The sequence below is a fragment of the Vidua macroura genome, chromosome 4, assembly GCF_024509145.1.
Source record: "Vidua macroura isolate BioBank_ID:100142 chromosome 4, ASM2450914v1, whole genome shotgun sequence".
Taxonomy (NCBI): Eukaryota; Metazoa; Chordata; class Aves; order Passeriformes; family Viduidae; genus Vidua; species Vidua macroura.
The window spans coordinates 69765327-70342042 of NC_071574.1; the positions used below are offsets into that span (position 1 = coordinate 69765327).

The window sequence follows — 576716 nt, forward strand, 5'->3', positions numbered from 1 at the left end:
TAAAATAATCAGTACTAAAGTATTTCTTTAAGCAAGAGCAGAGCTTTCAATAACTTGACTGCAAACCTAAAATCCCACAGCTTTGGAAGGAATAAGAAGAAAGTGAAAGCAGAAAACAAAAGAGCAAGGTGCTCTGTAGGATTGAATTAATAATGTAGAAAAACCTCCCAAGTAAGAAACACCAGTCCTGAAAGGAAAAATAAAATGTCACTGCAATCTAAAATACTTCATCAATAATAAATGCAATTGACTCTGAATGAGGTCTGTTGGCTCATTTTTTTCCTGTAGAAGCGCTGTAAATGCAGGTTACCTCCTACAAGCTGCCCTTGTCACACACAAGAGAGATTCTGCTGCTCAGCTCCAGCAATCTGAGGAGGAGCCTCTGCAGCTGCTGCCATCACCCCTGAGCCCGCAAACCAAACAGATGAATGTGAATCCCTCCTGTGGCAGAAGCCTTACCTTGCCCACATCCTCACAGCCAGGAACCACTCTCCATTCAGCTGGGGAAGATCCAGGGGAGCAATTAAATTTAATGGGAGGCACAGCTCCCAAATAAATCTCTGTATTTACCTCAATCAAAGCCCAGGGAAGCAAAGGTCAGGGTGTCCTCTGCAGTGAGACATTCCCACATCAGCTGCAGCCTTTCCATTTCTCTTTTGAAGTTTAATTGATGCCCTCTTTTCCTAATCAGCTGCACCAAAGCAATAAGCCTTGATGAGGAGGGCATTATCAGGAGACAACTTAGTATGCCCAGTTCATGATGCTCTTCAGGTCAATTAACAAACCATATTCTCAGCCAGACGTTTTTGGGAGTAAAACCAGGATAAATTAACAGGATTTAGAGCTGCCCTAGTAATTTTCTCTCTCTCTCTTTCCACTCCCCCCACCGAAGTTTGAAAGGCATTTGAGAAGGCGACTAAGGATAAAAAAAGTAATTTAAGGTATTTTTCTTCACATTTTTAGTAAACCAAGGCAGTAGTTTCTGAAAAGGAAACAAACACCAGTCTTTTACATTTATATTTGAGTCTGAAAGCAGATTTGTGCTCTACCTTTCTGTAGTGAGGGAAGGGACTAAAAGATCCTTGTGCCTGGCTGTGCACAATTAAACGATCTGGGGACACAAGTCAAGCTCATTTATAAATTCTCCAGATTCAGCCTGGCCAATACAATCCCAGTGTGAAAACCTTTATCCATGAAATCAGCATACGTGTAGTAACTAATTTCAGACTGAGACTGGAAAATTTCCACAAAATCCACAAAATTTACATCTGAAAGATGTAACAGTTTCTCTGTGAAGGATGGTGACCACAGAGTGCAGCCCTTTCAGGAGAGGAGTTGCAGGTGTTGTGTGTTGGGTTCATGGTATAATATTGGTAGATTCGATATCTGGAAAAATTAAGAGATAACTAAACATATCTAAATGTATCAGGGTGCTCTTTTTTAGTTTTTCCTTTTTTTAATCTTTTTGAGTGGTTTCTATTGACTTGTGCTTTACTGGAAAAAAAAAAACACACTACAGGTAATTTATTTTTTCATAAAATTCTTAGGAATCACACAATAAAAATTAGCTGAGGAAATTGATGGTGATATAGTAGGAAGCAGTAACAATATATGTCTCAAAATGCAACCCACAACAGTACAAACAATATTTTTCTGATGAAATATCTTTAGAACATTAACAGAGATTACTGGTTTACATGTGAGTATCTGTGTGGGTGTAGACTTAGACTAATTCAGTTTTTATTTTTCTTACCATCAGCCTGGTTACAGAGGTTCAGTGAGAGTCTCCAATATCTGTGTCTTATTCAGGGGCCATTGGTTTAGGTCTCTTTTAGTCTGAAAATTTATATAAAACATTTACAGACTTTTTTTTTTTAATTTTCTTCTTTAATATATGCAAAATATGCATGCAAACTGGGATGGGAAACCCTTCATCAGCCTGGATAAGCACAATATGCTAATCTGACTGCAATTTCACCATGAAAAGCGCTTAGGATGATGAAAAGGGGTGAAGAGTGACATTGAAGATCGATCAAACCCTCATGTTTCCTACATTCTTCCTTAAGCTCTATTAAAATTTAAATGATAAAGGCTCCATACACCTTTACATATCTCTTAAATTTAATATCAAGTAAGTTTCTTTTAAATAAATACATACCTGAACTTATTTTAACCTATTTCTTCACTTATTTCTAAGGAATTAATCATAGAACTTCAAGATGACAATACCTGACCATGCCCTGTTTTATTTCAGGATTGTTTTTTGAGGCTTCTTTCCAGAGTGTTTTCCAGTGCAAAATTCTTTTTCTCCTCCTCCTCCCAAAGATCCTAATTTGAAAGTTTTCAAGGTACAAAGTGTAATTGCTGTCACAAATGCTGTCACAGATATATGACTGTAACACGTTTTCATGATTCTTTTAAAAGCAAAGAAATTTTTAAAAGGATTGATTTGTGCAAAAAATCAAATCCCAGTCCTAGAATTTTAGTGGGTGAAATAGCAATCCAAGTCCCCTTCAATCAGCAGAGATGCTTCCAGCTTCTTCTGGCCAAAGTGATGGAAGTTTAGTCATAAAAGAGAAAGAAAAGGTAGAAGTGGATAATTCAAAACAGGAAAGAAGATATAAAGAAATAAAGAAAAAAGGCAACCTGGAAGGGCTTATCCAATACAGTTTTTGTGACTCCAGGAAACACCTATGATTTATGAACTTCCATCACTCCTTCCCACAGGTAAATCTTTCATGTGTCCATGCAAAATAGGAGCTCAGATGTAAACTGGGTTTTTTTCTCTCAATCACTTTACAAAGTCACTGTTGTAGGTAAAAGGAAAAAGAAGGATTATTTCTAGGAGCAGTAGAAGCACTTGAAGATGCACACAGTGAGAAAAGCTAAAATCTCTTCCTGTGGACCGGTGACTCATGTTCAGTGTACAATAAAGCTGATGTTTGAGATGCCTGCAGCACACCTGTGCCCTCAGGCAGGGGATTTTTCCACTAATCCACACAAACACAAACCTGTGGTTTAAACTGCTTCCAGTGACAGGGATCGCCCACAGTGTGTGGGGGATTTTTGAGACATCACTTCCAGCCAAGGGAGATCAGAAATCTTTGCCCTTTGCTCCCCAAATACAGACAATTGTGTGAGCACTCAAATCAGTTTAGATCAGGGCACTAGGGAAAGCTGGAGGAGCTTTTCTTCTCAGGACAAATAAATGACTCAGTGAAAGCCCCCAGAGCTGTCTGAGCCCTCAGCTGTGCTCTCTGCAGAGTCACAGCTCTGTCTGAAGGAACAGGTGAACCTCACATGTACGTGGGCTTCACGGAACTCTGTGACAAAGTCCAGTGATCTTAATTTATTCCACAATTATGGACCAAATAATGGATCTTCCTTACAGCCTCAGGTGTAGATCAGGGCTGAATTAATAATGGAACTTGTGTATGACAAGGAGCAGAGGGTGTGTGGGAGCTCCTGCAGGTTCCAGGCCCGGGGCTGTGTAATGCTCAGTGCAAGCTGAGGAAACCAGGGCCTGGGGTTTAACAGAGCCTGACTGAGCTTCCACACAGCCAAAACCCAACCAAACCAAATATAAACCCACTGAAAACGGTATCTGGCTTCATAGATAGAGATATATAGGTATATATGTGTAAAATAATAGGTTCATTTAGGTTGGCAAAGCCCTCTAAGATCATCCAGTCCAACCAGTCCCCCAGCACAGCCAAGGCCACCACTGACCCATGTCCCCAGGTACCACATCCACACTTTTTTTAACATTTCCAGGGATGGTGAGCCCACCACTTTCCTGGGCAGCCTGTTCCAATGCCTGACATCCCTGTCTGTGAAGATTTTTTTCTCCAGTATCCAATCCAAACCTCCCCTGGCCCAGCCCGAGGCCGTTCCCTCTCCTCCTGTCCCTGTTCCCTGGGAGCACAGCCTGACCCCCCCGGCTGTCCCCTCCTGTCAGGAGTTGTGCAGAGCCACAAGGTCCCTCCTGAGCCTCCTTTTCTCCAGGCTGAGCCCCTTCCCAGCTCCCTCAGCTGCTCCTGGTGCTCCAGACCCTTCCCCATTTTCCATTCCCTTCCCTGGACATGCTCCAGCCCCTCAGTGTCTGCCTTGGAATAAAGAGCCCAGTATTTATGTATATATACATAAATACACACACACACACACATACAGACACACACACATACATATATCTATAAATTCAGGCATTGGGATCTGCAGAGACCCTAAAAAAATTAGTACATCCCATCCAAAGGTCTTGTGTGACATTCATGCAATATTCCAACTAAATAAATTTAGCAGCTTCCTCCTGGGGAGTAGATTTCTGCTTGTCAGATTTTTGGTAATTTCTTTGTATTCTGGAAATTTTTGTGCAGGCACATCCAGAGTATGCATAATTAAAAATAGCCATAGTTATAGAAAAATATTCAAATAGGTTATGAGAGATTAAGATTTAAAAGTGGATTTTTGTTTTCATTTTTCCTCCTGCTAGCATCCAATTCTATGGTTCGCTGAGGAAACAGAGCCATAAAGATAATTTAATATGACCTCCTCAAAATGCAGGCCAAAGAACCTTATTTTTTTTTTTTTTAATAATTTCTGCATGAAATATTTCAGGAAAAGAAAATAATAGATCAAACACATCCTTCTAGCAGAGTCATTACCTCTGAATATTCTAGGAGGCTTTGGAAACACTATCTCTTTTTCTTCCTTGTGTTTAATTTTTAGTGAGCTGGGATAAAGCAGGTAAGTATAAACATTTCACATTTGGCAGTGATTCCACTCTTTCCAAGCCCATTATTATGCAGGACTTACCAAACAATACTGGAACTTTGAAATTTTGCCCAAAGGGAGAAGATAAAATTGGGTAACGGCTACTCACCTATGACACCTCACCTAACATTATCAAAAGGAGGAAACATTCCACAAGTAATTAAATATTTATTCCTTTAAAGGTATAACTAGAGCACAAAAATACATTTCTACATCCCACAGCTTTTATCAAGCTGTCAAGTTCTCCATAGCTTGGTGTTAACTGAGTCATAAAGGGAAAAATATCTAAAGCAGGAGAAATGTGTGAACCCTTGCTTGAGGATGCACTTGGTCATTCAGTGAGAAGCAGGAAAAAATCTTGGTTATTCCTGATCTCTGCAGGTGCAGGTCAGCAGCAAAATCAGGGTGTGCTCAACTTCCAAACACGTGCCTGAATTGCTAGGATAATGTGAGATAAAGTGCCTGCCCTTGGACACAGCTTCAGACCTGACCTTTCACTTCTGGGCAAACTCCTGATGAAGTTTCAACCAAAAAACTTTATCCTTTTTGTCTCTTCCAGCTTCCTTCCTTCTCCACACACATATTCATCATCTGACAAATTAAATGAACAGCCCAGCCTGGTCTGAGGGGTTGTTTATAAAAAGAACTGAGTGTGTTTATAAAAAGAACTGAGTGTATTTATAAAAGGAGTGAAAAGAGATGTGTTGACTTATTTCCATTATAAGCCTTTAATTCAGATTCATACCAGGGCTTCATTTACAAAACCCCAAACCTACCAATTTTTTGCTTGAAAATCCGACTGAAATTTGCATTTTTATATGCAGAAATGTCATTTTAACTCTATAAATATCAATCCTCTGTATTAAAATCAAATTTCAGAGAGACACAGGAACCCTGCTTTGGCCAGCTGTCTTTGAGATACAGAACAAAGCACCAGGTATAAAAATATCCACACAGTATTTTTGTTTTCATGGGACTGTTTCCCTCTGGGTTTCCACACCTTGGTCCACCTTTTCTTAAGGTGTAAAAGAACTGACCCATAGATCAGCATTTCACACTCTGAGCACAGCGTAGCAGGAAATTACTGGATCAAAGTGAATCTCTGCAGATGCTTTATCCCCCGCTCCCTTATTGTCAAAGCAGTTGTTCAGCTTTAAACATATGAAAACTATCCTTCATATGGAGCCAAGCACTTAAACTCATGTGTGAGTTTAATAATGAGATTGAGATCAGTGGGAATTAAGGATTAAAAAGTGCTATGTCTGAGTAATGAACGAAGTTATTTTGCTACACCTCAAACCTCTGTTCCTTTGTAGTAATGACCTGCTCCTTGACCTAAAATACAGCTTTAGCTATGCTAACTCTTCACTTTCAGATTCTCAGTCTAATAAATAAAAAAACAAGTACAGGAAAAAAAAAAAAAACAACAACAACTTAAGAACATTACTTGGAAAGTTATCTACAGGCTTTTTGTGTTCTCTGACTTCTTAATTCAGGAACTGTCTCCGTGCTGAAGATGTGTATTATAAATTGATATACCTTCATGGTCATTTTCCCATGGTTTATTAAAATGGGAAAGCCATTTCAATGGGAAAGTTTATCAAATGGGAAGTTTATCAAAATGGAAAGCCAAAAATTTTCTCTAGCTTTCTTCTTATGGCCACAGATGAAAAGCTACAGACATTTCTGATTGTCTTTGGGTGTCTAATTCTCACAGAGAAAATACAATGCCTGGCATATGAATAACAAGAAGAGGGACCACAGAATTTAAAACCACACTAGAAACTGTCCTCAGCTCAGCCCTCTGACCTTCATGTTTGTCTTCAAAACAGTCATTTGCTGTGTATTTATCAGCTGGAAGCAAATTATTTAAAAATAACTACGTTCTGTCATTAAGAAATATAAAAATATATTCACTTCTCTTGCCTTTCAGGTACAACTTGGAACATTTTCCAGGTTGTAGGCACACAGGAAGATGTGTGATACCCACACATTTTGGTTGAGAACCAAGGTGATAGTCATGAGAAAGGGGTGCAGATTTCTGAGCAAAGGTGTGGAGTTCCCTTTTTTCAATGGAGGAATGTCTCTTGAGAACATTTCCGAAATCCACATTAGCTTTTTTACGTCTACCCTTTATACTACACTCAAAATTCTTCTAGATCTGTAAGATTTGCAAGATTTCAAGATGGAAAGTCTGTGGAATGAATTCTTGATTGGTGTGGTTAATGGAATTATCATTGTGGCAACTGTGACATTGTGATAATGAATTTCACAATTTACTTATTTTAAGAAAAAAAAAAATCAAAATATTGAACTTGCTGTTTGACAGTTCACTTTGTAACACTGGGGTTTTGAATTCTAAGTGCCAGTAGTTGCTTTTTGCTTATTTAATAATTTCATAGAATCATAGAATGGTTTGGGTTGGAAGGGACCTTAAAGATCATATAGTTCAAAACTGTCAGTGCCTTACCTGATTTAGTCTCTCCTTGTATGGCAGAAATTCCAGATTTTGTAATGCTTCTCATGCTTCCATGTACTTTCCCATCCCCTGTTTCAGATGAGTGGATGAAAACTGCATAAACAAGTCAAACACAGGCACCCAATATTTTCCTCTGTCAAACCTGTCCTCATCCTGTTGGCTTTACTACACGAGCTGGGCACTGAACTGGCACATCCTGGTTGGTTCCTGGCTCATTTTTTCATGTGCATTACTTTATCATTTATCAACAATACATTTTATTGTGTGACCATGAAGATATTTAGAGCATAGATGGTCAAAAGGCAAACAAACCATCCAAAAGTAGGATTTTAATGGCCATGGACTAAGTTGCCCAAAATCACTCTGGATTCTTCCCTCACTGAGTGATTTTCGTGGAGCATTTCACAGACACAGTCACTATTCTGAGTGAGTGACTGATCCCAGACTCCCTTCACTATGATCTTTATCCATGGAGACTCCAGCACTGGAGAGTCCACATGTTCACAAGTTCCATTAGACTATGTGCTTTCCTCTAAACTTTTCCAAATTTGAGATGCCTTTTCGAGCAACAACATCACTTTAAAGCAACCATTGGGCTAATCCATCAGAGTTTTAGAGGAAAACACTTCTGAAGAAGACCTATTACTTTCCTTCATGGCACATTGCCTATTTTCATTTTTCATGCTCCACGCCAGGACATTTTTACTTGTCTGTTATTGCTATTTTGGTCTTTAGACTCTGTATCTGTCTTTTGTCTCTATAATCTCATTTGTAAAGATCCCAATTACTTTTAGGGGGTTAATTGTTACCACAAGCAGTGTCAGTCTATGTCAGACTCCACGGCTTTATAGGGAAAGCTCTGCAAAGACTTCCCCACATCTCATATATTTTGGTCATGTCTACGCTCTCCAGCTCTGATTGGGGAACTGCTTTTATTACACAGTACAACTAAAGAAAGCAAAAATAGTAATTTCCCGAAAGACCTCTGAGAGTACATTTCTTTACATAGACTGTGTAGGAGGGCAATAGAACAAAATTTGGTGCTTTGCTATTCTGAGGAATAATCAGCGTATCTGAGACAACATCCAAACATCTCTCAAAAACTCTGCAAGGCCCACACTTGTCACTATTGCTGTAACTCGGTGTTTATCAGAGTGTTTCAAATCCCCTGTGAGGCCATGAATGTTCCCTTAACTTGATAGTATGTAATTATAATGAAAATTAATAGATGTTCATTATTTTTCTTTTATATAGACACCCAGACTTTTTGATAATGATAATACAGGCGATGTAGTTAAGTAACTGTTGGTGTCAAAAGGGAATAAAAGTAGATATTTGTGCAAGGGACTTTGTACAGGTCTGTAAAACGTGGCACAATAGGTGATTCCAAGGTTGTGAAGTGCCAACCTTACAAGTGAATAAATTGAATTATCTTTATGACCCTTCTGAGTTGTTGCATTTAAACAAATAATTTCATCCCACATGATACATATGTCTCATATGTATTGAGGGTTAAATCTGCCTTAGATTTAAACTCTGGTTTTGACCCACTGACCATGTTTGGCTTATTCTGCCTATTAAAAAAAAGAGAAAATTCACAAAAATTAAGAATAAAAAGGAATCACAAGGCAGAATTAGTGACTCTATACATCAACAATGATTCAGGAGATACCTGTGCATTAAAGGAGACGAGCCAGATTGAGGATTCCAAGGTTAAATGAGTTTATTGAGTTAGTGGTTACAATGGTATGTCAGATACCTGTAATCCAAGCTACACCTACATATTTGCCTCTAAATTCTCACACTGTCAGTTCCCGTGTCTCTAAACATTCCACCACCAGGTCTTCTATTACTAATATAATAATAATAATCATCATCAGAATAATAATCATAATATAAAAGGCAATGTCAATCACCATATTGTGCTTCATACTCCACCATAAGGAATTCAATTGGCAAAAGTAAACCTCTGGTCATATTAATGGGCTTAATTGAAATGTGAGCAGTCATAACACTACTAGAATATAAAGAACAAAATCTGGTTCAAAAGAAGCATTTTTAAGATGAATTAGTTTGAATCTGTTTTAAAAATTCACATACTATAATGAAGATGACTTAAAAGTTATATTATTTAATTATTGGGCCACACATTGAAGCATATTGGCTAGTACATTTTTGCACTGCAACAGAAGCAATACAAGCTTTATGGTCTACCATTACAATTCCTTTTTTTTTGTTTTTTTTTCACTTAATATACCTGCCAACCTAATGTTTCTTGCATGCATAAAAATTTTGGGGTTTAGACTTGAATTTGTCATTTATTCCACACATATACCCCCATGACGCAAATTCTTTGGCCAATTTAATGCTATAGTTTCGTTTAAAAAGGAAGCTTGGAGTTAAGTCCACTTAACATCAGAAGGCAATGCCCTGAATTTCGGGCACTGCAGAGAGTTATTTACTGGAATAGAGTCTCAGGTCGCATGCAAATTGTCACCTTGTCCCCCCCACCCCATGCCAGACGCACACAAGTCGGCAGGTACGCATACAAAAAGGAATATAAAACCCTCCTGGTAAAGCTCGGTGGTTTAGAATGAATCCATAGCTTTAAATTCACTTAAGGCCTGTACAGGGGAAATATGTTTCTTCTGGGACCCTCTCCTCACTCTTGTCTGATATTCTTCTGGTTTTTCTCTCTTTACTAGAGGTTTCTTCTCGGGGGCCTTCATCTTCCAAGACACAACTGGAGAGTTCACTGCAGCAGTGCCATAGACCTTCTGATATTTCGTAGAAGCCACATATGATGCTTTCACTGTAAGGACCACAGCGTTCATCAGGTTTTTAGCTGCCTGGATGAGAGAAGTGGCACTGTCCAGCTACAAACAGAAAACAAAATGAAATATAGCAAGGTTACTCCAAAACAAAATACAGCAAGGTCATTCCGTGGCTGGATCACTGGGCCATTTCCTGACTGGAGCCTGGATCCTCCCAGATCTCATTAAAGATGGATCAAATCCTCTTCCTTGGGGTACCCTGCAGTATCCAGCACTGGCAACATCATGCACTGAACAGGAAAGGTAAGACTGTGGTACCTCACATTAAATTTTCTTAATAAGTTAAAGGAAAAGCTTGTGTTGTCTGGGGGTTGTTTTTTGTTTGTCAGTTTGTCTGTTTTTTTGGTTGTTGATTCTTTTTCTACAGTTTAAGAAGTTTTCTGTTTTCTCACACAAATCCTTTTACTGCTTACTTAAACCTTTAAATATTTACTGTTACACATCAACTGCAAAACAGGTCAACAGGGATTTTTCCCAAGTGTTCCAGTCCGTTCTAATTATTCCTGTTAGGCCAGGATAACACCTCCAGTGATGTCTACAGGAACAGTGTGAGGCCAGCACTGAGCTTGTTAGAGAATCCCATCTGAAAAGATGAAAGGAGGTTCTGAAACCCCTACAGAAATGAAAAGATGTGACGGTTAACTGCAGGTTTTGGCAGCTCCTGTAATGTGTGAGTTACTTATGGTCTCAAGGAATGTTCCTTTGTGGTTACCAGGCTTTTTGTACTTTTGTGCTTCTCCCATGCATGAACCTGCCTGAGGTTCCTGAGTGCCCTCAGGATGTAAGAGCCCTCAAGGACTTGGAGAGCTTCAAAACACTGGGACTTCCAGTCAGCAAGCTTCCATCATACTGAAGTGAAGTACATAACCCTGGCCAAAATTTTTAAAAGATTTCAATATACAATGGGGACTTCCAAGACCATGCCTCAATGTTCCACAATGTGAATCAGGCACTCGCCAGATCCAAGTGGATAGTCTCAGAGTGGTAAGTCCTAAAAATATGCTCCTAGGGACTGTAGCAAGCCAGGTTACTACTTCTGATGTTCAGTTATCTCTTTCCTAAAATACTGAAGGGTGGGATAGATTTTTTTTTGTGATAAAGCCTTTCAGATATACCACAGAAATGGCTTCAATTACTTATGTCTTCCCCAGACTGTAGGAATGATATGAGATGTAGTATTACTTTATCTCTTTGATTCCACTCCACATGTTCAGTAAGTTTTTGGCTATTTTTAATTAGTACAAATTGCCTGTGTCACTCAACCTTTCCTGCTCCCTGTTTTGGCAGCACATGGCTGTGTAATAAAAATGCTAAGCAAGGTAAGCAGGACAAACAGTCATAAGGCAATAACAAAACCCACACCATACTTCACCTCAAGCGTTTTGAGTCATTAACAGAAGAGTTCAGGAGAAATCTCCTTCTGAAGTGTCAGTGACTGATGTGAACAAAAATAGACATTACAGAAAGTCTGTATTTGAAACCACATTAATCTATACTTACCTAGGGTATTTTATTTCCTCTGCTCTGGCCTTAAACTCATTATGGTTCATCAAATACATAAACAGCTACATACAGTGAGGTGAAAACCAAGAAAAAAAAGCATTTTAATGACATTCACGTACGTGGTGCCATTCCCTGAAATGCACAGTTAATTGCCTGCCCCTAGTAAATATTTTTCCTTGGGACTAATTTGTATTTCTGTTAGTAAAAGAAATGAAGTTAAAAGATGGAAAATTACATTACATGGCAGAAACATGACTGTTCAATAGGGAGTAATGAAATATAATCCAGTCTAGTGTTATTCTATAACCACACTGCTGCATGATTTATAAGGCAATCTGTATGTTTGTTGGCAAATAACAGATCACACTCTATTAAATTAGGATATTCTAATTTACTACACAGATCTACAATCAAGCATTATTCATTGTTAAATGATTCTTTTTGAAACACTGGTGGATTGATATTGAATATAAAGTGATACCATCAAATAGTGTTTACTTCATAATCAGTGTGGATAAACTGACTGGATTGAGCCTCTACTGCACAGTCCTGAATGAATTCTGGTTGCTTCACATTTACCACCACAAAAAGCTGTTTTACATATATTAAGAAACAGAATAATTAAAGGAAGCATTTTTAAATGAGGGGGCATCAAACTGAGATGCTTAAACCCATACACAGAGTTCAATCTACACCTCTGAACACAGCAATCAGTAATTTTATGGACTGTAGTGATAAGGGCATGCAGAATCTCAGATGCAGGCTGCAATGACACTTTTTAGGAAACCAGGTTTTGTGTTTTGGTGCCATTTTAACTCTCTTCAGTTTCAACATGCTGTTAGAGTAGGTAAGAGCTCCCTGTTTTCACCATTAAGAATCACATTTTAAGATGTAGATACTCAGTCTTTGACCTTAATATCCACTTATCTTGTAAAAGACTTCCAAGTCTTGGAACCAGAAAAGAGACATAAAACCCCATCACAGGCTGTGGGTGTTCTCCAAAATCTGCTGCTGCGTGGATGCATCCAATTTGGCCACGCAAGCACTTCCTGTGATTTTCTTATGGCCTCCAGCTCCTTGCTTGTGTTATGGCTCAGCAAAGAAGAACTAAACTGAATGAACATCATTCCAATTAACATTTAGATCTTCCCACAGCACCATGTTGCTCCAGCTTTAAGCTGTGCTTTGCCACACAGGCACAAAGCTGGAATGAAGCAGCAATGAATCAAGCCCTGAGTGTGTTAATTCCTTACAAAATCTGGGCACAGAAACGTATGCACCTTTCCAAATGTTATGTTAATAATAAAAAAAATCATAAGAAGGAAAATTAACATCTCAAATAAAAGCACCACTAGGAAAATTACTTCACAGTACAGAAGGCAACCTTTACTCCCTGTAATACCCACAGAATTATAGATATAACAGCCAACAGAACCTTTGACTTGCTGCACAAAGTAATGGTGTTCTGCTGCTTAGACTTCTTTAAAAATATACTTGCCTGCTTTTAGGAAAAAAAAAAAAAAGCTATCTCAACCATAAAAATAAACTTAGGTTACTGTCCCACAAAACTCTAAGAACAGTGAATGCTGAGGAAAATTCAAAATTAATAAAGAACCTAAGAATAACTGCACTGGACCTGGTCACTTAGAATAAGTAACGTTGGAAAAGATCTGCCAAGAATATAATTCAAGGGTTTTCTTCCCCCTAGAGAAAATCCTTTGGGTTAGGAGTTTTTGAGCTGCTTATCAGCTGTTCTGCAATTTTCCTGCACTATTTGCAGAATTTTCCAGAATCTTGAGCTAATCAAGATTTCTCGCTTCTTTTACATATACACATTATCTAAGTAAAATAAGCAGCAATTGCAATAAAAAAATAGCTGAAGAATGGGAGGGAATAAAGCTGGAAATTTTTGTCCTTAACAGTAAAGCAATGAAAAGAGATGTTCTCCCTGCATTGTCACACTGTTGTAATGGGGAAGAACTATGTTTTACAAAGGAGAAAATCTAACTTCCAGAGATGTCTTATATTTATAACAATAAATATCCATAAAAATTAAGGGAAATTGAGGAAAAAAACTCCAGTCTCTATTTCCAGTGAGTAATAACACAGAATGGGTAGTTTTAAAAGAGCTGGTTGCTTAAGAATTTTCTATATTATTACTGCTGACTTTAATAAACCTTGAAAAGTGGGTGAAGACATCAAAAGAATTGTAGATAGTTTCTAGTCTCTATATATTTGAGCAACGAAAATAAAATGACCTGTGAAATTACAGGCCAGCTCAGCTGACAGCACTCCCAAATGAAATGATGCAATGTCTGTGGCAGACTCCATAAATAGAGGAAAGAAATGCAGTTAGTGGTAAGCAAAGGGCTGTGTGGGTTAAAATATTTTCAAAGTAACCTACATCATATTTTGGTATGATTAAACTTTGAATTGCTTAAAATAATGCTGTAGGTATAATTGGATCTTTGAAAGGTCTTTTGCTTAGTAATACATGACAGTTTGATTAAAAACTCAGTTGACACAAAACTAACAAGACACATACACAGAAGGATTCCAGATTCTCCAGCAGCTGCTTCCAGAAGTACATATACACACACATAAAAAAATCAGTGCTCAACAGTGAATTTTGCAGTGGGGTCTTGGAGGAACCATTTGGAGGCTTCACAATATTAATATTTCTTCTAAAAACTTGGAAGGAAAGTCACTCATTTGATGAAATTTGCAGATAACAATTGGGAACTGTCAAGTCATGCAAAGGGCAAGTGATTGATATCTAATTAGCTGCTAAAAGCCACAAATGAAGATTTAATTCTGGCCAGATCTACAGCAGATGATACCTAATTAGACAATAAGGAACTTTATTCTCTGCAGGATCCCAGGCAATCACTCCTTGAGTACACAAAAAGGAGGAGACTGATTAAATAGGTTCAATTATCATATTCAGTTTATTGTCTGTGCACAGTTATGGGATACTGAGTCCTCTTCTCCAGGCAAGAACAATACTGAGGAACTGGGAAAGAACTTAGAGAAACTCAGTAACAAAAAAACATCTTTTATGGGAAAGACTCAGCCAGCTCTGTTTTTCCCACTTTCAAATGAATGACTAAAAAATGAGTTTTCACTGACTGAAATCAGCAAGTACATGGTAACAAAGCTGATTGTATTTCAAGTTCCACATGTAAGACAAAGATAAAACTTAAAGGCTGAGAGGCAGAGCAGGTCATTTTAGTTATTAATTACCTGAAATTATTTATTTAGCAGTTATATTAATTAATCAGAAGAACTCATGAAAGATTGATTCTATTTCTTGAAATTGTGAAATCAATATTGGATGGTTTTGCTTAATATGTATTAACTAGTGGACATTTTTAGTGCACATCAGTTCAGGGAGCCTGGGCACCAGTTATGCAGGAAGGCAGCTTAGCTGATAACAACAGCCCCTACTGTCCTTGAAAGGTGTGAAAACAACAAAAAAAAATAGTATGAGGAGCTATTGATAAATACAGTTTGGTCTGGTTCACTTTATAGAGATTGGGAGGAGAAAATATAATTTATTTTACACGTTGAAACAGAACCTGTAGCTCCTCAAATACTCTTTGCCAAGATTTGATTTGTACACCTTTAGCAGGTGACTTAGGCACTGCTAAGCCTTAAGGATTTCTGTGAATTCTGGGTAAATTCCTTGCTTTTTCTCCTTTCCAAAGGAAGTTCACACTTTCCTGGTCAAGGTATAGTTGCCCTTATCCCACCCCAAAAGTCAATCAACAGTCTCCAGAGAAAATAAAGCTACAATTAGGCAATTATGAATCTGGATAGTAAATCAGGAGTATAGATTTCTCAGACTGTATTCTTATGCAAGAGAACATTTTCCTCTCAGCTGCGCTTAACAGTAAATCCACACCTACAAGAGGTATGCCAGAAAAAGATCTTATTTATAAAATCATATCTTACATTTCTGTGGCACATTTCATGCATAAAACATGAGCCTTTTGGAGAGAGCCAATGCAAGAATGGCCTGTTTGCTATTCAGATGCTCCCTTCCCTATGGAAGGAGACATCTGCTCTTTATCAGTGCTACTGAGGGTCTGTTTTAGTCAGTCACTTCAAAATCTCTCAGGCCTCTTGCTAGCTACAGTCCATTTGGAGGAAACTATACTAAATACTTGAAAATCTCTCTCTCAAAAGAAGTCTTTATCTGGAATGTAATGTGGTCATAATAATGTTAAAAATGGATCTGCAGTTACACAGAGAAAATTGTATTGTACTTGTCCTTTCCTAGCTATTTGTTTCCACATTTGACTGCAATTAACTTACTCCTTTATACATGATGAATATTTAATTCATTCTGGGGATAGTTGTGTTTTATAGGTGCCCAATCCACTGAATAATCACCCTCATCTGCATTTTTTCAATTACAGGTAAGAAACCCAGGGGATTCCCAAGCCCATTTGGTTGTATTAAACAAAGGCTGCCACGTCCAAGGACAGCAGAAAGCACAAAAATACAGCAATAACTATGGATATTTTCTATCTTCTATGGACTATAGTCATTTTAAAACACATTACCAACTGCTGTATGCTAATTTGCAAAAGCAGAAACAAATAAAAATACTCCCAGAACTGACATTCCCAGTAAAAGGTAAACAGGCATAATAGAAATGCATTTCTACATTTGCTTTAATATTTATTCCAAGTAAATATTTTAGTATTTTAGAAACAAAAGTATAAATGACAAAATTATATCCTAATTCATTTGCTTTGAGAACACTTAATGTAAAAGCTCATATTTTAACAACTGAAATGGTGAAATGATAAAAAGACAATTGGAAACACCTGAAAGTTAACTAATTACCTAATTACCTAATTATTTTTCTGGAAAATAATTATTGCTAGTGTCTCTCCAGCCTGCAGATCCCAAAGGTAGAAAATAAGTTTTTGAATTTTTGATAGATATTATTTTTTTTCTATCCAACAAATGCATTTACAGTGAATAAATTATTTCTCCCATACTATTACGGGAGAATTATTACTCTCATACTATTGCTATGAGAAATGCATTACAATAATTTATCTAGTTACCAAATATAACACAGGTTATTTCCTCAGTATTTAACATTTATTTAATATCTCGTTGCATTCATTTCAGAATTTAATGGGGCAAATTATTTTGACCCATAACAAAAAAAAACCATCTCAGAAACATTTAATTTTCTTTTTCTACTCATTATCTGCCATTTCATAGGAGAAAAAAGATGCCAAACCAGTACAATTCTTACCACTCACCAGAACCTCTGTAAGGACAAGCAATCCTACACAGCATTGAATTTTTAAAATTCAATTCCTTTAGCAGTCTTTTTCATGCTACAGCACTGTCTCAGAACTTTCAGAGTCTACTGCTGAATTAAAGTATTTCACAACAATCTGAATGCCAAATATCTGGAAAAACTCTACAGGAAAAGGAAAAAGTCCTCAGTGACTAAAGCTAAAGGAGTTTTGTAGATGGGTTGTTTACACCACACGTTTTCTTTGCTAAGGCTGAACGTAGAGGAAGAAACACTTTCTACATCAACTCACAACTGAGAAACAAGGGAATGAGTCTTCTGCCACGATGACTTGAGGGCTTTTTCTTCCAAATCTTCCTCATTCTGCACAGAAGGAATGTCTGGAGGATGATGGCAAGGGTGGAATGTCCTAGACAAAGAGCAGGATTGTCTAATGGCCATCACAACTCCAACGCTACCTGAAGCAAACTCAGCACAACCACATTTACACCTTCAAAACCATTCTGCCCCATGGAGTTTTCTCTGAGTTCTTGGATGATTAACAGGAAATAGAATTTTGTATGACTGATTTAAACCTAATATTCAACAAGATAGAACATCTGCAGCAAGATGAAGTCCATACTCTATCTGATGGGAGAGGCAAACTCCAGCTATAACTAAAACTTTTTTATATTGCCAGGAGGATTTCTGAAGAAAATTAGAGTAGGAAGTCTGCCAAAACTCGGTATCAAGCCAAATAAAAAAGCAATTTGCACTAATTTACACAGGGATTCACATGCCTGAAGTCTACCCAAGATATAACATGGTCTGAACCTGAGGTCACAGAAAAGCATGGGCAGGTCTCTGACAAAAACATCAGTACACATTTCCATTATCATATCCAATTGCAGCTAAATCTGAAAAAAAGAGGAAAGAAATGATCTCTAACTAATCTATGCTACTGATCTCCCTGCTCCCAACTGGAGTTCTGACTGGTAATTTGAAGATAGAAATACATTTTAAAAGCCCAAAATAATCTAATGCTCTTTCAAGCTGAGTTTTAGGAGCAAATCTTTTTGTTCTTTATCTAGAGAACAGGTACAATAAAAGGAAAAAAAAAAACAAACATGTCTTTCTAACACTCTTACCTGAAAGGAGTCCAAATCATGTCTGGTTGGCTGGAAATTGTACTCAGTGATAAAATGCAGGAGACTTTGGATACAAAAAAAATCAATAAAGCACAGAAACACTGTATGCTTTACACGAGTAAATGTGTCATCTCCTGCTATTCCTCCTGATTTTGTTTCAAAGAAAACAAAATAAAAAGCAGCACAAAGCAGGACTTAGGACTGCAATGCTGAGAAATGTGCTATTTCCCCAAATTCTTTTTTAATTTGTACCACTGTCAGAGTGGTATCAGTATGTGATTTATCTCCATGTCTTCATCTGTGGGGATCTGCCAGTTTTTGAGGCAAATCTGCTCCTTCAGCTCCTTTCCTATCTACAAAGTCATATTTGCCAGGTCAGCACAGGGACACTTTGAAGATAAGTGCTCCACAGGCACAGCAGGATTTTCTCAGGAAAACGCTTGGAAACAATGCATTAAACACATCAGAATAAATAATAATAATAAAAAAAATCTTATTGTAGAATGGAAGATGATACCAGGACAACTATTCCTTGCTTGCTAAAGTTTGCCTGCTGTTATTCATGTGTATTTTATGTCTTGTAGAAGCAGATAAAGGCTTCGACCATTCAAGATATTGATCATTTTTGAGGTGCTAAAAGGATTTGACTCCCTTGGAGCTGAGGGTCCTTCCAGTGTTGATCAACTCAATCAGTGAAAAGATTCCTTTCTCTGTTTGATTTCCTGAGCACTTTCCAGGACTTTACAACAGTGTCCAATAAAATAAAAAAAAAAAAAGAAAAAAAAAAATCAAAATTCCATCACAGTCTTAAAGGGGAAGCTCTAATTCAGTCAGACAGAGCTGGCTTAATCATATATAATCAAAAAATTTTAATGGAAATTCTACAATATTATACCAAATAAATTATTCATTATTAACTGTTCCATTTATTTGGCCAAGTCAATCAATGGTTAAACAACATTCAGTAAGTAACAAGAGTTCCCTACTAGAAGGATTTTTTCCCTGGTCAATTACTGAACAAACAATTTGTAAATGCATCTGTTCATTACATATTTAACTTTAGCTAGCACTAAATGCCATTAAAAACCATTAAAACAGGTAGTAATTACCTGTTCTTACTTAGTGCAAGCAAATGAAACCAGAACAAAACAAAAACATTTGTAAAGGCTGTTGCAATTCACAGGGAAAGAACGTGTAAAGATGACAGCAAATCGAGAATAAATTGGAATGAATAAAATTTTGCTCTGAATTCTAAGGGCTCATTTTTATTACTCATATTTTATTATGCAAATATTCTTTAAGGATGAAAAGAACCTTTTGAGGTCATCTAGTGCAATGCCTTGTTGAAAATTTGAATTACATGAGGTTTTGGATTTTGCTGAAATTCGGGTATGTCCAAGGATGGATAATTTCACATCTCTGGACTAGAGAACTCCATCCTGCACTTGAATTTCACTACCCTCCACTTAAAACATTTTTACCTTATATCTAATTGGTATTTCCTATGTGAAAACTTTTTTTTACTGCTTTTCTTGTCCCTATGTCCATGCAACTCTGACAGGTCTGGATCTGGTTCTTCTAAACCCTCCTCAGAGGTAGTTGTAGGCAACAATATTTTCTCTGAGCCTTCTCTGTACACATACAAATGTATCTATGACCTGTGCAGATGATGTTGGCAATCTCATTTTCACTGCTAAAAGAGCAAGTGTCCTATCCAAATGGGGGAAAAAAATGAGTAATTGTAGAAAAGGAGGAAAAAAAAATCATTTTTTCACAAATTTTTAATAGTTCACTGAAATTGTTTAAGTCCAGTACTACTCTCTTCAGAAAATACTTGTGTTCGGGCTTATGGATTTTCCTGGAGTCTCTTTTCCTTTGCAGTTCAGCGCTTTAGGTAACCTTTTCCCTGAGCAACAAATTCCCTGATATCCTCAATGATTCAAATAACCCAAATGGTTCCTGTGCTTTTAACCTGAGGACAACCATTCCTCCACAAAACAAATTAATTCAACCACATCTCCAAATCTAATCACTAATCCAGGATTTATTTAAATGAGATGAAGGTATAGATTCAGAAGTACGGTGAAAGGAAAAGACATTTGCAGAGGCTCTTAGAAAGCTCTTATTTAAATAGTGTACATTAGTCATGATTAGCCACAGACTTGACTGATGTAATTGGCATCAGAAAAATTCAAACTGAATGTCTTTAAATATTAGTCATGGCTGGTGTCACTTGAACCCCCAGATTTTTTTCAGATGCCTCTTATTGAGCAATTTCTCTAGGAATGAAAGCAGGAAAAATAGGGCTGTTCCTATAATCATTGATTTGGTGTGTTTGGTGACTAAGTTAAAGTGTTCATAGTTTTAATTTCTACAAATTAAGTCTTATCCTGCAGTCAAGCTACCTAATTCCAGGTTCTGGACCAAAAGGTGCCAGATTCCTTTTCTGCCTGGTGAAGAAGACCAGGAGTCATGGAGCACTCAAGATCTTTCATGGGTTCTTTCTCTATTGAGATGGGCCAGAGCAATTCACCTTTAAAACTCAGTTTAGAGATCTTAAATTGCATTCGAATCCTAAAAATAGTACAGTGAATCTCGGTAGGTGCTCAACATCTGCAAAGAAAAATTAACTGTTCTTGGATTTGGCCTAGTGGTCCAAGAATTCAAATAACTTATTGAATGTTTCTGAGACTGTTTTCCTTTATTCTCTTTTGGTCCCCACAAACTGCAAGACATACAAATCTCTCCAACCTCCAGAACCTAAAGAGATCAGAGCATCAAGACAGAAAATTTACATAGATAAATGCTCCTTAATAAGAAATTTAAAAATTTCTGTTCAGGAAAAAAATTAGGCATCAGCTCAATTCACAGAAAGTTGAATTTACTTACATATCGATATAAACCCCCAAAAGAAGCCCAAGGCTAAACTTTCTGACTCTGTACACACGGTTTAATTCACCTGCTTATGCCTCTATTTTTTAAGGTATTACCAATCTGAGCAGCTGTCAGTGTCTAGCAGAAATAAGAATCTCTGCCCTCTGGAAATGGCCCTTGAGTTCCACATGAAGGAAGGCTGGAGTGAACATCTCAGATGCAGATGTTTACACTTGGCTAGATGAGTCGGTATTCACACAGCAATAGAGATGAGGGCAAAAACCTCTTCATAATTCAATTAACATCTTTCTGAATAACAAAATAATCAGTTTCCATTACACCAGAGACCTACTCTCATCTTTTTGCACAGCTTGAGTGGGGCAGCCTCCCACTGTTACTGTAGGATTTCTTTCTAATTCTGTCTTTTTCAAACCATACTTAAATTGGGTGAAGTCTTTCACCTGTTGTTTTTTTTTTTGGGGGGGGGGGGTTCTCAGTATTTGTAGTTTATTTGTTTTTGGGAGGTTATTTTGTGGGTTTTGGTTAGTTGGTTTGTTTTATTTTGATTTGGCCATCCAGAGTGGAAAGTGGAATATCAAATGCAAGGCAGAGAAACACTGGTCTTGAACATTAACTAAGTATTTTAGTAGTATGCTATTTTAAAAATAGTAAACTAACTAAAAATTTTAAGTTTTCTTACTTTACATTATCAATAGAAAAAAAAGTTATAAAAAAAAAAGAAGTATTCTAAAAATTTATTTTAATTCTTTCTACTTTTTTCTTTTAGTTACTATTAATAAAATTTTCTTTATATCCTTTGGAAATTTTAAACCTACTTTACCTTTCTCCTAATCCTATCTCACAACAAGAAATAAGTACATACGTAATTAACCAACACTGAAACCCACCACACTCATCAACACATTAATTAAGAAATCTCAAAATTTAAAAAATCTTAAATTAACAAACCAAAAACACTGCAGTCATGGAGTATGTAGTGTTTGAAACCCCTAGTGACTCTATAGATCCTTTCTGCCTTAAGCGTGGCTCAGCATTATTTGTAGAAAGGAAATAATGACAATATTTATTTCTGCTTTCAGTTTTACACCGTGTGTTTGCTTTGAGACACTCAGATAAAAATCCAAGGGATTATGATTAAAAGAATCATATTTAATGTCTTTGAGTGCAACTGTCCCAGGATTAAAAAGTCCAGGGTGTTAAGGCAGTCCTGATTTCCTCCATCCACTACACTCAGTTCAAGTGTAAGTATGTGTAAATTTGTGTTGTAAATTCAAACAAGCTGAGGCCGAGGTTTAAAAGGACTGCAAGTTAAATCATTTTTACCTTATATCTAATTGGTATTTCCTATGTGAAAACTTTTTTTAAATCAGCAGGAAGAGTCCTCTAGAATGCTGTGCACTGTCATTGTGACTCGTGCTTAAACAAGATTAAATCCATACAATTTGTGTTGAGGCAATGGTGTTAAACCAGCCCAAAACTGCAGTAAGAGAGGGCAGGGGGAGAAGCAGCTCTTTGCCAGCTGACATGGTTTGGGAACAGATGGTGCATTTCACAGCTCTCCCTCAACTTCTCACAGAGAAGAAGAAGGTAAGAACCAACCCACAAAGTTTTAATTCAACTCATAAGATAAACCAGCCTGGCAAAGAGAGAAAAATTGGGAATTTCACATAGCTGCTTTAATCACACTGAAAGAAATGCTTGCTCCCTGTAGATGATCTGATGTTTCTCTTGCATCCACAATCTTACATCGTTAAACTATTGCTCACCCTTTGCCATTATGACTGAGGAATAAATCTTTCATCTAAATGTTGATCTCCTTAAATATATAGGTGTAAATAGACTAGTTAATATATTTGGTTTGTTTTGAGATGATTATACACAACGTGCTTGCAAGTATAAATTTTTTAAGAATACTGCATCAAAAATTAACTTTCAGTTTGTTAATAATTTATGAAGATTTAACTCATTTGAATTAGCATGCATTGGAAGAAATTTCTCAGGTATTTGCTTTAAAAGTTTTCATATTAAACACTAAATAAAATCAGCTGAAATCTAGGCCTTATAATATTTAATTTAATGTAATGTACATGTAAATAATATTAAACAAACTTCGTAATTGACTGAATACACATTTAAGCCAAGGCTGTAGATGTAGGAATCTGTGCACTTTGGACATTTTAATATTTTTTCTTAATCATAGCTGCCAGTAAAATAATTTAACAGGGGAATTAGCTCAGTAAATGTAACATTACTTTGTTTATTCTCCCAATGTTAAGCTATTTAGCCAAACTCACAGCCTGGGGTTACCTGGACAAAAAAAAAATGCTATTAGAATTGGCACAGACAGATTTCAGGTTAATTAATGCAACAGTTCATGTAATTTGGAATATCTTCCCCTCTACAAACTCCCCACTATACAGAAGTCAGCCAACTGCTAATTTGCTCATCTTACAAGACAAATTTAGAATGCAAATTTCTCTGGATTCGAAGTAATCCACTGACATCTCTGTTCCACGATATCCCTTCAGTGCTGATCACTGTCTCCAATTCACCACCTTTATTGAATGACACCAATTCTGATTCCCTTTTCCCACTACTTACACCGGTCTTAAAAAGAGTTTCTCTTTCTATGCCACCAAAATGCTTTTGTATCCTTGAAGTGAGATTAGGGCACTGTACAGTTGCTCTTTGTGTTTTATCAATTCTGTGCAAAAACTGAGCTCTCCTGCATTATGCAAGAATAATTATGTGAGAAGGCAATTTGATAAACTCATCAGCCAAGGATGTGCTTAGGATCTAAATTAAATTTTACCTCCAAGCATTTGCCTCTGAAAAGAACAAACTTCAAATCGTCTTTAAGAGCAACAATTCCCATGAAGTTTTCCCAGTGAAACATTAGAGATTGACTAACCTGTTTTTCCTTTTCCTTTCTTGAAAAGATTAAAGTTTGCTGGGGAAGCTAAATTTGCTAGGCAAGTTCATGGCTTTGCAAAGGAAGATTTGAAGATTTCAGTGTTTGGTTTACTTAAGGAATAAACAGTAGTAATAAAACACCTTGTGCACATTATTCAAAGCTAGAAAAACCTGTCAAGGAGACATTTTTATATTCTTTGTCATTATTTTTCTCTTTGACAAGGAGGGAGACAACCATCTGTGAAAGTTTTGGTAGGTAGCTTTGTAAACAAGACTCTCACCCTCCCTGAACTCCATTAGATGTCCTTTGCTTGGATACAAAGAGCATCCCTGAGTCATCAGGGAGGAATATCTATCCATCACTATGGACCAATTCCCAGCAATGCCACTGACCAGAAGATGGAGTGGTCTGCACCCTCACCCAATTGCTCAAAGCCACCCAGTCACCTGAAAATAGAAGTCCCTCATCAATCAGCCTATGAACCCCCTCTGCTGAAAAGGCTGGGACTGCACTCTCATTCTGTGATTTATCCAGGACATGGTGCTGCCTCTTAGTGCCTCTCACTGGGATATGACCAGACCCTACACGAAGCTAGTAAAGAACTTTAAATGAACAAGAGGAGCAAGATTTGCAGTATCCCTAGGGTCCAAAATCTTCATATGATCCTTCTTCTGCCCTTTAGTATGAGAGCTCTGATATCTTGACAGCTTTTATAGATACCCAGGAGGCAGAACAAGAAAGGAAGATCTTCGTAGTCCATCTTGTCTTTTTTAATATGCTGAGGGATATTAAAACAGTGAAGCAGTAATACTTGGGGCTGAGGGAAATAGGTAACAAGACAATGCTTTAAAGTAAAATTGTAACATTTAGGTAGTGAGACAAAAAACACACCAAGAAATTCAGTCAGCAGCATCCCTGCCCATCTCAAGTTCTTATCAAAGAAAAAAAAATCAAATGCTTTGATTTATAATTTCAAAGGCTAAGCCTGAGTCACATCTCTTCTGGGTTTTCTGCTTAATATTATGTCTTCCACAATTTACCTTTGAATTTTATTTCATCTATGAAAAAGGTATTATAATTGGCTTATTGTCAATACACAGCTTCATAAATATTCTGGATAAAGTGAATAAAAACAGTAATAGAGAATATTAAAAAAAAAAAAAAAGAAATCCTGTCCCAAATAAACAGCCATTATTCACAGTTAATAATGATAAATATATAAATAACACCATCTATCTTTAATCATAAAGAACTTCAGGAAAATTATGGCCCAGCACTGTAATTAAATACTGTAATTAAATTAATGAAAGTTCAGTAACTATGTTCAAGGGGACCAGAGCCTGCCTTTGTACAAGGCAAGATAAACACTGAAGGATCAGTTTAACCATCAGCCAATGGACCACCTGTGCAGAGAAATTGCTTTGCAGGTGAAGTTAACTCTGGGACTTCTGTACAGGGAGGAAACTCTTCTCCACAGGTGACTAAGATAACACATGCAATTAACTCTGTGAGTCCTATGGTTAATTTAAAAAAAAAAAAAAAAAGAACTATCAAAAAAATCCCCCATTCTCATGTGTCTTCCCTCCACCCCCAGAGCTATAAAGACATAGATGAGACAGGAGGTTACTCACCGTTGAGGAGTCACCGCTTCCAGTCTCAAGCGTAGCTCCCTCAGCACAGGTGGGTGGGTGGGTGGAAAGTTGACTAGCCCTGCCCCCATCTATGACATCACACTCTACCTCATAAAAGGTAGTGAAAGTGCTCTGAACTCCAGTCTGATTTCCGAGAGATACAGAAAAGAGATAGTGAGAGAGAGAGCAAGAGAAATATTGTGCCGTAGCGTAGAGTGAGGAGAGAGGGGAACGTGTGCTGAAGGAGCTATGCTTGGCCAAGGACACAGGGCCTCCTCCACGATGAGTAACCCCACTGGCTGGGGGTTCCTCTCACTCCTCCCCACAGCACAGGGTCAGCCTGCTTGCTGATTCAAAAGGGGAACACTTTTGGCAGCTTTTGATGACAACCAGAGAGGACAGAAAGCTCTATCCCAATTAAATGCTGACTGACATCAGACCGGGCATGAATTTGGTCGATAGATTCCCAAGTGACTCTATTTTATCTGTGGTTTTGTACAGCCAAACTGCACAAAAACATCCACACCAGTGCACGCAGCTAAAATTCTGGTGATTGCAACAGGAATTACACTTGTGTTCCCCTGCGAGGGATAAACATCCAATTCACACCTGTGGATTGACCCTTGAGTAGAGTAATCCAGAGGGCTGGGCCTCCTGCATCACTGCATGAGGGAGGTCAGGAAAAGAATTGAGCTTTTCTTGCATTGAAAATGAGAACTGACAAACTGTGCTGAAAGAACAAGTGAGGGAAGTATAAAAATTCTGGGCATACATTTATTTACAGAGCACACTTTCAAGTTCCAGAAAATAGCAATAAAATTGCAAAGAGGTGATGTTTATAAAAATGTACATTTTTTAGACAATGACAGCCGTACAGGCTGAGGCACACTTTTTTTCCCAAACAACATCCCAAAGACTGATACTGGAGGACTTAAAATGGGATATTCAGTCTACTTTATTGTAAACGGTATTTTTATCATCCAAATTCTGGAAAAGCAGGTTTGGGAGTAAACATAATTGCTTATATTATCCACTGGGATTTTCTTAATAACCTAGCTGTAGACTAAAATTGAAAAAAGAGTGTATTTTTTTTTTTCTGCTGCTACACCTAACTCCATTAAATAAAACTGCTTAGAGAATGGGGGACTTATTCAGTACCAGTAAAGACTGCTAATGTAAGAGCCTGCCTTTTGGAAGACGAAAAATAAATACTTCTTAAATGTCTTTTGAGAGTGTGTATTATAAGCACTCAGGCTTTTTGGTGCTACAAGGTTCATGTGAATTATAATCTAATAATGATTAGTATTGCTGTCTTAATAATGATTAATGTGCATTCCCTGCTCTGTCAGTGTGTTCTTTGTTTTTCTCTCTTTTCCTTCTACTGAAAAAAGGAAGTGTGTGACTCACATCACTTCACCTAACAACAAACCTTAACGTCTTCTTAACCTTCAAAACTTTAATCATCATGGTTTTCCTGCAGTATCTGCAGATGTTGCTTTAAAGCAGTGCATTTATGGGACTAAAGACTCAACAAAAATGGGTGCCCAGTGGGCAAAATGAAGAGTTATTGTGGCTGTTAGAGATGAGATGTAACTGCAGGAACACAATGCAAAACTAGGCTGCAGCTGAGGAATGCTAAATGATGGCAGTGCTGTTCATAATTTAACTGTTTTCTCTGTACATCATCTCTTGATTACAAACTATTTGCATGTTTGAAGACAGGCAGGAGGAAAACCTCCTCTTGTCCCCTGTATTGAATCGACTCCTTATTAATATTTATGTCTAATGGCCTGATAAAGAGAAAAATCCAATTTTTAAGGGCTGTTATGGTAAAAAGTACCAAGTAGTATTCAGTGAATTCATAACTTAGGTAACCTATGGCTTGACTACTGCACCACAGTTGTTTTTGCCAAATAAAGTAGGAACATATTTCAAACTCCTATGACCACCAGTCCTGATGGAGTCTATGTGAGGTTGCTCCTTCTGATAAAGAGAAGGATGTTCAGAGCATATAACCTTAAAGAGAAGGATGTTCAGAGGGTATAACCTTAAATATCAGCAAAAATACACATGTAGCAGCAGTTCTAAGATCTTGTAAAGAGAGAGTTTAGAGAGATAAAGAGTTAAATTGTCTTTTATTGGGATGAAACATGGAAAAAGCAGAATTAAGTCCTGGAAGACTGAGTATGGCCAAGGACATTCTCCAGTAAAAAGAGAAGATATATGGAGAAATATGGAAAATTCCACCATGATAATGTGATATATACAGTTCAATAGATTGGGTGGCAGATTTTACCCCAGATGGTATTTGGGGCTAATACTGCTTAAATCTGAAATCTTGTTTTGACCTGCTTAGTATGATATCTGTAGTTGATAAAGAGAATATAAAGTGGAGAGCAAAGTTAAGAGCTGTGCACATAGACCTAAACACATTACTGATTAAAAGCAGAGAAAGAATACAGCTCATGAAATTATTTTTTAAAAGTACATACATTCAACAAAGTGCCTAAATCTTCCAAATGTTTCAAGAAACACAATTAAGATTAATTAAATGAATGCAAGGAAATGCAAAGAGACAGTAAATAAAGACTTTAATATAAAATATTTTCTTAAGAGATGTAAGTTAAGCCTAACAGCATAAGAAAACTATATTAATGCTGGTCAAGTAATTGATTTAATCACTTGCACCCAGGCACCAGAAATCAACTTAAAGTAGGGGACCATGTTTGACCTCAAAGATCTGATGGAAATAAAATCCCAGTGTGGTTTATTTCTTGCTTAAAAGGATGAACAGGTGGTGGGAAAGGCAGGCACCACACAGGTACCTCTGGCTGCTGTCTGGGAAGTTTGAGCACAGAGAACCAACCCTGCAGAAGCATCACCCAGACTGGTATGGACACAGAAGGTAAAAAAGGGTGGATTGTAAGGAATTGAAATGAAAGCTGGAAAAGGCCATGTAAAAATGCCAAAGTGACACATATCATAAAAATCTGAGAGCTTTACACAGACACACCTCTGACCCAAAGAGAGCCAGCTGCTCTAGGGCAGCAGCACGATGGGCAAGTGGGAAAATCCTTTTTGTACATTATCTGTCATAGTTAAGGAATGATGAAATATGGAACATTCTACCTGACACTGAACAAAGCTGTAACTTCTCTAACTTTTTGATAATGGAAATGTTGAACCCAGCTGCAGGTATAAAAAGGGGATGAAAATGTTTCTGCAGTTTTTTGGTTCAGATATCGATGCTCTAATCCAGTTTTACAGAATTCTCATTTGGTCTTTGATGAGATTTAGCACACATTACTTGTATACTTCATCTCAGTTTCTAGACATACTATTACCTACCTGCTAACAAGTTCACAAGGTTTTGATGATGTATAGTCAGAATCAGAAAGAACTGATGTTAAAAGAAAGCTTTTGAGAATATCTAACAGTAAGAGGTTAGGATCGATTTTTCTGATACTGGATAGTTTTTTACTTTGACTTCATATCACTGTCTTAATTACATTACACAAAACAAACCCTTTTTGTTGAAGCAGCTGCTTATCAGTCATGTAAGATTAGATGTGATAGCAGAACTATTCTTTCTTTGCTTCTGTGAGGTACATAAATAATAATAATATGTCCCAAGTGGGGAAGAAAATATTTCAGAGATTAGAGATAGAAGGCTACTTTCAACCTTCCTCACTCAGTTAGCTCTCTTCCTAAAGGCCATTATGACCTCCCTCATTTAATGGAAACACATCTCTTTTGTGGAGTTTATAATAAACTTTGTTATAAGCTCTTCTGTTCAGTATTTGCAGTTGATTTTGCTCAGGTTGGAAAAACCTGTTGATGTTTTCCCTTGAGGGCACATCTTCTTGTCTGTGAATAGCTTTGTGTGTGTGTTACTCGTCTGCAACTCTGGGTGTCAAGAAACACAATTACAGTCAAAGTAACTGATGAGTCTGAACTTCAGCTGTTATTCTTTTAATATCTGCAAAAGCACCATCTGATAGTACTTTTAGAAGTGGGATTTAGTGTCACCACTTTCCAACTCAAGGAGTTAAATAATTGCAAGAGCTACAAGATGTACTTCTCTATAAGAAACACAATCCAAAAATCTCCTATTGTGGGTTAAATCTGTCATTATGGAAATTCAGTCCCCCGTAATTCCATGTGCAAGAAACAAACCTCATTTTCATTTATGGCCCTGTGATGAACCTATTAGCAAATCTATGCTGTGCATTAGGGAGGCCAACTGAGAATGCCCCAGGGGAAAGGAATTCTTATTTAATACAAAATAGTGATGCTTGGTCCCAAACCATCTCTTTTAAAGGCAATAAGACAGGAAAACAAGTGAACATAAAATAGCACCAAAGTCCTCTCTTTCTTTATAGTAATTCTTACAGGAATAGTCCTTTGGGACCGTATCTTAGGGTGTGTTAGAATGGTCTTTAAGCCCTGCTAATTATTGTAGGGCTGCTGTAATTTTTGTATCACAAAGCCATTAAATTCCCATTTTCTTCCCAGCTCATTCAGCATGGCCTGGAATAGGAAAACAGGCTGAAGTGAAGCTGTAACCACTGTAGCAGGTGAGCCTTGAATTTTTGAGTGGCTACTATTTTTAAAGCAAATGCAGCATGTAATGAAGCACATATAAGAGTATTTCCAATAGTTCTCTAACCTTTTTCTATGGTCATATTTGTTTCAAGCCTCAGTCTTGAATCTGTAACATTTTACATTGTTTTCAAGGAATTAAATGGTTTCATATTGTTTGGTGTCAGAAATGCTTTTCTTTGCAGAAAATTGTTCTAATGAGAAATTTCAATAAATTTAATCTTCACAAATGCATGAATATTAGTCACTTGATAAAGCACAAGAGCAGGTTCCCCAGAGCCCAAGTGCTTCTTAATAAGGATAAAAGTCTGACCTGTCTAAATTTAAACCTACTGAATGCAGACATATAGATGGTGTGTGTGCTTCTTGTCTCCATGAATATATTATAATGAAGACAAGTGCAGTGTAATTTTGCTTTGCAAATTAAATTCTAGATAACATCTTTCCATTTATGCAGGATACATAGTTTCATATTTATGTGTGTTTATACATGCATCCATATAAATTGAGGTATTTTCATAGTCCTAAACATAGCCTTATATAAAAAAATTGGAACTTCAAAAGAACTGAGCTTATTGCGCAAAAAATATTTTCTTGTTGGGTTTTTCAGTTGTGTCTTGAGCTTTGTTCATCTGCTTTTCCTTACATAAACTCTGTCTGCCACCATCCACCTTCTTTGAAGGAACAATCATACACTAGGCAAAATAGATTAACCTTTCCAGAGGCTTCTGCACAGCTTTTTCTGTGGATCACAGTTATGATCCCCCTGATGCCCATAGCTCAGGGTATGCACTATCATCCAATCCAGCACCTTTGACAAAGGCAAACCCCTGTGAGCTCCCTGACACAGGAACAAGATCCTGCAGGATCTTTCACTTGGCTGAATCAAAACTCTGTACAAATGTCACTTAAAAGAGACCTCTGGAGGACTCTTGTATAACTTTTAACCTGAAATGAGTTGCTTACCAACACTAGATATTCTCAGCTGCTACACTGCCTACTCCAGGCTTGGATCCCTCCAAGGAAGCCAACTGCATAAACTCTCTGAGTTCCAGGTCCATGCTCCCTTTACTGGGATGCCGCAGGTAAGCTACATATAATGAACTGAATTCCTATTATTGTCAAATATTTGGGAGAGGTATTGCACACAGCTTTAGAGACACTACAGGTACATCTGTTTGCCTCTTTTAATTTTTTTTTATTCATCTTTAAGATGTTTCATAGGATAATTAGGAATTCTTCACCGTTCTAACTTTGAGAAAGCCATAAGACAGAGATTCTGTAAAATACATAATTTGTAATAGATATATGATCATGAGGGATTTTATCAGCACTCATTTTGATTAACCTGCATAACTCACTGGTACCTTTGTCCTTTAGGAGCAGTAAATTGACTCCGTGTCAGGATGATACATTTTTTATTTTACCACATCATCAGGTAGTCCCTTCATGGACAGTGTACTGAGGGACATTCTGTGCCAGCAGGAGTTGGAGACTCCTAAATTAGTCAGTTCACACAAATTTGTTCCAGATAAAGGTTTATCCAAACCTGTATAAGTATATATGCCTCACATAGCCATATACTTTGGAACTGAGTGCACTTACTATGGCTTTATTTCACCCTCACATGTATCAATATATCTGCATACACTCAAACACTTATGCAGAGGTTACTTAAATATATCTCCAACCCAAACTGTCCAGCTAAAACATCTTTCTGTATTTTTCATGTCTTTAATGTCTCCCAAAGCAGATGACATGAGCTGCTTGAATATACCATGTGGATCAAGGTCTCACTTTCACAACCCAGCCCCAGTCTTCTGGTCCTGGAAGCTGTCTTTTCACAATGCCAAAATAAAGACCCTGAGTTTTTTTATTTTCTCTACTTGCTTGTTCTATTAGGCAAGTAGAGATTATTGTGGAGTTTATCAATTTTATGGTCCTGACTTCATCTCAGTCCTTTCCCAACACTGCAATTCTTTTATTTCATACTCCTATCTTGCTTTTGGTTTGGCTTTCTTCCCCAGAACATTTCATATCTCCTATTTCTTTGGCTTACTTCCTTATTATTTCCTAAGTGCTGTTCTTTACCCTCTGCTTCCACAGAATCACAGGATCAACTAGGTTGGAAAAGACCTCTGAGCTCATTGAGTCCATCCTATGACCCAGCACCACCATGGCACTGTGTGCCTTGTCCAGTCTTTCCTTAAACACCTCCAGGGACTGTGACTCCACCACCTCCTGGGCAGCCCATTCCAATGTCTAATCACCTTTTCTATGAAGATATCCCTCCTAATGTCCAAGCTAATCCTCCTCTGGCACAGCTTAAGGCTGTGTCCTCTTATACTGTGGCTGGTTGCCTGGGAGCTGGGGAGAATCCCCTCCCTCCCCTGCTGCCCACGGTGCTTTGGATGCAGCTCAGGGAACGGGTGGTTTCTGGGCAGCCAGTGCACATTGCTGGGTCGTGTGGAGCTTTTCATCAACCAACACCCCCAAGCTCTTCTTCTCAGGTCTGCTCTCAGTCCATTCTCCTCCCAGCCTGTGTTTGTGTCAGGGATTGCCCTGACCCAGCTGCAGGACCTTGCACTTGGCCTTGCTGAACTGCATGAGGTCCTTACAGACCCACCTCTCCAGCCTGTCCAGGCCCCTCTGGATGACATCCCTCCCCTCCAGTGTGCCAGTGGCACCACACAGCTCAGTGTTGTCACAAAACCTGCTGAGGGTGCACTTGATCCCAGAGTCCATGTCAGTGACAAAGATGTTAAACAGTGCCAGTCCCACCACCACCCCTGAGGAACACGCTCATCCCTGGTGTCCACTTGGACAGTGAGCCCTTCACTACAACTCTTTGAGTGTGACCATGCAGCCAGCTCCTTATCCACTTCTCTACAGTTTAGAGACAAGGATATGTGAGCCAGTTGTTCTATTTCTGTTATAAATTTATAGCAAAACTCATTTTGTCACTAGCTGAGTAACCTTTTTGCACTGTTGAGAATATTGACGAGAAGGAACCCAACAGTTTTGTCAATTTACCAACTCTTCCTTCAGGAACCTTTCTTTCACATACTCCTCAATTCTTGCCTGGTTCAGAAGTATGAAATTGGTTTGTTTACCAAACTCCAAATCATCACTTTTCCCATTCTCTTAAGCATTTTAAATGCAAAAGTTCTCCGTGATTGCCAACTTTAAAACAAAGGAAAACATCCCAGAAAGGCTTTCTGTTTCAGGGAAATGAAACAACCCATCAGTGGCTCTTAAGTAGCTGCTCTTAATCTAAACTCAATGAAAGATGGCCTTGCTCTCTTTTAATAACTTCAAACTACCTGATTTTTCTTTGAGTCTATAGAGTTAATATTATATATCAATAACTTGATACTTTACTGTCCACATGATACCAACTTGTTTTTACAGTATGAAGTAGTTTAGAATAATTCAGCCTTAATTAAAAGAAAAGTAGGATATTAAGCCATTTTTATTAGCTGTAAGATCCATAGGCAGAATTGATAGGGAAACTGCTGGTGAGCTCATCTGAAATAACTGCTAGATGCTCACTGTTTTTCTCTGACAAATAATGAGGCTCATTCATATTTGATGAGGACTGGCTCTTTCTGGTTACCTTACTCATCACTGATCACAAATAAACATGTAATTATTTTGCAGTATATCTGTATTTGTTCATCCTTTTATGTATCCACCCTCCCAATCCAGGTGTTTTGTCAATTTTCATCACGTCCCACCCTAAACTAATGGGATGGCTCCAGCCCTTTCACCTTCCTGTTCCTGCTAAACTCCTCACTTCAATTCACCAAACAAGAGCTCCTTGATAAACTCACAATCTTACCTACACTGTCTTGTATCTTCAACAGAATATAGGAATCCTTCTCTGGGCATCACAGTTGAGCCTATTATGTTAAGATAAATAGGACTTGGAAAATAACTGGGAACTGAATCCAGCTAAAGTGTATGTTTGGAGTGTGTTTTGGCTATTGATTCCATACTTTTGGACAGTGTTCAAAGGCACGTGGCTGCTACTCTGTATGACACTGCATATCTGTCTGGTTTAGAAGTTTAAGACTCTGGCAATTTTTCTGATAATACAGCTGATTTTATCTGCACAGCTCTAAATCAAACCTGAACATGATAAGGAGCTGCCTTGGATAAGGGATTTTCTTAAATTCTGCTCAATCTAATTCTACAGGAAAAAACTGTGGCAAATCTACTAACATAAACAAGAACTTTAAAAAATGCAAGCTCACAGCCAAAATGGATAGTAGGTAAATGAGCTGATCAGCTTCCGAGATGCAGTAAACAGAACAAGTGGATATTTATTCTAGAAAAGGAAATGAATATATAGATTTGTTTTATCGTCATTCTCTTGCTAACAAGAGGCAGACAGAAATGCTAGAAAAATAAAGCAGCCCTAGAGTTAGAAGTCTAATTTTTTTATCTAAATAAGAAACATCATTAAAAGCAACTGAACAAAAGTAGCTCCCACAAAAAGGCAAGGCCATCAGCAAGAGTTAAGTATATGTAAATGGGATTTACTTCACTGAGAGCAGTGTACTCTCAGCACCTCAGAGGATTCATTCCAATACAATACTGCAAGTGATTATGAAGCAAATATGCATTACCTTAAATAAACCAAAGCAAGAGACAAAGCAAATTATTTTGAAGTGGTTTTACTCTGTAATTTCATTAAAGAAGGTTGTTTATTTTCAGAGGGGAACTAGAAATTGAATATTGAAATCTAAAATTACAGAAACATAAATCTGTTTATGGACCAAGGTCAAGGAGAGTTTTATTAGGACCAAGGCTGTCATCTACACAGTTAGAAATATTTTGCAATTTTGGATATTAATTTCTTTTTGCTTTTATTAAACATCCTCCTCACCACTTTTGCTTATTTTCCAGGGCTCCTCACTGAAGAACTAGTATCAGGGTTTTTCCTTGTTTTACTTTTCAAAACTCCATTGGAATCAGGAATTAAGTGCCTCACCTTGGAACATAAAGGGCAGAATAAATAGACGGACTAAATTGTCCTTGCCCATTAATATTGCCCTGCCTAATATTAATGTGGAATTAGCTGATGTGTGCTAACTCCCAATTGCCAGGTCTTACTTAACTGGGAAAAATGATTCTGCTATCTGCATGGAGGGAGTCTGATGGGAAAGACCAAAGGAGAAAAAAGAGCAGAGGGGAAAAGGAATGGGAGAAAGAAAAGGGAAAACAACAGTGGGTTCTTTACTGAAATAATTCAAAATTCAGGACTGTGACATTTTCTTACTTTTTGATCTGTTTTCCTATTTGCAGCAAAGTCACTGATGCCAAAAAGGACCCTTCATATGCTATGCTAGAATCATACCAATCTATAGAGGAAAAAAGCAAACAAGATCAGCTTTATGCTTATTTTCAGAGGTAAACCATACTGAACTACTGAATCTTGGGGGAAAAAAAGAAGTTTCATCAAAAAACATACGGCACATTAAATGTTATGTACACAGTATTTTTGAAGTTGTTGCAACATATTTTTCTCTAACAAAACTGTAAGGACTGTGGGGTGGCTTTCATCTGTCTTTTAGCTTTTAATTGGTTTTATGTCTCTTTCCTTTATATATAAGTATGCATACACCCACACAAAGATTCAAACATACATATGCATACATTCATTTCATTTATAAATATTGATTAATATTCTTAATAATGAAAAAATTCAAGCAGAGATCCTACTCCCCATAATAGTTCTGAATTGCAAGTCATCTTTTGGATCACTCTGAATTGTCTTTGGTTCTTTGTAAACACAGTAGTAAATTACAATATTGTAGTAATTGTCATGGTGCTTGCTATTTACATCAAAACAATTGAATATAGCACAACCACAGAAACTTACGTCTGTACTCAGGGGTTGGGAAGCTCGAGTTCTGGATTTCTATAGTACTTCTACCATTGTACTGTATGCAAGTTGCCAAATAATTTCAGTATAAATAAAATACTGTTTATTTGTAATTGGCTATCCAAGAGAGAATGAAGAAGAAGATGGAAGCAGAAGCAGCAAGTAGACAAGCAGATGTGGATGTGCACTTGGATACCAGACCTCTGGATAGCAAAGGAGCATACAGTACCCGGCACCCTGAAGATCAGCAGCTCAGAAAACACTGTCAGGAAAGCTCTGCACTGACTGGGGCATGTCAGATCACAAGATAATGCTCTCACAAAGGGATGCACAGGAGTTCCACTCACTATACCTCCTCCTGCTCAGACCACCAGCAGAAGAAGCAAGCTGGGCATTATTCAGATTTTCTTTAGGCCAGTTTTACCGAATCTTTGGAACAGATCCATATAAATTCTGTGCTTGAAGCTCATTTTGCCTTTGAGACTGACTGTGAAAACCCCACCAAACAGAAACACAATGGTGATGGAGCCTGGGAAGCAGTGGGTGCCAACAATGCCAGACTGGAATGATGAACTCAAGCAGTTTGGCCACTTATAATTCCACAACGGATGGGGATGTTCCAGGAACGACGAGATGCGCAAGGTTCACAATGGCTTATTCAGCATCCACAAACACTGAATAAAGAGACTCGAAAAAAGAAACACACACAACCACAAAAGCCAAGCCAGGAGAAGCACTGAGTTGGGGAATTGTTTTAGAGAGATGAACATGACAACTCAATGGGTATGAAAGGCTGGACCCAGATGGCAGGAGGTAAGAAAAGATCATAGCAATTACGATGCAGCATAGCTGTCAGTGATACAAGGACAGATCACGCCGCTGGTGTCAGGAAAATGGAAGAGGATCTTTTCATTGCTGTGGGAAGATCAAGGTATTAAAATTACATACGTACATACGTCAAGAAGTGAAGACCAATTGCAGGACAGATACAGGAACCTTTAAGCAGCTCCTTTTAGGATTGTGTATATGACTTCAGAATGCCTGATCCAAGAAAGCCTGGCAAATGTTTAAGACCTTCTATAGTGCTTTGCAAAAAAAAAAAAAAAATAAAAAATGTTATGTGACTGAGAACACTTTCTGTGACTTCTGATATGTTTGAGGAAGGCCAGTGATGCCACTGGGGAATCTCATGGATGGAATGAAGTTTGTTGTCCTAATAATCTTCGTACTTGATTGGGCTTAAACAATTAAAGGGTGCTTTTTCAAAACCATGTTTGGGAACAATTTGCTTTGAGCATCTTGGGTCTCACAAATCACTATCATTTTGAAACCACTCAGGAGAGTGGAATATGTTACAAATTTACATACATACAGTCTGTACTTGAGTTAGAGGATAAAAAAGGTGTCATGGGGCTAAACTAGTGTGAAAGAAAAAAAAATCATGAAGAGTAATCATTGCTTCTTTGTGATTCTAGCATACTCCCAGAGGCTCAAAGGCCAACAGGAGAAGGAAAAATAAGTTTAAAAATATAAAAAACTCATTGCTTATGATATTACTGCTGCCTGTCTTTATTTCTCCAAAAGGTTGTGTGTAAGAAGTTTGTAGTGTTCATTGAAATAACTGGGTGGTATTAGAGTATATAATCACTGTGCTTGCAATAGTATTTGAAAACAGCATATTTATCAAAATTTAAAATATTTTGCTGGCCTTCCAGAGTCTTTTGCTAAACCTAGTGTGCATTGGAACCTGAGTGAATGAATCCCATTAGTCATCACCATCTTAACAATATGCACTTCATAGAGAGTTGGCTTCTGCACAGAGGAAGGAAATTACCAGTAGTAACAAAGGAAAGAAGATTTATAATGAGCAAATATACAAAAGCTCCAAATAATTATAATAGTCACAGCTTGGCAATGACTTTCTAGGCTATTAAATTACTTTTCTTTTGGAAGAATGAAGATTCTACAAGGTTAGTATAAACAAAGGGTAATTGGAAAATCAAATTGCTTTACGCAAGTTATTGTAAGGCCTGGAATAATGGTGATAGAATTTAAAAAAAACCCAAAACTTGCTTATGAATCAATGCATTTTTGTTTGTACATTATTGCAATCAAAAATTCTCCCTTTCAAGTGCTACATGGGAAACAAATGGCTAAACACAAATCCCAGCTTACCCCTGATACAATGAGTTCTCCTCCCAGGTTCTGAACTTCTGCCTTCACTTTGCTGCAGATATTGAGCTGGTGGCAGTACAGGGCAATGCGCTGCAGGTAGGCCAGCAGATCCTGCTTGCAGGCTGAGTCTGGGCACTGCAGACAACACAAATACTGGTTAGATGGAGCTGAGTTCATGAGATTAGAGACAGGTAATCAGATAATGGCAGTGTGTGTATTAGGTGGATCTGTTCCACTTTGTCTTATATGAGGTTCTAGATAAAACCTGAAAACTCAAGTTCTAACTTTCATTTAACTCAAGATTTATGAATTGCAAACTAAACATGCACTCTACCTTTCTGAAAAATGAGAAACCTCTTTATTAGCATTATGAAAATAATAATTTTAAATTCTGTTCTGCATTAATTTATGGAATTGTACTGAACAGCCAAAGGTCAGGTTTTACTTGAACCTCCAGGTTGCCCGCTGGACATCCAAGTTAACATCCAGTATGGATCCATATAAACCCAGTTCTGGGTGGTTAGCCCCACTCTAATGCCAACTCCTGTCTGCCTGGCAGCTCCCCTGGCATTTGTGCAGACGTTCAGAGGATTAGATTAGGTCGAATGTGCTGGATACTGTGAGGGTTTCATAATCAATAGAACTAGAAAGGGCCCCAGTACAATTTATTCATAGTCTCTGGGACTCTTAATAGCAACTGCATCATCCCTCACAATATCAACAGCATAACAAACAACAGCCTTGTAGTTAATATTCCAAGTCTTGCCTCAGGAGAACAGACCTCAGTAATTCACTCTGACGAAACAGAGCTAAAAGGGCCCACTGCTAACAGCATGTCTCCAATAAATACTCTTTGGGGCTATCCAGCAAAGTCTGACTGACAATGTTCCTGCATAGCTTGGGGAACAAAGATTGCAAATCTGCCTTTTTATCACCTTACAAAGTTTATGCTCAATTAAAAAATCAGAGCCCTTCAAGATAAACTGATAGAATTAAATGCATATGAGTCAACAACATCACAGCTCCAACCTTGAGATCACTGCTCTGGCCCCAGCAGCTAATGCTGGCAAGGAATGTGCTCAAGGTGAAGTAGTTGGATATATTGTTGTCTATAACTCCAAATGGAGTCACTTGGCTTTTTTCTTGCCCTTTAAAGCTAATAATAAACAAAGCTGGAGCTTCACTATAGAGCCTCTCTTCCTCAGACAGTTGCCATACCTTTCAGGTATTAATCCCTAAAAGACCTCTTCTCCCTGCTGATGCCAATTTAATATAAAATATTTACTCAGTTCTTGAAGTCTAGGAACTGAAAGGAATAGAGTTGTTAAGGCTTTAAATATAAATACCTTGGAGTGAAAAAAGGGCTCTCTCATAGGAATAAAAATTAAAAATGCAACTGTCCACAAAAAGTTTACATTGCATGAGGGTCTCCAGAGTTTTGTGAAATATCATTGAAGTGCAAGCATTAAAACAAATACTTCATTCTCAAAATAATTTCACTGTTTATTATTAGGGTTAGAGTACCTTGAAATTTAAAATATGACTCAAGTCAAGGCACTCTAAGCATAACAAGTCTCCTTCTGTTTCTTTCTTTAAAATATTCCACCTCTGCAAATACCGCAGACCAGGAATTTCATCAGCTGACAGATGGATTTCTTCTTTCTTGTGTTAAAATGAACAGATGCTACATTTGAAGGACTGGAATGGGTTAACTACAGAAAAAATGCTTGCTGCTGAAGAAGACCTAAACCAAACATTTCTGAGGTTACAGGAAAATGGACAGCTTTGGGTTTTTTGCCACTCTGGCCCATATTCCATGGCAGGGTGTGTTACACACTATCACACTCCTACTTGAAGAAGAAAATGACATTCTTATTTTGAAGAGAAAGACTAGGGGAAAGGAAGTTACCAGTTCCCATTTCCAGCAAATTTTCTCTTGATGAAAACTAAATGAAAGAAACTATATGAAATTTACAAAGGGAAAGTAGTGAAGTTTAATTTGCCTGAATCTAAAATTAGCTATGTAGGACCTGGATTTGAAATCTGGCTCTTGACTTTTAATGTGATGCTTCCTCTTGCTCTCCAGATCAATAGATAATCCAATCTGAAAATATATATACAGCAAGGTCATCTGTCCAGCTGTGACATGAATTTGGTAAAGGAAGTGAGGACACAGACCCCACAACATGCACAATACACTGAGGCAAACCAGAAAATAGAGAGTCAGAGAACCTTGAAGGAGTAAAGAGCCAAATCAAGGGAAAATTGCTGGAAGAAAGAGCTGAAAAGAATCTAAGCATTCCTAGGGACTTGGCAAGGGGAATGAAGCATCCAGTTCCCTACTGCTTTTTTAACAGCAATGTCATTTTGGATGTGATGGTCTCACAGGTCTTCTCCAACCTGAAGGAGTCTCTATCTAATTCTAACAGGCCCAGAAGTGAGGTTGGGGAACAAGTCAGGCATTTCTGAGCTTTGGAGAAACTAATTTATGGCTTTCCTGTTCTGCAGCATGCTGATGGGTCTAGAAGAACCAGCTTCTATCCAATGGGAAGATCAGGATCCAGACTCTCAACAGGTAATTTTCTGGTAAGACAGACTTTTCCTGCAAAAGGCAACTCATCCATAGAGGTTATGTTGTATTTCAGCTCATTTTGGGGCTACCTGATCAGCTACTGCCCGTGCCAATTTGTCCATCCTGGATCCTGCCTCTGCAATCTTCTTGGCTGCATTAATGACATCGGATGTGTTCTTCAGGGGGCCTTTCCCTCTGTGAAACACAAGACAATTACCCACAATCTCAATAAATCATGAAAGGCACCAGTTTTACTGACCCTGTTTAGTGCTCATTTTTAAAATAGTAACACGAATGTCTTCTTAATTTATTACATTTTTGCCTTTTAAGTACTTTATAGTACAGCTTGATTAAGAAATCCGTCTGCTGTATTTCCTCTCCCTTACAAAATGCCTCACTGGCAATTTAGTCCGATGGTGCCTTCAAGCACACGAGCTGTACTTAATAGTATATGCATTTTTAAGTGCTCATTAAGCCAGCGTTGTTCCTAGAATACACAACTATTTCAAAATGATGTGATTCCCAAGCCAGTGCTAAATGTTCAGCCCATCATGTCTAGGGCAAGAGTGTCACATTTTAGAAAATTTTTTTGTAGATTTTTTTTGTTGGAAAATAAAGAGAGGTGAAGCATAATCATTATGTTACACACTTGAATGTTACACTTAAAACATGTATAATTAGCTTTAGGCCTGATCTTTCACCATATTTCTAAGATGTTGCACAAAATTCTGATTTTAGTCATTAAAGCTACCAAAATGTATTAAGACAGAAGGTTTCCATAGACTTCTGAGTTTTCATCAGACTCAAAACTTTAATCCTGCTTGTACCAATAAAATTGCTGCTACTTCTGAGAAAATCTCAACTGGAAGTAAGTTCATTTTCCATTTTTTTTTTAATGTGGAAAATGACAATATGATCAACCTTTTTTTTTTTAATTAAAGAGAAGGCATTTTTTCTAAGCACAACATGGCATTATTTTTAGAATATTTTAAAGTCTCTAATGGCAAGAATAACATGCTGAAACATATTTCCACTTTAATCTTCTTTCCAGACTTTCATTACCACTTTAAACAGATGAAATACAAGTATCCCACTTCTGGTGAACTTAAACTGCAGGAAAAATACTTCTTGGTGACCTCGTGCACTTCTACATTAATTACATGAGCAGCTCTGACTGTCACAAACTCCATACATTTGAAAAATTATTCTATTCTAACACTGCTGAGGTTACAGCAAACCAAAAAAGTGTGAAAGGCTTGTTTCTGTTTTAATGGAATATATTAAACAACTTGTTATTGAATCTGATGCAGATAGAGGTGCACTTTGATTTTTTTTTTTCCTTATTTACTTCAAATGTGTCAGTAGTCTTTATCTCATTCTCAAGTTAGTTTTGTTCTTTTGATGCTAGAAAATACAATTATAATTTCATGGCCAATATATCAAAGGTTGTCCAGGAGGTTGCAGAAACTGTGCATATCCTGGGCTGTTGCTTTAGAACATCATTTCTTCCTTCCATGATACAATGACACTGTTTGGGCAGATTTCACTCTATTTTTTGCTGACAGAAGGATCAGAGACACCAAGACAATACAAATACAAAAGTAACACAGAATTCTGTAAAATATCCTGTCCATTTCCACCCCTTGCCACTATCCCAGGTTGCTGCGAGCCCCAACCAACTGGGCTTGCACACTTCCAGGGATGGGGCAACACAAAGAGATGAATAAATGGATGTCTGATTCTAATCCTGCAAAAAAAAAAAACCCAGGAAGATTTTCATCCTGTTTTGTGTAATCACATTTTGATAACTACCATTTAAACTTTTGAACCCACTTTAAAAATAAACACTGTACAAAATTTAATTTACTACGGTGATCTGGAATTCAAAGAATCTTGTAAACCTTTCTCCCTGGTGTGATTAACAATATGACCATAGTAAAAGACAATAATTCTGTTTACATTGTATCATTAATGAGTGGCCATTTGACTCTCTGCAATTAGAGAAGAATAAGACATCAACAGAGACAAGAAATGAAAGCAAAAAAAAAAAAATCATTACTGACAGACTCCCACGAAGCATTAGATCAAACCAGTTTCATTTCATTTGGGATTTTTTTTGGAAGGAAGTTCAGTGTTCAAATGATATAAATAGTTTTGCCATTATTTTTGATTGACACAAATTGTGCTGAAATGCTGAAAGTTCAGAGAGGCACATGCATTTAGATGGGTGCTAAATGAAATGTCACTGGAGTGTCTGTAAGGTCACAGACAAACTTTGCAAAATGATCTGCAAATAAAAGAGACTTGCAAATAGCACAAAAACTTCATGTAATTAATCCCACTTGGACAAATACCCAGGGCAATGTATATGATGAGCACTCCTTCGCTTTGCATCCCCAAAACCACAGCAAATCATCTCAAAAGGGTATAAATCCAGCAGAAAAGGGAAGATGTGGCACATCTGAGCTCCTCAGCTGGGCTTATTTTGTCCTTACCTGGTGAAATCTGTCATTTCCATCATAATCATGCACATCTGCTTGGCCAGCACAATGATGTCATTGCCACTGTCATCCCACTTGGCCACCTCTGCATCCAGCTTGCTCTTTTCTTGGTGGAATATCTCCACCTGCTCAGCAATCTTTGCCTTCTCCTCCTGGGGCAGCTGGGCCATGATAGCCTGGAGAAAGAACAGGAGTTGGCCATGAAAGTAGGAAGCTACAAACTGGATCTTTCCAGTGGTCCCAACAGCTTGGGTTTCTTTTTATGGAAGTTGAAGATGCCAAGCAAAATCCTGTAGGCATTTGATTTCTGCCAGGGCAGGTAAAAGCACATTCACAGCATGTTTGTGCTTCTTCTTGCACTTTCAAGATGATAAAATTTATATTTATGATGTTGTGATTATTCACCAGTTGACAAAGGAGGATTAAATCTCAATTTTGAGGAAGAATAAAACGAGTGACATTTATGGAAAAAGGCAGACTGAATTGCTGTGTCTCCCCTAGTCTCATCCTCTCATCTGTCAGAAACAGAGGATTTCAGATTAACACAACACTAAAATAAGCTATGACACACAAGACAATACATTTGAAGTGAATTGTAACAAATGTATCTTTTAATGATATTTAGGGATCCAATTTTCTCTTGGAAGGGATGTAAAAAGGAACTGAACAGGTTGGTACTGATCTGCCCCAGCATGAACAAAGCAAGAAGTTCCTGTTCCCCTCAAAAAAAAAAAAACCACTAAAAAAAATTTAATAATTACTTTTGAAGATCAAATGGATACTTTGAATAATGATTTCCAAGTTAAGCTATTATTTGGCTCTAGGGGTTCTGAAGACCACATTATGCATTTAATGGGGTGTGACACATATTTAAGTGTCACTACATTTTTTTCTTGTTTATGTCACTTTCAATCAGCTGAAGTCTTTTTCTACATATTCTTAAAATGCTCTTGGCTTTTAAAAATTCGTAATTGACCTTTTTGCCAAACTGAAATTAAAAAGGGTTATAAACAGTAAATCAGAAAATGAGAAATTTGCAAGTTAATCAAATTAAAATTCAAGATGAGTTTTAATTAGGCCTTATCAATGTAACTCAGCAGTTTCAAATGTTAGCATAATAGTCTCTGCACAGAAAAATGCAGTGTAAGTCAAGCTAATAAATAAATAAATATATAAAATGCACATAAAACAACAGAACTGAGGAATTAACTGAAGTTAAGAGCAGGTGATAGGAGTAGTGAAATTTTGGAAGTTTATCTGTATGACTTGCCTGGGGTTTCTTCAAGTGGCTGCTTCACCTAACACTCTTTAAAGTGGTAAACAGTGCTTCAATATTTCTGTTCCAGCTGCTGATGTGCTTTCAAAGCAGCCATATCCTACAGCAAATGCAGCCTGTAAATTCCAGTTTTATTTCTACTGAAGACCAACATAAGTCTTTCTGCCAAAACACCACCAGCCTTATGGAGCAAGCATATTAAACAAATCCATTACATTGCACAAATAAAAATTTTGCATCTTTTCCACAGAAAAGATTCAGGTAAGATTCTATTCTGCTTAGCACTCCAGACTGGGGACTGGGCAGCTTCTGCTTAGCATTGTTTCCCTTTTAGGTTTCTATGATTCGTTGCTTCCTGTGCCACATTGCAATCTATGTTATTCTGGAATTGTCTTTATGATATATTATGTTTATACACTGTGTTGCTGATCAAAGCAGAAGGATTTAAGTGTAGCAGTAATAATAACCACAATAAATGGAATAGAATTTAAGGCTTCTAAATTCCCAGATGAACTCGAGTCTTAGTAAGAAAAATTACTGCAGTCTTTACTTGGGCTTCAGATCAAGAAAGGATGACATGCTACCCAGTCCTAAATGTAACCAAAAATTTGAGAAAGGCTGTGAAATCTGACAAAATAATCTGTACTGTATCTCAATTCTGTTATACCTCAGATTTGCTTTAGTAGTCAATACTTTCAATATCTCAAACAGGAGTTTATGCCTTTTAAAATATAAAAATCACAAAAGATAGTCAGCTACATCCAGAACAGTTCTGTCACCAGTCTCACAGTAAGGAATCCAGGTATTTTTTGCCTTAGGGATGTCATGATAAAACTCCCATTTTTCTGATACATGGTATGGTTTATTTACCATTTATATTCAATATTCAGGGAAATAATTTTAAGACAAAAAGAAATCTCTGCCCATTTCAATGGATCCATGCCTTGCATTTCTCCCACACCTCTGAGTAAGCTTCTTTCAGATTTTTGTTACTGCACTGTTTCTTTGCAGGGTGTAAAACCTTTGTATCAAGCCCTAGCCTACAGCAGCTGAAAACTCCTCTGTCCTGGTCCTCTGAGCTTTCACAGCATCTTTGCCTGCTGGTCTTTAGGTTCTCAGCCCTACAAATCCTCTTCCAGACTCCAAGGTAAGAAATCCCCATTCCAGTTATCAACTTTTGCTGGTGTTTGAATTTGTGGGGAGGATACTTCTTATTTAGTCCATAGCTTCACTTGTAGCAAATGAGAACAAACCAGACTTGTGTGAAACAGCCATGAAAATCATTCAGATTATTCCCAGTTTCCTGCTGGCTCTCTCCTGGAAAATGTTAAAAGGCTTTTCTTTAAAAAAACCTTTCTTTCCAGTCAAATATATTTTCATGACACATAAAATTATATTCTGATTTTTTTTTTAAATAATCTGAGCTGAGAAGACTATTCAATAAAAGGTAAACATTCATCAGAGGGTGGCATAATCCTGACTGTTAACAGGAATATTCCTGAGTGTTAACAGACTTCACTTCCCCAGCACCTGTGACCCCCGAAGCACTCATCAGCTTAATTTGCAGTCCCCATGCACAAGCTGAGGTCACAAATCACAGTGACTGAAGTTTATCATGATGTAATTACCCTGGTAAAATTACATTGACTCAGTAGCAAATGTCTTCAATTACAATTAAATTACAGGGACTACTCAGTAGCTTAAACAGATCTTCTTGACAGGTTTGCACACTGGGAAACATGACTAATGTAAGATTTCTCTGGATACAGCACATGGTGCACTGATGGGATTTTTTTTTTTTTTTTTAATTTGCTGACTACTCCCACGGTTTCAGCACATTCCAAACCTGCAAAGCCTCCTCTTACAGCACTAGCTGGAGCAAGCAGCTGATACTAGGTACCACAAAAGCCTCAACACCATTCAGTAAATGCTACTTAAATAGGTTCCACATGAAAAAAACCTTCAACACCTCCATCAACCTGATCCCATCCTTTCTGAAACAACCCTGAGGACTGGAAATCACTGCCTTTGCTTCCTGAGGCAGAGATTTTATTGGTGACTACTGGACACTCGCTGGAGGCGTGTGGGGTTTGTACTCACCCTTGCACTCTGGCCAGCAATGAGCTGGTCATCCTCAGTCTGGACACTCGTTCGGCTGCGCACGTCATAATCCTCCTGCTCGAAGTCTGAGTCGTCCTCGAGCTCCTCAGGGGTCTGGAGAGAGAGACACACAGGAGAGAAAGCCACAGAGAGGAGATGACAAGCTTAAAAAGGACACAGACCAAGCCCTCTGCACAGTGAGCTCTTATTTCATTCACTACCTGCCCAGGAAATGCTGTTCTGTTCTTCTCTGAAATGAATTTGTCTGCCCCAGCAGTCAGGAACTGAAATTGAATTGTCTTAAAAATTAAATTGTTTCGACCGTAGTTTTCTTTACAAACGGCATTTGTCATTACCTTGCCACAACTTTTCTTGCTGCAATTTCTCTTAACTCTGTTAACATGATGAATGCAGTTCCAGGAACAAATATCCTTTGGAAACACTAAGAACTGGAATAAAGTATTTTAAAATAATGTTTTTTCATATATAAATGGACACTAACACTATTATGTTACTGGAAACTACATGTAATCTTCAAAAGAGAAAGTAAATACCTGGGGAAAAGCAGCTAACATCCTGGAAGAAAAATTTATCTAAGCAAGTAAGAGATTTCCCATTGAAAGAAATTGTAAATTATGTCAACTGGTTTTGAAAAAAACATGAAATTTATAATGTGTGTAATCTTGTTAGTTCACATGGTCCTTTTCATATACACAGCTTTAGAATTTGACTCATCCCCCAGCTGAGACCATGGTGTCTCCACTGCTGATGCTACAAATAATGGGAAGGTTTCTTGGAAGATTGATTAAATCAAGTTACATATTTTCAGGCTTCAGATTGTTTAAAATGTTGGGAGGAGGGAGAAAAAAAAAATAATTGATGGATCTGTTCATTTGGGGTTTTTCACCTTCTAGCAAAAAGTTCAGAGAAAAAAATGTCCTTATTTACATACAGAAAGACAGTCTTATTAAAATCAGTATTTAGTATGATATTTAATATAGATGGTGCAAAAAAGTGGAAACTTTAGAAAGAAGATTATATTCCATTTTATGGTTGAATAGCATCTGCTATTCAACAGGCTAGTAACAGCCTGGCCATGAGTAAGTTCTGCAGTTCAGGACAAAGGTAACAGGAAAAGAAAACCACAGTAACTGCAGAGAAATCCTCACCTCACTGGACACCCATCACCCCCAGTGACAGCCTGGAAGGCCAAAGCACCACAGAAGAAATCATCCAGGCTGGCATTTGGTGCTTGGAGGCAATGTCAAGTTTCCTAGCAGAGGTGCTAATCACTGCCAGTTGTCATTACAGCTCTGTCTGGGGGATGCTCAGTCACCAGGAACGGCTCCAAAGCCTCTAACGTAACGCAGGGGAATCTTCTGGTGATATTTCTGTTCCAGCCTGGCTTCCCACACCAAGTGCACATCCCTGTTTGGAGCTGCACAGTGGAGTGCACGGGATGGGGAGAGTAAAACACAGCCATCTTTGTCTGACTTGGAGAGTATGAATTAAATATCTGCTTTGGTGCTGAGCGCTGGAGGGAGAAATAACCAAGTGTGACAGAGTGGTAATGAAACTCAGTCTGCACCTCTGAAGTGAGGCATGCACAGAGAGTGTGTGCAACAGGACAGGCAGGAGAAGAAGTTCAGATGAAAAATGAATTTACCTTCTTTCTACTGTCACAGGTAAAATAGAAGGATTGGTACCCATCCAATGGTCTTGTTTCCAATCACCTTTAATCTCTTTGTTCCCTCTGCTCAGATGCCCGAGGGCAGGATGAGACCTCAAAATCTGTCATACAAAAGCAAGCTACAAAGAGAATCCTACGACTCCCTGAGCAAAGAGTATTTTCTATCACAAGGCTCAGCTTTTCATCTGCCTAGGCTTTGCTGTTCAGAACAAGAACAGGGTAGAGAGCTTCAATAAACCAGCTGGCTCTTCCCCATCCTCCAAGTCCATTCATCGAGCCAGTTTCAGTGGTCATTGTAAAGCCAGTACCTTCTCATATCCCAGACATACTCCTCTGAGTTTCTACTGTCTCCACTTTTATAAATAAGATTATAAAACATAATGTGCAGTCCTTTCCAAAGCTTTCATAGTCAAACTTGAAGTAAAGATGCAATATTCAAAATCTCAACACGGTAACCAATAAGGACATGAGGCTGCCTCTTAAAAAGAAAAAATATCCTGAAAATTCTACGCAATGACTTATTCTTGAAGAAATATCCAGAAAAAATGTATTGCTGTTACTGTCTGACATTCATGATCTTAAAATCTGTGGCCTTTAAAAGACTGAAATTTAATGGGTATAAATGTTGAACTTGGAGAAAATGTAGTGCAAACCAAAAGGGCAAGTAATGCAACTGTTAGCAATATACTACAAGCACAAGACATCTTTCTATTTCCCCTCTGTACAAGTGAGATCTAATTCCAAGTGATCTTTCCAATTCACTTTTTTCATGTTTTCAAGTGTGGTGAATTTTACACTCTCTTTTTCTTCCCCAAACAGCTGCATTTTGCATTAGGATGAAGACATGGGGTTAACTTTTATCTGTATGCTGCCATTTCAAGGATTTTCACACTTTTCACTGTTGTTTTGTCTCAGCTGATCTGCTGGAGATGCAGCCTATATAAAATAGGGTCTCTCTTTTGTTTAGACACAAAGGTACAAAAAAAAAAATTATATTGAATTTGACTTAAAGGACTACTCTTAGCAAGGCCTTCTAAATACACCAGAATGACTCTAATTTTTGTGCACAACTAACAGGACCTTGATATTTAAAACCTTGTTTCCAAGACAACAAAGTCTGAGACTTCATTTCTCTGAGCTGGAAGACAGAAAGACTGATTCTGTCTTGCAGACACCTGGATTTATGGTTACACAAACGTAGGAATCACAGATCTGAGGTTGGAGACAGCTTCTAAAAAGGGCTGACAGCCACCAGTGGCAGAAGAAGCCAGAGTAATATTCAAAACTAATGGATTTGATGCACTGATTGATTTCAGCAGAAAAATGGACTATTTTCATATTTTTAATCTGTTTTTTAGCACAAGCCATAAGAGTTCCCAAGATTTTTTTTTCAAATACAGTATCTCTACTACACACAACATTCATCTAACTCAGAGGAAGTTTTCCAGTGAAGAAGAATCTTTCACAATCCCAGATAAATCACACAATAAATATATGCTTTTTCTTTTAAGAGGCATGTTTTATTTCTAATATGAATGTGGTGACTTTCAACTTCCAGGCATTGGAATATATATATATATATATTTAATATCTCTCTGGCTGTTTGATTGAAGAGCTTGCTGTGAACAAAGTATCTTCCATCTATGTCATTTTTTTAATCTTTTGTGACTGCAGTATGGAAATGTGAATTATACAAGTATAAGTCACAAAATGGCATATATATGCAGATTTATAAATGCTATTTGTTTCATATTTCACCAACTCAAATGTACTTGATGAAGATCGAAACCCCACTTTGCTATGCACTTAAAAATTGTAAGATGCAATTACAAGAATTTTAGCACTGTGAACACCAAGTCAAGCTAACCTTGTAATGACAGCAAAGACTGAGGAGATGAAAAGACACTCCCCTATTTTTTACAATGAAAATTCCCTCTAATTCTAAAAGACAAGGAGAAAAAAAACCAGACTTTACAAAATGCTTTTAAATCCAACTCCATGCTATTCTGTACATTTGTTTTGGTACCACTGCAGCCTGAGTGACTCAGCTGCAAGCAGCACCTGAGTGCCTCAATCAGAGACCCTCTGTCACTGCGGGTCTTCAGTTGTTTGGTGATTTACAGTAAAATCTAACACTTCAAATTCAATCTGAGGAGCAGCAGGCACTCAATGGAAACACTGGACCCCATGACATCCTCTGGAGATAGGATGTTTCAAAAGATGATGGGATTCTGCACCAAATCTGGTTTTACAGAGGACCTGAAATGTTGCAGCACTTTGGATTTCACCCCAGTGGCTGCCTCAGAAGTGATGGTGGCTAAACCTGACAAGTCTGGCAGAGGAGAAGAGCATTAATACACCCAAACAGTTGGGGCTGAGGACCTCACAGGTATTTTTGCTGAGGTCTTCTCCCAAGGAGAAGAAAAATCCCTTAATGACATAATAGAATAGAAATGGAGTTAATAATAGAATGAAATATCCTGAATTGGAAGGAGCTCACAAGGACCATCAAAGTCCAGCTCCTGATCCTGCACAGGACAGCCCCAAGAGTCACAACTTGTTCCTGAAAGCATTATCCAAATGATTCCTGAATTCTGTCAGGCTTGGTTGGAGAGACTGGAATGGTTAATGGCTTAAACACTGTTAAAAAAGGACTTTGCCATTACGGCAAAATTGTATAAAGAAGCTGTGAGCACTGAAGCCCGTTCAAATGTGTCTCCTGAGGGGACCTGGGCTGTGACTTAAGCCACCTGATGGGAACTTGAACAAAATTAAGGTGGTACTATGGTCCAGGTCTAAAGAGAGGTGTAAGGAGAGCTAAACAAGGCTGGGGGAGAAGAATCAGCTCTGGCTCGGTTTCATGGGGGGAAGAGAGATTTTGGGTGTGTGACAGAGGGTGTGAACACCCACCCTGCCTAACACAAACCGGCTCAGTTGTAAAACCCACCCACCCACCCTGGGGCAGCCACATCCACGGGAGCAGCAGAGGAGGGGTCATAAACCATCATAAAACCATCAAAGACCCCCAAAACACCCCCAGACTCATTGCTGAGGCCCTGCAGCAGAGAACTGCACGTGATGCAAAGTGATGGCACAGACACAGAGTCTGCTGCAACAGACAGCTTCAAACTTGTCCCCCCAGGGGAGGCACCAGGCATTCCCAGCTGGCCCAAACACATTCACCCACTGAACTCTGTGTTTTGTGGGACCCTCACCACTGAGAAGACCAGAAGAGGATCAGTGAGATGCTGTCAGGATACACAGAGTGGTGATATTTTCTGCTTAATCTGTCTGTCACTCTCTCTCCCACCTTGCCCCTCTTTCTTTCTCTCTCTCTCTACCTCACACAACTGTTAAATAAAATCCTCATTATCAACTTCAGCATATGGTCTCATTTATACCTTAACACAGGCAGAGGCATCTCTCTAACAATTTTAATAACCAGATCTTAACATCTGGTGCTGTGACCACTTCCCTGGGGACCTGTTGCAGTGCCCAACCACCCTTTGGGTGAAGAACCTTTTCCTGATATCCAGCCTAAACCTCCCCTGACACAGCTCCAGCCATTCCCTTGGGTCCTAAGATGCCTCCAGAGAGCATCTCCAGGCATCCCCCACAAAGAATAAAATTCAGAGATGTTTAAAGTCTACTCTGTAACGTGAACTAAAACATGGCAAGAGGGACATTGGCTCCAACAGTGCACTCCTGATCCAAACAAATGTAACACTCAGGTTGATGTAGATGACTCTAAAGAAGAGGTTGCTAATGGCAAAGGCCATGTTTAAAACCAATAAGTTTTAATAAATTGGCCTTGGAGATGCATAAGAATGAGAAAACGTGCCATTGTGAGTCCTCCTGACTGTAGAGAGGGTTCCTGGCCAATAACAGAGAATTTCATAAGCCGCTATGAAAACACAAAGTGCAATTTCATCCCTACACAGTAATAGGAAAGGTGCTGGAATGAAGTTATTATTTTCTATTTTATTTCTAGCCTCTATAATTATACTCCTAAATTCATTTATACTACTTCTTAACTTGTGGAATAGATATTTTTCTTCTGTATAGATAATAATAATAGTCCTCAATGAAAAAATGAGTCTTCTTTCTCCTCCAGAGGGACAATAAATTCTCCCCTTTGGAGGAAAAAAGAGAAGAACAGAGAGTATTCACCCTTTCCTTCAGCTTACTAAAATAATAATAGCAACCAAAAATAATTTAAAAAGCAGCTTTATTTACTCTCTGGAATGAGGGGACTCATCTCAGACAAATTCAATCTTTCATGGCTAGCACACAAACAATCACTACCTGAAAATAATTGTGTCAGATGCTCTAAAAAGTTTGCAAGATTGGATTTTTTTTCCTTTTTTTGCAATTCTGAAAAAGTTTTACCACCTGAATTAAAGGGTGCATAATATTTGATAGATTACTAGATTAAAATATTCTAAAGGCTTTTATAGCCTCACCCTTTAATTATACATCCCATTTCAGTGTGAGATGTTCAGATGGAAATGTTAAAGAGTATCTCAAAGTGAAACTAAACTTTTTTTCTACAGCAAATAAGGCTCTGATTCAGCAAACTCTGGTCTGTGTGAGCTTATATGTGGATTTTTCCAGTTAACTCACATGGATAATGAGTCCATTTATGTGCTTTAGTTCTCTGCCTGGGTAAGGAGTATTACATTGAGCTCCATAAATAAGTTAATTGAAGGCAAAAATAAATCTTCCTAATCTGGGCAAACAGAATTCATTAAGTCATATCATACAATGGGTGGAAAGTATAGTGATATAATGGCAAAAGCAACTTGGGATTTTCCTAAGGAGACTGAGAAGCCTGAATGCTGATCAGCTCTCCAGGTACACAGAAGAGTCAGGCAGTGACAAAGGAAGTGATCAGGCCTTCAAAATTCAAAATTTAAAATTAGAAACATCTCACCAGGATGGACATTTCATGGCAAACTCTTGGGGGTAACTGATGTATAGGGGGTTTCTGGAAGCTGGAACTCTGTGTAGGGGATTGGAAAACCTGGGTTTGTAGGAGATCCCACCTGATGATTGAGTCTATGCCACAATCACAGTTCAAAGTGACTAGAAAAGATTAAAGTGTGCTAAGCAGTTGTTCTTGTCCTAAGAAAAGTTTGGAAATTGTTGTTACAGACTAAGGAGCTGGAAAATCAAAGGGAAAACAGAGATCCTCCACTATGAAGATCTTTCATTTCCCAGAATCATAGAATGCTGGAATGGTTTGAGTTGGCAGGGACCTTAAAGCTCATCCAGTCCCACCCCTGCCATGGCAGGGACACCTCCCACTATCCCAGGTTGCTCCAATCCCCATCCAAACTGGCCTTGGACACTTCAGGGATCCAGGGGCAACCACAGCTTCTCTGGGCACCCTGTGCCAGGGCCTGCCCACCCTCACAGGGAAGCAATTCAAGTAAAGATTTCCCTCCCCTTCCAGGAGAGCTGCCAATCCTCTAACACTGCAAACCCAGAGAACAGGATGGGTTTGTCCCAGCACAAGCCATGACTATAATTCAGGCCACCTGGGATGAGCACTGGGTATGAGAATGGAATTTATCTTTGGCAGTTACAAAATTAAGCCTGTCAAAAGCCTTTCCTCTAAATGTTAATACACAATGACAGATTACTAAAATTGAGCTATTTTGGAGGGTTCCAACTGCCTGAAGTCTTACATCAGAGCTATAATACACTCACGACCACAAGTGCACATTACCTGTTTGCTCAAAGGGATCAGTTGATGCTTCAGCCCTGTTATTTGCCTCAAGTTTCCTCTGTGCTTTTCTCCATAGTTTACTTGTACATGGCTTTCATTAGGGCAGATTCAAGGTAATTTGGGTTTTGAATAAGAGTTTCAGTTGCTGAAGAGATGTCCAAACTGGGTTTGGTTTGCTGTATTTCTTTTTAAAATCTTTGCTGACTAAAGCGAAAAGCAATACACACCTACTATCACAACAATGATGTTGTTCTGTGGTGTCTTTTATTTGTTTGTTTATTTTATTAAAAGATGTCTAAGCAAATTAAATCAACTGGTTAGTCAACACTGAAATGACACGTTTTTTACTTTGGTAAACATTCAAAACCATCCCTGCAGCAGCTGACTGGAACAGCAAGATGATTTATTCATTTAGATTTTTACCAGACCTACCTCGCATCCCAGGCAGCACACAGACATAGGGAAAAAACCCCAAATAAAGAAAAAATCCATACAAACTTTGAAGAGCTTGCCAAATTAATGCCATTACTATGGAAACAGTAATGAAGTTTGCATCTATTGACAGTTGTGATCAAATCTTCTAGCTGATTAACATACTAATTGTGATTCATCCACTAAATAACCTCATCTCTTTATTTACTAATTCTTTTGTTGTTGTATGTACTTCTGTTTCATGCCTGCTTCAATGTCAATCTTTTCTGCCTTATTACAACACGAGGCTGATTCCAAGGAGCTTTTGCATCCCTCTCATCCATGACACCTCCCTGTAAATCCCAGCTTCCACTCCCCAGGTGCTTTACATACCCTGATCATCAGGACAGCTTTCCTGATGTCCCGGACCCCGTCGTAGACCAGGCGGGAGGCGTCGATGAACTCGTTCTCCTCGAAGGGCTGGGGCACGTTGGCACTCAGGGCTTCAATGGCCACCTCCACTTGCTCAGCAAAACGTGGCATCACTGGGTTAAACACAAGGAGAGGCAGCAGGATTAGATCAGTGCTCTCTCCTGAACACTTTCCTGCTGCTCTGGGGCATGGGTAGTTTCCAGGAGGCACGGCACGTGCTGTCCTGGAAATTCCCAGGCACAGGGAGGCTCATGGATGGGTTTGTACCCACCCTGCACGTGGACAGCTCTAGCACTTTATCTGACAGCATGGAAATAACCACCTCTGTATTCTCTCCTCCAACTGTGCAAAAAAGAATAGAAAACTTCCTTCAAAAACTGTGATTTACTGACTTTTAAAAGTCTGCAAGATACCTGAGCAGGCAGTAAAGTTCATTTAAGAACTTTACAACCTATAATGAGCACAGCAAATATTTGTATCAAGTGATCAAAGCAAACTGTAGCCATTATGCCTGATAATTTACATAATTTACACTCTAGCTCATACTAAATAATAATAATTTTATGAGGGAAAAAATGCAAAATCAAGGGTATACTTTTGTGAAGACACTTAAATGAATCTTCCGTTTCTTCACTATCACCATGTTTATAACACAAGACATAGCCATAGATAATAGTTAAAAATATTACAACCTGTGGTACAAACTTATTTAATACACAATCTAAAGCTATTATTTACTTTTGTAAATGGTTTCAGAGCATTGCTTGAAGTAGCAAGAGACTTTTCTTCAAATTTCATGGAGGATTCCTTTGAAGGTATAATCACTTCCTGCACATCATGTTTGCAGGAGAATAACACTTCAAATCTAAAAACTGAAACCCAAATCCTACAAACACGAACATCAGGTCCCACTGATTATACTGCACCTACATTCCTGTACTTGTTTACTCCTCTTCATAATTTTAACATTAATATTGGAGGACTGTGCTCATCGAGGACAAATATAAAAAATGTTTCATTAGAAACCTGGGGAAAAAGATGCAGTTGCATTAATTCTTAAGGATTTAAGGAACTAGGGTCAAGTTTAAGTTTATGGATAGCCATCTTTTCATCATATCCACATCACTTTTATTCTAGCATTTAGGTATCCAGATCATGTATCACTGACTTTACTATTTTGGCAATATAATTAGAAGAGCAGGAAATGATGATTCCCACAACAGTTATTGCCTTTTTTTGTTGTTGTTGTTGTTAAAATATTACCTTTTTTGCCTATCTTTTCCCTAAACCCTATTTTTAATACACTTATTGGTAACTTGAACCCAACTGATGAATACAAAGAGGAATTTCCAGTGTTATTTTCATCAAGAGCAATGACATTCTTTCCCAGGGACTTCTACTGTGTTAGGAAACCACATTTTCTTCTTGACTGAAAGTTCTTAAATTTATTTTACAGTATCTGACTTAAAGTAAAACCACAAAAAAACCCCATGATTTAAAACAGTGTACATTTTGAAGAAGTGGCAGCAACCACGAGCTCAAACTTTCTGTTTCTGGCATTTAAATATTATGCATTGGATGCAAATGAGGAAACCTTTAAAGGGATATAGTGATTCAAATCTAGTCTATACATTACTATATATATATATATATATATTTATATTTATATTTATATTTATATTTATGTTTCATATAGACAGATGAAAGAACAGATTTGTATTTTCCATGCAGATAATGTTCAGTAAGTTCCTGGGATACACTGAAGAAACAGGAAAAAAGTGACAGCAACAACAGACTTTAAAAAAGTAAACATTAACAAAACATTGCCAGGCAGAGGGGAAATATTTTAATTAGAAAAGGAGTTTGAGAGAGATGGAAGTTTTGGAAAGAGTATTTAATAAATGCATATATCAAATTATCTTAATTAATCGAACACTTGAAAGTGTAGTAGGAGACTAATATGATTGCATAAGGAAGTCTCAAGCCTGAATATCAAAAAGCAATCATTAAAAATATAATGTAAACAAGTAAACCTAAAGAATAAAAGAGAAATTATTTTGGGTTGTTTGGATAAAACAAGTAATACTAGAGATGCAATAATGACATCAATAAAAAGAAAAGGAGGTAAAGAACCCTAATATTTAGGGTTAAATTAAATTTAACCTTAAATTTCTGTTCAAAATTTCTTAACTAGCAGAGGAGGTCAGTTATTTGATATAATTAATAGTAGGAGCAACAGGCCTGAATTAGGAATGGGCAGTTTGAAGAATATCTACATAAGCATAAGGAAATTTATTTTTTACATATGTGTTCAAGTTAACAAGAGTATAGTAAAATTTACCCAGTAGTTCTTAAAAAAAAATCAAAGCAATTTCTGAACCAATTTTGGAGAACTCAAGAAAAACATTAATGGTGAAAATACCAGGGATTTTGGAAAAAAAAAAAAAAAAAAAAAAAAAGAAGCACTTGTCTATTTTAGATAAAGGTATATAATCCTTATATAAATGTTCATGTAAAGGTAGAGAAGAAAGGAAGGAAGATTTATACAATATTCAACATAATTTCAGTATCCAGAAATAAAATGAAACATGACGTGGCACAATTAATGTTTAATTATCTGTAAATAACCAGCAGATGCTGGACAGGCCACAGATTTGTGGAAATAAGTTCCACCAAGCTTTTACAATATTTCCCTTGACAGGGCAGTGATGGAGGGGATCAGACACGACACAGCTGGACTTGTCATGGGCACATGTGACATTCTTAGAACAAAACGAGGGAAATTTAAATTTAATGGTTGTAAGGTGGAAAGTTACACTTCATTCCTATTGCTGAACTCAAGGTATTCATTCCTGACCACATTTATTACCTCCACTGGGTGTGGAAGCTTCTCTGACCAGTTCTGATTTTGCAGACCTGGCTATAATTTAGTCCCTCATTTACAATACCACACGTGAACATTATCTGCTGTTTCAAAATGGGAATAGATAATAAACTGCTTTGTGAATTGCTTGCTTGCCAATTGTATTTTTACATCAGTGCTCAGTTTTGATTGGACAAGCAAGAAAAAAACTACCTTTAATAGGAGGCCATTACTTATTGCTTCTCGAAGCATATGTTGTCATTTAAAGCAGTGAAGTCTTTGAAAATTGAAAACTGAGTTGAGAAATGTATTATTCTCCAGTTTAGGTTATTGAGCGCTATGAAGAAAAACCTCCAATCTTTTTTCTCTATTATTTACCACACAAAGAAGGATATTTGTGTGCCAAAAGTGAAAGAACCACAAGTAAAATTCAGGCAAAGGCATGCATTGAATCTGGAGTTAAAACGTGTAAATGCATCAGATTCATTTATTATGCACAGAGAAATTGGCTATAAATTTTAGATTCAGAAGCAAATCAATACTTCTGGAGAAAAATTAAATATTGGTTTCTTAGTTTGAGCTGTGGCCTTGAAAACAGTCACACATATGCTTATACTGAAAAATGTGGTCCATTAAAATCTCTCAGCCTAACTACATGAATTAATTAGGCACCTGCATAAATGTTGACAGAATCAGGTCCCAAGTTAATAGCAACACTTCTAATTCACTGACTTTGTCATTCCAACAAAATAAAGATTTGAAAGCCTTTCTGTGGATGAGTTTCCAATGGCACTGAAAGCAAGCCCAATGCCAACAAAATCTAGGTTGAATAGCTGCTGGAGAAAAATTTGGAACCAGAAAAGTTGAAATTACTTCCATTTTATCAACTGATTAATTCTTTTGAATTATGCTTTTTTTTTTTTTTTTTTTTTTTTTTTTGGCTGATGCATAATAGAAATCCAGCTTATCACCATGTGTGAATTCATGCCTTGATCAAACTTGTATTTTTTTTGGTGAACCCCTCTGTTCCACAAAGAAAATATTTTCTCTAAAGCTCTTCTTGTTTTTCTCCCACCCACCCATATCTCCTACATATTAAAATTATCAAGTAATTATCTGCTTCCTAAAAATATATTCCCTGTTGACTTTTTCTCTTATGGCAATCAGTTTGTACTGCGATTTTGGTATTTAGAAACATCACTGCAATTTTTGTTTAGTGACATGGGAACAATAAGATCCCAGAAAGACAGAGAAATGCTAGGTTACATAATAAAATTATTGAGATAGAAATTAAAAAATGTTTGGGCGTTCTTGTTCGTAGCATTAGAACAAAACGTTTCATTAATATGCAAGATTAAATGACTGCCTTGCTGATTTATTGCACTTTTATGACCTTATTATTTAGGAACTTGAATTCCTCAGAATCTTAAGTAGATGTGAATGTTCAGAAATGTGTAAAGGGATAATTAAGACACAAAAAAAGCAATAAAGGTCAAGGACCCTTCAGGTGCATGGGTTTCTAATTCTTAGTAGCATCAATGGGAGTGAGGAAATTTGTCTGGTTTTGTCTTACATCATACAACTGGAAGTTTTAAATCTCTTTCCTTATACCAGGCAGAGAACAGTAGATGCTTCCATGAGACAATTAATCACACCTACCCTACTTTAAAGACTCAGGTTCAGCTGGATAAAATTCTGATTTTCCTCTGCCCACTGAAGAGTGAGGGAGGTGTTTGGCTTAGACCTGATGTCTGCTTTAGACAACCAAGTTTAGGCACAAATCAACCCCATTTGTGCACCAAATCCTGGCACACTTTTGGCTCTGAATCAGGCTGAGCACAATGTGGCTCCTTTCCATCCCAATCTCACTGGAACTGAAGGATTCCCAGGGGTCTCATCTTTGGGGCATTTTTTTGGCCAGAAGACAATTTTTGAAAAGCACCAGCAGAGCTATTTCTTAGAGTTTGATTTTGAAAAGACGAGCACCTACTTGACTCTTTTTAGAATCCAGGGATTTGGATCCAAGGGAAGTGCCCCTCTCAAAGACCAGGGGTTGTTCCCTAGAGCCAGACTGTCCTCAGACAAATCTGATATTTGAGCAGCAGAGAAGTGGCTGCTCTCCTGTACCCACTGGACCCAGCTGTGCCCTCTGGCTGGCCCTCATACCTCTCTATTTTTTTAAGCATTTGTATCCATCCTTAAGAAAACTGATTTTCCCTATGCCATGTTGATAGAGACACATCATTTAAGGTGCCAATCACCTTATCTAAGTAGCCCTTAAATGTCTTTAAAAATCTGGTCACTTGTGGGTAAGATTATTTAACAATGAAAGGTTTGGGCTACTACACTGCTAGAAGTTTCAGGGTCTCTGAAAATGTTTGTGCTTCTCCTAAACATCATAGCTGTTTGTGTCACATAAATCAAGAAAATTATCTAGAATGACAGGCAGGAGTGTAAACTTAAAGTTATCAGGGTAGACTAAAAAGAAAAAAAATATGAATGATCCATTACACTACAAAAAAAAAAAAACGCTCTCTTAGGAAAAAAAAGCTCAGCCATTATCCAGATTTAAGAGGTTTTAGTATTAAACATTCACAAAGTTACAGCTTAAAAATTTCAGGCCTCTGGATGAAATTTCTTCTGTTGGTTTTTGTGTTTGGGTGGCTTGTTTTTTGTCTTCTTTTTGTTTTAATTTTTTAATTTACTTAACTGAAGAAAGAATGCAGTCTACTGGGAAGTTCAAGTATTTAAAAGAGATATTTAAAAGATCATCCCTAAGGGATATCTGACATCCTCTGTCAAAGACAGCACAGTTTCTCTGTTTCGTTTGACAGATGAATAAGGAATGAAATACGATACTTTATTCAGCTCAAAGTGTTTGTCAAAGTCTGTTTCTAAAAGAACTGTACATTCCTTATCAGAAGATTCTAAATACTTCACAGGACGTTTTTAATTCCTGGTCTCATATAATTTAATTTACATTTCAGTCATGACTATTATATTGCTAATTGAAAAGAAAAAGCTTTATAAAAGTCTACTGGAACATTACATAACGTATCAATGTTTGGGTTGGAAAAGATCCCTCAGATCATGGAGTCCAACCCTTAACCCAGCACTGCCAAGGCCACCACTGACCCATGTCCCCAAGTGCCACATCCACATGGCTTTTAAATCCCTCCAGGGATGGAGACTCCAAACTGGGCAGCTGTGCCAGGGCTGGACAAGCCTTTGGTTGAAGAAAACTTTCCCTAATATCCAATCTACACTTGCTGTAGCACAGCTTCAGGCGGTTCCCTCTCCTCCTGTCCCTGTTCCCTGGGAGCAGAGCCCGACCCCCCTGGCTGTCCCCTCCTGTCAGGAGCTGTGCAGAGCCACAAGGTCCCCCCTGAGCCTCCTTTTCTCCAGGCTGAGCCCCTTTCCAGCTCCCTCAGCTGCTCCTGGGGCTCCAGACCCTTTCCCAGCCCTGTTTTGGGTATCAAACTCTCTGTGTCTCACACTGATGAAATGGTTAAAAGTCAGCTGTAAAATAATGAATATCAGCTGTATGTCAGCTGAAAAATAATGAATAATGAGACCCTGTAGCAGTCTGCAGTGAACACAAGACTTTCAGGAAGAATCAGCCTTCACTGCCAAACACTGATTTAGCCACGGCCCATAAAAACAAAGTTCTCAGGCTTCTTTGAATTTATGGCCAAGTCCTGACCCTTTGGCCCACCTGTATTAAGTCTTCTGGCACTTCCCAGAAGGCTCCAACTTTATCTATGGGTTTATGCAACCCAGCAGATTGTCGTGGGAATGGAATAAATGGATTTGCTCATGTGCAGCCCAGGTGAGATGGACAGTACAGAAATCAATGGCATGTCTGGAGCTATGGTACCACGTGTTGGGAGACTGGGACACACACACTAGAGGGAAAACTCACCTTCAAACTTTGTCCTGACTGAACTGCCATTGACAGAAAGGTAAATGTTGGGGCAGAAGCCAGGTAAGAGCTGTTTGCATCCTGGCCAGCACAGGAGGCCACTGATTAAGGACAGGTCCATCCCAAAGTGGACAGAGGAGGATAACAGATGTCAGCTGCAGGGACATTTGTGTCTCACCACTCTCCCCTCTACCTGTGCAAGACTACACACAGTGAGCACCCCCAAAATATTACTCCTGCTAAACAGAACACCCTTCAGGTTATTATTTCAAATGAAAGCAAACTTCAGAAAATTCCCTCAAGAAAGCAGTCTCATGCTGTTGGCCACCAAGTAGGTTATGTAAAAAGCAAACCGCCCTTCCTGGCTTAGCTAGAAGTTTGTGTATATCAATATGTAGGTGTGTGTAGGCAAGGGGATGCAAGGAATACCAGTGCTTTTATTTTAAAACATTATTGTACAATTCACATTTGTATTCACAAAGCATTCTGTTGGAGTTGGTGGATGGATATTGACTACATCTCTCTGCCTATATTTTCTAGACCTGGTAGATTTCTTCCTACTTCCAACACCACCCTCCTAATTAAAAAAAGAAAAACAAAAACAGGCTTTTAAGAGCACGAAATGTTTTTGAGAACAGATTTGAACAGTGACTAAATAATACTGGTTTATGAAAATGGGCATTTCTAATTTATTAACCCACTAGTCATCATATAAAGTGTCTGGCACATCCAAAATAGATAACCCTGTGTTCTTTTAAACTCTCACTGAGTTAATTCACAGCTAAATCTTGAATTTTCTTTTATTATATAATCCTTATCTTCTTCTTCTTCCATTTCTGGAAGATCTTTAGGTTGTGGAGAACAAAGTGGAAATATCTCCTTGGGGTATTCAGTGAATATCCTCCTATAAGCACAGCCTAACACCTTCAGCACCCATGTGAGGCTGTTGAGCATGGAAAAAATATGATTTCTCAGCTGCCCATTACAATGCCACTGTTTATCTGAGACAATTAATTCACTCAGAACCTTCCTGTCCATGCAGATAATATAGATTTAATTGTTCCATTTACCTAGAGAAATGAAATAAAAATATCTTTTAGTCTTGTCTTCCTCTCCCAACCAGCCCAAACAGCATTTTCCTTTTGGCAAATGTTGCTGCTGCCTATCCACCTGTTAATGAATGCATTGTACACCAACCACGGTGCTGGCCCTGAAGTGTCACAAGATTTCCCTTTCTGCTTTCTGAGAAATGATCACTTGTGCCTTGTCACCAGCTCTTAATCCATCAAAGGCCTTAACACTCAGCCCATGGTTACCTGTTTGCCAAACAGCTGTGGGTGCAGCATGTTAGGAAAAGCCTTTGAAAATCTAGATCAATTACCTTATATTCTCCTTCAGCACTCTATTCCATTTTTAAAAGTGGAGAAAAAAGAACTAGGATTTCAGATTTGAGATACACTGCTGATTTATTAATCTCTTATGTCTCATTTAATTGCTTTGTAATGCATTTTATATGATTTCTTAGTGTATTCCTCTCTATATTGATCAGTGTTTCTCTGGTTAAAAATTCTTTGGATCAAACCAGGCAGTAGTGGAACACAATCGAACACAATCTTGGGTGCTCTCTGGTCCTTTTGTAAAATACCTTTAATACCTTTTCTTTAATAATGCATTACTTTTTTTTTTTTTTTTTTTTTTTTTGTGACACTTTGACCTTTAGATGTCAGTTTTGCAAAACTTTAAAGAAAATTCTACAGTACTTTGCAGAATATAAGTCATAATTTGATCAGAACTCCTGGATAAATGATCTCATGTACTCAGGATGATGGTACCCATAAGTTTTACTATAACTACCTGAACTCCCATAAAACATGAATTTAACATCATTTATTTTTTAAATAGGCTCAATTTCACATATTTTAGCTCTCCCTCAGATTCAATATAGGTTTTTTTTTTGATTACAGCTATGCTTAAATTCATCTTCTTGCTTCTACATTTTGTTTCCTTTCATATCACTGCTGAAAAATCCATCTTTCCCACATTTTAGTATTAGCTTTGATAACATCATTGAGCTGCCTTTTGCTAGTGATAAATATCTTTAAAGTTTGCCCTACTCACACTGATAAAACTCTCGCAGGCTTATTGCTGAATTGCCAGTAGTGCTGATTTTCAACTTTAGTGCATTCTGATAAAGACAAAATAAAACAAATTGTGTCAAAACAGAAGCTGGAGTGACCTACTTAAAACCAGTGAGTTACAAAGATACTGGGATATTTTTAAAACATGCTAAAAGCTGAAACTCCAGTTTCTGGTGTGAATGGTGTGAATCAGACGATTTCAAATTTCCAGTGTCCCTCACAAGAGTAACCCAAGTATTTTGGTACTTGCTGTTCCAGGATGGATTCCAGACAGCCCAGTGCAAACTGGAGTAAAAAAAAAAAAAAAAAAAAAAAAAAAAAGGAAGTTTTCCTTTCCCAGGCAGTAGGCAGTTCTGGTCTTACTTGTTCTACTCTTATCCCTTTCATTTCCCATTCCCTTCTTTTCATCACAACCCTGCAATGTCTACTCCGGTTTTCCCAGCTTAAATCCAACCCTCTTGACCTTTAAAGAATGCCACAGCTTTTTCTCCTTCCTGAACCTCAAAAATCTCGGAAAATAGATCTGGCCTCATTGCCTGTTCCTTGATTTATTTCTTGGGACAATTCTTTTTGTTTGTTTAGAAGCACAGGCTTCTTGCCTTCAGTTTTTACAGCTTTTGAAGTAACTGCTGAGTACACTTCAGCCTCCTCCTCGGTGAAGGCAATGGGAAACTCTCAGCTGGCCTTGGTCACTCTGGGTACTGAGCAGGATGAGGGACCTCAATATTCAAACCAATTCTGCTCTGTTTCCTCTTACTTCCTTCCCTTTCCTTTTGCCTTTGTCCTTGCTTTTAACTTTTTCTTTCTTCTCTTTTCCTTTCCACCCTTCTCTCCTTTCTTCCCCCCACCATGGACAACTTGTAACAGGATGATTTCACAGCTTTCCACAAATCTGAATACCAATATAACACTTAACAGAGGCACCCTAAAAAAACTCAACCAAACAAACAAAACAAAAAAATAAACAAAAAAAAACCCCAAAACCAAACCAAAACAAACAAACAAAAAAAACCCAAAAAAACAAACAAACAAAAAAAACAAACAAAAACCAAAACAAAAAAACAAAACAAAAAAAAACCCACAAAGAAACAACCAGAAACCACCAACCAACAAAACCAAACAATCAGCAAAAAAAAATTGAACCTTGAAGCTCTGGTTTATTACTGCATGAGTAACATCCACCAAAATCAATGAGTCTGGTGTTTGTTCCCAGCGAGCCCCATCAACTCTGTGGTTTTATAGGTTTCATCTTGGATTTATAAGAAAATCAGCAAGCAAGAGCTAAGTTTTTGTGATGGTTTTTAAAGGAAAATGAAAGTACTCTATTCAAAAAGGACTTTAACCAGTCTGTCACTCCCTAAAACTGCTGCCAGAGAAATGAATCCAGCCTTTATCAAGTACTTGGCTTTAAAGGCAGTTTGTTAGACAAGCACAGGCAACAATGCACTGAAACACTAAAAACCCCACCCCATATATTCCAGTGGCTATAAATTAAAACAACAAACAAAATTTGGAGGTGAGACTGGTTATTGAAACAATGATTGCAGTTTCCCTTTCTCGGAAACTATCAACATCATTTTCATGAGAAATTAATTTTCTCCCCCCTAAAAAAAACCAAAACAAAACAAAACCATTAGCAAGGTGCTTGTCTTTACATAACACTGTACCCATATTTCTCCACTGTGGATCTAACCCAATACTCACAGACCACGGTGAAATCTCTGGAAAAAAAGGCTTAAGAGAGGTTTTCCGAGTTGACAATTAAAAACAAATAATAATTATACGAAAAAGGTAATCTGCTTATTTTTTTTCCATCATCATTTAACTGAATTTTTCCCAGCTTCCAAAAGCATTTAATATAAAATTAAATTAAGGTCATTTAAAAACAAAAAACAAAAACCAAAAAAAAACCAAAAAACCAAAAAAAAAAAACAAAAAAAAAAAACAAAAAAAAAAGGAAGGAATAAAGATGAAAACAGTGATATATTCATAGATATTTTGATGTGCATGTGTGTGGGTGGAACCTGAATCCAAATCAATCCAAATCAATCACTGCCACCATTCCTGAGCCTTCAATAAAATCTGGGCAGGAACTCGAGGTGAGGAACTGAAAGAATATTGAAATAAATGCATGGATTGACAGGCACCCAGATCATGGAGTCACTGAGGTTGGAAAATACCTCTCAGACCATCGAGTCCAACCATTTCCCCAGCACCACTGTGTTCACTGGCCCCAGGTGCCACATCCACAGGGTTTTTGAGCACTTCCAAGGATGGTGATTCCAGAATGGCAGAAGGGGACTAAATTCCATTTTAATCTTTATTCTAAGGTGATGAAATGAGTCAGTTAATTCTACTTCTTTTAACCACACAGAAATCATAATCAATGCCTTTGTAAATGGTCTGAAAAGCTGCAAATAGAAATTGTGCTCTAATATTAATGATCCACATTCACAACTGGCAGAAATTGTTTAAGCTTCATCAGCTTCATTGAATTTGGGCCCACTCTGTCCCCTGAACTACTGCTACACAATTTGTACATGATATAAAGTTTTTAATATTGCAAACATAATATTTTTTTAAATACCCCCAAGTTTATTTACACTTTATAGAACACAAAAATTAGTAAAAACTTTGACTTGGAGGAACAGGGACTTGTTCTTAACTACTGAATACCAACATTAATACATTGATGTTGTCAAGATGCACTCAGTCTAGAGTTTATAGCACTTATAGTTCAAATTATATCAAAAAGTGAACTAAATATGGAATGTAAGTATTTTCTGTGCATATTATTCATCTGTATAATGACACTTTATACCTGCCCATTGAAATGTTTTTAATAAGAAAATTTATAGAATGTTGGGTCACAACTTTTAGCTAAATATAAAGCTCGAACATACATTTAGTTTTGTTTAATAAAGAAATCGTAATGGTAGAAGGAATTCTTCACAGCCCCTCCTCAACCAAGAGACACGTTTAATAGAAGAGTGCAACAAAACATTTTACCATGTCAAACTGGTAAGATTATTTTCCTTCTGTGAATTCATAAAACCAGCTCATAAACTTTTAAAAAGGAGCTAAATTTACAGTACTTATTCCACTGATATCTTGTTGAGTGGTAAAAATAGGTTGACATTAAGTTGGGGGCTACAATGCCATGAGTAATATTTAATCATCCCCAAATCAGTTTTTTAGATAATTTTGTTGATTCCTGTTCTCAAAGTGAACACAGAGACTGCAGAGCTAGAACAGTTTTTGCTTTTCCATCTCACAGGGCAATTCCTGAGCTTTTGGTCCAAAAGTCGCATTTGATGTGTCCTGAACTGGTGCAATTTTCATTTGTTCCTTCTAAAATAATCTTGATGGTTTTAACCTCAGATGAAGAGGTTCATCATCATCACCAATGAGGCAGGGGAGGATCAGCTCAGCCACTTCCAGACACCCACAATTCGTGCACCTCTATCCTCCTGGGGCACCTGATCACTTAGTGGAGACCCAGTCTGTGAAGTCAATGAAATTTGGAGCATGATTCACCCAAACCCACCCAAAGCCACTGCTTTCAGATGGGAGCACTTGGCAGCAATGCCTGCACTGAATTCCTGAGAGCACTGATATAGAGGGCTTTAAAATGACCAGCTTTAAAATCACCTACGCTGAGATGAATCCACTCCCTGCTCTGGCAAGGCAAAAACAGATTGGAAAAAAAAAAAGAATAAAAGAATATTTTTTCTCACTCTATCAATCTTGCAGACTTTTCTACTTTTATATAATCTATGTATTTTTATACAATCTAGCAGACTTTTATAGTTTTTCAATCAGGTGGTGCATTTTCAGTTGCTTATATGTATTTTTCAATGAAAAGTTGTTTTGTTTAGCAACACTTCAGTCATCAGCAAGTACATTCAGACCAAAGAGTAATGTTTGCAGTGATTTTCTGGAGATGTATAATACATAATCAATCAACTCAGAAGAAAAGGCTGTGTATTATTTATTCAAATCATAGAAACTTTGATGTAGTGGCCTAGTCTTGATGTGTTACTGAGTTTCTTCTCTTATATGGCTCCTGTCAGTATGACTTCTGCAACAGCACTGGGTAGAGAATAAAAAACACTCTCACAGCCATGAATTTATTTGTTTGTGCCTTGTTTTCAAGAACAGATTTCCCTCGGAGTTACGGATCTCAGAGAATCCACTGAAAGTTTTAAATGGCTAAATAAGAGTACTTCAATAATTCTTTCAGCATTTCACCAAACTCACCAGTTTCAGAGAGCAGTTTGGTAGCTTCCAGCACCTTCTCAGTGTAAACCCCAGTCTCATAGTTCTCCATCTCCGCGTTGATGATGTGGATGACTCTGGCTGCGCGGCCCCGGATGGCGCCCGCGGTTCTGTCCAGCGTGTCCACATCCCCCTCTTGCAGGGCAATCACACACTTGTTCACATCTTCCAGGATGTGGTTTTCTGGAATTCAGGTTAAAAATACAGCTCCCTCAATTTCACTCTTCCTCACAGCAAAGCTTACTCATTTGGGCAAATATCAGTATATTAAAAAATTGGTATCTACCTTTATCCAGGCTGCAAAACAAAAGCCCTGCTGTGATATTGGCACATAACAGTAAAAATCTGTGTGATATTTATCTTTAGTAGGGACTGGGCTACATCGTCTTACCTCTGCTGTAATTCCTTGAAAACCAGTCACATTAATTTCAAACATCACACTGAATTTTATCAAAATGAAACTGCAATTAAAATGAATGCAAAAGGGAAAACAGTCAAATATTTTGTAGATTCTCTAATAAACAGTTGAGCAATTTTCTGAAGGTGAATTTATACTCTCCCATAAATGTTTATTACATTTGGCTCATTTTTACCTAAGTAAGTCAGAAAAAAAAAAAACATATTGAAAAGACAATGGCCTTTGTAGATAGCACAAAACCTGGGCATGAGCAGTTCATTTCCCTCACTCCATCTATGCAGAGAATAAGCTGGGAATTTCTAATAACATACCCTTACAATTATGTGTGACTTTGCATAATCTGAAGCTAGAGATGACAACAGTGACTCTACTCAGAGGAGGTGATATCAAGCACCTAATTGGATTCTTGGGAAATGCATTGTTATTCTTCTGGCTCTGGATCAGGCCATCTACTCTCATGGGCTGCAGTATCAGAATTTGTTTAGTATTCTCACACACAAATTATGTGAAAGTGTGAAGAAGACACTGACTAGATCAGGCATTATTCTCTGCAGTCAGAAGAGTCAAAAATAATTTTAGTAAGACGACGACTGAATTTCATATTTGACCAAACTCAGTCTGAGAAACTCAGTGACTCTAAACAGCAACTTGATTTTCTGCTAGAGACACCTCTGAACTGAGAAGGAAATGCTGTTCTTTGTAGTAGCAGTAAAACAAAATTAATCAGTTCACCAACTGTTTTTTGTTAATTATCCTTTGCCACTAAAATGAATGATTCACTAATCTTCACAGTTAAAAATTCCGAGGTTGGATCATTTGAGAATTTCAGAAATGTTTTACATGATGTCGAATTTTACACTGCAATAACTTTGGACAGAAACTGAAAGTCCCCTGAGCTGTGAATCTGAGTAACTTGCAAGGCAAAATTCTTTGTTTAAAACTCTCCCTACTCAGAATGAAAAAGAAGTGCTTTGTTAAAATTTTTCTTTGCTGTTTCCATTTCATCATGACCAATTTGTTTTTACCATGGCACAAACAAATTTTTCCTAACAAGAAGCTATATATGAATTTGGACAGTGCATTTGGAATATGAAATAACTTTTTGAAATTATGGTCAGCTTTCTTTTGGTAGCCACCATATTATTAAAACATACCAACAAATGTGACAGTCAATATGAAGAGGAGGAGGTGTCATTGTAGGAGGTACATTTAACCAGATAGTGGCATTTTGAATGCTTCACTGGTTTGACTGGTTTATCCAAAAATAAAAATATTCTGTGTAAGCTGAGGCTTCCAAGCTTTACAGCAAGAGCAACAGGCTTTCTGTTTCCTCATGTTTAACAGAGATGTCCGTGCAAAGAATTAGGAAAAAGGAATCTAAGCTTTACAAAAATAATACTTCTCAGCTGCCTTGGAAAGTTTGGATCTAAGTTAAAACTCTGTTTGAAGGAATTAAGATTTGAGAAAAAGAAATGAAAAAGCCCATCATCCATTTAAATTACTTCTGGTTTATGGACACAAGCACCTGGAGTAAGCAAAGTCCCCAAACAAAGAAGAAAATGGCCATTGAGGCAGATTTCCAACTCTGGCGCATGGACTGGGTCTGCAGTTTACAGCCTGGTCATCCCTTTCTTTTAGAACTAGTTCTGCCACAAAGTGTTTGTCAGCTTCAAATCTCAAATAAAAATCAATGTGCTCCCATATTCTGAAGTACCCTACTATTCAGAGAGCTTATTTTCATTTTCTTGCAATGGCTTACAGAAAAAACTTGCAGGGCTGTTGAACAGAGGAGTGTAATTAACTAAACCAAACCACTTCCCTGTTAATAAGGGTAACAGGATACAACCAAACAAAGACAAAGAGGGCAAAAAAGAAAATAAAGGATTTTTTAAAGGATAAATATTTTTCTTTCAATATTTTTTTCTCATAAACTTTTTTTTTAATTTAGGAAATATCAAGGAACATAACGTAGAACAAAACCTAACATTTTGGCCAGACTCATGAAGTCTCATGAAGTTTGGCTCTTCTGAGATATTCGAGTAAGCAAAGCCCTCTTGCCCTTACTCACAACAATGAAATTCACCCTTCTAAGCAAAATAGGAAAATTAGTTTTCTGCAGCAGAAATTAACCTACCATGCACAACTTTGCAACTACAGCATTCACTGGGTATGATCAAATTATAACAATATACTCTGCCACAAGCTGGAGCACTTTACCAGGATGATGGAGAAAAGACTGTGACCCAGAGTCAGTGTCCTTCTCTTCTCCATCCCTTCTTTACCCTCCCAACCCAAACCACCCCATGATTCTGTAAAGCCCACAACTGCACAAGGATTCCAACAATTTCTACAAATACTCTCAGCCTGTTAACAGGTCTGGAACACATTTTTAGAAGGTGGGCAAAATCCTACTTTGTGCCTGAGTTGGAACAAAGCTTCTCTAGGAATAGAAGCACAAATAGGTGCTATTTTGTGGGAGGTGAAGAGCCAACCATTGCTACCAGGGATTAATTAACACAGCATGGTTGGTCCTACTGAGTACAGAAGATCGGCATTCCAATACAGACAGACTAGATTCATAATGCTTTAGTAATTATAGCTGTTATCTGCTCTGACCCAATACTTTAATTTAGGAGCATATTTTTGGAAAAGTCTCTTGACCCCAGTACCTGAAACAGAGAGGAAATCATCCACTGAAGTGATGTCGTCGACAGCCTCAGTGAGAACTCGCACCTGTTTCTCCCACTGGTCCTTAAACACGTCCATGTTGTCCTGGGCTACTTTGCTCTGGGGTCTGGCAGCCAATGTGAGTGCAGCATTAATTACCTGTTAGTCAAAGGCATTTGTTAGAGAAGGAGTGGTATTTTTTTATTTTAATTTTTTTTGCAAGGCAAAGAGCAAATAGATTATGGACTGTGCTAAAAATACAGGATACAACCCATTTGATATGAAGAGTCTCAAGATATGGATGTATTTTTCATAGTTCATGGGAATCAGGCAATGACAAAGACAAGGCTGTGTTGTTCTTCTAATGCTTTTAAGTGCTAAAAGATTTCTCAAGTACTTTTTGGCAGGAATCCTCACTCACCTGTGGGCACAGACTATCAATCTGTGTGGCTGCCATACGGACTAACTTCACACCTTCCTCATTATTGGAGATCGAACAGGCCAGATTTGCAACCTGCAACGAAATCATGAAATCATCAGGATGAGAATCAAGTTTTAGGCAAGTGAGGTGTTTCACACCTGTCTCTGCTCTTATTAAGCCTTGCCTGAAATGAAAGAGTTTTTTACAAGAGGAATAATACATCTTCTGTGGTGGTAAACAGAAACCTATGTAGATTATTTCCTTACTAGCAAACTGAACTACCCATCTTCTTTAGATTTTTCTCAGAATCTTCCTTCACTGTCAAGTGGCCTAGTGGCCACTGTCTTCTTCTATAGCTTGAAAATTATCTGCTGAGAAGTCATACAGGGAATGCAGAACATCCAGACATTTATCTGTACATTTCCTCTTCTCAGTTTCTTTTTCCTCTTATGAACTATATTCATTATTAATACAGGCTCATCCATAGACTCTGAGCTTGGCCAAAGGAAGGGTTTTTGATGTCCTAACACATAGAATCATACTTTTCAACCCATAATCAAAATTGATACTGGGAAGTTATATATCTCTCAAATATCTTCATTGTTTCTGATTGGTTTGTGCATATTACAATAATTTTAATTTTCAGGTGGACTTCTTTATTTCTATGTGTTTGTCTGCCCCGGAGTAAGATATCCATTAGTAACAGTAAAGTAACTTAGAGATGTGAAATAACTCTGTTGAAACCTTGTTCTGTAATACACATCTGAAGATCTCATTCAAAGATCTTTAAATCCACATTTACTTGCCCTGGCACAGATTTGGGAAGTCTGAGCCTCTAAGACTGAAGGCTATTTGGATAAGATTAAGACTTGGAGAGATATCTGAATGAGATCTAGAAATCAGACCACATCTCCAGACACAGCAGAGCTGCATCTCTGTGGCTTGAATTTACACAGAGGAACATGTTCTCCCAGATAAGATAGCTCTTCCAAAAAACCCATTCCCAAAAGCTTTGTGCCAGCTCCATGAATTTTCCAAACAGCAATTCATATCCCAGTTGTTTAATCATTCAAAATTATGGCTCTTTATTCTAATCTTCATTAAAACAAACTTATAAAATTTTAAATATGCTTCCTTGATATTATTCACTGTGCCTGAAGGCATAGCTATCAGTTGGAAATGATTCATGAATTAGTTCAAATGCCCCCATCTTCCCAATTTTCCTCCAGTCTACCCTTGTGGTATTAATCTGTTCTCATCTGCAGTGCACATCCCTGCCTTAGCTCTGATCCATCTGTTCTGCATAGAACCTATTTCACTTCCAGTTCTGTGCAGCGTGGCTTGCATAAATCAGAGTGCCAAAGCCCAGGCAAGAAAAGAACCCAAGGCTTCAAAGGGTCTTGCAGGCATTTCCTAGTCAAGATTTTATCATGATGTCGTGATTTTTGTTTTCATTTCATGATGAGACAAATGAGTTGGTCTGTTTGTTAACAACCTTACAGCCCTCATGTCAAAAACATTCTCCTGAGATGACATCTTCCAATTAATTTACCATTTTCTGTAGTCACTTCTTTGCACACATCAAACAAAACCCTTTCATATTCACCAGAAACAACAGCTAAGCAGGATAATATTTAGGATTCATTAACATGAGTGGAAATTACAGACTTTAAAAACTAGCAAATGATATTAAGTTTAGCAAGAGCCGCCTTCCTGTATTGGAACTAAGTGGCTTTTCAGACTGCCCTTATATTTTGTGATTAACACGATGAGAATTTGTCCCATGGCTTCAGATGTAACATTTACATTTTTGCAGACAGAAATATGTGACTGAAGGGGGCTGGGTGTCATGAAATGGCCATCAAACTATAAAGCAGGTCTTTGAGTTCCTCTGGAAGGGAGCAATGCAGATATAATCAGCAAAAATAAAACTTAGTTATTCTCTGTGTCTGTTAATTAGTCTTTAAATACAATCTGATGAGATAATATTTGGATGTTGAAAAGTGCCCTGTTTTTCTGAGAAGGATACAGACACAGTCAGAGAAATATTTTTTTTCCTTTTTTGTAAAATAGAGTTCACCACGTTGTTTTGGGTGTTGCTATCAACACAAGAGTACAAATGTAATTATTGCTCCATTAAATATATATCAAAGAGCATTACAGTTTTCTGTTTAAAAGAAATAATGCTACACAAACCCTAAGTTTAATAGTTTCTGTGGTATATTTCAAGCCTTGTATAAATACAGCCCTGCATCATCAGCAGTCAGGCAGCAATACTATTCCACAATGCAGCAGGGAGTGTGCCAGCCTGCACCACAGCAAGATCTGATTATGTCAAATAAACATACAGATAAGCAAATTCCACAATGGCAGATGCAAACTGGATAAAATTGAATTCAGCACTACAAACCTATGACTTTACCCAAAACTTAATTTTTAAAAGACGGCAAAAAATAGCCTTTACTTGCTCAAGCCTGAGTTTCAGTGCATAAGCATGGACCTGTGAAACATCACAAGCTTTAGGTGCACTCAATCACCAAATACCTCACTTCTTAATTACTTTGATTGACTTTGTTATCAAATACACAGTCAAGTCACCATCAATTAATATTCTTGCCACAGCAAGGTCCACATGCATGCTCTTACTTGATAGAAACCACAAGGTAATTCCTCCTGCTTAAGCTTATTATAAATCCAGCAACTTCAGATATTTTTCCTACCCAAAACTATGAACAAAAAAATTAATATACAATTGCACCCCACTTAGTTATCTGGATGAGGTGCCAAACTGATCCCTTTGGACAATGGATTAAAAAAGGGAAGGCCCTTCCAAGAGCTGTTCCTGCTTGACTCGTCTTCTAGATGTGTCTGGTGTATTACAGCTGCCCCTGGTGACTGTTGAAAAAGGTATTAGTGAAATAAAAGGTTTTACTGGTACATTATAACTTGTTTGGCACGGGTGTATTTAATAGAACATGTTTTGTGAAGAACACAGACACTTTTGAGGGTGGGAATTTCCTTGATGTGCCACTCCTGGGCTGGATGGAGCAGGCAGCTTGGAAAGGAAAATAAAAAGGCTGTGTATTAGTGCAGCTGAAAATTTACCAGAACTTTGATTTGAAGCCTTTACCTTTGCACTTCAAATGCTCTGTCTCCACCAAAGCATTGAAGGGGAAGTTTCCTGAGAGGCTATGGAAGCAACCAGGTAGTTAATTTATTTTTCTTTTTTTTTTTTTTGTTTTACTGTTTACTAAGTACCTCGAGAACACTGAACTCAATGAGTGCCTAAACAGAATTTAAGATTATATTGAGATCAATGTGAACTGTCTGAAGAGTATTTATATCAAGGAACACATTTTAAATACCAAAATCAATGAACTGTGAATCATTCTCAAAAATACGTGGAGAAATAAATAACAGTGAAACTGCTGTGTAGATGAACATTATAGTCCAGAATTTCAGGTCTGCTAAGCTGCTCCTTTACCATCAAAACAATTGCTGAACACCTTAAACCTGTCCTGCAAGAGCACGGAGAGGTAATGAGCAAGAAGATAAACACACAGCTCCAGTGATGCTGTATTTTTCTGTAATCACCAAATCCACTGAAGCAATCCTAGAACTGGGGATGTGAAAAAGCAGGAACCAACTCCTCCATATGAATTTCTATCAGTGGCACTGACAGCCCAAGATGCATTCCTGCCCCTTGCCAGTATATGTCTTTAATCATGCAAGGAGTTCCATTAGTTTCAGTTATTTAAAATACATACAGGACCATTTCCTATAAAATTTATTTGTCTGTATTTTTTTCTTTTTTTTTTTTTTTTTGTATTTCAGCCTCAGCTTCTGGCTGGATAGCAGATTGGGGTGGAGAATGACTTTATTTCTAATGCAAATTTTTATTACTCTTTGTGGTGGCCTTAGGACACGAAAATTTTATTTCTGCCACAAAACTGCATTCCAAACTACAAAAGCAATCAAGGATCTTTCATATCAATTTACTTCATTTTTACATTGATTAAAATCAGGTGTAGCTACCTTTTATTGTGGTTTTAAATGAGACTATTTCCATTTATTACTTGAGCCCTTTGTATTATTAAAGGTAACTATGACTATCAAGATGTATTGTGCTCTTCTGCCTACCAAAATCCACTGTCTTCTGGTTCAAAATTAAATTCAAAGATTTAACATGGCCATTTGGAATTCAGCCTAAGTGAAAAGGTCCAAAAGAAAAATCTATTGCTTAGAGCAAAAATGTAAAAAAAGGGAGCAGTATAAGCTGCAGCAAAAGAGCAACAGCAACACAAAAGCTGCAGAATATCCTATTTTTTAACATTTTCCTTTTATTATTTTTTCTCACCATAAATTGCTTAGAAGAAATGACACTGAAAAGGCTCTGCTCAGCTTCCCCAATCATTTACTCATTCAAAGGTAGAAAATGTAATCTATTTCTATCTTACTTTCTTAGTTCTCCATACTTTTTGTAAATATGTCATTTCTTCTTAAATAGTTTTATTCACATTTTTCTATTTATGTAATTTATGTTTCACTGTAATTAACTGGTGGAAGTAATAGGAAGAAAAAAAATTGCAAGAAATTATTCTTTATTTAGGAAAATGCAGAGTAATTTACACAAACCCAAAACACTGGTAAATTCATATGTCTACAGCACACATTTGAGAAGCTGAAACTTTTGAATGCTTCAGCTCGAGTTGAAGGTGGTTTAAGTCAGAGACTTCTGCAGCACTCACAGGGGACTAAAGCCAAGCAAATAATCAATTACCATGTTCAGCTGATGAGATGTAACTTGCTGAGCTGTGGTAGCTCAACTATTTGTAATTATTTATCCATTCACTTAGTAATTTCTCCAGATAATGCTTCAATCTCTGAATCCTTAAAAATTCTGACATATATTAATGTTGGTACTGCTGTAGGCAGCCCAGTGATATTCATGGAGCCACAAATAAGAGATTTTTTTCTAAAGGAGAGCAGAGTTGAAGCCAAGTTACCCAAGATCTTCAACTTATTTATCCTCGCTGCACTCACTCAAGCATTCTATTATGAGCAAAACTCTATTTATCACTGGACAGGATGTTTTTGCACATACACAAACTAGTGCCAAAAAAATCAAAATGTCACCGAGAGTACACATTGCAGCAGATTCCTGTTCCTCATCATGCTCTGCAGTGCCAGCTCGTACTGCCATGAAAATATGAGACTGTGGCTTCTCCCTCCCAGCCTATTCCATATGGCATGGGGGGAAACTCATACTGGATAATATGGCAAATTTTCCCTCATTTATATCAACCAGTCACTTCTCTAACTAAGAGATGGATTTTTAAGTTCAGCTGGACATATATTGCACATCTATTAAATAATCTACCTGCATGCAAAGCAGCAAAAAAAGGCATTTCTTTTATAAATTAATAATGACATGATTTACCGAGTTTGATGTTTGCCTTGAAAGTTTCTAGCACCAAACCTTGAACATATTTAACATGAACTGGTATATGTATCTAAGGAGATTGGTACCAGCAGGATGTTAGAAAGCTACAGAGCACATCAAGCAAACAGTTGAATGTTTTATTTCATGTCTTATATGCTGCCCACTGAACCTATGAAAACCTCTTTTCACTCTCAAAAGGTCAACAGCATTTTCTCTCATACTTACTACAGGAATGAGGCTTTTCCACTCCCTCCAACTCCCTTCACCCTTGCTCTGTATCAGATTTAGTTGGAAGAGCTTTAAAAGATTTCTGCTTTTGGTAATGTTCCAAGTACCTCAGACTTCAGTAAATTCAGCAGGTCTTCGTCTGAGATTTTTGAAGGAAACCTAAGAGAATTGGAAGCCTCATGTGTACAGAAAGCTCAACTCTAAATGAAAAGATCCTAATTTTAGACTATTTCAATGAAGTGTTCTTAAATCATTCTGAAACTCCTTCATTTTCCAGGACCATTCTGGTGCATGCCACAATTATGGCCTATAGGATGGAATAAAAGGGAGATCAAAAATGAAGTACCTTGAAAAGTCCTTCTACTTAACTATTTTCATAACTGAAAAGAAGCCAACTTTGGCTCATGTTCAATTATAGGGCTGCCAGTGAAGAACAGAAGAAAAAGGTATCATACTATGTTTGATCTTTTAATATCAGACAATAATAATTATTTCAGATATAAATAAAAAAAATCATAGAAGTAAATACCATCTCTTCTTTTCTTTCCTTTATCTTCATATATGGAATTTGATAACAAAACTCTGTCTTCCTGAAACAGGGCAAGTTTCTACACCACATTGCTGAGCCTCAACTGTGATAAATGTGCCTGATTGCAAACTCCTTACTGTGTCTAAAGACCTCCTAGATGAAGAGTGGGACAATCTCTGATTTTAAACCATCTTTCCAGGTCATTGTGATTTCTCAGCAGGATCATCCCAAGAATTCTCTATAGAAAACAGGAGAAAGCAAATTGATTAAGGAAAAAAAGCAGTTGATTGTCTCAGGGCATTTCTCCAATTTAAACCTGAGAAAAATAATTCTGGAAATTATTTCCATTTCAGTTTTACTTTATTTTCATTTGTAAAATTATTCAAGCAATGCTGCTGGACACTTGCAGTGGACACTGCCCAGAACTATCAACTGCATTCTCAGCTGGAACCAATGGGCCTGACAGCAACTGCCCCAGCTCCTACCTGAAGATCGAATCTCTCCATTAAAAATCCAGGCCCACATCTGTCAGGAATTCTCTGTTCCACTGAATCTCCAAATAGCTTGAAATTCAGGGACTTTATAAAAGTGGGTGTGGATGTTAATCCCCAGGGCTGAAAGCAGTGGAAATGCTTTGTGCTGTGACTGAAAACGCCCTTGGGAATTATGGATGATCCTCCCTTGTTTTTTTACGGGTGTGTTTGTGAGCCATTCATCTGGAATAGCACCGAATGATAGAAGCAGTGGGGAGCCCAGAGATGAGGGCAGCAGGAAAGGAGTTCCCTCCTGAGGTTCACTCCTCCAGGAGCTGGGAAGCAGAGAAGGGCACTCAGCTTCCTCCCTTCAGTGATTTGCTCACTACCTTGACGTAATTTCTGAATTTTCTCTCTATTCATGTGCATCCACTGCTGAAGAAATAAACAGCAAACAGCTGGAGTAAGTCAGGAAGAAGAGCAGGACTTAGTTAAAACTAGATTTGTACTTTAATTTTAACTGGCCTTGAGAAATATAGCGTTGCACTGATAGAATGCAGCCAATCTTTCTCCTGCTAGAAAGCAGCTTGTAAAGATGCAGGGGTCTGTTCCCTGTTGTTCATCTATTCAGGAGGATCATGGAGTAGATATCCTGTTCTAAACCATGCCACTCACATGATTGTTGAGTCTAGATAGTCTAGCTAAAAGTGATTAATTTCATTCACTGACTTTCTGAGTTACAGGTAAAACTGCATTTTACCTTTTTTTCCTTTCACAGAAAACAAAGGTAGAATTCCCAACTACAAGAATTCCTTCTGTAGAGGTCAGAGACCAGAGACCCATCTCAGCTTTCTCACCTCTGTTAGCAGGATTGGGTTACTTTTCTATTTAATTTGATAATAGGTAAAGGATTTCAGACACTATTCCTCCATTACTGGTCTATTCACAGTGAAACACCAGTGAACAAAGAATGCAGAGGAACACAACAAAAATGACAGCACTATCTCTGAAATGTCAAAGACACATTGTCACACAACAGAACCTTTCCCCAACAGTAACTGTTAAGTTTCAAAGTGTGCAAAACAGCCAAAACAATTTCTTAGTCTGGTACATCAACAAAACTCAGGAACTTTCGTGCATTAATCCTTTCTGGTCATTTTGCAACCAAGGCCACTGCTACTAAAACTCATCATGAATTATGAGCAATGGATCCTGAAATATCCAAGGAGCAAGAGGGCAGCTGGTGTCCTATGGAAAGAAGATTTACAACTCTGCAATGTGTGTGAGTCGACCCCATAAAGCAATTTTGACAACATACCCCTGGCAGTGCTGTAATTAATAGATATTAATAGCAAGTAGTTACCAAAGCAATCCATCTATCTAATAGCAGTCCACTATTTTGGCAAACTGCTCAGTGACCCTGGGACATGGATGCATGCCTGACTAGGCTGTGATAATTAAATGTTAGTTATATTATCAGGGAGCTGTATTTTGACAGCTGTTGAAGAAAAAGAGGGGACTGTGTTGGAACTCAGAAAAGTTCAAGACATTAACAGAAGCTCTGAAGGCATTAACAGTGTGATATCAGACACCCCAGGGTATAAACAAAGCACAAATTATAATCACTGATCCCTAAAGAAACATAACTTGCAGGTTGGATAGAATCAACTTCATTTACCTGACCAGTGTGGATGGAGCTGAATTTGGCAGGGGATGCAAAGAACAATGAGGGCTTGTAGAGGTACATCAGCCAGAAAAGGAAGGTCACAGAAAGTGCATCCCCTCTGATAAGCAAGACTGGCAACAGTTTGAACAGAACAAATGGAGGCACCCAACAACTTTTTTTGCCTCAGTGTTCAATAGCAACCTCTCTTCCCAAAGGGGGGACTGCAAGGCAGGGACTGGGGGAGCAAAGTCCCTCCTGCAGACAGAGAAATGAGGTTTGAGACCAGCTGAGGAACCCAAACATGCACAAGTCCATGGGATCCAACGAGATGCACCCCAGAGTGCTGAGGGAATTGGCTGATGCAGTTGCCAAGCCGCTCTCCATCACATCCACCAAGTCATGGCAGTCAGGGCAAGTCCCAGGTGGCTGGAAAAAGGGCAACATTGCTCCCATCTTTAAAAAGGGCAGAAAGGAGGACCCGGGGAGCTGACCCTGCCAGCCTCACCTCTGTGCATGGGAAAATCCTGGAGCAGATGCTCCTAGAAGCTCTGCTAAGGCACAGGGAGAACAGGGAGGTGATCCAGGACAGCCAGCACAGCTTTACTAGTGGCCAGCACAGCTTTGCCAGTGGCCAGCAGGCTGAGGGAGGTGCTTTTACCTCTCTGCCCTGCTCAGGTGAGACCACACCTGCAGAGCTCAGCACAGAGAAGATGAGGACCTGTTGGACTGAGTCCAGAGGAGAGCCACAGAAACAATCAAAGGGCTGATTTCCTTCCTAGGGGTGAGTGAAGACATTTCATTTGGAGTGGTATTTTAAAGGCTCACAAAATGCCATTCAGAGAAAGACTGATTTTACATGAACCCCATTTCTGTGCATGAATAGTTTATGAAATGTTTTTAAAATAATTCAGTAATGGCTTAACAGGAATGCAAAACTAAGTCTTCTGCCCAGAACCAGAATGTGTAGACAAGGCAACAGAACTGGATGTTCCCTTTCCCATTCCTCCTGTCAGCTTTAACCCTGGCATGGAGAGAGCTCAAATTGGCTCAAAACATCATTTAGTTTACTTGTCTGCTTAGCAGCCCTGTTTTCTGCTAATAAATCACTTTTTCTCTCAGAAAAGTGATATTTATGCTAATTATCCTTACAATAAGAGCGTCTGACACCAAAAAACAAACACTCAGAGTATTTTGCAGAAAAGCTGTATGGTGATGTGAGGTATTTTCCAAGTTTTGCATTATAAAAACCTCATCAATCCATTATTCCTGACTTTTGTCATGTCACTGTCCATCTTTTTTGTATGACCAGAAAAAGAGATTTCTTAAATATAGTTGTTTACCAGCAGCTGCATTTATACCAGTAAGGTAAACACAGACCTGAGCATTTGCACACAATCATCCCCCCTTTTTTCAACTACAAACTTAATCCTAGGCAGAGTTTTACCCTGAATTATCTCTTCTATGTTACACATGGTCTCTCTCATATCTATCAAAAAGATGTTGGCCAAAAAAGATGGCACTGAGAAACCTTGATGTGCTCTTGAAGATATGACAATGGGCTGAGAAAAACTGCTTTTTTATTAAGGTCTCTCCCCATCTGAAATGGGGAATACATTAAAAAAACCCCACAGTATTAATTATTCAATGTGCTGGGACACAGATCCTCAAATTATAATTTCTCCTAATTTAAGACTGCACTCTTAAGGGGTTTTGTATAGAATTTTGGTTTTGTTATAGTAAACATGGAAATTTTCACCTTAGTTGTGAACTCAGTCATGTTTATTTGACTAAAAACTGTCTGAGCCAGTCTTACATTTTTGTCCCAGCTGTCACATGTTTGCAGTTATGTGTATGAAAGCTGATTACCTTTGCAAAGGATCATTAGCTGAAAAACACCCCAAACCATTTCAACAAAACCCAGATTATTTATTGTGTATTACAGTGATGTTTTTGACCTTTTCTGTGTCTCCTCAAGAAAAAATTCATATGGATGCAGCTAACAAACAACTAGTTCTTAATAATGAGATTTTATATCAAGAGCTCTTCATGTGACTTTCAGCATTAAACAAAGAATGGAAACAAACATATATTTAAGAAATCAATACTGACATCAAAATTCTAAACAGAACTGCAGATACCTTTAATTCACTGTGCTTTGATTTATATTCCTCCTGGCATGCAGAGATTACAATAATAAGTCAATTGTCTCTGCTGTTGGTTTTAATGCAACAAGTTTGGGATCTTTGGAACTTGCCATTTGAAAGTCAAAGGCCAGTAGGTCCATGATGAAGCTGCAGCGAGTCTCTCCAGCAGTCCACCTTAGTAATTTTTTAAGCTTTTGATTAATTTAATTCAAAGGAACAGAGAGGCCTCAGTGAAAATTAAATTCAACGAAAAACTAAAATTTAATGAAAATTAAATTTCAGTGAAAACAGGCAACTGTTTTGAGGACACAAACCTTATTATCCTCCTAATGCCTCACTGAGGAGAGAGTTTAACTCATGGCCCACATTGGGGAATCTGAGTAGCTGAGAAATTTCTTAAAATCTGTGGGAAAAGCTTCACTTGGATCTGACACTTGACCACAAACTACAAATCTCTAAGAGACCATGATTCATCCTGTCTGGTCTTTACAGAGCTGCTTTTCTGAGAGAAGAAAATCCTCCTTCCTACAAAACCACAGCAAGAACTACACACCTGAAGAACCTCTGACTGGGAAGCAGGAGAATTTGGGTACATGAGCACAGCCTTAGAGCTGGAAGATGTTTCAATTTGCTTCCACAGGGTCTCCTGACCATTGGGATAATCTGCAATTAACACTTTTAACACCAGCCTGGATGTCTGAAACCCTGCACTGCACCAAGGAGTAGCTCCAGCACTTTGGTTTCAGGTTTCTGCAAGAACCTTTTAGTAAATCACCTTTAAATTTAGCCACAGGAGAAGGAATGATGAGAGCATGTTTCCCCACTGTGTTATTGGGAAGTTCATCACACTACAGGTCATCATTCAGTTTTCCAAGGAAACGGTTTTTAGATTAAATGATTTCTGAGATGTCAACCTGAAATATGGAAAAAAATGAAGGAAAAAAAAAAAAAAAAAGAAAATGCAAAGACATATACAATGAAATGGAGCGTTATTAAGTCTTCTCCCATTCTGCTTTGAGAATTGATAATTTCATTCAATAGTATGTCCAGGTAAGGTAATGGATGCTACCTGTATTTATTTTTTTTTAACGCACAGATTGCCCATGTGTGAAGCAGGTGGGGAATAACCCTCTGGCCTTCTTTTGGAGCAGCAAATCAAGTTTATTTCAATGTTGGGAGCTCTGTGGCTAAGTCTGATGAATTTTTACAGGAGAGCAGATACCACAGAACATCCATGTCCCTGTACTGACATTAATATAATACTGCCACAAGTTGTGGAAATTGGAGCTGAAAGGAAACCTAGCAGATGATGCTCCTGTCTGAAGGCAGGATCAGCTGTGCCTGAACCACTGCTGGCAGGTGTTTGTTTCACTTAGAGCCTGCACTGGTAGCAGTTGTATGGACTTCTGTACATGGAACATTTAATTAGGGAAAACAAACAGCAGCAGTGTGTGATGGGGTAGATTTACTGCACCAACTGCAAGGAGTGTGCACCAGTCTGTGCTCATTCAAATGTATATTAAGAGATTTAGTAATGAAAGCAACAGGAAAATAAAAAAAAAACAACCCAATAAACACCTCTGCATATTTCTCCTTTGCAGACTCTCTGTGAGCTAAACTAGGTCTGGTCTGTTCAAATTTGTGAGTGAAGAGAACAAGGAAAAACCACATTTACCTACTGTACAGAATATTTGCATCCATTAGGACTGTTTTTGCTTATAGTAAATTCACAGAACTTTAGGACCTTAAAAAAAAAACAACAACAAACCAAAAAACCCTAAATATGGGAAATACCAAGAAGATACCACCAGTGGAGATGACATTTTAAGCTAAAAAGAGTTTTGACATCCCTTCATACTGACTTTTTTGCATGCACATTTCTGTGCTTGGAACATAACCCAAAAGATTATTGGTTGAGTCTAAAAATTAATGTTTTAAATTGAATTGCCACATGTTACCCAGGTTCTCACAATATCTTTATGCACTTGGATGATCAAAGACAAAATAAAACTAAAACATATCTTTGAAGGATTTTTCTTTCTCTCAGAGAACTTCTTTGTATCATCAGAACAGGTGACATGCTGGTGCCTCTGATGTGTTTAATGTGTTATTGCTGTCTCCACTCAGATGTCTGTAATAGCTCAGAATCCCCAAACAATGCAAAAATAATGATTAAAGTTCCATTACTACTCATGTTATTTAAAGTGGATTGCAGTCAGCTCAATTCTGAAAACCAATCCCTGTTCTTAGAGTGAGAAACAATAATAGAAGCCCTGAACACATTAAAAAAGTTAGCAAATTTTAAATATGAATTCTTTAAGTGTGGGAGCAATAGATAAAGGGAGGTCAAGTGAAGCTACAAACAAACAATTCAGCACTTGCACAGGAAAAGTTCTATTAATTGTCTCACTCAATAATTCTCAATACAGACACAAACCCCATCCAGCCTCACACAAAATGATGGAGCCTCTTCTCTCAATCCATGCCCTGAGACAAAGCTGGAGATCCTCAGCTCATGTAGAGCAGCAAAGCTGCAGTGATTTACTCCAGCCCTGGCTCCTTGAACACACTCAGGTCTATGAATTGTAGCTTTGAAAAACTGAGGTAGAAATTAATTCCACAATCAATCCACCAACAATACCAAGTGTTTCTGTGTTTTCACTTCTCCATCTGCACAATGGCATTCCAGAATGTTCAAGACTCCATGCTGAAGTGTCTCTCTAGTGTGCCACTCCATGTATTGAAATCAACAATAAAATATATTTTCTAAATGTGACAATTGATTACCAAAGCTTTTCTTTCAGTGGCATGAACAAGGCATGATTTGCTGGCCAAAGAGCATGTCATAGTCTATAGAAAAAATGAATATACCATTGCTAGCAGAAAAATGAGTAATGTATTACAGAAATACCTCAGTCCCTTTTATTCTTCTAACCCTCAACTCTTTAATGGTTAATGTGTTATGCATTCACTGAACAGCCATCAGCATACATTTGCACTACCACAAACTGGAATTTATTCATCTAGCTGCACAGAGGGATTTGTTAGTTATTGGGGGTCAGTGAACACAGCTTTATAAACTGATATTGAACAGGAAGGAACTGCATTAGAATGAAGCCAGAATAACAATAAGCTAAAGAGTCAGGTGAGTATTTTTTGCTTCAGCTCTTAAATACACTTTTTTTTTTTCTACTGTCAGGAAGCTAATGATATATATCCATACATATATGTGTGTGTGTGTATTTAAAATCTTTACTTCCCTTCCATTACTGCTTTGTTTAGCTCTTTAAAGCCCTTGACAGCTGCTGTGCAACAGGGGCTCCTCCCAGTGACAACAGGTCCCAAAAGGCATCACGTGCTCCAACTTCTCACTGTTAAAAGCTTTAATCCTACTTTTCCCTCTATCTTTCTCCAAAAATGTGTTTCTGATATATTAAATTATTGATTCTGTGTATTTTGTATTACAGGATCACCTGCCACAGGAGAATTAATCCTGATTTATGCTGGTGTGAGTGACAGGAGAAATGAGCTCAGTGGTTTTGGGGTAACAGCTGTTGAAAATGTTTATTTGTGTAAGCTCAAGGAAATCAATTCCATTTCTGAGGCAATGGAAAGAAAACTTACCTTAGGCAACTCCCATCTGAGAAACCACCTTTTCTGAGGGAATCACAGACAAATTTTCTGCAGGATATTAACTGCTACTTACACCAACATTACACTGCAGTCTTAAGAAACTTATCAAGAAATGGGGTAAAATCACCCAAAACTGTGTGACACAAGAGTGATATTTGAAAAATATCACACCACATATACCAATAGTCATGCTGCCATTCAGGATTTTTTAAATATTAAAATTTTAAACAAAAAAATATTTTTCAGTTTATCAGTTGAGGTCAAAATTCCTAAATTTTTGTTTCCTAGCTGTCAAAATCCAGTATAAAGGCCAATGCACTTGTGCTGAGGATATTTGAACAGGACAGATGCTGAGTAAACACTGGTGTATTTAAGATCAGCATTACTCATTTCAGGAGTTCACAGAGGAACAGCTGATTTTCACGTTCTGTTATTCCCAGTTTAGACAAGCATTCAATTTGAGAAGGGAGCACAGAGGTGATTTAAATGTAATACCTCGATCTCATTTCAAGAGAAAGGCTTAAACGCAAACACGGTCAAGTTGAAAGTCTTAATGTTCTACTTGAATTCACATGATTTATGGCAAGGGAAAAAAAAAAACCCTGCAGTGTTTCAACAGCCTGAGAAATGCTGCTTTCATCCACATGGGCCAGAGGAACCCAAATTCAAACTACAGAGACTCAAAGTAACCTTTGACACTCAAAGTAAGAGTTAACACTCCAGCTGACATTCGACACTGCCATTCAAACAAACATTCCAGCCAGGAATAAATCTTCCTTTGAAAAACCCTAAATACGAAATAGGGCAGATACTGCATTCATCTCCAGGGGTATAATTAGACATACAGGACTGAACTCATGTTCTTACCCTGGATTTACACAGTGCAATTGAAGCCCATCTTCAGCCCTCAGTCAAATGCCAAACACACTGCTGAGAGGGCTCAAGTGGCAGTTCTTTCTCCTAAGAAATCCTGTTCAAATTGGAGTTTAGATGCCCAAATATGCTAGTGAAAGCTTCTCAAGTATTTTGAAGCATTTTTATCCATTTCCAGAATCACTCACTGGCTTTAGTGAGCTGTTCTTCACATTAGAAGCACACTCATGTATTAACCAAAATTCCATTTTTCCTTTAATAAATGGTTATTTTCTTCAAGGCATTGAAGTCTCTACTGCCCAGTTCTCTATATATTCACATCAGAATATGCAAGGTGAGTGTAAAATGGCAAAATGTGGCAATCTTGTGCTCCTTCCTCTGTGAAACCCATACCCAGATTGATGATATTGCTTTGCAGACCAAAGTCAGTACATGAGACCACAGGCTTTCATAAAACTCCCTAAATATGCATGAAAACAGAACAAATGCCAACACCATGAGCTTCAAGCAGCTCCCTGAGAGTTTTTTATAAGCTGTCTAATCTTATTTGCAGAACAGGAAGTAAATTTATTAAATTACTTAAATAAATAAACATTTATTGAACAACTTAACAAACCCATTTTGTCTGCTCTGAGGGAAAAACTTTCCTTCATACATTGGATAAGCCAATTAGAAAAGAATTCCCACCTAACCCCAGCAATAAGTATTCTATCCAACTTGAGAACAACTCATGAGGATTTTGGAGTGGATGTTTCTTTTCTGGACTGCAGGCTGTTTTCAAACTAACTGGGAGAATAATCCTCCTTAATATTTACTGATGGCCCAGCTGCTGCTATCAAGCAGTTTTCTGCTTTTAACAAGTTAAAACCTCATGTCCACTGTAAAAAGGTAGATAATAATCTGCCTGGTCTGAATTGGGAGAGCATTTTAACTTGGCAGTGATGTCTCAACCTGCATTAGTCCATTATCAAAACAAAACCAAAAAAATCTCATGATGATGAACCAGAGACAATAAGAATTGTGATATTTTTCCTGCTGCTGCACTATTTTTCCCAAGCTAATTCCACATGTCAGGAGGTAATGAAGGGCAATGTAATTCCAGAAGAGAGGCTCAGCTTCTGTCTATAATAGCACAAATTTGAAACTCAGTTACTGTAAGTGATTAAAAACCTGTGTGCCCAAAATGTGTTCATTTTCCTGCAACTTCATCCAGTTAACAAAACCCATAAAATTATTTTTACTCAGGCTCTCAGGTTACTAATGCTCTCTGCAGCCAAAGGAACACTTGGGTTTTTCATTCTGCCTTAGCAGTAAAAACTGGCTTCAGTAGCTCAGAGCAATTTGTAGGAAAGCAAATTTACAGAGTCTCAATCTTGCTTCTGCTCTCACAGCACAAACGAGAGAGCCAAGGGAAAAACCTCAGTTCCAAAGGGTCACAGCAGGTGAGAATCTTTGTCCTCTCCCATTCCACCTTCCCACCAACAGTGGTGTCTCCTTGATTTTGGAATTTGGTGGGAAGAAGAGCTAGTATTTATCCATCCTTGTACAACAACTTAATTTTTAGACATCTTGGACCATTTCCATGCTTTGCCTGTGGGTACACAGCTTTAACCTCTGCAGACCAGGCTCCAGAGCACTTTTCACTTCTCCCCACTGCCTTTTATAGCAAAGTTTAAACACTATGTAAAAAAAACCTTTGGGATTCAGTGAAAATCAGCAAAGGTTTTGTTCCAAACCCAAACACAATCAATTGCACATAATTCTGAACCTCCTTCAAAGGGTGTTTGAAATAAAACAGTCATTCTTAGGCAAAACTCAGGCTAAAGCAGATAAAAGTGCTAAAGCAAGGGAATTCTAGTTCTTGAAAATCAAAGCAATCCTATCTAACCATTTATGTCTTAAAAAGGAAAATGTGTCAGCATTTGCTAAATGGTGTATTTCTTCAACAGTGAGCAAAATTTATTTAAAGAGAGTAATTACACACTATCCTTTATGCTGACAGTATATGATCCTGCTTTAAACTGCTACAGGGTTTAGAAATTCTAACAGATCTACTTTTTCTAATATTAATAGCTTATTTTTGTAAAAAGATAAAGACAATCTGTATTCCTTCAACCTAAATAAAATGAAGGATTTCCTTTCTATCTGAAATCATAGATCACATATCTCAGCCTGTTGACTTCTAGGTGAAAAGAATGATTTGGGTTTGGGTTGGGAGAGACCTTAAAGATCATCCCCTGCCATGGACAGGAGGAATTTCCACTATCCTAAGCCCCATCCAACCTGGCCTTGGACACTTCCAGGGATCCAGGGGCAGCCACAGCTTCTCTGAGCCCTGAGCCAGGGCCTCACCACCCTCACAGGGAAGACAAGCACAGAAAATTGAACATGAAAATTTATTTCCTTCATTCCTGGACAATTGTGGCTCTCTGAGCACATTAAAAAAAAAAAAAAAAAAAAAAAAGGTTTATATAATGAAATACCCAAGATCATATCAACCTGCTATTGCATTTTCTCCCTAATGCATACATTAAATACATGTCAGGATCAACTTTATTTGCTCTAATTATCCATAGGCTGTTTTTTATCAAGCTCACAATTAATTTATATTTTTTTTTCACCCACAAAAGTCTGGTGGTTTTTATAACAGAGTTTATCATCTGTTTACAAAAGAACCCTGGCATTTCCACACTTCAGCTTAAGGAAGGAAGTGAAGAATATATCAACTAAACAAAACTGAGGGGGATGAGTAAAATAGTTCCAACAGCAATTAGTCAGGGCATTATGTTTGCTATTACACACTACTGCAGGAAACATGACCAAGTTTCTAAAATATGCAAGAATTCCCACACAATTTCAAAAGATGGTACTAATACAGTAATTTATCCTGTGTTTTTCCTCCAGATCATTATTGTTATTGAAATAGAAAATATATATGGCCGAGGGTTGAGATTGATTATAAACATATATGACAAATTCAGGAAAATTCTTTCATAACAAGAGAATAAAAATAAAGAAATTGTGCCAGACATACGATCTGTATGTAAAATATGTGCCAAAAAGATAGTTGTTTAAATATTTATTTTTCTGTTTGGTGGCTGCAAAGAAAAAAAAATCACCAAAAAAAATTCTGTCAGTTGATATCAAGTAAATTCCTATTGGCCAAACAGAGCCAACTTTTACAAATATTTTACAAATACAAATACCTAAAAATGTATTTCTTACCAGGAAAACATTCATAGGAGATATTTCACACAGCTTCTCCAGCTTCCAGGTTTTCTCAGAATAATTCAAACCTATATTTTTATACAATATGCATTTCTGTATTTAACATTCCCAATGTAGATTTGTTTAGAGGTGTCAGGAGATTTTGTGATCAGTTTTATGGATTCATTCAGCAGCTTCCGAGTTGTTCCCCCTGTTATTTTTAAATATTTTTAAATAAATACTTTTACCTGACAGCTTTATCCTTTATTATCAAGGCTATTTTCTTAGTGTTTAGGTTAGCATCTAACATAACCCAAACATTTAATGAGCTGTCTTATTTTTCAGTGCTCTTTTCATTGAGAATTTCTGCCTATTTTTCATGGAACTGACATTTTGCTGCACCATCCTGCCATTTTTCAGCTCCATATAATCACATGTTGTAAATGCAGGTATATTTATCAAACCATTATCATCAATTACCTGAGAGCTCCAGCTTCTGAGATATTTTATGAATTCCTGAGATTTTTCAGGGCACTGACATGACAAAATAAATGTCAGTATGTTGTAAAATAGTTGAAACAGCATAACCAAAAAATGAGGTGGGAGGAAAAAATTCATATTAAATACCACCTGCTATTACCCTTATCATGATCATCCTGCCTGTGCACATTTCAACAAACAGTTTTCTGGGAAGGAATTTTCAAGGCCACTATCACAAGAGTCTCCAGGCACAAAGTGATTTCCACAAATGATTAAACACTATCCTTTCAGATTATCCATGTGTTCCCAGTAGATCCTCCCTTAAAATGCAACTCACTCCTGTAACAAGGGATGTAAAGGGTTGATTTAGAAAGAGATATTATCTATACCTGCATTGTTAAATAAGAGAATTCCATTGAATTATCTCAGCTCTTGCATGAGCTCTCTGATCCTCCTTTATTCAGAATTACAGATATATCTACAAGGCCAAAAGGCTTGGATTTAACTCACTGAGGAACAGTCAAAGAAACCTGGATTTCCTCAATGCCCATCAGACCAAGTAACTGCAGAGCAGGGAAAAGATTAAGCAGAAATAGAAATTCTATTGCCTGATCCATCACAAGGAACTATAACAATCCTGACAGGTTACAAGCACAGATGATAATCTATTGTAAGACTCATATTTGTGGGAGCAGTTTTAAAACCTAAACAAACCAGATCAGAGCTAAAGCACCAGGACAGGAGCAGATAAAGATGTTGAAGAAATAGTGATAATTTAAGAAAATACAATGAATTGTTAATACATACCATTGAAAAACTTCATTTAAAACAGTCACGTGTAAAAAGACGAGCAGAAACTGTGAGGCACAAAGAGTTCCCAGGAAGTTTGGGGGAATAGGACAGTAGAGGAAGCTGCAGAAATATTTTACAAATGCATCAAAGGTAAGTGCTTGGGAGGAAAAAATAACCTCACATTCTAGTAGGATTTTCAAAACAAAATTTAGAAGATTTGTGATCATTGTGGGAATAAAAATCGGGATTTGCTTTCCAAATCACTCTTTGACATAGAGCTTGAAATTTTCTGGATTTTATAGATTAGAAATTGGACAGGAATTAGAAATCAGGTTATTGTATATTTAGATAATTTGAATGATTATTTACTTTCTCGCACTTCGTTTGTCTGACATTCAGCCTATTATAAGCAGGGTTTTTAATTGCCTACTGTTCAGGCTCTTGGTTTGTTTGTTTGCTGTTTTAGTCTTGTTTGCTTTACAGGCAGCCTCCTCCACCTTCATAGCAAGTATTCTGCCATGCTGGTAAGTGCAGGACTTCATATATCCTATGAGAAGAATTTTTTTAATTTGAAATTTGAATTCTGCCCTGTCTTCTAACACAAGGAAAGGCTCTCTTAGACATCAAGATGAAAAAATAATAATGGTAATTATCATAAGCATGACAGAGTTGCGGAATGAGGCACAAACATGAAATTTAATTTAATCAGAAGAACTTCTTGAAGATGATAATTTATATAACAAAGATGTATGCTTCACTTTGTAATAAAGTTGCTTATGAAATTAAAGTAGAGTTTCAAGCCACAATACTCTTCCTTTATTTCTCTCTCCTCCACACCTTCTATGAATCACCTCAATAAAGACTAAATAAGTCCCTCTTGTAAGATTCAGATTTCCATTTCTTTATGCACACAAATACAGTTGGGCTTTTTTGTTTTTCAAATCTGCATCACAACAAAAATGTCATGCTCAGACAAGACATGAAGAAGAACACACAAGAGCTTGTTTTTATTTCTTACATTACGGAATAAAAATTTCACACAGGAAGAACGAAAACAAGTACAAAAGCCTGTGCAGAAAAAGCTGTAGGGAAAAGGATCAGTGAGTAAAAGAAATAGATTTGTGCCTCCCTACTATAAGAACTTCTATTGAAAGCATCTCTATTATTTAGTTGCATAAAGTTGCTTTGTCCTTTTTTTGAAAACACTGAAAAAAAAAAAAAAAACAAACCCCAATGCCATCTAGAACTAGACTTAATAGTGTGCTTAAATCTGGTAAAGGAAAATCAGTTTCCAAGGTCTGTGTAATCAGATGGTGTATCTGGTTGTACCTGTAACTGTGTGTGTAACATCTGTAGTTGGTATAATTGAAGAAATCAGAATAAAAGACCCTTGTACAAAGCACATGATAGTTTCTCAGCAGCCCAAAGGAAGCAAGCATTCAAATATGTTGCTACCCCAGTCAGATTGTTTCTTAAAATAAAAGCATTCCATATATTTTGCTCAATTTTAAAGAACGTGTCAAACATTTTTAAAAATAGGATTCAATTATTATATCCATATCTATATATACCTATATCTCTATATGTCTATATTTAATATTCAAACGCCCAATCAGTGTTAGCTGAGTGCATTCACCTTCCTGCCCAACAAATAGGACAGAAGCCAAAAGGATGGAGCCTAAATTCCTGTATGAAAACTAAATCTAGAACATGAAAAGGTGTAATAATAATCATCTCTAAAGGTAAAAAACTGTTGAAAAGGGGTAAGAAAATGTTAATGAGACCTTTATCCCTCCCTCAGAAGCCAAGGTGCACAGGGCAAGGGTACTTTTTAACTGCTTTTTAGTAACTCCTGTCTTTTACATTTTACTAGATTTATAAACTTCTAGTGTTTATTTTTCTGGAGGGGATTGCATCCCTCAGTTTTGCAGTGGAGTACCTGAGTTCCTCCTGGAATTCTCTGTGAGAAGATAAAACCTGGCCTGTTAAATATTTAGAGTTGGTAGATGCTGGTCTTACAATCAGCCTAAAAAGGAGGGTAAATCCCAAAGAAATGGGGGCATCAGGAGCTGAAAACAACAGAACAGTGAGACCAAAGAGAAAACCTTCTTAAAATGGCACGGTGAGATGAAGCATGCTGACCATTTCCTCAGCACCACTTTTCAGGTGCCAATGCTCCAAGCCCTGTTTGTCCTCAGTCTCTTTCCAATGACAGCGAAAACCACGAGCATGACCTTGGAAACTCTTACTAATAAAATCCATGTGCGCTCCTAACAACATTGTTTTCACCTCCTCCTCTTGGTTGGAAGAAAATCGAAGTTTTCCAGGCATTTCATCCCTCTGGTTCTCACTAGAATCAATGGAAATCTCTTCCAATCCCACTAAACCACCATGAAAACTGTCCTCTTCAGCTACTCCAATTGCAGGGTTGCAGCTGGCACTTGTTAGCTTGGTCTAGAGCGTAAGAAGTTCTTGGAAGTTTATTTCATGGTAATAAAATCAGTTTAGCTATTTAAATGCTGAAAGGAGAGGTCAGCCAAGATGCAGTGTGTCCCATCTGTTGTGTTACAGTTACGTGCCAGGAGAGCTTTCCACGCACACAAGATGGAAACAGGAGCATCTTTGATAGACACTGCAAACTAAAATAAGCCTGGGGAGCTCAAGCAGGTTAAGATCCAACTGACCACGGGCGGTGGCTCCAGGATGTTATTCTTTTGCTGCAGCTTAAAAGAAAATATCAGGGAAACATATCTTCAGCCTGCATGAGGTGGGAAATGCTGATGCTCCCCTAAGACGCACGTGCCACTGGTTGTCTCACTTGCAAAGAGACTTGATATGATGGTGTTATTACAAGGGAAGGATTTGATGTAAATGAAGCATTTCAAGCTCTCACCAGAAGGTAATTACATGCACACAACATTCCATCTGCAAGAAACTGAAGGCAGATTTAGAAGTACACCACAGGAAAGAGCAGCATCTTCTGTGGGAAAAACTTTTGCCACAGACGTGACTTTTGTCACTCCAGAGGTTCACCAAATGCAACACATCATGACCTGTCTGAAAGACATTTTTTTGCCCCTAATTGTCTGATCCACAGAATCACATCCAGAGTTGGAAGTGACCCACCAGGATCATCAAACCCAACCCCTGGCCCTGCACAGACACCCCAACAATCCCACCCTGTGCCTGGAGTGTTGTCCAAACTCTCCTGGAGCTCTGGCAGCCTCGGGGCTGTGCCCATTCCCTGAGGAGCCTGGGCAGTGCCAGCACCCTCTGGGGGAAGAACCTTCCCCTGATATCCAACATAAATCCCCCTAACCCAGCTCCAGCCATTCCCTGGGTCCTGTCACTGTCACAGAGAGCAGAGATCAGAGCTGCAGACCCTGATGAGATCTGACCCATCTCCTCCAGACAGAACAGACCAAGTGATATCAGCTGCTCCTCATCCAGCTTATCTTCCAAATCCACCTCCATCTCCACAGCTCTTCCCCTGGATGCTTTCTAACAGTTTTCTATCTTCATTATTAGAAAGCATCCAAGGGAGAGCTGCAGAGATGGCAGATCCCAACAAAGATGCACAAGAGGGAAAGGGATCTTCAGTCAATGCATCCCACGTATTTTGCCTGATTCCTCTAGTTTGGAATGACAATAAACACCTTCTGAAAGTCCATCTCCCTGCTGTGCTGTCCCAGAGGGTACAGACAATAGCCATCTAAAAGGTTAAAGGCAAAAGTTAGGCAAAATTAATTTTGTTTTGTATGTTAGCAAGGTTCTAGCTATTTAAAATTAATCCTGGAAGTCTACCATGTTTATTTTTACTGACTTAAATATAGTAAAGAGTAGGTTGCATCTAATGGTTTCTAAATGCTCAAAGTTTTTTGCTCACTTGTATCTAGACTACTTTTTTAAGTGATATGCAAATAAGTCAACCAAAAGTCAAAAGACATTATGGATAAAATCTAGAAATTGGAACAAGGAGTCTGAAAATCTCACTGATGAACCACTGACAGAAATCACGATGATCAGATTCTTTTTCTCCGTCTGCCACAGGTTCACTTTGCCTACAAAGTGGAGATATTGCCTACAAAGTGGAGATCATATTAATGATTAAATTTAAAAAGGCATTTTGAGTTAAAAAAAAAACAACAACAAAAAAAAACAAACAAAAAAACCCCAAAAACAAAAAACCAAAAACAAACAAACAAAAAAAAAAACATCCAGAAAAAAAACCAAATTCAAAATCTCCGAAACTGATGCAAGACAGACATTTGGCGCTCTTGAGCACTAAAAAGAGTTTGAGTCAAGGAACATCACCAAAAGAGAACCTGAGCTGTTGTAGTTCTCAGTTCAGTCAAGTTAGAAGGCCTGGATTTAGCCCTTGTGTTTGATGAACACTGACATTGTGTCTGTGAAGATGGAGGAAGATTTATCATTTTACCCCAACCAAGTATCTTGTTTTACACGTTCACTTACAGCGTGCAAAATGCCAAACTCATTTGTGTCAAACATTACAAAAAAAAGAAGGAATAAAAATTGCTATTCTGCTTCAAAGATGTTGGAAATAATTTTCCTCTACAAGAGAAAAGACTTCATGAAGGCAGGTGACAACAAAGAATGGGATTGGACTCAGCAAAAAAAAACCACTGGGGAAGAATTTTGTTGTATTTCCAACTGTGATGCATAAAAATGATGAATCACTCTGATGATTGCTACCAATTTTGGGTATGTTTGGGTAACACCTCATTCATTTGCAAATCAGGGATTTTCAAAAATGGGGACAGAAATGCAAGTTCCTCAGCAGAATTCTAAGTTTTATTAGAAACAAAACCAAAAGATGATTTATGGCCATGATATGGATGAGAAAGAAGGTAACTTCTGCAGCAAAAGGCAAAGACAGAAAGCTGTAAGGTAAGACCAAGGTACAACTGTACTTGCACATTTGCTCTCCAGAGCTCCTACTGCTGCCTGGCTTTTTGCCATCTCATTCTCTGTACACATTTCAGATGGGAAAACTGCTATCAGCGACTTTCAGAAATGAAAATATATGGTGTGGCTCACAAGTGCCTTTCTAATGCAAAAAGGGATGGAGAGGAGAAAAAAAAGGTAGACTTTTACCTGGGTTGGAAGGGGGAAATAATGAATACTAGAATATTATAGTACATTTGAAAGATTCATTAACCTCAATTTTTAATTGAGCGGACAGTAAATAAAGGACTGACTGGAAATAATCAGATTAAATTAATGATTTATGGTCTTAATGCTTTTATCTGTTAGGCTTTTGAAAATCATCTGTCAGAAATGAGTGTAATTAAAACTTACACTGATGTAGAACCTTTTGTGTAACGCTGCCAGTGATCTGTTCATCCTATTTATTTATTTACCAGTATCCACTGAAATGGGTAAAGACTACAGGAATACTGAGATATTTGTGTGCAAGCCAAGGTACAAAATTTCATCTGCTTTTGCTTTCTCTTACATAGACTGGGAATGTGAAGTGTTGCAGCTTCCTATTTGTGTTATTTAAGTGTTTTACACTCTTTAAACCAGTGGGTGTTAAGGTAACTCAGTGATTAGCTGCAATACCATGCATGATTAGAGGTTTAATATTATAAGAACACAATATTGTAAGAACAATATTGTAAGAACTGTGGTGAGTAGCAGCTATTCCTACCTACACTTCCATTTTTATAATGCAAACCTACAAAATCACCAAACACTTTTGTTCAAAGAGATGTCCTTTGACACTGTTATTACCTGAGAGGGGTCCCACAAAGCCTCATTGATTTTTCTCTCCTGCATAAACTCTACAACTATATTGGCATCCCAGCAAGAATTATAATCCCTGTGAGGACTGAATCAAATAAGGTATCATTATTGCTTTGTTCTCATTTCCCCCTCTCCTATTTAAAAATTTCTTTGTTTTATTCTTAATACACACTGGTGAGTGCCTTCATGTTCCTTCTGACATTGCAGCATCAACAATTCCTGTAACAAAAAAGCACTTCCAGTCACACCACAAACAGTGGTTTCAGACCTTATGGCTGCTCTTACCTGTTTCCTCGGCCATGCTGATATTTCCAAATCCCTTGAAGCTCTGAACAGCACAAATGGTATTTTGGGAAGGCAACAGCTGATGTGCTGCATGCTCTGCATAGACATGGTCAAAAACTGTCCTTATTTCATTACAACTAAAAGGAAAACGGGAGTCCGTTGCTTGGTGCCCAAAAGGGAAGGAGTTACAGACTATGAGGAGACAGCAACACCTCAGTTTCTGGCTCTGTGATAAAAGGTTCTCACTGCAAAGCAGTGCCTTGACTCTGTCACCCAGATATAACGACCCCATCTTAGGGTGATGGCAGCAGCCTTTCAGTTACTCATCCTTCAGAAGCAAAACCTGAATCCTACAAACCTTCTGACTGCAGGAAGTGCAGGTGTTGATAAAATCTGGACTTTTCCTCCCTTCTCTATCGTGTGCTTTTTCAAGCATAACATATTGTAAAGAGATTAAGGCTTACAGAACCACTTTTCCTCAACTTCTTAAGTCTTGGAAGCACTTCAGGATCATCAAAACAGGAGTTTTATGACCTGTGTACTGTGAAACTAAACTTACTGTTGAGATTACGCTTTCATGCTAAAATCCTTTTAAGGCTACTTAAAAGTTTCTTAAGAAGTTGTCCCCAGGCTGAAGTTGCTGCTGCCTGCTCTGAGGCCATAGGAAAAACTTTCTGGGACTTTGAAGAAAATCCACTTAATTGTTTTATTTGATTTTCAGAAGGCCAAGCCTGGAAATAAAGCAGTGAAACCAATGATTTTTTTTCAGGCTAAACGATGGAGTCAGTCCTCCTTTATTACCATCAATATTTCATAAACAATTTTCTACTGAAGCCTGATGCACTTGTTATAATGTTATTCTAACGGAATAGTGAGGTGGTTGGTTTTATCTTTGCAAATTTAATTAAGGTAAAAATAAATTTTCAAACACTAGGGAGATTTGTTATTAGGCTTATGGTATTTTACTCAGTAAAATCTAGATATTTTCTAAATTAGGTTGCTGTTCTTTTATTTCATGAAGCTTTCCAACACGTCTTCTCCTTCATAACTGAGCTCAACTTTTCACCTAGGAGAATTCTGACTAAGAATACTTTCTTTCTGTATCCATATCTACGTGACATGATGAATTTTGTTCTTGAATCCTTGGGCTGTCAATAAGTAAAAAAAAAAAAAACCAATGAGAAAAAAAAATCTAGCCCCTTATGTGCTTGACATTCAGCAGCAGCATTGCAAGCAGGAATGAATAAATTCACTGTAAATTCACCCTAAAACCTTCTCTTATGCCAGCAGCTCTCCCAGATCATTATTTCTCACAGCCTGCTCTGTGTCCATTCGTATCATCATCCTGATTTTTCCTAAAATTTCCCTCATGCAATTCTGTAGCAAAAGCCTCCAGTGAGAGCTGAATATTTTGTCCAAATAACAACTGTCCTGGGGGAAACAAAGACATTGTTTATCTGACTCTACTGCTTATCTTGAGGATCTGCTTTGACAGAAAAATACTTTAAAGCTGCATAGGCCATTCAAGGCTGAGACTATCAGTGTCAAAACACAACAGCAATAGTTACTGAACCAATCCAAAACGGCAAAAGGTGCATTTTATTCCTGAGAACACCTGGGATTCTAGGAAAACACAGAATAAACAATGTGGGATATACCTATGACTGGGTTAACATAACCATGACACTTGTCAGAATGCAGCAAATGGGATAGAGAGGAAAAACCAGGGCAAAATCCACTGTGACCCACACATTGCATCAGCTGAAGAAACAGAGACACTCCAGTGCAATTCCAGTGTACCTTGATACTGGGATTCAAATGCATATTTTGTTCTGGATTAATAAATTAACAAATCAATTTTATTACTCAGTGGTCTGTATTTGCATATTTGAAACGTGTAATTTGCTTGCAAAATCTTTTTAAATCAAAACTGCTGTAACTTTTGTTCAAGATCATGAGATTTCTAGATAAAGGATTACAATTTCTTCTTTTGCATCAGTTCAAAACTCCATCATTAAACATGCTGTTCTGTGCTCAAATCTTTGACAAGTATTTTCTCTGGATATCTACTCAGTTTTTGAGCAGGTCTGAATGCTCTCCAATATTTCAGGCTCACTATTTCCTTGTAAATGATTTTTTTTTCAGTTTCCTCAGAAGTACTTACAGCTTTTACTGAACTTTCTCACTTCTTATATAGCTCTGCCCCTGCATTTCTGCCCTGAAATGGCTCAATTTTTAATGACAAATTCCCTTTCTCTGCAGTAATTAGAGCTGTTTGTTTAACTTCTTATTTTGTTGTGATTTTGGAATAACAGTGTAGATTCCTGTATTTCATCCTTTCATTTCCCACCATTCCCATTATTTCTCTTACACTTTGTGCTCCAGGACAGGCTATTTAATTAAGCTCTTATAGTGTAAGATGCTCATGTAAAAGCACAGGGCTAATATTTAATGACTGAAATATAACCCTGCTAATACATCACAGAACAAAGGCCAAGAGGCTAAACTTTTTACAGAGTAATAAAATGTTACCCTGTCTTCAGTAGCAAAAATCTACCCAACACACAGGTTTTAGAAGACACGTTGAGGTACCCATTTTAAAGAAGCACATGAGGAAAACATCAGTTCTGGTTAGGGCACAAATAAAACACTGTACCAAATAGGATATGAGAGTAAAAAAAAAAAAAAAGAGGGTAATTAGGTGGGGCTGTATTAAAAAACATCTTTTCTGAACATCCAACATGCCAGATGTTGTACTGCACCATGGTGTACTAAGGTTACAAATTCAAACAACTGGTTTGGAGGAGCTAAATTCTTAATTTATGTAATCAGTTAATTAACAAAAGTACCAAGTGCTCTTGATTGTGTTATTAACAAGTTATAAATCACAGAGACTGGGGTGTGATCGGATTGTAAGAGATAGGAAATATAAATGGATACTAGAGTTTGTAGGAGTCCTGTTATTTTGGGAAAACATGAATCACACAGCACAGAGCATGATCAGACTGAAGTGAGTCCCCTGCACAGAGGGTGTTATTGACTAGAAAAATATTTTTTTAATATTAGTGATTAAAAAAAGAGTAATTTGATTTTATCTCTTTTAAAGATGCCTCAAATAATCATGGTTAAAAGTTAATTATCAAAACAAAAATCAGGTAACTGGAAAATACTGGGAAGTTACTTATACAAATAAATTTCACTGCATGGAGATAACCAGGTATTTCTCACGAAAATAAGTAATAGAGAACACATAAAGATGTAAAATAATTACAAAAAAATGTGAAGAAGTAGCTGCATTACACTTCTGTTGACAGGAAATCCTCCAGTATTTTTTTTCCAGTGTGTAAAACCACATGATATGCCATTTGTTAATGAATGATGACCTCTAGGAAATCAGATAACAGAACCAGCACAGCACTGGCTTTATGTTTACAGTCCCAAAGCTAAAAATGCTTTCAAGTTGGCATGGGAGATTCTGCAGCAATTTCCCAGTTAGTATTCTTTCAAATTTAACTTTTAATCTTGTACTCTCCTGGGAAGGAAGAAAACCATGATTACCCACAAGTTGCTAACTTCATGTAGCATTTGATGCCTATTTACATTACAGAAATACATGTGAACAAATAAAAATATCCTTCGACCCTACTGGTGTTGCTGTGAAATGTAAGAGTGCAGCAGTCTAAGAAAAAAGGGCCAAATGAATAGAAAATGATTACTCAAGAGAATGGCAATAGTCTCACTGCCTCTGGTGTGCTTACTCGGGTGTTTATAGGTAGGAAGAAATTTGGGGAACAGAGCCATATTGCCAAAGCAGCCATGAGATAAGGAAGCTCCTCCCTTTCCAGCCATCCTGGATTCCTCAGTTTCACTGGAAATCTGCCAAGGGCAGGTGTTGAGGGATCAGCCTCTGCTGTAGCCAAGTTCTCCACCTCCAATTGTTTAATTTCCCTCCTATTTCTGTGTCAGCAATGCAGTTTAGAGACCACAGGTTCTGCAACTGCTCCCTTCACAGCAGGTGCCAAGCCTTGGAGATGGACCCTCACAAACTTCTGGACCCTCACAAGCTTCTGAACAAAAACAGGCTTGACCATACAGACACTGAGTGTTTACCTCCTTTAAAAACCTACCTTCATCACAGACAGGAATACTAGAGGCTCTAAAAGTCACAAAGCAGCAGCTGTTTCTGTGTCTCACCTTTTCTAAGGCACTTTGATTCCATTTCAGCATTAACTGAGACACCAGAAGATGAAATTGGCATGGATCCCAGTGGAATATCAATACACAGTGGCTAAAGTCAGTAAAAAAAGCAGAATAAAGAGTTCACCCATCACACTGCACTACCAGAAAGTTTTATCCTGAAAGAATTTGGAGCTCATTTTGCCTCAAAGGAGGACAGACAGACATAAGATCTGGCTGCAGGAGGGACTCAGGAACTTCACTCAAAGAGTCCAAACTTCTCATTGTCTCACTGCAAATAAGTGGACTTGTGGCTTTAGCTATGTCAGTACACTCCTGATGTTTACTAGGAATTAGGAACATCTGCTGCCCACACAGGGAAGAAAGGCCTGGGTTGGAAATTAAAACTGAGCAGATGAAGCACTAGGACACAAAGGTAGCTCAGAGCTTTAATTTCAAATAAAATCTCTCAACTTGAATGAAAAGCTTGAATTAAACTAATCTATGACTTTCTTAACACTCTTTGCTTAGAAGCAAGGATTACCACCTCCTAAATTGTACTTCTTATCTAGCTTAATGTCAGCTAAAAGAAAAATGCAGAGTAAAAGCTGATCAGTCTGTAAGAGTAAACCCAGGGATGTACACATTTTTCAGGATGCAAGCTGAACGCAGAAGCTATGACAGAATACTGACACTTTTTTTCCATCATCAGAAGCAAATAGCTAGCTGTGTACTCTGCTGAAGCAGCAGTGTGCACTTAAACAAAAAAGAACAGAACATCTCAAGTATGTGTGAAAATATCAGCATGAACAGTCTTTGTTCCTTGAACTGAAGTTGCAGAAATAAATGAGCCAATTTCTTTTTCTTAGGCTTTTTCCTTTGGGTTTTGTCTGTCTTAATTTAAAATCTGTCAGTTCATGAATTTATACAATATTTACAAAAACACAAAGAAAATACTGTCATCTATTCCTTATGAAAGCCACCCAGTGCCTCCTGGAAGGGAGCTGAAGTGCCACATGTGAACTCCCAGCACTTCATCGACCTCAAGTGCATTGCAGAGTTACACAGATGATCATCACTCCCTAGCAGAAAGTCTAATTTTGTGTTCCTTTGTGGTTTTCTGAGAGCTATTTCTGGAAAGAAAAAATACTGGGTTTTGTATTAAAAATAAAAAAAAATGTATTAAAAATGAAAAAAAACCCCAGTATTAAAATACTGTTAATGCTGATGTAAATTGAGATTAAATCCATTGAATCCATTGTTAACCACCTGAGTAAAATCTTCTTTCACAATTTTGCCCCTTTTCTCTCATTACCAAGTGAGCTAAGAAGGTGTCACTGAGCAGGACCAGCTGCTTGTTTTGTGTGCAGTGCACACTGACAGTGTTTTTTTCTCCCCTCCTGTCTTCAGCATGTAAATCTGTTTCCACATTTCTGATGGGAAAGATTACAATCAGTCTGAATTAGGGAGCTCCAAATATTACAATTCTTAGAAAATTAAAGGTAGCCTGCATTGTGTCTTATAAAGAAGTTCAAACTCTTTTCTTCTTTTTCTTTTTTTTTTGTAAAATCAAGAAGTCTCAAGCCCCTAACCACCCAAAAGTAACCCACCACCCTATTCAAAGTGGCAATTACATGGGGAAAATTAATTAAGGCTTCTGCAAACTTAATGGACAGAGAGACTATAAACCAAAACCAGAATGGTGCTGGTAGATTTCACCTGCTACAATTTACCATCCAACCTTATGATACTATTGATGTGCTTGCACTACATCCACTTTAAATCACCAGAAACCATTGCCTAACTCAGTTTTTTCACTGGCCCATGTGGGTCCAAAATATTCTTCATAAAAATCAATTTATTGAAAAGTAGTAAGGGACTTTTGAGAAGTTCATTTTTAAGTGCTTTAAATATGGTGCTTCATCAGTTCATACTGAAGAAGAACACACCCCTTCATTCAGGTTTTGTTGGAAATAAGAATAATGCAACTGAGTTTAACTCTTGTAAATGTTCACTTCACCAAAATGAAGCATTTCCATAAAAGCATTACAACTCCCCAAACTGAAACAACTACAAGAAATCTCTTGGACTTATACCCATCCTTTTGAGAATGGAAGGTCTGATCCAATCCCCTATAATTTGAATTCCAACTGAACAGCCTGCTACTATGGCTCTTAAGTTTACTGGATGCTGAATTTCATCTACCAGGAAAACCTGTTAGATTTAATAATTTAATTTTTCAAGAAACAGTCCAGAGGACCAATAGTTAAACCAAGGAACCTCTAGCAAACAAAACAATGAAAATTAATTAATTAGCTTCCTTATAGTGCTTTGATAGATGCATTGAATAAGTCTGAACTGATTTATCAGTCAAGTGCCTTTGTGTGGTAGGTATTAGAATTATCTGTCATTAACCTTATGCTACTAATGAAGGTGCTTGGGTAGAGAAGTTAAATGACTTCCCAAGGTCACAGCTGAAGTTGGCATTACAACTCAGGCATTTACTTTCAGCCACTGAAGATAATTTCTTTAAAAACATAAAGGGATTCATGAGGAAAAGATCATGACCCAGAAAGACACCATGATTTCTCTAACCTCAGTTTCAGAAGGCAGAAAAAAATTTGAGAAATGGCTGTGAAAAAACATTGCAAGGAAAAGAGCTACCCATCTAAATTCTGTTTTATTATATTATTGTGTTTTACCCCCAGAATCTGTCTGACAATTTGATTTATTTTGTATGATTTACATTATAGTTAAGTGACACCTCACTCTGTGTTTCCAACAAAACCCATAGACAAATCTAGCTGTCAGTGAATGTCTCGAAAAATGACAATCCATCTTTGTTGTTATTAATGTTATGGTAAGAGGTAGGGAAGGGAAAATATTATATAATGAAAATGGCTTTTGAGAGAAGATTTAAATATTCTGCAATATGGACTATAAAAGAAACTTAACCTCCTCAAGGCTCAAGCTGACAAAATATATTTTTAAAAATGTATTAGCTATGCAGAGAAAATTCTGCCATTTGTATTCAACAAATATCAAGAAGTGTAATTTTTTTTTCCTTCAGGATGTAAAAATGCAGGTTTCATGTAAAGAAATATTAAAGCATGTATTATTTTTTCCTGACCTTTTGACAGGCTATCTATTGAGCTTGGTAGGACATCCAAGAAATTCAGATTCGGATTTCAAAATTAATGATTAATACTACAGACTTTTCAAAGTATTGAACTGGCAGTGCCAAATTCCTCTACCATGAGCAAGTGCAACTCCACGCATTTCAGCAGAGCTGTGTTTGCATATCTTAGCAAGCAATTCTGGCCCCGTGCCTGGGAAAGCATCTTACATTTCATAGTCACTTGATTATGGCTCATCTTTAAACCACACTTTACTATTTGCAAGATACTTGACCCACAAAACGAGAGAAGTCCATCTGCTAAAATTCCATTGTGCATCAGTAAGTAAAAATGATGAAACTATTTGAAGTGCAAAATCTAGTATAAAAGGGACAGAAATATATTCCAAATACGTATTTGCTTCTGCAGACTGATGAACTTGAAATTTGGGGTTAAAAATTTCACTTGCACTAGAAATTCATTTCTTCAAGATGCTTTTTACCTGAACCAGAAATAGTTCTTACTACTAAAAGGGCAAGATCCACCTAAAAGAACCCATCCTTGGAAAAAAAGTAAGAATGCACCCACAAGCCACAGACATACAGGATTCAATTAAGAATCTGCTTCTAATAGTCTGGAACAACCTAAATGGAATAAAAATATTAGGTATTAGCCCCGAGACATCTATTGATACCAACACTGTTGCTTTTTGGTGGGGTACAAGCTAACCACATGTTGAAAATCATTAACCAACCTCCAGTTTGGTCTAAAATAAAAATCTAATGTAATGTTAGGCTTGTAAAACCAAGACTAAATAATTGAAACTGTGCTCTTTTTTTTTGGGTTCATAGAATCACAGAATGTCCTGGGTTGGAAGGGTCTTGAAAGTGCATCCAGTGCTACCCCCTGCCATGGGCAGGGACACCTTCCACTACCCCAGGTTGCTCCAAGCCCCATCCAACCCGGCCTTGGACATTTCCAGGGTTGGGGCAGCTTTTCTGGGGGTGTCAGGGTCTCACCATGCTTACAGTAAAGTATTTCCTCCTAAGAATAAACCTAAATTCTCTCTCTGACAGTTTAACAGCATTGCAGTTCTTCGTTCTTCCCATTAAAGTTGTGGGCTTTTCTGGCAGGGAGTTTTTGGCTTTTTTTTTTTTTTTAACTACACCCCTAAAAGGTATTTTTCCTCCTTTTATGCCATTACCACTTATGGTATTTTTAAAACATCTACTTAGCTATTTTTAACTTTTTTAATAATGCTATTAGACCTGTCATTGCAACACTTTTCTGCAAATCTGTGGAGGATGTGACTGCTATAACACTAACCCCACATATGTTCACTGCATTTAAGCCTACAACTTCACTGCCACTATAACTATGAACAAACATTGTGGAGGGGGTTTCCATTTGTTTGGGTTTTTTTTTTTCCTCTCTTTGTACACCTACCAGCTATTTCCTTTTTCATTGCCACAGCTCCAGTCACAAGGAGGCAGCAATAAATCTTTGCATATACACAGGGGCTGGGACTGAAGGTTGCTGACAGCCCTGTGATCCTCTTGCAGACAACAGCAATAAACCTTACTGGATTCAGCATTGGACAGGAATTTTAGACCCCCAAGACCTTCCTTTAGGCACCTACAAGTTAACTACTTTAGCAAACACCTGATTTCCAGAACAGAATAAGGTACCTTGACTCCCTGTTTGGCAAGAATGAGATGCTCCAGAACATTTGAAAACACACACCCACTGTAAAAAGACATCCAGAGACTTATTTTATCAGGGAACTATCCAGATTGAGTCAATATTAACCAAGAAGACCAAACTCTTTGCCTCGGCTCAGGCTCTACAGAATTAGGAAGAGTCCTGTTTTTACACAAGATATTCAGAGGTATAGTTCAGTACCTGTCAGATCAGTAATTCCTTAATTGCATTTCCTTTTGCTAAATAGCACATTGTGTGACAAGATAATATGTTGCAAAGGGGCTACAAAGCCTTCAAAACATTGCTAGTACAGAAAAATGCCACACAATGTTATGGAGCAAGTCACTGAGTTACATTTTTCTTTAAAAACACAAGCACTTTTCATACCTCTTGGCCTGTTGAAGGCAAACCAAAATGAACATTATAACTTTATTAGATGTCCATTCCATGACTATCCAAGGTTTCAATCATTATATTGTATACTTCTCATGGTAGAATAAAGCTATTTCAATATCATCCCTGAAGACTTGTAATTATCACTGGTTGACTTTACAGTGTGTCTCTTCAGAAAGAGAGAGTACTATAAATATATATATATATATATTTATATGTGAACTACAGACCTTTCAAGACCATATATGTTATTAAGGCTGTGCCTTCTCTGTAGGTCCTTTGCCCTATTTCAGTTTTTAATTCAGTTTTTAATTAATAATTAAGTCTAGAGCAGTCCTTGGCCAGGACCAGACAGTGAAGCACTGATTTGGCTTTTTGCTTAATAGACATTGAGCTCAATTGTACTGTTAGTGAAGCTGAACTGAAATTTAATTCTTGTTGCTCATGTCTTTTGACAAACTGCTGGAAACCCCATTTCTAACAGGCTCAATTGCTTTCATGAACCACTAAACCACAGCACGTTCCTCTGCCCGTCATCCAAACATTTCCAGGGCGATCACTGGCATAAAGTTGACCAAAACTCTTGAAACAACACCTCTAACATTTCGCCCTGTGTATAACTTTTCCTGCCTCCCCTGGAGGTGCCAGATGGATATCTGGCTGTGTCAATAAGGTCACTTACCTCCACCAACTTGTTGGCGTGTTCACGGAAGACCTGAGCGTATTCCTTCACTTCTTTCTCGTTCCCGCTTTTGGCGGCCTCGATGAGAACCAGCAGTGGGACGTTGGTCTCCAGGAATGAATCTGATATGTGATCCATCACTGCCTTCCGGAGCTGTGGCAAAGGACAGCAGATCAGTAAATAAAGGACATTTATTAGCACACATTCCCATTGTTCATCTGGGTTCCCTGTGTTGCATCTCGCAGCATTATGTGGGAATTTGGACTTTTTGTTTTCTTTTCTCCAATATTTCCTGCAAGCAAAATTAAAACTTGAGGGCCTAGGCTCTGCAAACCTCTCCTGGGATTTGTGCTGACATACACCTAATCCTACTGGCCTGAACGGATCTGTACAGAACAATGGTGATAACTCGTGTAAGACATAGCAAATTGATGAGAATTGAAAGCTCCACACTACTTGAAAAAACAGTTCAGCTCACTAAAAAGCCAAATATGGATTAAGGGGCTTAACTTCAAGCAACCATTAAAAAATATTAGCCTGAATATTTCTAAGCCTTCTCTAATTCCTCCAGTGAATAGTATTCCATGCAATAATTAATATTTTGTGTAGCAGATGCCTTGTGCTTTGTATTCCCATTTGAATAGCTCCAAGAAGTATAAACAGAAAACCTTTTTAGCATTTTCCAGGCAGGTTAGAAAACATATTACAATTTATTCTAAAGGAAGAAAAAAACACCTTACAAGTTACTGAAGATTTAACACCTGTTAGTCCATATAAACATCTATTTGAAACAATATTACTGCAAGAATGATGTCACTAACCTCTTTTCCACCTTGCTAATGACCATTCATTAATGTCAAACTTCTACAAAATTTGAAAGACAGCCAGAAAGATGACAGAAATCTTAAATAATTCTTCCTGGAAGCATAATTGCCATGTAGGATTGTGGATCAGAAACATCTTGATTATATTTTTCTCCAGCTTTTGGGTTGTTAAGAATGAAAAACTGTGGACTCAAACAGAAGCTAGGAGCTATTCAGCCTGGAGGCTTGGCTACCCATTAGTCTCCTTAAATCATGCATGTTTAGTTAGATGAAGCATCCAGAGAGATAATTTTCTCTATTCTGCAGCCCAGACAAGAAAGCTTTAGCTAGACAAGGTGCCATCAAAACACCCAATCACACTGAAAACCGCGCTATTGTCAGACATTGCAAATACACAATCCAAGATGCATTTGCTGTTTGATGACAGCAATTCTCAGCTCTATTTGAATAAGTAGAAAGCTAACTTTGAATATTTTCCTTCATTCCCTGAGTGGTGCAGTAAAAACAAGCAAAGCAAAATAGCATCTTTGTGCTCGTAGGAGGTATTCATTTTATTTCCATCACAACTGAAGCAGTCAACATATTAAGCAGTTCTCAATTCTCCTTAAAAATTAATTCTACACAGATTCAACCTGGAAAGTTTTTTTTTTTTTTTTTCCACTTTCAAAATGATTAAAGGCACTCAGAATAGCTAACTCAGTAACACATACAAATAGGGGGAGGAAAGAAGACAAAAAGAAGAAAAGAATCATCTATCAGAGACCTGCCAACAGTTTGGAAGCTGCTGTGTGTTTGCTACCACCTATTACATTTCCATCTTGTACTTTTTATTTTTTCTCCCATCAATCTGCTGCTCTCCACTTACTGACTCTTATTTTATTCTTACATTAAAAGCTCTTTCAGACCATGCTTTGGGTCTATTTGCACAGCATCTCACACAATGGGACTCTGATCCATGAGTAGTTTTCATAGGTAGCATCTCGATATAAATAATACTATTGCTCCAAGTACATCAAAACATTGCAAGAAAAAGAAGAATAAATGTTCTAAGATGTTCAGTGTCAGAGAATAGTGCAGCAGCACAGCACTGCATTCTATGGTTGATAAATTTCCAGTCAGTATTTATAAAATTTAACTTAAGAATTCAGACACATGGTGGGATTCTTGGGGTTGCTTTGTGCAGGACACCCAGGAGTTGGACTCTATGATCCTTGTGGATCCCTTCCAACTCAGGATATTCTGTGATTCCCTATTAAATTAATAGTTTCACTTATAGCCAGCATTAAGGGAGAAATACCGCCAGAGAATGTGCATCATAGATTTGCATAATTCTCTCTGCAGACATCCATTTCCCAGGGCTTGCTGGCAAACTCCAGATTAGATGCCTCATTTGTGTACCCATAGTTAGACTTTGATGCCCATTGTATCAAAAAAGGCCAAATGGTAGCATTTCCAAAGGAACACAGGAAGCTTTTAAAAATTCCATGTGGCTTCCAGCTCATTTTCAGTGAGAGATCCTTAAAAAATTCCACTTGCTCAAGTTCAGTATGTGCCAGTGAAAACCTACTGTCCACTGCACTAAAAAACCCTTACTTTAAATGCTAAATGAGCACCAACACTTTCCTGTTTGTATCCTGCCATAAGGAGGGATCTGTTCCAAAGGCTTGTATTTATTCAATGAACAAGCAATTCAATTTTTAATCTAAGGTAATGTGGTGTTATGGATCGGGTTATAACAATTTGCCCCATGGAATTGTAATAGCAGTCTCAGGATGTTCAAGTAAGCAGCTTATTCTCATCAGTGTTAAATACCTTCAGCCTACAACCACATACCAGAAATCAATAAAAAGGACAGCAAAAGAATCAGCTAACCAGCAATTTGGGCTTTACCATAGTAAATATACAGCAGAGCTCTTTCTGAATCAAAGTGAATGAATAAAATGGATACCTCGTTTCTAATGGTAACTGTGTGTTGTACTCTGAGGTTCATGGTTGCAGCAGCTGAAAAAAAGGAATCTGAATTCTGACTGTCACAGGTTTAATAAGTACAAAATTAATACATTCTATTTTTCTTCTGCTGTGTTAATCATAGATGTCAGTAGAATATTTCTGGCCCCTCTTGTAAACAGGCACTATAATTTCTTTAGGAATTTGCTGTCTGAGTTTTAGGACGCCCTTGCATTGGAGTTGAAAGGTAGAGTTAACAGGTTTTATGTACGCAGGAGACCACAAATTTTCCCATCCTTCACCACAAGCTGTAAAGAATGACTTGACAAAATCATTTGTTAAATGTGACAGCAGTATGAAGGCAAGACATTCATCCAAGAGCTCAAATGGATACATGACAAGGTAATATTAATGGCACAAGACAAGACATTTAAAACTACTGGCTCACCATTACCAGTCTATTTGATCCAATTAGGGCTATTCATCAAGGTAAATAACTACTGGAAAAGCAATCTTGTGTGTTCCTGTGCATACTGCAACAAAATCCAGTCTAAGTGATGGCTTGTGCACCCAGAGATTTCAGTTTCATCCAGGTAATGTCAGTTCAGAAGGGAATAGGAGAAGGCTGTGACTTAAATCTGAAAGCAGCAAAAGCCTGTCGTGTTTTATTCCAAAACCAGCACCAGGGCTTTGCTCGTGCACCTGCATTAACAAGTGCCTTTGCAATGCCTTAATTTATGCTGAGTTCTGATGTAAATATTATGACACACACTATTACTTGTAAGACAACGTTTTAGGTTTTTTTCCCCCCACAGGATTTTTAATTTAGAGATGAATTCAAAGCAAGAATTCCACCACGTGAAATTTCATTTATTAGAGGAGAAAGCATGTTAAATTAAGGTCTTGCTTAATTCATTTTGTCAGAGACAAAACTTTATTAATGTACATAATACATAAAGCTAACAGATTAATAAATTTGCCACATGAACAAAAAATATAGAAGGAAAACATCAAGACTTGCAAATATTTTTGAAAGCGTGAATGGTGCACAAGCAGATTTTATACCTTTCCAGTTCAGTCAATTTTGTCAGTTTATGGTGCACAGTCAAGTTGCTGGTTTTGATAGCATCATGCTCTACTGTTCTAAGCACCATTTAGGGCTGTTTTATCATTGTCAGTTCACAGCCATAATTGAGCTCAAAGAGGTTAAATGCCCACCAAAACGATGTTTTCCATGGCTATATAACAATTTTAGAACCAAAATGTCTCAGTGCTACTTACAGTCTAGTAGAGAATTAAATGTCTAATCCTGCCACTGGAAGGTAAAGCCACAGCAGGAGATTAATGACTCCAACAGATTGTTAAACTTTATAAAGCCTGGCAGTACAGAGCTGCCTGTAACAAAAGTTTACCAAGGAGCACCTTATTCACAGTTTTCCATTTAACAGGAGTTGCAACCCAGCTCCAGTTTGCACCTGCAGAGAGCTCCCAAACAGGCATTAATTCAATTGAAAGGGATGAAAATAAAGCCTTCTCCACTGCAGTTAAGGTGTGTCACCTCCAATACGCTGTGAAATTGAGTTCTGGAGAATAAGGCAGTGACTATTAGAAGCTGCTGCAGTTTGGTGCTAAAGAGAAAGTCTCAGTCAGTTCTGCAGACTGTGTCACATAGGATGTGACCAAAGAATGGTAACCTGGGGGATGGGGACAGCAACACCACCAGCTGTGTCTTGGCAGATTAAACAGCAAAATGACTACTATTTAGAACATGTATCACACTTGGACACTCAAACTACAAATCTATGGAACAGATTAAAAAAAATAAGATTTGGATCAAAGATAAATCAGGCAGAAACGCTGTTACAAAGACAGGTAATTCTGACTAGAATCATGAAATGGCCTGGATCTTAAATATCATCCAATTCCAACCCCCCTGCCATGGGCAGGGACACCTCCCACTACCCCAGGCTGCTCCAAGCCCCATCCAGCCTGGCTTTGGACACTTCCAGGGATCCAGGGGCAGCCACAGCTTCTCTGGGCACCCTGTGCCAGGGCCTCACCACCCTCACAGGAACAATTTCTTCCTAATAGCTAATCTAAACCTGCTCTCTTTTAGTTTGAACTTCTTAATATATTTTTCCACATGTGAGCTTTCCTCTCTCTACAGAGAAGCTGCCATATTCAGGAAAAGATTTGGGGTGAATTTGCTAACAGAAAGCAAGTTGAAGTGACATTTTTTGACCGAAAATTTGGAAGAGTGTAAGAAACACACACAAAGAACATTCCTCTAGTCATAGACCACTACAAAGGATTCCTCAAAATGGTTCATGGCCTGAAGCGTGGAAGAACCCAGTCACCAAGTGCTAAGGTACTTAAGGTACTTAAACCCATTGATTTAAATTTGTTTGTTGGTTTGCTGAGTTTTTTTGAGGGCCTAAGGTGGGTGGCTTATCAATTTTCATGACAGAAAAATTTTCTACTGCCTTTTCAAAAACACATTTTTCAGTGAGAGAAGCCTCAGGCTTGCTAGCAATATTAGTGCAGTTACATAAAAGCAGAGAAAAAATTATATGTTTGGGGAAATGATAACCACATACCCCCCAAACATGTGAGGATTATTAGGGTATGAACTCTGTCTTCCGTGTCTGGATAGAACAATAAAGACCCAACTCTGATGGCAGTGCTGGGATTCTATTAAATATTTATTATTTCTAAAAAATAAAGAATTATACAGGGGATTAACAGGTAGAGGACAGTATACAGAGATTCTCATCAAAAATGTGGGAAAACCAGAAATACAGGTAGGAACTGAGCAGACAGTGAAAAGCATTTGGAAAGTCAAAAATAACCCAGAAGTGAAAAGACAGTGATTAACTTTTGCATTCTGTATGACCTGAGAGGGTAGAATTGTGATAAAGTGAATGTGGGAGGATGAAATTGCAGAATAGGAAATTGCATGTAGGAACAAAGAAGGGAAAAAAACTATAGGTTATCCAAGCAGAGAAAAAAAAGGGATAAGACTTTGAAAATTAACCTTGTGAAAAAGTGAAGAGGTCTGAAAAGTGTCAAAAATGTCACCAAAACTGCAAACCTAAAGAGTCTGATGTAAAAATGGTGGGACAAGGAAGAGGATAATGAGGAAGAATAGAGATAATAGATTAAATAAGATTAAATAAGATTAAACTAAAAACCACAATCTATTGTGTAGCTTCATTTACTGTCTCAGGCCCTGTTGAAATGATACTTAAATCAAGCAGAGCTTTGGATCTTTATGGGTTTTTTTAATCAAAATATAGTAAATAAATAAAATAAAAGGGGAAAAGTAAATAAAGTAAAAGGGGATAAATAAATAAATTAAATAAATAAAAGGGGAAAAGCTGGTTTGGGGAGATGAAATCGCTATTTGGTCAAGATGGGAAGGCAATTTTCTACGAAAACTCTTAAAGAAGTTATCCTCTCTGTGAGCAGTCAGATCCCATAAGCCCTACAGGTTTAATACAATAAATGTCACACGTGTCCCACTTGCAGTCCCACCTGACCCAGCTGCATGAACAGCCTGGCATAGTAAATATTGTCTTCAGCTTCTCCAAGACCTAGAGACTGAGCCCAGTGGAAGCTGATGACAGCTCTTGGGTAGATCTGTCTGTTGAAGTGCCAGACAATGGCTAAAACAAGATTAAAAATTGATTGTGTGCTGCAAAAATGGATTTCTCATCATCTTGTCCAAGAGTCACTCAAAGTCACCAGCGGATCCTGCCCCATGCACAGAGATGATTGATATCTGATACTATCAATTATTACCCATGCCTTTCAAAAAGCCCTTACAGCAGTGAGATCAGTCTGGGTTTTGTTCTCGGGTTTGTTTTGTTGGGGTTTTTGTTGTCTTTTTTCTCGTTTCACTTATGCTTTGTTTTCTTCTCCTTTGCAGTATTTTTTTACGCAGTAAGAATTGGAAACAAACCTTTTGTATCTGGTTGCTTAATTACAAGTAGAACATAACATTAAAGATATTTCATAACACTTCGAAATAGAGTTAGTGAACAAAATTAATGTCAATTAAGAAACAAATGTAATGTTGAAATCCCATTTGGCAATTAAACTCTATGTACTTTGGCACTGCTCATAAAGCCATTAGGAAGATGGAATTAGAGAAGTCTTTGGAAAAGGACTATTTTTTCCTCCACGTTTATAGTGCTCCCTACCTCATGCCACTGCAGTAACATTTGAAGCTATTGTTATGAATCCAAACTTCTATAAGTGCCTTTAGCTGATGTGACTACAGATCATTCTCAAGATGATAGATACTGCAGAACAGTGAAAGCTTCCTTATGTAAAACTATTATCAACAGAAGTCTCTTGAAATACATTTCTGGTGGGTTTTTTGCCTCTTTTTTTGATCCAGTTTGTGGGTATTTTTATTTATAATGTAGCAACATGATACACTTCCACTGAGCTTCTCCCACATTTACAGTGGTTTTTATCAAAAAGATGTCAAAAAAACTCCATACTTATTCCACTGCAGTGATTAGAGAGGTAGGCATCTTTAAACACAAAGATTTGTGAAATATCTGAGGTTTTACGAGGAATTATTTGAGGAATAATACACAAACTATGTGCAATAATCTCTTTCAATGCAATAGAGCTGTCACTGAGTTTTGCCTCCTAATTCTTCTCAAGGCACTTGGAAAGGCCAACCCTCTGCTCACTTAAAGTGACTTCAGTTAAAAAAAAAAAAAAAAAAAAAAAAAAAAATCAGGTCCCTATTTCAAAAAGCAAAAGCAGCCACGGTTACTACACAGTGGCTTGTGCCAGAAAAAAATAATCCATCATGAATATTATGTTGCATCTCAAAACTTCCTTTGTTTGATGAAACTGTTACACACTGCAGCCTTACCCAAAACTACCTGATATGGGCATAGTTACCTGAAATATGGCACCATATGTGCATCAGTAAACATTATGTGTAGAGTAAATTAAACCAAGCCTTATAATTAGGCAGTAAGGAAATTACTGCAGACCTGAAAGAGTAAATCAGCAGTATTAAAGCACTCTCCATTTCCCCTGAAACACTTCAGAGCACCATAAAAACCTCAATGTCACAGTGATGAACACCTTGAAGTGCATTTTGACGGAGACAAAGACTTGTGCGTTCAAAGAAGTTCAAATCAAAATCCTTATTGATTGTAATTCAAATAACAGTGCATTTTCCCTAATTCTTTAGATCAGATGTTTGAAAATTTTACCATAAGTCCTTTCCTGAAGTAAATACACAAGTTATTCTACCCAATGGGAGCAGACAAAAAGTGGAAGTATTGATCAGCATGCCAAAGGTTCACAGCTCTTTCAGACCATGTTGGTGCCATTCACATAATATTCATAAATTCAGTGGAAGCTGGAAGAGCAGAGGACTTCATCAAGTGGAGCATCGCTACCTCTGCCTTCTAAGCCAGTATCACACCAGAGCCCAGCCTAACACCTTTGTACCTAGAAAACAACTACAAATCTAGAAAAGAGCTACACACAATGCAGTGCACCCCTATTAAATAGAATACAAGGCATAAACATGTAGCCCTGGCACAGAAATAAATCTGTGTTAGCATTTGATAGTCTGCTTTTGGGAAGCCAGCTTCCAGATTTCCTTATTCAAGAGCACTGGAGTCACTGCAGGTGAAAATCAAATCTATTAAGCAACAAGAAAAGGTGCTGAGTTTCTCACAAGCAAGAGCTGATGCCACAGGTGGCCTTAGGTTCAAAGAGTTTTAGATTAATTTGTGGCTGGCTCCCTTTAAAAAATGCCAGCATTTTGTCAAGATGTATTTTTGTGCAACAGAATGGGGCAATCTCAGTAATAACACTGCACTTTTCCTTGGAAACAGCCAAAAACTCCTCCTTGGTAATACAGCACAGACTCCTGTGGATCATCTGTTTAAGTGTGACCTTGCTTCAACTCTGCCTTTGCAAAATAAATCTTAATAAAGACTAAATTCTGAAGTTACAACCTCCTTGGATATTCTGTACTACTTCACACTTGCATGAAGTTTTGCATCTTCAGAACGGTGCAGCAACTCTTACAAACTCGCACAGTGTTATGTGAGCTAGGGGAGGTCTGTGGCCATTTCATTCTCTGTTTTCTTCCCTTATTTTAAATTATACAGATCTTGGATTTAAAAAAAGCTCCCTTCAGGATTTATAACCTTACCCAATGTCCTCTTGTTTGCAACAAAGGGCTAATCAGAGAAGGAGAACACACTTCCCCAGCCCCCCCAGAAATGCACTGATTGCTGCACTGTCAGCTGGCTCTAGTGGACAGCTGGAAAGCCAAAGGACTCCTCACACAAATCTACCTTTAGGGTGCCTAAATTAGAAATCAGATTGTTCATGACTCCCTTTGTATAAAGAGCTTATACAAAACACATCCTGGAAACCCCAAGTCACCCTCCAGAGATGAACTCTCCAGTGACTGTAAGGGAGGCTGAAGGAAAACCACTTCTTTATATCACCACCTGATTTCTATAACTGACATCAGCTGGTGTGAATGTTCAGAGCTCTCTTTTTCCTCTTCCCCCTGCACCCTCACTATGAGTTTTTTATTTCTTTGGATGTGCTCTTCATTGTCTTTGGGAAGCTGAAAAGAGTTTGTTATTTCATCTATATTAAGTTTGATTAGAATTGGGTTCACTGTTTTCCACTAAAGATCTGGTTTTTGCCTTTTGAACCCTTATGCTTCCCTTGGGCTTATATCTTAATATTCAGATGCTGTGAACCTCCTAATGCTGGTACAACACAGAATACCTCAAGTGAGGCAGCTTCACCTTCAGAAGCAACTTTATTTTCTGAGCTTCAGATTATTCTTCTAAAACTGGACAGTAAGTCTTGCTTATCCTCACAGAACACAGTAAAGAGATGATAAACAAAAAAAATAAGTCAGTTAATCATGATTTAGAGCACCAAGATTTAATTTCTAGGTGCTGCTGGCCCTCCCTACAGCATTTGCAAGTCATCTGGTCTGGCTGTGAGACAGCAGCTTTGCTGCAATAACAAGATGATAAGATTTCCTCTTTTGGAGGAAGTCTTCCTCAAACCACTTACATTCTGTGAAGAGAGAGATTTAAGTCCACAAACTGAAAACTTATATAAGTGTCTATCCATGATATAATTGACATTGTATGAGTTAGCTGAGATAAAGTCTGTTCCAACAGAACACATTCTTTCAGTTTTAAGTGTCCTGCCAGTCTAATTCCATGAGTTAATATTCATGCTTTTTATTCTGAGAATCCTTCTAGAATCTACACCAATTTTTGGCAGGCTTCAAAGTACTAAACTTTTTTATTTATCCTAAATAGCATTCATAAACAGCAATACAACTTAATCTACGTGGAAGTGAGTAACAGAAAGAGTAAACTGAGACACTGCTGCTCAAGGAACAGAGAGAGATGATAAATAAGCCTAAGAACATGCTGAAGCCTGAGATCTAGTTCAAACTGGTGTAACCCATATTAAACAAAGGACAGCAAATTGCAAGTCCTTCCAGAGACCTATGAAGTTGATAAAAACTGAGTATGATCAAGACGTTGTCCCCAAGCTCTTTTTTTTTTACCCAATCTGCACAAATAAATTACAGGAGGTATTTGTCTCATCAAACTTTAGGCTTTTGCAAGCTTGACTTGCAGCCTAATGCAGCTACTGAAACAGTGCTGTCAAGGATTTAATGATCATTTTGAGTGACTTCAAACTCAGGATATTCTGTGGCTAAAATATAATATAATAATTGTAGATTGAAGGGAGGGATGTTAGAGAATATGGCTGATAACAGGCTGATGAAAATCATGCCCAGAGTCCACCAAGTGTCTTACAAAGGAATTTGCAAGAGCCCATCTTAGCACAGGGGAATGCAAATGACTGATCAAATATAGATAAGGGTCATGTGAAAGGATGTACTTACTGCATTATACATAAAGAACTGGCTGGAGGTATAAAAAGGGCAAATATGACCTGGATTTTTTTTTTTTTTTTAAATTTTGGCTTTTGCAGAGTGTGTGCCTGGTAGAAAGACACCACAGCATGCTCACTGTTAATATTAGTTCATACCTAAACCTGCTCCTGAGTACCCCAAAGTGTGTCCCCATTCCTAGGACACTGATGGTGGCTATTAGAAAAAGCAGACACTGAAAAGAAGCAATCAAAATCCTAACCCATCAGAAAGAGGGAAAACTCATCTAAACAATGCAGAAATCTTGGAGAAACCTATCTTACAGCTTTCAGCCTACCAAGGAGCTCTCATTAAATCACCAGTAACAAGGACAAACCCCAGATAAACCTGAAAGGCATTTTTTGGGAAATCATACAGGAAAACAAGCTCTGTGGCACTGTGGAAATCACATAAAGGGTTTATTTAAGAATAGTAACCTGCTATGGTTATACAATATCAATGTTACTGCAGTTGCAGATTGCAGAGGAGAACAGAACCATACTCTGGACTGGTGTTCTGAGGGAATGATGCTCATAACAGTAAATATGCCCTTTTTGTAAAATTTTTTTTCAAACACATATTAATCAGTTGGCCAATTTTAAAACCATCTGACAGAGAGAAAATGTCTTAAAGATGGTGAATAGCTGGAGTTGGAAGGAAAACTGTCTGTGTAGGAGAAGAGAGACCCAAATCAGTGTCCTGTGGAGGGAACTTTGTTATGTGAAGTCAGAAGCTGGCTGGCCAGAGTACCCACACAGGTACCAGCTGAGCAGGAGCCAAAAGCAGCCCATCACTCTCTGCATTTCACCTGGAGTAACAAGTCAGCCTCAGGGAATGAGGAATGAGCAGAGAGAATGGCAGGGGTGAGAAAATGAGAGGAAACATGAGAATCAAGGACCTGAGATTATTGCTGTAGAAAGCCCTAAACAGACAGTACAACGCCAGAGAAAGCAGAATTTTATTAATTCAGGTGTTCACAATTTTGGTTTTCAGTCCTGTGTCTACAAAATATGGATTCCTCAGAGGTTTGTAGGATGCTATCTGGAAATGACAACCTGAGAAGAGGACATTTTTGATAAAAAAAAAAGTGCTGAAGTGAAATGTTTGGCCTCACAGTGCTGTGAAGAATTCTTTTTTCCACATTCAAAATCACCACCTTAGCTATTATTTGTATACAGCTACTAAGAGAATGCTGATATTTTTCTGCTTTTTGTGTACCCATCCAAAAGGTTGAGCTGGATTGTACCCAACAACACATAAAGGCCACAAAAATATAATCAGACGACAAAAACTGCATTTTGATACACCCAAATATGTTTGCTTTTTGCACACCCAAACTTAGATTTCTAACAGTAAAATAATGTCTATTAGGCATCCATTCCATTAAAGTGAAAACCCAAGATGTCAGAACTAAATGTTCAATAGTATTTAGCAAAATGCAATTGATAATGCAGATATTTCAGGTCTTTCTACTCCACAGTTTCTAGGAATATATATTTTGATGAAGTTTTGTTGCCTAAAACTGCAAGGAGAAGCAGAAATCCCACATTAAGAAAAAATACAGTATTTTTAAATTTTTTTACTCTTTCTACTTTCAGATGAAATATGAAAATTTAAAACCTAGCAAAATTCTTTGAAACAAAGAAAAATCTCCTTGGCCATTGTAAAAATGAGGGTTTCATTTTTAACAATTATTCATGTGAAAATATTTGTATTTGCAATGCTAAGCTAAAAATAAATTAATAACTTTCAAAGTGAAAACTGGAAACTACTGGAAAAAATCCACACTAGACTTTTCAACAATCTCAGGCTTCTTTTTTTTTTTTATATATATATATTTTTTTTTAATTTTAAAAATTAAATTTCTGGATCATTTTGGAAGTTTTCCAGTTTTTTAAGAAAATGATCATTTTCTGTGGAGAATTTATTTCATGCAGTATTTCTAAACAGCTTTATTAATAACATAAACCTCAGTCTGTAGGAGTTGGATGAATACACCTTAACAGCTGTATGAAAGCATAATTTCCAGTATAAACTGAGAACTGGTGGTGAAAAAGGAATCTTATTTCTGTCCAATTCCTTCCACTTGGAGGCACAGGAGCCTTGAATGGGCAAAAATGAAATAATCCAGGCAGGCTGCTGTAATGGCAGCACAGATGGGTGGTATTTAAGGCAAAACAAATGGTTTTGGTGATTCCACCTCGAGTGGCTCGTGCAGAACGAAGCAGCTCAGCTGTCAGCTGGAAGAGGACACGGGGGTGGCAGCAGGGCCAGCAGGTGGGACAGCAGTGCTGGTGACAGTGACACCCCAGCAGTGCTGGTGACAGCCCAGCAGTGGTGGTGACAGTGCCACCCCAGCAGTGCTGGTGATAGCCCAGCAGTGGTGGTGATAGCCCAGCAGTGGTGGTGACAGTGCCACCCCAGCAGTGCTGGTGACACCCCAGCAGTGCTGGTGACAGTGACACCCCAGCAGTGGTGGTGACAGCTCAGCAGTGCTGGTGACAGTGACACCCCAGCAGTGCTGGTGACAGTGACACCCCAGCAGTGCTGGTGACAGCCCAGCAGCTGCTGCTCTGCTCACGCAGCTCCAGGCTGAGCTGCACCTCCAGGTGCTGTGACCAAACCCTCTGGTGTGTCCTGCCTGCCACTTTCTCTCTCTCAGTGTCACCCCAGAGCTGCGAGGCTCGAAATGTCAGCTGTGTCCGCTGCTTTGGGGTTGCCTGTAGCATTTGAACTCTTGGGTTGGTGTTTCTCTTTCCTCCTATGGAGGAAAAACTAACAAAATAATTGGAATCAACCAGCACTCACTGCTGGCCTGGCTTGCTGTACCACACAGGGAAAGATGCCTTTGTTACCTTTTGGGTTTTGTCCTTTTTTTTTTTTTTTTTTTAAACTACAGGCTTGCATACTAGTAGGAAAAAGAAATCCTCAATCTTGCCAATTGGCACAACTTCTTATCAGATCCAGTTCTTTCTCCAGCTTGTTCAAAATGAAAGGCTGATTCAGCCTGGAGAAGAGAAGGTTTCCAGATCTTCTAGCACCTTCCAGTGCCAAAAGGCGCTACAAGAGAGCTGGACAGGGACTTTTGGAAAGGGCATGGAGTGACAGGACAGCAGGAATGGCTTTAAACTGACAGTGGGCAGGGTTACAGAATCACAGAAATTTTAGGGTTGGAAGGGACGTCTGGAGATCATCCAGTCCAACCCCCTGTCAAGGCAGTGTCACCTGGAGCAGGCGACACAGGAACGTGTCCAGGTGGGTTTGGAATGTCTCCAGAGAGGGAGACCCTACGGCCCCCTGGGCAGCTGTTCCAGTGCTCTGCCACCCTCAACATAAAGTTCTTTGTCACATTGGGGTGAAGGTTCTTGTGTTTTGGTTTATGGCCATTAGTCCTTGTCCTGTCACTGGGCATCACTGGGCATCACTGGACACAGTCTGGCACCATCCTGTGATCCCTGCCTTGGAAATATTTGTAGGGATTGATCTTCTCTTTTCCAGACTAAACAAGCCCAATTTCTACACCATCTCCTCATGAGAGGGGTGCTCCAGACCCTTCATCATCCTTGTGGCCTCTGCTGGACCTTCTCCAGTGGCTCCTTGTTTAAATTGTACCAAGGAGCCTGGGTTAGATTTTAGGAAGGAATTGTTCCCTGGGTGGGGAGGCCCTGGCACAGGGTGCCCAGAGAAGCTGTGGCTGCCCCTGGATCTCTGGAACTGTCCAAGGCCAGGCTGGACAGAGCTTGGAGCAACCTGGGACAGTGGAAGGTGTCCCTGTCCATGGCAGGGTGTTGGAATCACCCTGTGATTCCATGAAAATCCAGAGAGGAATGGCAGCAGGAAGCCATGAGCTGGTGAGGTGTGTCTGCTTCCAAGAACTTGCTCAGTCTGACTTAGCTTGATGTTCTTGCTGGCAATTTTTAATAAGGCATATAATTAGATCTCCAAAATAGTTACCCAATTCCCAGGAGAGTTGAAATGATAAGTTTAAAAGAGGTAATTCCATCAGAATAAGAAATATTGAAGTGACTGTGAATTGTGAGGTGGAATTTTAGCACCGTGTGTTCCATCCACAATCACGTCCCATGTCTGCATGTTATGCAGATAATGAAATCAAATCTCAGAAATAAAGAGCTAAGTGACCTGGGGAGAAAATGAAATATCAGTCTTAGATGAGTGAATACTGAAGACTTGCAAGGGAGCCTGACTACCAATTGGAAAAGAAAAAAAAATTCTATCTATTTATCTATATTTGTATTTTTCATCACCAAAACGCCTCTGTAGGTTATTTTATGGTGTTCACATTAAACCTCCAAAGTCTGAAAAGCAAGCTTAGAAAGGGATTCATTAAGACAAAAGGCATGATGATATTCAAAGTTGGTTGTCTCTCCAATGATTTTTCCCAGAATAGAAAGACTGGAACAGCGGGACTCTGTAACCTCCACTGCAGCTCATTTCCTCTGAATCTTCAGGCTTCTCTCCCCAGCCATCAAAGCAAGCCCTCAGTGACACCCTCACATTCTGGAATTTAGCAGGCAGGTCTGGGCAGCCACACACAGGTACTCTGCTGATTATATTAATGTGATGAAGCAGAACACTGATCATGATTCTGAAGGATTATGATTTACAGTCAGAATGCACATTGTTGAAAGCAGACTACATCTTCCTCTATGTTTGTGCAAAACCCAGCACAATTATGATTTAATCTTGATTAGTTTACTAGCAACTGCCACAATTTAATAAACATTATACCTACGTGATTAACTTCCATAAATATCAGAAACTGTACTAAAAGCTTCATATCCAAGCAGGAAAATACAATATCTGTGCTTCACTTTTCCCACATCCAGAGTTCCAACCTCTCTGAGGCTGAACATTGCAGAAGGGTGAATACACATGAGAAGCACACAGCTTATTAAAGACAGGTGCCATTTTTATATCACGTTTCAGAGTAAATTTGGCTTTAGGGATGAGTAATTCAGGCAACTGCTGAGAGCCTCACACAGAACTCACTCATGTGTTAGTCTGCTACTTCGTTGAAGCAGTGAGAACAGAGGTGGGAGGCAACACATGGTCCCAGCTCCACTGCAGAGCCGAGGATCCCACAAATTTGGAGGTCAGAACAGCAGAGATCTCTCTTCTGTCATTAGCTGAGCAGCAGATGTGATGCCAGGCTTTATATAGGAGACTCAGTGATTCATATTGTCTGTAGGTCCACTGCAATGGGTTTGTTATTTGGCAAAATAAGCTCTGAGAAGATCTTCAAACACGTCTGCTAAAGGTTAAGAAGGAAGAGCTGAAATGAGCTGAGTTTTAGCAGTGCAGAGCACGAATTTCAAAATGCCTACAGGGGCCACTCTTTCCAAAACAATCGTGCTGCAAATAGGGGCTTGAAGATACATTTAAATCTTTACTTGGTTTGGCAGGTTTTCTGGATTTGGGATCATTTTCACAGAGGCCAGGTAGAATTTATTATTATTATTATTATTATTATTATTATTATTATTATTATTATTATTATTAAATTTGTATAAAAATGCAGATTTGGGATCATCTCAAAGGGAGAAAAAAGAGCTAAAAAGAGGCAATCTGTCCTGCCTTAACTTGAAGTTGTAAACAGAAACCTCTCCCTTTTGGTTGCCAATTCCTTTCACTTCTTTTCCATCTCAAGCTTTTTGAATTAATCTTTCTTTCTTATCACAAAACACAATGATAAATGTAACAGAAGAAAGCCAAAATTTATGGTTTAAACTAGGTTTTGCAGTTATTTATATAATCATAGGATAGCTTGGGTTAGAAGGGGCATTTAAAGGTCATCTGGTTCACTTCCCTGTGCCTCGGGCAGGGCCATCCTCAACAAGATCACGTTGCTCAGACCCATCCAACCTGGCCTTGAGTGCTTGAAGGGATGGGACATCCACCTCTCTGGCCAAATTGTTATTTATTATGACTTTCTGCATCTTCACAGGATCCTTATTTAATACAGCACCTTGTAAGTTCTTGATAATATTTTACTCTTACTATTTTGCCTTTTCATATTCTGCTCATCTTTCCTGTTACTCCAGCGAGAGTATTCAAATAAAACACAAATAAGCACATATGCCAGTGTTTTTATGACTGGGGTTTTTGAGCTGCCAAGGCAGGGAAGGTCTGGACAATCTGCCTCCCCTCCCACATGGAAAGACCATTGGGGGTTGCATTTGGAATGCATTTCCTTCTCCCTTTTTTTTTTTTTTTTGTCACAGGAAATGCTGCTACTTTGCTTAATGTCATGTGCAATGTAGGGCCATATCTAAATGAGGACACCAATTTTTTACACCTCCTCATGTGGCAAAACCAGCCTCAAGTTGGAAAGCAATGATTTCCTTGGAAAATCAGGAAACATTATCAAAGGCAGGGCTTACCTGTCTCCGAAGGTCTCGTGTCTTCTTGGTCATCTTGTCAATGGCAATGTTGAGTGGGTCTCCCTTCTCCTTCCTTCCAGTCTGTTAAAAACCCAAAATTTTAGAGTTAGAGAAAAATCCTCTAGGCAACATAAACTTTAAAAAAAAATAGTAAGGATTCATCAAAGGAAATTATTGCAGCTTTTTTGTTTGCTACCATCAAGTTGTTATTTCCAAAGTAATGTTTTCAACGTGTTTATGTGCAGGAGGCACAGAAGATTATTTTAGAACAATCCAAAAGTGATAAGAACAAAGATTAAGGTGACTCACCGGAGAGTTCAGAACTTTTCCACCAATAAATTATGTGCATATATTATAGCTAATACTCCAAAAAATCTGGCAAGACCTTTCACTATAAAATGAATATTAAGAGTTTCTAATCTCCATCCTGCCAAGCACTGGGAATGTTAAACATGATAATAAGCAGCAACACAGCTTGAGGACAGAAGGAAAATGGTCCCTATGCCTGTAACAGGAATCATATTGGCAGACATTAGGTTCAGTATAAAGAAGAATTCCACTTAAAACACTTTCCTGCAGGAAGTCTCAAAGCAAAACTCCTCACGAAGATTAAAAAGGGGGAAAAAAGCCTTTTGTGTCTCATAACCAATGGGGGGAAAATATGGTTTTCAGGTTCAATGGCACAAAAAGCATTAAGTGACTTCGTTAGCTGTATTACCTTTCTCTTAAGAGAAAACTACTTCTCTAAAGATTTGTCACATCTTTTGCACATTGAACACTGTTTGAAAGCTTTTCATCAAGAATCAAAATGATCTTCCATTCTTTCTGGCAGTACTCTTTCCTTCCCAAGGCTGTTTTCAAATGCTTCTATTTAGAATTGTTCCTTGCATATGATTAAGAGCGATTTTCTCTCTCCAGCTGAGCATAATAGCACACGTTTCTGGGAGCTATTGAGAAGTCACTTTTGGGGTGGGATGGGGATTAAAAACCCTTTCAATGATACCCTCTCACATGTACAGCACTGTTATCAGCCCTACATTGGCAAGAGGCCTCTGTTCCAGTCTTTGCTTTAGGCATTCATTCCAGAGAACGCCTGCTTTCTGTTATTGCCTGTAATTCTAATTATGACACGAGGCCAAAGCTTTTATGATCATTTAAAAATCTGTAAAACCCATCTCCTTTTTTTATTTAGAAATTCAAACATAACAATATCAAGTGCCACCAGAATTTAATACAAAACATAAATTTACCTCTTAAGTTTTCTAAAAAGGATCCATTACAAATTCTGGAATTAATCACACAAATTGACACCAGAAAACAGAGAGAGAAAGCATTTGCTATCACACAAGAGGAGGCATCTGTGTCACCCGCTGATATTTTTATCTCACTTTTCTTGTGTTCATCCTTTTGACTGAGTTCTTCTGGTCCCCAGCTGAAGAACCACATATCTTTAGCCTGAGCAATGTCAGCACAGGCTTTTGGGTTTAGATGTCCCAAATTCAGTCCCTGGTATTTTGTTCAAGACAGCAGGTGTCATATGTGCACACAATCAAGGCTGGTTTTCAAGCTGAAATTTCACAATAAAGCTGAGGCAGGAAAGTTTGGTTCAGGAAGCCTCTCCTGACTGTTGGAATGGTACAGCAGGGACTGCCAGATGAGCCAGTCTCAGCCAGGTTCTAGTTTGTTAAACTACAGAGTTATAGTCTAAGAAAACTTAGAAAAAAAGAAAATTATTCCAGCTGTGTGCTGTGCAGTTGCTGAACCAGGTTTCCTTGGTGACATTCATGTTCTGGATGCTTTATTTTCCCTGTCAAATAATTCAATTTATCTAATATTCTTCAAATTCTTCTCTTTCTTATCATTATTAAGCTTTAATGGACCAGCTTAGAAAGATCCATAACCACAGAAGATATGCTAAGACTTTTTTTTTTTTTTTTTTTTTTTTTTTTTTTTTTTTTAGGGCAAAGATAACCTTTGTTTGGCACTTTTTCTTTCCTCATTTTAATAAAATCAGGGAATAATTTGCAAAACAGGCTAAAATTCCTGTGAGTATTAACGCAATGTGAATAATCCAAGAGCAAACACCAAGACACTTAAGACTACACAGGGACGGTATTTTGCAGGTCTCAAATAAAACAAGTGGTTCACAATTCCTCTTCACTTCTCTCATGCAGGGCAGATGTATTTTGTATTCACCACCAACATGGTGAGGTCAAGCAATTAATGCTTGGCACCCATTTAGGGGTCAGAAAGTTGTCCTTGAGCAGGAACTTGGGAATCCTTCCAGGGCAGTCAGCTACGGGATACAGTGACACTAAATAAATTAAGCATTTGATGAACTGCACCATTTAGAGGAAACGGCTCCTGGGCATTGGAAAAAAAAGTAGAAATTTTGAGAGTGACATCAAAGTTTGTAATTTAGGTTCCTAATCTGGGTGTGTCTCATAGGTGGAAACTCTCACTGAGAGCAGGCCCATGGCAGCCTAAATCCAGCACCCCGCCTAAGCTTCCCTTCAAATCCATCCAGTAACTTTTTGACTTCAGTTTTAAATAAACAGTGCTTATATAAACAGTGGCCCTTAAGGTACATCCCATTGTGAAACACAAAACAACTGGAAACCCTTCTGTGACCCTTAGGCCACACAACACAAACTGTCCATATCCATCTGGCCGGTCCCTTGTCCCTCCAAAGCAGAGCAAAGCCTGTTCCACATTGCTGCGTGCAATTGCCCAAATTGTGCCTCAGTGCTGCCTGAGATGCTAAATGGCATGTGCTGGAAAACTAAACCAAAACAAGAGATCCAGTTGAGCTCTCTCAATGGCAGTATTTTATTAACTCACACAAATACCCCTGAAGTCTCCCATTCTGCACCATTTTTACTTATCCAGGAATTTTAACTGACCTTCACCTGTTACTTATATAAAATGGCCTGTATACAAACCCCCATTTATTCTGTATACAAACCCCCTTCTTTACCATATGATTTCAAAGAAATTTGTTTAGTAAATCACGTTATTGAAAAATAACTAGCATGGCATGTGATGTTACATAGCTTCAGGCAGGTCTGTCAAACACCATCTGCTCTGTGCTGAAAATATAAGTTTATTAAAGTTTATTTATTTAAGTCCTTAAATACTCTTATTTTATTGTTGCTCTGTGATAAATTTTTGGCCTTCATTCCTAGAAGGGATAGAAAGGAATTTATTGGTTTCTTTCCTGAAAAAATGAAAAAGCTTGGTATTGAGCCATTTGCCATTTCTCTGTTAATCTTTTTCTGCAAAGGGAAGAAAGATACTTTGGGATGAAAAGGAAGTAAAAATTGCTGCTGGCATTGGGTTAAAAGGAGGAGGAGAAATGCACAGAATTCCTTGAATGCCAAAATATCTGTATTCAAGTTCCTATGGACAGAATTATATCTATTCATAGTGTAATGAGGAGAACTTTGCAACAGGAGAATATATTAATCAAGTCCCTGATTTCTTGTGACCATTACCAGCAGTTGCATACTGCTTGTACTCGAGATATTTTCAAACAATTTTCTCAGTCTGAGTTGCTTCCATTCTAATTTCCTTAGAGCTTTTCCCTGCCCATCTGATTTATTCTCAGTTCAGGATGAGCTAATTCCCACAGGCTCTGACCAGGGGCTGTGCTGGCTGCAGACTCCCCCAGGTCAGCAGAGGATCTTTCACTGCATTTCTACCCCAAGGCTGCAGTTCCCCCCCCAGCTCACTCAATGTCAGATCCAGCTCCCTGAATATAATATTCAAGTGTTTTTAAGCCTGATTTGCCACCTGACATGAGAAGCTGTGTAGTTTCTCAACACATCCATGTCTGGTAAGTGGGAGAAATCAAGGTACTGACTGTTCTACTATTACTTCAGAAAATGCCTACAGTCTCAACCAGTGTCCACAGTGTTACCTGAACAGTAAAGACAGAACACAGGCATTTATATCAAACAAAGTCTGAAAAGTCTTACAAGTAAAACTGCATTTGTTTATATAGGGAATTTCACCTTCATTTGGTTAGGAAATTAAATCAAATAAGAACAAAATGCACTTAAGGATGGTGAGAAAGTTCAGCATCTGCTGAATGCTAGAAAGATCTCTGCTAAGATATAGCACTAGTTTTCCTTTTTACAAAGACCTTTTCCTCTCCTTCCATTTTTCCTTTTTACACTTTAAACTGTTAGAGTAAAATATTAAACTCCCAAAATATGTATCACAACTATTAAGGACATTTACATCCCACGATTTGCTCATTACAGAACTCTTTCGATCAGCATGAGGTACTTAACAGGACATTTTTCTAACCCTAGAGAATATCACAGAACCAAGACAAGGACAGTCAGGCCAATCAGCCCAGAGACTCAGTGCATTTTAGATGAGATATGTTCAACCTTGAAAGAAGATGCTTCAGAGTGGAACTGTGTTGTTGGTTTTTAATAATTCCAGATACCAATAATGAGGAAATTGCAGAGATCAAATTTCAGCACATGAAACAGATGAAATTACTACTAGCAAAATCATTATGATAAAGACAAATGTTATTGTAATGAGTATCTTTGCATGGAAAAGTTCGGATCACTTAGAGATGTTGGAGAAGCAAAGCCAATACTTTGAGCATTTATTATAAAAAAATGCCAAATGAACAAGGCTTGACAATGGTAACCAGTAAAAGAAGGGAATGGAGTGCCAAGAAATACACAAAAAGTGGGGCAGCTGCAGGCTACAAAATAATGTCACAGACAAAACCCCAATGTGTATCACAACTAAAGGAGTGATTGTTAGAGAACACTATTTTCCTTTAAAGTTCATAATTTAGATGCTCAGGGTTTCAATTAAACAGTAACAATATTAATAACAATAATCTATGTAAGATGTTTTGGACCCACCATTTTCAGACATTCCTCTTTTTTCTCTGCTGCTCCAGATGTAAGCCAAAATATCTGGCAGAGCTCAATCTCCTCAAACATCAAGTGTTGCATGTCCAAGACACCCTCACTACTGTTTCAAGTAATTTAGCCTCCAGGAGACAGCTGGAAAGATTATCTATTGATCCAAAAGCTACCAAACACTGATCTATTTTTATATTTTCATCATCCCCTAGGTAGAGGGCTCCATTATTTACAGGTTATTCAGAACTTCAACATCACAATGTTTTATTAAGGCGTAAATTGCTGCCCAAAAATGTATCTGTCCTAATATTTTATTTTAAATGTTGAACATCACTCCTTTAAAACTATGCCAATGTTCAATAGCCCTTTTAAAAGTGATGAAGAGAAGCTTAGTACTAAAAGAAAAAACATTTTGAACAACAGTCATTGGCTGCATCAGTGCTTTTAAGCAGAAATCCAGGTTTAAACATACCAATACGTAGTCCCCTTCTGATAGAAGACAATTTATTTTGGGTCAGGAAAAGGTTAAACAATATATTTCAGGAGAAGTAGAGACTAAATTTCACTGGAAGTTGAAAATTCCAGCAATTTTCTATGGAGATGGGTCAGGAAAATAAGTTTAACAAAATCTGTGTGGTTCATCTAGAGATGAGCTGAAGAAGACTTCTTAAAATAATAAGTTTAAGGAAAGATTGAGTGTTAAGAAGTCTCTTGGGAGTGTGGTATGAATATGAATTACTGTTGTACTCAGATCAGTGATTTTATTGTATTTTTATCCATATAAATTATTTTGGTTTTAGAATTTATTCTAAGGAACTGCATTGGGGGTTCTGCAGTCACTCAATCTCCAGCTTCAATTTTGCTATAGAAACCCCTCCGGGGGAACTAAATTTTGTACATTCCCATGTCCTCTTAATAATTCATTTATTTCGTCAGGAGAAAGAAAAAAAAATATAATTTTGTACAAAAAAGGTTGTGTAGTAAGGTCTTTAGAGCTTTGTTTATGTGGTTGCAAAGGAGAAAGGCTGAGTCACCACAGAGAAAGGAAAAGACAGAAATAATGGAATCACAGAATGGTTTGGGTGGGGACATTAAAATCCATCTCATCCCACTCCCCCTGCCATGGGCAGGGACACCTTCCACCAGCCCAGGCTGCTCCAAGCCCCATCTCAGCCTGGCCTTGGACACTTCCAGAGATCCAGGGGCAGCCACAGCTTCTCTGGGCACCCTGTGCCAGGGCCTCCCCACCCTCACAGGGAACAATTTCATCCTAATATCTGGTTAAACCTGCTCTCTGCCAGAGTGAGGCCATTCCTCAATGTCCTGTCACTCCATCACTTGGAAATATTCTCTCTCCTTTTTCCCTGCAGGTTCCCTTCAGGCACTGGAAGGCCACAATGAGGTCACCCCAAAACTTTGTCTTCTCCAGGGTGAACAATCCCAAATCTCTCGGCCTTTTCCCCCAGCAGAGCTGCTCCATCCCTCTGATCATCCTGGTGCCTCCTCTGGACTTGCCCCAGCATCTCCCTCCTGTACTGGGTCAGCTCTGCAGGTGGGGTCTCACCTGAGGGGGCAGAGGGGCAGAATCCCCCCTTTCCTGCTGCCCACCCCGCTGTGGATGCAGAGAAATCCCATCTAGGTCAGGACGTGGCTGCTTTGCAACAGAACACTGAATTACAGCCCCTTCCTTCCACAGAAATGCTCGGTTCTAGAATGCCACTCACTAAATAATCTGCTCATAAATGTATGATACAGGCTATAAGTTCTCCTTAAATAAAACAATTGCTCTCAGCAGTGTTTAATTACCTTCTGACCAGTGAGTCTATCTGGTTCCAGGGTAGCATGAATAATTACAACTATGAAGAAACCCGGGGAAGCCACCTCCTTGCAATCTCAGATAGTAAATAAAGTCAATAAAATTAAAATGAACCATGAGCTGGACACAGTATCAGTACCTGGGGTGTGCAAATCTTATCCTTGGCCTGCATCCAAGCAAGTTTTATCTAGGTCTGTACATAATTAAAACTAAGTATGTAATAAAGAAATAATAAAAATTGTACCCATTAATGGTTGAAGAACATTCTCTTGTTATATTTTATGTATGTTTTTTTATGCAGGCCACATCACCACAATATCTGAATGCCTTCAGGTGGTGAATTGATGAATTAAATGGTTTGTTTAATATCAGCCATGTGCAGTTTCTTCTTTTAACCTCTCCAAAGTGGGAAAACTTATGTGTAGGGGAGTATTTTATTTTGGTTTGTCTCATTATTTTTCTTGTTTTGCATAATTCACTTTTGTAGCTACTTCTTGTCTTTTGGCAATAACCAAAGATTTCCAGAAACATCATCAGTGGCAGCAGTTGGATTTGAAACACCAGTTAGGATTAGGGCTTGATCATACTGGTTCCCAGGTGGCAGCTGCTATTATTGACTGATATTTACCCATAATCATGTACTGGCATCTAAGCTTCCAAAAAAAAAAAAAAAAAAAAAAAAAAGAACTGGCTGAAGAATTTACATTTAAAATTATTAGAGGCTGCATGAAATGGAGAACTTTTTCACTTTTGAGAATGAAGGCAGCAATGTTTTGGGTTTGGTGATTTTTTTTTTTTTTTTCATTTGTAGAGGATACACTGAATAGTTCTGTAATTCTGTGTATTTTTGAACAAGGGTTTCCAACATCACTGTGGTGAGGACATGTTCCTGCTTTTCTACATACTAGCCAAGACTGGATTTTACAGCATTCTGAGGCATTGGAAATTCAGAAAAGGCATCCGGTGGGGCCTTCCTAAGTGACAAAGCTTGTGTAACTTCCAAATCTCATTGACTTTTCATCTCATAAAATACATGCATTGTTTGGAGGGTTTTTTTTGACAAGGGGTGAAAGCCATGCAGCAATATTAAATTCTTCCCCCTGGCAAGAATATCCTGCCATCATTAAAGAGGTGTGTCATTTAATCAAATTCAGATTACAATGTTGCACACTCTATCATTTCAGGAAGCAGTGATAGTGCTCAGGGTAGGTCCACCCCATTTAATTTTACCATTCTGAAATACTGAATCAAATCTAGTTATTTTAGCTCCTTCTATATTCAAGATATAGTGACAGGCATTTTTAGAGCACCCATCTGTCTTGCATATTTATTTTAATACAGAGTACTTATCATCACAGGGGATTGCTTCTCTTCATTGACAGTGGAGGGGAGCTTGAAGTACTTGATGATTAATTCTTAAAAGAATACTGATTTACATGAGATTTACATGCCTATTTAATAGCTGCAATGAGTGTCCAGCCCTCCTAAGGATCAGGCTGGAGATTGTATTTTGGACAAATGTGTGATTTGCATTATTTTCTTCCAGAGAATTAAAAAAAATACAGCATTACAAGCTTCTGCACAAGACATTCTTGTCCTCCTAGGATGGGATATTTTGAGGTCCTAAAAAAATCCACCTTCTTCCCACTGTCTGAAAGAAACACAATTCATAATTTAGATTCAACATTGAATCTTAACACTTTCAGGTCCTTTCCAAGCTGGCAGCCTGTCACAAGTGGGACAATATTGATCCTCAGGGGTCAATATTGGACTCAACATTGTTTAATATTTTCAAATAGGCAAAAGAGAAGTGGGTAGGCTGAAAAAGTCCAAAAAGGGGCCAGGAGGATGGTCCAAGCACTGGGAATGCCATGTGAGGAAAGGCTGAGGGAACTGGGTCACAGAAACACCACAACTTAATGAAGACAACCAAAAAGCCCCTCCAGTTATATCTGTATTTCTCTAATCAGCTAACAGACATATGACAACATCACCCTAATTTGGAACTGAATTTTGCTGATAAAGGGGGGGAAACAAGGGAATGCAGCTGGAGGAGCCAAGACTGATACCCCGAGAGAGGATTTCTGATACAACCTGGAGAAATCTGGCAGTGTGTGTGTAATGTGATTTCCATCTCTGGGAATGCAGGGGATAGGAGTGTTAGCATGCAAGTCTACTTCTCATCCTCCTTTCTGTCCCCCTGTCCTTGGGAGCTGATGTCTGTGAAGCTTCCCCTCACTCCTCCCTGTTTCAGGGGGGATTTTATAGCAATATGTGTTAGAATTTTAATCGGGTGGAGTATTTCTTGCAGTTAAAGAACATCTTTTCCTCTGCAATGCCCACTCAAAGAGGAAAGCATCAGGGTTTTCATAGAAGAAACTGCACATTTCTATTCAGAAGATGCTGGTACAGAAAATTGATGCTGTTACGCTTAAATGCTTACAAAAAAATAGAATTTTTGAGGAAAGAAATGTGAATGATGTAAACTGTTATAAAAACATCAGCCTCACTGAAGCCACACTAATTTACACCAGCTGAGAATCTCCCCACTCATCATTTAAGCAAAATCTTGCAGATGTTTCCATTTAGAAGGTCAGAAATGTTTACTCCAGAATTCAAAATTATTCTAATTTCTTCACAGACTTCTACTTGCAAAGGGTCCACTACAAACTCCTCATTTAACCACCAACTGCTTTGCAGCTGTAAATTGCAATCTGCTTTTAAATTGCTCCTGGATGCCTTCTTTTAATCTAAAATAATGAGAAAAAGGAGATAGTATACAATTTTTTCTTTCCATTCAGATATCAAAGCCCTTAGTGAAGGACTATGCAAATAAAAAAAATGACAAAATTTACCTACTGAAATACAAGCTTTTGAGAAAAGTCTATTCTATTATTTTAAGCATAATAATGTTCCTGAGTCATATATAGTTATTAACAAAACCTTGTGCCTTCTGTTAAAATTCTGTTGGTGAAAACGTTGATGCAATACAGGCAACTAAAAAAGAAGAAGGGTAGAGAAGTAGAGAACGTCTCACAACATGTGATGAACAATACTTCACACATCTAAACTCTGAAATATATTGACTGAATCTTTGTTATGTGCCTGTCACAGATTAGTGGAAATACTTGTCAGATCTCTTAGTGGAGGTGATATCCATGTCTGGTATTTCTGTCAGTTTTATGTTTTATTCACTTTTAAACAGCACCTGTAGCTTTTCTCTTCCTGGTTGATTTTAAACTAAAGAGTGCATTAGGAGCCACAGGAATTAAATGCAAGACTTCCTGAGACATCTCAGCATTCCTTGAAAACATCCTTTCAGTATTTTCCAGCTCTCTCTCTTGAAGGAATAGTAGAACCACATCACACTGCTTGATTACAAGCAAAGGCTTCTTTCTTTGTTTAGATATTTAAGATTTATTATCTCCATTTGCCAACAGCATTTGTCTGTAATGTTGGCTTCCACAGCATGGACTTTTAAGCATTTTTTTTTTTCAGCAAAGAAGCTTCTTAACCAAACAAGCACCTCTGCCAAATGAAGTGACCACTGGAGGTTCATCAAAGCATTCACATTTACAGGTATAAAATGAACATTTCTCATGAACATATTGAAGCTCCAGCTCTGCTTTTCTATTTAGGTGCAGAATTACTGTTCAGGGCACAATGATAAGTATTACACAGAAATCGACTCCCAAATGTCACCTGTCTGGGCCCTGGAAGCACAGAACTGTTTTGGCTGCACTTACAGTGCTTTGATTAACAAATATCACTGAAAAATAGGATTTCAACTGGTTGGCTGCATCTGTCACTATGCAATAGACCTCTGGATGAGATGTGTATTGACTATTACATCTGCATTTCTTTCTTTTTAATTGCACTGTGCTTATATTCCTTGGGTGATCCATGAGGAAACAAGTGTTGTTTATGTCCAATCAAAAATGTTATCATCAAGGCAGGCAGCTGAAAGTCAATGTCAACTCAATATTTCCACTTATAACAGAGTAGTAACTAAATGTATTATCCAATTAATTGTTAGCTTTTTTTCCCCTTATCTTGCCAGTTTCCTCCAGACCAACCAGAGAGGGGTTTTTCTCTGTTCATTCTCTTTAATAATCCAACTTCCTCTGAACACTTTATTACAGCACACAGTGAGACAATATTTGACACAATTTTGGGTGATGTTTCTTGCATCCAGTGAAAGCACTGCTGCTTTCCAGTGCTGGACCCCATTTGGCACCTGCTGTGCAGCCTCCACAATTACCTGGGGATGTGTCAGACCCTCTGAGGGCAGTGACATGTGCCTGGCAAGAAGGGTTTTCACTCTGGCACTCTCCTGTGAAAACCCCACCTTCAAGCAAACCATAAGTGTGAGCTTTAATTGCACATGCACCATAACTTCAGCTCCTGTTTGGAATGAATGGAGACAGAGCAAAAGAAAAGAACTCAATCCTCATTATGGTAATTAAGCTTTCACTTGGAGTACAGGCTTCTTTCCCCCTTTGTAGGACATCACAACAGTGAGGCAACAGGGATGAAATAAAAGAAAATAAAATTAAAAAGGAAAAAAAAAGGGAGTTTTTAAACTCCAACCCGACATCCAAAAGAGCTCAAGAGCAAAGGACCAGCTCTATTTTCACAGAGCAAAGCCATAGTCTATTCCTGCCACTGCCTCAGATCAATGTGTTAAGTGATACCCATTCAAATTACTTGTCAGTTTAATCAGAGGAAGTGAAACACAATTACAGGGCATTAGTGTAAAAGCCAGCACAAAATAACAGAATGTCCATGTGGGATATCTGCAGCAAAAGCCTGTTGAAAATAACTCTGTGACATTTTCATCAACAGTCTTTTTTACAGAAAAGAAACCTTTTGGAAATGCTATTACAAACTAATTAGGCATAAAATAATGCTTTACTTCTACAGACTGATTAGAGGCCTTATTTCCTCTTGTAGATATCAGAAATATTTTTGACTTTTGTTTTGTTAGTAGAATAAAATTAAATACATAGAGACCTTTATTGAAGTGATAACTGGTGCATTTACAAAGCCTCTCTGTGCTCCCTCTCAAGTCAGCAGGAATTTTGCTATTATTTCCACTGAATGATTGGAGCATTCATTTTTCATGGACACTCCAAATTTCCATTGAATAAAATATATATTTTTTTTGATTCCTCAAGTAGATGACTTGGATTAAGTGAGTGAAATGGGAGCAGGGAAGGGCAGGGATGACGCCTTCTCCTGCTGAAGGCAGGGCTGCAAATTTGGTAGATTCCAAAGGAAAAATGAATGCAAACCTGCCCTGAAATAAATCCCTGCCTGGAGTCCCCAGGTGGGATATGCTGGGGTGGCCACTGTGCCTGGAGTCCCTCTGACTCTTTCACCCCAATGTGCACCACAGCTCAGTTTCACTGGAACAGGTAAAAAAGTGCCCAGTTCAGAGGTGTTAAGAAAAAAAGGATTTGTGAACCCCCATGATGGGAAAGTAGACTGAAGCCCTACATGATCCTCAACCATTAAAATTAAAATAGAGGAGGTAGAATAACCTCTATGTGTGTTAGAATATATTTATTTTTAATTTTTAAACCCTTATCAATGCATGTCTTGAGGACAGAACTGAAAAGGTCTTCCCCTTCCAGACCTAATTGGATTTTTAAGATCCAGAAGAGATGGGAGCCTGGACTTTACTCAGCACTGTGAATCTCCTGGAATGAAGTGACTTCACTTTTTTTAAGAGCCACAATGCATAGCCCAGGTCTAGGTGCCCCTATGGTAAAATCACTTAAAATTATCATCTTGTAATTCTGAGCTCAGAGACTTTGAGGTCTTTAATTGGATTTGGCCCTTTATCTTCTATATTCATGAGATAGTAATTAATTTGATCATCCCTACCTGGTCCACAGGGTAATTGAATGAATAGCTCTGCAGAGCACATAAATGCCTCCAAAAAGAGTTATTACTATGACTGTGCAGTGTGATGAGTTAACTCTGCCCCGTTGGTAATGATGGCATTGAAATTCCCAAGGAAAGTGCCACTGGAGCCCATCTCACAGCTAATGGGAAAGGAAGAAAGTGAATATGCAACATGCAAAGCCAATGCAAAGTTGATACTCTGCCCTTTAAAATAGTGACAATTACAAATTTATCCTATTTTTCCAAGTTTCCTTGCCATGCCTTCATCCTGGAACTACTAAAACCCTGAAAATACCTCAGAAGGGGTTAAAAGCAACTTAGTTCTTTTGGTAGATTGCCACAAAGACTTCTTGTAAGAAATGAAGTGGAAAAAATGTTAAGGAATGTTAAATGGAATCACAGCAGACTGAAACCTGTGGTTCCAGTGCAAGACCTGAAATAAATTTGAAACAGATGCTAATTGGCACCACCTTCACTCTGATGTTCATAAATGAAACGAACGAGACTTCAGAGGTGCCAGAGGAAGACCAGCCATCCAAAGAGCATTAAAACAGGCTTGGATTTGGTTTGTCAGCTCCAAAGTTATTTATATCCGTGTAAGTCATCCAGATCCTTCTGAAAATTCATCCAATGAGACACATGCGTACATTTGTAAAAGGACTGAAAGTCTGTGGAATTGAAATTCTTAAATTACCCTGGATATGCCTTCCATTAGCAATCAGATTGGCTTTGGAGGTGAACTCCACATCTAGGGTTGTACTGAGTTGCTCTCCGCAGGAGATTTTTCCCTGAGGAATGGGTAATGGTTTGTATCAAGACAAACAGGGTTGTTTGCAAGTCTCAGTGCAAATCATGCACTGCCACAGACATCTGCAGCTGTTTGGAACCCCTTTTAATGACAAATGCTTACAAAACTAATTGCACGTGGTAAAAGTGCTGACTGACCACTACATCTGGTTTGATCCTTTCCCTCACGAAAAACTTGATGTTACAAGTCAATCTTATTTTTAATATATAAGGATATCCAGCATTTTAATTAGTATTATTCCAGTAATTCAGCAATTGGGCCCTTCTGTGCCTTCAATATCAATTTCTGTACTAATACAATGCAACATTCCACACTTCCTATTTGTTACTCTATTCTTACATGCCACAACCTATAACCTCACTGTCATTATCTTTGATATTATAGTTGAATAAATGCTTACTATAAAAATGAATGATTTCACTAAAACAAGAACAATTGGGGAACTACTGCACGTTCCACTTGGTCGTGATGTGTACCACGAGGAGAACAACTGAATCCACAGTCTACAGGAATTTGACTCTACTTCTAATTCCCAGTCCTGGTATCTAATAGACCACATTTTAGTGAAATTTTCTTCAGTATGGCAATTAGTGTTAAGGGTGAGTCAATTCCATGATGATCAAACACCTAAAGAAATTTTAAAAAAAGAAAAAAAAAAAAAACAAACTAAAGCTCAGCAGGAGAAGCTCTGCGGCTTTCCACACCACATGATGCTTTTCACTTCAAAACCACTGAGTAAATTACTGAGAAGAAGTTACTGTGAATAAAATGGGCTGCTCTGTGTTAAGTAATTATTTCTAAAGTGTGAAATGGGTAGGAAGTATCTCATCTCAAAGTAGTGCCATGATGCATATTACCTCTCCAGTATAAAGTGAACAGTCTTTTTTTTATCTCCTTTTTTTTTTTTTTTTTTTATTTTTTTTTTTTTTTATCTTGCAGGAGCAATCACAGGAATGAAAACTTTAGTTTCTAATGATTTTCTGTGTGGGAAAGAAGTGTAAAGACTCAACCTGTGAAACTCTGCTGTGCTCCACTATTTGTACTGTGCTAAGGTTTCGAGGAGAATTTCTAGAGGTTCATGAGCTGTCAGGAAATCCAGAATGGTTAAGGTTGGAAAAGACCTTTAAAATTGAGTCCAACAGTTCACCCAGCACCACCATGTTCACCACTACAAACTCAGTAAATTATGAATGTATTTGGGTGATATTCCTCATTTAAAGAATGCAGGATAGAGTTGTGTTTTCCTATGTCAAAGATCAGCATTTCTGTGAGTGGCGAGGGATGCGCCTCAGGGAAGATTTGATTTTGGAACAATGCAGGACACTGCTTGCATTAAGTTTGTCCTTCAGTCATGTCATCCACACACCCATTTTGCCCCTCAGTCCTGAAACCAATTGTAAAAGAAGGTCATTTTAATTGAAAAATTACCCCACAGCATGGAGTAGGAAAATACCCTTCTTGCTTCTGAGAGAACAGAGGGGATTCTTGCCATTAATTAACACCTAGATGCATAACAACAGGCTGCAAGAAGAAAAGGCTGGGGGTTTTATTGTTTGTTTTTTTTTTTTAAATTTTTTTTTAACAACTATTATTAAAAGTTGCAAGGATTGAGGAAAAGAAAAAATGTAAAAATCAAAGAGGAGCCTTCCCCAAGACAAAAGGTGACAAAAATTGGTCGTAATGACCTGGCTAAATACTGCTGTCTATTTAAAGAATAATTACACAGACATTAAAAATTTATGCAGCATTCATATGAAATTCAGTTCCAGATCAAAATCAAGAGATTGCAGAGATTAAATAAGAGAATTCTAGTTCAGGTTTAATAGCTGACAAGCAGGATTATTTTTCCATAATATTTTTCCTTAATAATCTGTTTCAACAACATGCAATGCAACCTTTTGCTTTCTTTTGTTCATGCACATAAAAGATTCATTGCAAAAAGATCAGAAAGGGTTATTTCCCGAGACTGAATATCAGATGGATATCCAAATTATACTTTGCAGGGCTGTGACTTCTGAACACTCAGAGCCATTCCGTGTTTGCCTAAAATAAAGAGCAAAAGTGCATCTACAGAGTGTAAACTCATTCTGGCATCGGTCCTGAAACTATCTTTGAGGTTTGACCTTCAGAAGAACTTCACAGAACACAGATGGGTTGACTAGGGCTGGCCACAGGAAAGTGTTTAACAAGTCAGTGTTGCACAGCAGTTGGAAATGATGCAGAACAGGACTCTAAATAGATCAAGTGAGCTCTGCTGAGATATCTGTGTGCTCATAGCTTGTTCTCTGGCATCAGGAGGGGAATGGACAGAACACTTAATTTGAATAAAATTTGGGAATTACACATTATTATTTTTGATTTTTAATACTTTATTCTTTTAATAATTGATTTTTATAATTCAATAATTTAGTTTAATGTTTGAAATTATTTTATAAATGTGCATACTTCCAAATACAGTAATTGTTAGGTGGGGTTAGCCTGTATTTAGAGGTAAAATGCCAAGTCATTTAGGAAGCTTCCCTGTGATGTAGGGAAATGACACAAAGTTATCAGGAAAGGCCACTTTGTCACATTCCCTGATGGCTGCACATGGACAGGGAGTGGACAACCTCAAATCCACCATGTCAGACAAGGTACAGATAAATGTCTCTGGTGAGCCTGTTTAATCTCACATGCTCATGCAAAACCAACAGAATGAGTTTACAAAGTTAATATTTCATCAGCTTCTCTTTAGACGGAGATCTACGTCTTTAAAAAAAATAATTGCCTTAAGTGCACAACTCTGTGTACACATTTGTAGATATTTTTAAACTCAAAAATGAAATTTCTTTTCTTAGATGACTTGCTAAATCAAGAGAAGAGTGCCCATCAATCATTTAATATAGCTAAAGAGTAGAAATTCTGGTAAAGAATGCTTTTTTAAAAACAAAATGAGGCTGGTAGAATGATTGCCTACGCCAGCACTCACTTTGACTGATGAACTTCAGAGTAGTTTATTACAACAAATAGCATCTCCTAGTGAAATTCTCTCCTTCTAATATCACTCTGCTCTACAAAAACGTGTTTTTGACATCAGAAACAAATTGCAACAACGTGCAGAAGAATGAATTGTTGCCTCTGAAAGCTATTTCCAAAATACCACATAACTTCAAATTTCATCAAGACAGAAAGCTGGGTGACACATATTTATGCATTTGTGTGTATGTAATGCTTTTGTAATTCCAATACACCATGTTTTACCATCAAATCATCAAAATACATCAAAATACTCATGTTTTCTAGATTGGTATCATTAATATTTTCAATGCTAAGAAGGACAGGGCCCAATATTATGCACTGTGTTAAATATCTTAATTCAACTGCCATTTTTTCTTTAATGTCACTGCCCTCCTCAGCTGGGCAGGATAAGGTCAAGATTAGGACAGAGAGAGATCCCTCACCAGTTCCTGTCATGGCCAAAAGAGACTCAACTGGGAGAAACCAGTTTAATTTATTATCAAGCAAATCAGAGTAGCACAATCAGAAATAAAATCAAATCTCAAAACACATCCCCTGTACCCAGAAAAATTATTTAGAACAGCAAAAACTGATGTGGAAAAAAAATTTTCTTCTGAATACCGAATTTTACAAAAATTTTTGGCTTTGTATCCTCATTGCTCATGACTTAAATTGACTTTTGAATTATATTGACTTAACTAGTTTTGGTATCACTGTTGATATTTTTTTTTCTTTTAAGAAAAGACAACCACTACTAGAATTGGTTATTTCTGTAAACCTTGAATCTAGTGAGTTAACTATGACCATGATTCTTCTCTTCTGTAATAAATCCTAGTAACCCAGCTGGATTTATAACACCCTATTATACAGCATATTCATGAATATAGACCAATTTTCAGTTTCCTGGACTAGAAATCATGATCAATTATAATCTCCTGCGCCTGACAAGAAGTTTATGATGTTTAGTGGCAAAGCTCACTGACTTCAGAGGTCACTGAAAGAGAGCACAAACTATTTTACACAGCACAGTTTTTAGTAAAAAAAACCTGAAACAACAACAACACACCAAGAAAACCCAAAAAAACCCAACTAAACAAAAAAACACCTCATAGAAGGAATATAAAACAAATTCTCCTTTTGCTTTTTGTGTTGCTCAACACTACATGGATTTTATGGGCCTTTTTATGCCACAGACGTTATACTGAAATAAATACATAAACTCAGAGATTTTTTTTTATTATTTTCTTGAGTATTTTGGGAATTTCAAAGGCCACATTTTGAGGTTGGATGCCCCATCTCTGGACAGGCCCCATTCAAGGTCAGGCTGGACAGAGGTTTGATCTAGTGAAAGATTTCCTGACTCACAGCAGAGGGACTGGAGCAGATGATTTTTAAAGGTCTATTCTATGATTCATTTAGATTCTGAAGTGTATTTTTCATTCAGTATGCTTTGTTTTTTTTCCTAAGCAGAGTAATTGAAACTACTCAAAACCTGCCCTTGGTATTACCACAATAAGAATTAATTCACCAGTCTAAGAAACAAGATTTATATTTCTTGAAATGTCCCAGATTTTGTCTCTGCATTCTCCCATTCTCCCACTCTATGCTTTGAGATCCTGGCTGAGCTCTGCTGGGAAAAGATGCACAACAGTGGCTGGATCAGCTGGGGAGTTCAGTGAATTGGAATGAGAATTTGGGCTCAGATCTGACCTCTCACCTCCAAACAAAAGGCAAGACTCCACCTGAACTGTAAATAAAAACTGCAACTTTGTGTATCCTGCACTGATACACACAGTAAAAACTTTACTTTTTTAAGGTGATGCCTTGTATTGAATTGAGCACTGTAAAACCAGCATTTAAATACAATAATCTTTTTGAAAGAATGCATAGAAAATGAACAGAACGGTTTACTGCTTCAAAAACAGAGGGTGAAATACTCTGTTTTGTAAATATGATCCACAAATATTTATTTTTGAAAAGCCAATAACCTAAACATTCTTCCACCAAAGTCTTTATTTAAATGTCAATTACTATAGCACCAGAGAGCATTCCTACAGCTAAACGATGCTTCAACCAGCTTGCATTGATAAATGTTCTATGGCCACTATAGACTATCTATAAAATACTTTTTATTTGATCCATTTACAGGACTTGCATTGAACTAGCAAACCAGTGGAAGAGAAATAAACCCTCTAGTGATTCCTAGAATGCACTTTATAAATATAGTAGGGCAATTTAAACAAATTTGGACATTTGCTATCTTTTCAAAATTCTTCTTTGAGAGCCCTGGGGAGATGATTCCCCTCTTTATATCCCTTCCAGGTGACATTAGCCCACAGTACTGAACTTAATAAATATAAAATCCGTAGATACAATAATGGCAATATGAAGAGTTTGAAATAGACACATAAACCCAAAAGAATGCTGCTTAAAATAAAACATTTATTATAAAAAGGCATTTTTATATTTTCTTTTTTTTCTTTTTTTTATGTCTTAAGATACTGTGCTTCCAATATCTCCATGCATGCCCAGTTAGAAGTTTCCTTTATTAAAACAAAATCGAGAACATTTTGTGTGAAACGAAGATACGGGAACTTAGAACTGAAATGTTTGGTGATATGGAAACAGAAGAGCTAGCTACAGCAACAAAACAGAAATGATATTTACCATCCTCCTACTTCATCATCAAAGCCCTTCCCCATTCTGGGGCAGTTGCCACCTACTCCCCCTGTATCACTTCAGCGAAGGCTGCAAACGCCACCCAACTTTTATTTTATGTTCCACAAACACATGCAAATCCCTATGCATATGTATAAGCACAGAGACACGCCTCCAGAATGAAACTCAGATCCCTCCATCAAGGTCAGCATCCTCTAACTCCCAGCTCCCAAGGCAAGGAGTCTGATTGGAATGGGCATTGCAGTGGGAAAGGGCAGACTGGGAATGATATTGTCACAGAGGATCCTTTCAGGCTGTAGGGTTCAGTCCTTTGTCTCTCTAGCTTGTAGATTCCTACATTTTTTCTACTTTTTCTTGGCCACAGGTTCAAGGTTTGCTCCTCTGTGTGGAAGTTCTGATGTTTATTGCTGAATTTCTGTCTATTTAAACAATCTCAAATTGTCTGCCTGGGCTCATGTTGTTTTCTTACAAGAGGGTCACAATTCTTTTGGTGTTCCTTTCTTTTCCCTCTTTCCATACACCCACTAAATAACCCGGGTTTCCTCTGACAGGCTGTCAATACTCTGCAGGACACCTGTGTGTGCTCAGGAATCTGCTCTGCTTCCAGAACACTGTTTTTGTTCCCTGGGCTGAGATACACCCATGGATCAATACATTTTCTTTGCCTCCTGCTTCACCCAAGTCATCCTCATTCACCCATGAAATAATTTCTGGACTTGAGACACCTGAAGAGCCCGTGCCACAGAGACACCTCCTGGTTTGTTAAGCTGGAAATGCAGCCCCTCAAAATATCCCACTTAAATGCTCTCCTTTGCCTCGTTGCTTCAATTTCTTTACTTCAATGCTGCCCCAAATTTTTGGACCAATTGACTTTTCAGCCTTCACTCTCTCCTGTCATACAGGATCAACACAAAGGCTTATTTTGAACAGTGGGATTGAATGTTGTGCCCTCACAGAGACACATGAAAATCAAATCAGGAAAAGTTAAAAAAAAAAAAAAAAAGAAACAACAAAAGGGAGCATTTCACAAGCCTAGAAAAATATTAAAAAATTGAAATTCTATATATTCTCTTTTGTAATCAGTGATTTAGCACAGTGATAAGTACGACAGCTAATTGTATTTGTGCAAACTCAATAAAAGGAACTGAAACACAAAATGTTGCAAACTAAATGAAATAATAGCACCAGTCATCTCTGAAATCATTATTGTACTTGAAAAACATAATAAAATTCAATTGCATGAGACTTTCCTGGAAATTTCCCACACACTTTCTGCAGACATCTGTTCAAAGAAGAAATGTAGGGTAAATTTCTGGAGAGGGAAGAAAAGAACAACAACAAAAAAGCTGCATCTTCCTGATTTCCCCTATAGATCACACGATGCAGAGCAATTTCTTTGGGGCATTTTGTGACCTTTTCCGCTTGTCTGAACCTCTCCTGAGCTCTGGGGTGCTCCAAGAGAAGCCCTGAATCAGCATCAGCGCTGTGAAGCTTCTCACGAGGAACAGAAATGGACTTTCAGCCAGGCTTTCTGTGTCTACAGACCCATCTTTAACTCATTTGTCCCATTTAAATCAACTGCTGGTGATGAAGGGACACCCCCAGCACACACAGGAACCTTTTGCTAATGCACTGTGAACAAATTTCCTGTCTGTGCTGATATCAGGAAACCATATTGCACTGATCAAAACCCCATTAACCACTGCCACACTTACAAACACAGGCAAGAATTCAATTTAAATGTCATTTTAAATTTCCACTATTAGACTTTGTCACTGTAACTACCCCCATTTTTTTCCTTACTCCAAGGCTACTGAGCATCTTTATGTTCACAGATTTTAATTTTAATTGCACACTCAACTATTCTAAATTATTAGGCAATGTACCAAGGTAGCAGGAAATTTGCATTATAGTGTTTTCTCCATATGCTAAGCAGGTTAAACTACATCACCCATATGTTGAATTCCTCTCTGCTGTGAGTAAAACCAATGAATGTGGTCTTTGTATGTCTGTAACAGACTGCAGAACTGTTCAGACCTGATGACAGCTTCAGCAGACCTTGAGGAACCAGCACCAGTTGTACTGGGCACATTTTTCTCCCAAGATTCTAAATATTAGATCACTGGGCATATATATTTGCATAACTTCTGTCTCTAAAATTAACATTTCTACCAGTTCAATCAAATACTTGAAACTTCCTCACAATATCAGTACCTGTAAATTTATGGGGTTTTCCCCCTGCTTTTTTTCCAATATTGTATTTTTCCATATCTGCTTTAAATCCTTCTGAGTCAGTTCTGCCTCTATTTTCTCTCCTCTCTCACTACTCACCATTTCAACCTCACAAATTCATAGCCGGTACTTCCCTGCCTTTCAAATCCAGCTGTAATTCCTGGCTCTCCATTTATAAGCCATCCTTTAACCCAGCCCCTCACCAAGAGCCAAAGTGCCTTGACCAGTTCAGCTTTTCTGGCCACACAAATATCTGAGATTCACAGGAGAGGAGAAAGGGTTGCAAAAGCTGTCAGTGGTTCCTGCCTTAAAATTGAAAGTCCAGTAAAACCTTGTCCAGTGCCACTCTGAGATTCCATTCTGGCCAAGTAATCTGGCCGGCTTTGGGAACCAAAATATGAGACAAGGAACAGGGAGCTTAGGGAGCAAATATTGAGGGGGGAATGTGTAACTCACAAGGAAGGAAGCTCATGCCCAAAACCACATTAATCTGCAGGGTAAAATGGCTCTTTGGGAGGTGGTGGTGCCTAAACCTCTTCCCAGCCAAGCTTTCCCCGTGTCTGTGACACAGGTGGGTCCAGGCAAACAAAATATTTCTAAAGATTATATTAGAAACATTCACTCCTCTAATTCATGAGACAAAACGAGACACACTCTGCATTAAGTGTTTCAAGGGATACACAGATCCCAAAGGCATTAGGATTGGGATCTGCACTTGGGATTTCTTCTGCAAATGCTTCTGCACAGCTGATGCTCAGGTGCAGAAAAAATACCACCACCAGCTTGTGTGGCCATTGGCATGTGGCCATCTCCTGCTGCAACCCCCCAAACCAAACGGGGACCCCTCCCACACTGCAGGAAGGAGTAGCAGCCAGATAAAATGAGAAGATTATAATTAGCAAGAGAGATAATAGATTTTACCACCGGGAAAAAAAAAAATCCCCTAAGCATTTAATAAAGGACATGAGATTTGAAGCTGCACTGAGGGTAATTTCATATTATACAGAGCATTTAAAAATGTAACATGATTCAGCAGAATACTTCCACAGAGATTTTAAGGCTGTGGTGTCAAAATGATGGAGCAGAATAGCTCTGAATTCACCTGCTGCCAGCCCTTTCCAGGTGGGAATATCTGCCTGGAATACAGCACAGCTTACCTGGCTCACCAAGGGCTGGGGACAGGGGCTGTGGCAAGCACATTTCTCTCTCTCTCTCAGGATTTTTCATAAAGGTGCACAGATAGAAATGAAAGAGAAAACAATTTCTATTTCTGCTCCTTGTTTTTCCTATGTGGAATGTGTTTGGAGAATTGTTTACCTGGAGTGATCCCTTGGTTGGATCATGGTGGATTGTTTGGGCCTGATGGCCAATCCAACCCACCTGTGTCTGGACTCTCAAGAGAGGGTCATGAGTTGTGAGGGAGTCAGATATGACAGTTAAAAAAAGTAGCATGTAGTTTTTAGTATCCTCTTTTATGTAGTATATTATGTATTATAGCATAGTTATAATAAAGAAATCATTCAGTCTTCTGAACTGGAGTCAGACATCATCATTCTTCCCATTGGGCTCACCGGCATCTACAACAAGGGCCACCTGAGAGCCCGAGTGACATCAGCCCATGTGTGACAGTGAACCCCTTCAGAGAGGCAGGTTACACAAAACAAAACCTGGGATACAAATAAAGGAATGAGAAATACAAAAGAACAAGCCAGCTCTGGACAAGCTGCTCTTTTTTCTTTCCATGCCTCACTAAGGTATTACGACTTCGTGGGCATGAAAACCAAATTTCTGTGTGGGGGTGAGCTGAGCAGGATGTTTTGTGCAACAAGACACAGAAGAAAAGGTTTGGATGCCCATGGTGTCAGTTTATGACTTCTGAAGCACAAAATCTCTGCTTCAGCACAGGAATCCTGTGTGGTGTTTGCTCTGTTTAGCCTCTGTTTACCTTCTCTATTTATAAGCAGGAATATTTCATGCAGGTTTTGAAGATAAATGTCACGAAGAAAAATACTGGAATTGCAAAAATACTATTGCACTGGAATCTTCAGCTATACTTTAGATAGCTGGAAGTGCCTAGAGTATTGGACAGGTGTCAAATAAACTGCAAGAAATATTATAATAGATCATTTCACATAAGCCAAAGTTTCATGAAAACGCAGTTTAGATAATAAAAAAAATCCTATCAACTTGTCATTTATTGTGTGTGTGTGTGGGCTTGTAAATAACCATCCCAGCTAACCAAACCAAAGCAAACCTCTTTGGGTATATTCCCAGGAGAATAACACTATGAAAAAAAAAATAACAGGAGTTTTATTTCAGCTCAGAAAACCAAAGGTGTCAAAAGGTCACCTCGTTGAATGTATTCTGCATGTGAGATGGTCACTGACTAACAGGGATGAAAAACTGAAGTTAAAGGCAGGCAAATATACCTGCAAGTTAATGCACATAATATATTCCAGGCCTTCACTGCAATAGTTAATGCTTTGAGAGTCCTCGGGGGCACAGCTGTCCAGCTCCATCAATTTTTACACATAATGCAGGTAATCAGTAATTCAAATGTTATACTGAGCTCATAGAGACAGAATAGATTAATGTAGTAAGTCTTCTCACAGAAGCTCTACAGCTAGACATGAGAAGGTGTATTTATTTAAAATAGCAGAATCTTATTTCATATTAAAATAACATTTAGGAAAATCCATAATTCAGCACAAAGTGATTTGTGCATTTAAGTGAATGCTTACAATTCTTGAGCTCTGTAGGAAAGGCTGTTACGCAATGAAATGGTGGAGATGGGAGCTGCAGTTGTGTGGGCACCTGTGGGATCAGAGTAAAGATGAAGAAAATCCCTTTTATTGTGAGTTCTTGCAAATTTCCTTATTTAAATTACAGAGTTTATTCATACTCTACAGACTTTCTGGGCAGGCAGAGGAATGAAATATGCATTGCACTGCTTATGCATGTTACCTAAACACTCTTTCCTTCTCGTTACAGGACTCAGCTCAGCTCTAGAAGAGGAGAAAATCTATTTTGTTCTTCCTATGTCCAGCTCATGAGCCTCAGATGGCACCGAGGCACAGCCTAACTTCAACTCAGGCAAAAATTGAGAGGAGAAAAGGAAATCTTGGTGTGGGCATGCTCTTCCATCACCACTGTTTGAGGCAGATGCTTCCTTCTTTACACAGTTTCATTAACATAATATAATTATCCATGCTATATAATAAGCTTTTTACCTACAGCAATTCACTTAGAAATGGCACAGAAAGGTTTTTTCCTGGGTCCATCTATGTTTTATACCATCATTAATGACCTGGGTGATAGCACATGGAATATGCTTATTGAGTTTGGAGGTGACACCAAGCTGAGAAGCACTGAAAGTCCTCAGGAGAGCAGAAAAACAAATCCAAAATGATTCTGACAAATTGTAATTATGTCCTCAAAGAGGGAAAAAAAAAAGAAAAAAAAAAAAAAAAAAGGAATGCTATTCCAACAGGGTCATGCACAAGATATTCACTCAGTCAGGAATAACAGCTGTAAAACCCAGAACAAGTAGCAGCTCTATAGAAAAGCTGCAGAAGAGGCTCCACGGGCTCCTGCACATCATGAGGGGACCACGAGCCACCAGTGTCACCCAGCTGCCACAAAGGCAGGTGCCCTTCCCCAGCAGGAAAAGCCAGCAGCAGCCAGGAGAGCCTGTCCTCCCTGTTAGCAAGGTCACAGCTTCAATACCATGGGGTTTGTTTTGACACTGTGTACTCAGAAAATGTGGACAGCTTAGGAGGGATCCAAAACAGATCAAAAGCAGCTACCGAAGATCAGCGTAGGACTGCACCAACGGGAGAAGCCTGGGCGGACTGGGCTTGTTAAACTGGAATCTGAGAAGTGAATCACAGAATTACAGATCCTGAGTAGGAAGGGACCCACAAGGATGGCTGAATGCAGCTCCTGGACCTGCACAGACACTCCAATAATCCCACCTTGTGCATCCCTGAGAGCAGGGATGTCCAAAGGCTCCTGGAGCTCTGGCAGCCTCGGGGCTGTGCCCATTCCCTGGGGAGCCTGGGCAGTGCCAGCACCCTCTGGGGGAAGAACTTTTTCCTTGAGAAGTTTTCACAGCCTTCAAGAGGAGCTAATGTGTCAAGAATGACCAAATGAATATTGCCTTAGAGTAAAGACATGGACCAGGTGATTTCTTAAATCCATTGCACTTCCATGGACTAATAACTCCAGCAATAAAGCAAGGATAGAACTGATAGAAATAGACAGAAATAACTGATAGAAAGAACCATGTAAAACTGAGCTAAGCAACTTTTTAACTCTTATCAGAGGTGTTTATATTTCTTTAAGAAGATTGGGTTAGATGAGAACCTCCAAGTAAAGCATTATCAATAAGGAGGCACCAAAATACAGTCAGGGGTGAGACTCAAAGCTTTAAAGGTAATTCAGAAGTCTCCATCGCATCATTTTGGTGAGAATCCACCTCAGCTCCAGAGGATCCACAGATCAGAACAGATCAGATCCACAGATCAGATCCACAGATCAGATCCACAGATCCACAGATCAGAACAGTGTTCTTCAACACTGTCCATTCTCCATATTCTAAAAATAACTCAGCACTGAAGTCAAACTTATTTCAGACTTCAATATTTTAAAAAAATATTTTAAAAATTAAAATAAAATAAGCTCCTAAAATAGCTCCCCTGTTGTATTCTATCTTTACTGGGTAAAGTGGAAGCTAAATGTTGGAAGTTTCTGCTAAATGTTGAAGTTTCTTTCGTCCCAGAAACTTCCCATTCCAAAATGATGTCCTACATATTGACTAAAACTCTATTTTTTTCCCTTAGGGATTAAGTGCAACATTGGAGAAATGAATCTTGGGGACTTGGTTTAGTAGAGGCCTTGGTGCATCACCTTAAAGGGCTTTTCCAACCTAAATGATTCTGTGATTCTACACTTACTGCACCTATAAATATTTTTTCTGTTTCTTGATATTTTGATTAGGCTGACTGGATTACACATTTCATATGAGGGTGTTTTTCTAATTCCCACTCTGAAATGTTCAGCTTTATAAACTGTCAAGCAAAACTTAACTACATACAGAATTTACTCCATTAGCTTTGACATGACATTATCTAAACTGGTATCCTCTAAAATTCCAATAGAAAATAAATACATTGCAAGAAAGTAAATATATTTTTTACAGTCTCCTGTAGTTGCTAAACTACTCTATCCTGTTTTGTAGAGAAACATCTGGAAAATCGACTTCAGAATGAAAAGTAAGGAGTGTGATGTATGGTATATAGCAAAAGTAGATTTTTTTTTTAAATTCCTGCAGTTGTTCGGTTAGAAATAAACCATGTAAATGGCTAAAGGGGAAATATCTCTGTATTTATAAAAGTAATTATTTATATGGAATATTGTGCTGCAGACACAGCACTTAGAGTGTAATATCCATTGTAACACCCACCATTTGCTCCAGATTTTGATGGGGCCTCTTAGGTAATGTCGCATTTGCAATCTCTGAACACAGCACTCAGGGAAAATCCAGTCAGCAGGAAAAAATGAGGATGTAAATGTGCTTGTGAGCCATCCAAGGAACTGCCCTTGACAAGCATAAAGGAAAGCCAAACACCTGTCTGCCTATTATCCACTACCAATCTCTTTTAATATCAAACACCTTTGCATTTCAATGGACACCTCAGTCTGTAAAGCACTGAAAGAGAACAAACACTCCCAAACTACTGCATTTGTAAATACCACATGATTGTGTTTTAAAACCAGACCAGCAAAAGGAAAACCTGCAATTTTGGTTTGGGCTCATAAATAAAAGATCTTATTCTAAGTCAAAATTTTATCTGATCATCAACATGAGAAGATTTTACAAACTAGGAAATAAACCCCAAGCAACCTTTTTTTTCTAAATTTATTGAGTTATTGAATTCAGAAATACTTGCCCATATGAGTGAGACACAAATTTTAAGGAAAAAAAAATTTACAAAGGTGTGTCGTGGTTTTGGCTGGGACAGAGTTGATTTTCTAGAGCTTTGGATTTAGGATGAGAATGGTGTTGATAACATACTGATGTTTTAGTTATTGCTCAGCAGTGCTTACTCTAAATCAAGACCTTTCCAGTGTCCCATGCTCTGCCAGAGAGCAAACACATAAAAAAATGAGAGCGAGCACGGCCAGGACAGCTAACCTGAGGTGGCCAAAGGGATCTCCCATCCATGGGACATCATCCCAGTGAATAAACTGGGGAGAGTTGGCTGGAGGGGCCAATCACTGCTTGGGGATGGGCTGGGCATTGGTCCGTGGGTGAAAAGCAATTGCAATGTGCATCACTTGTTTTGTCCATTACTATATTATTATTATTATTATTATTATTATTATTATTATTACTATTATTTCTACCTTTACTGTCTTAATAAACTGTCTTTACCTCAACCCACAAAGTTTAGTATTTTTCCCCAACTCTCTTTCCCATTCCAGCCAGCGGGAGTGGGGAAGTTGACAGCGAGTGGCTTGTGGTGCTCTGTTTCTGCCTGGGGTTAAACAACAGCCCTTTGGTGACTCTTTTTCCTTTGCAGGTCGAGGTTGATTTTCCATCCCACATCCTCATGTTCTCCCCTTGGTCATATGGGGCAGCCTGTGAATGTTGTGAACATTTATCCTCTCTCCTGAGCAAAGAGATTTTTACTCCCAAGAGCAGAGATACAGGTGGGGAGTAAGTTGAGACCAGGATGGGGTAGAGAGGCCCTGGCACAGGGTACCCAGAGAAGCTGTGGCTGTCCTTGGATCCCTGGAAATCTCCAAGGACAGATTGGATGGGGCTTGGAGCAACCTGGGCTGGTGGAAGGTGTCCCTGCCCATGGCACAGGTTGGAAAGAGATGGATTTTAAGGTCCCTTCCAACTCAAACCACTCTGAGATTCCACGATGTGCAGTGATAAGTAATATCTGGATTATTCATGAGCAAGACTTGCAGGAAGCAATGATATTTATTACTCCTCTCATACATACTGTGCTCACACCAGGAGCTGTAGGATTTGAATGGCTTTAACCAGTACTTAACTCAATGCTCTGCTGTGCTCAGTATTTTAGTCAGAAATACCTGACAATGACCTTGCCCAGCTCATGAGATCTTCAGGACACATTCCTAAACCACATCCTCACTGATGCAGGTGGCATTCAATGGGGTTTTAGCGGTGAAAAAAATAGAGCCATATAGGTCAGGTGCAGGGAAAGATCCACAAATGTATGCTCTGCACTCCCTAATAGGAGCAGCAAGGTCTTTCCAGTCCTGGAACAGAATTTTTGATGAAGTGCCTGGTGGCGAATTTGAAATACTAGCCTGGGGGCCCCGATGAGACATAATTCATTCCAGAACAAATCCAGCTTCTCCATCCATTCCTCTAAAGCCATTATTGACCCAAGGGAAAATGCTGGCCTTAAGCAAGTTTTAATAAAGACTCTGGTGGAGTCGTTTCTGCAGCACTAAATGCGATAATGAGAAACAAGCCACTTAGCTGCAATAGACCCAGGACCTGTATATAACCTCAAAGTCAGTTTTCTGAGGTTCTTGGGATTCCTTCCAGAGATGAAACAGGCATCCAAAAGAGATTTAATTACCTTGCTCACTAATTTGTTACATAAAAATCAGTCAGGCTTAAATGGACCAATATTCTGCTTGTCCTATATGAGTGTAATTTATTTTAATACTGTTTCTGCGAAGTAAAAATATCCATAGACTAATCAAGTCTGGGTTGAAAATCAAGGTTTTTACTAAACCAATAAAAGTGTGAACATATAAATCTGGCCTTAAATCTTGCTCTACTTTAGAACTTTTCTTCAGTTTATTTCAAACAAGAAATGTTTGCATCTATGACTGTAAGACTTAATATGAAATAACAACATTTCCTAGACTGAGAGTTTCTTATGGGATTACTGAAAGTTCTCTATGGATGAAGTAGGTAAAAAATCCCTGATAAATAGCATGTATTAGTTTTAAGTTAGATTTGTAGTTATTAAAAAAAAAAAAATCTGTACTTCGCTCTGTCCCTTTCTAGCCATCAACCTCAAAATAAAAACTTGCTAGACACAGTAAAAGTGACTTGAAAATTAAGCTATAGTCTTGATAGAGAGAGATAGAGAAAGGACTCTTTGTGTGCCTGTTATGATCCTTAGCCTCCATCCCAGGCAGAGCAAGCACAATCTTTTGTGCCTGTGGTTGATGTCTGGCATTCACTCACAGAGAGATGCTTTGTTTTATGCCTTCAAATTCCACAGGCAAGTATTGAAGTTGTGAAAGTCAGCAGAGGAAAAAACCAGAAATAGGCTCCTCTGCACTGGTGCTTTGGTGATACAATCGATGGGAGGGAATAGGAGCACAACGAAGAGAGGCTGAGTGTGGCAGAGCTTCAGGCAGGAGGGAAACGGGAGAATATTCCCATGGCTAAACCATGCAGAGAACCCCTGGGCCAACTCCTGTCCTCACCCAAAACCACCTGTATCCATGTATATCATTATGAAATTTACAAATTTACAAAGTTTTCCAGGTCTGATCAAGTGTTTACTATGAACAGCAAAAATAAATCATTTAACATTAATCAGGGGGAGCTACACTTCATAGCCAGACCATCAAACTTAAAGCCATTGCTCTGTACTTGCAGCCAACCCCTTCCTTTATTTCACACAAAAAGAAGTTTGGGGTACTAATCCTTTTTATGAAAATTCCTAAAATATTTTCTAAAGTTACGGGGGAATCAGTGTGTGCTTTATGATCCAGGAGGATTGGTGCTTACAGGCCTTTTTTTTTTATCACCCTTTCGGTACTGTTTGAGTTGAAATCAGATACTGGGTGGTAATTTCAATAAAAGCAATATTGACTCACGTTTTTGTGAAACTCGTAGATATTTATATGAACGAGATGCAGGGGTGGGGGCACAGAAAATATTACTGGTTTGAATGGAGATGAAATGTCAGGAAGACTGGAGTTGCCATCTACTGGAATGTGCAACGAATGACAACTGCCATGCAAAAATCCTGAATTTCAAGCATTAGTCACAGTTACGGCCCAGGTACATTGCATTGGCTCTGGAACAAAAAAATACACAGACAAAAACCCCAATCAAATATTACAAAGTAAATCTCCAAAGACAAAGAATTATTCTCCACTCAGCTTTTGAGAATTCAGAAGATGCACAAGGAGGCTGTGTCAAACCAATCTTATTTGCCTGCGTCTTTATCCACTTTCAGCAATAGATTATATTTATCACTCCTCATCAGAACACTGATAATTGCACTTGCCAGCTTCAAAAGCACAAAAGAATGTCAGAATCTGAAAAGGAGAGAATTATAAATTCTTCAAATATGGGCATCTAATCACCACTGCATTATTAAACCACCACTTTTAATACAAGATAATATTTAGGAATATCTTCAGCTGATGAAACACAGGAAAACATAACAAAAATCTTCTTAGAGCTGCTTATCATCAAAGACAGTTAGTCCATATTAATTTTGCTGTTCCAATAATGTGTAGTAAGTTCATATAAGAAAAAAAAAGTATTCAAGTATTCACTCTTGTGCTTGTAGATGATCTAAAGCAGAATTTTTGTTTCCTACATCCAGGTCTTGCAAAAGACCAATTATTTAGCTAGGAAAGTTCATACAGCAAGTCTTTACAGCTGGACAGACAGACAAACCAGAACTCTCCAAGGCAGTTCAGAGGAAAAAAGAAAACAGAAATGTCCTGAAAGTGCTGTGACTGAAATGACACCGAATGAGGAGGAGACTCGATGCTGATAGCAGCTACAGCCCAGAAATTCAAGGTCTTTGCACACATCATCACATCACATCCCACCTCACCATACCAAACCTATACACCAGCATTTTCTGCAAGCAGTTTAATATTTTCTCATATTCAGTGAAGATGTTTATTAGTCTCTTAATAAATGGAGAGTATGGAGTGACTGGAGAGAAGTATCTGACATGTGAACTCTGTTATTATGATTAATGGAGTTCATATATAAAGGGTTATTTCTCTGGAAAACGTCAGATTGAATAATTACTGGAATTACTCCCAAAGGGCTTTAGAAAATGTTCTGACAAGTTGCAAGTCACGTTCTTATCACAGTTTTCCTTTGACTAGAGGGTGATCTTTAATTGCAGTTTTAAGTAAAACAAGTACTGTAAGCAATTCATTAAACATTATGAAAAATGATATATTTCTCTAACAGTCCTTGAAAGGAGCTTTTGCTTTTTACCCTTGTCTTTAGGCAATAGAGAAAAACCAAATCAATAAATAAAATGGCTTTCTTCTGCCTTTGAAACAAAAAAGCACACTATCCTTATTTCCCTGCACCAGATTAGGTATAGAATACCCTAGAATTGATATATAGGAATATTACTGGCAATATTATTAAGATAAGTAGGGAAGAGATGATAGCATTATTTGGTCTCTTGGATTTCTTAAATCTAATCAGTATTTAATGGATACAACGGTGCCAGAAAATCCAGACAGTCAGAGAAGACAGCTCAGAAGCTTCTGAATGTGTTTCAGGGAAGTATCCCAAGGTCAGCACTACTTTGCAGTGCTGCAGATGCTTCCAACGGGCTCCACGGTCCTGCAGAGTGAGCGCCAAGGAAAAGCAGCACAGATCAAAGGATAAATGCTTTCAGAACAGGTTTTCTTTGGGCTGAAGGCAAAGAAGCCAATACCACCCCACCTCATCCCACTGGCACTAGGAAAGCTTCTTCCCACTATGTTTTCAATGTCTTCTGCTGCTCGTTGCTCTCATGACCCTGGTGGGAGCAGCTTCAAGCGAGTTCTGCTGACCTGATGTCAGTGCATGGCCCAAGCTCAGCTGCACAACAGGCTGCAGAAACCTCATTGTACAGATCCCACACCTGGGAGCACTGCAATACCCTGGATTCTTGTCCAACAGCTGCTGCCTTGAACACCAGAACTGTGTTGATTATTGTAATATTCATTATGGTCAGAGCACTGCTCATGTGGAGCCAGGCTGGGAGAGCTGTGGGTGCTCACCTGGAGAAGAAAAGGCTCCAGGCTGACCTCAGAGCCCCTTCACCTAAAGGGGCTCCAGGAGAGCTGGAGAGGGACTTGGGACAAGGTGTGGAGTGCCAGGACAAGGGGGAATGGTATCCCTCTGCCAGCGGGCAGGGAGAGATGGGATATTTGGAATAATAAATCCTTGACTATGAGGGACAGGGTGCCCAGAGAAGCTGTGGCTGCTCCATCCCTGGTGTCGGAGGCCAGACTGGAAGGGGCTTGAGCAACCTGGGATAGTGGAAGATTTCCCTGCCCATGGCAGGAAGCTGGAATGAGATTATCTCTTTAAGGTACTTTTCAACCCAAAATGCCTGTCATTCTCTGATCAGGACACAGCAAAAGATAATCCATGCTGGGCATTATGCACGGACATAGGAAAAGACAATCCCTGAAATTAAGAACTGGAAACAATAAAGCCTCCAAAAAATCAACAACTGTTGATGTAGGAAGAAATAAGGCACAAAACAAGCAAAAAAAATGGAGATACAATTAAAAGAAGCAAAGTGAGGGTTTGGACCTGCTTCCAGGATCGATTTTTAGCAGGTCTGGCAATCACTCTTGTGCATTTCTGAATCACCTTTTGTCCCCTACCTGCCATGGGCACACAACACCCCCAGCCAGCGTTCACAGACCACACCAAGCATGAAGTGGGGATCATTCAGGAGTTTCACACCAACAGTTCCCCAAATTTTTAAGATTGCTGCAAGGAACATTACTGATGCAATCATGAAAAGTGGGTATTTGTCCATGGCCATGTGAGCATCACACAGCATCCACTTAAACGCAAATACCTTTTCATAGACAGAAATACCTGAATAATGGGGAAAAAACTACAATATATCTTGAGCCACAAGCATGTTACTGTACTGACCTTTGGTTTTGATTTAGAGGCTCTAACTAATAAAGCTTGGCTGTGCACCAAATCCGAAGAAGAAAATCAAGTACACTCTTGTCAAATCATAATTAATTTGCACTACAAAAAAAAGAGCAGAACTAAGCCAAGCATTCTTTAAAACTGGTCTCTAGAATTCAAAACACCCCATAAAATGTCCTATATCTTGAAAAACAGGATGATATTTTCCTGCCTTTTCAAGTTGATTACGCATCTTTCCACTCATTTCAAATATAAATTGAGTTGTAGGAAACAATAAGCTCTTCATTTTACAGGAATATTAAAGATTCAAAAGTACAGCAGTAGGAGAAGGAGTGTGATTATGAAACACAGCTGAAGTGAACCCTAAAGCTTTGTTATTGTTTGCCCCCCAGATCTGCTGTTTCATCATTAAAAACATATATAATGGCAGGGTAATTTACATTCACACTACTGTACAGATTTTGAGAATGTATTTAGCATATTCTTTCTAAAACCTTGGAAAATTCAGGATCTTTGGATATGTTACTAGAATTTGGTATGCCTCTATATATTTATTAAGAGCAACGAAGTAACAAAACTTTTGCTTACTTTGTATGTTTCTTCATTCTAAGACATGAAAAGTCTTCACAACACATTGAAACAAAACCAAACAAGAGTCAGGAATGCGTATTTCAAAGACTGCCATTGGATCTCACAAAATTAAATTAGCTGTTGAGCAAAGCTGAGTTTCTAAGATTACACATACACCACACACAAACCTCCTCCACCATATAAACTCTTCAGTAATGCCTTGAATATTTTTAAGTTGGTTTAAAAAAAGAAGGTCAGGTTATTCTCTCTTTTTTTTTAGAAGGCATGACTATCTTTTGTTATGCCTTTAAATATGTCCTTCTGAGACTCCTGACCCATGACTATTTCTCTTAGACATTACATCAGTTGCAAATAAAACGTAATGAAACCATAAATATTGCAGGTAGTCAACAAACCATCGTCTTTAAGGTTGCAAAAATCACAATGACTTCTCTCTGAAATACGAGTCTTCAACCTAGTTTCTGCATTATTAATTCTGTCTATGAGCTAATGATCCAGAGGCCCTCTAATCTCCCTGTAAGATGCAATACACACGCAACCAGGATTTCAGGATTTTATCCTGAGTTTTCTCTTCAGAATATGGGTATCATTGGTTGGACAGGGTTTGGAGCAACCTGGGATAGTGGAAGGTGTCCCTGCCCATGGAGATGATCTTTACGGTCCCATCCAAGCCAAGCTATTCTCCAATTTTATGATTCTATTTTTCTGTGGAGTCAGTTCAAATGGTGTTCTATGTGATGGAAGAGGACTCAGTAAAAGTCTTTTTCAATTTCAAAATACCAGCACCAATTTCATAACTAACCTGTATTTCTAGAAATAATGTATCCACAAAGACCAGCATGTAGGTTTTTTGTCTTTTCTAATTGTGCTTTAAAATACATTGGAAATGAGCACAAGAAATGGAATAAGAACAACTGGTTGTCTAATGCTGAGAACAGATTTTCTGTTCTGGGAGAATTTTCCAAGAGCAGTTCATCCACTTGTAAAAAGACTTTCCAGAAGACTGCCAGGAACAGCTTTTAACTTGTTCATCCTTGCTTTTAATAATTGATTTCATAAATTCCTCTAAATTCTCCATATGTCCTGCACTTTGGAAATCTAAAAAGTGTTCACTGCCCCTCAAGGTATTGCCATTGGTAAAAAGAATGAAGGGTTTTGCATGAGGAAAGTTATCCCAATGTATTTCCAATGATTTTCTCTACAGAATGGTGCTTCCTGCATCCTCAGGTGAGACCTCCCAACTTCCCAAGCAACACAAGTTATTCTGGAAAAGGACACAAAATGCTGGTAAGACATGATGGGGTTAGGACCATAACTAGCTTGGCTACAGGGGGGATTTTTCACAGTCCTAAACAATCCTGCTATTCTGTCACTTCATCCAGCCTCTTGGTTAAGTCTGAGTAAATACACCAACAACCAACCAACCAGCCAACTGACCAACCCCAGGTGCAACATCTGGGAGAAGCAACATCCATGGAAGAACAGAACCTTTCAGTCAAAATGAGAATGAGTCTCAAAGCACAAATAAAATACTGTTTAGCACCAGAGTTTATCCAAAAATAACCCTCACAGATGAACTATCAACAGCAGCAGAGGGCACAGTAGATGTGTTCAGGAGAGTGGATAAGCTGTGGCCCTCTCTGCTTTTAAGAGAATAGGAAATTAATTACAGTTCATTTGTTGGTACCTCCATAAATACTTGGGAAGATCTCGAGATAAACCTTTGTGAAGTGTCTCACTTAGCACTTCTGAAGGTGGAACTAATTGATTTCCAATCAATTATGACCAACTAAAACCTTCACACTTCCTAATCATTGCATTCCACACGTGCTTCCTCCATGACTTCCTAAGACATTTTTAGGGATATAAATTAGCAAGGGTTAATCAAAACCCAAGGCTTAAATTTTCACTTTTCCTGCAAACCAGGAGTTCCACCAACCTGGTAACGTGACAGTAACACACTGGCCTTTGCCTAGCCAGGATGTTGCATGATCTTCATGTGTTGATTAATCACAAAAGGATAATTTTACTTCTTGTCTTTTTCCCATTACCCCTGGCCACTCAGAACCAGTAACACTGTCAAGAGTTTTGCCATCATGTCCAGAAATCCAAAGGTATTTTCACAGATACTTAAGAGAGTCAGTCATTTTTTTAGCTTATTCAAGTAGTCCATCAGTCATGAATGGTGGAGAGAGATACATACTCAGGATATGTTGTCCTAAAAACTGACATTTCTGCACTGCACTGACAATTCTGCACATGGGTCTCTTCTGTCAGTGACTTTCTAGAGCTTGCAAGTGAATGTGGTTGATCAGGATGGAATAACTGCAATGAGACAGAAAAATGTTTATCACCTTGTCAAAAACAAAAAGGTCATTTACATAGCAACATCTATGATTTAAAGGTAGCCACAAATCCAATGTGTCTGTCGGGTACTGTAAGAATTTAATGACATCTGGAGCCACCAGGACTATTTTGGTCAAAATCTTGTATAAGGTTACCCATTTTTATATCTACTAAAACAGACATTTTATAGAACTGGACTTCTTATCAGCTGAAATCCTAAATTTTGTACAGAAGGGGAAGCTAATAAATGTTCAGGATGACCAAGACAGAAATACAAGAGAAATAACAGATGTAGTTTGCTTTACCTTAGGTCATATCTGTTTTCCCCCTTTTCTGCTTTTAAATGTTTCTTTTATGCAAAATGCCATGGTTCAGCACACTTGAAAATTAAAGACTACCAAAGATCAAGGTTTGAGTCCTTCCATTCATGAAAGGAAATGAAAATCATCACTAAAAGCATCACTTTTTATTATTCTGATATAAACCACTCAGAAAATACCAAAAGGAAGAAGTATACCCAGTATTTAATAGGCTGGTTTGCCTTTTTTGTATTTTGGTGGAGAATTTATTAAAGGATGTGTATATGAAGAGTTAGACATCAGCAGCCACATTCTGATCTCACCCCATCTGTCCTGGATTGCAAATTAAGGTAAGGTAAATATCCAGGCACAAACAGTAAAGGAATATCCAAGGGATCAGCAAGAATTAAAATATTCAGAGGCTAGTTAAATTACATGGGGCACTTAATGGTTGGACAGGATGATCTTAAAGGTCTTTTCCAATCTTGATGATTCTATGATTAATCAGTGTAGAGCAAATACACTGAAAGGTGTTTTTCTTTTCCAGCCTGAACAATTCTGACCTTTGCTGCCACTGAATTATCCTTGCCATGACTACAAGAAGGAGCTTCCCACATAAACTTTCTAAAACTTTATTCATGTTGTTCTTCTTGTAACCTACTTTACATTGATTTAATCAAGCTTCTTTAAACACATACAAACTTAGTTTGCCATTCTTAAAATGTTTTATAATAGCACATTTAATAAAGCTAATTTAAATCTGCTAATTTATAGAGACTTGCCAGAGGCTTTGAAACTTCAGAAAACGTGTAAACTTAACAGTTTGGCTGTGATAACAGCTCAGACAGTGGAAATTAAACCCTTTGCATTACAATCATCTTCAAAGTGGATTCCTGGTTTGATTGCCAAAAGGGTACATTGCAAAAATACAGTAGGACACCAATTTACAAAAGATATTTCAGATGCCCCAGTTCTTGAATTTGGTCACTACTGTGCCTCAACATCACCTCAAACATACACTGAGGTCTCTCATTTTAAGACTACCTGGATTCTTTTTTGCAACCAAATTTTGGATAAGAGCAGAGTTTCTTATTCAATAGCCCTCTGTTAGAGCTCTGAGAGAGTGCACTTTAGGGCCATTAATTCTGGGTCCCTAATTCTGGTTGTCAGTCTTCCAGCTGCTGCTATATAGGTTTGCTACTGTCTGCTCTAATTCCTGCCTTTGAAAACCAAATGATAATGGATTATATGCCAGAGTGGGAATAGGCACACTGGTTGGGATCCAAGCTGTATCCCAGGTGATAACAAGAAGCAGTGAAAAAAAAAAAAAAAATCAGCTCTTCAGTGATGTATCAGGGAGCTTCATCTCTACTAGAAGAAGTCTTTATACACAGCATTTAAATGGTAACTAAGTGATCCTTATCATCATTTGATTTGCAGAAAATGGTTGCTTCCCTTGAAAATATAATTTAAATTTTCAGGGCTACTGTTGCACACCTCTCCCCAAATTTTACATGGGAGAAGGCATTAAGGCTTCACCCAGGAAGACTTGTAGGGTTGCAGACTTTTAAGGGACACAACTTTATTGATTTGAAGCTTTTTTCAGTTAAGTTTTTTTGTTAACTTCTTTTTGTTAAGTTCAAGTCATCCTTTAATTTTTTTCCCCCTGATAATTGCACCAAAATATTCATCAAGGCAATCTGGAATATATTCTTGGATGGGATTTTTTAGTCTCTCCTGCTTCAATGCTTTTTCTCTCAGTTCTGTCACTGCTTTCCTTCCTGCTCTTGTGTACCGAGAAACAGAATTAAGGTGTACTGCAACCAGTGGACACTTGCATAAACAGCCTGCTTTGAATAAAACTGCATGATCTGGGGAGAGGAAAACCACCTTCAGCTCTCCTGCCCAAATGCTAAAACATAGATGAGGCTCATATACTATTAAAGCATCACATTTTTGCCTTGAGACCACTGAAATGTTGTGAAGAGCAGAAAAATGTAAATAAACTGAACAGGGAGCATAAAAGTACATTGATCCCCAGGTTCTGAAACTGCAATTTAAATGGTTTATATTTGTAATTTATTTAAGACTCTTTATGGCAAATCCATTAGTAATGAATCTCCTTCACACATTTTTATTTTTATGCACAAGAGCTTTAAGTTTGCCAGGACTTCTGCGAAGCAACTTTTACTGCATCAAATTACTGCATTCCTTGATTTCTCCCAGCACACACTCACAGCAGCCACACTCAAACACAATGTTTAGCTCTGCAACAGACACCTCCAAAACAAGGTATTTCTTTTAAATTAACACAGCTGTGAAAAAGAAAGCAAACATAGTGGTTTTGCCCTGTCCCTCCAGCATTTTGCATCCAATATCCACTTAAAATCAGCATGATCCTCTGCAATCCTTGCATCCTAAATCCGTGTGGAACTTCTTCTTTGGGTATTGATGCAGAATTGGGAGCTGTCAGCTCCGATCGCTCTCACCAGCACAGGGGCTTGAGATTCTATTTCATAATAGGAAAAGATGGCCAGCGTTTTCCTGACAGAAATACCATACATTTTTCAGTCAGTAAAAATTACAGAGATCATTGATGATGCCTTTCCCATAGAGAATGAGGACTGCAAATTATCCAGCAAAGATTTTTTTTTTCCTTGGTGCACAGAACAAAAACCAGCACGATCTGCTAAACTTATTTACTGATGGGGTTTGAAACCCCCTCTTTGCATGCTGCTGACACGCTCACAGCAACCTATGCATTGATCTTATTCAAAAAGCACAGTAATCTTTATGCTGCTAGATTTTGAGTTCTGTGTGCCATAGCATACACTGCAAAGAAAAAGGAAAAAAAAAAAAAAAGCCTTTAGGAAAGGCATGTGCTGAACACACAAAATATGCAGGATGGAAAAAGACCAAATGTAATTAAAGCTTATATGAAATGAGACATTCCTATTTGCAGAGCTCTGGCTCCATTTCTATGAGAAAGAATGCACAGAATTTCAAATCATGCTCTATTTAGACAATGTCAGAATTAAAAAACCCACATTTTCCCCCCACATACCCCACAATCCCCCACATAAAGACCAAAAGGCAAATCTCATCATCGGAATCAGAGAGAAAAAGCAATCCAAAGAGACTGGTTTACATATTCCTTCCCAAACCAAGTAATCGAGTCTCTCCCTCTCCCGGCTAATAGCTTATAAATTCAGACTTTAAACAAAAGCATCCAAGGAAAAAAAAAAAAAAAAAAAAAAAAAAAAAAAGAAAGAATCCTAATTCTCAAGCTTCCTACTTAGCACTGCCTTGCTTTTGATGATTTGTGCGGCTGTGTGTGCGTGCCTGTTTGAGAAATGGCGAGATAGGCTTAAAGTATTTTCCATTTCATCAAAGAGCATATATTACTTTCCTGGTTCGCTCCGATGTTGGTTTTATGCCCACCCCTTTTCAATCTGCCCATGTCTGAGATGCACAGTGCAGGCGTACAATCATGAGCAGCTTACGACACTCAGTGAACACTGGGTGCCTCTGCATGCTCTAGCAACATACTGCTCAGCTGAAGGGAAGGGATTCTTGCTGTCTCTCTCTGCTCTAAGCATCACCTAACAAGCAAAGCGAACAAAGAATGGGAAATAAAGCGACCCTTAGCCGGTCTGTGAATGAATGGTAACCTCTCTCTGGAGTAAAGGTTGTGCCGGTCCATGGTCGTTGCAAATGATGGACATTAAACAGATTGACAAATCCTGTGGAGTCGTTAGTAAAGAGTTTGGAGTTTTTTTCACGCCACAGTGTTAACTGCAGAGGAAAGGACAGAGGGAGAAGGAGAAGATCAAGCTCATGTACATAGTTCTGAAACTTGCAGGTCCTAGGAGGCAGCTCAAAAGCTAGCTGGACAAGCCTTTCGCTCGTTGAGCAGAAGCGAAGTGAGACATTGTGAGCTTGCCAGCCTTGCACAACATTGAAAGGGACTGAATTTGTAGCACAGAGGGGTCTTTTTTAGCTCTGCATATAATTAGTCCAAACACAAAGGAAGCAACTGAATGGAGGTTGTCACTCTCTGGAAAAGGGTGGGTAAGACACTTTTTAATTAAATTCTTTCATGAAGAAAGATTTTTTTTTTTCCTTTGCTGCAGCATTTAACATGAACAAAATCACTATCATTTTACCTTTGAATGTCTGTGAACTTTAATGCTGCACAGCTCCTGCATGCTGTAAAGTGAAATATTTGCCTCTGTGTTTGTTCTGTTTGCTGTTTTGCTTTGGTTTTCGGGCTTTGTTTCGTTGGTTTGCCTTTTTATTTTTTTCCTTCCTTAAATAAAATATGATGTAGAATTTGAAAAGACTCAATGGACATTCTCAAGCATATTTGGAAATATTCTTGCTAATGGATTTCCTTCTTATTGGTCTCTGTTTAAACTGGCTGCTGAGGAAGCCCCCGGGGTTGATATTGTGTACGCTGGGTATCTTTTCTAAAATGCTTCCAGCTGTGAATAGTGGGTGTCCACAGCTCTGTCGGTGTGAGGGCAGGCTTTTGTACTGTGAATCACTGAATCTCACAGAGATGCCTCGCAACCTGTCGGGCATGATGGGCTTGTCTCTGCGGTACAACAGCCTTTCAGAGCTGCATGATGGACAGTTCACAGGGTTAATGCAGCTCACGTGGCTCTATCTGGATCACAATCACATTTGCTCAGTGGAGGGGAATGCCTTTCAAAAATTGCGGCGAGTTAAAGAGCTCACCCTGAGTTCCAACAAAATAACCCAACTGCCCAACACCACTTTCCGCCCCATGCCAAACTTGCGCAGTGTGGATTTATCGTACAACAACCTTCAGTCCTTGGAGCCTGACCTGTTCCACGGGCTGAGAAAACTGACAACTTTGCACATGCGGTCGAACGCCATCAAGTTCGTGCCAGTGAGAATTTTTCAGGACTGTCGCAGCCTGAAGTTTCTAGACATAGGATACAATCAGTTAAAGAGCCTGGCTCGAAACTCTTTTGCTGGCTTGTTCAAACTCACTGAGCTGCACCTCGAGCACAATGACTTGGTGAAAGTGAATTTAGCCCATTTTCCCAGGCTCATCTCCCTGCACTCCCTCTGCTTGCGAAGGAATAAAGTTACCATCGTAGTAAACACTTTGGACTGGATATGGCAACTCGAAAAGATGGATCTCTCCGGCAACGAAATCGAATACATCGAACCTCACGTTTTCGAAAGTGTACCTCATCTCAAATCCCTGCAGCTGGACTCCAACCGGCTGACCTACATCGACTCCCGAGTCCTCGACTCCTGGAAGTCCCTCACGAGCATCAGCCTCTCCGCCAACGCCTGGGATTGCAGCCGGAACGTCTGCGCCCTGGCCTCCTGGCTGAGCAACTTCCAGGGTCGCTACGACAGCAACCTGCTCTGTGCCACCCCCGAGTACGCCCAGGGAGAGGATGTTTTGGACGCCGTGTACGCCTTCCACTTGTGCGAGGACGCCGACCCCACGAGCGTCAACACCTTCTCCCCGGTGACCAACAACAGCGAGCAGACGCTGGGCTATGGCTCGGCCACCGCCACCTACGACGCGCCCGACGGCGACGAGGACCGGACCACGTACGCCGTCACCATCACCATGCCCGGCGAGAACTCCGAGAACGCCGTGCAGATTCACAAGGTGGTGACGGGCACCATGGCACTGATTTTTTCCTTCCTCATCGTGGTTTTGGTGTTGTACGTCTCCTGGAAGTGCTTCCCAGCCGGCTTAAGGCAACTAAGACAGTGCTTTGTCACACAGCGCAGGAAGCAGAAGCAAAAACAGACCATGCACCAAATGGCTGCCATGTCAGCCCAGGAGTATTACGTTGATTACAAACCCAACCACATTGAGGGAGCCCTGGTGATCATTAATGAGTACGGATCTTGCTCCTGTCACCAGCAGCCAGCGAGGGAATGCGAGGTGTGATTTTCCTTTGGGATTTAAACAGTGTGCAACCAAATAACAGCGTGCAGGCAGACAGTGGCACGGGGTGGGGGGGGGGGGTTGCTGGGCTTTGCTGGTGATTTCTGACGTGCACCCCTGCCCAAATTGTTTAAGAGGGGCTGTCCAAGAGACTTGATATTTTAGCTTTATCGTGTCTTAAAAACCTTCAGGACAGCCAATCTTAAGGTTTCATATGCTAATAATCCCTTTGAAGATCTGTCAATATTCAGGAATCTGAGAGTGTAAAAAAAGGTACCAATTATTGATCTTTTGTAAACTAAGGAAACTGTTTAAAATAAAAAAAATAGCATTTACAGTTTTTACAGACTGGTGTATATTACATGAAAGGTTCCCTGTATACAAAATGCAACAGTTTAACCTCTCTCTTCATGCTGAGTGTTGAAAAGAAAAGTGGAGGAGCAAAGAAGCCACGTAAAATAGAAAGCTTAAAATGACCCAGGTGGCTTCCCATTGTAATTAGCACACATTCACGTACATCATGTTGCTGAAGATATGAAGCATGACGCTGGAATTCTATTTTTGTTAATGTGCTACCTGTAACTGGACGTCAGTACAAGGAGTCAGAGCAGCTCAGAAAGGCTGAAGTTTTGACTGTGTCATTAGGACAGGATTTCTGAGGATTTTTAAGTACAGCTCACTTGTTAGTTGCTGTAAGAGCCATAAAAAAATGCATTATGACCCCTGAAAGTATTTTGTATCAAAAGTGATGATACTGTGAAGACTCACTAACAAAAATCAACCAACAAAACCCAAACAGGTGAAACACTGCCAAAATGTGCTTATCAGAATTTTCTTTAATATAAAAAAAACTCCAAAAAAGTTCTAAATTTAAGGGTTTTTACTTGCATTTACCACTTTTATGCTTGTTTTGAGCTATACCAAGAGCAAAGACCCCCTCACTTCTTGCCCTGTGGTGCCATGGTGAATGGAGAAGAGCAAAAGCAATTATTTGGGTCTCATTGGTGAAGCTCAAGAGCAAAACCACTGTCAGGGTAGGACAGAGAGTTTTCAGAGCACCCTTCTGGTGCTGTAGTAAAGTGCTGGCAAAGCCCAGCTCCCTGTCCCTCCCTTCCAGCACCAGCCTTCACTAACAAAACAACCCCCAAACCCCTGCAGAGGCTGGAGGCAAATGTACCCTCCTTACCAAGGACTGAAAAATGGCTTTGATGGATATAAGCAGTGATTTCATGATGTAGAATCCCACAGCTGTTTTATCTGACTGCCCTTAAATAAAGGCTTCCTTTCCTTGTATTTTGGATTTTTCATTCCAGAATGTGAACAAGCAACCGATTGATCTTTTCAGCAGCTCCTCTCACACTAATTGACGATGAGGGAGTTTTATAACATCAGGCAGAGCATCTTGAAATTTTCCTCCTACAGCATTACATGCGAATAAAATGTTATGGATAATGAACTGGGTGACATTTCTGTGCTTTGTACATGTTTCTCTATCCTCAGGTTACCACCAAGAGAGGAGCAATTCCAAAATGTAACACAGGTTTTTTTCCTTTTTCATTGCATTAAAGTGCTACCTACTCTTACAAGGGTACAGGAGGCTTATAAAGCAGAAAAACAGGCACAGAAGAAATAATTTGTTTTCTTGAATAGCAGGTTTTAGCCATTAATTTTAAATGTAAAGAGTGAATTTTGTATTTCTTTTCTGACTAAAATTATTTTTAAAGAGTCAGAACTTATTTTCCTCTATTTGGTACATCTCATACAGTTTATTATAAAATATGAAAAATAGTCTCGTAATCAAAATTTTTACTCAGTGAGACTGCAATGTCATCTGTGAAAGCAATGAGATTATGTACTGGGAGAAGACAGTTTCACAGAAAATTTAATGAAAATCAACTGCTTTTTTTTTCCTAAAGCCACTGCAAATTCACCCACAGCTCTCAAACAAGCAAGCACTGTTAAACCCAGCCTTTTCTCTCTTTAAACAAATGCACATTTCTCTCTCTGTGCCTCAAGCCCACAAGGGCCTGATCCATCCTGGAACTCCCAAGTGACCTGAGGGGTTGAGTTTGCACGTACAAACCTAACAGGAGGGGCAGAGGGAGGGTACAGAGCCCCTCCTCTCTTTGGGTTCCTGACCAAGTTTGAAGCAGAAGTATTTTATGCCATGCTAACTGAGGGCCTGGCTGTATTTATTTTCCCCATTAAACCCTTCTCTGAAATCAACAGGGAATTTAACTGTGAAAACTTGGCTCTCTAACTTTGGGCTATGTGTTCCCCAAGCCCCCAGGCAGCACTTGGTTACAGCACCTTGCCAGGAAGCTTCCAAAATCAACCAAGGTTGTTAAAATACTGTCTGCATATGGTAAAACAAAATATGAACTGGCTTTATTTTGATAATGACCCCCTGTTGCTATCAGGAAATGTGTTGGTGCAGTCATGGTTTTGCCCCTGTGAACCTGAGACAAGCCTGATACCAACAAACAATGATCCCGTGGTTGTATTTCCGTGTATTTTTAGCATTTTTGTGGGTTGTATTTGAAACACTCGAGTGACTGCACCCCTCTGGAGTCATCCCTGCTGTTTATTGGTGTTAGCAACCTCCAGCTACGTTTGCAAAGACGTGAGCAGTTCTGCCTTTGGAATTTATTCACCTCTGTGCTCCATGCATCTCACATTGACAGCCCAAGGAAACGGAACAGAGCATTTTTCTTTGAAGGTGCAGTGATTTCTTGAGTGGGAGCTGATTTGGGGTTTGCCTGTTGCCATTTCTCCTGGAGAGAGGTGATGCCCACCAATGGTTTGCCACCCTGAGCAGGATGATGGATGGATCCCTCCATGGAGAGCACAGCACTCATTAAGGGATGTATTTCAAAATCCTCCTGCAGAAATCTTTTCTAAGGGTAATCCCTTCTAGAGACAACCTCCTGGTGATCCCCAGAGGATTTCTGGAGATCCTGACACCCTCTGAATATTTACTGGAGAAAAGAGGGTGTCACTGCTGTTACGTGGCATGAAGGCACCCCAAAGGGTGCCCACATCCAGGCTGAAAATTTACATGAAATATGTGTGGGTAATAAAGAAATAAAAGAGCTTGTACGTAATTTCAATCCAGCTATTGCAAATCCAGTTATTCATCCTGCTCCAGGCTACTTGCATTGGTGTATATGAGAGTTATTATATTTGTACTGCATTTAGAGCAACTGCAGGGACAGATTTTCCTCAATTCTTCCTTCCAAATTTCATGTTCAACAACTACCCAGAGATAAGTTATTCCCTCTCTTTTGATGCCCTTATTCTGGCCTATTAAATGGCTCCAAAATCAAAAGAAAGAATAAAAGGAAAAAAATATGCTTTTGGGGTGAGCTGTGAACAGTGTTTTGTCCATGAAATGCTTGGGGAATATCAGAGGAAGGGAAATATTTTAAATATTCCCTTTTTGATGTTCCACTTAATAGGACTAATCTCCCTTTTATAATTAGGTAATTAACATTGTTTTTTTTTTTTTAATTTAACTGCCTTTTTGCACACAAGACAGGGTGAAAGGCAAGCAAAAGCACTACCTTTCCTGAAGCTGGTTAGCAGTACCAGTGTTACAGATCTCTAATATGCATTCTCTTGCTGCTAACATCAATACCCACTCACAGAGCACCCAGTGCTGAAGGAACTGTTGCTGTGTATGCTTTGAATGTATATAAGGGATAATTTATTTTCCTTTCTGCCTTTTTTTCCTTCCTTTCTGTACTACTTTAAAAAAAAAAAATGGTATGAAACCACAGAATCAATGCTAATGTACCACATTCTGTTTCTGTCCTGAAAATATAAAATACAAAGAAATTCTGTTAAAGGTGCCAATTCCCTCCTTTGCCATGTCTGGGTGCTGCAGGGGGTGAGCCCAAGGGATGACCCATTCCTTGTGGTCACAGCAAGGCTGCTCTGGACCAGGCTGATCCAGCTCCCTGCCTACCTGTGCCACAGAAAGACCATGAACCATCCCTAAGGGTATTTTTGTATGCTTTAATATATTCTCTGTGTTTTCATGGCAAAGGCATTGAGGGGTAGTTGAAACGAGTCTATTTGATAATCTTCTTTGGTGCTGATAAAAAACCCCAAACAACCCTCATTTGCTTTTGAGATGGACTACATTTGTTCCTTGTGTGAGTCTCATTCTGCATTAACAGCAAAAGGACTCTCTGAGTCCCCCTTCCTCCCCCCTCCAGCTTCTACAGTGGTATTCAGAATGGCAAAAAGGGAGTGTTTAATGAGGAAGCTCATTTCTAGTGCTATTATAATAATAATAGCAGTGATAATAATGAAATTAAGAGGAGACAAAAGATAAAAGGAAAGACTGGAGTAATGGCAACCAAACTCAGGGTGTTTCTGGATTCCTCTGCCTTTTCCTTTTGTAAAGATGGTTAACCTAAAGAAGTAGCACAGATGAAAAACCAAGACTGAGGGTGGGTGGAGAAAGCAGTTTTAAAAACTGTGCAAGCAGGGATGAAACAGCTTCTGCAAAGGAGGGTACACCACTAAATAGCTCCATTCAGCAGGAGAGAGAAAAGGAAAGGGTGAAGGGACGGGATGAAAGGGAAGATGAGAGCTGGTGAGAAGGCAAGGGGGGCACTGTACACACATGGGAAATGAGATTTCTCCGTGCCTTCCCCTCCCACGTTCGGGCTGTGGCAAGGACAGCAGCAGGGACTGAAGGAAGATGCCCAGCATCTCTCTCTCTGCCCCTGCCTTTCCCAGCAGGGCGTGCAGGGAGGCGCACTCGGACGCGCTTCCCCAAACACACGTGCCCGCGGCCCCGTCATTTCCTCCAACACCTCCCTGTCCCCTGGGAGCAGCGTCCCTCATCCATCACTCTGCCTGCCCAACTCTGCGCTGTGCCTCTGCCACCAATTCTTTGGGCTGGATTTCTTAGCTGTCCTAGTCACAGCTCACCAGAGACTTGCTAGAAAAGCGGACTTTTCTACCCTATATTTTTTTTCTTTTTTTTTAAGAAACCCTCATCTAGAGGGATGGTGATCTTGAGCTACTGCAGATTCTCCCGCTAATTATATCTACACTCACAGTCTGCTTTCACATTCACAGCTCTAATGACAAACAGATCTGAGATATTTTTGCTGTGTTCAATTTACCATTATGCACCAAGGTTATACTTTCCCTTGACCTGCCCAACCCAGTCTAATATTAACAAATTGAGCATTTATGCGAGTTCCTTTCCAAGCATGAAGTTGATTAGGAATTTAGGAAATGCTGGTGATTTAAAGATTAACCTTTCATATAATTACTGACATAAACCAGAGCTATTAAGGTATTAGAAACAACTATTCAGAGCATATTCTACATTAAAAACCAAATCACATTTAGAGCCACGCGAAAGACTTTCCATACCAGCCAATTTTTTTTTTTTTTCTTTTTTTTTTTTAACAGCAGAAGAAAAACCTGGTGAAAGGAAAGGAGTAAGCACAGCCTACCTCTAAAGTTATGGGGAGGAAAGCAAAGCTATAAAAATAATACAGAAACCAAGCAACAGTCTTCTGCTGGCAAGACACAGCTTGTAATTGGGTGGGTGGCTGTGAAGAGCTGAGATGAATGCTGCAGAGCACTGTAATTTTACTGCACCCTGTCTGCTCTAAAGTGAACATATTTGCAATGAAATCTGTATTTCTGTGAGAACAGGGCAATTGGGTTTTTGGGGGTTTTTTGTTTTGTTGAGTTTTTTTGTTTTGGTTTTTTTTTTTGGGTGTTTTTTTATTATTAAGTTCGTGTCACTTGTTGGCATTCAGGCACAATTCTTGAGGTTTTAAAGCAATTACTGTTCTTACTCCCTTTGCTGGGGTGATAGCTGGGGGAGACAGTCAAAGGGAAGAGGCTGCACTGAAAGGAGTTTGAGCTCCAAGTCCCAGATTTGCATCACAAGAGAAGAAATTCAGTCGAAAATAAACACCAGCTTTTCACCTTTCCCTCCATCTCCCCTCTTCCTAAAAATCCAAATATGCACATCACTGATAAAAATCAGAGCTAGGTGGCAGTGCTAAAGGATTAATACTGTGCACATCTGTGCTTGGCAAACAGCACCTACTCTTCTGCTAAGGCACTTTTATTTTAAATCATTTCCCTGCTCTCATGTTCTTCACATCCTCACCATACACAGTCACTAGTGCCAGAAAGATGTCTTTCAGCACGGGTGCTATGGGAACATGACCAATTCCCTTCAATTTCTGAGCTAACAAAGACTAAATCCAAGATTTCAAAGGCAATAGGTAAATAGAAAAATGTACTTCATCACTGAATTATCACTTTTAGCACAGCAGATTTCTCTGACGTGATTAGACACTAAGCCCAGTTATTCATTTATTACCAACTTTAATCTGGCCCTTTTTGCTGATGTGCCTTTCTTCTAAGAGCAGAACAGAGCACACCACTGGAAGAAGAGTTTAATTTTTTTGGTAAAATCTAAGATTTAAAAAAATATGCATGGGACACTTGATTTAAGGACTGATCCAATGAAAAAAATGCAGTTTATGTATAGCAGATCTTCCTGCAATAGCACACCTCTGTACCCTAGTGGTTACAGTCAGGTATGAGCAAACATCCTCCTGAGAGCTGGGGAAATCAAACTGAAAACAGATTTCTGAATACCTTTCAAAATATATACTTTCCCTCTAATTTTTAACCCTTCTTACCCATTCTCACATTTTTCATTCCCAGAGCCTCACAGGCAGGGTGAACCAAAAAACAAGAGGGGGAGGAGGAAGAGGAGAGCCCTGAAAATCCCAAACTAACCTGCAAGAACAGTACACAGCTATTGAATTCCTGAGGTTTTGAGCCTTTTCACAACTGTCAGCCCTTTGAAACATGTCTGCTATCAACCCCCTTTGCAGGATGAGAGGTAAAGTGAGCTCCCAAGAGTAAACCTGGATCTGTCTTTGTGGTCCAGTGCCTCTCTGACAGCCTGGCTTGCTTAGAGAGCCTGGTAAATATTAAAGAATGTTAATAATGATGAGATAAACCATCTAGGGATTTTTTTACCCACTCTTTTTTTTTTCTTTTTTTTAAATTTGGCTCCATAATAAAGCTTATCATGACAGAAAATTTACTTCTCTGATCCACATTATTTCCCAATGCAATTTTTTTCCACGGCAAACAAATTTGTGGCTGCTGCTCAAAGGTTTGCAATCCTTGGGCTAAAGAGGCCACTGGATGTTAAATGTTTACCTTAATTCCATGTAAATGTCACTCCATATTGGACATTTTGTGTTTCTTTACCAGCGAATTCAGCTGCCTCCACCTTCACAAACCTTCCCCCTGCACCATAACTCCCTTTCCAAACAGCCCAGAACCCGCTGCTCCTGTCAGATCAAATTCCCAAACAACAACTGGATGCCATGAATTTATTATGTAATTGCTGTAGTCTAATAAATTGGATGTGCAGGCTATGGCCTGAGAGATGAAGAAATCATGGAGACAGCAAACAAGCAGGAGGAATGCAGCTGACATTCTCTCTCTGGGGAAAACCCACAAAACAAAATCCCTGCGTGGGACAGTGCTTGAGGAAGGTGGAGGGCACAGAGCACCAGCTGAAAAAAAATGGGGATTACATGGGATAGAGGAAATCACTGCTATAAAATAGAGGGGAAAATTGTAAAGGGGACAGTGCCCATAACAGATGAATCAGAAAGAGATTTAGATGATAACCAACACAGCTGACCCTCACCAGGTGATAACAAAGCTCTGTGGTGATTTCTGATAACAAAATAAGCCTATATAAAGCTACATCTGCAGTGAGAAACAGAAATCCACAAAGTCCCAGGGAGCTGAACCCTGGGCTTATTCCTGTGTCCATCTTGGCTTTGTCATGATTGGCTTTTAGGTAGATTTAAAAAAAAAAAATAAATATTTGCTTTTTTATTGCTGTCATGCAGAGAACTGAACCCATGGAGATTGTGCTTTGGCTTCATGGGGAATATGCTAAGCCAAAAGTTGTTTTCTCAACGGGTGGCACTTCTAGACTGAAGCAAACCTTCCTATATTGCTTTGTGTGTCTGTTTCTCTGATTCTAGCAACTGTTGGGAATTACATTAGATTATTCTAGCTGGCAGAATGAAGAACTTCCCAAAAAGTTCCCTGAGTAGTTTTATGAAGTTACACTGAGTATCTTTCCTAATAAGAGTTGAAAACTCTTTTTTTCCCCCTGGTTCTCTTTTCCCACCATGTAGGATACTCCAGCCCCAATCTGTCATTTTTCATTAGCACAGGAGTCAAGCTATGGCTATTAATGAAAACTCTTAATGAGGATTAGATGAATAAGTCCTGGAAAATGAAACTTGAAACAAACAAGCTAAAATCTGTGTCAGATCTATTTTTTTTTTGTAGGTACTAGAAATTGGGAAAAGAAGGCCTGCATAAAGCACTAGGAAATTTAAAACAACAAATCATATTTGGACTTTTGAAGAGCTTTTGACAAGATATTCATTTCCCATAAGTAAGACAAGCTCTATTGTCATAGAAAACTAGGTAGGAACTCAAAAATACAGTGGCCTTTTATTCATACAGGGAAAAAAATGGAGCACAGTGTGGTCCCAGGGCTGAGACTGCTGAATCATCTCAGCTATGATCAGGAAATAGATGGTATTTTTCACATGACAGATTATTTATATTGTGAAAAATAATGGAAATCTTGTGGATGTGCAAAGGGACTTCCAAAGGCTGAAGCTTATATAAGCTTTGATGGATGAAATTCTGAATTGTCAAATACAAAGCAAAAGACAAGATATAAGGGAAACTGTTCATCTGTGCCTCGCTGATGTAAGTTATAGGCAACAATTGGACAACTGTCTTCCAGGGTATTGCATTAAAACCTCTGCCCTGCATGCAGAGAGGGAAAAAAAAAAGAGGAAAAAAGAAAAGTGGAATAACATCTCCAATGGAACGGCTCTCAAGAAATTAAATAGTGTGATATAAACCACTCCTATTTCTTTGGCTAGAAAATTCTGTTAAGGCTAAGTTAGAAAAGGATCTAAGCGGTAGATAAGGATAAACTCCTGCCAGGTGAAAGGAGGAATGATTTGGGAAAGTTTGCGAGGAAGGAGGGAAGGAAACAGACCTACAAGAGCGGCACGAGAGCAAAACGTGGATCCACCCCCCCTCTAGTGGCCAGTCCCCACCGGCTGCTGCAGAAGCCACCCAAACCACCGGGCAGCAGCTTTGGAACAAGCACACAGCCGTCGTTTTTTATTCCCCGTTCAATTTGATGTTGCTGCACCGTATATTATTATTTTCTATTCCTCATTAAACTGCCTGCTGCACTCCTGTGTTGTTTCTTGTCATTACTCAGTGCACAAGCTGTTGTGCAGATGGTTTTTTTTTCCTACCTGCCTGCAAGAAGAGGATACAGAGTGCGACAGGGGCCACAGAACAATCATAAAATTAAAAAATTAAAAACATTTGGAAGTCACTGTACAAGACATCACGGATGCAAAAAAAAAAAGGCATTAAAAACAAGGAACAGTTGTACAGAAATGGGAGCGTGGAACTTATTTGGTACATATATGTCTAAAACTTTTTAGATTAAAACAGATACTTTTTTAGGAACAGCATCTGTCACAGGGCATATCATGCAGTGGAAATGTTTGGGTTTTTTTTAAATTTATTTCGTACTCATGGACCAGTCACTGAATTTCTGTGTTTCCAACCAACCTGCACACCTGGGGAAACTGAGGCTGGGTGAACTCTTCACAGCCCCACATTCTGAACACACACAGGTTATTCTCGGTCAGTTACTCCTTCCTCTGTAGGACATGCACTAAAACTGGAAGAATCCCCATTTTTACATTTTTTTTCCTGAATAATTCAATATAACAGACCATTTCCTGCTGCTATTGTTTAACAATCTACCCTGGGACACTTTGTGGGCTGAGGAGAGGGGAGGAGATGCTGAGCTGGGTGCAGAGAGGGGCTGAGAGCACTGAGCAGGAGCTCAGCCCTGTCTCTGGTTGAGGTAACACCAAACACTTTGTCAGAGCTGGGTGCTTTGTTAAACTTGTACATTCTACCCCAAAAAAAAAAAAAAAAAAAAAAAAAAAAAGAAGAAGAAGAAAACAGAAGAAACCTGGAGCAGAAGTGAACATCCTTCAGCTGCATCTATTTCATCCTCAAGCTAATTAATTCCAGAGTACCAGGCTGGGCTTGTAGGGCAGATGAGAAGTCACAAGGAGTTGTATTTGCCTCTTGTAAAAATCCTTCCATCACTTCAATTTTCTCAATCCTTGCTTCAATTGCCACCCTCAGCAGTGATTTTTAAGATGCAGCAGGTAAATATATGTCTTTGATACGGAGAAATATTAACCCTTTCTAGGGTGATTTGCTAAGAAATTGCCTAAGAATGTATTTTTAATTAAGGCTTGTAAGACACTATGCACTCTTGTATGCATTTTAATAATTAAAGCAAGGCTGCTGCCCTTCTACAAATTATTCTGAAATTACCTGTTGATTATCTAGGATGATGCCTTGTTGTATCCTGTGGTGGCTCAGATAGAGTTCAGAGCACCCTTAATTTAATTTGAATAATTAATTTGTTCAACTGAAAGTGAAGAATAAAATCACAAACAAGGCACATTTTGGCTTCTCACATGTTAAATTTAAAGAACAAACCCATATTCAATGTGTCTTGATAATGTGAGCTTGTTAAAAATAGTCAGATAACAGACTATTCAAAAGATTTGTATATAATGATGTAAGCAATTTGCTCTTCCATTACCAAATTAATTCAAGTTTCTGTACATGGCAAATATTATTTGCTAAGTCTCTTTTGTGTGTATTCTGTGCTTCCAGAGGATTAAAGAAGGAATTTTGTCACTGCAATAGGAAAACAGATTTGCAGATGTAGCAATCTTGTAAAACCCTGAGCTCAGAAAAAAACATTTGCAATGCCACCAAGACGGAAAAATCATTTCCCAAATTGTCCCAAGTCTCTTCCTACAGAGATTAAGAGGACAATGATGCACCTCCTACGTGACTCTTTTCAACTGCTTGCAGGAACAGGCCAGCTCCCATTCCCTTCCTCTGATTAGGCTCAGGATTATTCCACGCCGGTCTCTTGGTTCCTATATTTGTTCATGTTAGGCATTTTTTGCAAGGTGAACACAAGTTATTTTATTTAGAAGTGGGAAAAAAAAAGTACTGGTCCCTTGCTGCATTAGTCAGGTTTCCATCACTACGAAGTAAAGCATCAATCGGGATGAAAACTCTAGAAATCACTTTTTTTTTTTAATTCTTGCCAACTACATAATTATGCCTCAAATGATTTTGTGCCAGGTGGTTTGGCTAACAGATGGAATGGTATATTTGTTCACTCTTCATAAACCAAGCTCCTTTCAAAAGCTTGTGAGCCAAAAGTATCTAAATTATTGATTGGCACTTATATATGCCTAATAAGTAATTGAACTAGCTACAAATTACAGTGACTCCTGTGAGCATTTTAAAAAAAATCATAGTGAAAATATGTGATTGTGTCTTTCCAGTAACATTTTTAAATCACGGCAGATAAAAATACTGGTGTGAAAAGATGCACTCCAGACAAAAGAGCTTTGGTAGGAAGCACCTTAGAAATGTCTAAAGCAGGACACTTTGCATAGCAGGGATGCATGGGCTGAGAGAGGGACCTGGGAGAGCCTCAGGAGGTTCAGCAAGGCCAAGTGCAGGGTCCTGGCCCAGAATGAGCCAGTCCCAGGCACAAACACAAGGCTGAGTGGAGAATGGATGGAGAGCAGCCCTGGGGAGAAGGAGGTGAGGGTGCTGGGGGGCGAGAGCTGCGCGTGCCCCAGCCCAGAACCCGCCGTGGGCAGCAGGGGAGGGGGATTCTGCCCCTCTGCCCTGCTCAGGGGAGAGCCCACCTGCAGAGCTGCCTCCAGCCCTGGGATTCCCAACATGAGAAGGACTTGGAGCTGCTGGAGGGAGCCCAGAGGAAGCCACAGAGATGCTCCAAGGGCTGGAGACCCTCTGCTCCAGAGCCAGGCTGAGAGAGCTGGGAACATTCACTTGGGAAAGAGGAGGCTCCAGGGAGAGCTCAAAGCCCCTTCCAGGGCCTAAAGGGACTCCAGGAGAGCTGGAGGGACTGGGGACAAGGCATGGAGGGACAGGACAAGGGGGAATAGCTTCACACTGCCAGAGGGCAGGGTTAGATGTGATACTGGGGAGAAATTTTTCCCTGTGAGGATGCTGAGCCCTGGCACAGGGTGCCCAGAGAAGCTGTGGCTGCCCCTGGATCCATGGAAGTGTCCAAGGCCAAGTTGGACAGGGCTTGGAGCAACCTGGGCTACTGGAAGGTGTCCCTGCCCACAGACAGGGTTGGAACAAGATGGACTTTAAGGTCCCTTCCAACACAAACCAATCTGTGATTACATGATAAAATTAAAAGTTGCTCCTCTAAGATGGGTTTTCACAATCTCAAATATTACCAAAGCCCTACTTAACCAACTAGAGCTTGTGAGCAGATCTAACAAAAGCAGTCAGGTTCTCAAGACTCTCTCAGACAACGTATCCTCAATATAACCACCACTCTGGAGGAAGAAATTAAACTGAGATCAAACCACAAGCTAACCATTGCTTCATCCATCCTGCATTGGGAGTTATCTGGGGCTCATTCATTTCTTGCCTGCACATCCCAGAAGGAAATCCAGAAACCTTTGTTATGCATGGAATGGCCAGGAGTCCATTTCATCGGGAGGTGTCACCCAGTTTGGGAACGTGCTCAACACACAGAGAAGGCACAGAGTAAACCCAGCCTGGCTGGAAGGTGCTGCGCTTGGAGCACACGTGCAGATCAAGCGTGCTGAGGAGGCACAGCAGGCATTTGATGAACAGCACATGTCAGCAGGTATTTTCAAGCTGGAAACAGCCTGGATTTTCTCCTCCTGTGCCCATCAGCTGGGCTGTAAAGGTACAAGAACTCTGCGACAGAGCCGACCCCGTCCCATTAAACATTTCCCTGAACATCTGCAAACATCACTGATTTCCCAGCCTGTGTAATGTTCCTCATCATAATCCCACCGAGCTGAGGGCAACAACAGATCCATTTCCCACCCAACCTTCCCATGGGAAAATAGCAATTAATTTAAAAAAACAAAAAATGAGAAAAGCTTTTTGTCATAGTGTATTAATATCTGTGCTACTGCTATCACAGAGCTGTGCCAGAAACATTGATTTAATAGGCACTGCAAAGCAATTACCATGCAAATAATATTAGCCAGCAATTTATTATTTTTTTTAGTGAAGTCCTTGTTTTGGCTAGCAGACCACAGTAACAGATTCCAATAAAACTGGGTAATTGAAAGAAATTGCAAGTGTCTAAATAGCTGTGACACCAAACATATGAAGCAGCAGCTCTCAGCCTGGCCTATTGGTCTCCTTGTGATTTCAAATATGGACAACCTGGGGAGCCAACAAAGGAACAGCCTACACAGCAAAAAGAGAGCACTGAAGCAACCAGAAGGAAAGAAACTGAGGAAAACTCTCTTCATAGTGACACTGGCAAGGAGGACAATGGAGAATAATGTAGAGGGTTTTAAGCCTTTAAGAAAACAGCATTCCTGCCTCAAATCCTTCCTTTGCCCCTGGTTTTCTTCATAAGAAACATATTTTTTGGAGGAAGTCTGTATTTTTTGAAGCAATATATGCTCATCTATTTATAGCACAGGACTGGAGACTTGCTTAGATTAACTGAAATGTTAATGTCCACGTTCAGCTTCAGAAGTTGCCCATTTATCCTCTTGCCTTGGATTGATCAGAGCAATAGGATTTTACCTAAATCACTTTTGTGTTCTTCCTGTGACTACCAGAAAATGAGCTAAGTTGCTTAGCTCACACCAGACTGCTGTGACATTCACAAAATTAAGCAAACTGCACATTGCAAGACCTAAAAATATTTAATTCCCATACAAAAGAGATACTGACAGCTGTGTACTTTGAGACATAATAACATGGCTAACAATTAAATTATGCCTCCTAGGAAATGTGGGACAGGAAAACATGTCACAGTCAAGTCTGTCATCCCTGGAAAGACCTTTGAAGATCATCATATATGCACAAACTTTCTGAGCAGGGCCAGCAGAAGCCAGAAAGGTCACTGGAAAGCTGGGGGAAAATGCCAATAGTGAAATAGATGAACAATTTTTACAAAAAAAAAATCAGACTTTGAGACAGCAAAAACCTCATCGTATTTTCAGCACTCAGTTCACTACAGGACTGACTCAAGAAGTAAGGGAAGGGTAATGGGAAGATCCCATGCTGTATAAAGCACGTTTATATACAAACTCAGCCTCTAACTGAATCCATCTTAATGTAAGTGAACAAACATAAATGTATCATAAAGCACATCCCTCCTTTGAAATAAATACCAGTCTCCTAATGTCTTTATATCTCTAATACTCTTAATGATCTTAATTAGTATTAATTTCTTAATTATGATAATCTTTAAATCTGCCTCATTTCCTCAACAGTTCTTCAGGCAGAATGGCAGCTGACATGACAAAAGCAGGCAGGAACACATTTGGCATTTGCCACAAACCTATATCAAGATACACAGTCTTGACTCTGTAGCTTTGCCAAGGAGTAGGAGGATCCACAGGCAAGGATCCCAGTTTTAGACACCAAAGTTTTAAATACAGTAGAGGTGGTTAAGCACCAACTCTCTACACCTGAATCCAGTGTCAAAGTTTGCATGGATTTTGACAAACTGGTGGCTCATAGTGCTGGGCTGATTCTGTCACTGCTGTTTCAGATGTGACATTTTTTGGCAGAGCACAAACCCAGGGTCACTGAGGAGAAGGTGGCATTGGCATTACTGTTCCCATCTAACATGGGAATGTAGGACGTGTCCCAATCCAAACATGGATCAAGTGCTGTTTTATTCCCATGGAATAGAGGTTGGCCTAGAACTGCTGTGGCAATAAAGCCTAAAACCACAAAATCTGTAGGTGAGTTGATTTCACCCCTCACCACTTCCTCACCAGAAGCCCTGGAGGAAACCAAGCTAATTGAGCATAAATTGCAATCTTCCCATTCCGTGTAGGCTTTCACAGCCAGAAGGTTATTTCTAGACCTGTCCTAGGTCTAGAAGTTGGTAGCTCAGCTCAGTTAAATTCCAAGTCTGAGCTTACCCCAGGAATCTAAAAGACTGACAAGGACACCAGGATCACAGAGAAACCAGAACCTCTTTGGTTATGGAGCTTTTCCCTTTGCTTCATTCCACAGATGGGAGCTCAGCATGGCTGATGCTGATTAAACTGGAGCACGTCTGGAGAGATCTGGAGACAGATTTTTTTTTTTTTTTTTCCCTTAGACACATCACTACATCAAGGGCTTGGCTAAATCTCACACCAGTGTCTAATTCTCAGCTATCAATGCAGTGCTCCTCAATAACCTTGTTGTCTTCTTTCACTGTCAAGGGCTACCTTGGTTTATTAGACAGCTAATAAAACACAAACACTGGTGATTAGACCATTTCCTTAGAACTCTGTGAAAGAGGTTAGAGATTTGAAACATATCAGTGCTATCAGAAAAGAAAAAAAAAATTGTTTTACTTCTGCCATGGTAACTAAGAGACGTGATTCTCAGATCACAGTCTGGTTCATCCAGAAGGTTTCTACTCCTCTAGTGATGTTACAGCCTTCATTCTTCTGGAAGTTTCTGCTAAATTTGTGTATTCATCTGGCTGACTTCAGATTTTTCAAAGATAAGTGAAGATTCTCCAGAATTATGCTGGCAAGGGAGTATCAGCTCCCCCCAGATATCTGGAGCATGGTTAGAAAAGGAGTGGTCTCACATTTCTGAGTCAAGAAGGAACAGTCTTGAGCCACACAAGGACACACCCCACCAGAGAGGACAGCAGCCTGCTGAATGTGACTTTGAACAGCTACTTCCAGAAGCAGCCAAAATTTCGGCAGTAAATTCCACTACAAGAACTGAGATCACCTCCAGCAAGGTCCTTTAGCTCTGACTGATTGTGCAATACAAGTTTCCCTAGCAAGGCTCACCAACTGTGGCACTCCAAATTCACTCCCCACTTCAGAGAAATTTCCTCAAGTAGGTAAGTAATATCTCTTGAAAATAGAGATTTGCCTAATGTCAGAAAAAAGAACTGGTTGTAATGAGGTACTGCCACCAGCATATCAAATGGCTGAATTAGAGCTAATTGAATATTTTCAATCTAGGCTGGTGTCACCAGCCCCTAGAACTGCATCAGATGATATTCAGGGGATAAGAAACTCTATTCCAGACAAAAGTGGCTCTGAAAAACGATACAAGATTTTCAAGTCTTTTGTAAGGGAAAATGTTCAATCGTCTTCTCTTCTATGCAGAGTAAGATAAGAAGCAATCAGCTCAATTTGGAATAAAAGAGATTTGTATTCCATATTAGAAAGCATTTGCTAACTGTAAATATAGTTCAGCACAGAAGACGAAGAAAGTTCTGTTTGTGCCCAGAATTTCAGCATTTTAATCCTTTATTGCAACTGAACTGAATTAAGACTCTTCCAAATAACTGTCAATATTATATTACTTTTTAGGAACTGGAACATTTTGCATTCTACTATGAAAAATTAAGACCTTCTTCACTTATGTCATCTCATAATATTTTCTTAATTTAAAGAAACCTACACACACAAATATTTAAGTGAAATATATATGTGCATGCATGCGTATACACAAGTGTCTGACAGCACGCAAACTGACACGTAATTAAATAATGAAATGGAATTAAGGGAATTTTCAAGGAACAATAAAGCTGGTGTGTAGAAATCCCAGTGCTGGGATTCTGAGGGGTGAAATTCCTGAGTGGCCACCAGCCCCCCAGCAGGTCCATGGGCAGCTGTAGGGGGAAGCTCACAGCAAGGTTTGATAGAAAAGTTGGTGTCACTCAGAGGGGCACAAGCTCACACTTTTCCTTGGAAGTGCATCCATATATTGTCACTAATTCACTTTGGATAGACTGAATACTGCTGCTCTTCAAAGTAATGGAAATTCCTGTTGATTGACAGCACAGACAGACCATTGCTTAGTGATTTTGAAAATAAAGTGTAATTGGAGACTGAAACAAGGACATGCTGTCAGCTTTATTCTATTTCCTTGTTTTATATGTAACATAAAGGTAGAGTAGGACAGAGCTGTAAATCCCTGAGTTTATTTTATTAAGCTCCTAGTTTATAAATTGGACTATTTTTGATCCCTGCTTTTTTCAGTTGCTTTCATTCCAAGATTTTTTGTTATTTCAGTTTAAAGAAGGAAGATTGCCAGAAGAAAGAATGGGCATCACCAATTCAGATTGTTCATATTCAGAGCAGGACTAAAATCTTAACAATTCCAAATGGCTTTGATGACAGGGATATGGAACAGCTTAATTCAGCAATGTCTTTATACCTTCATTTCTAAAATATTGCATACAAGTCTATTAAACATTGTTATTCAGAAGCTAAAATGACAGAAGAAAATAATGGAAAGCATTTTAAGAATCTATGTAGTTTACTTGCCTGCAAAAAGTCAAAATCAATTGTATCATTCTTGACAAATGTGGCTATTATCAACACCAGCCACTGATAAGGATTTTGCAGCATCCTCAGGCAAAATCCTTCTGTGCTGTATTCTCATTATTCCTATTACACTGTCCTTAATTCTAATCTAAACCTTTCCTGCTGCAATGTTATTCCAGAACTATTTCTCCCATCCTGTAGCAAAATGAAACCTGTTTATTCTATTCCACTTTGCAGCAGCATTGTTTGCCGTTCAGGACCTGGAGGAAAAATCGGTGCAATTTTCACTTCTCCAGACAAAACACCAGTTCACTCAATCTCCTCTCATAGATCTGATTTTTTTCTAGGTCTTTGATCATTATTTTTATGTTCCTTTCAGACTTTATCTTTCTTGAAATCTGTACCCCAAATTGACACAGCATTCAGCAGTGCTCTTACCAGTGTGCTGGGGTGATATATTCTGCTTAGAATATCTTAGAATAAAATACTCTAAGGAATAGGAACAGGTTATGGTGCACCATAACTCACTGACATCTTTCCCAAAGAATCACTGCACACTGGATTTGTTGTCCCTTTTTATAAAATTCATGTTTTGGTAGGTAAAGATACAAGGGAAGATCAAGGTAAGATATTTAGGATGACAAGAGGGCTGGAGCACCTCTGCTATGAGGACGAGGAGAAGAGAATATTCCAGTGCCTGAAGGGGCTCCAGGAGAGCTGGAGAGGGACTGGGGACAAGGCATGGAGGGACAGGACACAGGGAATGGCTTCCCACTGCCACAGGGTGGGTTTATTTGGTACATTGGGGAGAAATTCTTCCCTGTGAGGGTGGGCAGGCCCTGGCACAGGGTGCCCAGAGAAGCTGTGGCTGACCCTGGAACTCTGCCCCTGGAAGTGTCCAAGGCCAGGCTGGATGAGGCTTGGAGTGACCTGGAATAGTGGAAGGTGTCCCTGGCCATGGCAGGGGGTTGGAATGAGATGAGCTTTGTGGTCCTTCCAATTCAAATCACTCTGTGATTTTATGATTTTGCTTTCTTATGAGTAAATATTGAAGCTCTGCATATCTGTAGTCTGTGTTTTGTTTAACATCTCAGGTGCATTCATAAAATTCAGATCTGGCAATACTGTGTATACATGAAACCACATTCTTTTAAGGCACCACTTTTCTTTGGGTGAAGCAGCTCATTCATCTAAATTGATCACACATAAATACATTTGCACTAGCAGAGCTGTTAATTTATATGCCTACTTCAGCCAGGCACTTAACCAGAAATATCCTTATCCAGAAATACAGGCTTTTAAAGTGACCTAAACTGGGAATAAGCCATTAAATATAAAATAATAAGTCCTTTGTTTCACAACCTGCAGTCTGGAAATGCACCATATTGGAAAACACTTTTAGGAATTTTTTGAAAGAAATTTTGTTTCAGAAAAGAATTTACTTATCAGAACAATTATATACTGAGCAAGACACTACTAAGCAATACTATTTTATAAATATATTGAGGGGTTCTTTTGTTATATGAAGTGGTTTCATTTTTTTCTCCCTCCCAGGGTATGGCAGCTCTCCTGACAGCGCTGCAGTGCTTCCTCTGGATGTGGCCCAAGTAAGCTGACATTTGAGAGACATCACAGAGGTGACAGGAACTATATTAACTTTTATGAAAAGCCAAAGCTGACTTCAGAATACCTCAAACAAAATCAATCACTCAGTATTGTGTAAAACAGGGTTAAATTACATCCCACATATTATTTTAAGCTCTGATCTTTGTTGTAGGTTTTAATTAAACATTTTTAATAAAAAAAAAAAAATAGAACAAAGGACATATCAGGAAGAATGCTTTAATGAGAACATGAATATTCAGATGGGAGATGTGAAAGCTAAAGCTCTGTAATGACCTGATTCAAAGGTCAGTGAAGCAAACAGAGAGATTTCACATATCACAAAATCACAGAATGGCTTGGGCTGGAAGGGACCACAAAGCCCATCTCATTCCAACCCCCTGCCCCGTGCAGGGACACCTTCCACTATCCCGGTTGCTCCAAGCCCTGTCCCACCTGGCCTTGGACACTTGCAGGGATCCAAGGGCAGCCACAGCTTCTCTGGGCACCCTGTGCCAGGGCTCAGCACCCTCACAGGGAAGAATTTCTTCCCAAAATCCCATCCATCCCTGCCCTCTGGCAGTGAGCCGCCATTCCCTCCATCCCTTGTCCCAGTCCCTTTCCAGCTCTCCTGGAGCCCCTTCAGGCCCTGGAAGAGGCTCTGAGCTCTCCCTGGAGCCTTTTCTTCTCCAGGTGAGCACCCCCAGCTCTCCCAGCCTGGCTCCAGAGGAGATCTGCTGTAGACTTTATATTAACCAGCCAAGGATCAGCCCCTAATTGTCAATGCACACAAAGGTATCTCACACAGACTTCTGATTTTTTTTTCACAAATTCCCTGTGGTTTTCATTCCCCTCTGCATTAAACAGCTGTGTGCACACCAAGCTCCTTTTCCTTGTCTCCAAGGCTCACAACTTTGGGCTTTTCTTTCTTATCCACCTCCCCATGCAAACAGTTTCTTCCTCCACACCTTTCTTGCATGAATTTTTTTGTTGCATCTTATCCTGTTTGTTTGCAGACCTGGCACCAGCATCTCTTCCTTGTCTCCCTCTCTTAGCTCCAGCTTTCTCCCCTTCCACATTTTCACAAGCAAAAACATCTTCATGGCACCGGTCCAGAAAGGGTCTCTCAATATCTATCTATGGCCTGTGGCTACAGACCTGAATTTATGATTAATTTCTCCATATCACACCACATCCTCTTTTTTTTTTTTTTTTTTTTTTTTTTTTTATCTATTACAAGTCTTTTTCTTCTCTTTTTGCTAATTTCATGCACACAGTTCCTGCAAGTGCATCACATACTCAAGGCTCACTTTTACTCAAAGCACATATTAAGCTAGAATGCCTTCCAAATATACTGAATTCCTAAGTTTAGCTGTAATATCAGGTTTTCAGACATTTGTTCCAGTTTCTGCTTGGGCTGTAATCTCTCTGGGACATGCTTTGTGTCTTCATTTGCATTCTGAATGTAACATTTCATAAATTATTTTTTAAAATGTTAATTTTGTTGTTGTTGTTGTTACTTGTGACTTTAGCATTAAAGCTGTATCACAGTTAGCATTTAGAAAAGTTTGGTCTTTAGGAGTTTTCTGTTCAGTCCTAATTCAGGAAAAAATTGCCTGGATTTAATGAAATCTCTGACTAAATCCAGACTGACGTAATACTTCGATCTGTGAACACTGGGAGTTTTCCATGACGTAAATGAATCCAGAGAAATAATCTAAGAGACATATTATTAACAAGAACATTTATATACCTATATATATATGATTTAATGCTAAATATTATCTGATTGGAGATATTTTTTTGTACATGTGCGTGAGTAACCACAGCCTGGTATGTCCTGAGCTTTACTGCTTTTTCATTACAGTTATTCACAAAAATTATTCCCATGTGGAAGCAGACAGAAATGCTGATTAGAACACATTAGCAACTTTACTTGGTATATTCAGGATTATATATATCTTTTTATGAACATTCTTTTTTAACTGTCTCGTTTTCAGACTCCAGAGCAAGGACTGCCAAGAGTTCGAATCCAATCAATTTCTTTGTGAGTCCACATGAGTAATTTGGATAAACCATCCTTGTATTTCACATGGACACTCCAGGACTGTTAAAAGCAGCAGTTCATCTCTTCATTCCAATGCAATCCCCAGCTGAATTAATGAATTCACTGCCTGGCCTTGAAGCTTTACTGTTTGATTTAGCACAGGCAGGGTGAGTCCCATATATAATCTCCCCCTGGCACCTCTCTCTCTCCCCCCATATGTTACTGTATATATAAGATTATAAATACTATATAAATATGTAGATGGATATGTATATTCATGCTGATTGATATTTCTGTTCCAGCCATGCTAGCACTATCAGTGAGATAAGGCTAATCCTAAGAATTTCTTGAATTTCTTGTATTACATTTGCAATAATTTAATATTATCAAGTAGTTAATGCTTATCAGCATCTTCTGGAACTCTCAGAACTAATTTTAACAGCAGAGAGTGTGCCCACCCTGCTAAAAATACAGATGCAGTGAAGACAGAGAGCCTTTAGGAGAAAATAAGTTTCTATTATAAGGACAGAGACAAAATACTTCCTTTAGTCCCTCATTAGTTATCTATTTTAATGTAACTATTTTAATGTTGTTTTGCCTTTAGCAAACACAGAGCCTTGGTGAAAGCTCAGCAGTGATGCCCAGTCAGGAGTGGCAAAGATCCCAAAAAGATTTTAGCTCTATCAGATAATAATGCTGCTGCTGAAAGCCCCTTCATCAGGATCTTTAGATGGCTCTGCTAAAACATTTTTCTTTCTGACTTGCCAGCAGCCAAACTAACAAGACTTCAGTGACAAATGATCTGTTTAACCCTCCAGAAAGGAATCCCAACTTCCATTTTTATGTCTGAACGACCAGACAAAGACACATCATCTTTCAAGGAAAGTGAATGCAATCTCAAAGTTTGGAGAAGCATCTCAAAAAATATCATTTCACGACAGTGTTTTTGTCTTTTTGTTTGATGGCTTTTGGGAAAAGAAGAAGGTATATACAGAATACAATAAAAATCTGATCTACAGCAAGATTGCCTTAAATTCCTGAGAGGCTATTTCCCTAATTAAGCAGAACAAACTAATTATCTAATTATGTAGGTTTTTACCTTTCAGAGGTGGAGTCTGGGAAAACCACGTATCCCCTCAGATTTTAATTGTCATTAATGAGTTGATGCAATGACAGAGTCAAAGCGAACAGGTGTAGGTGAGACCTTTGGAGGCTATTTAATATTTCCCTTTCTCTGTGTTATTGTGTCATGATCAGCTGAAATACGACTTTTTTTGAATCTCAGACCTTTAAACAAAGTGAGTTTTGTTCTATTGCTAAGTTTATCTTAACAAATGGTGAAGTTTTATTTGGTAAGAGATGCTCTCCTGTAAGGAAGTCTTGACTAAAGCAGTTAATTTTCACAGATGCATAAAAAACCAAACCAGGAGATATCTGCAAAGTCATTTTGTACTTATAAAACTCTCAGAGAAGGCAACAATATCTCATTGACTTTAGCATCACATCTACTTCTTCCAGTAGAAGGACATTATTTTTCTCTAAAAGCAAACTGGTCAAGGGACCTTTACTCGTTAGGTTCACTGAGGTGGAGTAAGTGCATGCTTGTCTTGACCCTCTTGGTCAAGATATTGTGGATTTTCAGCTTTAATCCTCCTTGTATTCATTTCATTCTCTCACAAACCACTGGAACTAACAGTTACACAATCAGCTTCAACAATTTCTCTTTTTTTTTTTTTTTTCCCCATATCCATGCTTTTCAAACACCTACATACATATCACATCCTCCTGAGTTGCTCCAGATCCAATGTTTGAACTAATTCTTCATGACAGGATGTCAATGTCAAGCATTATTGAGCCTTAAACAGAGGCAGTGATTGCCAAATGTAATATTCCAGCATCTTCCCAAGCAAACTGTTGAGAGCTGATTGCAGGGAGGGGCTGATTCAGCTGCACTTACCTACTTTTCCAAAAATAGCTTTTTAACCTCTTTTTTTCTATAACATTGGTTTCTGTTTCTTTGCTCTGAAAGGTGAAACAGTTCATTGCTCTGAGGGCTCATATAAGAATTATGTTCAATTTTCATCACTGGAGCAGAAAAAGCTGTGAAGCCAAGGCACAGCAAAGACATTCTTGACAAATAATGTGTGGTCTGCTTTCCTTTCCTTTCACAATGTAATGGGAATGAGACAGTGGTGCAGCTCAAAGGAAATTTTCATGGGCTCTTGAAAAATAAATACAGAGCTCAAAACTGACTTTAAATTTCGAATCAAACATATTTTAACAACCACTCTTAAGGTGGGTTACTTATGAAAGTAACCCACATTGAATATGAAAGTATTACACAGGTAGGGAAACAAAATTGTGAAAAAAAAAAAGTGGATTTATTTTTTAAATTACAGTAATATATCGCTAAACCATCTTTATATACATGCATCTTAAGAAAATAATGACAAAAATTCAAGCCAGGCCACAGAAGTGGAAATCTGGCATAATTAATATTCTTTTTGACAACTGTGAAATTCCTGTTTTCAATTTGTAATTCAGCTGAGCTGATGACAGATTTTTCCTCATCATCACTAATTTATGAGCTCATCTTGTCAACTTTTTCCCCCTTCCCACACTATGTACACAAGCTGAGGCAGTTTTTTATCCTCAGAACAAAGGACAGCATTTCAAGAAAAACTATCAAATTGTGTAGATCCATAACTGCCTTTTGAAATTAAGCAGATTTTGTCTGGATGCCACAAGTCAAGTACTCTAAACAGAAAGCAAAACTAAAAGAACAGCATATGATCAGAGTCTGAATGTCTCAAACATCTTCTCTTTTTTCCACGGTTCTGGGTTTTAGTTTGGTTTTAACTTTTTTATTTATTTAATTTATTGGTTGTTGGTTTTTTTTTACATGGAACCTGATAATTTGTTCATATTCTACTTTAATGGAAGGACTTTCATCAGGAGCAAGTGAGTTGTTGGATCATTAATTAGCACACTGCTACTAAGAATATGATTAATAAGATGAGCAATAATTCATCTAACATTGATATCATTTAAAGAGGAGAAATGCTCATTGAGTATCTATTCAGGTATTTATAAACATTAGCTGATAATGGAATATTTCACATTCCAGAGTTAAGAATGAAGATATTAAAGAGTAACTCCAATAGAAGCTGGAGATTTGAACCAGAATGTTTAACTGGTTTCTGTTAGAGAATATGAACAGATTTAGTTGGTCAGTGCTCTGGGGTGGAAGGGGAAAAAGTACACAAAGAAAAATGGCCATAAACATGCATTTCAGAAGTCAAACCAAGCAAAAGGGGGAAAGAAGATTCTCTAATATAGTTATTTTGGGGCTGGAATTTTTACAACTTTTCATTTTAGTCAGAGAAACCTCACTGAGTATACAAACATTTCAAAAACTCCAGCATTTAACTTCTCAAAGTAAAACTCATCACACAGTTCTTGTCTGTCCTTCCTCTTTTACAACTGCAATCATCTTTTTGACCTCACACCTCCAATCCGAAGGATAAGGCTTGGAAGACAGGAGTGTAGCCATGCAATTATGGTACTTTTATTATCAGGAAGTCTGTCCTTGTATGGAGCTGCAGAACAGGCAGGTAAGAGAGCCTGGCTGATTCTTTTGATTAGCTGAATAATCAGGCAGTTGTTTCTCCAAACGACCTTGCCTGTTATGATGCAGTTTATTATTATCAGCTTCCTTACACTGCCTGCTCTCTAAATACTCCTCTCTCTATTGTAATCTCTTCATTGACTCAGGAAAATATATTTTCTCCTTTACTTTTCTCCCACTGGATTTGTCAGCATCTCTCATGGTGCCTCCTCTTTGATCTCTTGGATCAAGGTAATTGAATGCTTATCTCTTGTTTAAATGACACCATTTAAAGTTTCATTTCAATAATATTTCACACCACATATGATACACACAAGTTTCTGTAACCCTGCCAGGGAAGGAAATTTCTACAGAAACACCAGGGTCAGTTAATGTTTCCAGTTCACTTGTCAAACATCACATTAATTCATTCATTCAGCCCGAGTTACATACAGGAATTTGTTAATTGTATTCAGGGGTCAAGCTCTACAAAAACCTTGTAGGAAGGATATTGTGTAAGAGTTTTTTGGGTACATCCTCCAAGAGCAGTGGTGTGGGAAATCCAGTGTCTTTAAACAACCACATTTGCAAGAAAAAGAGTATTTAATTTGAATAACTACCAGGTATGTGGTAGCACTTATTTGTGCTTCTTTTTGCTCTTGGTCCTACAGAGACAATTCAGTTTACCTGTCTCAAATGCTAGGAAAAAAAAAAAAAATCAGTGCAAGTAGTTTTGTTGATGTAATTTATGGAGCTAGTTTAGAAAAAAAACATAGAATGTCAGCAAAGGGAACTATTTTTATCACACTCTATTGTTTAACAACCCTTCACGGTCAACAAATTTAGTGCACCTATAAAATGCAAGGCAGCTGCAGGGGATGAACCAGCAGTTTAAAAATACTAAAGAGCCAAAAATTATCCAAATCCCCATCTCCCTGGTCCACTAATATTGCTTGGAAGTGAAGTGTATATATAGTTTTTACAAAAAGTTGTCAAAGAGTTTTAAAATCGGACAATTTTAGGATGCAATTAAAGCAGTTATTAAAATTAAGAGAGTGAGTGACTGTCCAGAGCTCCAAGCTGAGTTGCTGTGCTCAGAAATAAACAGCAAAGTCATCACAAGCCTGAGGTAAAGTCCACAGAAGAATGTTGTGACATGTATCAGACACGGAGAACCAAATTCACACTTAATGAAACTTTTAACTGAAAATTTATAATGGTCCAAGCTGCCATAAGATAAAATTTCATAAAAATAATGTTGTAGGGGGGTTGATCTTGTTTTTGTTTGATTTGCATCCTGATGGCATGGGAAACCATTAATCATTGGGCTCACTCTCCAGTTTCCTGGGGGAAAGAAGGAATTGCTTGAAAAAGCCTTGAATTTTTTTTTCCCCGTTTCATTAGTTTTAATCTAGCCACCAAGTATCTGGCTCTGTATTGACTATTTTTGTCTTTCTGCTTCCATTCCTGCTGCTGTCAAGCCCACATCCCTTCTCTCCCCCACTGAAATCTCCATCACCAGCTCTGCCCTTCAACCTCCCTACCTGCTCCTCTTCCCAGCACTCTTGCAGGATTTCATCTCCTCCCCTGGAGTCAAAGACACGGCTCAAAGATTTGGGCATTGACAAATATTTCTGTGAAAAGCTTGCAAAAAATCTTAAGGAAAAGAAAAATCACAACAAGGAGCTGGAAGCCTGTTCCAAGGAGCAGTGAAGGAGAACCTTTCCCCACCTGGCTGAAAACCTCCAAGGCAGCACAGGGCAGACTCTATTAATGCTTGGCTGAATAGTATTTAGCTTAGAAATCTGCTGTGTGTAGCAGCCAATAAATATTTGATCTGTGCTCTTATACTGTGTGTATAGGACTTGCAGAACCTCCCTGTACTCAGCAAAAGGTGCCCAAAAAAAGGGATGCACGGGGCTAAATTTTCCTGATGATTTTACCAATGATAGAGCTGGTGACCCCTAATCTTACATCACTGCAAGAGTAACCCAATCCAAGCCAAAATCCCACCATTCCAAAGAAAAATCACTGCCATTGTCAGCGTTTTGCAGCAGCTTCCTAAGTACTGAGTGTATTTATGCAGGCTAACAATTCAATTTTATGTTATAAATGCTGTTTTCTCTTCCATTTTGTGCTGGAACCTTCGAGAGAGAAGCATTTCTGCTTCAGCCACACCACTGAAAGTGGAGGACAATCGGAGTCTGTGAGGTGGCTCATTTTTCATTCAGATGGAAACAGGATGGCACAAATAGTTGGCCACTACCCCAAAGAATCCATCCTGCCAGGCTTCTTTACAATCCTCCACTTTAGGAGATGGATCACCTGGTTCCTTTGCCTGCTTTTTTTTTTTTTTTTTTTGAGAGATTTTCAACTAACACTCCATTATTGCCAGGATTCAGGAGCAATTTTTAATAGTCTGTTTTTCACTTGGAGCGTTTGGTATTTTCCTCAGGAACTGAAATTTCTTAGAAGGTGCTCAAAAACACATCTTTGAGTAGGTGGCCTATGAATTCTCCTCCTGTGGATAGTTTTGAAGTCAGCCAAGAAAAAGTGGTTTTGGTTGTGGGTTGCTCTTCCTTTGAGGATAGATTAAATTCAGGACAAAATATGATCAGTGGGAAAAGTACAAAAGGAGTCTCTTAGTTGCTAAATGACCTGCCATAGCCTGATAGCCATGCTCTAATGTTATTTATTCATAGACTCCACATTTTTTTTTTCCTGGGAAAAGCTTATCAAAGTGACAAAACCCATTTAAACCTGACAGAAAACACAGCAGACGTGAAGCATTTCTGTACAATCACATCCAGTTAACTTCTCCTCACACCTTCCCTTTGCCTGAATGTGGGATTTCTACATACTGCACCTTATTATCCCTGCATTTCAGAGACCTTTGATGTCTCTGTTCACATTTTGCAAAGAAACTTTTGTTTTCAGTTCTGAAGGTCACTCTAAGATCAAAAAGCCCTTGTTGATAATCAAAAGCCAAAAGTTTTCTGTGTCTCTGGGTCTTTGACTTCAAAATACCTACCAAAAAAATCAGTGCAAAAGGAACAGCATGGAATTTCATAGAATCACAGAATTTTTGAGGTACGTTATCCAGATAATCTCTAACAATATAGAGGCAGTGTTAATCAGAAATATTAATAAGTGCCAAATTTACACATGCATCAGCTTTGGTCTTATCATCCCTGAGTTATGAAGTCATCCAGATCTTTCAAAAACATTTCTCTTTGTCTTTCTTTCCACAAGAAAAGGAAGTGCTTTCTCCCAAGGACAGATTTTCCATATCTGTATCAGAATATTTAAGTTCATAGCATGCCTCAACAAGTGGACATATCAAAGGAAAAAAGAAATATCTTTGCTGAGGGATTGGAATAGATGATGTTCAGGATAAAAACTGGGCTATTCAGGAAAGGGTCTGTGTAAGCTGGTAGCTGATGTTAGACTGGGGTGGGTTTCTCCAAATCAGGGACCTTTCCAGCTCCCTGCTTTCTTATCCTGGAGTCTGATGGTAGGTTAAAGGAGAATATTTTATACAAGCTAATAATATCCTTACCAATACTGCAAATGTTTTATGTGAGACTGCAGAACACTCTGCACTCCTGCTTCCCTGTGCTCATAACTCCTGCAAACCTTCACACTCCTCAGGTTTGTTTTTGTCAAAAAGATATTTCCACTTCTTTGGATGGAAGAAAGAGCTCCAATATGAGCAGGGAAAATAATTACAAAATAAAACGGGAACAAAGCTGGAAAATGAGTGTAACACAGACCTGCATTTATGGCTGAAATCAGCCTGGCGTGAGCACAGCAGGGACACAACACCAAAGTCCTCTGAATGTAACAACCACAGCTTTGGAAATAAACTGAAATCATACCTGGCAGGAAATAGAGGTGGCTCCTTCACATTTGTTTCAGTGCTATGGAATATTCTGTAGTTCCAAACTGTTCCTGAGCTAATTTCACAGTTAATGCTACAAAGGCATGTGCAGTGAATGCTGCTCAGAAACTAGGATAAATGAATTACTTGAATTCATTCATTAAAAGGGAGAGATAGTTCTGGCATAAACCCATTACTCACTAGCCAGGTTACATAATTTTTCTAGACCTGTTCATGCTACTCTGTGTCTCAGGCTTACAGGTGACAACAGAGTTCCTCTAGGAAGATAAACTGATCCACAGACAGACATTTTTTCCACGCTAATCTTCTCCTTCAAAGAACACATAAACAACATCACTGGGAACTCCTACATAAATCACACAACTCAATAACTCTTCCACCTGCATATTTTTCTAATCCTGACTTAAAAAGATGCTGTGATTCTCCATAACAGAAAAAGGAAGCTCTTTGTCTCTGCAGATGAAATGCAAACAGAAAATAAAATACCCTACAGAAAGGCAATGTTTGGGATTTTTTTCTTTTTAAATAAGAAAATCCTGATTCATCAGTGTTGGACAATTTTGTCAAGATTATAGTTTCCTTTCCTGAACTCACTCTCTGAAATGAGGAAGACAGACAAAAAATAATTCCAATAGACAAAGGGCAGAATAAATAATTCCCCTTGTTACAAATCAGTGAATGTCTAACTGTGTATGCAAACTGAAAGTTGCAGTGGGAGACACTAATTCCACACTTTTATTGTTTTGATTACCAGGTTCAAATTCCTGTATCAATTCCTCTACTCCTGTTATTCTGTGGTAAAAAGCTGGTTTGGGTCTATGTTTCGAATACCTTCTGCATTCCACAAAAAACCTTCATGGCATAAGAAATGGCTTTTATAACCCTCATTTTCAGTTTGTTTTTTTTTTTTTTTTTTTTTTTTTTATATATAAACACACAAACACACACATGTTTTTAAATGTGTAAATAAACACAAATTTACCTACAAGGGCAACAGGAAAATAAAAGGCATAACTGAAAGCCACAGAGCAACACGTGAAATTATGACTTGATTGAAACAGATTATTTCCATTATTAGAGATAGCACTCTATTAATATTAATTTAAGGCTAAATAACTGCAATGTTTAATTATTTGATTAATCAGGCAGCAAGCTCTTCTTGGATCCTCTCAATAAACTATTACAGACCATGGAGGCTGAGATCTCTTCTGGCTGAGAAGCTGGGACAGCAAATCATGCAGAGATGTGGGGTTTTCTCCTCCTACATTTTTTCCTCAAGGCTGAAAATTACATATTTTGAGAAGAGGGGGAGAAGAAATTCTGAACAAATCAGGCCATAAAATTGTACAATTGTACATTTTATGAACAAAAACTTCATTTTTTCCTTTTGTATTTTTTTTTAGGAAGGTGTATACATTTTGAAGTCTAGACATTTTGACTTTAGACACATTACAGTCTTCAGAGCTAAGATTATGTGTAACCCAACCAGAATCTGACTCAATTGATTTTTAAGACCCTTAACAGTCTTTCAAACATCCCACCTGATCCATTTAATTCTGCCTGCTGCCAAGTACCAAAGGGATTATGGCTTTGCACCTGCTAGAAGTAATTGATTTAGGATGAGAGAAGTCTAATTCTAAGCATAGAAGTGATAACCAGATGGGGATGCATTCCTCAAAGAAATCCAAGCCCTCTGTGTGAATAAACAATGATTTAGGGAAAATTAAACCTGGATGTTGACTCTGAAGGCTGCTGAGAAAGACGCCCAGACATGGCAGTGAAACATCAGTGATATCAACACCATCCTCAAAAGAACTGTGAAAATCTGAGGATTGCACTGAAGGTTGTAGGGGGAAGCCCTCTCTCCATACTCAGGCTTCCCAAATTGTTTACCTGAGCTCTGATCAAGCAGACACCAGCAGCTATTTTTAGGCTAAGCGATAGATAAGCAATTAGTAGAATAGAAAATGCAATATTAAGTGCATGGTGTGACAGCCCCACTCCCAGGAGTTTCCTGGTGCCACCACAGAGACCATCACTGGAGGGGCAGATGAAGATCACCAGATGCACACACTTTGTTTCACTGCCAAACAAGTAACAATAACAGCTGAAAACTAATTAACCTATTAGCATTGACTGAATGGGGAAGGAATTAAAAAATAAATTAATCCCTCCAAATCAGAAGAATTGTGAGGAAAATTCATTAGCAAAATTTCTGTAAAGGCTCAGAGTTTATAAAAGAAGCTTGAGACCCTTTTCACTTCAGAAGCCTCTTAACAAAGTGATATTCTACAGTGTCTTTTTACTTATTTTTATATATCCAAAGTGAATGTGATTATGTTTTAGAGGAAATTATTTATATAATAAATCATCAGACGTCAGCAACCTAAGAAACTGTTTTGACCACCTATGTGGAATGAACTGAGTTTTAAAGGTTAAATTGAGCTTTCTATTGTAGTTACAGACTGGTATAAAAAAAAAATTGCAGCCTATATAATTTCTATCATCATTAAAATGTCATGACATTCAGTCCTTAAGCTACCAAGACTATTCTGAAAATTGAAAAGAAAAGAGATTTTGAAATAAATGACATGACCTTCAGTTCTTCACCACTGAACAGAAATTAAGGTAAAATTACATGCTCCTAATACCCAGATTGCATTCACATTTCACAAAAAAAAAAAAAAAACACAAACCAAAACAAACAAAAAAAAAAACAAAACAAAAACAAAAAAAAAAAAAAAAAAAAAAAACCAAAAAAAAACACTGAAAGCATTTACAAGAATTCCAGAAGAATTTGATCCCCTAAATTGTTGGATATCTAAAAGTTTGGATGACAATATAGCATACTTATCCAAATCTTATATGCTATACCAACGTTCTTTTATGAAGCTCTTTAAAATCTGTAACACCACTGCAGAAAATCACCCCATTTTTAAAATATCTGTGACCTTCAGTAACTCAACCACTAAAATAGCATAAATAAACATTTCCCACCTATTATCAGTAAGAAACAAAGGTGAGCACAGGTGTGGGAATTTACAGCCTTCATGGTGTCTGAGGGCAGATTGCAAACTCCCATCCTATCGAGACCATTTCCCACTGAGCTATTGGTGCGGCAAGGCTTGAAATCAAACACCGGTCCCGTGGTCCCACACATCATTTTTCTTTCCAGCATATCATTTGATCAGGCTGCAGGAATGTGACCTGGAAAATTGGGAAACCCTGAATCATAAATTATCCCACACCTCTGCCCACAGGATGGGCACTGGAGCACCTGGGAGGTTTCACTTTTAATCCAGTTTAAGGCGTGTTGGCACCCCCGAGCCTCGTGCTGGTGCTCAGCCTGAGCTGGGTGACTTCACAATCGTGTTTTCTCAATATGCAATAGTAACAAAATGTAATAAAAATGTTAATGAGGTAAATTAAGTGCAAGAAGTTAAATGATGCTGATAATATCATAACTCTGTGTCAGCTATCTTGTGTACAACATCCACACTGAGTTAAGGGAAGGAGGAGGTGTCAGCTGTTCTTTGTATTGAACGTGACAGTTTTTGAAACCTAAAAAAATCTCCTCAGATAATGAATTCACAGTATAAATTCAAAAAGAAAATATTTTCCAGGGGTGTGGAACATCTTTTGTTCAGATGTTAAATTTCCATGGAGGGAGGGAGGGAGGGGATAAGGGAAGGGAAGGGAAGGGAAGGGAAGGGAAGGGAAGGGAAGGGAAGGGAAGGGAAGGGAAGGGAAGGGAAGGGAAGGGAAGGGAAGGGAAGGGAAGGGAAGGGAAGGGAAGGGAAGGGAAGGGAAGGGAAGGGAAGGGAAGGGAAGGGAAGGGAAGGGAAGGGAAGGGAAGGGAAGGGAAGGGAAGGGAAGGGAAGGGAAGGGAAGGGAAGGGAAGGGAGGGAGAAAAACTTGCAATATACCCAAATACATGTCAAAAAGAAAATAGACTATATAAGTACTGGTGATAGTGACCTGGTTTCTTTCTTGCTCTGTGCTTCTCACATATTTTCCCAGGAGCTGGAGTGTGCTTGAATTTCCAGGTATCTGAATGTAGGAAACAGCCAGACTCCCCACACAGAAGTAATTCTCCTTTTGCTATAATCACAGAGGAGCAAAATGAGAGGCAGAAACTCCACTTCCCACTGCTGACTCCCCTGTGCCTTTCCCCAAGCTCACACCAGCCAAAGGAATACACCAGTACCAAAAAGCTTCAAATCCTCACTGCAAAGTTTAAGGTAAGCTCCCTTGGATTTCTAAAAACTTAGAGCACCTCAGTGGTCCCAAATGACAAGTTGTCTCAAACTGTAAGGTCAAAAAAGACAAAAGACAGAAAATAGAAGAAGCACAAACAAAAGGAAAAATAAAGAGAAATAATTTACTTCCACTAATGGAAGTATCTGGCCATGAACTGGCCATGAACCAGGGAGTGCTTCAATATACTGTAGGCATTTTTGTCATTTCACAGCAAGCCTTTATCTTCACTCGACAGACACAAAATGTACATTTCATAGCAGTAAACTGCAAACCCCTGCTTTCCAGCTTTATTCTTAAATATGCATTATTGATAATTTAAGCACTATACGCCTTGCACTGGCTATTTTCTTGATTGTACACCTAGTCTGGTTCATTACTGACATAAATACTGGCACAGAGAGTGCTGGGATACAATGCAGTGCATACTGAGATGCTGTATCTACTCTAAATTTCAATTATATGCATCCCAGTGCATGTGTGTATATATATATATATAAATACATATATATATATATATAAAATACATATAAAATAATATATAATAAATATATATATAATAAAAACATTTTCTGGTCTCTTTTTCATATTGCACTCACTTGCAACTCATGTTCCTTTCCCTTAGCTCTATGCATCTCACTGCACCCTATTTTATCCACTTGTACTGTTAATATTCCTCCCACACCTGCATTTCCTGACCTGTGGGGGCAGAGGTATCAGTACAGAGTTCAGCACAAAGACTTCCATCACATTTGAATTTATTTGCTTTCAAGAGCAGTGGAGTGGTTCTCAAATAGAGTTAATTCTGGTTTTATTTTTTTCATGGTTGGATGAGACTTGACTTCACATTAATGACCTTTCTGCACCAGAAGCAGCCTAGATCACCTTGGAATTGCCTGAGCCTTGTTTTCCTTGACTTACTTGCACCAAGTTTTATTCCACCTGCCTGGCTCTAACATTTACCCTTTTACCACCATCCTGCTGTACTTTTGTGGTCCTCCACTCCACTTACACCTGCCCTGCTGCTGGAGGCCTGGAGTTGCTGCATTTGGTGTCTGACCCATCAGAGCCTCAGCCTCCTTCTTTCCCAGTGCCCAGGACTTTCTGAGGGCTGAACCATCAACCCACTGTCCATCTCTTGCCTCCTCTGCTGTATTGGGCTGCCAAAAGAACCTCACAGGCTCTTAGTAGGTTCTGTCTCCTTTTTATCGCTTCTCTTTTCTACATTTCTGTTATTCTCATATTTCTGTTTCTCTATTGCCCTGGAATACCCATCCTTGAGGATATTCAAGTGTGCCTGGATAAGACCTGGGAGCAATCTGATCTAAGATGACCACAAGCTTGGAACAGAGACTTTCACAGGTCCTTTCCAACCTAACGTTTCTGTGCTTGTCTCACAACTAAATGGGAAGGAGAATCTGAATTGTTCATTCTGTCTTGAAGCTGGGTATCACCCATGAAATCTTTACAGCACCATCAAATCTACCAAACTTTGCTCTATATTTTCTTGATTTCCTTTCTTTTGTATGGAACTCTAACTTTTTTTTTCTTTGCCACCAACACCCTTTGTTACTTCATGGGTACTGACATGAAGTAATCCTGTACCCAAATTTCATGTATAGCTCTCTGCCATCACTATTTGGGGCCATTTCATTTGCTCAGATCTGCTTTTCTCAGCAAGTGATTCACAATTCCTATGAACACTCCTGCTGCTAATTACAGATTCGTTAACATTTTCAAGGCTACTCCCAAATACCACAGTTCTAACACTGCAGTGTCTTCTCTTTCCATTTTTTTATTCCATGCAAGAGAAAATGTAGAGAGCTTGTGAACAATGATCACAACCCATTGAGGACATGAATCATCAACACACATAATTCCTTACCTCAGTGCCTATATAACTTCTTGAGCTATTTCCTCCCCAAAATAAAGTTAGAAATTCTTAATTCCAAACTTGCAATTTTTGCTACCACTATAAACCCAGTGCTTTTATGCTGGTGGGACAGTGACTCTGGCTGCAGCACCTAGGGAAATGTATTCCACATTTTGGACTCACCAGACAGTGATCACTGAGAAGAGCTGGTTTCAGGCAACAGCATTGAAGAGACTCTGTACCAGTACAGAGAAACTCTTGCTTCGTGCTGGGGCACTGGCAGAGATTCTGCAACTGCAGGTTGTCTTCAAGACTGACTTTCCCTTATCTCCTCCAAACATTTATTTCCTACACCTGACTGTGGCTCCAGCTTTAAGACACACCTCTGTAAACACAGAATTTTAAAGATATAAAAAGTTTACACAGGGAACGTTGGAGAGCCAAGATTCCAAAGTATATTTAGCTTTAGAGTATTTGGATTAAGAAAAATCTAGTCTTTTGGGAAGACCAGAGATGTTTTGTCCAGGGAGGTTGTGGCTGGCCCATCCCTGAAGGTGTTCAAGGTGAGGTTGGACAGGGTTTGGAGCAACCTAATCTAGTGGAAGGTTGGAACTGGATGGTCTTAAAGGTCCATTTCAATCCAAACTATTCTGGAATTCTCTGATAAGACCCCTCTTTTTTTTTTTTTTTTTTTTTTTTTTTTTTTTTTTTTTTTTTGTTTGTTTGTTTGTTTGTTTGTTGGGTTTTTTGGTGTTTTTTTTTTAATTTATTGGTTTTCATTAATCGAATTTTTAAAGAAGTTCCATAAATAATTCCACTGAGAAGCACAGCTGGAATGCAGCTTTCCCAAAGCACCACAGAGAAAATGAGCAACAGAGGATTAACTGAAAGTCTTGAATCACTTTTCTTTACCATAGAAAGAAAAATGTGAAGCTCTCCCCTAAAGGAAAATTTTTATGTAAACCAGTGTGGATTACCAGCATGGCCCCAGCTGCTCTTGGATTAAAATATGGATCTGCAGTTGCAGAAATTAGAATCACCCAGAACTCAGCTGAAATTGATGTCACGATGCTAAAAGGGACGTATGGAGGATATATGATGCTATAAGGGACACAACCTCAGAACCAGATGGTCTGATCAAAACCCTCCCTATGTCTGAGAAGAGTCTTACTGATTTTTATAGGTCTTGAATGATTTCTTATTGTAATAGAAGTTCCCTTGTTGCTGGAAGAAGATATTCTCCATTATTCTGCATTTATAAGTTCAAAGCATGTCTTGGTAATTTCCATTAAAAAACTCAAACCTTCAGTTACAACTTTCTGCTGATTTATTCCACTTTAATTTCATCCAGATCATTCAGAAATAGACCCGATTTATTGCATCAGGTCTTTTTTTTTGCTAATATCCCAAATTATCAAGAAAGCAAACTCTGTAACAGAGTTGGCTACTTTCAGTACCTGACTGTTGAGAGGTATTTTAACAGGCAGGGTTCATGTTACAAGTAGTAAGTAAAATATTTTTTTTTAATTATATTTAACAGCAACAGTGGAAAAATCACCACTGAACATCTTCGTTTTCCTTGCATCAACAAGAAAATATGGCACAGAATCAGAGTAATAAAAGCAGATCTCAGCAACGTGGTGAGGCAGTTTAAGAATATTTCTGGAATAGTCGAGTGAAGTTAAATCTTCTCTACTTAAATTAAACAATGAAAGTGATTATTTTAAAATATCTCCGAATTGAGTGCATTCCTGAGGATACTTTAAGTAATACTTTCAATACTTTAATGAATGCAATTTTACCTATCAAAAGAAATCTAAATTTTATTTCTAGTTATGGTGAAAAGATGGAGAAAACAGAAATGCAGGGAAATATGGATTAAAGAAAAGAGTAAATACACTTAGTTTTTAAAAATAAGACTCAATAGCTGTTTTCACTTTGTTTTCCTGCATAGGTATTGCTACAAAATGTAGGTTCCCTCTCCTTTGTTTTTTTTTTAACTGTCCTTCTGAAGTGTGCTCCTTGCTTCCTCACATATTCCATTTTTCGCTCTTCAGCCTCTCACCCCATTCTCTCCCCTCTCTTTTCCTGTTCCTGACAGACAGTTTCGTGGTTTTGCCCTTGAGCCCCAACCTCTCCAGCAGTGCTGGTCCCCTGCTCCATCTAGTGGGATCACTGCTGCTCCAACAGCCTGCAATGCCCAGGGAAAGGGATGGGAGCACAGGGAGCCTGGCCTGGGATACAGCTCCAGACTGGGGCTTATTTCCCAGCTACCTTCCACTCTGAAATCCCCAGTTTATTCTGCCAAGTGTGGAGCACAATCCAAAATTGCTGCTGGTATTACCTGACCACCGTACCAAGAGTTCTCAACACCTGTGGATTTTACAGAATGCCACAACGGGGTTTTTATCTTGCCTGCATCAAACAAAAGTAAATGCACACCAGCAGCTTGGAACTAACACCCAAAGAGCCAGAAGATGTACGACTGAAAGTAAAGATAAATTGATTCAAGTCCTTCCAAGCTTTTGCAACAGACTCTGAGCGCCAATTTGGTAAATAAAGTATTTAAGCCCTCAGTGCTATGTGGGCTGCTGTAAGATTAATATTTGAAAGTCTTTGGCAGTGCAAAAAAGGTCTTTAATTTATTTTCACTCTAGGAATCATGGTCAGCATCAGCACGGGAAACTGGCTCTTTGGTTATTCTTTTAATATCAATGTTTTTGTGATACTTCCATCTCTTGATTTTGTTTATTCACTGTTCACGGGCCCTTGAGCACTGACTCTAGGAAGGTCTGTCCTTAGCACACACTAAATAAACTTGGATCTCACCACTGGGCTCAGATTTATTTGTAGTGGTGACAGCTGAGTGAGCATGTCTCAGGAATTTGGAATTTAACTTGGCTGGGATTCGGGGCCAGCAAAATGAGCTCACCTGAGCCCAGCCAGGAGAGGGTCTGCAAACATGTCTCCCACCAAGCAATGTGACATCCAGATTGCATAAACCCCCCAAAAATATGATGCTAATATCAGTGAAGTCGGGAAGACTTGAGAGGACTGAATGCAACCCCCTAGTTTTAGATTTTGCCAGCTTGTGGGACAAGAAGGCTGCTTTCTCTGTTGGATGTCACACACCAAACTCACTCCTGCTTCAACTGGTGCATGGCACATTCACATACACCCACTCAAATGACACAGAAATCCAGACATTTCTATGCCAGTCCACAGAACTCTGCATATCACAGCTGCTTTAAGTATATGGCAACTTCAAAATCAGACATGTTGTAATGAAGAAAACATTTATGGCTGCCTTTTCTTCAAGAGAGATGGGATAAGTGAACAGTTCCAGAAATTATTCCTGAAGTCCCAGCAGGACTTTAAAAAGGCTATAATTTTTTATCAGTGCTAATTACACAGGGTTGGAACCACCAAATCCTCACCTGGAACATATAAATGGGTATTTCCAAACTGATGTAGCAGACTCCATAATGTATTTGGGGCTCCTCATGCAGTTAATGGACAAGGCCATTCAGGGCAGAGATGGAATTATTGGCTGCCAAAGGTGCTCTGAGTGTTTCCAAGTCAGGAATTCAACTTGCTATCAGTGTCCCTTGGTGAGGGTCTGTAGTGACAGAGTTCCCAGGCAGGTGTGAAGGAGAGCTGCTCTATTGCAAAAAACCAGGCCTTTTTCAGCAGTTAGCCCATTCTCAGGGTTTAAATCATAACAAACATAATTCAACCAACCACAACACACCACGATGTGAACACACAATGGTTATATAACTTGTTTTTCTACCCCTAATTCAGATGAGTCTCTTTCTGACAGTCCTGTTCTACTTAGCCAAAGTCATAGGCCTGAGCCATGGTTTTACAAGGCCTCTCTTTTCTAAAGCCTTTCTTATCCTTAACACCTTGGTACTGTCCATGAAGGCTTTTGTGTAACACAACTTCTCCGACTCTGAATGCAAACCAGTAGAATCACAGAATGGTTTGGGTTGGAAAAGGCATTAAAGCTCATCCAGTCCCATCCCCTGCCATGGGCAGAGACACCTTCCATCATCCCAGGCTGCTCCAAGCCCTGTCCAACCTGGCCTGGAACACTTCCAGAGATGGAGACAATGGCAACTTGGACTGCTTTCTTGCATTGCCTGCTGATCTAAATGGCTTTAAGCTGCTTTGGAAGCTCCTGTTTGTACTGAGCACAGTATTTAGGAGATGAGACCACCACAAAGCAGAGACCAGTGCAGCACTCATTTTGCTCTGGTGCGTGTGTACGTGTTTAATAATTCCAAGTTACTGTGGCTCCAGCACCCTGCATCCCTGACCATAAATGCCACTCCACTGGAGAGAAAAGCCTCATGTTTGGGCACAGATCTCTGTCAGCAGTGAGCAGAACTGCTCTGCAAATCCCATCTGCTGGGAGGTCAAGGCTTCATTATCAGAACGAGTAAATGAGAAATTAAAATGGATTCTGGCCAATTCAGCACATCTGCCATGGAGCAACATCAGCCCCTGGAGCTTTCAGGGGAGAGGGGTTATTAAATGGAGTTTCTCCAGAGACAGAGAAGGTGTGAAAGGCACAGCAGGGCTGCAGCTGCCTCTTGCTGGGATAAACCCACCTGACCCCACCCTCAGGAGCACCCTTGGATGTGTCACAGCTCCGAGTGGTCTCTGAGGTGAAGGTGCTCCTGTGGCTCTCATGTCCACAACTGCAGACATAACTAAAGGAACACAAAACTTCCTGGCACATCCCTGCTCACCTGGCACTAACACCCAAATTACAAGTTTCTGACAAATTCTTCAATGTGGTTCATGAACACGTGAGTACCAGAGAGCTGACTTCAACCTGTACTAAAATAAAATAAAATAAAATAAAATAAAATAAAATAAAATAAAATAAAATAAAATAAAATAAAATAAAATAAAATAAAATAAAATAAAATAAAATAAAATAAAATAAAATAAAGTAATAACAAACCCAAAGAGTCAAATTTCCAATATGAACCCAAATCACCCTTTAAATACAAACCACCATTGTCCACAAAGCTAAGCACATGGATGCTGGTGAGAATCTGATACTGAAAATGGTGGTTTAGTGATTTATTATGTTAATTTTATTCAATAAGACTAAGTACTGAACTGTATTTTTGCCAGGGAATCAACTTCATTTGTAAGACACCCATTTCATTACCCCTGAGCTATCTACAGAAAGGAGGTAAACATTTTTCATGTTTTTCTTTCCAGGTGTTTTGATACACCAATAAATTAATGCTTCAGGTTCTCATTAAATGCATGACTCAATGGAAACCCTAAAAAAGTTAGGAATTTTAAAAAATACAACAACAACAACAACAACAAAACCCCACAGATACTCTGCCTTTTTTCGGGAAAAAAATACTTTTTTTCCATAATATAGGTTGGTTCAATAATTCTCAGGCAGAATCATAGAATATGCTGAGTTGGAAGGGACCCATCAGGAGCATCAAGCACAACTCCTGGTCCTACCCAGGAAACCCCAAGAATCCCACCATGTGCCATGTAAAGACAAACCTACATTTTAATAACCAACAATAATGTATTTATAATTCTAAATCCTAAATCCTCAGAAAGCATAAAATAAATATTTATAAATCAATTAATTTAAGGCTAAAACAGGCTTTTGCTCCCTCTTCTTACTGTCCCATTGTGACTAATTCTTTTTTAACAGGATGAATAACTCAGCAATGATACAAAATTCTCCTATCTGTAAATAGAACAAGAGGAACAGTGAGATGCAACAGCTCCAGGAATATTTTTTTTTTTTATTTATTTAACTCGAAAGATGACAGTTTTTTAGGCTCACGTCCATTCCTGCAGCAGTTGATGCCAAACTCCACTAGGTGTCGTCTACCACTGTATTTCTACTGGGAATATGAAAACGCTGGCACTGAAGACATCTCACAGTAATATTTCTATATATTAGTCCTTCCTTCTGTTCAGTTCTCGGGATGTATCTATAAATTCCCATTCTATATATTACTTATGCACGTATCTTATTATTACAGCCACTGTCACTGCTCTTAATTAAGCTTCTTTTCTAAGAAAATATACTTTCTTGCAGGCATGGAAAGCTGCCACATCCTTAGGAAAAAAATGAAATAAAAATCATCAAACTAATTCCAAAGGAAAACAAAACTTGTTTTCTATGACATCCCTTATGCCTGAATGCTGCTGGTTTTGGATGAACAACCATTCCTGAGGTACAGCTAGAAACAATCAGTCACAGGAACCAAGACGAGGTTGTGTCAGGGAGGGTTGGGGTGGACATCAGGGAAAGGTTCTTCCCCCAGAGGGTGCTGGCACTGCCCAGGCTCCCCAGGGAATGGGCACAGCCCCGAGGCTGCCAGAGCTCCAGGAGGATTTGGACAACACTCCCAGGGACGAGGTTGGGGTTGTTGAGGTGTTTGTGCAGGGCCAGGAGCTGGACTCAGTCCTTGTGGGTCCCTTCCAGCTCAGGATATTCCAGGATACTGCGATTAATTCAGTCTTGTAATAAAAACCTTCAGTGGTTCTGAGAGCTCAATGAATATTATGGACATACCAACAGCACCATCAAACCTGCATTGCTGAGAGGCTGGCATTCCTTGGCTAAGAGCTGGAGAAGCTGGGTAGAACCAAACCCACAATAATCCTGAACTATTCTAGAGATCTGACTTCCTTAAGACAGTCTTTGCAACCCATCCTGTACAACTCAGATCTACCTCTGGTCATTATGAATGCAAATCAAACGTTCAGCTGAGATTCCAAACCAGAAAATTGCAAGACAAATTCTGTTCTCAAATGCACAGTGGAGTTCATGTGAAAACAACATCAGTATAAAAAGGTATCGTTGTTGCTGATACTGAAATGTGAAAAAAATTCCTATCACTCCTTTTCAAGGCTGATAAACCCCAAATATAAGGACTGAGTGAAAATTGCTGCCAGTGCATTTCAGCAGCACAGGGCTGTCTGTGCAAGGAATGGGACCCAGAGAGACTTGCTGTGTTTACAAGAGTAAATAAAACCAGAAGGATGTAGTATTTTGAACAGCCAATACCTCTAGAAGAAAAGAGCAGCAAAGACTGACTCAAGTGAGAGGGCAGTTCTGCCCAAGAGCAATTAGATATGACAATCAATTAATTTCAGTTAATGCAAAAAAGATAAATACCCATTAAAAAGGTAAAGGTTTCTGAAAAAGGTGGGAATATGAACAGCTATTTTTAAGGTGGACACTTCTCTGCTTATCAAACTTACATCATACAATTCCTGTTGGAAGAGGTTATGAAAAAAAAATCAATGGCTTTCTGACGCAACTGAAATAATATTACTTTTTAATTAACTTTGTAATGTAACCCTGAAAATGAACATGTATCACAAATTAAATTTGATTTTACTTTTTAGTTTATTATGCTTCAACATTTTACTGTCTCAAGACATGGCATGTATGCTCTACCTCAAAGAAACAACACACTATAATGTAGTAAACATTATCTCTGATAAGGAACCTGATAGCACTGGCCAAATGCTAATTTTCATTCCTTCTTACTGCATTACTTACAATATGTTTCCAAGCTCAGGCCCATAGCTACAGTTTTCAAGATGTTGGTTTAAAATACTGCAGAATTATTAGTTATTTTATTTTGCACAGAGTTCATACTACACATTGGACATGGGTGGCAGGAGTTAGAATGAGATGGGCTTTAAAATCCTTCCAGCCCAAGCCATTCTCTGATTCTATGGTTCTACATTTTTCTGTGGTGGTTCATAAAAGAGCTATACTGGAAAATTTCCCAGAATTTCTGACTTCAAGGTGACTTTTGGGAATCATATTTAGCAAACTAACTTGAATTAACTGGTAGAAACAAAAAAAAAAAAAAAAGAAGAGGACAAAAAATAAAAGAGAAAAGCTCTCCCTGTAGAAATTTTGGTGGGTTTTTGTTTTGTTTTTGTTTTTTGTTTTTTGTTTTTTTGTAACTTCATCCATGTAATCAGTGTTTAACTCCACAGAAAATGTTTCCTTTATTCCTTACAAAGATGGTACAGCCTGGGTCACTTCCCATGTGAGCCTCTATTGTATCTCTATCCCTACAGTTTCTCTTTACCATTCCTAACAATGACTTCCTTCATCCCAATCTTTATATCAATGACCATAAAATGTTGGCATGATGGACAATGCAGTGTCACACCATCCAATGTACTTCCAGTTCCATAAGCTGACTTTGCAAATGGCTTTTCTCAACAGTCCCTGAGTGGGAAGCTTTATCCAGCCCAGATACCTGAGCACCTGAAGCTGACTAAATTCCCACTGTTATGGGAAGCTTTTCCTCCCTCACATTCCATGTACATTTATTTGCAATATTTCCTTCTAAGCAGTGGTTTATAAAAGATGCAGTAGTTAAGCTCTGAACAATAACCACTGTCACCTGTGATTTCAGTAGGAACAGTCAAGTCAGTCCTAAAAACCCCATTTTTTCCCCTACAATATCACTGCACAAACCCCTCAGGATTACAGGGCAACCCCCCCTGTAATTAACAGCTGATCTTTTTCCATCCTGCCTTTTCTCACTCAATCAATTCACTATTATCATTCACCAGAAATTTTCCAACTTAAAAAATACCTTGCCATTTCCCAGTCAAACCCCCCAAAACACAAGTTCCTCCCTCTTCAAGAGGCATTTGGAAAATGAATGTGAGAAGAGCCCAGTCTCCCAAGAGACTGTAGGAGCACACACAAATCTGTAACCAACTCAAGCAAAGCGCTGAAAATTCAAATTATGAGATAAATCTAATGCTCCCAGATACAAACAAAGATTTATTCTGTTAGCAGCTTGGCTTTCCATGCTCTACCCCTTAAGTACAGAAGGATTCACATCATATCCAAGATTGAGACCACGAATTTTTGAAAAATCCAGAAAAGTATGTCTAGCACTAGATACTACATGTTGGTTGTAAAATGGAAGAGAAAGTGTGACTTGAGAGCTGGTTTTAATAAAGAAATGTTTCCACAAACTCTCATGTCAGGATGATCCTTTTGAGTCCCTTCCAGCTCAGGATATTCTACAACTCCATGTCAGCCAGATCTTGTGGTATTTTAACCAGCATCACCAGGAACACAAACGGTCTGATGTGTTTTTCTAACATGGAGCAGAAAGGATGGAGCTTTACCAGAAGGGAGGATATCAGATCAACATGAGACATTGACCTTGCATAGCCAAGACCTGCTCATGGTCGAATTTTCAGACACTTTGTACAGTGTCTATCAGTGTAATGATCGAGGTGCAAGAATTATTTATTCCCTTCTCCCTTTTTAAACCCAAATCCTTCATGGATGATGGACCAGACCTGAGGGAACAGGTTAAGAAAATAGAAAAAACACAACACAAACCATTCTGTGGTTCTACAAGTCTATGTTTTCTCATACATACTTTCTATATCCAATGTCAGGGATGTAAATGCAGAATCTCTTTCTTGTCCTGAAGAGACCACTGTGTCAGCATTGTAACTATTGGCCTCAAAGACCTGCCAGCTTCAGTGGCATAAATAGTTCAAACAGTGATTACTTCAGGGATTTTGTCTGTGTAATGATAAGGAGATAATGGGCATTTGGTCCAGGAAACGTTAGGAGTTGCACAAAGGGATCACAGCCCCGTGCTGCATGCCTGCTTACATGAAAATGTCTCTTTTATCTTTGTACATAAATACACAGCAACCTTGCAAAGTCTCCAAATTACTTAATTTTCTTGGGAGAAAGAAACTGTAATTGGGTGGGCTGTGCAAGCTCATTCTTCCTCCTGCTAGTTAAGCCACGGACATTCATCTTTCCACAAAGAGCCCAAATTGTTCCCATCTGCACTTGAATGTTTTGTTGTCTCATTTTAACTGACCCATCAGACCATAAACAGCGGTGCAAGGCCCTCACATCTATTAACTGGTGTCATTAGGAGTCCCTTCTCATTTATTGTTAAGGACTAATACCTCCTAGAGAAGAACTGAAAGTCTCATGAGCAGCCACTCCGAGGCAACGCTGATTAAATGTAATTCCTCATTAAAAGATACCAAGCAGCTGGGCCTGGCTTTTTGAGTATATAGACATTTCCTATTAAGGTTCAAACAAATAAACAAAGTTTCCTTTGTGGTTTTCTTTATCCTACATTATTCCCCTCTCAGAGCAGGCTTCTGGCTCACTGTGAAGAACAGCGGAATTTTATCCATGTGACTCTTAAATTTCACCTACATCTCCCAAATAAAAAAAAAAATATTATTTCCAACATAACTGCTGCCAGAAAACATTCATCAGCTGAAGGCTGTGAAACTTCAATTAACAGGTGACCTGTAGGCAGCATTGCCTGGCTGCAGACCGTGAGCACACATAAAGCAGCGCATTAAAACCACTGCTACATTAAACAGCTTCACAGGGCACCGAGCACCTGAAGACACTTTGTTCTCTTTCTACCTTCACAAAGGAGATTGTCCCTTCACCAATCCTGCAGGACACAAACGGTTCTTAGGGAAAGGCTCTGATTGCAGAACAGTGGTGTGAAGTGATGGACGGCACAGAAGGACATTAATAATGGGATCCGGTCCCTTTGGCGATCCGTCACTGTCTGTGTATTTAACAAGGACATTGTACAGCCTGGATGTCCAGCAATAAGGTCATCCTACTTGCCTGGCCTTACTAATAAAATAATCTCATGCTGGCTGAATGGAGGCGGTTCAAAGGGTGCAGCAGGAATGTGCAGGAGGGCTGGGAGGTGATGGAGCACGATGGCTGCAAAACCATGCCCGAGCTGGGCTGCCAGAGGGGACACGGGAGCAAAGAACAACTCTGAGATATCTGTGGTAGCCTAAAAAGCCTCCTCTAAGATGAATTCCCTATTGCCAGGCACACTTTTAAATGTTCTGGCTTAGACTTGTTTTATACTTGTGCAGGGGAACCACACAGCAACTGGAAAATCCTGAGATGTATTCAAGAATCTGATTAAATGATACTGTGTGACTATTCTGTTGGAGCCAGCAGGGCTGGTATCTGTTAACCAGGCAGGTTTTGGAGCTCTTTCACAAAAACAAATCATACCTCAGCAACTATTCAGACATTCTGATTCCAGAGGTGATGGGATCTGTCTCTAAAGCCTTTCAGAAGCAGATCAAGAACCTCCTTCCTGACTATCTTACTAATTTTTCTAACTTAAAACAAGCAACAAGATAATTTTTGGTAACATTTGGAAAAGCAAAGTTTTTTCTTGACTGCTAATGATGCAAATGATAAAAACAATCTTGGATCTAATTTACCCTCCACACAGAACTCTTGCACAGAAATTGTATTGACTTAGCTGACAACAGAATTTACTCCCAGTTAATAAATAAAAGCCTCTGTATGATATAATCAATGAAACAAACAAGTTGTAGCACTTCTGTATCTCTCTTCATCCACAGCTCTGTTTTAACAGCTTTCCAAGTAAGTCTGGCAGACTCTTCTGTGTTAACGGTTTTTTTGTTTCAATAAGCATTTGATGGATTATGGACACAGTGAAATCTTATATATCAAGGCAATTTCTGTTTTGTCTGGTCTTCTCAACTTTCTTGCACATTCACTGCCCTGCAAACTTCCCAAGAATTAATGGGCAGTTGGGTCAGCAGGTCAGCTACCTCCCTTCAGCATCCAGAAAGGACACCCTGAAATATCAGAGACTAAAGGAACGTGAGGGGTCAGCTTTCCCAGGGCTTGCTTCTGCAGGAAGAGCAGAAATAGGGAAGATCTCAAAAATACCAGGTTTATGTGGTTCACACCTTGTTTTTCTAATAAGCACCTTCAGTTGCATTAATTATACCTTACCAGAGCTATTTAAAGTAATAACTAAGAAGAACCATCCCAAATGTGAATATCCTTTCCCGTGACCAGGCTGGGAATAAGCCATCATCATAGAAGTTGTCTAAATTTATCTGATTGAGGCCAGCAGATGTAAAATCATAAATCATTAAGGCCAGAAAATAAGATCACCGAGTCCAGCCATTAACCCAACAGCACCATGTTCACCACTAAAACAACTTCTCACATCCACCTTTTGAACACTTCCTGGCATGGCGATTCCACCCCTATCCTGGGCAGCCTGTTCCACTGCCTGACCACTCTTTCCATGAATACATTTTCCTAATTTCCAATCTAAACCTTCCCTGCTACAACTTGAGTCCTGTCACTACATGCCATGCAGCACAGAAAATTTCACAATATACAATGGGAGAAAAGAAAACTGAAACCATAAATAGATTAATTTTAACATACTTTTTCAAATCAATTGGCTTAAAATGCAGTGATATAGAAGAATCCATTGTTATACCAGCAGAAATCAATAATTAACAACAATTTACTGGTCTTGACCCCAGTCATCACAGCTGCTCTGAACATGTTTTCAGCCTGACTTTTATGTAGCACAACTGCACTTAAGGACTCCTTGCCTCTCAAAGTTTCATCCTGCTCCTATTAACATCAATACAATTTAGAAAATCCACCATAATTTGACACCAAAAAGATAACACCCAAGGATATGGAAAACAGTAATTCTGCAACAAATTCCTTGGATTTATTTTAATGACTCCTGGTAAACGAGCTCTGGGGGGAGGCAAGTTAACATTAACAAACACACAGCAGCATGCATCTACATACAGATAAAAACCAAAAAGAGCTCTACTGAATAGCTCTAAGAAGATTTGAGGCACTGATAACCCAAGTGCTTTCCCTGAGTCATTTTATAATATTCAGTTGGAACATTCTGGATGCTTATTTTGATGAATTGACTCAAAAGCAAAAGCCTGCATATGGATAGACTCATCCCAGATGTCTTGCAGACTTCAGATGAACTGCAAATAGTGTGTCCTTCTGACCCAGTTTCATCTGAAGTTTTACCCTTCTCTACCAAGGAAAAGACTCTGTGATGCTGGATAGAGATTTATTTCCATGATTCAATACTTGGGCATTGAAGCTGAAAAAATTCAGAACACCAATAAACTCCTAAGTGAGAATAATAAACCCAGAGGAAAACTGATCAAGGCTCAGTGAAATGTTCAGATCAAAGCTGCAGGAGAAAGGTACAGATGGGCTGGATGTACTGGATTTTGGGCAGCCCCAAAATCCAGCCTCAGCCTGGGCTGCAAGTGGGGTGGGCAGCAGGGGAGGGGGATTCTGCTCCTCTGCCCTGCTCAGGTGAGACCCCACCTGCAGAGCTGCCCCAGCCCTGGGGCCAATATCAGAAGGACCTGGAGCTGCTGGAGAGAGTCCAGAGGAGGCCACAGAGCTGCTCCAAGGGCTGGAGCCCCTCTGCTCTGGAGCCAGGCTGGGAGAGCTGGGGGTGTTCACCTGGAGAAGAAAAGGCTCCAGGGAGCCCTCAGAAATCTTCCAGGGCCTGAATGGGCTCCAGGAGAGCTGGAAAGGGACTGGGAACAAGGGATGGAGGAACAGGACACAGGGAATAGCTTCCCACTGCCAGAAGGCAGGGAGAGATGGGATATTTGAGAGAAATTCTTCCCTGGGAGGGTGGGGAGGCCCTAACACAAGGTGCCCAGAGAAGCTGTGGCTGCCCCTGGATCCCTGGAAGTGCCCAAGACCGGGTTGGGCAGGGACTGGAGCAACTTGGCATAGTGCAAGGTTTCCCTGCACGGGGCAGGGGTTTGGAAGAAAACATTCTTTAAGGTCTTTTTCAACCCAAACCATTCTGTGATTCCATGATTCTACATCAACTGGTCTGAGCTGGTTAGCACACAAAGCCAGTCTAAACCAGAGCACAGGCAGGGGAGACAGACAAGACCCTCAGCTGCAGCTCAATTTGTCACACTTTAAGTAACTGAACACATGGGATGACTCTTGAAAGGTTCTTGTCTCTTTTCCACTTACTTAAGAGAGCTGAGACTATGACAGGATTTTTTTGGGGGGGAGATGAAGTTGGGTGAGATACATTATTCATCACATTTCAAAGTAGCACGGACTTTATCACCAGACATAATGCAAGAGGAAATTTATATCATAACTTATGCCAAAGGTCAGATTACACATAATCAGAATGGCCCTTTTGACTTTAAAATCCATAATGGTTACAGATTAGGAGCAGGTCCCTTGAAAGCAGCACAGTTACATGGATGGGAAACTGATGTGAAATGAAAGTCATTCATGACAACTCGGTTATATTTCTTTTTAATAATGGATGTCAATAAAGAAAGCTCAGTTCATTTTTAAATGACTGAACTTTTGAAGCGATCTGCTAATGGCTCCTGTGACATTGACAAAACCTGAACAACATTTATCAGGTACATAAAGCTGAGAACATGGTCTGTACCTTGCACCAGAGGAATTTTCCCTAAGCTATCCTATGCTTGCTGCAATCTTTAAGAAAAAATGGCTTTTTTACATAATAAATATTACTATTGTCTCAAGAGACAGATGATATGAAATTCTTACATTTCGCAACAAACCAGCATTTTTTATCTGCATAGAAGATTGTGGTTTGTGTTCTGTCTGTAAAAAAAATGCACTTTAATAAATGTAATAACTTCAGAAGAGTGTGTTAGGCAAAAGCTGAATAACATCAGATTTACACGATTTTAAATAAAGATTCTCTGACCATGTTTTAATTTTTACCCCGTTCAGTTTCAATGTTTTCACTGGGATTTGCCAGGTGTATGCACCTAAAGAAGCAGAATGGGGTATAACTGTGAACAGGACTAGAATTTAATGGCAAAAGAGATATATCAAAATAGAATCTAAGAACATATTTTTCTTAAAATGTGTACTATAAACCCTTTGTATTTTGGCATTTTCAAGATTCTCCTTTTAGTATGACCAGGGGTTTTGCTGTGGCTGCCACATCACTGGAAGTGTCCAAGGCCAGGTTGGACAGGGCTTGGAGCAAAATTGGATAGTGAGAAGTGGCAGGGGGTAGAACTGGATGGTCTTTAAGGCCCCTTAGAGCCCAAACCATTCTTTCTGTGATTATTTTCCCCATTCATAACAATAAAACAGTCTCTCTGTCCCTATTATTTATTTTTTTAATGGCAGTTTCCCACTGACAGAATAGAATTATGTACTTTAATCATATACTGACATTTTTATTAACATACTGACACAACAGAAACAAAATAATAATGCACCAGAGAAATTATTATTTAGCATGGCTGGGATGGGTAGTAATGCACAGTGGGTACCAGAAGCCATATGTTACAGCTAAAATTTTATCTGAAGTATCATTAATATAATTTCATTTCTCTGTGATTTGCTTGCCTGAGGACTGGCAAGAATTTACTTTAAAAACCACCTGGACTCTCAGAAGAACTTCTAAACTTAAAATAGAACTGGACCAGTCATCAGCCTGCAATAGTTGCCTCAGGGATTATAGAATATTTTAATGAAACCCACCCTATAATTAAGTTATTGCCTAAATTCTTAGTGCAAAAGATACAAGTAAACTCCACAGCAGGAAGAGAACACAACACCTTCCAACCATCCATATAGTCCTGGCTCCTCCTAATGGGTTATAGGGAACAAGGCAGTTCCAAAATGTTTAACAGACAAAAATCCTTGTCAATCTTTCTAACAAGGTACAAAATTCTTACTGCCCCCCCAAATCTGCTGACTTGAGCATCCTTAAGCAGGTGAACTTAATCTCAGTAGGAGCATCCTGTCCATGATACAGCTCTAGGTGAGATTCCTCAATAATTCATAGCAAAAAAGATTCATAGCAAAAAGAGTCAGAGAAATAATGAAACCAAAGCAGGAAGAGGAATAAAGTCTTCATGATCACAAAAAGCCCTGGATTATGAGATGAATACTGTATAAATACACTTCTATCTTAGTTATATCCAAAGGTTGCAGTTTCAAGATAAATGTTCTCTGGAAATAAAGTCTTCTTACTTTTTCATCATAATCACTGCTAGGAAAACATATAAGTAAAGTATTTTATAGTTTTCTTTAAATTTTGATCAAATTTATTCAGATTTAGGTTCTGTTTCTCTTCCATTTCCTATCAAAATTTTCTCAATCAATTGTACAAAAATGTTTGTCTCTTTTCTTTCAACAATTACCACATTAGAAATTTTAAGATTCATCTACTGCACACAGACACATCACCAGGCAAGGGTAGATGAGCAAGATATAATTAAGCTTTTTAAGGCTTGAACAGTACCACCACATCAGTAGAATTTTGTGATTGATTCATTAACAGAAGATCTTCAAGAAACTATCTGGTAACAAGGAAAAAATCCCTCACAGATCTGTATGCTGTTAAAAGATCAAAGACAGTCAATTTTGCCAATGAGGGGAAGTTATGAGCACAGTCCCACAGGGATCTGCTTTGATTCTTTGCTCATCTTTATGTCTCTAATTGATCTAGAGCTGGTGAAGGAGTGAAATCTGCCAATATACCAAAATATTCAGCACGGTTAAAACTAGATGGGTATTAAAGTGTTGCATCACCCCAACAGTAGATTTACAACAATATTTCCTACTTTAGCAATTCACTCAGGACGGAAATCTTGTGTCAGCTTGAGTTGTTCTGTAAAAGAACATTTATAAATAAACAGAAGGAATTATTTTTAAAGGCTTTGAGAACAACACAGAGACCATTACCCATTAAGGTGTAGGGGGCACCTGTACCTGCAGTGCCAGAGCTGAGCCAAAGAACAGAACATACAGACAAGAGTAATAACAGTATGAAAATTCTTCCATTCAAAATGAGCTTTGTGGAGAAAGAAGAGGGAAAAAAAAAAAAAAGGCAGAACCATGCATTTATAAACTTAATGGAAAAGGTGACTAGAAGGTAATTATTCATTGCTCTCATTATACAAGACCTTGGGGAGAACTGCACTGAGTGATTAGACAGAGGAAAATAAATACTTCCCAACGCACAAATATTTGTCATAGATATCCTGGAGCCATATATTAAAGAACTCCAAAAGCAGTTAAACAAATTCAAGAATTATTACACAAGAATGTCACAGATGCAACTTTTATCTCAGAAATGCCTCGAATATAAAAGAGAAGGCTAACTCAGCACTTATTGATGACTTCGGAAGCTGTTGCCAGCTACTCTCAGAAGAAGTTTAGAGATCTTTGATGTCTCTACCTCTGCAGATACAACTCTGTCCTTAATTTGTGGCGAACATCCTCACTTCTCTCCACTCCCACATTTCCCAGCACCTCCACAATGTGCCCACCACTCCATGCTGTTCCCAAAGCATAGAAGCAGGGACCCACAGAATGGTTTTGGTTGGAAGGGACCTTGAAGACCATCTAAATCCAACTCCCTGTCCTGGGCAGGGACACTTCCACTAAGCCAGGTTGCTCTGTGTCATCCATAAGATCTCTTCCCATCCAACTCTCGCAATCTGTGATGGGGTCCACCAAACCAAACATTTTCACACAACCCTGAGCTCTTCGATAACACTGTTGAGCCAGGGATGGGCGAAATGACTTGTACGATTTCAGAAGGCAAATGAGCGTTTATTCAAAAGCACTTCTCTCTTTTATAGAGAACATTGTGAACATTAATTCCGTTGGTCTTAAAGTAAAAATATTTCACCTGATTGGTACACTGGACTTAGGTCAGTGTGGTAGAACATATCTATAAACAATATGAAGAGAAAGAGAGATAATAGATTGTTTACATTCCTCTCAGACTTTTTCCCAGGCTTAGCCTGGCAGAAATCTTCCTCTTTTTCTCTCTGACTGAACTGAGAATATCCACACTTCTCATACTCCTGCCTCACATCCCTTAACCCAGAGAAACCTTTTTGGCTGTCACAGCTCCTTGTGTTCTGTTTGATGAGGCTCCAAACTGTGCACTGACAGCTACCAGTGTTGGCTCCTCTCTGATGCTGAGTTCTCCTACAAGTTTCACTATCCCTGGAGAAGCAAAGCCCTTGCAGTTGCTTTCACAAAGATCAAACCCAGCAAAACCTCTCAGATAGAAAGCTGTTCTCACAAACTGACATGATTCTGGAGGCCATAAAGGAGGACATGAAGGAGAACACCAGGTGTCTCTTGTTTCCAGGCAGAATAGGTCACAGCCAATGATTTTCAGAACATTTGCTTCTCTTCTCAATTCTCTGCTTGGGTGGGGGGAAACATCCTGCATCATTTACTACCACAAAGTGCTCTTCTGAAGTGTGAATGCTTAGTATCTTTAACAATCAAGCAATTTCTTCAAATGTCTAAAAATGTATCCATTATTTCCCTTCTGTCAGTTTTAAAAATAATAAAAAAAAATACACTGAGATTCAAACTGAGACTCAGTGCTTTCTGTACTGTCGTATCTTATCTTAGAGTGGCTTAAATAAAACCCTTGAGAGCCTATCAATGGGTTAGACTTTTGTGTTAAAAATGCTTCTTTTCCAGAAGGCATAAATAATTGCTGGGAGAACAACCAGAAGTCTCATCCAAAGGCAGTAGGAAGACTCCTACAGACTTCATCATACCTGGATCAAGCTCAAGGTTTGTATTATAGCATAATGTATTTTTATACTGGCACTGCAATGAATTCCAACAAAAATAAAGCTCTAAAATGTTAAAGGGGGAAGAACAGGTTACACTGCTAAATCTAAGGAAATTTTGAAATGGAAGCGCTTCCTACACTTGGAGCATCAATCCTGCTCTTCTATTCCTGTCTACAACAACATAAAAGTCCCACTAGGTGTCAAAATCTCCTCCTAATGCTGTCTCCTTTTCAATACATACAAGACAAAATGCACTCCCTAAACATATTTCCCTTCACAAACTGGTATTTAAGTAACAATTTCATCTCCTCTTCTGATCCTTGTTTAACTCCTGCATCCCCTTTCTCCAGCTCTGAACATTTAAAGAGCTTTATACCACTTTAATTACATTTGTGAGGTGGTTTAATTCTTGCAGTAATTTGAGAAATAATCTATCAGAGAAGCTTTCAGCTCCTCAGGACAATATACTTAGGGAAACACACTCTTCTCTTTTAGGGATAAATCAGTTTTTTAACTCTCATTGCTGAAGTCAAACTCAGAGGCATCCAAATCACCAGGACTGGCATTCCTTCAGGAATTTTCTTAGAGTATGTAAGAAAAATGTTTTGATAGTTTTGGTTTAAGGTGATAAACTTTACCTACAAACAGAAACTATCACCAGATTAAAAAAAAAACAAAAAAAACCACTAATCCAAAATGATGCTCCTCGAGTAATTATTGGTGACTTTGTATTTTGCACTTTCAAAACATGCCAGGGAAGAACTGGTGAGCACATTTCATGAAAATTATCAAGATGTTATGGTGGAAAACATGGTGGTTTTTTTTTTTTTTTTTTCATCAGAGCAGAAAAAGCCATAAAATCTCATTCCCCCACAAAAGCTGGGTCAGCCAGGATCATGAATCTTGAATGCAAGCACTTTTTTTTTTTTTTTTTTTTCCTTCAAAACTGTTAGAATTGAGGTGCTGATGTTGGTTTGGAATCCAGTGCTGTATACCATGAATTTTAGAGCGGAATGTCATCAGAGAGATGAATGACTGCAGGAATAAAAGATTAAGGGCAAGAGGGGGTGAACTCATCAATATTTGTACTTCTGGAGGACCCAAGCACTGGCCACAAGGTCCTGCAGCATCACTGCATGGTCTTTAACGTAAGCAGCATTGTTTATTTTTTTCCCTTGCTCGGTGAAAAATGGTGGCAATTATATAAAACTGCAGAGCTACCAAGAATTTAATTTTGTGCTTTAACAATATAGAAATTAGGCACTGGCACAGCTTTTCTAAATGAGATTTGCTTCATTTCCCTGTCTCCTAGACAGAATGTTCCCTCCTTCCAGAATAAAATACACCAAAAATTATAATAGCCCAAGGGAATCCCCTCCAGGACCACAGGTCCCCTCCAAAATTTGGCTCATGGAAAGAGAAATGTTAGGAGGCTTCAGATAGCAGCCTGAAGGAAACTCAAGACCCATGCCTATCCTCAAACATTTATTCTTTCCCCTCCCCCAAATTTAAACAGAATCATTTTTTCACCTTACCCTAGGTCTGCTAATTCCTTCTAGGCTTAAAATTAAGTTTGTTCAGATGTAGGTTAAACATTTTTCAGCTGCTGAGTTAATGCAGATCCCAGCAGGATCTGTGTCCTGGCTGGTAAACGCAGCAAACTGAGGCCTGTGGAAAGACTCAGTGGGTAACAGCACCCTGAGAGCAACTCATTGCTTGATCAGTAATGTCAGCATGCCAAATTATGCTCTGCTTAATTGCTAGACACAGAAAGAGAAATATTTCAGTGGAACAGGATTTGTAAATAAGGATTTAAGCATTAGAATTGGGCTGGGTTTGGAGGAGGACTATTATTTTGGTTTCTAACTTGGCCAAAGCTGTTACATACTAAGTATGATAAATGCACAGAAAAGTTACTGATTGCATTAGTGAGCAAATCAAAAAAGGGGGGAGCATACTTTAATATCAATATTGCACTAGATTTTAATTTCTGGTGTCACAATAAAATCAGCTGAAATGCTTACCCTTCCTCCAATAATTTATCTTCCAGGTTTTTTTTTTTTTTTTTTTTTTTTTTTGCAATGAGTATTAATGCCCCTTACTGATCTAATGTCAGGGATATCAGTATTTATTGCAGTTTTTGATTAGCTCTGCTATTATAATTCACGGAAAACAAGGCACAGCACAAATAAGAAATGCTGTAAATCTCCAGAGAGAGCAGAAGCAATCAGGTTCCTATCAAGGCTTGCAGTTTAGGCCCAGTTCTAATAACACACTTTATTGGGCACTTGGGCTAAGCCCATTTAAGCGTTTCAGGTAGGTGCAGAATTTTCTGCTTTATCACATTAAACCCAAACTTCCAGGTGCATGAACAGAAGAAAAAGTGGGCATTTTTAGTGATGATGTGGATATTTCGGATGGTTCATCCCTGGAAGTGCCCAAGGCCAGGTTGGATGGAGCTCTGAGCAACCTGGCCTAGTGGAAGGTGTCCATGCCCATGGTGGGGGTTGGACTAGATGAGCTTTAAATGTCCCTTCCACCCCAAACCACTCTGTGATTCTGTGATTGTGTATCAAAGCATCTCCCTTTAAGTTATTTGGAGCAGTCTGGGACTGTGATATCTCTTGGCGACTGTTCACATTGTTCCAGTGGCCAAAGGACACCCACTCCTCAAGAGAAGTCTAAATAAGAGCTGAGAGTGCAGCAGCAATGTAAACTGATAAATCTCCTGTCAAATCTAAGCAAGAAAGAAACCCAAACCTCATGGGTTTTGGCAGAGCACCCGGTTCTGTAACACAAAAGCAAAACAAAACAGAACACAACAACATAAAAATGAAAGAACACGTACTGCAGCTTCAAGCTTTTAAACAGAGTGAGTTTGTGGTGTGTTTAAAACTTTCTTTGAAGATGGGCATTTGTCCCAAGCTGTGTCAAGGTGAGCATCAGAAACAGCCTTAAGGGCAGCACCACTGCTTCTCCAACCTCATGGAGGTTCACCGGGTTTTTCAGACACTTGTGCCTGCTTCAGATGCCAAACCCATTTTGTTTTTCCATCACTGAGCTTGGCATGATGCTTTAATTATTTCTTAGGAGGCAGGCTTAAAAATATAGGGGTGCTTAACATAGTGACAGAATTATGATGTGAGTTATGCAAAATTTATTCCCCTTTTAAAATACATGGCTGCAAATTATCAAGGAATTCTACAGCTGATTTAATTTCATGTATTTATTTATTTATTCATTTATGGGCAGGAAAGAGGGGTGACTGCTAGATTTATAAATATATAAACCCTAAAATTATTCTGGCATTTTTGCCTTGTACATATTGGACATAAAGTTCCACAGAAGTTTGAAGGAAGATAACTTGCAATACAAGGCTCTTCCCACTTCTAATACTGGCAATATTTGGCACACTGATTTCTGGAAAATTGTAACTTAGAGTGAGAATTCACTTAAACCAAACTCTAATATGAAGAACTCGGTTTAAGAGGAAGACAACATAAATTGTAGGGGTGAAAAGATCAGAAGCCAATATGTGAAGCTGATTAAATATTCCACAGAAGACAGTTTTATATCATAATGGAGAATCTGCAAGCAAATTTCCATTGCAAATGTCATTTATCTATAAATATTAATGCATAAATATTAACTAAAACTATTTCATACAGCTACATTAATAGAACTTGCATATTCACGATGTAAATAAAAGTTTACTATTTTTAATTTTATTACTTGTAAAACAAGATTTCTGGGCACATTTTATGTAACTAAATCATATAATTAACAAAATAAAATTATGGCTCTGTGTGCACAGCATGGAAGATGAGAGTCATCACCCAGGTGTACTTACACTTTGCAGGAAGAATTGTGACCATATTAAAGATAACAGTAAAATGTAAATTTCAATCAGCAGTATTATATTGCTTTCCACATATACAATTAAGAATACTCTGGAGATAACTGTAATACTCTAAGACAAGTTATTACTATAATCATAATACTGGTTGAAAAGCATTCAAAAAGAGCCCTGAAACCTTCCAAGCTCTGCCAAGTCATGCCTGTTTGAAGGTGGAATATGCTTCCAGGATAAAAGGCAGAAGATCTTTAGTTGGCAGATTTTAAAACATCACAGTAGGAGAAAAATCTTGATTTTCTAGGAAAACTGAATGAATGACCTGAAATGTTTTTTCATTCATCTTGCAAAACATTGTGAAGAGATGAAGCAGGGGGTTGGAACTGGATGGTCTTTAAGGTCCTTTCCACCCAAACCAGTCTGTGATTCTATGGCCCAAACTGGCAATGCTGCACTGAAGCAAGTAAGAGTGAATGAAAACAAACAGCTGTCAAGTAAATTTGGGGTACACATTCTCAAAAAAGAGTGAATCAAATCAGGACCTGAAGGCAGAGAATGGGAAGCAGCACAAAATTTATTTTACCCAATCTCAGCCACCCCAAAATTGTGCCTATAAACTACATCAGACAGGAGAGAAATGCATGTTCAGAGCCTGACTCCTCCCACACTAACACAGCACCTCAGGCAGTCTATAAAATTATCCTCTTGCCTCCTTTTGCTGGCAACATGGAGAACATTGAAATGCTTAATTTTAATTGTCTAAAGAGTAGGTGAAGTGCAGGAAGGGCAGGCCTTGACTTTGTACCTGCAGGAGCCCAGCGTGGCTGAATCAGCTTGGGGGGAAATGAAGAAAAATGGGCTCCAAGAGAGACTTCCATGACTTTTCTTCATGCATATAAAGAGTAACACAGATAAATTTCATCCCTACCTCGCTCCTGAAATAGTACAATTACAGGCTGCTCTGTTTTGGGGGTGTCCTGCTCTGAAAGTTGGTCTAAGCGTTGTGGTAATTGAATTATGAAAAATATATGAGGTGATCACTTGGAATTGATTTGCTGCCCAGCTGTATCGTCTCACCCTTCACATGAGACTGAAAACAGAATAAAAGTTTTTAAAACACCTCTCAGTTGCCCCATCTCTGAGTCAGAAAAGAGCTTAATCCAACATGGATGTCCCCATTCCTGGAGTTTTAAAGGCCAGGTTGGATGGAGCTCTGAGGAGCCTGGGATAGTGGAAATTGTCCCTGTCCATGGCAGCAGGGGTGGAACCAGAAGTTCTTTAAGGTCCCTTCCAACCCAAACCATTCTGGGATTCTGTAATACTTTTAAACTGTACCTGGAGACCGAAGCCTGGGTAAAACACACTCTGGTAAGTCAAGATATAAATATATTCATGAATAAAGTTGTATTAATTTTCATAATCTAAAAATACACAGAGAACTTTTCCAGATGATTGTGGGGCACTGGTATCAAATATAATCTAATATTTTACTTTCTTCATTGTAAACAGGAAAAAAATATTGTATTACATATGCAAACTTGTGCATAATGAACTATCTGCAAACCAGCATAGCTTGGCTCTCTCTAAATATATTTTTTTGTCCTGAAAAACTAATAAAACACCAAAGAGAGAATTCTGTACTGGTGGCCCCAGCATTAACATGTGTTCACATCTCTTCCGAAACCTTGGACATGACTCAGCCAGTTGAACTATTTTCTCCTGCAAATCCTCTATGAATACATAAAATATAAACTGTAAAATATAAAATATAATGTACAAACTGATTTTTCTGTAGTATTTATTCATCTTTTTCCAGAAATATCTGCCAGTTTCATGAACCAGAACACATTCTGAGAAGAGCAGAGACCCCCTGGATATGTGATTCAGCTATTTCCATGTGCTCTGTGCCTGTCAAAGCTTTGCAAGGGGGGTTCTAATAAAGAATTTCCCAGTGCCTACGCAGGCAACCCCTTCCAAGGTGCACAAAGCCTAAAGTCACAGCCTTGGCCATTTTATAATTCAAATAATCTCACTGCAGAAATGCCTGTGAAATAAATAACAACATTTGATTAAGAAGTCAAAAAAAAAAAAAAAAAAAAGCAGCGGCAGCAAATTGCATCCAATATTCTGTTTAGGAAAGTACATAAATGAAGTTTTTGCCTTAGGGCAGGAAATGTAATTTTCTTTCAGTATAGAGCATTTAGCATCACAGGATCCAAATCTAGCTGATAAACACATCTAGGCAAATAAAAGTCTTTTCCAATAAATCTGAGCACTTTTAATCAATGTGCTTATCACAACTAAATATTTATTTACTAATTAAAATCCAAAACACAGGGATTTTAAGAATAAGGAAATTGAGCCAGAAGGTCTGTATTTGTTGAACAGAAGTCCTGTGCTGATTGCAGCCTGAGGTTTGTGGCTGGGAACCTTTCTCCACACTTTTCCATACCTGTGTGAGCTTGAACATGATCCTACTCAAAAGAGACCACAAAAACCCCTCTCAGCTTCATTACAACTTCATAGAAGGGTGAGAGCAGCTCTGAAAATACCTAATTCTGAAAAATCACATTCAGGAAGGTGCAGGGGACTCCTCCTAATTGTCACAAAAAGTCTGCAATGTCAACCCAACCTCCACCATCCCCTGGTGAACCCAACCACAACTCCCACACCTCTAAGAGACAACTTCAGTATTTCTGCTGGAGGCTTCCATTTCCTTCAGTCTAGGCCAGGCTTAAGAGCAGACAAACCCATGAACAACTGGAGTTTACAAAAGCTGAGATGGCAAAAATCTTCTAAATTCAATTTAGCGAACAATTTTTATGTTTGGGGATGGAATCTTGTCTGCCCAAGGATGCCAATATCAACGGAAATGTTGCAATTTAGATTTCTTTGTGAGAATCAAATCTCACCTCACTGGTACTACAGCAATCACCATATTTTTCAGCAATTTTATTTTCTTCTGGCACTTTGTCACTGGAGACTTTAAATAAAATAGTTAGATATAAAAAAATAATACTGAAAGAATTAAAAAAAAAAAGTAGTAAGGTATTTTCAGTGCTTTTCCCTCTCCTTCATTCCAGTTTTGCAACACAGTCAGAACATGGCCTTGCTCATAACTCTGAATAGCTCTGACAAGTGCTGCTGTTACCTGATGATTTTATTTTTATGGTAAAAAGATGTTCTTAAATTAATTAATCATTTTTAAAAAATTTTTCTTGGATAATTTCAGCTGGTCCCAAGCTCATTGAGCACATCTTGAATCAGTCTCAAAGGACCTTAAGTTCTGCTGGTGTTTTTCCCTATTGAAGGGCTGTTGCTCAAGCAATTCAGTAGTTATACAAGAAAAAAATCCAAAACTCGGTGGACAATCTGATGGACAGCCAGGGTAGCAAGAATTAAACCAACAAATTGTATTACAATAAAACAACTGACAAGTGGACCTTGGTTTTGCTAGAACCTCACCAGCTAAGCAATTTGCAACTGTTTTATCTTTGATTTTCTACTCAATCTGCTAAATCCTGACATTTTTCAATGTTTTATCTGTTACTAAAGAACTGGATGATCAGATTTAAGATAACAAATCTTATGAATGGTGCATAGCACACTCATAACTGTAGAGAAGAGACCTGAGTAACTCTGCTGTGATGGGATTCTCCTTGAGGCTCCATGGAATTTTCTCTTCACCACTCCGTCCTTATACCCAGATATCCTCAATTCAATACTGCACATTCCATGTAGAAGAAACAGCAAATAAGAAAAGGATCGATCTTTTGAGAAGCACATTTATTAGCCAGGGCAAAAATCATCTTATGCAGGGTTGATTCACAAATACACACAGAGGAGGATCTATAGAAGAGCAGGGCAGTCTTTCTAAATATTTCCTTAATTATGAAAACACAGAGAAACACAGAGGTGTGAGGGTATCACACACAACCACCTCAAGGTCGTGACAGCACCAGCTGCTTTGCCTGCTGAAGCATTAAGGCAGTTGGCAGATATGAACAGTCCTCTCACATAAATCCCATTACTCAGTTTAAAAGTTTAAAACCAGGTACACATTTAACATTATTATGGCAGGAAAGTGGAAATGCTCCTGGCACAACACATTTTTGCACAGTTTACATTGCCCACCAAACGACGATACACAGCCATGCCCTTCCAACTCTACACATATTTATTTTTAAACAATTATCTACATTTGACACTAAACTATTCATTAACCATGCAATTCAAACCTAACCTAAACTCACCTGTTCTGTTTAAAGTGTCTTCCCTCTGCTTTTGATTAATACCTTCACAACTTTTCCTTGTAAAAAAATCCCCCATGCCTGCACTCTTTCTGACTTAACAGATTGGACAGTGGGGAGATCTCCTCTTTACTGCCATGGAATTATTCAATTTAGCAGCAGCATATCCAGGGAAGAAACCCCAGGAAAAAACTTTACCCTTTCTGGACTGGGCTACTCCCAGTTCTTTGCAAAGGGAACATTACTACAGGGGCTCATGGAGTGCACTGACACTGAAAGTGATACAGATCACATACAGAATCACACATACAAACAACATTTTCATTTAAAAAAAAAAAATTAAATTAGGCTGCTACGATTCCAAATTAAAATTTAAATACCTGTAATATAAATATTCAAAGCACCCATAATTTTAAGTCAGCAATTAAAAGAAACAGGAAAAAAAAGAAACCCCAAAAAACCAAACACTTTCTAGAATGTCATTTGAAATAAATTAATCTCTGTGTTGAAATGAAAATTTATTAAGTTTGTTGAGTGTTTTAATGAGACCTTCTTGTTAGAGCTCACACAGAATTGATGTCTGAAGGGAAGTCCAGCTCATCAGGCTGCAGCAGCAAAATTTACTGACATATTCTCCCTCTAATAATGTATTATCTTGACTTATTCTTCATATGAGTTGTCTGGTCCTAACAGTAAATACAACCATAAAGCAATGAGAAATCCCAGCAGGATGATGACACTAATTGCACTGTCTTGACTTGAATTCAAATTGCTGAGCAGTAAATGAGATTACTAGCCTAAAGATAATCTTAATTTAAATGTGCAGCTGCATTTATCTCATCTCAGATACAATTTTCCAAAGTGCTCAAAAAAAAATAATACCAGGCAGGCATCGAAGAGGAAGCTTTATTTCTGAAGGTTTTCAAGATAATTAAGTGGCCTCATGTCTTTTGTTCTTTGGCCATATTTTATAACAAGCAGAAATTTGCAGATCAGAAGAGAAAAATGAGGGAATTTCTTCTATTGTTGCAACTTTTTCTGCCTTTGATACTGTCTTCTAATTTTTGTTTTCCAACGTGGAATGTCTTTGATGAATAGAGGATATTTAAAATAGATGAAGTTTCAGACCCATGACTTACAAGTAGTCTATCTTGAATAATGTAATTTTCTTGTAAGCATTATAAAGCAATAGAAAACCTTTAGAAAATGATTTTAGAATATTAATTAACCTACCAATTCTAAAATGAAACTAATGTGCCAGGTTTTTTCAATTAAGGGATTATGCTGACAAACTTAATTAGAAGAATCACAAACAGAAATTGTGTTTTCAGTGTATTTGCACATGTGTCTGTCTCTAGAATACATGAGATTTCTCTAAAAACATTTTTCTTTCTCTTAGATTCAGAAAATATGTGGAATACATGTAGTTAGTAGGGGCTCCTACCCCCTGCCAGAGATCTGCAATCCAAAACTGATCTTGGATTCTTGGGCACAATGCAAAGTCTCAAAAGGAAAAAAAAAAAAACAAAAAAAACCAAAAACAAACAAACAAACAAAAAACCCCAAACAAACAAACAAAAAAACAAACAAACAAAAAAACACACAAAAAAAAAAAAAAAAAAAAAAAAAAAAACAAAAAAAAACCACCAACATCCAAACCAACCCCAAAGACATTTGAGATAAATACTTTGGAATGGATTACAATCTTGTTGTAACATTTGAAAATGAAGATTTATACCAGATATGAGATCAGCATCTTGGTGAAAATATGTCATGTTTTTTTCTTGTTCTCTTCTAAATTTCCTAAGCCTTTATCACCCTTAAGTAATATTTCTTACTGATTATGTTAATTCAGAGTGTTTAGGGAGTATTTTCTATACCCCAGAATTCTTCAAGCAGCTTCCCAGAGCAAACTGGATCAGGATTTATTGTATTATCATTTGGAGCAGAAAATACAGTTTCCAGCTGCAGAGCCTCTGTACATCACAGGACCTGGAGCACAGGCAGTGTATTAGAAATTTTAAGGAGTGTTAAGGCTACCATCACTTGAGTCTTCTTCTCCCTCAAGTAAATTTACATCTGAATTTTGTTAAAGCAATCGTTTTTTGCTCACAGTAAACATCAGCTTGAAAAGCAAAAACCAGGAGTAAGAAAATAAAGGAGTGGGGGAATGTAGCAATTATTAACAAAACTCCCAAAATTTAAATCTGAGAATAGAAATACATTGCAATAGAGATCTCTCCTCTGATAGATGTGTACAGTGCCAAGAGCTGTATCTAACAGGGCCAGGCCTCAGAATACAAATCCCTCCTCCTGCTCCCACATTTGAATGCTCCTGCATGTAGCCCTGCTTGCCTCAACAGCAGAATTTGTACTGATCTTCATTTAAAAGGCAATTCTTTTTATAATTGATAATTTTTCATCCCTTCGTAACTCCAGGCTGGCATTTAACAACGAAGCCCAGCAGCCTGTGCAAGAGCTGGAATGGAAAGGTCAAGGACAAGAAGAAAGTTTTGTGAATTGCAGCTCTCCCCCCACATTCCTTCCCAAGGTGCTTTTTTGAATTAACAAGTTCTGTTGGTGCTGAGCTGATGTAAAAAAAACCAAACCAAACCAAAACAAAAAAACAAAAAAAAACAAAAACAAACAAACAAAAAAAAAAAAACAAAAAAAAAACCAACAAAAAAAAGACACAAAAAAAACCAAAACAAAACAATAAAAAAAAACCACAAAAAACCCACCAAAACAAAACAAACAACCCCCCCCCAAAAAAAAAAAAAAAAAAAAAAAAACCAAAAACCAAAAAAACCCCAAGAAATCAAACAAGGGACCTGGTTTGTGTCTGAGTTACATGAAATAAAACATCTTGTTCCACCTGGTTCCTGTGCCTGACTGTTGTGGCCATCCCCCGTGCTGGCCTTGGCTTTGCCACCTCAGAGCAGCTCTGAAAAGCTGAGTTCTATCTCTTTTGAGATAATTTGCAAAAAGCAAATGCCAATTCTATTGTGATAAATGTCCCAAGATGGGTAAATCAAGGTCTGCAGAAAAAGAATTCTGTTCCATTCCCAGCCTTGCTGGTGAAAATGGTTGGAGGATTAATCAATGAGAACTCCTCCTGTTTTTCAAAGGTACACAAGCACTGAGGCTGACTGAGCCCTTCTTCAGTCAGAGCCCACCCTGCCTTAAAAAGTAATGATAAATCAATTTATGTCATTCCTTCTAGAAGGACTCGGCTTCTATCCACAAGGATCAATCAATTTATGGTCTAGATATACTATTTTAAAATTACCTTTCCTCTGCAGACATGCATGTTGGTAAGAGCAAAAGGAAAGCATATTTTTCCACTATAATATTCAGTTATTAGCACTCTTTGCTTTTTTTTTTTTTTTCCCCACTAGAACATACATTTGTTAAACATAATCATTATTCTTTAACTCTCTGGATATATGATATCCAATGACATTTTCTAAGTAAAAGTAAACAATCTCTTAATTCAGCATAACTGCACAATATCCTATGATTTATTAATGCTGGTGACTTTACTGTCCTCCAATTTTTATAATGATCCCATGAAAGCTCTTCAATTAATTTAAAAAATGTAAGTGTTTGAAAGGAACTCTCAGAGATATTATGAATTACATGTAATGCTGACATAAGACTGATATTATCAGTAACTGATGATTAATCTCAGCATCTAAGGAATTCTATACAGGAAAGCTCACATGCACTCATGTTTTTATTTTCTTTATGTTTCCATTGCTATTATACACTTCTAAGCTGTGTTCTTTCTTGCTCTTAATTGTGGTGGGTTTTTGCCCATGTTTTATTAATTTCAGGTTTCTTGTTTTTGGTGGGTGGTTTTTTGTTGTTGTTGTTTCTGTTTTTAATAATTCCTTTTCAAAATCTCCTGGAATTTTAGCAATATGTGTTTAGAAGAAAACTTCCATTTAGTGTAATTCTTTCATGACTATTTGTAAATATAAGTTCTGTGGTGAATCAAGTCCATGACTCATCTAATTAATAAGCATGAAGTGTCTTATAAAAAATAACTTAATTCAAAACACAGTTTTTCAGCCTGACCTCCTGTACCAGCAATGTCTGCAGGAATGTTAACAAGAGGCAGCTGGGGGTTTCTAGAAAGAAGACTGACAAAGGGAAGGGTGGAGGAGAAGCTGTAAACCACAGACACAAATCTAGAAATCTTCACCTTAAAAAAAAAAAAAAAAAATCAGTACCAGATAGTCTGGTATTCTTTTCTTTTAGCAAATGATGGATGCTCTGCTGAGTACTTCTGGTCATTACAGCTTTGAAGGAGTGACATAAAATGTGATTACACATATCCAGTTTTGCCTTTCGTGCTAAGATACCTATCCTGTTTCTCCTCTTTATGATTCCTGAAGTACCATGTGCTTGTATGGTGCAGCACAATCAGCTCTGGGTCATACCTAATGATTGCTTCTATAGGAAAAAAAAGATGAAAATGAAACATTAACACATTCAATTAGCATATGAAAAATCCTCAGATAGATTAAGGGTTGGTTTAATTTCATTTAAATATAACCATGTAGAAATGAGACATCCAGCCGAAGCAGTTATCCAGGCTGTGTTTACACGGGAGAGAAGGCAGCTTCCTTAGAGGATAGAGTCCAGTCCTCCCAGGCAAATATTCTGGATGAGGACATAGTTCTGCTGAACACAAGATCAGATTTGACCCTTGCATTTGAGACAACTGGAATTTGGAGTTAGATTCCACTCTCCATGATTTTCCTAAGACTGTATGACATGGCAAAGGCAGAATCATCAGAGACTGGTCACATGAGTCCCCTCACCACAGGAACATTCCCTGGACATCCATGTGACTCAAATGTTTTCATTTTCAGATGATGCATCCATCACACAGGAGAAACTCAATTCAGTTACCAAAAAACACCATTTTAGTGGGCACCACATTTGATCCACAAGGTTATTTCACTGATCTGCTCAGAGAAATGAAATTCCCAGTGCCATCCACTCACAGGCCATGGGGTATTGAGTATTTAAATTGTCTGGAGCTGGTAGCACCCCACATTCTATGATTTTTTGAAACTGGGTAGAAAATGTGAATGAAAAGTTCCAGCTCCCTATATACAGTAACCAAATATTTAGAAAGATTGCAAAAGTTTAAAAAAAAAAGTGGAACTTGAACAGAAAAATATATTATTTTTTTCCAATGTTAATACTATGCCTACATATCCCTCGTCAAGAACTGTAGAAAAATGGAATGACAATTTTTCTCCTTTCCTTTTTCACAGAATCCCCTCCACTCCTGTTCTTTCTTCTCTGACCCTATCTATGCCTGTTATAAAATTCTGGTTTGAAGAACTCCTTCCTGTCTTTACCCCAAATCTGTTGAAATATGGTAGAAGTCTTCCCTGTCCACTGACTAAAGTGTTCCCAAATTGTTTTTTTACAGCACTACCTTTTATATATTAAAAACTACATTATGGTACTTTTAAAAAGAAAAAGTTTTAAAAAGAAAAAAGGTGTTTACTTGTTTAAAGAAGTCCATTATTCCATTTGAGGAGCAAACCAGCATTCTCATGGTAAGCAATAAAAAAGCACCATGACTCAGCATATGCGTAGTTGGAACTACAGCTGAGTCTTTCAAGTTGCAGAAGAAAATGTTCAGAAACTGTTGATTTTGGTCATAATAACTCAAAGAATTCCATCCCCTCAGATGCAACCATAAAGTCAGACATGTTATTAAAAAAACCCCAAAAAAAAACCAAGGAAAAACAATGTTCAAGTGGGTGATTTGCTGAAGTGAGGCAGAGGTAGGCTTGGCTCAAGAGAAAAAAAGATTTCATCTGTTCTCGCGCTTCTGCAATATCCTCTTGGATACTTAAAATTATATGACACATATATTCTGATCCTGACAAATTAAGAGATCCTTTCTGGAGAGTAAAGGCAGGCCTGAAGAAAGAAGATCAAAAATAATGTTACATGACTTTGTTTTCTGCATTGCTGGAGGAAAAAGCCCCCATCAAACAGAGCTTTCAGAGCATCTGTACAAACACACTCTGCCCTGGGGCTACAGAAGGCAAGAGCTGCTTTACCTCCCCTTTTACTTCAATTTTCTAGCTTTATTCTGCCTTTTTTTTTTCCCCTTTCCTTCTTTTCTACAAGCTTAGCCTCCTGCTGACTGATGTAACAGCATTTCCTTTATATTTTATTATCTCCTTCTGTGATTTCACAAGCCCAGCTACTACTGCTGTTTTCCTGAGTCAGCCAATCCTGCAGAACATGAGATAAAGCAAGTGTTCCTCAACCCCATCTCCTCTCAGTTTTACACCATTTCATCCACTCCCTCACTTCCATGTGAGTGAAATGGTCCATCAGTACTTGCTGAATACAGCAAAGATCTCAGGAATGGCTGATATCTCTTTCTAAAGAGAATATACATGCTACAATTTATTTTAGCGAAGTATACTTGGGGAGGAAGTGCCCCAACTTCCTTGGCACTGAGTAAACAGCAATAATAATAAATAAAAAAAGAGCAGAATTGAAAATGCAGGACTTAAAATGGCCCAAGACAAAGTCTGAGCAGCTTGAGGTCAATGAAGTTGGCAATTTAAGCGTTGCAAGGAAAAAAATTGAAAAAGACAGAATTGTGGTGTTGTAATTAAGACACTCCACTGATGAACTTGCTTGTCTTGCTTGACTCAGGATATGGTACCAGACTTCTGGAACAAAGATAGTGCTGCTCAATTAAACTGCTTTTCTATCTGATGGGGCTACTTGAGTAGCAAAAAGTGATTAAATGGGACCATCAGCAAAAAGTCTTCTTTACTGCAGCCCAGCTCTTCATAATTAGACTGATAAAATCCCTTTACTCAGGGGTTGCTTAGAGCATGGGTTCTTTAGAACAGAATTAATTCTTTAGGATCTTGTGAAATTTACTGCAATGCGCCTCCAAAGCATTTCTGAGAATTCCAGCTAACATCCCTATGTTCACCACATTCTAATTTGCTTAATTGTTTTTTAATCCACACTTTTGCCCCAATATAATTCATATTCTTCAATTCTTGCACATTTTCCAAATGTTGTTGTATCTTTTTGAAACTGCTACAGCCTTTAAAGGACGGTTGCACCGTGGCAATAACCAAAAAAACAGTGCTAGTGAAATATTTTGTTTGCTTTGAAGAGAAAAGGGATGGATAAGCTCATCATTATTTAAAAAGAAAGTGCATCTTAGGAGGCACATGTAGATATTCTTCTGCTGCTGTTTTACACCTAAGAAGAAGAAAAGAGAGAGGGAAAGGCACAAAAACAGGGGGAAGGAGAAAAAGACAATAACAAAGAGAAAGAGAAAGTTAAATGAAATAAATACCAAGGAGACGACTGAAAGTGGAAGGAAAACATGTGAATCTCCAAACATCACTTGGAAAAGGAATATAATCTTCACCCACTTTTTGCTAGACTACCCTTGCTCAGTTTCTTTTTACCTCTTCTGTGGAAAAAAACCTCAAGCTTTTCTTGTTTTGAAAAGAATGTCCTCACAACTGCATATCCCCACCTCAGTTTTGCATGACGTTTACTTTAATTTTTCCCCCACGTCCTCTTGCGACTTGTCAGGAGATATGAGGAAACAGTATAAACCCCTTTATTAAGGTCATTTACCAACCCTCCTGATATTCTTTTTGCCAACTGTTTTCTTAATAACCCTAACACTTTTATAATTTCCACTGGCACTCTGAAATTTATCCAAGAGTTCACAGCCATCAGGATGTCCTCAAGCTAACCCGTTTTACTTGGCCAAAGTATAAGTTGCAGAAAATCATTATTTGAGTCCTTTGCTGCAAGAGCTTGCCAGAAGCATGCTGCTAAAACCTTTAGATTTATCACAAGGATTGTAATTTTCTACTGACTTGATTTGATTAGACTTTGCTTTTCAAAATACTTACTGGTGGCCCAAAACTAAACAAACTGGAAACAGAAACATATTTCTAACACACAAGTAGTGTCTCATGCAAGCCAGGGATGCTCTAAGGATTGTATGGAACTGGAATTCCCACTTCAGAAAAAAAAAAAAAAAAAATCCACCAAACCAAAACAAAAAAGCACAAACCTGGAGATGAAGAGAACATTTTTAAACAAAGATCACATTTGTCATCGTGCAGAAATTTAGAAATGGCAGTTTTTTTAGGAAAATCAAGCTACAACTCGATTATCAAATACTTTCAGTGTCCATGACGTATCTGGAGTAGTCTCATGATGAGAAAACACTGGAAAAGTGAGAAGGGATCTTTGACAGCTGATATAACCCAAATTTAGCCCAAACTTTGGATATCAATACTGCCCAAGGGAAAAGTTTATAGAGGGAAAATTCCAATCAGCTTGGGTTATCCTCTTTCCAGAGAGCTTGGCCACACTGCAGAGCAAAGGGGAGACATCCTGAAGTCGTGTTTGCTTCAGATCCTCCAGTGTCAGAGGTAACTCACAGCAACACCTGGAAATTCTCAGAGCAGTTGTCAGGGGTGAAGGAGATCAGCCTGAGCACCAAGAAAAGGCTGCACACCTTGACAATGACACATAAAGAAAATTTAGGCAAATTATTTAGCATCAAAACTGAAGAGAGGACCCCAAAGCTCACTCAGAAGGGCTCTTGTACTTTTCCTTTCCTGCTGCCTATTCCTGTTGCCAACTACAGCCTTTCAACTCGTGTAATTCATGAAATAAGGAGCCTAAAGAAGGAGAATCATTCATTATATAACAGGGATTTATCTTGGAACATAAGTCACTGATCAGTGGTTATAATCAAAGGCTGAAATAATTTTAATTAAAAGACAAGTTATGCTGAGGCATCCTTTATCTTCAGCCATTCATTTTGATTTTTCTAGGTCTGATTGTTGGGGTCCTCCCTGTTCCACTCCCTCCATTTCATCTTTCATCATACCCATTTTTCACATCCAAATCTTTGTGTCTCAACTTTGCTAGCGCAGAGGAGTGAACTAAAAAACCTCCTGAGATCTTTCTAGCTTATATTTTATAATTATTGAATTAATTAATATCATTTAACATGATCATGCTAAAAATAATGACACTGCTTTAAATTCATAAAAGCAGAACTATTTGATTAAAAACTAAAGATTTTTGGTTTATTCTGTTTAGTATGCATTTTCAGCTTAAGCAGGCAGCTTTCAAAACAAAAAAAACAAAAAACAAAAAACAACACTTAAATAAAATATCAGACACTATGGAGAACTGAGAAAGCTGCTATTTAACTACTAAACTCACCTAAAATATAAAATAGACAAAATTATTATTATTTTAGGTCAAAGGCAAAGACCTGATGTGTAAAATACAGCATTTAAAGTGAAAATAGCACATTACAGATTTACATTCATTTATCTAAGGGGGAGGCTACAGCAGCTTCATAGGTGCATTCTTTCTGCTAGGAAAACATTTCAAAATACACCAAAACCTTCCCCAAAAAAGCCAACATTTCAATTCAAGAATTCAAAATACAACAAAACTTTCCCCAAAAAAGCCAAATTCTGCTCAGCACATACATGGAGAAGAGATGGATAAGCTACACACCAGAAACCAAAATCAGTGGAAGGAGTTTGCAGAGAGCAAGTTAAGCTTTACAAGTTCCTGGTTAGTCGATTCTTTCTCCTGCAAGGTACAATTATTCAGCACCACATCTTTTTTCATGTCCTTCCTCCCACATAATAAATCAGGAATATTTTCTAGTGTTTTCCAAGGACAACAGATACAATATTTATGCTGCTTTTTAATAATGCTGAAAGGTACCTTAAGCAGTAAATATTCAGCTTTGCTGCCAAATATTTAATTTCCCTATTTTTTAGTATACTTTTTTGTACCTTATTATATATTTTTTTAAATAAGCTATCAACTTCCTCACATACACACACTGATATTTATATCCATCTATGTTTAAATATTTATTGAAAGATAACAAACCAACTTTGAAATATTTCTCTTATAAAATACAAACACTTGAGAAAACATTATTTTATTAATATATATTAAAGGATCTTAAATTTTGGCATGATATCATCCCCTGTGTAAATCCTATGGATGGGAATACTTTTCAGACAGTCCCTCAGTTTGATCTTGGCTGTGACTTTTCAGGGACTGTCACCCCCCACTGCAGCTGATTATGCAAAATGAAAGAAAATTACACATTTCAAATGATGCTTTTCAGATGCAGCTTCGAGTCAGTTCTCACCAAAACTAAGGCAGGTCAGTTGTAAAAACTGTGAGCCCCATTAGCCTGCAAAATCTATTTTTCCCTAGCAACTTTTTGAAAACCTTTTCTTTCCCCCCCCTAAACTGAAGCCAGTGATCTTTTAAAACTCTGGAATGCTTGAAGGATTTGAATTCCACAGATATATGACACTTCCTAACAACTCACAAAGTGCTGAACAACTACCAAGACTCAGGAATATGGAAGAACTTATGGAAAAGGACTTTTCCTAAAGATAAAGGACACTCTAACTTCATAAAAAAGCTGAGTGAGGTGAAACATGAAAACACAGGGCTGTTGTGAGAATATTTAGCACTAAATTTTGTAAGAATGATCAAGAGTTTCTAGTGATTACCGTAAAGAGGGTTATGCAGTAAAACCTGGACAATTATTGGGGGTAAAAAGGAATAAAATGGGAGGAAAGCATGACAATTTCTATGATATTTGTGTTTCCAGGGAAGGGTCTGGAGCAGCTGAGGGAGCTGGGAAGGGGCTCAGCCTGGAGAAAAGGAGGCTCAGGGGGGACCTTGTGGCTCTGCACAACTCCTGACAGGAGGGGACAGCCGGGGGGGTCGGGCTGTGCTGCCAGGGAACAGGGACAGGAGAGGGAACGGCCTCGGGCTGGGCCAGGGGAGCTTTAGGTTGGATATTTGGGAAAATTTCTTCACCTGAAGGATGGTCAGGCACTGGCACAACTGCCCAGGGCAGTGCTGGAATCCTCATCCCTGGGGGAATTTAAAAGCCATGGGGATGTGGCACTTGGGGACATGGGTCAGTGGTGGCCTTGGCACCAACTGGGCTCAATAATCTTAAAGATCTTCTCCGGCTTCCATGATTCTGTGGTTCTAAGACAAGTATCAAACCACTAATAAATGCTGTGATGACCAGAACAATTGGCAGCCATTAAGATAACTACAAATTTATCTTTTGTTTTCTTTCTGTTTTAAAAGCACCTTCTTAGTTTTAATACCAAAGTGCCTTTGTAAAATACTCCCTAGGAAGTTCTGCTCATTGCAGTAGCTGCCCTTCAGCTGCAGAGTATCAGAAGAAAGGAAAAGTTAAGTTCAGGAATTAAGCACAAGAGGTATTTGCTTAAAGAAAAGATGAAGTATTCTTGGCAAGAACAGGGGGAGCTAAAAGGCGATTCCTGCTTGCTTTCCCTGAAAGAAAGCACAAAATGGTAGTTCTGCAGAGCATCAGTCTGAATGTGACCCTGTGAATGAGAAAGTCATTCAGAGCTGGGTTTTTATCCTAAATAGTGCTACAGATTTTATATCTGTTTCAACCTAAAGTTGTGAGTGTAATGGAAATCCCATCTGGGTTGAAAAGTTATTGGAAGCAGAATTTTTTAATAGACAAGGCATTAGACATGGTAAAATAACTTGGGATGCATTGCTGTAGACTTCTGTGACTTTGAGGAAAATAACAGGCAGTACTTATTTTCCCTATCTGCAAAATTCAAAAGTGATACTTTTTTATCCTTTGTCACGTATTTTGACATCTCTAGATAAAAGGCAAAAAGACAGATAAGTAATATTAAATTTTTTATTTGTGAGGAATGCAATTTCTTCATCCATATACTTTTTATGGCCTTTTTTTTAAAAAAAAAAAGTTGAGTAGTTACATGGAGTTTCAAAATCCAATTTTATATTATGCCAAGTGATATTATATTAGGAAAAAGAAAGCATAGAATATCATTACACTTGAAAGATCCAAAGGATAATTCAACCCATCACAAATAGGTGTCTTAAGTAATTTGAGTTTTTTTTTCCTCTGTGTGACTCTCCATTGACTGACTATAGAAGGATGATTATCTTACAATATGTGCAAAACTCTTCCACAGCTGCAAGAACCCTATAAACACAGTAAAACAGGATTTGGGATGTAAACTCAGAGTTTTGGAGTTGGGAATTATGCAACTGTGGTGTTTGTATGCAAGCTGGAAGCTAAACACATTAAAAGCCAGCTGAATGAATGTTATCTACATGAGCACAACTATTAATGTGATGGCAGGGACAGGTGAATTTTGGTGCTACAAAATCATATTTTTAACTGGAGGGCTATAAAAGCACACTGGAAATAACAAGGTAGAGTCTCTGTGTATTCTAAGAGTTTATTGCCAAATTTTAGCTATGGGTTATTCCTCTTAGTTGTCTGGTGGTTTTAGTGATCACTAAGCCACTGCTCAAGGGATTTCTGTGGAATCAATGTGACAATCATTCTACTATCAGGGAAGAGAAGTCAGACTCATGTAATTATTTATGAGTTCAGATTACACTGTCTTAAAAATTCCCTTTTTTTTGCTTTATGTTTTTAATTAAGTTTAAAAAACTTGAACAGAAAAACACTCTTCTCTTTTTATATATAGTATTAGGACTTCCACCCAGCACATTCCAGTGCCTAAAGAAGCTCCAAGACAGCTGGAGAGGGACTTTGGACAAGGAATGGAATGACAAGACAAGGGGGAATGGCTTCAAACTGCCAGAGGGCAGGGAGAGATGGGATATTGGAAGGACTTATTTCCTGTGAGGGTGGGGAGGGATGAGCAGAAGTTGCTCAGAGAAGCTGTGGCTGCCCCTGGATCCCTGGCAGTGTCCATGGCCAGGCTGGATAAAGTTCTGAGCAATCTGGGATGGTGAAAGGTGTCCCTGCCCATGACAGGGTGGAACTGAATGCTTTTCAAGGTCTCTTCCAACCCAAACCATTCTGACCTGGGACTTCTTTTTAACCCTTTAAAGTCTGAATGAATCCAGCTGCATATAGACAGGTACTCGTAGATAGTTCCTCACTATTTAGCCCCAACTCACTTCAGAAAAACAAAATAACAAAGTGTTCAAGTGAACTATCTGGATGTTAAACCTACACACTAATATGTGCATATAGGCTCCCTTATAAATAAACCATACTGTTGCACTCAGTTATAAATACAAATATACATAATTGCCCAAGCTTAGTTATCTCCCCTTTCGAGCTGAAAAGCTGATATAAATAGTTTTCTCCATACAATTCAGCTACTCAAAATAAGAAAGACACTTTAATATTGCAAAAGTAGCTAAAGCCAATATTTGTTCTGCAGCAAGAGCATGTGTTGTTTTTTTCTCTACAATATTTTGAGCTGTTATAGAGGCATTTCTATACTAAACATAATGGATTTCAAATTAATTCAGCATTTATATTCTGATCATATTTTCTATCTTATATCTGAAAGGATGCATTCAGCTGATAATAACAGGCTACAGGAAACAATACTGATTATTTGGAATTAAAATGGCTAAATTGAAGCTATTTTATGCTGGAAGGAGCCTATCAATGCCTTTATTTGCCAGGTACAGCCAAGTCATTGACACAAGGACCAAGGAGGTGACAAGTCAAGGTTAAGTGCAGCAGAATTGGGTGTTTGGTGATGGTCCTGACTTTGTCATCCATTCCTTTGCCTAGAAGAGCACCTGGAAAAGCTCTGGAAGCTTCTTCCTCCTATTTTTTTAATTAAAGCAATCGCAAGAGAGTAACAGGAATAATCCCATCTCCGAGCTGTGGGGTAACTCAGTGTTATACACGGAGACAATCAATAAATTACAGGGGATACAACCAGACACAGCAGAGCTAAATGCTGAAATCACACAGGAAATGCAATAAATGCCACATTTATGCCACATACCAGCATTGCAGGTATCTCTTTTTGTGCATGGAAAGAATGATGTGCAACATTAATTAATCTTGTAGCCTAGAAAGTCACTTGTGCCCTGGGCTGATCCCCCAGCGTGGGCAGCAGGAAAGGAGGGATTCTGCCCCTCTGCCCCACTCAGGTGAGACCCCACCTGCAGAGCTGCTCCAGCCCTGGGGTCCAGAAGCAGAAGGACCTGGAGCTGCTGGAGAGACTCCAAAGGAGGCCACAGAGCTGCCCCAAAGGCTGGAGAGCTGGGGGTGCTCACCTGGAGAAGAGAAGGCTCCAGGGAGACCTTAGAGCTCCTTCCAGGGCCTGAATGGGCTCCAGGAGAGCTGGAGAGGGACTGGGGACAAGGCATGGAGGGACAGGACACTGGGAATGGCTTCCCACTGCCAGAGGGCAGGGAAGGATGGGAGATTGGGAAGGGAACCTTCCCTGTGAGGGTGGGCAGACCTGGCACAGGTGCCCAGAGAAGCTGTGGCTGCCCCTGGATGCCTGGAAGTGTCCAAGGCCAGGATGGATGAGGCTTGAAGCAACTCAGGATAGTGGGAGGTGTCCCTGCCCATGGCAGGTGTGGAACAAAATGAGCTTTAAGGTCCCTTTCAAACCAAACCATTCTGATTCTCTGCATAAGCAGAAATAATGTTTCCTTGCTATTTCACCTGTGGTCTAACAAGGCTGAGTTCAGTACAATACCCACCCCTCAGCCTCCTGGCTGCTTCCCCATGGACACAGCCCAGGACACAGCCATAGATTTTTGGCTGCAAGAGCAGCACTGATGTTCCATCCTTCCTTGGGCCCAGCACCACCTAATCCATAGGTAAATGTTGCTGCTGCTGCCAGCAACACAAATAAAGGAAATTTATGAGCCCGTGTTCTTCATCTCCATCACCAACACTATCAGAAAAGTCTCTAACATTTGTTAGAGGACAAATGTAGCTGCACTACTCACTGTATTTAACAATTTTACCCAAAACTCATAATAATGACAATTGCCAAGGGAAAATGATCCCCACATTGGGATCTTTCTGTGGACTGACACAGCAATCAGTAATTGGCACAATCTCATTTTCAAGGCAGAAGGAGGTTTTGACATCACTTGCCCTGGCAACAATTATCTGTCCATTAGATGGGAACAACAGAAAAGCTGAATCACAGAACTATCAAACCCAGTCCATGCTACTGAAGAGTCACAGCTTTGCACTTCTACAGCTTTTTCATGTGTTTTAATTGCTTGGCAGTCCCCATTATCTGCCTTTGACCAATTATCTGTACTTGATTGCACCACTGCCTATTTTCAAATTTGTAATATACTGCTGGACTTTTTCCAACAGGTAAAAAACCTATTTCTCTGCATAAATCAAAATACTAATAACCAGACATGATACATTATTATGATAAAACAGTTTAAAGATATGCTTTATACATCAACTGCCTTGGAAATTTCCATGGCTTTTTTTGTTCTCCCTACAGAATATATTTTCACAATTCTTTCCCCTAAGTATAAAAGAGGATTTGAAAGCTTCCACTTCAGAAATTGTGTTCTCCCATTGCTTCTGGGTTTTTCTCCACCACAAAAGATTTGTAGTCTTCTCCAGTGATGAAGGTCGTGGATGGTTTTATCATGCAGCCAAGCAAATAACCAGAATTTGGCCAAGCAGCCCAAAGTAATTTTTCAAGTTCTGCAGCTGTCTGCCACAGAGAGGCGATGGAGCCTGGAGATTTCACTTTAATTAATCTCTCTTTTCCCTCATCTCCTCTCCATTCAAAGTGGGTAAAAAATTGGCCTCATCCATGACTGTAGAGATTGTTTTGAAATTTTAGTAATGATTTACTAACAATTAACTATCTCAAATCTGCCCAAATAGGAACCAGATACTCTGTACTCAGCTAAGAAAGAAGAAACAAAAAGCCCCAAAACGCAATAAAAAAACACACAAAGGAACATTTCCCCCCCGCCCCCCCCCCCAAAAAAAAAACAACACAGTAACTTTACCTTTGAAGTTGTTCTTGCTCCACAAGAGAAATCTCTTACCCAATAAAAGATCATACATACACGACTGTAAATATATCTGTGTAGCAGTGAAAGTCGGAAATAATACAGTATTTTGTACTGGAACCTACATCTGGTCTAACAAATCATCTCCCTGGGCTCATTTCAATCACCTGATTATGAACCTTAACACACCTGCTTTACTTTAGGATTAATAATGTTTACGACTTCCCTCTGAGGCTCATCTAAGAACAGCAAATAGCCCACAGTGCCCATGGGCTGGTCTTGCTCCAGGTGCAAGCAATGGTCCTTTACCACAATGACACTTTTCTAGGTCAAAATAAAACAAAGTAATGCGGAATTCAGCCCTGTGCTAACCAAGTGAAACACCTCAAACTGTTCCCAGCTCCTCCCCACCAGCCAGCAAGGGCTGACTTTCAATTATTGCCTACAACTGTAACTGAATCCAGACAAGCATCTTAAAGCAACAAGAAAAAAATCTGTGCAGTTAAACTTTAACAAAATTAATTTTCCAATGAGTTATACAGCCTAAAACTCAAGGGTAGATTCTCAGGGACTTAGTGATTTTTTTTTTTTTTTTTCTTTCTAAACCTGTGAGCTTGTGCCATCCTGCCTGGCAGGAAACCATCACCTTCCTGGAAGCTCCAGCCTAGGGGACAGCATTGATTTCCCAGCCTGGATGTGCAGGGACAGCAGCACCTCTGTCACTCACTCCTGGGACAGAGCTAAAGCTCCTCACTGCAGGAGATGAGTTTTTATTGCTCAGCTTCAAACTAGAGGGGAAAGAACCAAGCACAGAAAACAACACTATATTCAATTAAAAAAAAAAAAAGATGAATAAAGAATATATAAATATATAGATAAACACAAACAGAAATAAAGCTAGATAGATACAGGAAGATGAGGAAACAGATCCAGAGATGAGTGTCAAGGAAATTAAACATTAATAATGCAATGCCTGTCTTACAGACAAAAATATTTTTACTCTGAAAAAAGATTAGAGGAAGGATAAATAGTTCATAGCAGCTGTTTGACATGTCACTAAATATGCATTACTGGAAGATACTTCACTACAGTGAAATGGAAGCAGCTGATAATCATGACAGCAAGAAAATGTAGGGATTTCAACAGCTGGGCCTTTTAAAATTGATATTTCAAATTTGATTTTAGGAGTATAATTTACATGGAAAAAAATAGTTATTCATGAGGGCATTGGTTTCAATATTCTCAAATATAACAGATCCATAAAGAATTATCATTTGGAAAAGAAAAAGCAAAGCCAAGTAGCCCACCTGATTTTCAACAAGGAGCCACAATTGCTAAAAGTAGAAGAAACTGGCTGGAAAAAAACATATGCTTATGCCATGCAGTAGTCAATAATGAAAATTCAGTTTACACATCTGAGAAAAAAAGAATCTGAATCTGGCTGGAGCAAATCACAACCACTGGAATGAGGCCCTGACATCTCCCAGCAGCTCCTTCACCTTCCTTACCTTCACTTCCTTTTTTTTTTTTTTTTTTCTTTTCTTTTTACTTTTATTTTTTAAAAAATGCCTTACTGGAAAAAAAGAAACCAGGAGATGATTCCAGCTGACTTCAGATGTGAGCCAGGCTGTGAATCTGCTGGAGCTGAACTTGTCACTGTCCCCTGGGCTGGTTTTCTGTACCGACCTTTCTCCAGCATCCAGGATTTCAATGGCATCGCTGGGCATCAGACAAAACTGCTGCTCTTCCCTTTGGCACACAAACCCTTCATGCCAAGCCCAAACCCAGACTCCAGGCTGACTTTACTGAAATAAATACCTTTTTCTACCTGGGTATCAAGAGTTTACATTATGTTGTCAGTTTTAGACACTGGTGAGTGGGAGTAAAGGACTAAAGTCCTGTCTCAATTTTCCCCTGAGTTGTTTAAATTATGATGAAGCTGTTTTCTCAAACAAGACACTTTCCTGTGTGTCTTATACAGCATAATACAAACTTATTCAAAAAGAGATTATTCTTGTTTTTCTATATCTGGACACCTAAATGAAGTCCTCCTGCAGTTAACTCTATTTTAAATTATTTTTCTAATGCACCATAGGATTCATCTCATCTATGTGAGAACACTGTTTCAATTTAACCATTCACAATTTGATTTAGTTGAATGCAACCTTGCTTTATTTCCATTTATCTTGTTACAGCTCCAGCTAATGGGGAATTGACTGAAGTTCTGGCTCAGCTGCACAGAAGCAAACAGCTGTAGAGATTTAAGATGCTCTTGCTCTCCAGCTGCTCATTCTGTCCCTCTGCCAGATCTTACTGTCCCTGGAAATTCGGCAGGAGTCTGTCCTATAGCCTCAAGCACTGTCGCTGACATTTGTCCTGATGCAAAGGAATTTTCACACATTTTCTCTCTTGAATCTACTAAAGATACAACAACCTTCAGAGAAGGGGCTCAACAGAGCATGGACAGTGTCACGTTTGAAGGTGATTTTCCCCTGCTCACCTCCTGCTGAACAGCACTGGGTCACGTGGAGGGCGCCTTACCAAAAATGTCCTTTCACTGACACAAGAAAAATACCCTGCACTGCCATTTCCCAAAGGTTTTCAAGTATTTTGCATAATTAATAGATTTATCCGGTCCACTTGAATTCCTTTGTGTCATGGAAATCCAATTAATTTTGAAGCATCTTGTAGATCCCTTCCAGCTCAGGATATTCTGTGATTCTATGACCTGCCAGGTTTGTTTCACAGAATTATAGCACACTTTGGGTTGGAAGGGATCTAAAAAATCATCTTGCCATGGGCAGGGAAACCTTCCACTATCCCAGGCTGCTCCAAGCCCCATCCAACCTGGCCTTGGGCACTTCCAGGGATCCAGGGGCAGCCACAGCTTCTCTGGGCAACCTCTGCCAGGGCCCCACAACCCTCACAGGGAACAATTCCTTCCCCAAATCTCATCTCTTCCTGCCCTCTGGCAGTGGGAAGCCATTCCCTGGGTCCTGTCCCTCCATCCCTTGTCCCCAGTCCCTCTCCAGCTCTCCTGGAGCCCCTTTAGGGCCTGCAAGGGGCTCTGAGCTCTCCCTGGTGAGCTTCTCTTTTCCAGGTGAACATTCCCAGCTCTCCCAGCCTGACTCCAGAGCAGAGGGGCTCCAGCCCTTGGAGCATCTCCATGGCCTCCTCTGGACTCTCTCCAGCAGCTCCACGTCCTCCTGCTGTTGGCCCCAGGGCTGGGGCAGCTCTGCAGGTGGGGTCTCACCTGAGTGGGGCAGTGGGGATCTTTTCAAAGGGACAGCAGTTAAACACTTAACACAGTACCATTAAATAATTTCCCTTTCAAATTCCCAAACAGGATTTGTCTTTGAGCTCTCCTGGGAAGGGAGGGCAGGGTAATGAAGCTCCTCCATCCCTGAGCAGCGCCTTTCAGAACTGACCTTTAAAACACAGCAAAGCTAGAGGGTTTCTACCTCCATCACAGGTCATGTCCAGGTCTAGTTTTTATTTCTACATCCTTCCTTGTTCCCTTGCTCAAGATAGAAATCCAGAACACACTAGCAGAGGGAAAAGTTTTAGAATAGTCTGCTTGTCCTACACAAATATTCATGTTTGTGGAGTATTTTTATAAAATGAATGTGCATCTTTCCCAAGTTGCCACTTTGCTGTCAGATCTCCCAAAAGACTATTCATGGCATAGTACAGGTGATAGCTCATGCATGCCAAGTATGTTCTCCAAAACCATCCTCCCACCAACATTTCAGGGCTCATGATGTCATAGCAACTACCTAAACTTCCACCCAGCCAGATCTGCCTGGGAGCCCATCTGTCACAACTCCATCTAAAATTATATGAGTGGCTCTTTAGAGAAAACAGCACTGAATGTGAGAGGTTGTATCATTTAACAAACTCATTTTTTAATAGATATGGCAACAGTTTGGGCAAAGTCATGGGGTAAGTGGCACAGAACTTCCAAATTGGCTAATCCTCGTTCTCACAAAAGGTAAATTCTGTGAAATGCACCCAGTCATCATGGTTAAGATGCTATTAACCACTCCCTTCCACAGCCTCCTGATACTACAGCACAATTCAGGCTTCATTTGAGTCTATGTCCATGTCTTTATCTTTTTCCCTTAGAACTCAAAGGTTATTTCATACACTACAAAACACCTTCAAGTAATTACAGCCATCTGACTGCACTGGGGCCCTGGCATCCCTTCACATTGGAGTCTTGAAAACATTTACTCTCTGAGGACTATTATTCTTCAGGTTTTGCAAAATTATTTATTGCCTGGAGTTTTTCTTCACTGATTAGCTGACAAAACTATATTGTACAGAAGAAAAAAATACCACTTCTCTTTTCACCTATTTGCTTTAAAATAAAACACCTCAAACTTTAATAAAGGTGTTTGTTACTACAATTCTATTCTTAAAAGTGCAAAAGCTAAACCAGAAATCCTTCAGAAGAATCTCAACATTTCTAATGTTTTGTATTCCAGGCCTGCAGGTTCGCTTATGTTAATAGCAGAAGGTTTTGGAGGTTTTTTTAGTTAAATTTTTTGTTTGTTTGTTTTTTTGTTTTGTTTTGTTTTGTTTTGTTTTAAGAAAGGAGTTTAAGACAACAGCATTTTGTGATACTACTAGGAAGAAATGTTGATCTTATATCTCCCTACTTCAGGAACAAATAGTGTATTCAAAGGACTTTTATCTGGCCTTTCTTTCATTGCAAGGTTTATTAACCGACATAAAATTCATCTCTTCACTACTTTCCTGCTGACATTAGACTGAGAGTCATGGGAGACTTTGTTTTCTTGGTTTTTTTTCACCTTCTAGACAAGAAAGACTTCTGGTAGTAGCCAAAATATCTAATGGAAAGCTCTTCACTTTATTAGCTGTGGCACCTCAGCATAAGGTAAAATATCACATTCTGTGTTTCTGCACTGAATAAAAGCCCAGCACAACATCTGAGCTGGGGTGGAACAAAGCTGGAACATTCACACACTGGAATACACTGGGATACAAAGGTGCAGATCTTTTGCTTGGGTGCATAAATCCTGTTTTTTAAACTGCCTGATTCACACCCAACAAAGAACCCTTTGGTAAGGTCCATCTGCATAATCCCAAATTACACAGACAGGAACTGGGAGGAGAAAAAAGCAAAAAAAATCTTTTTATAATGTAACTGGAACCACTGTTATTCTTGCATTAAATCACAATGACACTCTGATTAAGATGGGTGAAGTATTTAACAACCCAGGTAAAAATGGTAAAATGTTAAGGATATTATGTAGTGCAGGTGCCTGAATTTATCTCTGTTTATATATATGTATATATCTTAATATATGTTGTCTGTATGTATCTATATATGTATGTATATATCTATATATATCTATGTCTGTATATATCTCTAAATATATGCATATATAGATATATATAGAGAGATACAGCTATATATAGATATGTAAAGAAGTGTGAAATCATGCTGAAAACTCAGGTTTCCAAACAATGTCTCACCATACATTCCTCCTGTAATGCCAAAAAAATACAAACCATCCCTTTAGAGATATGTCAGTAATAATTTTGAGTGTAATATCACCAAAAGGTGAAGAAACAATCCCATTTCTTTGACACATCCATGTCTGCAGATTCACCCTGCAAGAACTTTGTTCCACCCTCTTTTGCCCATGTCCCCCTTTCTCCTGGTGCTTTTCACCACTGCAGGAATCAGAGCTGTGGATGGATCACCTGCAATCCCACAGAGGGAGGGAGCTCCCCACACCTTCCTACCATGACAGCCTAAATGAGCTCTCAGGTAAAATGAAAATGGAAACTGTTTATGAACAACACCACAGAGAAAAGCAAGTTCTTTTAAGCTTTATATAAACCAGAGGAGTGAATTGAAAATTTTACATGAAAGGCAATTTCCCAAGAAAACTGAAACAATTCCATGAGTGGCTGGAGGGAGGAAATAGTCTGCTTATGGATTAAAAGACTGACAAATATTTCTGAGGAATCCAAAGATGGACAGCAGTACATAAATGCTCAGTGCTGTTCAAAGGAGTCAGTTATTTCCAAACCAGTAAATATGACAATCGGGTGTTAGGTTAGAGACTTTATTTGCCTGATAACTACTTTGAGTGGTTTCATAAAAACGTCTCCTGCAGCACAAAGGTATTCATATATTGAAGCCCAAACCTCATCCCAGTTCCCTTTATGCCCTGATCTGCCATCACTGAGTTTCTTCCCACTTCAAGTGGATGTAGAAGAGAGGGGGAAAGAAACCACAATGAAGGAGGATGGTCTCTTTAGCATCTCTCCACAACTCATCTTCCCACCTGCACTCCTGAACTTTTTGCTGACACAGTGAAAACTTATTCCATTCCCCAGAGTTAAGGAATCTTTTCTTCCTTTTGTCCAAGGAGGCAGAATCTGATCTGCAAAGCACTTAGTTATGGCATGTAATAATCTGGTTTTCCTGAACACAGAGAGAAAACAGATTATACACCAATACTTTTTTAACCTTGATTATGAAGGGGAAAATATAAATACATTCCAAATGATAAATTCTGATTGAAGGGGAAATAAACATTACAAATTATGTTTTAATGTTCTGGTGCAGCATTTCAGCCATCTGCAAACCACCTCATAGCCTCACACTAATCTGACTTTACCTCGCTGCAGGTTGACATCGATTGACGTCAGACTTTAAAAATGCTTCAATCAAGATCTCTATAATCCTCGTAAGTAAAACGTCTTTGTTCTGTTTTATGATCAAACATTTCTGAAAATAGAGCCACCAGCCCCAGCAAGCACTCAGGATGCTCAGAGGTGAGTTAAGGCACAATAAAAAACTCAGTAATCTCCCAAATCTCCTCAGAGAACACGTTTGTTTATCACTGTGCCTGCAGACTCTTACACTGCAAATGTGCTGGCAACCATTTCTAGCAGACATGAATATCACTTGAAAAGTTTAAAGATGCACAGAAAATGCAATCAACAGCCTCAATAAGAAATCTCAGGAAAAAAGTAAAATGATTTGGTAAACATGAATGATTGATAAGTTCTTCAGTGGAAAAAAAAAGGTGGAAATCAAGAAGCAATGACCTTTTGTACCCATCCTTCAAGCAGCAGGTTTTAGAAACTTTTGTATTGCCTATAAAATTAGCTAGAAGATAAATCTCACTATGGTGATTTGCTCTTTATAAGTCCAAAGCCACTGTTCTGAATTCTCACTGTATAATTACTTCAATACAGATAAAGCATGAGTCATCTGTTCTACTCTAACCTTTGCATTTAAATTTGAATTTTATTCCTGCTTATCTTTTTTCCTAAATTGATATTACTGTCTACTATGTTTATTAAAAACAACTTAAAGCCACAGTGGATGTCAAACTGCACTGAGGCACCATTCGTTGTGTTATTTTAATTAACATGTCTCAGGGAGATTACAATTCTAATAATTTCTATTAAACTATGTCAAGGTTTTCTTATTCTTAGATGCCGATTTTGTTTCCTGTTTCAAGTTATGTCTTAATAACCCAGGAGGTTTTTAGTAAATGCTCTGCACACCCAGGTAGGAAACTCAGAGGCACTGTCCTGTTTCTCTGATAACAGCAGAACCCTGGCAGTGTCCTTAGCAAGTTCCCAAATCTGCCCCCTCTGGATCTCTTCCTCCTTTCCCATCCTCAGTGAGACAAAATTTCGAAAACCTGGGAAACACATTCCCAGAATGAGATCAGTCAGAATCCTCTTCTCTCATTAATAAGCAGGTCCTGGGGCAGGACTGTAATTGAAGGGAAATTAAAAAGCAAGCCCATCACATCCAGATGAGAAGAGTTTAAGGTTAAATCCTTGGGATCTCCACACATTTGCCCATGACTTACCACAGTCCCTATAAGGCTGGATCTCAGGGGATTTACATGGCTGCAGGGTGACCTTCTATGCACACAGAGAAGGTTTGGTTCATACCTTGTTTGGGTGAATTCCTTACAGTTTGGCCCCAGGTATCCAACAGTGGCCCTAAGCCACTGAGGCAGAAGAAAAGACTTCCCTCTTTAGGCTTAAGGGGGTTGTAGTTAATTTAAAAGTTTTTTACCCTCTTCCTCCCTTTTTGGTGACCCAACCATGAGATCTGTTCTCCTCAGCCATTATGGAACTGCATTTGCTAACCTGAATAAACAACAGGACAGCACTTATCCAGCATTTTGAATGGGATTCCCTTCCTCTTCCTTTCTAAGGACTCTTTTCCATGATGGACAGGAGCTGGCTGGAAGGCTCGGTGCCCATCAGAGCTGTCGGGGGCCCTGCAGGGAGCTGACTCTGGAGAAGGTTTTGCAGATCTCTTGCAGATGGAGCAGGCAGAGACATGTCAGTCTCAAAGACTCCCACACACCACACTGAGACACTACAGGAATACCTGTGGGTTTTTTTTTTAATGTTTCTTTTGTTAATTAAAAGATGAGTGGTCCACTTATTGCCATCAAGATACTTTCACAGTCTGAAATACTATGAGAGTCTTTCAGCTCTTAGTTTCTGGACAGCAGGATGCACTGACATATACAACTTCAGTACTGCCAATTAAATTCAACACTGCTGTCTACCTTTCCTTTGGAAATCCAAACAAAATTAATTGACTCTGATTGCCTTCTTTCTCTACCTAATATATATACAAAAAATATATTTAAGATAAAGGTTTGGTACTACAGTCAGTCTTAAGATGTATCATGTAATTAATCTGCCACTAGGGAAAAGCAGACCTTTCTATGCAGATTTTAATTTGAGTCCTGATTGTAAGTAAATATCAGGATCTTTGAACAGAAGAGATTGAAAAAAAAAAATAAATCATTAAGTCTTTACAAAAAGCTCAAGTGCTTTGCTCTGCTTTTGTTCCACAATGCAAGACTACAAGAAAAAATCAATTATTGTGCTTCAATCTATATAATTCAAATATGTTTAACAAATTATTTTAATTCTACTCATCTCTTCATTCTCACTTAAAAGCATTGTGTATTTCTGACATCTTAATCACTTCTCACAATTCTTTGCTCATCCTACAACCTTTTTCTACTGTTTGTTGAATTTTCTTATATATTTTGATCTAAATTACCTGAGTCCTACCATAATTTTCAGGATATTAGATAACCTTCCATAATTATTTGGCAATGGCATAACTTTTTGCATAGCTCTCTATACCACAGTGGGTGTAACCTGCAGAAATCAGCAGCAGAGAACTCCCTGAGCTTCACCTGAGGAGGGTGTCATGTCGTTTTGCAGTTTCTAACACACCTGTGGATTTTTTTCCACTCATTTTCTCTAAACTGTTTTTTGCTTTTCTTGATATTTGAATGAGGTTTGTCCCTTTCTCCTTTCTGGTAAAAAAAAAAAAAAAAAGTGGTTTGGATTTCAGAATCCCTCAGTGCATGTTCAGAATGCCTATTTTGAATATAGAGCCCACCTAGGAAGGGGGAGTTGCAGGAGCTCTTTAGCCTAAAAACTTACAAGTAGAAACAAAAAATCAGCTCAAATCCACCAGGTTTTTTTTTCAGCTGATGGTTCTTTAACGTTCACATTTGTTGCTCAGTCCCAGAGCAAGATATTTTCAAGCCCCACTCAAGCCTGGGAGGCTCTCCCAAGTACAAGGCTCTGTTTCACTCCCCTCTACTTAAACACCTCCACACCAATGGCAAAAAAAAAGTGAAAGAAGATGTTTCTGTGTGGTTACACTGGAACAGCCTGTTCTCAATCTGTGCTAAAGAGCTGAAGTGACCAAACTGGGGTGGAGGAAGGGCTCCCCCTCCCTCTGACCCTGCCATGGCCCTAAAGAGACCACAACCCAGTTCTTGGACATCCTGAAGCCAGTTGGTGCTGGGAAGGCTGGAGGGAGTGCTTGGAATGATGCCACTGCAGGAAGATTTTGGGTCAGCTGAAAGGCACATCCTTCCCATCCTTGTTTACCTCAAGCCCCACTGGCCTGAATTAGCCAAGCAGAAAGGACAACAAGCACAAAATCAGACAAAATGCTTTCACTGTCTGAAACTCACCACACAGCCTGGCCTGGCTTTTGTCTCCCTGACACAGGAGGGCACTCGAGCAAGAGGAAAAGGAAGTGGATAAATGTGCTCTGAGATCTGCCCTCCTGGGAACTGCATTGTTCAAATACCATTTAAAGTTCCTAACATCCCTTTCAGACCCTTGTGGGGGAGTATTTCTCAGGTGAAGAGCTCTCCTTTCCCTCAATAAGAGTCTGGATTTAGAAGCACACCCTCGCTCCTACCTCACCATCGGAACTCCTGAGCACAACTTGGCCAAAAGCCGATGGAGTGAAGGAGTATTTAAAGCACTTCATGGAATTGTGACAGCTTTCCCAGAATAACCTCTTCACTAACTGGGGAGAGACAGAATTAGTTTTTCTAAGAAATGAACTGTCCCAATTTTAGCCCAGATTTTGCTAAAACACAGTGTAAAGAAAGAGTTCACCTTTGACCAATAACTAAATCTTGCATTTCAGAAAAGGCTACAGTAGAAAGAAGAAGAGGGGAAAAAAAAGGAAAAACATAAAATCTCCCAAACTAACAAATAAACAAAAAGCAGCTTTCAATTCCAAGCATTTAAGACAAAACCCAAAAGAGACATAAGGCAAATCCTGAAAAGATTTCTGTTTAAAATCCATTTCCAGGAGAGCTGAATGGGGACAAACTAGAGGGAAAAGCTGAGGATGAAGAATTCACCCAGGCAAATTCTTTTCTGTCCTTATCCCTCAGTTTAGCCTTCAGTGAATTTGCCCACATAGTCTTTCCCAAATCTTAGGAAGTGGTGGAACAGTGGGATTCATAAATCAGAAAAATATTTTGATTTTTTTTGTGTATGCCACTACTGATCCTGAAGCAGTTTCCAGATTGATGGCACTGACCTGCACCCAAAAGGTACATATGGATTTTGGCACCATTTCAGTATCAAATTCTTGCAGAGTTAGAACACTTTGCTAACAGTGGCAGAGTTTGGCAGAGCCCTGTAATTAATGTCTTGTTGCTTTTCCCTTTTGTCAAAGTAGTCAAAATAATGTCATATAAAATGATTTATTTTTGTTTGTTTGGCAGGTCTCCAGCATTTCAATAGCAGGGAGGCTGTGGTATTCACTGTTGATTTGTCCCAGCACATTATATTTGTACAATTTCAACCCTGTAGAACACAGCCAGGCAAGGGAATAACACAAAAGTTTTTTTAATATTCTGCCTTTGCAACAAACAAACAACCCAGAAGAGTGTATTTCAATTTTTGCCTGGGGATTAACATAAAATGTTCTGAAAATTAAGGATATAATTATGTGAAGTCAATTACAATTTTCAATTACTTATTTCCTAAGGCTTTATGCTCAGCAATGTTGGACATTCTGGGCTTGTAGCTCCTCTCAGTCCTGTTTATCATCTACAAACAAACACCACAGCCAAATGACTCAGAATAAAAGGGTTTTAAATCCTTTGGAGGTAAACAAAAGTGAACAGAGTTGTGTCTCAGCTTCACAAAGTATTTGGGGTGGTCTCAGGGCTCCTGACCCCTCAAAGCTTTTCTTATGCTGGTGATAGCAACAGAGAGCTGAGGAAACAGATGGGGTTTTTTAGGGCTTAATTGCAATACAAAATAATATTACTGATTAATAAAACCAATATGTGTGAGTGTGTATGAGCCTTTGTCAAATCTTATTCACAGTTAATAAGTAATAAAGAAGTGAGAGTCAATTAACTGCACCGAATGCAATCACAAGCCCATGAATTCTTTTTACTGTATTGAGTTACAGCTTTGCATACTAATGGATCATATTAATTTCTCTTTTTTCCCCTAGAAGTTTCCTCTGCAACATGGTAATTACATAAATTGCAGCTCTTTTTTTTTTTTTTAGTGGCTATTGGAAAAAAGTACACATGAATTTTAAAAGAATCATTGTTTCCTTGTTTTTAGGAGAATCTCACATCTGCACACCCCTGCATCACACCTTCAGAGGAATCACTTTTGGGAGTTATCTGCCATTGCCATGACTGGAAAAGTCAATTCCAATATTTTGCAGAATTAGGAGAGACAAGAGAGACAAACTATGCCAAGGGAAAGGTGACAGGGGATAGGGAAGAGACCCTCAGATAAAGCATTGAATCTGTTCAGGACATTTTAAGATATCTGAAAACTTCTTGGAGCAAGGACAAAGGGTAACTGCAACCCCATTGGAGATATAGGGAACATCCTGTGAGAGACGATTCTTTGTTTATTTTTCAAAATAATTTAGAAAAAAGATGGGTAGTTACACATTAAGCACAGCATGAGTAATGTCAGTCTGGAAAAGACCTCGGCAGGCTGGCAGAACAACTTTTGGGGAACTATTGTATTCTGCAATTAAATGAGTATAAGGGACAGGGTCGTTTTTAAGGTGCCCTGTAGGTAATTCTATAGTTCTTTAAAAAGATGATGAAAGGGTAAATCTGAACTGAAGGAAGCCTTAAACTATTTCATCTGGATTTTTAAGTTCTGTGACAGCAAATCAGCTTTTGTTTCTAGATTACATAAAACAAAGTTTCCTATCTATTTGCTACATGACTAAAAACAGCAAAGAAGTATTTAAATTATGCATGGCTACAAGAATTGTCATGTTTCTCAAGCAAATTACTGAACACCCTTATAAAATCCCTTGACTATCTCTATGTACTAATGACCAAACTCATTGTTACTGTTATTCCTGCTATTTACCCATTACAGTTCAGTTTTGAAATCTAAAATGTGCTTGATAAAATGAGATTTCCATCAGTTACCTACTGCCAGCTAGAAAAGCAGAAAAATAGAGAAAATGGCCATTTCTATTTCATATTGCTTAATATCCATCACTTTAATGGAAATGAGATAAAGTAGATAATGGCAGTAAGAATTGTATTAGGAGCACAGACATATATTACATATTTCTCAGAGGTACCATTGTTGTAGCATTTACCTTGTTAATATTAAAATGTCTCAAGCAGCACAATCCAATGTAACCAATATTATAAATATTACCTTTAATATAAAAGAGTTGAATGAGCTTTTAACCTTGAATTTGATAGTGTTGAAAATAACTTTAATACTTACATGACCTAGCTCCTTGTGAATAGCTAAGTACTTTCCCCCTCAAATAAATCTTTCTCCAAAGCAAAACTTCCTTGCACTATTCTTAGCTGCAATTTCCACTGCACATTAAGTGATCATAGACCTTTTCTGTACTTCTTTTAAGTATAACTCAGAGGCAGAAATGTCAAATTAGATGAGGTTTTTGAAGCTAATGTTAAATACAAATAATGACTTTAAGTAATGTTCCATTTTGCATATGTTTCATTTAAGAAGAGTGTACAGGAAGGTTATACCCATGTTCATATATCCTGAGTCCAAGTTGAGCTGTGGTTTAAAATGGTTTTTGAAACTGAATATTAAAAAAAAAAAAAAAAAAAAAAGGCAAGCAACAGGGTCAGGAATGAGGCAAAAATGGGAATGAGGGAATGAGAATGGGAATGAGCACAAAATAATAATGTCAGGGTTAGGAAAAAGGAGATTGTTGGCTTCAGTCTGCAGAATGCTGCAGAATGTCCAAGGAAAGACAAAACTAAGAAGATAGTACAATCACACATCCACACTGGCAGTCAGGAAATTTGATTATGCAGAAAAAATTGGACAGAATCTAAAGCACAAATCTGAACGCCTCTCACTGTGAAGAGCTGGATAACCACGAGGTTTAAATGTATGACACAGGTTAGAAATGAAGAGTGTGAAGCTCAGCTGCTTAATCTAGGGACCACTGGTAAGAATTTGTTTTAAGTCAGGCAATCATCAGGTGCAAATGGTACTGGAGGGAAGATCCATTACTCTAAATAAGTTTAATCTACCTGTGAATAAGGCAGGTGCAATACCAGGAGTGTCGGGCAAGCACAGAGAGGAAATAATTGATAGGATTGAGTAAGGTGGAGAGTTTTCATCTGGAACACCTCTTGTCATTTATGTTTCAAAAAGAGGAATCTGAATGAACAAAGCAGGAGAAAAAAAAGGAGTTAGGAGGGCTTCAGAAAAGAAGCTAAAATAGCTGGGATTATGCAGTTGTAACAAAAGGAAGGCTGGGAGGGGCCATTGTAAAACTGCTCTGCTGAAAGATATGAAATAGAATGGTGCAGACTAAGATTTAAGATGAAGGACGTGGTTGGCAGAAAATTAATCCTGTGTGAATTTACAAGGAATAAACACAATCTCAAAAATAAAAAAAATGTATTTAGTAACAAGACTGGGGTTCTGAAACAGCCCATCATGAAGTGTGAGGACAAAAATAACCCTTAATTTTAATGACAATCTTCATGGATTTGGAAGCAGGATTAAAAGACAAGGCTCCAATATTGGGGGTCTGGTGGTGAGAAATGTAAGAGACTTCTTTTTGGCTTTATTTATTCTCTCATAAATAGATATTTGAGGACAGATCAATTGATTCCCAGTGTGAGGCTTTCACTCCCTAAGCTGAGGCACAAACTCCCCTCTCTGTGGTGCACAAGGAACAACAGAGAAGTCCACTATTAAAAACACAAGTACTGTTTTATTTTTCATAAAATGGTGGAGTGATACCACAACCAGGAAAATACTCAACTTCAGACCTCCCAAGATGACATTAAAAAGTTAAGCAGCACTTAGTCTTCTTTAAGGTGTCATTTCTGCTCAGCGTAACTCTAAGACGCTTAATGCAGATGGATGAGCTGAGCAGACTCTGCAAAGACAAGGTTTCCTTCTTTACATCCAATCGAAAAGCTTTAAAAATCTCTCTGTCAGGAACGATTTGACTGCATATCAATTGCATCCCCCCACTCCTACAAAACTTAAAATGAGAGGAGCAGGGGGAAGAAAAACCACATTTGGGTAACTGACAGCAAAATGAAATGCTGTCAATCTGATGGGCTGCAAAGCTGGGGCTGTACATTAACCTCACTTTGCTCATTAAAGCTCTCATCCAATTAAAACAGCAGCTGGGCTCTGTCTGAGTGCTGCCACACTTTGGTGCTGCCAGCAAGTTCATTTGTGGTGTCTCTCTGTTGGCCTCATGAAGAACAAGCTATGGGACAGACAAGGTTTCATGGTTTGCAATACAGATCAACTCACAAAATAAAAATTACCTCTCTTTCATACAGAGGATGTGCCTGTATATAAGACACAAGTCAAACATTTTCCTGGTATTTTCCTGATTTATGTACAGGCTGAGGTTTCATAAATCCCTAAAGCATAGGATTTCTATGCATAAAACCACTCTGCTCTAAAAAAGAAAAGTCTCTAATAGGACTCACTTCTTTCTTACATTAAAGAAGAAGACATACAAAGTTCATAATTTATCCTGGCGTCCTTGAAAGAAGAAAAAAAAATCAGTTTTATCCACAAATAACATATTTATCAACATACTAAAATGAGAATAATTGAATCAGCTTGTATACATATCCATAGGAACAATCAAACTGATCCTCAGGGTGAAAGCCACCATTTCCCAAATGCTTCTATTCTATGTGTCACTAAAATTAGAATTCTTCTCACATCCTCTCCATTTAGCTCATAGTTTTCATAATGGTTCTAATAAATAGCAATAATACTGGATATTTTCAAAGAACAAACTGGTGGCTTTATTCTCATTTCACAATACAGCCTAAGCAAAAGAAAAAATAAAATAAAATAAAATAAATGCCAGGCATGCAGGGAAGACTGGGAGCAGCTCCATTAAAGTCAATAGTTATACATAAAAATACATAAAACGAGGAAAGAAGAAGAACAAATGTCTTTAGATAATGTATGAGAATCACAGTATGAACCCTCAGCAGAGATTCATCTACAAAGAGAAGTTAGTCAGGAGAACTGATTTTTAACTTGCCATTTCAACCTGAAGGGAGAAAGAATAAAAATTTCAGAGCAGCAGCACTATCTGAAGAACTTTTGTGCTTAAACAGTAAGTCCTAAACAATTTTAAAGCTCAAAGTATGGAAATTAGCATCATAATCCATGGCTTCTACTGTTTTAATCTGTGGTTGGACCTTGTTATTTAGCAGGACCATCAATTTGGCATCTTCTGAAAGGAGGGGAAAAAAAAAAGAGGTTTCTATTGTCAAGACTTTGTAAGAAGTTTTATTTTAAAGAGAGTATGGAAATTTCATGGTTTAACCTCAGCCTGCAACAAAGTACCTTGGGACTGCTCACTCACTGCCCTGCCCCACAGGGATGGGGAGGAAAAACCCAAAAATGGAAAACCCAAGGCTTGGGATGAGAACAGATGAAGAATTGAAATAAAATGAAATTATTGTTGTTATTATTATTGATACTACTACTAATAATTGACGATGATGATGATGATGAAAAGAGAGAGGCACAAACCCCAAGACACACAAGTGATGCACAATGCAGTGGCTCAGCACCACTCCCCAGCCCCTCCCAGCACACTCCCCCAATTTATAAACCAGGATGATGCTCTATGATATGGAATATCCCCCTGGCCAGCTCAGGTCAGCTGTCCAGGCCATGATGCCCCTGGTTTCTTTCACTTCTCCAAAGTCTTGGAGCAATGCAATTTTTAATCTTTTTTATTTTTCTGGAGAAAAGCCAGTTTAGCAAAGGAACTGTTTGCTGCATTGTCTCTCCTCAGCTCCCAAGTAACTCCCCTGCACAGAAGCCCTGGATGCTTCTCTCTCCTCAATCCCCCTCTCCAGCCCTCCCAGTTCCCACTGAGCTGACCAGTACCAGGGACATTTTCCACTGGTAAACCCCTGCTAAACCAAATTACCCTTGCAATGTTCCAGAGAGTGCAACCCAAGGAACAGGCACACAATTCCCAGGTCTTCCCTTTGCCTTTGACTGATGCTGTGCAGGTCACACCACCTTTCTGTCCTCCTGAGATATGAGTATTCAATCTTTTATAAAGCAATTTGAAGTCTAAAACAAATTGGTTTTATTTTGGTTTTTTGTGGGTTTTTTTGATGTTGTTTTTGTTTAGTTTTGTTTGTTTGTTTGTTTTTGTTTAGTTTTGTTTGTTTGGGGTTTTTTGGTTTTGTTTTTGTTTTTTTTACTTTTCATTACTGACCCCTCAGATTTTCTAATTTATTTTGGGTCCACTCTTCATTCCAAGTCTGTTGGTAGAGGAGGAGGAAGTGAAACACGTTTGGCAGCATACGGACTTCCAGTATTGAGCCTTTAAGGTGTATATTCATTTCCAAGATCCAGGAAACTCAAGGAGTGGTTACATGGTGAATCCAATCAGTTTAATAAATATATTCCAGATTTATGGTGCCACAGATGCTCATTAAAGAGTTGTTTGGTTTTAAGTAAGATTTATTTAAATAATACATCCACTGAATCAATAAAATGCCACCTCTTGCTGCCTTTTTTACTCAGCTCTCACCTAGCAGTTCAAAATATTCAATAGATTTATAGTGAACTTCATTGTCCCCAGCTTCTGCTGGGTTTTACATCCTTTCATACCTAATCCTCACCATCTGCACATTCAAGATTAGACATGATCCCTCGTGGACCTTGCTGTGTGCGAGCATCCAGCTCAGTGGCTCAGACAAATTTCTCTCATCACTCAAACCACATCCTGTGCACCCACAATTACTTCACAGCATTACAGAGAGGCTCACTGGAGCCACAGAAATACATTCATATTACTTGGCAACTATTCAGCACCTGGGAGGATTATACTTTTAAATTTCTCATAGACTGTTAGCACATAGATGCTACAGGTTTTCAGGGATTTTAAAAATGAGTACCAATGGGTAGTGTTTATTTATCACATTATTAACACAGGGCCTGCCTTATTACACTGGTTTGAGAATTTAAAATAGTCTGATTGGTCAAAACAATCTGTGTACAAACTACCTTACAAAGGTCAGTTCTAAAACACTCATTAGGGTTCTGGCATTTCAGATTTATTTTTTTTTTTTTTGTAATCATTCAAAATCTTAGTCCTGGAGCTATTTGAGCAGAAAAACACACAATGCAGTTGGACAACTCTAAATACTTCAGCCAATATCTGCTGTATAATTCACCTTTCACGTCATTCAAAGACACTTCCACAGCTTTCATCAACATTGCAGAGTTAACAGCTCCATTCCTGGCTACAAGGCCTTTGAAGTCACTGTTATCTCTGGCTGCAAAATCAAACATTAAGCTGACATATCAGCTATTAACTGCATTAAATGCTGCTGCCCTATTTGTTGTTTTGGAGGTTTTTAAGTTTTTTTTCTAAGGAAGAGATCCTAACATCCTCTTTCATGGCAGAATTGAAGCCTGAAGAATGAAGGCCAGCATCACCACCCACGTGATCTATGACAGCCCAGATATGGAGCCACTTTGGTATGTGGCAATTCAATAAACAGAAACCTGGGGTTACCAAATCAGTGCATGCTTGAGTTCTATTGAACATGTGTAATTCAGTTGAAGAGGACAGGAAATGATGGTGACACTGCTCCAAACCAGGGAGTGACATAAATTCAGATGACCAGCACAGAGCCACTGTAACTGATTGTGACAGCAGCAGCTCATCCCATAAATTCATGGCATGCTTCACATCCCAGATGCTTTGGAATGGGAAAAGGGTTTTGCACAATCCCAAATTCATTCCATGCAAGTGGATCTGAGGGATGAAAAAAATCCTGACTCCTCTGTTTAGATATTCCTTTAATTCTTCTGTCTTTGCTATAATTTATTTCTGCTTCACCAGAGTCCAAGGTGTGCCTTGGATGGGGAGTTAAAATGCAGCCTATGTCTTAAGAACAAACTACTATTTAAATTAGAAATTAAATAATGCTTGAAAAAAAAAGCCTATGGGAGTTGTCCGAGTCACAAGGCAAAATGAGCAATATTTTAATTTAATTTAACAGCTCTCTTCCTCTCGAAAAATTCTGGCTCTTGAAGAAGTTTCAATCTATGGAACACAAATACCAATTTTGTCCTAATATATTTTCCTTGTTACTTTCATAATAATGAATAGTTTTGAATAAGAGAAAAAAAAGTTGTAATTTGTGTCCTGGAAAAACACTTCTATTTTTGGAAAAGCAATGAGTATGATTATCTTCCACTGAAACACAAGAATAATAGGTATTAATGATGGCACTTCTGCTAATTTCATAACCCATCCTCCCAGCTGAATGAAGCAGGGTTTATTCAGTGAGCCTCACTGAATTCAAACATTTGAACACAAGGTGTTCAGCATACAGCACAGCCTAAAACTACAAATACTGTATTTTAGCTCAGTGCTGGATAATGGATTAGCTGTACTTGCAGTCCTCAGTAACAAATACTCTTTAAAACAAAATTAGCCTTTAGAAAGAGTATTTCAAAACAATCAGTGAACCCCAACAGCTTGGGGAAATACAATGCAAAGTCTGCAATAATAAATCCTGCAACTGCATTTTATTGCCTTCAGTGATTTTTCCATGGATCTCCTATCCCCTAATTTTAGAAAACAATTGTCTCACTCATCAGTTTTTTGAATATAAAAGAGTCGCTCCTAGGAGCATGAAATATGGATGTCACACCCTCATGTATAGAAAGAGTTATTCTCTCTCAGGAGTAACCATAAGAAAGAAACGAGCATTGGCACAAAATTCCTGGTTCATAGACCTGAAATTAAACAGGAATTGTTGTAACAGATGCGAGTCTTACTGTTCTTTGACTCACACAAAATGGGTCAGCTCATGATCTTTTCCAAAGCCAGGGTGCATCTGTTCAGTGCCTGCTACTGCAACACTCACGTGCAGGCACCTGGAGCTGCAGAGCCCCTCTCACACCCCAGCTGGGCAAAACCTTCTGCCAGCCTCAGTGCTGGATTCCTGCCAGCCAAGCTGGAAACTGGTTCTTGAAATGGATCTGCACTGGGAAGTCAGGGCCACTGTTTTCACACACACATCCATCTGCTGAATGCCAAGGAACTGTTCTTGAAATAACAAAAAATACCTGGGCACAGCTATTCCTTCAGGAGCTTCCCAAAGGCATTTGGAGATGGGGAAGGGGAATCGACCTGGCTAAAGGAGGTGAAAATCTGCAGCTGATGTGAAGTGAATGAGACAGGCTTTCTGCTGGGATGACAGCAGATGATGGTGTAATTAAATATTTACCATAATGAGAGGTCACAAGGGAGCGTCCATAAGCAAAACTCATATTTGCTCCTGCCTGCTTGGCCCTGAAGCCCTCACAGAGCTCTGTTAACAACGTGTGTGTGTGAGTTAAATGTAATTATACACACACACACACTTCACCCACACGCCAGTTTTCATATGGTGACATTAACATCCCTTACAAATTAATTAAACCTAACAAGACACCCATAATTAAGACTTCTGAGGTTTATTATTTCTCTTTTACTATTGGGAAACAGACCCAGGGAGATTAAGTGCCTTATCTAAGTAAATGAATCTCTAAATTACAGTGGGAACACAGTCCAGGGGCCCTGATTCCAAACAAATTTACTACTTAAGCACTGAAGGCTTTGTGCATGGGAATTAAACAAATTATCTGAGTTTAGTTGCCAGTGTATCCTTTTCTGGATGAAAAAATATTTCTGGAACTAAATATTAGCCAAGTTGAGAATCCTTCCCTTAAAAAATTAAATCAACCAACACCTGTTCGAACTTTTAATTGTGAATGCTTGCTTTCATATTTATTTCAGCAACACATTGTCCATTTATGTTCATCTCTGTGAGATGCAGGAACAGAGCCTTTACTAAGCCACTGCTCTAATTATTGAAATGTTTTTACAGATTGAGAAACACGTTAGATAAATTACATTTTCTATCACCAGGCTGTCTAATCAATTAAGAGAGGAGCACATATGAGTATCGAGGCATCACCTGGTTATTTTTTAACCTTCAGCTATACAGGACTTGGTAAAAAGCAATGAGATTTTATGGGAATGCTTCCTCTTCTGGATCACAAATAAACACTAACAAAAGGTCTGAAACATGACCTTGAGGTGGCCTTCATTTCAAGGCCATTTCTAACAACTAGAGAATAAACTATGGGAAAAAATGCTTACAAAAACGTTGTAAGTAATGAAAGTTGCAGGAGTACAGAGGACCTGAAAGACTATCAGTCCAATGCAAAGTGGCAGTTCCTATATTCCTAATGTAAAGAAGCCATATAAACCTACAGTCAAATCCATTAGGAAAACTAATGACCTACTGACCTCAAATCACATTTTTACTCTCTGTTTAATTTAAATTTAAAGTTAAATTTAAAATCACTGAAAAACTGCAATTTAAGATCATCTGCATCCAGCCCCTTATAAAACTTCTGTATGGGTGAGCTCTAAGGAGCCCTTGTGATGCAGACTGGCACAGGAAATGTCACCTCACCTTTGCACACCATTCCAACTTGAAAGAGAACCAGACTCTTGTCTTTTTAGGCTTGAAATCCCTCATTATTGATCCATGGAACATTAACATGTTTCATGGCTTGTTTGTCCCCTAAAAATAGTAACTAGATTGTATTCAAGTGCTGCTTTTTAAGGAAAAAACAAAACACAACGAAGTGAGACAAGCCTCAGTGTGCAGGTAGGTCAAGGCTGCCCAAACCCACTTTGGAAAAGCCAAAATAAGTGATTCCCCAAAAGCTCCACACACCATTTGCCTCATCTCTCAGCCAGTCCTGGGGACCTGGGAATCCTAAAATGCAATTTGACTGAGCTCTTGTATTCCTCTCTCCCTCACATCTCCAATTTTCCCTGTGCATAAACCTGTCCTGCCCCTTCTGGCAGGCACGTCATGGCCCAGTGTCTTCAGTACTTCTTGCAGAGAATTTCAACATGATAAAACATACAATCAATGCCTGTATCAATCATTCCAGAAAAAAAAAAAAAAAATTAGACACTAAGCAGTGATACCAGCAAACCTATGTTTTGGTTTTGTTTTTGTTTTTGTTTTTTTTTTTCTTTTCATTTGGTGTAACTGGCCTGTTTTTTCCCTGCTGCTAAAGGAGTAGAAGTAGGCACTCCACAACCATTCTGCTGCTTTCTTCTTGCCCATTTTTATCTCGTTGTGACTTTTTGTTCTGCTGGAACTGCTCTTAAACCAGCCTGGTTGGAGATGCAAACACAGAGAAACTCCAGAACAACCTCCACCAGCAGTACCAGGAAACACAATCATTTAGACATGTTCCAACCACATCAACACCTTGTCAAACACAGCAGAAGATCAGCTGGGAATCAGCTTTCAAGATACCTGAACCAAAAAAAGATGAAAGCTGGTCGAGCACTGGTTAGTTATTACAAAGAATTGAAAATATCAGTCACACAGGAATCTCTGGACAGGTGATACCTTTTCCCACTCCTAAAAATGACAGATAAAAAGGAAACATCCACAAAGCAGCATTGTATTTACTCATCTCTCCAACCTAGCATTGAAAAGGAATGTCTGGAATTGCTCTGGTCTCTCTCCTGATCTATACAGGCCTTGGAAAGGCTCCACAACCATCTGCAGACATCAGGAGTTATCAACCACTCCAGCTCCCTGCTCCCCTCCTGCTCTGCTTCTGGGCAAAGAGAGACAAGTGGCAAACAAAAAATGAGAATTAACAAACTCTAAATCCTGAACTGCTGAAATAATGAAGGGCAAATTGAACTTGGTGTGATAGTCAAGGGTAAATTAACAAACACTGTTACATGACATACAGAATGCAAAAATTTGCTACCTGGGGTACTGCTGGTTTAAGGCTGTTTCCATCTGTGCAGTTCTCAGCGCTGCTTTCTGGTTCATAGGGAGATCATTTTACACTTAGCCCTCAAAATACTTTTCATGGATTTTTACAGTCTCTTTATGGAAAAGCAGGACTAAGCAGTTTCTTTCTTCTCTGTCTGATAACAAGCCCAGTTCTGAGCAATATTCCATGTATTTAATTTTTCCCCTATACTTGAAACAAAAAGCTGCCAGAGCTGAAGATTTACAAACAATGTGTGACATTCTTCTCACCTACATCTCACCTCCTCCTTTAAGTCTCCTGCCTCATTTCTCCTTTTCAATCTTTGTTTAATTGCACCATCTATATTTCTTTTCTATATCTAGCCTCCTTTACTTCTCCCTTTTACTTTCTCTAGCAAACTACTTTCACATTCTCCATCAGCTTTCTCTTCTCACCCAGCAGGCACGTGCTTGGATTCTGCGGAGGTAGGGGCCAAACCTCTTGGTCAATTTTATCAAGAACATGGAGAGAAAAAAAAAAAAAAAATAAGTGAGAGAAAAAAATAACCACACTTTACCAAAAAGTAGAATACAATGTTTTTAAGTTGAATAATGACGCTTACACCAAGATCAAAAGCACAGTGAGCCACAGAACTGCAGATCCTCCTGTGTAAGAATTAATGCTGAAAACTAAATCCTTGAACTCCTGAACTAATTAACAAACAAAAGACCCAACAAGGTACATTTTTCATAGTGGACCAAAAGAATGTAGGAAAATACAATGGGGAAGAGGATTTAAGCACTGTCAGCTTTTCAAAACAACCCTTCACTCCATGAGCCAAAGCTTTGACACTCCCTGTCTGAAAATTCAACTTACATTGACATTTTCTTCTTTCTCTCCAGTTCAGTTTAGCTGTGAATCACCTGTTCTGCTGCTCCTGGGTGCAAGCTGCTGTTAACAATCTGACATCCCTGCCACTGTGCACTAAACACATTCCAGTGCTTGCTCCTGCTGATTGCAAATGGGACACAGGGATCTCTCAGATAAAACTGTTTATTATGGGATAACAATGCATGGTTACATTTATGCCTTGGTGTCTAGCAATAAACATCTTAGGAATAAGCAACTCAAATACAGGGGTTGAAAATCTGGGATGGAGAATTCCTATCTCCTAAAAAACACAGAATTGTCTCCCAGTGAATTCATAATTCTGCCAAAAACCTGAACACATCTAGAGGTCATTTCAGCATATCTAATCATTATTTACTTTTCCACTTCTGCCTGTTTGAGTTTTTCAGCAACTTTGGGGGTATGTGTATTCCTGTATTATGTGTTACTTGAACAAATTCATATGAAATTTGAAACTTTGCCTCAGTTTCCCAGCTCCACCCAACTGCAGCAACAATCATCAGCTCATTTGCAGGGCACAGCTGTTTTCATCACCCAAGTATCACCAACGACTGTCTCACTTTTTAAAAGATCAAGGGTGGAAAGGTACATTAAATAAATATACCTGGAGATTTAAAAAAAGCTGGCTCTGAGATATTAAAAACAGATAAAAACACCAAACAAACAAAAAAACTTGACAGTTGGGTTTTTTTCTGTCTTATGGGGGGGGAAGTGAAGACAACCAAGAGACTACTAAAATTCTTTTGTTTATGAAGAGGAAATATACATGTGAAACACAGAGTTAACAGTGGCTGACTTTGCCTCTTTTAATTTCCAAATAATTCCACACTTGGAAAATTTAGGTGTGATTTTTTTTTTTCCAATTTCCCCCCAGAGGCTAATTAAAAGTCATACCAAAAAAAACCCCTCATTCACTGATAAATAAATGGAAACTTTAATATTAGTTACCAGAATAAGTGTGCTAAATATGGATATAAAATTAAATCTAAAAGTAGAGCTATTTATCATGCTGCTTTTACTTTCCCATTCATATATCTTATATATATACTTTTTTTTTTTTTTTTTTATGAGGGGGGCTGTATTTAGAATTCTAACTCCCATCCTAACAAACACAGATTTTTTTCCTGCCATGTGCTAAAGAGCAGGAATGTTACACTTTATCATTCCATGATTCAGGAAGCATCACAACATTTGGGACAACAAAATCGTGACCTACACGTCCGTCTAAAATAACAATATCACAGTTTTGAGGGCTGAAGGAATCCAGTTCACCACCCACATCCTTTTATACTGTGACTGTTCTTAAGGAACATCATTTCCCTTTCCCAGAGGCAGCTTCCCTAGTGCTGATGGCACAGCCCTCACACTGCAGACACCACATGAATACCACAGCTTCACTTTTTGACATTAATGGGTTTTCTCTAACATATGATGGAGAAAATGCCTCATTTCTCCCCATCATCTCCCAAAGAGATGCTAAGTGTCTTTAGTCAGCTGTGACGACGCCACCATGTGTGACAACATTCTCAGAGCTTTGAAAGGAGCAGGAAAAATTTCCACAGTCTGGAGAAAGCAACAGATTCTTGTATGCAAGGAAAAGAACCTGCCAGCTAGTAAGAAGAATATTGTTATTTATTTTCACATTAGGAAACTGAGAATCAGACATGACTTCAGCAATGTCATGAGGGATCAGAACACAGGGAAAGCAGTGAGATTCAACCACACAACCATCATCAGGTGTTGATGCTGCTCATCCATAGGGAAGTGGGAGCAAACCACCTGTAGGAAGACATTAGGACAGCTGGAGTGTTAACCCATCCCATTCCTGACATTACAGAAGATTCCACACCTGGTGGGCCAGGCACAGTCTCTGCTGCCAGGAAGCATGTGGTGAAAGCAAATTAAAAGCTGATACCAACATGAAATCACAATTAATGATTACATGATTATTCATTATAAAAAGTGATTACAGGACATGACCCTGCCTTGACACTCACACTCCAACTCCATCCACGATGCTCTCTTTCCCCTCCACATGCCACAGTCTTAAAATTCTTAAAACACCTTCCAATTCCAGATTTTGGAATAAGAGATTTACCTGTCACATAAGGAGATGGTGGCTTCCCCAGTTGATTTAAAATGCAGATATTATTGAGCAGCCGGCTCTAGTGGGAGGTGTCCCTGCAGAGGGGCTGCAATGAGATAATCTTTGAGGTCCCTTCCAACCTAAAGCATTCAGCAACTCCATGATATCATTTCTCAGTTATCTCACAACTAGAAAGAAGTGCACTCCAGTGCATCAGTGCTGTAGCTCCAGCTCATTCTCACATTTCTTGTTGCAGTTTTATTTAGTTAAGAAATTTTCATGAAACATTCAGATGACACACGATACATATGTGCAGACACTTCAATATTTTTTTTACCCCATTCCTGCTGTTGTTGAGTGAAATGATGGCATCTACCACAAAAGCAGAACAGAGTAGACTGTTACAACTCTACTACTAAGAGACAGAATGTGAATAAATGATCCTGAATGGAGAGGTTTTTTATTAAATGCTGCTTGTCTTGTGACAAACAAGGCTTTGACTTGAGCTTCAGGCTGCACCAGGAAGCCAGGGCAGATCCCTATTCCGTTATTCATTAAGCCAATTTTCTCAAGCACAATAAGCTATTAAGGTCATAATGAATATCCTATAACAGCAATTGAAGAAAATAGAAGGAATACATACCACAGTCAAGCCCTTTACTGTAGTACATTAAACTTGTTTTCTACTCCATAGGGTATCCACAATTTTATGTCTTTCTTCCACAATGAACTTTATAAGCAAGCTAGAGGATTTATCCTGATTTCACTCTCTATCTCCACACTAAGAAGACAGAAAAACCAGAGCATGTGCTGCAGCACATTATCTTCTTACAAACAAATCTCTAGCAATTTCAGGAAGAATATAGATTCTCACAGAATTCAGTTAACCTCTTGGGTAAAACTGTATTTCTAAGTATAACTCCATGAATTTGTAGACAACAAACAGGCAGTATAATTTAGTGTTGGCACAAAAATATTTTACTGGGCCGACATAGCTCACGGCACTAACTCTCTGAAGTACTCAGCAATTCAGGAAGGAAAAATTGAGAGAATGCTGGAATTAATTTATCACCAGAGATGGGCTCCAGCTCTATATATGGGATATGAAGTTCAGTTTCTTTCAATCCACACATATAATTATGTTCCATTTTTGTTAAACAGACACTGCAGAAAGGGTTTTGGTTGTGGGTGCTTTTGTCCTTTTCTCCTTTGTCTTGGCTCACAGGAAAACAGAAGTATTATGGGAGACAGCTACAAGGTATTTCCCCCCCCCCCAAGCAAACCTTTATACCATAAAAATATAGTGCAGCTTTTGATTATAAGCCTTAAGAATTTTGTGTCATGAGATATGTTGAGTGGATAGAAGGATATTAAGAAGCCAAGCTAAAATCTTCAGGTTTCAGGTACTATTTTAGAAACACAGATTTTTGTCTCGGACATTTTTAACTTCCGGTGGCATTCACAGAACCACAGATTCACCTCCTAAATCACTGCAATACAGGAGCGAAGACCTAACATTTGTTTGACACTGCCTGGGTGAATTCTCATCTCTTCAGTGGTTTTTGCTGTGCTCCATTTTCTGATGGCAATAATACTTTAATCTGTGCTAACAGGTGACTGTCAAGTGATGGTACAGCATCCAGGTAGGAACAAAGTGATGGCTGCTCCAAGTCTGTTCCTCAAAGGCAAAACCCTAAATCCAATTATAGCAATGCAGTATCCTCCTGCATGGGATGTACCCTACTTTTACAGAAAGGTCATTTCAAAATCCCCTTTCTCTACTGTTTTAATTCAAGTGGGTTTTGTTTCTGTATTAATTTTCAAAATTTAGCTAGGAGAGTGAGGGAGGGATTAGCCAGCCAATGTTAAAGACAACTGAATAGAGGCTTTTGGTGTAATTTTCACCGACTCCATCAAATCATGCATTTTTATCACTTATTTAGTTCAATCTCAACATCTGATGCATGGTTGCCTTTGATTCAGAGTGACAAGAAAAAAGTTTACTGTTAAAGATTAATCATGTTCTTCTGTTCCCACTCTCCTTCTGCTCTTAGATTTAGGAGGATGCACTCAACTGTAGTTTTATTTTCACATTATGAAAAATCTAGTTTAGATTCCATGCATTTGTAATTTATTCTTCCATATTTCTTACTCAATAGTAATGTAAGTAATGCATGTAATAAACACACACTTCATTCATTCCTTTTGTACATGACTAATAAATGGTGACTACTCTCAAAAAGTCCTTCTGTTTATCCATTCTTCTAAAATGTGTAGCTTGTCTGTTTCTTCTTTGTGCTTCTCACCTTTGAAATGTCCTTATGGTCATTGCCTCTCAATTTAGCATCCCTTGGAAAAACTCTAACTCTGTTTTTGGTACAGGGAGCACTGCTATTTCCCCTCTCCCAACTGCTTCAAGGCCCAGCTCCCACCACCAGCACACTGTAAGAAAATGCATGTGCTGCACACCTCACCCATCACTCAAGGGTCCAGACAACAAGAAATTATATTTTCCTTTTTCCCTAGAAATGTTCAAGGCCACACTGGACAGGGCTTGGAGCAACATGGTTTACTGGAAGGTACCCAGGGGTTGGAATTGGGTGACCTTTACAAGTCCTTTCCAGACCAAACCATTCCATGATTCTGTGATTTTCTCTTTTACTTTTGATGTTAATCTTCATTTTGTATAAAGCCTGCTGTGTCAGGAGCAGATCTGTCATTCCAAAACTTACCATGTACTTATCAAATCACATTCATTAATAACAAAAAAAAGGAATGAATCCATTTTGTTGTCTTTAATAATCTCATTCATTTCTTATCTGAAGCTTAACAAAGCCATATTTTCACAGTAAGTAGCAATCTTTCCCACAGGACTGTCATCAATGTCTACAGAATTGTAGCTTTTATTTTAAATGGTATTTAAAAGAGGTTCTGTCATTTCTAGTTGCAAAGATAACTGCTGAAACATGAAAGCAAGAATATCAGTGCTGTAGCTGCCTCCTAAGCCTGACAGATACAGTGCCTCTGCTTCTGCTCAGAACAAGATGCTGAGCAGTTATGGTGAAATTAAGGAAAAAAAACACCTAAAATTGATTAAAAAAAAAAAAAAAAACCACATAAGCAATTTTTCTCACTTTCTGAGATTGACTCCTCCCGACTTCCTGTTGCTCTGAAGAAATTTGTGAGAAAACCCCTGTCTTTTCTGTCAAATCTGGCAGGATTTGATGATAAAAAGAGACAATTAGGAAGAACTGGAATTGAAAAATATTCTTCTTTCAAAAGCAAGCACAGGGTCCTATACAAAGGAGAGGAGAGATAAAGATGGGATCAGAGGGGGGAAGGTGAAGGAGGACGGATCACCCAGCTTCCCTTCTATGTTCACTCTCCTTTGGCGAAGGTTTTTTTTCCCTTTCTGGATTCCTATCAAGAGAAGCCCATTTCCCCAAATGTGATTTTTTCAGCTGCAAGGATCTAGCAGGGCCTAACCTGAAGGATGGGACCACATTTGTGCCAACTCTACACACAGCACTGCAATCCCTCTGCCTGTGAGGGATGCCATGGCTGGGACACCAAATGGTAAATTTCTCTGTGATAACACAATCTGCCCCATTCCAAAAGCAGTAACTCATCTGAATCTGAGACTTAAATCCAATTCTAAAACCATTTATTAAAAAAAAAAAAAAAAAAAAAAAAGTCACATTCTCTTTCAACATAGAGGTAATCAAATATCTGGGCTGAATTGCTGCTGATGGGTTTTACCTGATTAAATTGCCACTGGGAGGACAAAAGTATTGGTGAGCTCAGAGCACTGAAGCAGTGCAACACATAAAAATACTGTTCATCAGCAAAATCCTGACATTCAAGGGGTTAACTGCAATGCTAGAATGAAACATATAACACCAATCACCGTTTATTGTAAATTATTTGCAAATATGTAGACAAACAAAGGAAATGGATGTGATGTATCCCTTTCAATAAACTAAATACTGAAAACCACGTCACCAGGAATTAGACAAATTAGCTATCAGTGAATGAAGTAAATAGAAAAGTTTAAAATACAATAAATCTTTAAAGAGTGAAGAAGCTTCATTTCTTACAAAAAGAATTGGCAACACTGGAATTTGAACTGAGAAAGCCTCAGTTCTACAATTACATCAACCTTTACTGCAGCTCCACACAGTTAAGTTATTGTCCTGGGATCGACTAAACCTTTCCCTGGAAATGGCCGGAGCATTCTGAGCTGAAGGATGGTATTTTTATGGACTGCTGGTTGCTTTTAATTCCTTTATAGCACATTAAAATACAGTCACTCTTTGAGCCATTTTAACCTTGTTTGGCACAAATGGTTGCACTTGAAATTCATTGACTTAAATGGCCCATGGAAGGTATCATTAAGAATTGCTGTAGCAGAATTTTTTTTTTTTAAACTTGCAATGCATTTAATTATTAATGTCCCTCTATCATTTATGCCCCATTGTTTTTCAGATTTTCTACATCTTTCACCTTACCTGTTCAAAGAGTTACAGAAGCCAGAACAAAGAATTCCAGATACAAAGGCATTCACAGTTATCACTAGACCTTGCAATAGTCCTGAGTGTCTGTGCTATGAGTTTTGGTGATTACATCCAAATATCCAAGGCTGGGCTCAATAACAAACTGAGGGCAACACTGTCATTTACACAAGATAATCTGGAGATACTACAGGCTTATACACCAATTAGTATATTTATCATGAATATATATATATTTTTTATTTGTTCTACTTTAGGATGACCTCTGAAAATAATTGTATTTTTGTTTCTCTGATCTACAGTATAACTTGACGAATACAGGTTAGCTCACTGATTTTCAGTAACAAGAGTGCCCATAACCTTCAAAGATTATTAATTTTCCTAAGTTTCCCTTGAACAACTCCAGTGTTGTTAAGATTTAAATCTGTAATCTGCAAACACTGATCTCCTGTCTGTAAAATCCAACATCGGAGTGACAAGCAGGGCTTGCCTTTGACATAAAAAAGGAAAAAATATCCCATAAAACCACCCTCATTCATCTAGCCAGCACTTGTCTTTATTTCTATATTTGTGTTTATGTATGTTAAAACAATCACTTCTTTTGTAACATTGCTGAAGTAGTCAAGGACAATCTGCTTTCTTTTTCTCTACAAAAATAGAATTGTAAGAAGAAAAACCATTAAACCAAGAGTTATTTATTTATCTTTCTTGGAATCATTACCTATTAGCTATTCCTTTCAAGCATTACCTATGATTTTTACTGTTCTGTAAATAAAACGCACAAACCTCTTCCCTCTAGTTGCTATTTCCCAGCTGTACACCAAAAAGTGAATTTCTGTTTCTCATCTTGAAGTAATTTATCCCAATCCCATAAGAGCAGCCCCAAGAACAGTGCTGAGCCTCACCACCATCACCTCCAACTTCCAAAGGGAAAAGCTGGAGCCTGGAAGTGGATCTGGAGAGAGGGAAACAGCTGTAACAGGAGGCAACTGAATTGAAGGAACAGCAAAATTGAAAATAAATGTCTTGGAGCTCTCAAGGTGACTGAGAGCCAGGGAATTTCAGGTTAAAGGGCTGTTGCAGAGGTGCCCATCATTTTCTCAAGCTTAAGTCAGCGCAACATAAATCAGTATAGAACAAAATATTTGGGAAAAGAAATAAAACCCAGCAAACCGAATCCCAAAAGATTATTTTGGAGGAAGAGAAGGGAAGAGTAGAGCTAGGAGCCCAAAATTCTGCATTCTTATGAAATAAAAGCATTTATCTTAAGATATATATTATATATATATATATATCTATTATATATATCTATATATATATTATATATATATAGAAAAACAAAAGGGTTTATTACATGCGTGAAGACTAACAAGAAAATAAAGTAATTTCTCTAAAAGTTGGGTTTTCTGTGAGAGTCCTGATTTATACAGATTTGCACAGCCTGAGAGGCTGTGTTAAGATCACGAATACAATTGACTGAGTCTCATCCCACCAATTTTCTTTCCTAATCTTTGAGGAAAATTATCTGACATGAGGTCATGAAGCCCAGAGCTCCTGGTACCTAAGAATATGTTCTTGCCTTTCCTGGCCATGCTCTAAACCAATCCTAAATCACCACAAAATATCAATTTAGCACTTTCCAGGAGAGCATTAAATGGCACAACTCAGCTTTAATGCCAAAAAGCAGAAACACAATATGAAAGCAGAGGGTTCAGTGTTGTAAACTCCTCATAGCCTTGGACACCATCTCTGTACATAAAGGGGGATCAAACACACTGAAAACTCTCCTTTGAACTTTTTAAGTTCTTTATAACTTTTTTGTGGTGCTACTTAATATCCCAAAGAAATAAAGGAATCCAATGAAGAATCCATTAAAGAAAAAAAATCATATTAAAAAGTAACAAAGGAGTAAAGACATCTGTAAACACTTTTCATTGTACATCTCTGTACTTTTATGTCTTTCAATAAAAGTGTGTTTTCTAGGGGAAAAAAAGCTGATATAACAGTAAAGTTAAAATTTCAGGAAAAACAAACTGAATCTGCTTCAACTTCCCAAATATGACATTAAGTGAGCATAAATGTATGTCTCTGTTTTGAACAACACATGTATGGAACCACCTTAGAAGTGAAGTAATGAAAACATTTTTTTTATGTATTCTGATAGAAATTTGGATTTAGTTACCAAAAACTTAACAGAGAGCAGCAATATCCAGTTATCCACAACAGTGCAGAACCCTGCCCATCATGTACATTTTTCATACCTGCACAAGAAGTATGGAAATAAAACTTGTCCCCTGACCTTTTAACAAATGCATTTTCATTTTCAGTCTCCTCTTCCTTTACAAGCCATGATTTAGCTCAGGCTGGGGAAGCATTCTGGGCAAAAATCACTTCACACTTGTTCCATGGATAAATTTTCCCCCTAGAAACCTCCTGTTGCCTGTGCTGTTCTGTGCTTTCAGAAAGTCGTGGGAATCTTATTAGAAACTGTTTTCCAAGGAATCTGTGCAATTCATTGGGCAGACTGAATTGCAGGAAAAAATAAAGTCCAGTTCACCAGGTTTCTTCCAGAGCTGGCAATACAGAAGCAGCAGCTTTGATGGGTGTATGGGTGTGTATATATATATATATATATATATATATATATATATATATATATATATATATATATATATATATATATATGTGTGTGTGTGTCTGATAATTCAGTAAGAGAAGAACAGAATGTATTTTCTATATAGGAAGGAAAAAAAATCAAAACAAACATATGGAATAGCCAAGAATAGTCCTAAAATTTCTGCACAGCAACAGAAAAACCAAAGCTTTCAAAGTCAAATAAGAATAATTTTTAAAGGGTACTTTTCTTCTTATGCATTCAATACCTTGTCCAGAATTACAGTAACAATTACCACAACAATAATGAGGTTTGCTAAGACCATTCATTACAATTTTATAAGAAATAAAGCTCTAATCCTTCAGTGTCCTCAGTGAAGAGCAGGTAAACTCTATATTTATTGCTGGGATTTCTTCAATAACTAATCCACACTGAATTATCAGCACAGAATGACAGTCAGCAGTCCAGACCATGACAGAGGCTCTCCTTCCAGTTTTTAATTTCCAAAATTTCGTTCTCTCGGGCCATTATTGCTCTGTTACCTCCATTTATCTTTTTTGCCTACATTTGGTAATAAAACATAATTACTAATGTAGTACGTAATTACTAATTAATGTTTATTTAGATTATTATATATAACATGCAAACACACACACACATATACATATATATATATATATATATATATATATATACACTGCTTATTCATTATTTTACCTAACCAAAATCTTACACCACAGACTAATCTATGACAGAATATTCCCAGGGGGTTTAAAATGTCCCTGCACAATATTCATTACAAATGGAAAATTAACAAGGAAAGTTGCTTAAACATTGCCTCCAGAGACTGGAAATTAACATTTTGGAAGTGGATGCAAACTCATTTTGATATTTTATGGTCCTTAACAATAAAAAAGTCATATTGTTTCTCAAAATTGCTAATAAATTAATCTGCTGGTGTATTCTGAATTTTGCTACAGCACCTGCCTAATACAGTCAATACTTACTCCAACTATATCACTCATAAAATTCTGTTATCCAAGTTAACAGGCCCAGGAACAGTCACAGATATTGCTCATGCGTGTGTGCACAGAGAGCATGAAAACTCCAAATTTAGACAGCTCCTGTAGGAACTGTGACAAAAATACACCTAGACAAATTATAATATAAATAAACTAAATAATAAACTAAACAACTAAGTAACTAACTAAATGGAAGAGTAAATGCTGGGTCAAATCCTCCAAGAAAGAAAAAATATCAAACTGGTAAAGGAAGAAACTGGGGTTTTTCCTTTTTTGATCTTAGGTCTTCAAGTTGTACAGATTTTTAAGAAAAGCTACAAACTGTAGAGGAATAAACTTAATAAATTATTTTGATTCTAAGCCAGGAAGACTAATGGGCACAATGATTTCTTGTTAAATTACTGGGCAGTTAGTAACTCTAATCATACTATATTCCTACTTTAGGAAAAATAATCCAGCATGAGCTCAAAAGATAGTAAGAAATTAAACCCAAATGAAGGACATGAAAAACTTCACACTCACTGGGACCAACCAAATATCTTTCTATTTTTTTTAGTTCTGTTTTTGAGGCGCCAGTGGCATCGGGGATTTCCTGTGTGCTGAATTCTCCCAGTTCTACAAGAAGTCCAGTTCTAGCTCTGCCTTTTGCATTTCCAAAGGGACAAGAGACAGAAGAGCTGCTGCATCACTTGGACAGAAAATCATCTCTATTCCATAACCATTTCAAGCAAATTTACTTTCTCATTATACTTGAAATACATAAAATAAAACCAAGCCAGACTATGAGATCACCAACTAACCCCTTTTCCTGCTGCACAAACATGAAAACATCTGAATTTTTCTCAGTTTCTCCCCTAAATTTTCTTGTTGCTGTTGAAATATGTTTCTGGTGGGGGAATCATATGATAGTTCACATCCTGTGGTCAAAATGTGAGATTATTTTCACTGCCAGGGAGATCACTTGAGGATATATGAATACTGTATTTTTTGCTTCAGTCATCCAAAGCACTGACCTATTGATCTGGTACGAATCAATGATAACAAATACCAAATTTCCTGTTTCCTTCTCAAAAAATTACAATTCAAATTATGTAACACATGGAACATCTCAATTTAGCATTACTTGAGAATATCAGAAAAGGGAATTTGGAAAATGTGGTTTGTCTTCTTCCATTGATATTATCAGGAGTTCTTTAAAGCAGAGCATTACAGAACATTTCCTTTCTCTTGATTCAACTCTTAATCCAAAGCCAACTATTGGGTTTTGTACATTATAATCCAACAGGGTGTTCTAATCAAGCCCATTTTTTTTGTGTGTGTCGGTGGGAGGGGGTACAAGGAGTGTGCTTGGGGCTGACTTTATTTAAAGGAATGCTGAGAAGATTTCTGGTGAAAGACTCTGTTGATAAATGGTGGTTAGGAGAAGAAAACTGGTTATTCAATGAACAAAGTGGTGTGTAATTTATTTTACTTCATTAGATGCTGAATTCTTCAAACACTGCTAGGAATTAGAATGCTTTGAAACCAATTATTGTAAGTACATTTAATCATAGCTTTGAAGTTACTTTCAACATAGCATGTTCTTTTTGATTAAATTATATCTTTCTGCCATTCCACTACAAGTACCCAGTTCAAGAGCAGAAGAAAAAAAAGCCAAACTTTTCAAAAGTCATAAATAAAAACAACAATAATTGTGATTTTTTTTTTTTCTGAAATATTTCCACAACCTCCTATTGCTACAGGAGTATCAGTTCCTGCAGAAACTTGAGTACAATTTTGAATGCATAAAAATTATCACAAAATTAAACAATTATGTCATTATACATGTACAATGAATTCCAAGCAGAGAAGCAGAATAGCAGGGAGCAGAAAGATGAACTAAAAATGCACTTGCAAGGTGCATGGATTTTTTTTTTAAGCAAATATTAAAGGAGTTCAATAGACTCTCTCTCACCTTGCTTCTTTGTACATATGGTACTGGTAATTCAAGCTCTCTGTTATGTAATATTTCTCTTTATCATGATAAATGATGGCTGAAAGGAGCAATTTTGGTTCAAGCCTGCCTCCTGCTTGAAAGAAAATTTTGGTTCAGTAATTTAAGCAAGGCAAAGCACCATGAATCTCCTCCCTGTTCCTGACTTGGACACGAGCAAGTGGAAATGGGATCAGTCCAATGAAAGATCACAAACGCAGCTTCCAGGAGTTCTGCTGATCTCAGGGATCCCCAGTCACCTTCCCTATTCCCAAATGTGCATCTTCTACTTCAGTGATTTCACTGGATTTCCACTGGTTCTGTAAAGCTCTGAGTGAAGAGAAAGAATGTTTTTATACTCTTCTGAGTATTTTTTCTCTTTTCTTTTGCAGTGTAAAGCACCACTACAATAATGCAGGACTGTGCATTACTTTAAGTAAGTCCCACCCCTGGAAGTGTTCCAGGCCAGGCTGGATGGGGCTTCAGCCAGGGATGGTGGGAGGTGTCCCTGCCCATAGCAGGGGGTGGAACTCGATGATATTTAAGGTCCCTTTCATGTTGTCTCACAGACAACCAACACACTAAAGGAGAGAAAAGCACTTTTTCTTCTACTCTTTCTTAGGATTATTAACTGGCTGCCCAGCATGTAACAATAAATGCTAAATTACCTTATGACAGAAATTAATGTATTTGATAGTATAATGTTTTACTTTTTTTTTTTTTCTTTTTTCTTCTTTTTTTTTTTTTTTGGTATTTCCATTTCTACAGCATGGGCTCTTTATTGCCATTGGCTAAAGCATTGGGAAGGTTAACAGGGTAAGATTTATTTTGAAAATCTGCAGAGAACTGTTACAGCTTTAAACAGCCAAAAAAAGTCCCAGAGAAACAGAGAAACAGAAGTAGATCTCAGTGGGCTAATTTGTCTTAGCTTTGTAAGAGAAAATAGTAACAAAGCTGTTTGTGTAGATCACCAGAACTAAAACCAAGAGGAAGGAAGTGGGAAAAGGCAAAGAGTGGCCTGGAGTCAGGATCTTGTGAGGGCAATTAGAAATTTCTAGAGAAAAAATAGGCAAAGGAGGTAAAACAAGCAGCAATATTTTAGCTGTTCAAATAGAGATGTAGCAGTATACAAATAATGAGATATCAAAGGGAAATAAAAGAACATGTACTGAATATTATCATCAACACTGGAGAACAAAAGAATGAGAGAACACCTCTTTCTTCTTCAACTCCAAAGCACAATATTCAACAAATAATTGCAGCCTATCCCCAAAATGTCACCCAAGTAAAAGAAAAATAAAACAACACCTTAATGGCACAAAGCAGTGCTTCTGCTTGTCCTTTTTACTTTCTGTCTTAATGACATATTCCATCAGTTCTGAATTTGTCAGAAACGGTGATTAGAGGAGGAAAAAGAAATCTCTTTTGTTATCGTCTGTCTTAAACTTCAAAGCAGCAGGGACACTGAGTGAAACACAACTCTATCAAAGTAGCACTTCTAACTCTTAAGTTTGATATTTATAAATTTACAAGGTTTTCCTAGTCCTGCTGCTCCGAACTATCACAGAAAAGCACGTCACAGAAACTGCAAATATTCAGAGGCACCTCGTTCTATTTTGCCTCAGTCTGAGGGCTTCAGTGCACACAGCCTATCAAGAGTTAGGGGAAAACCAAAACCCCCAAACATTTTCCCTGCCTTCCTCAACAGAGACTCATTAAATATTATTAGGTACCACTCACTCACTTGGTGACATTCACTAACTTCAAGCATTGGCCAACCATTCCAAATGTGCTTTTTATGCAGGGAATTTTCTTTAGAAATAGCCCACATCTGTGCTCACCCTGGCTGTCCCTGCTAACATCATGCTCAGCCTATCTTTGAACATCCAGATCACCTGGATCTGAAATCATGGCTCAATCTGTTTTGGTTGATAAACCATTCCGAGCTTCCCAATCAATCAATAAATAAATTTCCATTGTGTAACTAAACTACTGGATAATTTCAAAGTAAACTGAAAGACTCTCTAATATTTGAGCACCCTGAAACTGCAGAAGATTTTGTACTGAGTTGTTGTGGCAAACAGGAATATCTCTGCTGCAAGTAGCAAAATCAAATTGCTAAGTAAAAAGTAATTTGAAGTCTGTTTGTTGTGGGCCATATAATTAGGAATATTATTTTAATAAAATTCTAATTCTTAAGCCTTTGATACTTATAACTTCTAAACCAGCAACACATGGCTCTTATTGTGTCTATGCTCAGCTTTTATAGCAGCAATATTGATGTAAAATATGCCACAATACACAAATCTGCATTACATGGGTTTCTGATTTCTTTTTTAGTTAACTACATCTTCTTTACATTTTACAATGTCAACTCCTCAAATGGTACAGATTTAGATAGCTAATGTAGCAACTCTGTATTTCTAAATCATAGTCATATTCAACACAAAACAGAATTTAGGAAATTTATGGTTATGCCTGGACATTTTTCTTAAAGGCTCTATAAATATTTTCTCTCCATTTTGCTTTGTTTCCCTTGGATTATTGTGCAGGACAAGCTTTCTGGACTGACTTACAGGAGTCTTGCTCTCTTAGAGCTTGTGATGCTGTCATTGAAACACTTCGGCACGAGGTAACAAAAAATGCAGATAGAGCTGTAATTATGCAAATGTGTAAATTCAGTGACAATGAACTACCAGGGTCCAAAATAATTCCAGAGACAAAGAGGAAGGGAATAGCAGGAAACAGGACTCCTTTAGGTTTGTAATCTACAGCCAAATAAATGGCAATTTATAAAAAACACAATAAAGGCTTTAATAACTGGGGCAATTTTCAATGTATATGTATCAATGAACAAGAAGAGCCCCAAAACCCATATATATGGGTATATATATATATACGCCTTTTAAAAGCATATATATATATATATATATATATATATAGTGTTCCCTATAATATTATCAGCAAATACTACTACTACTACTAATAATAATAATAATAATATTGTTTTCGCATTTTCAAAATTTTCTAAACTATTCTGATCTGAATATTTTTACAATTCCTTATTAACTACAAGGCTTCCTGCAATATTTTGCAGATTCTAAGTCAGCACTGTTATATCTAGAGGTTTAATTTCCTACCATAATTATAACTGGACTGCAAATCTGCATGATCTTCCAGAGAATGAATTGTCAATACATAACTAAAAGTAAAAGGAGAGACTTCTACTAAGAAAAAAAAAAAAAAAAAAAAGAGAAAAAAGAAGATCATGCAACATATTTAAATTCTTACTAGAGGAGGAATTGATTTTTAATTTTAAAATATTTTTGTTCATCTATCACATACTTTGACATTCAATTTGCTCTAAAAAATGCCATCATGTAGAGCTGCCAAAGCAAAAGTCACCATGCTAGGAAGCTAGTCAGCTCAGTCTTTTACTCAAATTGGAAAGAAAACCATCTTTAAAATATTAAATACAGCTGTGGGTTTCAGTCACTCAGTAACTTCATGGCTGTGACCTTCATAGAAGACTTGGCAATCTCACAGTCATAGAACTCATCCAGGATATTAAGGAGAGCCATTGAAGGTCAGCACTGAATTGTTCTGATTAAATTCAAAATATAAAATCAGATTTTCACTGTGCATTTTCTTGCCCTTTCATAATTTAAATTCTCTTTGGTAATTAAAGAATACAAAAAATGCCATAAGAGAGAGATTATCCTTCGGTGACCACTGCAGGTAGTTTACAAAAGTGGCTTATTTTATAACAATGATGTTCTGAATAAGAGTGAAATGACAAGAGAAAGGATAAAAAGAACAATCATCAAAACATGATAAAACTATTCATCCTGCTCCTAATTTATCATCTGGGAGATGTCAAACTGACCATGACCAGGCACCTACAGCAAATTGTTTGAGGGATATTTTGGTATGTGATGGAAAAATAAAAGAGATTTGGGAGGAATCAGAAGAAACATAATTATTTAAAATTCCTAGTTCCATTAGGGCTTTACCTCATTCCAGCAATAGCAGAGAAGGGATTGTGGGTGTGAAGTGGTTTCTAACCCACGAATGTGTCCCACAGGCACCCTTAGAGCTTTCGTGGAGCTGTTCTCACAGCAACCTCAGGAACCAAGATCCTCAGTGGGACCAACCAGTGTGGGACCACCCCACTGCAAGGAGTCATGGAATGGCTTGGGTTGGAAAGGACCATAAAGAACATCCAGTAACCCCTGCCATGGCAGGGACACCTTCCACCAGCCCAGGGTGCTCCAAGCCCCATCTCAGCCTGGCCTTGGGCACTTCCAGGGATCCAGGGGCAGTCACAGCTTCTCTGGGCAGCCTATGCCAGCACCCTCACAGGGAAGAATTTCTTCCCAATATCTAATTGAAATCTACCTTATTCCAGTTTAGTGAACCAGCAGCCCAGTGGTTAAGCAGAAGAAAAAAAATCTAAACCTTGCAAACCATAAATAAGAGTTACTCGTGTTATTAACATTTTAAATTATTATGGTCAAATTTAGAGTACAACTGTGCAACAAGTACCATCATTTATGAAGAGTAATGAGATGTTTTCATTCTAGCACCTAATAGTCACTCTGTAGGTATCTGCAGTCTAGGCTGAGACCAAAATGCCAGCTCAGACAACAAGAAAAATGTAATTTGTCTACCACACTTGTCAAAAAAAAAAAAAAAAAAAAATCAAAGTGAAAAAGATCAACATCCCCTGGGTAAGACCTGACGCTTCACAATAGCTCCTATAATGAGTTTTTTAGCATTTTTCAAAAAAAAAGAAAAATCAGAAATAAGCCAATAGCTACTGTTCATTCTCCTCATCATTATTTATATTGATGGATGCTTTTTCAACTCTCACATGCAGGGAAGAAACCACACCCTTCACTGCAGAGAACCAGCACTCTGCAGATTTACAAGAGCCTCCTATTTCTACAGAAGCCACCAAAATACTTCCCACAGCAAACATTCCAACACTCACAATGCCCTCACTTTCCCAGATGGGCTGTTTGTAGTAGAGGAGAGAGGATGGGAGGAAGAAATTGCACCAAAGCACAAACCACGGTGCTTGTGGGACAATAAACACCACCCCAGGTAGCACACACAGCCCTCCTAGAATATTCAGTTCTAGAATATTCAGTGCTTTTCAGAACTGATTTTGCCATTATTACTGGGGCATGCTTCTGTGGAGGAAAGAATCACAGGGAGCCTCTGGTCTACTGTTGTCAATAGTTTTTGTGCACAAAGAACATATTGATCTATTCTTTCAGTCTGGCCTGGTAGCTAATATCTAATACCTACCTGTGATTATTTAGCTACATCATCTGATAATGACCAGTGATTTTTAGGACTAATGTAAAAAAAAATAAAAATAAAAAAGTGTCAGTATGTCATTTATTACACTCTGCAGTTTAGACCCAAAATTCATCTCACCTCGGGAAAGCTCTTCTGCTTCCAAGAGCTCCATCCAGAGCAGCAACCAAGCTGCACACACACCAAAAGCCATTTGTGCATCCTAAAAATGACTCCCTTTGTCACACAGAGCTAACTTAAAGAATGCTTCTCCATAAGCTTTTGTGGCATCCCCTGTAAAGTCTAATCATTCAAAATACACCCAACTTTGATGTCTTTGGGAGTCAGTATATTTGGGTGGGTCTGTCCCAGAGCTCTCTTTACCTCCACTGCTTCAGCCTCCTTACTCACCTCATGGGCTACACACACACAGAATTCCCAGTTTTCCCAAGGAGGAATAGGCCAAGGGACCTGCAGAAGAGACTCAAACTCACCTAAGTGGATTGCACATCATGTCTCCCAAAAAGGGATGTTCAGTGGTGCCCAACGTCTCCAACAAGAGTCATTTGTGGAAGGAAAATAAAGTCTTGTGATATTTTAAGTGGTGATAGGGACTGCAGCTGTCTAGGGCACAACTTCATTTCTTGGGAAATGCAAACCACCTTGGGAATGCTCCATAATGAGCTCAAGCAAGAGACAGGCCAGCAAAGTAGTACTAAAAATAATATTTTCAGAGCCCTGACATCCTTTGACAATTTAGCAACTACCCAGTTTCATTTCTGAGTCTGCTAAAGTACTCTGAATTTTTTTTAACAAGAGAACTTCAGGATTATTGTGATATGTCTTGAGCTGCTCCACATCTCACCACCCAAGCTGACCAACCATTTAAAGACACAACAAGAAATACAATTTAAAATCAAATATTCAAATATGTTGTGTATTAGTTACTATAATAAAAAAAAAAACTTGATTTGTTTGTCCAAAGCTGTTTTTCTTTTTCAAAGCACAGCCTGAAAATACAAAATAACATCAGGTCACTCTTCAGGCTTTCATCCTGTGCTGTGTGCTGCTGTCAGAAGAAAATTATAATGCTTTAAAAAGGAGTTCAAGGAAAAGCCCAGAACCATGTCTAACACAAACTCTGCTCCAGAACAAACAGCCCATGATAGGGTTTTTCTTCAGATTTTAGCTCTACCTCATTAACAGGAAAAGTTCAACTAACTGGAAAGTCAAACTTGCCACTTTCTTTGCTTTACCTATTGCCCTTCTAATGAATTTCTACACTTTCACAACATTTCTACTTGCATTACTTAAAATGGCAAAATTATGTCTGTGATTGGGCAAGTGTCTTCCCTAATATCCATATGGAGAGAGATCTCATAGTTTGACAATATTTAACAAGATCTGCTCATTTCTGCAAATCCCCTGTTGCCCAAGCCTTGATTAGACAGCATTTCTGTGAAATTCAGCTATCTAATTAGCCTGTTTGATTATTTGAAATAAAATTAAGTCTCCAAAATTGTTAAATCACCCATGTACTTTTCCATCACATTGATTTGCTGCATGTGAAGAAAAGCTGAGTACTTCTCACCTGAACACTTCTCATCACACAAAAAGAATGACAAACGCATGGCTCTGCACCAGTTTGTCCACATGAAACCACCGGTGACAACTCGTGAAGAGTGGTCCAGACCCTGTTTGAGGAAAGGGGTTGAGGGAGACTCCTGTCCCATTTGGATTAGGGACAGACTGGAGCCAGGGTCACCTCCACCCTCAGCTCTTTACACTTCCACCTCACAGAGAGGAACACTGTGGGGATGGTGACACCACCACTTCCCTAGGGAGCCTGTTCCAATGCTCAACCACCCTTCCACCAAAGAATTTTTTTCTAAAATCCAACCTGCACCTCTCCTGGATCACCCTGAGGCAATTTCCCCTCGTTCTCTCAATTTCTTATCCCATGCATGCCTGAAACTCAAGGCACTACATCATGTAATCACTGGCAGAGCTTTCATCCCTTGATGTCATCTGCTTAGCAACCACAGAACACCCCAGGGAATTCCACTCCCATGACAAAATATTTCCATTCTTAACAAAAGGGGGATAAAAGATGGTCTGTTCCACATAATCCCATTTTGCTCCTCCACATTAAAATTCTGTTGGACTCACTCCTACTCACGATTAATCTCATTATTCTTCAATCAATTTGGGAAGACCAGCAAGTCATTTGACACTACCATAATTATTTCTATAATGCCAGCCAAAGCAAATTACCTTAATACATAACAAATCAACATGTGACAGCTCACATTAAAGGTTCTTCCTCTCAAAAAAGTACACACGGATTAAGGGAATGTAAGGAACGTACCTAACACTGCAGATGAATGTAGGAGAAATGGAGGGAATGCATGTCAAATCCACAAACTTATTTTCCCCATCATCACATCCCATTAAACTGCTGGCTGTAACTTTATTTCTCTTCCTCCTTTTTTTCTCAGGCATCCACTTGTTCTTTTGATCCCCTGTTTGTTGTTAAAATGGCAGTAATGTTTTATAGAAATAGCCTAAAATTAAGGCATTGTGCTTATTGCTGCAAGCTTCCAATTCCTTCCTTGACATTATTTTCCAACATTACAATGAAATCTCTGGAAAATCTAATTTAAAGAGTAATTATCCAGTTGTATTAAAAACAAATAAAAGCGACCCACCCTGATTTGTCACTATTATTCAGCTGCAGCTAACTCTCAGCCAAAGGTCACTCAAAGATAACAAAGTGGATGACATCAGCATAAATTTTGCTGCTGTATTTCAGTGCTGCTGCTGGGGGCTGTGACTAACAAGTAACAATAACAAAGTAGATCCCCTCAGTGGAAGCTCAACACTCCAGTCTAGAACCATCTTCTCTAATTTTAAGGCAATTTTGAGAAAACAAATTACCAAAATGCTTGGCTGTAGACAAGGAACGGGCTGCCCATGGGAGGGGTGGAGTCACCATTTCTGAAAGTGTTCAGAAAAAAAAGGAAAAGCAGAATTGGAACTTTACAACATGATTTAGTGGCCATGGTGGTATTTGGTCAAGGTTGGACTTAATCATGGAGGTCTTTTCCAACCTTAATGATTCTGAAGGGATTTGAATCTGTTCTTGTTCTTTTCAGCTTTAAGAAGATGCAAAGCAGTTCTGGAACTGTCCACCTAAATTTAACACACTGTACTGCATGACTTATCACAACATCTGCCTTCAAATATATTATTCAACTGAATATGAGCACTGCCTCCACATTCTTTTAATCAACTTATTAAATTGCACCAAGTTTCTAAACATTATATGTAAAATGACAGGTTAAAAGGATAATCATATACACAATGCAGGACCAGACTATTCTCTTTTAAAGAACAAAATGACAAAGCTAAATATATATTTGAGGGCTTAGCATCTCTTCAGAGATGAGTAGATGCAGCAGTTCAGGTTTTAATGAAGAAAATGGTCAGTAAGAGATGGTTATTTGGAAGCTTGGCCAGCAATCAATAAATTAAGAGATCTAAAATAGGATAATCAGGTTGGACATTTTAAATGAACAACAATAATTACTATTTCATACAGTATCTAATTAAATTCAGAAACTCATTGTTGCAGGGAAGCTCAAACATATGAGTGGGTTCAATAAGTCTTTAGCAAAAAGAGTGGATTATGGGTCCACAGATGGCTATTACAGCAGCAATTCAGATGCTAATTTCAACTCAGGAAGTTTCTAAATCACAGCCTGTGGAAGCTTGGAAGATACAGCAGGGAAAAGCTCACTCCACACTTTCCATGCTCCTTGAACTCTCTGTTAAACAACTTTTACTGGACAGGGAGCTGAAGGTCTGGTCTAACACACTCTGAAAGCTGTGTCCTGGTCTTCCTCATTGCATGAGTTTCTCTCTTAAAAATAAATCTGCTTAAAAATAAATTGGCCTCTTTTGTCTATTTAAATATATCTATTTATATCTATTTTATATCTATTTAAATTGGCCTTTGTTTTTATCTTTGGAGTTAGCAGAGGAGCAAGTATTCTCTACTTAGTTTGACAGGTGGATACAAACTTCAGTATTTCCCCCAAATTTTCAAGCACAGCCTTGTTTACCCCTGTGGGACACTCCGGGCTCATGTGTTGCTGTATTGTAAGAGACCTAAAGATCATTTGAGATGGAAATATATTTCTAAAAGTTGGAAGCAACATGGAAAATATCTGCAGGTGGTGCAGGTAAAAGTGCTCACAAAAAGACATTTGTTTAAGGAATTAAACCATTATATGAATGAAATAGGTTTTTTCCAAAAGACAATAACAATCAAAATGCAATGTACTATAAGTAAATTTTTAATATTGTAAAATTTCAGTACTTTATCTATGTGATTAAATTCCCTGGTTAAGATGGCAAAATAATTACTCATCAAGCCCAGGAAAGTGTTTTTTTTTCTGCATGCATACTCCTGTGACAAAGTACAATATTTCATTTAATTTTGGAGAAGATTACCACCTACCAGAAAAAGGATATAAAATTCAGTAAATCAAATTACATGCAATAACACTGACTTTGGGGGTTTTTATTTAGTATTTTCATATTTTATTTTAGTTTTGTAGTGACAGCTTGTTTAAATGCAATTGTGTTCTTTGAACATAATAACAACAACACCTGGCACTTAGAAATTCAAATTATGTGTGAATTCTTTTGAAAATAACAATGATTTGATTCCCAGGCATCAAGTGGAAACTACCAGTCACAACATGACAGTGAAGAGAAAAATGTTTACCAAGAAGAACAGAGTTATGGTACTTGACTCCAAAACTGGGATGGGGTAAAGACTCATGTTCCCAGATGTCTCCTTACAGATAAAACTCCATAGAAAAACAATTTGGGAACTCCTTTCTCATTCCTTTCTCTCAAGTTCCTCTCCTCTCATACAAATTTCCACCAATTTTTTTTCTCAGCTCTAACACAAGAGTCTTGCTTTACACCCAAGCGTAACATGAATTTTATTTTGTGGTCAGTTTGGCACAGTAACATTGAGCCTTGTGCTATCACTTCTTTGGTGCCAGGACTTTGTCACTTCAAAGGCACAAGGAAATTCTTTGGATTTGATATGACTTTTCAAATTAATCTTGAGATTGGCAACTCTGAGACTTTACACATTCAATAGGTTTGAAGTTGATGTATACTAGTAAAATTACAGAGGAAAGTTAGCTCTTGTTCCATATATAAGAATTTAGCTGACAAAAACTCAATAATATGAGCAAGAGATTTCCCAAATGTCAGCTCAACTCAACAAATAATTGCATGGTGATTAGTACCAATCAATCATTCACACTTCTTCAAAAATATTACAGTATTAAAAAATGGTGACAAACAAAAAAAGTAGAGACAAAAATTGTTATGAAGTTCTGCTTCACTCTGCTGTTTGCTTCCTGACAGCTCTGTCTCTGTGCTCTCATTCCCTTTTCCTGTCTCAATTTTTGAATATTTTTAAGGTTCAATTCAACACCTGTTATTTTTCCATCCTTTCTCTAACTTTTTTGGAATTTAGACATAATAAAAAAAAAAAGATATGACGCCACTGAAGGAAGCAAAGCAATCCTACTGACTAAAGAGAGGAAAGCCTCTCTTAGACCTCTAAATTAGAACAAAGTCCATTTCAACGAATGTAGCTTAAGTCTAACCAGTCTGGATGCTCTCTGTTCTGGGGAGAAGGAAACTGGGATGTTGGAGTCCTGGATGCTGAGAATTTTAGACTTTCTGTGCTGACAGACTCTGACCCCAGGAGAACACTGCATTTGACCTGACGGCATAGAGAAAGCTTCCAAAATTGAATGATAGCACTGGGATTATGGGTGTGGAGTTTGATTAGAAGTGTGTATTATCACATGGTAGAAAACTTAGAGTTTAAGGTGTTAGAATATAGTAATATATGTGAAGCTAAGATAGAGGCTTTAAGGTGGTAGCTAGTTGTTCTTCACCTTCTTCATGACTTTAGGTAGTATTTTGTAATTAGAAAAGTCCACATTACAAGACACAAGTAGTTAGTTATTGAGTTAAAAAAAGAAATAATTTGTGTCATTTCTTAATTAATTAGTTTAGCCTTATAAAAGCTTGTAGAGAAAAATAGTTAACCATTTTGTACCTTGTTAGTGAAATACTACAGAACTCACACCTTGTAAGACTGTGATATAGATAAAAAATATAAACACCTAAGTCTAAACATGAAATATCATGTCAAGAACTTCAATCCTGACCTTAACAGAAGCAGAAAAAAAGCCCAAAAACAACACTGGGGGAAACCAAAGAATGAAAAAGATGAAGAACAGGTAATTTAAAAGACAAAAGGGGATAAATACAGCCAAAGCACAAAATAAGTAATAAACATCAGGTTCTGAAAACAAGAAAGGAAAGAAAAGAATGAGACTCAAACAAAACAAGATGTTTCAGCGAAGAAAAGAACACAGCTAAACTCCTCATTTGGAATGTGAAATACATACAAACAATAGAACGGACATCCTGCTCTTTCAATACTTTCAAAAACACCTATTAAAAGAACCTTGAACAAGTTACAAGCTGCACTTGTGAAATCTGAAGCTTCATTTTGAAGACTTAGCAAAGACAAAAGCAAAATGTTTTGAAATTCATTACTTGTCTTCTCCTGAACACTGTAATTGTGCTTACTCCGTATTCCTGCATGCAACATTGAATCCCTCAGTCTGCTGCCAGGTTTTCATTCCATATTGTGTATTATCGAAGTGTAAAAGTGCTGAATGAGCCCCAGCACCATTTTAATCATTAATATAGACAATGTTCCAAGCTGATGTAATCAAATGCCTTTAATTATGGCAATCAAATACATTATCAGTTTACTATTGCTAACCCATACTGGGTACACAGAACAGCCTGGAATAGCAGAGTCTGCTGTTTACACATGACTTGGTTCAGCCTCATGGCAAAATGCCTCGTTCCATTTAGGTGCAAATATTTTCATAGAATCATGGAATGCCAGGTTGGAAGGGGCCTCAAGGATCATCTGGTCCAGCCTTTCTTGGTCAAAGCACAGTCTAGACAAGATGGCCCAGAAGCCTCTGCAGCTGTATCTTAAATGTGTCCAGCACTGGGGAATCTAGCACTTCCCTGGTGTGACAGATGAGTGATGTGATGGTTGACTCCCACAATTAAAAGCCAAATATCATGTATATATGTTAGGAGAAGTTTTATAGACTTGTAGTTGTGTTTTACCCCCCTTGCATTGTTAGCAGGGGTGGCCTGGGTTTGGGACATTGGGAGGGTCAGCTTCTTACTAGGGCAGCACCTGACCTCCAACCAAGATTTAAGGAAGTAAACTCCACCACTTTGGACAGCAAAGGAGTCGATTGACAGAACTTTGGGAGGAACTAAATGGTTAAAAGGCAAAACCTCCATTGTGTGGATGAGCACATGGTGGGAAAAATCCTTTGCTCTCGGTGCTGTAATATTTTCTCTATTCAGTCTTCTGTTGTACTTTCTGATAAAATTTTAATAAACCTTTTACATTTTTTTTCACACTGGGAAGATTATTCCACAGGGCTGACTGTTCCTGATGGGAAAGAATTCCCCCTTGTGTCTAGCTGGAATCTTTCCACCAGTGACATGTACCCACTACCCCTCATCTTTTTCACCAGCACTTTGGACCCTACTCCCCCAGTGTCAAGCCCACCCCACTGATCCAGGCAGCCCAGTGCCAAAAAACTCCCCTCACCTCTTCTAGGCACATGGATTCTACCCCTCCAGTATCTCTTTACTGATTAACTCAGAATAAAAATTACTTTAATGGAAATGTATGTTTTATATACATTTCATTAAAAAAAAAAAAAAAAAAAGATGGGTTGTTTTATGGAAAATTCACAAAACAAAGTGATTGGTTTATTTATTTATTGCAGATTCCCATTATGGACAGGGGGAAGCACTCCTGGAGAGGACTAAAGTTGCCCAAAGAGACCCTGGAGTTCACCCTTGGAGACAGAGTGAGAAGACAAGGCCCTGAGCAACCCCATTATACATTGAAGGCAGTTTTGCTTTGAGCAGACTTGATCAGATACCATCCCCAGGTTGCTTCCATCAAAAAGTATTGTCTGATTCTGTATTAGCACAGTAATAGCAGTCTTAAACTTCAGTTCTGTGTGCTAATGTTGGGAAAAAACTCTAATGTTATGATGCTATTGAGAATAAAATTCACAGTGAGAACTACTAGGAGGTCATTAAGTTTCCTTGTTACGTACATTGAGTTTGATTATCCAAATAAATTACAATCTCTTACTAATCAGACGATCTTTGTGGCACAATACAACAAGAAGCTGCCATAGTTACACAAGTGAATCAGTTTGAGGGGGCTGTGAGAGTTGTCATGATATTAGGAATTCTATTTGGGGAAGTAATTATCCACACACGTTGCAAATGATCAATCACTGTGAAGTTAGTAACAAATGTGGGTTTACACGGCTCATTAGTATCCATGATACAGAGACACACACACTACAGAAAGTTTCTTTGTCACTGAGAATCACAAGCACTGCAATATGTTTTTCCTTGACTTAAACAGATAGGAGTTCTGTGGAAGAAAACATCCTCTTCTTTTATCCCAAAATAGTGTCAGGAGTCAGGATTCTTTTGTTGGTGCAAGGCTATAAAAGGAAAGAGCTCATCATTTGTGCTGCTCTTAGAAAACCTGAAGTGTTGGGAAGGTAACTGCTCCCTCAGCCAGCAGGGAAAAACATCCAGGTCTGGCAGGAAAACTCCAAATGCAGGGTGATATAAGCACTGAAATATTCACAGGATAAGATCAGCACCCAGTGCTGGGCACTTTTTGCATTTAAAGCCAGGAACGGAATTCATTGACAATACTGACATCAAAGGCTGAGTCACTGAGGGGACTCACTCACTGACAAGCAGCTTTAAATACTTTCCCCTGCTGCATTAAACTCTGAGGCTGCACAGTTTGGGAGATCACAGGTCATGAAAAGGCTGGAATTTCAACAGGCTGGGACGAACCTTGGAATAGCAGCACCTAAATCTAAAAATAGCAAGGTTACTGCAGAAGCAGCATTTACTTCTCAGCATAGCCAAACCCTTCTCTCTAGAGATTATCTTGTTTGTTATTAAAGTAGTTACCTAATTACAAAGGCAGCTGTATTTCCCTGTAATGACCCTGATTAATGATGTGAATTGACCTCCATTGACTACTGATTTTTGCAATTACCTTTTAAGTGTGATAGTGGGTATGTAAATGTTGCATCTGAACACAAAGTACCTTTTCCAGATACAGAATGAGTTTGTCCATCAGGCATTAGCTGCATGTTTTTCTTGAGGTGGTTTTCTGGTGGTTTTTGCCCACTGCTGGCTGTATCAACATTAGTAAATGGCAAAGTATCACAGCACCAGGAGAAACTGAGACAAAGGCAAGATTTTACAAGGCTTGTGAAATCCTGAACTGAGTAAACAAGAACTGTCAAGATCAGAGTCAGAAGAATTTTAAAATAGGGTATTTGAAATCCTAATTTCTTATTTTTGAGCAATTAAAATTTGTCCAAATAAAAGTAAATATAGCAGCAAGCTTATAATTAGTATTATCTGAAGAAATATCAACACCTTATTGCTTACGAGGTGGACATCTATAAACTTCACTAAAAATTGATTAGCGGTTAGAACAGTCCTTAAAAAGGCAAATTAATCCCTCAAAGCCCTGAAAAAAAAATCCCATTTTAGATTCACGTTCCAAAGCTAGATTTGGATTTGTATGCTGGGAAAAATTAGATATTGATTCTGGGCTTCTGTTCTCACATCCAAGAAAGAATATTGCTACTGGTCCTGAAGATGTTACCTGATGTGTACTTGTTAGAAAATTACAAAAGCAACGATGTAAGATAGTAGCTAAAAATGTAATTTTATAAGTTCAATGGCTTATGAAAGAATGGGCAGTACAAGTCAGGATTTTTGTGCTAAAAGGCAAAGTCTATCAACACAAAAACTTGGCATTTCCAAGCTATCGTTTGGCATTTCTTAATTCCCAGGTGACCCGTTGGATCTCAGAATGCTGTCGGCTGAAATATGTGAAATGAAAAGCCTAGGACCAGGATATCTAAACATGTACTTGGAAAAGGAAGAAACAGATGTGCCACAATTTTTATAAACACCACGAGACAAATGAAAGAGGAAATGAAGTCAAATAAAGGGTCACATAAATGAAGCCTCTGCAACCACAAGACTACCAGCAACCAAGCAGGAGCAGTACAAGCTTCCAACTTTGGAAAAAAATTACCCTGAGAATGGAGAGTGAACCAGAAATCAGCAGTAGAGAGAGAATCTGCCTTTCAGATTTCTCAGGCGGAGCTGTTTTGTTTTTGTTTTATAAAGCATCTTCGACTTCAAAACACAGAAGAACAAATTAGATAATATCAGAGAATTCATGAAGAACACAATAGCTGATCACTCAACATCTCACAGAATGACAGAATGTTTTGGATGGGAAGGGACATCAAAGATTATCCAGTTCCACCCCTTGCCATGGGCAGACCTTCCACTATCCCAGGTTGCTCCAAGCCCCATCCAGCCTGGCCTTGGACACTTCCAGGGATCCAGGGGCAGCCACAGCTTCTCTGGGCACCCTGTGCCTGTTTCTCTTTGGTAGAAGAAAGCAGGAGACAAACTGCATTGAAATGCACCAAGGAACAATTCAAATGTTAAGAAGATGTATATTCAATACATATTTTAGACTTTCAAATATTTTCCTCACTAGCTACTTCCTCTAGTGTTTGTTAACTTGCTATTTGCTAATGCACTCCAATATTTGCAGTGTCTCAGAAACCTCATTAATCACCTCCTAAAAGCACTAAGCCAATCAGTATGTGAGGCACCCACCAGAAGAGAGCTCTGAACTGTGGTGTTGCCACCTACTTCTGTAATAAACTGCTGTCATCATCATTACTCCTAACATCGACCCAGTGTAGATGCTTTACTACACACTGGTAAAACACCAGGCTTTAAAACTGCCATCTTTTTAGGAAACGATTTCTTCAAATCCAATTAAAAGGAAAAAAAAAATAGAAGAAATTCCGTAACTGAATTTCTCAAATTTAAAACTGTTGTTTTTCTCTCCTCAGTAGAACTAGCTCATATAAAGAGAAAGTCATATTTACACAGTAAGGTATCTCTTTAAATCTTGTTTTAACAAGCTGCATTGACACACAGGAGATTCATATGCAGCATATCAAAATAAGAATTCCTCTGTTTTGCACTTTGTGTTTGATATAAAAATTAAGGAAAAAAACCTCCTTAAGCTTTAAAAAGGATGATTCACCACAAAGATTTAATTCATTGAAAGGAAAAGACTACAATGCCTTTTGAAATAAAAGCAAGAATACTAACACCAAATTTTAGCTCTACAGAGAAACAGAATTTATGCAACACACAGCTCAATATCCATAGGTTACTTATATTATTCACAACTTAGTAGCAGCCTACACTCCCATCATAAATTGCAATAAAGCTTTTCTTTATGAGAACATCTCCTTTCATCTCCAACTAAGAATGCAAAAATATACTACCCTACCTAAAATATGAATTGCATCACTTCTAAAAATATACTGGTATCTATATGTGTCCCTTCGCTGGAGGAATTTTTAGCACTATAACCAGGCAGTATCCCAACAGCTCTTTCAAGAATTAGCAGGAAGAAGAAAGGGGCTAAAATATCTGTTTCACTTGGGTCAGGCAGCCTCACTTAGCATCATATGGTTTCTGCAGGCTGCCAGGCAACAGCACTGTCTGGCAATTCTTATCTCCACTTTCTAAATTTCTGAAATTCGAGGAGCAGAACGGCAGAAAACGTGCATTAATGAGCCCAGCATTCCCACTTGGGTACCTTCCTCCCATATTCCCCCCACTGGTTCCCTACTCTGACTCACTGGGTTCGATTTTTGCAGCAGTGCATTTAAACTCTTGGAGTAAAAACAAAACAACAAAGAAAAGAAAACGGGTTAAAATGCATGAACTCGGTTCAGTACTCATGATTTACTAGTAGTAAATCAGGGAGTATAGCCCAAAGGAATGTTAACAGGTATTCACTGCTTTCAGAAGAACTTTACATGATTTGAATATTGCTTAGCAACACCGACTCTATTTAAAGGGCTGTGACAATAACATATGTATGAGTAGGTCCAGAAAATAGCAGCTTCATGACATCCATAGCAGTGCTTTATCCAGAAAGCTGGATTCTTCTGCTTTATGTCCTTGCTCTCTCAAGGAGCAGGTTCTCATTCCAGAGCCCAAACATGACTTAAAAGATCAAAGCAAGTAGAAGACTTAGAGAATGTCACACAGACCACGCACTTTTGGCTTCTAAATGTTTAAAACCACGGTTCTAACAAATACATTAACATTAAACTTATTTTTTATCCTTTGGTAAAAGAAATTCCTGCATTACCAAGTTCTGCCCTGTGCTTATGAAACACAAGAACATCTTTTAAAATGGATAAATTGAAGGTTTGCTTAACAGACAAAATAAATAGGAAAAATAGATGCAGTGGGAAGTCTGTTGCTGTATCAGATAATGAAGAGGGGATTGGAGAGGTGACACAGAGATGTTCACTACATCCCAATCCTCTCAACATCCTACTTCATTCCCACACAGCACTGGACCAGCAAACAGCAAACAAGGTACCACACAGCAAACAAGGTACCAGTTTCTCAAAATAAAATGGTGGCAGTGAGTCGTGTAACAGCTATTTATTAAAAACACAACAGGGAAGAGGGTTTTGTACGAAATATTGGCTTTATCAGCTTAATGCAGTGGAATTGCTGCCTGTGTTTTAGAGTTAAACCACAGCATGGGATTGAAGAGTGCAGCAACAACGACAAAAGCGATCCACGTATTTTACTGTGGAATATGACAGCAGACATCACGATAGGATAAGGCAGGCGTAGAACGGAGATTTGGGGACATTATTCTCTCCAAGTGGTAAATCACAGGCACGATAGGGATGAAAAGAGTTTTGCAGAAGAAGCCATCCACCCTCCAAAGCCCCAAATGACGCGGCAGGGCTGCCACCTGCTGGAACTCGGCAATGCACAGCCAGAAACACGGCCGAGAAATTAGCGACTGCTGGATGGAGAAAAACAACAGGCAGTGCCTGCTTACAAGGGAAATTGAGGTATTTATAGCAAGAGCATGCGAATAAAACTGGATTAGATTCACGCATCCGAGAAAAGAGCATCAATACACTCTCAAAGTCCTTCAGACCAAATCACATTTAAGGATTCCGACTTCAGCGACTTCTCTGCACTTGTCAGGAAGGACCTTTTTTTCCAAATGGTTTGGGCAGTGGTCCAAGACACACAAAAAGGACAGAAGAGCAAACAGAACACATGCTAGTCCAGAAACATTCAGCCTACTGTAATGCAACTCAGCTGTAAATACCCACCATTACCAGAGTTATAATACCATGAAAACATCAGAAAAGACATTAACTGAAGTGAATTTTTCAGTATATCTACTGAATGGAAAGAATATTCTTGTTTGTTTTTTTTTTTATTCAAATTGATCAGACTAACCTGCATTTCAAGCCTAAAAAGTAGAGCTTTTCCAAGTAAGACACAATTTCTGAATAAATTGATATATAAATATTGCCTCACAAGTAAATCACTGCCACTTGTCTTTTTTCTTTACTCTGTATCTCCTTCCTTATCTCTATTTTTATATCTTCCTACAATTCCTATTACTTTTAATGTTTCCATGGCAATGACAGCAAAAGAAAACATAAAATATGCTTTGTGCATTTATTTCTTTTTTTGCCCAAAATTTTGGGAGATGGCAAAGGGAAAGAAATAATACCACATATCCCTCAGAGAGCGATGCCAGAGTCAGGCCAATAACTCATTATGCAATCACGAGGATTTACCAATTAGCAGCTATTTGTAAGCTCATCTTCATAAACATTTAAACTGAGAACAACAGCTCTAAAGACAATCTGTTAAAAAAACAGAGGGAGAGAAAGTAAGAAAGTATAATCCAATAGAGAATGAAAGTTAAAGTATTTAACAAGAACTGTTAAGGGTTATTGGATGCTTTCCAGATAACATCCAAAGTGTATTCTGCATTTTTATTTTGAAGTCTTTATATTAAGGCAAAAAGTTGCAGATCAAAAGTTAAGAATAAATGGATCTTAGCATCTGGAATTAAAACTAAGTAGGGGAGCCTATCCAACAGCTGCATTTCTTGAACCCTACTCAAAACAGAAGGCTCTCCTTTAATAGTTCACTTGTTGGAGGAGGAATTCTGCAACTAAGCTGCAATCCTCACATCTCAAGAACCTGCCAGATGCACTAAAAACGTAACTGAGACCATTTCTTAGAGAAATACTTTAGAATGTAACAAGGAAGAATTCATTTTCTTTTTAAAGCCCTCTCCAGAAGCACCCGTGGATCAATAACAGACGTTTACACCTCTTTCATGGTAACAAAACACCCTGTAGATGTTCAGTACAACCCTTAAAAATACACAGAAGTGCCTGTGCCAATGTAGTTTAAAGAGAGAACGCCCCACTTGGGGAACTCAAAATACAATGCTTTGGTACTTGCAACTGTGGGATTCAGGAAATCTGAGTTTTCTCTCCTCCTGCTCCACAGCCCCTCCATTTTGGTCAATGGATTTCCTCTGAAAATGGAAGCTGGGAGACATCCAAAGTATTTGTCAATTAGGTAAAAGCGAATTAATTGTTCTGGTGGTTTTTTATGACTTTTTTTTGTGAGAAAACAATTTCCCAAATTAAGACTCTGATTCTAAAATGGTTGTGTCAAAGTTACATTTAACTGGGAAGGGTAACTGGATTATCAAAAAATTTTTAGGAATTTATGTGATATTACTTAGCTTCTAAACACAATCCAGCTTTTAGTCTTACAATAAAACATCCAAATCACTACAGTGGTCCCTTTTTAATTTTATTTTAAAATGGTTTTAGACTAAAGCTGACTGAACTCTGCCTCAGGCTTTTCTTCTAGATATCCATTTTAAAATCCTTTGGTCTCTTTTATAGACAACTGAAATTGATGCAGGACTTTTCATTTCTTGTTTTAGTATTCGAAGTCTGGTAGATGCTGGTTTACTGATATTTAGAGATCTGGTCTATTTTCAGAGCAAAGAGATATTTTTATTTCTCAGGGAGTTCAAGTACCGAATATATGACAAGACTCTGCAGTATCTACAAGGATGTGAACCCCAGAAATTCCAGTCCCATGAGTCAGATGAAATACTTCCCTGAAGCACTGCTAATTTAGTGATGTAGATATTGTATGTAAGAAGAATCTAAATCACCCTTCAAAAATTCAGATGGGTTGGAAATTATATCAAAAATTGGCTTTTTCTTTTCTATGCAGAATATACATCTTAACTACATCTGAACTAGAAAGGTTCAAATATCTTTGGGGATATTTTTTCCTCTTTACCTCTAGTCCATAAAGGATCCATCACCACCTTACACAATGTGAAATGCTCCAAAGCTTTACTCCAGCAAATCAGATTGACCAATAGGTTTGGGTGTGAGTTTTTCAAGATTTCAAGAATCCTACAAAATTAACATTATTCTTTCAGATATTTGGGTCTCCGCAGACAATGATTAACCCTTAAATTATACTTGGAACCACAGGGCGTTTATACAAATGACCACCAAAATGAAAGTTTTCCTATCCTAAAGTTCTGATGTTTAAAGCAGCTCTTTATAAAAAAGCAATAAATGTTGGAAAAAGTGGACATTACTTATTACTGATTTCCATTCCCTGTCTGCAAGTCCTTGCACAATTAACCTTTTGACATGAAGATCTCCTATTAATAAGAAATCTGGAATGTGTGTGCCAATGAGTTTGTAAGTTAATATGATGTATTACTTGACTTGTCTCCAGAAAAATAAGCACACTGGCCTGTTATTGCATATCTAACCACCTATTTCATGTTCAAAACAGAGTTCTTCTAATTTGAGTAATCCATCTTGATAGAATTTTTTGTGATTAATTCATGTTTTCCCCCATTAAATCATCATCCAAGTGACAATACATACTTTTACATGGGAAAAAAATATGATCTAAGGATATACTGACTTCTGTATTAGAACTTAATATATGATTTCATGTATTGTTCTTCCTCACTAAAGTACATCATCCTTTCTTCTCACGTTTAGTGGACTTTTTCTTCACTTTAATTGTCTGTGAAGGTTATTGTAATTTACAGAGCCAGCTTAATTTTGAAAGCTTTCAGGCCCCGTTGCCCTCTGATGTGAGTTTTCTGCAGAAGGAACCACACCCTTCTCTCACTATTTGGAAATCTTCACTCTTACAAGGTACAATAAGGAGTTTGGATGGAGCCTTTTTCCTCTAGAAACACGTGACAGAATAAATTTCCACTAAACAAAACTGTTTTCTTCCAGAAGCTGTTCATTCCCAAAATAAAGCACATCCCTTCAGAAGATGTATTTCTTCAGAATAAGAAGAAATTTAATTTTCTTCCTTTCCTTTCCTTTCCTTTCCTTTCCTTTCCTTTCCTTTCCTTTCCTTTCCTTTCCTTTCCTTTCCTTTCCTTTCCCTTTCCCTTTCCCTTTCCCTTTCCCTTTCCCTTTCCCTTTCCCTTTCCCTTTCCCTTTCCCTTTCCCTTTCCCTTTCCCTTTCCCTTTCCCTTCCCTTTCCTTTCCTTTTTCTCCTCTCCTCTCCTCTCCTCTCCTCTCCTCTCCTCTCCTCTCCTCTCCTCTCCTCTCCTCTCCTCTCCTCTCCTCTCCTCTCCTCTCCTCTCCTCTCCTCTCCTCTCCTCTCCTCTCCTCTCCTCTCCTCTCCTCTCCTCTCCTCTCCTCTCCTCTCCTCTCCTCTCCTCTCCTCTCCTCTCCTCTCCTCTCCTCTCCTCTCCTGTATGGTTTCTACTGTTTATTAACTTGCCTTCTCTAAGTCTTTTTAGTCCCAAAAATCTCCTTTTTTTCACTCAAGAACCCCTGTAACACAGAAAGGCCAACAAACTGCTAACAGGAAACTCTCTGAGAGTGAAAAGTATCAATTTGATCCTTCTGAGGGTATTGTAAGAGTCTGAACGAAGGTTGGATTTGATGGTATTGGAGGTCTTTTTTCAAACTCAATGATTCTATGATTTCCCACAGAATTTTTCAAACAGGGAAAAAATGTGCAATAAAATGTGATTAATGTTAAGACACTTGCAAATATATTGTCCATAACTGTAAATTCTCATACTCTCACATTTAACTGAGGTTTAAAAGTAAAAACAAAACAAAACAAAAGCAATCCAAAAAAAAAAAAAACAAAAAAAACAAACAAACAAAAAAAAAAAAGAAACAAAAAAAAAAAAAAACTAAAGATCACATGGGAATATATATCAATAAACTACATACAATAAAAGATTTAGAGAAGCCTATATAATTCAGAAAGAAACTGCTAATGCAGTTTAAACGCAGGTTTAAACAGCTATTTTTGAAAACCATGTGAAGGTTTTCAATTAGAAATTATTCTGGATGGTATTTGTAACAGCTTAACCTGCCTATTTAAAATATACTCCAATTACTTTCTCAAATGTTCTTCTCCTACTCTTAAATGATACAAACTCATTTAACAACTGGCAGTCAAACATATTCCAAACTGCAAAGGATTATTGTGAAGAAAAAATAATTCTGCCATTCTAAAAAAAGTGGCTGGCAATTAGTGATTTCAGTTGGCCTTTTCTCCAGAGTGTTTAGCATTTAGAATGTTATATTTAAGCTTTATTAAAATGTACAGAGATGCTAAAATCTTTAATATAGATTTCCTTGTTAATTCTCTGTAAAAGTCAAATAGATAAAACATTAATGTGGAAACAGTCTTAGACAATAGAAATGGAATGGCCATATTGGGTAAAAAATAAATAATTGTATTAATATATCAATATGGTCTGTATCACCATTTGATTTTCCAGAGCAGTACCCTCTCGAACACTTAGCTTAAACTCTATTTTTACCGAAGAGTAGCTTGAAACCTAACAGGGTCAAGAGAAAATTAAAATGAACACTTTTAGAGTATATTTATAGCTATTAAACTGTTGGCTTTTTCCTCATCCAAATTTGAACTATCAGCTCCTCATGCATCTTTTTCACACACTAGAAAATTCCCTGCTTTCTTTGTCAGAAATATTCTACCCATAATTGATGGCTTGGAGTACACATAGAGGATCTAAACTATTACTGAGATTCTTTAAATTATACTCTCAACTAATTTCTCCATCAACCTCATCATTTATTTGTATAAAACTAGGGCAATAAAGTTTAATTGTTTTGCTTTTTCATCAAACTGAAATGGATCATCCACTCCTGATTTTGTTATTCAATATTAACAAGATATCAGTGTATCACAGAATGCCGTATTTTTTTTTACTAGCTTTTATCAAAATAAAGGTGAGCTGGGCTATAGCTTTAGACACATCCAGCACAAATTGTCTTCAAAAGTTTTCCCTTTGGCAAGAGGAATCAGTGATGGCACAAAACCCCAGAGGAACTTTGTGACTACCTTGCTGTGTGTTTCTAGGAGAAGAAAGTTTATATGGGTGAAAAAAAGCAAAAAGAAACCCCAAACTCCCAGCAATGACCCACAGCCAGATTTCTTGGGGCTGTGCAGAGGCAGTAAAAGTGAGGTTCACATTCTGGCCTGCCTCTTGCTTGCCCTTGCTACATACAAAAAGAGGATTTAAATGGAATCATAGAATCATTTAGGTTGGAAAAAACCTTCAGAATCATTGAGTTAACCCAGAAGAGCCAAGGCCACCCCTAATCCATGTCCCCAAGTGCCACATCTACACATAAGAGCCCTTTCCATGGTGAAGTTCCTTTAGATTCTACAAACTCTACAGCCAGTGTGGAATAACCAAGCAAAGACTGGATCCAATTAAAGACTCACACTGTTATTTTAATTTCTAGACAGTTGAAAAGAACAAGAAATACGTAGGTATTTCCACCTCTTTTTTCAGTACTATATTTTAAGATCTGTATTATTTTTCAGCTGTATCTGCAGATTACTGAAGCTACTGCTCTTCCTTGCCCCTTCTGCATCTCCTGCACCAATGGTTGGGCCTCCCATTCCCTTCCCCCTTTATTGCCTTATGTCAAACTGTAACATAAATATTAAAATCGAGAAAAATACAGAGCAGAGAGAGAGTCTGTGTCCCTCAGCAGTGAAGCACAGTTTGCCTTGTGGAATGGGTCATTTCCGTGGCACACTGAAACCAGGATGCAATGCAATGTCTGGCAAAGACAAAAAAGAACATTTTGATAAAATTGCCATTTCCTCCCTTGACTTTGCCAAAACTGAACAATTGCAATAGCTACAGGGTGTCTGACTGACTATATGGCAAACACAGGTATTAATTAACTAGGTACTCTTGAGTATTCAGCACAAGCATAATCATTTGCTTTCTGTACACGCTGAGCTTAAAGGTTGGAAAAATGTTCTTTTTGGTGAAAATTTCATCAAGCAAAGACAATCTTTGTCCCTTAAATAAGAAGACAGGCTACATACTCTAAGAAATTAAGCCTGCAAGTCAGTGTGCTGAAAGCATTTGCAGAAAATTTATAATATTTACTGTCTTTCCAAATTTTTATGCCGTGCATGAAACCTTCCAACTATTACAAATAATAACTCGGATACAGGTTACAGAACAAAGTTACTGGTATGTCTGTGTTTCCTTTTGAGAATGTGTTCATGATGTTAATATTAATAAATATCAGTGAGATTAAATTAAAAAAAGGTATATGGGGAATTGAGCATGAACTTTCTGAATCACTGGAGACTGTTACCATAGTTATTTATAGGAGCACTAAACAAATCTGTAATTATATTAAAATATAGGTGAAGCCTACATTAAAGCAGAGGAAGTATAATGAAGATTAAAGAGAAAATACACATATACTATTCTTACAACAAATAGATGAAGACAAAATTTACCACTTCCCATTGAACAGGGAAAAATGCTTTTCAGTTCATTAAGAAGAATGAAGTGAAAAACAGGGTTTGCACAGTTTAGAAATTCTTAACTTTAATGATGTTAACAGCAGAAGGTGCATTTTGGACCACATTTTATGATATTCCTAAAAAGCCTAAAAAAATAGGTATGAAATTCCACTCAGTGTTTTGAACAAAGATTATAATCTCTCATACAGGAAATGAAGAGAGAAATATTTATGTGTATATTTCTTTCTACTTATTTACACATTATTCAGACAGACTTAGTTCAGAAACAACCAACAAATATATCTAAAGAAATGAATATTGGTTTTGTCCAATCCTGTCCTGCAGAAGATGGAAAAACAACTTATTTTCAGTTATCTTGGCCCTGTGGTTGCAATCCAGACACGTGTCCTTGGAAGAGCTCTGGATGACACTTCCCGAAGCAGCTAAGAGCCCTCATTTCTCCCCATGCCCAGGCTCTCAGCAGAAGATGGGGGTTATAACAGATCCAGTCTGCTCTGATTTGAACACTCACCTTTCTCTAATAAGAGAACCACAACTGCTGTTTTAAAAAAGTTCTCCAGGTGAAGAAAACTTCAGGGAGACATTACCTGCAACAAGGACCTAATTAAACTGAATTGATTTCCTCCCAAATGTTTCTCACTACTTATGGTTTAGGAACCTCGCTGCACAGGAGACTAGAAAAAAAATACAAGAAAACCCAAAAAACTGAATATTTGAATGGCAATTATTTTCTATTCCCCAGCTGGTGCTGGCAGCTATTTTAAAATGCCAGAGAATTCACTGCACTTTGATTAAGGCACTTGTTATTTCTTAGTTGTGAACAAGACAATTCCAGGGCACAAAGTTCAAAAGACAGCATTCACAGAATGCAATAATTAGACTCAACTACACTAAGATGCTGTTGAAACTGAACATCTCTGTCTGGTAGTTGTAGGGTCAGAAATTTAATTTTGTACCATTTGGTGTAATGGCTCTGGTAACTGCTTGCTTATTTTCACACCTACAGTGGAAAGTAATTAAAGTCAAATCCTTTTAGATGTAATTAGATGGCAGGACTCATTTAAACTGAATGCAAGAAAAAGAAGAAAAGAAAAGGATCAGAAAAATGAAGGAAGCATCAGATTTTATAATTAGCAGGTCAGTACCTTTTCTAGTCTGAATTTATTCAGAAAATTATTTAGTGAATGCCTGAGAATTACATACTTTTAGATTTTATTTTTCCTTCAAAATATCAAAAATACTAAAGAAGGAAATGAATGTGATTTATGAATTTTTAATAGAGCTTTCATATTCTACTCTTAGGAAGTAATTGTATTAAAATAAAAGTATAAAAATGTACATCATCTTATTTGGTACCACTTAGTATTTGGTTCAGCCTGGAGAAGTGGAGAAGGCTTTGGGGTGACCTAATTTGGTGCCTCCCAGTACCTGAAGGGAGACAGCAAGAAAGATGGAGAGAGACAATTTACAAGGGATGGAGGGACAGGACACAGGGAATGGCTTCCCACTGCCAGAGGGCAGGGATGGATGGGATATTGGGAAGGAATTCTTCCCTGTGAGGGTGGGGAGGCCCTGGCACAGGGTGCCCAGAGAAGCTGTGGCTGCCCCTGGATCCCTGCAAGTGTCCAAGGCCAGGCTGGAAAGGGCTTGGAGCAACCTGGGATAGTGGAAGGCATAAAATAGAAGAATGACAATTAAAAAATAAAAGAATTACAATGCTGATGGTTTTCAACTATAAGTAGCTCTGATTTGACTTTTGACAGTACCCAAGATGCACAAGGCAAATTTTTTGTACAAAAAGCCCATGGCAGGGGGAGGAATGGGATGTTCTTTAAGATCCCTTCCAACCCACCCCAGTCTGTGATTCTATGATTCCACTCCTTCCCCTTGGGATAACGGTAAATCCTGCAGCACAAACAGGCTGTGGAGCACAGCCTCTTTTCTGCATTTGCAGGAATTTTCCTTTAACTACTGAATTTAATTTCACAACCTTCCTGTACCTCTGAAGAGGTGAAAGCTCGCTCTGAGATGAGACAGGGAATCAGCATGATTTGACAAGCCATTTGATGAATTTGCCTGTAATAACTCTGGCATTGCAACCTTCAGGGGGACAGAAAGCTGACAGCCAGAGAAAGGACACAAAGAACAGAGTTCTGTGACTGCAAGCCCATCTTTAATAAAAGGCACCAGGGATTTTTATGATGGGAAAAAATATATACATTTCTAAGCTTTTTAAACCTTTCTCATCTGGAAAGCAAAGAACTTCTGCTTGTGAGATATACCTAGTAATCAACAAAAAAACTTGTAATAGTTTGAGCATAAACTAGTGAAAAAGTCCTGCACATGAAGATAATTGGAGTATGTGGCGCACAAATCAATAGTATTTATCTGTTGGAGGTGTTTTGACTTCAAAATCACATAAAATCGGAAAAAGAGTCTTAGAGAAATAAGACTTTGGAGTCTTTGGAGAAAGCGTCTTCGATTTGTTTTATCTTGGCAATGCCACTTCACCACAAAAACTTTCAAATCTGTTTTCTTATTTTTCCTTTTTATCCTTAATTTAAGTCATGAGTCTTACAGCTTCTTTGACATTCTTGGCTTGACCATCTCAAGTAATTTCATTTTTTTGCCCTCAGAAGTCATCTCAGAAAGGACTCAGCCTGACTCATTGTGCAAACACTGAAGATGCCAATGCGGAAGTATAGAAATCCCTCTAAAACTCCGCATATCTCACTGTCTAACACTAAAGTATTTTATCCTGCACATAATCCTGGAACAATTGGGAAAACTAATTAAGCAGTGAAGCATAAAAAGAAAAGTGAGCAACACAGCCCAATACAGCCATTAAAAAAATCAGAATATTTCTGGATGTAATTTATTTACACATTTTCCACTCCATTAATTTGAAATGAAAATGTATTTATCAAGTCACTGAAAACCTTCCTCCTTAAATATGCAAATATATCTTCCGGCATTTCCCAATATTGAGTCACATAAGCTGTACATAAACATTAAAACTCCAAAATACCATAAACTTGTTAAAGAGCAAGTTTTTCCTCAATGCACTATAGAAATGAAAATTTATCAATTACATATTCTCAACTATTTTCCATCTATTGAGACTTAAAATTCTATATATAAGCTTGGCTGAAGACAGATGTTAATGCTGAGGAGAAATTCCTGAGTTACTAGAGGAAACTCTAGTAGGTACTCTTAGGAATATAAACTTTGATCAATGTGGCAGTTCCTTAACTAGAAAGGTTTCTAGTTGCATATTTAAGGGAGGGTCATTTATTTAATTTAAATGGCTTTTAACAATGCTAGAATCTTAGTAGCATCTTCATATACCTGGGCTAAATAGCATAATAATCAGGGGGAAAAAAATAATTACAATGCTGATGGTTTTCAACTATAACTAGCATTGATTTAACCTTTGACGGTACCCAAGATGCACAAGGCAAATTTTTTGTACAGAAAGTCCCAAGTCCCTGTCTTGAAAAGTTTCCCAAAGAAAGCCACAGGCTTCCTTAAACCTGCTCATAGAACTCTGTCACTTCTGGTGCTATTCATCAGGATTAATACTGGAAAACCAGATTATCAATCTCAGGAATCTTACATGGGTAAAATAACAGAAGCAACAGTCAAAGTATAATGTGAGGCAAGAGAAACAGTTTTGAGCTATTAATCAATATGAAATAAATATTTAAGAATTATTAAATAGTTAATCTTCTGTTTTTTCAAAACACAGTCCCCTCCCTCAGATGTAGGCATGGCTGGGTTACTGAGAAACAAGGAAATTACTAATAAATTATTATCTAAACAATAATGACAATGGACAACTCTGTAAAAGACTGAGTCAAGCAGAATGGCAGTAAAAGATCACATGTAACACACCAGGGTTAACCCAGTCTCACAAAGAAATAATATTTCTACCTAGCTTGCAGTAGAAAGTTTACAGAGAAATGCATTTAGAAAGAGACATTTGGGGAGATACTGGAGAAATCCCATATTTATCAGACAGGAAAACCTGGACTAGTTGGTCCTGGTCTAAGCAGAGGGCTTGAACTACAGGATGTCCAAAGGCCCTTCCAACCTCAACAATTCTGTGACAGCAGTGAAGAATGAAGAATTAATCCAAATCATATTAGAAAGCCAACTTTGATGTTTTGGGGATTTTTTTTTTTTTTTTTTGAGTTGATGTGCAAAACGCTGAGGTCCAAAATGAGCTCCTTGGAAATGAGAACAGTGACAACCATATCCAGAATCCAAAATTGTTGAAAACTGGGTTTCAGGAGATATCCTCCACTTTTATGCTGTTGAGATCCACTTAAGCATTCATGGTAGACTTCTTTCCAATGCATTAAAATAAAACACCAGCACTGAATTTTCTGGAGTTCTTGGTTTGCAAAGCCAGAATTTGACCTGGTTTCACAGCCCTGTGTTCTCCCTCTGCTCTTAGGCTTACCTAGAGACACAATTCAGAACAGACTAATAAATTTAGAAGCAATCTTTTGTTCTCTCATGACATGACTGTCATAGAAATGCTCATATCAGTGTTTATCCTTGCACTGACAAAATCCTGAAGGAAATTTGAAAAAACATTAGATGAGCTCGAGCTCTGGTTATCTATTTTGCTAAGGTATTCAGTGAATCAATACAAAACCACCAAAACAAAACCCCAGGAATGTATATATTTTAGTAGGTCACAGAGGAAAAACAATGTTATTTGTAACTATTATTTCTCCTTACTCAGTGAATGGTTTCAGTAAAACTCAATGTTCATTAAAAATTATTCATCTCCCTTGGCCTTTATTCGCTGCTTCATGTTTCTAATGAACCTAATGTAGCAAGTGATGTAATCAGACAAAAGCATGTTAAGAGCTCTTTCTGCCACTACAGGCACAATCATATTTAATTAAGAATTTATCATTAGCTGAAGGTATTAGTTAACTATTACAGGCCCACTATATTGTCTAGCTCAGAGAAGCAGCTTCCTCATTAACAAACAAGTGCTTGGATCTAATTGTTGCCTCTTTAATCAGCTCAGTGCATTAGTGTCTTATTAACAGGGCCTCATAGAACAAAATTATTGCTTTGATACCACTGGAAAGGATTAAAACAACCATAATAAATTCTTGGAGGCTCCATCCAGCATCCACTCACAAAGGAGAAGGTATAAATACCCTTTAACAACTACCTGGAAAGAGTGAGTGGAATTACATTGCAAGGAATGAAACCTGGATAGACGTTTCAATGTGGAACCAGTAATCCTCAGTGAATTGCACACTTCCCTCTGCAGACAGCTATTGAAACAGCTCAGGGATGGAAGGATAATGTCCAGCACCTGCTAATTTTGCTTTCTATTTCTACATTAATATTTCACTTTGATTCCATATATCTAAGCTGACAGCACTCCTTTCTTCTCTACGCATTACACTATGGAATAAAATAAATGTAATAACCACTAATTTATGTTTGCTTGGCTTTTTTTTCCTGGGTATTTTTTTTTTTCCTTTAATTTTTCAAGAAATCAATGAACAGTCTGGATCCTCTTGCTTTGTTCTCTTCATTTCATGAATATTCCTTCCATAACTTCATAGATCAGCAGGGGATTACCATGGATTCAGGAGATCTGTTGGGAATCATGTCTGTTTGTCTGTTTTTAAATAGGCACTATTACCTCATAAGCAGAGGGTCCCTAAAATGTTTATTTTTTCATACCTAGAAAAAAAAATGTTGCCTAATATTAAACAAGCAATGTGAGACATTCAGGAGATGTTTCCTTTGTTTTCATCATTTTAATCTGAATATCAGCAGGAAAAAAATTCCAACTACCTGCACTCAACCCTTCAAGCAATTTTGACTAGGGGATTTAGCGAGTCAGAGTTTCCATCTTTATGTACAGAAATTTATTAGGTCCTACAGCTTGGCAGGACAGAACAAGAGATGTAAAGTAATCTCATACTGCTTTCAGGTCAATTTTCAATAAATAAATTGTGCAAGATAATGCATTGGGAACAAAAAAATCAAGCTGAAGAAATGTCTGCTATAAAAGCGATTTTGTCTGAATAACAATACTTTTAAAATCAGTCTTTTTTCAGAGATGAACTGATTTTTCACTGGAGAATAGGTCAGAAATACAAGTGCAAAAAATATTATTTCAGTTTTTTCTAACACTTTGCAATGAGCAATTTGATCCATTATTGCCATTTTGAAAAAGGGAATCAGAGTTGTTCATATTTAAAAGAAATGTTTCTAAGTAGGTTCTTTTTAGACAATAAAAGAGACAGGCTTGTTTTCCTTTCACCTCCAAGAGACAATCATTCCAATGTGAAGGAAAACTACTTGTATTTTTAAGAAATTCTTCTAAAAATATAGAAATTTTAGATTTCCTTGCAAAAACAATCTTTAGTTTCCAGTTTATGCTCATATACTCACTGTCAAAAAGATGGGACTCAAGTTATTTGTAAGACAAAAGAAACAAGACAGCCCTCAGCAAATGTGAAATTTAAGAAAATATCCAGCAGTAATACAGAATGTCAATGGTCTGTCACTGGGGATCACAGAAGCATTTATTTGATTGCCTGTAATAAATGCACATTGTCAGTGCAATGTGAGCACTGCTGCTCTGGAGGGCGCAATGAGCTCCAGATCCACCAGGTTAACAGGGTTGTGTGTACTGGGAATCAGGGAATCCCAGACTGGTTTGGGATGGAAGGCACCTAATGATGTGTCTAGGGCTGGAAATGAAAGATGTGGCAGGGATTGTGTATTCTATTCCCATCTGTTAGAGGTGGGGCAGTTCTCTTCTGTTCATTGGGCAGTTTTCTTTATCTCTTCTACAACCAATCCTCCCTCCAGGAGATCTCTTCTGTTCATGGGCCATTAATTATTAATTATCTTCTGTTCATGGGCCAGTGAGTGTCCCTGCATGGCTGATAAAATTCCATCATCCCACTGGGAGATGCTCCGCCCAGGGAGAGGAGCCAAGCATTCCTACCTGGATACAATCTGACCTTGGAACACCACAGCAGCCTTTGCCCACTGCATTCCCAGAGGAGCAGCTTTCTGCCCCACTGCATTCCCAGAGGAGCAGCTTTCTTCTCCACTGCATTCCCAGAGGAAGACCAGGCCCATCTACACCAGCTCTGGAGCTTCAGAGCAAAACTCCACCCTTCTACAGGATCCCTGCTCCAACAGAACCACACCACAGCTTTTTAATTAATATTCACAAAGTCATTTGTTTTCAGAATACAGAAGGAATTAAAACACAAGAAAATGCAAAACAATTTTTGGGACAGTCAAGCTGAATTCAAAAATCTCTCTGAACAAAAAAAAAAAAAAAAATCAAATTTTTATGGCACAAGAAGACAATGTTTCTCACATATAAACCCCCCAGCATTTGAAAATTAGACCTAACTTTCCTGGTTACCAATTTTGGAGATTTAGAAGCTTAGTCTCCAAGTCCATTTTCCTGCTGAACTTGTTAAGAACAACTTTCCCTTGTTCTTGAATTCAACAGTTTAAGATTGAAAAGGAAGCCATTCTGTCCAATGGCTTTTCATACATTTCAAAGATAAAGAATACAACAAGCATTTTTAATTAAAGCTTTAAAATTAAACCACAGGTGTTCTTCATTAAAAATATGGCAGTTTGTGTCTCCTACTAAAATGAAAATAAGACTTTAAAGTAAGTGCTGAATTATTGTTGTGATGTGAAGCAACAGTTTTCTGCTTTCCCCAATGCTGCACAAAGCTTTGAATTTGCCTTTTCACCTGACACACTCTATTTTTTTTTTTCAAATCCTCTCTAATCTCCACTCCTTTGCTGCTTAAGCAATGCTTTTCCAGACATGGATTTTTATTTTGTTATTTAATAACTATGGAAGCATTAACTTGTGTATATCTCAATAACATTGATCTCTACCCATCTGAATATTGGCATTTAAAGCCATGATGCTGCTGTTTATTGATTTGCAGCATTCAGTGGATACTGTCACTAAATACAAACAATTTACATGGCCCAATCACACTTAAAAATAAATACAGTGAAACCAATATTTTCTATTTTGTTTTCTAAAATGTGCTGTTTACATGTTTACTTGGGTTTATGGTGGTTTTTGTAAAGTGCTCCCCTTGAAAAATACATGTAAATCAGCATAAAATAAAAGATATCATTTTTGATACTAATAAATGACATGAAAAAAAAAAACCTCAGAATCTTTCTGTTGTTGTCTCCTAACAAGACATATCAGCTGCAGTATCTACTGACAAGTTAAACTTAAGGAATCTAAAAAGTTCAGAAAATAGCCTAAAAATGTCTATACAATGTTTTGAAGACACAAAAAGATTAAGGCAGCGAGGAATTGGGAAAAAACAAGGAAAACAGGCACTGAATTCCCTGCCCACTTTATGCTTAGAGTTGCTCTTTCAATCTATAATATCAGCCTAATTTTTCAGTAAATGCTGCTGGTTACACTGACACAAAAAAGAAGTGTGAAGAAACAGGACTTCTATTTAATTTGTTTTTCACACAAACATGCAAATGCTTGATTATTCATTTCTTTTATCTTTGCCTAGCAGTGGGAAATCCTTATCAGTAGAGAACAGCACCCAAATTACAGCGTGTGTTTGCCTCTTCCACAATTCCATTCTATGGCATTGAACTCCAAATCTTCCTATTAATGACTGCAGAAGGCCAAGATTTCATCTACAAGCTCAACTGTAATAAAGAATTGCAGGCTAAGATGGTCAGCAACACACAGGTCATTTTTCATAGATACATGAAAAAATAAATAAATTTAGCATAAATCTATCCACCCTCCTGTCAGGGAGTTGTAGAGAGCAGCAAGGTCCCCCCTGAGCCTCTTTTTTGCCAGGCTGCTCCTTATCAGATTTGTGCTCCAGACACCTTAAAATCATAATTAAATTGATAGAAGGAGGGGAAAAACACAAAAATGAAATTAAAAAGGCTTTAAATTGAAGAGACTTTAAGCCATTGCTGCCTGACTGGTCAGGGAAAGTGGTCAAAGATATTGGGATGAGAATGATCTTGATAACAAACTGATGTTTGAGTTTTTACTGAGCAGTGTTGGCACTGAGTCACAGATGTTCCAGCTCCTCACACCGCCCTGCCAGAGCTGGCTGGGGGAACAGGAAGGGGACAAGAGGGGAGCCAGCCAGGACAGGCTGACCCCAAGTGTCCAAAGGGATATTCCAGACCCCAGGGTACCATACTGAGCAGGAAAAGCAGGGGAAGATAACCAGGGCACTGCGATTGCTGCCCAGGGACTGGTTGGGCATTGATCAGTGCTGGTGAAATACCCCACTGTGCATCACTGCTTTTGTGTATTCTTTATCATCATTATCATTATTATCCCTTCCATTTCTGTCCTGTTAAACTGATTTTATCTTAACCCATGATTTTTAACTTTTTTTTTTCTGATTCTTTGGGGTGCTATAAACCACAACATCCTATCCCTCTTGAGTTTTCTAATTCCCTTTGGAGAACTGAGGAAAGGCAGGAGCCTCGTCCAGCTTCTGGTGCAAGCACCTCACCATCACCTTGTACAGCAGAAGAGGACCAGAAAGACAAGAAATGGCTCAGAGGTCCCTTTTATCATTCTCTTGCTCTGCCAAATCACTGATTAGCTACTTTCAGACAATAACAGAAGATTTTGTTGCCAAGGTGACCTCATTTCTGAGAACCCAGATCTCTTCCCGGGTGATTACATTTCCATGCTAGAGCCCTGAAGGAAAAGAATCCTCGGTGCTTGTATTTATTTTAATCTCTGCACTCATCTCTAATTTTTAAAGAAGAAATTAGTTACACATTAAAAAAATTGAGTTAGTGGCTCATTAAAGACAGGCAGAATCTAAATGTCCCACTAGATTTATAATGGGCAGGCAGATATTTCCAAATTTGTGTGGCATAAAGACAAGACTGTGAGCAATAGATCAGTCACGTCCTGAATGTCACCTGCCCTCTCCTCAGTGAAGGCAGGGAACAAAGGAACAATTCCCTTGACTTCCCATCATTTCAATTTATCTATTGCATAACATCATCATTATGCCTTCAACACTCACCTGAAGTGCTCACAAGACTGGATAACAATTAGTGTCTTAACACAGAGTGAGAAGCATGAGATGCTGAGATCCACACAAGAAAACTTAATTTTCCACAAAGCCCAAGGAAAAAAGGAAGCAGAGAATTGCAGATTTCTCTTACCACCCTGATTATGGATTTAAAGGGTTCTCCCAGAATCTAGAGCATAATATTCATTTTATCTTCATGAATATTTAAAACTCTGTGAAACACTTGTTTTTTTAAATAACAATTAAGAACTCAACACATACAAAAAAAAAAAAAATAGAAGACTAAAATATGTTAACAGACAAGCTGATTGTGCTGGAAACTACCCCCAAACACACACACACAAATTTTACTGGATTAAGTTAGTCTCAATACACCAGTGAAAGGTACTTCCAAACCCCCTAAAATAGTTGGGTTCCTGGTTAGCAGATGAACTGCACACACAGGGAGGCTGGGATTCAGATCCTCTCTGATTTTTCCTCCTCCTGGCCACACATTTCAGTGGTGAGAGGCAGAGGGAGCAATTAAATTCCAATTCTACTGAGCAGCCACATCCTCACCCTCTCAAAAAAGAAAAGAGAGTGGAACAATGAAGCATAGGAACCTCTGCTTAGGGCCTGGAGTGGCAAAAAATGCCATTGGGAATGAAAACAGAATTTATGAACACAGGAAGTTCTTACTCTTAAGCATTATTTGAAAGGCAAATGTTCTATAAACAACATGGTTCCAGTTGGATCTTATCAGAGTGGCTTGTCACACAGGACAAAAACAGCACAGCTGGATTCTTTCCATTATACATCTCTGCATGTATTTTAAAATGTTGAATTTTTAAATTCTTCTAACCCTTATGTAGAACATGAGAATTTCAGAATCTCCAACACAGGATCAACTGCTAAAGAAGATTTCAAGATTTTTTTGCTCCTAAATGAACTTTCACAATACTAATATTTAAATTATTAACTACTAAGAGTGTCTCCTTTATGAATTAAATGCATACCATTAATAAAGAACTCTATAAACGCTAACACCACAATATAAAGTAATATTACTGTGGTTTTCTCTATGAAAGTAAAAATTACATGCATGATTCCATAGTAAAATATCATTAAGTTAGCTTCAGCAAAATATTTAAAATACTCACATGTGAATCGTTTTCTTCACCAAAATGACACTCTTGCCAATGCCACCTAAGTATCACAACCAGATATCCAGACTAGATGGAGCTCTTTAAAAGCCCACTAATTTTAAACTGGAGTTCTGTTTAAAAACATTTACATTTTTTTTAAGGCTTATATCACAAAAATGAATAGGTAAAGAAAAGCCTTGTAAATCACATTTTCATAGCTTGAACACAGTTTATGTGACACAAAATGTGTTTTAATTTGATTAACTGAAAACAGCTCACAAGTGCTGATGCTGTGCCAGAATTCCAAGAACATTCAAGAAAAACAAGTCACAGAAACTTGAAGGTGAGTCCTTGACTCATAAATTAGCACAACCACAAATGCAAATCACTGTTTTAAGTATTTGCTCAACAAATACAGTCACTGAGAAATCTGCAGCATTCACTGGGCGTCTCCATTTATTCTCTAAACCAAAGAGGCCCCTCGTTAGTCTTTTATTTCATGAAAGATTTGCAAAGCATCATTTCAGGCAGAATATGCATAAATCATCAACCTCGCTATTGGAAATGAGAACTGGCAAAGGATTTATCTGCAAGCGTCCTGAAGTTCTAATGACAGGTAACAGAAGTTAATAACATGTTACTTTCTTGGCTTGGAGCCTTCAAGCTTCAAATTTAGCTAATTTATTTGCAAACTGCAATCCTGTATTTGGGCAGGAACACAGATCTATTGATAACTTAGAAGTAATTACAAATTGACATAGTGAAGTGTGCTTGAGCCTCATTTACACATATTATTTTATTTCTTAACATGCAAAACTAAAATTATTCTGAAGTTACAGAAGAAATGTAACTTAGATTTTAAAAGCCCCAAAAATCTAAAAAATAAGATCTAATTTAAAAAATTCTTTACAAGTCTAATAAGCACTTTAAAAATTATTTATTATTGCACATTTCCACCATTTTTGTTCTTTTATGATTTAAAATAGAAAAATAAATTCCCAGGTAAATTCCCATTGATGAATGCAAGTGGAGCTGAATGTAAGACCATTAAGCTCCAATATAAATTCTATTCTTGTTAACTTTGAGTTAACATATTATAAATATTCATTCCCAATTTCTCAACAGTACATTTTAATTACTGGTATCCTACAAAAAGATTCAAATAAATTTTTGAGGAGCAGAGAATACAATGACAAGCTACCACATCTAGCTCTGCCTGGAAGTTCCTGGTTGGCTTCAGCAACTGAAGTCCCTCTGATAAAACACATACACTCAATAATATGGAAAAAGAGGGAGTAAATTATTTTACTTAGTACAACATGAATTTCCAGTGAAAACCACAGAAAGGGGATATGTTATTGATTTTTTTCTTAATCTTATGCATATTATCCTGATATACATTTTGATTGCAGAATTTAGGGCTCTCACAAAGAACCAACGCACGTTTCTTCTTTACTGAATTTACTTCAATAAGTTCTAAAACACAGTTAATAGCCAGTGTAGTAAAGACCATTTTAAATTTTCCTACTTCCAGAAAAAAGATACTGACACTGTCGCCCTTCTCCATTGTATTAAGCAGCAAAAATTTCCAAACATTAAGCTTAAAAATTTCCACAGACATACAGGGGTTGATTGAGAGTTATGCATCCCTTCACCCTCTCCTTCTACAAGAAATCATTATCTATTTTTAACTAATATTCTGTTTTTCTGTTTCTCCACCACCTGGCAGGAATATCAGCTCCATCCCACTCTGCAAAATGCCAGGAATACAAACTTCTGTCAGCTGGAAATGGACAGGAGCTCAGGATGTCAGATGGGCTGTCACTGTGCCAAACTCTCTTAAATATCATAGAATCATAAAATAACTCAGTCTGGAAGGGACTTCAGAGGTCACCGAGGCCAATCACCTGCTCGAAGCATGGTCAGCTGGGAGGCCAAAACAGAGCTCAGAGCTTTATCCAAGTAGGTCTTGAAAAGCTCCACAGATGGAGATTGAACCTGTTCCTGACTCTGCTCTCAGAGGAAAACTGATAATCTTGTTAAATGCTCAATCCCTTCACTGCAGCAAAGTTTCCCATATTTCCTTAGCCTTCCCTGCTAGGAGTTGCCTGGAAGTTTCAAGTGCTAGTTAGGAGCTCAGGAAGGAAACCTCCAACTAGACAATTAACCCTTCCCACAAATATAAAGATTTCCTTAGGGGCTGTTCTGCATCCTCTTCCTCAATTTCACGAGTGAAATCAAAGCCACTTTTAGCTACACAAGCTCCTTATGTCAGGAAAACAAAGCAGGTAAAGTTTATGGGCAAATAAACTCAGACATGTCCTTCAGACAGGCTGTTACAACAACGATGAAAATCAGATCCTGAGTTCCACTCCCTCACAACCCAACCATGCTTTCCATCCACAGAAATAATTTTAAAAGAACTCACTGAAAATCACAGAATGCTAGAATTTGGGTTGGAAGACATTAAGGATGATCCAGGCCCACCCCTGCCATGGACAGGGACACCTCCCACTATCCCAGGTTGCTCCAGCCCCCTCCAGCCTGGCCTTGGACACTTCCAGGGATCCAGGGGCAACCACAGCTTCTCTGGGCACCCTGTGCCAGGGCCTCACCACTGTCACAGGAAAGAATTTCTTCTCTCTCCAGCCTTCCTGTAGGCCCCCTTTAGGTACTGGAATTTCTTTTAAGTTTTAAAAAGGACAGGAAGAAACCATGTTTTCCCAGTAGACATGACCTACTTCTGCACCTTTATTTATTTAACAAAATAAATATACCATGATAGGAAGAAATACTAGTTCTAGAAGCTAAAGAAAACTGAAAATATTTAGAGGTCCCCAAAAAACAAAACAAAAAAAAATAGCATACAAGGCAAATAACAACAATTGAGACCATCATAAAGCAAAACTAGATCAAGTTTATAACTTTTTTCAGCTATGTTTTTTTACCATCCCCCTCAGAGAAATGGGATCACAGGTGCCAGCCACATTTTAATATCATAAAGTGACAGGTGAAGGTTGCATTTCATATCCCAGTGTCAGGCTCCTTCTGCTCCCTTCCAGCTGAGGTCGTCATGCATTATGTTCCAGGTAAATCTTGTCAGTTATGTGTCAGGAAATTTGGAAGGGAGACAGGGAAATGAAAATTATTCTAGTAAGAGTAATACAGACATCAGATCAAAATGAAAATGGTAAGAATTTCTCTGAATTCTTAATAACTTCTTCAAAAAGGTCATTTAGCAGCTCTGGCTTTAGGTCCTTCTTCCACAAAGAAGAAATGAATGAAGTAAAATGGGTAAATTTTAGTACTTTATTTCCCCAAAATTTATTCAATTAGCTAAAATAGTAAAAAAATATCCTATCCTGCCTCTCTTTTAATAAAAGTTTGCAGCTCACAGAAAGCTGAGAAAAAATGCTGAGAACCTGAAGCAAAGAACTGGGCACATAACCATCCATATATCTGGTGTGAAGTCCAATCCTTTAGCAACCCAGGAGTAAATAAGTATTCCTTCTGCATTAGGTTATGATGAAAGTTTTTCCCTTTGGATTCACAAAATCCAGTTATAACAGTCCTTAGCAAAATGCCATGAATCCAACGAGCCATAATTAACACATTTGCAAAAGCCTTTGGTATCAGCACAACGATGAAAGCAAAATTTGCAACTCAAGTGATGATTTGGATGTCCAGATTTAAATAATGAAATACTTTCACCTGGTATTCAGAAAAAAGGTCAGTAAGGAAGCCAAGGGTCTCTCCTCCCCATTTTGACCTGGAAGATCTGGCTGCTGGTCAAGGGTGAAAACTATTTTTAAAGAAAAGCAATGAGGAACCTGAGAAAAGACAGCAATTTTTATTTAAGAAAACAATTTAACAAAACAAGAAATATCTCCAGCTCTCAGATAGGTGATGTTTCAGTCACTCAGTGATTGGAATTAACAGGATGAATTTCCTATCCAATTCTAAAATGTGTAGTATATAAAGTCTTGAAAAATTCAGGTAAGCTGTGTGTGTGTCCAGATTTATATTTTCCCAACAAATGGTTGTTTTGTGTTTTGGAGACTCTTTTTTATGTCTTCCACCACAAATGTGAAGCTATTTAAGAAACTTTGTAAAATATTTTGCAGAATACAAATTTCACAATGAAGATGTACTTATTTCAAAAACATCTTGCTGTGAATCCAAGAGAGATCAGGTTATCTGGTTGTTAGCTGATACACAAGAAGTATTGCCACAACAAATACCTATTTTTTATTTATAGCTCATTGTAATAGAACATTAGAAAACTAGAAAACAGGTTTGTATTCTATTCTTGGTGGACATCACTGCTTTATTACTGAAGATAGATTTAATTTCATTTCCATCAGCTGGTGTTGCACTTCAGTTATTATGGCTCCAGTGGGTGTAATGAAATGTCACTGCTCTGCAAGGCGAGAGTCAGGAACAACATTATAAAATCAATATTGTGGTCAGGCTATTTTGGCATTCATAAAACTTATGGGTTACTTTGTAAAAGTCGTGTTCTAACTGCGTTAAGGTCTCTTTCCTTACATCCTCTAGTTTTCAATTTTCTATGATATTGAAAAACTTCAAGTGCTCAACACAAATTCTCCACATTTAGTTCTATCCAGTGCTAGTTCCTTACAGAAAGTTTTATAGTTATTGCCTTTTATAATAGGCAAGACCAAAGATGCAGAAAACAGCAAGTTTAACTCGATTTAAGCCCTCTGCTATGAATTGCTGAAAGCTCCCTCCCTTCCTTTCATTAGATTCTTCTTTGGGTTCAATACTGCCAGTCAACCAGGGACTCGAGCAGTGCTTGAATGGTCCTGAAAATGGTCCAGCCTGCACAAGGCTCCATCTGAAATCAAGCCATAATGTCTCCTTCAGTAAGCTCCCCGTGCTGAAAGCTGGAAATTTGGAATAGTTGAGCTCTGCTGATGATTAACAGTACAATCAGGGACACAGTCAAGGCTTGGAAGAGAGGATGCATGGCTCAAGTATTGCAGCTGGGCAATGAAAAGGTTCCCATTTATGCACAGACAGTGGAAATGTTTTGCTTCTTAAGCTCCAAAATGTGCAAACTAGCAGGTTCTTCCCTGCCAAGGTAAAAATTATTTGGGATATGACTGAAAAAAATATCAGCCTTAAAGTAAGTATGATATACATAATTTAAGTCACATACTCATAATCCAATGAGTTCATGAATACTCCTTGAAGTACATGTACTTGCTACCTTTATTAATACAGATGTTAGAGCAATGTATTTCACTAAGCCAGAACTGGTTACTCTCTTCCAGACCTATCAAACAAAGTTAACAAAGAAAACAGCCATGGTAAACCAACCTCAGGCTGGAAGAAAGCAACTAAAATGGTTGTACAGCCTGGAGAAGAGAAAGCTCCAGGGAGAACCATCCAGCACCTTCCAGTGCCTAAAGGGGCTCCAAGAAATCTGGAGAGACATTTGGGACATGGGCCTGGAAGGACAGGACAAGAGGGAATGGCTTTATAATGAAAGAGTGCAGGTTTAGATTAGATATTAGGAAGAAATTCTTGCCTGTAGGCATGGTGAGGCCCTGGCATAGGGTGCCCAGAGAAGCTGTAGCTGCCCCATCCTTGGCAGTGCCCAAGGCCAGGCTGGACAGGGCTTGGAGCAACCTGAGCTAGTGGAAGGTGTCCCTGCCCATGGCAGGAGGTGGAATGAGCTGGCATTTAAGGTCCTTCCATTCCAAACCATTTGGATTGGATGGTCTGTGAGTCTGTGACTCTGAGTGTGCTCTGTGCTGCTGTCAGCGAGAGGGAACTGCAGGGACATGGCACCACTCATTCCTGGAATGCACACACAGACAAATCCAACCCAAAGAGCTCCTTCCAGCACAGCTCAACCAGTCCCAGCTTATTACTCTCCTTGTTTCTCTCCAAAGCACAGCTACCAATATTAACATCATGTCTACTAAATTTTAATAATGTCATGGAAAAAAAGATTGGTCTGTCTCACTGTCAATTTGGGAGAAAAGGCAGAGGCCACGTTTTGACATAAAAGACATGAACAGCAGAGAAATCTCGTAATTGCTGTGCTTTCTTCCTCCTTCTTTTCTTAGATCCACCCTGTAATGAAGATACAATTTTAATCAAAACCCATTAAAGAAGAATTGCTCCTTTTCTCTCATCAAGAAAATAAAAAAAATACACCAGACAGTGAGAACTTATTGCAATAACTGGAATGCTGAGGGTCTTCTAAATCTATTTTAGTATGTTTTGAAAAGATACTTCTTTGTTAAGCACAGTCAGTGTGGCTGTAAGGCTGTACCTCACACCATCACTCTGCTGTGCCTCAGCTCTGGGCACACAGCTCAGTACCCAGACACCTGTACTATCAGCTAAATGTTAATGTATTCTGTCAAAACCAGATTACCTTCCCCACTAAATTATTCAATGTCATTATCCGACTCGGCCATCTGCAATCCTAATGCCTTGTGTTCGAAAACTCAGAGCGCCTGCTGTATTATTTTTGTTTTACATTCCTACATAAATCCGTTAAACTCAATATGTTACAGCGAATCCACAAAATCAAATGCAATCTGCTGGGCTGTAAAACACCAGTTACTGAAAATCGAAGGGTTTATTATAGTAACAATTCAAGGAGTCACTGAGCAGTCTGGGTGGGCTGAAGGTCGAACCGCATGCTAAGGAATGAGTTAGATAACGCATGCTGCACAACAAGGTATGTGTTTGCTAAACATAGCATGGCCTTGAACCCATTCGTGTATTTCGTATCTAATAAAAATCCGAACAGTTGGTCTGATTGGATTTTAAGTGATGCAAATTTGGAAATCAAATAGGCAGACTCCCTTTAGACTTGGTCTATTTAAACCATAATTGTAAAGAACTGCAAATTACATTTACGACGCCACGGAATTCTCAAGGGATCCGGTAAGAATTTTACCGTAGGAGAAGTATTCATCATTTTAAATTTGTTATTAACAAATCAAAATGTACTCAGCGTGTGACGCTCTCTCGTTTTGTTATTGCCATTTTGCTTACATGGCAGTACAAGTGTAACCACTCTTCAGTGAATGGAATGCTCTTTAGTTTTCATAGCCATTTAATTATATGCTTTGACAAAACCCAGTCATATTATTGTCATTCTGTTAGTCTGGCAACACTAAGTAAAGAGATAAAATACCACTTACATTTCCCAGACTACAGATTAAGGTGTGATTTGGAGAGCAGATTCCCATTCTCAATTATAAAGTAGAAGTTTCCTCGTCACAAATAAATTTTAAAAGCAATGATGGACTTGAATAACTTTCTTCCTGACACTTAATAATACTCAGGGAGAGACTTCATTTGCCTTTGGTTGAGAGAGACCGAAGCTGAAAATGTGACATACACACCCTCTAGCCAATACATTGCTAAATGGGAAGGCATAGAAACCAGCATAAAAGAGAAACAGTTTATTCTTCCCCATTATTAGTGTCTCCACCAGAAAATGACCCGTGTCCTAATTCTCCAGGCAGGAGATTTATGAGCATGGGCAAATCACAACAATGTTAACATTTCTGCGCACTTTCACATCCAAAACTCATTTACTCTGCTCATGATCTGACGCTGTTTTTATTCCTCCTCTCTGGAGGGAGTGTATTTTGGCACACATTCTGACCTGTCTTAGAGGAAAACTCTTTCACTGAAGTAAAGCTTTACTGCAAATTTTATAATAGTTTGTAACAAGGAAAAGTGCACTGGCAGCATCTTCATTTCTACCACAGAGCACAGCCACCCTGAAGGTGCTGCACAAGGTGTGGGTTTTTTTGTTATCAGGTTTATTTAAAAAGCACACAGGGAGAGTACAGGATTCCAGACCATCCCCACTCCAGATCTTCACAGCTAATTTGAGACAGATTTTCCCCAATTCCTTCTGCTTTGGAAACTATTGGTCCTAGTGAGAGGCAGGTATAGCAGGAAAATTGTAGCAGGTGGAAATAAAGTGATTATATCTCAATCTATTAGGCTTGATACATTTAAAATGATGCAGCACATTCTGTTTTGGTTCAGTATCTGAAAAGTAAATGCAGGTTAAAGTGTATCATGTCTACAAAACGTGGTTCAAAAAGGTTTTACCAAAGTATACGAGTTTTAACAACACTCCTTTAATAACTGACTCCATTTCTCTCTTTCCCAACACATCCCAGACTAAGCATCTTGCAAAACTCAGGAGAGGAAAACAAGAGTTAAAAATAAAAGGATGATTGGGTCAAAATTATGCAAAAATAGCTATTCCAGAAGCCTGTGTAAATCTCTTAAAATCTTAATGCTCTACAGGCTGTTTAAGTAAGGATCTGGATTATTCACTTTTAAACAGCAAATATCACCTTTGGTTCAGGAACTCCCTGAACCATAAATTGCTGGAGGCTAAGATAATAAATTTTGCAAAGAGGAATCACAATCACAGCATGTTTTCCAGGTTCTTATATTACTCTTGAATCATCCCTCGTGACTATTACCAGAGATAAGATAGTAAGCCAGATAAAGCTTTATTCTGAACCCTTTTATGTTCTTATTCACCCAAATATAACCACCTTCTTTGAAGATAAGACCAATTCTCAGCGCTAAGAACCTATACACAATTATCTAACATCACTGAGACAAACTCCCAGAAGATATGAGGAAATCACCATGTGAAGTTATTTAATTCACAGTAACAGACAATCTGCTACATCCAAATCTCTCTGAAATGTGGGACTGCTGAAAGGACCGTGGCTATTCAATGGCAAAATGTGTTTGAAACACTTTCAAAACCATCTTGATGATGTTGCCCTTCGCAAGCTAGCCTCCTTTAAATTCTCTTCTCTTTTGGTTTGCTATCTGCATAGATTTTTATGCCATTTCCAAGCTTCCTTTGGGTATGATCTAGTCATGGTAAGAGAAAATCATTCCAAAAAAATAATCCAGGGCACTTAAAATTCAGTATATTTTCAGGGTAGCAATCAATGAGGATCTGGTTCCTCACTTACATGCCTGAGTGATATGAATCCAGCCTCAAATGAGCAACCCACTCCTCACCCTAAGCACTTGAAGCATCCTAAATTCATAAACACAAGCAAAAATTCCATAGAAAAATTATATTAGAAAGCAAATAATAAAATCAGAACATGGTTTGGGTTGGAAAGGACCTTAAAGCCCATCCAATTCCACCCTCTGCCATGGGCAGGGACACCTTTCACTAGCCCAGGTTGCTCCAAGCCCTGTCCAACCTGGCCTTTGACACTTCCAGAAATGGGGTATTATCCTTCTTGCGCTATCACTTGTGCAAAATCATTGTAGTTTTGCATTTCATGTGTATTTTTCTACATGCTCAGAGATGAGGCAATGAGTTTAATTATCTACTGAAATAAAGTCCAATAGTAGACAAAGACTGTCACAGTAATTTCCTAGCCAAGAGATTTTCTAGGGAGCATAATATCCAACAGATTACACTATAAAACAGAAAAAACATTAGAAATTGATATGAAACCCTAAGAAGTTGAGTCACCTCAGCCATTTATCTTCTAAGGAAAACCAGAGTGTACAGAGTCTAGAAAAAGCTGTCCCTCTAGCTCCTGTCTGTAAGACACAAAGAAAAAGACCAGAAAAGCAAAGCTATTTACCTAAAAATCTAAATCACCCTAATGCAGTTAGGCTACTGTGGGCTTGGCCATCTGGCTTAGAGGCTCATTAGCAAAGAAATGACCCCTTCACATAAAACACAGTTGGGTCATTCCAAGCTAATGAGCCTTCAAGTTTTATTGTTTTGTACACAGAAATGGATGTAAATCTGCTTGGGAAGTCTGGCCTTACACACTCCAAAGCAGCCACACCTTTAATTGATTCTCTCACTTCTTGTTTTAGTTACAGTGAAAGGACAGAAAAGAAAATAAAAAGAAAATTTTTAAAAAGCCTTTGTATTTCTGGTTAAACATGTGTTTCAGTAATTAAATCCTGATATAAAATTGTTTGGGGTTTTTTTCTGTGTTTTTTTGTTTTTTTGGTTTTTGTTGTTGTTGTTGTTTTGTTTTGTTTTGTTTTTAATCTTATTTCATAATTTCAATTAGAATTCACCCTGACAAAAGGTTAATAATCGAGCATTTGGAAGGATCATGTGACAGCTCTCCAGGCAGAACACACCAGGAGGAACCAGACCCCATAAAATACAGGACCCGACTCTCACAACATATATAATGAACTTTTAAATCTTGTGAGTTAACCTTACTGCCTTTCCTGGAGGTATTGAAATACTGAAAGCAGACACCTCATATTCCCAAGTGAATCCCTTACAAATACATGTAAGGATGAACAACATTCCCTGACATCCATGGGATTTGGCTCCATATCCTCATCCTATAAGTTGAAATCAAAAATATTGCATGAAGTGCAAGGTTTCATGCTCACCTACCCAGTCAGAAGAATAAGACAATTTTCTATTGAATGAGTGGATATATGACAGACATCAACAACAAAAAATTCCTCCTCTCACTTCCTTTCTCTTTTTTCTGGTTTTCCTTTTTTTTTTTTTTTTTTTTTTTTTTTTTTTTTTTTTTTTTTTTTTTTTTTAATGTATCTAGGAAATTTTTAAAAAGTAAAGGCTGGTGTTTACTCTTACGGACTAATATGGTGTGCTAGCCACAACACTGACCCCTGTTCCATCTTAGATAACAAATTATTCACATTAAAGTTTGCCTTGCAAGGCCTTTAGTCATAAGACTATTGCTCAGCTACACACAATAAAAAAAAAAAAGTTTAAAACTAATAGAATGGAATAACACATGAGTTCAAGTGCTTGAATTTTGCAACTGTTAAAAAATTCTAATAATCTGATTGCATCCCTGTGGAGGACAAAATGAAGTTGCAAGAAAAAAAGGTCATTTATCCAATAAAAATAAAAATTCCACAGCAAAATCATCATAAGGTACTTCATAGAGAAAAGAAATACACAAGTAAATGCTTTGGCCATTTGACATCACAGCAGCTTCTGTTCCGCTCTGTCAGAAACAAACCACCCACCATTCAATAATCTTAGGAAATTCCCTGGGTGAATGGTCTCACAGCTTGGGAAAACTCAGCTTTGGGCTTTTTGTCTCCTTTCCCTCCTAAATGCTATAATAAAATCCAAGTAATGTGATTTTCTGCAGCTTCCTGGGTCTAAGGGGCTCCAGGTACAGGGTTATGTCATTCTGTGATTACCCATTCTGTCTCTTCCCAGCAAGAGCTCACCCAGGCTTTAGTGCAACAGCTTAAGAGCACCAAAGGTTTCATGGCATTAATAGTCTCTGGTTAATTCCACCTTATCTACTAGCTCAGCTTAGCCTTAAAACCCAATTAAAATGTAATTCATCTGATCCCAGGATTTGAGGGCAATGCATTTGACAGCCTGACATGTTATTACACATCGGGTACTTTAGAGCATATCCCAAAGAGCTCAGCCACTGGCCACTCAGAGCTACACAACTGTATTTTAGGGATCTCAGTAAACAGAAATATAAACATTTCATTGCAACTTTAATGCATTATTACAGTTATGATGCATCTGTCTGCGTTGCCATTATCTTTAAATAAACACAAAAATTGGACAAGGCAGCAAAGATCTGACAAAGATATAAAAATCCTATATGATATAGGTATCATGAAAATGTGAGGTCAGTATGTTACCCTAAAATTAAACACAATTTATTTTATAAAGCAGGTAAGCTTAAAGCTTCGGTACAGAATTACAGAACAGTTTGGGCTGGATGGGATATTAATGATCATAGAGTTCCAATCACTTCATATGGACAGGGAGACAAAGTAATTGACAAATTATAGACAAATTAATTTCACAAAATGTTTCATTCTGTTGTACCAAAAATATTGTAAACCAAAATATTGTAAACAGCTGCAATATCTGTTAAAAGGAAAGGTTCTGAAAAAGTTTCCAAATTTTATGAAGACTGAATCAATAGTTCAAATTCAAAAAAAATAATCCAATCCAAAAAGAAAATTGCATATTCCTTCAGCTCAGTCATCTTAAAAAAAATAAAAAAAACAATCCTCCTACTCTTACTAAGCAAGTTTTCAGGGAACTGATTACTGCAGAGACCTTTTTTGTCTTTCATTCCTCAAGTGAAAATATAAAAACCAACTTCATGTGCTCCCAACATCTGGCTCATACACAACTCTGGAAAAAGCAACAAGTTATTGTGTCACAAGACGTGATGCCCTTGCACTTCTATTGCACTTTGGAAGTTGTAAGATAATTTCCCAGATCAAATATAAGGCCTCACCAAACACTGATGTATCTGGCTTCACATTATCATACATTTCACTGCTGTAGAACTTGGCAATGATGCTGTATAAAATGCACATGGTTCTCAAGTACCTATAGCTGAAATAATTTACCAAAGAATCCAAGTAGAACTTACCACTTCATTTCTACCTGAGAGCTCATACAGTTAATAGTAATTTTATTAAAATACTTTTTTCCCCAAACAACCTTTTGAATCTATTTGTTTCTGAAGAAACTGCTAACAAATAGAATAGAAGCTGCTAACAAATATTTTCTTTGTTTACTATTACATTTTCTTGGATTACAGCCGTACCACATCAGCATGCAGATCTTTAGTGATGCACACAACATTTCTGATGTGCAAGCATGCCCTCTTCTGGATATCCAGCACCATCATTTCAGCTGAAAATTCCCTAAATTACAGCAAATCCTTCCAACATTGCTTTGCAGAGCCTTCCTCTCATTTGTAAAAGCATTCCTGGTATAAACAAATAAAAACAATCCAAACCAGTGCAGGATAAACTGCAGATTTACACAGAACTGACATATTTTCTGTAGTTTGGATTGCTAATGGCACTGTAAATACTGCAGTGCCATTACTGATAGGAAAAGAGCTTTGACCTTTCCTGAGGTGAAGTGAATCCTTGACTACCCACATGCTGATCTAATCATGTGTCATTTTTGTCTCAGTTTTCAGTGCAACAGGCAAACCAAAGCTATTCAGAATTTGCTCAGTTATAGTAAAAAATTCAGTCCCACTGCTGAGAAGATTCAGGTGGTTTTTAAAGAAAAGAAATCAAAAAGAAAAAAATCCCATGTCTTTGAAAATACAGTTGTTTTGCACCTCCTTCAACAGCCAAACACTACATTTATACAATTGCTGAAGGATTTTTCATGTGCAACAGAAGATGTTTTGTAGCCTCCAAGGAGACACAGATTTTTTATGTGGTTTTCTGAAAGCTCACTAATTGCAGTAGGCCCATGCTTCTTTTATTTTGATTGATTCCCAGTAGTTCTGTAAATGCATTGGGAAGATTTTTCTTTGCATCCAAAAGAATACAACACCCAACAATGTTAATATGGATTGTGTAAATACTGAAAGTGAGATTTGGACACCAAAGGCAGGTATACACAGAGCTAGTAATCATATTTTTGGTATAGTATAAAATGCATTATAAACTTCTCTCGTATTGATATTGACTTGCAGACATGGAAAAACAACAATTTAATAGCCCATAAATGCTAACTTCTGTAAAAATAAAATTAGACAGGTTATGAATCACACTATATAGGCAAGATTGATAGGGGACTTTTTTCAGGTGGACAAACAGCTTTAACAACATCATTTTCAGACAGACTGCATCTGAAATTGAGGCAATGCTTTCCAGCGTATCAAAGTCACCAGTGCAGAAGTCATTACTTCTCTTAGAACACACTTAAAAAAAAAAACAAAACAACAAACTAATTAATGCAAAATTAAATTAGTTGAACATGAAAACCATTGCATGAAAATGTAGTTTTGGGGGATTGGTGTGCTTTCAGTTTGATTGGGTTTTTTTTGAAGAAACAACACATTTTTATTTTCTCTGAATACACTAAGTTTAAAATGATCAAATACTCTCAAAAGGTACCAACAGTACAATCGGACCTTCTGTATGCATACATACATATATGAGATAAAACAATGAGGAAAACCAAAAACATTTCTCAAGAAAAGCAAGTTCTCTCACTATTGATAAAATTGGGGTCCATTTATTGAATAATTTATTCCCAACTATGGCACAGCAGAAATTCATATAATATTTTATAGAAAGGCAGTTTGGGTTGTTGGTCAAAAACAATGAAAAATCATCAAAATTATATCCCACACCGTTTTGACTGCTGTGCCGTTCATTCTGTCATGTGTTGGTTTTGTCCCAGCTTTCAGTTTAATGGGCAAACACCGCAATTATACAATTAATGCAGATTTCTTTAATGTGGAAATGGCAAGGCACTCAAAACTTTAATGAATTAAGACTGATATGACCTCAATGTTAACGTTGAGTAGGAGAAGCCCAGGCAGACTAAGCCCTACAGGAACTGAGAAAATCAGGTTTGGATTTACTGTCAGTTTAGAAAATTTCCATGCTAATTTAGAGGGAAGTATCTTGTAGAAACATCACTCAACCTAATACACCAATTCAGCCTTAAACTCCATAAACCTCCTATGCTTTATTTATATTTTAACATGACATACAACACTTTTATAATGACGTATCATAGTCTGCCTTCAAAGAAAAAGAGCAAAAGGGAGTCAAAACATTCTGTGATAGATACCACCAAGGAAAATCCACCACTGTGGTTCAAAACCACCATTTCTTCCCACAAATATTAGAATCACAGAGTCAGAGAATCAGTAAGACAGCTGGTGATGAACTAGATAAGAAAAGAGGGGAACCCTGTGGGCCAGGAACTGTCTCCTTGCCCTTATCAGAGAACTCAGCTGTGGTAACTCCCCTGCCAGGGAGGTCCTGGGACATTCACCCATGGCCTGAAGGTGTTCACTCTGCTGAGGGGCCATAATGGGCCATGATGGGCCCAGCTGCACTCATGTGATGGGCAGCTGTATTGAATTAGAAGGTGTCAGATTCTCCTGAAGTGTCCCCTGATCCACAGCATTCCATCATCCAGGTGCTCCTGATCCACAGCATTCCATCATCCAGGTGCTCCTGATCCCAACATTCCATCATCCAGGTGTCCCTGATCCACAACACAACATCACCCAGCTGAAGTTCCCTACCCCAGGGGAGGTACGTGGGTGTTCCTACATGAACCTGAGTGAATAGAAACCCAACAGATGAGGTGTTTTGGAGGTTTCTTCCACCACCTGATGGGTTTGGTCTGTGACCATTATTTTTGACTAACTACCATCAAAATTACACTGACCAAGTCTCATTGTGAAGCCTTTGGGTGGTGAGAAAGTTTTATTCTTATCCTTTCCTTCTCTTTCTCATGCATATTCTTAGGTGATTTTTGTGCTCTTATATTGTCGTATTACTAAAGTTAACAACCAAAATGCCTGCATATCTGTTTTCCTTTGCAACCGAATCATTCTACAGTAAACCCTACATATGTATATTTACAAAAAACACTCATTCAGGGTCATTTCACTCTAATCCACCCCAAGGGATTTATTAACAAGAACCTGGGCTACCCTCGCCTTTTAGAGTAGATTGTAACAGGTAGTTGTAAAAATCAAATTACTTTAGTAAATTTAAAAATCTACTCATCCCAATAGGGATGTGTAAATCTGTAATCACCAGAACCTAAAATCAGGACAATTTTTTAGGTAGTTGTCATTTCCAAGCCACGAAGTTTCATTTTCTCAGTTTTTTTTATTTATTTCTGATTATAAACACCAGTGTGGTTCTCTGACTCTAATAAGAAAAACACAGCAAACTCTGAATATGGAATTACAAAACCAGGAAATTCATGAATGAATAAATAAATCAAAACTAGCTTGTCCAATTGTAAATGATGCTGCATTTCTATAAATCTACTGAAAAATAATGGACATGTCTTATGATGAGGGCCTGACATCATCAAAATGGAAAAGACAGAAGGTTCCTGAAAAGGTGTCTCAAGTCACACTGCAGGTTGCATACTTAGACAGTGATTTATGTACAATTGTGAGCAGTCAAGGCACTCAGGAGGGATACATAAGAGCAAAAATCTTAAACTGACTGAGAAGCAATGCATAGAACATTTGGGAACATATCCTATTCCTCCGACAATAACTACTGTGTTTCCACTTGTTTCTTTCAAGTACTCAAAGACAAAACTGCTCTACAAGAGCCAAATGAATAGTAAAATAGCTCATCTCCAGTTTGAAATACAGTGGAAAGCTTTAAACAAGCTGCTGTCGTCTAAAAATTATTCGGCCACCCAGGAATCTGACAATGGTACCGATGGAAAAACTGCCCTGCTGTGCCAGTCACGCGTGAGTCAGTCGATGCTGCTGCTCCAGCAGTCAATCTCTTGTCACTCATCCCTGATTCCTCATCTCAGGACAGCTCTGGATATTTCTCTGTCTCATAACTGTAATTTACTGCTCACTGTCACCCAGATTAACCTCATGCAAGTCAGCTCCAAAGCTGAAATGTACACACCAATTATTGCTGATCTTAAATATGAATTCAGATGAAGCTGTTAAATGTGACAGCTGGCAGTATCTTGAGAGTTTATAGATTTTTCAGTTGCTATTGTGTTTTTCGTTCTCCAATCAAGCCAATACAATAACCAGCTGTCTGCTAAGGACATTTCATCTTCATGTAATGCAGCACTCTGTTTTCCCTTTGAGCAATTTCAATTTTTTTACTGATATATTTGTGAAGAGAAGCTGCCAGCAGGCTTGTGCATTCTCATTTGTTTTTCTGCTATTTTGTTGGTTCAAGAAATGACATTTTCTTCTCTATAGGGAACACGAATTAGAACCTATAGCAACTCAGGAGTGAGCAGGTATTAGGGACAGGTAGTAACTTTAGAGAGCAGGTATTAGGGACAGGTAGTAACTTTAGAGAGTAAGATTTCAAAGATGAAACATTACCCCCATGGTAAAGCAGGGTCTTCCTAGAGCACATTGCACAGGATTGCATCCAGATGGTTCTGGAATATTTCCAGTGAGGGATATTCCACAACCTCTCTGGGAAATCTGTTCCAGTGCTCAGATGTGATCCTCACATCTAAATATTAAATCATTAGTAGTAATACAAGACTCCATTAAGGACTGATCATACCACTCAGACACACAGAAATATTATCAGTCCCCAAAACCAATAAAAAAAAAGCTCTTCTGGAATGTCAGCAGAGACTGGGAGCAGGAACACTGGATGAGAGGCAAAGCAAGGCAGGAGAATGCAAGTTGGCTTAATAAGGAACCCAAAGGCTTTAGAGGAGAAAATCATATTTGAGCCAGCTGGGAAATGCCTTTTCAAATGCAGATTTGAATTAATGCCAAGCCAGTACTGGAGTGATTACAGAGGTCTTTAACACTCATGGCTTACTCACTTGTCAACTACTTTCCAAATTTATCATTGATACACCCCAGCAACACAACATTCAGTCTGTCTCTGGCAGTGAATCTGATGATGTCAGAGGGAATTCAAAGCATCCTTTTTTAAGCATATTTTTCTAAAGATATAATTTCCTCCCTTTCTTTTGTTAATCGGGCATCAACCCAGCAGCACCCAGAGTCTTGCTAGAAAGGGTGCCCAGCACTGGGTTGAGTTTGGCAGTGCATTTCTGAGTCAGGAGTTTAAAGCTGCAACTCCCAGGTTCCTGGTATTGTTGCTCCCTGACAGCCTGCAATATAAATCATGAAAGATCCAGGAGAGAAAACCAGCAGGAAACTGGACCCCAATCAGAGCTAACCATCTTTTAAATAAAGCTTTCATTTAGACAAATGGAAAACAATTGCATTAAGAGCTTCTGTGGAGCTGCATTTTGGTCTTCTCTGTAGGACAGAAGCCTAGAAATGTAATTTTATTTTGAAATAAATTATGGGATTTATCACATATACATAAGAAGCTGAAAAATACCCTATAAATTTTCTCTGAGACCCTGGCAAAAAAAAAAAAAAAAAAAAAAAAAAAAAAAAAAAAAAAAGTCATATGACACAGCAAACTGAGAACTTTCTTGTCCTTCCTTCCCAAAATTAACAGATTCTGAAGTTCAGATGAGTTCATGAGAGAAATAGTAGATACCAACCTGGGAAAATATTTTGTCAGTTACTGATAAAGCAAATTAAGAATATGCATATTTCTGGTCATACAAAGAGTAATGAAACAATTTTATATCTCATCTCCATAGAAGTTCTTACAGAGAACTCTCGGGGATCTCCCTTGCAGAGGGTTTAGGTACTGTGAGACTCTGGTCAATGCAGCAACTACACAAATATATAATTATTCATAAAACTAGGAAAGAGCCTAGGGACTAATTAAAAACATTATTTGACTGGTAGGAAATGGAGTAAATCAACATTTATCAGAGGAGAAGGAAGCAGAAACCAAAACATACATTTTATAACACTAAATAATACAACTGCAGAATAACACAACTGCACCATTTTTACTTACCTAAGTTGAAATCTCCCCTCTCCTTCTTTCTACCAACTTTTTTTTTTTTTTTTCAGATTTTTCTATGGATGCCAAAATTTTGAAAGTGTCTACTTTTTCTTCAACTCACAGCCCTTTCCTTCAGCTCTTGAAGTTTTGTAAGAAGCACCCCTCTGAACCCGAATCACAGAAGTAGATGAATGAAAAGAAACTATTTTAAGCTGGAAAAGGACTGAACTAACACTGACTGAACAGCACATTGCCAACAGCCTGCCCTTCATCATCTGCATCCTTTAAATATTTACAAAGTATTTACTATGCTCATTTGATCAACACTCATCCAAAAAAATAATCATTTTCCATCTATTATCAAACAGAAGAAACCCCAAAACATGAATGACTGATTAATTTCATAATCTCTAAAGCAAGAGCAGGATTGCAGTGGTTTAAAGCCACACAGGCAGAAGATGTTAAAGATGTGCATCTTTGCAAAATCAACCTTGATCAGACTTAGGACTGTGTCATGTTTGGTGTGTGCCATTCACTTTTGCCCTTTTGAAACTCCTGAAAGCTTTCAAACACTTTCCAAGTGAGATCTTCTGTTATACTCAACATGCTTGTAACTATCAAGAACCCAAGAAAATCAATCCACAGGTTTCAAGGAAATAGGTTTAGTATCAAAGCCAGGGCAGAATGGATGAAATTCAACCCTTAGATAACAGGAGCTGCCTATAAGCTCAGGATCTGGTCTTCTGTCCTGGCTATGGGGATTTAATTAATTAATCAGAGAAGTCTAGAGCTATTTAACTTACCCCTGCCCATATTAGATTATAACAGTTGTCATCTCAATGGCTCTTCAGGCTCTGTTGGCCGTATTGATCTGATCTCCAGTATTGATCTGGTCTCTGACAATTATAACTGGAGCTTAAGCAACGAGGCTCAAATGATTTAATGAAGGAAGGAGTCTGGCTGTTTGTCCATTCCTAGAGCATACATGACTTGGAAGTTGGCTGGCAGCTACAAGCTGACCCATGGAGGATTCAACTGCCTTGGAGGGGCAGATTGAGGAGTCAATGCTCAAACAAGCACTGGAATTTTTTAACCTGGTATCTTAAAATGGCATCCACCCTTAAAGAACTGAATTGACACCCCCTACTTTATCTGTCCCTATGTACAAAAAACAAAAATTTAGGCATAGTAATATGTAATCTTAATCCCATCCCTTGTAACTGCTAACATTAGTTTGGAAATGATCATTGTCAAATTCTACCACACCAGATCTGGTAAAATTAGAAGTACTGCATTTTATGTAAATTAAGTATATATTCGGTTTTCATAATGTTTACTCAATAGGTATAAAAAAACTTACTTAAGTTGACTACATTTCAGTATAAAGCAGAAAAATAAATAAATTACAGAGGTTGTGCAACTCAGACTAAGAAGGACACAAAAAAGGGGGGAAAAAAAAGACTGTTTGAAAAACCATATTGTGGAAACCATAAAAGCAGCTGCTCACACCATTATGTGTTTAAGTAAAAATGATGAAATTATATTAGCAACCTTCAGAGTGGTCATAAATGCCTGCAGGAATTTAAAACTTTCCTCCCTCTGTAAATGCAGTCAGAAATAAAATAAGAATGTTTCTGGTCCAGGGGCAAATTGCATCACTACCAAAACTCTGTGTACTGAAAAAAAGGCACCACAATAAAATGAGAAGCCACCATTCATCAATTCTCAAGGTTTTTTTCAAAAGACCTTTAAGGATTACACCAGTATTGCTTCTACAAAGCAAGATTTTGTAGGAAGAAACCCAGCAAGTTCTCCACCACAGCCTCACCACCTGGTATTTAATGTTCTCTTTTATAACTTCTAACCCATAACACAGCAGCAAAACTTCACATTCATTCAAGCTTTCACAAAAATCTGTCAACCATAATCTCAAAAAACTAAGAGGCAAATAATGCTTTTCAATTCAATCAAACAGCTATTCCTTGAGGTGACTATTACATGGAACAATATCTTTGAAAAGCAACATTTAAGCCTGAACTGTAAAATGAAGTGACTAAAGGACTGAAGTTTGCACTACTGATACTGAATTTCATCACTCTAACAACTGTAACAGTACCAATGAAAATAACAATGTTAAAGGTCTATCCTCGAACACCCTCTTCAGCATTTTTTTGATGATTCCAGCAAAATGGGATCAAAATGTGTCATCTGATATTCTGGGAGCAACCAAAGAAACAGCAAAGTGGAGGATGCTCAGTTTGACACCTCTTGGCAAACATTTTAATTTTAAAACGGGTTGTTGATGTTGCTTTGGTCTTTTTCCCACATCCTCAAAAGGACATGGCAATAGAACATCTGAGTTTTAATATACAACATTGGGTGGAGAGAATTTTCTGGGACAAGTTCTGTTTGTGCAGAACAAAGGTTATGCACTGCCAGTTCACACCACGTTGAACAATTCAACGCCTCTGGAAACCCTACCCAGAGAGTTGTTTTCAAATTGTGTGAACAGCACTAATACTGATCTCACTATTTTCATGGCAACTGAGTATTTCATAGCTCCACCAGAAAGTGAAACCTTCAGTGGTTTAACTCACACACCAAAAAGTCAACCTCTTGTGAATATCTGTAAGTAAGATCATAAAAATCAAACACAATGACCATCCCACAGGGGCAAGCATGCTGAAAATTACCCATATTCATCTTCAATAAGAAAATAATTCTTGGGCCATTTCGCATTTAGATTACCCACCATTGTTTTCATTTTAAAAAATATTCTACTTCCAAAGGAACTGCTAGTTATTATATAAGAAGAAACTTTTATCCCAAATTCACAGGGAGCACGGAGTTCCTTGGCAAGTGCAACACCACCCCCTGTGAGCTTCATGATCGTACTCAACTCCTGTTTGCAACGCATTAGAAGTTCAACAACTCAAACAGCACCAGCCCTACACTCCGCACAAAGCCGCGTTACAGCTTCTGAGATACACGCGAGCAGCCGCAGCCTCGGGGGGGCTGAGGCGCCCGTCGTGACTTACGTTGTTCATGTACTCGGAGAGCAGGTCCTGCAGGGCCTGGCGCACGGCGTTGCACTCGGCCACGATGCGCTCGCGGCGGTCGTCGCGCGTGCACGAGGAGTCGGCCATGAGCGCCGCGCCGCTGATGATGCTCTCCAGACGCTCCTCCAGGGACGGCCGGAACCGCGCCTCGCTGAACGTCATCGGGTCCAGGATGATCTTGTTCTGGAAGGAAAACGGGAAAATGGTGAATGGGCGCGGGTCTTTGGCATTTTCAGTGCCTTTGGAGAGGTTTTTTTAGTCTTTCCTATGAATAATTTATCATAGAATCCCAGGTTGGAAGGGATCACAAGGGTTATCAGAACTTTCTTGGAGCAATAATCTACCACATTCCTGAAAAGGTAAATATTATATATATATATATATATATATATACATATATATATATATGTATAAAGAAATATATAAATTCACAACCTTGGTACTCAGAGAAGCTGTGGCTGCCCCTGGATCCCTGGAAGTGTCCAAGGCCAGGCTGGATGGGGCTTGAAGCAACCTGTGATAGTGGAAAAGTTTTTAGTCTTTCCTATAAATAATTTATCATAAAATAGCAGGTTGGAAGGGACCGCAAGGATTATCAAAACTTTTTTGGACCAATTATCTACCAAATTCCTGACAAAGTAAGTATTAAAGAAATATATATACAAATAAAAAATATACGTATCTGTATATATGCGTATATATATGTATATACATATGTATATGTATATATACATATATACATATTTATATAAATGTAAATATATAAATGTATATATGTATATAATGTATATATGTATATAAATGTATTTATATAAAAATTCATAACCTTGAAACCCAAAGAAGCTGTGGCTGCCCCTGGATCCCTGGAAGTCTCCAAAGCCAGGCTGGACAGGGCTTGAAGCAGCCTGAGATACTGGAAGGTGTCCCTGCCCATTGCAGGGTCTTGGAAGAAGATGATCTTTAAGGTCCCTTGCAACCCAAACCATTCCATGCTAAAGCACTATTACTTTTCCACAAATATCCTGAACATTTCTTGGCTCTTCAGGCCATTCTTGGCTCTTCAGGCCATATGCAAGGTATAAGTTTTTTATTCTTGAAGATAGAGTGGGATGTTCTCCATTAATAATTTAATTTTGATTATTTTAATAAGCAGCCTACACTGCTGAAATGTTACTGTATTATCTCAATATTTCATGAATTTAAAAAATTGAGGAAGTTAAGACTGCAAGGAAATCATTACCAGACAATGACACACAAAAATGTGAAATTTCTGATTTCCATTCTGTATGCATCTTTTAACAGCTTTTTTTGGTTTTTAGTCAGGAAAAAAGTGCTGGATTAGTTAACTAAAAAGGGAGCACTACATGAAGACAGACTGAAAACATCTTCAGTTTGTCAAACAGTCTCCTGGTTAGCAAAGTATCTTTATTCGACTAGAAAAAGAATTGATTTTTCAAAAGATTCTTTTCTAATAAAGAAAGGTGAATTCAGAGATTATGATCACTGCTAAATACCTGTGTATTGTATCTATCAAATTTATTGCCAAGTATGAAATAGGTTTCAACATTGATTCTACTCTTCTCACGGTAAAACTTCATGTGAAGCTATGAGTTTTGAGTCACTGCTGGATTATATTTTGACCTCTTTTCTCCTTTTGCAGTTCAAGGTAAGAAATACAATCACCTGCTCTCACTCTCAGGTACATTTACAACACTGTGTAATTCAGAAATCTTTTGTTGAAATCATGCAAAGAAGTCTCCTAATTGCATATGGACTAAAAATGCTCTTTAAGCTGTGCACTTGTTATTTGAGCTTTAAAAAAGAAAAAATAATGAAATAGGAATAAAAAATGTAAAAGCCTTCTGATTTCTAATAATCATACATGTTTTAAAGCACATAAGATTTGTTAATGAACCATTTTAATCTTCACAATGTTCTGATAACTTTATGATTAGTCTATTTCTTTTAATATCCAAGAGCAATCAGCAAGTGCAAGCCAAATGATGCTAGTAATTTGAAAAAAAATAAAACAAAACCAGCACAGTGTATCAAAATGTACATTAAAATTTAAGAACACGACACATAACCAACATGTACCTTTAGCACTGAAAATTGTATCTGTTTATTATTAATAAACAAATGAAAATGTTCAAATGGGTTTATTTGAAGATAAAGATGAACTCCACTTGAATATTTTCTTAATTTCAGCAGGACAAGACTCTTAGAAAAGATCTTATTTCTCAATAAAACTTCCAATTCACACACACAGACGCCATAACTCTCATTACTATATGGAGAAAGGAACCTCTGAGAAATCTATAATTTCACTGAATCCTCAGGAGTTAAATAGTAATAAACACAAGGAATTTATGAAAATCCATTATTTAATAGAAGGACAAATAGAAGATTTTTAACCAGATAACATATTATTCCAGCTCCAGGAACTGCTGACTTGGCAGAAAAAGTGCTGCATTAGCCAGAATGTGAAATAATGTCTCACATGTATCTTCTGGGGTCTGTGTTTCACAGCAGTAAGCAGAGCAGTTTTACAAGCACCTAAATTAGAAATGACTTCTCCAAGAGTTAGGCCTGTGTATATTTATTTAATGGGGCTTTTGAGCCAAAGGGTAATGCTTGGGATTTTCAGAAATCAGCTGTATAAATTCATTTTCACAACTTCATATTTCACGTGGCAGTAGCAGGACTATAATTGCACCAAATGAACTATATAAGTAACTTACGGAATTAGCAAGAAAAAACTATTGAAAAGAATAGCTGTTTGTTTCAGATTCCTAACCAATCCTTCCAGAAATGCCTCCCTTTTCCTCACAGCCATAGGTGCAAGGTTCTCTACCTACACAGCAACTTTCAGACACATCTTACACCTCCCAGCAAGTCATTAATCACATTTTGCTCCTGCACTCAAGTCTTCTGTGAGACCCAAGAACCTACCTCAAATATGGCAATCTGCCTGTGCATATCTATTTGCATATGCAAATGCAGCATCCTGCACCTGTGGACCTGCACAGGCTGGGGGTGACCCAATGGAGCAGCTCTGAGGAGAAGGACCTGGGCGTCCTCGTGGACAACGAGCTGTCCCTGAGCCAGCAGTGCATCCTGGGGTGCTTTAGGTGGAGCATTTCCAGCAGTGCAGGGAGGGGATCCTGCCCCTCTGCTCAGCCCTGTGAGGCCACATTTGGAGAACCCTGTGCAGTTCTGGGCTCCTCAGGACAGGAGAGACCTGGAGCTCGTGGACTGGGTGCAGTGGGGGCTGCAAAGGTGATGAAGGGACTGAAGCATCTCCCTGATGAGGAGGTGCTGAGGGAGCTGGGGCTGCTCAGCCTCGAGACAAGCCCCAGCTGAGAGGGGCCCTCTCAGCCCTGGCTGTCCCTGGCTGTCCCTGGGTGCAGGGAAGGTCAGAGCAGGGCCCAGGCTCTGCTCTAGGGCCCAGCAATGGCACCAGAGGAAGGGGCAGGGACTGAGCCCAGGGAGTTCCAGCTGAGCATGAGGAAGAACTTCTCCACTGAGAGCACTGAACAGATTGTCCCGGGAGGCTGTGGAGTCTCCTCACTGGGGATATTCCAGAGCCACCTGGACACAATTCTGTGCCCTGTGCTGTGGATGGCCCTGCCTGAGCAGGGAGGTGGGACCAGAGGAGCCACTGAGGTCCCTTCCAGCCTGACCCATCCTGGGATTCTGTGCATTCTTCCATCCTTTTTGAGTCTTGAAGATGAACAATCTACAGATAAAATATCTCCAGTATGTCTAAACCCTGAAACCCAACTCAACGTTTTCACAAGCAGATATGTTGTACTCCGTGAATAAATTCAGTGATTTCTTTACAGACTACAAATAGCATTTAGATTTTAAATAATAAATTATGTAGCACAGAGGATGTGTAATTAACCCAAGCCAGCTTTCCTCACTTTGAACTGTAAAAAGGGGAATATACTTCTGTGGTATTTGTAAATAAGGAGAAATATTTATGATGATCAAAACTTAGCTCATGAAAAATGAAAGTCACTCAGTTGTACTCAATTTTTCATCCATATCCCATAAAACTTTTTATTTATAGCTTATTTCTCAGCTTAAATATTATTAAATATTTATTTGGGATATCTGTTAATGACAATTCAGAAGTACAGAGTAATTTAGGTTGGAATGAACTCCTGAAGGTTATATTTTAAATACTTCTTTAAAACACAGACAACTTTATTATCAAGCCAGGCTGCTCAAGGCTTCATGCAGTCAGGATGAGAATTCCATCCTTGGAGATTTTCCAAACCTCTCTGTCTGCTGTTTGAATGCCTGATCGACGTCGTGGGTGATCATGGGTGAGTCTTTCCCTCCCAACATCCAGAATTTTCTCAGAATCACCTTGTGCCAGTTGCACCTCATCCCACACCACGAACCTCAGTTTTGCTTAAAATAGAACTAATAATTATGTAGTTACTTTCTGATGGGTGGTTATAAATAAATGACAGTCTAGATGTTTATTTTAAACTCTTTCTCAAATATGTCACAAGGAAAACAGGTTTTGGAGTTTTGGGAAAAGGGAGATGGGATGAGAACCAGCTCCATGACAGCTCCTGATGTTCCAAAGAAACACAATTTTTTGCTTACAAAAGCTATTATTCTTCTTCAAAGAGAACTTGCTGCCAAAATTCAACTTCAGACTATGTTATTGACACCTATAAAACTCTTGCACATATATTAACAAGGAAATAATTGGAAATAATTGTCTTCTTGGAAAGAAGAAAAAAATAGTTGGCAGGAAATCTGGCTAAATGAATTTCTTTAAAAGTTGCAATTTCCCATCACTTCTTAAAAGCCAGTTAATGAAAGATGAATGTAAATGAACTGGAACACTTTAAATTTCTAATTAGTTAACTAACAATAGAGCCATAAATCAAGGATTGATACTATAATTCAGTCCTTATAATTAAGTGTTTCAAATCTCTTTATAAATGTTCAGAGTGCTGTAAACATACATCATTTTTGGCCACAGTTGCTGAAACAAAATCCAAGAAAATTAATTCTAATATAATTGAAGATTTGTTTGAAAACTGTCAAAACTTGTGATAAAATCTTCTTTAAATATAGTTAACTGTTTTCTCTTCAACTCTTCTTTTTTCCTTAAATTATATCAAGGTGTGTTTACAGAGACGTTGCCATGTTTTAATAAATATTAGAGACTTCTGAAAATAAACCTCTTCATACTAAGTACTGCTCTAAACCAACTTACTCTTGTTCAGAAGGCAATAAACCATCTCATACACTAATAAACTAGAAGACACCACTTCAGAAATTTAAAATAATGGATAAATTATTCATACTTTGACTAAAAAAACTGAAAATAGCCATATACCCTACAAAAATGTATTGTATAATCAGAGAGCACATCATTATTGAAACTTTGTGACATTTATCTGCATTAGAATCTCATTTTCAACCATACCAAAAAAACCCCTCACAGTCTTTATTAGAAATATAATGCAAAGCAAAACCAAAATGTTGCATTAATAATTTAAAACAATTTTACAACTCTAAAAAAAACTAGAATTACTATATCATTGTGTGCATTTTCCAATTAAATGACTTCATTGTTATGCCCAATTGCCTTATTGCTCAAGAAAAATCTGCTCATCCTCTGGTTTCTGCACATAGAAAGTCTTAAGGAAATTTCAGCAGCTTCTTCAGAAACTCTGCCTAGTTTATTTGTTAAACACATCACACACTTAACACATTTGTTAAATTCACCTGTTTAGAATGTGAAACCTTCAGGACAGAGGCCATTTCCTAACACAGTTCTTAAAGATTTAGAATCACAAAATCACAGAATGGTTAAGGTTGGGAATTACCTCAAAGACCATAAACCTACCACCACCACATTCACTAAGTGCTACATTGTCCTGGTATAGGGCAAATTTGGGAGGAAGCCTCCAAAGGGGTCCCTCTAGAAAGCAAATTCAAGCAGCCTCTCTCTCCACCAGTTCAGAAGGCATAAATCTGCTTTGAGAAAAGTGGAAAAAACTGTTTATTTAACAAGCAAATACTCACAAACATGAAAAAATAAATAACATTAAACAATGGAATATCTCATTGTTCTGAAGAGGTGGCAAATTCAGAGAGAGTCCTTTTTGTGGGGTGGAGCTCAGCTCACTCAGTCTCTTACCAGTCCCTCCTGCACTGGAAAATGTCATGCCCCGGGCATCAGTGGGCCACAGGTTTGAACTTTTGGTGTTTTTTTGGGTTTTCAGTTCAGAGCAAGGCTCATCAGTTTCAAGAAAAAGAGAAGCTACAGTCTGGGGAACTTTTTTGCCTCATCTAGCTAAAAAACTAAAAGCAAAGGAGAGCTCTGTCCTGCTGTCCATGAGAAAGAATGTGGGGGAATCCAGTGCAGTTTCTGCTAACAAACTGTGATTCTTCTCCCCCACTTCACTCTCAGAACCAGTCTTAAAGGTGCAGAACTTAATGGCCAGGACAAACAGAACAACTGGGGATACACAGAATTCACAGAATGACCAGGTTGGAAGAGACCCTCAAGATCATCGAGTCCAACCCAGCCCCAACACCTCAACTAAACCCTGGCACCCAGTGCCACATCCAGGCTTTGTTAAACACATCCAGGGATGGTGACTCCACCACCTCCCTGGGCAGAGAATTCCAGAACTTTATCACTCTTTCAGTGAAAAACTTTTTCCTAATATCCAACCTGTATTTCCCTTGGTGCTTCTTGAGGCTGTGTCCTCTCATTCTGTCAGTGCTGCCTGGAGAAAGAGCCCAACCCCAGCTGAGCACAGCCACCTTTCAGGAGCTGTAGAGAGTGATAAGGTCACCCCTGAATCTCCTTTTCTCCAGGCTGAGCACCTCCAAGCTCCCTCAGTTGTTCCTCACAGGATTTGTGTTCCCAGCCCCTCTCCAGCCTCGTTGCCTCCTCTGGACACACTCCAGGATCTCCATGTCCTTCCCAAACTGAGGGGGCAGAACTGGACACAGCACTCAAGGTACGGCCTCACCAGTGCCAAGAACAGGGGAAGAATGACCTCCCTGCTCCTGCTGGCCACACACAAGCATCATAAAGTCACCCTAAGACATACATCCACAGGGTTTTTAATACTTCCTGAGACAGTGAATACACAACTGCCCTTAGCACAAGGAAAATGCAATTTTCAAGGTAAATGCCACTGCAAAGTGTGATAGATATTTTAGCTAAACAATGCCACAACCACAAGACAGCAAGAAAAACTGCCTCTGAGTAGAAGACAGCATATGATATACTGAGGGACCTAGTTTTTCTGAGTAACTTGGAGACAAGACCATATAAATAAGACTGTTTGATGTATTTCTTTGTCAGAAGTGCCTGCACTACTGCGAAAATAAATACTGTGTGCTCACAGGTTTGGTTTCTGCACCTTTGTCCATGTCTCCTGTAATGCTAACAAGGCTGTTGATCTCCTGTTTAGCAATAAATCCAGTGTTCCTACCTTCCACAATGCTGTGTTACACAGACACACCATACAGCTGGAAGAGTGTGACAGTGCAATGCTAAACTGCAGCTTCTAATGAGCTGCTCTGGAGTGATGAAACAATACAGAAATTATTCACAGGGGCTCCAAGAGAGCTGGAAAGAGATTTTGGACAAGGGCACGGTGTTACAGGACAGGGGGAATGGCTGGGTTAGATGGGATATTGGGAAGAAATTCTTTACTGTGAGGGTGTTGGTGGCTGCCCCATCCCTGGAAGTGTCCAGGGCCAGGCTGGACAGGGCTTGGAGCAACCTGGGATACCAGGAGGTGTCCCTGCCCATGGCAGGGGGTGGAACCAGATGGTCTTGAAGTTCCTTTCCAACCCAAACCATGCTGTGATTCTCTGACCTTTCCCTTTGGCACAGCAGGCCGGCTGCATCCACAGCAGCTTCACGAGCATCCCACTCAGGCAGGAGTGCACAACCACGAGCAGAAGCACCAGCTCCCACCTTCCCAGCCCCCTCTCCTGACTGCTCTCCAAATATAAATGGAGATGCTGCTTCCCTGAAATAGTGGAGGTGTTCACTTCTCACATACCTAAGCTACAGAAGCATCTCAGAGGTGCTAAATAAACACAGGCAAAATAGTAGCAAGTGTAGTCTAATTAGAACATTTCACTTAGTGCTCTTTTCGAGCTATTATATGTAATTTGAAACAAAATTTACTATGTTTTTGATTTAGCACTTCAGATATTCATACTTACATTAACAAGAAAATAAGAAACCTGCAATAATTTGAATAATAATACAATAACTACTGCTACACAAAACACATTTCCTTACAGAAATGATAATTAGGTGTTTAAAGTGTGTTTCTTTTCTGTGTTTTTAGTATGGCTAACAAATTTGTGCTTGAGGGTTTACTACAAAAATTCCTTTGCAAATAAACTGGCCTGCTGCAAACGAGTTACATGTATTCTGACAGGGTATCAGAGGCAGGAGTTGGTGTGTTGGCAAAAGGCTCTTTCTACCACCAAAAGAAGTAGTAGCAAAAAAAAGTCAAACTCCAACAAGTATTTTTGATTGCTAAATCTTTCCACAATACTAGTTCACTATACAAGAGCATTTCAGAGGGAAAAAAAATAAATTCATAGACATGAAAAAAATAAACCAGAAGCCCACTAGATGGTGCTCCTATACAGCAAATACAGCTCAGCAGCACCATTCCCACTGCTAAAGGGGAATGAAGACAATGAGATCCTAATCCACAGTTACTCAGGGTGCTTCCCTTCACAGAGGTCACATTTTTGCCATGCATTTGCTTTTCAAATCCTGACATTTTCAGTGCCATCCTTTGTACTCTGGAGCTGACCCTTTCCACAGTAATATATAAACAAACCCATACATACATAGAAGGGGCTGTAATGGGAAATGCAGCAATAACTGAAAGGAAAAGGTTGTTTGGCCCCTCAGCATCATCAGGATCCCAAAAGTTTGCCCTGATTCTTCCTCATTTGAAACATCAGTTCAACATCCTCAAACACACAGCTCTGCAAACAGGTGAAGCTTATGAGTTTAGTGTAAAATGCAACATTTTGCTGTTGGTTATTATTTTCTTAATATGCAAAGCATGACAAGTCTGATGTTTCCCCACTCAGAAGAGACCTGAAGAGTGCAGAAAGTGCCAAAGTATCTCACTACTGCACAGAAGTTTTAGAAACATTGAGGTGCAGCCTGGCTGCCTTCACACAGGAAATACTTGGCTTGACACTGTTGCAGTGTAAAAGCCACTTTGAGCTGCACTAGGGACATAAAAAAAAAAAAAAAAATTGTGGACTTGGGGGAATGAGTCAAGATAAGACCCACAAAGTTGATTACAGGGCTCGAGCCCCTCTGCTCTGGAGCCAGGCTGGGAAAGCTGGGTGTGTTCACCTGGAGAAGAGAAGGCTCCAGGGAGAGCTCAGAGCCCCTTCCAGGGGCTAAAGGGGCTCCAGGAGAGCTGGAGAGGGACTGGGGACAAGGGATGGAGGGACAGGACAAGGGAGAATGACAGGTTGGACAGGGCTTGGAGCAACCTGTGACAGTGGAAGGTGTTCCTGCTCATGGCAGGGGGCTGAAATGAGATGATTTTTCATGTCCCTGTCCACCCAAACCATTCTGAGATTCTTCAATATTTCATACAAATCCATACGTGAGGTTATCTGAATTTGCAGCACACTCTCCCCAGTGCATTCCTAGTTAAATTCAATATAGAGTTGCTATTATACAGAAATTGCCATTTGCCTGGGCTAGAGCTACTCAAGCTCAACAAGTCTGGTTTCAAATTGCTGTTGGATGTGCAGTAATATTTTTACAATTGTTTCTTATGAATTTCAGTGGCGAAACAAACACATTTCAATTCTCCTTTCGAAGCTCACATTTTGTCCTGTTCTCTGCAGCATCACAAATCACTTCTCTGAAGAACATATTTACAAGCAAATTGCAATTCCATAAATGTTCTGCAAAAATCCATTCTCAGATCATCTAGCAGTTATTTGTCCAAAAAGGAACATTTTAAAGGTAACTTAATGATACAGTATTTTTTCTGTCTGCTACATTTCTGCCACATTTTGACAGCTCCTAATTTTATTACCAAAAAAAAAAAAAAAAAAAAAAAAAACCAAAACAGTCTTTGCTATTGCTATACCCAGATACTTTGTCTTTTCAGTTTCTCTGTAATGTTTTCCCCTCATTACACACTTATTAGATGTTTCACTCCATTTAAGGTGCACTGGATTCCACAGCCATGCAAAATGTTCCTTAAGGAGCATGAATGTATTCACAAAATATGTTATGATAGCCGATTTCTTAATTATGAGCTGCATTTAACAGCCTGGAGGACAGTGACCAGTGTCACCAGACACTTTCTTTCTCATCAAATGTAGTCATCTCTCAGATAGTTGACTTGCTCTGTTCAAAAATTCATTAAAGATTGACTTACTCTGCCTGTAATTTCTCAGTTCAAATGCTGCTCATGACAAAAAATAGTACCATTTCAGTACCCTGGGACCTATCCCAAATACATAAGCACCTCAAGTACTAAAAATCATTTCAACCACCTCTTCCAATTATGAACCATATCAAATCATAGAATCATGCCTGAGTTGGATGGGACCCACAAGGATCAACAAGTCCAAGTCCAGGCCCTTCCCAGGACAACACCAGGAGTCCCACCCTGTGCCTGAGAGCATTGTCCAAATGTTACTTGAACTCTGGCAGGTTTGGTGCTGTGACCACTTCCCCTTATATTCCTTTAAATTCCTTTATGAACCAAATTATTTTCATACTCAGAAATTAGAGAGCAAAGGGGTGACCCACAGGCTCAGCAGATGGAGATTTAACAAGGACCAAGACTGCTGGACTTCAACTTTAAAGACAAAATATAGAGAAACAAGAAATCCAATATTAAAAAAAAAGATAAAAAATGTTAATACATCAAATACAACAACATCAGCTATAGGGCTTGCCTGTTTGGATTAACATATATTAAAACTAAGCACTATATATTTCTTTTAACAAACAAAATGTCATTTTATTCCATTGCCAGAGGCAGAACGTGCACACACAAACATAAAAGACAGGGAAAAAAGTCAGCTAAGCCATCTCATCAGTTCTTTCTGGAGCAATACAGAAAACAACAGATATTTGCTTTTGGCATCAGTGGAGAAAAGGGGTTTTGGTCCTTTTTTCCTTTAGCTATCTTCTCCTCCTCTCTCTAAGTCAGAGGATTTATAAATTCTATTTAATTTTACTGCAGATAATTTCAAGCCTTGCTTCAATCCCAGGAATAATCCTTTTTATAGAGTTATGGTGCATGCATAGTAAACAGCTTTATATTTGCAACACTATTACCTCCCACCAACCCACCCTCCCAGCACTGTACAAGAATGATTATCCTCATTTTTCATATCCAAATCTAAAAGAAATTATTTAGAATTGCTTAAAATGTAAAGACTTGTAGGTCTGAAACCCCTAGAATCTGAATTTCCACTGTGATTAGCACTTCTGAGGTGTTGTCAGCACATCCCACTGACACAGCTCCACTCCTCGGGACTCAGGAATTGTAATCCCAGTCCATATTCTGAGAGCAGGCACCCTCCTACTCACCAGAGATCCCAAGTGCCCAGTAAATCCTATTTTTGCCTGTCACTGCCCCCTCTCTATTCCATCATGGAGAACACATTCCCCAGCAATCTGTGTGCAGCCCTTGCTGTGGCACAGACAATCATGGAATCACAGAATTGTTTGGATTGGAAAAGCCCTCTCAGATTATCAAGTCCAACTCCAGCCCTGTCAAGGCCACCCCTGACCCATGTCCCCAAGTGCCACACCCCCATGGCTTTTAAATTCCCTCAGGCTTGGGGACTCCAGCACTGCCCTGGGCAGCTGTGCCAGGGCTGGACAATTCTTTGAGTGAAGAAAACTTCCCTGATATCCAATCCAAACCTCCCCTGGCCCAGCCTGAGGCCGTTCCCTCTCCTCCTGTCCCTGTTCCCTGGCAGCAGAGCCCGACCCCCCCCGGCTCTCCCCTCCTGTCAGGAGCTGTGCAGAGCCACAAGGTCCCCCCGAGCCTCCTTTTCTCCAGGCTGAGCCCCTCTCCAGCTCCCTTAGCTGCTCCTGGGGCTCCAGACCCTTCCCCAGCTCCACTCCCTTCCCTGAGCAAACTTGTTCCTTTATTTCTAGATATAAATATGTATTTTTACTTCCACATATATTTTTACCCCTTTGCAGTTACCCAATGCACACCAGTGTCGATGCCATCTATCTTCATCTCAGTTTGCACCCAGCCCAGTTTCCTGGTCCTTCTCATTGCATTTCTTCTCACTCAATAATTTCATTCTCTTTTTATCTACCTCCCCACCGCACTCCAGTTTGATGTGTAGGTCCTGTCTCTGCTGCACACCATAAGGGGAGGACACCAGATAAATCCATCCCACATGCAGTGGGATAAATCCATGCCAACAAAGCAGTCCTTCCATAACCAGAAGAGATGAGAGCTTACCAGATCAAAACTACCATTTCCTGAGTGAAAACAGAGCCTTTTCAGAGTTCAAAGTAAGTTCTTCAAAAATTTATCTATGCAACTTCCATAAATTTGGCCAAATATCATGAGGGGGAAATAAACTGTGCACCTCCATTTGCATTGAGAACTCAGAAATATTTCATGAGCATAAAATATATGCCAAATTTTAATAATAAATTACTAGTAAGACCAGGAATACCTATTTATAAATGATCTAAGATCAAAGCAGCAACGTGGAAGTGAAAGGACAAAGCAACAAGGCATTAAACATGTTCTTTTGTCATCAATCAACTTCAAATAGGACTTTAAAGGAAAAAAATCTACTAAGGAACAGATTTGTGAGCTCTCCTTATTTCTACATAAATTATCTCTGAGAAGCAATAAATGACAACTATCTTCAAAACTTTGCTGCTAATAACTCACAGGTGACTTTACACAACCCCCCGGTGTATAGAGTGTGACAATTATCACAATACCTAGTTAAACACAATGGCTGTGCTTCAAACAGGTAGCATAATTATTTGTATTCCATGTGATGATATTTTGACTGAGAAAATGTTCAAATTATTCACACTGCAGTTATTTGAAGCACTAAGCCACAGAACACTGATTCCGAATTTTGAAATAATGAAGGCTGAGAAGTGTTAAAATTATGGAAAAAACTGTAAACTTATATTTAATACAGAATAATCATCTTGGCATATAATGTAGGGTTTAGTAAGCACTTCCTACCAAATATAAACTGATCGCAATTAATATGACTGAGACTGTAAAATAAATATTCTGTAAAATTATTTTCATTAGAAAATTCAAAGATCCTTTTCCTTGCTGAAGTAATATACTGCCACCATAAAAAGCAAGTATTTTTTCTCCACCACCTTTTAACTCATGACATAGTTTCACTAATCTACTAATATTGCTTGTTTTCTTGTTTGTAAAACATAAGGATAAATTCACAATCATCCCACCATCATCAGCTATAAATTTTGACTTTCCCTGGAAGTTAGGGAATGTCATCTTTGATGCAAAATTAGGTGTGAATAAATCTCACTCAACAGCTAAGCAGAGAGTTAGAAAATGATAATATAATTGTTTCAGTCTCTGTACCCTTGTAAGTCAAAGTTTTCATCTAGTTTCCTAAAATGAGAGAGAGAATTCCCCAAAAAGGCTGGGTTTTTTCCACATGTAATTATATATAATTATGAACACGCTACTGTGGCTACACATCTCCCACACACATGCATGGCTCCTGCAACATCACTGAAAGTGGAAAAGACTTTACCTGAGGAGAAAAAGGGTGATTATTCTCATAGAGGCAGGGGACAATATCTGATGTCTTGCACACTCTTCACTACATTTATTTCCACTAAGCACAACGACTCTCTCTTTGCATTGAACAACAGTCCTTTTTCCAGAAAGCAGCAGCAGCATCATCAGTTTGGGACTGAGAAGTCACATGTTTTCTGTCCCTGTTTGTCAAACCTTTGCTGTCCATAATGAGCAAAGTCCCACACAAAAGCCAGAGCACAGTCACACCACACAGGGATATTATTCCCAGGACCTTACCAACCAGGGACCTGTGAGCTGAGAGGGCCCTGAAAACCCTGAGGAATTCCTTAAATCTTAACCCACATTTGTGCAGGAAAGCCACAGATGTAAGAATAGATGGAGGAAACAAGCACAGTCCAACATGCTGTGGGAAGAGCCACCTGCACTACACCTCCACTTCCAGCCCTAAACACAGCAGGACTGAGCAGCTCCTGATTGCTTGTGACAGATACTGGGACTGCAACCTCGTGTCTTAATCAAAGTGAAAAGGACACCATTCCCCAGTAATAACTTCAACAAGTCTTTGCCTTAAGTCAAAATGAAAGATGAAAATATTGTCAGAGACTGTCTGCAATAACCTTTTTGTTCACTGCCTGAAGAACAATCCTCACATGTGAGATAGGGAGAAATCATCAGACAGGACTGCTAATGAAATTAACAGCTAAACAATTAGCTGTCAGCAAAGTTGCTTAAGCGAAACTGTATCTATTGCTGGAACAGAGGCTGCAGCACTTTGCCCACAGCTGAACTGACTGCTATCAACTCTGTTTGAAAGATGCTTTTTCCATGCCTTTGATTAACATAATTCATGATTCAAGTTGAATGTTAATGTTTCCAGGACACTGAGCTCCATCACCATTTTCATTTTTTTGTCTTGTCTTCCTGACTTGCTAGACAAACATGATTTTACCACTCAAGCAACCCCAGATCTTGGTCACATAACTAAACTGCCAGATTAATCAGACTTTGCATTTTCTAAAACCATGTAGTGAGATTTGTCAAGGATCCTAAGGATAACAAGAACTTATTTTTCTCACTATCCCAGCCACTGCATATGAGCACAAATAACTCCTTGTAATTCCAGTCCATTAGCAGCAAACAACTATTCCTCACCAAAACCAATACAAATTGATGTCAGCCCTTTGCCTCTGAGGAAATGGGTGTGAATGAAAATGGGAATTTAAGTCCTGTATAAGAACAACTTAGCCAAAAGCTCTGTAGATTGTGTGGAGAAACACTTCATTCTCCACACCCTGCTGATACTCACATCAAACTCATTCAAAGCAGCAGCGAGCTCCCCTATGCCAGTGTGGCCCTTGTTCTCATCGGTGGGCGAGGTGGCCTGGGCAGCGTTGGAGATGCCAGCAATTGCTTCCTGCACTTGCTTGAAGACGTAGTCCCTGTTGGCCCTCGTGGCCGCGACGTCGGGGTGGCGCAGGAAGGCCTGCGAGGCCGTGTACAACATGGTGGCATTCTTCTTCAGAGCCCCGCGGGCCGCAGCCATCTCGTCCCTGCAGTGAGGGTCCTTCAGCTCCTGCATGAGAACACACAGCTTTTAGAGTTGGAAACGAGAGGGTTTGTGTTAGAATGCATTGCCTTGAGCATCCGGGCACAGACGCCGTGCTGATTGGCAGAGATGGAATCCATGGCAGAACCCACCACAAATCACTGAAAGAATTCCCCTCCTGCCCAAGGAAGCCCTTCTGTGTCACTACAGCTGTTACATTCTGCTCGCAGTATCTTACCAAAGAGTCACTTCCCTTTTGCAAAAGCCCATTAAAAATGTACATAAAACATTCAAAATTACTTTTCCCAAACTGGATTCCTTCTGCTGATCCATAATGGCGATGCAAGTGCAATACTCCTGTTGCAGCAAGTGCTTTGTCTTTCTAATTACTACACCCATGTATTTTATAAAATTATCATAAGGTAGACCTTTAAAAAATCAAACTAGAAGTATTACATAGATGAGTATCATAGAATTAAAGAATTCAAGAATTAACTAGGTTGGAAAAGACCTTTGAGATCATCCAGTCCAACTGATAACCTAATACCATACGGTTTTAGATCTTAAAGACCTAATAAATATGCCTCTCAATGTTTCTATTTTGCTTCCTTTTGTATTTTGCTCTATTCCTCATATAATTTAGAGTTTTTATATTTAGAATATGACAGATACTTTCTTTTATTTCCTCTGACAACAAGAATCAGATACTGCACAATATGTTATCAGAAATACATATTATTATTATTATTATTATTAGCACCTGATTTTTTCAGTTATAGTGTATATCATGTTGTCCTTGAAAGCCTTACAATCATTAAGACAGCCCTTATAATATTCATTAGGAATAACAAAATAATATTACTTCTACTTTAAAACTATGAACAAACCAGTCTTGAGAGCTGAATAGTTTATTTATGTCCACACATGGAATCAATCACCAACACTGAAAAAGGACCCAGATATTCTGGATTTAAAGGTTCTACCCACTGATTAATTTCAAGCACACGTGGCTGGCAGGTAACAGTCTTCAGAGAGAATTTTTGCCATATTCTTGTGTCTTCAATGAGAACTTAAGAGATATAAACATCCATTAACTTTCACATTTTCCTCTTTTTCCCATACTTGCAGCTCCATTTCCACAGGGGAAGTGTCTGAATGTACAGAGAGCATTCTCCACATAGTGCCTAGATTCTACATTTTAATTTATTTGTCTTAGTCAGATGGTTTGCTTTCTGTAGTCCTGCAAGGAGCAGGGAGTTGAGCTCGATGATCCTTACAGGTCTCTTCCAACTTGAGATATTCAATGATTCAATTTTAGTATAACTCTCAAAATGCTCCACAATCATGATTCAGAAGAAAACTGTCATTACTGCAATTCAGAAAATAAGGTAAATAGGTGGATGAATATGGAAAGCCAGCTTTCCAAATCCAGTGTTCAATGCAGTACAAAGACGGCACATCCTTGAATTATTGGTGGTATTCAAATATAATTGAAGTTGGAGAGACCTTATACAACTCTACAGTGTCTTGAAAAGAGCAGGGTTCAGGGAAAAGCTATCTTTATTGCAAACCTGTACAATGACCAGCCTTGAATAAACGTTATCGTGAATTTCTGATCTCTTTTTCAGCTGCCTTAGCAATGAATAAAAGGATAAATGAATATTTTTTTTTAAATCTGAAAATTATTAATAATCATTTTAAGCACAAAGTAGATTTCTGTTCTTCCTGAACTTGAATTATACTGAACTAGCAAAGAGCTCGTGCTTTACCAGCTGTCAGAGTGACCTGAAATCTGCATAGGTTAGAATGAAATGGGAATAATCATCAAATTAAAACTATCCTTAACCTCCTGAATCATTTCCCTTTTCACCCTTCAATCTGTTATTAATTGAGGCCTCGGAAGGTACTCTTCAAGAAATGGCACTTCTGAAACACTTCATCACATTCAAAAATAATCAGTGTGATTAAATTATAGGCCATGACATAGCACCTAATGGTTCAATGTACATTTTAAACCAGTCTTGGACATAAAACAGGAGAACTTTAGAATGAAGATGGACTTTTCCAACCACCCCTGTACTCACCTGTTGTCTCCTCGCAGCGACATAGTTCAGTTTAACCATTTCCTTCCCAAATTCCTTAAAACGATTGGCTAAATCTTGCTCATTTGTTGCATTTTTCACAGCTTCTAGTGCCTCCTCTACCTACAACACAATAAATCAGCTCTGTCAGCATTTTAATCCAATCTTTGAAAAACCACTCTGTGACTGTTCCACCCAATTCTGTCTTACATGGACCCAATTTAGGTTTCACATCCATCACTGTACAGAAGCTTTATGAGAGTCCCATGAACTTTAATTAGGTTTTTAATAGAGCAGCTGTCACTCTGCATTACTGTCCATTTACTGTGTTTTGGGATCATGTAAAGCTAATGTTAAAGATATCACTGTTTTAATTTCCCTGCCCACACTTATCAGATTAAATATTTAATATCTGAAGGGTTCAAAAGAAAATACATGAGTATGTTCTTAATGTGTGGTACAGGCTTTCTGGGAAAACAAATAAAGTTATCCCTTCTGGACAAGAAATATTTAAAAAGGAAATTCAAACTTACCATTAAGGTTTAAATTTACCCTGGTAAATCCAAAACACTCTTTGTGAAACAAATGATAGCTTCAACCCAGAATATTTGTATTATTTCTTTTTTTCTGAGCTCTGAGCTTTCTTTCTTTAGTTACTTAACACTGAGAAAAGAATTACCTAAAAACCCACACCGGCTTTTTTGCAGTGATGCTGTAGCTAACAGACAAAAATATAAAACTCCAGTTATACCAACAAGTTGATCCACCAAATGTATTGTGAACCTTTACCTTTTGCAAAGCAAGAAAAATATCTAAAGGGATAAAATGCTCTTTTCATGCAATAAGTAAAGGAAGCATTACGGTGACTAGATAGGAATTCAAAGTTGTACTTCTCTCCCTCACAAGATAAAAATGCAATTCCAAGCAAAAACACTGAGAACTGAAAAGATGCTACTGATCCTTCTTGATAAAAGCTATTGTTCAGCTAAAAGCTGCAGTTCATAAGAACATGCATGACAAATTTTCCCCTCAAAAGGCAAGGGCTTATTGGCATGGAGACAAGCAGGGGTTTGCAGCTCTCCAGACACTGCTGGGAATTGATAAATTCAGCAGTAGCTGGTGTCTAATAGTTTAGAAAGGCACAATTATGTGCAGAACCCATCTTTTTATTGCTTGAGTTGCTCTGTTTTCCTACCACTGAGAGAGTATATTTTCATTTTGAGCTCTTACCTACTTACTGCAGATTTACAAATTGCAGGGCAGTAGAGTAGCAAACTCATACATTTCTATTGGAAAATGCATAATTCAGGAACATAAATTCATAGCTGTTACATTGCAAATTATAAACCAAGTTATACGGATTCACAAGCTACAAGCTTATTCAGAATCTAAATCACCTCTTCTTTTTACTCTTAAGGAGAACGGAGTTTTTAAAAAATGAACTGACTGCCTTACCATTAACACAAATTGCAAAATCATCCTTGTATTAAATAATTTGCTCTTGCAGAACTTCTTGCAAAATATCCACATTTTCCTTTTTAATCAAGAAACATTTACATTAAAATACCTGAAAGTTTTATCTTTATTGCTTGCAATGCCAAGCGCAGGCATGACAAACTGATACACATTTTTCTAAATCCTGCTCCATATTAAATAGAATTCCTGAAAAATTTGTCAGAGATTCCACTCTGATAATCAGATTTCAGGGGATGCTGATTGTACTCTATCGTGTCATTCAGGGCTCAAGACCACAGATTCCAAAATGAAGAAATCAGTTATGAGAAATACTAGAAACAACAGGAGCACAAGCTCCTTTTTAATGATATTTTTATTATTACAATTTCTTTCTTACAAATTCATACTGGGACAAGTTCTCCATCCTTGAGAAAACACTCAACTGATCTGTTCCTCTGATTAACTAGCCTGGAGTTAATTACAATAAATCTATAATTCTCTGTGTGCATGACCACATATTATAATGGTACATGGTTTTTTAATGTATTAAAAAAAGCTTCTGCAATAACCACTATTTCTAATTTTAGCAGTGCAAAAATATAACCTGAATGCAATGACCAAGAGTCTTTCCAGAAAGCACCTGTATATATTCCCTCTAAAACACTAATTAAAATGCACCATTTCCTGAGAAGCCTTTGACATGCTTTCAAAGAAAACTGATTACAGCACAATTCAGCATAAATCAGGCTTCATTACTCTGACATGCAGAATGATTTTAGTTCATTAATTTTATGGGTAACTTACACAAGTCTTTGAAGGTTACCTTTGAGTCAACAGAAGAGCTGTTCCTCTGTCAATTTTGTATAGTATAACCACTTTTCCCACTAGTAATTCATTTGTCTAAAAGCAGTTAGCATTGTAAAGTGGTAAAATAAGGATATTTACACGTTCAATCCTCAGAAATAAACTACCCTTTTTAACATGAATTAAAAGTGACAGTTAAGGTCCTTATGTTGAATTTTTCTGCAAAGAACCAGAGATCACCAACTTCTGAAACCACACTTGTAATACCATTAGATAAATGCAGAGATTACAAACCACACTGCCAGATATGGCCCTTGCAAATCTGGGGTGCAAACTGTGCCAGTAAATACAGCCACTTACAAACCAGCACTGGACATTTGTATTTTACATAACAGAGTACTCTGCTGCAAATGGGAAAACAGAATTTCTCATTGCCCATGAAAGAGCTTGAATACAAATTTTCATCATAATGTTCAGAAAAAAACCTGTTGTTCATGATATTCAAGTGGTGGCCTTGCTAGGAAAGGACAATTTGAATTACAGTTACATGGAGCACTATAGAGAGGAAAAATTAAAAGCATATTGGAGAGAAACACTGCTTACACTGCACATAACCAGAGCCATGTGCTGACAATTCTGAGAGCAGCATTTTATTCATTAAAGCAGAGCTCACTAGAACCTGTGCTGAAAAATCGCCCTCTTTCCTTATGAAAACTGTTTTCCAGCTATTTAGGTTATCTGCACAGTTTGCAAGTTGAAGGGCTCTCACTGTTTTTCCAGAACACGAGATCGTTGTACAGTTACACTGTCAAAAAGACAAATTTAAAAGAAAAAAAAAAAAGAAAAAAAAAAGGAAAAAAAAAGGGAAATACTTTTTGAACAGTTGCTAAAAAGAAGCAACTCTCCATCTCTTCTGTTAAACTCACACACACACTCTGCAGGCTTTAAATATACTGTATATGATTTTCTGCACAATCTTATTTTGTTTCAAAGGTTTTTGATAATTTGTTTCTGCAGTAAAAATGTAACATTGCAACAGCTAGGGAGGGTGGAAAAATGTACTTCTTAGTTTCAACTGAAAATCTTTTAAATACTCCTGTATAAAAATGTGAATGGTGGTGGTCAAAAGTGAATATAGATCTGTCCAAACTATCTGGTAATCTTTAATTCCTCTTTATTGTTTGATTAGACAGTTGTACTATTGTCTCTTTCCAAATTAAACATTCGATCTCTAGATATATTCAGAAGTCACAAAGAGAAAAAAAAAGAAGAGTAGACAAGTATAGTACTTAAACTGTTCCAGAAAACAAAAATACTGGGAAAGTAAGTGGGATAGGATGTGAGGGGAGCAAATGCTTCAGTTCAGGTCAGAGAGCTTTTTAACAGCAGTATTAGTCCAGTCACTGAAGATAGCTCACAAATTTTGCTTTAAGTGTTCAAATATTAATTTCTGCAGAATTAGGAAATGAATGAGACTAATGCAGAAATGTGTTAACTCCCACTGCTGATCAGCTTTAAGAGAACCAAGTGGAGGGCAAGGACTGTGGACAGTCACCTTCCCAACTGATTTATCCCTTTTTTCCACGCACAAAGCACACAAATCCAACAGAGAAGGTGAAAGAAGCCTACGATTTTGAGGTGTGAGAGGAGCCTCATGACATCAGCCATGTCAGCCAGGATGAGCAGGCGAGTGACGGCCGAGAGCAGGGCCCGGGCGGCGCGCACCATGGTGCCCCTCTTCACCGAGGAGCAGGGGTCGTCCGCGAACTCCGACGAGGCGATCCGCATCGTCTCTCCTGGGAGCGGAACACAAGCTCAGGTTAGCTTTAGGTCAGCTCTCAGCCTTGTGGTTTTATTCTTCCACAAAGTATATAAACTAAGTGCTGCTGGGAAAAAAATCAGAGAACAACGAAACCCTTGGGTTGGAAGGGGATTTAAAGCCCATCCAGCTTTATTTATTATTATAATCCAGCTTTATTATTATTATAATAATAATATCATTATTATCCACCTTCCATTGTCCCAGGGCAATCCAAGCCCCATCTAACTTCTCCTTGGCCATTTCCAGGGATCCAGGGGCAGCCACAGCTTCCCTGGGCAACCCATACAGGGCCTCCCCACATTCACAGGGAAGAATTCCTTCCCAGCATCCCATCTAACCCTGCACCCTGGCAGTTTGAAGCCATTCCCCCTTGTCCTGCCACTCCACGCCTTGTCCCAATCATCTCCAGCTCTCCTGGAGTCCATTTAGGCACTGGAAGGTCTCCCTGGAGCCTCCTCTTCTCCAGGCTGAACAACCCCACCTCTCCCAGCCTGGCTATGATTCACAGATTTTATCTTAACCCAACCTTTGCTGTTGTTAAAAAATTCCTGTTTGTCTCCAGTGCAGAATCTCAAAAAGAAAGTATTTCTAATGTGAAATCAAAGCATATTTACATTGCTTTTAAGACCATTACAACAAAATTTAAAAAAAATCCCAGATGGCAAAACTTCCCATAAGACAATGCAAATAGTGGGGGAGAAATTTAAGATGGCCACAGTGATTAATTCCCATCAGAACCATTTTCCTTATTATAGTTACTATTAGGACTGCGTGTTCAAATTTTAATTTGCAAGCAGAGTATCTTGGATGATCAGCTGATAGTACAAAATTTCAAAACACAATTCAAGTAGCTCATTTCTAAAGCCAAATATTCCTCTTAGCTTTCCATAGGGTTGGCAAAACTCTCTACAAATTTCTTAGGAGACAATTAACAAACAATCCTTGCTAGATAAAAGGAGAGCAAACCAAATTTCTCAACATACTTAAATGCTATATTGCTCAGCATCACAGAGCTGAAATTCAAGGTAAAAAAGAAAACAAGGTTTCTGGAGGAGGACCACAGTTTGCTGTCCCTACTTCCCCTGTGTGCCAAAAATCACTGCAACGAGGAGCAAGGAATTCTGACACCAGAGAGATTTTTTTTTCTAACACACACTTTAATTCAAACAGTTGTTTGAAAAAATTATCCACAACTCTTGGCTGAAAGTGTGCTAAAAATTGGGAATAAAACTTCACCATTATTATTATTACTATGAGTCAATGACTCAAATATTTCCTGTAAAAGGAGATACTGAGAGTGACCACAGAACAGCTGAGAGCACAGCATGTGAGCAAGGGTTGGATGTGAGTTTCCTAACTGGGAATTTGATCCCAGTGCAGGACTGGCTTCATCTAACCAGTGCAACATTGTAAGGCATCATCTTCCCTCCAATTATTTATTGAGGGAAACCAAGAGTCCCAGAGTAAATAAAGAGTTTGCTCCAAAATGCACTCTTGGAGCATATTGAGCTGATTGAACCCAAGGGGACACAAGCAACCACAGGAAATCCCAGCAAGGCTTTCCCTTATTTAAGCTCTAAGTAGGATTCAGATGAGATGGAAGTGATTCCAAGCATCCAGCAGCAAAACCCTTGTAAGTGGAAGTACTAAATTTTAGAGAAATTCAAGCTGAACTGGCAGCCAAAGCAAGGTTTTGATTTTGGAATCAGATGCCTGAAAATTTTTTAACTTCCATTTTGGTACTGAAGAGATTTTACCATTTTCTGCCAAATTAGCAGTGTGTAGCATCAGATTAATATTTATATTGGACTATGAAAGAAAGAAGTAATATTTGATAATTGGCCAGTGGCATCAGGAAAGCAAGAAGGAAAATTATCTTCTTAGACTTGAATATCCAAGGAGATATCCCTTGCAAAAAGATTTTAAAATCAACACTCAAGGGTAGAGGAAAAATGCACAGAGAGTCAAAAGGAAACAAAAACAAACAAAACCAAAAAACCAATAAAAGAGTTTGGATCAGATATTTAATCTTAGAAAGCTCACATTAGGTGAAATAAATCTCAAAAATAATGAAGTAAAAATTATTAAATATACATAATCAAATAAGCAAACCAAAAAAGTATGAGTATAAAAGTTCACAGCAGGTTGCTTAAAACTTAGCAAGATCTTGTAGTTCATAATTTAGAATCTAATAACCAAAGAAACTAGCAGCTATGGCGAGGAAGGCTCATCTGTCTCAGTGCCAATTAACATATTTTAATTCTTTTACAGCAGTGGTATCAAACTACTCTTAGGCTAAAGGTATGAGTGGAGCTTCAGCTAGACCAATTATTTTTTAGAGAAACCTTTTTATCTGGAAAAAGTCAACCCTATATTTAGTTATCCACTTCTTTCCAAATGCATTTCAAGTTGTTCTGTAATCTATAGTAAATTACTTTCAGTGCAAATTGGGTTGACAAAAGAAACACAGACATCTGAAGCCATCAGGTCTGCTTCCTTGCCACTGCAATCAGTCAAGTGATAAGATAATTAATAATGATCTTAATATGATAATAGCTACACTCATAAACTTACCAAGCTTCCATCTTAGAAAGAGCTCAGACATTTAACCCCAATTAATCCTATGTGAAGTGGGAAACTCACCCCAAAATGAACTCCAGAATCTGACAGGTTCTTTTCATTAGAGACACTTTAATGCCATACTGCCTGTATTTGTAGATAATTCAAATCCATTTCTTCTCATGACCCATTTGTCCTTCAGTTTCACTGTGTGCTTCTTCCACTCTTGTCCCTATCTTCCCTTTTTGGCTTTGTGAATTTTTGTGAGGAGTCCTAACAGACTAAAGGCACTGCTTCAGTCCCTTCTAATTGTACACAATATCCATTTCTAGAATCATTACACCAGCCCCATGAAACAATTCTGCTTCTGGAGTACAAATGATAAGAACTGCAGGTTTCTAGGACCATTTGCAGATATGAGAAACACTCATGGAATCCCAGAATATCCTGGGTTGGAACTGTAGGGATCACTGAGTCCAGCTCCTGGCCCTACACAGGACACTCCAACAATCCCACCATGTCCCCAGCGCTTAACAACTGCAAAAATCTATCAACAGATGATCGCAAAGATCACCAATAAAAGCTACTGGAATTTCATGAGCAGACTTAAGGTAAAACACCTACCTGTAAGGAAAGGATTGAACCAAGACTTTCAGTGGTTAATAGATAGAGGAAATGTCATTTTTTCCAAAGCCTTGAAGTATTTATTTAAGAGACAGAGGATGGGCACAGAGTAGCAATCTAGAGAACAGGTGTAATCAGTAGGGGATGCTGACAATACACCAAACACCTGGAAATAATTACCAGAACAATGACAAATTGATTGGATGCACCACTCCTGAGCAGTTCCCAAATGGAAGAAGTTAATACAGCTACAGTCTAATTAATCCATTTCTTTCAGATTTTTCCTTTTGTTCTGCATGTCCAAGATTAAAAAGACAGACCAACTGATCCATGACATAATGGAAGTATTTTAGAGTGCTCTCCTAATAATTAGAGCAAAAGCACTGTTATGAAGCTATCCTAAATTATAATAATATATAGACCCAAACTGAGTTGCAGATTCCATATAAAAGAGTGAGGATTATACTAATTGATGATATGATAGATTTGAACAACCCATAATTGTTAATTAGGTATATTTAAATTACATAAGCAGGTTTTTAATCTTTTCATCATGGATGCTGTCTTGTTAAGAAGAAGCAAACCCTTCAGGATGCCAAGATCTACAATTTTATCCCCCTTGGATTTGACTAGAAATTCACCAAATAGAGTAGGATCACTCACTTTCCATACCAGTATATATCTGAACAGTCAAATTTTAGGAATAATGACCTTAATCTGGTCCTGGTTGGTTGGTTTCTCACTGTCTATATTCCTCCTAGCTTATTAATCACATCGATTATTTACCACATCTCTTAAAACATCGTATTTTGTTTACAGTACTTTAAAATCCAGTCTCCATAACATGTTCATTTCAGTATTAACCTCTGTTTGACATTATCAGAATGTGGGAAGCAATTTGTAGACCATTTTTGTCCTATACACTTACTAAATACAAACATGCATCAAAAATTCTATTCAGAATTCTAAAAGCTTCACACAAATGGCTGTTTAGTCTTCCCTTTCCTTAAAACATTTTCCTAAATCTTTACTGCTATGTCCCCTAAACTCATCTCCTCTTCCACTTTCAGCTGGGACTTTGCTCTCCATCTGTGGGAGGATGACCACTGTTCTCATTGTTTTAATGGATTTCAAGGCCAGAAAAGGCAATCTCTGATCAAGCCTGATCTTTTCCTGTCACATTTCAGCTCCTGGAGCTGTGTCTCTCTGGAACTGATTGTACAGACATTCCAGTTCACTTACATTTGACTCACTTTACATTTGATATTTAGACAGAGTGATGGAAGATGAATCACTCTGCATTTTAAAGCACAATGGCTATCCTTCAATCTAGTAGGTATTTTAGATTCAATGTTCTCTCTTAGATCCAAGAACACACCACATCATTCACTTCATGGACCATTAAAATATGTAATTTTAATTAACCCAACTGCTTCTTTCCTGAGGGACTGAAAATAGCAAGAATACAGAACTTTTAAGATATTTAGCCATTATCTATGACAATGTAAGACAATTTGTCCATGAATGTTATGTTTTAGGAAGAAATTGTCTAATTAATACTCAGATTAATAGTGCATTTGGAACATCACTGATACACTTAAGTACAATAAAACACCAATTAAATTTCAATTCAAAATTAAATTGTTTGGGATGTGAGGATACATTAGCATCTCTAATCCCTCTTTGTCTGTAACTCAGTTACTCCAAGGATTAACATCCTTCAGGGGCACACTAAACTGATCTGCCTTCACTGAACAGGAGAGTTCAGGGAACATCAACATGAATATTTTAGATGCACAGCACCGTGTCTGGGAACACGAAAACACATTGGACCTCTTGAGATATCAATAAATACAGAGGCAAATTTAAAAACTCAAGCTCAACTGTGGCTTTATTTGTATCCTGGCAAAAATCATGCTGCTGAACCACAATGTTTGACAGAAAAATGGAATCACAGAAAGGTTTGGGATGGAAAGGACATCAAAGACCATCTTGTCCCACCTCCTGCCATGGGCAGGGACACCTCCCACTGTCCCAGGTTGCTCCAAGCCCCAGTATCCAACCTGGCCTTGGGCACTTCCAGAGATCCAGGGGCAACCACAGTTTCTCTGGGCACCCTGTGCCAGGGCCTCCTCACCCTGACAGAGAACAATTTTTTCCCAATATCCCATCTACATCTACTCTAAGTTGAAATTTCTTCTCCCTTGTCCTATCAGCTAGTAGTTCAACTACCAATTTTCCCACAACTTCTTTGTTCATACTAAAAATTTGAAATCTCTAATTTAAAATAAGTATCTTCTTCTTTATCCAAATGCTGCAAGGTTGCATCAAGAAGCACATTCAAAATGAGTAGAAGAGTTCATCAGCTAAAAAAGAAACTACAGTGGAAAATGTCAGGAAAATTTGCTGCCTTTCTGGTGAACTGTGCATGGTACATTTATTGAAATCATTATTGCAAAAAAGGACTAAAATGAATAGAACTGACAAAGAAAAATCTGTAAGTCCTAGTGATTAACATCTTAAGTTTAATCATTTAATGGGTTTCTGTGTAACAATTTATTAATTTAAATAGAACTTTCATTAATGAATTTAACGTATCAGAGCAATGCCCTCCACTTACAGAAAGGTATAGAAAGGAGCAACATTTGAAAAGCACCCAAAATTCACAGAAAAGGAAGCACTCCAAGAAGACAACTGTGGCATTCAGCATTAGGCACACAGATTCCACCATTCTGGATATTATTTTCATTCTGGGGCTTGAAGAGCCTCACAAATACTCTACAGGAAAGCAACTTCAAGGGCAGATTCTATCTGTGCCCAAGGCACCATGAACTAAGTTCAAAATCATAATTAGAATCAGTTCCATCACTCTCTACTATCATATAAAAAATATCCAATAAAGAGATTATTTGAAATTGATATCTTTGGGGATAAGCTTCAGTTCAAAGGGTTGATATTTTCCAGCAAGAAGCATTTTCATAACAAAATTCATCTAAAAATCCCAGTGAACTGTGAAAAAGAGGGAGCAGCAAGTTGATAATGCCAGCACATGGGAAGCACTGTGAGGAGGGGGAAGGATTGATGATGAGATTGATCAATCTGGTGGATAATCAGCTCCCTATTCATTTTGAGGGTCACTTTTGTATTCCTGCTAATTTATCCTTTTCCTTACACTTAGATCCTACCTGAATATCTTGAAAGAAGCAGTAAGAGAAGCAGGGAGCACTGCTTAATCTGGGGAACAAACATGGATAAAAGTAAAAAAAAAAAACCTTCCCACAACCCCAGCTGGGATTAAGAGGACTGGCACATTAATGTTGGACAGCTGAGGGGTTTGCAGCCAAGAAAGAAAAATAACAGGAAAATTTTCAATACAAAAATTTAGAAAGATACTCCAGTATGAGAGAGGATGAGAAAGGAGAAAAGCAGACATGGGAGAGTCATCAGCACAGGGAAAATCTACAGTATAGACTTACAACAGGAAAAAGATGAAAAAGAAGAAAACATAAAATACAGAGAGAGCATCTGCAGATTTATGCAGAGAAATAGATAAAAGGTACAAGAGAATTTTTTAAAAATTTATTTCATTTCTTCTGTTAGTTCACATAATCTGCACACATGGTTTATAATAACCTATATTTGAGATCCGATGCAGTTATTTTTTCACCATAAAACAACCAAAGATTCTAAAATCATACTCAAAGCCTCAGCTTACATGAAAATTAAGTTTATCTTTCCAAAATTGAGAATTACATTTAAAAATTAATTTTCGAAGACTACAAAACCAATTTTGACTTGGCAACATTTTAGTAACCTAAGAATTTATTGCCTGTTTCAGTGGGAATTCACATACATGCAGTGACACCTATGTGTTAATATAAGAGCTCCTTTATATAACTACACTCATTGCTTGGATGTTTAAAAATTGCAAGAGCTTCTGTGCAGAGATATAATGAGCTAACTGAGCTTCATGGTGTGAATTTACATTCCAGTGCAGAGATCAAAACATAAAATTAATCTACAGCCCTCCATCAACACCCAGAAAGGCCGATTGCTGTTGTGCACAGGAAAAGGCTCATAAACAAGACATAATTATCATTAGGTTTGTAATGAGAACAGAAAGAAATGATCATTAGTCTAAGCCTCTATAGGTAATAGAAAAAAACGATGGTTGAGTGCTAGGACTGTCCTTTCTAAATAGCTGGGCATGGCAGAAGGGAGGCTGAGAGGAATCAAGGCTGGAGATGGCTCTGAGTAACCTGGTCTGGTGAAAGGAGTCCCTGGCCATGGCAGAGCGTTGGAACTAGATGAGCTTTAAGGTCCCTTTCATCCCAAACCATTCCCTGATTCCATGATGTCCATCCTTTACTGGATGCAGAGCAAAATCAGTCACAAAGGATGAGGAAAATGCTGAGGTACTAAATTCCTTCTTCGCCTCAGTCTCCAACAGTAAGAGTTGTCCTTCAGGTACCCAGCGCTCTGAGCTGAAGGGCAGATATTGGAACAGAATGAAGTCCCCAAAACTGACCCTACTCCTGTCATTAATGAATTTATAGAATCCTTTTTTATTGGTTTTCTATGCCAGCAGCCAGGTTTCAATCCCAGCTGGGCTTTGGCCCTTGCCATTTTCTCCCTTCATGACCTCCAAACGTCCCTGTAGCTTTCCTGAGCTGCCCATCCCTTGTCCCTTTTCACAAAGGTCACAGACTCTCCTTTTTTGCCCAAGTTCCACCCAAATTCTCTGTTCAGACAGGTTAAGTGTTGAATAAATAAAATAAGAAACTATTTAAAACCATAAAGTCCACCACAAACAGGTGAAAGGAAGTAGAGGTGAAATATTTTCTGAAGAAAAAACACATACATTTCATCACATACCGTAGAAATCACATAATATGAACAGAGGTTAACAACTGACTTATCTACAACTAAACCCCCCCCTCAAAAAAAAACAAAAAAAAACAGATCTCAAAGTCAATTGGAACAATTAAAGCTGAATGAAATTTGCAAACATCTGAAATCAAAATCAGTGGAGAGCCTACAATTTTATTTTTAGTAGATATAAAAATAATTCTAAATTCCATCAGTGATACAGAAAAGGCTCCTTTTCCCCTGTTCATATATAAACAGCAGCTGGAATATCTCACAGATCTAAAGTCTAAAAAGAATTTGTCTCTGATAAAGGGATTAAAACAGAGAGAACAAGATAGCTGGAGATCAGAATGCTATAATTTGACACTTCTCAGAGGAAATCAGCGCCTGTTATTTGATTATAACATTTTCTATTCCCTCACTCTGTAAAGTATTACTGGCCTTTGTAGTATGTGAAAAATGTACTTCAGAAAAAGACGTGTTCAAAATGGTAAATGGAAAGGCAATAAATTAAAGCCTTTTATACACTGACTAAGCATCTTTTAGGACTCAGATATTAGAAAGTATATTTCAAATTTTCATGCTGTCATTTTTAATACTTCTCTTATCGAATACCACTTTCTGAAACCATATCCAAAATTAAAGCCTAATCTGTATGGGAGAAAGAAGCTTTTATACAACTTCTGAAGCTGGATGACTGCCATGGAAAATGCAGTCAAAAAATAAAGAACACAGAACAAAACGTACTGTAGGCAAATAGAAGGACTGAGCAAGGAAGACTCCCAGATAGAGCTTAGTGCTCCAAGGACTGCTTGTATCTTTCCCATTAAATGCCACTGGATAATCACAGAATTATGGAATGGTTTGGGTTGGAAGAGACCTTACAGCTCATCTTTTTCCATCCCCTGCCATGGACAGAGGGACATTCCACTAGACCAGGTTGCTCCAAGCCCCATCCAGCTCGGCCTTGAACACTTCCAGACATGGGGCAGTGTCTTGGTTTAAGAGCATTTATAAAGTTGGACACTCCAAAATGAGTCACCTCCACTTAATTCCAACCAATCCCCTGCCACCAGTAAGGAAAGATTATGAGTAGATATAAGAGAAAAAACAACTGTTTACTAACAAATGGAGCAACAACAGGCAAAAAAAACAACAGTAAATAACTACTAGACACAAAACTGCCCATCTCACAAACCTCACGGACACAAAGAGAGACCCAAAATGTTGGAACTAGCCTTCCCAAGATGGCGCCCGCCTGAGGCGGCCGTGCGGCTGAGGGACAAAGGGAAGATGGTGCCACACCCTTCCCCTCCAAAAGGGTGACTGTGGGCCCCAGGAACAAAGAGACAAGATGGCAGCAACCCGTACCAGAAAGGCAGGAGCCCACAGAGCAGTTCTAGAGGCAGACAAAAATCTTCCACCTGGTGCGGGGTCTGCGTCGCTCCCGCTGTTGGTTCCCGCCATTTACGGGCTCTGCCACGGCCGCTGTGGCGTGCGGGGATGAAAGGAGCGCTCTGTCTGCACAGGCACATGGCGGCCTCACCCCAGGACCTTGCTGGCTTTCCTTGCTGCCACCAGAGTTTGCAAAATTCACGTCAAAACAGTTTCTAATTGTGAAATGAATCTTTAGCAGTGGCTACGGTTGCAAACCGTAAGCAAGCACCTCTGAAAAGACACTCCCGCCTTCTGTAAAGGCCACCATGAAAGGAAGAGCCTCCGCTCCCACAGCTTCTCTGGGCAACCTGTGCCAGGGCCTCACCAGCCTCACAGGGAGGATTTTCCCCTCATATCTAATGTAAACCTGCCCTCCTTCAGTTTAATGCCATTCCCGCTTTTAACTAAGCAGAAATAATCCTGGTAACATGGATCCAAACCCAAGACCCTCACATCTTAGATGAATTATAGTAGTATTTACAGTTCTATTCTAAACACAGAAAATATCACTTCTAAAAACTTAATTCTTTTGCAGAATTTGCTCAACAGAATTAAATTTTACTGTAAAAGTTTGTTGGCAAATCTTTTTTTTTTTTTTTTTTTTTCATTCTTGCAATTTTCTAGTTAGTTTTTGAAAGACTGAAAATTCACTGTTCAGTGAAGGAAGCACAAAGCAATGACCAAACCTTAAGCTCATCTCCCTGACTCTTTCTCTCTTCAGTATGCTACTTCCCAATTTGAATATCCCAGACAAAGTCTCTGCACCACTCCTATCTCCCACCAGTTTCCCTATGCTTGATCAGACAGCTGGTGAAACTCTCAGTTCCTTTGCTCTGCTCAAAACTTCCATCACTGACCTATACAGTCATCTGAGGTCACTCCTGTGCCAGGCTAAAAGGAATTTCCTTCCAAATACTTTTGATCCAACAGACTAAAATAACTGATTTTCCAGTTCAAAGATGACTCAAACTTTTCCTTTTTTATTTCCTTTTTTTATTTTTTTTTTAATGTTGAAGAAAAAGAATTTCAGTTCAGAATTTCTGCCTAATGAATCAACAGTGATTTCATTTCCAGCACTCAGCTGGGACTCAGAGGAAGTTTCAGTAACACATAAATCAGAAGAGCTTCAAAAAGAGAGGTTGAGATGCTCACCCTGTGGTGCTCTGCAGCTTCACAGAACCGTTCTGAGGGGTCAGGGACTTCAGCTCCAATCTCCACATTGAATTACGCACAGAGGGGACACAAATACAGATTTCATGCATGGAGGAAATCTCCTTGCAGAACATTGCTCATGGTTAGCTCAAAACTTAATTGAAAAGGCTGCACATTAAATGCTGCTGAGGATTACTCACTGTGGATTAAGCCTATCCAGTTTGGGAATTACTGCTGCAAGACAGAAGAGGGCAAGATAACTGCCTGTGGTACCTATTCCAATTTGTTAGATCTTTTTGGTTTTTTCTTTTAATAATTTTCTTAATTTAAATCCTAGTGAAACTGTTCTCCAAATTTGACCTGAATCCAGAAATTTCATGCATACTAATGGGTGGTGGAGTTAAATATTTACTGCAAAACATGGCCTAGTTACAGTCCCTTGATATGGATTTTTTTTAACTGTGCTGCATTTCTGCAATACTTTCTCAAATAAAACCTTTACTAACAGTAACATTTCCTGTAAAAGAACAAGCAGTAGTTTTAGGATTTGATTTTAATATTCAAGTCAAATATTTCTAGAGGAAACACTACTTTCCTATCTTTCAGTTTCTGAGTATAATTTTATATTTGACAACTGTCAGAAATTGTCATGTTAAAGAAATGTTATTCGGATTGTATCCTGATATAAAGCCACAATAGTATAAAATCTTCAAGAAAGACAATGTAAATAAATATAGTATTAAAAAATTGCCAGATGTATTAATTTATATTACTTTTCAAACTTGTATCACTGCTTTTGCAAAATCTGTCTCAAACTGGCATGTTCAGGCAATATATCAAACACCAACTACCCTGTATAATAAACATACCCAGGAGATGGAAGTCGCTTTCATAAATTTAAACTAACATGACCTTAAACAAAACACTGAAAAGTGAAATGAATATCAGAAAAGCTCCAGCCAAGGCCAAACAGAAATAAGTCTCTTGGAAATGGTGCAGAGAATAGAGAAGAAGTGAAGATCCTTGGACAGCCAATTGGCATTACCAAGTTCTCCCAAAAAGCCTAAACCTAATGTGTACAGAAAGTCATAAAATCATGGAATGGTTTGGGTTGGAAGGGACCTTAAAGGACTATCTAGTTCCAACCCCCCTGCCATGCCCAGTATGCATTTCATTTTTCCTCCACTTTTAGTTTTCTCCTTAAGGATCAATCCTGATCAGGAACAGAGTGGAGCAGGACAAGACATTGGTGCTGTTGCATTTGTTTCACAGAAAAAGATAAAATAGTTTGGGTTAGAAGGGATTTTGAAGGTTACCTAGTCCATCCCTTGCAATGAGCAGGGACATCTTAACTAGACCAGGTCGCTCAGAGCCCCATCCAACCTGACCTTGAATATTTCCAGTGATGGAACATCTACCACCTCTTTGAGCAGACAGTTCCAGTGTCTCACAGAACCATAGAACAGTGAGTGCTGAGAGGCTGATGTGTGTGGTCAGCCATAAATAAATCATATAGATGCATATTATATGAGCACATTATATGCTTGTGTGCATGTGCCCACTGGAAATACAGGGTCAGTCTCGTTCCTGCTTCAAACTGGGGCCATGGAGCTGCAGCAGCCTCACTCCTGGTTTTGGGAACCCCTGACCCTACTCTTCTCTATAGCAGCTCTTGGAGATGCTCTGCAACATCTGCTTTTTCATCAGAAGTGTTCTAAATAATTTGGGAATAGGAATTTTGACGTCTTTCTGCAACTCAGTTCTCAGAGAGCTGAAAGATAATGGATGGAAAAAAAGTCTGAAAGAGCCAGCATTAGAGTATTTGCATGGAATGGCATTTAGAGGCCCAGATTTCTCAGGAGGAGCATTGCAAACATGGATAACAATTGAAGTCGCTTCCATACACAACAAGCAATTCAAAATAGAAAAGGAATATTTTTTATTAACAAGGTAAGAGTTTTCAGGCCATGGCTCCAGTGATTTGCTGAATAGAAGACTTCAAATCTTTGTGCTAAAAGCTTTCAGCCCAGGCATGAGCCACTAGCCAGACAAAAAGCAAGTTGCAGAGCACCTCATCACAGATATTATTGGAAAAAAGAGAATATGTTTATTGTACATACAGGTTCTTTCAAAAGTGCAGAGCCTCCCATTAAGCAGGACTGCCCACATGCCCCACTTCACCTTTCAGAATGAATAGAAATTCTAGTTTGTCTAAAAAACCTGCTTTCCAGTAATTTCTTTCCACAGACACTTTTTCCTCTATCAAGAACTAGCACATGCTAACTTCTGTAAGCAAAAAAGAGTTCTCATATAATTCAGTGAAAATGTTTATAAATAAGCATAAGGAGAACATATGTTTAAGTGAAAAGATATGGGGTTTTTTTGGTCTGAAAAAACAGGTTATCTAGATTCTAGATTCTCTAGATTCTCTAGAAACCATCTTTCACAGAATTTAGTTTTAATTTTAAAACTTCATTGAAAATATTTTCAAAACTAGATGGTTGAAAGCATTAAAGCACTAAAATTATTATTTTTAGTGTGTTCTGTCAGAGAGAAAAAAATTGCAAGGAAATTGAAGTCACTTTCATGTCTCAGAGATGTTCATCCACAATGTCAAGATAGTCACAGAGTACACAGATCACATTCTTTTTTTACAATGTCCATAAATCTGCATGAGCAAAAAATTAAGTCTACCTCAACTTTACCCTGTCTTCAAACACAAAAGACATCAACAGCTATTTTCTGTCCCTTGATCGAAGTATGAATTTCATATTGTGGTGTGAAATTTTATCTACCATGATCGAAAAGCAAAACAATTTAAAACACAACAACCAGGAGCTGGACTAAATCAAGTTTCTAATGGAAGTTTCATCCATATGCCAGAAAACTTCCAGGAAAATTACATTAAAATCAGGCAGTCACCAGCACATACCTACAGACAGATATTACCAAAGCCATTTACCAGATAGAATAAATTTACATGAATACAGCCTATTTCCTTGTGCTGCTTTCTGCAGTGTCCCAAGCTGTGTCCTAACAAATTTAATCAAACTGGAGCCCAGTGGAACTGCAGTTCTTGGTAGATTTTTGTGTCAATCATGGCCTGAACTTCTCCTCCACAGGGAATTTCCTTCCTCTCTACTGATCAATAAAAGATCAGATGCATTTAGACACTTATGCTATGAGTATAGCATATACTGTATTTTTATTCCTGTGAATTCTTCTTCACTTCCCTGCACTTCTCAGGGTTTGTAGTTTCACTCTTTAAGGTCACGGAATCATGGAATGGTTTGGGTTGGAAGGGACCCTACAGATCATCTGGTTCCACCACCTGTCTGCTTTTCCTTCTCTCTAATATAAAAAGACATGAATGATAAACTTCCACATTTCCCAGGTCTTCTTTGTCCCCCATCTGGGAGATCTTTTACACAACTCTGACAGTACCAGAATAAACACCCACACAGCAAAGTATTTAATGGCCCAGCAACTGGATAATCTCAATCTTAGGTGGTTTTGAAGTATAAGTGTTCCTATTATGGAATCATTATGGGATACAGAGATACACAGGGATGAGCTTTAGGCATCAAATCTTTTGGTTTTTGCTCTTTGTGTTTTTAGAACGGGTTTCGTAAATCAAACCTGTTTGTCACACAAGTTTTCTACAGCCAACAGAATTTACCCTTCCACACCACAGAGGGAACAAGAATCTCAGCACTATGGACACTTTCATTCATTCCAGAGCATTTGTTCCACACCTATCAATGGAAAGCAGGAGTCCCTGGAGTGAATTGCTGCCTTTAGTAGGACACAACATTACCCAGCAACGCAGGGCAGGAAATGAGGAGCACACCAAGAGCCAGCTGTAAGTGCCGCAGACAGTTTTAGGTTGACGATGTAATTATCCCAGCTGGAACCCTGCCAGGAAATCAGCCAGGAAAACACAGCCTCAGTTCATTAATCCAGCTCTTTATGCCACCCAGCTAAACATATCATTTCACATCACACCAGGGCTGGTCTCATTTACACGGCTCGTGGGTGCTAATAATGGTGTGTGGTGTCTCCTGCTCTCCTCATTATGGGATCGTGTTGAACAGACCCCCAAAAAAGCTGCTCCACTTTTCTGACAGGCTTTTTTCCCAGCCTGGAGTGTTGACAAGAGATGAATGTCTGTGTCATTCTGTGTAATTCTGTTTAAAATCTTTTTCCTCCTCTCTGCTTTCTCATTGTTGTTTGGGTTGGTTGTTTCTAAATATAGGTTAAGAAAAGTAAAAGTCTTTTTGTCATGTAAAAAATCAGAAATTCAGTCTAGATAAAGCGTGTGCAAGTTTGGGTTGGTGCCTCTAACTCAGGAGAAGCTGAGTCAGCATCACAAACCCAAAAGGGAAAAGTTTATAAATTCAGAGAGAACATGGGCACTCATGTCACCACTGAAGGTGCTGAGCAACAACTTGACACAACACAAAATAAGTCATGTAAGCAACAGGAAACTGAAGTAGCTGACAAATGAAAATTAATGCCAGAACAGCCAGGCATCAGCATTAAAAATCTAAAAAAAAAAACCCACCCAACCAAAACCCCATCATCACAACAACAAAAATCCAGCAGAAAAAATAACCAACAAAACCCATAAAATCCCACTAGAATACTGGAATATCATTGTAGATAGAGCATACAGCAAATACTTAACTTACTCTGATGTACTGACAATTGAATATTTAAGAAAACCCAAACCACACAGGAACATGAAAACAGTGAAATCAAATATACACAGAACAGAGAGGAGGAAAAAATACCCTCAGGATAGAACCGACTAGAATATTCACTTATCAGTGCTTATATACACAAAATTTAACCCTGCTTTCTCTTATGATCACTTCAGTCCAATTTTCACAAGATAAAAAAAAAAAAAAAAAAACATAGTATGAGTTCTAGGGGAGTAACTCACTGAATATCAGTATTTTACACCCAAATCCTTTAGATTCCTTTTGAAATCTCAGTTGGAGATCTCTCAGTCTTGTTCTAACACCCAGGGCTGATGATACTGGCAGGTGGTATCTTTAGATTATAGGACTTACAATGGAATAAACCTAAAAGGTACTTAATTCTGCTGCAATAAAAATAATTACAATCAAAGTCAATAAAATGGAAACATTTTGTCATAGGCATATATTGAAAACATATTTTTCCCCAACCACGCAGGTAAATTTGAAAGCACTTCATATCCATTTTATCTTTTGAAAGAAAATTGTCAGATCTTGTGAGTATCCATTTATTTTATCAACAACACCCAGAAAATAATTGTCTTCATATTGTTATTATACCTCTATTTTCAGGCTTTGATATTATTTTTTTATATATTTGAAATCACAAGTACTTCTACATTGCTCTTTTATTTGGTTGTTAATTGTTAGAATGTTCAGAAACATATGTACCATAATCCTAGTTCTACATTTGCACCCACAGGCTTTAAACCACTGCTCAGATTCAGCCAAGCGAAGAAAATCACATCATTTTGTCACATAACAGAATAAAAAACAGGCTGAAAATGGAACAATAAGCTTTGGCACTGGGCAAAGCTCTACTCCCATCAAGCATTTTTTCCTGTTGGAACCCTGGTAAATTACTGAGAATTCCAGGCTTTCTGTGCTGCCAGGCACTGACCCCCAGGAGAACACTGCATTTGACCTGAGGCTGTGGAGAAGGCTTCCAAAACGGAATGACAGAACTGGGATTGTGGGTGTGGAGTTTGAATAGAAGTGTGTGATATCATATGGTGAAAAACTTAAGAGTTTAAGGTTTTAGAATATAGTAATAGATATAAAGTAATATAGAGGTTTTAGGGCAGAGATTGGTCCTTCTTCTTCATCTTCTTCTTCACCTTCTTTTTGTGTATTGGATAAAAAAGTCCACATTGTGGGCCATGGGTGGTTGGTTATTGGGTTAAAAGTAAAAATAATTTAGGTGCCATTTCTTAATTGGACGGTTTATCTTTAAAAGGCCTTGTAGCATGAGAGACAGGGCTCCATTTTTACCTTGTTAATGAAGTAGAACTCAGGTTTGTGAGACTGCAACATAGATAAGAACTAATAAACATCTGAGTCCAAACAAGAAATACCATCTCACAAATTAACCCCAACCTTGGCAGAAAAGAAAAAGAATTGACATTTTCCCACATACCTTGTTTTCGAACATCATCTACAGCAGCAACCAACTCCTCCTTGAGATCCTGGCTCTCTTTAGCAATTTGGTCTCCTTTTTCCAAGAAGTTCTGAGTGGCCTGCTCCACTGAGGCAGCCAAAACGTGAGCCTTCTTCGAGCGCCCTTTCTTCTTGCCAGACGGTCCTTTATTGCTCGTGTTCACCAGCGTCGTTACCTTTGGGCAGGAAAAACAACTTTTTGTGAGTTTGAACAATTCCCTATTTATAGGAACACCTCATTCAACCCTGACACTATTTTCTGTGCCCTGGAAGAGATGTAGTGGCCACATGTTTTGAATAGATAAAACTGGAAGTATAAAATCCAGCAGCATGTCCCCCAAAAGAGGGTTTTCCTTTTAACCTCTCCTCAGTCCGGGCTAAGCAAATCACAGCCAAGCAGCAAAAAGAAAAAGATAAGAACCAGGCATGGCAGGGCTGTGGTGCCAAAGCATCGTTTTTGTCACTTGTTTTCATTTTTAAAAAAATGAAGATACTGATAAAATAGAACCTGAACACACAAGGATCAGAAACCATTCAAGAAGCAATTGTCCCTTGAAATAATGTACTGGCAGTGACATGCAACTGGTGACAAAAACATTGTGGCTGTTTTCCAGATGTGAAAGGTACAAAGAGCTCCCACTGGTGAAAACTCTTTGCCTTAGTGCTGCTTCACTGTACTCCCAGTATTTTGTCATAAAACCACAGCAGGCAGCAAAATGATCCCACCAGTATTTAAACAGAAGGAAACTCTGCCTCCACGTTTGCAGAATCTCCTGAAGGAATTCTTTATTGAGCTATCAATAAACTGATTAGAAAGCTTAAAAACACAGCCCAGTGTGTACATCCCACAGCTGAGTGCTGGGCAAAGAGGGAATCCAGCATGACTCCAGCAGTACCAGGCTGCTGCTCTGTAAAACAGGAATATTCAATTGGGTACTATCAGGTGTTAAATGCACAAAAAAATGAGCAGGGATGCAGTTCTCCCTAACCAGGATACAAACCAGGGCACCTATAGTGTTGCATTAGTGTTCTAAGCCACAAATTTGCTGTAAGAAAATAAATGCCTTTGTAATAAAGACATTTCACTGAAAACCAAAAGATCCTAAAACAAGTATGAAAATTCACTGTTGTCTCATCTCTATTACCAGAAGAGTGACAAGTTCTGTGGTACAGTTTTGACCAAAAAGCCTCTTACCACGCTCTTTGTGTTACCTTTTTCTTTCTTTCAGCCAGTTTTGTTTTTTTTTTTTTTTTTCCAAATCACATCTTAAAACTACAGACTGTGGAAGAATAAATATATGGACCTATATCTATATATATAATCAGGGCTTGAAAATGGATGTACTGGGAGGGAAAAAAATGTATTCCAGAGCCTTCTTTCAGGAAGGAGTCTGCTTGGCTACTGGAATGTAATATTCATCCATCATATGGGGTTTTTTTTCCACTGTTTTTATCTAGAAATATTATTTTCTTTATTAGCTTTCCCTTGCAAATATTTCTCATGAAATTTCCTGAAGATCCTTTCATAGTTGATCATTATCATTGGCATCTAGTTATGGATACCTACAGAAATGCAAATAATTCTAACCCACCACCAAACAATAAGAAAAGTTTACCAGAACTTCCCAATGTGGAAATAATTATAAATTGAAGTAAAATATTGATTACTATTTTCTTTAGGGCCTTTTTGAAATAAAAGAACTGCTTTTTCCTATGCTGCTTAATATGCAGAAATAGATAAAAATCACTTAAATTGTCTACGAGTGCTTGAAGTCTCCTCAGTTAAGAACTTCTGTGTCAGTCTGTGCAGAGCAGATGAACATGTGCAGGTCCTAGATATGAAGAGGATCCAGCACTGGCAGAAAACCTTTGCTAATGCCTCAGCTGCTGAGTCCACAACTAAACAGTCCACAGGAAAATCCAAATTACCACAGAACATGGAGACTTTTTCTAACACTTCTCGTAATCCACATGTAGAAAACAGCACCCCCAAAGTCAATCCTCTTTTTCAAAAGGAACTACTGGTGTATTCTATTTGAGCCCAATTCCTTCATAAATGTTTGCTGCTCTTTTTTTTTTTTTACTTATTTATTTTGTTTTTGCCATTCAAAAAATAAGTTTCCATCATGTCAAAAGGCGGGACTCAAATATAATCATGGAAGAGTGCCAGCAAGAGAGCACAAGATGACAAATGGTGCTAGAGGCTGTGTTTGCCAATGAACCTCAATGATTTGTAAACTTGAAGGAAAGGCTTTAAAATTTTAAACAAAAGCTACTGGCATGAAATAAAAAAAAACAAACAAAAAAAAAAAAAAAAAAAAAAAAAAAACCAAAAAACAAACAAACCAACTTCTCACTACCCTCTGATCAACAGCATTCAGATGAAACAAAGAGAGAAATCTCCATGTGGAGCTAAGACATTCCCCTGGAAAAGGAATTCTGCATCCAGTCTCTGCACCAACAGGTTGGACTCTGGGTAAAACAGAGCTCTCATAGGAAGAAAACCACTCAAAAAACCTGGAATACTGCCATTTTACCCACCCTGTGTCAGCATCTTTAAATTCCATTAAATTACAAGTTAAGAGGCTAAAAAAGCAGTCTCTTCCAAAATCAGAATTCCTGTTCCAGAAAGTCAGCTGTACTGGGACAGGGCAAAAATGGGAAGGAAGGCTTCTGATACCAGTGACAGAAAAATCCATGGCATATTAGCTCCTTTCCCATTTTTAGAAAGCCAATAACCTATGAATCTATATCAATTGCATGAAAAAAAAAAAGAAAAAAATAATAATAATCTTTTATCTTATTAAAATACCTCAGTTTTTCAGCAGGGCTTTTAAGCTGGTTTATTTTAAACTGGTTAACTGGTTTATTTTAAATATCTTACCCCACCTAAAGCGATACAAAGGAAAGAATGTCTCTATCAGCTTCTGTTACTAATTAATGCAGGACTCACCCAAAATTCTGTACAATTATCAAATATATCACTTGATAATTACCATAAGCTCATTTGGCAGCCTTGTAATGATCCTGGTTTTGTGATCACACTAGGGAACCCTGCTCTCTTATTTTATTAAAGAAGCTTCACACAGTCCTAGCACAGATCTCTGCTGGAATAACAGAACTTCACTAATTAATAGTTCAGCCCCATCCTGAATTCAGGCCTCCTTACCCAGCTCCAGCAGCACAAAAGAAAGGTGAGGATGTCTTTGCTAAAAGCAGAAAATTCTGTTAGCATGGATTTCCCTATGGCAGAGGTCATGTGCAGGCAGGGAATGCCAGCAGTGCAAGGGGATAGAGCTGGATCACACACTCATCAAATCAATCCCCTGTCAGCAGCTCCAGCTCACACAAGAACATTCCTGGCTCTCTGAATTGAAGTGTCTTCCCTACAGATTTCTGAAAGGAGTGGGCCACGAGTTTAAGAGATGTAATTCTCCCCCTTTGCCTTCTCTTTGCTCAGTATCTGCTCGAATTGCATTAGTTACCCAAGACTTTCCATAACCACGTTAAAAAACAAGCATATATTGACAGCTCTTGAGGCAAATATTGATAGACCTTTTTTTTTTTTTTTTCCCTTTTTTTCAATTTTTAAGTATCCTGCTAATCCTTATGGTTTCTCTCTGGTCACTCACACAGAACAGATGCTTTGGTATTGTGTTTTCAGCACAGATTGGGTGATAAAAGGATTGAGAGCAGCCCTTTGGAGAAAGGCTTGAGGACACTGGTGGCACATGGCACGGGGACTGGACCAGGTGATCATTAAAGGTCCCTTCCAGCACAAATAATTTGATGATTCTGTGATTATACACATTTAAATATCAATCACAGAGGCTGTTGGGAGTTTTTCTGAGAGTGGACAGCATTTATATGTTTCCTTGCTTTCAACAGACCAAAGCAGGCAAATCAAATACAGCTCTGCAAACATGGAAACCATTCAGACAAATACCTGGCTCTGGTTGTGACAACACTTGAAATCAGTGTAAAAGGGTTTCTCTGAAGGACCACTAACTATTTGGAAAAAAAAAAAAAAAAGAAAAAAAAAATCACTATGCTCCCTATTCCCCTTTTATTTTCAAGTAAATATTATTTGTTCTTCCCAGTGGCATTTTCTGGATGTGAACAGCTACGAGTTATTCCTCTCTTCTCATGCACTCATAGATCACCAAGGTGCTGGAAACACTCAATGACCTGAGCAAAGACAGCCCTGACATTTCAGGGGAAGGGCCTTTTTTTTTTTCTGGAACTCAGCTGCCGTTCCACTCCACTCCACCATCTCATTGCCTTACTGACTGTACAACGGTCACCCCTCGAGCACTCAAAATCCTGCTGCTTCCAAAAGTTTGTTGCATCAAAGGAAAAAAAAATCATTACAACTGTCTGGAAACACAAAACCTCTTTCTCCAAACTGTCTCATGGCTGGGTTTGCTTTTTTTTTTTTTTTTTTTTTTTTTTTCTCCACTGGCAGAAGAGACCTTTCAAAACACCTGGAGAGAGAAGCAGATTGTGCTGAGGGTTACAGCACCAGCATGGCTGTGGGAAGATCTAATTTGATTCCCTGCTCCAAATGAGGTAGAGAACAGACCTGAGCACTGTGTTTGTGACCTTCCCTTGGACCATTCAGCAGCAGAGCAAACAGGGATGGGATTTTGCCGTACAAATTCCTGGCTCTGCACACCAAAGACTTAAGTTACGATGTGGCTCTCAGCAGCAGCTCATTAACTGATCCCACTCCAGCTGCAAGGTGTTACTGAGCAAAATACAGGAGAAAATGCTTTCAACAACTATTCATTCACATACAAAACAGAAAAGCAGCTAAATTGGATTTTTTCCGTATTTCTGCAGAGGAGAAGATAACTTGCTGGGTTTTTTCCCCATATTTGTGCTTATTTTCTAGTGCCACACAAAAAGAAGGGTATTTTTTCCCTATTACACCAATATGTGTGAACACAGATGTTCTGCTGAGCATGATTCAGTCTGTAACATAACTCCATTTTTTGATAATAACTGTTCTTCAATTTTCCCTATCAACTTGAGTAATTTGCCACTGTCCTTACCCCATAAATCATAACAGCTTACATAATTAACTCTTGTAATTATCTCCACACTATTAGCACCAGCTGTCTACCTAATTCATAAAACTGAAATTCTTTCTATTCTGTGTGGATATTTGGATTTTCATTGATGAGCAGAACTTTGCCCATCCATGCTGAATTCCAGTGGTTTAACCCAGCTTTTTGTACTCCTTCCAGCTCCCCTAAGTGTTTGCAAACACCTTATTTATTATTCATAAATAAGCAGACTCCTCTCTGTAATGCAGAAATTATCAGCTGGGGTGCTACAAAATGCCAGTGCCACACCTCCCTTTTGGCTGGGAAGCACCCAGATAACTGAGGCAACACTGATCAGAGCCAGGATATTTTATATTTTAATCCAGTGTAGCTTGAGGACAGCAAGCAGCTCTGATTCACGTTTCTGCTGCCAAACACTGATTCCTGAACAAATCTGCATTTTTCTATTCTGCCCACATGATGCACCTTTAAGATGTAATTTGGAGATAGCAACACTTGCTGCTAATTTTTATTTTTCTTATCAGTGCTCCCACCACGGGAAGAGGTTTACATCCTGGCCAATGTGAATGAATATTATATAAGGCACTTTTAAAGTTCTTCAGCAAGTGTTAATTCTCAGTGGAATTTCTGACTACTTGTTATGCTATCAAAAAGAATAAAAAATAAATAAACCACCCCACACTTACTTTCCTCCTACAAATCTTCATGAAAAACTATCAAAAATTTCTACAACAGACATACAAGCCTGAAATATGTTTTCACAAAACATATTGTTAAGAAAAAGAAGAATAGGAAAAGACAATTAAATGAAGAATCATGGTTATGTTCCTCCTACAAATCTTCATGAAAAATGAAGCCACGAAAACCTGCAGCATGTTTTCACTGACTCTCCCATAACTGAAAGGAGAATCAATTCAAATTAAGCTAATAAAATGTCTCCCATAATACAATTTACCTCTAATTTGTAATAAATTAGGCACAAAGATTATTAAATTCTCCTTTTGTGACAAATTTCTCCTGTTAATTGCCACTAAAGGACTGTGATGCTATTTAGAAGCCAAATATGAATACCAGGAGTTACCTGGTAGACAGGAAAAAGAGATTATGTTAATATTCCACACATGAAAGACAGAAGATTAATATTCCTCAGGTTTCCCAAGGATTTACTCGCTCCTGTACATTACTTGAGGTTCCTCACACCATCCACTTGTCACGTGGTAACTCCAGGAGTTGACCAGCTCTTGGAACTGGCAGCACAAGCAGCAACATCCATTACAAGATCTCCTCTTTGTGCTGGCAGGATTGCAAAACCTCACTTTTAAGAACTAAGTAACCCCATTCTTGTGTTTCCAGTATCTTGTTAGGATTTTGGCAATTCCAGCTTTTGCCAAGAGAGAAAAGCTGAAGCAGGTGTTTAATTGGAGCAACTACACATTCTTTAGCAAAACCATTGGCTTAACCTGACTCCTAAAAAATCTGTTTAATGCCTTTAAACGCAAGAAAATGATGAAAGTCAAATTTTAAGATGTTCCTCTTAATGTGTAATTCACTGTGGGTTTTCTAATTGCACAAAAGGGCTTGATCCCAGTCAAGTTCAACAGCCAAAGACAGCACAGAATCCACAGATTCCCATCATTTCATTTTTTTATGTTACACCAAAGCACATTAGGCTGTACCATTTCAAAAATTCATATCTACAGCTTGTGTTAAACATGCATTTTCTCTCATCTCTTTCTTCATTATGCATAAGAGTAGTTCATGATCCTACTAAGATGAAAAGAGGAACAAGAATTCCTCCCCACACAATGGCCTAATTTTGGCAGGATGACCAGCTTAGGGGCCAGGCCATGGGGGGGCACAGCATTGTCTTGGGGGTAAGAAATGTGGGTTTGAAGTTCCTCAGGCTCAGCAGAGAAGTGAACCAGGTCTTCTTCCTTCAGGGGTGACCACCTTAACACCTGGGATATTTTAAAAGAATAGGCTGCAACACCAGCGTGCTTGGGCTTGAGATGAGAAGAATGAGCCATTTTCTAACCCTGAAGGAAGATTTCAAACTAAGTCCAAGCAAACTTGTGCTCTATTAATCACCATGTGATGTAAGCTCCCCTCTGCAGGCTCAGAGTTCAGCAGATAAATTCTGGAAAGGGACGGGATTTCAAAAAGCTCCCTTTCACATCTCTCCCACAACATCTTCTAAATCTCACTCCTAAGCTTCTCTCTTCTCTTCTCCATGTGTTGAAAAGGAGAACTAATCATGTAACTTCTGTTTATGGATTACACTCCCAGAGCTGGGTGCCTAAATGGACTTGGCACCTCCAAACCTTCGAGTCTTCCAAAGCTCTAAATCAAGGATCTTTCTGGGTTTTATATAGCAGAGATTGAATTTTAATTGGAGCAACATTTGGCAAATCCTTCCTGCTTGTGATCCTGTCACTATCTTCCTTCTGTTTCTCATTGTCCAAGTGAGGCAACATCACGTATCCATGTGGGAACTTAAAATGTTGAAACCACCCAAGGCAAAGTTACTTGGCTCCAAATGCTCATCTCTGTGCAACTCAGCAGTGGTTTAACAGATCACAATGCACAAAACATTCCTTGAAAGAGTAAAACATGAAGTTTATCTTACCCCAGCTAAAAAAAAAATCAGAAAGCTGGAATCTACCTGATAATCAGTAAAGACACGTTAAATGCAGTGACGTCGAAGCAGCCAGAAATGTCAACTTCCAGTGCAGCATTAAAGGATCTTGGCAACCACTGAGCAGTAACTGAGGATGAAGTATTTTTTTGCATTCAATAACTTTAGTTAATTTCTCATAGTTAATAAGTTATTACTACTGCAAGCCCCTGCTGACATCTGTTATTTTCCTTGTTAATTAAAACAGTAAATGTCACTGATGCCATAAGTGCGTGTTTTTCTGCAGTTTTACCAACTTTCAATTTTGGGAAAAACTTTGCTGCACTACGTTTGGATGTAGAAGAAAAGCCATCATCATCTGCAGTTTTCTGTCAGGATATGAAGCCCCCAGAAAAGCTGCCCACAATCTACATGAATGATAAAATAAAAAGTACAAACCAAAAAGTATAAAGCAATACCTCATAACTCTAATAACTCCAATTCCTTCCAAAACTGAATACAGCACTAGTAGTCAAGCTTACAAACACATCACATGCAAAATGTGAGTTATTTAGTCAACAGCTATGCATTAATATCACAAAATTAAGTAGCACTCAAAGGGTATCAAAAATAAAAGATTGCTGGAATTATTTATTATGTAGGAGAAAATCAACAAGCAACTTTTCATTTCCATACTCTGTTATCAGCATTAATCAATCAGAAATTAAGCCACCTTGGCCTAACTATTACTAAGTGGATCCTCAAAATCTGGAAAAAAAAAAAAAAGCCCAAGACAAGGAAAACACACACATCTGTAGTTGAATTAGAACCAAATGCAAGTGTATTTATACTCATCTCAAAAGTACCAAAAAAAAGCCAAAAACCTACTTGGGGTCACACTGCCTCCCATTCCACCAGCAGCCTTTCTTTCTCCAGGTTCTTTAGCAGAACAGAGAATAAATCCAAAGTGTTGGGCTGATTCAAGGAAGATATTGCATTTAACCACATGAGGGCACACCACACTAGAGTAATAGAAAAGCTCCTGTGAAATCCCTGGATTCATTGTACTCGTGTTGTTTTACTGGATCTATAAGAGAGCACCAGCCTTGGCACTGTAAACATCACACGCCTGACAAAGGGAAATTCTTAGCTGATATTTAACACACTATTTTCTTGCCACTTGTCGTTGGTTTAAAAATCTGCTAGCAATCTTAAAAGCAGCAGTATTTAGGATGTAGTTATCAGAGGAACTCAACCACAGAGCAGGTAGCAAGTTGTACTGGCTAGGGGAAAAAAATGAAGGAAAAAGGAAAAGTGAGCTTGCAATTGCTTTAGTGAGGTTCTACAGCTTTTTGTAACCAATTCTGGGGTTGTGGGTTCTCCATCCCTTGAAGTGTCCAGGGCCAGGCTGGAGGCAACTTGGAGCAACCTGTGATAGTGGAAGGTGTCCCTGCCCCTGGCAGGGGTTGGAACTGGATGATTTCAATATCCCTTCCAACTCAAACCATTCTAGAATTACACTGAGGAAATAAAACACCTGCAAGTTTTATTTCCTACCTTATTAGATACCACATTTGGAATAGACACTTCAATATTCTCTTTCTTTAGGTTTTTTCTCCAATGACTCAGACATTGTACGAGGAGAAATAACACAAAGGGATTTAAATAATCCTGAACTGGATACCAAAATAAGATCGCAGGCAACTACAAAGGCAGGTAGAACAATATTTAAGCTTCTCACAGGCAGCTGATCTCCCCAGGCTTCCAGCACCCAAAAGTGCTCCGACTGATGGAACCACCAGGAGCTGCTTCCTCAGAATAATGCTATTGTTTGTGAACTGCCCTAAAAAGCACTGAAAACAATCTCATGCATCACTAAATAGCAAAGGCAAACGATTCCCAGGAGTTTCAGTTAACGTAAAGTACTGTAAGTGAAGGAAGTAAAATGTTTCAGACATATGTGGTGAGTTAGTGCTCTGGTTTCTCTGTAACAACTAATATATCTTTTTTTTTAATGAAAACCTTGCCCATAAAGAACAGCAGAAAACAGAAGCAAGCAATCTTCCACTCTCTATAGACATAGATTAAATCAAAACTCCCCCAGAACTTATACTGCTTAATTTTCTGGAGGGGTCTATTTTGAATAGTAAGAATAATAATGAAATTAACTTCTTCTTCATGCTGTTCCATTGCACTCAGGCTTCTGTTATGAATAGCAAAGAGTATCCTGGTGAGATTGCAAATCCAGAGCACCTATGAATTCTCACTCAGGAAGGCAGAAGAGAGTATTCCCTGAAGGGTGCTTTATTTAGGTTGTTTATTTTGCACATTTCACACACTGTATAAAATCTCCATCGCCAACTCAAAATTCTCAAATTAGCACAGAACCACAGAATATCCTGAGCTGGAAGGGACACACACAAGCATCATTCAGTTCAACCCCTGACCCTGCACAGACACCCAAACAATCCCACCCTGTGCCTGGAGTGTTGTTCAAACTCTCCTGGAGCTCTGGCAGCCTCGGGGCTGTGCCCATTCCCTGGGGAGCCTGGGCAGTGCCCAGCACCCTCTGGGGGAAGAACCTTTCCCTGATATCCAACATAAACCTTCCCTGGGACAGCTCCAGCTGTTCCCTGGGTCCTGTCACTGTCACAGGGAGCAGGGATCGGAGCTGCCCCTCAGGAGGAAGCTGCAGCCCCTGACTCTTCTCCAGCTGAACAAGCCCAGTGACCTCAGGCACTCCTTGTATGGCCCCCCTGGAGCCTTCACCATCTTCGTAGCTGTTACATAAATCATCATAACTCCATTTAGGCTGGAAGGGAGCTCTGGAGTATCTTAGTCCGGCTCCTCAACTAAGCAGGCCCACCTTCAAAGTAGGATAAGGATTTGTTCCAGTACCTCAATGTCTGGTTTACTCATGAGCCCCAAAAAGGACTCATTACTGCAGATGTGGGCTTAGAACAACTGATTAGAGGAGAACTCTCTCTTCCCTTCACTCTCTATTATTTTTGTGCTAAACCCACCAAAACAGCTCCATGTTGACGTGGCCCTCCAGTCCCATGTTCTGAATTTTCCAGCAGGATTCTGGCATTCTCCCTGCAGGGCAGTGCTCAGTCAGCCTCTACCCAGCCCCTGTCACACCACCAGCTGACTCCATTCCCTGCAGGACTCTGCACTGGCTTTTGCTGAGCTTCCCTGGGTTCTGCCAGTCCATTTCCCACCTGCTGAAATACTCCTCATGTCAGCCTTACTTCTTGACCATATCGACCTTCCTCCCAGACTGGTGCTGTCTGGAAATTTATTGAGGGTGCAGTTCCCCCCTCTGCCCAGTCCAATGACAAGACATTAAAAAAGGTCAGCTTGACCCCAAACCCCGCAGAATTCCCTTGCAATTGGTGGCCATCAATTTTCCACCCCTACTATTGAAGTCCACAAGTCCAGCCAATTTTGTACCTCCTCTGCAGTCCCCGTTATCCCCTGAGTATTGTAGAGAGACTGAGAAGACAAAGCCTGTATTTCATCCACAGTTAGAAAGCAAAGCCTACATTTCATCTACGTTTCTCTCTATTGTGTACCTTTAGCACAGCAATACAGGAAAAAAAAACTACCCTAAAAAAAACCACCAGAGAAAGAACAGAATTGTGTTATTACAAACAGCTTGTGTCAGAGATTTGATGGAGTCTGTGGAAAGGCTCCTTAGGATCTTTTTGGTTTGTTTTTTCTTTTTTTTTTTTTTTTTTTTAATGATAACTGACTGAGCTTTCAAGACATTACTATACAGCTAAAATGAGACTCAAAGCTATCTTTTGATGGCCATGCACAGGGTGTATCTGCCACTGGAGATCAACTGTCCAACCTGGCCTAGGACACTTCCAGGGATCCAGGGGCAGCCACAGCTTCTCTGGGAAACCTGTGCCAGGATCTCACAGGGAAGAATTTCTTCCCAATATCTAACCTAAATTTCACCTTTTTCAGTCTAACCCATTACTTCTTGTCCTACCACTACAGTTCCTGATGAAGAATCCCACTCTGGCTTCCCTGCAGCCCCTTGGATACTGGAAGGTGCTGTGAGGTCTCCACACAATCTTCTCCTCTCCAGCCCCAGCTCTCTCTGCCTGTCCTCATAGGAGAGGTTCTCTGGTCTCCTTCTCAACTTGGTAGCCTCCTCTGGACTTGCTCCAACAGTTCCATGTCCTTCATATACTAAGGGCACCCAAAATGTACCCAGCACTGCAAGTGGAGTGTCACAAGAGCAGAGTAATGAGGGAGAATCACCTCCCTCGACCTGCTGGCCACGCTCCTTTGGATGCACATTTATTTTGGAATTTCATCACTGGGGACTTGCCAAGGCAGACCAGATGCTAATTCAAACAGCCTGTTGTTCAGAGACAGAATTTCAGACATGGCAAAAGAGAACATTTCCAGAAACCTCCTTTGGTCAAACTTGAAGTAAGCACTGGCTTTCTCCCAGGCTTCTCCAGGAACTGATCCATCTCTGTCCTCCTCCTGCTGTTCTAGATTTTTTTTTGTCAGAAGAACAGAGAGCAGCAGCATCATCCCACACAGAACTAACAGCCACTTCTTGTCCCACACACTCCACAGGCAGATCTAGTTGAGGAGACATCAACATTTCTTTTTTCCCCCCTTTGTTTGTTTCAACAGAACCATGAGTAATTCACGTAATTATGCCACTGCATATGGCAGCTAAACCTTCCTGATCACCCCAGCACCAGGCATTTGTCTGCCTACCTGATCCCTGGATTTGGGGTTGTGTTTTTCTCCCCCATGGCAAAGTTCAGGCTGTTTTCCTCTCCTGCTACAAATTAAATACTCCTTCCTAACCCACTGTCTCTTGCCAGTGCCACCATCAGCATTGATTTTCTGAATAGCAGCACAATACCAGAAATTCTGGATTAAACTTAACCCTGCGGTGAGGGAACCAACAAAATCACAAAATTTGAAGGGCTATAACCTCAACTGGCAGTGACAGCCAAGAAAGTCTTAGAAATGTAAAAGAAAAGAATCTGATATATATTCCCAGCACAAAGTGGCAATTGGCAGAACAGAACAGCAGGTGCCAAAGAGAAGTTGGTGTGTCTGAAACACAAAGTGACATTAAATTGGTTTTCAGCTCATTCTGACTAAAGCAAAGAGACACAAAATAAGCTTTTATTAAAACCCAAATGCATTAATTAACACTAAATATATGGACTTCAGGCTGTATTTGTAAGAATAAGCTATTTAACAGAGATGTCATCCTTAACAGCATATAATTCCATACTACATTTTAAAAACAATTATCTCAGTAGGCTATTACTGCTAAAAATTAAAAAGGAAAAGAACAGATCTTTTCAGTCAGCTTCTTAACAAGCACGTCTAAACTGTTTTCTTTAATTATTAAAAGGAAAGCCTTTAAAAAATGCCAAAATTCTCCAACACAACTGTTAGAGTACACAAAGCCCTGCAACATAAATTTCCTTTCCCACAAAATACTGCTCAAGCAAAGAATTGTTCTTCACAAATGCTACTTAGAAATGTTAAAAACCACCCGACATTAAGTCTTTGGGGATGCAGTTTAATTTCTCTGCCTTCAGAGCAATGCATAAAGTAAGTAGAAATCTGTACATCTCCAAGTAGCAAAAAAAAACCCCGCAAGGACTGACTCACAAAAAGTCCAAAAATTTGCAAATAAATACAGCTGAATGTACAATATGAGAAGTTTTAGGCAGTTACCACAGGGAATGTAACAGCTGGTAAAAATACCATCCACAGTATAACCTAGGAGACTCCAGAGACTGGGCATAGTAAAATTAAGATTAGTATCTATGAGTGGTTTGTTAAGTACCATAGTCAAAGCAGACAAAAATAATTAAAATAACAAGCATTTAGTCAAACGAAACATAAAAATTCTTCCAATCTGCCACTTGAAAGCTTGCACATTAGGCTAAGTACTGCTCCTACTGCTGCTTCAAGGAGCGTGTTTATACTTGGGTGGGGTATTGTTTGTGTTCTTTTATCTTAGATATAATGAACCTCTTTTTATTAACTAAGTTAATTTATTAAAGTTTAATTTAAATATGAATGCATCTCCTGCATTGTTTCTAGATAAATTCTCATTTTTGCTGTAAACTATATGAATTATCATTATCAAGGAAGGAAGAAAATACCTGATTTTTCCCTCTTCCTTTTTTTTTTTTTTTTTTTTTTTTTTTTTTTGTTTGTTTTTGGTTTTTTTGGGTTTTTTTGGTTTTTTGTGGTGGGTTTTTTTTGGGGGGTTTTTTGGTTGGTTGGTTGATTTTTGTTATAAAGAACACAGTTCTGAGTCCTTAGAGAAAATATTCCCTTATAATTTTAAAGGGAATTACATTTCTATAGAGTAAAAGATTAAGCCACGTATGTTCTGGAGTGAGTTAACAGAAGGCAGTTTGCTGTTAAATCACTTTAGAAGATAATTCTACATCACTGAACAAAACCTCCACTAAGATTTATATATCAAATTCTGTAATTTGTTATTTATGGGGATTCTCCACCAGGATGACAAAATGATGAGTAATTGAAACCAATACTTTCTTTAATGCAAATGTATGAAGTTTTGGAGGTGCCACCAGGATAAGAGCGATATAAAAGGTTTTTTATTTGATTGTTACAAAACTGTACAGGAAGGATTCCCTGCCAGAGCTGCCACTGTATCTCCTCTCCCACAAAAACAGCTTTTTTTCTGATCTGCAGCCGCAACAAGGATCTTTTTTAGGCAGCAGCACTGGCCCATCATGAACAGCAGTCGATGACTTGCAGCTGCTGGTCCTGCTCCACCAGCAGCCACAGCCACACCAGATTTCCACTTGGCTCAAATGAATTGTCTTATTCACCAACTGATGGAGTTAAAACTTGTGCAAAGCCCACTATGGCCAATTATTGTGAATGTAAAACCAAGAGCAAGCTGCTCAAATGATTCCATGTACATGATAATACAGTGTTAGCAGAACCAAGAGCCCTCATGCAAAGGTTGCTTGCATCACTTCAGTGTTTAGATGCTGTTTAGGATTTAGCTATCAAAAATTATGGTCTTGCACTTTTTCCACTCAATATGTAAATATTGGACCTCTTCAAGGCAATTCTCTTTGGGATTCTTGACATTTAAAATAAAACAATGGCAGAAGGAGCAAATGAACTTTCTTACTTTAATGCAGCACAACACATTCAGACTCTATTTCTATTTATTGAAACACTCCATTTAAAAATTCCATCAGGACTGTACTGCAAGCTGGTTTTGCTCTCTTGTTCCAATTATTTACTTTCTCCTAATACTTTCTGCCTCAAGTTTTCTCATTAAAAAATAAACAGCCAAACCTTTCCTGCACACACAAGTTTTGATGACAGAGTGCTAAGCAAAAGGAGTTTCCTGCAAACTGAAAAATAAATGTCAGTCTTACAAATTACACTTATTTATTACTATTTATTAAGTAAACCATTTAGTATTTCAAATGTCTATTTTTAAGTTCGAAGGCCTTTGTTAAGTGAAGCGGTTTTGCAATAAATCTTAGGCTAAATAAATGTGATTTGTTGTGTTGACAAACTGTTGGAAAGGTGGGAAGAGGATTTAGAGAAAGGTGTGGGAGTGGGATACAGAACAGCACATGCCTGACAAAGGTTGTTGGGGTGTTTGAGGTTTTTATGGATTGTTTCTAATACTGTACTGGAAGAAAAAAAGAAGAAAGACACCGTGTGGAAAACCCTTTTTAAAAATTTGATCAGTTCTGCATGATACAAGGAAGAGAATAGACTGCTCAGTGCATTCATTTCAGATAAATAAAATCATCAACACTCTGAAATTTAATTATGAGATTCATCAAATCTGAGCAAACCAAAAATCTGCATTTTTGATACAAACTGCTAAGTAAATTTTTATTAAATCTGGTTGGGCAGATTGTTTCTGAAACAGGAAAACACCATCTCCAGAAAACAAAAATATATTGATTTATACTGAATTGTTGAAAGTTAATCCACAACTTCAAGAGAAACGTGGAAGAAAAATCCCTCTGCATTCATCTCAGCAGAGTCACACAGGTCTGCAACAGAGGGACAATGCCCAAAAACACATCCACAGAATCATTAAAGTTATTAATTTGTGAAGGAATTGCTTTCAGCTGACAAGAAACTCTCTAAAGCTTAACAACCACCTTAACAAACATCTTGAAAACATCCGCAATTAAGAAGGATGGTTCTAGAAAGAATAAGTGTCTTATTTGGATCTGGTTATATGAAATTAAGGATGGGATTACACACATTAAATATCACAAAATGTTTGCTTTCAGGAACACAAACAGATCTCTCTGCCACACAAGAATAATTAGAAATATTTACATTTCTTGGGTGTCACCTTCTCTCTTCTAATATTCCTCTGGGTATTCAAATTTTGTTGTTTTTGTTGATTTTAATAATTTTAAAAATTTGCACTCATGACTGTGAATACAAATTAATTAAAATAAAATCAGGAGAAAAGGTTCCATTCTTATGCAACTAAGTTAACCCAGGTCAGCACCCAAAGATTTCATGCAGTATTAGACAAGCAGAAACAACTTCAATTAATATATTCAGATTTCCAAAAGAATTAGAAGCTGGTCAGTACTGGAATAACCATTGATATGTTTATTCCCCCAAAGGCTTTCTTGAGAATTCAGATTTCATAGAAAATGTTCTAGATTTTTTTTTTAATAATGTTGACAATTGAGTAGGTGAGACAAAATTAAATTACATGGAAAAAAAATCATAATATAACATGAAAACAAGGGGCAAACAACAAACCTTGCCTCTAAATGAGGCAGGATTTGCCTTTAAGTGACAGATGTTGTTTTACAAACACAATTCACACATAGAACACCTTCAATATTCCCCATATGTGTCACCACCAAGCAAACTTGAGACCTAAATAACCTGATGTTTTCCCACACAGGCAAATGCAGGTGGAAGTAATATGTTCATGAGGCTTGAATATTCACTTTTATCCATAAATGAAACAGGAGTCACAGAAAGGACATTAAGTTAGACAACCTCAGACAATTACCATAGAAACCCACTTACATCTGTTAAATACTTTTGGCCAGAAAATGAATTCAAGTCATTAAGTATTTATGCTCTTTTAAATACAAGCTGTTCTAAACTGAAAAAAAAAATGATTTACTTTAATATTTGCTTGCACAAGCAAAGGTTTTCACACCTGTTAACTTCTGAAAACCCCGAATATTTCCTGTTTAGCCACAGAGGCTCTGAAGGCTGTGGTCCCCCTGCTGTTCCAACACCTCTGATGAACTCTGCAGCTCCAGCAGAGGCTGGGAAGGGACTGAAGCCCAAAGAGGTGCCATTATTCATCAGGCACACGATGCTCCTGCCCGAGGAATGAACCCCAGCTTTGCTCTGCTCGGACTCGGGGCACAGCTTGCACTCACAGATAAAGCCCCCATTTTAAATCCTGTTGCCACAAGAAGAGGAGCTGCTGATTTATCTCCAGCTGATGAATTCACAGATTTTTAAAATGGCATTAGGTTGCTTATTAGTCTCAAAACTTGAGCACCAGCTCAGGAGGAAGCCAGAACTTCCTCACCAAGAATATTTAGGCTCTTTTAGACTAAGGAATGATTTGTTAGGAGAGTAAGAAGTCTCAGTGCTGACCTGAAACTATGTAGTCTCTAAAAATAATAAAAAAGAAAACCTACACACACACACACGCACTCCAGAGGAGCACATTCCTTCCTTCTGTTTAACACACAGGAAAGAATCACCCTTTCAGAGATAGCAGAGAAATTTCCCAGAAAAATGCAAAACAACATGAAGATGCCCACTATATTTCATTAAAGCTACATTTCTCATTATTTCTGATTATCAGTCTCTGTGTGAAGACAATGTGGTTGTTTATTCTTGACCCAGACCTGGATCTCAATCCCACAACTTAATAAAAGTCTTACAGCTTTTTTAGACCAGAAGAATCTGACAACCTTTTTTTTCTTCTTAACGAAAAATGTCTTGAGAACTGAAATGGGAGAAAGGTCAAAAAAAGCATCATAACCTTTCCTGCTTGCACTATAAAAAAAATCTTAATATTATGCCTTGTGTTTGTTCAAATCTTTTTTTTTTTTTTTCTCTTTTCAGGAAATTGCTCAGACTGTAATCATAACCTTTCCCAAAGCCCAGAATAATATAACTCAATAATAAATGTAATTAAAATGTAACAGCTAAGATCCCTGGACTCAGGATCTTACATACAGAGTACCTCTGCTCATCAAAGGTCTCCATCAGTTTTCTTACTTTCTCTTGGGCCTGTGATAGAGATCTTGGAAATTAGATACTTCAGCCTTCAAATTCAGCTGAAGGACAATAAATAAAGGGACATAATAAATAAAAGGACATAGGAATAAAAGGACAGAGGAAAGATACCTGAGACCTCAAGAACAATTCTGGCATTTGATATATGAATAAAGTGGAAAGGAAACAGATGGCACAGTATGCATAAAATCCACTATTATGCTAATGAAATTAATCAAACTAAAGCTGACCACAAAGTAGCACAGAGGACACTTGCTGCTTTTAGGAATAAAATGGGAGACAAACTTCAATGCTAAAATAAAAAGTTAGCACAGAAAGGAAAAAACAAGGACATACATAAAGCTGTTGTTGTTCCAAAGAGATGCTGTGATTGCCACTGCTCACTGATGGTCAGAAAGGCAAAGGAATGAAATTTAGCAAAACAAAAAGACAAAAAAAAATCATTCTATGTACCATATGCATGAAAAGGGTGCAGAAATATTTGGGCTATCTCACTCCAAAACAGAACCAGCTCCACCTCTCTGTCCTTCCTGGCACTGGCATGGCAGAACTCTGGTTTGAAAGACCTTGAAATGACCCCAAGCTGCACCAGGGGAGGTTTAGATCAGGTACCAGGAAAAGGTTTCCCACAGAAAGGGCTGTACAGCATAGGAACAGCAGATTGTGCAGGGCAGTGGTGGAGTCACCATGCCTGGAGTGTTCAAAAAACGTGTGCATGTATCACCTGGGGACACAGCTTAGTGGTGAATGTGGAGGTGCTGTGCTGATGGTTGGACTTGATTATCTTAGAGGTCTTTCCCACCTTTAATGACTCTGTGATTCTATGAATACCATCCACTGCATGACTTCCTTGGGAAATCTATTTCAATGCCTCCCTTACTACAGGAGAGCTTCTTCCAGTATCAGCTTGCAATCTTCCGAGCTGGAAATTAAGTCCATTATTTCTCTTCCTACCCTCCTGCCACAGAGAACAAATGGATCTGTTGCCTCCTCATGTATTTGAGAACTGCTACATTCCACTTCACTCACCTTTCCTTAGAATAACTGCTCCATTTTGTCCCATCTTTCACAGAAAGTCATGTTTTCAAGGTTTCTAATCTTAGGTATCACTCTTATCTAGATCCCCTGTAACTCAAATCTTTGCTCAATGCAGGGCTTAAACTGGGCATTATATCAAATCCTGGAGGGACAGACACTGATCTCTGCTCTCTGTGACAGTGACAGGACCCAGGGAACAGCTGGAGCTGGGTCAGGGGAAGTTTGTTTTGGATATCAGGGGAAGGTTCTTCCCCCAGAGGGTGCTGGGCACTGCCCAGGCTCCCCAGGGAATGGGCACAGCCTCGAGGCTGCCAGAGCTCCAGGAGAGTTTGGACAGCACTCCCAGGGAGAGGGTGGGATTGTAGGGATGTCTCTGAAGGGTCAGGGGTTGGACTGGATGATCCTTGTGGGTCCCTTCCAGCTCAGGATATTCTCTGGATCTACGACCTTACTTGACCAGTACAGCCCCACCAGGGCTGAAAAGCACAGAAGGAATATTTTTCAGGACAGTTTATCTCTGATCCACATCTGACTTAGTGCAGGCCAGTTCAGTAAATCACAACACTCTTGCCATGCTCATCTATGAGGCACTACAATTCCTTGTCCCCTCTGTGATGGCAGGTCACTGATGTGTATTTATGCAGTTAATTACACTTGGCCAAAGGCAGAGCTTTCTAATTGTCTGGACTGAATTAGTCTCTATATTTTCAGATTATCATTTGCACTTTGCCAAGGTTATGTTGACTCCTCATTCTGTCTCCCAGCAGGCTTCCAGCCCCAGCTCAAGCTTGGTGTTGAAGGCATTTCTCCATTCCATCATTTGGACCTTTAGTTAAAACACTGAAAAAATCAGAATACCATTCCACTGACACACCTTTATTGACAGTGAAACCAGGGAGTAAATCTCATTCCATAGCAGCTGCACCTAAACCATGGCTTCCCCCTGACAATTTCACTTCAGGCAGTATTCAAAGTTTTAAACAAGTCAAGACACACAGCACCAGGCTCTTCTTACTTAGTCAAGTTTCATCCCTGATACAGGAGGTAACTGTAAAAACCACGTTTTTTACACCCTGTGCAAACACCACAAAAAGTGCTGACAAGAATTAGCTGAGAATCAAACCACTGCCTCAGAAAACAGGCAGAGGAACTGGAACAAAAAACTGGGGCAGGAGGGTGACTGGAGAGAGCAAACCTTCCTGCCTGCACACCCCCTTCGTGAAACTTCCACCAATTTCGTGTTCTACCTCCTTTTTTTGCCCAATCTGATGCTGAGGAAGTCTTGGATCTTGAGAATCAGTGGGGTTCAAGGGGAGTGATCCCTAAAAATGTACCAAGTAATCTCCCACAGCCACCTGCTCCTGAACACTGCTAAAGACAGCAGATAGGGCAACCCCCAGCTCAGCCTGGCAGCCCTTCCCAGCATCAGATCTCAGCAAAGCATCCATCCTTCAGGGGGTTTTGCTGCTTTTTAACAGGACTTTTGCCTCTGAAAGGCAAAGCACTTAACAGGACTTTTGCCTCTGCTGCCTGGATGCAGCAGCTGCTAATTCCTGTGTCAGTGTGTTATCCTCCTAGAAAGCTGGAAGAAAATTTCATCAGAACCAACTTTTGCCATCGAAAGATTATTTCTTGGCTACCAGAGTACTAAAAACCATATTCAGTCCCACCTGAAAAATCTATTGCCTAAAAACTGAGTTGTTCAACTCCACGGGTATGTTCAGAGATGGCCCTAAATCTGCTCAGATTTCCCCATGATGAAAGCAGAGATGTGTTAGAGCAGCTGAATGAGTGACAGAAAACATTCCTCACGTGCCATGCCAGAGTGTGGCACAAAACCTCTGCTGCAGCATCATTTTAATTGCCTTTTTGCAGTCTCTGCATAGTTAAGGCCATGATGTATAATTTTTATTCTAACATCTAAAAATACACCAGAATTTTAAAGCTTGAGTATCTCCTTTAGCAAAATAGAGATTTTTTTTTTTAATAAAAGGTTTTATCTATAATGCTCCTTTACAAGGAAAAGCACTTCTGTTTATTCCATCTTTGAATAATTTCATTTTACATGTAGGAATCTGTATCTAAAAGCATATGTGATTTAAAATAAATCTAGGGATACTTGTGGAATCTACAAAGTAAAACTTTTATCAGCCCTAATGCTTTTTAAAAATGTATTTTACAGGCAATTTCCTGTCACACATTAACAGCAAAGTTAACATAAATGTTTAAAACATTTTTACGCAACTATAAAAAGAATTAAGATTGTATCACTTAAGAAAAATGTCTCTTTAGTAGAGCTACAAAAATCAATCCAGGACAGTCCCATTGATTTCACAGACTAAAAGAAATAAGATCCTTTTTTGTTTTGGTGTTTTGGGTTTTTTTTGTTTTGTTTTTCTTTTAACTGCCACTTGTTCATAACAAGCAACATCTAAAAAGAAATAGAGGACTGAAAGTTCCAGTTCTTACCAGGGAGAAATTTCAAGGAAAACCTGTACCCAGAACACCACTTAAGTATGTCCTTAGTACCAAACAAGTACTTGCAGTAAAATTAGCAGGAGTTCCAATTGTTTTCATAAATCAAGTGAATAAAAATGAACCAGTAAATCCCAGAGTCACGCAACAGAATTATAAGATACCACATTATAATTTCCACAGTATTTCTCACAGCACAAACTTGTAAGGACGAGAAAGAAAGTAGAAAATTTAATTCCTCTCAGCTCATAAACAAATAAGTAGAGAATATTAGACTTGAGACAATCTGCTACTAATACTCTGCTTTCAAGTATTTATGGATTTGCATGAAATTATATCTCCCCTCTTGCTTCAGTTTCACACTCTGGCTGCTGATATTACACTACATTTTTGTAAAGGGGCTCATCAACAGTGGTTTTAGCATTTGCAGACCAGTATCACTCAAAAGTGGTTTTTTTGCCAGTGTTCTACAGCCTGTTTGCTGAGCAGACCCCATCAGTGTCCCCATCTCCTGCATGGCAGAGGTGCAGCTCAGGCAGGCACCTGAGGGAGAAGAGGCTGCCCAATGTGGCATTGGCTGCTTTGGCTTTTCATTCCACCTCGAACCTTTTCCAAAACGTGCCCAAGTGAGTTCCACACCTCTCTCCTTCAGAAATCTCAAAATGAACAATAAGCAGGAACAAGTCAAAAGCTCACAGGACCTTTTCCCAACATCTCAGTTTTTCACCCATATTTTTTAAAAAATCGTAATTTCACTCTCCTACGTCTGACTATTAAAAAATCATTGCTTTGAGTAATGCAGATCTTAAATCAGCAGCGTTTGCATAACTTGAGAATCAGAGAATGGTTTGAGTTGGAAGGGACCTTACAGAACATCCAGTTCCAAGCTCTGCCATGGGCAGGGACATCTTCCACTAGCCCAGGGTGCTCCAAGTCCAGCCCAGCCTTGGGCACTGTCAGGGATCCAGGGGCAGCCACAGCGTTTCTGGGCACCCTGTGCCAGGGCCTCACCAAAAATAACAACACAATGCTTGCAAACCTTCCAATTTCAGTTATATTTACAAATACTCCAATTTTGGATGAGCTGATAAAGTTTGAGTAAAAAGAATGTATTTTCATTGTGTCCTACTGCTGGGCAACCATGCCAGGAGAAAAACAAACACTAGCAAAAATCTGTGGAGCAAGCACTAATGTTTTACAGACATTTTCTTTCAAAACATACTGGTGCATCATCCCTGCAGTACCACAGCCCCTCAAACGTGTGTCACAAAACAGCAATCTCTCCTCTGAGCTCCAAAACCTTCCAATTGCCTACGGCGCTCTCCAAATACTTGACGTTTTCGTTATTTTTCTTCTTTCATGAAGTCAGACGACTGCTCAGCTGTCTCATCCAGCAATGTTTTATTCCAATCAGCCACTTCAGAAGCAAGGCAAAGGCAGGTCAGATTCTCATCATGACTAGATTTTGCTGATCTTTTACACACATCTGGTAAGAGACTCAGGGACAACATTATTGTCATAAAAATTTACCTTGAGAGGGTAAGTCTGCAAGCAGTTTCTTTGTTTTGGATGAAGTGCTCACACTAAGTCAGACAAGGCTGTTCTGTGAGCACTCATTCCACGAGCATTTCAGTCCCTGGAGGGCTGTGATTTCCCAGATCCCCACCATTTGCTCCCCAGTACAGCCAGTTCCCATCCTCCAGCTGCAGAAGGGCTGACTGGCTCCCTGGTGCTCCCGTGGGAATAGCTGCCTTACGCTTCCCTGTGTGGAATGGCTTACAAAAAATAAAGATCTGTGCTAAATGAATAAATAGGATACAGCAAACAGAAATGCCTGATGAACAGTGAACCGTCATTTGCATCTCATCTCCAAGGAGAAGCATTTTTAGAATATTAACTGTGCTGCGGGACACAATATGATCAAAAGTCTTACATGGGGGAAAAATATTCAAAACATATTTTCCAAATTCATTTAGAAGCAGCAGCAAACAATCTGATTCAGTAAAACTTTTTTTTTTCCCCTTTGTCCTTCCCCACCTTTTTTTTTTTTTGTGTGTGTGTGGATGGGTCACTCTCCTCTAAAACACCTCCTATAAAAGGAAAAATATTTGAGTAATGTGTGAATCTTGCCATGAAATAATTGAGCATTCAGGTCTAAGGTGGTTAATCAGACTTAATCAATACAGTCAACAGAATGTGTTGACCTGATCAATATGGGAAATGTAATGCAAAATGCTATTTTTTTTTCATATATGCACCTTGTATCAAGACAGAATCTTAACTAAATCCAAAATCTATTAAACCTAAATCTGGACTAAGTCTCAGAAACATCTGAAATACAGAGATTTAGTTACTTCAAAAGAAAATGTGTCAAACCAGAATAAAATACAATAAAAGTGCCTCAGATCATGTTTTTTATGTAAAGTTCTTCAGTAACCTGTATGAGATTTACTAAAGATGGACCACAATAAATACATTTACAAGGATAAGCAACATCATAAAAATCTCATGAACAGTAAAAATGAGCTGTGCAGGAATATAAAATGAAATTACAAATGTTAATAAAGGCTTTATGAATATCAAGTTTCCCACATATTCTCAGTGGACAAAAGTGGGACTTAATGACTCCAGCAAAAGGCACATTTTGATGCCACAATTACGTTTTCGATAGCTCCACCCTAAAGAAATGGAAATTCTGGAACCCAGCACAGGCTTCCCTGCTGGACTTCTGTGAAATGAGATGCTGATTACTCATATTCATTTTCTGGCTCAATAAGCTCCTTGCAGAGTGCTCAGGAACTGTGCTGACAAATCCATCACCTCACAGAGAGCACAGTGACAGCCCCACATCCCCACCCCAGCACAGCCTCCTGCAAGTTTAGAGCAGCCACCAATGAGGGAATCAACAGGAAAATGTTCTGTACAGTACTGGGCAGTGAGATGGAGAAAAGGGATATAAAAAATGATATATTACATTCAATTTTATACCTTCCTTTGAAGCCTCAGCATTCTGATGGCCATATCAGTAAAAGACACATTAGAAGAGCTCCTGACTCACTGCAACTGAGTTGACTCATCCACAGTGTGCATTACCTTTATATTTGCCAGCAATTCAATGTGAAATTTGCAACTAAACCTGCAGCTCAGACTGCCAGTTCCACAGAACAGTTGTAACATGACTGATTTTCCAATGAAGACTTCTTTAAGCAAGCCTGCTGAAACTCAATATGCAACCAGCCAATGAATCCAGAGCCAACAGGCCGTTAACCTGAAACGATTTTCTCTAAAAACAGGTAATTCTAAACTAATAAATGCAACCCTGCTGATTTCTGCCCTTTCCTGTAATAAAAACACACAAATTCAAAAGCTGTGTCAGAGTCAAGGGTAAAGAAAAACCTGGAGGCAGATGTTACCATGGGAGCCTTAAGGAGCACTGGCACAGCAACTGTAAAAGCAAGGATCTACTTTAAGAGTTTGGCAGAGAAAATCAAGGACCACCACAGAGTGTGGCCTTAAGAAAGGCACTACAGCCTCTGGGTTAAAACTGCAGTGATTTTTAATTTCTTTTTTAAAGCAAAGATTCTGAAAAGAATTTAAGAGGTCTCATATCCAGGAAGAATAAGGAGGAGGAAGAAAAAAAAAAAAAAAAAAGAAGAAGAAATTATCACAGGACCTAGATTGATGATCTAATAACTAGATTTTTTTTTTTTTTTGGCCAAAAGGGTATTTGAAAGAATAGACAAAAATGGTCAAATGGGTGCAGTAAGACAATCCTTCATAAAGTCACTACAGGAAGCTAAAATCTGAAACTGAACTTCTCACACCCTCACCTCTAATGTAGTAAAACTGCTTTCCTTCACAAAATTCCATTCCATAAAGAATGAGACCTTTAACATTTTCAGTTGTTTTCTTTCCAGTTCAAAAATATTTAATTGCACTTTCTTGACATGCAACTTCTAAGTTTTACAGGTATTTTGGAACAGGATGGGGCCTGGGGACAAACCCAAGTGATTGGTGAGAGCAAAGGGCTGGAGGGGAGCCCAGGAGGACGAGGATGTTACAGAAACTTAAAGATCCTTTGGATTCCCTGTCTCAGCAGTCTTGTAGGAAAGGTTGCAGAAGACTTTTAAGGGATTTATCCCACTTCAGGTCAAATCAGCTTTAGCAACATCACTGTTAATGAAAAGGAAAGCTCATAAAGCATCTTCATTTATTCTGACTCAGTTTTTGACATAATTGGTTTCTCATTTCTCTGCTGACAAAAGTATGAAAAGTATGTATAAAGCCACTATTTGATTATACACAAAACCCCCACAGCTCAGTACAAACTGATATTCCAGGCTTTCCATCTCATTTCCATGAGAGATGGAAAATAAAAGATCTACGGATGTTCAAACGTCTTTGCTGGCTCATCCAGGGCTGGTGCCGGGTTGTAAAACCAAAACAGTCACAAAACAAAGAAAATAAATAAAAAGTACTGAAATCAAACAACCAAAACAACCACAAAACCCAAAGAAAACCACAAAAAAAAACACAAACAAACAAAGCACAAACCCCACAGCCAGCATCCTTCACAGACTCTAACATCTACTGAGAAAACTGCAGGGCAAATCACTTGAAAAAAGAACACAATTTTGTAACTTGATTGTACCAATTTTACTCTTGGACACTTTCAGTTCAGTGAAAAAGGCTGAGAGGTGTGCAGAACAAATGCATTACTAATCTCTCATTAAAGATGTATAAAATATTATGCAATGATCTGCTACACTGAGCTCAAAACTTCAGACTTCAGTGTCAAAGTGCTCAGTAACTTTTGTTCAGTAAAATTTAAACACCTGAAAAAGCTCTAGGATGATGATTAGAATAATCATTTCCACTCTTGCAGCTTGTCTACTGCTAGAAGAAAGTTAATTTTTTAAAGAGACCAAATCCCTTAAAGACCAGTACAACTGCTGAAATTTTTACCAGTGTCAAAAAACCTAATGCTACTTTCTACACAGTATCCAAAACAACTAGAATGTAAGTAAAGAGATGGACTCAGAGGATGCCCTCTGAGAGGGTAAAACAAAACCTGACAGACAGGTTTTCCAAGCTGGAAACACAGGAAAGCCCCTTACAAAGAGACTGAAATCTCTAGCAACCAGGTACCAACCAAAAGATGAAAATAGAAAATAATGTTCCTTATTTCTTCTTATTGGCCAAGCAAACCAGCAAGGAAGTAGAAACTTCTGTCTCCAGAGCTGTCTGCCACGCAGGGCAGGGGACAGATGCAGCTCACAGCCTGGACTTTCTTTTTCTGTGCTCAAACACAAGCACAGTTGTGAGAATTCACTTGTGGGGAATTTTGGAAGGAATTTGAGATGCGACTTCTGAGTTGGTTTTGATGATGCAGTTTATTTTCCTAATTTTTACTTAAGTAGGAAGGATGAGTTCAGCACACATTGTTATAGTATGGTTTAGAAGGTTACAAGACTTTTAGTTACATGACTTTTTAAGGATTTATTGACTAATAAAACACTGCTAGAAGGATATTTTTGTCTTTGAATTGAAATCTTTAAATATTTTGTCTTATGGACTTATGGTATAGTGTAAGCTATTTTTAGCTAATTGTGTTATGGCACACAAACCTACAGTACTGCATTCTAATCTCTTTGTTTACTTTTGCATCTATTTTATTTTTTTTATATCTAAAACTGTACACTTTCTATTACTTAACATGTCTCTGCTTTAAACTATAAATCCACATTCTTGCTTCCAGCACCTAAGTTTGGAAGCCTTTTCCAAGGTCTTAGATCAAATCTTGTGTTTAATTCTAAGCTTTGGCTTACAGGCCCAAAGTTCTGAGAGTTCTCTGCATTTCGGATTCCAACACACATTTAAATTGACTTTCAGGAATTCTTGAGAGTTGCAGTAACACCATTAAAAATATTCTGTGGATGAGAAGGGTTGTGTGTAAAGTGGCAGTGATTTCTGGCTGGAAGTAAATGATGTGACCCTGATACATCCTGAACATATGAGCTGGATTGCTGCTGAATTTAGAAACTCCAAAATGAATGTATCTCTTTGCTAGTGGATTTAATCATCATATCAGTGGCTCACAAAGAAATGCTCATTTTACAGGGCATGACCATTAAAAAATTAACTCAGTGGTCACAGTCAGCACTACAACAAGGATACACCTGCATGTTTCCAGCTATCCTAACAAGTACTTCAGTTGTGTCAGACAGGAACTGCTAAAATAAAAACCATTTTTAAAACTTTTCCATGAAGGGTAAAAACACTGCCACAAAATTGGTTAATCCACCACATTCCAACAGTCAACAATATCACAGTGCACATACATAAAAATACTCAGCCTAAAAAGAAAAAAAATATAAATATTACAGGCTATGGAAGCATTTACAGAGATCTTATGAGGTGGAACATAGGAATAAAGCAGATTTAAAGAATATGTACCAAGCAGACAGAAAAGAAAGAAGAAAAAGAAGATAGATATCTATCTATATCTATTTTAGTATCTATAGATGTAGATATTAAAACAGATATAGATGTTAGGCCTCGTATGCATTAATTTCCCTCAAATTTTTCCATCCTTGTCAGGAAACGATAAAACTACCTGCCAATTAAAGTATTTCAAGCAGAGTAGTAAAAGCTTAATCATTCCACACTGAGGGTGCAGATTTGTGTGATTCCCTGGGAAAAAATTGAATACATTAATACATATTCCCTGGAAACAACTCCACATTCAGAAGCCATTCAGCACACTGGATTCATTATGTTTTTACATGAACACCTTCCAGTGGAAGTATTTATTATTAGCATAAGCAGATACAATACATTTTCATTACTAGGGAGCAAGATGAAATGAATCAGAAAAATTAACTCCTGTCGCAGATCTCGTTTCTCCAAAACCCTTCTCTGAAAACTTACAGATTAATTGTTTGTACAAGGAGATAAGGAGCAAGAAAGTGCAGAGGTGTCAGCCTTGTCCAGTGGTGAGTCCATCCTGGAGCTGGCTGGAATTGGCTCCATGGACATGGGGAAGCTTCCAGCAACTTCTCACCAAACCCTGCAGTCCCCTCCCTACCAAAACTTGGCCATGCAAACCCAACACTTTTGGTTTGTCCTTTTCCACACTACCAGTTTCTTAAGTGAAAATTAAGCTGAAGTGAAAATTCTTAAATTCTTAAGTGAAAATTAATTAGTTAAAATGTTACGTATACCCAATTTTCAAATTTAAAACAGGTTCATAAAGAACAATACTCACATTAAGTGTCAAGGTTACTTTGTTATGAATGTGGGTTTTTTTTGGCTAAATACCCTTTTATTCATGAAGGAAGAGAGGAAATTCATGCAGATAGTCCTTTGTTCCACACTGACCCAAGAAACTGAATGAGAATGAAAATTCTAGGGCTGAGTTCATTTAGGATATTAAAAAAACTTATTTTAAAAAACAGTTATCTACAAAAAGGAAAATTTTTACTCAGCAGAGAAATATTCCTTGTGTATTCGTCAAAGGTCATCTGCACAATATTGAATTAATCTGTGTTGAATAAGCTAAGCATGAGTTATATATCCTTAATACCCTCATTATAAATTAGTAAAAGGTTTGAAGTCCCATCAGTGAGTACCAAAGTACTACTGAAGTACAGAGAAATAGACTAAATAAGAGAGAAACTCTAATATAAAAAGGGGAAAATATTAATTATCCCATTGAAAGAGACAAGTAGAAGAGGATATTTCTTCCCAATCTGAGCATTTGCTGCTCAGACACATAATATTCAAGAACATCAACCACTGATGAGCTTGTGAGAAAAGATACTGAAAATTAATTTACCAACCAGGAAAACAAATACAGTAATTTACACTATTGTGCTTAAGGCAAAATTACACCATTTTCTTAAGGCAAAACTGCATCTAAATTCCTCTGGCTGAAAATCAAGGTCATCTTTAAAATACGCCCAAAGCTCAGATCTCGCTAGTTACAAAAATAAATAAATAAATAAATAAATAAATAAATTCATAAAACAGTCAAAATTACCAAAAAGTCTAGTTGGATCCATTCAAAGTTGCACACCCAACGGAATCAATATTCCAAGGAAATTAACAAAGGAAACAAACAGAAAACAAACCCAAAATATCCATGTACCCATGCCCTGAGATCTTTGAAATAAATAAATCAGTAATAAAATAAATCAGTAATAAATAAATCAGTCAGTGTTCAGAAATACATATTGAAGGGCAATGGAATAGAAACTGCCACTGCTTCTCAGAACACGGATCATTAGAATTAGGTTAATTAACACCTCAAAGCAAAATCTTGTAATTAGGGTATTATTTTTGTAATTAGGATTATTTTCTATCCTTTCTAACTTTTGCAGACTGATGACATACACAGCTAATGAAGTTAATGAAAAAGAAGAAAATTAGTAAGATTTTCAGATCACTCTGAAGAATGAAGCTAAGATGGATTGCAAACTTCAATATCCAAATTGCTCCTGAAGTCATTAGAAACATACATATTTAATCACAGAGGTGCTGCTCTGTTTTCTCTTTTCCCTGGCAAATCTGCTTGATGACAGAACATAAGCAACGCTGCTCCCTCCCTGATTCAGAAAGAGAGAAGACCCATTACTGCAGGGTTTTGTTCTTCCAGTAATTATTTTGCCAGTTTTAAGACTCCTGGTGGACCTAAAGCATCTCACAGAGTCATTAAGGTTGGAAAAGACCTTTAAGATCAGCAAGTCCAACCATTAACCAAGGACACCTAACCACGGCCTCCAGTGCCACATCCACACAGTTTCTGACCACTTCCAGAGATGTGTAACAACTCTTTCCATGACGAATTTTTTCCCAATATCCAATCCAAACCTCCCCTGGCCCAGCCTGAGGCCGTTCCCTCTCCTCCTGTCCCTGTTCCCTGGAGCAGAGCCCGACCCCCCCGGCTGTCCCCTCCTGTCAGGAGCTGTGCAGAGCCACAAGGTCCCCCCTGAGCCTCCTTTTCTCCAGGCTGAGCCCTTTCCAGCTCCCTCAGCTGCTCCTGGGGCTCCAGCCCCTTCCCCAGCTCTGTTCCCTTCCTTGGGCTCTCTCCAGCCCCTCAAAGTCTCCCTTGTCATGAGGGGCCCAAAGTGACCCCAGGATTTAAAATGCCTCATGAGTGCCACACTTCAAAAATATATCCAATTCTTCATCAAATATTCAGGTAGCACTGATTTTCCCATCTTTCCAGCTTGTATGTAATTTACCCTTTTTTTATCGTTTATATTCACTTGCCATTTCATTTTCAAGGCAGAGGATCTTGCAGGATTAATAAAAAAACCTTCACTACAAAACAACCTCTTGCTGATACACAAACATACACTGGTTAAGAACATAAAACCTCTCAACTTACTAAGTTACTACTTGTCCTGCAAATGCCTACTCCAAAATCCCCGATGAGGGTGTTTAGTGTTTGGATGTTTTAGTTTCAGGGTGTGAATCCCATACTCTAGTTTAGTTTAGATTAGAATCATACAATATTATTTACACTGTAAGTGCTACCAGAAATAGTCTCAAAATCTATGCTGGCAGCAAATTTAAGCCAATTTCTTTTTAACTGATAAGCCTTTGTACAGATGAAATGTATCCAAAGTCTTTGGGCTTCCATTAAAATACAAACCCACAATAATTCACATAATTCTTCTCTGATCTCATTCCAATTTGTCACCAGCTTTTGTGAGAAGGGAAAATCCTTCCAATAATAATCCCATAAACAAACACTATGTTACAACAATAATAACACCTAAATAAAATTTACTTTACAACCAGCAGCTGATGCACTTAATTTTATCATTTTATCGTGATATGATGAGCTGACATTCAGCTGGATATTTGAACAGTTATTTTGAAGCTGCTGATTAACAAACCATATCAAGACCCTGCTCATACAGTATGTGACTAAAAATCTTTATTTTAATACATTTGATTCATATTTAGTGATATTAAAAACATTTTTTTGAACTTACCCCCCTGTTAAAGCACTACATTTGTATGAGAAAAATATCCTAAAGTTAGAACCATTCCAGTTATATAAATTATTATATCAGCACTTTTAGCTGCTGCAGTAATTCTGAAGTCTTTAATTTAACCACTGGGAAAAAAAAATGTGTCAAACACTTTGAGTAAATGAAGTTTTATGTTATAAACAAAGATTTCCTTATAAGCCAAAATGAAAATCCATTTCTGATTTTGTATCAATGCCACTGCCTTTCAATTATGTAATCATCTTTTACAACATGAGGTGATATACCTATCCTGCTTTAATCATCATTTTTAACATAAAAGAAAACTAATGTCATTTGCTAATGTATTTGTTAACCCTGAGAAATTTTGGAAGTGACAGGCAGAAGATGTTTTGAAAAAAAAAAACCAAAACACAGAACTGCTTTTCAAGCAAACTGGGAAAAATCATCTAAAAATGCAATCAAAGCCAATTTTCCCTCAAAACCTTTGGATGTTCCCCTTCTACAGGGATGACCCAAATTAAATCAACAGGATTGTTAAGAACCTGCTGAGCTGTGGATTTGGGGACATGAAAAAGGCTCATCCCTGTTTCACTAGACCTCTCTATACATCCTCAAGGACACAAGCAGAAGAAAAACACTTCAATAACTAGATTGATCTTCTTGATTAGAGTTTGGAAATCCCAGGCAAGAACATTTTCTAAAAAGTCTTCCATGAAAGCTGCCAGAAAACCATCTGCAAGAATAGAACTGGGTTGGAAAGCTGTCTAGACAAGTTCCAAAGATACTATTTCAGGACACAGGATGGAGACAGGATCAGGGACCTTCCTGGGCTCCAGCAATGAAACTGCTTGCACTAATTCTCCCTCACTTACAGGAGAGAGTCAGCCAGGCTGGAGAGGACTTGGAGCAACCTGGGATAGTGGAAGGTTTCCCTACCCACGGCAGGGGGTTGGAACAAGGTGATCTTTCAGGTCTCTTCCAACCAAACCGTTCTGCAAAGAAAATTATTTTGTCCGTATCACATAAAGACAAAAACACTTTCCGGTAACCCAGAGCTGCTAATAATTGCCTAATGATGAAGAAAATTGTGGAGTTATCCAATGCATGGAAAATCCAGCATTTCGTATAAATTAGAGCAGGTTCATTTCAGCCATGAGCTTTTTCAGTCACAGCTTACTGCACACCCAAAGTGCTCCCAGCACAATCTGCATTTCCAGCTACAACACACCAGTGACAAATTTCCTCACCATCTTTCCACATTGACTTGTACAGCAGGAGAGGAGAAAAAGCAGCCATCATATTGCATTGTTCTGAGTTAAGAACTATCATTCCATAAAAGCAGAACATGGGAGTAATGGATGAGACCTAAATCCCTCTGAGTCCTCATTCTTCCCCCTGGAAATGCCAACCTGCACATGCACAAAATCCAGAGTACAAACACACCCATAAACACCTCTGAACAGTGAATAAAATGGGAGGCACAGACTGACAAGGCCCAGATCTTACAGGGCACTGCACACTAAAAATACCCTGCAGCTTCCAAGCACGGCAGAGTAAAAATAGAAAAGGCAAAATTTAGTTAAAGGTTCTCCTAGACAGCACAAAAAGTCTCCATGCTGAGAGGATCCCAACTAGAGCTGGCAGAGAGGCACAAATGTTACTGAATCCAATGGCAACAAGAAACAGGGATGGCCAGAGTGCAGCAGATGCCTCTCTAATGGCTGAAAAAACATCCTGAAGTGAAAAGGCAGCTGGCAGTGTTCAGTTCGGGAATTATTTTAAGCAATACATAGTAGAGACTTAGCACAAGAGCAAATGGCACAAGTTGTGCCACGGGAGGTTTAGATTTGATATCAAGAAAATTTTCTTCACTGAAAGGGTGGTCAAGCACCAGAACAGGCTGCCCAGGGCAGAGGTGGAGTCCCCATCCCTGGAGGGATTTAGAAGCCATGTGGATGTGGCACTTGGGGACATGGGTCAGTGGTGGCCTTGGCAGTGCTGGGGAACAGTTGGACTTGATGATCTTAGAGGGTTTTTTCAACTTAAACAATTGTATGCTTCTATAATGCTGGAGAAAGGAAGGAGGATTCTCTTCCTATTCAGCATAGTAACTTCATAAAAATGTTTGAAGTTCAGTTTCAGAGAGAAAAGTTCCATATTGCATTTGTGATATGATTTGGCCTTGTCTCCCTGACATGGATTAGCCATCACCTAATCCATGCCAGGGAAGGCTGGTGCACAGTCTAGGATTCCACACTCCCAAAAACACCACAGATTTCGGACTGCCCTGACAGAAAGAGCCTAAACAAGAATTAGTTTCACTGCTGGGAGAATAGTCCTGTTCAGATAAAAAATAATAACAATAATGACCTAATATTTACCTTATTATACAATTGAATTGAGTTTGAATGATCACAAAATAAACCTTTATAATTCATTTTCCCTTAGGTCTGTCTTGAAGGCAACTTCAGCTGAATCCAGCTACCAAATAAAGAAATTGCTGGAGAATTCAGTGCAATTACTAAAACAAGTGCAACAGGTATCAGGCATGAAATGCTCCATTACCCACCTTCTCCCAAACTTGTTTGAAATACGCAAAGACATTCACCAACCCTATAAAAGTAAAGCTGTGGTTCCAATGCAGCTGACAAAATTCATAAATAATGTCTTTCTCATGGAAAAGAGCACAGCAGATTTAGGGTTCAAATGCAATAAAACCCAGGTTCACCAAATGTAAGTAATATGCAATTAATTAGAATTGTTGGGAATACAGTTATGTTTATATATTTATGGCAATATAGAAATTTGCCCATTTTCCAAACACAGAGTACAAGGGATTGGATTAGTCCTAAGTCCATGAATAATAACATCAGCCATGATTATTATGATTTTCTACATAAACAACACGAAATAAAACTATTGGGAATTTTACCCAATGACTTATTTATTTCATAGGTATAGGCAATTACTTTTACTGAGTGATGTTATTATTTTAAAAAATGCAAAATCATTAATCAATTATTTTTGTCTGCCTTATGATTATTGCTTCATTTAAGATGCTGTAACTGGCATCTTAAATGTATTGGGAAAAAACCCACAAAACATGCACTGAAATCAGAACTGTCTCTCCACAGCAAATCTAGAAGGACAAAAGTGTTTTACACAGAAGGAAAACAGCATCAGTCACAAACAATCTGCAACAGGAACACTCGCCATTATTTGTGCTGTTGTTAAAAGTGTGGAATAAGAAGTAACAGTCCAAAAATGTAAAGATCCTAAAAGGCACAACTGCTGCATGGTTCTGGTAATAAAGGCACAGTTGTAAAACAGCCACATAGGTTGAATATTTAAAAGTCCTAGGCAAAACTGAAAAGAACCACAGATTGACATTAGAAAATTTAAATCTTTTCAACAGAGCAAATCTCATCTTCTCATCTTCAAAAACCTGACACAGCTCCTTCATCTTTTCATCTGTTTGTACATACGTGACTATTTTTTGGTGTTTTTCAAAAAACAATTGCATGGAAGTTGGTGGTTTATAGTTGGCATTTATTTCTTTTATCTTCTTAACATATATATATATTGCATTCATATTCATATTTAATTACCACTCAAAACCACCAGCCACAAAACCAAATCCCCTGACTCCTTATGGATAACTTCCAAAAGTCTTATTTTTCAGCTATACATAAAATACCATGTAATTGCAGTTAAAACCTTCCTAAAAATGAAATTCTTTTTTCTTAGGAAAACCACCCACAGTCTAACAAATAAAATTGCAACCCACTTGGTAACCATGCAGGAAGGTGGGAGTAATAGGCAGCAACCCTTTAAAATATGTTTTAGTTATATATTTCTTTATAAACATGTAATGGTATTAAAAATTTTAAGACTCATAGTTAAAAAAAAAGGTCAGAAAACAAAACTAGCAATAAATACAATCACCTTATGCTTTTAGCTAATTGTGACACTAAAGCCAAAGAAAAGAGACACATCTCAATTAGTAATTTCAACGCTGTGGAGAACAGAAATTCTAATGATTTTTTTCCAGCACGTATTTATTAGAAAATCTCAGGAATGGCAAGTTAATAAATGACGTGACAGGCCCTACCTGCTCCTCTTCCACCATGACAACAAGCACTGGGAACAGGGTACCCCAGCCAGCTCCAATCCTCTCACATCTCTGACAGCCACACAAAGTTTTAATTAGTTTGCTAGTTCAGGGCTTCCTAGAATAAATGCACTTCTGTCATTTCTAATGCATTCTCATAATCAGTTAATGGATTTTGGGATTTTTTTTTTTTTTGCCTCCAGCTCAGACAACCTTCTTGTCTTATAATTTCTTCTAAATCAGTTCCCAGGTTATCCACATTTTCTCATGTGGAACACTAATGAGCTTGTCTAAAATTCACTTTTAATGCACCATTCTCCAACCCTGACTCACTGAGGTGTTCTTTGTCAAACCCACATCACATTTCTGCATTACTCTCCAAAGTATCAGTAAAAACCAGTGGATGTGCCATCATCTGGAAATCTGTCAGTCATGTGCCTACACGTACACTGAGTTCAGAATAAAAGTTCACAGATACAAAGGGCTATATTAGCACTTTTGGAGCCCTAAAACTTGTCTACAATAATTTCCAGTTTTTCCAGCAAAGTCCAAAATTATACAGCATGGAGAACATGAGGGTACTCTGATTATTCAAATGCAAACGCCAAAATAAAACATGAATCTGTCCTGGTGGTGCTGGAAATCACAGGATCAGGTAAATTTTGGCTGTAGGGGACTCAGGATTTAATCTGCTCCAAACTGCTGGTCAAAATTCCTCTAGGAGTCCCTGAAAGGAGGTTGTGCCAAGGTGAGGATTGGCCTCTTCCCCCAGACAACCAGCAAGAGAATGAGAGGACATGGCCTCGAGCTGTGCCAGGGGAGGGTCATGTTGTTTTGTTTTTTTTAAGTTCTGGAGGGGTTTTTTAATGTTTATATATTTTATTAGTATTTTTATACACTGTTTTTGTAAATAATGATTGGTTTACATTCTTCTTTGTGAGAAGAGAAAATTGATAGACTATTAAGTTGGAGAGGTGGGAATTTCATCCTCCAATCCACTGTCACTTTTAAAGTTCTATATATTACAAAGTTAGAAATAAAAGGTACTTTTTTTTTTTTTTGAAAAGAAGAAAAAGAAGAACTTTTATTTGTAACATCATAATATATAAAATTTTAAAAGTAACAGTAAATTAAAAAATAAAATTACCACCTCTCCAACTATACTGATCAAATTAATAGTCTATCAATTCTCTGTTCTCACAAAGAAGAACGTAAAACAATCATTATTTACATAAACAGTGTGTAAAAACTCTAATAAAAATGTTTTAATATTTTATAAAATGTTTTTACAGTACGTTTTAGTATTTTATAAAATATTTTTAATAAAACCTTAAAAAACATAAAAAACTTTTAAAAAAACAAAACAACAGTGTCAGGTTGGAGATAAGGAAGAATGTCTTCACTGAAAGGGTGGTCAGGCACTGGAACTGCCCAGGGAGGTTTGGAGTCCCCATCCCTGGAGGTGTCCAAGGAAGGGCTGGGTGTGGCACTCAGTGCTCTGGGCTGGGGACGAGGTGGGGACTGGGCTCAGGTTGGACTCGATGATCTTGGAGGGATTTTCCAACCTGAATTACTCTAAGGACTGCCTTCAAAGGCTGCTCAGGAACTTTTGTGAAAGTTCTGCTGCATTTTGTGGCCATTAAATCTCTCTCTTCTATCCAGTGACCTCTTTCAATGACTTATGGAAGAACTTCCCATCTCTAAGACCTCCTCGTTAAGCAGCTCATCTGAATCCACAAGTGGACTTCAGAGCTCAAACTGAATGGGATTAAATGCCTATACATGTATCTATTTATTTATTTGCCAAGATAAAGTTTCAAATTAGATGTTCTCTCTCTCAGGAAGGAAATTGCTTTGAAACTTTTTCAGGAGATCCCAATCTTTGCACGTGGCATCCTGTGGAGGCTGCCACTGCACAGGCAGAGGTAAACCAGACACCTGACCAGACTGCAAATGCTATTTCAGGCAGAGAAAAAAAAACCAAAAAGTCTTTAAAACTGGGATGATTGTTAACTTATCTGAGAAAAAATACCAGAAAGAGCAGCTGAATAGCCTCAGCTAGAAATGCAAGAGATAAAGGCAATCTGAAGGTAACACATTCTTCATCACTTGGAGCTTTCGTGATTATGTTTTTGTGGCTCATAAAACACATTTCAGCCAAACATATTCCCCTGGAATCAAAGTAAAGGGAAATAAGCAAATCTACTTATTTCCCTAATACAAGAAATTATATTACATGTTCAAAAAGGAGGTTTTATTTTATTTATTTATTCATATCATCTAGAAGCCTATGAAAAGATGAAATCAGAATGGAAATATTCATAAAAGTTGAATAAAACAATAGCCTGACATTTTTCTACCCTCTCTTGACAGCATTTTATTTTCCCTAGTCTCTTTGACACACTGCTAAAATAGAAACACATTGTTGCTCATCAAAATACAATCTTGGGAACATGAGTTTTTATCACTGAAGAAATCCATGTCCTGTAGCTCAGCTTGTAACTTCTTGATTTGCGTTTGCTCAAGCGCGCTATCAAACAAAGTTGTAGCTGAGCCCAAAGTTAACCCAGCAAGCACCTGGTGAAACTATGAAGCTGCGGTGGTACTTCTGGGCTGATGTTTTCTCTTCTCTGGGCAAAGCAGTGGAAAATAAAGCAAAAGGAGGACAGGAAATTCCCTCCCAGAGGACCCAGTAACTTGGGTTTCACAACAGAGTTTGGTGCACAGCAGCTTCACTTGCTGATGTCGATCAGCACCAGAATAACAGAGAACTGGCAACCTCATTTTCAGCTGGTTTCACAGTGAATTCAGGATTTTAGTCTGTCTTTCATATCAAGAACAAAATTATCAGGGTTTATAATGGAAGTTAGTCACCATGTTCTCACCATGTGGAATGAAAGAACGACAGACTCTCTGCCTTGAGTCTGTAAAGTCATGTACACAGTTAGAGGCTGTCATGTCCAGAATAATTTGTAGAGAAATAACATACCTTTTTTTCAAAAACAAAAAATGACAGCCAGATGTCATTTCTTTGGAAAGTGACTCACTGAAAGAGCAGAGGAGCCATACAGAGACACCATTCTGGGGGAATTAAAGAAGCAGCTTTCCCTATTAAGAGCAACCTGGAAACAGAAAGGCATCAGACCTCTGCACACACTCCTAGTGACAGCAGGACGGAATGAAAGAGGTTTTAATAGCTTCTGCAATTTGGATGGTTGGATTTGGTTTGTTTTTATTTTGAAACTGTCTTTCATAGACAAACCAGAAACATGTCTCAGTCAGATCCCTGTCTTAGACTGACTGTTAAGTTTCTAAATTGCTTTGTAAGACAGACATAAGTAAATAGTTGTTGCTACTGTATTCCTGCTCACATTTTGAGACTATAAATTATTTAGAACAAGAGTCTCTAAACATGTTTGAACAGAGCTTTCCAACAGAGATCACGAACAAAAACTGATTACATTTTTATTATCAAATACTATTAAGATAATTACGTAAAGAGTAAATACAGCATGAGGCTGAAGAAAGAAAAAAAAAAAATAAACCAAAGACACTTGCCTGGGTAACAAGTGGCTCCAATAGTCTCTCTACGGTGAGAGTCCTGATTTCCAAACTTTTGGGGTCCCATTTCAAAATGATAGGTGACGTTGCAGAAGTCATACTCCCTGGAACAGATAAAATTACACAGCACGAAAACTATTAGTGCAATATCCACATACTGCATAGCATTTATGCAACGAATAAATATATACAGCAACATATAAAATACTTCTCTATAATCTTGCTGGTGCTCCTCTACTCCCAAGAACTCCCAGGAGCACCACTGCCACATCCAGTGGGTGCTTAGATATTTATATTCCAAATTATTTTTACTCCTGTACCTGGAGTACCACAGCAGATAAGTGAGTCCTGAAGGAGCCACATCCCAGGGAGGGCACAGGCAGGAGTAGGTTTATCCTGAAGGACAGACCCCAAACACAGACAGAGAGACCCCAGACTGGAGCAGGGGAAAAGTGTGAGGAAATTTTATGAATTTACTACAACCCCCATATCCCCCTGCACCACTCAGAGTGGGAGAGGCAAGGAACTGGAAGAGTCAGAAGTGGAATAAAACAAATTCAGCAACTCTGTTCAGATTTTTGAATCAAACTTCCCCCACAGTATTCAGCGCTTCTTAATTTTGCATCAAGAAGAGGAGTGGTCATTTAAAGACAAAACAGATTCTCCAGACCCCCTTAGGCTTAAAAGCTGAAACAAAGCCCAAAATGAAGACAAAAGCAAATTTCTGTCATTTTATTCACCAGTTTGGGTTTACATGCAATTTTCTAAAGAATTGACTTTATTTTGGAAATTCCAGATACAGAGAAGTCCAGCTGTCAGGCTGTAAGAAACATCCAGTGCACCTCATTGAGCTGGAAAGTGATTTAAGTATTGGGTGACAAGCAGAGCCACATATAAATTAACCTGTCTACCAAACCCAATAAGACAGAAAAATCCAATGGAAAAAAATTTCCTTTTAAATAATTCTGATTTAAATATTTCCCTTTATTTTAAAATTAATATGAGAAATTAGAAGTCCTGTATACCATGAGAACACTTTACAAGTAAAGACAAACCAGTAAGATCATATTGGACATTGTGTGAGATTCAAGTCAGGCCCCTCTGTATACAATATCCCAAAAGTTTTAAATTATTTTTTTCAGAAAACAACTTTAGTACTTTTATCTTAGTAACTTTGGTATTTTATCTTAGTATTTTTAATCAATAAGCTAATTTCAGTACTAAAATTTATAAATAAATAAACAAATGAATCACCACCATAATTAAGGGAATAAAAGAAACTCGGCTATTGCTCCTTGAATCACAATCCACTTCATGAAGCATAATTCAGTAAGGTACTTAGGATTTAGCAGCATTATCCAGTATATACAAAATAAATTCTACTGCTCTACTCAGGAGAGTGCCTTGAGGAATCACTATCAATCAATATAAACAGGCTGGTGAGTCTCTGCAAAAGATTCTCACTGGGTTTAAATACTTGCTCAAAAAGAGAGGCATACCAGAGCTCCCTAATCAATATATTTATAAATCACATATAAAACCACCATTAGCCTCCTCTCACTTGCAAACATTTGGTAACAGAATTATCAGATAATATCTAGTGAGTGCTGAAATCACTATTATTCAGTTTCCTCTCTTCCACAAAAACCCATTAGGTTTCATGTTTTCCAGTGCTGAAAACACCCAGGCGTGATTAAAGAAAACTGTGAGACAGTTTCCAGTTGCTGTAAACATGGGTGATGTGGGAGCCATCACTTTTCCAACACACAATATTTAATTATCTTTCGGAGCCTGTTTCTTTATTATATAAAGTTGATTGCCATTCCTGTTGGCCTCTGGAATTCAAAAAGTCTGAAGTAGACAATTAGAATAATTGGTTAATTATGAGTTAGGATATTTTCAAATGTGTCACAGTTTTTCTTTTCACTAAGCACACTTCTCCTCACTAACTGTTAACATGAGTACTCAAACTTGTCATAATTCAAAACAAATTCAAAGCTGTACCATACTCCAGAGCCTACAAAAGCAAATTAACTTCAGTGGATGGCAGTCATGCAGGTGATACTAAAAATAACCTGGGTGATCAGTTGTTACAGCCAGAATATGGCCTCAGGTTCAACCTTTACTAAAAAATAAAACAAATACCCCTCAGAACTCAATATAAAAGGGTAATTTTATTCTAATTTTTATTACTCTTTCTTTTAGTTACTATTAATAAATTTTTCTTTATACCCTTTTAAAATTTTAAACCTACTTTACCTTTCTCCTGATCCTACCTCACAACAAAAAATAAATAAACAAATAATTAATCAACACTAATTCCAACACAGTGGCTTTCAAATAAAAAAAGGGTACATGCAAGAAAAAAACCTTATTAAAAACTTATGACAGTTTTTCATTCGCAGTCAAATCTACACCACAACAGCAAATAAGAAAAAAGTAAAATTAATGTATTTTTCTCAACACTCCTTCAGCTGCTGTCACAACAGCAATTTTAAATGACAAGACTAAAAAGAAGTTACCTGCCCAAGTGTTTATGTAAGAATAGATGGAATCTTTCTTCCTTGCAATTTTTACACTGAACTTCCTACACCAAACAGGCAAACAGGGACTGCTCAGTTGGATAAAGGACAGGATGCTACGAGTATTTTATCACTATTTGACCAAATATTCCCCAAAAGTAGCTTTAAGTACTCCACTGAAAGGAAATGCAATTTAATAGTGCTGTAATAATACTGCCATAGAAGAACACAGACATTGCAGTCCTAATCCTGAAACTACCTCCAGACTTCCTTCAAGAATATATTTTAGGAATTCTATTGCCTGTGTTTCTTCTTCCTTGAGCATGTGCCAAAAAATGTCTCTTGTTCTAAGCTTTTAGCTTTTCCTAAACACAGCAATACAGAAATGTCTCTATCCAGCTCAGTAATGTTCAGTGTGAGCATTTGTTTAGCCAGTCTGTCTTCAAAGCCTATCTGTGAAGAAAATAAGTATTTATTTAGCAAATACTAACAAGTATTTACTTGAACAAGTGGAACAAGTGGAGCCAAAATCCACATCAGTAGAATTCTCCATTATATAACAGTCCCTAGAAGTCTAACCCCACACCACCCTTACCACCAGCCTCTTCACACAGCATAATTTTACTTTTTGGAAAACATCCTACGAACGCAAAATGTTCAGCATGTGGAATTGTTTGTCTGTCACACTACAACTCCCTCTTTTCCTCCACAACAGATCCACTCTCCGAGTGACTCACACAGAGGAGCTTTCTGAGGGTCAGAGCTGCTCACGAGTGACTGCAGCTCATTTCTGTGCTGCAACTCCAGTGTAAGAGTAAAAATATTTAAAATTTTCATCGGCAAAAGCAACGTTTGCTGAAGCAAAGTGATAATTTCTTTTAGAAATATAAACATTGCCAGTCTTGAGCAGGCCTCCAGATGTTTGTCCAGCTCACATCTGCAATGCAGACATGAAAGATGGTAAACATTTCATCCAGAATAAAGTAAAAACCCTTTCTACCTGACTCAGAGCAAAGCTGCACGATTAATCAGCTGACAAGAGTAGATTGGCAATGCTGGCAGGACAAGTCTGTACTTCCAACACTCTATTAGCTACTGGAAGGCAAAAAATTATATTTATTAGTGAAAGAAAGATGTCCAGCAAGGTTGAAAAGCAGTAAGGTGAGAGGAGTCAAAAGGCAAAATTGTAATAATTTAGCCCATCTTTCCAAATAGTGAAGTTAAAATACTAACTTTTTGATACTCAATGTTTAATACCTAATGCTTAAGGCATTTACATGGATGAGTGAAGAAAATCTGCTTTACATGCGATTCTCCTCCATCAGTCACCACCCCAGATTGCACTCCCCCTGTCCAGATCAGTGAGGCACTTCCACACGTGCTTTAAACCCAGCTGATCTCCCAGCTCAGCTCTTCCTGCAGGTTTCTACCCTTCTCCCTTGGTAACAGGGCTGTGAATTCCACCAGGAGCAGAACCTGCCTGAACACTAACCCTACACAAGTGCTCAGCTCCGTGCCTGCCTCTGAAGCAGCACAGATAACAACCAAAGCTCTCAGAAGAGCAGCAGAGGTGGAGGACAGGGCAGCCTCTCCAGACACAGACTGGTTTAAGATGAGTTAAAAACTGAACAACACAGCCTGCAGTTCCTTGGTTTGCATCTGAAGATTGAGAACCACGTCAAAACAAACACCTCTCTGCACAGAGACAGACTTCTGCGAGGGATACAGAATTCCTTCCAGCAGGATACACAAGCTCTTGAGACAGACAGAGAAAAAAAAAAAAAAAAGAAAGAAATCTGACTGATTTCACAGACATTTGCTTCACTGGGAGGTGGAAATCTAAACACATGAATGGTAATACCCTTGAGTCTGCCCACAGAGCATAACAGCGTTTAGAGATGCACGAGCTGGCTGTGGATTAGCTCAGGTACGGGGGAGGCAGGAGCACAGGCTGGATTTCAGACATCAGAAATCCTACCAACACACACAGCCCTGGAGAGCCCAGCCCTGGCTGACCTGGCTGGCAGAGGGCTGCACTGAGATATATATCCAGAGATATATTTAGATATATAAACCTGGTGGTACACACAGCCAAGATTCTGTTCCCCTTACATTTATCTGCAGTACTGAGCAGTGCCAGCTGCACCTCTGCTCTGACCTGAGCAGCAGAAAGTGTAGCTGCAAGAGCTCTGATCCTCAAGGAAGCCTGGTTTCCAGCACAATTCCCAGCCCATTTGCTCATTCTCAGTCTCCACTCACACAAGAATACAAATAGAGACAGAAGGACAAAAAGCAGGAGCGCATACAGGGAAAGGAAATAAAGGAGAAATGGACAGAAATGGAAATAAAGGAGAAAGAGGACAGAGACTTACTATGAGGAGTAAAAATGCAGTGGGAAAGGGAATAGAGAACATGCTTTTCTGCAGATAAAAAGCTCTCATCATTAGTCAATGACAGCCCAGTACAGCCTCCAGCAGATCTGGCTGAAACAATCAGAGTTCAAGTGGGCACTTCCCATCACCTTGCTTAAAAAAATGGAGAAAGGGCAAAGGAAAAAAATAATAAACAGAGCAGGATGGTTTGGAGGAGTATAAGGAATATCTGTCTCCACACTTGAACAACAACTTCTTGACACGCTTGTTTATTTTGTTTCGTGAATGTGACTCCTCTTCTTCTTTCCTAAAACTTAGGTGAGGAAGAAACAAGCCAAACTGAACCTTTAGGCCCCACTCCCAAGCTTAACCACGCAGAGAATTTTTAATTGGAGCTTTTCTAAGCTCTCAACTTCCTTTTGGATTCACAGCCCTCTCCCCTTCCGCTAACCCTCCACCTCCACAGTGGGGCGAGATTCTGCTTTGGCCTCAACAAAACCAAGTCCTTAAATGAAAGCAGCCCGTGATGCAAACTCAGATTTCTACCCAATAAACCACCAAGGAAGGAGAGAAAAGGGCTTTACAAGGGGAGGATTACCGTGGTAACAGAGCCAGTGGGACAGAGACCATGCAGAGCCCCAACACGGGAACTGGCAAGCTAAAAAAAGGCAAGGATGGAGTGATTCACATTTTTCAGTCACATTAACCAGCTCAGTCTTGGAGGCAACAGCCTACACCAAGACCTGCATTAGGTGTGAGGGCAAAGTGACTTCAGAAACCAAAGAGGCCCTGAAAATCTCCCAGGGAAGGTGCAAACACCAGTGTAAGGGTTGGAGTAACAGAGAAGTCTCACCCTCACCCACCCGCCCGACCCTCTGCTGCCTCTGCTTCGACTACAAAGTGAAAATGGACCTCAAAATTCTGTGCAAACCTTAACTGTATACAGTGTCCAAATAGTTTTTATCTACTCTATGTCCTAGGAAAATAATTCTACTTTAAGGGCTCACACACCTACAGCTGAGTCTGAGTGCCTGTTTGGGCTCTCCCATCATTCAGCACTCAGGTGAAGTTTATTATTTAGAAGATCTTCACTCCAGGGGGATGTTATACCCAATATCCAATCGTAAAAACACCTAAATTTCTAATGGGTGGTTCTCCATGAGAAGACTGGTGATTTAGGGAGTGCTACTCCTAGGAAGGATGAAAAATAGGATTGTTCACTTTTCTTTGCTTTAATAAATATTCCAAGTAGAACCACATGAAAAGTAATTTACTCCAATACGAGTAAGCAATCAAAGTGCTTGAAAGCTGCTTTGAACAGCCATACATAAAATTCCTTTATTCAAATAATTCATCTTGTATTATTTATACATGGAAAGCATGCTTTTTTCCACTGAGTAACTTTTACAGTCAAGGTAGGGGAGTTTCCCTAAAAGCTCAGTGAAAACAGAAGATTTTAAGGAATCTGTACCACAAGGCAGCCCAGGCCTCAGCAAAAGGCTGCCCTGTCTCTTCTGCACAACCATAGATTTTCCCCCAGATTGCTGTGTATTCACACAGCCCCTCAACACCTCCTAATAAAAGTTCTCTCACAGCTCTGGACGTGATCAAAGCCCCTGAGCTCAGTGCTGCTGGGAGGCTGGTTCATGTCAGGTCATGCTGCAAGCCCAGGAAAACCAAATCATTTTAAATCAGGTCCTCGGTGCAGATCCTACACTCTGCCTACTCTATCCATCATATTTCCCCCCAAATGATGCAAATTTCTACATACAGCAAAGTATTATCTGTAAAAGACACATAAATTATTGTAGATATGGTGAATTTGCAAAAATCACCTTCCTTTTCAGCAATAAAAACCTAAGTTCTGAAACTTTTTTCTGCTTCTACTTAAGGCAACATTAATCACACGTCTTTGCAGGGAAAAAAATCTAAACAAACGTTTCTTCACTTCTTCTATTTCACTTCTTGTTTTTCTTCATTGTATGAACTTGGCATTAGCAATACCAGCTCACATTTTACAAAGGCAGAGAAGTATTAAGAAGCTTTGGTTTAAATTAACACATTTGCTCCCCTTACAACAATAGAATTAGTATCTCAAGTTCCAACAGTTCTTCAAAAAAGAGTTCTTGAACTTAATCCTAACCGTGACTTTGCAAGCTTCTGTTTCTGCATGTAGGGGTCATCCTTTCACTGAAAGAATCTTATTTACAATTCCTCATCCTTGGAAACTACAATTAACCTTACCACTGTGTTACCCTGCAGCTGCTCTTCACTTCTCTGAGAGAGAACTCTTTATTCAAGGCAGATCAACCACTGCTGCCTCCAGATGAAACAATTGACAGATTTTCCTATGGAGAGTCAAAGCTTCAGGGGGTTTTGAGCTTTTTTGAGTCTGGTTGGCTTTTTCAGGAGACTGTTTCCCTGCTGGTTTTACCAGAATGGCAAGGCTGTAGTAGCATCTCTACACACATTTCCCTTTCACTAAGTTTTAAATTATCCAATTATTCATCATTTTAATTAAGGGTTTTTTTCTATTGCTCCTACAGGTGCAACACTGTTTTCCTGCACTGAACAGAACCTTTTAGTTATGTGAACTACAGACACAACCAGCCCAAAGCTTGTACAATTTCACTGGATGAGAAGAGTCTCCCCTTGCCCTTGGAAAGTCCACAAGCCTCCACACAATGGAGAAGGAGCTGTGCCATTTTCCAGCTCCATAATTAACACATTATATAGGATTGGCTTCAAACAACACCCAGTGGAGGCTGACATTTTCCTCATCAATTAATATCTGGGGTCATTAACTGCCTCTCTGAACATTCCCACCAACTTCCAGATGTCACATCATCCTGTATCTGATCTGTCCAGCTGCTCATCAACTGTCCCTGAAAAATTCCTAAAAATCTCAGAGAAATTTATCATCTAACCTTCTGTTCACTAAATCTGCTCTTCCTTTAAACATTTTACAGAAAGTTGCTCTATCCTTAGAAAAACCTGTTCAGAATAGGCCTCATTCTGAGACAAGGCACAGGTACCACTCCATAATTATTTACCACCAATCTAAAAAAATGACAAAGTAAAAATCTGCAACCATAGAACTAAATGTCAAGAATAAGAACTGAAACTGCTTAATTCTGCTTGGTCACTTGTTATGGAAAACTTTCCTGGTGTTATTTTTATGTTGATGGATGTTTTAAAAAAAGCACAATGCATGATAATATCCAAAAAGTTTTATCTTCTTCCCCAGTTGTGTGTTCAGAGGATTTGCTGTAGTTTTGTTAGCTGGGAAAAACTGAAATACAATGTGGCATAAGAACTGCATCACATTATATTCTCAACTGAATTCATTGAAATAAAGATAATAAATGTTTCCTTTTCAGAAAAGTCCTTTGTTCAAAAGGAAGGTATGCAGACAATCAGGGAACATGTACAATTTCTAATGTAAAAGATGCCATCTGAAGCCTTTAAAAAATGTAACTTAAAAACAAAAAAACAAGCTGTTTCTCCCAAAACTTACACATAACCTTGGGAAAATGTCATGTAAAGAGAGAGAGATAAGGCTTCTAACACCTGACCTCTCTCTTATTTTTCCTGAGTATGCAGAGTACTGAAGACAATTCAGAAAAGAAGCAGAATTATGTCAGAGCAAGGCTGACAATTCAACATTAACCTCTCAAAACAATGGGAGAAGCAGACACTTGAACATGTAACAAAGTATTACATGGGGGAGTAACAAAATTAAACCTGGTATCATAGATTTACAGAGTTGTATTTAAGAGAACTTTTAAAACCATAAAAACCAAAAATAACCAATTATTGTAACAGATTCCCCAATCCAAGCAAAGTGAATGAAAGCTGAAATTAAACAGGTTCTTCATAGAATTTAAATAGGGAAAAAAAAATATGAGGAACAGAGACCTGAGATGGATTTTTTCATCCCTGCTTATTTTAAATTCAGAACTTTACTGTCTCCAAGATAAGAAATACTTTAAGCAGAACTGACTTCATTAGAAACTACGGTGCATGATATGGAGGTGATTACACTAATCACATCTCTTCCTTCCTGCAGGACACTGTCAACAAAAAATAAAAAAAAGGCAAAGGATGGGATCTGGCTTCATTTCAAAAAGTTCTGTACAGCCATGCAAACGCACTGAAGGTCATTCTGTAGTCCCAAAAAAGAAGCAGGTTTCCAGAAAAGTCGATTCACACGCTCCAGCAAGAACTAAACTGCTGTTATCCAACTGAATTCCAGACCCCTTGAACTCCAGCAGTGAACACCACACAACCTACAGCACTACCTTCCATTAAGATAAGGAGCATATAGATTTAAGAGTTCCCACTAATTATAAATGTGCTGGAATAGGTCAGACAGGCCGGTGACATCAGGAGATTTATGCTCCATAGCAACACAATTCATAGAGCTGGAAAGGCACTGGCACTGCCTGGTACAACCCACTGTTTGTTTAAACCTACCCATAAAACACAGAGAACTGCTTGGTCATAGAATGGACACGTTGCAGGTGGTCTGTTTTACGCAGTAGTTCTCCAAATAAAGGGATTACTTTCAGAGCTAGAGGTGATAGAATCACAGAATCACAGAATGGTTTAGGTTGGCAGGGTCCTTAAAGTTCATTTTGTCCCACCCTCTGCCATGGGTAGGGACACTTCCACTAGCCCAGGCTGCTCCAAGCCCCATCCAACCTGGCCTTGAACACCTTTCCAGACAGAAAAATCACAATCTAGTGGCAGCTGATATTTCCATTACACATACACAGCAGTAGAATAAAAACTCACCATCACGGTCATTAATTTCCTAACAACCAGTATTGTAAAGTTTCCTCCTTTATGTCTTATTATGAACAAACCCAGTTTTCAAGGCAGTAAGTTTCTTTGATTTGGCTCACATCCCTGTCTTTAATAACTCCAGTGTATGCTGCCAGCCACCACAACGATGCATGAATGTTCCTGGGCTTTAGTGGGGTATTTGCAGCAGAATGAAAGAAAACGAAGCAGATAATTCAATAGTGACAAGTGTCATCACAGTTTCTCTTCATTGCACAGGAATGGAAAGTATCCAGAATCACCATTTGTCCCTGATCAAGGGATGTTCAGCCTTTAAGCCCAAGTTCTTTTTTGTTTTCTTCCCCGTATCCCAACAGGCAGTCAATAGGTGATTCTGCTGCCCTCACTAATCCATGGCATCCTATCACTCGTTCTGCTGCCACGTACAAAGCACTCTAAGCTTATCCCTTGTGGCTGTTTTGTTGTTGTTCACTTGGTTTTAACTACATGTTTACATCCCACTCCTTAAATTCCCCATTTGTCCTCACTAATTCCTCTGTGCCATCCTATTTCTTCAAAAATAATTCTTATCACTGTGGCTCCAGCTTTCTACTGTCTGAGAGCAAACTGACGGGGCTGTTTCTCATCTACTCTATTCTATTAATGCTCCAGTTTGCAACAGAAAATCTAATTTATCATCATCATCCAGTATTTTTTTTTATTTCTGTGTAGTACTTAGAACCAAACATGTTTTTTCCCCACCTATTCTATGAAGAAATCCATCATCCCAAGGACATGGGAGAGTTTTTTTATCTGAGATGTAATTGTGTTGTCCTCTTAGCTTTAATTTGCTGTCCAAGCCACCATGACCTGCAACACCTTCAGAACACAAATAACTTCTCAATAATGTTGTTCTTTACAAAGGCCCAGCATCATATCTCATAAAACATATGTTTAAATACCTCATATTTGTGTTAATCAACATCTGAAATGGGGAGAGGGAAAAAAAAAAAAAAAAAAAAAAAACTAAAACCAAACCAAACCAAAAAATCAACCAGAAAAACAAAAAAACTAAAGATAATTAAAAAAAAAAAAAAAATCACAACTCAAAAAACAAACCCAAGGAAAAAAACTTACTGGCAAACGAAATTTTGATTTTTTTAGTTTTAATCAGTCAACTGTCATACACAATTAATTGTAAATACTACTAGCTAGAACTGCTGTGGTCACTGTTCTAGAAATTTTCAGAATTTTCTTTTTTTAATTTAGCTGCTGATATTTGTGGTGTGACCACAAGTGAAGACAAGACAGCTCAATACATTAGTGTCCAGTCTAGACTACGTCTGCAACTGGTAACTGAAAGAATTTGTCAGATTCATCACTGAGACTTTAATTGGGCCCTGTGTCAACCCCTTCTTTGAGCCACATCTACTCACAGCTTTTCTTTCACCTCGGTGGACCAATACCACTACAAGGGCTTTGAATTAGTAAAACCAGATTTTATTAGAACACAGCTTGGCCTTTAGAATAAAGAAAATCCGGGAAAAGAGAATCAAAATGAAAGGGATTTATGAAGAAATGTATCTCCTTTCAACTGCATCCTTCCAGGGTTGAGCTCTTCCTTTGGCTTTGCTCTCAGCTCTAGCACTTTGTGGAGGTTTGCTGGGTAGCACCATATTTTGCCATGTCTTTGACAGCCTCAGAAAGTCCATTTCCACCCTGTTATAACACACTGGCAGGACACCTGTTTGAGTATCTATTCATGACAATTCAGAAGGCATCAGGTTGCTGGGAATGCTGCAGGTTCCATTCTCACTTCTGTATCTCAAGCTGCCTCCCTGATCCACCACACAGAAAGAATTCAAACTATAGATAGCCCAACATTTATTATTTCCCTTTACTTTCATGTCATTTCTCTCTCCTCTTATGTTTCCAGGAAACCTAGTTACTGACAATAAATTAACTGATCTCAGGACTGAACACATTACTGAAATGCAAAATGCCAGCCCACAGAATTTGATCATTTACCTGTTCCTCCCTTCTTTCCTTACAGACAAACAAGGACCACAGAGCAGGATTGCTTTGAAATTCTCACAATGGCAGTGAAAAAGACAGATTAAATTTAACTTTGATAGATGCAAAGTGATAAAAACCAGGAAAGACCAGAATCCTGCCTGCATACATAACGATGGACTCTGAATTGGTTATTAAAACCCAGGAATGCAATCTGTGAATTATAATAGCTTTCTGTAAACGCCAACTTAACACAGAGCAGCAACAATAATAAGGTGAGGAATTATTCTAAAAGGGAACAAGAACAAACCAGAAAACACCATTATGCCAATATAAATCCATATCATTAATATAATTTAGCCATCACTTTCCTACAAAGAATATTGCAGAACAGCGGAATACAGTGGCAACAAGGGCAGTCAAGGACTCCAAGGAAAAACTAGAGAGATTAAAAAGTCTTCATAGTACAGAACAAAAGAATACCTAAAACCATAGAAACATAGAATATGCTGAGCTGGAAGGCTCCCTCAAGGATCATCAAGGTCCAACTGCTGGTGTGGCAGAGGTGAATCCAAACAATCCCAGCCTGTGCAGCCCTGGGAGCATTTCCAAACACTCCTGGAGCTCTGGCAGCTTCAGGGCTGTGCCCATTCCCTGGGGAGCGTGGGCAGTGCCCAGCACCTTTTCCTAATTAATAATAATAATAATAATAATAATAATAATAATAATAATAATAATAATAATAACAATAATAACCTGTAGTGTCATGGATAAAATTATACAATGTTTTGCTTTTGTCTTTCCCAATGGAAAAAAAAAATCAACAAAACCCTTTTGGCGTTTCCCAGAAAGGTTTGGGAACTCCCTGTCATAGCGCACTACAGATGTGAGAAGTTTACATCAGCTCATAAAAATGCCTTAATTCGTTTATGAAAGGGAACAGAAAGGGAAAAAGCCCACAAAACAGACAGAACACCCCTAACAGACTGCCCTGAAGCTGCTGAGCTGCAGGCTGCCTGAGGCTTGAGAGGAGTCCCGGAAACCTCTCAGGGAGTGCTTTCCTACACTTTTACTCAGAAGCATCAACCACTTCATCCCCTCATTAAATGGAGTGTAAAACTGCTGTCACCCCAGCCTGCTGCCTCCTCTGCTATGGAGAGCAAGACAAATCACCTGGAGACAATCTCCAGCAGATAAGGAAACCTCCAAGGTACAAAAGATTGGGCCAGCTCTTAGGAGTGAGATAAATCTACTCCTTTTCCTCGTCCCGTGTGATAAAGCAAGCAGGGCACGTGGTGCCAGGCTGTTAGAGCAGGAATGGCTTTGCCATGACAGGGAGGACCAGGAATCAAGGAACCCAGTGGATCTGAGGGGAAACACAGAGATGACAGCTCCAATTTGCCTTTCAAGCATCAGCAGCTTCATTTACTAAAAGAGGCTCACGGAGGAACCATTCAGCTTCGCACAGAGGCACTCATGAAAATTACTTTTCATCACAGACCCACAATGTTCCGATGTTCCTGGAAGTGAGGAATCACTACTGAGAAGAGCAGGCATGGAAAAAAAACCTCAAGGGTTGAACTGGTGGTGACATTTTCTTCTCCACTATCTACACAGTTGTTCTGCTGTCAGTGTTCTCACATCCTGACAAGAGGGAGGCTCAGACAACTCTCCATGGGCTACTGGTGCCAAAAGGGATAGAAAACACAGCAGAGAAAACAGATTATAAACATTATAAACATTATCTATTTATACTTCTATATAAATAGTATCTATTTATCAGGCAGAAAGAGAAAACTTTTTTTTGTCTCCTAACACAGCACCAATAAGGCTGGAAAAGACGCCCAAGATCAGGAAGTCCAACCTCTGAGCATCACCGTTCCCACTAAACCATATTAAGCACCACATTTACTCACTTTTTTGAACGCTTCCAGAGATGGTCACCCCACCACAGCCCTGGGCAGCCCCTTCCAATGTTTGGCCACTCTTTCAGTGAAGAATTTTCTCCTACTATCCAACCCGAACCTCCCCTGGGGTGTAACTTGAGGCTGTTTCCCATTTTCCCCTTCTCTACCCTTGTGCCTCCTGACAGCAATGAAATATAAAACCCAACTTTTTATCAGATCAGCTCCTTACTATTATTTTAGTTTCACAGGAAAATAAAAAGTCATATTAAATCAAATATTCCCAATTGTTTCTGTAGCTCTTCCCTTCCCTAGCCCCTCAATAGTTCACACATTCCCAAAAGCAGAAATACACATTTAAATCCTCTACACTACTTTTAATCAATGATGATCTTGCACAATTATTTAATTGTAAGATAGCAGCTAATGAAGAAACTCAAAGGAAAGCGAACTCATTTCAAGAAATAGGATTCTATTTAACAGCACTTAATTACTTCCTCAGATCACAGAAAGGAAATCAAACATTCCTACCAGCAATTAATATTTTTTAATATAATCAGAGCAAACTCAACTGAAACCAGATATTAATAAGAAAATACTTGCCTTTTGAAACTCCAATTTAATTCCAAACATATAAAATACACTACAATAAAAAATATATCAATAAACTACAACTATTCTATTTCTACCATCACAAAAAACCACCCCTAAACTCTCACAGTAGGTGAAAAATTAATTATGTATGAGGTCATAGTATGAAACCCCAGGTACCAAACTTCCATTACTTTGAAATTCCTTGTTAGAGAGAAATTTGGGAATATCACCACAGGGCTGGCCTCACAAGGAAACTTTAGAGCAAGGATTGGAAATAACTGATAAAATTTTGGAAGAAAAATCTAGTTCTACACAATTCCACCAGTTTATTGCAAGTAAGCAAAGTAAATTAAAGTAATAACCTAAGGTAAGCCTTAGCTGTGCATGTCTTGCAACAAAATGTTTCACAACAATGAGCACATTTAATCAAACCGTAAATGAATCTCACCTATTCACAGATGCCAAATCCAAGCCATGTTATACAATTTATAACTGGATTAGACAAAATGCTAATCCCAGAATTTCACCGTTATCCTGCCTACTTCTACGTGCCAAAATTTTTTCACACAAACACAGGTCTGAAATCTACATCTGAACGGGGTAATTTAAAGTAGTATTTGCTAAAAATTACAATACTGGAAATCAGATTTACGGGTCAGAGGCTTCTGCTAGGAATGTCACAGCAGTACATGTGTGTGCATTATTTTTAACTAAGACAACTCAGTTTATTATTTTCCTTGCAAAAATAATAATGAAAAGTACAATTTATAAATTTATAAAATAAAAATATTTTATTTCTATTGCCACTGAAATCTCACGCTCAAAGCCTACATTCAAGTAGACCAAATAATGCCATTATTGTAAATATTTCTGGTTATCAGACATGTTGATAGCACTTATTTGGCATCATTTATGCCATGTCCTGGGCCTTCCTCTCATTTGCACATCTCAGGACAAAGGCAGCACTGCCTCTGAGGATGGGATGACCTAAAAGGAGCAGAATTCATCTTCACTCACATCACCTTCTGCACTTCCTATACAACTCTCTTCAGATGGGGAGCCACAAACTTATCTCTTCCCATTGATATTTTTGATGCTCTGCATTTCCTCTCAAAACACAGTATTCATGAGAAGAAAGCATGAAATCAAAAGAGATTATTTTGTGGAATTAATTTTGATCCTGCCATCAGTGAGACAAGTGGATAAGAGAAGGGGGAAAATGATAATTTCTTAAATGTTCTTGATACAATCAGTGTTCTAATCACCACTGCTGTTCCTTACTCTTATTCAGAGTTATCTATCCATCATCCACTGCTCCATTCTCTCAGAAAGCTTTAAGATAATGTTTCATTTTACCAGCCAGAGGCAGAGGAATGCAAAGTAGCTCAGTTATCCTGGGCAGATAAAAGCCAGACCCAGTGTGGACCCAGTCACTTGGAGTTCCATTAAAATAAACTTAATTAATTTAAATGTAACATTTTCAGGAGCAGCTTTGTACACAGTTGACCTTGCTCCCTGAAACAATCTTCTGCACCGTCCTGTCTGAATCACATAAATTGCCTCCTTTGTCACTTCACTGCACTGTGGCTGTGATTTTTCCTTTTCATATCCTGTCCTTATCAGCTGCAAAACTACAAACACACCTCATAAATTACACTGTCTCAATGGTATAATTTTGTACTGTTGTTGTAAACTGCAGCTTAAAATTACAGCTGAAAATGTATGGAAATCCAGAGTTATATACTAAGTATTTAATTTGCTTTCTTGGGAGATAATTTAAATATATTTATATGGCTGAAAAATTGTTGTTGATATAGGAATTATTCGTTTTTTTCCTTTATTCTTACTCTCCCCAAATGCAAAACAAACAAATAAAAAAGTACATGTATTTGTAACTGAAGTAGGAAATTAGAGTTATTCCTTCTAGTTAAAGGGAACAGAAAAGCATTTATAGCTCTTCCTGAAATTAAAAAGAACCATTTGACAAGTTGCTCTAAATTTCCACATCCATCACAGAAGCAACATAATATATGGATAAATATTATTAGGAACACCAAACTGTACAAACCAGCTTTCTAACACAGGAGACAATTCAACATTTTTGTGCCTTTCATGATTAAAAAAGAAGGAACCCTAACTTGTATATCAGCAGTTATACACTCTCTACCTCCTTCTCTCAAGTGATAATTGCTGAAGTGTTTAAATAAAGAATTGCACATAACTTGTTTGAAATAATATATATATATATGAATATATATATGAATATATACATATTCAAGCATGATTCTGCATTTTGCATGCAAAATCAGAAATTGTCTATGACTACTAGATGAGGAAATTTCAAAGTCACTTCAATTCTGTTTCGAAGCCTATTTCAATTCACAGTTTTGGGATGTTCCAGGCATTACCTGCCTTTCCCACTGCCCACTCCAGTGCCTACAGGATCTCCAGCCAGGACTTGAGAGTGCCACAGCCCATTTCCAATCTCACCTCCCAGAGTCCCTCAGAGTTTTCCGCTCCCACAGTCCAGGGCTGAAATGGGATTTGTCCCAGGGTTGCTTTTTAAGGTAGCTCACAACAAAGCCAGCCCAACACTGCACGCTGCTGATCCCACAGAACGCTGCAGCATCCAGCCTGAATCCCAAAATCTGAGTCATGGCTCCTGCTTACAAGAACCTGATGAGTTTTTCATGCATTTATTTGCCTGCAAGTTACCATTTCCTATTATGCAACATTAGGCATGAGTGGTTAATTAGTTTTTACCATATGCCAGCACATACGTAAATTCCAATTATTAGCAGTGTTAGCTTACACAAATTACCTTTAAATCCAATATTTGCATATCTTCTGGTCTGCACAGCCTCCTCCAGAAAACAGCATTTATGTTGTGGAAGATTTTATTAGTTCTTTGAAGAGATCTGTGTTTCCTGATATTTAACCAAGTATTTAAATTGTCATTTGCGTCACCAAGGTCTCCTTCGCTTCAGCTGAAACACTTCCCAATTTGAGCCAGGCTCACATATAGTAACTGAAGGGCACAATAATTCTGTTTCAAATGTAACATTATTCCTGCTCAGTGCACCACTAAAACTCATGGACCTGAGAGTGCTTGGATGGAACTTCCAGATAAGGCTGAATGGCACTTTCAATTTCATTAAAACAAAGAAAAAAAAAAGGCAGAGCATTCTCTCACTCAAATCACTGAAATCTCCATTTACTGAACTCCCATTCTTCCCTCCTTTATCAGGAAAATAAGGAACTATATTTGATTAATGACTCTACCACCAGTCACATAAAATCCTCTGGGCACAGAATACACATTTGCCTTCACACCAGTGCCACATTTGGATTTTTTAAGCAGCTACTTTTCCTATAACCTAGGTAGAAACTCCACAGGTAAGTAAGGTAGCCTGTACACAATAAAATACTCAACTATATTATAAGCAAAATACAGAGCTAGGTTCTCAAATGAATATTTACTTTGGAAGGTACAATGGGAAGGAAAAAGTAGTTAAAATACGCCAGCAACTCTCAAAGAGCAAAACAAAAAGCAAAGTTCCCACTGACAGCCACATTATGATCGTTGAGATTTTTCATGAAAGGTGCTGAGGGAGAAAAAAAAAAAAAAAGTTAAATTTCATAAAATAATAAGCAGAACAAATCAAGATAAAATATATATACTTCACTTAGGACTCTGGTATTATTAAGCACTTCAGCTTTGCTTCATGCTGTGTAACTCCCACAGAAACTTCCAAGTAATTTTCTTGTACTGCAGAAAAATGTATTAATTTGTCCCTTTTTACTTTTTTACTGCTTTTTTGGGGGTTCGTTTGTTTTTTTGTTTGGTTGGTTGATTGGTTTGGGTTTTATTGCAGGGGGGTGTTTATGGGGTTTTTTTTGTTTTTATTGTCGGTTTGGTTGTTTTGGGGTGTTAGTTTTGGTTTGAGCTTTTTGGGTTTTTTCAGTATGCTCAGTTTTTTGGCTTGTTTTGGTTTGGTTTTTGTTATTGCTCTTCTTGTTTTTCTTTGCCATCTATGGAAACCTAAGACTTAGGTATCAAGGAAACATCTGAACAAGGTTTTGGATGGAAAGAGTTTCAGTATCTGCCATGGATGCCAAAATGTGAGAATGGCATTCCCTCTGCAACACAAAGGAAGCAATCATCTGAAAAAAGGACCACACAGAAGACAACCTTGTACCCAAGGAAACAGAACAGCAAAGTATCTCTTTTTTCACACTAGATCACACAAGCAGTTACAAATGCTAAGGGAAATATGCTAAAAGGACTACTTTCCACTAAAAGAGAAAGGATATGATTTTACAAGCCCAGTATTATGTTTTCATTCATAAAATCTGGGAACAGGGCCAGACCTGACTGCATACATTCCATTTGACCTTTCAGGAACATTTATTTCAGTGCAGAACCTCCACACTAATACCTAACTTTGAATTACACCACTAATGCCAGTCACAGATATCACCTCCCAGTGAAGCTGGAGTTATTTATAAAATCCTTCAGGGATCATAACCCGTGAAGTATCCATCCCACAGATTACACCAGTGAGCCTGGCTGTCTACAGGAAGTGACAGTGCTGGATGCCAGTGATGCAATTCACTCAATTGTGTTGATTAACAGGAGTCTTGCAATCCTGGTGGTGGCTGCTCCGAGGAAACAGCTCCGCTTTTCGATGACTCTACAGCTCAATGGTGCCCAAATTCTTCAGCCAAGAAGAGCATTAGCTTAGCCTGCTACTACCAGGTGGCTCCACTACAGCAAGATGAAGGCAACCTACTCGTGGGTGGAAGTCATGGCAGCCAGAAATAAAATAAATTGTGACTGCAGGATTTACAACTCTGCAGTGCCCATGTTAAAAGATTCAATCCAAAATGCCTCATCCTACCCTAGGCCAGAAGCTTGCAGGGAGCTGTTACTGTCAGAACAACTCCTACACCTCACACTCCCCTTCTCCTCAGAGACCTTTTGAGAGCCAGCCCTACCACAGGTAATTTACCTTCTGAGTGTGTGTGTTACACTGGAGTAGAAGCCACAGAATTTTGTTTCAAGTCCTTTCCTCAGCCTTAATTTTTTGATTAGTAATTTCAAGATGCCACCTCATCTGTGCCATTCTCTTTCTTTGCAACAAACAGCATTTCCAGCTTGCCAAAGGACAGAATAAATAAATTGGTTTTGTGAGACATTCAATGTTATGATTTCAGCTATACAGGTATTGTGTTATGCAAGAAAGGGGACTATATATTACATTTAGGATGAAATTTTGGTGTACTAAGAGTAAGAGGACTTGGTTGCTGAAGTGACTGGCAGCTCATTAATTAAAAAAAAGAAGGAGGATCCTATTATCATTATATTTCATTATATATCAGACTTTTTTAAAAACCAACACTTTTCCACAGAGCTGCTCCAGCAGGGCCACCCCCAGGCTGTGTTTGTGCCTGGGATTGCTCGGACCCAGGTGCAGCACCCTGCACTTGGCATTGCTGAATTCATGAGTTTCTCAATGCCCAAGTTATTTGCAGTAACTGAAACAATTCACACAATTAATTATTTGTTTGAGTCGTGCTATTTCAGTAGATTCATTAAAAACCTTGGCAAAATAAATTGCAAAAACTACTTAAATATTACATGAATTTCAAAGACAAACTAGATTCTAATTGGATTTTTTTTCAGACTTTTTATCATGAACCTAATGAAAAACCTGATACTCAAGTCTCATACATTCTCATTCTTCAGATTATTGGAAATAACTTCACTTTTCTTTTTAGGCAGTACTTCCTGGTACCACAGTGAATCCACCACATTTAAGTTACAATTATGACCCCGAGTGCTGCAGATTGAGATAGGATTCATCAGGAGCCTGGCAATTCAGGAGTGTGTCAGACACGAGGGATCTCACAAGAGCAGAGATTCCTGCCTGCCCTTACAGACCAAGACACTGGCTCTAAAACTGCTTTATTGAAACCATCAGTAATTTTCTCTATTGCCTTCAATCAGTAAAAGATTTGACTTCCTATTATATAAGATTGATGATGACTTCATGGTGCTTAAAAGCACCAAAAAATCTCAAATGTGATTTAGCCCCTAGTCTTTTTGAAAGACAGCTATTTTTTTTTTCAGTTTCCCATTTCCTTTTTATTACAGACACACGTTATTGCTTTATTAACAACCTTTGGAGAATACTTCTAAATTTGGTGTAGCAGATGACTTGTCCCAATTCTTTCTTCTCTAAGCAGTTTTCAAAAACTTTTCTACAACTACTTTTTCCCATCAACGCAGTATTTCAAAGACATTTTTCTTGCTGTTGACAGTTTCTGATGATCATAATTGCATTTTTGCTAGTTTGTTTTTAAGTCCAACATACACGGAGGCCCAGTGCATTTAAATGTTTGGAAATAAAATTAATTATCAAAAAGACAAATAAATGGGAGGGCGAATTTGGAATTTTTTTGTTTCCTTTTCTAATATCAAGCTAATGAAGTGTGACAGACTTAGCAGAACTGAACTTTATTCTTAGTCAGAAATGAAACCAGTGACCATAAAGCCAACACCCAACGTGGCCTGTTTATTCTCTTCAGCCAAATTTTCCTGTTTCCTATTTTCCTATTATACCACAAACTCTGAAGTGCGGAGACAATTCGTGAGCAGAATCCCTAAAGCCAAAAGGGATGGGACAGTGCTAAGTGACCCAGGATGGGATGATTATTCCAAGTACTTGCACTAAAAGGTTGACTCCTATTTTTCAGACTTTCTCTGTAATCTCTTCTGTTATTTAAATGCCTCATTGCATACACAACAAAAACCCAGTGGGAAAAAAAAAAGAATTTCCATGGCAACTATTCCAAGGAACACAGTTCAGTCATTTGCACCATAAAATTTTATGGACTTTGACCAAGGCTTTTCTTTAAAAAGCCTTTTTTTTTTAATCTGGCTTTATCTATATCCAAGTGAAAATATTAATATTGGGCATGAAGAATTTCATAGGAACTTATTATTTAAAACTAAACTTCACCAGATGAATGATCCCTAGAGGAACTGTGATTCTAAAGACATTACAAGCAAGAATTTGCTTTAACATTTGAAACATCTACAGTGGTATCACATAAAAATAGAATTTATACAAATTTTTAAATCAAAAAATAAATTTCCAGGACAAAAATATACAGAAGTAAAGAATAATTGAGTGCAATGGGGTTTTCTCATTTCTTTTTCCATTAGATTTTTTTTAAGCTTTGGAGTAGATTAATTTTGTAAAATCTTTGGGGATTTGAACACTTTGCTCTCTCTCATGACAAGATATTACTATGAGTGTACTGTGTCAGGTATAATCATTCTTTTGGATGAACAAGTACAAACTATCAGCTCCAAACATCTCAGAAGAGATTTTGATTCTACTGTGCAAATCTTTACTATAATCTTAGTCTCATAATATGGGATATTTAGTCTGCTAACATCAGAGCTGACAAGATTCATGATATTCCAGAATAAGCTCATTTAAGTGAAATTATTTACTTAAGATACACCTGGCTATATTCTTGCCTATTACAAAATATATTTGTACTGGTTTTCTTGACAGGAAAAAGGGGGATAGCTCTTCTCAGGAGAAAATTCTTATCCAACAGTGCAAAATCTCATTGCCTCTTCCTACTAGGGAACTCCCCTGATATAGGAACCAAGGCACATTCCCAGAATAATTTTACTTACACAAGAAAATTCAAGCTAAATTGGTAAACCAGACTGGAGATCAGAACCAGAAGAATGCAGACACTTCACAAGCCATTTTTTGTTTGCCTTTTTTTACATGACCTACTTGTCCCTCCTGTTGAAGCCACCAGATTCGTGTCAAAAATCTAATTATTCCTGGGTAAATTCATTCTTTGCTGCAATACTGAACTTTGCTGAAGCAGCCCACAGTAGAGAATTTATCAGTCTTTATCCAGTATTTATCAGTATTTTTATCTGTTATCAACAGAGCTTCAAATTAGCCCCACTCAGAGCAAATTGCCACGTGAAATAGTGGCTGGAAACAGAATAGACACTATATTAAGCTCATTTTCTCATCATTCTGTAGGACTTCAGATGACAGATCTGAAAAAATAATAATTAAAGGTATGTAAACAATGTGACTGAAGCTACCTCCAAGTTCATAACAGCCAGTCTAAGAAATTCCTGGGTTTAAGGCACTAAAGGTTATTGATGGAAGAGGTTTTTTATTAAATTCATTAATAGATAATGGCACTCAAATGCAGAGACATCAAAGCAGCCAATGTTTCAGCAACATCTGAGAAATAGTTAATGGTGAAAGGGAAGTCTTCAATCAAAACCAAGACAAAGAGTGTTTTTATAACTGAAAGGCCACAGAAACTGTGAAGTGATTAAAAGCACACAGAAAAGTGTGTTTACAGGTGCAGAAATAATCCCCGAGGTACTGGTAGGGAGAGACAGGTGAGAAAGATCTCAACCTTTAATTTAGGTCAGCTCATCCTTATGGAAGCTCTCCCATTTAAAGGGGATGTGTTAAACACGACTGAAAATTCATGCAAGCTTCAAGAGAAAAGGTGTGGCGGAAATGGGAAAATGAGAGTGCAATATGTTTATCTAAGATGGATCACAAAGTCATAGAAAAATCAAAATTACTGATTGAAGGGAGTACAAAAGCTTTACAAAAAGCAGAGAGAAAATCAGGACACCGAGAAGAGGATTCTCCAAGGTGTCCTTCTGCTCCTTTAACCACTGACTTAAAAATTAAAATAAAATATCACAGAACCAGGAAAACCAAATATATCCCAATTTATTAAAGTCAAAAGGCCTTCACCTGTAAATCATTCACACTGAAAGGTCTATAAATAATGGCAACATATAGGAAAAAAAAGAAATTAGAGTGTGAAAAGCCTAAGTAGTGAAAGCACAACTTAGGTTCTCTTTAATCATACCAACCTCTCAAAAATTATCCATTTCAGGAAGGTATTAATGTCCATCAAAATTAAACAAAATCCCACTCACTAGAACTTTCAAATCCTCCAAATACCTGGAACAGCAGCAGCACCACTGAGGTCTCCACTAAAACCAAACCTCAAAGAAAGAAAGGCCAAAAATCTCATTTGATTATGCAAAACATCCGATTTTAATCAAGCAGTCAGTTGATTACTCTAGAGAGAGAGGTCACTTAAAAATAACACAAAACAGAAATAAACATTGACTCCTGAAAGGAGTGGGGAGGAAAGGCAGGACCAAAGAAAAATCTGCCCAAAAACTGATTTTAAAATGTTCTGCTCTCGTCCCAGCAAGTTTCCAAAACTTCTCCAGGGGCAACTGAAATATGGCTGGTTCTGTCATTTTTACTCAGCCATCTACACACAAAAAACAATAATCTGCCCATGGGCGAGTGGCAGCTGCAACAGCATTTGCTCCACCTTCCTCATTTTTGCACAACACAGCTCTGGAGCGAAACCTGGCTTCACATTCCTGAGACATTTCAAAGTAATACAAACTTAAATATATATATAACATATATATATGTATAATTTCAATAATATTGAAATATTCAATAATCTTGAATATTGAAATATTCAGTAATATTCAATAATATTGAATATTCAATAATAATATAATGTAAATATCACATTTCAAAATAATATAAAATAATAAGATATTTAAAATCATCTTGGTAACTTACTTCTGTTAGTAAGTTACCAATACGATCTTAAATTGAGCCTCAGAAATTAGAATCAGTGAGACAGGATGTGTCACTCAGTGTCCTTGACACCTGTTCTATCAGATGAATTATTAAATCTGCCCAGATCTCTTCCATTGCAGCAAATTAACCAGATCCTGTTAATTTGAAGAAGAAATCACCTCAGAGATCAGCACCAGTGTTTGTTCTCTTATAGCACTTATGGGTTTTAATCTCATCAGGTTTAGAACTTTTGATCAATACAATGAACTTCAGCTCACCAACATGAAAATTAATGAGCAAAACTGATTTAAATTGCAAGGTTCATCAATTCATAATGAAGCTGAAGATAAAACCTCTTTATGGTTTCCTTTTTGCAAGCTTCTGGAAATTTTACCCAGGAACACTTCAAAATCGTATTTTATTGTTTGGTTGGTTTTTTTAATAAGTAATAGATTAAATTTTAAGCCAATCCTCAGTATATTTATTACAGAGAGAGGCAGGGTAAAAATGCCCTTTATTCTCTGCAGGAGCTCTCGAGGTCAGAACTCCATCTGCATTTTTCAGTGCTATGCATATACTCTAAATCACAGCTGGATTTATGTTCCAGCTTTGGAATTTATATCACATCTATGTCATGTTTAATTCCACACCTTCATTCAAGGTTCAGGCTCTAAATGGTATTTGAAAATGCTGGAAAGTTTTGCTTCTTTTATTCATTTGAGCACTTAAAGAAAAGAAAAATCAGTATAATAACCAGAAATCTCCCCCTTCTAAAACTGAAAGGATATGACAATATACATACACACCCAAGAAATAAATAAAATCATTTACAGCTACAGATAACATTTGTTACACAGATTTAAACAGTAAGAAAAATAATGCATATATATATCCTCTTAAAATAAGAACTATTTAAATGTCAATTTTCTGTATGTTAATTAAAATTTCCATCCAAAAGTTAAACAAAAAAAAAAAATCAAGTCTATCAAGTGATATTATCCAGCACTCTTTAAATGCAAATTATTCTAAAAAATTAAAAATTAGGCAAAGGAATTTAAACAGCTTATAAGCAGGCAGACAAGGGGAAGGCCACAAAGGAAATGTAGAATATAACAACATTAGGTCAGTTTATCAAGTATTGACTTCTAATTTTAATTTTAATGTTGGCATTTTCCATAGATATGATGCTTACAATAAATTGTTTTTACAATTACAGATGAAAACTAATGTTTCAACATGAATATTGTGGCCCTTTTATTCCCCTTTTATTAGGAATGTAAAAGACAGATTGTATTTAAATGTAGATCAACTCGTTTTAGAGGTCACTGATCAAGAAGAATGATTTGCCTTTAGAAAAGTAACTGATGAGAAGGAAAATGGAACAAACTTCAATTTATTTTTTTTCTAATCACTATTCTTTAATATGAATGAGAAGTACAACAAGGAAACCACAAAATTTGAGATACAGGATGCCTTTCCTATGGTGATCTGCATTTAGAAACTGTGGGGAAAACTTTTGGAAAGATAATTTGTGACAACAACAGACACACATTTGACAACACTGTTGAAGGGGTAAGAATCCTGCATTGTCAGAAAAATAAGCCATAAAACCTGATAGATCTTTTCCCACTCTAATTGCTTCAATTTTGGACCTTGTGGATCACGCATTACCCCACAGCAAAACAGAGCAAGAAGTGTTTAAGACACAGCTCCACTGCCTAAAACATCAGCAAAAAAATCCCAGAGAAGTGCTGATGGCCTTTCAAATTTCAGTTGTGGCTGCCAGCAGCGCGTGTTTATGTTACACAGATTTGCATGTGGCATTCCTGTGCTCTTTTACACTACCTGATAATTAAAAATAAAAGCACAGAGCTATCTGGTACTTCCCTTTCCATCCAAATGGGCTATCGTGTTCCATATCAAATATAGAATGAATAGTCTGTGTTTGTAAGAATATTACTAATCTAAACAAAGTGAAATTAAAAAGTTTTATCCACTGTGTGTTATCTGGAAATGCATGGTGAGAAAGAAAGATACAGCAAAATAAAAATGATGCTATAACCACTCAGTGATAGGGCAAGACTTCTTTATTATTCTTGACTATCTAAGAGTATCTCTATTAAATGCAGCTTCGAGATTTTCAAGGAAAAAAATTATGTTTACAATTTATTTCTGTTCTGTCCAAACATTATTCAACAGTCTAGGTTAGTGTCTATAGTTATTTTCAACCTTTATCTTTCTTCCACAAAAATGAAAAAAAAAATACTTTACAACACTAAAATGCAGCTCTAAAGCAGTCACTTGAAGCCATTCTGGATTTAAACAAGTTTAAATGTAACAGAACTTCTTTAGGGAGTTCTGCAAGACAAAGCTGAGACAAAGATGAGCAGTATATTCCAACTGGGCAGCTCAACATCATTCTCATGTATAATGCCTCCAGAGGAAAGGTGGGATAAAATATCTCCCTGCTGGCCTTTACTTTCAGTCCTTGTAAATTTGAGTTTGGCTCCTTGGGGTGACATTTGTGTTTTGCTTCATGTGGATTGTGGTTGGTTTGCACAGCAATCACAAAAACCACAGAGTTATTTAGGTTGGAAAAGACCTCCACGATCACGGAGTCCAACCCGTGACCAGCCCCCAGCAGAGCACTGAGTGCCACATCCAGGTCTTCTTTGCCCACCTCCAGGGATGGGGATGCCAACACCTCCCTGGGTAGCCCTTTCCAATGCTTAACAACTTTTCCATGAGGGAATTATTCCTGATATCCAATCTAAACCTCCCCTGGCCCAGCCTGAGGCTGTTCCCTCTCCTCCTGTCCCTGTTCCCTGGCAGCAGAGCCCGACCCCCCCGGCTGTCCCCTCCTGTCAGGAGCTGTGCAGAGCCACAAGGTCCCCCCTGAGCCTCCTTTTCTCCAGGCTGAGCCCCTTCCCAGCTCCCTCAGCTGCTCCAGACCCTTCCCCAGCTCTGTTCCCTTCCCTGGACAGCTCCAGCCCCTCAATGTCTCTCCTGTCATGAGGGACACAGAACTGGACACAGCACTCAAGGTGTGGCCTCACCAATGCCCAGTGTAGGAGGACAATCACTGCCCTGGTCACTGCTGTTTCAGAGAGCAAGGAGGGGACAGATTTTAACAGGAGTAATTCAGTGAATTCCTAAAGCAGAACATGGGGGAAGGAGAAAAGGACCGATCAATCCAATTTCCAATAGTTCATACAGAATAGAGATTCAACAACTCCAAGGGCTGAAGCAGAAAAACCCCTCTGACCTAAAATGGTGGGGGTGGGGACGATGTCCTCCAGGCAGCTTTGTCAGTAGATTCAGTTAGGGGGGAAGTAATTTTTTGGGATCTGAAAACTGAGCTGGACTTGAGGGACAAATGTGTCAGCACAGGCGGGTCCCCGCCAGGTAACAATTGACATAGACTCCACATCTTACAGAAAGCTGATGATTTCTTTATTAACAAACCCATACTTTTATAGACAGTTACGATACAGCTGGACCTGACTGGTCCTCCAATCAAAACACCATCCCCATTGGCTAATTAAGAAACAAATCTCCATAACACATTCTGCATGTTCACAATACAAGGTGCAGCAACTTAAGATCTGTTGTTCATTCTTTTCTCTGATCTTCTCACAGCTTTTCCCAGAATGATGCCTGGGAAAGTTGTCTGTTTCTCTCTGTGGCCAGAGAGCTGCTGCCACACAAATGTGGTTGGAAATGTAACCTCTGCCTCAAGGAAAAATTCTCCAACCAACTTTCATCCTAAGCACCTTCACTTCCTGGGATAGGGATTGTTATCTCAGCACCTCTTACTAAACAAAGAGGCACTTTCTCCAAACCCCCATTTTCCTTATCTCCTAGTTTAATAAAACATCTCAAAGCTACGTTTCTATGATGTAGAAATAACAAATCCCCCTGTATTTTCCAACTGTGTGCTGGAAAAGAGGATGGATTTCTGGAGCAGGTTGCACTCCAGAGCATCTGAACCCAGCACCCCTCAACCATGTGCCACAGTAACATAAACCATGTGCCCAATATCCCATTTCTGAAACTCTGGAATGATACAGGAATGATCAGAACTAAAAGAGTGATAATTATTTTTTTCCTTAATATATGAAAGTCACCGTGCATCTAAAAACTTCCTATTCTACAGAACTGCCAATCTTTTCAATAAACAGACCAAAAGAGGAAAGAGAATTCTGTCAGAGGAGAAATCAGTTAAAGAGCCTGACAAAAAAATCAAGGCTTTTCATTTTAATACTGATAATTACAGAAATTAAATAATGCTGGCAATAGTATGATGATAATTATACATATAGGGAAAAAAAGGGGCAGATTAAGCAAATTATTTAGAAAAGCTGCCTCATGAAAATCCATATTTTACATTTTTATATTTTTTAGACAGGAAATGGTGATATCACCTAAAAAAAGATCATGTGATTATCATCCATTTCTCTTAGAAAACAGAATTTGTGACATCACTTACAGATTTCTGATTTACACTCTCCAAGAGCATCACCTTCATATCCATAGTCAAATAACAAAATTTAACACAACTAGGTTTGGCTATAGCCCAAAATTTAATCCAAATAAATAAAAACCAAAAAACACATTGCAAGCCATTTCTTTTTCTCAAAGCAGAACCAGCTGGATGTGCTGCTCAGAAATCTAATTAGAGCTGTAACTGAAATTATTTTCTTTTATTCTAGTTGATAGTCCAAGTTCACTCCACACTGGCATCTCAGCAAGAACATGCCCAGCACAGCCTGTCAGTGCTGCCACGGGAACATCATGGTGAAAAACTGCCTGGTCATCTTGTCCCACATTTCATCCCATCCCAGGACTTTTGTCACATGAAAAAATGCTCCGAGGGCTGGAGCTCCTCTGCTCTGGAGCCAGGCTGGGAGAGCTGGGGGTGCTCACCTGGAGAAGGGAAGGCTCCAGGGAGAGTTCAGAGTTCTTTCCAGGGACTAAAGGGGCTCCAGGAAAGCTGGAGAGGGACTGGGGACAAGGCATGGAGGGACAGGACACAGGGAATGGCTTCAAACTGGAAGAGGGAAGGTTTAGATTATATTTTAGGAACAAATTTCTAAATGGGTCATGAGGCATTGGACCAGAGAGCACAGAGAAGCTGTGGCTGCCCCTGGATCCCTGGAAGTGTCCAAGGCCAGGCTGGATGGGGCTTGGAGCAACCTGGGCTGGTGGAAGGTGTCCCTGCACATGGGAGGGGTGGAACTGGATGTTCTGCAAGGTCCTTTCCAACCCAAACCATTCCATGATTCCATGACCCATCAACATTTCTTCATGCACTGCAGTACTGCGCTACTCAAACATCTCCATTTCCTGCATCTTGGAGATGCTCAAAAAAAGAGTGCTTTGCTCTTTGGTAGATGTGGAAGAGCTTCTGCTCCTGCCCCACTTCCCAGGTGCAGCCTGAACATCCCTTTCACCCTCGAGAAACCCCAAAAAGCTGCATCTGCCAAGCTGCTCCCATTGCTCACTTCAAGGACAACAGCACGTGAACCACAAACAGCGCCTGAACTGCAGCAGCCAAACACAGGGACTAAACAGGTTAACTGCAAACTGCAGCTTCTGGCTTCTTATTTTCTTCTGGTGTGAACAAATTAGCAAACTGTTATTAGCCTCAGTCAGAACTGAACTGGTGGAGGAAGAGCTGGGAGGAAATTTCAGGTGCCACTGAACTGGAACTTATCTAATGAACTTGCTGGTTTGAATTCCTAGCTACATTAAGTGCTATTACTCTAAAGGCTTAGAGGCATCTATTATAACAACAAAGAGAAGGAGGGAAAAAAAACACCTTTTTTTAAAAATTCCAAATTTAAAAAATTTAATACATCTGATGCAATTATTTCTTGTATAGAATAACAGGCCCAGGCTGTTCCTTTGTCAACCCCACAGTTCAAATTTACCATAAATTTGCCATTAAATCCATGGTTGGGCTCAGTGATCTCAGAGATCTTTACCAACCTCAACAGTTCTATAATTCCATTAAGGAAATCAAGAAATCACTGTCTCTAGAACTGTCTTTTTATTCCAGCTTTGCCTTTGCAGGTCCCAGATGAGATTTCTCAATCATTTAAAATTTCATGCCACATAAAGTTTGCTGTACAAAAAGGAAATTCCGCATTTAGGCAAATCAGCAGTTCTTTTCAACCCAGTAATTATTTCCTTTATAAAGAGAGACATTTACAACTATGTTATGCAAATTGTCTCTCTAGTTTTTTGGTCATTTGCTTACTTTTTGTAAATCGTGAGCATACTGTTGACTTTTAAAGTGTTTGAGAAAAGTTTTAATAGCACAACCACACCATGGAAGAGCTTGACTATACTTTTATTGCCCTATAAATGGAAAACTAACTCTTTTAAATTTGCTAATTCATATAACTATTATAAAATATGATCATTTCTTAAAACACAGATTTTGACTACAGAGGCATTTTCAGTCCTGCTTAACATCTGAATTCCTCTACCTTTGTTTAATCTCTGCAATGAGTCTAAGTTCCCATCACACAAACATGTTCTGCTCGAAATCTTTCCTCAAATTATACCTAGGGCATCCCAGACTAAGGGAGGGGAGGGTTTAATATCAAATGTTAATGTAATATGTTCCACCTCATGATTTTCTGTGCCAACTTCCATGTATAACCTCGAGTTTCTTCAAAAGAATGCATGAGGGCAGAAATTAATAGATTTAATGATGATTGATATTTTTGTCCAGCTTTTGATTAACACTGAATGCAGCAATAAACAACTGAAGTAAACCACTGAAATTATCAATTGCTGTTTACATACATCTCCGTTCAAACAGTGATTTTATTGTGACTTCAGCTTTAATCCGTGCAGAAAGAATGTTTAGCCTCGCAGGTAGCTCGTAGAAAACTCTTCAGTAAATTTTCACTTGTTCCAAAGTATCAATACAGAGCTTATTCATCCAATATTTGCCCTCCCCAAAATCAAAAGAACTATGTTCACTGCTACAAAAAACCAGAAGTGAGATGTAAGAATATCTGCACCCCCAAATCAAATGTGGAACAACCGCCAAAGGCTTACATCAACATTCAGGTGACCAAAATAACCACTCCAAATAATGTTTTACTGCTTTACCTTTCTTTCACCAGGACTAACAAGCACTGACCAAATCAAATGCTTTAACTACCTGCTACGAGCACAAAGATCTTCCTGACACAATCCATTATCCACCTGCCTGCAGAAAATCAGCTTAAATGTTGCTAAGATTCCTCAGAAGAAAGATTTTCAGGCTGTTCAGGCTGGCAGTCCATTACTCAAAATAAAATATTTTCCCAAGCATCTTCTATTTTCTACAGAAGAAAGAATTAAAAAATAAAGAAGAAAAAGGCAAAAAACAGGTAAAGTGATGGAAATTGCAACCACCACAAGGATAAAGAGAGCACTAAAAATAATTCAGCCAAAAAATCTAATTATTTGGTAAATTTGGATCATTCATGAAAACTCATTCAATATAAAAAGAATCAGAAGTAAAACAAAAAAGAAAGAACAAAACTAACTACTTCTGAAGGGAGTGGGAAGAGTGTGGAAAGGAGTGAGCAAAAGGCTTTAAAGGTCATATGGAAAGCAACAGAACTGCCATGGTGCATTCAGTCTGGATGCTCAGCTTTAGAGCAGTTACCAAGAAACAAGAGGTACAGAAGGAAGTCATGTGGCCCCTAAACTTTCTATCTAGAGAATCACACTCCCAGTCAAAAATGAAATTATTATCCCTCTGTCCCATTACACAGGTATTATTTTTGGATTTCTTCTTGTGTTGTGCAATCCAACCTACACTTAAATCTTCTAAGATATTGCTCTTGTGACATTCTGACTCATCCCTCTACCTGGAGCTTTGCTTCCCCCCTCCTCTTCTTGATGTTATCATCCTGCACCTCGCTGTCTGCACTCTCTGTTAACAGCAATCTTATTCCACCACATACACTCAGAAAACTACTACAAAGGTACTTCAGCTTTTTGTAAAGTCAGTGCTTTCTCAAACTTCTCCCAAGAACTAAATCACCTCTCTGCATCACTCTGCTTCACCTTCCCTTTTAAACCTTTTCAAAACTTCACTCAGACACCCACTGGGCTGCAGTTTAATGAGCCTTCCCTGCTGCAGCACTGATGGTTTCCACAGCATCCACCTGCTCCTCACCACTTCTTCCCATCCACATGCTCTGCTCCCAGTTCTGCTCGTACAAGGACTTGTTCCAGTGCAGAACGAACCGAGTGAAACCAAAAAGAAAAAAAAAAAAAAAAATCCAGGTTTGGAGTAAGTATTTCTAAAATGAAAGTTCATTTAGCACACATCAGCTGTGCACAAATGGCAGAGCACAGCTCAGGAGCTGGCACAGAATGAGAATCGTCAACAGCAGCTGCTTGACTTAGCCCTGGAGCTCAGGAATTACTGAAAATAAGCTTTCAGCAACAGGACATTGAGTTCAGCTCCAAGCATCCCATAAAGCAGCTGACCAAACTGTTAAACAGGTAACACTGCACCCTCTCAAAGGCAGGCCTTGACACCTGCAAGGAAACTCTTCCCAAGGTTCGTTCCCTCATTGCTTCCTCCCAGCCTCCTCCCAGGGCTTGGCTGCACCAAGGAAGGAAACTCAGCACTGGCTGGGATTGGGATGGGTTGGTATCACAAAGGCTGACTTTGGTGACCAGTTCTAACTCTGTGTTTGCACTGCATCTGCAAAAATCCTGCTTTCACTTGGAGCAGAGAGGCTGAGTGTGGTTTTGCCAGGTATTTACACTGCACTTGGCACAAATAGAATGGGAACGCTGCCCAAGACTCAGAACCAAAGGTACTGTAATAAGTGACACCCCAGCCTCCCCTTCTCTCTCAAAGAGTCATAAAAACCACTACAGAAACCATCACTACCCACAAAAAAAACAACAAGGTGAAGTTCTCTTGCTCCCCATCCCCTTATCTTTTTTCTTGAAATCCAGTCTGGAAGTGCTGATATAATGTTCATCAAACCACAGGCTGGTCTGGGTTGGAAAGAACCCTGAAGATCATTCAGCCCCCTCACCATGGGCAGGGACACCTTCCACTGTCCCAGGCTGCTCCAAGCCCTTTCCAGCCTGGCCTTGGGCACTTCCAGGGATCCAGGGGCAGCCACAGCTTCTCTGGGCACCCTGTGCCAGGGCCTCACCACCCTCACAGGGAACAATTCCTGCCCAATCTCTCATCCATCCCTGCCCTGTGGCAGTTTGAAGCCATTCCCTGTGTCCTGTTCCTCCATCCCTTGTCCCCAGTCCCTCTCCAGCTCTCCTGGAGCCCCTTTAGGCCCTGGAAGGGGCTCAGAGCTCTCCCTGGAGCCTTCCATTCTCCAGGAGAACATTTCCAGCTCCCAGCCTGGCTCCAGAGCAGAGGGGCTCCAGCCTTGGAGCATTTTCTCATATGGCAAAAGTCCTGGGATGAGATGAAACACAGGAATAGAAACCAGGGAGCTCCTGCACCACAACAGAGAGAACCCTGATCTGACATTCCCTTCTCTCTGAACCAAAGTGTCTGGAAGTGCAATTTTTGCAAACCACCTGTTTTCCAAAGCAGGTGGAAAGGCTGTTAGGAGAGCATTTTTCTGCAAATGGAATTTGATTAGTACATGAACCTTCCATGTAATGTTCTTATAATGAGTAAATTAGTAGGTGATATAAACCTCTGGAAAAGCGAAGACTGTAATGAAAACCTTATTATCCTTTTTACAGTAAGGCTGAACAGAAACTGATGCTATATTTAAATTGATCATGGTTTTATTCCCACCCCCAGGCAAACCTGCATAAACTCAATGAGCAGTGTGATTTCATTAAATATACGTATCATGAACAATTTTCTTGTCCTTTGAAAACAACCAATTTGAAGGAAGACTGAGGCATTATGACTGACATCTGGGTTCTACAGCCTTTTCAATCTGCACAGGATTTCCTGTTACTGACTGAAGGTGAAAGAATCACAAGCACTGAGAAAGGAGAGGAAAAACAGTTTTAATAAGCTGGGAGCACATGAATTTTAAACAGCTGAGAGACATGCAGGGACTTTGTGGAGTTGGTGAGAAGTCTGCTATGCTGAGAAAGCTGTTCAAACATCCCCTCTGCTGAGCCTGGAAGAGGATGCTCAGGACACCCATGGACTTCAAAGAAAGCTGGAGCTGTCATGGATTAGAAACTGCCCTGACCCTATCCATTTGTACCCAAAGCAGGACAGCACTTGTCTGGGGAAAGCACTCTAGGAAATGGTAGAGAGAAAATATTTGGCTTTCCAGATACAAATCTCTGCTCTTGGGAAGGAGAGAGCAGCAGGGTATGAGACAAATACACAGAAGTTACTCAGCTTACTTGGTTTTGTCCTAACTCCACAGAGGAAAGAAACCTGGCTGACCTCTAAAACTTAGAAAAATCCCTACACCAAGAAAAAAAAATCAACATTTAAATGTGGATTTTTTCTATATCTCTTACATAAAGAGGTCTGAAGAACAGTGCTTGATCTTTAAAATATCCATCACTCTACACCTGTACTTTTTGAACCAAGGGACACCTATAAACACACATGGTTACAAGTTACATAGTCCCAGTGAGAGAGAGACTGTTGGGTATTTCACTGAGAATCCTCAAAATTCATTCCTCTGAAAAGCAGCAGCCAGATCCATATGGTCAGAAGACATAAATCTGAGATGCTTGTGGTTCTGCACTGCCACATCCTCTAAGTGGCTGTTTCAAAATTATTATGGAAATTTTAAAGATTACCTGTTCTGAAAATAACAAAACAAAATTCAAACTTATTACATGAGGTTCAGTGCAGGGCATTTTAAAGAGTTTAAAGTATTTTTTCACTGGTACTATGGTGTTATTCTCAGAAGGAAACTGATTTCACCATTAATGGATCTGGGAAGAATCTGAAGAAGCAATACAGAAGGGAATAGCACCAACTCAGAAAAAAAAATATATATAGAGAGAAAGAGATTTAACAGAAAACCCAAGACAAAATGGTACAGTAATTGCAGAGTTGTATTTTGAATTGTTTGTAACCTGTCCAAGCAATTACCATCACTCTGTGCTCTGACCAGAGGAAACCAACATATCTAATCTGGTTTTCAGTCTTCAAAACACCTCTCCCATCTGACTCTTACTGGAACTGAAAATCCCCCAAGTCAAGGAGAAAGTCAGAAAATGCATTTTTTCTTTTCCAACATTAAAACAAGCAGTAACTTCTTGCATAAATACATAAAATCCTGCATTCTGATGGGATTAATTAACAAGTGATTAGTATTTGCAGGCTAAAGGAAATGTGAGAAGTAAAGAGGTGACAATGGAATGGCAGTCCTTCAAAAAAAGCAATTTTCCTAACATCAGATTAATTTTTCCACAGAGGAACTTTTCATATACAGTTTTCATCTTGATAGTGAATCTTTGATCAATGTCTCTGAAAAAACAATCTCTGTGAAGATTAAGAAAACAAAGGAACCCAGATAAACTCAAAAGAGGCAATGAAACTTTCAGGCTATCAGGTAAATCAATTATTACAGGCACCTTGGTGGCATACAAAGTGTTTTCATATAGGGTTGTGATGGGAAATGATAGGGTTTAAAAACAAACAAAACAAAACAAAACCAAAAAAAACAAAACAAAACAAAAAAAAAAAAAAAAAAAAAGAAAAAGAGAAAAGGTGAAACGGGCACCTTTTCAAACAAAGTAATCTATTAAGTAGTGATAGAAATTGGCAAAAAGCAGCCAATGTCAATCCAGGATCTAATCAATGCTCTCTGTGCTGTGAAACCTGAGCCCTGAGGCAGCTGCTGTATCTGAGACAGGGCAACAAGGGTGAGACCCAACATGAATGCATGGTGAGCTAGAAAGAAATTCAATTTTAGTGACATGATATTACTCATTGTATCTGTTTCCTCTAAAACACCTTTAACCAACACTTCAGTCTCAGCTGTCTTTTCCGGAAGCTTCCCTGTGAACACCCTTCAGAGGCTGTTTCACAACAAGGATGCTCAGGCTCTCCCTGGGTTTTCTTCTGGTCCTCATCCTCTTTGCCTTTTACCTTTCCTACCTCCTTTTTCAACTGGCTGCCAACTCTCTGCAACACTTCTTGCTTCCAAAGCACTTGAAAAAGATTCATAATTGCTTTTCACGTCTTGAGCATTTTTGCAGAATTATTTTTGGCCTCCCCTGCAACGCTTTGGGCTTTGAATACTTGCACGTTATGATACTTTTTTCAAAAATTTCTCTTATATAAAAGTAGCTTTTGCTGCTGTCCTGAGTCCTCATTGCCTTTCCATCATTTTCTTTTTTAATTAATATTATTTATTTTCCTTACTTCCTTGAAATGGTTGGACTCTATGATTTCCCAGGTCTCTTCCAACCTAAATGATTCTATGATTCTGTGAAGTTTCTCAAGAACAAAATCCCAAAGTGTTCTTTTTAATTGCCTTTTAATCATATCTCCCTGTATGTGTAGTTCTCTTTGGAGATTAAACACTACCATGGTGAATTTGCCTTTTTCCCCCACCTCCTACAAGGCTTTGAACCAAAATTTCTGTGATCACTGTTTCAGATGTTTTCAACAGCAGTTTTAGTCCCAAACTCATTCAAAACCAAGTTTTCCTCTCCTGTGATCACTGACATCAAATGTCAGTGAAGTTGTCTTCAGACAAATTCTGCCTCATCCTCTCTGAGCTTTTCCTACTTCATTGCAGAACTTCAGTCCATGTAATATAATTATACAGCCTGTTAAAGTGATTAACTCCTTTATTTAATTGGATTCTGAGCTCTCTGGAAAGCAAAGCACAACCTCACATCTTCCCTCTAGAACTTGTACAGTATCACCAGTCCCCAGAAAGAATTCCTGCCACCACTTTGGGAAAAAAGGGAGGTGAAGAGTAAAGTGACTATTTCTAATGAATAATATAAATAAATAAATAAATAAAGCAGAACACTCCATCATAAATCTCCCTGCTCAGATTGCAGATATTATCAAGCTCAGTGACCAGGGGCAAAAATGGCTAATGAAAATGCATTTTTCACCAGTGCATAAAACGAAGAACAACATGGGAATAACATGGGGAAAAGTAACTCTACTTTACATGTAAAATGGTCGGCTTGAAGATAGCAACTGATCCCAGAGCCCTCTGAAAAACTCATGTTCTGCACAGCTCTTGTTCAGGAAAAAAAAGCAAAATATTTGTATGTCACTATCTATTATACACCTGCATTCTTAATGCCTCATGTCCTTCCATCTCCACAAAGGTCTGGCAGAACCAGAAGGTGGATCTACAGAGTCTCCCTGACAGGAGACATGGAATGCTTTCCATATGAAGAGAATCTAAACAAACCTGATTATTCAATTTTTAAATAAATCACAGAGAAGAAATATGATTAAACCACACCCCATCCCTGGAAGTGACCAAGGCCAGGTTGGGTGGGGCTTGGAGAAACCTGGGACAGTGGAAGGTGTCCCTGCCCATGGCAGGGGGTGGGGACTGGGTGATCTTTAAGGTGCCTTCCAACCCAAACCATTCCATGATTCTGTGTGAAGACAGGTGGCACAGAGTGGAACAGAACTCACAACAGCCTCTGTGACACAAGAACTTAAATGCACCTCAAATTCTTCACCCATCAGACTTCACACCATCAAACAGGCAACGTTTGTCCCCTCAGATTCATGGAACCAATTGCAGCAGGATGTTTCAGAAGTGAAAGGAACACAAATGAGGAAATCTGTGCAACAATAACACTTCTGTCCTTAATGAAAAGCTCTGGTCCAGCTGCTGCCCTGAGACTCAGGGAGTCCATGACCAGTTGGTTCTTAGGGGCTGGATGGAATATCCAGGGATCAATGAAACCACACATATCCTCTTGTTTCCAAGCACCACCACAGAAAGGACAGATTTTATTATTCACTTTCCCTGTGATCAGCATGTTTAGTATTTTCTGAGTTGCAGAAATCTTTGTCAACACACGCTTGGACATGGGCAGAGGTTGGCATTCCAGAGATGTCATCAGACCAACCCACAATTCTGCTAAAATCCTACAATTGTTCTAACACACAAAAGTCAAGGAACTCCATCAAACATTCAGTGTTCAGTTCACTTTCAAACTTTCTAGGCATCCACGTGTTTGTGTTTAGGTACCAAAGCTCCTGAAACAGAGTCAATGGAGGCACTCCCAAAAATTCTTCAAATCATCTCAGGCAGATATACCCAGCCATATTAAAGTTCCACTGAATTCAATTCATCCAAGTATTTGCTGATTTACAAATGTATAAGACAGCACTTACCGAGTCTAATTAAAACCTTCCTCACACATCTGTTAAAAGCAAAAATAAACTAAAGAAAAAAAAAAAAACCCAAAAACCCAAACAATCCCAAAAAGCAGCAATAATAAACTACATGCTCCACTTCACAAAGCTGGATTTCATTCACAAATCTATCAGGTTTTATTCTCCACACGAGATGACTCACTGCATGTTCACTCCCTTCAATCTTCAAACATTTTGTTAATATATGCAGGAAACAAAGCTACAATCGTTCACTTATGAAAAGGGAGGTTTTTCTATAAACCCAGAGCTTGCAAAGATGCAAGAACATGTCTTTTAGAGTAAAGAATATTTAGTATACAGTGAAATATTTAAGTAACAGAGACATTCTTTCAGTGGGATTTATCCATGTCTCACATAATAACAGAGAAATAATGATAATAATGAGGAATTATTCTACATGAAAGACAAATAATCAGGTAAATTTGGCCCAAAGCTAGAGGGAAACATCAGCCTAATATTGGCAGGGATTGCCAGAGATTACCATTTTCTTTACTTAAGAAATGAACAGAAAGGCACAAAGCCCCAAAAGCTCATTTTCAGTCTGAATTTTATGATGATACACTACTCTTGGTGAAAATGTAATGGAGAAGGTGAGAATGCTAAAAACAGTAAAAACCAGAATTTACTCTCACTCTTTCATCAGCCTGTTTTTATGGTATTTGACAGGAAGCCACCCTAGCAGCCCCTGAAGAGTAAGAACATCACAAATCTTAGTTTTATTGCCCTTTTCATAAAAAGTTCTTCAAAAGCTCATGTTTCATCCATCTTCTAACTCCAGATTTTTTCACTTTGATGTTAAGTTTTAAACAGACAGGTATTTTAAACTTCTTTTCTTGTTGTGCTTTCCACTTGCACAACATAACACCTAACCCCTCTCTCAGAATTCCTTCTCCTCATTTTTATTTCTTAATGCAAGCCAGAAAAGTGCCTCCACTACTTTTTCACTCCCCATTCTGCACATGGCAGAAATCTCTATTTCCTCTGTTTGATTTGAAATCAAAGAGGGTTGTAAGAAGCTAGACAGCTCCTCACAATAGCAGAGGAAACATACAGAGAGCTCTGTTTTTCTCAAACACAAGACCTATCATTTTACCTCATCTAGAGAAGAAACAAACTCTACAATTCCTTTAAATCAGGCCATAGGATACAGCCTATATTATCAATCATAACCATTACTCAAATCCAAACAGTTCCAACATCCACAGGCCTTCTCTGTTAATAAAAGCAGCAAGACCATTTTTCAAACTGAAATACTATGTAACAGTAGCAGAAACCAGAGCAAATTAAAAATAACCGAGTAAAATGAGCAAAATATTTTTGTAGGTCCCACCATCCTCTGCTAACTGATGAGGTTGTGACTCTTCTTCCTCCCAGATCTTCAACAAATTAAACATTTACTTCCAGGGATGGGGTTAATAAAATCAGATTGTGATAAACTGTGGTAACTTGTTTGTTCATCAAAAGAATTAGAATATTAAAGGGGGAAATATAAAATTAAAGTATAAGGGACCAGCTTGCTTGTGAGGAGATAGGGGAAGTATCTGTGAAGTTGGGAAACAGGAAGCAACTGCTACAAACCGCAAGGCTATAGACATATTGCAAGGCGCAAGACCACAAATATGATTAATCATCATATAGGGAGCTTTTCTTAGCTTCTTTTGCAGACACAGGCTAAGGATGTTGGGGGATGGCCGGAGCTGATTGTGAAATCAGTGACCACCGGGCGGCGGCCACCGGAGTGGACAGCGTGGGAGTGCTCCGGGTACGCCCATCACTGTCCGGAACCGATTGTGAAATCAGCGATCACCTGCCTCGACACAATGCAGAGACGATGCAGAGGGATGCTCAAGCTACGCCCACCGCTATCGCAAGAGACGCGAATGAAGAAACCTCCAAGAAACTATAAAAGAGACTGAACAAGGGGAGTGGGGTGTGGGGCACTGCAGTGTGGGACACTGCAGGAGGGGCGGTTTGGAGACCCCTACCCACCCAGCGCTGTTTTGCTTGCTACTGCTTGCTGTAATTAATAAAATTCTAATTGACCTTAAAAAGGCTGAATCAAATTATTCGCCTCAATTTATCACAATTTGGTGCCGTGACTCGGATAAAGGAAACCCGGGAGGGAGGCCCCACTAGGGTGAGGCGCCCCACCGCCTTTTTGCGGTGGACCTAAGGGGAGGCTTCCTCCTTGGGCCTTTACCGACGAACCTAAAACTCAGTAGCAAGCAAAGGTACCCCCGTTAATCTTTGTGCACGAAGAACCGCGGAAGAGTGAACACGCAGGAAGCGTAAGTAGCCCCCGGTGGGTGGTGGGCCTCTTTTCCCGGTGGGTGGTGGGCCTCCTTTTTCCAGGGTTGATTAAAACCTGCTGGATTGAGGGACTAATGTTCCAAGAGCATCCAGGGTTGGGGGACGTAGGAGGAGGGGAGCTGCACCCCCCTCGGCGTCAAGTTACCCTCGGTGGGGAGGCTCCTGGGTTAGGAGGAGAGCAAGCGGGCCTAACCCAGACGCGGAGGTGGACTGCGTCAAAGTTCCTGGGGCGGGGGATCCCCGGAGAAACTTCCCCAAGTTTCGGCTTACTAATTTAGTATAAGTGTATGTGCTCGGTGGGCCCTGTACAAGCGGGCTCCGGAATGCGTGTGAAAAAGACGGTGGGCCCCGTACAAGCGGGCTCCGGAGTGCATGTGAAAGGGACAAAGCCTCGACCCCGGAAACGGGGTCTTTAAGAGTCGTTTAGGGGTGTGTAGTCCCGGGGTGATTGAGGTGAATAAGAAGACACACAGGGCGAAGCCCCGGTCGAGAAACGGAGGCGCCAGAAAGACGTGAGTAGCCCGGTCGCTCGGTCAGGGGTGGGAGTCCTGGAGTGCAGCGAATGCGAACGTGTGTGTGAGAGGGGAACTGGCAGCTCAGATTCCCCAAGTGAGTGTGGACCCCATAGTAGTGCGTTTCCCATATCCGGCGACGGAGTGGGCCACAAATTGGGGGAAGCGACTGTCGTATTGTTTGTGTTGAGTGTGAGAAGGCACTCTAGAAGATGGGTCAGAGAAAAAGTAAATCTGCTGAACCCATGGGTGGGAGAATCTCGGTAAAACTTCCACTAGGCTTAACGGTAAAGTATTGGGATGTCTTTCCTTCTAGAAAAGGAAAGGATAGGGTTAAAATGATCCATTATTGTATGAAAATTGGGGGGGAGTAAACGGATAGGGGAAGACCAGCTGTATTGGCCGGTGTTTGGGTCGTTTGAGGATTGGATCTGTCAAGCTCTAATATAGATATATTAACTCCAAAGAGCCCTTTAACCAAGAGGAGAGCGAATATGCAGCTCTTTGGATAGTGGGAGAGATTGAAGAAAGCTTTCCAGTTGTATTCAGGGGTGGACCCCAATACCCCAGAGGGTGAGACACTTTTGAAGGTGCATTTTGTGGTCGATTCTTGGGTGGACATTCGGAAGAAGTTGGAGAGGTTGGAGGGATGGCAGGCAAGAGGATTGGATGAGTTGTTGTGAGAGGCTCAAAAGGTGTGTGTTGGGAGAGAGGATGAGAGTTTTAAAAAGCAGTCTGGAATCGTGTTAGCAGCAGTGGGGGGGGGACAGCGGAGTCCCCGGTGGGGGGAACTGGAGGTCAGTCCAGAGGTCAGACTGACGTCCAGCGAAGTTGGTTTGAAAGGAAGTCGAGAGTTGGTTTGAAGGGAAGTCGAGAGTTGGTTTGAAGGGAAGTCGAGAGGTGGAGAGAGCATTGTCTGTTTCTATTGTGGGAAGAAGGGACACATGAGGAGAGAGTGTCGGCAGAAGATTGCTGATGAGGAACAGTTCAAAGAAGATTAGGGGGGTCGGGGGCTCTATCTGCTGGGGACAAGAGAAAGAACAGAGCCCCTGGTAAAATTAAAAATAGGTCCCCAGCAACAAGAATATGAGTTCCTTGTGGACTCAGGGGCGGAGAGATCAACCGTCCAGACCCTTCCCCAAGGGTGTAAGGTTTCACCTGAGATAATACAGGTGATTGGGGCCAAAGGGGAACCCTTTGGAGTACCTGTAATTAAGGATGTACTTTTAGAAAGTGATTTTAAATTAGGAATTGGGTCATTTTCACTAGTTCCAGAAGCAGATTATAATCTATTAGGGAGAGATTTGATGGTCGAGTTGGGGATAGGGATAGAGGCAAAAAAAGGGAGAACTAACAGTAAAACTATATCCTCTCCGGGCTGAAGACGAAAAAAAAAAGATTAACCCGGAAGTTTGGTATACCCCCGACAGTGTGGGGAAATTAAATATTGAACCCTTTGAGGTAACTATCAGAAACCCAGAAATCCCTGTCAGGATTCGGCAATATCCCATACCCAAAGAGGGGAGGGAAGGACTAAAAACAGAAATAAAGAGACTTTTGGAAAAGGGACTTTTAGAACCCTGTATGTCCCCTTTCAATACCCCCATCCTGCCGGTAAAGAAACCGAATGGCAGTTACAGATTGGTGCATGACTTGCGGGAAATTCATAAAAGAACAGTTGAAAGATTCCCGGTCGTAGCCAATCCACATACTATTTTAAGCCAACTTGGCCCAGAAAACCAGTGGTATAGTGTGATAGATCTTAAAGATGCTTTTTGGGCCTGTCCCCTTAAGGAAACCTCTAGAGATTATTTTGCCTTTGAATGGGAAGACCCGGATACACATAGAAAACAACAATTGAGGTGGACTGTCCTTCCCCAGGGGTTTACCGAATCCCCAAATTTGTTTGGGCAAGCTCTGGAACAAATATTGGCAGAATATTCACAGGGGGAGGGGATTGTGCTTGTACAATATGTAGATGATTTATTAATTGCAGGGAAAGAAGAAGAAAGAGTAAGGGAAGAAACTATAAAACTCCTAAATTATTTAAGCCTTAAGGGACTCAAAGTTTCAAAGTCGAAATTACAATTTGTGGAAGAGGAAGTTAAATACCTCGGACACTGGCTGACTCAGGGGACTAAGAAATTGGATACTGATAGAGTCCAAGGAATACTTTCCCTGGAAGCCCCAAAAACTAAAAGGCAGGTTCGGCAGTTACTGGGACTTTTTGGGTATTGCAGACAATGGATTGAAAATTTTAGTGGGAAAGTTAAATTTCTGTATGAAAAATTAACAACAGACGGGCTATTAAAGTGGAGCCCTGAGGATGAGACCCGGTTAAAATCATTAAAAACTGAACTGGTCAATGCCCCTGTTCTCAGCCTCCCGGATCTAAAAAGACCATTCTTTTTATTCATTAATGTCAATGAAGGGGTGGCGTACGGGGTGTTAGCCCAGGAATGGGCTGGAGAAAAAAAAAAAAAACCAGTGGCATATCTTTCAAAGCTTCTCGACCCTGTTAGCCGAGGGTGGCCTGCCTGTCTGCAATCAATAGTGGCTGCTGCCCTTTTGGTAGAAGAAGCAGGAAAGATAACTTTTGGGAGTGAACTGAAGGTTTTATCTCCTCATAACATTCGTGGAGTACTACAACAAAAAGCGGATAAATGGATAACAGATGCCAGACTCCTAAAGTATGAAGGCATCCTAATTTCTTCTCCTAGGTTAAGTATTGAAACCACAAGCTTACAAAATCCAGCCCAGTTTCTATATGGGGAACCAGTTGTGGGACTAACTCATGATTGTCCTTTGCAAATAGAGGAACAAACAAAAATAAGACCAGACCTCGAAGAGGAGGAGGAATTAGAGGAAGGATATCGATATTATGTAGATGGGTTCTCTCGGGTCCTTGAAGGGAAAAGGAAATATGGGTATGCTATTGTGGATGGGAAGATTTTTAAGAAAATAGAATCTGGTCCTCTTAGCCCCAGCTGGTCAGCACAAGCATGTGAATTGTATGCAGTACTCAGAGCTTTAGAACTACTAAAAGGAAAAGTTGGGACCATTTATACTGATTCAAAATATGCTTATGGGGTGGTTCATACATTTGGTAAAATCTGGGAAGAAAGGGGTCTTATCAATTCACAGGGAAGGGGGTTGATACATGGGGAATTAATTCTGAAAGTGCTCCAGGCCTTGAGAGGTCCGGAAAGAATAGCTATTGTCCATGTAAAAGGACATCAAGTAGGAATGGGAAGCTCAGTACGGGGAAATAACTTAGCCGACCAGGAGGCGAGAAAGGCAGCTTTAATGAATTTAAAACCATATAAAGGGGGGGTCACACAAAGGGAAGATTGCTCCACTTGTGGAGCTGACTTAGAGGAAGAACCATGTTGGGCTTGTTGGGATGCATACGGGAGTGATTCAATACAGTGTGCCTGTGATAACCCCCAAGACAAACATTGCCGGTTCCATGGACCCATTAACCATGTGTTAGCCTTCACGGTACAGGAAAAACAAAAATTAAACCAAATGGGGGTGAAGGAAAAAGAGGGAGGCAAGTGGATACTACCGGATGGGCGGGAGGTACTCCCAAAAGGAATGGCAATGAGGGTCCTGCAAGCAATTCATGAGAAAACCCACTGGGGAACATAAGCCCTGGTTGACCAATTTGCAATTAAATATATGTGCATAGGGATCTATAACCTTGCAAAACAGGTAACCCAACAATGTTTAACCTGTCAAAGAATAAATAAACAACAATTAAGAGAAAGACCAATGGGCGGAAGGGAACTGGCACAACGACCCTTTTCACATTTACAAATAGATTTTACAGAATTACCAAAAGTGGGGAGGTATAAATATTTATTGGTACTGGTAGACCACTTAACCCATTACATGGAAGCTTATCCTACGGCCCGAGCTACTTCGAACACTGTGGTAAAAGTATTATTAGAGCAAATTATCCCCCGGTATGGATTAATTGAGTGTTTAGACTCAGACCGGGGACCCCATTTCACCTCTAAAATTGCAAAAGATGTCCTGACAGCTTTGGGAACTCAATGGAAATACCACACCCCATGGCATCCACAGAGCTCGGGAGGGTGGAAAGGATGAATGGAGAAATAAAAAAACAACTCACAAAGTTAATGCTGGAAACAAAAATGTCATGGGTTAAGTGCCTACCTCTTGCCTTATTGAACATTCGAACTCAACCCCGAACTGATGTGGGAATCTCCCCATTTGAAATGCTATTTGGAATGCCTTATGATATGGAAGCCCCCACAGATCACCCCTGCCTTAAAGATTCTCATATTAAATTTTACATCACCCAAATTATGAGCAGAAGGCAGGAATTGAGAAAGAAAGGAGTGTTGGCACAGAGACCACCTCTGGATATCACAATCCATAAGATAAAACCAGGGGATCAAGTACTTATTAAGTCTTGGAAGGAAGATTCCTTAACTCCATGTGGGGAAGGTCCTTTTCTTGTTTTGCTTACCACAGAAACGGCAGTCAGGACGGCCGAAAAGGGGTGGACTCACGCCAGCCGAGTGAAAGGCCCGGTTGCCACAAATAACCAGTGGAGAGTGACTAGCCAGCCTGGGAACTTGAAAGTGACTCTTAAGAAAAACTAATGAACTCTGTGGACATTATCCAAATCAACCATAAGGGGAAGCAAAGGGATACAATTGCAAACTAGCTAAAGACTATATAGTGATTTGTAATAGGAAAGTTGTGGAGATTGTTATCCTTTTGTGTGCTTTATATGTAAAATTTGCCAAGAACGGTGGTGGGTCCATTGCCAGAGGGGAAGACCACCAATTGGGGTTTGTACTGAGTGCTATAAAACTCAGTGAAAACTAACTGAAACTGTGCTAAGGATAGGAGAATTGGAAAATCGGTGGGTCAGTTTTGGATCTGAGTGGTGGGAAATATTCTTGTTTTCATACTAATGAGCCCACTCCATTTGCTGCTCAGATAATAAAAGGGTGTTGTTGAAAGGAACTGAAGGGGATTCCTTGCAACCCACTTCTGGTCAAAGATAAGAACTGGGAACAGTACAAGGCTAGGCAGGAGCAGAAAAGGGGACGCTCAGGCGAGTACTGCTGCTGCCGAGAAGATGGTTTACCTCGCGGCTCGAAGCACCCGAGTCGGCGAGCGAGGCAGAGAGGAAAAGGCCAAGCCCCCTCTAAGTGGAACAATGCTGAAATGCTCCAACCACTGCCAGCCGAGTACTAGGATCCCTCAAAGGACCAGTCTAAGTGCCTCCGAAACACCAAGGGAGCAGCAAGCCAAAAAGGGGAAAACAGGATATTACGTAACAAAAACAAGGCTAGGACTCCACCCTTATTGGCAAATTATTAGCTTTCTATTGCTCTGTCCTAGTGGTGTTTCTAGTCAGGACAATGCTGAACACTTTACTTCTAGCCTATGAAGCAGCAAAGCGATTTGATGAACAAAATGGTAAAAGAGAAAATGGGGGATTGTGATAAACTGTGGTAACTTGTTTGTTCATCAAAAGAATTAGAATATTAAAGGGGGAAATATAAAATTAAAGTATAAGGGACCAGCTTGCTTGTGAGGAGATAGGGGAAGTATCTGTGAAGTTGGGAAACAGGAAGCAACTGCTACAAACCGCAAGGCTATAGACATATTGCAAGGCGCAAGACCACAAATATGATTAATCATCATATAGGGAGCTTTTCTTAGCTTCTTTTGCAGACACAGGCTAAGGATGTTGGGGGATGGCCGGAGCTGATTGTGAAATCAGTGACCACCGGGCGGCGGCCACCGGAGTGGACAGCGTGGGAGTGCTCCGGGTACGCCCATCACTGTCCGGAACCGATTGTGAAATCAGCGATCACCTGCCTCGACACAATGCAGAGACGATGCAGAGGGATGCTCAAGCTACGCCCACCGCTATCGCAAGAGACGCGAATGAAGAAACCTCCAAGAAACTATAAAAGAGACTGAACAAGGGGAGTGGGGTGTGGGGCACTGCAGTGTGGGACACTGCAGGAGGGGCGGTTTGGAGACCCCTACCCACCCAGCGCTGTTTTGCTTGCTACTGCTTGCTGTAATTAATAAAATTCTAATTGACCTTAAAAAGGCTGAATCAAATTATTCGCCTCAATTTATCACAAGATGACAAAGGCTCTCTTTTTCTTTACCTCTGAATTTCCCCCAGTCTGAAAGTCTTGGTGAAAATAGAGACCTGTTGTTCTCTGGGGAAAACTCACTTTTTCCCTTAAAACCAGTTCAAATCATGTAATTATTTAAAGAAAAAAAAAAAATTACTGCAGTGTTTCTGGTTTGTCACCTCCTGGATTTAAATGGAAGTAGAAATATGAGCTCTTTGATCATTACAGAATGTTTATGAAGCTGCACAGAAATAATTCACAGTGCTGGCCTGTGACAGCAAAGCTGTTGGCAAAGCAGCACGAAGGGAGACAGTGATTTAATTTGCAACACCTCAGCGAGCCCTGGGTGGGTGCTGGTACTACAAAAGAGGAGAATCATCCTTGCAGAAGAGGCTCCTCCAGCCTCCCCCTAAACCAGGGCAGATTTGGGCAGAAGGGCAGTAAAACCCAGGAGTCAGGGATAAAATGTGGCATTCTTTCTAGAGGACAGGGAGCTGTTGCTTAGAAACTGTTTACAGACAAATCCTGCTGGTGTACCTAAAAAGAAAAAAAAATAAATTAGGTCATTCTTGGCTGGAGGTAGGAGAGATCTTTATTGATATAAACCCTCCACATCTCTCTTTACTGTCAATAATTAACAATGCTTTAGGAAGGCTGCTTGGATGCTCTTTTAACCAACAATTCCCCATGACAGAATTACCCACTTTGAAACAATCTGGTGGGTAAATTGACATCACAGCTCCCTCAGGAGGCTGAGCCCAGGCTCCAGGCATAGACTGGACCATCTTTGACTGGCATCAAAAGTGAAATCAAAACACAGTGGGAGCAAAGTGCAATTAATCTTCTTAGTTGTTGGTAGAAAAAAAAAAAAAAAAAAAAGAGGAAAAAACATGACAATATCACCAGGCCAAAGGAAAAAAACATTGGTTCTACCTTTTAACCACCTCATGAAACTAGGTCTGCTAAAAATGAAAGAGGAAAGGCCACAACACCTCTTTGAAGCCATGAGAGAACAAAGTTTGCCTTGAAGAACAAAAGGTGAGGTTGGAATTGGATCACTTCATTAAGGAAAGCACTAAAACGCGTTCCTAAGTATCTAAAACAAAGTTGCAAGCAAGCACTCATTGCTCACAAACAAATTCATTCAGAGCAGATGGGAAAGAAAAATTATATCAATCCAGAGCCAGTTTCTCTTCCACATAAATAATCCACGCTTGAACAATTTTTCCTCATATAAATAACTACATTTATAAGAAGCCTCAAGTAAGAAGGCTCTTATATCATTATTCACTTAAAAACCACTCCAAAAATTCAGACAAATCACTGCTTTCTAAGTAAAAGAAAATAAAACGCACAGCTTGTGGTAATAAACATCTCATTGTCATCATTCCAGAGAAAGTAATTTATTTCTCTTCACTTAAAAATAAACGTAGCACGGGCTTGTTTTCTTATATTGAGCAAATCACACGAAATGAATACAAGTATCAGAACATGGAACCATGTGGAGAAGGGACAAATGTCACAGGGATAACCTCAACAAACAAAGTTGGTGTTCTAGAGCAAGCACCTCTGGTTGAGACTTCAGGGGCAGATCTCAAATTCATCAACAAAGCCCACATTCTCTGTAGTGTCAGCAGAAGGTCACCATACCGATCTCAAGGCCAGAAAAACAAGGATCAGGAGAGCCTGTGTAATTTAATCAAAGTCCTTTAATTCTAAGGACATCCACGAGCCTGTGTTGTGACACCCTGAGTGACAAAGACTCTCTTAGGAGACTTGTACAGGTGCAGTTACCATGTAAGGCACAAGTTTGGGGTTTCAAAGGTTATCACAACCTAACATGGGTTCAAAGTCTGGGAAAATTGTTTCACTCCTTCGCTCAATGCATGGCTTCCCACCCAGGGAACGTGGCTCATGGGATAAGATCCCATTCCCCCATGCCAGAAACACAGAGAAAAAATGCCAGGAAAAAAATAACAACTATTATTATTCATAAATTCATCCAGAAATACACTCTGGATTAAAGTATTGCTAATTGTTTAAAAAATTAAAGATAACGTGGCCCATTTCCCAAAGGCTCCCAAAGCCACACGGGAGACTTGTGAAGCGTGGAGGAGAGGCCAACCTGATTTTTATTCATGTGTTGTTGAGCTTATCTACATGGGAAACAGAATTATGCTCTATTTAGCCCTCTGTCAGGTTGTTCAGGTTTTAAAATAACTGTTAATGAAATCACAAGCCTTCAACACAAACAGCAGCAACAAAAATAGCACCAGGACAGAAAACATTGGACTGCAGCAACTCTGAGGCAGTGTGGAGCAAAAAAGCATCTCCCTACATTTCAAGCTGGCTTGAAATAAAACACAAGGAATAATAGATTGCACTTTACTGAGGCCTCACTACAATGATTCACATTTTGTAACAACCTTCACAGAAATGCAGCTCTTAAAAATTAAATTTTTCCTTTGGCTTAAGAACCTAACTTAGCAGAAACTAATTCAGCATGGGAAGTGCTCATTACTTTGATACATAAGATATCTGGAAATCACCTGAAGCACAATAATTTAACATAGTAAAAAACAACTTTTCCTATTTTCCAGCTTTCTCACAATATTGTGCAGAATTCAATTTTTGAAACACATTCAAATGGTTTTAGCTTTAAAAATATTACTGACATGTAATTTGCTCTCCATTATTTAGAAATATATAGACATACACTTTTTTGGTCTGAAGTTTAGATTGAATTTTAGGAATCACTCTCCACAAAATTCTTTCTTTCTAAGAATAAAATCACAGGATCACAGGATCACACAATGGTTTGGTTGGAAGGAACCTTTAAAGAACATTTAGTTCCAAACCTCCTGGCATGGGCAGGGGCACCTTTCAGGAAAAGGTGGTGGTAAGTTTTTGTTTTGCATTTTCACGAGAGAGTACCTTGATAAATATGGTTAAAAACCCAACACCTTCTTTAATGGTGATTAAATATGTTCAAGGACTGTAAGTGGTGGTATGGTATCACTGCTGGGACAGAGGAAATCCAAGTGATTACACACCTCCACCTAATCCATCTGTTTTATTTAGTGGGATCCAAAAATGAAAACACAACTGTTTCTCCTCAGACACCAAAATTTCCTTGGAGAAACAAATAATAAAACCTTTCTAACATACTGACTGTGATCACTGCCCTTGACAGAGCATCTCCTTGTGATGTTTTCCACAGAACCCTGTGCTTAGAAAGACAGGCCCCGAGTTAATTCAGATTCATCACACAGAATATAAAATACACATGTCTGTAATACCCAGAATTTAAGACATTTGAAATTCTATTTTCACTTTGCCAAAATGCTGGTTCTCTCATGAAATTTCACCATCATTTCATGTACCCTGCCACACTAAAGTCTGACCCTGAGTTGTGGTTCCTCCCAGGGCATTTTTCCACCCACATCAGCACCTTTGGGGAGAAATACAGTGAAACTTATCAAGTAACTCAGTGCTTTGGTATGGCTGGGGCTGTTTCTGGCACTGAGCTATAACCCAGAATATTGTACAGAATCAGAGCTGCATGAGACCCATGCCCTAAATGAAGAGCAAAGCTGAACACTGCCAGGTGACTCTGTCATATTTAGGGAACTCAATCCACCTGTAATGTTTTCTTCTACTGGCCCAACATGACAACAGAAGCCTCTCACTTCAGAGGAAAAGCAGTCTTTGGATTAAATCAACAACACAAAAGTAGCTCATTAAAATGAAAGGTTGAGCAGTATGTATTGTGTATTTGCAGCAGCTCAGAAATCAGATGCAAAGAAGAGCTGATGTGCCAGACACTTATTGCTAATTTTTTTTTAATGTTAAAATGGAAAAAAAAAAAAATCTGCTCGCATAAATCATTTGCTTTCTAAAGCATGTAACAGACACAATCAGTGCTCATGACTGCTCTACAAGGTAACACAGAAAAACATTTGAATTTTCCAGAGATAGAAGCAATTTATGTATCACTGTAATAGCACACAGGACTGGCTCCATCTACACTTAAAAGGCACAGACACAATCCACAGCCAAAGGCAGAACCAGCTCCAGAAGTGTTGGGTAAGAGCTTTGCAACACTGATGAAAATTCTGTAATTAATTTCAGAGGATCAAGGATTTAATCTTGCATAATCTGAACACCCAAACTAGTCCCTTAGACAAGACAGCCAGAAACCATCTGCAACGCTGGAAGAGGCTCCTGGTAAAATAAATCTTTCTACTCAGTCCTTGTTAAGTGTTCCTCATGTTTTGCACGTTTCTTGAAATTGGAGAAACGGATTTCAGATTCACAGCACTGAATTTACTGCAAAAGGAGGATTAAGTGAAGACCAGAGTTTAGATTCAATATGGGTGCTTTAGTTTTATTTTAATACATAAAGGAGCTTTATCTGCTCAGACACAAGACTTTTCCTTTTTTTGTACATATTTTCCTCTTAATAAAAGGACCTCTTAAGTACCTGAAGCTGTTAAAAGCCCTGCTGTGATGTACCTGTCCCACAGCAGCTGTGCTCTGCTGTGTTTCCCATGCCTGAGCTGCAATGGCCCAGAGGTGACTTCCATTCCAATTTCCAGTTAAAGCTAGGTGGAAATTATTAAAACCGCGTTTTTTTAAAGAGTGATTTCAAAATTCTTTCCTTATTTACATTATCTTGCTTTCACCCCAATGAAAAACAACTTCTTAATGAAAAACAGCAATGAAAGAGAAACATCTGAACCAGCCCAGCCAAGGGGTGAGAGTAGAAGGTCACTCAAAATTTTTGGAGATACAATCAGTCTGTGCAATTCTCAGCAGTAATTTCAAGCACACCTGAAGTGTTTAAACTCCAATGTCTTATTTTATAGAATCACAGAATATCCTGAGCTGGGTATCATTCCCCAGTCTGTCCACACATCCAGGGCTGTCCCATCCCAGGTGCAGAATGCAGGACTTGCCCTTGATACACTTCCTATGGTGTTTCTCTGGGGAATGTGGTTTTCAGTCCTGCCTTAAAGGTTCTTTTTGTGTATTCAAACATTGATTTCTCTGATCCACCCATGTCCTAATCATCCCTAATCAGCCCATCTCAATCTGTTTCAAGAAATATTTACTTACCGTGTGTTATCTCCCAAGGGCTGACCAGGAAAAGCTTTAGACATCACAAATCCTGCAGCACCCCAAGAGTGGCACAAACCTTTTTACTGGATATCATGGCAACAGAACAGACCTCACACCACCTCTAATGTGTTTATGGTGCAGAGAGAGCAAAACTAAGAGATCCCCATTTTTACACCATTATGGAAAACTGATATTAAAAATACCCATCTCTAGTGTTTCCTCTTCCTCCTGACTGATCTTCTTATGAAAAACCAGCCAAGAAGCTGTTCTTGGGCTATGTGATTTTTTTGTTTCTTTTGGCTGACTGTCAACCACCCAGCAAAAATAAACTCATTAAGCTGACAAGAGACCTGAACACACTCATGTTGTCAGTGCATCTCAGCATCACTCTCGTGAACCCAAAAGCCATAAAACAATTAAAATAAAGTTAAGCTGGCTCCACCCTTAGGATGAAAACAAGTTTGCAAAGGATCTGTCAGTCCAAAGTCAGTGTCTGGCAGCATCTGAGCTAAAGGGGATGTGCAGCTTCAGCACATGTCAAGCCAAAACAGTTCTAAAACTAGCAGCAAAAAAGGAGAACATGGAGTGTGGAGCCTCCAAAAAAGCATCTCTGCCACAATTAGAGCTCTCAGCTTAATTGTGTTTGCAAGCCTACTATTTTTGCATCCAATCCACACTGCTCTCCCTGTGCTCAATCTGTCCAGCTATCTGGGATTTTTCCTTTGCTGCCACCACATTTGTAGTTTGCTGAGCGGATCCCCAGCTTCAGGCTCACACGGAGCCTTGCAATCAGTGATGTTTCTACTTAAAAGCAAAAGGGAAAAAAGTTACCATGGCTACTACAGTCACTCAGCTTTCTCAACTACTTCAAGACATTAATTCTGAAGGCTTTTTGGCTATGTTTGCACAAAATGTATGCTTCCATACTACTCTGTCATGTAAATTAGCTTGTGCTGCAGTGTTTGAGATCGCCTGGGACCATTCAATACCTTTGCCTGACGTTCCAAGAAGACTCCACAAGAAGCAAGGTGATAGTTTCACTGATCACATTAAGGAAATTATAATTAAATACAGTAAAAATAATTAAAAACAATAATAAAATGTTGTTTCTTACACAGCCAAATGAGGTTAAATATCTGAACACAGACATTCTCTAGTTCTTAGGCTGAATTTGTAAACAAAATTGGTAGTAAGTACAGAACTAGAATAAAGCAAACCATAAAGTATTTGCAGAAAATGCTTTGGCAATGCACTTAAGTTATTCAGAAGATGAGGAAAGCATACAGAGAATGATAAAATGTGTATAGGATTTGATGCTGCATGAGTAGAAGACAATCCTGCCCAGGACTTGTGTCCCCACTGCTCTTTAGCACCTAGAAAGTATCTGAGCACTTCCTCTACACTCACCCACATCCCCTGGGCTCAGGCCTGAATGCAAGGATTGGAATTTGAGTGTGAAAGAAAAAAAAAAAAAAAAACTTTGTTCCAGGATGCAATTAGTGTGTGAGAGCATGGAGGGATTCAGCTTGGTGCCTTAGCCACGCACAGAACTCTCCCTAAGCCACGCAAGGAAAATTAAATCACAGGACAGAAATAGTTCTTCTCTTTCCTCTTCTTCACCTTCCTGTTCTTACTTATCAGATGTGACCCAGAAACAATGCTTAGCAAAGCCAAGAGTCCAAAACACGCTGAATAAAATTCAGCTTGAATTTTAGGGGGAGCATGGGCCACCCCTGTAAGGCAAGGAACAGCTCTGCAAACTCTGCAGCCTCCCAGCAGCGCTCCCAGCGAGCAGGACATTTGTCAGAGCCTTTTTATCCTGATTCTCTCCCTACTCCACCTCATCCTCCTTCATTCACAGGCTTCCTGAGGATTTCTTGTTCTTAGAAGTATTTCTGGGAGCATCCAAGCACTGGGAATGTAGATGACGGAGATAATAGAGACGTTTAAAATTAGACTAAGCAGCTGTAATTCTGAATTTGCATTTGTGACTTGATTATAGTAAGCACTGAACACTATCTGCACAAGAATTAGAAAGGAGTTCATATGCTGCAATAAAAATATATGAATCTCTTTCACTTTGACCCCATTAAGGGGGAAAAAAAGGGTAACAAATGGCACTTTTATGGAAGTTGTTTCTTTGCTATTCTATAACGTCATTTTAAAGAGTCGCCTGTGGATTTTAATTGCAAGAATTAAAGTAACCAGCTTTCCTATATTTTACAAATGGAAGAACTAGTCTCCTGATTACCCTGGATTTTTCTCACTTCATATTTCAGTTGTTATCCATTTTATACCTTTCCTTGTAAGCATCTACAGTCTCTTATCTGAACAGTCAACATCTGTAACCATGGGATAACAATTTATGAAGCTCTTTGATAAATTCTCTATCAAAACCAAGCACAGATGACAAAATTTTACTTAAATAGTCTGTTACAATAAAAAATGTTATAATCAATCTTGTGCTATTTTGTAAAAAATGAAATAACCATTTTCATAGTATGATTTTTTACAGAGATGCTGAATTAAAAAATAGTATTTGGGTTCTATATTCAAAGTTTCTCCATAAATATCATGAAGAATTAACCGTGAGTAACTTATCACAGCTGATAATTTTAGATCTGGAAGAAAGACCTGATAACAACATTCAAGAAAGTTAGTATTTAACAACAAAGGACATCACACCTATTTTCTGTTGATTTATGTTCATTCATTTACATAAAAATATTAATTTACAGAACCCTCTGAATTAAAGTTACAGAATACCCTTGAAGAAGAATTTCCCTATCCCAAGAAGCATACAACTACATGTTTTTCTAGAAGTAGCAAAGGAGAAAAAAAATAGCTAATTACATAAAAACAAGTGCCTCAGATTGTCTGTTTGTAAATAATTCTTATGCCTCTTTTTGAAAGAGTTCATTCATTTTTCTTAGTGTGCATCCTCTGGAAAGGACACATCTATTGCCACTGACATGATGACACTACAACAGAACTAAAACCAGTGCTTACCAACATTTCACTCCATTTTTTTAAGTGCTTTACTCCACAGTCTAACTTGAAAGTTATATCACTAGGAAGAAGCCTTTTGGAGTTTCTTTTGATGTTTGAAAAGACATATATAGAACTAATAAAAGTGGTTTTGTCAGCTCTGCACAGGATGGACACAGCTTCTGTATTTAAAACATAAGGAATATTTCCAATTGATCCTTTCCTTACAAGCACGACTGAGAGAACTGAGAGATTCAGCTGCTCCTGCTGTGCTGAATGGGCTTTAATGGAGAAATGCCATAAAAATGGAATATGGAAGGGTGGGTTTTGTTAGTAAATAACAGCATATTAAAATTTAAGCTTGATTAGTTGTAGAAAAGGGCACAGTGAATAATACATTTAAAAGCTTTAAGTAACTTAAAAGCTTAAGCCCCATTTACAGAAGTCACCTGGGCACCTGGGAGCCTCCCCTGACTAAAACCACTTCCACTTTTTGTATTCAGAATTTAAGTTCCACCTACATTTAAACTGTCTTCCATTTGAATATTCTTGTCTGCATTAAGCATATTGTAACATATGCTTGTTGGGTTTTTTTTAATACAAAGCTTCAAAGAAAAGGACAAGTCCACAGGAGAAAGAAATGTCACATAATAATGACTGTAACACCAGTAAAAACAGCAGACTGGAGTATCTACAAAAATATCTTTAAAATACTCTGAACACAGAAATTCTTTTGTATAACTACAAAATCTACTGTATTTCTTACCTCTCAAATGCAATCCCTGTGAGATGTTCTTAATGTTACAGGATTCAGCTTCACTTAACTGAGCAATTCTCATTACTTAAGAAGCCTGAAAACTTGGGCAGTCTCTGCTGCAACGTTGAAAATGTCTCTCCACTGTTCTCTGTACCAGAATACTAATGCAGGGGGTGATGTGGCTGAAAAGCACAGCTAGGCAAAAAATATTCCAAAGGAGGAAAAAAAAAACCAAAAAAAACAAACCAAACTTGGCTATCAGAAAATGCTGATTCAGAAGAGTTAAAGTACTTCAAGGAAAGGTGTGCTTTGTCCACACAACCAGCAAAAAACTACAGAAAAGCTTCACTCCTGCCCCTCACAAAGTCAAAATGCTTTGTCTGATGACAGCACAAGACATCTGAAACAATAAAATGTGTATGGGAGTGGGGGGAGAAGAGTCCTGCTAGGGGAAAGACTGTTCATTTTGTTGGCAATTTTAAAATCCACCTGCTCGTTCCATGCCAAAACAAAAAAATTATTCAAAACAGAAGGAACACAAAAATCCTGCCTTCCAACCAATTGTACTGGTAACTGATGGTCACAAGAGTTTACTTTCCCAGAGCAGCTGATCTTTTGTTGTATAAATATGACTTCAACCTATCCTAGTGTTTGGAAACATTCACGAAAGCCTTTCTGTATCCAACCACTGCTTGGAACCAGATATCACTGCTCACTCAGTGGCTCGTGTGTGATGCTGAGGAAACCATGGGAAAACTGAGATGTAGAGCTCTTATCCAGAAACCTGATACAAAATTCATTTACAGCTGGAGAGTGCTGAGCCTGCCCAACCAAAGCCGTGATACAACAGGGTTATCACTCCGGGATATATTTAGATGTATGATGGATTCCTCTACGACAGTAAGAAGCTACAATGCAATAACTTAAAATCAGAATAGAATCATGAAATGGTTGGGGTTGGAAGGGACATCAAAGACCATTTTGTTCCACCCCCCTGCCATGGGCAGGGACACCTTCCACTAGCTCACGTTCCTCCAAGCCCCATTGTCCAACCTGGCCTTGGGCACTTGCAGGGATCCAGGGGCAGCCAAAGCTTCTCTGGGCACTCTGTGCCAGGGCTTCCCCACCCTCACAGGGATTAATTTCTCTGCATTTCTAACCTACATTTCCCTTCTTTCAGTTTGAACTCATCACTCGTTGTGCTGTCACTGCAGTTCCTGACGAAGAATCCCACTTTGGATTTCCTGCAGCCCCTTCAGATACTGGGAGGTGCTGTGAGGTCTCCACACAACCTTCTCCTCTCCAGACTGCACAGCCCCAACTTTCCCAGCCTGTCTCCATGGGGAAGATGCTCTGGTCCCCTTAGCAACTTCTTTGCCCTCCTCTGGACTTGCTCCAACAATTCCATGTCCTTCTTATATTGGGAGCACCAGAACTTACAATGGTGTTAACTGAGTTATCAACCACTGTTTTAATACCAAAAAAAAACCAAAAAAAAAAAAAAAACCAAAAAAAAAAAAAAAAAAAAAAAAAAAAAAAAAAAACAAAAAAAAAAACCAAAAGTGGTTTCTGGTCTTTGTTGTCACTTCAACCTTTTTTTACATTAGTCTTTTAAAAATCCTGTCTTTTTTACTCTCCAACACTGCTCAGGGCATGCTGGACTCAGCAGCAGTTTGCTCCCAGTCAGGTTCAGGTGTTGTTGATCCAGCTGGAGGATCTCACCCACCAGTACTGGAGCTCCAGAGAGGAACGAGAGCCTCAGCTGCCTCTGCCCCCTGCAGCAGCCTGCTGGCTTGGAAAGCTGCACCTTGGCAATGTTTTTAGAGCACTTAATCCTAACAAATGTAACAAATGTAGTGTTTATACAAAATCAACAAGTTTATCTTAGTCAGGAGTAGCTCTCACCCTCCTATTAAATACACAACTTTCTCTAACTTTCATCTTCCCATTCTGGTCTTTTATATCTCCTCCTTGCATCTTACCTAAAGCAGCTCTAAGGGAACAATTCCTACAGACCTGAGCCACAAAAGCTCCCATCAAGTTATGTCCTAAGCAGGCCACTCTAATGACTAACAGCTTAGTGCTGCTACTCTTCATTTCTGCACATTGCCCTTCTCATTTCCAGCTGCATATTGTATTATTTATTTACTTCTGCTTCCCTGTGTGTGAGGCACAGGGTGCCCAGAGAAGCTGAGGCTGCTCCTGAATCCCTGGAAGTGTCCAAGGCCAGGTTGGACATTGGTGCTCGGAGCAGCTGGGATAGTGAAGGTGTCACTGCCCATAGCAGTGGATGATTTAAAGGTTTCTTTCAACCCAAACCATTCTGTGATTTTATGATTATTTCTGTATAGCTGCCCTTCATCTTTCCATGACCATTTGATATTGTATCTAAATTCAAAGTATTCCTTTGCTTTATACACCTATGAACAAACTGTGGAGCAAGTGAATAAAGAGTTCAGCTTTGTTTAGCCAAGCCTTTTAATACGCTGTATTAAAAGCAAACCCTACTCACCTAAAATGTAATAAAATGTCTTTCTGTTGCTCTAGACAGAAAAAAAAAAATAATCTTATGCTGGTGTGTCAGACAGCATGTAATACCTGCAAGGCATTGTCATAACTACTACAATTTGGCCACAAAACAGATTTCAATAAATACTGTGGTTAGAATTTATATGTAACAAGAAGAAAAGTGTTAAGGGATAAAAAATTCATACTTTTTGAAACAGTAGGTGTAAAAAACTAATAGGTGAGGATGAAGACATTTCTTGGCAGCAGGAAAAAAAGCAGGGGGGAACTGCAGGAACAAAAGAAATCTCAGCTGTCACACAGGTGTGCTGCTATACAGGGACTCTGAGCTACACCAATAGTGCAAAAGGGCAGATACATTCAAAAAGTAATTCTGCATGTGCAAAGAAGTTGATGATTCCCTGGTACCTCATGAGAATATTATTTTTCCATCTCATTGCAAATACAATGTTAAAACAGTGCTACTTTGCAGTAAATATTTTTGGTAAGCCAGACCAAAGATCACCATGGAGAAGCACTCTCAAAAGTGTCCAAGGAGCTCTCTGTCCTACCAGCATGGATTTTTAGGAATTCTGAAAATCCTGGGTTAATTCCAGTTGTCTGAATGAACATTTAGGTTACAAACATGCTGTGGTTGTAACCGTAACAAGGTAAGAACAATGGCAGTTCTATGAGAAATTATAGGGGACTCAACTGATACCTCAGAGCTCTGTAAGAAGTAATAGGAAGTAAAAAAATGAAAGCTGACTTTCTAAAATGATTGTGGTTTAATTCTTTGATATGACTGATACTTCCAGTTGGCAGAAATATCTGTCTGCCTGTATAAACTTCTCTGGCACTTGGTGCAGTGTTCTGTGAGAGCCTGACAACCAAACAGAACCAATTAAACTGGTGAAGAATTGGTTCAGTGACCTCTCAAAAAGAAAAAAGAGCAGCTTTTGAGAAGAACTCATCACAAAATAAGTCAGATTAACATGGAGCTCTCCAAAGGCGGAGCCACTACCACGGAACACCTTTGCAATTATTTTTAAGTCTACACCATAAATCATGACATAATTTGCACAAGTATAAATTGATAGAATGCTACATAACTGAGATAAATCAGTTCCAAAAAGCCATCAGGAGTGTTGGGTATAATCAATCAACGCTAGAAACAAAATGTTATTTAGAAAAGCCACGTACAAAGTTATAAAGCTGCAAGCAGGAAAACACATGCCAGTCTAGGGAATGATGAACTCTTGTGGAAAGAAATAGTCCTGCAAAGGGTTTGCCACAGTGAGAGTACCCAGAGAAAAGGAGATCAAAATGCAGGGCTGCAAATGAAGGTTTAATATGTAAATGTGATGCAGAAGCAGGAGAGTAACACCAGAGAGGTAATATTTAAACACACCAAACACTCCTGAGACAAGGCTCTGGTGTGCTGCATCCAGCTCACGTTTTCATTAAAATGCTGAAAAAGTGGATTCAGAAAAAACAATCCCCAGAAACGGAGTTATGAGGAAAACACATGCAGTGACAAATTTAAAGAATTTCAGTTCACTTGGTTTTTCAAGTAGAAAAGAGAGGGCATACTGGGTTACAGCAGATAAATACTTCCATGGTAAGAAAATACTCTGAGTTCTTTAGCATAGTGGAGAAAGGCACATCATTAACCAGTGACTAGAAGCTGAAGCCAAATAACTTAATAAACAGCAGATTCTCTACCTCTTACTGTCTTCCGATCAAAATTCCAATTTCTCTGGAAAACATGTTTCAGCCAAATGCACGTTATTGCATTCAAGAGTAACTGGATGAAATCCAACTGACTACAACAGTCAGGGGTCAGAGCAGGAGATCTAATTGCTCCCTTTGGCTTTCAAGCCTCAGTCTACAAATACTCCTGGTTTTCAGTGCTTCAAAGGCATTTCAGTAGTACCATGCATGCTCAACATTAATATTAAAAGAGCTCTCAGAAAATCTGCATGAATTACAGTTGTATTTCCATGTAAGGGCTCGAGTGACACTGGAGCTTTCCTGTTGAGGCTTCTGTCACCAGCAGAGCCCATTAATGGAATTACAGCTACCTTGTACCCTGCTGAGGTGGTATTTCTGTAAACAAGCATTTACACAATTGAGTGCAGAACTTCACCCTTCACATCAGTACTTTTTCTCCTCCAGAAAGAATCCTGTTTGACCTGGAAAAGGCTGATACAATGCATTGTATCAACCACAGGCACTACAGGTAAGAAAGGAAAACCAGCAGCACTGTAATAGCCACAAAGCCAGGAAAATCCGGTGTTCTCATCAGCAGCATCGTTTGAGCCTGCCCCTGTTTATGCTCCTCATCTACCTGGCACTCCAAAACACACACAGCACTCATGGCAGTCTGGACAAGTCCAGCATTTTTCAGGAATACATGCCAAGGTAACGTACAACATACACGTTAAATATCCCGGCTCACAGAGTTGCGCTGTAGCATCGGCTGCTGTGGCATCTGTGGATTTCTAAAACAACAGAGGATTGAAATGTTTCTATCCTGGTGAAGAATGAACAAACTTCAAATTCAGCAAGCAGAAGTTTGAAAAGGCGAAGCACTCTTGCAATCAAATCAGTGCTCCACAGGAGAGAGACACAACCACCAACTGACAGAGCATCACCCTAAAAAGAACCCAGGCATCACACGCAACCAGCGAGACACGAGGGAGGGCATTCACCCCCCAACCTCCAGAGAAGGAAGCGCCTGCCACCTCACGCTACACCCCGCTGTAAATACGTATAAAAGTTTCTTTCCCAAAGCCCTGGCACTCAGATGTCCCGCCGAGCATCCCCAACGCCACCTCCCAGATGGGCACGGCAGCCAGGCAAGCCTGGCAGCTCCCCAGCACCACCACCGTGGCCGAGCAAAACTTCTCCCAGTCCAAGGAGCCCCACAGGGAGACACTTTGGCTGCCGTGGATTTCCAGCCAGCATCCATCCCCACATCCTCGCCAACCCCGGCGCTCCACGCAAAGACAAAGCCACGCTTTAAACTTTCGCTCCTCGCCACCGGAGCAGATCCTCTGCTGGGAGCTGGCACCTCTCGGGCTGGGCGCTGGCTGGGATGTGCAGCGGGTGCTTGGGAAGGTCTCAGACCCTGGCAGAGGCCTAGAGGGAAGGGATGGAGGAGGTGCCCGCAGCCCCCTCCCCAGCGCCCAGCCCCGCTCCCCGCGACCCTTCCCCGCCGGCTCCCGGCTCACACAATCGGAGCAGCAGCGACCGCAAATCACAGGGGCGCACAGGGCGATGGATAAACGGGAGGAAGAAGCCTCTAACGCCTGAAGAAAGGAAAATAATTTCAAACAATACCCCCTTAAAAAAAAAAAAAAAGACTTAATACGGAGACAGCCTTCACCTCGAAGTGATGGCGGGTAAATAGATGAATAAGTGAAACAACACACCTTTGACCCTCTCTTTTCTTCCCTAAATATAATCCCCCTCTTCCCATAATACACACACCACAAAATGACCATTAATTCAAATCCATTCTGTACAGGAGGGGGGATTATCTCTGTGACCGACTCTGTCTCTTTCTCTCTCCTGGTCTTTCACTGCGCGAGAATTGAAATTGCATTAAAAAAAAAAAAAAAAAAAAAAAAGGAAAACCGGAGGGGGGGGGTGGGGGGAAGGCAAGATTATTATATCTGGAGGGTGCGAAATGTGGGCACGGGGAGAGGGAGCCTGGGGGATGGGGAGGAGTGGAGAAAGGTGGCTAAGGAGAGAAGAAAGGAAAGGAGGACCAGGAAGCGCAGGGAAGGATGAGGAGAAGGCGAAATAAAGGGGAAGGAGGATAAGGAAAGAAGGATGAAAGGAAGGAGGTCGGGAGGAAGGATGAAAGGGAGGAAGGGATGAGGGGAAGAAAGGAGGATGCTTTGCCCTGGCCTCACCTCAGCTCGGTGGGTGGGGGTGGGAGAATCTCTCGCCGCCGCCGCCGCCTCCTCCTCCGCCACCTCCTCCTCCTCGCCAGCAGCGCCGGTCACTGACGGGCCGGCTGTGCGGCGCGGCTCCCTCGCCCGGTCCCCGCCTCCCCGCTCGCCTCGCTCCCTCCTCCCGCCGCCGGCCCGAGCCGCGCTCGCTGGGCTCTGAGCGGAGCCGGGCGCTGCCGCCGCGGCCGCCCCGCCACAGCCACGGGGGGAGGAGGCGGCAGCGCGCCTGCGCCGCCGGGCGCTGCCGACGAGGGAGGGAGGGATGGACCCGCCGCTTTCCCGGCTCCGAGGCCGGCCGTGAGTATGGAGCGGGCACGGCTGCGGCAGGTGGGGGGCTGAGAGCGGGGCACGGGCGCTGCGGGAGCGGGGGACGCGGCCCCGGTGCGGGCGGTGCGGAGCGGGAGGCGCAGGGGCGGCGGGAGGCACGGCAGTGATGGAGAGAGGCTGTTTACGAGAGCGGGTTGTGACAGCGCCAGGGGAATGGGCTCACACTGAAAGAGAGTGCGTTTGGATTAGGTAATAGGAAGAAATCCCTCTGTATTAGGGCGGTGAGGCCGTGGCACAGGTTGCCCAGGGAAGCTGTGGTTGCCCCTGGATCCCTGGAAGTGCACAAGGCCGGGTTGGACGGGCTTGGAAGCGACCTGGGACAGTGGGAGGTGGAACGAGATGGGCTTCGGTGTGCCCTTCCAGCCCAAACCATCCCGTGATTCTCTGAAGGCAGTGCCGGCAGCGGGGGCTCTCCAGGCACAGCCGGGTGGCCCGGGGACAGCGCTGGGAGCTGTGGCAGCGGGGCTGGAGCCAGGAGCTGGAGGCGTTCTCTGGGTGCGTTCCTGTCATGGTCCCATGCGCTGCCTCAAGTGCCTCGCAGCGGGAAGGTCGGTGGGTTATGGATGTACCGTCAAGACTGATTGCAGGAGCCTCAGTTCTCCTGTTCTCTTCAACTCCAGAAACTCTGTGTATGTCCTTTCTTCCTTGGGTGTTCGGCAGCCCTACCTGACAGGAGGGTGTAGCCAAGTGGGGGACAGCTCACAGGAGACAGCGACAGGATGACAGGTCACAGCCTTAAGCTGCTCCAGGGGACGTTCAGGCTGGACATTAGGAGGGATTTCTTCACAGAAAGGTGGTTAGACATTGGGATGGGCTGCCCAGCGAGGTGGTGGAGTCACCATCCCTGGAGGTGTTTAAGGCAAGACTGGACTTGGCGCTCGGTGGTGTTGGGTTGTTGGTTGGACTCGATAATCGCAGAAATCTTTTCCAACCTAATTGATCCCGTGATTTGCTGATTCTGTTTGAATCAGGGTTTGGTCCTCTCTGCAAAGCCTTGCACTTTCATTTCCTTATTTCAACCTTACTGCTCATCTTACCAACCTTATTATTTTTATTTTTTTTTTTCACTACGCTGGCAGCACCTTCTGCTGTCTCTTTTGGACAGAACGTGCTGCCACCATCCTGCTCCAAAGCCGCTGAGCCCGAAGCGCCGTGAGCCCCAGTGGTGGAGGATCCCTGTGGAGCGTGGGTGTCGCGAAGGGATTTTGCCGTTCCCATGCAGTGCCAATCCCGCTGACAGGCTGTTGTTCCAGGCATCCTTTGCACCTCTTGTGGCATCCATCTGCTTCCCTGGCTTCTACATAAACTCACAGGCAACAAGGAGGGGAGGGGGAGGAGTCCTCCGGTGCTTTTACCTTCGCTTGACAGTTTTAGGCTGGCAGGGATCTTGCCAAAACAATTTCCCTGCCTCAGCCTGTATGGGAATGATGTTAGTGGTACAGGTGCCTCTTAGGCCTCAAGTAGAGGCAGCAGTTTCCAGTGTTTTTCTTCTCTCTTCCTATAAAAATATAGTCAGGATCTATATTCATGCTTACAGGGAATAAGTGAGGAGCAGAGCTGCATAGGAACCTTCTCTCAGGGATGGAAGATGGGGAAAAAAAATTCTTAGGAAAGAACTCATTTAAATTTGACCAGATGCTTCGTGGCACATACTTGGTGCAGCCACGTAGCTGGAAGTAGTCACAGTCAGTAGTGTACAGAAATACTTTGAATTGTTTTAACCTCACAGCGTCAGGTGTGAACAGACACCATGTTAGGCTGACCTCCCCTTTATGATGAGATGCAAATTGTTAGTGCAAGGCAAACTGGGGATTTAGTTTGTGCTTTTATAGGTTTCCAGGTGGCACCAAATTCCACTTCTAGGTACTGTTATTGTCCTTCCCACCCTGTTAAATGGAGCTGTGTGATGTTAGGAAACTGTTACCTACAGACCTTCTGTTTCTTGCCTATATTTTTGTAATCCAAATGTTTTGGATTGCTGGTTGTTCTAGGTAGGGGCAGTGTCTTCCTTTGGAACTGGCTGGCATGTTGTAAATATTAATGGGAACAAGGACTGTTCCCAGACAGAACCTGGTAAATTACCTACTGCTTTTTCACCATGCATTACTTTGCTAATTTAATGTCAGCTAAATGTTCCTCTAGGCATCTACTGAAACAAGCATGAGCTATAGTGTACTTGTAAGACCACAAATAATAAATAAGCATGATTATGAAAAATACTATTTCTCCCCTGCACCAGTAGCAAGGCTTCAAATGCATCTCTTGTAAATTTCAACCTAAGGACTCATTCAGCTGATTTTGTATGTTTTTGTTTAAAGTGTGTCAATTTCAGAAATAAATGAGATTACTTACCTAGTCCAGACCACTTTTATCTGAGACAGAAGACATGGATTGCTGGACTGTTGCTAAGAGATCTCCCAGAATGCCATGAAGAAATCTGAAAATCTGGAAGAGCTGCATGAACTTACTTTTTTCATGGTCCTGAAAGAGGCTCTGTCATTTCTTTCTTTCCTTTAGGTTATTAACGTATTTTTGAAATCACCCTTATTTTTATCACTGTCTCAAGGAAAAGGAAGAAAACTGAATTTGCTACCATTGTTTACTAAAAACTAAGATAAGCTGCTAAGCTGCTCAGTGAGTGAATGTAGCTCACACCAGCCAAGGGAGGCCAACTGACAGCTCCAAACAAACGCTTTTGACTCCATGAGATCTCCCACTGCCAGTATCCAGCTACGGAGAGAGAAGAAGCATCACCAAACCAGTGGAGATATTGGGCACTTGGACTAGCAAGACAGACAAAAGGACTGTTCTGCTTAAGGGAAATATGCATGGATGCTTTTTTGTGGGTTTTTTTTTTTTTTTTTTTTTTAGTTCTGTGTCAAATGTGGAACTGCCTGTCACGATCTAGAACCCAGTTATTAAATGGGTTTTGTGCAAGATGAACCCTCTGACTGTGCCCATTCACCTCCTATAGGTGGAGTAGCCCTTAGCTATGGAAAAGGCCATCAGGGAAGGAGTGGGATCATTGATTGAACTCTGGTTGGACAGAGTGACCAGCCAGAAAGAGGATGCTCAGGAGAATTCGTGGTGTCTTGTGAGCTCTGGGGACAGTTCACAGGATTCACCTGGCAGGATGAGCATTTAGTTTCTCTGAGTGCATTCCTCTTGGAAGAACTCAAAGCTGTGTGATCCCTGGGATAGCAAGAAAAGGAAATCAAGGGGGGGTTAAGTTTCTCTGCTCAAGGAACTCTACTTTGGTAATTGTGGCTTTACAGGCAGATTGTTGGTTCCAAGGGTATCTATCACACAGCAAATTTCAGCACACAGCAGTCTGGTTTTCAAATGGTAATCTATAGTTTGCTGATGCCCAGACAGATCTGACCCTGACTTTCTGAATCATCTTTTGAATTACTTTTCTTTAATAAGTACATTAGAAAGGAGGGACCTTGACATGATATAGTGTAGTATAAATAATTTTCTTCCGCCTACCATTAAAATCCAGCAAATACAGATTTTCTCCATAAAATTATATGTGGCATATGTTCTCTGACAAAGTTACTTTGATAGTGAGGACAACACTCTAAAACTTCTATCTTTTCCAGCATGCCAGAAGGATTTACATTGAGGATAGATCTAAAATTAAACTGAGCATGTTTATAAATATAATCACAATATTATTTCTTCATGCTGATTCTAGTTTTTTGTCTCTTTTTTTTATGTAACAATCAGTTTATCTATTTTTCCCCTCACATTTGGCTTATCTGGACATTTAGTTTTTGGTATAATATCTGTCACACAATTTATCTTTTTTTCCTCTGTTTTCTTGTATTTTCCTTGCATCTAAGTACTGTACAATACCAGCTTCTTCAGTTAGACTAAATATTTGACATTTTTTCAGTCTTACAATAGCTTAGTCTGCTTCTTGAAGTATTACAAGCTGTGTTTTTTTAAGTCTACATCTCGCTCTTGTGAGAATACCACAGCAGGAATTTCCCCCCTTTTCCCAGGATAAAGTCTCGGCATTGTGTCTGTGTACACATAAAAAAAATCTCCACACCTTTTACTCATCTTTTCTGTTGTAGAACTTTCTTCGAAGCCGAGAGAGATCATTGCTGAAAACCATTTTGATTGTTTGCTTCAAGAACTTTTTTGAGTTCTTGTATCTTCTGTTATTATCTCAAAATCTCTGTGTCTAAATGGGCTTTCTTCTCCACCTGATCCTGAATGCCTGTTCCTATTTGTACAGCATTTGTGCTTTAGTGAAAAAGAGAATTTTGGAGAACAGGGAAACTAAGACTAGTGAGGGTTTTTAAGGAAAAATAATCATTTAACTAATATCTAAGTGAGAGAAATTGAGGAGGATCTACCTCATAGGCAATTCAAACAGATTTTGAAAGCTGCAGGTGAAACTTGGAATACTTTAAGCTTCTTTTGGGCCTCATGATCTTTAAAGACAAACCAATTTGTTGCTTTAATGTAGAGAACTGGCTACCTGTGCTGAAGGGAGGTTGTCAGCAGCTCTCAAAAGATCTTTCAGTGCCTTGTATAATAAGACATTTCTTTTTGGACTTGACTGAGTGGACATAAATATCCAGGGATTGACTAACATCACTCCCTGTCCCTGAACACATTTGGGTATCTGTATTTCAGTTTGGGTGTGTCATTTTTGACACATTTACTTGAGCACTGTATCGCTCAAGTAAACGTGTCAAAAATATTTCCTGCTTCTCCTGTGCAGTGAGACACTTCTGTGCTGGGTGTTCCGTGAGCAGCACAGTGAAGCCTTCCCAGCATGCAGGATATTCAAATCGGATATTTCATGGAGTCACTTGCAAGGTGAGCTGTGACACAGAGGCCCCTGCCTGCCGTGCCCTCTGCCACCCCTTTCTCTGGCTCAAAAGAACCTGCCGGGCAGAGCATCCAGGGACTTACCCTGCCTCAGAGCCCTGAAGCGACTTGCAGGCAAGCAGCAGCTGCAGTTTGTTTGGAAAAAACCACAGGGGGGTCTGTCTATTAATGCCAGAGAGGACGGGGCAGATACCTTCACTGCTTTCAGAAGGCTGAATTTAAAAATTCAGAAGAAACACAAAGAATACACCTGCTGTTTGCTGGTGTTGCACTTAAATCAATGCCCACCATAGCAGGCTGTTAAAAGGCCTTTTCCTTAAATAGTTTCTTCTCAAAACCATAGGAACAGGCTTTAAATTCTGTTAAAATTTTCCTTTGAACTTCAGTCAATGCCACCAATTATCAGAGCAGGGGGTTGTGTGTTTGTGGAGGTCATCTCTCGGCCTTTAATTGCAAGAAGGACACTTTGCAGTAGATCCATTTGGTCTAGAGACAGAAGGGTTTAGAGAAAGAAGGGTTTAGAAGTTTTGCATATATTCAGAGAATGTGACATAAAATTTGGAATATTCAATTCAATTCAAACGCCATAACTTCTTTTTCTCACATTTATATAATGAATGTGTTTCTGTCTCAAAGATTGAGACTCAGGAAAATGTATCTTCTCTGCTCTCCTTGAGTAACTGACTCGACTTCTGTAAAGCAGCCTCCATTTCTCTACCTCAAAGCTTTCTTAATTGTACATATATTAGGAAAAAAATCATTTTCTCTCTCTCCTCAGAGCTCTTCTTTCTTACAAACCCCTTGTTCAGACAGGCAGCTCTTAGGCAGAGAGTTCTGTTTCCCACGTTGACCGCCACCTTCGAGCTGCTTGTCTCCCATCTGTTGTTTGTAAACACTTCGTGCCTCGTGCTGCTGATGTTGTTAGCTCCTTGGAAAACAAGTTCTATTTTCTTGTGTTTGCACACTGCATCAAAACAACAGGAAATCTGTCCATGGCTGGGAAGCCCACGCAACGCCAGGATTGTTTTTTCTTGCTGGGGATCTCAATTAAGGAAACTTGTCAGAGGTAAACAGTGATGATGCAAGCTGTAATTCAGCGTGGTTCATCTGTGCACAGAATTTGTGTTCAGGGAGTCTTGTCCAGGGGGGGAGAGCGAGGAGATGGGGACATCAGAGGAGGAGGGAGCTGGGCTGAGTGTGTGAGAGAAGGGACAGGAGGTGGCAGAGGAACGAGGCAGAAAGTGCACAGATTAAGAACTGCAGGATTGTATTTTTGGCTCATGCCTTTGCAGAACTAGTTAAAAGTTGTCTTCTGGAACTTCTCTGTCCCTAGAATCCCTTTCTTTCCCCAGCCAAAGAAAAGCATAGGGAGAAGAATTAATATCCAGATCTTAATTTAACTGTCAGAAATTAAGATTGACTTCAGAATTGTCAGTCTGAGGGGCAGAAGGGTTTCTGTGCTGCCATGGCTGCACATCCAGTCCAGGAAGTATTCTGCTCTTGAAGAAAACAGCCAATGGATTTGCTTCACTTCAGGGAAGTTACTGCCCTCAAACCTTTTGCTTTTTCCATTATTGCATCCTGTTGTGCTTTCTACACACAGGTGGCATGGAAAGCTGTCCAGTACTTGCTCATCACAGTGAAAATTGCTGGATTCCTCAGCATCCCAGTACTGTTCTTCAGTGTCCTGAGTATTGGGCTAAATTTTGATCCTTTCCCAGGCCTTATTATACAAACTCCTGTTGCCTTTATGAGATTTATAGAGGACAGAACATGACAGGGATTATTTATATCTGATATAATCTGATATAATGTTGCATGTTGGTAATCTAGAACAAGAAACTTCGGTTTAGAAACTTTTCTTCTTGTTTATAATTCCTTGTTTGCTCTACATTAATGATTCTCTGTGCTTAATCAAGGGTTAAAGCAGATGGTTCTGATACACTGTTTCCTTATGAGAAGAAATGAATTCAAATGTATTTTCTATCTTTTGAGCACAAAGCAGTGACCAATATTTGTTTTACTTACAATAACGTTTACAGGAATTATTTCCCATGTCTTAAAGAATGTAAACTTTCTAATTATTTTTTTTTCTCTTGACAGAAGCCCAAGACAATGAGTCTTTCCAATAACTCCTGTAAAAATGCACAAGAGACTTTGAACAAAAACATGGCCTGAAGAAAGTTAATGAAGTTGTTAATAGTCTGTGTCACAAATGAGAAGACTGTGGATGATTCTGTTTTTTTTCCTTCAGGCCTTGATGAGGCATGAAAATGATAGAAAGCTAATTTTTTCTAATGGAGCAGGTTCTGTAAGTAAAAGAAGAGGAAAAATAAAGAAAAAAAACCTAAAATACAGACATCTGATGACAAGAGCTACTACTGGTGGTGACCAGCATGTTGTAAACAGGAGTTTTCTTGAATCTTAATGGAGGTTTTGACCTAATTTACAGAGTCTTCCTTGTTAATTAACTTTTTTAGAAAGGTCAAACCCTTTTTTTCTGCTAAAGGTCATGTACTTCAACTAAGAAATCTTTTCTAATCTACAGAACAATATAGCAACATAAAATTCAGGTGTTTTTCATTCTGAACATAGTAATGGATCATGAGCAATATGCATGGAGCATTTCACACCCCTTTGTCCTGTCCTCATTAAATAATTCTTTTGTGTTTGAGTGTGTGAATGATCCCAGGGTTATGCAGTTATCCAGCAGCAGGCTGGAGATGGAGGTAATTTCACACAGAAGGAAAATGACATTCCAAAAACCCACATGGACCTGAGAATTGCGAGAGAAGTGTGAGAAGAATTATCCTTGTAAAACAATGGTGCCACATTTAGATAAAAACTTTGATTTCAGTATCAGAAATGCTGTGAACATTTCAGTTGAATTATGCAGCTCTTGGTCAGTCAGGTCAAGTGGTACCCAAGGGCTCACAGGCTTTACATCAAGGACACCTAAAACAGGAATGGCACTGCAGGAATATTGACATTTTCAAATCATTCTTCATGAACTGCCCCTTAAAAAACCTGAAGAAAGAAAACAGAAAATGCTTTTTCATTGAACTGGTGAACCCGCTCAGAAATATTGAAGGGACACATAGCAAGCTAGAGTGGTCACAGGACTTGCAATAATGTGGGGAAAAAAACTACCACTGTCCCAATTGGAGAATTTCTCTGACAGGAAACTAGGATCCATTCCACTTCTTGATTTCCTCATGCAAATTGCATAAAATATTTTATAAAACCTGAGTGATTTCCATAACAGAATTTTGGCAATTTAAAGCAAAACATGTTGCTATGACAGTTCCTACAAATCTTTTAACTTTGTTTTGTATTATAAATATGTCAAAATGAAGCCATTTCTGTCCAAACAAAAAATTTCCAGGCTTTTTAAAAATATTTGCTGAAGTCAAGATGAAGGCTAATTTCAAATGCTGTAACTTAGATCTGCATAACCATAAACCCACAAGGACATAGCTTTAGTCTTACAAATAAGTAATGTCATTAGATACAGTATTCTTATTTTAATTGACTTTCTTTGCTACTCTGTATTACAGTGATTGAAAAATAAAAGCCATTTAACATTGGTGAAACCTTTTCTAGTGGTTTCTGAATGGGAAGTCAACAAGCACAAGCCAGTGCCAAAAAATGTTATTGATTTTGGGGTTTGTTTCAGTAGTAAAATGCTAAGTGAAATCTAAGTGGATACAGGGAATTGCATCTAGTCCTTTGTAAATAAGAATTAGGTGAAATCTCAAAAGCAAAGACAAAAATAGCACAGATTTATCATGCAGACATCACTGAGAAACCCCACATAAGGAACTCATTTCATTTTCTGCAGGTGGACCACTGTAAGTAAAAAAAGTGTCTCTTTACTGGGGATATTTACCAAGTTGGCAGTTGAGTCTTTTCCTTCAGAAGTATTGAAAGGACTGGGTATTTTCAGATTTGAGATATTTTTTACATCAGAAGAAAAATGTTTAAGCTGGAAAATGAGTTGGCAAAGATAGAATTTATTTGTGTGAGGCAATAAAGATGCTGAATTACAGTTCAAGCAATTTCTTAAATTTAAATTAATATATATTCCTCCTTTAAATTAACCCAGATGTGTCCTATACATGAGTTAAGCATGGGTTTAATCACAGATTGTCAACTGATGGAATCTCCTCAGAGGGTCTGACATCTGTGTTGCTTTGTGCTGTAGTCTCTCAAAAAGTGATCCAAGAACTACAACATGGCAGAAATAAATACTTGGAACAAATAATTTGATTAGTGGCAGTTTATTTTCTGGTGATGTGAAGCTGCTGAGAAAGAAGGAAAAGGGAATATCCCAAAGCAGGAAACAAGCAGAAAGCACACTGAAATAAAAGCAACAGAGGGTAGAATATTCTGAAAAAGCATCTGGAAAAGAGCTGATTTAAGATCAAGGAGATCAAGAGGAACTGCAGGAGCCAGTGGTACCTACATTTTTTCAGCACATGGTGAAAGGCTTTTTGCTCAAAGAACACAGAACACAGACTTTTCTCGTGGTCTTTTCTACCCCAAGCCATGGAGCTGTCTCAGTTACATAAAGCAGCTGGGAATGGAAGAGAAAGGTGGTCAGTAGAACTGTGATGAGATGCCACAGAGCCCTGTGAAAAGTGATTTTAATCATGAAGTTTTAGGAAAAACTCCTGGTTTGTTGGTTTTTGATATATTCAAACTCTAGCTAACTTCACTCTTTCCTTCCACCCACACACACTGACATTAATACAACTTTTGCAATTGACTTGAAGGATCCAGATACATCTATTTTATACTTTTATTTTAATGCTTCAATGTTTTTTCCTGTTAGCAGGTTATAAATGCTTATGGATTTGGGAGAGTCTGGAGTAATAGGGAGTAAAATGGAAAGTACTTCTGGGAAATCACTTATTTATATAAAGCTGATGGGAAAACAAGTGTTTTATGGGGAGCCCTGACTCCCTTAAAGGATATTTGGCTCAAGGACAGGGTACTTGCTGTAGCACAAATTTAGGTGTGTCTGTTATTGCACTGCTTTGTGCTGAGAGTGGAAAAACAACATTTGTGCTTTTTATTATATATTTATTTTCTCTAAAAGCCAGCATGTGTTGGGAGTATACAGAGTGATCCTGTGTCCAGAGATTTCTGCTGTCACTGAGCCATCAGGCAATCAGCTGGGTTCTAGACATGGAAAATACGTGTAAAACTGGGAGTCAGCTTGTGTAGCACAACTCCTTTCAACGCCCAACAGGTGTAAATGTACCAGTAAAAAAGACACGAGTGCTAAGAATATCTGTAACTGCTGCACGAGGTGTGACCACGTTTGAGGGAGCAGAGTCATAGAAATCATAAGAGCAAATGACAAAACAAAGATTTTCCAGAAGATGTGGAAAGAAGCAACAAAAAAAGCAAAATTTACCATTCAGTGTCTGCTTTTCTGAAGGTGAGTGGCCAATACAGGCCATTCCACAAGGTGCTCAACTCCATTACTGATAATACCTCAATTTAGCCAACACATCTGACTCTGAATGCTGTCAGAGTCGTTCAAAGCTGTGATTTATTTGACACTGTAAATGCTTTAAAAATCTTACTAATGATTTAAGAAAAAGACATGGAAACAAGCAGAAAAAATGAGCATTATCTACAGTCAGTGTGGGTGTGGTGCCTTGACCCATTTATACTATTAAGAAATATGCTGCATTAAAGTATTGAATATATTTTTTCATTATGTATTGAGTGGCCAAAAATATCTTAAGAGCCTTGTAAGGTAATGTATAATAACATCTCTTCCCCAAAAGTGGGTCAAGGCTTACGTAGTCTGCATTTCCAATGTGGGTCCCTCTTAAAAGGAAAATCCCAATGGTGCAGAAGGAGCTAACACAGCAAAAGGGTCCAAATCCTGTATTTTGTGATATCCTTTGACCTTGGTCTGCCTAAACCCAGAGCAACAGCCACAGGATGTGGTCTAATTTATATTAATGGCAAATTATCTTGAAATATTTGTCTTCAGTGCTGCAAAAGTGCAGTGATGATGATGCTGTGTACTGGCTCCTTATTTTTTTTTTTTCCTCCTGATAAAAACTCCCTGTTTCCCATTGAAAGAGCAAGAAGAGGTGAGAGGAGGGAGGCTCCAGGTTACTGCCCACAGCACAGGGTGGTGTAAGAATAAAGGAATAACATACTCTGAATGTGACATAACAAAGCACCTAATGGGATTAGCAGGGGTGAAAAGGGAAGGAGTGAGATCCATAAGATCCTCACTTGTTCAGTTAAGACCTTAATTCTTGTGCCTGTTATTAGTTGCAGGGAATTATAGAGCTGTAAATTACAAGGTAATTTGATGCCTGCATGGACATCAGATACAGGCTGAAACTGTAAAAGTAATATATTGAGCAAATAAGCTTAAATAATACCATTATCCATCTCACATCCCCTTTCTTGGACATTTTTTTGTAATGTTATTTCCAAATACTAATTTTCAGGAGTGTTTTCTTAGTAGGCAAACATTCAGGTATTTCATGACATTCTAATACACTGAGGACATTTACTTTATTTTTTTTTTTCTCTCTGTAAGGTGACAGTGGTTATCTCTTGAAAAATTGCCTAATCTCTTCCATGCTTTATCTCCAGATTCCCTCTGAAAACTGTATCATTAGAAATCGTAATGAAACTCAAAAAGTGACCAGAATAGTAATTGCCAGAAGACTTGGCACCTTCAAAATGGGACTTGGATGCTTAGAAAAATGTGGTGGAACAGAGCTGAGCTGCCCTTCATGTGAGTTCAGAGCAGCCCTGGTAGGTGTGAGCTTATGTAATGCACCCATTAAATGTGCCTCATCTGGGAAGACGAAGGGGAAGCATTTTAATGAGTCAATCTAAATTGCTGAAGTAAATGACCATAATGATAGAGACTTGGGAAATTATGTGTGCTTAGATGTGGGACTGGAGCACAGCAGAGGAGGTGCTGGCTCTGGCTATCACACAGACCTCCTGCATGCTGGCTCAGATGTGCCTTCCGAGCCTTCTGTGCCTTTACATTTCATCCTAGAACCACTTCAGTGTCAGGAAAATGGAAATTAGAGATGCCATCTTCCAGTGCTAAAGGGAAAAGTGGATTGCAGACCAGCAGAGTACAGTTTCAGGCAATAAATGGTTTCCAAGCTCTTTGTTTCTCATGCCAAACAGGAGGTCTGGGCACTGCTTCCCCTCTCCTCCTGCTCAGAGAACAAGAAGGTTCCAGCAAAAGCAATAAAATTAGGTCCCTAATTTCCACTCCTTTGAGTTAGTCTATAACAACATCCCTCTGGAAGGAACTCTGTCTTACAATCAGGTATTAACTTAAGGCACCCAAATTCTTTATTACCTCTTCTCTTGGTAAGTTCTTCTTGGTCCTGTAAGGTCAAACCCTTTCCCAGAAAAAACTGTATGCTAATGAGAATGAGAGACATCATTTTTTGCACCACAGATTTAAAGAGAGGGAAGAAAAAACTTTCAGCCATAGACTTTTCTGTACTAACAAGAATCAACTCAAAATTATTTAAGTATGAGACACTAAAACAGCCAAGGTACTGCAGCTTTTCTGGGAAAGCTCATTTTAATGGACCTCCATATTCAGTTATGCACAGAATAAGCTCCTCTATGAATAGCATTAAAAGACTCAACTTTCTGTGGATTTCTGTCCTATATTTTCTATACATTCTCCTCAAAATTTAGCTTTTATTGTGCCAGGTTTTTGACCCCCTCACTGCAAGAAATGAGCACATGCTACACAAAGCTTGGCTCTGCCAGTTGTCCTGCTAATACACATATGCTGTCAGACCAGCTGGTTCTTGGCAAACAGCAGAGGTAAATGTCAGGTTCTTTCCTGTCCCTTGCTATGAGGAGAGCACAAAACTATCTCTAAACAGCACAGTGCAACCAGAGTCCACTGACTCACTTTTGTTTCAATAATCTACAGTATAGTAAAAAATTAAGAGCAAAAGGGTCAGACAGGGAGAAAGAAGGAAGCACGTTGCTTCATTTAGTTTTCCCATCTTAATCCAAACTGATGAACTGTCTTAGGAGCATTTTTTTTTCATCGATCAATAAAAGTGTATTTATTTCTTACCAATGAGAAATAAAGAGCCATATTATCAGGTGGGAGAGAGCTGTGTTATTCCATTCAAATAGCTTTTATAACTGGCACATTCTGGTCTGCATATCTGCTTGTGTGAAAGGAAAAGAAATCCTCCTACCTGATTTTTCAGGACTATCTCATTAGGGACCAAATTGATTTCCTCCTCCACCATTCACATTTGGGAGTTTTTGGCCAGATCAGGTCCATCAGCAAAGTGAGAAGGTTGTGGAACAGTGGGGGAATCGTTCTCTGACATTTCCCATTCTGACATGTGCAATCATGCACAGCTGTAGGATGAGCAAGGCTGGATGTTACTCCTGGATTGATCATGGCTCAAGCTGTGTCACGGGAAATACAGGTTGGATATTTGGAAAAAGTTTTCACTGAAAGAGTGATAAAGTTCTGGAATTCTCTGCCCAGGGAGGTGGTGGAGTCACCATCCCTGGATGTGTTTAACAAAGCCTGGATGTGGCACTGGGTGCCAGGGTTTAGGCGAGGTGCTGGGGCTGGGTTGGACTCGATGATCTTGAGGGTCTCTTCCAACCTGGTCATTCTGTGAATTCTGTGGTTCATAAACTTGGGAGAGAAAATGTGTGGAAAATGTTTGCTGTAGGAAGAAAATAAAAATGAGGAATGTTCTTGCTCCCATGGACTGGCCGGGCTGGACAAAACATCCAGGCTAAATGTGGCTGTGGAGCAGCCAGTGACACCACATGAAAAGTGCTTTAGCAAGGGAACAAAAGTGACACTGTTTTATCTTAACTGCTGATTAAAGTCTGTAACTACTGTAGCTACAAAATTATGCACATTTTAAACAAAAGCCTGCACCATGTCACAAGCAAGAAAAACAAGTCACAGGGTGCAAGGCAAAGCTTTCCTCTGGTGGTTAACCAGTCCCTCTCCCACAGTGGCTGCAGTGTCATCTGAGCTGAGGACTCGCTGTCCTGTGCCAACCCCTCCCTGTGCTCAGCTGAGCCGCCAGAAATACCAAGCCTGGGGCAGAGAGAAGGGGTTTTAACTGATACTACCTCCAGTGAAAGATAGGTTCATTCCAAAATTCCTCACCACACCCCACACCCCACACCCCCTCCAAACAGTAAAAAAACAAAACAAAACAAAACAAAACAAAAAAAAAAAAAAAAACAAACCCAAACCCAGAAGGCAAGACATTAAAAATAATTTTTCAAACAGAAAAATAATCAATGACATCCTGTTAAAGAAAGGATTTAATACAGAAAAAAAAAATCATTCATAGTTTTAAACAGGTACTACATAACAGATAAGGAGGTCTGGAGAAATTCTGGAGGGGTTTGCTCTGTATTAAATGATGATGAAACATCTGTACATTACATCCATCACTGATTATGGGAAAGAACATTTGATTTGGCAAAATACAGAGAGGCTTAATCCTTCAGAGGGTTTTTTTTCCCCCTTTTACAGAGGAGGGGGGAAAAACAGGTTTTACAGCCTTGAAAATATTCAATTTTTCTTTTGTGTACACAGAAGCAAATTTACATACAGCTTTTTTGTTTGTACAAGGCTGTTTCTGAACAGCTAGTCATTAAAACTATCAGTTGTTCTCCTACCATGAAGAGATTTCAAATATACCAAGGAAATGTGTTTTATTAAAAAAAAAATAATTTAATTAAAGATAGAAATGCAGATTTAGATTCTACATATGAAAAGCTTGAGATTTCATATTACTAAACTCAAACCTGTTCTTAGAGCTGTAGTCCCAAATTCCATTCCAAACCATTTTGCTTTCCTGCAAAGTTCATGCAGAACAATTCATAACACTGACCCTCAATGAATATTTTCTATCCTGATCCATTTCATATTTGTTCATGTTCATGCTCTGTTCATGTTTATTAACCCTTCAAAAAGCACCTTTCTTCACTGTGTTTCTACCAAAGCAATTAGAGGATAACATCTGGCCACAAAACTTCTGCTAGAAGAGGCAACTACAAAGGGCCACTTAATTTGGGGAGTTTTCAGTCTCATCCACAAAATAACAATAATCCTGAATTTTAAACTGCCATCGAATTTTGGAATGGTTTGGGTTGGAAGGGACCATAAAGATCAGCTAAATCCACCCCCATGCCATGGGCAGGGACACCTTCCACTGTCCCAGGTTGCTCCAAGCCCCATCCAACCTGGCCTTGGACACTTCCAGGGATCCAGGGGTAGCCACGGCTTCTCTGGGCACCCTGTGCCAGGGCCTCCCCACCCTCACAGCCAAAACTTTCTTCCCAATATCCCAGCTAACCCTGCCCTGTGTCACTTTATGTTATCCCACAGCCAAATCGTTGAACATGAGCCAAAAGTCAGTCCTAGCCCAAATATCACCGTGTCTCTAGAAGCTGCTGCCTTCAATCTCTTCAATACCCAAAGTCTGATTGCTCTTTGCTCAAGCTGACATGAAAATGTTGCTTGAAATTCCCTTTCAATCTGAATAAAGGCCATGATACAGGGGCAAGGTCGTAGCAAAGGCATTTTGGGGAGCCTCAGAAGAGCATCCCCTCAGAGCAATTGCCAGCTATGTTTTCCACTTCTACCATGTTCAAAAATTACTTTGAGAACTTGAATCAGGGTCTAACATTTCCAAAATGCACGGCTAAGCAAGAAATGTCATTCACTCAAGCCATCACTGAAATGTTTCTAATTACATCCCTGACTAATTACATTACCGTATCCCTTTTAAGTAGTGGTTTTAAAGTACAACCCTTGGCTCAAAACTGATTCCTTATTTTTAGGCAATTCTTCCTATCAACTTGAACCTACAGTGTTTAATCGGGTGATAAGTTTTCACACAGAATTGCTGATTATAGTCCCAAACCTGCAAAGTGCTGCAGGATCAGAGGGGGAGGGGATAATAAAAATATTTTTTAAAAAATTGACTGGATCATTTCATAATTCAGCTAGGAATAATTAGTGCAGTTATTTTTTATGATATCCTAAGGATATACTGAAACTCACCATCCTTTGTGTGATGCCAGAAAAGGACACTGCAGATCCCTATTGAAAATAGACCAGAAATTTGAGATCATTGCTCCCCACCAGCATTTCTGCCACTGAATGGGACATTTCCATACAGCTAGAAGCCCCGAGTCTCCAAAAATTGCCATATAATTCAGTTGAGGAGCACTGGAGATACAGCTAATGCTGTGCCATTATCTTTTGTTTCTCAAATAATTTGGCTCTGAGGGCATGAAGAAGCCAAACGTCCCTGGAAGTGTCCAAGGCCAGGTTGGACAGGGCTTGGAGCAACCTGGGCTGGTGGAAGGGGGTTCCACCATAGCAGGGGGTGGAACGAGATGATTTTTAAGTTCCCTTCCAACCCAAACCATTCCTTGATTCCATCAGAGCTGAAAATTCAGGATCATTGTTATTTTGTGGCTAAGACTGAAAACTCACAAAATTGGGTGGCCCTTTTTAGTTGCCTGTTCTGGTGGCATAACCAGAGCCAGTTCTGTTTGGTTTTCTCTCCCACCCTCATCTCCCAACAGCAGCCACGTGCAGTCAACTCAATATTCCTCAAGTAATTGCATACTGATGGCCCAGAGGGTTTGGGAGCTATGTAAAACATACCAAACATACCAAAAGGTGATTTTTCCTGTCCAAACCCTCTCCAACATTTTTCATACCCTTAAAGCGACACCTTAACTAATTTTTCTGGTGTTTAACATCTTGCTAAAGGCCTAAACTAATGGGTACAGATAAATCCTTGAAGGAATACATCTTCTCTTGCCAACATTCTTGGCAAAATTTATGTTCTTGTTAATAGTTTTGTACTTAGACATTAAACAACCTTAAATGCTCCCACTTGGCTGTATAAATAAGGTTTTTATTCATGTGAATATTTCTGTTCAGCATATTTGTTGAGAGATACCTGACCCAAGTTTAAATCTGGAAAGGACAGAAAAAATAGACAATTTCCATCCTTTCCTGGCATTTGATTTGGATTATGAATAAAAAATCCACACTAAGGTCCAAACATTTTTGTGGCAGGTGTTGCACAAACATTAAATGGAGGCATCATTGCCCAGCAAACATTATAGATTAAAACAAAAACACATTAAATTGGGCATGAAGTCTGAATTTGCACATAAATGAACATAGTAAAGTATTAAAACATTTTGTGGTCCATTTATGTCTCTGAGTATGGTAAATTTTTCTATCAAATCTTTTTGATGAAAATAAAAAGCTGTATCATATCAAGCAAAATATGTGCATAATGTTTCAGAAAAAAAAGAACGTTGAAAAGGATCATTTCAAACTAAAAGTTGTGTTTAAAAAGTCAATTTCTTTAAAGTAAAAAACAGAGTTTAAGAAAGAATTTTAATTACTTTGTCTAAGGTCAAACAAATAGTCTTTCAAGTCAAAATAATTTAATCTTTCTTTTCATTTTTTGCCAGGCTGACTAGAAATGAAAGTAAAGTGAATTATCACAAGAAAATATTTCAGTCCACGGACAATAACAAAAATGAAATGAGGTAATTAGGCATTTCTAGTATTTTTGTTGCTGTTAATGCAGGGTAGAGGTTGGAAATAAACAAGTAGCAAATGGAAAATGTGAGTAGGTTACATGAAAAAAAAGAGCTGTAAGCCAGGATTTCAGGAAAGATAAGGTAGCAGATGTTTGGATTTTAATACGATACTTTTACATTTGACAAGCAGTCCAAGGGACAGTGTGGAGATCCAGGATAAATTGACAGCTGGACAGAAAAGTTTGAGAATGCTGGGAAAGGTCAGAGTCCTCATGGATCAAAAATCTGAGAACTGCTGGGGTGTGAGCACAAAGCCAAGAAGCCATCCCTTGCCGGAGAGGTGCGCTGGAGGCTCCAGCTGAGCCATCCTGGTTTGGGCAACTTTCCCCAGATTTAGGTTGCGCTCTTCTCAAAACCAGCAAGTGACAGGACAGGAGGAAACGGCCTCAGGAGGTTTAGATTGGATACTGGGGGAAATTTCTTCACCCAAAGGGGTTTCCAGCCCTGGCACAGCTGCCCAGGGCAGTTTGGAGTCCCCAACCCTGGGGGCATTTAAAAGCTGTGTGGATGTGGCACTTGGGGACATGGATCACTGGTGGCCTTGGCAGTGCTGGGTTAAGGGTTAGACTCAATCTTGGAGGGTTTTTGCAACCTTAATGATTCTGTATGGGAAGTACCAATGCAAAATGTCATGGATATAAACATGCCTCATTTGTTTTCCTCATTTTCTCATCCCTTTTTCCTGTCAAAAACCCCAGTGGCATTAAGCCACCCTGGGTGGTACATGAGGCACGAGGCCTCAGCTCACTTTTCAAAGTAGTTCTTATTTGCCAGAGGGGAGAAAAAGTTTAAAACCCTTATTTCCAGGACTGTTTCTGTGCTACCTGAAATCTACAGTATGATCTGTCTGTTATTTCCCATTGCCACCAGGGTCACAGCTATGTGGAAATAAAGCCTTGTTAAAGAGGCTGTTTTCATTCCTGCATTTCAGATATTCAGAGTTTGACCTTGTTTTGCTGATGTGTGGACAAAGATTATAGTGTTCAAAAGCCACGCTCACCCCTGGATAATTTGCTTGTCTTTATTGCAGTAAATTTGTATATTGATCTTTATTACAGTATCATCTGACAGGTTGTTTAGCATCCACACTCTGCCATGCAGGGCTCTGCACAGCTATGAGGGAAGAATGCAGAGTAGGTATTGTACCACACAAGAAACAATAGATTTTTATTTTACACATGTAATTTAGGTTTATATGTAATAAAGAAGGAATTTTCCTGATATCCAATTGACTGTAACACTTAAAAAATATTTCCCCCGGTGGGTGGGGTGTTTTTTCCTATTGTCCTTTCATGATTTCTTTTTCCTCTCTTATATTCATTTTGTTGGCAAATTTCTCAGAATTTCACTGAGATGAATTTTTCTGCCTATTACACAACTCTACTTTTTTAAAAAAAGTAATCTCACACTTGTTAGCATTTGGAATGATATCATATTAGCAGAGCAGCCATGCTGTTTCCATTGGCCATTTCAATCAAGAAAAATAGGCTGTGACATAATAAATAGACATAGAAGAAAAATTAAGTCTTATTTCTCAGAAGAACATGTAAAAGTGAGCCTATATATATAGGCTTAAGTCATCTAAATGACTTGATGCATATTTTTATTTTAGTATCTGCAGGAAGATGGATCCCAGCCCATTAAAACTAAAATTTCCAGAAAGACAGGCACTCTGATTATCATCTGTCAAGGTAAAAGGACTAAGAACCTCTAGCTGACTGATATGATGGATTTTCACTTTCCTACTTACTTCAAGAAGGAAGAAAGTGTGGAGCTGAACAGCTGGTAACATTTGCTAAAAGATTATGGTGCTGAGATTCTGATTTAAATTTGACTTTTTGGTCGTAAACACATGAACAACACATGAAATGTTCTTATTCCTTAACATATTTTCACTTGAAAGGAGTGATCCAACTGCTTCCTCTGTAAAACCTATATAGGATTAAAGAGCAAAGAGGTCTCCAGCTGAAAAAAAAGACATGTATTTCCTGGAAAAGGAAGTTATGCAAGAGGCTCAAAGCTTTCTTTAGGGTAGCTGCTACCACCTTCTGTAAGACTGTTGAAACACATGTAAATGAGAAGTTTAAAAGTATATATATAAAAATATTTGGCAATATAACGAGACTCTTCCCTACATTGTCCCCTTTAGGCTTAGAGGTACAACTGACTTTCCTGGTGTATATTTGCAGGATAACTGAAAATATCTCTGGCTACTCCACCATATGATGTAAATTTGGAAATATTTTAGAAATTGTGTGAAACAAGCTCACAAGTTGTCACAAATACTGTCAGCACCTCTTTCATGTGCAAATAAAGAGAGTAGCCCATGGTATTTGCAGCCTTTGCCCAATCAGGATGTAAACTCTATGAGTTATTTTGGCCAATTTCAGAGGAAAATATTGACTCACTAAAGCCAGACCAGGACCCCCAAACCTGTTCAGTTAAATAAATCAATCAATCAAGTCATAATGTTTTCCAAGCTTTGTCATCAGCTGTTGTCTATCAAAAAGCCATCCAGAACTGAAAAGCTGAAGCAGCATGTGAAACTCTGATAAAAATAAATTATAGAATCATTTAGTGGAAAAGACATCTAAGATCATAGAGGAAGACTATTTTAGTGGTTTTCTGAGAGGAGTCTGTAAGCAAAATGTGAATATGATCCATCAAAACTCTGTAAAACCTAAATAAAGTCTGGATTATAAATGGGGTAAATGGTAAGACTGCACTCCTACATCATTTATCAACAAGAGCTTTCACTGATAAAAAATAATATCAATAAAAGACTGATTTCACAGAATGTTCTAAACCCTTTGGTGAGGTGGCCTGATTTAAGCTACAGAAACTTCAATAAAACCAGGGAAAGCATACAAATAGGAGCAGAAAATATGTCAGATATTTCAGATATGAAACCACGCCTTGCAAAGGAGCGAGTCCAGAAGAGTATTTGGATTTACAGAGATCTGGAAAGCCTTCTTTACAGCCAAAGACTGAACAATATTGATTTGTTTAGTTTATCTGAGGAAAGATTATGATTAAGTCACCTTCTTATCTAAAAGTAGGAACATGGAGAGAAGACTTCCGATAATGGAAAGCTCTTTAATCTGGCTGGCAGAAGCATGGCAAAAGGCGATGGACAAAATCACTTAAATAATTTTGGAAATGAAACACACATTTTGAAACCATGGGGGTTCTGTGTAACAAATTACTAAAGCAGTTTATTGATTCCCCATCATTGTGAGTCTTTGGGGTTTTTCTGGAAGAGTCCCAATCTTGTCAAAAGTTACAGCCTTGATGCAAGAAGTGCTCCGTGAAAGTGCATGAGCTGCACCAGGTTCAAATTAAGTGAACACATTGATGTCTTCCGAGTTTTTAAGCTGTAAATCTTCAATATTAGGCCATAGTTACTCATGTCTGTAGCTTCTTAGATAAGTTGTATCATCCTTTGAGGAAAAATAAAGTTGATAGTTGATAATTCTGTTATTTTCTTTACATTTAATGACATCTGCCAGTCTAGCTGGCTGGTTTGTGCCTGCTGGAAAGGAGAGTTGGTGTTATTTAACACTTCCAAAACATATGGCTCTGGGCTTCATTTTGTACACTACAGCTCACAGATTCCAAGAATTAATATCTTGTGTCCATCATTTTCCCACACACATCCATCACTTGTTCTTTTTTTTTCTCTTTTTGTTGTCTCTGATATTTTTTAAGAAATCCAGAAAAACTTCCTAGAGAGCAGCAGCACCTAAATACTCTTATAATCTTCATTTCTGTGACATGTTGGGTTGTTTCTGCATCTATTGCTGCAGCTGAAGTTTTGCATGTGGTTTTAAAAGTTTCAAGTGGGACCAATATCTGTGGGAATATTACAGGATATTGCTAAAAATATATATTGACAGATTAGTTTATTGAGCAAGAGGGAAGAATTTGACAGCATTTTCTAATACCTATAAATTATAGTTGGTTTGTTTAGTAAAAAAAAAAAAAAATAAGATAGGCTGATTTCACACAGCAAAGCAAATATAGATACCAAGCTCTAAAGGGGGTGTATGGAGGGTGTCATAAGTTGTGCTCATCAAGCACTGGAAGACTTGAGCAGAGGTTTTGTAGCAGAAATGTTCAGGGAGGGCACATCAGTCCTAGTAAACAGAATTGGTGAGAAGTGATTTCTGACAAATAATGCAGGAACTGGCAGTAATTTTAACAAACGGTTCTGCTGGCTGGGAGTGACTCACTCCAGCACTGTAAAGACTTTGTTGTTAAAAGTACTTACACTCACATTAAGAGCCTGAAATCATCCCAGACATAATGGGCCACTTTGAAAGAGCAGGAAACATTAAACAGATTGTCCAATCCAGAGAAAATAATCATAGGGAAAATTATTGAAAGGCAGTTCACCAAATAGCTTATCCTGCAGTTCAATCCAGTGGGTTTTACTCTCCTCATACCAAGACTCCAGCCTGTGATTTCAACTCAACAGCATGACTCTGTAAAATAGGTGTTTCCAAGACTGTAAAACTAGGAGAGATTTTGGGGCAAGGACTGCGCAAAGATAGAAGCAACAATAAAATCCTCGTTCTGTAAAGAGGAGGGATACCAGTGGAGCAGCAGCATGATTCATCCTCCTTAACTTCAGCCATCCAAAAGGTAGGTGTTGAATCAAAGTTAGCCATTCTTTTTTTGTCACTTGTGGAGGAAGATGTATCCTGCCTGCTTCAGAGAACTACTTTGGGAACTTGCTATTTACAAAGATTTCCCTCTCTCCATTGCCATGGAGGATATCCAGGGGAGTGACCAGCAGAAAGCAACATCTTCCAACCTAAATCTAGACAGAACTGCTCTGTCTCTAGGTTGCCAAGAGAAGCTGTGGCTGCCCCATCCCTGGAAGTGTCCAAGGCCAGGTTGGACAGGGCTTGGAGCAACTTGGGCTAGTGGAAGGTGTCCCTGCCCATGGCAGGGGGTGGGAATGAGATGATCTTTAAGGTCCTTTCCAACCCAAACCATCCAGTGATTCTCAGAAGTCCCTTCATAAAGCCCACTCTGCAGAAACCGAGGCTCTGTAATTCCACTCTCTCCAAAGTGTATGCACTAAGGTGTGCTGGTTTCAGTGCAGTGCAAGGTTCAGTAAAATAACGGAAGAGAAATCAGGAGATACGCAGAGGAAAAGTAAAATTAACCACAAGACAATCACACTTGGCATCTTCAGCCCATAGCAAAAAAAAAAAAAAAACCCAAATGCCCCACATTCCTAATCTCAGTGAATTGAGGCAAAGTAAAAAAATGTGCTCAAATGAGATTATTTAACCAATATACTGTCCCAGCTGCTGAGGGCTCAGGAAAAAAAAAAAAAAAAAAAGTAAAAATTAGCAATGAAAGTATAAAAAATGAATGAAAGAGAAGTTCAGATTGGCATTGGATTAGATTGTCATGGGAAAGGAACAGAAAAATTATGGCAGCACTGAGACATCCCTGGGGGTGGTTAAAAACCACATATATGGCACTTGGGGACGTGGTTTAGTGGTGGCCTGGGCAGTGCTGGGGAAATTGTTGGACTTGATGATCTTAGAGGGCTTTTCCAACCTAAATGATTCTGTGATTTCCCTTTTTAATAGCTCTCTGCTTCATGATGATTTACTGCAGGGTTTGTATTGATTTACAATTATTAGACAGTTATTGTAATTTATGTTGATAAAGCAATAAGGGAGTACTGAAAATATTTATTAAATATGAGAAACTTTGTAGCATTTAGACATTAATCAAAGTTGATAATCTACAATATATGTGCTAATAAACCATTAGTGAATATTTAACCTGCAAACACGATGAAAAAGGCTGATAGATTACCTCCTTCAGGAACAGAGGGACTTTGTGGGAATTTTGAATTATTTAAATTGTGACACAGCGCAGGATTTAGGAGTGGGAAGCAATTTTACTGTGAGATTTTCTTTTTTAGTTGCTGAGTTCCTGATAAAAAGAGTGATGGAACTAATTTTGTTTCTTGTTGATTTAAACATTTGCAATCCTGGGGTTTGCAAAAACGTTAAAGATAGTTTTAAGGGTGAGTCAGATAGTCTATTGTATAATGGAATCACTGGCCTTCTTTGATTTTGGTGCAGAAAGTATAATAAAAAAAGAAAATCCCTGAGTAACTCAGGCTTCTCAGCACTTTGTTGCAGAAGTCAGAGCAAGAAGTATTAGGGGTCGGTTTAGCATTTGCCTAAGAGACCTGATTAATTGGAGATTAAATGATTGTTTGTTGAGCAAATGGTGCAGAAGACTGGGCATGCTTCCCTGACCAGCTGAGCCAGGCTTTGCTAGGCACATCTCCAGGCTAGGGGACACTTCTGATGCTCGCCCTGTCCTTGGAAAGGTGGAGGGATGCTGGAAGGGACACTGCCTGGGAAGGAGTTAATCCATTAACACCTCCCGGTTGATTAATTTTCTGCTTCAACTCATTTAAATTCTCATTCTGCTGATTGTTTCCTTTCAGGGAGGGCATTTGTGGAAAGGTTATCAGCTTCTTGGAAGGACATAACAAAGCCTCCAAGCACAAACCTAGCCCACTTTTCCAAATAAACAGCTGCAGACAAATCCTGGCTGCACTGATAGGAATGGAAGTTTTCAGAGAATTGCAGAATAGTTGGGAAGGAACCTCTAAGATCATTTAGTCCAACCACTCCACTCAAGCAGGTTTTGAATATCTCCAAAGAAAGAGACTCCACAACCTCTTCAGGCAGTCTGCTCCAGGGCTGTTAGTCTCACAGGAAAAATGATTTTCCTCATATTTAGATGGAACTTCTCGTGCTTCAGTTTGTGCCCACTGCCCATGGTCCTGTTGCTGAGCACCACATAAAAGAGTCTGGCCCCTTCCTCTTGACACCCACTATTAAGATATTTGTATGCAATGATAAATCCTCTCTCAGTTGTCTCTTCTTGTGGCTGAACAGCCTCAGCTCCCTCAGCCTTTCACTGTAAGGGAGATGCTCCAGTCCCCAGATGCTTCATTGTTGTAGCCTCCACTGGACCATCTCCAGGAGCTCCAGGTCCCTCCTGTCCTGAGGAGCCCCAAATTGCACACAGCATTTCAGATGTGGAATCTGGAATGTGGCTGTGCAGAGGGGCAGGATCACCTCCTCTAACCTCCTGAAAATTCTCTAATAAATCCCAGGACCCTGTTTGCCTTATTGGCACAAAGACACACTGCTTGTCATGGACACTTGTCTACCACAGACCCAAGTCCTTCTCCCCAGAGCTGCTCCATCAGGTCACCCTCAACCTGAGCTGGTGCCTGGGGTTGTTCCCAGCAGGTGCAGGACCCTACATTTGCATTTAAATTTCAGAACCTTGCTAAAATTCAGGATTTTTTTTTTGTCCCAACAAAGGAATTGAGCACCAATTAATTTTTGGATAACATTTAACTGGTAATATAAATGAAAAAGAACCAGATATTTGTTGGACATTTTCTTAGTTCTTTACATATCACAGAATTCTGGAATGGTTTGGCTTGGAAGGTACCTTGAAGATCATCCACTTCCAATCCCCCTGCCATGGGCAGGAACACCTTCCACTAGCCCAAACTGCTCCAAATCCCATCCAAGCTGGCCTTGGGACACTTCCAGGGATCCAGGGGCAGCCACAGCTTCTCTGGGCACCCTGTGCCAGGACCTCACCACCCTCACAGGGAAGGATTTCTGGTGCTCAGGGTTATTCTTCCCCAGATACAGGACCCTGCATTTGCCTTTCTTGAGATTCATTGGGTTTCCCTTTACCTGACTCTCCAACCTGTCCAAGGTCCTGCTGAATGGCCCCACAACCTCCAGGTGGATCAGCCACTGCTCCCAGTTCTGTGTCATCAGCAAATGTGTTCAGGGGACACTGTCCCTTCATCCAGGTCACTGCTGAATAATAAGAACAGGACTAAACCCAGCGCTGGCCCTGGGGCACACCACAACCTACAGGCCTCCAACTGGACTCTGTGCCACTGGTCACAACCCTCCGGGCTCAATGAAGATGGTCAGCGACGACCAAAAAGTTGGCCTTAAGGAAAATGTTTCATCTCTGAGCAACGTGTGTACTACAAGCAGTAAAAATTGGCTCCTTTTCAATTAGGGCTGGGGAAAGGAGGAAATGGGCCATAACCCACTATGTTCAGTATGGGTGGGACATGCAATGACAAGCCAATTGCAGTAGAAAACTGCTTTCAGCAGGAGAGCATAATATGAGGTGTGAAATATTAATCTTTGTAGGTAGGGAGTCTCATTACACAGAAGTTGGTTATAATTAGCAGAGGAAATTATAACATTATGGCAGAGACCAAGGACATGTATGATGCATTATGAGAAAGTTTAGTCTGAACTGCAAGGGCTTCCCTTAAACTATTGTACTTAAAGGTGATTCAAAACTTCCCCCAACACCTAATTTAGATCAGCTGCAAAAGTACCAGTGCTAAAAATTTCCTCTCTAAGGTTTTGATCTGTGAGCCATTATTATTTCCCTTAATTTAGCTTATGCTCTATTTACAAATCAGAATTTCCTGCCTATGGAAGTAGATTTGTTGGAGGTAGTTATTCCATTACATGGGATGATGATTTTGTTGTTCCCCACCACTCCACCAGTTTACACTGCCAGACTATTCTGCTTACTCACAGGAATGAGTCTTCACAAGGATTTTTATTTCCCAATCACAATATTGATACAAAATACTTTCCATTCTTCCTAGGTATTCATGGCACACACTGTAACAATCCATCTGTTACCAGCACCGTGCTCTGCAGAATGTTTAAACTGTGTGAATTAGGAGTAAGAATGGGTAGGATTTCTTTCTTTAACTATACCTGTGATTTGTTTAGCACAGTGGGCATGGGAGGAAGGAGAAAATAACTTGGCTGATGTGGAGGTTTTAAATTTTTAATATTTTGACTATTATTCTTAATATTATCAGCTGTGCTGCCCCAGGAGTACATGTAATAATAATAGAGCCAAGCACACCTGTTAGCAGAGCTCTGGTTTGAAAATACTTAAAATAGAGATGTTCTGCTATAGTTTCTCTGAGGACCCTTCTCGTAGGAGTGATCAATGACAGAGGTATAACCTGTATTTACTGCATCCTGTCAGCAGCACTGACATTTCCCAGGACTTATTCCCCCACCACATTTGTATCATTGATTCATCTGACTGTGTCACTTGGACATTCATAGATTTCCTTCTCTTGTTCAATGTAAAGATGATGTCAATACCCAGTAAAAGTGATGAAATTGTCTTTTCCTTCATACTATTTAATAAATCAATTTATACACCAGTGAAAAGCTGCAAAAAATTATTGTTTTTATCCACAAGACCCACATATCCAGAACTTCCATTTGTGTCCTAGATAGACTGGAGGATGGTAGTGAAAAAAAAAACAAAAAAAAAAAAACAAAAAAAAACCCAAAAAAAACCCAAAAACCCTGTAGGTATATCCAGTGATTTTCTCCTTGGCAGCATTTAAAAAGGTAACAAAAGAAGTTAATTCAGTATGTGCTTCAACGTGGTAAATTTCAGACAGAAATGCTGCTTGCCCCCAAAATTTTTACGAGTTCCAGGTGGAAGTTCTATGGCCTCAATGATTCTGCAATATCTGGAGACAGCACAACCCATCAAAAGTGCAGGAATCATCCCAACCCTTCCTGTCTGCTGCCAGTAGAATACACAGCCAGCAATTCCCAAAGTCTCCCTCCGGCATTTCTCTGTTGGATTCACATAACATGTCAAAGAAATGATTTTTCTCTTTGATTACTGCAGTAAAATAAAAAGCACTGAAAGAGCAACATCTGAGAAACTTACCTTGCAGTGACATGAAAAATCCAGCTCCCTGTAAAGAAATGTAATGAGGAGGGAGTCACAGTCGTTACTCCTTGTTACAGCACTTTAGAGTAACAATGCCATTTGGAGACCCTTGCAGCAGGAAAGTCAGAAAAAGCAAGTCAGCAATCAACTCCACAGGACAATAGACTAAGATATATCAACTCCAACTTTAGTGCATTTGGACTGCAGAAGTTCCCTGTGTTGGCTGAAATGCAAAGGCTAGAGCACAGCAGTATTTTTCTGTCCTGTTGGCTTTTTCTACCTCTTTCCACCTGGCAGTGACACTTAATAATTAAAGCAGGAAATGGAATTCTGGCTCTAAAGATCTAAAATTGAGTTATTGTCTTAAGTAATCATGGAGATAAATATATATATGTACAGCTTTAAGGCACAGGTGCTTAAGTTTTACTAAACCAATTTAGAATTAGGCAACTAAGCACCTTTCAAAACCTTACAGATCCCTTTCAAGTTCTGGTCCTGCCTTTTTTCCCCCTTCTTTTATATTTCTGAGACAACAAGAAACATCTGTGGGTTTCTTAGTGCTTTACTTTCAGCCCTGCCAATTATGTGCTGTTCTAATTAGTCAATGAGAGGTGTGGGCTTCTATTTCCCCTGTTAAAACATCATCAAATGAAACAGAGCATTTTATTCCAGCCTTTTTACTTGATTCAGCACATAACAGGTGTGGTAGTGAAGTTGTGAACATATTTTTTGAAGCCCTGAGAAGGAGAGAAGATGGAGCTATTTTGGGCATTAAGAGCTACAACCGTTTGATTACACTGATTTTACAACAGGTCTAAGTGGAACAAGCACAAACTGACCAAAGAGCAGAGTGACCTCCCAAACGGCGCAGGCTTGGCTATGCAAGGCTGTAACTACAAAAAAAAAAAATGTTCTTTAATAACTCAAGATAACCTCAACTCAAGAACTTTGTATTTAGCATATTTTCAATACAGCAGGAGGACATTTGAGGTCAAGATCTCAGGATCCCCTGTTCAGCACTCACTATTTTCCTTTCCACCCTCTCTATCCTTTCCTGCTACTAGACTTGGCTGGCTTCGCACCACACTGAATTGGCAATTTTTTTCTCTCTGCATTAGAGAACAAATTCAAAAAACAGCCATGTGTATCATGGATAGAAGGGCAGGGAGGGGATTTAAATCAGCTGGGAAATTCCGAGGCTGGAAATGCTTGTTTGTAACAAAGGGAAACTAATGGGTCTTACTGAGTAGCAAGATGTTCAACTCTGCTTTCTCACACTATTCCCCATCAAACAGGGCTGCAGTTACATATTTGTCTGGGGAAAGATAATGAAAAAACTGTGAGTAGAAAACAAAGAGCTTGTTACCAGTCAAAGATTAGCCCATGTTGTAGCCCAGACATTTCCCTGCAAGCAATATAGTCAGCAGAGCATAAAACTACATTTTACTGTTCAAGGTGCATTCAAATACAGTGGTGATAGCAGAAAAGTACACAACTTTTAACAAGACAGCAAAATAACTTGGATTTCTTATTTGGCCAGGAGATTAATTTCCCCACAGCTTGCCAGATATTCAGGAGGAAAGCAGATTTCTGCTTAGAGCTGTTTGTCCCATCAAAGCCCAATGGGTTAACTTGTGTCAAAAAATTGGGATGGCAATCCCAATATAGATACCAGGTGCCTGCTTTGGCGATCGATGATTAACTGGAGAAAATTCAGTCTCCTGGCTTTCAAACAACAGTGAGATTACATCTGGAGGAAGATCAGACTGGTGTTCTACCCTGCAAGGGGCCATAAACGTCAGTCACCTATCACACATGATGTTGGGATTTATCACAGTGTATCAACAGAAGAGAGTAAGTGGTAAAATATAATTCAGGATATAAGAGAATTGATTCTGTATGGCTTTGGGATGTTTTCTAATTAATTGTTCAGAGGGAAAAAAAAGCCCAAAAAACAACTGCTGGTTCCCAATGGAAATAGAGAACAAAGTTATTTAATGAGCTGCCATAAAACACAAACAAGTTCAGTTGGCATTATGCAGATAAACTCAAAGAACTTTTTCAAGTTTAAAAAGGGGACATATTTCAGAAGTTCTAACATTACCTCACCGTCCAGCTGTTTATATTGTACTTGCAGCTTTTTTGAAAAGACGCCAAAATAAAGTAAATTTGAATATCATCTGCAGAGAACTTCTCTATGGAATAATCACCAGACTGCTTTTCATTATACCACAATTATATCATCAGCATCTAATGATCAGAATGCAGAGCAGCTGATTATTTTCATAATGCAATTACTTCATTACATCTTAGAAAACTCAGCTGCATGCAAACAGTTCTCTCCAAATAACCCATTTGTCTGATTAATCATCTGACGGGAACTCCTCTCTCCCTTGCCCCCTTTTTAAATGTTCACCTGTTTTCCCTGTGCTTCCTGTCTGACTTGGTCATTACAGCATTAATCACTCAGGAGGAGAGAGGAAGATGGGCTCTTTCTCAAAATATACAGAGAGATCCAGATTTTTCAAGTGAGGCAAATGCAGTTGTTCCCAGGGATTTGCCCTTGCCCCTTTTTGTGTGTCCAGACCTCAAGGTATGCATATAAATCAGGTATTTGTGCAGGGGTTTATTAGCTGACAAATGCAGATGGCTAACACGATGCTCCCCTTGGGTACACACACCCAAGCACTTGATGTGTCTGGTGGGTGATTTTAGGCAGACATTTCCAAATAGCTGACTTTAACCCTCTGCTCCTCATTGTCAAGAGGAATCTCTAAGGCTTTTGCTAATAACTGCTGTCTTTCATGTGTATTTTAAAATAACTTTAATCCTAGTGGAGAAACCAGATAAAAAAATGTAAAAGGCTGCAGTGTTTGATTGTTCAGCAAGATCGTTTGTACAGAGATGCTGGAATAAAAATAATTAGCACTTCTAGGGAATTCTAGCTGAAGATCTGAAACCTTGTTTGTGGAAAAAAAAAATCAGTTAGGCTTACATTTAGTTCATGCCTTTTGCAAAACTCAGTGACTCAAAGAAGAAATGTGAGGGCCAATGTACTGCTTATCTTTGTTGCTGGCTTTTTTGGGGTGCTTTGCTCAAGTTCACAAATCCCAAACAAGAAGGCCAAGGAGGATCACACCTCCAGACTCCTAATCCCTCTCCCCGACAGAGAGCCACGGTACCTTAAAGGATCAATCACATGTTCAGAAAGGGAGAACTTATAAAAGAAAATATTTTAGGCAAATCTACTGAGGCCTAGACATAAGAAGAATGATATTTAATTGAAAGAGAATCTGAATTAAATGCCCATATGAGAAACAGACTTATGAGATTGTAAAAGAAAAATTATTGTAACAATTATGATGGTAATAACAATGCTATTAGAGATAGGATTCCTATTGTAAAAGCTTCTGGCATTTTGGGTGAGTAATTTATTCATTTTCATTTCTGTAGACTGGTATGCTGATGATCAGCTTTACTCCAAAGGGTTTTCCTACAATTTAGAAGGGGAAGAAATTACTAAAATTGTAGCTCTTTATGTTTGAAATCTAATTACAGCTATAGAATCCCCTCTGTCTGACGTTTTACTTCATAGTGGTCCCAGTCACCTGTATCACAGCTGGGTTTCTCTACAACTGTTACACCTCTGCAGTTTAATTTTGTTAGGTAGGTGATGAACAGCAAGTTTAGGCTTGATTTTTAAACAGAATTTTCCACTGACTGCATTTTTACAGTTCCTATTTAAGAAAGTTAAAAACCTTCCCAGTGAAAAATACAGACCTGTGCAATTCTAGAGTGGTGTGGGTGGAAAGACACCTCAAAAACCATCGTGTTCCAACCGCTGCCATTGACAGAGACACATTCCACAGACCAGTCCACCTTCCAAACTCTGTCCAAGCTGGCCTTGGACACTTCCAGCATTGGGGCAGCCACAGCTTCTCTGGAAAACCTGTTCCAAGGCCTCACCACCCTCATGGGGAAGAATTTCTTCCAAAAATCCCATCTGTTCCTGCCCTCTGGCAGTGGGAAGCCATTCCCTGTGTCCTGTCCCTCCATCCCTTGTCCCCAGTCCCTCTCCAGCTCTCCTGGAGCCCCTTTAGGCCCTGGAAGGGGCTCTGAAATTCCCCCTGGAGCCTTTTCTTCTCCAGGTGAGCACCCCCAGCTCTCCCAGCCTGGCTCCAGCCCTTGGAGCATCTCTGTAGCCTCCTCTGGACCCTCTCTAACAGGTCCAAGACTTTCTTGTGCTGAAGAACCCAGAGCTGGGATCACCCTGACCAAGGTACAGCTCCTTGTCTTGGATATGAAGTTCTCCTGGGCCCACTTCCCAAGCTTGTCCAGGTCCCCCTGGATGTCTGTGTTCTTTCCTTGCACCCCTCAGTCTCGTGTCACCAAGGGTGCCCTCAATTCCACTCTCTGTGTCACTGATAAAAAGTCCTGGTGCCAAGGCAGAGCTCTGAGGGACACCCCTCATTCCTGGCCTCCACCTGGCATGGATCTGATATCCTGTGAAGGCTGACCTAGAAAAGAGACTGGACAGAGTTAAAGAATAAAGTAGGGATTTATTAGAAGGCCTCAATGGATCCACCTTGGGCAGCACAAGAGCCCAGCCAGGGCTACACCCAAGATGAACCAAAATGGTCACAAAATGAAGATCAGTCAGGGGGTCTCTCACTTTTATAAGTTCTGCTCCATTTGCATATTGGATTTAATTGTCCAATTCCATCTTTAGCCCATGAAGTCCCATCCTGTTTGTTTTTCTCCCTTCAGCCCACGTTGTTTGTGCTCTTGGGCCTGAGATATGGATCATTTGTCCTTGGTCCCCAGCTGGAGAAGGAATTGTTTTGTCTCCCTGATCAGTGAAGAGAGCTCACCATCCCCTAATATGGAGCTCAGAAGTGCACAGTAAAGCAGCACAGAATCTGAAAATATAAAAGCTAAAACCTGAGGCATCAGATCCACTGACCACAGCTCCCTGGATGTGTCCACTGAGCCACTTCTTTATCCCCTTAGTACTCCATACATCAAATTTGGGTTCTCCCTAATTTGGACAGAAGGATGTCATGTGGGACCATCTCAAAGGCCTTTCAGAAATCTGGGTAGATGAGGGTCTTTCCGTCTTCCCTGGGCATATTCCTGTCCGTTATTCTGAGAAGTATGGACCCCACCTACAAGACACAATTGGTTTTAAACCAATTTCCACCTCCTCCCTGAATGCTTCTGAACAAAAGACTTGTCAATATCTAGTACAGATTTTCCCTGAAGCCCCCAAAATCCCCTTCAAGACATCAGATGTGGTTCTGCCTATGGGGAGATATTGCATCAAGAGCATAAACCCAAATAAATAGCACATCTTATCTGCAGTGGGGATTCCAATCCAATGCATTAAACTAGTTGAACCTGCTCTTTATGCAGTGCAGATATAGATTGGAAGAACTTCTGTAAAAGGCTTTACCTAAAGCCAATGTAATTGGGAAAAAGGGCAAAAGAGGAGAAAAAAGCTGAAAGCCAAACAGAACTCAGCTGGAGCTTCTGCCTGTGCTGTAGGAGGGTCTGCACGTCCTTGCTGGGTGGCTTTTACTGGGTTTTAGGATGCAGGAAAGTATTTGGAGGCACTGAAGAGAAAGCTGGGGATGCTCATGACTCAAGCTGTGGGAGCTGCTCTCCTTCTGACCTCAGTGCTGGGGTTCAGGCACCTAGCAGGAGCTTCACGTGTGGAAAACACATCCTGCTGGATCAGCAGGACACAAGCATCTCCCTAAACCTGGAGCCAGGACACCAGCATCTCCCTGAACCTGGAGCCAGACTGCCTCTGAGAAAGCAGCAGGCAAGATGCTGGCTTCTCCCTCCATGTACCAGCAAGCAGGTTTGGTAAATACAGAAAGAAATTCTTCAGGATTTTCCTTCTTGGGATTCTCCTTCTCAACTGCTCTTATTCCTAGCAGCTCTGGGAGGCTGTTAGTTGAATGCCTTCCCAATTTCTTCGGCACTTTAAGCCAAGCCATTTTCACTTAGTCATATTTTACACTGTTTTTTAAGCACATTGTCACCAAAACATTGGCTGAATTTGTAACAAACCCCCTAAATTTGTGGCAAATAAAGCATTTAAACCATCATCTTGGAAACATTTAAGTAAAAACCACCTAATTATAAACCCTTTGAAGGACTTCAGGGAAACAAAAAAGTCTTTTGGATCTTCCCAAAAAAAGCATGGGAAACAATTTGCTGCAATGTGATATCTTCACATCCTACATGGCATCTAAACAGAGAAATAAAAAACCCCATCTGTGCCCCTCATTAGGTGCATGTTGTTTATTGTGCATGTGACACTGGTAGAGTACCAGGGAGGTATTACCCTGTGCACATCTTTCTTTTCACTCAGCTGGACTTTTGCCACTGGTTTCAAAGAGAACATGTTATCTCATAATTAGAGAAAGCCCAGGAAAAACAGAAAAATAGGTCATAATGTTCAAAACAACAGTGATTCAATGCTTCTGGCCAGTTATTTTCCTACACTGTGATTAATTTAAGTTAATTTAATTTAGCTTGTTTTAATAATTGCATAACTTTTATCTGGATGCCCATGCCAGATGGCTCAACCAGCCTGAAAACAGGAAGATGCTGTAATTGTGGCAGCCTAATAACATTTATTTACTACAAGCCTGACTGTCTGTGACACTCATCAGAGCTCTGCAATATTGTTCTTTGCACTGTATTGCCTCAGTGCACTTCACTTTTAGCCACACAATCTTTTGCCTCACCTAAATTTTCTCAGAAAAGTTTTTTTTTTCTCAGAAGTTTTTAATGCACTTTTCCCCTTTTGTGCTTCTTGGGAGAGCTCAAAGTGCCCCAGTTCTGGGTTCTGCCTCTTTGCCTCTGCAAATCATCAGGTTAAACTGTGTCAGCCTCCTGGACTGATCATGGCCTGGATGATTCCGGTGCCTAAATAATTATAACATTTAGACAATTAATATATCTTCAGGTTGTTAATTCCGTGATCCAAAATTGAGGAAATATTCTGCCTCCAATTTGTTGCAAAAAAATCTTTCATTTTTAAAGCTGGAAAATGAATAACTTACTGTTTTCAACCAAGCAGCATTTCCTTTGGTTTGTTTCCGCTTATTTAATTTCCTGTTTGCTCACAGTTAGGAAGCAAAAGTAATTTTTAATCTCAGATTTAACATTAGCAATTTCCAATATTCCTTCTCTCTGACCTGTGTGAGTCTCATTTGACCTCGTGCACCCCAAAATTCCTGCCAAAATTCTTGTATGATTTTTTCAGCCACTGATCAATGAGGCAAATTAGGTGAAAATACCACTGAATTAGATAGCTTGAAGGGAAACATCTGAATTTTGGAGCCATTTTGGTACACTCAGGTTAGTTTATTTTCTTTACTACTTCTTTACAATTGCCACTTTCAACTGCAGGTGAAGATCACCTGCTCTGACAACTAATCCACCTATCAAGCCATGCACAAAAAATATGGATTTTCTTGAAAAATCCACTTCTGCTGCTGGTTTGCTGCTCTAATGAAGAGATTGTTATAAATACACACCCTTGAGTATGTTGATGCAAAACTTTTCTTTTCCATCGATATGAATTTATTTGGGGCATTTGCTGCTGCCATGCCCATCTGTGTTGTGCTACCAAAAATCCAAATACTTTTGTCAGACAACAACAGGTCCTGTAGAAGCATCTCTTTTTCTCACTTTTTACAGAAATAATGTGTCATCTTTATGAAGCTTTTTAGGTAATGGGGACAGTTTTTATTGCTGAGTGGACCAAATATTTTCCTTAGGAGAACTAAAAATCAATTGACTTGAGGAGAGATTTCATGAACAGGGACCAAACCCTATTTTCAGTGAAATCAAATCAGTGGGAAATTTGCTATGCATGACCAGGGACCCACATTCTAATTACAATTAATCAGTTACCCCGTGTATTTGGCTGCTCTTTTCCTCCTCTTAAATAATTTGCAAATCACACTGAATTTCTTGCATGCTTCTTTCTTGTCTAGAATTATTCAATACTAATTTAAGTGAACCCATTTCAGCTCATGACGTGTTCATGCAGTATTTGTTTAGATTTAAGGGTTATTTTTTCTTTTTCTGAATGAGACATGGTATTCTTCTTCCCTGAATAGATGTCTGAAATATCAAAGTGGGGATGATTCAAAAAGAAATGATCATAATTTATTTGGAATTTTGCTTATTGACCAAATAATATGTGTTCAGGTTTTAATTTTTCTTCCCCATTATCTATTAAAAGCCATGGGGAAAAGAAAGATGGGGAACAATAAAGAAGACAATAGCCAAAAATACTGGTGTGCTTTTTGTTCTGTTTGAAAAACCAATGACTGCAAAATGCTGGGCAAAGAGAAAAATAAGATTTCTTGAGAAATGGTGGTTCTCTTAAAGAAAAAAAAAAAAGAAATAAAAAATCAGTGATGTCTCATAGGAGGATGATGAATAAGAGATGGAAAATAACAATAGTATAATATTGTGCACGTAAGAATCTAGGTGCAGAACAGCTGCTCATGGGGCAAATACCTGATTCTACAGAGTTCAGTACAAAACAAGAACTGAACAACCATTCTGAGTCTAAAGGAATATTTCTGAATGCCGATTTTACAGCAGTCAGATAGGTCCTGACTCACTTTCTTGGGAATTGATAAATTAGGACATAAACTCAAACTCATTGCTGGAAAAATTCCCCATGCTATAAATGGACTTTGGGTCAAGAAAGGAAATAATGAGTTGGAAAATCAAAGAAGCGATAGATTGGTAAGGATCTGTCAGGGCAAGTGTGATGGCAAGAGTTGGACCCTTTTTATTTAGGCATAAATCCCAAATTCCTCCCCACAGCTGGAATAGGTGCTGGTTCCAGGGACTGGCATTCTGTGGATGCTTCCCAGAGTACGAAGCACAGACCTTTGGGGTTTACATTCTAACAGGGGCAAATTCTCTCCTCACCTCCAGTTTCCTGTAGCATCTTTTTTGATCCATCACCTCCGTTCCTGGCACTTCACAGTTTTTTAAGTCATTCAGGAAAATTTACAAATGAACTTCCCCAACATGCTATATCAGATACTCCATTTAATTTGTCTTTATGGTGTCCCAGGATGATTAATTATCTTCTGGAAATGCTCTGTGTATCTCAGACTTCTGTTCTACTGAATTTTTTACTGTTACCTCTTTGTTGCTTGAGAGTGCACCTGCTTCTAATTATATGCAGATGATATACAATTATATCTTTAGAGGGATTCAAATGACAATGTTTCCATGACTTTTAGTGCTGCCTTTGTGACATAAAGCTGTGGTTTAGTACAGGTTTTAACAAAGCTAAAATCAATTAATCATATACCTTGAATTACATCAGCTTAGGCATTGTAAAAGAGAAAAAAATGAGAGCTGGGGCCTCTTCATTCTAAACTGGGCCAGTATCAGGGAAAGATTGCATGAATATTTTAAGTGCTCTTAAATCACTACGGTATTTTCTTTTCAGCAATTCCCATTCTCACAGAAAACTGTAGCAGCAGAATTTTGAAAATCAATTTAGAAATTTATAACAACCTCATTAGAAGCTTAATTTTGCAACTCACAGTCATCTAAAAAGTGATTTTAGGCATATAACACGATGTCTTTGAGCATCACTGGCTCTTTGCATAAAGAATCATTACAATCAAAAGTTGGCTTATGAGCCATAGAAAATATTAAGCTATAGATACTAATAGTGTTCTCTGAAGAGGTCGTAACATGGATAATTCAAGAAACAGGAGCAGGTAGAATTCAAAAAATACAATTATTTTTACATTCTTTTGAACTTTTTTATTTCTTCTTATCATTTTACAGATACCCAAGTATTTTCTGCATGCTGGTGGCACAGGACTATGTGCAATCCTTGTCAGGTATGTGTGGAGCTATGCCCAAATGCCTGTGTGTGGAGAAGCATTTACTCACTGAATACAATATTACCACTGCTTCTTTCAGAGCAGAAATGCACCAACCCTCAAAATACTCCCTAATTCTGCCCTCCTGCCAGGTGTGTCCATGCCCATCTTGCCACACCAGGAAATTTCCACTGCATTTCCACTGCCCAGCTCCACCTCAGGAAGGAGAGATTGATGCATGCTCCAAGCCAATTTTGTATTTGCATAAACTATTTTGGAGTGATGTGATTAAAGATGGCAATCCAGGCAAAACTACAGTGAAGTTTTTGTCATTTAATAGCTCTGCACTGTCCTTAGTAATAATAAAAGAAATTGTGTTATTAAGAGTATGTGTAGATTGGTAAAATGCATCCATTCCTGATACAGAAAAAACAAATTTACTGACAAACCTGCTGAACTGTTTTCTGCCTCCTTTATTCCTTTCCTGATAGGTAACACAGAAAAATAATTATCTTTCCTGGCTACTCTGGACATGAGAGAGGGATTCCTCTACTACATTCAAATCAAACACAAATATTGATAGATTATTTGTTTGGGGTCAGAAGGGACCCCTAAGATCATCCAGTCCCACTCCCAGGGACAATTTCCATTATCCCAGGTGGCTCCAAGCCTCATCCAACCTGGCCTTGGAGACTTCCAGGATCCAGGGGCAGCCACAGCTTCTCTGGGCACCCTGTGCCAGGGCCTCAGATCCCTCACAGGGAAGGATTTATTTCTCTGCAAGATCTCACAGCCTACACAGACTCTACAGGATTGATCCAAGGGTTCTAGTTCAGGGTCCTCAAGCAGAAGGTGGCTGATGGAATCAGGTGCCTGTGGAGCACTGAACACTAATTCTGTACTGTGTGTTACATCAGTAGTTATGATTATTCTCTTCAGCCAAGAAGGACATGCACAGACACAGGCTTTAGGAAGATCTGGCTCAGAAGAAGAGGGAAATGGTTATTTCATTATCCAGTGGCCTCATCATTTCATGCCCGTTGGTAAAGATGCAGCAAACCTCTGGGCTGAGTGATTACTAAATGATACTTTCCACATCTGCCATCACACCCTCTATCCACTTATCACAGAGTGTAACTGAGGCTTTGCAGCTATTTATTATAATTTTCAGTGGAGCACAATTGACCTTGTGTTTATAGACAACTTTTTTTTGACCCGTCCACTTTAAAGAAAAAAACACCTCCAATCAGTTTATAACGGTGGAACAGAGGGAGGAATATAATGATATTGATGAAATGGATATAAGACTACTGAGGCTGCATTTTAATTCAGTCCTGGTGCTGTTTGCATCTAATAAAATTCCTCTCAGGGAATTTTTTTTTAGGCTGACCTCTTCAAAGTAAATCACAGCATGATTCACTGTACAGCCAGTTTTCATAATCACAGTGTGTGAGATAAAGCAGAGCTGCAGTCAGGCATGCAGCTACAGGACAATTGCAAACCATTGTTCCCGCTAGGAACGAGCAGAGAAATTCAATTAAAGCTCCACTTTTGATGAAGAATCAGCGAGGATTCATTGTACTTGCTCAGAAGAGGAAATGGCACTCAGGATTTCAATGCTCAGGTCCTGGCACTGCCACCAGTCCTCTAAAGGTGGCCTTGCTAATGGAAAGACCATTTTTCCATGGTTTCCCTGCAGCTGGATCTTTCTGGGATGCTCTGTAGCCACAGCTTCGTTGCTAAGTCATGTAAGAACAGACCTATGGGGTGAAATATTTGGCCCAACTGTGTGTGTTTTAAGTGTTTTCATGGTGGAGCAACACCAGTCCTTCAAAAATATTTTGCAGCAGCTTCTCCAAAGCCAGTCCATGATGGGAGCCAACACGTGCTAAGCTGACACAGCTCACTCCAAATACAATAATTTTCCAAACTGCTCATGCAGCCTGACCCATGAGGATAAGCTGATACCATCCATGGATTATGGAGCTTCTCATCATGTGGCAACACTTCAGTGATGTGCAAATTCTGCTTTTGGATTCCACAAACTCTGGGTGAACTCCACACTGGTCATCTGGGAAGAAGACACGAGTTTTAATGCTGAGTTTTACACCGTGAGATGATTTGCAATAAAACTACTTCAAAGAAGAAACAGCTTTAAAATCCTTCTTAACTTAAGCTCTTCTTCCTTCTCCCCAGCCTTAATGCAGTTTTATTTACTTTTAAGATAGGGATTCACTTATAGGATAGTACTGAATGGTTGTCTCAGCCAGGCTCTTTTGAAACTGTATTTGCCTACTGCATGTGGCCTGTTATGAGGTTTAAGACGTCTTTTAGAGGGAGAAAATCAACAGCAGTTGCTGATATTTTCAGCTGTATGGTCCTAATTTCCTCAGATTCAGGGAGCAAAATGCAGAGGGAGAAAATGCTGAAATAGTAGAGTCATTTATAAATTTTATAACGGCAAATATGAGACAGAAAACAGCCCCTTACCCACGTGTGCTTTGGGTGCAGGCAAGGCAAACAGAATATGAATACAATATATTTCTAGGGAAAATTAATAGACAAAAAGAAAGAAGAAGACACAAATGTTCCTCTTCCTCATCCTATTCAGACTCTGCTGAGGTATCACTGCTCTCCTGGATGGGAGTGGCTGAATTCTGTTCCTTGCATCACTGTCTCCTCACTGGGTAGCCTGAATTGATTACAGCTGGGGCTGCTGGGATGTACCAGTTTGCTCCCCATTAAAAGCAGATTTTTTTTTTCCACTGAGACACCATGGGAAATACACATACAGGCCTGTGGGAGTGGAGTCAAACTCCAGAAAAAGAAATGAAAACGACCTAGTAGTTATTTATGGGGAAGATCCTGGTGAGTCTGGAGTCATGGATTGGACTGAATAATTTTTTTTTTTTTGTTCACATCTTTGCTTAAGTTCCTGCTGTCTCATGTCTAGTTATCTACATCTGTGGCAGGTGGTAAAGATGTTTGATTCGTCCTTTTTGCTGTTCGATGTGTGGAGAAAATGCTGGCAGACCAGGATGTTTCCCAGAAACACTCCTGCCCAATTTAACCATCCTCATATTCTATCAATTTCCCTCTCACAGTGATCCCCTCTTGCCGTGGAAGACAGTCAGAGCACTGTAAAATTATAACAGTGCCCAGGCTGCCCCAGAACTAACAGGTGGAAAAAATAAGTTTATTCCTCTAAGGTGAGGTTTTATCTTATAATAATTCATGCAGAAAAGAAAAATCACGAGGACTATCAGGAGCCAGTGTAACTTCCAAAACTCTGAGATCACATTCTGTAGTACTACACACTCATAGGGATCCTGAAATATTTCAGATTATCTGCCATATACTCCTTGTGGAAGTGGCTGTGCACCACTAAGCTTTCATCAGAAGCAGAATCTCCTTTATTGTGAGTTTTTAACAGTTTTGCTTTGAATTTAGAAATCTTTAAATGCAAGCAGCAGAGAAGCCTTTTTTTACCCAGGTATTCTTATCACCAGTCCTTCTTTGTACTGATCTTTATTGTAGTGGTTATGTATCTCAAAAGAACAGCGTGGTTGGCAGCCACTAGCTGTGACTGTGTTCAGGGCAGGACTGGGGAGCAGGAAGAACTTCTTTCAGTGTGGAAAAGAAATAAATTCCCACGTGCATTTCAATGCCTGCCAGAAATCATCTTTCTATTTACAACTGAATGAGCTGAATTACCTTTTTACATATACAGATGAACCAGGTCTCTGAAGGTAATCAAAAGACCACTGCACCATTTTAGATGCTGATCTCTGAAGCCGAATACCAGGAAGTCCAGAATTGTGTTCAGTGGAAAATTCACGTTTCAAAATGTGTTTTCCAGGCTGATGTAGAACAGAAATGAAGTTTTCTAAATGCATTTTTAGTGACAAATGCAAAACAACCCTTTGCCTTCCTTAGAACACACAGAGAGTCTGGTGTCTGGAGCTCTCCTGTGAGGTGTTGGGAGGCTGGATTCAAATTCCTCCTCCTTATCTGTTGAAATGACATAGAAAGAAGTAATCCTGGGCATTGACCTTCTCAGAGTCTCCTGGATTGTCCTGTCATTACTCTTTATTGGGCATTTTCTTGGGGGAAAGTAAGAAAAATTGCATTTGATGGGAGTATTTTTTCACTAAATAAATGTACTCCTTGGGTAAAGTTTTTATTTGGACAAATGATCTCAGGTCTTGTGCACATCTGTGAGTGAAGGTGCCCCTTTTTCCCAAGCACTTTGTGCACAGCCTCTGCTTCCTGCTAACCCAAGGTGTCACTCTGGCCTTGTGCTGGCACAGTGGCACCTCCCTCTTCAGCCTGAGGCAGTGGCAGGGCTGACCCCTGTCACCCTCCCCAGCCAGGCTCTCAAACCCCCACCCCTCTGTGCTTCCAGAAAATGCATCCCCAAACGTGAGAAACCCTCATTAAAATTTCAGATACCCGCCACATAACTGCTATCATCCGCAAATTCCCCAGCCAGCTCCCTTCTGACAAGGTTTGATATGGTGTAATGCAAAATGCATATTTATCCTTGTTTTTATAACATTTTGTTATTGCCTCCCATCATCAGGCCATAGCCTGGAACTGATGAGATTGCAGCTGGTTGGGGCATGCATCACCTAAATTTTACAGAGTGCCTTCTACTCTTGATTTTCAAGTGTCACAACCCACCAAAGATGTGCTGTTTCACAGCTTGGGGCTCTAAGTCACAAGAGATAAAGTGCATATTGGAAGAGTAAATTGAGTTTTTTTGCTTTAAATTGAAGGAAAGTCATAGTTGGGGTAGAGAAAAAATAATAAATCTATTTTCTGGAACAAATAGCAGCTCTCATGGTTTCCAGCAATAAAAGCAGGAAGAAAGGCCTAAAGACATGAACATTTAAACAAACAAGTTGAAGATCTTAAAGAAATGACAGTGGGAGCTCTGAAAACTGCTGCAACTTAAAAAAAAAAAAAAACCCTCTTTTATTTGTTTGGGTTGTTTTTATACAGGAAGGAGGTGGGGAGAAAGAAAGCATTTTAAATATGGGTTTTCTAACCACATGAGTTGAGGTGGGAAACTATGTTTTCATACTGGTTGCATGAAGAGAAACTGTTATTTTAAAAAATTTTGAAGGGGAAGCTGTTAAAAAAATAACAGGGGGCGGAGAGGAATAATAAAATAACATCAGATCCTCTGAACTGTGAGGCTTTGGGGAAGAATAAACAACCAAACCCCTGTCCCTGGTAGATGTTCCCCTACTGGATTGGCTTTGCCTGGCCAGGTTTTGGTGGTGAGGGGGATGCAGGGGTGGCTTCTGTGGGAATCTGCTGCCAGTTCCATGGAGACAGTTCCAGGAGGAGCAGCCCTGCAGCCCCCAGGTCAGTGCAGAAGCTGAATTTGCCCCCGGGTCAGTGCAGAAGTTGAATTTGAATTTTCCCCGTGATGGTGTTTGGTGGGGGATCTCCCTTTGTGCTCATCTCGACCCACAAAGCCTTTGTTAGATTTTCTCTCCCCTGCCCAGCTGTGCAGGGCAGTGGCAGAGTGGCTTTGCTGGGTGCCTGGTGTCCAGCCAGTGCCAACCACTACATCTCCCATGAGAAAAGCTCAGGTAGAGGATGTTGCCCAAATCCCTTACTGGGGCCTTCTGTACTCATTGGTGTCCAGGGACCCAACTGCAGCAACAGGATTGTTTACATTTCCCTTGGGGCTGCAGGAGCTTTGCTGGGCTTTATAACCCAGTTTTCTCCTTCCTCCCTCCTCCTGTGAGAGCCAGAGACCCACCTGCCACTTCTGCCTTGGAGGTATCATAGCATAGTTTGGGTAGGAAGGACTTTAAAGCCTATTTTTTCCAGCCTTTGCCATGGGCAGGGACACCTTCCTCTATCCCAGGTTGCTCCAAGCCGAGGATGATCCAACCTGGCCTTGGACAATCCCAGGGATGGGGTAGATCTCCCTTCCTCACTTAAAAGCTTGAAGAAAGGAAATCTATCCATATTGCAGCTTCCTACTTTGCCTCTTTTTTCTTTCTTTGTTTAATTTATGACCCTTTGGCAAGTCTATGCCAAACCATCATCCAGCAGAGGTTCAGCAGAGAGATCTCTGCAGAGACAGGGCCTGCAGCAAAACTGAAAGCAAGGCATACATATGTTACTTATTTTTCACATCTAATGTATTCTCTTAAAATCTCTGCACTTTATTTGGAAGTTGAACAACATGGACCAGATTCCAGTGTAATGTTTCATTAACTCTGTTGGAGTGACACCACTCCGTTGGTGTGCTGTGTTATTTAACACTTAGCCACAGACTCCACTGAGATGTGGAGTCAGATGCCAGCATTCTTGCTAGAAACAACAATATTCATGTTAAGAATTCACATCACCATTTAATTATTAATTGTGCCTTAATTGGCTGTCATAAATTCATTTGCCCTTTGATCAACAACGATTCTTTGGGGTTGTTATGACTGCCTGCAAGCATGAGTAATGACTTTGACTTCAATGCAAAGATGTTAGGATAGTGTTGCTGCTACAGCTGAGGTGACTGAAAGAAATTGAGTTGTGGAGGTAGTGGGAAGGTGGGGAAGTCACAGATTTCCAGCATTTCAAAGCATGACTATTTCACACCAGAGAAGAATTAGACCAGCCTGCCAGAAGAGTGGCTTCACAAACAGCTATTCTTGTGAATGAAAATTAATAGAAAATAATTAATTTGGCTTTTCTGTACCTAATCAGGGTCCAAGAGAGTTGGAGAAGGACTTGGGACAAGGGATGGAGGGGTGGGACAAGGGGGAATGGCTTCCAATTAATAGAGGGCATAATTAGGTGGGATATTAGGAAAACATTATTTCCCTGTGAGGGTGGAGAGGCCCTGGCACAGGGTGCCCAGAGAAGCTGTGGCTGCCCCTGGATCCCTGGAAGTGCCCAAGGCCAGGCTGGACAGGGCTTGGAGCACCCTGGGGTAGTGGAAGTTGTCCCTGCCCAAGGCAGGCAGTTGGAATGAGATGAGCTTTGTGGCCCCTTCCAATTTAAACCATTTTATAATTCCTTGAAATGATATGATTCTAGGGTAAAGGAAATAAATAAAAAGTCGATCAAAATTAAAGGGCTAAAAGGTGCTGCCTGTAAAACAGACAGGTCCCGTTACCAGACAGCTCAGATAAACTGGGAGCCTGAGCCATAAATCTGAGCTGGCTTAGTGCAAAGTGCACACAACACAAACCTGTCAGGCAGTGCTTTATAAAAGCTGCCTGTTCTCTGAGTGCACGGCCACAGCACTCTGGAGTTGGGGAACAATCTCTTCTAGAGGGCAGAGCTGGCAGAGGTGTCTGTGCTCGCAGCCCAGGTCCCAGCGCGGGCGTCTGGCACCGCGTTCACCCTCCCAGCAGAGTCTCACATCCCTCCCTGCCACTCCTGCACATCAGAAGACACAAACTCCTCCACAAAACACCCTGGAACAAGCACAGACACTTGAACAAAATGCCAAAAGTCATGGAACTACACGGAGGTGCATGAAAAGGAGTATTTTTAGCTCTAGTGGATTGCTCTTCATATATAATCTGTAGAAGGATGCTTTTCCTCCGAGTTCTCTGGTAAGTTTTCCACTGGAAAATGCATGTTATGAACAGAACATGTCCCAGTCCAGTACAGGAACCAGCTGCTGGCTTCTGCACGAGCAAGTTGGCGGCAGATCTGATCCAGGTCAGCAGTTAGAGCAAGAACATCCAACTGCATTACGTAACTTGGCAAACTCCTTCCTTTTCCAGCCTCCTGCATATTCAATGTACCTCACTCCCTGCAACTTGGAAGTACAGGCTTTGAGGGAAGAGTCAGCTTTAGGTTTGGATTTCCTACATCCTGCTCTGAAATAACCTCTCCCCCTATCCCCATGTCCCACACATTCGTTTTTAAGAAGATCTTTTTGTGCACTGCGGGTTTTTGGCTCACCAGGCTGAGGGCAGGATGATACCTGGCTCCCTTTACAAGGAGGAAACTTCCCTCACGCTTGCTGCTGCAAACATTGCTCTCCATCTCCAAGGAAACAGGCAGGGAGAGTCACTTTCATTGCCCAGCTGCTTCCAGAGATTCCCAGGAATGCTGGGGGTCCCTCTCTCTAAGGCAACAAACTGGGATTTTTGCATTTTTTCTCTGCTTGTTGCTCCCAAGCTTTTGTGTGACCTTGGGGTGAGTCAATTCCCCCCTCACTTTTGGGCATTTTGAATCTGTAACTCGTTCAGGAGACCTGCTTTCTTCCCTTTTTTTTTTTTTTTTTTTTTTTAATTTTGTTGCAGGTTTTCTTCTCGTTGTAGGGTTTTTTTAATCACTGTTTTTATTCTATCACTTTTTAAAAAAAAATTCAAACCACTGAGATTTGATAGCATTCTGGGCATCTTCTCTACTTCTCCTTGCAATGTGAAGAAGAGAAAATAAACTCTTTAATGCCTGTCATGGGCATCTTTAAAAAGCATTCCTGGTGTCCTAAGGGAATGACTAAATCTAACTCTCAGAGGAATTAAAAAAAGAATGAAACTCCATCCTGCTACAGGATTTCTCCTTCTTGCAACAAACAGTAGTGGGAAAGTTCTCAATTTTGTTCTGCATCTGTGTGTGTTGGGGGTGGGGAAGGATGGTTTAAAATTTCATCTTTAATCACAGAATCACAAAATGACTTGGGTGGAATGGACCTTAAATATCATTTTATGTCCTTGCTATGGGCAGGGACATCTTCTACCTTTAACCAAAAGGATCAGCCTGACAGAGGAAGGATTCAGAGCTATTTTCCTCCCAAGACATCTCACCCTGAGTGTTTGGCAGCTTCTGGCTCCAGCCAAACCACCCACCTGCCTGGCCCCCTGCCATGCACTCAAATAAACTGCACTCACCACTTTCGCACCTCCCAGTGTCGAGAGGCTCCTCTCTTGGCAGAGTGAGGAATTTATGCCTGAGCACTGCTGAGTGACAGGGAGACAGAAGAAAAACCTCTGCAGAAGCACAAGTAAAGCAGCAGCAAGGAATCCCTCCCTGATGCTAATCTATTATTCCAGTCCCATGAGGAAGGCAGATGTCAGACACCCCAAATCTATTTCTGGCTCACAGTCTCACCTTTTAAAACCTTGATTCTCCATGCAGAAGGTGGAGATGATCCTCAGATCCAGAGGATGCAAAGAGAATTAAAAGTGCTTGAAAGGAGCTTGCCAGAGTGCCAAATGTTTGCAGTAGTGAAAAGATACCTACAATATTGATGACATTTTGGGTGGATACTGAATTAATCATCTTTTAGGACACCTCTTCCGATTCAGCCCTTTCTCCTCTGTAGAATCACAGAATCATTTAGGTTGGAAAAACCCTCTAGGATCATCCAGTTCAACCATTCCTCCAGCACTGCTAAGGCCACCTCTAACCCATGTCCCCAAGTGCCACATCCACAGAGCTTTTAAATCCCTCCAGGGATGGGAACTCCACCACTCCCTTGGACACTCTGTGCCAGGGCTTAAAAACTCCTTTTGTGAAGAAATGTTCCCCAGTACTCAATCCAAACCTCTCCTGGTTCACTTTTACTCAAGGGTGCACTGCATGTGTAGGAATCCATTTCCACGTGTCCCTGCTGTCTCTGACTGCCTCAGGTTTTGGGCACACGTTGATTTTACTGGGTTATGAATATCTTCAGGCTTTACTGATTTCAATCATTTTGTTGGCATTGAGCACCTCTGGAAACTGGCAGACTTGTCAGTGTTTCATGGCATCCAGAGCCAAGAGGTTTTTTCTAGATTTTTACAGATTTAATACTTCAGTCAAGGAAACATAGAAGTGTTTTTATATAAGGCAAGAAAAAGACTCCAGAGTCCAAGTCCCCTGATTTAAACTCAGAATTGTAGAATCGGAGAATAGCCAGGCTTGACAGGGAATAGTGGGGGTTTGTTGAGGCTTTCCAGGGAAATGGCACATTTTTTATTTTATTTAATGAAGAGACAGCATATTTACATTACCAGTAGTAATACTTTTCAAATGAAAATGAAGCCATGAATGCACATCCTTCTCTCCCCGAAATTCCCTTCATTCAAGGCAAGCTTTACATAACCTAACATTTCTATACCACTGATATCAGACTTTATTCTTTAGTAATTACTGGAAGTGCACACAGCCACTCAGCATTAGTGCTGTTTCATCTCTCTGAAGGATTGAGATCTCCATGTCTGGGATAAGCTGAATTCTTTGCCTTTGATTCATTGAAACTCCAAGCGTTTTGCACTCAGAGCAAGCACAATAATTTTTAAAAAGTGCTTTTTTCTCACCAAAGCTTCGGAGTCAGTGGTGAGGACAGCCCTAGGAATGGGCAGTGTGGAGCCCTCACCATGGCAGCAGCTCCATCAGCATCCTGTGGTCAGTCCCTTGTGCTTCATTATCCTCTCCTTGGTTTATCCCCACATCACCTCCTCATGGGAGGCTCTGGGCTGCGGCTCGCCCACCAGCAGCTGAAAGCTGCTCATCTCCACCAAACCCTCCACACTTTAACCTTGCAGTGTTTGGAGAGCTGGGGGTTGGGCAGTCATGATGAAAAATGGGGTTTTGTGTGGTTGTACAAACGAATTTGAGTCGCCACCGATTTATTCTGGTTTGTCTTTGTGTCGTGTCAAGCTCCCTTTGGGTGCAACGTGTAATTTTTGCTGCTTTTCTTCAGGCCCTCATTCCCATGTCTCCATATGTGATGGGGCTGGTTTGAGGGGGTTGATTTCCAGGCTAAAGCCCAGTGAGGGAGAGGGGCTGAGTGACACCTGGATGTGCTCCCTTGGTGCCCTTGAGCCTCGCGGGCAGCCCTGGGAGCCCAGCGCTGCCTCTGCCAGCTGCAGATTTTCCAGCCTTAAAGAGATTTGTAGCAATCAGCAGTTCCCAGTTTCCAGAGGGACACAGCTACATGTTTCTGGATCACTGCTAGTTTTTCTCATCTGAAAGCTCTTCTCCACGAAACAAAAAAATAAAATAAAAAAAAAAAAGAAAAAAAGAAAAGCCAGGGCACAACCTCACGCACTTCAAGAACTTTCTTTTTTCTCAGTTTCCCCTGAGTCTGTCCAATGTTCATCAGCCTGTTATCACTTCTGCCCAGCATAGTGAGCCGTTGCTGAAAAATAAGACCAGAACCAGCTGAAATAAAGCATAGGGGGAAAAAAGAAAAACAGCAAAAAACCCCAGGCTGACTCTGCCTCCTAAAAAATGATGTTAGAAAATGTTAAGAGAAGCTTAGATATCCCAAAAGCTTTAAACCAGACTGGGTTTGTATCCTTTTATATTTCCTTGTGGATATAACATCTTTGTTGAAAAATGGTTGGTTTAAAACAAACCCACAAACTCTTCTGAGGGGAGAAAAAAAAATACACTTTGAAATTATTGACTTTTGCAATGTGGCCTATATTTTCAATGCAAATATTTTTAGTGCAAATACAAGGCTATTTTATTACATCAAAATTCATGGCACTGCAAACACAGGAGGAGGTGAGAAGTCAAAAAAAAAAAAAAAAGGGGTGTATTTATTCCACATAGCAAAATGGAAACCATTTCAATTTTTAGGAGAATAGTTTTCCTGTGGTTTCACCTGTTACACTTAGATATGTCAAATGATTGTAACATATATGTTCTGACACATTTGAGGAATTACAAAGAATTAATCAGAAGTCTGAGCTGCCAGGTTATGTAATGCAGGAAGGGAAGGAATTGAGGTCAGACAAAATCTGATGCTTCTATAATATTAAGATTATCCAAATAAAACAACACTTCTGATTTGCTAATTTTCAACAGTCCTGGGGTATACAAGGAAAAAGAGCAAGTGTATTCAAGAAGAAATACTAAACCCCCTATGGCAGCTATAAGAATGCAAAAGGCAAAATAAAATGTTTTTTTTTTTAACAGGTATTTAAAGCCACAAGCATCAGTTGGAGCTTGATGTGACTTGCAGATAAAAAGAAAATCTGTGAGTCTTAAATATGCACAGGAGGAGGAAAATCACAGGCACACCACAGGGATGGCATTGAAGCCCTCTCCACTCCAGGCATTCCAGCTAATTGCTCACTGTGGCAAAGCCCACATCCAAGATTCAGTGACTGGCACAGGAGCTGAGATGCTGCTGCTGCTGCTGATTCCTGATGCAGATGATGGAGAGAAAGTCCTTGAAAAGGATAGCAGCTCAGAATCTATGTGAAATTAAAGAACACAGCTCATAAATTATGATTCATACAATGCATACTGTTATTAACTGCCTAAAAGCATCTCAAAAATGCTTGGTCCTGCTACAGATCCACCTGTCCTGTCACAGGAATTTTACCATCTGGCTTTGATTGAAGCTGGAATAGAGTGAAGGGATGTGGAGGAGTCCCAAATACAAACACCTTCACAGGACACCCAAGGATAGACATGGCTGTGATCTCCACCTTAAAATGCAGTTACTCAGGGAATGGCACATTCATCCTTGAGGTGTGAGTGCTGCTCTGAAATCCATCCTCAGCCTGAGAGCCTTCCTCTTTTCCAAGAGAACAAGAAAATATTCAGCCCCTGACACACAGGCATCATTTATGGGGGGTCATGAAGGAATAGTTTAGGTGAGGTATTTGCCATTGGGCTCTTTTGAAGCTGCTACTCTTTCCAGCCAAAGAACAAATCAGGGGACCAAGAAACCCCATAATATAAAAAAAAATAGGTTACTGCCAATTTTTGCTGACAGATAAGGGAAAAAGGTAATTCTTCATTCTCTCCATCTTATCTGGACAGCTTAAACACATTCTATGACTGCTACATTACAGGAACTGTCCCAGGAAGCAACTGAAAACCAGAGACCTCCCCATGCTGAGGCACCAGGCTACAGACAGACATATTTATGCCATTTTTCTCTCCTGTACACATGCATCAAATAGGAGCATTAAGAAGCGATCTACCATGTACCTAGAATAGCCCAAAGTGGAAAAAGATCGAATTTCTCTTCTGCAAGGTGAAATAAGTGGGCTGAAACCCTTTCAGAATGAAAAAGTAGGGGAGCTGAGCCTCCTGCTTTCATGCTGAGCTCTCCAGCCACCACCAAATGACATGAAAGGTGCTGAGTGTCACTTTGAAAAGGCAGCAGTGAACTCCAATCATGGTTTTCAAAGAGAAGGAAGCAATTTCAGAGACTCCTTTTATGCAAGGACAGGTTCAATGTTTGTACACTCTCCATGCAAGGGCTGGGTGTGCTGGATGGATTGTTCTGACTTTTTATGAGTAGTCCTGAGGCCCTAAGGCTGAACTGGCCAGAAGAGCCAGGGCATGACAGTGAGATAACCAATGGAACGGGGTTTAGAGAGACCAAACTCCCATTTAAAATGGGTAAAACAAACCCCCACAGTGTGGAATAACCCCCAGATGTTTTTCTTTTTTTTTTTAGTCTTGTGTTTTACCTCCTCTTCTGTGCAGTGTGTGGAGCACAATCACTTTGCCCATTTGCCATGCTCAAGTGATTGGTAGATTTTGCTGTCCATTTGTTTAACATTTCCTCTGCTGAGGGAAACTCACATTGCCTTAGACACTGTTCTGTGCCAGGTTCACCAGGGCAGTGCTGGCATATCATTATATCAGATTGCAATGTAACACCAAGCTGCTTTGCCTTAATCATGTTCTATCTTTCAAGGGGCAAAGGTTCCCATTTTCTCATGTTTTTCCAGCTACAGGAGGTTCAAAAAATATTAGTTTAACACTGCCCTGAAAATACAAGTCAACATAATGCCTTGTTTCAGAAATATGAGGTAAGAAATCAGATTTTTGCCTCAGAAAAATGGATCCAAGAAGTACACAGAACAAACAATGGCCATATACGCTTATTCCTAAAGTGGTTCCATTGGAGCCCTTTGATACGAGCAGAATTAATTGAAGCATTGTGCAGCAGAGTTGGACAAATTGGGGAGAAAGATTTTGGACATTCCCACAAATGGAAGGCTGAGCAGTTTGTTGCTGAAATCTCAGTGTTTTGTTCAAGAACGTTCAGGTGGATGCACTGGTATTTATCACAATGTGGGCACAAAACAAAAGCTGCCCAGGGATGCTGTAAGCGTGCCAGAACAGTCTCTATGGGACTGCTCTCACAAACATTTTGGAAAGCTCTCTTTTCAAAAAAAATCACTTTGCTAGTGCATTGTGTCATGTTGTGGCCGCGCCTCACCCTTGCATGTGATTTGATTTAGTGGGTCAGTGAAAATGATTTGGGGACACGTGGGAGTTGTCTCCTGTCTGCATCACGGGGTGGTCAGAGGGAAATATCATGGTGCTTTGAGAAGGATTCCACAGGACTGCTCATTTGTGCTCCTCAGGCTGCAGGCTGGGCACATTTAAAGCCTGGAGTTTGCAAATAATGTCTGAGTCACCACTTAGATGGAAATAGAAGGGGGGGAAAGGTTTTTTTATTTTAGAAAGATGTCATGTGAGGATGGTGACACATCCTACATAGATAGACCATGGATAGAATCACAGAATCATAGCTTGCCTTGGGTTGGAAAGGACCTTAAAGAGCATCTAGCTCCAGCTAATAATAATCATCATAATAATCATCAGCTCTGCTCTCCTCAAGAAAATAGGTCTAGAAGTAGAAAAATCTGCCAACTAAAGATAGCTTGGTATTAGAGCAGGGAAGAAGATGCCACTTCATCACTATATTCCTTAAGGCCATGGTTAAATCAGTCATTTTCAGACAGTTAAAACACACTCAATTTGTCCTCAAATTGTCCTCAAAACAAATTTGTCCTCTACCTCTGTGACTGGATCCCACAGTGAGACCCACATAGGGTTTGCCAGACAGGATTTCAGGAGATGGGAGATGCAGGTGGGTTCGGATGGAGTGGGAGCCCAGCTTTCAAGCTGAACCAAGACAGGCAGTGAAGGATAATTCCCTTGTGATTAAGCAGCTCTGGTGCCAGCTCTGGATGCCTCCTGGAGCAGGGAATGCTTCCCTAACCCCTTCATGGCTGTGTGGCAGCTCAGTGGATGTCTCAAGACATCAAGCTCAGTGGTGATCTCAAGAGCAAGGACCGAGGCATGTGCAAATGGATGCCCAAGTTTGTCATCTTGAAATGAAAACCAAAGGTGTGAAGGCTGTTTTCAAAAGCAATGTGATTTATCTTGGACTCTTGATCAGGAAGGAAGATAAAAAAGGGTTATATTGAGGAGTTTTAGGAACATTTTTACTTCCTTCCTTCCATTTTTTGGCAACACAAGGTAACAGGACTAAATTATAGTGATTAATGAATAAAAGTAAATAATTTTTTCCACCCACAAACATCACAGCTGGATAGGACAATACATAAGGATGTCATTCAAACTTATTGTTCCCTTTATTTAAGTAGCAACCAGGATTTCCAAGAGTTTAGGGGGAAAAAAAAAAGTGATGACAATCAAGAAATCTCCAGCCATAAACTGATTTGCTGCCTCCCTTATTTCCTTCCTGCTTTCTTCCCTCTCCTTTCTGTGTGGCAAAAGGCAATGGGAAACGAGTCCCACTAAGCCAGCATTAGGGGATTATGTGCATAATTAATGGCAGTTTTCTGGTTTGTCACATTAATAAACCAGAGGGCAGAGAAGCATCTCCAGGACATCAGAGACCAGGAGGAGAAAGGGTGCAAAGGTTAAAATACAGTCCATATGAGTTTTTGGCTCATATATTATCAAAACAGGAGGAGGAGAGCAGTTTTCCAGCCATACAATTTGGAAACTGTCCTTGCAGAGCAAACCCCTGACTTCCTGTGTCCTGGTGCTCTTTAATTCATTATTTTTACCCTCTTAAGGACTCACTGTGTGTAGGGATGAGGCAAGCCCTGCTTGGAGTGCAGGATTTTGCTGGTGACTTCTTTACTCATACTTGAGCTCAAAGATATCACACAGGATTGATGGACGGAAGTTAGGCAAAAGAAATATGCAAAATTTCAGAGGAAAAAATTAGAAAAAAAACGTTTTAAAAATTATTTTTAGATGCCACCAGCTGCCAAATGTTTTTTACACATTGTACTGACAAGTGAACAGCAAACCCAGGCCCATAGGGAAAGCTGTGCCTTACTAAGCCTCTTGGAAAGTAATGTTTGGCTGTCATGCAATTAAGTTTATCTGAATTAATCAGCTTCTTGAACTGTCTGGGCAAATGTTCACTCTCAAGACAGTTGATTTGTAGCAGTTTTTCAGTGATGCATAACAAAATTACCCTAAAAAAGGAACTGGAGGTCCGGGTAACACAACCACCTGTAGGTGATTTCCCATGAGTTTTGGGAATTCCTCTCAACAGCAGTCACCGCCCGTAAACACCCTGGTTGGAAGGGACCTCAGGAGATCCTAAGCCAAATTTTCTGCTCAGAGCAAGGGCAGCTGAGAAGCCAGCCCAGAGGGCTCAAGGATGATATTCACCCACAGCCAGGCTCTGTGTTCGTTGCACACACAAAATAAAATGTGTTCATATACATTTTCAGTATACTTGTTTTACCCTGTATTTGCAATAAGAGCACGCAAAAGACCAGTGAGTGCAGTTCAGCTGATAAATGGCTCTGCTTTAACCACAGCAGTGTCAGTGCTTGCAATATTTCCACAGGGACCTACCTGTACAAACAATATTTAAATGAAGAGGCTGCTGACCCAGATTACAGCCTCTAGATGCTACTGGAAAAATAGGAAATGAACACCACAATAATTGAAGTAAATAATCGAGAGTCCTACGGGCTAGAATGAGGTTCTTACAATGTTCTTATCCTCTGCAAATTAATTTTCTTCTATTTTAAGTATGACTGAAGAGTAGCTTTAATTTTTATCACCACATAAATAGTATAAAATAGGTTTTATTGGTGCCACAGTCCCTTTTTGTAACCATTGAATGCACCAAAAGAATACTGCTTAGCTACATGTGCAAGAGTAGCCTCTATGTGGGCATGGAGGGATTAAGTTTCTGCAAGCAGAGCTGCCAGCAGTGTATTTCTGTAGTGTGCACATTTTCAAGGCAAGGTAGGTCCCTCTGAAGAAAGAAAACAAAGTATTACCCAGAGGTGTTTGGGACATTTCTAAAAAATTGCCTTTTCTTTGATGAAATGCAGTTGCATCAAAACATTTTTATTATTATTTTTCTTGAAGCAAACTAGATATCAATTTTCTCAGAAAAGGCTTTTGGGTGCAGACAGAATTTCTTGTAGAATTGAAAAGAGATGGGGATAAGGGACTCAAAGGCACCATCCCCTATTTCAAAGAGCTATTACCTCAGTGGGAAAGAGACACGAGGCACTGAATCTTGTATTCCTAACACAAACAGATAAATTGGAGTGGTCTGGGCGCCATAAGGAAGCAACATGTGACACCACTTGCTTTCCTTGCTCTACAGTTTTGTTGGCACCATATTGCAAAGGGAGCTCAAGAGGCACCTGAGCTCCAACCATGTCCCCTTGAGAAAGTGGCTGAACCCCTCAGGGGCTGAGATCCTGAAATGTTTTGGAAATTCCTTGGAATTTTTTTGTCAGAACGTGTTAGAACTTTTCCTTCCCTCCCTCCCTCCCTCCCTCCCTCCCTCCCCTCCCTTCCTTCCTTCCTTCCTTCCTTCCTTCCTTCCTTCCTTCCTTCCTTCCTTCCTTCCTTCCTTCCTTCCTTCCTTCCTTCCTTCCTTCCTTCCTTCCTTCCTTCCTTCCTTCCTTCCTTCCTTCCTTCCTTCCTTCCTTCCTTCCTTCCTTCCTTCCTTCCTTCCTTCCTTCCTTCCTTCCCTTCCTTCCTTCCTTCCTTCCTTCCTTCCTTCCTTCCTTCCTTCCTTCCTTCCTTCCTTCCTTCCTTCCTTCCTTCCTTCCTTCCTTCCTTCCTTCCTTCCTTCCTTCCTTCCTTCCTTCCTTCCTTCCTTCCTTCCTTCCTTCCTTCCTTCCTTCCTTCCTTCCTTCCTTCCTTCCTTCCTTCCTTCCTTCCTTCCTTCCTCCTTCCTTCCTTCCTTCCTTCCTTCCTTCCTTCCTCCTTCCTTCCTTCCTTCCTTCCTTCCTTCCTTCCTTCCTTCCTTCCTTCCTTCCTTCCTTCCTTCCTTCCTTCCTTCCTTCCTTCCTTCCTTCCTTCCTTCCTTCCTTCCTTCCTCCTTCCTTCCTTCCTTCCTTCCTTCCTTCCTTCCTTCCTTCCTTCCTTCCCTTCCTTCCTTCCTTCCTTCCTTCCTTCCTTCCTTCCTTCCTTCCTTCCTTCCTTCCTTCCTTCCTTCCTTCCTTCCTTCCTTCCTTCCTTCCTTCCTTCCTTCCTTCCTTCCTTCCTTCCTTCCTTCCTTCCTTCCTTCCTTCCTTCCTTCCTTCCTTCCTTCCTTCCTTCCTTCCTTCCTTCCTTCCTTCCTTCCTTCCTTCCTTCCTTCCTTCCTTCCTTCCTCTCCTTCCTTCCTTCCTTCCTTCCTTCCTTCCTTCCTTCCTTCCTTCCTTCCTTCCTTCCTTCCTTCCTTCCTTCCTTCCTTCCTTCCTTCCTTCCTTCCTTCCTTCCTTCCTTCCTTCCTTCCTTCCTTCCTTCCTTCCTCTCCTTCCTCTCCTTCCTCTCCTTCCTTCCTCTCCTTCCTTCCTTCCTCTCTTTCCTCTCTTTCCTCTCTTCCTCTCTTTCCTCTCTTTCCTTCCTTCCTCTCTTTCCTTCCTTCCTCTCTTTCCTTCATTCCACAATTAATGGGTTTTTTTTGGAGTTTTTTCTCCATACACAGACATTTTATTTTTCAAATCCCACATATTTTTGCCAAGACGGAGGAGCTGCTTCCTGCCCTGCTCTGATATTAACTGCTTGGTTCCCCAGGTTTGATCCCATTGCTGCTCCCTGCACATAAATCTTGTTTAGTCAACAGGATTTGTCTGCCTGAAGGAATGCATGATCAATTGCATAGAGAAGCATAAAACAGATTTTTGTGTTTTACATCCTTAAAATGGTTTTTGTTGGGAAATAATTCCCAACGCTGTTTTTGGCTAATATTTCTTTTCCTGCACTGAACTATTTTTTTAACATTTTTGACTTGCTGAAGGACATGAACTGGAGTCTCATTTATTAAGTCTTTTGGTCTAATTTTTACTTTTCCTTATATTTTCTGAGTTTGCTGTACTTTAACATTTATTTCAACATTTTATTTTAACACTTTGGCTCAATGCTTTCTCTCTCAAGAAGTTTGAATCCTTGATTTGGACAGGTTAAGCAGTCCAGCACACATTGAAGAAATCTGGCAATATTCCAGAAATCCTTAGAGTATTGCAATGTGAGATGGAATATTGCAGGCAAACTGGAGAACTCACAGTGTAAAACCCTCAGAAGTCTTTAATGATTATGAAATAGATTCAATAACCTGGCCAGAGGGAATGTTTCCTCCAAACATCCTTTTCTGTCACTTGGTTGGTTACGTCACTTCTTAGGGCACCTATCTCTAAGTTTGAATGTTGACTGTTATTTTGAAAGTGTTTAAGCTCTTGAGCTGAGAGTTTGCAGGAATATGTTGCACATGTTAATGATATTAAAAAAAAAAAAATTCTCAAAATTTGACTTCTATCAGTTCATCTTTTTGGACAGTGGCCAACACCATAACTTGTGCAGCAGGAGAGGGGAAAATGAGATTTTCTATTTATCTATATTCCATTGCTTATTTCAATGTTGCCCTCACAGGTGGTTTGTTTTTTTTTTTTCTTTTTCTGAATTCTTTCTCTTCACAATAAATTAATTCTGAACCACATTAGATGACAGTGTTCAAGATGTCTGCACACCTCTGACTTAGGCCATGGCTTTATAATATTCCCAGCCTTAAAACCTTTACCCTCTCTGAATACATCTTGGCATTTTGTTTGCTGTTTGATCCCTGCTGTGCACTGAGCAGATGTTTTCATGGAGTGGTCTTCAGTGACAGCAAGATCTTTTTCTTGAATAATTGCAGTTAATTTATAACTCAGCTATGCATATGAGCAGCTGAATTGTCCTTTCCAGCATGTGTCTCCTCAAATTTGTCTGCAGTGAATTTCATCTGTCATGAATGTTGTGCAGAGAGTTCAGTCTGGCCATCTAGAATTCTCTAGAAGTCTTATTTAGTCTTGGCCAATCTAAATTATGTCACATGAACCACATTTCTCCTGCAACAACAACAACAACAACAACAACAACAACAACAACAACAAAACAAAACAAAAAAAAAAACCAAAACAAAACAAAACAAAAAAACAAACAAACAAAAAAACCCAAAAAAACCCAAAAAAAAAAAAAAACAACCTTGCTGCTAAAGGCCTTGTTCCAGATTATTTAAAACATTTGTTGATACTTGTCACAGCTGCTGCCTGGGCTTTGCAAGATATTTTTAATGTCAGAAAGAAAGTAGAAGCCATCCCCATGGAGTTCAGTTTTGAGGCAAGGTATCTACAATATAACTGAAATATTTTAGGTGATCATTAACTACACTTTGCTCAAATAAAATAGTTTTTTAAGCATAACTATATAATTTTTAATGGTTTTTGGTAAGAAAACCCCAACTGTTCATAGGTACACTTCAGATTATTCAGTGTCCCTGTAGGAACATTACAGGGCTTCAGTCTTTTGTGGATTCCTTTGACAATTACCCATGAAATGTGACTATCAAGTCTCACCCTTTTTTTATCTTTTTACCAGTTTTTAACCCCAGGCAGAACCTTACCCCATGATAGATTACTTTCTTAAGCAGCTTTTTGTAAGGAATGCTGTTAAAAAGCTTTTTAATAAATAATGTTAACTGCTTCTCCTCTCACCACTACTTTAACAACATCCTCAGGCTCAGACCCAGCAGTCCATCCGTATTTAGCATTTTGTCACGAGCTAAAAACTAAACACGTGTCCCAGAGTTTGGTGGAGGAGAGCTGGATTTAACCATGTTTCCAGCTTTGTGAACAGGTGATATGCAGAGCAGATTAAGAGCAGATTAAGCTGAGCAGAGACTTGGACATCCAAAGTATTCTTTATAATGTTATCTTAATCTCTCAGCCTTCTGCCTTCATTTTTTTTTTTTTTTTTTTTTTTTTTTTTTTTTTTTTTTCATCCCAGCCACCTGCTGTGTGTGTAATCCATGGATTGGAATTCTCCTGGGAGGCTGACCACTCTGCTTTGCCACCTGCCTGCCTGCCCTTTGTACAAGGGAACACCCACCCCCACTTGGTTTCCTAAAGAAATGTTGTAGATGTGTGTAGTAAAGTAGTAGTAGCCTTTCCAGTAGTTTGGAATGTCAGGGAACTTACCTGAGTGCTTGAGTGCTGTTTGTGAGGGCAACACTGGCAGGCTGAGAGAGATGGGGCTGTTCAGCCTGGAGGAGAGAACATTCCAGGGAGACTTTCCAGGACCTTGCAGTACCTAAAAAGGTTCCAAGAGAGCTGGAGAGGGGACTGGGGACAAGGGGTGGAGGGACAGGACAAGGGGGAATGGGTTCAAATTGATAGAGGGCAGGGAGAGATGGGATACTGGGGAGAAATTCTTCCCTGTGAGGGTGAGGATGCCCTGGCACAGGGTGCCCAGAGAAGCTGTGGCTGCCCCTGGACCCCTGGAAGTGCCCAAGGCCAGATTGGACAGGGCTTGGAGCAGCCTGGGATAGTGGAAGGTGTCCCTGCACAGGGCAGGAGCTGTAAGTAGATGATCTCTGATGTCTCTTCTTGTGGGATTCTGTGAATATCCTCATGGAACTGAGATTTCCACATTCCAGCCTCGTATAGCTCTGCTGGAGAAGTGACCATCCATTTTGCCTGAAAGCAGGATGGGAAGTGTTCATTTTTCTGTAGATAAATCCCAGCGAGAGAAGGTTTCAATGTGTCACTTGTGCCTGCAAGTCTAACATTCATGGCAGCCCACAGAGCACCCAAACAGCTTTTTGCTGCAGCTCTGTTTTCTTCCTTCTTTGCTCAATTTATGCCAGACCAATATTCTGCAAAGTATTTCAGTATCTGGCAGCACAGAAGATTGATGTAGATCAGGCTTCTCAGTTTCCCCCATCACCAACTTGGCAATGACAGCCAAAGAGAAGAGCCTTTTACAGCACTGAATGAAGAATAAATCTATACCAATTTAATTAACCTCTGCAGAGCTTATTGAATCCTAACCAAGTTTAGTCACAGTTCTGTAAGTTTGGAAGTTCTTGGCATATTTTTGAGTCTTGTACAATAGTTTGAACTGGCTATATATACAAAGCAAATTTGTAAAATGAAATTGATAGTTGCTCTTATTGGGGTTTACTGGTGTAGGAATTGCCACCTACATATACAAGCAAAAAAAAAAAAAAAAAAAAAACAAAAAACTTCTGCTATAAATACAGCTTTTATTTATTTTTATTTATTTTATTTTATTTATTTATTTTTCTGGAACGCAGATAACTAAAAAAGAAGAAAGCCAAAATCAGCGAAGGTGACATGAATCAATGGATGGAAACAAAATAGCAGCATTCTTTTTTTTTTTTTTTTTTTTTTTTCTGGCTGGGCTTAACATAGCTGGTGCTCTTTGGGTCCCAAAGATGTCAAAGTGAGTTATGTCAGCTCATGCTGAAAGAGTGGATTGAAAATGAGTTGTCTGGATAAATCCACCTCACCCCCCTCTGTTTCTAGAGGACTGAGTTAAAAACTTTATTCCAGCACTTGGGACCCCTCAGTGCTACCTTTGTTATTTATTGTTGTTGAAGGCTGTCACTCCTCCACCTCGGGGTCACTGACCAAAGCTCCACTGCACAAAGCAGGGTGGGCAGGAGGTGTTTTGGCATTCAAAGGTTGGCTCTGAGAGTGGAAGAAGGGAATTGTGTTGGAGGGAGGTCTGAGGAGGGAATGAAACCGTGCTGGAATAGGCAGCAAGGCTTTATTGATCTGCTGGAGGGAAGTCAGGAGGCAGCTCCTTGCAGTAAGGACACACAGACAGGCACAAATAGCCAAAACCTTCCTTTCCACACACCTTGCAGTAAGGACACACAGACAGGCACAAATAGCCAAAACCTTCCTTTCCACACACATTCTGTCCCCCTTGCCCAAGCTCTAAGTGAAATATAACTTTATTTATTATTAAGAATATAACTTTTCTATTTTAAAAAAATCAAATATAAAGCATATTATTTTGCCATTCATGAACTCACTTGTTTTCTCCAAGATGTGGCATGTAAGCTCAGAATATCTAAAAGTCCTTATAAATCTCCAGAGTAAATATCATATCAAAAAGTTCATTTCTTTGCTGTGTTGGTGACTCCTTTCTAACAAAGTGGAAAGGAGTTCTTGGACCTGCTTTTCTTCCCCTGCAGTTAAATCCTTGTCCAGGTGTTTTTGTCCTTTCCTAGAAGCCCACAGGAAGACTCTTCACCTGTCCTGCCATGCTGACTTAATTTCTTAGAGTCAGACAGCAAAATAGAATGCTTTAAAGAAGTCTCATGAGGAAGTCAGGTGTGACAAAGAGCCAGAGCTTTAAACAGGATCTCAGGTGGATTGCCTAGTCTGGTGTCCTCCTTGGTGCCAGCCCAGATTCTGGCTTTTATACCAAACAGAGGGATTTCCATGGAATAACAGTGCAGGAACCACAGAGGGGATCCATCAGTCATTGCCCATCCTGTGTTGTCATCCCAAGGGGAAAAAGCAAGGCTCTTTTCCATTGAAAAAACATTTTAAAAAAATTTAAAAACATAGTTGTCACCTCCCCTCCCCAGGAGTTTAAGGGAACAAAGTGTTTATACTTGTGCAGGTGGTCTGAGTGGACAAAGCCCTGAATGCAAATCCAGCCCTGAGGGTCTCAGTTTTCTGGGTCTGCCACCCACCTTCCCCATCTGCCCTCTCCACTCCCATTGTAGATCTCTTTCTCAAACAATGTATTTATCTCTTTATCATTTTGCTTTTTCTGCAGACATTTTAGCTTCTCTTTACTGATTTCTTTGAGTAAGATGTAAAGAGTAAAATAAGAATATATTAAAGCTGTAGGGGTTTTGTTCCAATTTTCACCATTAAAAATACTACATGTTCTATCTTTTTAAATGAATTCTCCTTTTTTTTTTTTACCTTCCAGTACCTGAAAGGAGCCTACAAGAAAGCTGGAGGAAGACTTTCTATGAGGGCATGGGGTGACAGGACAACAGGGAATGATTGCAAACTGAAGGAGAGTAGATTTGGCTGGGATGTTGGGCAGAAATTCTCCCCTGTGAGGGTGGGGAGGTCCTGGCACAGGGTGCCCAGAGAAGCTGTGGCTGCCCCTGGATTCCTGGAAGTGTCCAAGGCCAGGCTGGATGGGGCTTAGAGCAGTCTGAGATAGTGGAAGGTGTCCCTGCCCATGGCAGGGGGGTGAAACAAGATGGTCTCTAAGGTCCTTTCCAACAGAAACCATTTCATGGTTCTGTGTTTCCATGCTTTTCACAAAGATTCATCAAAACTTTATTATTTTAAAAAATCAAATATAAAGCATATTATTTTGCCATTTGTGAACTCACTTGTTTTTTCCAAGACATAGGATGTAAGCTCAGAATATCTAAAAGACCTTGTAAATCTCCAGAGTAAATATCATGGTCAAAAAGTTCATTTCTTTGCCAGGCTGTGACTTTCTTCCATATAGTGAAAGATCAAATGTGCAAAAGATTTACTGAGGCCAGGAAAATATCCTCATAAATTTTGCCTCCCTCCTGTAAAGGGCCAGATACTCGCCCTATTTTTTCTATTTTTCACACCTCCATAAAAATGTATAAATGTACAAAAAGACAGACAGGCTTTACGTCCCCTAATTAATAATATTCTTAAAAATAGAAACAAAAGCAACCCCAGAACCCTTTGAAAGGGGAAGCACTTCACTGCACATGTTTGTCTTGCTGCAGAAACAGGAGAAGAAGAAATGTAATAAATAATGATGATATGATGCTCTGTGTGGAAGGTGTTCAGATGTTGTGGAGATGATCTTGACATTGACATAAAGGACTCCAAAGCAGAAGAAAAGTGATCTTGGACTAGTCCCAAAATTTCGAGTCTACATGTGAAGCACAGATAACACTTTCTCCCCCTTCTAACTTTAAAATACTGATTTCTGGAGCTGCTGCTCACATCACACAGAGTTCCTCTTCTCTGTCTGATCAGAAAGGGGAAACTTTCAGTGCTGAAATATCTTCTTTCAGATCATCAGCTGGCAGAAGCCATCCATTGTCCATTACACACCTCTTTGCACCAGCTGAGCTTCTGACTACAGATGTTTTCCTGGCAGTGAGTAGGAAATGAGCACTCAAGTGAAGCAGTGAGAGCTCTCTATTAATTATTAATGAGAAGAAGAAAAGAAGAAGAAGGAGATAAAGAAGAAGAAGAAGAAGAAGAAGAAGAAGAAGAAGAAGAAGAAGAAGAAGAAGAAGAAGAAGAAGAAGAAGAAGAAGAAGAAGAAGAAGAAGAAGAAGAAGAAGAAGAAGAAGAAGAAGAAGAAGAAGAAGAAGAAGAAAGAAAAAGAAGGAAACAAAGAAGAAAAGGAAAAAGAAGAAGAAAAAGAAGAAGAAGAAAAGAAGAAGAAGAAAAAGAAAGAAAAGAAAAAGAAGAAGAAAAAGAAGAACGAGAAGAAGAAGAAGAAGAAGAAGAAGAAGAAGAAGAAGAAGAAGAAGAAGGAGAAGAAGATGGAGAAGAAGAAGAAGAGGAAGAAGAAAGAAAGAAGAAAAAAGAAAAAGAAGAAAAAGAAAAATAAGAAGAAAAAAAGAAGGAGAAGAAGAAGAAGAAAAAGAAAAAAAAGAAAAAAGAAGAAAGAGAAGAAGAGGAAAAAGGAAAAAAGGAAAATAAAGAAAAAGAAAAAGAAAAAGAAAAAGAAAAAGAAAAAGAAAAAGAAAAAGAAAAAGAAAAGAAAAAGAAAAAGAAAAAGAAAAAGAAGAAAAAGAAGAAAAAGAAAAAGAAAAAGAAAAAGAAAAAGAAAAAGAAAAAGAAAAAGAAAAAGAAAAAGAAAAAGAAAAAGAAAAAGAAAAAGAAAAAGAAAAAGAAAAAGAAAAAGAAAAAGAAAAAGAAAAAGAAAAAGAAAAAGAAAAAAGAATCTATATTGTCCTATTCATAGACTGTCTTAACTTTTGGACACCTCTGTGGCACAGAGGGGCAGGAACATCCACACTTGCAGTGCTGCGTTACTCCTGATTAGGGGAAACAGATCCAGCATGGCTCAGAGCCTTTGGTGACTCATTTTTCATTCCATATGTGCACTCATGTGCTTCACTCACCCTTAGTCCAGCTGGAAAGGATGTGGAGAGAGGAGAAATCCAAGCTAATGTTTGCAAACCCTTTAATGTAGAATAAGCTAAACCAGTGTTTTCTGTAACTGGAGGACAACACAGGTTACATTGTCATAGTTTGGGACCAAGAGGCAAATGCTGGGCCTGTAATGGAGCTGGGGATCTTGGGTTTGCAATGACAAAATTCCTCCACTTGCTTATAAACTCTTTGTATCATTAGATACTTGATTTTCAGCTTGCATGGAAACACTGCTGCTCATGCTGCATCCAAACGAAACAAGATCTCAGGCAAGAAAAATTCCTTCTTCAGGCCAAATGGAGAAAAAGCCTCAAAAACTTTACATGATTTTGTGTAAAATAACACAATGGCTGCTTGGAGCCAGTCAGAGATTTCGATAGTCAGAAGGAACTGGGAAAGAAAAACACTAAAGGTTAAAGTGCAGGTGAGGAGGGCATAAAAATGCAATTTATCACCTGCTTATGAGGTTTGTTACATGAATATCAACACCAGGTGGGTTTTTTTTTTTTGCATATATTCCTCATCTTTTCCAGCAAAACATCATCAGCCTTCACAGTAGCTCAGTGCACCAGGATACTGGCACTTCCCAATATATCAAATATAGACACTCACATTTTGCAGTAATGGTCATTACTCTGGGCTATAGTGCAAATAGGTTTGAATGGATCTTTTAAAATTCCACTTTAAACACTGCCAGGAAATGAGGAATGTGTGATTTGGTTGCAGGAAGAGCTGGGGAAAGGAAAATGTATTATCCAAATGTGCATTTAGCTCAGAAGGGGCACTGAGTACTCCCAGCCCTTATGAGCAATACCATGAGATTAACTCACTGCAGGCTGTCAAGGGCTTGTCAACGTATAATGTTTAATTATATATATCTTATGTTATAATTACACCTCATTAGAAGCTTGGCTTGTTCCATTGTCAAGGCATGCTAATAATTGCCATTTCTAGATAAACCATAACCAAATACAAAATACCTATTAGGATGATTATCTTTGTAAGTAGAAAAGAATTAAGCTCAAATTAGGTTTGTTTGGTGTTTTTTTTTTTTTTTAAGGCAGCTAATTATTTAATTTTCTTCTGCTGACTTCACCAGGGTTTTGCTGAGGATAAACATATTTTCTACCCTGGCTCTTAGCCAATGAAAGGAAGAAGATGGAAGGTAAAAGAGGAGAGGACCTTGGTCATTGATTTGTAGCCTTCATTGCATAAAGGCATAATAATTATTTATTCCTTTGTTTTGCATTCCTTAAGTAGGAAAAACGATCATTCCTAAGAAACAGGATTGCCATACCTGGTGACAAAGATCCACTATAACCACTGCTGTTAGCTGGCTCTCATTAATAACTACAAGATTCCTGTCCAAGCTTAATTTAATTTATTTTTCCATATGTTGGAACTTTTCCCCATTTCCTGTTGTTACTCAAAGTGCCATAACTTGGGATTCATAGGTTGCTTTCATAAGTGTTTCTTAGTCAATTTTTAAAGAAGAAAGGCACTTTTACTCTCAGATCTTTTATTTAGAAATGCAGTGTTTAGTTTCCATTCCACTTGTAAGGGATGGAGAGAGGCTGATCCTTAGCTAGGTGCTCTGTCCTCCTGCTCTGTGACCTCTGGAAAGTCTCAGTAGAAAATGAAAATAAAATTTCCATTTAAAAAGTGGAATATTACTATTCAGTACTCTTTTTTTTTTTTATAATATGGGGACCCTTCAGGTGTATTAGGTCTTATGTAAAGGCACCGAGACTCATCAGGTCCTCAGTGGAAGTTATTTAAACATTCAATTTTTCTTGGGTTTTTGCTTCATAGGAATTGCACTGCTTGACACTAGACGTAGACCTGATCCTTTTTCTAGCTGGAATTCTCATCAGAAAGTCTCTCATACCTGTTCAAATGCTAGTGAGGGCCTAAAATAGAAGCACCAAGGTCACATCTGCTCTGCACACTGAGAGGAATGGGTGGGAACTTCAAGGCAATGGGAATGAAAAGGAATTTGTCAATACTGTGGTGGCTACCAGTGGGAACTCTGCCTGTCAGCAGGACATCACAATAATAAAAAAAACCCAAAAGAACCCAAAAAAAAAACCCCAAACTCAAAAACCCCCTCACCATATGTGGGTTTATCTAAGCCATGTCCTTACAGAGGAATCATGGATGAAGAAGTGGAAATGAGCAACGGCAGCATTTTGGCTTCATCACTGGAGATTTTGGGAGGCTTTGCTGCATAATAATTTTTAAAAGCTAGCAACGTGCAGCTCCTCCACTTGTCTGGAGCTTTTCCACTGGTAGGATGGTGCCTGGAAACCAGCAGTGCTGAGTGACTGGGGGCCAGCAGCTCAACACTCTGATGGGGACAAGGGGGAACTTGCAGAGAAGCTTCAGGTGGGGTCATTGCATGGCTCTTGTGTGGGGTTTAAATATATGGAATATAAATGGGAACTAGGCCACAGCAGGTGTAAGGTGGGACAGAAGAAGAAGGAATGGTGCCTGAGGTTTATTTTAATTGGATCCTCCCTGTTTGCTGACTTAGCAGAATTTTGGGCAGGAAGAAATAAGCTCAGCCTCTGTAGAAATGTTGGGAGACCCAAGTGAGTGGGGGTGGTAGAAGAGGGAGGGATCTCTGACTTAGTCAAACCCATCCCTGTTGTATTTCTCCCCTCCTTTGCACTCTGTAAAAGCACACTCAGGTTTTCCTCAGGAAAAATTCCCTAAATTTAGGCCCCAAATTCATAGAAATGAAGATGTAACTGTGATTTGCAAGGCATCTTGTCCTTTAACAATCAGATTTGATGTTTTTAAAAATCTTTTCCGACCTTAATGATCCTGTGAATCCATGATGCTGCAGCCACATTACAACAGGGCAGCTCTTATGTCTCAGGTCTTGGAGTGCCTTTGCTATCCTCACCTAAGTTTCTGCAACATCAAAACCTTGTTTACCAGGAAGAAAAATACCAGGAAGTGATAAAGCAGGACAAACCCTCAGGAGGCTGGGGAGCTGCAGGATAAATTTGGGGGCAGCATGAGCCTGCTTTGCCAAGAAAGAGCCACTTTTTATGAGACAGTCCTATTAAATAATGATGACTCACTCTCCAGACAGTAATTTATTTATATGCCTGCTTTAATGTTTTGCAAATCACTGCTTTAAAAAATGTCCAGCTGGAAGACAGGGAGGCTTGGGAGACAGGGAATCAGCTTGATAGAAGATCAGATTAAATAAAAATGACATGGAATTTGACAGCGAGGACATGTGGTTGGAAATAAAAAACATAACCATCCCCCAAGCAGAAATGCAGCCTCATTGCTGGGACTGGTTGCTGTAGCTTGAGAATCCAGGTTTTTACTGGATCCAGCGAGACAAAAACATTGAGGAAGATGAGAAATGAGATGTTGGCTGATATTTAGTGACAGCATTTCTTCCAGTCTGAAACATTGATGAGCTTACATTTTTTTCAAGCCAGAAGGGATTACTTTGATATCATAGTCTGAATTAAAAAAAACGTAAAAAGAAATGCTATGCCTTGTAAGAACAGACCAGTAGAACCAGTAAGAGACAGAAGATACTTTTAAATTATGATTAATATTGGAGAAATGGGTATGGTTCACACAGAGAAAATTAGCATGTCAGCCACAGGGAGGTTTCAGTGCAGGTTGTAGCAGGTGTAACAGCCAGAGTTTGGTATCTGGACAGGCAGGAAGGTAAGGACAAGTGGAACAGACAAGGCTAAAATTCCTGTTTGATTTCTAATTCTGCCACCAAGGATGTCCCATTCCTGTGTGCCTTGAGTCCCCAAGAGGGTGTGGAGGGTAATGCCCTCCTCCTAAGCTCCATTCAGTGTCATGGGTACTGATGCCTTAAGTTTTAGCTTTCATATTTTTCAGATTCTAAGCTGCCTTGTTGTGGAGCTCTGAGCTTCATACTAAGTTATCTTCAGGTTCTCTTCACAGGGTCATTAGACAAAACAATCTTATTCCAGCTTGAGATCCAAGGACAACCATTATAAGCCTCAGGCCCAAAAACCATAAACAACTGTGAATGGAAGAGAGCAGACAAGGAGGATGGGACCTGAAGCTGTAATTCGACAATTAACCCCAATATGCAAATGGACAAAAACATATAAAAATGTGAGACCCCGTGATCAGTCATCCATTTTGTGACCATTTTGGGTCCATCTTGGGTGCAGCCCTGGCTGGGCTCTTGTGCTGCCCAAGGTGGATCCATTGAGGCCTTTTAATTAATCCCTATTTTATTCTTTAACTCTGTCTGGTCTCTGTTCCAGATCAGCCTCTCAACAAACTGCTTTATAGAGGGCCAAAGTGGGGATTACCAAGGGTCTGACTCAGTTTTAAAGATGATGGAACTGAGTTTTAAGCATATTAATGGTGCATTTAAAAATCTCCTCTTAACTGCAATTAATATCTAAGCATTTTAGGTGATGCTCTCTGCCACTGTCCCAGGCAGCTCCTCCATTCCCCTCATGCCTGTGACTTCCTGGACATTTCTGCAGTAGCTGTGCAGCCTGGAACAGTTCAGCTCCTCTTGGCATTTTGCTTTGAGATGATTATTAACTGTAATAGAACCTGGGTTTTTTGACACTACTTCCATATCTGAGCACCTGCCTTAATCTGTGCCTGGGTGCACAACCTGCATTCTGAGCTACTCTCCCTGTCTGGAGCTGGTGCTTAAAGCCCTCACAGGAATTTTATTGTTTGCTGGACAGCAGGAACTTGGCCAACTCCCTTAGAATAATAGACTCACTTTGACTGGAAAATACTTTTAAGAACATGGAGTCAAATTTTTCACCCAGCACTGCCAAAGCCACCACTAACCCACGTCCCCAAGTGCCACATCCACATGGCTTTTAAATGCCTCCAAGAATAGGAACTCCACCATCACCCTGGGCAGCCTGTGCTGGGGCTGGACAACTCTTTCTGTGAAGAAATTTTCCCTGGCAAAACTTGAGGCCATGTCCTGTTGATTGTTACTTGGCAGAAGTGACTCCTTGTGATCTCGTGTCAGGGAGTTGCAGAGAGCCATGAGGGGCTCCCTGAGCCTCCTTTTCTCCAGGCTGAGCCCCTTTCCCAACTCCCCCAGCTGCTCCTCACTCTTTTTAGACGATAAATTACAGCTCTTCTGACAACCTGGCTAAACACCAGGATTGTCTGTTGCCTCTCTTTAGAGGGGGCAGATGCTTCACTGCAGATTTAAACAGAGCCAAGGCCCTGCCTGGGGGTGGGTGCAGCCAGCCCCAGCCTCCCCTGCCCAAGCTCTCAGCTGGCTGGGGGTGAGCCAGCCCCTGCCAGGAAACCACAGAGCTCCAGGCCATGCATGGCTGCTCTCCTGCAGGAGCACTAATGCACTAATGTGGTTAAGCAACTTCTGGTGGGGAGCAGTGAGAGGAGCTCAGGTCCTGGTGCGTGTTGACATCACCACAGTTTCTCCTCCAATGCTCACACATTGATGTTTCCCTTCGTTTGGGGTTTCCAGAAAGCTGCTGAGATGTTTCAGTCTGAGAAATCTGAACTCCTGTGTTTTATCCGTCTCCCAGCCACTGACATTGAAATCCCTCTTGCCTTGGTTCACATTCTCTGAGTGTTCATTTTTTTAGGGGTATTCTGAGCTCCTCTGAAGACCCAGAGGTCCTTTCTTGGGAAGCCAAACGCAAATTGAAAGAATGACTCATTATTAACAGAATTCTCCTAATTCCAAGATAGTAAAGGAGCACAGACTGCTGTAATTTCCACAAATTAATATTTTCCACGTTCTTTCAGTTGTCAGGAGGACAGGGTAACAGATCAGTTAAAAACAATTTTTTTAATATAAATCCAGAGGCACAAAATCAATTCATGCTCTGGATCTGGGCCACAACCTACTTCCAGGTGACCACCTTGTCCATGGGTAAGTGGTTGTCCTTGATGGGAATCATTGCCTATATTTGCCTTTACAAAACTTGCCACCTTATCTTAGGAAGCTGTGTGCTTTTAAATGTAAAATGAATGCACCTCTGGAATCAGCTAATGCTCTCCATTGGCTATAGAAGGGGCACAGGTACTTGGCTTTCACTAAACACCTGCCCCAAATATCTGTGACGTGACTTTGAGCTTTAGATTTTGGCAGGCATTGGTGACTTTTGCTGCTGGACACAGATGTGACACAGGGCTCTGATGTGCCACTGAATTCAGGCTTTTTACCATGAACATTTGATTAAATACTGTTGCTTCCAAAAATAGTTACATCAAAATTAGGAGGAAATCAGTAGCCAATGATCTTCTCACTTCAGTTCTTTGTTCCTGTGACTCTAAATCTGTGGTTATTTGTGCTGAGTTTTTGCTGTGAATTTCAGGGACAGAGAAGCATCCACTGTGGAAAATGCTGTGTAAAACCTGTTTTACACATTGGCTAAGTCAGATCTCTGCCAGGTCTGTGCTTCTTCCATGCAGTGATATATCCCAGGCCTCAGCATAACTCGATTAATGCTGCATTTCTTCTTAACATTTCCATCAGCAATTCACATCAGTTGGCTGCAAAGTGTTCCATCAATAAATCCTCACCCAATTCCTGCTTTATTAAGTAGAGAAACATCTGGATTTGGGGCTCAGGTGTACTCTTCAGGCCCCACCTATGGAAGGCAGGGCAGTACGTGGAGGCACAGCACCATCAGGAAGGGCTGCGTGCCCTGAGGCAGGGGGTGGGATTCCCCTGGGAGGTCTGGGATAACGCTGGTGACAGTCCTTGGAAAGTGCCTGGATGGAGATGGGGCAGTGTGGAGGGGCTGGCTCCTGCCACCTGCCTTTTTTGTGCAAATCCACACACCCAGGACCACACGGGACCCGAAAAACCGTGACCTTTCAAGGTGCAATCCAGTCACTCTCATTACGATTATTGCGCCGGGTGCTGTTATCCTCAATTTGTCTGCTTTTCTGCCTGTTCCTGTCTTTTTATTTTCTCCCTGCTGTTCTTCTCTGTGCCTGGATGGCTGTGGAGAGCATTCAGTTCCACTTAGTTGTGATTTCAGGGAAATCCTTCTTGACGTGCAGAAGCAGCGAGGTTGGGGATTTTGTTCCCTGTCCTTTTTCTGAAGTGTGTGCATTTCCTTGCACGCTGCTCTGTTGACTGTACACAGGCTTTGCCCCTCAAGAGACAGGAAGGAATATTGTTTTGGTCTCCAGACACTTTGCAATGTCACAAGCTCTTTGTGCAACACATTTAAAATTTAGCAGTGAGAAAAATGTGAGGATATGTGTAGGATGGACTATGCAACACAGCAATGAGTTCCGGTGATTTTCCATCTTAAATATGAGCTTCAGTATAACTTCATTATTATTTTTCTATTCTCTTCCCTTAGCTCCAGGTTTCATATCAACATCACAGCACCATTCAATTCCTGCTTGCTGAGACAGCTTTCATTTGGGGTCAGAGTCAGGAATCCAGTGGAATTTCTCCTGTGTAAGACCACAGTGAAGAGGGAATTGCAGTTCTTCAGCCTTGGCTCTTTTTCCTAGGCTCTTTTCTAGATTTTTTTCTCAAGGAACTTACATTTGAAGAGTCTGATGGATACCTGCTAATACATTCTTGATATATGTCTTAAAATTTAAACAAGATATGTAGATTTTAAAAATGTCTTCTTGATAAATGAGCTCTTCCATTGGAATGAGCTGTTTTTAAAAAGTAGAAATTAGTCTGTGGAGCCTGATGTGGTGGAAAATGGTCAAGGAGAGACCCGAGTTATAAAAATTCCACTGTATCAGCAAGACTGCTGCTGTTGAGAAGGTATTCTTGATAATTGCTGCAACAATTATTGATATTTGCTGCTATTTCTTGATAATTGCTGCAACATTCCGTAGAAATTTATCTTCCCTTCTCCCCCTCCAAGCAAATTAAAGAATTATTTTCATCTACACCCATGGAATTGGTCAGGTTTTTTTTTACTTTGATAGATATTTTTTCACTGCTCTTGGCCCTGTTTAAACAAGGCCTAATAAAACCCTGGATGGCTGTAAATTCTTTTATTTATCAATTTGTTACTTACTCACTTTCAGTCCCTGCCGTCATCTTCAGCTTCCTCATTATCCACCTGGAGTCTTCTGTGTGCAAAAGTTGATTTAAAAACATGCAGTTCCAGGCAGAAGGGTTACGACACTTTTATCCCTCATTCTACCAGTCCAGCCCTCATCTTGAGCACAGTGACATCTCCAGCATTTAGAAAGGGTCTTTTCCTGATTTTTTTTTTTTTTTTTTTGTATTCTCAGTTATCATTTAAACTCTATGGAAAAACAGAAAAGAAGCTGATTTCCAAGATTTCACAAACCATTTCATCTTGTTGGGAAAAAATAAATATTATTTGTTTTTATAAAATAATATAAATTGGATTGACTGGGAAATAAGACAGGAGTCTCAGCAGGTTTATGTTGTTGTGATAATCTGAAGCTATTCAGCATTGTGGGATGTGTCTCCCATAGCCAACCATTACATTTTTGGCAAATCACAAAATCCTTAAGGTTGGAAAAGACCCTGAAGACCATCAAGTCCAACCTTTGACCAAGTACCACCCCTCCCACTAAACCATGCATAAGTGCCACAGCTTCTTACTCTTTAACCACCCCCAGGGATGGTGACTCCACCACTGCCCTGGGCAGCCCGTGCCAGTGCTTGACCACTCTTTTAGTGAAGAATTTTTCACTAATATCCAACCTCAACCTCCCCTGGCAGAACTTGAGAACATGAAATGGCTCATTAGGTGACATCCTATCGGGAGAAATTACTTTCTGTTCCCTGTTTGACCCACACTGGCTCTTTCTTACATCACAAATCAAGGTAGAATCTCCCTTTCCTCACTCACATTTCATTTTAATTTCTTTCTTCTAGCAAACAAGAATGTAATATTTTCTGTTTAATATCTCTGTTGAACAGGGCTGGCTAGAAGTGTGTGCACAGCTGCAGATGAGAAAACAGCTGCTTTGGAAGGCACAATTAACATTTCCTGATGGATCCTTGAAGCATTCAGCCTGAAGCCTCCAGAATCACATTTCTCTTTTTGATGGCCTTGCCATGTCAGTGCCTCACAGCCATCCTCTGATTGGCCAACACATCCTGTCATGTTTTCCTCTCAGCTGTTTGCCCTGGAAAACTTGAAGCTTTACTAGATTAATAGTTCCTAATCTCCAAATGTGTGAGTTTATCACTTTGAAGTGTTAAATCTCATCCCATTTCTGTTATTCCAGTTCCCATTCAAATATTTCAGTAGACTGAATGCCTCTGTGTTAGTGATGCCTCTTGTCATCAGTTTAATTGGTATACTCTCAGTTTTGCCAAGTTTATTAGTGAAAGCATTATCAAGACCATTGTCAGCACCCAATACTTGTAATTCCTCAGAAAATCACATTTCTTCTTCAGCCCAGTCCACTGACATCCTCTTACTGCCTCTCATCCTCTTACTTACCTTGCAGCTACAGTTCCTCCCTTGTTCTTCCACTGAACTTTCTCTGGAACAATTTATTAAAAATTTCACTTATATTTTAATGAGCTAATCTAACATCTGAACCAGCAGTTTCCAGGAGGTGAGTGTCTGTGACAACAAAGAGCTCGTGTCCATATCAGTGACAAAGAAGGGAATGCTTTTCCCTTTATGATATCAAGATTCCTAACTGGTGACATGTGCCAGGCAGAGTTCTATCCCCTTGGAAAGGCAGCTTTGAGTATAAGGTTGCATGACACATATCTTATCTCTGAGGTTCTTCAAAAGGAACTTCTTCCATGATAAAAAGAATCAGACCTGAGAGACAAGGAAAGGAAGGGAGCTCCAATTCCTGGCTATGAGAACAGGTTTCCAGATGGGCTGCACGGTCTCCAGCCTTTCTCGAGGTTGGACAAAGCTTTGTGTGACCTCAGAGTTGATCTTGCTTTGAGCAAAGACTCCTGATAGTCCTTCCAACCTGAATTTTCCTAGCACCCTATGATCCCACATATTATTTTACACCATCTTTCTAAAAATGTTTTCTGACCTCCAGAGCATCCACATCACCAGCAGAGAGAAAGGCAGTTCTCCAAAGGCAAAGCTTCCTTCATAGAGACTCTCAGTTAAAATTAATTGACCTCCACTGGGATTTTTTGGAGAGATATGTTTTCTTATTTGCAGAACTGAGAATGTGATAAAAAGGAAAGGTGCCTGAGTACTCACTGTTGTTTTTGTTTGGAGGTTTGTTCGTAGTTATTTAATTTTTTTTTTCTATTTTCCCCACTATAATTTGACATGAAAAGCTCCTTTCACTACTCTGCCTAGAATTGTTACAAAAAAGCTTTCTGCATGTACATGTTCAGAGAGCATAAAATAAAGTGGCCTGAATTGCTGGGAACAAACCTCAAGCTCCTCACAGACACCCAGAACAAACCACCGTGTGCACATAACACACCACAGTGTCTGCACTCTTTCCCAGCCTATAAACTCTGACTGTGGAGGGAAAACATGGAAAAATATCACCATGGGATAAGGGGTTGCTGAGGCTGTGATTGCCTGGAGCTAAGGGCTGAAATTTTTTCATGAAACACTGAGGCAACTTTTTTCTTTTCTTCTGTCCTGAGGGCAATATTTCACTCTGCAGCTCCTCAAAACAAAAGGCCAAGGAAATATTACGACAAGTCCCCCAGTGATTTTTTGCCACACAAACCCACATAGCCCCCATGGTTTTACTCCATTTCCTTTTAAACACCAGCTACTAATGAATAACGGGCAGGTTGAATGTGTTTCATATATGGAATAGAAAATAACTAGAAGAACATAATGCTTAGGCTGTAAAGCCAAATAAGTAAAACTCAGGAAATGCCACAGTTTAAGCTGTTCATGCAACTTGACCTTGACTTTGTTGTGGCTGGGCTCTGGGTTGCAGTTATTGCATGTTATTTTCCAAAGGCACATGTTGCAATTAAGCTCTTTCATTCTGCTTCTCTCTGCCCCCACTAAGTATCACATTTCCAAAAAAGCTCTGCTTATTTTCACTTGGAGTCCTCAAGCCTTCTTGTCCCTCTTGTCCTCAACTTCTGTCCTTGCCCAAAAATGAAATAAAATTAAATAAATCAATCAACCACCCAATGAAAGTAGGGATAAAGTACCCCTTGCACTTTTTTTTTTTTTCTGTGAAATTAGGAGAGCCAGGGGTGCTGCTTATTTCAGTGTGTCCCTTGTGTGAGAAAGCTGTGTTTGGAATTAAGTGGAAGGTGGCAGTAGAAATCTTTACACTGGTCCACAGGTCCTTCTGGAAAAAAAAACAGTGCTCTCCATTGGAAAAAAACAGTGTTCTCCATTGAAAAAAAAAAACAGTGTTGTCCACTAGAAAAGCCAGTGTTCTCCATTGAAAAAAACCCAGTGTTCTCCATTGGAAAAAAAGCAGTGTTTTCCATTGGAAAAAAAGCAGTGTTTTCCATTGGAAAAAACCAGTGTTTTCCATTGGAAAAAAAAAGCAGTGTTCTCCTTTGGAAAAAAAACAGTGTTTTCCATTGGATTCCTGGGGTCTGGTGCTGCTGGGAGGGATTCAAAACTCCAGCAGTGGGTGCTGCTCTGGAGGCTGTGGTAAAATAACTCCCAAGGTTACAAAGGGTTTCTGACACTGGAGAGATGGGAGTGGAGCAAGCCACTGAGTCACAGCCCAGCTCCTCAATTGGAGGACCATTCTGCCAATTTTCCCCCATTCTTTCCCTTCTTCATTCCTACATGAAATGGTAGAAACATAAAGTCATGGAATGGTTCGGATTGGATGGGAGCTGAAGGACAATCCACACCCAACCCCAGCCACAGGCAGCAACAGCTTCCACTAGACCAGGCAGCTCAGGGCTCTGTCCAACCTGGCCTTGGACACTTCCAGGGATGGGAAATCCACAAACATCAAACACTGGGATTACCCCGTGTGAATACCACATCCCCAGGGATGGGCATGATACAAATGCACTGAGAAATCATCTCACCCTTCTCATCAGACAGTTTATGAACCTCTTGTGAGACTACCTCTCATAGATTTTTGAAAACAACATTTCTCTCTCCATTAGTTTTCTTTCTTGGCCTTGTAAACACATATGGGGGGAATTAATTTTACACAGTTATTGTCTGTCAGTTACTACTTTATGCATCATGAGGTTTATTTGGAAAATTAGGGTGCTGCTCCTTCAAGCATTAAGCAGATGTTCACTGCTCACAGTGAAGGCAGCCCCCTGAAATCCATTAAATTATTTGTGTGTGGGAGGCTGAACAAACCTGCATTTGCAGGAGCAGGGACCTCTTAGCTAAAAATAATGCATGTTTTGGATAAAAGTCCAAGATTTCCAGTTAAGACAGCTGGTCCATAACTTGTCATAGAAATATTGTTTGCTTTCTTTTTTCAGTGATCTCCTATTAACCCTATAAAGGAAAAAGGGCAGCAGATAGACCTAGACACAGAAATAGCAATGGTAATTTGTCTGTTTATGTTCATATAATCCCAGCATATGGTGGCTCACCCTCCACAATGTTCTCCTCCCACAATCTGATTAAAATTGACTGAGAAGAGAGCTAGGAATATTTTTTTTTCTTGTAGGCATCATATATTAAAAGGTGACAGCTCTATCACATCATAGCAGCAAACCTTTGCCTGATGCCTGAGTCCCACATTTCTCCAGGCTGACAGAACTGTTATTATTCTTACACTTTTGGACACATGTGAGCACATTGTAGAGCACATTGATGCTCCAATATGTTTAGGAATTTGTACTACCTGCACTTTGTTTATGTCATTTTGGAGCTATTTCCATGCTGAGTTCCTTCATTTAAAGTGTGCAGATTCATTTAAACTGTTCCAATTAACGACTACCAATAATTTTCAGACACTTGAATGCATGAATATTTTTTTTCAATTAATTTTTTTGAAATAAGCAAAGAAAGAAAGTTTATGCTTTTTTTTTTTTTTTTTTAATATGATCACAATGACAGAGTAGTTTGGGCTGGGAGGGACCTTAAATACCATTTAGTCCCAACTCCCCTGCTATGGGCAGGGCTCCCTTTCACTAGAAATTTCAAATTTTAAATAACATTTAATATAACCTTTATTTTCTTTCTGATGGAAACTGAAGCAGATCCCAAACGATGTCCCATGAGAAGAATGTCTCTCAAAGTCTCTCAGACTGTCTCTCAAAAGTGATTCAAAGCACTTAAGTGCTTTGTGCCTCAGTTTCCTCATTTGCAGAGTAGAAATACTAATGACAGGGGTTTGGAGACATCCAAGCAAAGGCCAAATTTGTATTTATGCAGGAGAGGAGACTCATTTAACCCCAGCTGTGACTCAATATCCTTTGAAGATTGGTAAGGAGAGCACGGAGCCTTCCCTCCCCACTCAGGAAGGGCACAGCACCCCAAGCCAATTGCACTCCTCCTGCACTGCCAGTTCTGCTTTTGATTTTACCCAGAGCATTTCTAATTCCCTTGATTAGTGCAGCTGAAATCCAGCTGGGAGCCCCTTCTCCTCCCCTCATGCCATGACAGGACTGAAATCTCTGCTGGTCAGGTTCTTCAGACTAATGGCCCCTGTTGAAAACACCTCTTGGCTTCTGGCAGCGACAAGAGCTTTGTAAATCCTTTGTCCCAGGGATCCAAACAGAACACACTTCCCTAAACCTTTATATTTATAACAAAGGTCTTCACATCTCTGCAAAATTCAGCTTCTTCCACAACAAGCTACACATTCTAATTCTTCACGAACATCAAGTTTCTGGCCCTGGACTGCAATTGCAGATGTAGAAACAATTGCAACTACAAAGAAAACCCCAAAACAAAACCAGAAAAAAAGGAAAAGAAAGACCATTGTCTTTTCCATGCAGGCTTATTAGACATCTACCCATGCTAAATGATTATAGAGTGAGTCCTCTTCAATCAAGCACAATTTTTCTCAGGTATTCATTTGTAGGAGACTACAGTAGAAACTGATGGTATAATTTGACTGTTTGGGCCTGAATGTTGATTAATGCCTTTGAAATGAAGGAGGTAGTGAAAGAAGGATTTTGGGAGGGGAAAAATAAGAAAACAATAGGAAAAACTGATTAATATTGTCATGACAAAATAACTTCCTTCAGGGGACAACAAACTGGGTTGATGTACTGTGTGTACCAGAAGCTGAAAAGATTTGGGGAGCTTGGGAATTCAATTGCTGCTTTTTCTGGACTGATTTTCATATCCTCCTTCTCCCTCACCCCAGTCAGGAAACCAAGTTCGTTCAGGGGTTTGGAAACTGAGGTGCTGCCTACTGAAGTAATTTGTGCTCTAATATTTGTAAAATCCAGGTTGACTGGGGCTTGGAAAAACCTGGGATGGTGGAAGGTGTCCCTGCCCATGGCAGGGGGTGGAACTGGATGGTCCTGAAGGTCCCTTCCAACCCAAACCATTCTGTCATTCTATGATTAAATTTTTGATGTGAAGAAGAAAGTCTTTCCTGGAGTGCCAAGCACATCTCTGCACATTTCCATTTATCTTAATCTGTTTCTTCACAGTTGATGCTGTTGAGGCAGGGACAGGCGAAATGACTCGTACAGGCAAATGAATGTTTATTCAAAAGCACCTCTCCCTTTTATAGAGAACATTGTGAACATTAATTCCATTGGTCTTAAAGTAAAAACATTTCACCTGGTTGGTACACTGGACTTAGGTCAGTGTGGTAGAACATATCTATAAACAATATGAAGAGAAAGAGAGATAATAGATTGTTTACATTCCTCTCAGACTTTTTCCCAGGCTTAGCCTGGCAGAAATCTTCCTCTTTTTCTCTCTGACTGAACTGAGAATATCCACACACAGTCAGTCGACCAAAAATCAGGGGCTTGATTCTGTACAACAGACAAAAAAAGTAACACTCAATTAGGCAAAGCACCGCAAATGAGGTGGCAAGGACCAAGGGTGAGGCTCAGGCAGTAGATGGTCCTGCTTTGGAGACATCTGAACTTCTTTGAGTTCTCCTGGAGAACTTCAGAGGCACCTGAACTCAGAGGCCTCAGTCTGTGACCTGGCAAAGCATCAGGCACAGCAAACTGAGTTGAGGTGTTAAGGATGGGAGATCACCTTGAGGTTCTTTGCCTTTTTGGTTTGTTGTCTCTTTGCTGAGGGGTTCAGGCAATACCAGACCAGACTTCTTCCTCTGCAATGACAAAACTCATAGAAGTGAAAAATGAAATATTTTCCTGCTTATGCTTTTTTTTTTTTTCTCTTTTTGTTTTTCCCTCTAAAAGAAAAATAAAGCATTGAAAGGAAAAAAAACTCCCTCCAATCCAGGACACTGTAGAACCTGATATATATCCTTAAGCAGATTAATGAACCCTTGGGTCAAATTTTAAACCTTCCCTGCAGGTGGTGACCATTTCCTCATCCTTTTACAACCAGCTCTTCCCCCTTGTGCCTAATTTTTTTTATTTCAAACCTTTACCCATTAAAGATAAAAATGAAAAGGCAAAATCAAAGTGAGTTATTCTTGTGAAATGACTAATGTGATTAGTGTTATTGTAAAGAAGAGGTGGTGGAGCTGCAGTTTTGATCTCTCCCTACTTTGGGAGCCATAGACATATTGAACAACAGACTTTAAGATCTCATGCTCTTGGGCAATGGGCTTTGCCTTTTGAAGTGTTTCCTTTTTTTCCTCCACTTCCCTCTTCTTTCTCTTTTTTTTTTTTTTTTTTTTTTTTTTTTTCCTTGGGTGGGCAGGAAAACCAGAGAGAACCAGTGTAGGTTTTTTCACAGTCTCTTACTGATCTCTGAGCAGGGATGATCCTCACAGTTTACACTGTGGCCACCAGGATCAGGACTGTGTGTTTTGAGCTGTTGGTTTTGTGTTGAGCATGGTGATAATGCTTCCCTAAATCCCAAGGTGTTTTATGGATATAAAAGGGCAAGCCCTGTTTCACAACTGGGATGTCTGAGGTGCAGGGAGGTTAAGAAACCACTTAATTTAGTGCAGTAAATAGTGGAGCTAGGAATGAATATTCACCATGTCTCCAGGCTCCCATGCACTTATTTTGGAAATGAAGTAGAAAAATATAAAATGCATGAGAAAACAATAGAATCATAAAATATCCCAGCCACCACCAACATCTCCATCTGCCAACCCTGCTCAGTGCAGAATAAAATCACTTTTTTTCTTATTGCTCCCTGGAGTGCTGATTGTCATCAGCCTTGCTGAACTTTTCTCCTGTTTTTCTCAATGTTAATCACAATGATGGTGGCTTTAAACTGTATTTGAGGGGCTAAAATCTGTGCTTTGCCAGGAGGTTTGTGCTCACAGCATCTTCTTGAGCTCTGTGAAATTCTCACAAAGAAAGCTGATCAATGCAAGTGGTTATTAACTAATTAGTAAAGACTTCAGTTGTTAATCTAGAAATCTGCCTGAGTCGAGGTCAGGAAGGAGCCACAGCATCATGTCCTGTTCTTGTGGGGAGAGGAAATGAGAGGAGCTCCTCTGATTTGAGGTGTTTGCAGGGCAGGGAGTTCACCTCTGAGTTAGTTCTTGAGCATCCCTTTAGAGCCAATTGAGAGAAATGAATACTCCTACAACAAATCACTCATCCACCACCCTTAGACACCTAAAATCCACACTGTGATGGTCTGCATTGTAAATTCCTGTCAGAGCCATTTAAATTGCCAACACATGTGGTCACTGGCACTACCTAAAGTCAAAATTTAGAAGCAAAGTGAATTCCAAATGAAATAATTTTATCTACATAGCTGGATGTGGCAATCAGTGCTGTAGTTTAGTTGTTATGGAATTTGGTCAAAGGTTGGAGTCGATGCTCTTGGAGGTCTTTTCCAACCCTTAAGGATTTTGTGATTCTCTGATTTATTTCTTGGTTTGTTAAAAATATTTTATTTTCTCTGAGTTTATGTAATTTCTATACACGTCTTTACATTTGGATGGAGAAGCAATTACAAGAAATAAAGGCTGAGGAGAGAAAAGGGTTGGAAGGAACATACAAGGATCATCTAGTCCAGGTCCTGGCCCTGCACAGGACAGTCCCAAAAACCCCACCCTGTGTCTGGGAACATTGTCCAAATACCCATTGGGCTCTGAGAGCCTTGGGACCATGATCACTGTCCCAGGCTGTGAGATAAAGGACCTTGGTTTATTTCAAATTTCATTTTGGTGTGAAGGGTCCAAAGCACATGAAATGTTGACAAGGAAATCAATAAGGCAGCACTGCACAGGAGTGCAAATGATGATGATGGCAAAATCCTGTGATTACTGACTCTCAAGGAAAAAAAAAAGACTGATGAACTTAGTCATTACCAATTATCTGCATGGCAGTTCTCTCCTAGAGATCCTATGCTGGGCTCACAGGGCAGGCCCTGTCCATAGTGACAAAAAAGAAGGTCTGTACCTTGAAGACTTTATTCAGCCTTGTACCAGAATGAGAACTGGCTGAAGAAACCAGTTTTTCAGCACAACACTGGAAGCTGTCCTTCCACACAGGCAGCTTTGTGGCCTTTTTGCTGTTTATTGCTGTGAATGAGGGTCCTCTATTGAAGGTAAGAGCTTGGTGGTACGTGTTTCCCTCTGTATGTTTTATTTTGCTAATGTGGTTTTCTCTTTGATTCCAACAAAGTGGAACAGATCAAACTCACTCAATTTTCTCAGGCAGAATTTCGGCAGTGGGATACAAGTTAAGTACACCTTACAGAGCCTCTCTTTAGATTAAAAGTTAAAAATAAGGCAGCAAAAGTACTGGTGTCCAGAGCTCACTGTTTCCACCATGAACCTCCCTGTTTTATAGGATTTATAAATCAGCCTTGAAAAGTTTCTCCAGGCTAAATTTTGGCATAGAAAGTCGCAAGCAAGACTTGGTTTACTAAAACTCATTAAAAATGGTTTGATGTTTTAAATTACACTGAAGCGAGAGAGGAAAAATTCTATTTCTGTGGCTTTCAGCATTTCCTCCCCCACCATCCCATCCAATTTGAATTAAAATGTGTCTGAATAACTATGCTATGGTACCACTTTCTTTTCTTGTGGTGTTGCCATCAAGTCTTTCTGTGGGTAAAGCAGTCCCTTTCTAATCTCCAGAATGTTCAGCTCAGCTGCTGAACACAGTTGGAAAACGTTTCCATTTCAGAAGTGGTTTTTTTGCTTTGAGAACTTTGTAAAATCTGTGGCAACTTAATCCCTCTGAGACCAGCTGAACACCCATCTATTTCTCTCTGCTGACCTCAGTGGACACTGGGAGAAGCAGTGTAAGAAACAAAAGTGTCTCCTTTGGATGGTTTTCATTGCAGTTATGATATGGGTGGCTGGAAATGGGAAATGCAGATGGAATTAAGCATTGCTAAACACAAAGGGACCCAAGTGGAAAGAATCCACCAGGAATATCCATTCCCAGTGAAAGCTCTACATTAATTATTGTCACTCAGAGCAGGGATCTTGGAGACCTTGCAGGCTGGGGCAGCAATTAGGATGTAGAGCCAGAAGGGATCTCAGGGATCATTAGGGTGGGAATGGAGATCCAAACCACCGCCACAACTCTGTTTGAATCCTCATCTCTCATGTCTCCTGAGACTTGTGTTATCTCAGAATGGATAATTCACCTCAAAAGGAGGGGAAAAAAAACCACACAAAGGTGGCAAATGTGGCCAGAGGTGTGTAACAACTTCTTCAATAAGGAAAAATTCTATAAAATAGTCCCTTTAACTTAGCAACAGCCAGGATGGACACGATCAGGCACGCAGAAAACAACGAGAGACATTGAAAAAGTGAGCAGGGAATTACTCTTCCTTTCTTGAAATACAGAGAATAGGGGACATCCAATTCAATTATCAGGCAAGCAGCTCAAAACAAACAAGTGAAACAGTGTTTCATATGGAGCGTAATTAAATTACCCCAGAAAGCTGTGGAAATTTAAAAGATTGTGCTCAAAACCTGACAAGACTTTTTCAAGGTAAGTTTGGAACCATTAACAGCAGTGGCAAGTCCTTATGCCGCTGTCTGCCTGAAGGATTTACCAGGGAAAAGATTTCACTATAAATGTCTTCTTAGTTCTCCACTTTCCCTGAAGATCTGCCACAGGACAGTATCAGAGGTAAGGAATTAGTTTGGATGAATTTTCTATGTCACTCTACACAGTTGTTTATAAATTCTTTTCTCACTTTATTTTTGGGTTTATAAATTCCAGCTCTGGAAAAATGTGCTTGATTAATTAAGTTTTATAGCCTGTGGGAGGGGAAATCTGTTCTGAAAAGCTTCAGAAAGCACATAAATCTACAAAAGAATGTCCAGCTGAGAGAGAAACTGTAGAGATGGGGAGGGTCAATTTTCAGCAATAATTGTAGCTGGATGCATCCAGTTATTGATCCACTTCACCCTCATCCTGCATCTTTTTAGGGAGAGTCTACATCCACACCTAAATCTGCAACTGTCCTTGCTGCTCTATGGTTGGGATAATAAATGTGAGCAGCTGGTGCCTTCCTGTCACAAAATAAAGCAACACATCCCTTTATGTTGGCTTTGGGAGCAGGATGGAGCCCAGGGTCACACATTTCATAACCCATTATTGCTGCTGGAAAACAGAAGCAGTTTATTCATCAGGTGTGGCAAGGCACTAAATGGCTTTTCAGGGGTGAGCACTGTTAATGCCACAGCTCCAGGATTCTTGTTATTATCAAGGAATCGCCGTTTTCACTTAAGAAAAAGAAATTTAATGATGAGATTCAACCTGCTGAACAGGTGGAAACTGTGATATCATAGACTCACAGGATGGTTTGGGTTGGAAGGGACCTTCAAGACCATCCAGTTTCACCTCTTGCCATGGGCAGGGACACCTTCCACCATCCCAGATTTTCCAAGCTTTGTCCAGCCTGGCCTTGGAACCTTCCCTTCTCCAGGTGAGCACCCCCAGCTCCTGCCCTCAGAGCAGCTCTGTGGCTTCATCTGGTCTCACTTCAGCAGCTCCATATCATGGGATGCTTAGTCTGGGTTTCCTCAGTCAATGAAATCATGAAATCAGTGAGTCATTGCAGATTCCACCTCGTGAGGCTGCTGAAGTAGTTTTCTCTCTAGGCAGTGACTAAGCCAGATCTCAGCTAGACCTTGAAATTCCAGAAAGATGGAGATAGTAGAGATAAAATTTATTTATTTCCAGTAAAAAACTGCTAAAAATTAGCCAGGAAGACAAAATACAATTTAAATCACCAGGTAAAATAGCATGATGTATAACTAATCATAAATATTTTGAGTTTTTTTAAAATTTTGAAGCCATTTAGCTTGGTCCAACACACCTGACTACCTTTGGGAAGGCATATCAAGAAAAAGAAAGTCCCTATAAAAAGAGAAGCTCAGAAGTGCTGGGAATTAATTGTTTGTGGCAGTTTGCCTGTTTTTCACACTGTGTTAACAAGAGACTCTTGTTCCAGAGCACAGGTACCTTGGGAGTTTCTTTATTTGTTCAAAAGGTTTACTGAGACCAAGTTATGAGTTGTTCCTTGAGTCCCATCACAGGTTATTGCTTTTTCTTAGAACACCAAATTGTGTAATGTAACAAAGTTTTTGAAATAATCTCTGTTTCCACCTAGGAAGGAACTGCTGTTCTCATAGTAACTGAAGAAAAGCCTGAAGAAAGAAGCTGGCAATTACATAAATTCTCAGACTCACATAGAAGGAATATCAAATTTATCTGTCCTAGCAACTTCCTGCATTAGGGGCCAAGCTTTGGGTTGGTAATACCTTCAGAAAGAGTTTATCTTTCTAAATGTACCTCAGACATTCTTTTAAAATATTTTTCAATAGGTAGGATCCATAACAACAGTTTCTGAAGGCTTGGATTAAGTGTGGAGGCAAATAAGAGAACATCCAAATCCCTGCTGTGATTCAGCAGGTTTGACTGTTAAAATGCCCCTGTACAATCTTGTAGGTGCACTTTATCAATACAGGACTTTATCTGTGAGTTGTTATCATCTGCTTATCTTAATGCATTAAAAGTAGCCAGATTCGTGAATTTAATTTTCAGAGATAGTGAGTTTTCCTTCTGAAAATCCTTCTTTTACATAAAATGAAGAGTAGTCTTAAAGAATATCAATTCCCTGTTAAGGTTTGAAGATTGTTTTTTTGTTGGGGTTTTTAAAAAATTATCTCGAGGAGAAATATCCACCAAACCTCCTTTAAGATCCTCACTGATATGTACCATATTTTGAAACTGGTTACCATAATCGAGATCAGCAGTTGAATGCAATCTTGAAAGACAGAAGGAGCTGTTTAACCCACCTTAAATGCCTTGTTCTTCTGAGGAATTACATTTTACTTCAGAGGCTTTTTTTTTTTTTCTGAGAAACAGCCAGATAGTACACATAAAACTCAAGCAACATTTTGTTGTTGTTGTTTTTTTTTAACAGAAATTCTCATTAGAAACATTGGTTTAGACCAGTTCTACAAAACATTCTCCTAAAAATGAACATTTGAACATGTTTCTTGATGTGGATTTGGCTTCTTATTTAAGAGTACAAACTCGAATTGCTTTCAAAAAAAAAAGAGCCCTTCAACACATCAGAATTTCAAACCATTTTGTGAGAGTTTTGGGTGGACACTGTCAGGCACTTTGCTGGTTGCATTTAGAGCAGAGTGAAGAGCTTTAGCATCGTGTTGACAACACAGGCTTAAGCCTGTTTGCTTTTGTTCTAAATACTACTGGGCTTTTTTGCCCTAAACCATTGCAAAGTCAAAGTAATGAAGGGGTAGACATGAGCATTTTATGGCCTTTTGTTTTTGCAGAGAGAGAGAAAAGTATTATCTGTCTGTATTGTGTGTAATAGTCGCTGTGCACCCAAGCAATAATTATTAAAAGATGCAGCCAAATATCAATATGACCTGAAATGCTTCACTGCATCCTGCTGCAGCTCATGCTCTATAAACCACGTTCTTGAAGACTGAAGAATCCAAGTGCTGCTTGTGTGAGTGTTCCCCAGGGAAAGTTCATTCCTGGCTGGAAGTGATGCCAGCACTGGGGATCACACCCAGCCACGGTGAAACTCCCTGCCTTGGAGGTGTTTGACACCTCAGAATTATCCAGGGGATGGCTCTGAGAGGAGTGGGACATAGAACAGGGAACTAAAACATCTTCACAGCCCCAAAATGACTGCACAGCACTCCACTGGATCATGGTTAAGCAGTGGGATGTGCAAACAGCAATTTGAGCTGTGACAAAGTGAATGCCTGGCACAGGAATTAACGATTTTCACTCTTTACCTCATTGGTAGACAACTAAATGTCCTCCAGGTGGAATTGTGGATCCTGGAAAGTTAATGCACATCTGTTGACTCTGTGCTGGCCAAGAGGCCTCTGGAAGCTCCCCGAGGACCACCCAGTGCCTGTAGATCATGGGCTGAAAATCACAGGCAGTTACTCAAACCTGAATGAACCCGGGGTGGAAATCAAAATGAAGTTTCCAAATGCAAGAAGTCCACGGCTGTGTGTCAGAGCCTTTCAAGAGAAGAAATGGCACAGATCCTACTTGGCTTCCAAGCTTCACTGATTTATGAATGAGATGGTAAAAGCCCTAAGAATTTAGTTTTAGGACTACTTTATGTTTTCTGATATGTGCCATTGGGGAAAAAAAATGGTCAGCATGGGAAACCTTTTAAAATTTAGCTGGAATTTTTGAACATTTAACAGTCCTAGAAATTATTTTTCAAGCTGCTGATCATTTCTGTGGGGAAAATATTAAATAAAATCAAAGACTTTGTGCAAGGTCCCACATTTGGAGCTGCTTCAGAGTTAAGATTGGTGGATATATGGCAGCAAGTTGGAGCTCCTGTATTTCCACACTGAGCATATGGGCACTGAGCATATGGGCACGTGCAATAATTCTGTTGATTTTAGAAAGTATTGGTCACTGCACTGATTCTGTTCATGAGTTTCCCAGTTTTTTCCACAGAGGTCTTCAGTATATCCAATACCACAATTATCATTTCTAGGGTGTATTTACCAGTTTTATACCCTGAGATATTTGAATACAATGCACCATAGGTCTGGCTTAAATTACAAACTGCTGACTTGAACAGAATCAAGATATGTTGGAAGATTATGTGAAAGATTGAAAGCACCAGACCTAATGTTCATTGGGAAATCCCCACCTATTCTCTGAGATAGGGTGGCTGAACATGCTTTGATCTTAGTGTCACTTATATTTTGAGGTAAAACCAGATTATCTGAAATAATTCTGAGTGTGACTGACCTAACCCATTCAATTACACATGTGAAGTAACTTGACAATGGCATGGCCATGGTCGCACTCCCTGTGAAGGTCTTACTTCCTTTAGATCCGTTAAGAAAAAATGTAAATTTGTCCATAAAATCATAGGATCAAGGAATTATAAAATATCCTGAGTTGGAAGGGACCCGCAAGGATCATTGAGCTCAACTTCTGTAGCTTTGCAATTTCTTTTCAACATATTAATTGCTGAAACAATTGTTGAAAGTCAATTTAGTTAAGCAAGGCCATTTTAAACATATGTAATGCATTATTTTCAGGCCATCCTTCTGCTGGCTTGAGCCCTGCTGCAGTCTTAAATTCAAACAGCCTGGAAAGAGGCTTTTTGCCTGAATCCTTTTTCTGTTGAAGGCAATGGCAGAAGTCCACTCACTTCAAGGGGAATAAGATCTGGCACTAGTGAAGATGTTTGGCTAAAGTTCCTTTGCCTGAACATCACTTTCTTGGGATGAGATCCCTGTTTTGCAGACAGTTTGGATCTCTTCTTAAGGATATGTCCTTTCTTAGGTACAATGTGCAAACTTTTTGCTTCCATTAGGAGCCTAAATTGTTGATGATGACAGCTAAGCCCAGCTCTGCTTCACAGAACTAACTTCTCTTACTTTTTTACTGACTAAACTGGAGTTGAGGGACACAGAGGTGCCACACAAGGTCTGAGCTCCTGGAAAACCTATGTTACCTTTGAGGCAGATTGATGCAATGCAGTGCAGTGCCTCACTTTTAATTTTGAGCCAGAAAGGGCGATTCCCATTTTATTTAAATATCATATATTCCTGTTTAGCCTTTAGGACATATTTCTGCTTCACCAGAGGCAGGTAATTCACACCAGTGCTTTTCCTTCCCTTTCCTTCCCTTCCACCTGTGCTAAGCAGCAGGAGAAAAAAAAGTCTTGAAAGATTCTCCCTTTATCCTCTTGGCATGAACACAAGCAGGAAGCAGGAAATTGCTTCTTGCAAAGTATCTGATAAACTGGCACTTAGAGCCTGACAGTGGAAAGACACAGCTCTTTATTTCCTTGGACTGAGGTGGAAATTAAAGTTATGTTAGCTGTCTCCTGGGGTATTGATCACAACCCTGCTGCCTTTGGAAGGCTGCTGATGTGCACTTTTTGCACAGACGACCTCAGTGAGAAGTGTCCTCAAGCAGAGCCCCTGTGCAGCCAGCAAGGATTGCTGGATTCCTGTGGAGGGAGCTGTGGCTTGTAGCCTTCTGGCTGGGATGTTCAGAAAGGAATAAGGAAGGCAGGTTGATTTTCCTTCTGCTCTTCCTCTCTGTTTCTTTACCGTAATAATTATCTTTGTCAAAATTTCTGGAGAAAATGATGGATTAAGTGACAGAAATGGTTTGCTGCTCTTTAGGTCTACAATAATGCAGCCCATGGAGGTTTGTCCTCAGCCATGGAAGGGACAGGTTGAAATGCAGACAAAATGCTTACCTGATTGTAGGATGTCACAGGAACACATGAAAAGAGTGGGACTGATGGAAGGGGTCTCCACAGGAGGGCTTGTCCCTCTTTACCCAGACAAGGACAAATTGTTTCTGTACCATTTCAGACAGATTTGATCTCCTTCATTCTACAAAAGTATCCTGCAGTGGTGTTTTCACTGTATCCCTCAATGCTGGTGTCCTACAGACACTCTTGGTCTCAGCCTCCACTTCCTTCAGCTCCACAGCTCACTCAACAACTTGATCACTCTCACTCCTCCTTTCTGGATTCCCTCCAACTGGGCCATAATTTCTTTTGGATGTGGTGTCCATGACTGGACACAGTGCCCAGTGGAGCTGCAAGTCCAGTTTATGCCTCCCTGAAGGTTTTTGTCTCTGCAAGAGCCTTTCTCATCTCTAAGTCCTTCACTAATCCCGAGGTTCCAGCCAAGAGTCAAAGTGTTTGCTTAGAGAACAGCAGGATGCAAATGTTTAGCAAGGCTTTGATCTGGATAAAGGGAAATTTAGTTTTTGGTTTTTTTTTTTTGTTTTTTTTGTTTGTTTTTTTTTTGTTTGTTTGTTTTTTTTTTTTTTTTTTTTTTTTTTGTTTTTTTTTTTTTTTTTTTTTTTTTTTTTTTTTTTTGTTTTAAGTTTTGGGTCACTAGGACAACTAAATAGAGGGGTCACTTAAGCTGGCATCAATCAGATCAGAGTCCCCCATCCATTCAGGTGCAAACCTGGCTCCATCTCTGCTCACTCCCTTCTGGGAGGCACAGGGATAGATTCCCTGCCTTGGTGTGGGGAGCTGCAACATGCTGAGGTGTGAAATGAGGGCTGCACCCAGAGATGGGCTCACCATGTTGGATATTATAATGTCAAATGTGTGCTGAAAACTTTGGGAGCTGTCAGAGGGTTTGGTTTGGAACAGTTCCTTGCAGCTGGTCAACAGGTAGAGGTTTATGAATGTTTCCCTATCTAGCTTCAGCCTTTTTTTTTCCAATTATTATTTGTTTTTTGTGTATTTGTCATTCAAAGCAGTGAAGTTTTGTTGAAATTAAAAGCACTGACCAGATTTCAGTCTTACTTGCTAAAAGCTTTACTGCATATAGCCATAATTTTAAATGCTAATGTGTAAATAGAAAAAAACCAAAACAACTCAAAGGGGAAAAAAACAAACCAGGGAGTGTTTAGAGAGGAAATAACAGAATTTTGTGGGATTTTCCTTGCATTTTACTGCAATATTTGAACTGTCTCCCTGGGACTGACACTTACCTTGCATCTCCAGTGTGTATGGCAAGCTGCAGGCTCTAAGCTGAATCCTGTCCAATAGTGCCAATTTCTGTGTGCTCAGGACTGATGGAATCAGAGTTCATAGGAGGCAAATGCTTGTCCACAGATAAAATTTCCCTACTTTCCATGACTGAGATTTTCTAATCTGAGCATTTTTATTTAAGTGATTATGTACAAATATTCAAGGAGATGATTTCAAGAGCAGTGACTCCATGGGTCTGTTTCTCTAAAAATACCCTACAAACCCCTCACTCACAAGCTGCTGATTCATGGGCAGTTAATATCAGATGTACAAATATTAATAAATTCTCTGCAGTTCTACCCCTTTTTTCAAAACTGGGGCTGATTTTACTCACACCTTAAACCTGTGTTTGACAATAATAATAATAATATCCATATCAGTCATACACATGTCCAGATCAGCTGCCCATGTCATGAAAAGGACAATGTCTTGTCAGGGGAAGAATTTAAAGGCTCCAGATCAGCTTATGAATTTGTATAACACTTTGGGAAGCGTGCCAAAGCTGTAATGCAAGCCTGGCCTTTCTAAAGCCCACTGAATTGTATTATTAACCTTGGAGTAAAAGAAGAGAGGACCATTTTCAAATTTTATTTTGATAATTATCATGCACAAGCAATAGAAAGCAAACAGCAACCTTCCCCTGGACACCTACTCCTCATTTGCACATTCTAATGACTTACATTTGCATACACATGTGAAAACATGGTGCTTTCCTCATTAGTGCTGATCACATTCCTCATTAAGTTAAGTAAATACCCCCAAAATACCAACACATTTGTAGCCAAATTTGACATTATTTTACACAGACTAACAGCCAATGCATTCTTTTGGTTTTTGGTTATCTTGGATAATAATTTCAAAGAAAAAAACAACTACAAGGTTTGACATTGGAAACAAATGAACCTGTGTGCCTTGGTTTGAAAAGAGAGGTGACTGCTAAGGAAGGCAGGAACCTCTCCTGAAAATGGAAAATGTAAGCCCCTTCCCTTTGAATTTTTATAATTTTGAAATCAAGGGGCTCTCAGGCAAAGATATGGGAGTAGGTTAGTAAGGAAAAAAAACAAAAAACAAAAAAAAAACAGAATGCAGTAATGCAAAACAACACTGCCAGAGTCAGAAGAGGCCCTGGCAGCCTGTGGGTCAGGGTGGTGGCAGCAGTGCCATTCCATGGGGGCTCAGCCCTCCTGCAGTGCCAGCTGTGCTTCTGCTGGAGCAGGATCCTGGACAAGGCTGGAGTTTTCCTCTAAAGCTCCAGGGCTGCTGGAGATGGGCCTGGGCTCCCTCTGGGAATGCAGTGGGGAAGAAAGCTGCTCCTCTGGGAATGCAGTGGGGAAGAAAGCTGCTCCTCTGGGAATGCAGTGGGGCAGAAAGCTGCTCCTCTGGGAGTGCAGTGGGCAAAGGCTGCTGTGGCGTTCCAAGGTCAGATTGGATCCAGGTAGGAATGCTTGGCTCCTCCCCCTGGGCAGAGCCTCTCCCAGTGGGATGATGGAATTTTATCAGTCATGCAGGGACACTCACTGGCCCATGAACAGAAGATAATTAATAATTAATGGCCTATGAACAGAAGAGATCTCCTGGAGGGAGGATTGGTTGTGGAAGAGATAAAGAAAAAACTGCCCAATGATCAGAAGAGAACCACCCCACCTCTAACAGGTGGCAACAGAACACACACCCCCAGGCACACCTTGCATTGCAACCTAAGGCACCCGTGGCTGGGTCACCTCCTGGCTCTGTTCTGGTTTTGGTCTGCAGTTGCCAGGTGCTGGAGAGCTGAGCTGCTGCTGGCACAGGCTGCTCATCTGCACGCAGCTGAAACATCACTTCCTCCGTGTGAGTCCTGAATCCAGATCTGGGCAGCCCTTGAATCATTGCTGCATCACCACGGGCTCAGCAGACCCCTCTGCTCCAAACACAGAGAGAGTTTGGAGGGAAGGGTGGGAATAAACACATTACATTCCTGCCTTGAAGGTAGGATGTGCGTTGCATAATTGTAGGTGTTATTTTGTGGGTGGGATTTTGGTGGAGCTGGTTGGGGAGCATGGAGATTGGTTTTTAAAAAGTGCTGTGAAATCGTTCAGGCCACCACTGGAGCCTCTTGCTGGCATAAAAATTCAGCTCAGAATATTAGGGATGAATTGGTCATGACACCAGGATGAATATTTAGCTTAAATCCAGAGTTTACAATGGGTAATACCTAATTACAACAGTAATGCCTGAATCACAGAACAGTAGTTTAGCTTGGGTTGGAAGAGATCTTAAAAACCACCTAGTCCCAACCCCCAAATGTGCTGCATGCTCTGACATAGCTCAGTGCTGGGCTGTTTTGGATTCTCAAAGACATGAGCTCTACAGCAATCCCACTGTTCTCCTGCCCTACCTTGAGCTTACCTCTGCTCTGCATCAGCACAGCAAAGCAAAGCAGGCACAGAATACTGATTCCTGCTCTGGGAACACATTCCTGCTTCCAGGTGTACTGCTGCAAGTAGAGGAGTGCTGGCATAAAGATGTCAATTTGATGAAACCCTTCAGTTTTTCAGTGAAGGGTAGGGACAAGCTCATTTTTCCTCAAGGAAAAGCTATCAGTGGAGAAGCTGAGAGGTGCCCTCCAAACATGGTGCTGCTTAAAGGATACTTCAATAATCTACAAGAGACAGAGAGCAAGGGGAAAAGGGGAATTTGCAGGTAACTACTGTGGTTTCCAAGGCAGGAGAAATCCTGACAGAAGGAGCCTTCCAAGCTAAGTAAACAGCAGAGGAAATTCAACATTGAGATGCAAAAATAATGTATAGTATCTTGAAATACTCACATGGTTATTTTATAAAGCTGGCTGTGGAAATTCTACATTGTTTCAGCTCTAGTAGATCTTCGAGTCATTATAAATAACTTAATGAAAGTGTTTACTGTGGAGGCAAGGTCAGTGGAACAGAATTGTAATTGTGCAATGAAAACCACAATGGGGAATAATAAAGAAAATGATACAAACCTATGTAAATCAAAATGCTTTTTCACCTTGAATGCCATGTGCAATTCCAGGCACCTAAACTCAAAAGTGGACACAGGAGAAACGGAATTGATTCTGTGATTTGTAGCAACAACTATTCAAAAATGAGATCGTTCATCTTAGAGACAAAAGAATGATCCACACCATTAAAAATATAACAAAAGTATAAACAAATAAGCTATAGAGATGAGGTAGCAGCAGAGCTCTGTTTAGCAGTTTCTTAATTTTTTAGAACAAATAATATTTCCTGAAATAGAAAGGCAACTTTTTTTTTTTTTTAACAGGAAAGAGGAGTAATTTTTGTAGTAAAATCATAATTAGCCTTTGGACTGCATTGCTACATGATATTGTGGTGATCATAAAAGCTTAAAGATGCTGTTCAATAGCTGGTAAAAACCTGGGATTCCTGAGGTTTGTGTCCTAAATGTCTCCTCTTTCCTGGCCTCATGGCCACCTCTCCCACCTACTTAAGGAGGTGGCCTGTGTCCCAGGCAGGACACACACACTGATGAGTTAATAGGTATTTCTCTGAGGAATGAGATTAACATGGTAAAACCTTCCCTCTTTCTTCTTTCTTCCTAAAGGCTGGTGGAGCTTGACAGCTCAGAGACTTCTCTGGTTGAAACTGAGAAAGATGTTCAAAAGGGAAAGAGATAGAAAGGTTATCAGATCAAAAGAAATGAGGATAAAAGAGTCCTGCTTGTCCCTAGAGAAATGTAATTTGCTCTAGGCTGCAGTTCAATTTTCATCCTGGAGCAGCTTCTAAGGAGACTGATCCCAGAATGCCACCAGGTCTGGGGAATTGCAAAAGATTCTGTGTTTCCAGGGTTGGCTGAGCACTGAAGTTGGACAATGCTGGAGCCAGGAATGTGCCACTGGTGAGGGTGGCTCTTCCCTTCCCCCCTGCCCAGCTCCAAAGGCAGCTGGAGGGGCAGGATGGAGCTGGGGAGAGGCAGGGCTGGATGCAGAGGCAGAGAAGCAGGAGGTGTGCTGGGAGAGAGCCAGGGCTGAAGCCCAAATTTGACACAGCAGAACTTGAAAAAGTTGCAGAGCAGCTTGATCAGGAAACTTTGCCAATCTATTTCTGTTTGCTGGAAAGGTCGTGCGTCAAGCAAGGCTTTTTACTTCCTCCCTAGCTGCAAGAGATACATTCTCTAGTAATTGTGGATATTTACTTTATACTCAGATAAGCCTTTTATTTTCTCTGACATTTTCCCTGAGAGATAAGGATGTCTTGTTTCTGATACTTCTTTTTCAGCTTGCAGCACTAAAAGAGCAGATGCTGCTTCAAGAGAGTGAAGGGTGAGTAGTTCCAACCCAACATCACCTACCTGGCATCAAACAAAACTGTGTGCAGGAATAAAACGTCTCCAAGAGACATTTTGTTGTCCCTACACATCTCTGCTGTACAAACACAGTTTGGAAAATAAAATATCTTCTGGCATCACATGCAGTTAGAGATTCTTCAAAGTCAAGAAGTGCAATAAAAAGCAACGTTTTTTGAGCTGTGCAGCATCCTGTGCAGATTTTATCTATACCCTGCTGCTGCTGCCAGAGAAAAGTGGTGGAAGATTCAGTGGTACATTTTGATCTCTGCATCCTCTGGTTTGCTTCAAAAACTTTTCCATTAGTGGTCCTGAAACCTACAGTGAAACAAACTCAGGAGATGGCTCTGCAAGGCCAGGTTGTAACTTCTTGATCTGCCTTCACTGCTGGGAGCCAGCAAAAGATCAGGTGCTCAAGTTTTGAGAAGGAGACATTGTGGGGCTCCAGAAAGAACAGATTCCATGAAAAATCCCACTTGTTACCACTGGGATAAATTTAAAGGTGTTTCTGCTCTTCTTGAGTATCTCTGCAATATCTGTAAACTCACTGAGACATTCCTTTTGTGGGATGCACATGGAAAAACCCATGGAGATGAATAAGGTTTACTAAGAGCTCAGACCTATTTGCAACTTATTTAAGGGAGACTAAGTAGCAAAACTTTGAAGTGGGAGGTGTAGAAATGCATCTTCAAAATTCTATTTTTTTTTTTTTTTTGTAGTTTTAGGAAATGTATGTGTGTACCAAAGTATCTCGTTGTTCTTCTGATGTTTTTATCAGATCCATGCAAAATGCAGTTGGTTCCAGCCTTGAAATGCAAATTTGTCTTACACTGCTCTTGCTGCCAGTAGGAAGACTAAAAATACATATGTAATGATGTTCCTGGAACATTTTCAAATGCCTTTAGATGATGAGTCCAGGTTTTTTTTTTTCCCTGCTATCAAAAATTGTGTTAATTTTGCAGGCTCATTTTGGCCAAAATGTATGGACTTGTATTTAAATTCAAAATTCCTCTGAGGATAAAATAACTCAGCTATTAGAAGAACTTTGCCAAGTAGGTAGGTCACCAAAACAAAAAAAATAAAATTAGGTTTTGCCAACTTATTATGCATACATCTGGTTTTGTGATTTTCTTGGTACTTTCAACATTCTTTGCAGTATTAGAATCCCAAAACAGCCCACAAGCCTGGTAATTCAGGAAGGCTTATAACTGAGGTAGGTCTATTTAATTTTGTTAACAGAGAAAAATGAGAGAAGTAACAAAAAAGAAGCATAATCATCATAACCAAAGGCAGTTGTTATGAAGGCTTCTGACTAATGCCAACAGCGATTTTTGAAAGTGGGGACGTTTTAAGGTGCCTAAAAATATGGGTTTAGGAAAGCGTACATAAGTGACTATTTAGAGCGTCAGAATCAGGGAAATTTTCCTGCTAAAACCATATTTTAAAACTGTCCTGAGTGGAGGTAGAATTTGGTTGATTTCAACATAAAATTCTTTAAAGACACTCCACGCTCCTGTGTTTTCTGAATGGGAACCAGGAGCACTCAGACCTCTTGAAAAACAGGCATTTTAGAGATTTTGATCACGTAAGTCTAGAAGGACAAGGTGGGATATTTTGAGTTGGCTTCAATGTCAAATCTTTAAATACAAATCAATGTCAAATATTTAAATAAAAAGAAGTATTTGTGGGATTCATCTTGTTAAACACAGATGTACGTGTGGGATCCATCTTGTTGAACTCCAAGCATCCAGTGTGGATATTTCTGTTGGATTTGGTTGTCCACTTTGCCTCCAGGCAATGGAGAGAAGAAGGGATGAATCATATTATCCTGGAGCAGTTTTCTAAACCCGGTCACATGAATCTTCCCCTCCAAGGGCACATTCCTCTCCCAGGAGTGTGGGATGGGCGTTGACACCACAGATGTCTGAAATTTGAAGTTACATCTTGTCCTGGATACTAAAATCCAGGCACCATCCTGTGAACATTTTGCTTCAGTCTTTCTCCTTCCCTTCACCACCTTTAACATATGATACAGCAATGTCCCTTTAATGATTTCTTTTCCACGGGGCTCAGAGGTGGAAGAGATTTATGCCACTTGGTAAATTTAACTTCATACTCGGTGCAATAAAGAATGTGAAGGTGCACTTAAGAGTTATAAAAAAATCTTGGCTCTCAAACCATAAAATTTCTGCAATATGGGTATTTCAGGTGTCTTATTGCTGAATGTGCTCAAAGTAGCCCATATGGGCATTGATGATAGGAAATCAGTATCAGGAACGTGGTAAATCAATGTGTTGTCTGGATAGCAGGGTAAGGTTAAATATCCCAAGAAATGATATCAGAACGTGTTTTGAGAGATAACCACATACAAAATTCTGGAGAAAGAGGCTTTAAGGTAAAGCTAATAAAAGATAACGTGGCTAAGCTGGAGTGATTCAAGGTGAAATTCAATTCCCAGAAAATTCTTGGTGCTTTGACGAGAGCACATTTTGCTATTGTATCTACAGCTCCTAAACAGGCATGGCAGTATCAATCAGACTTAGAACGAAATATAGTTTGATAATTGGCTGCAAAAAAGGATTTGAAAAGATACAAAGCATCAAGAAAAAAAGTAAATAACTGAAATGCTTGGCAAAATTACGTGTGTTTAATGAGAATCAACTTAGCTTCATTTAAAATTGCTGTAGAGACTTAAGGTCATTTCAGTCATCAGACAGTGATGATTTATTCCCTAGAAACTAATAGGCACACTCCAAACCTAAATAGAAATGAAGGATTTGCAGCATATTACAATATTCTATATTAGCACTGAGCAAGAAGCCTTCCTGAATGAAAGCAAATGACTTTTTGTAGCTGTAGCATGGTAATTGCTTGAAGATCAACAACAAAAATCCCAACCAAAAAAAAACAGCAAGCTATTTCTGAAATACAATGCACCAACAAAATAAGAAATGGAATTGAATGAGAAAAATATATCTGCTGAAGACAAAACCAGACAGCAGGGAGAATTTATAGCCCTGTGCTAATTTCCTACTATCAGACACTGAGCTGGATGGGAAAATGACAGAAAAGAACCTTATCCAATAGATGTGGCAGAAGTGATGGGTTTGAAAGATGACAATCTTCATCTGAGCTGATAAGAACGATTCATATTCATAGAGCCAAATGTTAAACTTTCTCATGAAAGTGAAGTGTGTGCACCTAATATATTTAGAAATTGGAATCAGGAAGAGCTTCTCCTCCCATCTCATCCCCTATAGCTTTTTGGAATAAACTAAATGGCTTTACTGTGCTCAGGAAATCAGGTAAGTGCCTGCTGAGCCTGTTTGCTCATTTACTCCCATCACCAAGCCAAAAGACTTGTAAATGTGTTTGTAAACAGTGAGTTACGGGGTTCTGAGTTTGCTGTGCTGCAGGATTATGCAAGTCACGTAGTCCTGTACATTTACTCCTGCAGGTTTTCAAACCAAACACGAGCAGGGTTTGTGGGGGGAAGGGGGGGCCCACGTGCTGCACAGAGATGGGGTCAGTGCTTCACTGGCTGACAGCCTGCCCTTTAAAATACAGAGTAGCAGGGAATGAATCAGCTTTACCAGGATTTAAACCTCAGCCTTTTACTTAACTGCATAAATCTAATTTGGTCTGGTTTGCTTAAGCTTCTGAGAAGCTCAGGAATTCCAAGGGGATGCCTGAGCTGCAGCTTTGGTGTCTCTTGGACACTGTGTTGCATTAGGGTCAGCCTAGGCATCATCTTCAATATTTCCTACCTTAATCTGTGGCAGTATCCACCTGAAAGTTCCTAGCAGACCTAAAATCAGGGTCGTCAAAACTGAATTTTTCTTCCTTTCCCTACCAAACATCCACTCACTCGAGTTCTTCAGACATAGCCAACTCGTGTGCTCTTCTCTGTCTCTCTGCTGGGTGGGTTTGGCTTGGCTCTGACTCATCTCTGAGCACTCCTGGCATAGCCAGATCTAAGCTATATATAATTTTGGGTGATGCAATGACTTCAGGATTGAGGAACTCTCTTGTTCAGGTCATTCTCATCTCACACCCTCATTTGCTCTTTCCCCTGACAGCCTCTTCTTCATCCATGTAAATCCTTTTCAAATAGAGGTGAAATTACTGTTCCTGTACTTCATCATTTAGGGGAATAAGGTGCTTTCCCTTATTTTTTTTTTTTTTTCTTGTATTCCTTCTTTGGAAATCTGCACAGAATTCAGCACAAAACACTTGTGCACTTTCACAGACCCCCACAGCCTTTACCAACCCTTCTGATGGACTCCTGGTTTCCTTGTGCTTCCCCGTCAAAGGATCTGCGTGTATTGCAGAAATGTCACAGTTTAATCATCAACTATTGATGGCCAAAACTGCAGGAGAAACATAACCACTGCTTGTCTTAGGGATGGATGTCTGAAGTGTTTGGTAAGACCATTTAACACTGAAATATTTACTGTGTAAAAGGAAAGCCCTGCTAGCAATGTTGTGATGGGAGAATTGGATGGTAACACATTACTGTATATAGTAAGAATTATAGTAACTTTATATAGTAAAGAATTACTATATAATTACCGTTACTTTATATAGTAAAGAATTATAAATGCAGCCCCGAAAAACAAAATCAGATACTGGCCTGGAGTCTGGGCCTGATGCAATCCTTTTTGGGTTACTATTAAATCCCATCACCATGTTTATTAGGGCACAAAGAACTGCAGCTCAGGACTGAGCATGAGAGTGGGAGCAGATCTCACCTGCCTGCTGTTTTTCACATAAATATAGA

At 39.1% G+C, this 576716-nt stretch overlaps 2 protein-coding genes and 1 long non-coding RNA gene across 19 annotated transcripts; 2 read left to right on the forward strand and 1 right to left on the reverse strand.

The window, feature by feature from the left end:
• Nucleotides 1-8947: 8947 nt before the first annotated feature.
• On the reverse strand, nucleotides 8948-477919 carry CTNNA2 (catenin alpha 2). Of its 17 annotated transcripts, XR_008436618.1 has the most exons (24): nucleotides 477887-477919; nucleotides 415390-415496; nucleotides 376181-376376; nucleotides 359170-359336; nucleotides 355285-355404; nucleotides 352961-353227; nucleotides 337814-338017; nucleotides 124253-124333; nucleotides 107112-107264; nucleotides 71525-71617; nucleotides 71106-71262; nucleotides 68001-68201; nucleotides 54779-54930; nucleotides 46554-46667; nucleotides 43172-43353; nucleotides 40766-40871; nucleotides 38105-38239; nucleotides 25438-25581; nucleotides 23804-23876; nucleotides 23705-23720; nucleotides 23494-23617; nucleotides 23145-23199; nucleotides 22659-22708; nucleotides 20707-20757 (listed from the first exon to the last, which is right to left on the reverse strand). XR_008436618.1 is itself a non-coding variant. In XM_053974855.1 (20 exons), the coding sequence occupies exons 2-19, from the start codon at nucleotides 415489-415491 to the stop codon at nucleotides 23173-23175; spliced, it is 2601 nt and encodes an 866-aa protein (XP_053830830.1). In that variant the 5' UTR covers nucleotides 415492-415496; nucleotides 477887-477919; the 3' UTR covers nucleotides 20685-20757; nucleotides 23145-23172. The 17 variants fall into 17 exon arrangements, 10 of the variants coding, with proteins under 10 accessions (XP_053830826.1, XP_053830827.1, XP_053830828.1 ...); XR_008436617.1 differs by lacking the exon at nucleotides 23705-23720; XR_008436616.1 differs by having other exon boundaries at nucleotides 20706-20757; nucleotides 23494-23876.
• On the forward strand, nucleotides 164265-167054 carry LRRTM1 (leucine rich repeat transmembrane neuronal 1). The gene has a single exon (XM_053974862.1). It carries the CDS (start codon nucleotides 165151-165153, stop codon nucleotides 166711-166713), a length of 1563 nt encoding a protein of 520 aa, XP_053830837.1. The 5' UTR covers nucleotides 164265-165150; the 3' UTR covers nucleotides 166714-167054.
• On the forward strand, nucleotides 248858-250911 carry LOC128805878 (uncharacterized). The gene is made up of 3 exons (XR_008436622.1): nucleotides 248858-248938; nucleotides 249748-249838; nucleotides 250708-250911. It is a non-coding gene; the product is annotated as an uncharacterized LOC128805878 (long non-coding RNA).
• Nucleotides 477920-576716: the final 98797 nt, after the last annotated feature.

Excerpts from the sequence above, each read along its gene's own strand:
- LRRTM1 (XM_053974862.1), top strand. The coding sequence starts at position 165,151 with ATGGATTTCCTTCTTATTGGTCTCTGTTTAAACTGGCTGCTGAGGAAG.
- CTNNA2 (XM_053974851.1), bottom strand. The coding sequence starts at position 415,491 with ATGACTTCTGCAACGTCACCTATCATTTTGAAATGGGACCCCAAAAGT. Across the intron at positions 355,405-359,169 it reads TCCTCTCACACCTCAAAATC|GTAGAGGAGGCACTAGAAGC; the intron begins GTAGGCTTCTTT and ends ATTGTGTTGTAG. Across the intron at positions 40,872-43,171 it reads GAAATGACAGATTTCACCAG|AGGGAAAGGCCCCCTGAAGA; the intron begins GTAAGGACAAAA and ends TGTGTTTCACAG.